The sequence below is a fragment of the Ammospiza caudacuta genome, chromosome 5 (assembly GCF_027887145.1).
Source record: "Ammospiza caudacuta isolate bAmmCau1 chromosome 5, bAmmCau1.pri, whole genome shotgun sequence".
NCBI classification, from domain to species: domain Eukaryota; kingdom Metazoa; phylum Chordata; class Aves; order Passeriformes; family Passerellidae; genus Ammospiza; species Ammospiza caudacuta.
In genome coordinates this window covers 24,907,997-25,363,617 of record NC_080597.1, presented here as the reverse complement: position 1 = coordinate 25,363,617, position 455,621 = coordinate 24,907,997, and the positions used below count along the sequence as shown (strand labels likewise).

At 41.1% G+C, this 455,621-nt stretch overlaps 9 protein-coding genes and 1 long non-coding RNA gene across 28 annotated transcripts; 3 read left to right on the top strand and 7 right to left on the bottom strand.

Moving 5' to 3' along the window:
- Positions 1-55,303: 55,303 nt before the first annotated feature.
- On the bottom strand, positions 55,304-94,109 carry CRY1 (cryptochrome circadian regulator 1). Of its 5 annotated transcripts, none has more exons than XR_009274753.1 (14): positions 93,696-94,109; positions 72,096-72,204; positions 68,527-68,669; positions 66,991-67,175; positions 65,569-65,657; positions 64,853-64,993; positions 64,449-64,760; positions 61,716-61,867; positions 61,416-61,618; positions 60,565-60,666; positions 59,427-59,519; positions 58,163-58,897; positions 57,954-58,061; positions 55,304-55,956 (listed from the first exon to the last, which is right to left on the bottom strand). XR_009274753.1 is itself a non-coding variant. In XM_058805008.1 (14 exons), the coding sequence occupies exons 1-13, from the start codon at positions 93,851-93,853 to the stop codon at positions 57,958-57,960; spliced, it is 1,863 nt and encodes a 620-aa protein (XP_058660991.1). In that variant the 5' UTR covers positions 93,854-94,109; the 3' UTR covers positions 55,304-55,956; positions 57,954-57,957. The 5 variants fall into 5 exon arrangements, 3 of the variants coding, with proteins under 3 accessions (XP_058660991.1, XP_058660994.1, XP_058660992.1); XM_058805008.1 differs by having other exon boundaries at positions 58,163-58,234; XR_009274754.1 differs by lacking the exon at positions 55,304-55,956 and having other exon boundaries at positions 58,163-58,234; positions 58,739-58,897.
- A 3,492-nt stretch (positions 94,110-97,601) lies between these two features.
- On the top strand, positions 97,602-104,174 carry MTERF2 (mitochondrial transcription termination factor 2). Its single transcript, XM_058805012.1, has 2 exons — positions 97,602-97,732; positions 101,802-104,174. Exon 2 carries the CDS (start codon positions 101,813-101,815, stop codon positions 103,007-103,009), a length of 1,197 nt encoding a protein of 398 aa, XP_058660995.1. The 5' UTR covers positions 97,602-97,732; positions 101,802-101,812; the 3' UTR covers positions 103,010-104,174.
- Positions 103,413-120,745, bottom strand: TMEM263 (transmembrane protein 263). Of its 6 annotated transcripts, XM_058805014.1 has the most exons (5): positions 118,532-118,613; positions 118,147-118,250; positions 117,168-117,229; positions 112,061-112,130; positions 103,413-108,299 (listed from the first exon to the last, which is right to left on the bottom strand). In XM_058805014.1, exons 4-5 carry the CDS (start codon positions 112,122-112,124, stop codon positions 108,013-108,015), a joined length of 351 nt encoding a protein of 116 aa, XP_058660997.1. In that variant the 5' UTR covers positions 112,125-112,130; positions 117,168-117,229; positions 118,147-118,250; positions 118,532-118,613; the 3' UTR covers positions 103,413-108,012. The 6 variants fall into 6 exon arrangements, with proteins under 6 accessions (XP_058660997.1, XP_058660996.1, XP_058661000.1 ...); XM_058805013.1 differs by lacking the exons at positions 118,147-118,250; positions 118,532-118,613 and adding an exon at positions 120,630-120,745; XM_058805017.1 differs by lacking the exons at positions 118,147-118,250; positions 118,532-118,613 and adding an exon at positions 120,644-120,710.
- Positions 120,746-137,819: 17,074 nt separating this feature from the next.
- On the bottom strand, positions 137,820-139,811 carry LOC131558364 (uncharacterized). The gene is made up of 3 exons (XR_009274802.1): positions 139,727-139,811; positions 138,696-138,898; positions 137,820-138,056 (listed from the first exon to the last, which is right to left on the bottom strand). It is a non-coding gene; the product is annotated as an uncharacterized LOC131558364 (long non-coding RNA).
- Positions 139,812-143,887: 4,076 nt separating this feature from the next.
- On the bottom strand, positions 143,888-177,621 carry RIC8B (RIC8 guanine nucleotide exchange factor B). Of its 2 annotated transcripts, XM_058805161.1 has the most exons (10): positions 177,467-177,621; positions 174,264-174,311; positions 166,099-166,707; positions 163,576-163,670; positions 158,921-159,074; positions 158,519-158,614; positions 156,009-156,153; positions 155,713-155,857; positions 153,792-153,911; positions 143,888-146,879 (listed from the first exon to the last, which is right to left on the bottom strand). In XM_058805161.1, the coding sequence occupies exons 1-10, from the start codon at positions 177,581-177,583 to the stop codon at positions 146,768-146,770; spliced, it is 1,641 nt and encodes a 546-aa protein (XP_058661144.1). In that variant the 5' UTR covers positions 177,584-177,621; the 3' UTR covers positions 143,888-146,767. The 2 variants fall into 2 exon arrangements, with proteins under 2 accessions (XP_058661144.1, XP_058661145.1); XM_058805162.1 differs by lacking the exons at positions 174,264-174,311; positions 177,467-177,621 and adding an exon at positions 167,675-167,720.
- A 3,867-nt stretch (positions 177,622-181,488) lies between these two features.
- On the bottom strand, positions 181,489-265,467 carry RFX4 (regulatory factor X4). Its single transcript, XM_058805927.1, has 19 exons — positions 265,019-265,467; positions 249,925-249,992; positions 248,945-249,031; positions 242,158-242,218; positions 236,229-236,352; positions 224,785-224,846; positions 219,921-220,134; positions 219,002-219,079; positions 217,002-217,165; positions 214,932-215,032; positions 213,084-213,142; positions 211,464-211,608; positions 208,127-208,221; positions 206,535-206,652; positions 201,846-201,965; positions 200,479-200,640; positions 194,167-194,329; positions 191,650-191,788; positions 181,489-182,500 (listed from the first exon to the last, which is right to left on the bottom strand). The coding sequence occupies exons 1-19, from the start codon at positions 265,465-265,467 to the stop codon at positions 182,228-182,230; spliced, it is 2,682 nt and encodes an 893-aa protein (XP_058661910.1). The 3' UTR covers positions 181,489-182,227.
- Positions 265,468-275,595: 10,128 nt separating this feature from the next.
- POLR3B (RNA polymerase III subunit B) lies at positions 275,596-347,956 on the bottom strand. The gene is made up of 26 exons (XM_058804683.1): positions 347,912-347,956; positions 347,768-347,832; positions 347,309-347,384; positions 344,142-344,242; positions 342,297-342,388; positions 341,545-341,662; positions 340,418-340,526; positions 333,453-333,575; positions 331,818-331,934; positions 331,193-331,327; positions 325,445-325,606; positions 322,037-322,237; positions 320,845-321,007; positions 318,751-318,904; positions 317,402-317,476; positions 316,537-316,635; positions 312,874-313,001; positions 305,920-306,129; positions 303,937-304,095; positions 302,397-302,514; positions 301,798-301,940; positions 291,903-292,006; positions 290,845-291,011; positions 288,441-288,554; positions 283,170-283,343; positions 275,596-279,126 (listed from the first exon to the last, which is right to left on the bottom strand). The coding sequence occupies exons 2-26, from the start codon at positions 347,818-347,820 to the stop codon at positions 278,997-278,999; spliced, it is 3,225 nt and encodes a 1,074-aa protein (XP_058660666.1). The 5' UTR covers positions 347,821-347,832; positions 347,912-347,956; the 3' UTR covers positions 275,596-278,996.
- Positions 347,957-352,000: 4,044 nt separating this feature from the next.
- TCP11L2 (t-complex 11 like 2) lies at positions 352,001-367,691 on the bottom strand. 8 transcript variants are annotated; one of them, XM_058804476.1, is made up of 12 exons: positions 367,438-367,662; positions 364,642-364,763; positions 362,493-362,666; positions 362,264-362,344; positions 361,097-361,229; positions 360,740-360,860; positions 359,773-359,993; positions 358,753-358,889; positions 357,548-357,735; positions 356,005-356,186; positions 355,123-355,295; positions 352,001-354,647 (listed from the first exon to the last, which is right to left on the bottom strand). In XM_058804476.1, exons 3-12 carry the CDS (start codon positions 362,626-362,628, stop codon positions 354,403-354,405), a joined length of 1,617 nt encoding a protein of 538 aa, XP_058660459.1. In that variant the 5' UTR covers positions 362,629-362,666; positions 364,642-364,763; positions 367,438-367,662; the 3' UTR covers positions 352,001-354,402. The 8 variants fall into 8 exon arrangements, with proteins under 8 accessions (XP_058660459.1, XP_058660453.1, XP_058660454.1 ...); XM_058804470.1 differs by lacking the exon at positions 364,642-364,763 and having other exon boundaries at positions 367,438-367,691; XM_058804471.1 differs by lacking the exon at positions 364,642-364,763 and having other exon boundaries at positions 355,123-355,292; positions 367,438-367,691.
- Positions 367,692-371,354: 3,663 nt separating this feature from the next.
- CKAP4 (cytoskeleton associated protein 4) lies at positions 371,355-380,126 on the top strand. The gene is made up of 2 exons (XM_058804817.1): positions 371,355-372,230; positions 377,090-380,126. Exons 1-2 carry the CDS (start codon positions 371,355-371,357, stop codon positions 378,419-378,421), a joined length of 2,208 nt encoding a protein of 735 aa, XP_058660800.1. The 3' UTR covers positions 378,422-380,126.
- Positions 380,127-405,606: 25,480 nt separating this feature from the next.
- On the top strand, positions 405,607-454,028 carry NUAK1 (NUAK family kinase 1). 2 transcript variants are annotated; one of them, XM_058804898.1, is made up of 7 exons: positions 405,607-405,906; positions 429,575-429,695; positions 440,544-440,695; positions 441,997-442,062; positions 448,346-448,465; positions 448,769-448,901; positions 449,973-454,028. In XM_058804898.1, the coding sequence occupies exons 1-7, from the start codon at positions 405,607-405,609 to the stop codon at positions 451,124-451,126; spliced, it is 2,046 nt and encodes a 681-aa protein (XP_058660881.1). In that variant the 3' UTR covers positions 451,127-454,028. The 2 variants fall into 2 exon arrangements, with proteins under 2 accessions (XP_058660881.1, XP_058660882.1); XM_058804899.1 differs by having other exon boundaries at positions 405,732-405,906; positions 440,519-440,695.
- Positions 454,029-455,621: the final 1,593 nt, after the last annotated feature.

Here is a 455,621-nt window from a genome sequence, read left to right as displayed (position 1 = left end):
CCGGCGGCCAATGGGACGGCGCCCTGCGGCGGCCGCGCCTCCCTCGGCCCCGCGGGGCCGCTCCGCGCGGCGCGGGCCGGGAGGGGGCGCGGCCCGTGCGGAGCCGCCGTGTGCCGGGCCCGCCGGGGCTGCCCGCTCCGCCAGCTCCGCCAGCTCCGCGCACGGCAGCTCCTCCAGCGCCGGGACTGCGCCCTGCAAAGCACAGATATATGTTAATGTTAATGCGGGTCTGGGCCCGCCGGCAGCCGGGGGAGTGCGGCCATCCGTGTCTTCTGTCCCCGCGGCTGGCAACAGCACGGCTCTGCTGCGTGCATCTACGCCGTTCCCCGGGCGTACGAACTGGAGCCCCGCTCCTGCCCGCACTGGGTTTTCACACCAGCAGTTCCCTGATGTTGCTATAAACAAATGACAGCGAACGCAAGCACTCACACATCTCATCAGAGAGACAAGATGTTTTGAAATCAAGCAGAAACTGCCACGTAAGAATTCCAGCCATCACTCGAGTCAGGAAGAGCAATTTCTAAATAATTAAAACAAGTACAATAAAACCCTTTGACATTCTTGACGTTAACCCATTAAATATCGTGAAGGCTTTGACAAGTAAGAATTATACTGGGCTTAGGGCACATTTTCTATGCAGTTAGATGGTTTTTGTGCAAGACAATTTATCCTCGACTAATGTATTTTAATCTCACATTGTAGGCTTTAGCTTTATTAGGAGTTGCCTGACTAATGTCCCAGGCAATAGACTGAGAATGTATATGTTTTTGTGCTCTGGTTTTGAAGAAATCTTTCATCCTTTTAAGCGTAAAATACTAGCAAATTTCTATCCCTTTAAGGATAAAAGCCTAGCAAACACATTTCTCTATCATGCCAACAGAGGCAGCCAGAATTCTTGGACAGGCAAGGCAAGTCATGTAAGAGATTTCCCCATCCAAGCAGGCCTGGCACTCCTTCAACATCAGCTTCCTAGAGGAAAGACAGGAGCACAACTACAGGTAGGCTCATTTGTCAGTCAGGCTGGGGAGAACTATAACACCACCAAAAACACCAAGAGGGGGTTGCTTTCCAAATGAAGTCAAGTGCTGGCAAAAACTGTTTTCTCAGCATGCTCTCGGCCCTTCCACAAGATGCAGTATGCACAATGGGCTTCCACAGATTTCCCAAACACCACCATATCCTGATAAAAGGTAGAAGAGCTGAGAAGAGGAGCAATCAGAATTTTAGCCACTGTCACAGGTGAAAGTAAGATGCCGAAGCCCGTGCTGCTGGTAACAGCCTGTCTCGGGGCTGGCTCACCAAAAACGATAGCATGCCTCGAGAGCAACATCCTGCGGACTCTGCAGCAATCCAGCAGTACGTCTGGCAGTAGAGCCCTCTGGTGTCTTCACCACCTCAGTGCAGTGGTTGCCCAAAATTCCCCTTTTCATTTGGTAGGAGAAGGAAGGCACCACCCGGACTAAACCCCTCAGGACAGTTATTTTTCTTACTCCATTCACCTGACTCTGTCCTTATGCTCTCACAGAATGCCACAACTGTGCATGCTGAGCATGTGAGAGCAGGTCAAACTCAGGGAAGGTTCAAGATGGGGAGGTTTTCTAGTAATTGGTTTGTAGGGCTTCATAGAGACACAAGGTAGGCATCCAGGGAGGCTGGAACAAGAGAAGTGGGCGTTTTGTTCACCGGCCTTTGTGAAAAACGCTGCTGCAGAGGTCAACATTCCCCTTGGGCACTGCATAACTTTTAGGCTACAACATCACATTGACATGAATAAGATAAATGAGGAGTAGACAGTTGTCTTGGGCACCATGCAGACTCAGGCATTTCTATTGTTGACTCAGAAACAGTTTGGACTTCTAAAGAGATTGGGGTTTTATTTTTTAATTCAGAAAGCAAAATATTAGGTCTTACTAGAGATTTTGTAGCTGCAACCTTGCTCATGGCAGTTTGATTCCCAGTCACACTGCCATCTCAAAAGATGTTGCAATACTGAACACACCAAAGGCATGTCAGCAGCACTAGACTGGTTTAAACTTTAAAAAGTGGTAAGAAGAACTTCTGACTCATTTGTTCAGGAGACTAATTACCTTTCCATTGAAAGGGCTGAAGTTCAAATAAGTTCAGTGTGACCAGGCTGGATCTCTGGTGATCTTTTGATACCCAAAGAATTTCGCTTGCTCAGGTGTGGATGTGCTGGCTGCTGCATCCTGAAGTGAGACTCAGCATTATTTGCAAAGTGCTCCCCAGACGGGATTCTTTAAACCGCCCTCAGAAAAGACAGGATCAAACAGTTTGGAGCAAAACACACTCCTGCAACATGGACTGCATAGGATGAGCTCTGGAGACAGTGCTTAGCTTTAATCCAGAAAGGGCACCACACCTCTCCTAGCCTGGGAGGAAAGGCAGGTGTCTGCAGCTGCACTCCATTCTGCAAGCCTTACAGCCAGGGTCATTTGCCTATGAGACAAGAACACCCACTGCAGAAAACAAAGTCCCTTTATATGTCAAAGGCTGGGTGGAAACAATTTTCAGCTTGTTGGAGACAGGAACATCAATTATCCTCGCAGACAATTCAGACAGGGACTGATTAAGTAACATACCAGGATGACAAGTGCCAGCTAAAATTCTGAAAGAGGGAATTTGAAACACATTTTTAAAAGGTGCTTAGGACAAATTTAAGTAAATGGGAAGTTGGCATTTTTATGGGGAGAGCACCAAGTGCTGCAATTCTTTCCTTCCCCACCCAGTGAACTGCCTGCAAAAGGCATCTTTTTGACAGCAGTAGGGAAAAACATGACAGCAAACAGGCTGCCAGAAGAGCAGGAATTCACCTAGGATAAGGCCACTCCATGTAATTTCTGTATTCAAAATTCAATGTGGTGCACTGCAGTAATAGCTCAAATGAAAAGCAGAATTTGCAGGATCTCCCAGTGTTATCTACAGCTGCTAGGAACAAGCAGTAAACCTTAAGAGATGCTTGCTTATATTACTGGGGAAGTTGGAGTGCTAGTGTTTCTAATCACAGAAACAGGAGTTCATTTACAAAGCAAGGCTGTAATCCTGTAGCAGTAAAGCAGGGGTGAAATGCACTTCCCTGGCAGAGGAGCCTTTGGGGCTGCAGCATGTGTACAGGGCTGCAAAGAACACCTCCTCAAAGGAGCCGAGCACTGGCATCAGGTATCGCGGTCCCTGCAGGACCACTGGGACACTGCTGCCAACTGTTTCGACAGGCAGGCTCGGGGAGATGACTCCAGTGCTGCTCCTCAAACACATGCAACTCCAAAAGCAGTGGCAATGAGTGATGCAATGAGGCCACTGGCTTGCCAGCTGGAAGGGAGGCACTGGTGGTGTCTCCAGCATGAGTGGGAGGGAAGAACACGTGGCAGGCGGATGCCACACCACCCCATTTTTTCCCGATCAGCTCCATCCTGCTGATTTCAGCAACAAGCTGAATTAAGACCTCTGGCTAGGATTCAGCAGGAACCATTGCCCCATGGAGAAGCAAGATTCAGCTGATCAGCTTTCCCTCTTGCAGACACTAAGGAACAGGGCTGCCCCTATAGTTCAGTTGACTATTGCTTAGCCAGGGGCAGCCACCCGCCCGTATTCCTCTGCTGTGCAAAAGCAGCCAACTTCCCACTGAGCTCACAACCCTTCCTGACTTTCTTCCTGCAGCCCCTGTGCCCCCATGTGCTGAGAATGGAGTTTTGTAACAGATGTGTAGACTTGTGCCTCACATGGAAGGGAGAGATTACTTGGGATTTCTCAAAATACACAGGCCAAGGATGCTCTGGGAAACTGCCAGCCTCAACCAAATCTCGCCTCGTATAACAAAGCTGTGGAGCCCAAGGCCATGGTACAGTTTGGAAGCAAAGAGCACAAATTATTTCAGAAAGAGATCTGACAAATTCCTGGAGGCTAAAGACACTGGTAACTATTAAACACAATACTGCATGTGCAATCTTCATCTCAGAAAGTTTCTCAACAGCTGTTTGCCAGAAATGGGGAGGTTATGCCAGGGGACAGAGGACTCTGTAATTGCTCTGTTACTCAATGGGTCTGTCGTTGATGGCTGTGCAAGATGAGATACTTCACTGCAGAGACAGGGCCAGAGCCCCCAAGGCAGTTGTTTGGTTTAAACACTTACTTCCACACAAGCCAAGGGTGTTACCACCAGTTCACAAGCGCACCTTGGTTCTGCACAGCCAACACAGAAGTATTTGCTGTCTTTACAAGATATTGGGTCTTGTCCTTTGTTCTAAGACAGGATCAACTGCAATCTCTACATGAATCCTGACAGGTTTTAAAACTTTTCTTCAAACCGTCCATGACAAAGTCTCTAGAACTTCCCTGGATGCTCTGTTTCCAAGTCCAAATAGTCTTACTGCCTGAAACAGCCTTCCCAACACTGACCTAACCTTTACCTTGCTACAAATGGAAAAAATGAAAGGATGCTACCAAACCTTTATAGTGGTCTGGACTATCATCTCTGTCTTATTTACTCTTAGGCAGTGTTAAAAGCATATAGAGCCAAGCAGAATACAAGATAGCCCCCAGCCAGCAGGTATAGGTTCTTCTCACATTGCACTACACCACTCCAAAAAGCATAACAGTGTTTGCACGCTTTATGTGCAGTAAGATTATACATACATACTATGTTTTGATCAGAACTGAAAGAAAGAGGAAAGCGGGCTTCCCAGAGGACAGACAAAAGGAAAGACTGTTCAGCCAGTGATAATTTTCATTCCCACCCAAAACATGACAAACCTGCATAAGGGATATGAGTATATGGGAAAACAATTTAAAGGTGAAATCTGAAGTGACAAATGTGCTTGAGATCAGCAGTAGCTGTTGAGTAAGCCAGCCCTTTAGTCTTCCCTTGGGGGAATGTCCAGCATAAAACTGTTTCAAGTTATTCTAACGTTTTAAGTAATTGCCTCTCTCTGTCTGTCACCAGTGAAATCCTCTTCCTACCTGATAGCTCAGGAATGACAGGTTATCTCCTCAAGGTGCAGAGTGCTCAGACTTGCTGCCTGTTTGCAGGGGTTCAGCCTCACACTGTAACCATGCTTGCTGCATCCTGATGCTGTGAGGAGGTGACAAGTGGTTCTGGCGCTCACTAGGCCTGTAGTGTGTCATGCAGTGCATCTGAATATAGTCCCTGAGGAGTTGTAGTCAGTTGTTTGCAATTTAAAACTCAGTTCTGATTTTAGAAGAAAATAAGTATTTTGTAAGTTTTTAATACTATTCTTCATGGTACTGTTGTCCATGCAATTTTAGGAGGAACAGGTTCTACAATATAACATTTCCCTCTGGCACATGTGCAAAAGGAAAGGAAAGACATAAGCCATGCTCTCCATCCTCTCATCTCCCCACTCATGGGGGCTTCTTTTAAAACAGAGTGGTGGGGAAAAGACCAGAGAAGATTGTCTTTAAATCTATTCACACCTCTGCTTCTTGCCAGCACTTCAGGCTTACTCACATTTCTGCTATTAAAAAGGTATGATGTCTTATTCCCAGACAGCATTATTTGACAATGGAAAATCCCAGGTAAAAACTTTCTCAGTTTTCCCATTTAATGCTTCTATTTTTTTAAGAGTTCCTTTGCAGGTAGACAAAAACCTTGTCATTCGCTAGCTCTCCTCTGCACCACAAGCTCCCATCTTCACTGTGCACACTGCCACAGCTGAGGTTCTGCTCCCAGCACCTCTCTGCATGTGGCCTCAGGACCACATCCTCTCCTGTGTGGCTGGGCAGCAAAACAAGCAGCCCCAGCCATGTCAGCAGAGAACAGCTCTTACACCATCACCCTCCAGGCCAGTTCCAGGAAAAGGGGCTTTTGCAAACAGGTTCCCTACATCACTCTTATATAAGTAGGCAAAGATTTTTTCCCCCTTCCCCCTGCAATAACTGGGGAAGGCATTAGTGAGCTGCAGGCCTACCCTATTGCAAAGCATGATTAAGGTAAGAGACTAGTAATTCCCTGATATAAAGTGCTTTGTATTTGTAGGCAAATAAAAAGAGAAGCCATTTTAAGATGAAGCTTTTTGTTTTGGTTTTTTTTTTTCCCTAAAATAAGAAAGAAAAACATATATTTTGGAATAAGATAACATTTAAAGAACTGAGCAGTATAATGTAGTGCCAATCTCTTTCCTTTGCCCTAGCACTTACAACTTCTTTTGCTTGATTTCCCTTCAAAAGTTGATCAAAGCTCCATTTTTAAAAAAGATTACAGTCCCCTGTTCATTCTTTGGCTGACCAAAAGAATTGCTGAAATGCTCATAAATAAATTAGGAAGAAAGAAAACAAACTCTCCACCCAGCTGGCGTCAAATTGAGTAAGAGCCAGCTCCATGAAAACTCATACTGCTGAGAACACTTCCTTGCAGAGGTATCACATCACTGCAGTCTACCAGGTTCAACAACAATGGTACATGTAGCAACATATAATGCAAATATCTTTTTCTAAGATTAATAGTAATTTTTAAAGATTAACAGTAGAGAGCACTAGGCAATGAGAACTGACATTTCTGAACTCTGTCATGAGCTGTGTGTCATCATGACACGGAGCCCTGACATGGTGCAGTGAGGTCCAGCACAGGTCCCCTGGTGAGTCAGAAATTAAGGGATGGGAAGCAGAAGCCAGCTCTCTGCTCTGGGGAATGCACTTCCACAAGGTTATGGTTGATTTAGGATAACTGAGGACTTGCCCCACAAGGGCAGCAGCCTCCACAGGGGAACAAACCTCTCCTGTGAACCCACTGCGGCTTCTGAGTAGCTGTTTACAGGAACTGGAAAGTTATTATAGACTCCTGCTTTCACACACAGGCTGAAGGTAGGAGCAAATCACAAAATGTTTGTGGGAAATCATTCCCTCTAATCAACCCATAATCCTCACTTTTCTCTGCCCTCTCCCCGTCTTTCTTTCCGATTACTGTGAGTAGACAAACTGTTTATGGTGCACACAGAGATCATGCTTTATCCACTTTATCCAACCAGCTACCTACTGGAGTTTCATGTCTTTAAGAAATATGAGCTACCAAACTGCCTCTTCCAATTGTTGTCATTTCAAATATGTTTTGCATTTGCAGATGCCTAAAGGCTGGGAAACAAACATTGCAGAAGCAGTGAGAAGGGCTGGAAACTGTTTCTACCTCACATCACAAGCTCTCAAATGACCCGCATCTCATTTAGAAACCTGTAAAAACACCTCTCCAAACAAGCAACTTTTTTCTCCTTTCATAGTTTCCTGTTGTACATCATGAAATACCTCAAGGCTGATGTCTGTTGCAAAGGTAAAATAACATTTCCAGCACCTGAAGCAGGGGTTGGCAAGGGCTCGCACTGACAAGCTGCTGGGTGCTTGAAGGAGACAGTGAGAAAAGGCCAGGAGTTCAGCCCGAGGCCGGCAGGAGGTGCGGGCTAAGCACACACGCAGTTTGGTGCCGTAGTTGGCAGCACTGCGGTCAGGAAGGGCTGAGGACACCCCTGGCTCCCGACTGCGGTCGGGAAGGGCTGAGGACAGGCCTTGCTCCGCTCCTCTCTCTGGGGCAGGCGTGAGGGCGGGCCGGGCCTGCGAGCGCTGCTCAGCGTACCCTGCACCGTCTGGGCAGGGCCCGGTCTGTGGGCACAGATGGTTTAGGCCTGCTAAAGACTAATCCTGTGATTTTCTTCATCTGACTTCAAGGCAGTGAGATAAGCTCTCCACAGCCTCAAAATCCCTGAATTTTATTACCCCCAAGCACAGAACCTCCGTGGTGATGGTGACAGCCTGTTGCCTACATCTGGACTCAAATCTAAATTTCAGTTTAGTCTTAGGAAGTCCCTGAGTCCTCACACGTCATGGTGCTTATGGACCTGGACAAATCACTTTGTGTCTCTGAGCCTATACTTTCCAACAGTAAAATGGGGATAATCAAATGAACCTGCTTCATAAAATGCCTTGCAAATGCTAGACAACAGCTAAATACTGTCATGATTATTATACAGAATAATCCATTATGGCCTCTGGATGCCAGAGAAAAATGAATGATGGCTGGAGTCCACATAAACACTGTGTGAGATCAATGCAGGCACTGTTACAGAGCTGATTTGGTCTCCTAGTGTATGTTCCCACAAATCCACATGGGGATGAAAAATCCAAACATATCTCTTGGCTGACGACTGACTGAAGCTATGTTACAGGGAGGAAAAAAATACCTAATCCCATTGCACTACCCAAACTACATAGTTTCTTCTTTGATCACAGAAGGAATAAAGTTATTTTGGCTAAGTTTTCTGCATATGAAGAGAATTGTTTTCAGTTTGTTTTGGGGATTACTTTTGCAGATGAGCCATCTGAGTTTGATATGAAGAAGGCACATTTAAATGTTTAACACTGTCAAAGTGAGGCACTCATCAGCTTTAAAAATTAAAAATTGTCTGGGAACAAAAGCACTGTCCTGTTTGCCGACAATGTGAAAGTAAAATCCCAAACTCCAGGCAAGCTCAAAAGAACATCTTCTGTACTCCACTGAGCAAAGAGGCAAAGAGGAGAATGAATTCAAGGTTTTTCTAGAAAAGCTTTAGAAGAAAACAGCTTAATTCTGTGCTGTGCTAACAGCCCGTCCAAATCCACTTGTTACTTCACTGTTGAGAAACTGCCTGCTTCCGACCCTCCCTCTACACAGTCATCACCAGCCAGTGCTCATTAAAGCTTTAGAGGAGCTACCTCCAAAAGCAAAAGACACGTAGTGTACTCAAAGAGAAGTGCATTGCTTTCATTCTTATAACGCCCCAAATTGCTTGTTTAACCAGGGTGTGGGACAGATGTGCTTCACCCTCTGGTAAGCAGAGAGCAGTTGTGTGCCACAGGCTTGCCCCAGGTGGTGGGTGCAGTGTCTGCTGTGAGTACCAGCATCTGCCATGACCCTGTACTGCCCAGGAATGGACCTGCAGAGATGGTAGACACTACTAGGCCTTCTCCAAAGTCCTGCAGTGAGGAAGAAGAGGAATAGGTTTATATGGATATTTTCTTCTAAGAAGAACTGGTGGGAAAGCTCTGCAGTCACAGGATGCTGCACACACTGCACAGCCCCGTAGGCTCAGGCATCCAGATCAGCATGTAGGAGCTGGACTCCCTGGGGTCACCAGGGAGTGTGCAGCACATCTGTGGCACCCTCACCAAGCACAGCGAGGCTGGCATGGTGGCTGTCCTGAAGGACAAGCTCATCAGGGTCCACACAACATTGCACTTCAGGGAACACTCACAGCTTGACACAGGCTGGTTCCTAAGTGCCAGGGTGGTTATTAGTCCTTCCCAGGGCATTTCAGCTGCTACCTATGGCTTTTCCAGAGCCACAGAGCACAGCACTTACCTAATCTAATTACAAGCAGAAGCCTTTATTTTAATGTGATTCCTTCCTTCCATATACTCTATGCTTTAAGCCTCATGATGCATTTCTCAAGGAGACGTTGCTCCTGGAACATTCTCATTCTGTGAATGAAAAATGCCCCAGTGACACACCAGCACACAGAAGGACCATGTGTCTCAGTGAGGCTTTTGGTTGCAATAACCCATCACCTTAAACCAAACTGCATATAGCCCAATCATCCACCAGAACAACGGGGGATGTGGGGGCACAAGCCCCGGATTCAGATTTTCAATCATGTGGCCTAGAATCAGAGGTCCAGCCTGAGGTTTTGTAAAAGTATCACATATTCCTCTTGGTTTCAGCTGTGGTTTTAAAAAGACAATTCATCCCAGGAAAAAGCTTGCACAGTATTGGAGAGTTAAAACCTGCCACATTAAGAAATACAGTGGTGTTTTGTCTGCATATATCTGAGCAACTCTGCCCCATGAAGGCACCAAATTCCTGCTCAGGATGTGTAGAATGAATTTAAACACCAAAATAATTTTCCTGCCATAGCCCAAGTTTCTTATATAGAAAGAGATTACATTTATTCAGTTGGTAAAATAATCCAGCAGCACATATTGTGCCCCTCTCACAGCTTCTGGAAGAAAGCCTAATATACACATTCTTACTGGTATAAAAGCTTTTCTGCAGTCACTGGCAAAAATATTTGGAAAGGGTTTCAAAGTACTGGTATCAGCAAGATGCATATGCCTGATTTCTGTTTGCATGCCTCCAACTGCAGAAAGTCATGTAAAGAAGTGGTAAAAAGGCCTTTAGTTATATGTTAGAAAACAAAGTGATTGTAACAGGATTTAAAAGTGCCTTTGCTAATGGGAACCAGGCAGCTAATGTCAGTCCTTTCAGTTGTTTGACAATAGCTAAACCAAGGAAGTTAGATCCAAAGGCAAATAAAATAACCAGTGTTTCACACATCCACCCGCAGGCACAGAAAATCTTCTGTTCCCTGGAGTGTGTCCCTGCCCCAGCACTGTAATCCTCAGCCACTCTGGGGACACTGCTTGCACCACAAACGGCAGCAGAGAACTGAACTGGTGGGAAAAATAGTGTGGAGAAAGCAAAAGGGAAGGGGATGGCATGAGCTCCACTCAATGATAGAGTTCAGAGCTGGGTCAGTCTTCTAGGTGGATATAGCCAGATGAGGAGAAGGGGGGAGCAGGAGTGAAGGCACAAACCTGCTTTGTTGTTAAAACCAATGCTCAAAGCCCCAGCACAGATGCTTCTTGAGCAGCCATAGCTGGAGCACAACCTCTTTTTGCAAAGCTGTCATCTCAATACAAGCAATTTTGTCTCTCCTCTGATTTTGCCAGGTCAGGCTAGACATGTGCTCAAGGGAAACATTGCTCACATTCATGGCTGTACTTTTCAGATCCTACTGTTATCTCCATGCAAGTGACTGTGGTAATCACATGTCCTCTGAACAGAGAGACATAGCTCTCTCCCAGGATTTTCCTGGGAAGCTGTGAGAAAACTCAGAGAATAAAATGAGAAACAATTATTATCTCCACTTGCTGCACCTGTTGTTGTGCACATGTGGAATGTGTTATGGAGATTTGTTTACCAAAGGGTGATTTCTTAATTGGACTCTGGTGATGGTGTTTTGGATTCATTGACCAATTGGATCCACTTGTGTCGTGACTGTCTGAAAAGGGTGATGGGTTTTTTCTCAATGATATAGTATAGTGTAGTAACAATGAAGTGATTGATTAGCCTTCTGCAATCATGGAGTCAATGCTCGTTATTCCCCATTCAGGGGCTCGCTGCTACAATAAGCAGCCACATTGCTAATGTAAAAATTCTCTCTCCATAACCATTTATTCCCAGATGTTGCCACACAGCAATTTTTTTTTTTTTCATTAAGAGGTACCCCTATCATATTGGCTTGAAGCACAAGACCATTTAATTGAATATCTGATTTCTGGCAGTGTCTGATCTTGTCTTCTTCCAAAGTCTTAAATATGCTCTGTAACACATGCTACTGGGCAGCAATATGTTGTGGAGGAAGATTTTATTTCAAAGATGACTAGAGCTCAACATGTTTTTGAGTAGATAGGATAAACGGTGTAATTGTGCATTTATTTTTCTATGTGTCTCAAGCTGACATTTCCAAAATTTAAACAATCTAAGCAGTGACCTTGGGGCAGCGAGAAAGAGCTAGGTTTTTGCAATTTTCTCAGCATCAGACATCTTTTGGCAGGCACCTCTACAAATGAACGCACATGAAAACCTAGAGGCAAATTGTTTAACAACTCATAAAAATGGCTGAGGAACTTCTCCTCACCTCTGCAATACCTCAGAACTATTTCTGGTTTTTTTGAGGTGAACTGGAATATTTTTAAGTCTCATCCTTCATCAAGGCTTTGCTCCTCCTTGATTTTGTATTAAAGCAGAAAGTGCTCAGTAACATTCTCCTTACTCTCTGCTGTTTGTTCCTCCCCTTGTTCTTGATTTCACAGACTCTGGTTTTCATCTTCTGCTGAATTCTACAACACATTTTACCTGATATACTAATACATATACATCTCTCTCTCTCTTTCTCTCTCTCTCTCTCTCTCTATCCATCCATCCATCCACCCATCCATCCCCCCTTTTTGCATTGTCCTTCTCATGAGGAAACCAAGACAAATGCATATTCAAAGTAGTGCTGATTTTCCAAACAGTAATAAGTTTCTCTCCCTGTACTGTGGCCAAGGGATTTGTTTGCTTTTTGCTCTAATACAACCACATGCTCTGTTTCCAACACTGGCATACCTGTGTTCTTCCTGGGAGACTGCCACTAATTCCAGCACAGCCAGATGAGACAGCAGTGAATATTGTTCCTGACAGGGTTATTACTTTGTGCTTAGAATGCTGAAACATTTAGAAAAATTATCCCAATTTCAGTGTTTATTCATATGGTACAACATTACTGTTCCAGAAGCAACACCACACTCTGCTATTAATCCTGTGTGACAGGGCTGCTCTGCTGTCCATGCTGATAGCATCTGTATGAAAGGAAGAACAGAAGATCAAACCACACATAAACTGACTCCAGGGCTGAAATTAAGAATAATCCTTCCAATGAAACAAAAAAGATTTGGAAAGGGTTGACATTTTTAATAATGTACTGCCAATAAGACAAAAATGCAACAAAAACTTCTCAGTTCAAAAATATATGGAGCAATGCTGAAAGCTGTAATATGCTGCTAGTTTAGATAATCCATAAAGGATCAGCTGCTGAGAGAGGAGGTTCTGGTGAAGAACCTAATTTTTCTGCTTAAACAATTTTCAGTTCAGAAAGTTCTGACTCCAACTTACTCAGATGCTGTAGGGAACCAGAGCAGGGTGAAGAATAGATTTTTAGCTTGATGCTAGTTCTAAAAAATATGAAAAAAGTAGTTTGTGGATGAAGCAAACATTTTGTATTGTTCAAACCTTTTGGCATTGAGCATTTAAAAATTTCAAACTAAACCTGAAGAATTTTGATATAAAGTTGAGGCAAGTCAGAAGATGTTGAAAAGAATGCTCCAGCTTCTTTGAAGTTTAGGTGCTTGTTTCTTCCCCCATTTTGTGCATATGAACAATTTGACTAAGCTGATAATTACTCTAAATGACTCCAAAGTAACTTTTTTTTTTTCTCCAGAGTACCTCTGGCTACCAAAATGTCATCCCTCGGTGTAGCAAGCAGATACAAAAAGAAAAGTCTCCCACTTGTGTGCCTTTAAGTTGCTTCAATACTCCTTAAAAGTGTGAGATATGACACCTAAACCCCATCATTTCAGTTAAAGTACAGACAGTGAAAGCAAAGTCACAATGACTGCTTTATTCTGACAGTAATTTCTGACTACTGGTATCCACTTGCTGAACTGACGTGGAAAACCCTCATGCTCTAGAAGTTCAATAGAAAGTTCTATAAAGATTAATGCATAAAAATCCTCCCTTTCATGAAAGAAGCTACTTGTGAAGTCTTCAATGAGGAGAACTTATGCCTAGATGAGCAGAACAATTCCTGCTACAAACCCATCCCCACTCCATCCCATTCTCCTTCTTGCACAGCTCTCTGCACCCTGGGAGAGCAAGAGATGCAGGGCCAGGCTAGTGCAGCCACCTCTCTCCTTGAGGAACGGGGGAAAAACAGAAAAGTCCCTGACAGGGAGAGCTTCTTGAGATCCATCTAACTGTAGGAATCATGTCCCTCCTGGCTGGATGTGGGCAGAGGTGAGGCAGGCACGCAGCTGCTCAGTGTACCTTAAATGAGCGCCGCTGCTGTGCCTCACCAGTGACATCCACTGCAGCACCTGCCTCCAATGTAACAGGCCTGAAAGCAGCCAAGTCACTCTATTTAAAACTAAAGAGGAAAGTACAAAGCTTTGAAGTCAGAAGGCATATAATGAATTCAGCAAAACTTTATATTTCAAAGGCAGTTCTATTTGCAGAAGCCATCTGCCCAGAGAAGAGCTCGAACATGCACCTCTGACAGGAGTCAAAAGAGTTGAGGGAAACAGATCTCATTGAGGATGTTTCAGATCATCCATTCCCACAATATCTGAAATGTCACTTTGTAGTGGAGCAGCTTCCATCTTTATATCAATTACAACATTTACACCCAGCTCCTGCAGTGTTGCTGGCATTTGAGGAGACTGTCCAGTCCAGTAGCTCCCAGCAATTTCTAATTAGATATGCCAATAAGACATCACTGCTTGTTCCTCCTAACGGTAACTGAGCTCTCTGAAGTTTTACCTTAAGCTACTGTCTTATTTGTCCCTCCAATGATCATTGACCTTCCTCTGTCCCCTTGCCAGCACTCAGCTTTTAAGCCACAAATGCAGAGACAGCTCCATCCAGAAGGACAAGGGGTAGTGTGATGTGCAGCCCTTTCTTTCACAGGGCAGGAGCACAACCCTTGAGTCAGGTTGTCTTCACAAGCAGCAAATGCAAACCCACCTTTGGAAAGAACCAGCAACAGAGACAACTTTTCCCAGCACCTTCTTCCCAGAGCATCCATCAGCCAAACTGTTCTGCAGCATGCTAGGGCTTATATTTTTACTGCAGGCAAAAAACATTGTGTAAAGCTCAAAACAAGTCTGTTTAAGAATTCCCTCTGATGTCTCTGGTCTTTCATATGACACATAAGAGCCATTAAAATTCTGTCTGATAACTGGTTTTCCTGAGAGCATAAGAGCCAGGCAAGACCATGCCAGCCTCAGATTCTACCAATATTTCTCCTGGCTTAAAACAGACACTCAGATAAGCCTGCAAGTCATCTGTGAAGCCCACCTATGTCTTAGACTTTGAAGATTATTCTCTTATTCACAAGTAAGCAGAGGAAAACAGAGGTTATTCCTGTGGGAAAAGGTTGAAAATTGGAAGTTTACATCAGCCAGCAGCTGGGGCAGCTGAAAAGAGCTTGGCCATGGCCACTGGTCCTAGCAGAACTAGGAACTGTGTGAATGCTGACTGTCCACAGGCAGAACCTCCCCAAATATCTTCCAGGTGCACTGCTGGCATTTACAGACCTTGTAGGATCATTGCTGTCTTTGATAGTGAACAGTGACCCTAACAGAGGCAAAAGTTACCATGGAGAATGGGGAGGGTATAAGCCAGCAGAGAGAGAGAGATAATGTGACTGTGTAAGCCTTATTTATTAGAAATAACCTTAAAACAGTTTCCTTTTATTCCCAAAATCTTTACTTTCTTTTAGTGCTCACTGGATGCCATCTATTGCAGATGTATACAGTTCCCAGTGCTGTAGTGTTTCAGCTCATCAGAGTACTGAATGTATTTCACTTTAAGACATTCCTATCAAGTAGCTATTTCTTCACTCGTGGGTTTGGTGAAGACATTATCAGCCTTTGCTCATCTGCACTCATATTTATGCCTGTGGGAAACCAGGCCCAGAGCCCGCTGCAGCACGTCACAGAGTCCTTCTAGGAAAGGCTCTCTAGGATGTGGAGGAAGCAAAGTGTAATATGCATCCTTGACAGCCTTGAAACAGAAGCTTTTAGCCTCTGCAGCTTTGTCAGTCCAGAGATTGTTTTTCTGTGCCTGTAGCTGTGGATGAAGGTGGGGGTAGAGATCCTTCACACTGTGACAGCAATTCAAAGGGGTGCTTCAGAGCCCCTGTGCCACAGATGACACACAACAGTCCAGTGCATATAACCAAGCAACTGAAATTAGGTTGCAACCACTGGCACACAATCCCACCTCTGATCTTACTGTGACTCCAGGAGAGGAAAAAACCACACTGACACACTGCTGCCCTGGCTTCAGCTGGGCTCTGTCTCCATCCAGTTCTTCTTGGGTCAGTGCCTGCATAGCAAGAGGAGCAAGTCTTCCAAGTGAAGTTTTTCCTAGTCTCAAAATAGCTGCTGTTAAAGAAAAAGCAGATTCTTCTCAAGCAGTGGCAATTATTATAATAATAATAAAAACCCACAATAAACCCACTGGTATTCACATAAAGAAATTCCAATTGCAGCCTTCCATTAATACTGCCTGAATTAGCATAGCATCCCAACAGGATTGCAGACCCTAACTGAGCCACGTGACACATTATCCAGCTGGTGTCTGCCTGACAAACCCACACAGGCACAATCACCTCTAAAATGCTGAGGCTCAGATGCTTCTCACTGTCCCACAATCTCTATGTCCATCCTGCTGCAGGACCTCCCAGGAGCTGGTAGAAAACCTGCTGAATTGCTGCTGATGCTGAGTGATAATTGCCCACAGAAGAGGCTGCTTAACACAGCATTATCCCCAGCCCTTTACCTTAAATTTTTGGACAGTAATTTCTTTCTTGTTGTTCTCAGTTTTTGGGGGGCTAATTTATTATCTGGACACCTTCCCTCAGCAGGTTACCTCCTTCCATTCTGAGGCCAGCTGTTGTCTTCAGAGGCACTGGACAGCCAGATGGACTGAGCGATGTACTCACCTGTTCGACACTGCTATGTCAGCACTGCTTTTGGTGAAGGGTAAGACAAGGATTTGGCAAACACCAGTGCCTGGTTTTTTCCACTTTTTCTTTATAAAATAGCAACCCCACACATGTTATGGGTTTATTCCAAACTGAGCATTTTTTATTTTTCCTTCTCAGAAAAAAACTTTTTCCTTAGCAGAAAAAACCTGCAGAGCAAGCCGATGCATAAATTGTCATTCTGGCAGTTAATGCATTACTGGGCTTTAATGCATAGAGGTGGGCACTGGAAATAGGTTCCTTTTGGTTCTCGAATTTTATATGGAAGGATGGGAGAGGGAACAGGAGCATAAAAACTTGAAACAATTTCTGAAGGTGTAAAACAGTGCCAAGCCCTAGTTCAATAGTCTGACTGCAGACCATGGCTGTAAGGGGCAGAGGACACTTTTCCCAGGGCAAAACTGCCTCACCATGGAGGCCAAAATGTTTGATTTGGAATCCAGAGTATTTTTAAGCACATACATTGAGGATTCAAGCAAGCAAAATCACAGCTGACAAATTATTTGAGTTCCAGCAATACACAACTGAAGTGCTAATACGTATCAGCTGTACCTACATGTCAGCTTTTATGAAACAAAGGTAATTTATTTTCTGTACCAGGAGAAGGAGAAGGTCAACAAAGACACATTTAGTCCAGGCTCTGAACTGATAAGAGGTCTAGTGCAGGCTGTTCTTTCCTGCTTCAGAAAGTCTGAAAAACCAGGAGTTGTACTCTTCTTCAGCATAAGCTGACATTAAAATGGCATTCTTCAAAAGGTATCTGCAATAAACCAGCATTTTATTACTGAGAAGGTGTGCTCCCAGAAGGGATCAAGGTCATATCTGCTGAATTTAATGACAGAAAATGAGCTTGTGACATATTACTTGTGCAGAGTTAACTTGGCCAAGAGATAATTAATAGAAGATGTGTAGTTGAGTCCCGTGTGCTGCTTTGAAAGTCTCAGGCTTTAATTGGTACCATTGGCTCTTGTAAAATAAACTGTGCTTCTGATCCAGCTCAGAAATCAAAATATGACATTAAAAAAAAAAAAAAAGAAAAGAGAAAACAAAGTGTTTTACTTTAGAAACTGGCCTTCTGATAAAGTGTTTTAAAATTCAGAGTGTTTTAAATGGGTTTCTGGCTTCCAGAGCTGTTACTCTCCTCGAAGTTTTGTTATATATTCTCTGATTTCCCTGCCACAGCTCATACTTTATGTAGCTGGTGACTCTTGATGACGCATTTTGATGCACTCAGCACAACCACACACTAGCATGAACCAGAGCTCACCATATTTCTGGCTGTGGAGCTTGAGTAAACATGGACCTGTGCCCAGACAGCGTTGGCGGTGGCTGGAAAACCAATACTGAAAGTCTAACAAGAACTGGCAAAAAAATCTGCTCTGCTTGAAAACATGGCACTGGAGCAAAGCTGTCATCTTTCAGTGTACTGAGGGCTTTCAGGCAGCCTAGTTTTGGTGTTGGGAGCAGGCACTACTCTTCCCAGTTCCCTGGCTCATTCCCACTCTTCACAGTCACTCAGGAGCTATTTCCACAAATCCTACTTGTGCACACAGATAAGGCAGAGCTGATAAGGAAGGAGAGGAGGGTCTGATAGCAGAGTGTCTCTGCTGCTGACTCCCTGTGTGGCCTCATCACACCATGGCTCAATTTATCTCTATAAAATGACTAACAGCACTTCTCTACCTCCCAGGGGAATTGGGAGGATAAAAACAGTGACAGCCACAAAGCACCAAGTTATTACAGCCATCCGTCCCGAGCGACTGTCAGCTTCAGCACGCAGGCTGCCCTCAGAGCTGGTGCTGACAGCATTCCCAGCAGCTGCTCCATGGGATGGAGCACGGGTCATGCTTCTCTGGTATAGGTGCCCCTAGGCTCAGAGGGCTGAACCTCATACTAACTATATTCTGCCTCAGAGAAGGTTAACTTCTTTCATTTGGTTTCTTATTTTTCTTTCAGGAGAAGACAGCAAAGGAAACCTCTGCCACCCTGGACATGCTGGGGAAAACTAAGCATGGGATCACCCCCTTCCCTGTGACAGCCTCCTCCCCTGACGGGAGAAGCTGAAAAGCCATACTGAGAGCCATACTGGCAGCTTCTGCTCCTCCCTCCTCCGCAAAAGCAACTAGGTGTGGAAAGATGCTGTCAAACCCTATACCACATCAGTTCTTGCCACAAGTACTCCCTCACTTCTAACCACCTTGAAAGGAAGCACAGTGTAAACAGTCTAGTAAGATCTATTCCAGATGCCTGCTGTGGTACATTAGGAGATTAACATATTAACTCTTAAAAGCCCTCTAATTTTAAGGAGAACTCAGTACTTAAGCTGATAGAAGTTTTGCAGAGATCAGCAGAGTCCCACTGATGGTAGGGAACCAGGGAAACCTGTTAACAGCAGACTCTGGATAATTGAGAAAATTATTCAATGCTATTTTAAAGTACTTTGGATTACAATATTACATGGATTGGTAGTACTTTTCTCTTAATCTTTTCAAGTATACATTTGCAATGGTTTATTTATTGCTAGGTTTTGCCTTGCAATCAGATAAACACAGGCTTTGCTGTGAAGTGGAGCTCCAACTAAGCAGAGCAAGCCAAGTCAGACATGGCAGGAAAGACCATGGACAAATACGTCTACTTGATGCAACAAGTTGGGGGGGCGGTTGGGCAATGGTTTTAGGCATATTGAATTACCTACAATCTGTCATTAAAGTACTACTTTGTTAAAGAAACAGGAGACAAAACAAGTAGCTCAAAACTGTACAAGGGCCTGAGGTGGATACCAAAACGGCCCGTGGGGCAGGGAGAGACAGAACCAAGGACATGATATAGGTCAGCACGGTGCATGGGAGTGATAAACCTTCTGAAATATCCAGGACTGGCACCATGCCCAGTATAAACATCCTGGAGCCTGGCAGGCTTCTCCTAAAAACAAGTTTCCCAAGTGACACTACCTAAGTTGGACCATCCTGCCACTGGGGCTGATTAAGGAGAGCAGCTGTGACCAGCCTCCTCCTCCTGCCTGTGACCAGCTGCATCTTCTAGGCGAAGAGGAGGAAGAGGCACGTGTTACACCTTTTGCACCACAATTGATTTGTTTCCATGTCTTCCACCATGCCATGTACATACTCTGACTGAGCTCTGCAGAAATCAGCAGTGACAGTAAATGCACTTTCACAGCCAGCTGCTCCCATGGCGCTTTCACTTGGCCAAAGAGACAACATATATGTCTTTTTAATTATCAAGGAGCACTCACAAACAAATGCTATGAAAATCTGGCCCTGAAACAGTGCTCAGAGCAAAAATTAGCCCCAGAGCAATTGGATGTTTAGGCATGTTTCCCACTTTTTCATCTATACATACTAAGCAGCAAGAAAGCTGGTAGAACCAAAGAGCTGGGAACATCCCTGGTGGAGCAAAGATCTGGCTGCTAGGGGTCTGTAGTGGTTTCTCTGGAGGACCTTCTTCATGCTTCTGGGCAGGCAGTGCTGGAGAAAAAAGAAACACATCTAAGGCAGGCTAGGCTGTCAGGTAGCCACAGCAGGAATGGCATGACATGGCTTGCAGACACCAGAATCCCAGCTTGCCCCAGAAACCCTGTTCTCAGCCTGGTGTGCATATGCCCTCATTCCTGAGCAGCCCCACATAAAGTGTCCATGTGGGACAACCACCTCAATTTAAAAACACAAAACCCAAACCAGTCAACAATTCAGGAAACCAGAGCTGCTGCTTTTCCTCAAGGTGGATTTCTTTTGAAGCCAACTATTCATATTTCCTCCCCAGTCTTGTCAACATGGTCCAGGCAAAAGCTGTTTGGGTAAAGTAGGCTGCCATCCCGGTTTTGTCCTGTTCCTTTCACCTTTACTTCACATGAGGACAATGCATATTCCATTTCACATAAGCCCAGAAGTACACAAATGATTATGTATGACCAGCTACATATATAATTGTCTTAGATGTAGGCCTATAAATGATTCATTAAGATCTGTATCAGCTGGTTATTTAATGTGTTCTACTAATTAAAACTTTGTGATAAAGACAACTACAGCTCTCTGTAATTATGCCTCTGGACAATGCAATGCACTTCCAACTAGTATGTGAAATCCTGGGTGTAAGTTGACTCCTAAAGTAGGGTAGAAAAATATAGGTTAGCTACTGCTCTTAATCGCCCTTCATTACTAAGATTATTGTAGAATTTCATTGTACAACTCCCTGAGACTCTTCTGCGTGGTGCACATTATAGTCACCGTTAGGTGACAGTGCTGTACACTGCATTATCCTTTTGTATACCTGAGAAGCTTGTGGGAGGGGGAAAAAAAAAGGGGAAAAAATTACTATTTCAGCTGTAAGGAATGTGTCTGGCTTGGCTCATCTGGAAGGGAGTGGACCAAAGAAATGTTTGAGGAAATGCAGTGTTTTACCCTACATGATCAAATTTGGCAGTTCATGCTCAAGCTAGAGATCCTGCTAGGCTCAGTGTAAGCTTCTCCTGAGTGAGGCCCACAGATCTGTGGTCACCATGTGCTGGATACAGCTTCCAAAAAAAAGAAACACGGTGACTCAGAAAGCACATTAGGCACTATTTTGTTGGTCAAAAAAGAAGTTTCACTAAGTTTATGTCAGCATAACTAAGGAGGTCTAACTCAGTTTGTCTACAGTCTCATTCTCTCAAAATATGTTTGATGTTGAAGGGAGTATGTCTATATATGAAACAGGTAAGAACATTAAAATATTTTTTGGGGATGGCAATCAATGTAATAAAACATCAGTAACAAGTGAGAAATGCTAAGTAAAAGAAGCTTTTCCTAAGAAGCTTATGATAAGAATATAAGTCTTGCCCCACTACCAAAGACTACATTAAGTGCCATCCTTCTAATTTCATTGGAAGCCCAATATCACCACTAGGATAAATATTAAGATCAGTCACCTCAGTGGCTCTTCCACTGCCATTTCTGCTTGGTTAGACAAATGGGAGGTGAGTGCCCCTGTGTCGACACTTGTCATCTCCTGAGAGGATGCTCAGCTGGCTCCTGTCATTGTCAGTCCAGGGCATGTTACACCAGGGGAATGACTCAGGTATAACTTGTTGGCTCTTGTTAGCCATAGAACATTGCCTAAACCCTGAAGTCTGCATCCCACAGGAGCAGTGTGCTAATCTAATCTCTGGTTAGTTTCTATAAACACTAATTTCTGAAGACAAAACAAAGACTATGGAAGATGTATCACTGAAATGCCTTTTGGTCCCCAAAGGTGACCTGGTATAGTCCATAACACTATGGCCTGTACCATTAACTCACCAGTGAAGAAGCAGCAAGAAACAAACTCCATGCTGACCCTACATGCTTTCTTCTCCCTGCAATCTTTTTCAGCTTCTCATATCTAGCCTCATTCACGTGGTACCACATCCACAAAAGCTACTGAAGGAAAGGGCTGGAATGCAATAGGTAAAGAAAGTCTTTAAATATAACTTTGCTTTGGTTATCCAGGTTTTTACTGACTGACCTTATGCCTATAATAGCATAGGACTAGTATGTAAAAACCTTGACTATATTGTATAAAAAATCCTAACAAAGCCCAGTTTCCTACAGATCTGTGTCTCAGACCACCTTGCAGTGCCTTCTCTATTCACTTTTCTGTTACTCTCATGATACATTGGATGTGATTAGTCCTCAGTCACTGTTGTCTCATCTTTTCTTTGCCATGTGTTGATGTCTAAGTTTCAAGTTAAGCTCTTCAGTCATTTCTGATTGCACTGCTGATAGCAGCCTCTGGTGATTACTCAGAGGAGCACTCTCAGTGTAGCTTTCTACACTATGGGAGCATTTCACAGGGGTTGTCTCTCCAATGATCTTCTTTAATTAAACTGATAGGAACTTAACTCTGGTTGAGACGCCTACTGATATTTTATCAAAAGTGATTCCGACTGGTCAGTCTCAAATAAAGAGGTGCAGACCAAGTGAGTGCTTAAGTCTCAAATTTCCCATGAGACAAACAAGTTTACAACAGGATAACTCTGTGTGTACCAGCTCCAGCCCGCGATGGTTGTAACAATGCCAGCACATTGTAATAGCTTTTAGAGAAGGACTCTGGGCATAAAAAGGAAAGAGATGAAGCTGAAGCTGTTCAAGAATTCCTCAGCAAGCATCAGCCTTGCTCCTGTCTTTGAAAGATGTCTCTGACAACTTTTTTCTTCCTTAGGAGCATCTTACAGAGTGGTCCCACTGACCAGCAGTATTCCTAGCAAGGGAAATGAGGTAGTGGACAAAACTCAAAGGGTTCACCTGTACACAACTCAGTGCCATTTTCCAAGCTATTTGTATGGCCACCTTCGCAAACCACGACAGACAAGAAGCAGCTTCTATGGGGTGATAAAATCCAGTCAAATTTACCCTGACCTGAAACTATAAGGTCAGTCAGAAACTGTAAGTACAGCTTATCCCTGTCAAGCCTCACACTTGAGCAACATTGCAGAGCAGTAGGTGCCAGTGAGTGAAGGGCGAGCACAGACCAGGCTCAGGCTTAGCTGCAGTCACAGGTGTGTGGCTTGGCAGCACCCAAATGGAGTACAAACAGGGTGTGCTGGCACCTGGAACAGCAGCAGGAACACCTAGAGCCTGAAACGACAGGGAGGAGGACAGCCTGCCTGCTACCCAACAAGGGCCACTCATTAGCATGGACACATGTGCAGCCCTGAGAGGAAGAAGGGAGTTCCTAACATCACTTACGAAGCTCAGTGAGGCTGCAAACAGCCTTGGTGCAACTCAAGGCTTGCTGTGCTTTTCACCTTGCATATTCTCTGGCTGCAGCAGCACTGCTGGAAAAGCCTCAAATTCCCATTGCAAAACCAGTCCATTGAATAGCAGAGGCACTTAAACAGGGAAAATGCTGGTTCCCACTTGTGCAGCTGGTTCCTGCTGCATTTACCTGCAGCCTTTGGGTGACATCATCCTGGCATTCTCCTCCAAAAGCAGGTGGTTATAGACACTGACTGATCTTAGGAAATGAGTTATCATTTCCCCTGAAAAGACATGGAAACAGAACAGGATTAGATGTTTTACCCCAAGGGCCATGAGAAGAAATGGGGTCTAATCCAGAATTAGAGTGAGGGTGCTCTAACAATAGGCCACGAGCTCTAGGCCTGTGTGCTCTCTAGCACAATGTGGCCATATTCCTGCTGAGGCCTCCAGGCAGCACTGCAATATGCATCATCATAATACTGAGTTTCTAATCCCAATCAAGTACCCAACCCAGTAGGCACCGCCTGACTCACAGAAAGGATTAGCTGACAGATGTAAACAATAGTTGTGGGAGTTGCTGTGTCCATTATGCAATCCTTTTATGCTGAGTTCACAGAAAGAGCTGAGAAAATTAGGATCTTCTGCTGAGAACAAAACTAACTGAGATTTTCAAATATACGTAATGGAAGTCTCATTCTTCAGTCCTAGGGATTGAAGACAGTGCACTCCATTTCTACCTCTTGAATCAACCAGATTAACAAGGAATAGAGACTCATGTTCATACCATGAGACAATACAGACAAGGTACTTACAAGATGATCCTCTGAAGCACCGTACCTGCCTCTTCCCAAGTCCTACTTTCTTTTATCACAGAAGCACCTCTGTCACAAGTTGGAACATGTGGGGGAAGCAGGGGGTGCATGGAAAAAAATCAACAGATATAAGAGAAATTACCATTTCTATATGAGAATGAAAAAAATCGGAGATAAAATAGATGTTTTACTATTAAAATGTGTGCTACTGGTATAGAATTTAATTCCAGGAATGGATGAGAGACATCTAGGAGACAGCCAGAATTATTTGAGTTACTGTAACACAAGAAGAACTCATCTGAGGATAGACAGCTCTACTGCAGACTACACTGAGAGACCACACTTAGCTTGGCTTCATCATTCACCTCACAAGGGTGCTGCTTAAACCCTCCCCCAGTTCAAGTTAGAGTGAAGGTGTATTAAAAAGAGACAGTCTTCAGGTCGCACTTTTAGATAATTATGAAGGAAACAAAAAAAAAAAATTGGTTTTATTAATTTCTCTCAGTATTCAGCTTTTGTAATTCATGATGTTTTCATGTTTCTAATTTTGCCATCTTTTCTATAAGAAAAACAAGATATATAATAACAAATCAGACCTAACACTTATCATTCCAGATTTTTTGGTTGAGGAGACAAAACAAACTCTTAGAAACAAGGGTTGCTGCTAACCTTGTCTGCAGGCATAAAGAAAATCAAGGGGAATTATGTGTGCTAATTTTGTTATCTTTCTAAGGTTTGTGATCTCAAAAATCCTCAGGGGCTTTTTAAGATGCTCCCTCTCTGTCAGTTCCAAGTAGGAAACATGCTCCATGTGCATTCCTCAGATGAACAGCAATTAACAGTGAAACAACAATTGTGATAAATGATGAACAATAATAAAACAATGAAAGGAGCAGTAGTTCCTGCCTCTCCATTTGTCTTTTATGCACCATCACAGCTTACTCCTTTTTTTGACCAAGCAGGACAAATACTCCAGCACAAGAGCACTTGTGCTATGGACTTCAGCAGCAGCAGGACAGGAGCAAAGCAGAACTAAGTGAAAGGATTTCAGTATGATCTGGGGTCTGTCAAAGAGCCCTTTAAGCTTTGCATGCTGGGTGATGCTGGAGTCACAGCAGCAATGAGCACTTTGCTGCTCACATAGCTGTGGTCATGCCTGTTGGATTTGTGCGGGGGCTGCTGTCCTCAGCATCCTCACCAGCCTTGGATCCATGTGGCAGCCCATGAACAACACAGCTGATACTAAACTCAAACATGTTAATATTGCTTTGGGGGGAAAGATTCAATTTACTCTTCTCTTTGTGCTCAAATTTTCACTTTTCTCATATGCTCACATGGTCACAAGACAAGCTTTACTTAGCTGTCTGGTTTTGGTGGGTTTCAAACCACGGGTTTTTGTAAGAGAGGTGTAACAAGCCAGAAACTGCTGTTCAAAACAAGAACTTTTGCAGAACAGAAAAAAAAAGCTGCAGAAGCATGAGCTCAAGTAGCTGTTGCTGCATTGAGCTGCTGGCCCTACTCGAACCAAGTCAAAGGCTGCTCTCAGCCAGTCCAGTGCAAAGCCTCACACTGGCATCGTGCTAGGCTCAAGTACACAAGGGTTGCTGAGAACACCAAAGGAAAGGACAGGGGGTGCTCATAAAGGTCAGGAACTAATAAGCCTAAAATAACCTAAAGAGTATTAAAATATGCCTAAAGAGTAATCAAGTGGGCTGTAAGCATCTATCAGACCTGCAGACCATTTTCATATCAGTAACACCAAGAGAATAATAAAGGAATTTTGTCTTTAAACTGTGAGGTTTAGTAAATATTTCCTTTGCTTCATACTGAACAATAACAATGATTTAGTTGCACATGAAAGAGGAGATGTTGCTCCTTACATGTAGCGCTGCCCCAACACAATGGGTACTCTGACCATACCTCTGTACACTAGAGCATTCTGCAATTCATTTGTTTTCCACAGAATGAAGTTGAAGGTTGTAACCTGCTCTGCAGTTCATTATTCCCTTTGCCCTTTTCCTCTCCCTGTATCTTATTTTTAGATAAGTAATAATGTAGATAATTTTTGCCATTGCTAGAGTATTTTTATAATGCAGCAAACTGAGATCCATCCATACATGTTTGGTAAAGCAGAAAAAACCTTTAGAAACAAAGCAGGGCCCAGTGGTGGGAAAAGCTGAATATTTAGCTCTGATCACAAGGCTGCAGATAGTCAAAGAATTTGAAACAAGACTCCAAAAATGGTCCTTGAGCAATGCACAAGAACAAGACAAGTCCCAAAGTTTGCCAATTCACCACATGAGGAAATTCCTTCCTATCCCAAACACAGTCAGAGCTTCAGCAGCATGTCTGGGAGCAAATGTAATTAGGGCTGATACAGCTTGTTTTTATCCAGGTGTGACACTGGCACTCAAAAGATGATATTGGGTTTTGATCTCACCTTTCAACAATTACACAAGGAATCTCCCATGGCAAAAAATTCCAAATAGTGATTAACCTTCTAGGGCAAAAGCCAGACTTTCCATGTGTTTGATCTAAATTCAGTTATTTTTTAATTTCTAGGAGTGGCTTTTTTTCTTCCTGTCACTACTTAGTTCATATATATTCAGGACCCTGTGTGGGTCCTGAAGATCACCTGAAGATATGTCAAATTCTAAATAGAGTTCTGAGGTTCAGTGGGGGTGAATGTATTTAAATCGTGAGAACATGTTTCTGTAAGTGGCAGCACAACTATCAAGAAATCTTAAATATGAAGTAATTTCACATACAAGGAATGTCTTGCGGTTCTCAAAGGAGTCGGGTTGCTCTTTTAATTTCCATTCTTGGGGTGGTAGGGCTGCTCCCTGGCAGGGAGAGCAGTGTGGGGCTGTTACCAGATGGGCCTCCTGGGGAGTCACTGAGCTTTCAAAGAGTGCAGCTGGAGTTGAGGATATTCAGGCACTACAAAGGATCTGGCCTTTCAAATGCTTTTCGCTGTTGCAGGCCAAAGTAATAAAAAAATCAGGGGGTATCTTGTTTATATATTGATGTTTCCCATGTCCAGGCACTTTATGATACTTACAATGGTCATATAAACTGCTCCTAATCTGATTTGGCAAGCTGGTCCAATGATTCCTGCTTCTGATTAAAAGTGTTTCCACACTTGCTGAGTCAAGGCTTAACTCCAGTTAAGCCCTTGCACTGAAGTGACGAACAGCAGACCCAAGAGATCATTTATAGATTCCAAAGCTGATTGTTTAGTGGTACTTGGCAGAAATCACCTTCGCTGGCAGCAGCCATCTGCTGCCTGCCTCTCTGGATCCACCTCAGAAGACAGACAGCAACTTTCTGGAAGCACTGGTTGTCCCAAGAGTGTAGGAGCAGCAAGCTGGGTCAGAAATTCAGTCTCCATAGTCATGAGGTGAAAAACTGGGCTCAGTTTTACTGAAATAAGCAAAAACAAAAGAAGCAGCATTCTTCACTGTTCTTGCAGTTCATCATGTAGCCTGGCAGCACTGTTCTGTGTAACAAAACTTCTCCCAAACCAAAGCTGCACTAAGGTATAGCTGAAGGGAGACGGTTCAAAATGGCATTCTGAGGTAAAAAGCTACAGACACTGCAATAATCCAAAATCTAAGTATTAGATGTTCAGCATGAAAAGTGCACTGAGAAATAACACAAGCCTGACTGAACACTGAAATAAATCATTACTGCCATCAAAATACCTTGCTGCTGTTTTAAGGTGCTTCGTTATCATGACCATGAAACTAATCTAAAACTTGGGGCAGATAAGTGTGATCAGAGCTACAGCTGAATTATTTTACAAAAATTTAAGGTTTAAAGATGTAAACATAAATAAATGCAGATCCTGAGCATTAGCTAGTAGATCAAAGCAACATTACCCTACAATATATTTGTAATATACTTTGACAAGGCTCTTCTCCCTTCCCTTGTTCCATTAACTGAGCTAGTTTATTTTCTAATTAAAAAATAAAAAACTGGACTCTGATTAAGTCCTTGGGGAATGAGGAAAAGGGGACATGTGAAAGGGCAAATCTGCTTTCCAACATATTTTATTCTATTCTTGATGCCAAATATCAGTACAGAAATACATATGTATCTGATCCCTCATCATATTCACTATCTAAACAACAGTTTGGGTGGAAAGGAGAGAGCAGAATGGAGCCTCTGTCTCTTACATGAGGAGCAACTGCCCTTTATTGAGTTGTCTGGAAGCTGGTAGGAAAGAGATGCCCATGGAAAAACACATCCTCTGGGGATGGCACAGGAGCAGCATGGAGAGAGGAAAAAGAGGGAAGCATCAATACCTGAATTGGAAGAGTGCAAGTAATTGCAAGTGTTGCCTCTCAAGTTCTCAAGTGCATCCTGCACCAGCAGCTCCTTAAGACCAGACATGCTGAAAGAGCCACAGCTCCCTTGCTCTTTTTGCTGCTCTGCCTTCTTGCCAAACTCCCATATATGCTGAGCTTCTGCATTTGCCTCTGCATTTGATGTCTTTGCTCATCATCAAACCTGCAGGAGATGGGAGCAAGAGGGAACTTGATGGCAAAAAAGCTGATCACAGCTGTACCAACATGGTCAACATTGGTGATGCTGAATCTGCTTGTTGCATACTCAGCCTTCTATGAGACCTCTGTGTCACATTTAGGACATTGTCCTATTTCAGCTTAACTTCTTTGTTTTCCTTGTGCAGACTGGTGGATTTTAAGATCTGGGAATACTGCAAATAGTACCCAAGATCTTTCTGCATCCATGGAGTTCAGACATAGGAGAAATCCTTTCCAAGCAATGGATTCTTCCAATCTTTTTCACTCTTCAGAGAGGAATACATACAGAGCTGAATGTTTTATTATATGCTAAAACAGAAAGTACATTAGATACTTAGTTTGTGCTCTAGGATTCATGAATTTAGTTTTACCCCCATGCCGTTCTTTGGAGCCAGCCTGCCTTGTTCCTTCCAAGGCTATGAGCAGCAGTCAGGTCCTGTATGGAATCCTGGTCTCTTGCACATCTTTCCTGCCTGGGATCATTGGATCCAGGAAGTTCAGCCTCCCCAAGGTGCAGAGTCCTTAGATGTTCATTTTTGGTTTAACTATCTGGGAAACAAGCAGGGAGATTTGCAAGGACTTTTAAAAGCCTCTTCCTAAAAACAAAACCAAGTTGCTTAGAAATTACAACAAGGAGGTGCAGTCATGGAAAAGCAGAACACTGAGCACATCTTCCTCCCACCAGGTACCCATGCTGCCATCAGGTCCCTGATATTTGCAGGAAACCCAGAGACTCCAAGTCTCCTACTTCTGCCTCTTAGTCCAGAGTCTCCCTGTTCCTTGGTGGAAGCCTTTTCTCTCCAAAACAGCCAGCCTGTGGCACTTCTGCCATTGCCTCTCTCTTAGGATTTTCCATGTGCCAGTCCTCAAGTGGAAACACTGACAGCTCTTTTGAGTCAATGACTACCCCTTGCTGCCAGGGATTTTGTCAAGGTGGGTGTGCCTTGATGGGGTGGGGTGGGCCTTGCTTCAGTGTCTGAGCTGGTTTCCTGGTGCCAAAACCCTCATAGTATTCTCCAGAACAGAAATTAATTCATAGGCTGCCACTGTTCTCAAAACGCTCGCTGGCTTTCCAACTTAGGCAATGGAAAATGGAGTTGTTCTCAGAATCTGCCTTTCCTACACAGGGTAGGCGGTGTAGAAATTGTACCTTACTGGTTTGGGATTTAAAACCCATTCTCTTCTTAGTTGAAACCCTACCAGTTTCCTACATATAATGTGTGAGAGTAGTTTTTGATCAAAGATGCATTCCCAGTAAATCCCCTACCCCATACTTTCTGTGGATACCCAGGGTGGTATGAATCCTCAGTGTGTGTGCACTATAAATACAAAACAGTGGAAAAAACCCTGTGAAGGAAAAGTTAGTACTTAGTTTATATTTAGAGATAGTATTTCATGTAAGCTGTGATGTTACAAAGTCAAGTGTGTGTAGTTTTATAAAGACATTTCTCCTTTCCCCTTTGTACATAGCTTGACAGAAGCAAGAGAAAGTCTCTGACAGATGCTGATGAAACAAGCTATCTGGTTACAGAGCTGAAATATTTGGAAAGGACACAAGTGAGACAGAATTTATTGCCTTTGTGAAAAGGGGATTTAATTTCTAAACTATCCACACGTGGCAATGAACAACCTTGTCTCTGCCCTCTGGTGACAGCCTGCAGGCACTGTGCAATTATGATTAAAGCCTTTTATTGTTTTTGTCCCAGATTAGATTAAGTTGGTATTTAACGATACAATTTTCTAATTGTGTTGTCACGTCAGAACAGGACGTGGTTGTCTGTGCACTTTTACTGAGGAACAAGAAAGAAATCTGAATGCTTTGAGGTAAACATGGCTAGAAACACTCCTAATACTTCTAATTTCCAGGAAGAGCAGAAGAAGTAATTACAATTCTTCTAGATTATTTTTAATTCTTAGTGTTCAGTTTAACTGGGAAAAGAATTTTGAATGAGTTCACACAGCTACTAAAGACAAGGCAGGGAAGAGAAGGCCACTGCTCTGTGCTTCTAGTGCTGCTTCTAGCAGAGATCCTCTCCCTTCCTGGCCACAGCAAGGTCAGCATCCCTGCTCTCAAAATCATGTCACCTTTGAGGTAAAAATAAATCGTAATGACTTACACTAATCTGGATAAAAAACATGCTGTTTATTAGCTGTATTCCAGTATTCCAAAGCCAATGGGTCTGAGTGTGAGACAGACCTAAGAAATGCTGTCCGAACAGGGAAAAGATGAGAAGGAACTATGCATGAATATTTCTAGGTATCTAACATTTCCTACTTTTAAGAAAAAGGACCAGAGTTGACAAGAAACAGCTAATTGTCCAAACAATTTCAGAGACAAGGGTATGAAGGAAAGAAGAGACAAATCAGTAAGGAAGTTGAGACAAGGCAAGGCATACGAGTTTGAAACAGAAAGCGCAAAGGAAATATTTTTATGAGTCCTGTTTAAATCCCTCTTCCAATTCCAAAAAGGAGCAAATGGCTTGAGGATTTCTCTAGCACACCATGTGCCAAGTAAGGCCCAAGGGATTCTGAATTCTGTGTTACAGCACTTACACCCACTTACTGTGGGGATTTTGTATAGGAGGAAGACTTATGATTTGTTTCACAAGTTGTGGACAATGAGGTTCCTGATTTTTTTTCCTGTGTGGATACAGAAAGTTGCCTAAGAATTGAAAATAACACCTTGTTGCTGTGAAAGCACATGAAAGAGTGGCAGTCATGTTTCAATGCATGTTTATCAAAGTGAATGAGAGCTCTGCCAGCAGTCACAATGGTGCCATGCAGCAAAGCCAGCTCATGCTCATTCAGCAGCAAGAGACCAGAGCAGCTCTAGGCTTGCTGCATATGGAACCAGAGGCACCAAAGAGCCTTACATCAAAACACCTTTGGACAAGATTAGAGGTTTGCCCTGGCTTGCATATGCTGTTGTTTTCAATCTTTTGGGATTGACTGTGATGCTTCCTACACCCAATACTTTCACCCCCCCAAACTGTGCCAAAAGAGCATTATGGCAAGATATCAAATCTAGTGTGTCATGGGCAGCACCTACGCAACCAACTGGACCCACTGCCTGCTCACCCAGCCTGTGCAGCCACACTGCAATGTCACTGCCCAGACAACATCACGCTCAGGGGTTAACTTCAGCTGTACTGGCAGCAAAGTGAGCAAAAATGTGGAGCTGGCCTGGATGGATACCAGTGCCTTCTGCAGCACAGCCCCTCCAGAACCTGATTATTTCTAATTATACTGCCTGGCAGACGTGCGGTGTTTTGGCAGAGTTTGGCACAGTGTTTTATATTGCTTCAGATTGACTGGGAAAAACAAGTGCCACCAGCTGAGCAGCCACTGAGGCATGTCCATCAGCAAAAGCAATGCTCTCCAATTAGCAAATCAGCCCCAAACTTTCTACTAGGAAGAGGCAGAGCAAGAGCTCCTGTGCCTGCCCCATTGGCTGAGCCACAGCGAGTGGGGCAGCGCGGGAGGGCAGCTCTAGCAGAGATGCTGGGCTGGCACCAGGGAAATCTCTGCTCTTTCCCTGCCTGCACTGCCAGGCTCAGCAGTGCCACGATGGGCCCTTCCTTACCCCCAGCACCCTTCACCCTTTATATCCATGGGAGGAGATCCTCAAGGCAGACTGCCTTTAATATGAGTGCTTCCAAGCAAACCTGTCTGATAGCGCTTTCAAGGAAACCCAATTTCAAATAAAGCTCCCATGTTACACGACCTACTATGATTTACCCAACTTAAAGTGATGCAGAAAAAGACCCTAACACCCATCTTAAAGAGACAAATGGGTTCCAAGTCCTGTCCTGCAGCTTATAGTCTAGGCAGACCTGAGTGACCTGCATTTGCAGGAGCAGAGCATGTTTACTTGTTTTAAAAATATAAAGAACAAACCTTTTGTGGACTATTTCAATGTCATGTTTCAATCTCTGATTTGGAAAGTGGGTTTGTGCCATTTTAAAATACAAAATACTTGAGTTGTTTATGAGATGTTGAGAGTCATATAACATGCAGAAAATCTATCAAGTCCCCATAGAAATTTGGATAAATGTGGCTCTACAGCTTTTTTTAAAAGGCACTTGAGAACAAGACTGCATAACAAGCATTGCTGAGAATCTGCAACTGTCACAAAAGGGAGTGAAAATACATGTACTATCTTAGAAGGTTCTCTCTGACACACTTAAGAAATAGTCACAACAGCCTCTTCAGGGTAATATCTCTAAAAAATCTAACTGGAGAAATGTATTTCATACACAGGCAGAACATTCAGCTTCTCTCCCCTTCCTGGGCTCTGGAAACACTTTCTTTAGACCTGTCTGGGATCCACTGCCATATGGATGGGCAAGATCCTGGATCAGCATCAGGTAGACTGAGCTATGAGCATGGACCCTCTTGGTGAATCCCTGGCTGGGCTCAACTTCTTGATTTAATGAGTCTCTTCATTGATCTACTGAGAACATAGAATTAACTTTCAGATGCCTAAATTTCTCTCAAACTCTCATGGATTTGGCCAGTGGGATCAAAATTCAATGGTAGTGTCAGACAGCTAAGTGTGCCCACATCCTTTCATCTCCTTCTACTCCCTGCTCACACAGTGGGTCACACTGCTCCTGCAACAACTCTTTCTGGGGGGCAAGGAGGACTCGGGGCAAGCTGTGGGCAGGGTGGCAGTGGCAGTCTTCCTTGGGGTGCTATTCCCACTCGGTATGCCCTTCCCTCTCATGTCTCTGAGTCTCACAGCCCATTTTTGAGTCTCCTGACTTAATTGGATGTGCTCCAGGTGGCAGACACCTGCACAAACCCCAACTAACTACACTGCACAAATAAAAGATTCATCCAGAGAAAACAAAGGAGGAAGGAATTAACTCATCATCCTTCCCAGCTATATTGACAGGGTATTTTACAAACACAGCATCCCTGGAAATGCCCCCAAGACTCAGGGCAATAAAGTAACTTGTGTATGACCTGGAGGCTACACAGCTGCTGACAGGAAGCACCAGGCAGCACCTTGGATTGCTCCAAGCTTTTCAAGTGGAGAGCTGTCCTGTTCAGCTTCAGTTAGAGGACTTTCCTCCATGGGAAGAAAATCTCCCTCTTATCCAGGGTGAGAAGGGTCTATAAGAAACTGGCCATCCTCCAGGATGACCTCCACACTCCCTAGGCTGTCTGATTGATACCCCTGCACCTCAATATCTAAGAGACATGGCCTAGGCTTGTTTAGAGTTTACTCTACTCTTGAAAAAGCAAACCAAACTGCTCCTACTAGAGCACAAAGCTTGCAGCATTTGAGAAGCAATTCAGGAGAGAGCCCACCCCACAAGGCTGAGTGGCTCCAGTACCAACCTGCCTGTGTCTGTCCTGGGGAAACAGGCCTCTTTCCCTGCCTTCTTCTCTAGCCACTGAACTTCCAAATGCCATAAGATAGATATAAACATGAAAAGTCATCTGAACAACTATAGAGAAAGAGGCTTTTGGAGGAGGAAGAACAGTACAGAAGAAATGTGATACAATAAATCAAGTTTTGCAATATGAAAATTCTCAGATTTTTTGGCAGATAAAGAAATAAAACTTTGTTGTCTGAGAGGGAAGAAGAAAGGTGTAGTTTTAGACATTGCCAATCCCTGCCCAGGATGAAGTTAAGCACACAAAAATTCTTGAGGTATTTGGGAGAGCAAGCAAAAGCCTTACCTGTACACAGGTTTGGAGGGCAAAATCATAGTGTGCACAATACAGGTCCAGGGCTGAGTGCTCTCACCACTGTCACTCAAGCAAATGGTTACCAAAACAGGCAAATATCTGCAAAGTATTTCAGTGAATTGGCATCTTACAGCAATACAGGTTGCAGAGGGCAGATGAACTCTAGGCTGCCAGAGCTCACTAGTGGACATGGTCCACTCACCTCACACTCTGCAAAGGGCTCCCAAGAGCCTGTCCAGTCTCAGATTTAGAGCCCAAAAACTGCTGCACAAGATGCTGCATCTGCCAGCTGCACTCAATAAGCTTGTCCAGGCACCTTGGGCTCCAAAGAACTGCAAAGGGGGGAGACCAAGACTGCAGACCCATTAATGAGAGCTTCAGTCACCCAGGGATGCTCAGATGTCAGAGAGGCACCTGCACTCACACGCTCGTTTCTGCACAAATCTGCTTGATTGCAAAACCTGGCTGTTTTCTCCCCACAACAAGAAAAAATTTGAAATGGTCACATCAGCTACAGAGAAGGATGGAAAGAAAACCTCAGACAGCAACACCCATTCTAGCTGAACACAATCTCTCAGAAAGTCACCTGCCTGGGAAGGGCATGTGCTGCATGTGACACATGTCAGAAACCTGGTTTTGCCAAAGAACAAGGACAGTGATTCTGGCATAAACTCAGACATTTCTCCTTTCCAAGGGCATCTGCTTGGGAAGCAGGGCCTGATTGGTATCATAAGAGAGAGAAAACAGGAGCATAGTGAGGGGAAAAAACCCCAATATTTGCAGTTACAGAGACAAAGCATAATTATGCAAACACACACTTTAATTATTTCATACCCTTAAAATGGGAAAAGGCTATATTCAAAAAGATAACTTCCTTTTAAAAAATTGAAGCATTATTTATTGTGGGGGTTTTTTTCTGATTCCAAGGATGCTCTTTAGAGGTTCCAGGACTGTAAAAGAGTCTTTGACTTTTCTGTCTCTTCCTGCCTTTGCCTTCCACAGCTGGGAGAAAAATCTAAGGGCCTTAAATAAGTTTAAATATGAAAGTAAAAAAATGGCTTTGAAATAAACTGTGAAGGAACATTCTGTATTTGAACTCCACAGAGAAAATTAAAATCAAGGGAAAATGCAGAGCTGAAACTGTAATACATCAAATTTTTACATGTATTTATATATATATATATGTTTCAATCAGAGGACTCAATGTCTTACAGTTTTCAATGGGACTTTTGTTTGTGTAAAGATGGAAGAACAGAGCTCTGTTTCACCATGGCTCTGTGCTTTGTCTGCTATCTCCAGTCCCCAAATTTTTACTCCAAACTGTGGTAGGACACCCGTCTCTCAGGGCAGCTGAGCTTGTGTAGGATGAGAGTGTTCTCCTTTGTGTGGCACCACCAGTGTCAAAATCCCAGCTCTGCTGCAATCAGTGGCAAAGCTGCTCTAAGGGAGTTTGCTTCCCAGTGCCAGGCACACACGGCACCTTGCTGACTGCCCAGCACCCTGCCTGTAGGGTTCGTGCTGGTGCTCACAGGGACTGTGCCTTGCTGGGTTTCCTCACCTAGGGATGGGACTGCTCCTGCCACAGCCTGAGCTGCCTTTGGGCTGGTTTCCATCACCTGTCAGCCACAGAACCAGGCTGCAGGGAGCAGGGCTGGAGCTGAGGGGACACAGTCAGGCAGCAGCCTCCAGTGACTGCTTTTTCCTCCTCACAGCTTGGCTCCTGACAGCTGCATGAAGGTCTCTGTGGCAGCTTTGTCATCCACAACCACACCAAGGTGAGTCTTTCCTAGCAAAATCTGGTGAACACCAGCCCCCAGCACCCACGTTCCCTGTCCTTCAGCACAAAGTACAACATCCCACAGCACAGAAGCACTCCCCTGCAAACAGCCCTAACTCAGCTACAAACAACAAACACACTCTACAGGTTTGCTGACATATTTATGTAGCCTGCTTCCTCAATCCACTGGGTTTTAAAAAATGGCCCATCACAACATCTGAGCACAAGACTAGACATGGTGCATGCTGCAGTGCAGTGTTCTCCTTTGGGGTCAAGGAAAATAATTTATAGGCAACAAAAGATTGGGCAAAAATTAAGGGAACAGATAAAGTTTCCTACTAACTCACAAGAAGAGGAAGGCATATCCTGCCACTTTTACTGTTGTGGTTTGTAGGAGCAATGAGGAGGATGGCTGGAAAGAGTCTATTTTAACAACAGTACTCACTAGCCAGAGAGAAGAGAAAATTATTGAAGCTTCAGTCAGCATCTCACTGCTTCCTCTGTTCCATGTGCAGGGCTCCAGGGGACATAGCAGCAACTGTGGCATCACAAAATATTCTTTTTCTCCCTGTTTTTTCTCCAGAATCTCTCCAGCTTTAAAGAAACCTCTCACCTCCATGCCATGGCTTTGCCTCCAGGAAGAAACACAGTACCCACCTGCAAGGACCATTGTGGACTCCTCTGCTCACCAGGACTGCATGCATGCCAAGTACCTAATTGCAGTATTTTTCCTCTTTCGAAACGCAATTCTTGTTCTACCTGGATTAACTTTCAGGGAAAGTGAGGGACCTGCTTTCTGTCCTTGTCTGTATCTCCTCCAATCATAGACAGACCGTGGCAGTGCCTTTTGCTTTTGATTAAAAGAACCTTGGGTATCCATTAAAGGGCACTGACCCGGTTTTTATCATCTCACCCCAATGGCAAAGCTCTCTTTTGGGAAGCAGCATCCCTCAGTGGAGCTATTACAGCACCCCTGCAGCCTTGCAGCACCGGAGAGAATCATTCTCCAGAATAAAAGCTAAATGATGGAATGAGACAGAGTGGGTGTCTGTGTACATAAACATTAGAATTTGTTTACTCATGCAAACCGCTCTCAGGGTGAAAGGAAAATAGCAGAAATATTCAGTTAAACATTTATCTCAGTTAAACATTTATGCAGGATTTACATATGATGACATACACAGAGATAGTGTTTGCATGGCTGATACTATTGGCAGTGTTGGATTTTTTAGGGATGCTTTCCCAGAGCATTTTTCTTGCCAGGAGAATTTTTAGATATTTTTTTTTTTTTAATTGTGCAAGTGTAACAGATCTATCATTCATCTACAGAGCTGTGCAATTTTTTTTTCCTTCCAAAGAACAGCTTGTTCCTGTATTTACAAGGTATTAATATAGAGGTGACACTATATTATTCCTGACACTTGGATACAGCTTCTCGGTTTCCCACATGGGTTCAGATCTCTGCTGACGTAACCCAGTGAGGTCAGCACATAAAATTGGAGGGAAGTTAGCAGGTAAAGATCCTTTTCTTTAAACAACAAAAATGTTTCTTCTCTTTACATATTCCCCTAGAAAGGTAACCCCAAAGCCAAGGACTTCCTTAGAGCAATTACTGCTGCTATTACAGCACTGTGCTAAGGGTGCAGAATAGAAACATTAAATTAATCAGAAGATCTGAAAAAAACAAACTCCAATAAAGCTTGAATTTTACTTTTCTCAATTGAACTGAGATGTAAATTAGATAAATAATACAATTTCAAAACAGAGCAGAATCTGAATGGCACCTCATCTTTACTAACTTACATTTTCTTTACATTAAGGTGTTCTGATAGGATATTTTGCCCAAACAGACCCTGGAGTAGGATACTTCAAGAAAGTTAGGTCCCATGTCAGCCAGGTGTGCATTTAACTTTTCATCAGCTTTGAAAGTCACCTGCATATACAGTTCTGAACAACAGGGCCTGATTCTGCTGCAGCATAACCAACCTCTGGTCTCTCAAATATATACACAAGGATTCCATAAAAGCATTTGTGTGGTAAGTTTACTATGACAACATGACACACCTTTATATACCTTCTCATGCCTGAGTCCTAAGGGTCCCCTTTTTCATTCTCATCCACAGGTAAAGGGAGAAATTCTTGCCTCTTTTCTTTCTGACAAGGACAACTGAAATGCAGCAGGGCTATTGTGAGTCCAAGAGCTGCAGCTGTAAAAAGAAATGCACAAATTGAGTGCACACATTGAAACCATGAGGTTATTGTGAGAAGTGCCATTTTTTCTGGTCCAACTGCAATTAATTGGAGCATTGCTACTGTTTTCCAAGGCCAGCAGGACTGCCTTTTCCTGCCTGCTGGGCTCTGTGGCAGGTGAGTTTCAGTGGGATGAATTCCAATTTAATTAACAGAAAACAATTTTCTTAAAGAGACAAAAAAAAAAAAAAGCCTAGACAACAAACTGTTCCTACAGTTCTCTCAAAATGAATATATACATAATATAGAAAATAAAAAGGTAATACAAAGAAACTTGGCTTTCTTCCACTCCTAGGAGATGCTAGAAAGCCATTTGATAATATGTTTTAGAATACCATTTATATTAGCCCTGGACACCTTGGTTGGAGGACACCGTGATGGATGGATTTTTTTTCTGTCATTGAAGAGCATCCATTTCCTCTCTTAGGCCACAAACATGAATATAGAAATAGATCATTCTGAATTGGTCTGTTTATGATTACTTATTTAATGGCTAACCACAGTGTCTTGAACTACTAATACATAATTTAAATGTCTCACAAATACAGCACTTGGTTTTCAATTCATTCTCTGTACATATTCAATAAAATGAGCATGTGAAAATAACAAAGGAAGTGAGGCCTCAGTTATCAATTCTGACAGGGTTCACAGTCCTTCTAAATGTGTCTTTAAGTCATTTTAGCTTGCATTTGAACATAATTATCATGACAGGCATGGCTTAAACTGAGCCAACAGAGCTTTAAAATAAACACTGAAAGCTGCTTGATCAACGCTGATGCAAGGTCTGAGTCCCGATCCCCATTTCCCTCAATAACCCCAGTCCTGGCATGGCCTGGCAGGCTGAGGATTCTTTGTTAGCCATGGTGAGGGTCACCAGAAATGTCTGCAGGAAATAAACACCCAGCCTTGAAACTCAGCTTTTGTCATGCCTGCCCTTCTCCCAAAGCCCATCTGGATCTGGGGCCTGTTTGCCCCCTGTGCAGGGGTGAAGGTGCCTGCCGTGCCCACCCCTGGAGGAGCAGGACAGCTTTGCAGGCTTTCTGCTGCAGTCCCACAGCCCCATCTGTGTAGCCTGTTCTGCAGTCTCAGTACTTATGCTGAAACTCCTTGCATGTGAAAACATTGCAGCCCACATTTCACACTTACACTCATTTAGGCTTTATCAGGGGATCCATTTCATAGTGCAATTAAAAGCTACTCTAGCATGCAGCAGTTTAAGAATGTACCTTTAACATTCAGGTATATACTGTGTGCAGGAAGTCAGATCTTCAATGAAATCTAGTCTGCTTTGATTAATTATTGATGACATTTTTCCATCAGAAAGAAAAAAATCCCAAAGACACTCTTCCTATTGATCTGAAAGACTCAAATAAATGAAACAGATTCAAAGTTTTGCCTATGTTTGTTAACCATTGATAAAATGTCAGTACAGAGAAGAGGTAGTCATATGCAAATGTAAGGATGGGGATAGAGAGAGTTTTAAACTGCATCTCGTTCAACTTCTTGGAAACGTCATTTGATGTTGAACATAAAACCTGTGTGTACTGACAGTACAAGGTTTTGCCTATCTTCCATAGGTATTGCAATGTATGTTAACATTCAAGAAGTAGTGGAAATTGTGCAGGCACTTAAATGACAGAAAGATAAGGATTTGGGATCAGATCTTGAGCTGGGAAGACAAGTATAAAAAGTACAGTTCATTAGTCTGACCTCTATCATGTACAACTTTTTCAAACATACATTGGAGAAAATAATAATCAAGATGCAGAAACAAAAGGAGGCCAAAAGGCAATGTGATTTTAGAAAAGACAGATCACATTAGACTAAACTTGTTTGGATAGGTGCTTGTCTTGATCAGAGAAAAGTGGTAGATCTAATCTTGGGAGTTTGCTTACATTTGACTTAGAGTCATTTATCTGTGGAGCTGGAGAAAACGTGGGTTGTGTTTTGCTTGTGGTTTGGTGAGCTGTGTTTGGTTTTTTTAAAATTTACTGCCATTGCTCCAGTTCACTCCAGCAGGAGACTAGTCCTCTTAGAATTTCAACAAATTTCCCTGAGTTTGTAGGTTGGGACTGAGCACTGATAAAGACAGAGGGTTTTCTTCAATCAGAAGCTGCCATGGCTTCCCCTGTGGCTGACAGCAGAACCAGCAGGGTTTCAGCAGCAACTTGGGCTCAGCATCACCCTGTACAAACCCAGGGAGCTGCTAGAAGATTTGCCTGGGCAAGAAGCAGAAGTCTGCTCCATTCGATCTGTGGGAGAAGTTTCAGAGTCAAGGTGAGGGGATTCTAATTAACCAGCAAGGATGCACTGGGAGGGCATTTCTAAGCAATGAATATTTGATTAGAAGAGTTGAGAGGCAAAGGCAATCTATAAAATAAGACTGATGAGTCACTGGCTGTCAGTCTGTGCCTTCCTGTGCATCAATATTTCTACTGGAAGTTCACAAAATTAAAAATATTAATGGGTCAGATTTGGCCCCAAAAGTTTTGAAAAAATTGAGTTATTTGCACAAAACCATTTTATCTTTCCAGCTACATTTAGCTAGTGGCGAGTATTGCTGTTCTCCACTGGTTTTAGTCCCATTGCTTCTTCCCAAGTTTAAATTCCCCTCTCAGACTGAATGGCCTGTATTTGAGAATGGCTCATTTAGTGTCCATGAACGTTTATAAAAATGACCTCGTAAAGAATGCCAGTGCACACAATTCTCCCTAGCAGGACTACAAAAAGGAACAAGTCTTGTATGAGAGACATTAGATTCAGAGGGAGAGCATGTCAAGATGAAGAATGACATCAATGAATCAAACTAGCCAGAAGCATAGCCCCTTCAAGGCTTTTTCCTTGCATTTCTACATCAGGCTCATGCCTACTGCAACACTTCAATGGTAGAAAGCAAAACAGAAGGCAGATTTAAATATATAAAATGAGTCTGGTATATGAAAAGCAGTTAAAGTTGACACTGCTCAATTGAGAAGTGAATACATTTAGCTTTTATTTACCCTTGACTATAGCATTGCATGGGACAAAGCTGAGGAAAAAAAGCAGCAGTTTCCATTCACCAGAGATATCATTGGATAGGACAGGTATCCATTCCAATACCTGATAAGTTAAATGTCCAAAGATTATCATCTTTTGACACACCGTGTTTTCTTTTATGTTGCATGATTTCAGCCTGCCATTTTACACCCAAGTAATTATTCTGGGTGGAGATGCCTGGGCATGCACAGGTCGCTCCTCAAATGACTGATATGAGAACCACCAGGCTGTGCTTTGGTTTTGTGGAGTTGGTGAGTCTGTTAAATCTAGTGATATCCCACGTGATCAGGGATAAGGATTTCAGATCAGAATCTCTGTCTATGCCTATGCCAGGGCAGGTGGGAGAGGTGTGTTTCACACTCCTCACCACCCTCAAATACAGTCACAACAAATGAGTTAATCCAGTGACATCAAAATCCATTAGCATTTTATACTGACTTTAGTACAGACAGGACCAGACCCTCTATCACCTTACTGCCTATAACCTACCTTACAAAATAAATAGTTATGAAAGATTGACTAAATCAGTGATGAAACCCCTATGCCTCTGGAGGCTTGGGAACAAGCCTGTGGTGTGAAAAGCCAGCAGGATACCTTCTGCAGGAAAAGCTAAGCAGAATTGCTTTTCCCTCAGTAAGCAGTAGAAAAGCAGCAGCTACTAGACAGCCTCTCACAAGCTGAGTGAACAATTGAATCAATACTTTCAGTTTTACACTCTTATACAGGCAGTGAATGAAAAAGTTTATATTCCAGTCATGATATCTAATGGCTCAACAACAAGTGCTGTTAAAGAAAAATAGAAAAAAATCCCACAAAACCAGAGGCATTTAAAAATTCATTGGGTGACAGGGAGTACCTTGCCTTTGTGTAGGAAATGTCTCTACTAAAGAGATTTTAGCAAAATTAATTAGGTCATCAGAAAGGTTTACAAGCTACATTCACTAAGATAGCAATTTTCATGAAGCAGTCTCTTGAAATAGCTAGCTAAACTCTATAAAGAAAAATCCCTTGCTAGGTATATCCCTGCAGATTAAATACACTTGGCAGAAGGAAAAGCACTTAAAAAATTCAAATCAGTCTTCTTGCGAGCAGTGAATGAAGAAAAGTCCTCCCATACCACATTCCCAATTTTAGACGTGCAGAAGCACTGTTTAGGGCACTCAGAAGCAAGTCTGCCCTTTGAGCAGTTCAGGCTTTTAGAGAACGGGCTGTCCAGTGGACTGGCCCTCTGGAGACAGGTAACCTGTGCCTCAACACCACTGGTGTCTCAACGCAGGGCAGAGGAGGCTGTGGCACCCTCAGGCTGCTGCAGACTGCAGGAGACAATGTAGGACTCAGCTTACAGCCAGCCCGGTGCCAGTGAGCAAAAAACAAGGGATTTTTGTATCATTTATCCTGTATTATGTACAATTCAGACTGGTGGTACATTGTATAGTTGCATGTCTGTCGGTGACTGAGGGGTTACAGCAGTAACCCAGCAATGCCCTTAAACCCATGCTTAGATTTGTCTCTAGTAAATCATACAAATGTTCTGCTGCACCCACATGCTTTTCTACAAACCCCTCTGCCTGGTGAATGAACTCATTCTGCTGAGAACACTGCATTCACAAGCATGGTTCAGACTGGACTGCTCTTCCTCTGTGCTCTCAAAGAGAAGGACCAGGTACAGCCACTCCATAGTAGATGAGGGTATAGCAGAAAGTAAATGCTATGCACAAGAGCACCATCTTCAATGAGTGCGACAAAGGGACATCTTGGGGCCCTGTATGGCAGCACTGCATGATGTCCTATGGCTTTACAAGGTGTAAATATGCTTACTTTTTCTTATTTTGGCAAGCACGTCCCATTTTCAAAATTAACTTTCAGTGAAAGCCTTTTACAGTAGCTATGTAATTTTTGAGGATGTAGTCTGAGGACTCCATAATTTTTGAAAACTGAACTGAATTGCTCTTGAATATGTGAATGTAGAAAACTGGGCAAAGGCTCCCGAGATGCATGTTAGTGCCTTATGTGGGCACATGCACAGGAATCCTGCTTCAATTCAGAAAAGTGCTGCCATTCTAAAGGTGAACCTTTGCAGTTTGAAGCATGTCTGGTTTGTCTACAAAAATCAAAATGTGTAATTCTTTAATGCCTGAAACTGTCTGCAGAGTAGTCAGCAGACCCCAGTGTTTGACAGCAGCTGACAGCTCATCTCAGGGAGCAAGCAACTTCAGGGATACCAATGCTTGACTTATTTCCAAGGAAAAAAACCCCTGTTTTATAAAACACTGATTAAAAGTAGACTTGGGCTCCTAAACTAACTCAGCCCAAATATCAGGAAAAAACCCAGGTGCCATAGATTGAAAACTCTGACAAAGCTGCTGCAGACCAAAGCAAAGGCAAATGAGCATCAGTATTTCAGTGACTGGCTTTCTTGCATGGGGAGCAGCAGTAAAACCTCTGCCTTATACAGTGCTGTGCTGCATAACATGGAAATACTTTCAGCACAAGTGATTTGGTGATTTGTACAGCGTGGGTACTTACACACTGCAGTAAAATAAATACTGAGCAGCAAAAAGGGAAATCTGATGGCTTTTTTTATATTGCCCTTCCACTGTGTACATATTCTTCCCTTTGGAATGTGCTGCCCCTGGTCAGGACTGGCCTGGAGAGCCCATGTTACGTGACATACATTTCCCTAGTCAAGTCCATGGGCAAGACACCAGGTCATTTCACAGCACCTACCTCAGGTTCATGTGTGACCATGTCTTCTCTTGGATTGTTTGTCTGTGACACTTGTGAGCTAGATGTGCTCTGAACTTCCAGGAGAGGCCTTTATCTTGTCATTTTGGCAGTGGGGAAGGCAGCCCTCTGCACTCCACACCTTTCTTGTGCAGGAGCTGCAACTTGCTGAGGGAGCCTTTGCAGCCACCATGCACATCAGGTTTGCAGCTGGTCCCACATTCCCACAAGAACAGCTTTGACACACTTGGGAGCCCCAAGAAAAGGATTTGTGTGGAAGCTCCTCTAAGACAAGACACGAGAACCAATGGTAGTCGTAGCGGGCAGAAAGTAGCTCCCTGAGCTGCCCTGTATTCAGGAGAGCTGTAAATCCTCCAAGTTCCACAGTGATATTAGGAAGGGCTAAAATCTATTTGAGTGACCCCAAGTATTTGCTTTACTTCTAGGCCCCCAGGTCCCCTGGAATCATCCTACCATACTAACTCTATCTAGATGGTATCCTCTAGCTGCCCCCAAATGTGGCAGATTTCCTCAGGTGAGTTGTTAAGTGGCCAGAAATACATTTCTTTTGTGCTGAAAACCACAACATGCTAGGTGCCATCGCTTCTTCCTCACATGTGGCTCACCCTGTGGCAGAGCACAAGTACATTTAACACCAGCCATGATGATTCAACCCTTAGCTAAGGCATTTGGGCAAGTGCTTTCTGCAGCAGCTGCTCCTGGTAGTACTTACTGCTCCTCCCTTAAGGACCAGGGCCTCTCCATGCCCAATGCCTTGGTCTGTGTTACCACCAGCAGTACAAACAAGGTGTCCCTGAAGACCAGGGATGCTGGGCAGCCTGAAGCCAGAGCACACAATTTTCAGTTTGCCTGGCACCACCTTACACTTCTGGGGAATATTTTTTTCACTGCACCACAGAGCCTCACACTGAAACAGAAAGGAAAAGAGAAAAACGAGACTCACAGTTTTACAGCTACCACGGGGAGAAGGCATTTTGTGCCCTGCCTTGGCACACTGACTCAAGGAGATGAAAGAAGAAAGGCAGAACAGTAGATAGAATTCAGTGCTGGATAGTGGATCAACTAATGGAGGGAAAACAATTTTCTGAGTAAGAAGACTAAGATGATTATAGGACGTGGAACATGCAAAGGAGGGTGATAACTAGAGGATAGTGGGATGGAAGAGGAGAAAGAGGTAGTAACCAGGACAGAGATCTGAAGATTTGGACAAAGTCTTTTCATTACAGAGCAGAGAGAAAATGCAACACAGAGCTGCGCTAGAAGAAACAATAAGCTCAGGAAACAGAGGCAGAAATTCTCACAGGATTGGCTGACATTCCTTGTGTACTGCAGACATGATCCACAAACCTGTCATAAGGCAAGGTCTGCCCCAAGATCAAGTGCTGCTCCAAGGGGAACAGCAAGCTTTCTGTGGCTGTGCCTCAATAACACTTTCTCCACATCTTGACATTTCTGCCTGTGCTGCAGCACAGAAGAGTTGCTCACCCTCCAGCCCTCCAGAACTAACATTTCCCTCCAAGGCGAGCAGAAACAGGCACTGTGCCAGTGGATGCCGGTGTTATGAGCATGGCCAGGCAGAAAGCTCTCAGTGCAGCGTGGTGGGCTGTGCAGGAGCCTGGGAGAAGAGATGAGCCAGGTTCTGTGTGGGGCCCTGGGCAGTGGAGAGTCAGCTGCACCCTCCAGCACGAGGTGCCAAACAACCACTGCTGCTCCCTCCAGATGCTGAGGGGAGAAAAGCCTTTGAGAAGAGAATTAATTATAGGGATTGCATTCCATTTCCTACAATTAAGGGAACCCATCTGTAGAGATTTCAATTAATGTAGATCGTATGGGGACTTTCAGTTTGGCTGGAGGGTTTTACTGGATGTACTCTGTCTCCTTGGTATTTTCTGTAGTTGTGCAGTCATTAGCTTTGGCCATTAAAGACAGGGAGACGGTAATAAATGAGGAATGGACAACACAATGATTTTCATACATAGCAGATGGACATACTTGCTTCTTTCCCTGACTCCCATCATCTTTCCCTAATTAATACAACCACTAGCTACAAAAGTCTTCTTTTATTAAAAAAATTAAATGCGTGGATGGCACAATTCGTGTGCATGAAGCCACTCTTTAAAAATTAAATGAGGACATTTCACCCTATATAATATATCAAATATAAACAGGCATAGGGTTTACAATTACAATTCTTACTTTAGTAATAATTATCTAAATAAACTATTTTTCTATCTAAAGCATTTTCATTCCATATTTTTTCTGTGTGCTACAAATAAAACTTATCAACATTACCATTGATCTGTCTGTTTTTTCCCAGCTTCCTTTAGACATAACCCTCCTCCTGGGATAGACTTTTTTTGTTTAACTTACAGTGTGTCTCCTAAATGCATCTCGAAATGAGCAGTTCTTAGAAACAAAAAGTAACTTAAATCATGTATGTCATACTTAGCATGTGCCTAAGGCACCACAATGCACTAAAGTTTGTGCAGCCATGAGTGTATAACCAAAAGTCAAACCACTGGGCATCTACTCTTGCTGCAGGGACTTTGGGTCTGGCATATGCACATTGCCTCATTCACTGACTGACTGAAAGGTACACACTGCTGGCTCCTGCTGTAGACTACTTAGGTTGTGCTTGGTTTGAATTACTCCTCATGCCCTAATTACTACCTGTTTGCCCAGACACAGCTGAGGGCTGGGAGCTGCCAGGCTCGCTGGCCAGGCAGGGTTGGTAAAGCCCTGGCGTGGAGAGACTGAGCCCTCCTGGTTCACCCTGCTTGCAAAACAATGTCCTTACATAAAGAAGCCACCTGGTCACCCAGGCATGACTGACTACCTCTGTAAAAATTCCATCACACACTGCCTCCAGCTGCATCCTGCCTATCCTAAGATACAGCAAAGGTCTGGGAGTGAAACCCCAGCAAAGCAATGAAAGCAACTGCTCTGTGGTTTCTAGACCCTGCATGTTGAATGCCACAGCCCACGTTCTCCTGTGTTGCAGCCCAATTCAGACATTCCTCCTGGGCCCAAGCCTCAGCTGTGTGGGAGAGGCTGCTCCCTCTGGGATGGTCATGGAGCAGGAGGAGGCCACTGCTGGGTGCTGTGGTTCCACAGATGCAGCTGGAGTAGTTTCTCTGCTTATATGAAGGTGCTTTGACTTCCTTGCTGCCTGGATTTTAGTTCAGTTCCTTCTAATTTTTTTCCCATTTTAAGAGACCATTTTTCATTCGCTATCTGTAACGAGACATTCATTCCACAGCAATATCCAGCTCATCAATCCTTCCTTTCAAAAGCACTGCTGCTTTTACTGATCTTCTGTTCCTGTTATATACAAAGCCATACACACACACTCATATATATGTGTGTATAGAGAAGATTTCTTTCCTTCTTTTTGTTCTTTGCTGTGTTTAAGTTGTTCACAATATTCTTACAATTACCTGGTCTTTGATTGCCTTACAGATTTATTGTTGTCCCCAATACTCTCTCTTACATGTCTGTCAGGAAAAGTATTAACAACTTTCCTGTTACTCCCTTTCTATGCCATTCCTGCTTGCTAGCTCTCCAGAGGGATCCCTCTACTCATGCATAATTTTCTGGTGAAATGTGCTCTGCAGCAGTGAAGAATATCCATTCCGACCTTTGGAGAGTTGCTTTGAGTCAAAGGTGGATTCTTACTAACCTCAGATTATCATTTCAGAGGCTTTGCAACATCCACTCTCCTAAAAAGGTCTACAACATTGCTCAGAATCCCAACAGACAGCTCTGCTTCCTCTTCTCTTCGTGCTCATTCAGCTCCCAGTGCAGTCATTCCCAAAGTTTCAAAGCCAAAAAGCTTTACATATTGTCTCTTCTCTGTCTCAATGCCTGGAACAAGCAGTGGTCACCTTCACTACACAATCAAGTATTACTGAGAACACCTTGTAGAGAAAATATGCTATGCAAACCATCAGGCCTTTGGGGGTTTGAGGCAGGGAGAAAGCCAACTTCTCCTGTGGGAGCGGTGCACCAAAACAGACCAGCTGTCTGGATTGAAATCATGAGCAATTAACAGTCGTTTCCATTAACCAGAACAGAACTTTATAAATATTTGCAAATTACACCACCCTACCTATTTTTGCATGAAGAGTGGCAACCCATGAGGGAGCTCTCCCTAGATCAGAGGGATGTAATCTGAGGGAATTCTGAAGGTCAAGGGTTCAAGAGATATTTTGAAATTATCTTCTTAATTAGAAGCAGCAAAGTCTAGTCTGCTGTGTATAGATGGGCACAAGAACTGCAGATTAAAATTAGAGAAGGAGCTTGGAGGGAAACTCAGCCAGCAAGTTCTCATCATAAAACAGCATGGCAAGGATTCGGGCGGGAAGAGATCCCGCCCTTGCCTGCCTCCAGCATCCAGTGGAGACGCCCCAACCATCAGACTGCAGTTAGCATCGGAGAAAAAAGGACCCATTCATTTATACTTGTCTTGGGAGAGGAGATTGGCTTGAAAAATGAGTACTCTTGCATACTAGAAAGGTTTCTTTGGGTGGGGGTGGGCCTAGGCTTCCTTTTTCAGGCACTGGATGCTGAAAGAAACTTATGGATCATAATATTTACCACATTAAACTGCATCATGTCATGATAGCTGTAGAGATAGAAACTCACCCCAGATCATCTGATAAAAATAGTTACATGGGAAATAGAATCCACCACCACATGAGCGAAGCCACAGGAATCTCTTTCCATTGTAAATATGCTCCATATAATGATGCCAGCTCTCGCAGGAGCGATAGTAAAACATAAATCACACTAACTCGTAACAGCACCACCAAACAATGCAAAATGGCTACAGACTGAGGCTTGGCTCTGCCTGCAGACAACTGTGTCTAAACTTGGAGCACTTGCTAGGGCAGCCAGAGGAGAGGCTCCAGGCTCTCCAGGCTCTGCTCACATCATGGGACACAGACTTCACAGAAAACTCACATTCCTGTGTATTTTATTGCTATCCTGCTTGTGGGGACATTGTTAACGCTCACTGTGTCAGCAGAGGCCCATGTAAAGACTACTGGATTGAATTTGGGTGGGAGCTACATACCCAAGGCACCTGTGTGAAAGAGGCTGCGTGCCTATCAGTGTCAGATGAGAAATTGTTCGCTCAAAACTGAGACTCTGACTACATTTGGCTGTCATCAATTATTTAGAAACCATCGAAATCTGATTTAGATCCTGATGTCAGGTCATTTTCAAATTTGAAAGTTTTAGTGTATTCCCATCTCCCATGGCTTCATTTCTGTCAGGATTTTCATATATGTTAACAATAGCAGTAAGAGGAGAGTGACTTCTTTCACCAGTGCACATTCTCCCAGCCCACCAATTCCAAAGGATGTACACATGTAGCCTGAAAACCAGCCCAGGATTTTTTTTTTGGTGTTTGTAAACTGTGATTTAAATGAGAGATCATCAAGCAGTGCTGATTTCAGGGGCTTAAAATTGCATAATTCTTTATCTGGATCCACAAACACAGGTTTGATCAGGCCTGTAAGTACATGACAAAGTGCCTCACAGTACAAGTACTACACATTCATAAAGATTACATTTCAATAACTTTTTTTCCATCTACGGGCCTCATTACTTTGGGTGATATTTTATGGTATGGATGGTAAAACTATAATAAATGTTTTGGATAGTACCTTCAAATTTGCACTAAGGTGATTCTGCCATTACCAGTTGTGAGTTGATTTGGGTTTTTTACATACTTGTGTTACACTTTTGGTATTAAACCAGAGGATTATACCAGTGCTTTCCAAAGTGGGACCATTTACAGGCTTCTAAGTCTTGTCTGGAGCCCGCTAAGTACCCTGTTAATGGAAGGTGTCTCCCAGCAAGCTGCTGTTTGCTCAAGACCAGGCAGCTACAAGAAAACAAGGAATGGTTCTTGATTCTCCCTATGGTGACCTGGGCCACGGAGGGGCATAGAGGAGAACCACAGGGAGAATTAAGAACCATTCTTGGAAGCCAAATTACTCTGAGCGACTACAAGGTGTTTCTGTCCTGTAAGTGGCTTTTGCTGCACAGCCACCTCAGTGCTCCCCTTGCTACTCAGGAGCTGCATAATGTATTTATATTGAACTCTGCCAAAATCACACAACACCACAGCCTCTACAAGCATCAAAAATTCCAGCTTTTTCACCCGCAACACACGTAGAGAAAAAGCCTCAGATGAGCTCCAGCTTCTCAGGCAGAAGTCTAGCAACAGGAGCCACAGCAGAGGAGGGATCCCCTCATCAGTAAGTGCTGTAATTAGTAGCATTTGAGGTCACAAATAAAATCAAGGCCTGACTGTGCTAATTACAAAAAAAATACACATATGCAAACATTTTGCATGAGGCAAGACAGTCCCTCAAGTCTCAGGCAAGCTCTGCTGAGTGCACGAGAGGGATGCTGAAGCAGCCGGGGCAGCTGCCCTGCAGGAGGGACAAAAGCCCAGTGTGCTACCCCAGAACTCTTCTTTCCTGGGGGGGCTGGCAGTAGAACTGGGACCAAATCCATAAAAACCCACAAGCACTTGGAAACAAACCCTACGCAATGCAAGTATTTCAGAAAATTATAACATTGTGTAGCACCTAAAATACCTGCAAGGATTATTTCCTCCCTTTCTTCACCCTTTTAAAAGAAAGGTTTATGTTGTAACAGAACAGTTATCCAGTTAGCCAAGACATAATGGATGCTAAATGTATCCATATCTACCCATGAACCTTAATTTCTTACTTGTTTTTTCTTTCTGTCCTTCAGCTGGCAACTTTCCTTGCACCATCCCTTTAATTTTCCTTCTTCCCTCCCTAAGGCTTCTGCAAAAATCCTTCCCTAGTTCCATCATCTTCCTTCCATCCATTTGCCAAGCTCTCTTGAAATCCCCTGTTCTCGGGTGTGTAGCAGCCACTCTGAAGCCTGAATGCAATATCATTGATGTTTTTTGGTGCAAGCCATTCCTCAGAACAAGGATGTGTTTCCACCACGATCAGGTAAAGATGACTTTGCTTAAAAAAAATCCTAGCTTGGTCAGGGTAAAAGGCGTTTGAGAAAAAAGTATGGTCCAGATAATTAAAGACCTTGTGATGACCACATGGTCTGAAGCTCTAGAAAGCCAAACAGACCTGAAGAAATTCTCCCTCTCTGCAATTGCTGCTTATAAATTGTTCTTATTATTAACTAATGTGCTTATTGGTTACTTCCAGTCAGAATAATCATAGCTAATAAGATTATTTTCTTGTGTTTTGTGTAATTAGCAGGAGTAAGAAAAACAGAGAAAAGTATAATTTACCTTGTATTAGGTGCACAAGCTTCCACTAACCACAGATTCTTGGATGCAATCCTGCACATTGGCTGCACTTTGGCATTTTGCAGTTTATCTTTAAGAGTTTTGGATTTTGAAATTTGCACTAAAACCTCTTGCAAGCAAGCAAACCAACAGCATCCCAAAGAAAGAATCCCCTTTTGGGTCTCTTTTCCATTTCTTTTATGCCTCTTTTGTCTTTCTGTTCTGCAGGCAAATTTCTAAAAAAATATTGAAATCAACTGTATTTGCATTCTTTAGTGTAATATTGAAATGATTTTGCATTTGCAGTGCACACTACTCACAAGCAGGAGCTTAGATCCCTTGAAATCAACATTAAAATTATTTCTCTATGTCTGCTTTAAATTTCCCTATGCTTTCTGGTTCAATTTTCCCCTCTACCCAGAAATGTTCACCACTTTTGAAACTTTAAATTTCTGGGGGGAAAAGCTGCAATAAGCATTCAAGTTGAAAGCTGAGGTAGCAAGAGTGTGAGAATTTCGTTTGCTTAGTCCTTTAAAGGCAGTAATTCTTGTCTAAAGAACACTTTCTATTGGAAACAGGGAGCCCAAAGAGAAAGGAGGCTCTCTTTGCAGCCTGCTGAATCTAATCTAATCTAATCTAATCTAATCTAATCTAATGCAAAACACGACGGCTGCCAGCAAGAGCCTGGGCACGAAGGCTTTGGGAATGGGGAGGGCTTTACCTGAGTCTGGTTGGCAGCTCTGCGATGGAGCAGACAAGAACCTGGATCTCAGGTGTCCTGGCTCCATCCTCTGCTCCGAAAAGGCTCCCTGGCAACAGCCCAGTAAACATTTCAAATAGGTAAAATATCGACAATCTTTAAAACTGGCTTTTGGAAACAACCTCTACTCAAAGTGCATTTGAAAAAGAGAATCTATGCCCGTGCAGGCAAGCACACCGGGCAGTGTTCCTGAAAAGCAACTTTCAGAGTGACAGACGAGGTTTGGTTTGTGACCGGGAAGCACAGGGTAGCTATTGTGCAGCCATTCCCTAATTCCCAGGTATTTTCCCCACTCCGGGGTCCCGTTTCCCAGAAGGCTCGGGTGCCGAGCAGCAGGCCCCGCGCCGTGCCCTGCCTCAGGGCCGCGCCCGCAGCGCCCCCTGCAGGCCCGGCGCCGCTCCGCCACAACCCAGCCGCGCTGGCGGCCCGGATCCGGCCCGGCTCCGAGCCAGGGACTCCGACAGCAGAGACACTAACCCTGCCCCAGCCAGCGCCGGCACCAACACACGCCGCGAACCTCAAGGGTTTTGTCTTTCAACTCCTTTTGTTCCCCTCTTTTCAAAAACCTCTGCAAGCAGGTAGCTCCAGTACGCGGTGGGTCACACAAAGTTCCTTTGCAAACGCTCAGGTTCTGAATGCTTGAAGGCACTTAAAACTATTTTTTCATCCCAAAGATCCCGTAAAGTTGTTCCTGTATGCTTCCAGAGTACATTTTTTGGTTTTCAAAAAACTCTCCTCTCCCCATCTCCTACCAGCTCAGGGAAGGGCCAGCTAAGTCCCTTGGGAACAGAACTTTCTTGAGGAATGTTTGAAGCTCCATTTCTGGAGGAGAGATCTAATAAGCAACAAATAGCCTGGCCCTCATTCCATACGGGATTTATGGCACATGCCCAACCCCTCGAAAAATCACAAGAGGGTAGTGGGGCTGTGGGGAGAAAAACCTTATGTTATATTGGTTTTAGTAATTTTTTAACATGCAGACAAAGCCTTCACCTTTTTTAAAATTTATTTTTGTGGTCAGAGTACTTAGATTGGAGGAGAAGAATATGAGGCAAAGAGCTTTTATGAGGCTACTGCTAATCTGAAGGCAACTTGTCCCCTCTCTCACACTGAACTAATCACAGACTGTTTTTCCACCACAGTCCTGACCAGAACTCCAAGCCAGCATACAAGTCAAACAGCAGCTCCACAAATTTTCCTTTGCAAATCCAAGGATTTGCCTACACCAAGAAGAGGAATACTCTTTTCAGCACTTAAGAAGGGGGAAATTAACTTACCATAAAAATAAACTCCTTGGGAAATTTCTTCTTTCATCTATTGAATTTCCAGACTGGTTGGGAGAAGGTAGTATTTCAGCAGATGTTCTTACCTTGATGAAGTTTCTCTGTGGGAGTTTCATAGCTTAATCATTCAGAAAAACTAGGTGGAATATTTAATTTAGATGGTATGGTATTTTAATATAAGGTTAGCAGAAAAATTCAGCATTATCTTGACAGAATAAAACATGTCTTAAGGCTGTCTAGGCCTATATTTTTTTTTTTCTGTTTTCAGAATACTTAAACAAAAAAAGAGAATTGCTTATTTTCCTTATTATGTACGTCCCTAGGGAACCCCTCCATTTTATTTGGACTGATCTGTGGAAAATAGCATCTGCTTCTCTAGTCTCACCATTCAGTTTTTTCATCAATTTCAAACATTCTCTGTCTCAAGACAGCAGACATGCCTCTATTTTCTTAGTAATGCTTTTGATTTTGCTATTGTATACAAATCAGTATGCAGAGATATTTACATTAACAACTACAATCTAAAATCTAGTACTATGGTAATTTATTCTGCCACAAGAGCCCTGCTGCATATATTGTTGCAAAAATCAAATCTGAATTTTAAACCAACACACAGAAGCGCCCACTGTCTAGAAGTCACCAATGTAATACCAAGAACAAGATAATTAACTCCTCTCACTTTAGAATTAATTAATAATTAATACCAACTGCATGAAGTGTAACAAAGACAAGTGCTGGATTCTGCACCTGGGATGGGGCAACCCTCCATGTACAGACAGACTGGGAAATATGATGCTGGAGAGCAGTGCCATGGAAAGGGCCCTGAGGGTCCTGGTTCATGGCAAGTTGAACGTGAGCCAGCAGTGCCCTGGCAGCCAGGAGGGCCAGCCCTGTCCTGGGGGGCAGCAGGCCCAGCACAGCCAGCCAGGCCACGGAGGGATTGTCCTGCTCTGCTCCACCTCACCTCCAGGGCTGGGGCCAGGCTTGGGAGCCAATATAACAAGGATCAAAAGCTCTCAGAGACCCCAAAGGGTGGCAGCAAGGATGGTGAGGGGTCTGGAGGGGAAGCTATATGAGGAGTAGCTGAGGTTACTTGGTCTGTTCAGCCTCAAGGAGACTGAGAGGAAACCTCATTGCAGCCTGCAACTTCCTCATGGGAATAAAGAGGAGGGGCACACACTGATCTCTGTGGTGACCAGTGACAGAACCTGGGGTACTGGCCTTAAGTTGTGTCAGGAGAGGTTTAGGTTGGACATTAGGAAAAGGTTTTTCTCCAGAGGATGGTTGGGCACTGGAACAGTCTCTTCAGAGGAGTGGTCACAGCACCACACCTGACAGAGTTCAAGAAGCATTTGGACAACACTCAGGTACACGGTGCCTGAGATTCTTGGGGATGGTGCTGTGCAAGGCCAGAAGTCAGATTCATGATCCTTCTGGGTCCCTTCCAACTCAGGATATTCTAGGATTTTAATTTGGGCTCCCCGTCAAGTAGGAAACTAACCTAGTCATATGCAAATTCATATTGCTTCTTCAGAGATCTTAATGCTCTGAGAAAACACTTAGATACAACTTCTCTAAAAATCTGAGACAGTATTGACTGAGCATTTAAGCAAGTCTGAAATCAACATCCCCCAAAAGCAGCAAATTAATGCATTGTAGGACAGACTGCATTTATCAAGCAAATTGCCATTACAGCAGGAAAAAAAACCAACCCAAACACCTAGATTGTGAAGAAACACTTAGTAAATACATTGATAAAAAAATTTAATGGTCAAAGTACATATATCCAATTTTGAGAAAAAGGCCTGGATAATTTGAATATTGTTTTGCTTCAGTATCATGAAACTTCAAAGGAAAAGGCAATATAGTTAATTGTTTGAGACTTCCAGATTAAGTCTAAAAAGAGTATTTATCTTCTTTCCTGAAATGGTCCTGTTTGAAAATACAAGCAGGAGCAATAAACGACACAGAAGACAAACATATGTATCTATATATACAATTTTCTTTTATTAACAAGGTATGTCATTACTGAACAAGGCAACTGAGAAATACAAGGACTGGACATATACATGAAAATTTTACAACTCGACTAAAATTGGCATGTGTTTTATGTACAAATGTGATTAATTACGGTTACAACTCTACTGTATTTGATTAAACACAGTCCTAAGCACTTACATTATGAAAATATGAAATTGATCATACAGAGCTCAAGTATGGAATCTAAAAATAATAATGATTTAAAAACTTCCAAACTTTCTATTTTCATCTGTTTTTTAGAACAGCACTATAGCTTTTCCTACTACCATATACATGAAAGATTATCAAAAATATATTGATGGGTCTATCACTAATCATGAATATTTATATTTACAATAAGTTAGCAAATTCTTCACCAAATACTTTATATACAAAACTCAATTTGCCCTTTGTGAAAGAGTCATTAAAAAGTTAAAAACCATAGAAATGCCAGTTAGAAATAATGCATTCCAAAAATTGGACTTGTTTACAACAACTAAGAATAATTGAAAATAATTTATGAAAAAGTATGTACTTTTAGAACATGAACTCTCACAACACTTTAGCTCCAATACAGAGTAGCAGGAATTTTGTCCCATGTGTTCTTTGAGTGGCAAACTTCTCTTCCAATCAAGCTGCAAGAAAAAAGAAAAAAAAATTCTTAAGCAGTTTGATGTGAGTCTTTGAAGACAGAATTCAAGGGACCAATATTGTTTCCCCCCTTCTCAATGCAGGAAGCCCTGTCCCAATCTGTATTAGCCCAAATACTCAGAATTCTTATTTCTCACCTTAGAAGCTAACATGAGAAGAAACAAAATAAGAGAAACCCAACAAAAGCCTCTGTACTCTGTACTTGAGTGCTATTCAGAAGTGCACAACCTTTTGCCAGCAGTGTTTTTGAGTGTGATCTTGGCTGATGTTTGTATTGACTATAATGCTTTTGCAGCATGCTTTGAACACCCCTAACCAAATAATCTTCTCTGTCAAACTAAAAACCCCTCCAACCTGTCTCTCAATTGAAAAAGAACTTAGACAGGAACCAGACGTTCGCTCTGCAGGTACTTCTTCTACACAGACACGAGCACCTAAGGAATTCTGCAATACAAAACATGGATGCTGAATGAATCTACACATACTAAGGATTACACAGCTACTGAAACACAGACTCTGTTGGAATTATGTTCCACTAAAGCCCATCCAATTAACAAAAATCAGTTTGAGAACACAGAAGCAGTTTATAGTGCTTCCAGTATGTGAGAAAATAGACGGATCACTCACTAAGATCTCAGCTCCCTTCCTCAATTGACAGCATTATGGAAACAATGCTGTGGTTCTGCACTGAATCACATCAGTACAACACAACTGTTCCAAATGCACTGCATAACTTCGACTAAGTGCTGCCACTGTATAACAAGCAAAATTAGATCTTGCTATCAAAACCAAATGAAGTAGACTGGATTTCCCTTTTATCTCTAGAGATGATGAATGTATCTCCTACACCTGTTGTATGGAATCCCTGTTTTCCAGTTCCAACAATGTCTCTCCATGAGCTTTTATCTCGCTTGTTGTGCTATTTTTACTTATTCTTCAAATTTCATAATTGACCAATGCTCCACTTAGATATTTTTTTTTTTAAACATCTCAATCACTTCTAACCTTTGCAGCCACACTCCCAGACTTGAAATCCTGTCCTGTCCCCTCTTATTTCAGACAGTCCTCCATTATTTGGCTTCCCTTCTTAGTACTTACTCTTTGATTTAATTTAGTCTTAACTCTTTTCAGGTCATCTTCCTTGTTCCTTTCAAATCAAGCTTACTGGGGGAAGAGGTATAACAATTTTGGCCTTCTCTTTCCTCTATCCTGTTCCCAACTTTATCTAAAAACCACAATTGATTTATCTTCTCTATGTTGATGATTTTACACATACAAAACTCCTTCTCCAGTTTTCTGCTTCTCTCTCCAAATTTTCACACCTGTTTGTGTGTATCCATCTACAATATCTTCTCCAAATTCAAGTCTTTTTCACCCCAGCTTGACAGACTTGGGCACTCTGAGTAACCTGCTTCAATTACAGACCAATGACAAAGGCTCATGTCCTCAAATCTTATTTGTCCCTTCATCTTCACACTCAAGAACCACATCAGCATTTTGCAGGTTTTTGGCAGTATTTGTCTAAAACATGTACTGCTTAGTCCACTTATATATCTAAACTAATCAGGCCCTGAGCTCTTACTTTTAAGTTGTCTTAGTCTCCTGATTCAGGTCACCATACATTCATATAAACAATGCTACTGGCACAGCTTAAGGTGAGATGTGGGAACAGAGAGTAACTGAAGCTACTTAAGCAGCTCTGCTAATGTATTAAAGCGACAGTTTATCCATCTTCCTTTCATTATCACCTGAATCTGTGTCTGATAATCTTCAGTCTGGCTTTATTTTTGCAACTACTTTCTATCTCATATTTCAAGAACTCTTCCAGCCAGAATTTCATACTGTCTGTTTGTACAGTCCCCAGAAAAGAAATATCCCACAGCAATAGCTGAGGATCCTTTGCATTACAGTGACATGAATGTTATCACAGACACAAAACTTGTACAGAACTTTGATAACTTGAAGGTGCCTCAGATCTTACCAGTTTAATTTGTGCTCTGTCGCTGGACTTTTGGTCCAACGCTCTGAGTTTCTTCTTCTGGATTTGGGCGTTTCCCTGCACTAATGCCAGTACCAAGGGCGGTTCTTCCTGATAATTTAAAATCAGTGTTTACATTAAGAGTCTATTGCACCCTTATATATCCAAGAAAAGATGTGGGTTTTTTTTCTTTTCATTATTGTTTAAATTACCTGCTTGCAATAAGTGTGATTGCTGATTGTCTCCATGAGCATAGTGTAAGATACTACTTGCTTGACAGTAACCTGTTCAGATACAGTAGATATTTATTATACTACATAAAATTTAGAGCTGCAAGCAAGTGTAAAATTACGTTCTGTACAACAACAAAAAGGAGCCAATTGATTTATTTTCCATCGTCAAGAAAAATCCTGCCAGAAACTATCCTGAATGCAGAAGAGTTCTTATGCAAAAGAAAAGTAAGCCTCATGGTAGTCTACAGCAGTTAAACATATATGCACTTATATCTGCAGAGTGAACATTTAGTGCCTACATATTTATGCGTTATATTTGCAACAAGCAGAATGCTTGTATACCCAAACACTTTAATTATACGTTGTTATAAATTTTAAATTTTAAATTAAATTTTAAATTAAAATTTTACTTCTGCCAAGTCCTTTTTATTATTTTGTTACAGCAACGCGAATGAATCCCTGGCATAACTTAATTATGGAAAAACAAAAAAAGCAAGTAAGTTAAAAGAAAGATTAGAACTTTCTTCTGATCCATGTAAACTATCTACTGGCAACCTTGAAACTGAGTGTTCTGCGTGAATAGTGCAATCAGCAGAAGCAGTTGCAAGGTTTCTTGTTCTGAACAGTTGCGGTGTTCCAGTTACGTTCTGGGTGCTTAAACAAAAGACAGATTACAGCCTTTTCTGATCAGTAAACACACCACCTCTGTTAAGACTGCAAAGAAACAAACAGTTGGGTTAAATTTCATTGCAACTTGGATCTATCACAAACCACAGCTTAAGGTTCTGTATAGTTAAAGTAAGAAAAATTTGCTTCCACAATAAGAGACTATCCACACAAAACTGCGGAAATTAATTGTATATGGAAAGAGTGGTAGTGAAATCAGGGAAGAGATAACACAAATTTTGATATCCAATACACAAGGTAAACTTCTGGTTTTCAGTTTCTTTTAAAGTAGCCTAGGATAATGTTTATTTATTTATTTTTAGTCACATTTGTGATCCCTCCCACTCAAAACATACAAATACTGCCCTAGATGAGCACTTTAAGAGATAAAAATGACAGGACAAGCAAGTTCACTCTAAGAAATAATTTCTATGTTTCAAGAACAGAAACAAGGTCAGTTCATGTTGTAGACAGCAGCTGTCACCCCAAATCTATCCATGCTACTTTGATGTTTTGTCTGGTTTTCCATAGTTGCAAGGATTTGGAGATCCTCTACAGACAGGCACTGCCATAATACCTTGCTGCTGAATTCCACTTGTTCCTGTATGAGAGTCTCCCAGGGCACATGACTGAACAACAGAATGACCATCACCAGTTCCCAGCTGAGCTCCTGGAGAGGCAGGGAGAAGACTTAATCATAACAGAAGGTAAAACTCCAGCTTTGGGATTTAAAATGTGGGGGGTTTACCCCCCTCTCCAAGACATAGGCTTTTTATTGTGGGTTTTAAACTTTTTTTTTCCAAACCCCCTCATTACAGGTCCAAAGCTCTAAAGGTTTTTGTCTTTCCAAATTCACTGAACCTCCTACAAAAGGAATAAATTTCTGATGTGAAAAGTATAAGCACATCTATATATGAATGCATTTTAAAGAGAAAAGAGTGCACATAATATTAATTTTTTTACAAATAAACCTCTCTTTTCTTAGACATGTCCTAAACTTACAAGAAATAAAAGCTCAGGCATGCTGCTTTAAGGAGTTTGTATTTTAAATCTGTAAGAGAACTATACTGGTTAAGAATAATAAGATCCATCTTCCTTCACAATCTGCTTCTAACCTTGACAAAAGCCTATGAAGAATATAAAACCAGTACATTTCCATTTCTGCTGTATCCTTTTACATTGAAGAGTCTAGGGTGTATATAGTATTTAAGACACACCATGGGTTAATAGAATCTTAATACTGTTCTTATTTTTTCTTAGTAGAAATAAATAAAATAAATAAATAAATTTGATAGAAATAAATAAATTCCAGTAAGCAATCTAATGCCAGCATTAGAAAGCTTTACAAGTTAATAATTCTCACTTGAAAGTTCACAAGTCACTTTTTATTATAAATATCAGGATGCTTATACATTTCTACGACAAAATTATATTAAAATGCTTTTGAAATCAAATTGTTTGATACTAGTTAACAAGTAATTTTTGGAGGGGGAAAAACACAGATGAAAAATATTTGAGATTTAAAAAATAATTTTAAAATGTCTATATACAAATACTATCAAGCAGTGAATAAATTTGAAAACATTTGTGACTTGCACTCAGAATTGTCTTATGAAAGCAGTTCTTTCTTATAATACAAAAAGGTAAGGGCATTATAAAAGAAGTTCATGTAGTTCAGTCTCAATAATTCTATGTATTGAAAGAATTTCACTGACCTCCTGTACTACCACAACCAGAAATGCTTTCTCCTGGTGAATAGCCCATTAGGCCACCATTTCCATTTCCATTTGGATTAGAAGGCACAGTTGCAAGAAGACCTAAAAACCAAGACAAAATATATAAAGATAGCTAGGGAAAAAAAAAAAGTCAAGTGCAACATTCTGTTTTTCTTGTGACAGCCAATTCTCCACCCTCACCTTGAGTGGTTTACTTTTAAGACCTCTCTGTCTTGCCTGCTTCTGTTTCTTGCCAAACAATTTTAGTTCACATTTACTTAATTTTTTCTGCATCATATTCTGCATAACTTTTCAATACTCCTTAGTTGTACATATCCAATATGCTGGGTTTAAGTGCAACATATCCTGATTCAATACCCAGTATCTGAACATACTGACTGCTCACACCTTCCTGAGCAGTACAGTGCACCTGGTTTAACTCTCAGAACAAAGGGGAAGAATCCACCAGTGGCTGGGTTGGTGCCTACTTCTGCAACAGCATTTGCATATGCAAATACAGTATCACTGAAGTTACGAACCATACTAAATTACTCATCACTGGTACTAAAACTTAACTGTACAAGAATTTATCAGAATGCACAAAAGGCCCAGTTTAACAAAAACTCTTCCAAAGACTCAGAGAAGAAAAAAAAATCTAAGCAATATTTGGAGAGGCACTCCCCTCAAACTCTTTCCTTTCTCAGATACACAAAATATTTATTTGGATACAAACCTGGATCACCACCCTGAGCTTAGACCTGATTCTCACTGCTATGAGACTAAATTATTAATTGCTAAAAGGTGAGAGAAGTTTTAAATAAATAAATAAAGCAAATAATCTATAATCATACCCAGTCCTCTGTATCGTGAAAGCTGCTGGTAGATCTGTTTCATCCTCTCAATATTCAGACGGCTTGCCTCTGCATGGTTTACCATTGGTTTGGGATAATTTACTCCTATAATACATTTTGCAGCCTTCTGGATGCTCTCTGGGGCATTCCAAGGATCATAGATGTATTTTGCAGGGAAACCTCTAAGTACCGGCAAATAACGTCTTAAAAAAATAACAAAAGGGTAAAAAGGTCATATTAAGTATAAAGCTGCTCAACAGTTTAAGCAACACCCACAGCAATTTCCTGATTTTGAGTTACCTGATATAATCCCCATTTGGGTCAGTTCTTCTGCCGAATCCCACCGGGCAGTAGCAGTGAAAAAACTGTTGAAAGAACGAACTACAGGATAGCCACATCCAGCTTCCAGCATTCACACTCCAATCTGCATCAAGTAACAGCTCTTCAAAGACCTTAAGAAATCAGTGCAACAAGTTAGTCTGGGCATGGCACACCTTCAAGACACCAACGTTTCAGGATTAGTTCCTGAATTTCTGATTGAAGCTCTTTCTTACCTGGCAACATTCACAAAATGCTCAGTATGCAATTGCAAATGCCTTAATGCCAAACTCAAAAAAGAAAAAATTCATAACCGGGCTTTTATCCTGTAAACAAACTTGTCAACATCTCAGCAAGCTACATATTCTTCTTGAAAAATAAATCCCCAAAGGATGGCTGGAGCCTCATGGCTTCCAAGTGGTATTTGCTGTTTTCAGAAGAATTGCTTCATCACATCACAGTTGGGTAAGCTTTGCAAACTTCCAGAAAACAGGGAACATACAAAATACATTCTGAACTCAAATTCCTGGTCTGAATACCTCAACTTGCACAGCACCTTACACTATGTGAGGAATCCCAAGAGAAGAATTCAAGAGTTTCAGGGCACCCCAAACATGCAGAAGTTGTGTTCTTCAAGTTAATCTAGCAAGTTACAGTTTTAAAAACACACTCAAATTCCTGGAGGCATTATGAACCACCAAGAACACTGAAGGATGGTGTGACAGATAATGAATTCTGGTCTGAAGACCAAAAAATCAAAATCTTCCAAACACTTTGATTCTAACTTACAACCCCTGTTATATATTAAAAAAATCCCAGAACAAAACCAACAAACAAAAACAAAAAAAAAAAAAACCAACCCAAAAACAAAACACCACCAAAAAACCCCACCAAAAAAAAAAAAAACCCCCCCAAAAAAAAAAAAAACCCACCAAAAAAACCCCCCCAAAAAAAACCCACCAAAAAAACCCCCCCAAAAAAAACCCACCAAAAAAACCCACCCCAAAACATGAGCAAATTGAAGATTTATGAGGGTTTTACTTTCAATCTGGAGCTCAGTAGCTGTGAAACATTCAAGTTTCCAGCAGAGATTGCCTTTTCATCTTCAACACAGACAGTACTAACTTGTATAAAAGGAAGTTTATCTGCTGAGTCAGATCACTAGCAATCTAGGCTGACAAAAAACAGAGCAGCAAAGCCTCATTCTTTGAAGGACAATGCTCAAGGGCTTTTTAAAAAAGAGTGCACCTAGAAGTAGTTTTAAGAACAGATACTTATTTAACACATATTTTTGCAAGTTCTGATTTTCCTCTCAAACTTGCATAAATTCCAAATCAACCATCCTCCTTCATTCTAAGGCACTGAAAACTCAACATCATAGTACTGCCACCCAACTTCAATAAGTATTATTCCTATACAAAGTCTAAGTAAGGTAATACTATTAAATAATGATCTCTCAATCTCTTTCTCTACATACTCAATATGGCATTAATTCTACAGTACACACTGAGTAAGTGTCACAAAAGTATCTTCTGCTAAATATCTGCAACTACTTGGGAAAAAAGTCTTTTGAAAAAATAGGATTTATCTTAAAATGCTTACAAAATACGTTTAAAATAGATGGTGACTCAAAATGCAACAAGATCTTTAGACATTTAGAAGGGTGTTAGCACACAATTGTTCCACTAGATGCTGCCACGTAGTAAGACTTTGGAAGTAACACCATGGGAAATGCCAGAGTAACTTTTGCTAGCTATGGAAACTTGAGTTGAACATCTTTCCACTGCACAAGTCTGGGGCCTTCACATGTATCTGTATTATTGCAAAAGTAAGAACAAGCTGCCATGTATCTGTAATTTACAGAGTAATTTATCTGGAACATACTGAGTTACCTATGTATCTGCATCTTCAATGTCTGTATTTGTGAACTGCAGAAGTAACCAAAAATTTTTGAAAGGTGTTCGACTATAACTGATTTGTTAAAGAAGAAAATTTCATATGATTACATACATATAGAAATATGGCAATCTTCATGGCAATTAAATTTTTTAGATTTCAAAAATAAAACTGATTCTCAATTTTTCATAGATTATTATTGCTCAGTAAAAGTTCTGCTACACTTCTAGAAATCTAAAAATTATTCAAAGGCTTCATTAGTGAGAATAAATTATTCCCTTGTTTTCTTCAAAAACCTGACATCTTAGATTTGAATTTCAGCATCTTATACTTGCATAAAATTAACTGCATTGAGCCTTCAGCTAAATCATGTTGCCTTTACTCACAGTTCTAACACTGAGCAAAGTGACAAGCATTGCTGAAAGGACATTCTCAGTTTTTAGTTTTCTCTCTTTTATTCCCATAAGTACTCACTCTTTGCAGGGCAGCAGATGCAAAATACGAACAGAAATTGCTTACACACAGAATGATTGGGGGGAAAAATTAAATAATATTATTATTGTAATTATTTGTCAAGATATAGGAAGAAATCTCAAATTTGAAAGAACTTCAGACCTATTCTGACTGCAAGAAACCTAAAATTCTAACAAAAGGGGACATTCAAGAGGCAAAATTTCAGCACACCTGGTTTATCAGAACTGATTTAGTTTTGCCCACAGTTTAAGGTTTAAAATTCAACTTACACCACACAGTAACGATTCTAGAACGACCACCTGAAACTTTAACAGGCACTTTAGGAAATTCAAGAAGAAACAATACCTTCATTCCTTCTTCCCAGCTAATCCAGAGGTCACCTCGAGTCAAAAAGCACGCTACAGCATGCCGGGCTAAATGGTGAATCCAACCTTCCTGACGAAGTTGTGTCATAATCGCATCAATCCAAGGAAAACCTGTCCTGCCTTCTGCCCATTTGGCCAAAGCCTCAGGATTCTTATCCCATGGAATTTGAACACAGATAGGATTCCCCTCCATTTTATCAAACCGTGGATTGTTAGTTGCCGCTGTGTAGAAAAATTCACGCCATAACAGCTGGCCATAGAGGGAGAGGGGAGGGGAGCTGTTCTTTTTTACCTGAAGATCACCATTAAAGAAAAACAGTTTGTTAGAAGTAGGTGATAACCATGGCATCTAACAACATGTATCCAACTACACAGAAGTCCTACCTTTTTGTACAGATCCGTTAACTTGAAATAAAAGAGCCGACAGGACAAACAGCCAAAGCGGAGGTAGGGACTAAGCCCCGTAGGGCTTGCCAAAAGGGAATTTGCATTCATTCGTGGTCTTTCAAAGTTGGCTACCCAAGCCTTAAAAAAACAAAACAAAACCCACAAGCAAAATCAGACTAGAGGCTACATAGCAAGTTAGAAAGGGAGAAATCACACACTGTCTGTAACTGAATCCAAACAGTGGACAGATGGTCAGGTCACCTACAATATACAGGCGTTCCTTTTGAATCAGCAGAACCTCTAGAAGGTAATTCAACTCAATGCAGAAGGCATGGACTGTCTTCCAGAGCTATCTGTGCCTTTCTTTTAAATGCACTGGAAACCTAGACAACTAGCAATACATTAGTTGTCAGAAGAATTCCCCTTCAAAGTTATAAAATGTATGGTTTTTTAAAAATAAAATTACTTCCAAAATAAATTTAATTTTTTATAGTATAGAAGAGTAAAACAGACTGTTTCTAAAATTCATTTCAAAGATAATTTACTATCATCTTTAAAAAACAAACTATTGATTTATATCATTGAGGATTTGAGTTAAAGTTTGTGGGTTTGATTTTTTCTGTAACACAACTTGCCCAAATCCCTTTAGGTTTCATAGCAAAGAGTAACTATGTTTCCCAGATATGTCAGGCTTGCAGCAATCTGAAACATACCTTTCGTTCTAAATGTCTTTCTAAGCGTGTGAGAGCTTCAGTTTCTCCTCCTGGCCATACTGCAGAAGGCAGACCATCTGTGTCAAAACCTGAAAGACAAATTGAATAAAGGAAATTGCTTGTTTGCTTATACTGTAAGGCAACAAAATTATAGCATATTGATACCTGACTACTGCATCCTTAGAAAAACCCTAAATTGGACACCTGAAAAAGTCTGTTTTAAAACAGTATGCAACCAATTTGTCTTGAAGCACATCCAATACCTCTAACTTGCAGCAAAACTCAAATTTTTCCTTTTATATTTACATCAATATACATCACAAATGGTCTTACTTCAGTCCCAATTCTTCTGGTTTGTTTGTTTTTTTTACATGAAGTGACCCCTCAGATTTTCCAAATCTGCAATATGCAGGCTATCCTAAAACCATAACTTTTTTTTTTTTTTAATTACTATTAAGAAGCAACGATTGCTTTTGTCATTTCCAAAATGTCTAAAACTTTTCCACCAAGGTAAAAGCATGAGTGCCATCTTCAGAACATTCCTAGATATCACTGACCTCAATTTCAATAACAGAGATTGTAAATTTGATGATAAACATGTACTTGAGCCACAAAAGAAAGATAAAAAGAAGGTAATCAGATTTTTTCCACCCTCTCCCACCTGCCCCAAGATTGCTCACCAGATGCGTGGGAGAACATGTCTGCCTATAGTTTAACCACTGCATAGTGAGATCACTGCTTCTTATAAAGGCTTCAAAAACCAAGGTCTGCTTTGTAAGAGTTTGAATGGCCTAGACAGGGCAGTAGCAGGTTAACCAAACCTGTCCAGACCCTTCTGTTAGCCATTTGGAGGGCATAGCACATTTGCCTGTATTCTGGGATGTGTGGGGAAACAGGAAAGAGATAAGAAGCTTCACAGGACAGCAGCTGATACTATTCCTTAAAATTACATTTATAGAAATGTAAGACTTTTTTCCCCGCAGAACCTTCTAAAGTAATTAATTGTCTTATTAATATGTTTTTTCAGTATATCAAGAAAAGAGGCCGGGTTTTTTAGAAATAATTTGTTAAATGACAGATAAATGACCTGAAGCACAAAGATACAAAGTGTATTTAATACAAAATGAAGCATTAAAGACTATTAATTAGTAGCTTAATGATTATTTGGTACCCCAAGAAAATGGCTATGCTGTATTACAAGAAGCCAAACAGTACTTGGTATAGTTTGACCTGACCTGTTATTTACCATAAGCCAACCAAAATTTACAGAGTTGGTTATCTTTTTTTGTTCTTTTTGTATGTCATAATTGCATCAGGTTAACAATTACCCAGTAGCAGGACCTCACTTGTTGTTTTAAGTATTGTGCTTTCAATGGTAGATTACATCTTGTTTCAAAATGCCAAAGCAATCTCAGAACATACCCAGCTCTTCAAGTGATGGCACACCATATTTCTCATCATGGTCATCAGAAACTGGAGTAGTACATTTTTTCATTACTTCTGGGGTTATAGTCTCCACAGGCATCTCCAGGGGTTCCATTCTACTAATTAGGGTCTGAAATCGCTTGTAAGTAAGAGGAGGCTGTCCTCCATTTAATTCTATTATTCTATATTAAAAAGAAAAACAGAAAAGAAGTACGTCAGACGATAGTATTTAACAGTTTTTCTTATAAAATATACATACCTATACATACACAGAAGTATCTTCTTACCTTCCCCCAGCTTACCTAGAATCCCAAATATACATGGTAATCCAGACAGCTAGAACTTTAAATATACCATCCTTCCTTCCCCACTAGGGAGACATATAAACTAACTGTTTTTAAGCAAGTCAATTTTCTTCATTCCTGGGTTATAGAAATTCCCTCATGAACAAGGAAATAATGAACATGGACAGCTCAAAGCAAAGAACAGATCAGTAAAGCAGATAGAGATTCTAGCTACGTGCAGAAATATCCAAGTCACGTACAAGGCCACGCTATCTACATTCAAAGAAATTCACTTTCCCCTTCTGATATTGAGAACAGTAGTCAATATTAAAACTGTCTTAATATGGGGGGAAATTAACATGTAGCTTAAACACACTGACTGCCTAAAAACCACTGCCTAAAGTGTTGTGTTTTGCATTGCCATTTTAAATACATCTGAGGTCTTAGAAAAAAGGAAAACTTCAAAGAAAAATTTACAAAGTGATAGATGGAACCAAATGCTTATTTAGCAGGGTGTTTGGGTGGGAGGGGGAAAAAAGAATTTCCAATTTGAGATTTAAAAAAGTCAGCTATTGGTTTCAAAAAGTTAAATACTTCCAATTTCATTGCCCTCCCATATGTCTAATAGTCTCTTATACATCAGCTTGTAAGAGAATAAAATGGGCAGCTACCACAATAAATCACCTAATGTTAAGACAAGTTATACTTGTAACTAGTTTGTGGATAATGTTTCTATAATAGGGAATTAACACCAATCCATTAAACAGATCTGTGGAAAAATATAACAAGACATTAAATAAGGCAACACAGGAATAGCAAACAATCCCCAATTACTTATTGAATAGATAATTGGTGGGAAACAGTTCTTAAAAAAAAGGGACTTTCTCATAACTTGTGTACAAAAAGTGAAATAAAGACAAAACAAACAAAGCAACTAAACAAAACTGAATGTTATTTGGGGGAAGCTACAGATATGTTTGAATAACTTAATTATAAATGACAGCTAATTAACATAAACATTATTTTAAAAAGAACTCCAAATTAAAACTACATTTCACATTCAGTTACTTTTTTTTTTTTTTTGAGTTTATGGATGGATAAAAGTGTAACATAAAACAAAATTTGTAGTTTTCCTAACTATGAACTGTTTGGTGCGGAAAGTAGCCCACAATATATAAATAAATACTACATAAAATTCCAAGGGTTTTTTTCCCTCCTTTTTTAAAATCCAAGGAAAATGGTAACTTACTTGTCCAGGTCATACAATGTATGTGAAATCCGAACAATGACCTCCACTCCAGCTTCACTAGCCAGCTTCTTGATAGCTGCATCTCTTTCCTTCCCAAATGGTTCAGAATCATATTCAATAGAAAGTTTTGCAATGTTCCATTCCTACAACACAAACCAAAAGTGTGGTCCTTTAGAAACTCAGCTGCATGATGGAGGGTCAGGGAAAGGGGAACTGGAAGGACAGGGGCAGAATGGAAAGTCAGCTATTACCTGTGGATAGTTATCAGAGATAGAGAAAGATCCAAAATATATTAGGCACCCAGAATAACAAAAATAAAGTCCAACTTTTTGGCATCTAAGTAGCTATCAAGCATAAAAAAACCTCCATCTGTCTTATTACTGTGGGTGCTCAGCAATGCAACGTGTAACGAACAATTTTCATGCAAATTTTGAAAACTCATCTCTAACTTTAGGATCCACATACTGTAAAAGACTCAACAGAAGAGGAAGATTACAAAGGCTGTCTTCTGAACATGGATCAATAGCAGTACCTTGCTCTACACAAAAGCTTTTTACATATGCCTGTCAGCTTTAACAGCAGAACTGAAGTTTGAAGGGAGGGGTTGGAAATATTGCCCCGCCCTATCACCAAACACTTTCTTTACCTTTTCCAAATCCCTTCTCCTCACTCAAGACAATCTTCAAATTCTCAATTAAAAAAAAAAATAAAAAAAATAAAAAAGGCTGTCTTCTACAAAGAGAATGCCTTATGCCTTGAAGTCTAATATTCTTTATGTCACAGATGCTGCGACAACAGTCACAGGTGAGGAAAATGAAGGGAACAAAGGGATCAATAATGGCTAAGGCTTCTGAGACAGTAGGGAATTGGAAAGGTGACGTATGCACAAGATGATCCTAGGAAGCCATCACGCCAATCAAATACCTTTCTAAACCCCCAGAATCTTAATGACTTGATTTAACACACCATAGTATTTCAGAGAATTGGATTTACATCAGAGACAAGGGCACGCAATGCTAATCACCTAGGGTGCAATTTCACTTCCGAACTCCAGCTCTCTTCTACATGAAGCCCAGCCCTGAGTATAGATGATTCCAAGGAGTGCTTGCTCTTTGAAACCAGGCTGGGATCCCACCGTCATTAAGTCTGCCAAGACTAACCCAGCAGGCCTTGAATCCTCAAGGCCAGCAGTCCAACTTCCTATGCCATCACATAACATTTACTTCCCATTTGATAATGCTCCGTAACATAAAACCACTGTCTGATGAGTTGCAGCAGATACTTTTCTAAACTCTTCTTTCCTCTCTCAATTTGCAAAGTCCATAAAAAAGAGTGTCCAAGACACAGAGTCAAGTCCCTAGGGAAGTCAAGAAACTCTGAGACAACTGCTGTGTAACGTGAATACACCCAGATCACATCAGCATGAGCCAGGCAATTAGAAGAATCAGAGACACGGGTAATTTTGCACACAGTCATACTGCTGAATCGTTTTAACAACACTGATGTATTTAAAAAATCAGTGATGGTTTCAATTCTATTTTCTTTACTGAGCCAAGCCCAGTAAAGAAAACAGAATTGAGATAGATAGATAGATAGATAGATAGATAGATAGATAGATAGATAGATAGCTAGCTAGCTAGCTAGCTAGCTAGCTAGCTAGCTAGCAGAACAGGACAAATTGAAGAGAATGAGGCAAGAACAAGCCAAAACTTAAATGAAATGAAAGAGGCTAAAGGTGTTTGAGGACTTTTGTAAGGATAAAGATAGATCAGTGTTCTGCCTTTTGAAGGTATTGTTCAGACTGTGAAAAGGAAAGCCTTACCAAGAAACAGCGGTTGATATGTTCATTACCAGGAAATCCACAGATGCTGGCACCTGTCATAGGGCTCCTGACACCTGACAGGGCTCTACGGAAGTTCCACTATCTCCTATCCTAAGTTAATGACTCAACTGAAGTTATTTTTCCAAACTTAACTGAACTTATCTTTTCCACATGTGTTCATTCTTCAGGGTCAGAATCATTGCTCACCTCTGAGATTTAATAGGGATGATCTGAAAAGCCTTGTTCAGTGTTATAAGCCCTTCACTGCACTGTAAGTGTCTGATGTACAGCTACTGCTCTGGCAAAAGAAGTTGTGAGATATAATTATAAGACATAGATGCATGTTCCAGGTCAACTTCACTCAAAAGTGAAGAAATCCTCAAGAGCTTCAGTAACTTGTTTGAGCATAGAGGATGTCCTGAAAAGTCCCTCAGTGAACCAATATATGATGAAGACACTAACTTGAGGAACCAGAAGACACAGACAGATGTGAATGTTCTTTTTTGATTGCTGTATGCTATCTATCTTACAAGTTATTTTAATTTTCTTCTCAGCACTAAAATTAACATTCAAAAAATGTGGAAATTCAAAGCTGCCAGGCATAGAAAGATCATCCTAGCAGCAAAATCTAAAACAGGAGCTGTCAAAGTTGTCATTAAAGTATTTAAGACTTGCCACAGGTTGCTCAAATCCAGAAGGCAACACACAATGGGAAGACCTTCCTACTTAAACGTAACCGAACTAAGTGTGGCTGACAAATACAATAACCTTGAAGATCTGAGGGGTTGCAAGCAGCAGCTAATGCCACAGTACTCCTCCAGGAAAGTCTTCACTGAGGGGAAATCAAGGAAAGACCAGTAGAAGTATCACCCAGTTAGCATTTCACAACAAAATCACAATAATGAAGATGGAAATGTGGTTTGAGTTCTCAGGTTGGTGTTGAAGACAATAAATAAAAATAAAAGGAATAAAAATAATGAACATACAACCTCTTTGGAAAAATGGATATTTCCGTTTACCATCCTCCATCCGCAATCTCATTTGTTTCAGTCACCTCAATTCAATCATTCTGAAAAAACTCTTCATATCTATTTGCCAAGTGTTTATTTTTACAATACTAATATAGTATTACAACCTTAAATACACTATTATCCATAGACAACATATTACTATCAGCAGTAATCACTCACAGCTTTAATTCTTACAGTAAAACCCCTTTGCACAAGAGCCTTCTTTGACTAGAAAATGCTTTTTAGTTACACTGTGCTTTTAACAATCTTACTACTAGAGAAAAGCTTATTAAATCACCTTTTATGGTCAAAAAGCAATCACAGCAGATGTTTGGCCTAAATAAAACATTGCTTTTACAGGTCAGGCTTGGAACATGGACTCATGTGCACAAAATTTTATTTCAGTACTACAAAGTGAACCTGTAAAAGAAAATGTAGTAATATACAGTACCTACACTTAGCACAACATTTGAAATCAATTCTTTTTCTTGAGAGAAAGAAACAAAAACCAGTAACATCTAAAAGCAACTCAGCTCACTTGGTGAAATGCACATTAGAGAGGAAGAATTCAAAACTAATACAAATAACTTCAATGAGAAAAAGAATAGACCAGTATTTGCATTAATAACTTACAACATTCTTGTACTGAATGAAACAGTACAAGAAATATTCCTAGCTATATTTAGTTTGTTGGTCATATTTGTGGATAAAAACAACAACTGCAAGGTGGCATTTACCTTAAAAAGCCTGGGGAAAACATCTGCTGGCTGTCCACGGATAACAAACAGACGTGAATTCAGTTTCCGCAAATTGGCATCAAGATCCTCAAGACACTGAAGCAGGAATCTGCAAGAATTTAGAAAAACATTTATTTTCTGAGGCAAACCAGACAATCTTACAATAGAAAAAGGTAACTAAGAAGAATAATCAATAACAATTATCAGACCTTGAGCACTTTGTACATATTTTAGTGTTGTATGCATGTTCACATCCTAATTACATGTGACTTACAGTGGTATGACACCATGTAATATCTTCCACAATACATAATTCATAAAACCAAACTACATTGTCATTTCAGTTTTCCCCTCAATGTTATTCAGATATGGAATGGACTAAAACATACCCTAGTCTCAACTAAAACTACAAGTCTCTTGCTATTCTAAAGACAGAAAAACTCCTATACTACAGAAAAAAATCCAACAAAGAGGTAGTTAGCACACTGCTACTAAACTTAACCCAAGCCCTTCTTACAACACTGAACTGTGACTAGAAACAGCATACCAGGAGTACACAGTCATGACTATCCCTCTGCCCTTCATTTATAGAAACAGCCCTCTATATAACATATTCATCTTGGCTGTAAAAAAAAAAAAAAAAAAAAAAAGGAGAATGGGGTGCTGCAGACCTGCAAGTATTCAAGTGAAACAGGCAGTCACATAAAAAATGTTGAGACATTCACATGCACAAAAATTTATTCATAGATATAATAACTCCAATGGTGAAAGTGGTTTGGGGAAGAAATAAAAACAATAGGAAAGAGGAAAAAAAGAGAACTCTACCTTACATCCAGCTGGAAAGAAAAGTGCTAGAGGTCCTGAGATGAGTGCCCTTCCCCTGGACTCTCTTCAGTCTAACAAGTGGCTCCTAATATTTTTCATGTGATCAGCAGGTTAAGGGGAGGTGATCCTCTCCCTTTACTCTGCCCTGGTGAGGCCACATCTGGAGTGTTGAGTTCAATTCTGGGCTCCCTAGCCCAAGAAAGACCAGAAACTACTGGGGAGGGTCTGGAGGAGGGCTACAAAGATGGTGAGGAGACTGCAGCATCCTTCTTACAAGGAAAGACTAAGAGAGTTGGTCTTGTGTAGTCTGGAGCAGATTACTTAGAGGGGATTTTATCAATTCATACAGATATCTTAAATGCAGTGTCAGGAGGATGGCGCGAGACTCTTTTCAGCAACGCTCGGCAATAAGACAAGGGGCAACGGGCACAAAATTAAACCGGAAACTGCATCTGAATATAAGGAGAAAGATTTTGTGGGTAACAGAAAACTGAAACAGGCTGCCCAGAGAGAGGTTGCAGTCTTCTTTCCTGGATATATTCAAAGCCCATCTGGACAAGATCCTGTGCAACCTGCTCCAGGTGAACCTGCTTTAGCAGGGACAGTTGGACTAGGTGATCTCCAGATGTCCCCTCCCACCCCAACAATTCTGTAATTCTGTACTAACAACATACATTTCACCAGGAGCTGCTCAGGCCCTCTCAGTAACTCCTTACAGTGCGGCTGGCACTCAGCAGAGCACATACTGATCAGGGCAACTGCTGAGTCAGCGCCTGCTGGCCATTAATTTCTGTGCTCACACATTATTGCATCCCCTGCCATAAGCCACAGGGGGAAAAAGAGGCAATTCCCACATTGCAGTCCATTACTCCTGAGAAACCCTGCTGTAATGACACTGTGCAGGTGGCAAGGCCACAGCGATAACACCTCCGGAGCCACTGCCTGAGAGCAAGGCAGGAGCAGCAGTGCCAGGACAGCTGGAGACTGCACCTGCTGAGAAGGGGCACAGCTACTATGGAAGGGCAGGAGCAGCTCTGCCAGTGCCCAGCATGTTATGAGGACAAAGGCACTGAGCAACCAGGCTTACTAAAATCAGGAGTTCATTTGCCCCTAGATTTTGAAGACAAATCCTAAAAGCTAACCAGATACAATGAAAATGCTGCGCCTTCCAGGAGGGACATAGCATACATGATTGCTGTAAACCTGCTAATATCCATTTTCTAAGTATTTAGCAATATGTAAGTGATGCCTACCTATTACACATTGCTTCCACCTTTACATGGGGAAAAAACTTATCAAAAATAGTATCTAAAAGGCTGGGACAAACCTCCCCTGGCTGCTATTAAATACCTACAATGTGTGGCTCACTTGTCCTGAAAGAGTAAGAGCAGGCGTCTTAGCAGCCAGCACAAAAGAATACAATGACTTCTTGGCTGGCAAACCATGTTTAGATGTTTAACAACTGGAACAAACCAGAAATGCCTATTTTTTCTCACTTTGCTCAGTTTTGTTTTGAAAAAACTCTGTGGTAATTAGAAAAGAAGAAGAAACTTCTCTATGCTAATTTAGTTAGAAACCATGCAGGAGTTATTTTAAGAATCAGATGAGAGCATATGCTTCTATCAGAGAGAACTTGAGCCCCATGTCCCTAGGACAAAGTCAATTTTATTTGGACTCTGAAAATTACAGCTTCATTTTCACATGGTTTTTTAAACCTGGAATGATAATTAGCCTTATCCATGTGAATCTCACTTTCAAGGAGCATATGCATTCACATATACTTCACAAATCACTAGGAAGACAAACTGCAATACTGCTCTGGATACCTTTAGAATAATCCAGAGGGTCAGGGCTTTTTGTTGCCTTTTTCTTTTTTTTGTGGTTTGGTTGTTTGGAATTTTCTTGTTACACTGGCTTGTTTCTTTGTTGTCTAAACTCATCTCACAGAGTAGAGGGAAAGGTTACGGAAAGAAACTGGTCATATAAATATTCATAACTATTCCTGTATTTCAGGAAACTTGATTTTTTTTTTCCTATTGGCATTTCAGTTCTCTCTATTTTCTCAGTCTCTTTTCCTACCCGACTGATCACAATATATAACTTCTAGTCTGGGCTTGGAACAAAATCCTATTCAAGAAGCTAACATGCACTGACCCAGTCTCCAATTCACATCCAAGATCCCTAAACTTGCCCTTAATACTGTTTAATCTCTATTTGCTGGTTCCCCAAATCCTCTCTATTATCTCTCTTTTCTCTCACCACACTCCAGCATTTCAATCTCCATAAAACTTTTTCAGGTACGAATAACAGTGTAGACTCAAAACTGTTAAACATATTTAGGAAGAGAGCAGGAGGGTGGCCAGAGGACACACCCACTCCCCTTTACCTCAACAAAAACCAGAACAAATTAGAAACAGCCCAACCACAGCTTGTGTTGCAAGACTCACGGAAAGCACATTGTTCAAAAATAACAGACCAAATCAAATTCTAGCGACCTTACAATATCTGGAGTAATAGCAATGCAAAGGAATACTTTTGACTTCCAGAACACACACTCAGCTCACAGTTACTCAGAAGAAGCATGTCATTTAGTAAGCATATTTGATTCTTTCAGTTGAACCAAATATGTTTTCACAAAATGTGATGAAACTAATTAATCACTTATTTTGTTTTCATCCACTGTATTTATGCTATACTACACCTAAAGGTATTTTTTATTAAAGTGTTAATAGAAGTTGACTAACATAAAAGCCTTGACACAGATTTATAGAATCACAAAATAGTTTGGGTTGGAAGGGACTTTTGAAGGTCATCTAGTCCAATCTCCCCTGCAAAGAGCCTTATTCAATTAAATATGAACCTTCTTAAATAATCACTTTTAAAAACATACACAAGAAACATAAATAATCAAATCAACTACTTGTCATAAACAAAGTTTTTACCTCCTCTTTTTCTCATTAGTACCCCTAAAATTTAAGAGAAGCAGCACAGCATCTTTAACTGAATGCAAAATTACCTGAACTTCCTCTCTGAAAAGATCCACCAAAATGCTCACAAACACATTCGTTTCACAGGAATGGTAAATTAGTCTATGAACTGAAAATGAATATGAAACCTCCATCACATAAAAAGTATTTCTTTTCAGTAAATGAGGTCTAGAGGCAAAGTTTCTTCATAGCAGCTATGAAGTAAGAGCTACTAGGCTTAAACTCTAGTATACTTTATACCAGACTCTGGCAATGAGAAGATATTTAAATCTCCTCCTACAACAACAGGCCACGTTTCTGAGTCTGCAATCTAAACTAACTTATTTCCCTTAACCTACTAGTCAATGGGAAAGCACTTTCCTTTGCACTTTGAATGAATTATATGAGCTAAAATCTTTATTAATACACACAAAAAGGATGCCCAGATAATTTTTATCAGATTTGAGCATCAGCCCAGTTTTCTGTATCTGATCTCAAACATCCCTTAGTCAAACCAGAAGGAAATGTTCACTAATAATTTCACAGTAGCAAACAATGTGAGGTACATGCACCATTGACATAATAGAGGGAGTCAAAAAAGACCTACGTATTTTAACATGAGTAAGATGCTGATGCAAAGCATCCCTGTCTGCAAGCAACATTCTTAGAGAGCATTACACACATTTTGCCAGAGACATCTAATTATGATATTCAGAACTTTCATGAAAGCTACTGAAGACTTCATTCTCTAAAACACATGCACATAAAATCTTAGCAGTTGACTTCAAGAAACGCCACAAACCTTCTTTGCTGTCAATCAACAGGGTATGCTTGGGGTCTAAAATATAAGTTAATTGCCAGAAACTGGCAATAATTGCATAATACAGCTCATAATTTTAGCTACCAGGCAACTGAAAGAAACTGATACCATCAAAGTAGCTATTCAAAACCTTCAATAAGTAATTGTTAACAAGTTAACCATTAACAAAATAAGCAAAAGCAAGCACTACATTACACAATGTTCCTAACTCTGCACTAGTAACATGATTAAAGACTATACACTGAAGAAGTCAGGAGCAGCTTGTTAGAAAGGTAACAATTTTATTTAGGGAGGAGACCTGCAAGAAGGATACCTATAGACACACTATTTAAGGCTACCCTTAAATCTTGTTTGGGGTTATTTTTGGGAGTAATGAACACCCAGAAACCACAATCACATATAACCATCCTTGCCAGTACAAGATGAGGGCAGATGCTGGGAACTGAGGGGACTTAAAATGCAGTGACTACTCTTGCAGGTGCTATTCACATCTGAAAATGCTAGTGGGCTAAACCATTAAGAATAAGTTTTCTGAACTAATCCAGATTCTGAATTTGACCATTAGCGGGAGTGTTAGACTGCAGAGACACAAAAAATATAGGAATTTAGCTAGCCTTTCTCATTCTGAGAGGAAATTTAAGAATTTGAGTGTAAAGGAACAGTGCTAAAACTTGTTCTGTTCCTAAATTTAATACTTTTCACTCATGAGTGATCAACTTCCAGCAACGAATCCAAACTTGTGTTTAACCTCTCTTTTTAAGTACCTTTTATCTATCCACTAGTCCTCACACCAAGCCATTGATTTCCGTCAATAGAAAAGCTCAGTCAAAGAAGAAACTCATGTTGTTATGGGTATTTGACTGCCACCCAGACTCTATCAAAATTATCTTAGGCAGCCTAATATCTGCTAGCTTTACTACCCTGTTCAATTGTTTTTTCCAACAATGCTATCAGATACTCTTCCTTCATCTTTCAGAGTTTAGTGGAGCTGTCTGGATTCAATAAAAAAGAATATTTACACACTGTTTAATACCAACCACACTTTATTAGCAAGAGTATCAATTACAGCATTAGACCCTAATCACACAAATCATGTACCCTTTATTTGTCTTCAGAGAGAGAGAAAGAGCATTTTTCCTTCACACATACTTTGCCATATGCCTGATTAGGTTATAAGGAGATTTCAGCATAAGGCAAATATATGCCTCATACTAATTTGAACAGGAATCACAATGCGAATACCAAATCAAAAACCAAAACTGAGTATGAGGCACTGAGAAGTATCTCAAACTTGATGTGCCTTTATACAAATATTTAGTATTTTACCAGTATATTTTCCTGCTGGATTGTCACCAACCAACGTGTCTTAGTGCAAGCTGTATATTCTTACGAAACTGTAAGAAGATTAAGCTCAGACAGGCTTTAAGTGTTATGTACACTCCACAGCATCCTTTGGCAGCCAGCCACAGTAGCATTTTTCTGTTACCAAATCAAGGTCACAGAGGCATCCCTTATTGTACCACATTGTTTCAACGAATCCCACATCCAACTTCCACATCCTAAAGGGGTATACAATAATACATTTCATAAAGGTATTATCCTTTGAGCTTATACACAAGAGTAGGAAAAAGTTCACGTTACTAAACTCTAGATATTTAAGTGAAGTAGCTGTGGGAATTAACTAATCTCCTGCAGGGTTGCTCTAAAGTCAGTGAAGAAAAAACAGCTCCTTTAGAGAGCAAATCAGAACTACAGCATCTTTCATAACTTAGTACAGCTGATCCACTTGCAAAAACAAACCCAAACACTGCCCATGATGTGTGTCTCTTGGCTTTTTTCCCCCTAATATCTATTACTGTTATAATCTTTAAGCCAAAGCACAGTTGTGACGGGCGACAAATGCAAGACACATCCAAGCCCAGGTACAGATGTAAAAGAGGTCCTCAGGGAAAAAAAAAAGGCAATTCTTTGAAAATAGATGAAAGAAAGGGCTTTGAGCCATAATCAAGAGAAAACCATGTTTAAAATTTAATGTCTCCAAGCTGAGTCCTTTTGGGTGCATCCTCTTTGACACTTAGGAAAAAAGACTGTTTCGGATATGGAGTGAGAATAGAACATCAACCACAGCAAGCAGTACTGCTCAATTAGGAACAACAAACTCATTTGAATCAAACCTATCTCACACTGGGCAAAAAGCTGGCATTTACTTACATACCATCCCTCAATAATTTCTTTCCAACTGAACTAACTTTTCAAGGTTAGCATTCCCCAAAGAAAGGAAACACAATTTTTTTCTCCTATTCAAAAGACATTCATAATCCCCCAAATATGAAGGAAGCAGGGTAATAGGCAGGATTATAACCCTGGACTTTTGGAGATCTACTTTTGGCTGCTTCAAGGACCTACTGGGAAGAATCCCATGGGTTAAATCTCCAGAAGGTAGAGTCGTCCAAGGGCACTGGTTAGTACTCAAGCATCATTTCTCCCAAGCTAAGGACCAGTGCACCCCTATTAGTAAGAAATCAATTAAAAGCATCAGAAGACCTGTATGGATAATCAAGGAGCTTCTGACAAAGCTGAAACACAAGAAGAACATTTATGGAATATGGAAAACAGGACAGAGCACTTGGGAGAAATAAAGGCATGCTGTCAGATTACACAGGGATATGACAAAAAATGCTACGGTCCATTTGGAATGGAATCTAGCAAGGGATGTCAAGTACGACAAGAAAGCCTTCTTCTTTCCTACCTTTTGCTACTTGTAGCAAAAGGAAGACTAGGGAAACATGGGCTCACTGCTGAATCAAGTGGACGCCCTGGTGACAAAGCATGTAGAGAAGGCACAGTTACTGAATGCTTTCTTTGCTCAGTCTTTATTGCTAAAGCCAGACTCCAGGAATCCCTGAGCATGGAGGCAACAGAGAAAGCCCAGGAAAATGAAGATTTTCCTTTAGTCAAGGAGGATCAGATTAGACATCCTTCAGTCAAGCCTGCCATTCAGAAATCCATAGATCCCAATGAGATGCACCCATGAGTGTTGAGGGAGCTGGCAGATATTGTTAAACCATCATCCACTCTCCATCATCTTTGAAAGGTCATGGAGAACAGCAGAAGTGCATGAAAGTACCAGTACAGGCTAAATGTTGTCTTGCTGGAAAGTAGCTCTACAGAGAAGGACCTGTGATTGCTGGTGGACAACAGGTTAAACCAGGAGCCAGCAGTATGCCTTTCTGAGATGCATTAGGAAGAGCATTGCCAGCAGGTCAGGGGAGATGATCTGCATTGGTGAGGCCTTGTCTGAACTTATCTGTCCAGGGTTGTGGGTGGGTATGCTGGGCTGCACAGTTCAAGAAAGACAAGGAGCTCTTGGAGAAAGTCCAGGAGAGGGCTACAAAGTGGATAAGGGGACTAGAGCATCTCTCTAATGAGCAAAGGCTGAGAGAGACCAGCCTGTGTAGTCTGGAGAAGAAATGACTGAGAGGGAATCTTATCAATGCATACAAATATCTTAAGGATGGTGTCAAGAGGATGGGCCAGACTCTTTTCAGCCATGCCCAGTGACAGAATAAGGGACAATGGGCACAAACGACAACACAGGAAGCTCCATCTGAATATGAAGAAAAACATCTTTACTGTGGGAGTGAATGATCACTAGAACAAGCTCCAGAGGGGTGGCAATCCCTTTCCCTGGAGATATTCAAAACCCACTTGGACACATCCTGTGCAATCTCCTCTGGGTGAATCTGCCTTAGCAGGGGAGGTGGACTTGATGATTTCCAAAGTTCCTTCCTACCCCAACCATTTTGTGATTCCATGAAATAGCACTATGAAGTTGGTTCCTATTTTGTGAGCCATACAGCAAATGGTGTATTTAGCTTCTATGAAGTCTGGATCTTAAATTCACATTCAAAGGGCACCCATTACTCACCTAAATTATTCTCATATAACTTGAAATGAACATCTCAAATTACTTCATGTTACAAAGGTCAGTCTGCTGGTGATAGAAGACTTACAGGCTCACAGCTTCCTAAATCTCTCTCTCAGTGTCTTCTATTCTTCAATGTACATATTCTGTGTTTATTTTTTTTTCTAATACCCTAATTCCAATCTGATAAATCAAAGTATTTATTATTTGACTTTAATTGTTTATGTCTGTTCTCTCCAGAGAGAATCTAGTTGGATCCATAAAGGAAAACCAAGAGCAAACAAAGTGTACTGGAAACAACTGGGGAAATGTTACCTAGAAGCAAACTACAAAATTAGAGTTACTTGAGAGTACAGACATGGTCATACATAAATTTAAACCAACTTATTCTCATGCATCCAAGTTCTCTTATTTAAATTAGCAGCTCTTAAGGCTTGATGTAATTAAACAAGAGCTGGCCTCCTCTATAAAATATTTCAGCCACATTATTTTCAGCAATCTAAGCTGTCCATGACAGCTAAGGCTCACTTAAAAAGAACAAGCACAATAAGAGCACTCCAACAAGATAGTCTTGCAATCTGATTCTAAAAGACAGATTTTATACTGCCCTTAATTTACATTAATAAAACCTTCTTCCTCTCCTTAAATTAAAGTGACCTCTTTAAGGTTACAATTAGTGATAGTAAAATTTTGCAGTTTTATGTTTCCTAGAAATAAAACACTGGCTTAAATAAATATATTTCTCAAGTACACTGGATAAATTTCAAGTCTTTAACATAGAATTCCATCATCTCTGGCATCCCATATCTAAAAAATCTATTAAACTAATAGCAGACAATTAAGGATAAAACTGAAATCCTTTAACAACATAGAAATTGGTAGAAAGTTTCAAAAACTGAAAAAAAAAAATCCTGAAGCTATTCCTGGAAATCTTAATTAAAACTGACTGGTGCTCACCTTATGGTGGTCAGACATTGAGCATTATCTTAACTTCCCATTGCTACTATTATGAATCAAAATGCCAACATTTTCTGAACCAGTCTTTCAAAGCTGAAATTTATAGCTGAACACAAAGTCATTTATAGCTGAATTAGTTATAGTCATTTATAGCTGAACACAAAGTTAACTTGAAGGTATATTCAGGGTTTTGAGTAATAATGATGTAGAAAAAAAAATTTACACCCCCCCCAAAACAACGGAAGCACAGCAGATTTGTTTATCAAGCTGCAGAAATCCTGAAAACCTCCACTTTGTCCTCAACTATGTGGCAGCTATGTCCTTAACCCCCAAGAATCATATAATGTGCCTGACAGTGGTGTCCAAATACTTCTTGAACTCTGTCAGGCTTGGTGCTGTGACCACTTCCCTGGGGAGTCTGTTCCAGTGCTCAAGCAAGATTTGATTTTTTCCAAGAAAAAGGTGGTTCTCTAGTTTGTTTGCTTTGTTTTAACTCTAAAGTTATTTCTGTAGACAATATTTACAGGGGAATATTTGTAGGCTCTGAATTCTGGAAACATAATCACCAATGATAGGCATTATTGTTATGCAGAACCTTCAGACAAAAAAAAAGCTGTTCCCCTGAACAGCTGAATAGAAACCTTATTTGCTTTAATCCTCTTATATTCAACATGAGGGGACAAGACCACAGAGGCAGGGGGCGAGGGGAAGGAGGAGGGCAGGAGTCGTCCACAAAGCCTGCAGCTTCCACTGTTACATATCTCCTAACCTGATCATTTCCTTATAGCACTTTCAAGAAGAACATTTCAATATGAATCAACAAAAATAGTTTCGTAAAGTAGGTCGTTGCTGCAGCAACCGGGCGGCTGTTTGGACTACTCCCTGCCACAATGACCTACTTTTCCAGTTATATGTAACTGTTGTAGCAAGATCCCAATATTCCTTCCCTACGGAGCTGCTCAGAGACGGTTCCTGTACCACAGCTGAACTTTATTCCTAGCAGGGACACAGAAAGGCTTCATTTGAGCAGGTACAAGCATTGTGTCGGTTCTGCTCTTCCTCCGTGTCGCACTCAGAAGTGTCAGTGGCCAAAGGTTACATGAAACCCAGTATGTGCTCGGAGCTCACAAAGTGCCACAGCAGCGCTCAGAGCCGGAGGAGCTGACAAAGAATGGAAGGGGAAGGTGTGAAAAGGAACAGGCGCTCGTGAACAGCGTGTCCCCTGCCAGACTCAACAGCTGGCACTAAACTTCGGCACAAACAGGCTGTTCCTGTACCACCATCCAAGCACAAGCTAATGGACACCATCCTTTATTACAGGTCTAAATAACATTAAATCTGCATAAAAGAAAAACCCTGGTGAATGGCAGGTAAAGCTCACATGTTTTTAAACCCTATTTAACCCTGCATGCACTGGAGGGGGGAGACCAAAAGGTACCACAAAGGAAGAAATGCTGACAATTACATACTTCCCTGTTTACTGCTGCTGTTAAAACCAGCATTTTCCCTTATGACAAAGAAAAAAATACCACCTCTTAAACTAATGAAGGAAATAATTATCTCTGCAGAAATAAGACTACAAGACTTCAAACATCAATGATACTGACTTGTACTTTGGTATTTTTTGATCAGTGTATTCAATCAAGTTCAAAAGCTTTCATTCAAGGTAAAATTAAAGAGATAAGCACAAGAGACAAACATTTCTAAGCAAAAGAAAACTCATTCCAAGAAAAGAAAAATTCCAAACTAGGCATTACCATGTAGTACACCATAATTAAAACTCCAGTCGACACAAAGCTTCTGACAGCTAATACAGCTCAAAAACAAAGAACACACAAAAAGGCTCTCCAAAGTTTACTTTACCTTAGGTGTTCTTAAAATTTCTAAGTTCAGCAGGAAAAATACTGCAACTGGTGACAATATAGTACTGCAAGTGAAAATTTTTTTTTAATTTCCTGCATTGTTTCATTGGGGAACAAGCCACTTACAATGACATAACTGTTCCAGAAAAATCCCATACTCATCAAACAATACAGTAAAAAAAAAAAACACCCAAAAAGCCTAAAATTTATTTTTACTTTACCACTGCACTTGACAAGCCATAGAGCAACAACTGCGAAGACAAACTGACTTTATTCCAGAATAAAGATAGACTAATAAAAGGAAAACAAGTGCAGGATTATGAAAAGAAATAGGAGAGGCTGCTGCTGAAAGAGCAGCACACAATTACTAGTAACACTTTTCTGTTTCTAAGTGTGACCTCCAATGCCAAAAATGAAAGCTTCATAGTGCTGTGTCCTGTGGAAGCAGTAAAGAATTGAAGTAAGAATTTCTTCAAATGCTGCAAATGCAGCATTGAAGAATTTTGCTTTAACAAACACAATGTTTTAATGCTGGGACTGAAAAAGAGAGGTTGGTGGAATTATATTCAAAAGAATGCAAAAAGCCAAATTATAAATTGTAAAAATAGAAACATTCACATTATCCCCCACAAACTCACGATTTTCTTCATGGTTTAGAAGAAAAACACACTACTGCTGAAATAATGTACTCCTCAACAGTAAATTTATTGGCAACTAGCTTGCGGAAAGAAAATTTCAACCAGTAAAAGGAAAAGCACAATGACTATATGGTGAAAATTACTTTTACACAGGTCTCCTCAGGTTACAAAAGCCTTGAAATAAAAGAGGAAAATAGAAAGCAATTAAAGCAGAACTGTCAATATCACAGCAACCTACAACTTTTTCCTTTGTTATAAACAGAAGAAATGTTTATGGCATACTAGGAAATGTTTCCAGGGCATACAAATGAAAAAGCATGCTAGAGAAAAAAATAAAAAAATTGAAGTCTCTCATAGAGACCTTTAAGGAAACATTCACAGGATTTGGGAAATACTGTGCAAGAGCAGTAAACAGCAAACAGTTACACTCTCTAAAGAGAAACATGGATAAAGCATAGTAAACTAGACCCAGCCTGTCATCTACTGAAAAGCAATGAAGGGAAGTCACAGGAATTATCCCTAGGCAACACAAATAAAACAAATAATTCAGATGCCATCCTTGGCTTGATCACTCCCATTAAGACCTGCATGGTTTCGCATTTGAGTTCATCAGCAAGACTTACAAAGAACAAAACTGAAATGCAACCTCCTCCCCCCCAAAGACCCTTCTGAAACCTGGATAGCAAAAATTACTGTGTAGAATATTTTCTTTTAAATGCATGTCTCAGTTTTGCCGATGTAATCATGCTTCTCCCATGAGACAGGAAAAAGGGAAAAAATATTAGGTAATCTCTGCTAAAAGCCACAATGTTTTCTTCAGCTTTAAAACTTCTGGAAAAAAAAAATGAGCTTGTTTAGTCTCTAGAATATTAAGTATGAAGGAGAAAGAATGAAAACAAAATCACTTGATGTCACAGGATTTCCAGACAGAAAATTTCAACACAGAGGAAAATCTATAGAGAACATAGCAAGACAACATTTAGTCCATTCTTCAATGAATCAAATATATTAGAAATAAAAGCTATTTTCAATGCCAGCTGCTCTATAAAATGCAGTATCGCAAGTCTCTGGATGCTTCCTCAGTACTTCAGAACTGTACAGATTGTGAAATTGAGATGTTTGCCATGATGTTCTGTATCTTTAGTGCACAGCAAAACTGCAACCATTCAAACCATCATCATGTTTTATGAACTATACAAGGCATGAAGTAATAAGCAGCCTACATAAACAAGTTGCCTATTTATTTATTTCTCTGTCTGATGCAAATCACCTTCTTATTTCTGTTTTTTCAATCACTTTTTCTCTCTCTCTCAATAGCAGCACAGTTTACCCCTCACCGACAAGATCAGTAGAACACTGGCAGTGAGAAACCAAAAAACAAATCCGCAAGCACTGAACTCCACAAGTTCCTTACAATAAAAAATAAAGCATTTCCTAGGTCATGGATTTCATACACCGGATAGATAACAGATAGAAAATTCCAAGTTTTCCTTATAGCAATTGTTCCTAAGTAACCTGTACTGTAGATATTTAATCTCCATCACTGAAGAATTAATAACATATGTTCATACTTCACAACTTCTCCATTTGAGCTTAAAGAGAATTTTTTCAACTTTTCTAGTTTGAATTCTGAAGGGATACAGGTTTGTGTTCTGAAAAGTTACAAACCTTCAGCGCAAGAGTTTTACAGCCTGTACTTTTCATGTCTGTGAAAGAGCCACAAACATAAAGACGTTAAAGAAGAAATGCATGAGAATTAATAGGAAAGGAAATGCTTTTCTATAAATTAAGAAACACTGAGATAAAGTAAACTTCTAAAACAGGTCCAGAAAATTTCTCTAGTTTAGTTGTAGGAGGAAGCAATGCATAACACAAAAGCTCAGATGTACATCACATGCCTATTAATACAGAAATTAGATAGGCAGGACATATCCTAACCAATGTTCAGTGGAAGAAATCCCCTCTATCTCTGATAAAATTGAATAGGTTTTATCTTACTGCAAAAAAATTGTTGTACTAGCACTTTTCAAAGCAATTTTAAGCAATAGTTTGACACCTGAATTTACTAGTTTACTTCCAAAACCCTGACTATTATGATATTCTTATTTTCTACCCAGGTTTAACAATGTTGAATTTTAGACCTTTCAAATACTAATGCAATTTAAAAAGAAATAGTTTAAAAAAAATCGAAGTACAGGATTTACCAAAAAAAAAAAAGTTAATACTTTCGGAAGTTCTGTTCACTGCAGCTCACCTACTGTCTAAACTAATGCTAACAAAGCTCATGTGTTGGTTTTTATTACCTCCACTGGTAATTGGAATGCACTCCAATTTTTAACTGTTCCAAAAGTATAGATAGCCTCATGGACTTTTGCCACAGCCATCTCCACTTACACACTTGAAACAGAACACTGAAATATTGACCTGTCCTTTCCAGTCTATCCTTCACCTCCACTGAAGTTCTGCTCCCTTATAAAAAATCATTTACACTCACAAAACTCCAAAGCAGTGAAAGCAAATGCTTTATGGTGACCTGAAAAACAAATGGAGGCTTCAGGGTTAGAAGAACACTGCAATTATAACTCACCTCTTGACCTAGATTGCAAAGAATGTGAAAGCCAAAAGTACACAGAAGCACAGAAACTAACCTTGCTCCATGTTAAATTAAGAGTTCTGAGAAATCTAAGTGAAATGTATTGCACCAAAATACTATGAAGTTCTTACCCTGGTAATCAAATCCAGTCCTTTCCTAGGGGTAGCCAAAGGTATGGCTATTAAACCTGCTAAAATGTGATAAGCAAATTACTAAGCCCATGGAACACAAAGCCACATACTCTTACACTACTTTCACAACCCACTCATGCTCAAGCTGACTTTTGCCTTTTTAGGTCACTGTGGGAAGGTCACAAAATTCCCAAAAGCAAAGGGTTTCTTTCAGTATGCAAATTCATAACATCACAGACTTTAGAGTGACTTCTACACTGAAAAAATGGCCGACTTTGCTGGCAGCTTGACCTTCCTCCTATCACAGGTTATATAACTAACCTGAAAACCTGCCAGGCACTGAGACACGGTATGGAAAAGAACCAGTTCTGAAAATAAGGGCTTCCATGCTGTAGATAAACTGCTAGAAACTGAAAAGTTCAGGCAGTGCACAATGATAAACGGGCTTTTCTGCAATATTTGCATAATATATTTAAAGAGTAGCTTCCATTTGTTGGGATAAAGACATTTTCCCAAACTGGAGGAAAACATATTTTATTAAAATGTCCAAAAGAGAATGATAATATAAAATAACTTGCTTTGAAGAGCAGATACAGAATTCATTGACACTGCCACATACTGATCAGTTTAGGGAAAAAAAAATCTGAATTCTTGATTGCCTAAAAAAAAGCTGCTTTTACATTCATCACAGATGGTGTTTGTTGGGGGCTGTCACCCTCCCTGTTTGTGACTAGTGCAGGAAACACTATGAGGTGTGGACAGATTGCCTTGCCCTACTCAAATAAAGAATGTGGTCTATTGGTACTTTTGTAAAATAAAACAAAAATAGAGTACTGGTCCCAAGAGAAGGAAGACTAAGAAACTCCTATGGACTTGTTTCAAAATCACATTTCTCCCTTTAATACTCAAAGTCCACATACTATTACATATCAAGAACACTTGACCCAGATCTTCTCTGGACATCCTCAAACCTGGAGATTAGTGATGTAAAACCAGGTGTCTAAAACCTCAAAATTTCTTAACCTGAGCAATTAAGCCTCCTTCAAGATCAACCTTGGAGGCCAGATTGTATAAATGTTCACTATAATTTTTCTGGCCTATAGTAACTGCTATTTTAGAAAAACCAACTTTCTGAGCACAACTCAATTTGCAGTACTGCATGCTCCCTCCACACCAACCAGTGCAGTCTTCTTGTCCAACTGAATAATAGTTACTTTACAGAATCTGGTGATACAAGATCATTCACCAAAATAACGAAACAAGCACAGTGTAATATCTCAGCTAGCAGGCTTATTTCTCACATTCTGACAGTTTGATAAAAAAGAAATTGCATCTTTCCCCAACACAGTCTAAAGGCCAATACTTATTTACAGCAATATCACCTCAAAGAGTGTCAAAAAACGGCAAGCCACAGAAGAAACCAATAATCCCCTTCCAAAAAACACCTGGTGGTTACTGCAGACATGAGCAATGCAGGCCAAGAGTGTTATGACCACTGTAATCTGACTCAAATCTACATTGCCACTGAAAGAAATGGTACTTGCCCTTCCCCCTCTTTGCCTCTTCACTACTACTATGGTGACCTTTTTGCTGGCACAATCTACCACAGAGCTAATCCCACCAAAACTGGCAATTAATCTCTTTTGGACAGATTGATGAGCTAAACTTGCTCACCACAGGGTTGTGTGCTATCATAAAAGGGTGGAACCAACCCTTTCATCAACAGTGCAGGATTAAACCCATGAGGACATACGTCAGTGTGCCTCAATGACGTACTTTGCAAATCATAGGGCTAGATCTTATAACACAAATTATAGAGGGAGTTGCTGAATTGCAGGCACTTTTGGGGTAAAAAATGTTTTTCTGTGGAAGAGAATATGGGAGCAGCCTAGGGGTGTGGGGAGTTTCTCCAGTCTAACTGCTGGTACCACAGAGTTCCCATCTGAAAATACAACTTCTGGAAAGAAGCTACACAGATTAATCACCCTCAGTTTAGTGGGCTGGGCGAACAGAAGTGCTCCAAGTGGCACGCGCCACTCTAGAGCTGAAGGCACTCATTAGAGGGTGTGCTGGGTTGCACTGGGTTTGCAAGGCCACAAGTCAAGGTACTGGGGGGCTACAAGGTGGCTTCCTGTGAGAAGCTGCTGGAAACTTTCTGTCTGTCTTTCCAGGCCAACACAGACCTGCCGCTCACTGGCCAAGGTAGCGCCTCTGGGATAACATATCTGACAGGAGGAAAACATTACTGCTCAGGAGCCATTGAAGCTCAAGAGGCATGAGAATATGAGAGAGAAACAACTCTGCAAACTCCTAAGTCAGGAAGAAGGAGGGGGAGGACATGCTCCAGGCACCAGAGCAGAGGTTCCCCTGCAGCCTGTGGTGATGACCACTGAGAGGAAGGCTGTCCACCCACAGCCCATGAAGGACCCTGGTGGAGAAAATATGAGTGTGAAGAATCCTTCCCCTGAGGAAAAAGCAGCAAAGACAACATTTGATGAACTGACCAAAACCTCCATTCCTCATCCCTCTGTGTTCTTCGGAGATAGGAGGTTGAGAAAATGGCAGTGAAGTTGAGCCCAGAAAGAAGTGAGGGGTGGGAAGAAGGCGCTTTAAGAATTTATTTTCAGTTACCCTATTCTGATTTGGTTGGTAATAAATGAATTAATTTTCCTCATGATGGTAATGGCTGAGTGATCTCTCCTTGTCCTCATCTTTACTCACAAGCTTTTTGTTGTATTTCCTACTCCCTGTCTAATCGAAGGGAATGACAGACCGCCTTTGGTGGGCTTCATGTTAAATATTTTATAAATCAAGTAGATTTTCATTCTAAGTGCTACACAATAAAAACAAACTTAAAGGGATGTTTTCATCAGGGAAGTCATAAATATTTCTGTGCATTCCTTTTTATATATTAATCATGTCACCAAAAAATAATGAAGAATAATACACAAATTTTGCCTGCCTGAATTACACATATGAAATTCAAATCACTCCTAGATTAATTCTATTGACAAACTTTTTCCACCAATCCCCCATTCAACAAACATATCTCCATTGGACAAATCATAACTATGTAAGCAAAAACTTTAAGTGTATTTTCAAAACCAGATGCACAGAATAGCAAAATTTAATAGATACTACAGAAAGATGTCTAAGTATTATTTTTTAAACAAGTTCCCACTTCCATGAATTGCAGTGATTGTCCTGAAAATTAAACTTTTTTTCTCCAGTTTTTTTATTTGCTTGAAATTTGAGTGTGGAAAAAAAAAAAAAAACACCTCTCTTCTCTCTGAGGTCAATACCACTATCTGCTGTAATAGCAGCAGCTAACTTTGAAAGATGTTGAAAACATCAATACTCTCACAAAATTTAAGAGATATATAAAGCAAATTCAATTACTGTTATTTTAAAAGTAAAATCTGTTCTCTTCAGGAATGGTTAAAAAAAAAAGAAGAATTTTAACCAGCATATCAAAGACAGACATACATACCCAAAAAGACAAACTAGAAGAGGTAAATTATTACCTAGAGTAAATCCTTATGCAGCAACTAACAATGTTTGCATTTCTTTTCAGGCATTGTGATCAACTGTCACTCTGTACTAAAACCAAGGCTAAATGAAGCTCTCCCCCAGGTGATGCTGTTAACCATGAGATCCCATTCTCCTTAATAAGGAAAAGTCTGTGAGCACATGGGAACACATTTTTTCAGAAGTAGGTAATGGTTACTTGTTGGAGTATGCAAGATACATTCTTTGCCTGCTTTGTTGACACAATCAGATGCAAGCTAATTCTGGTGCCCAACATTTAAGGGCAACTGACAAAATTTTAAGAGAGCCTTAGTGTGGTTTTAACATTTGGCATCTCCCTCCACCATTTCTACATCACCTTCTACTGCACCAAGTAACTTCTTTCTCCCAAGTGTTGATCTGTGAACAACACTGTGAACTCATCCCATAGAAAAAGCATTTTTCAATGAAAGCACATTTCGATTTATTTGACAGCTTGAAAAAAAGGAATAAGAAGAAACAGAACAGATCCAGAAAAAAAAAGAAGCGAGCTGAGGGAGGTCCTGGCATTTGTTACGTAGCGTTCACGAATTTAGAACAGGTAGGCTGAATGCCAGGAGAAAGGAGGTCAGTAAGACCATGTGACTGCTTAGTAATTAGACTTGCTCAACAGTGCAATTACACAAAAATATTAGTCCCTGATTGTTACATGACTGTTTAAACAGAAAAGTTAATTAAAAAGCACCTATGTGTTAAAGGTTGCTATTTACCAGATTTAACACACATTTGTTAATATAAACTGTAACTGCTGACCCTGCAGTATGACAATATTCTAACAAGAAACTAAACCTCCTGGTTTTTTGTATTTTTTCACCATTCTTCCTCATGTAGATTGTGTGAGTCATAGTTTGACAGAGACGAGTTTTGCCCAGGGCACTAGGACAATAAACACTCGGTGTCAATCAACTCAAATTAAGAAACGACCACCGTAAATTCACACCAGGAGGTTAAATTTGACTCACCTTCCTAATGCTGAAGGGCTTCTGCTCCTAGTCTCAAATAAAATGTTTCTGACTACAACACTCTACTCAACAGGCATGTAAGAAACAATTTTGATCATGGTCATCAACTGAAAATGAACAAAACCTGTTTTTTCATTAATAAGTGCCAAATGAGACTGGCAAATTAAAAAACTGCATCACAGACCTTGTGTATACCTACTGGGAATGTATGTGTCTGCACTGAATAAAAACATCTCATTAAAACCACTGGAACCTAAAGTGGATTCATACCAAACTAGTAACTGCCCATTTAAATTAAAAAATATTGAGAAGAACCTTAATAAACATACAGCTTTAGCAGCGAGTTATTTTATAAAGCTATTGTACTTTTAAACTTGAAAAAAAACTGATGATTTCACAAAACCAGGCTATGCAGGCAGCAAGATTTGATACTCAAATCCATGTGCAGCATGTGCCTTGAGGGTATTTGAGTACCAGAAGATTGCCTGAAGTGCTTTGGACAGGGCAGCTGTAATCCACCCCAAACTCAATCCCTTTAACCAGCAACTAAACCCAGGCATTTTTCTTCAAATGCAAAATGCAGTGGAAGGACTAGGTGCCTTCTAAAACACTGTTTAAATACACCAACCAGCAATACATCACACACATATGCACTCAAGGACTCTATTAGCTAATGATCATATTACACAGCCATTAAAGAACCGGGGCAATAGCACTGAAGACATGAACTTCCTTCTGCTAGAATCAAAGTTCACATTTGTCATTCACTAGCTCAGAGAATACAACCAAAAACTGTTCAGCATTTCACTTGCAGGGCACATTTGAGACCTATGAAGTATTCTTAAAACATGTGACTTCCTTAACACTTAAGACTTGTGCCAGTTATCCACATTCTCTTAAAACTTAAGTTGCTGTTCATGCTTCACCCACAAAATTAAGATCTCTGAGCTTCTTCAGTAAGTAAAAATGTTATTAAAAAATTTATCCCTCCAAAACAAAAGAAATTTAAAAGTTCCTTATAAAATAAATGTACATCATGAATCTCAGATAAGGAAAGTATCTAACAGTTATTCATAAGTTACTTTTGTCCGTGAAAATGAAATAACCATCAAGTTAAAGTTTACAAAAAGCATCTTTAGTATTTCTATCTCTTGAAAACAAGAATATTGTAAGGAAAACCTCTCAAAATCTGAAAAAAAACCAGAAACTGAAAACCTCCAAAGGTAAGTTACCTGGTTGGTAAAGTATAAGCTAGGACACAAATTATTAAATCTGAAAGGAACAATCATTCGAGTAAACACAATTAAAACCTGAAGTTTCTAAACTCTGTCATTCTTCCATGATGCACTGTTAAGATAAGTTTCATTGTGCTTGTTCCATAATTAGGCAACTTCTCAGCACTGTAGTCTGCGCAGACTAAGTTCACTAGCATTTCAAGTTCCTGACATTGGAGGGACAGATGATACATAAACTTTACTGCATTATCAACCATTTTACAAGGGTTACAATTTTCAGATTCCTAGTGATGTTTTTAACTAATCTCACATGACAAGCATGCACAGAAGTCCTATTAACCACTGCCTTACGGCACACATTTAGCATGCAAGTGTCAGTCATAAATGCACAGTAAAGTTCATTTTTATATCGGGTAGGAGAAATACAACTGGCTGGACGGTGCAGGAACAAATCTGCACTTTGCTGAAAGGGACACTGCACACCGAGCCAGGCAGAGCTCAAGAAGCATTTAGACAACGCTCTCAGGCACACAGTGGGTTTCTTGGGGTTGTTCTATGCAGGGATTGGACTTCAGGATCCTCGTGGGTCACTTCCAGCTCAGGGTATTCTGTGACACGCTTCTGTGCAGGAACGCTACTCTGGAAAAGTACTTCTGAGCTAAGCGAGCAGCTTCAGCTTCTCCAGGACGGAGGCGCCCCGGGGTCCCCGGCTGCCCAGAGTCCCCGAGATGGTGCAAGCCCTCCAGGCTGCTCCACACAGGGTTTTCCGCCCGGCAGCAACCCCGCTCTGAGCTCCAGCGCTCGGGCACTGAACCGCCGCCCTCGGGAGCGAGAATAAGCGGGCGCCTCACCGGGAAGCCACAGCCCGCCGGTCCGCACTCTGCCACGGGCTTCCCCGTTCCTTCCCCCCGTCCCTCCCACGTGCGCCGCGGGAGCAGCAGCCCGGGCCGGCGCTGGGCTGGCTATGTAACACCGCCGGCCCGCGGGGAGGGCGAGCAGCCGAGGCAAGCCGGCGCTGGCGGCGGCCCAATCGGGCGCGGAGGGGAGGGGATGGCGGGGAGGCGGCGTGACCGAATACATAACGTGGGGATTAGGGCACCCGCAGCGCCCCGCACTCACCGCCACCTGTTGATGCCCACGTTGGAGGAGCCGGCGAACCAGGGGTCCAGGATGTAGACGCAGCGCACCGTGTCGGCGCCCTGGATGCATTCCCGCAGCGCCGGGTTGTCGTGGAGCCGCAGCCCCTTGCGGAACCAGTGTACGGCGTTCACCCCCATGCCGGGTGCGGACGCTTAGCGGGAACCGCCGCCGCCCGCGGGGCCGTTCATGGCCCGGCGCTGCCGGGCGAGCACGGACGGGCGGCGGGGCGGCCCGCGGGGCCTCGCTGCGGACGGCTCTAGGACCCGGCGGACACGGAGGGAGCGGCCGCCCGGCGGGGACGCATCACCCCGCGGAGCCCCCGCGCCGGGGAGAGCAGGGACGAAAGGTGGGAGCGGTGGGAGCGCTGGGTCCGGCGGTGACTGCGAGGCGGTGACTGCGAGGCGGTGCCGGCGCCCTGCCCGCGGAAAACGCCGTCCGTGCCGCTGCCGCCTCCTCGCCGCTCGCCCTGTGACTGCGCGGGGCTGCGCCGGCCACTTCGCCCCGCCCCCCACCGCCCATTGGCCGGCGCCGCTCCCACGTGACCGCGGGCCCTCACGTTTCTGAGGTGTGTTCGCTACCGGCGGCGCGCGGGGGAAGGGCGTCCCGGCCTGGCGCTCGCGTGCCCGCGGCCGAGAGCGAAGCGCCGGGGCACCCGAGACCCCGGCGGGAATCCCACCCGCAGGGGCAGCGCGGGGCCGGCGGGCCGCGGCGGGGCGGGCCGGCGGGGGGCGGGGCCCGGCTCTTCGCCACCCCCCTCCGCGGCTCGGCTCGGCGCGGCAGGACCCGGATGAGCACGGGGCCGCGAGGCGGCTCTTGGCGGCGCCGCTTCCGCCGGGAGGCGCAGGCGCGCGCGCGCCCCCGAGCCTGTTATGTATCGCGGCCCGCGCGCGCAGCCCCGTCCGCGGGAAACGGGCGGGGCGCTTATATAAGCGTGTGCGTAGGGCGCGCCCGCTGCGCCAGCGGAGCCCCGCAGGCCCCTTCCGGCCTTGACGGGTCCGTGACGCGGGCCGAGGGCTCGTTGCTGCCCGGGGCCGTCGGGACAAGAGAGAATTACTCGGCCGTGCGGCGCCGCCGCACCCAAACAGGCTTTCAAGCAGCAGAACGAGTTAATATGGTCCCTCTTGGAGCACCGTTAGTAAAGTCATTACTAGGTGGTGAATTTCTCACGCCTGTTAATTACAGAGTTGAAAGCGCGGTCTGTGTGCAGCAAACACGGCGGGTTTCCCTGGACCTGCACCTTGGTTACGCTGCGCACGGCCAGCAGCCGACCGAGGCATCGCACTGACCGGACTCGTTACAACCCTTTGGAGCCGCAGCAGGACCGCTCTAGATGCAGATCTGAAAATAAACCTCCACCTGTGGATTGCAGCTCAAATCTACAACTTCACGGACAAGTGCATAGCAAGAATGGTCTCATTAGAAATAACGTCTCAAGTAAAAGGCAGAGGACCCAAATCAGCAGTACAGCTCTTTCTTAAACTTCAAGAATTCCAGACAGTACTTAAAGAGCTGTCATTTTTCTTTCTCCTAAAATATTTTTTCTGCTTAGATCTACAGAAAGTAAAAGTCAACAAGAAGATATATGTGCATCATGTTTCCCTTTGTGCTTGTCTTTCCTCACCTTGAATGACCTAATAAACACAGTAATAGAATCACAGAATCATTTAGGTTGGAAAAGACCTCCAAGGCCAACTTTTGACTGACCACCACCACCTCAGCTAGGCCATGGCACTGGGTGCCACGTCCAGTTGTTTCTTGAACACCTCCAGGGATGGTGACTCCATCACCTCCCTAGGCAGCTCATTCCAACGTTTAACAACCCTGGTGGTGAAAAAATTCCTCCTGATGTCCAACCTGAACCTCCCCTTGTCCAGCTTGAGGCTCTGTCCTCTTGTCCTGTCACAGCTTGCCTGGCAGATGAGGCCCCACCTGTCGTTGACCATCAAGGTATGCGAAGGGCCCAGGCACGATTAGAATCCCTTTCTGCTTGGTCTTACACAAAATTTCTTTTTAAAAGGTGTAGCAGGTGGAGACAACAGCTTTTGAGCACTGACTTTAACAACAGCATAAATTATGATGAGTTTCTCAATATCACTTCTCAATATCACAGTATGTAGAAAATCATATTCCACAGCTCATCATTCTGATCCAAGAAGAACATACGGGATCCTTGCTGCAACTCAGAGCTGGAGTAGTGTGGTCATTGTAAAGTCAAACACTGCTTTCTCAATTAATACAAATTACGTTCTTATTTAGTTTTTTTTTTATCATTATATGCCAAATATTTGGTAATTAATTTTGAAATAAATGAAAACCAAAAAGGAATTCAGTAGTTAATGACCACTGTCCATCAAACTCATTTGAATTCTATAATTTTTGACCACAGTGAATAAGTAGATTCCTGATTTTCAACAAAAGTCACTTCACAACATAGTTTTCATTTCAAACATTTAAATTGCTTTTTCATTCTCATTATGTGTCCTGCTAGCTCCCCACAAGGCTGCCACACTGAAGGTAGCTCTGAATAAAGTTCCAGCATCAACCAATCTGCTTGCTTGGGAATACTGAGGTGGAAACAGCCCTTCCTCACTGGACCTTATGGTTTCATAAACAAATTGCATTCATGAAAACCATCAGTCTCTAAGCTGTTTGTTGCTACAGGCTAAATAACAATTGCAGTATATCATTAGCATATCATTATGTCAAAACACTCTTTGGGTCTCTATCTGGCCATGCCTTGCCTTCTATGTGAGACAGTTTGTTCTTGACTCAGAAGTGAAAGAAAGAACATATTAATGTATAATTAATATTGTATTAGGAGATATTAATATATAATAGATGCAGACTATATTAATTAAAATGTCAGATCTCAAGGGAAGAGCACTCCAACTTAGTTGAAATAGAAAACAGAATGACAGTTAATCAAGAAACTCACACAAGTAAACCTCTCTACAGTGTTCTCATGTGAATAACTTTTTTAAACAATATTGCTAATTTAGCCCAGACTGTGATTACAAAAATGAAGAGAGTGGAGAGAAGATAGAAGAGAAAAAAGATAACATTAAGGTATGAAGTGAAAAAAACATAAAGAAGCAAGTGTACAGTACATTTTGTGTTACAAATTGGAAGCTAATTTAGATGCACGTTTTTAACATCAGTGTGTGCATTATATTCACAGACTTTGTTAACTGTTCTAGGAACAGCTGTTTTTAGAAGACCAAGCCTGAACCCTGTTCCTAGACCAAAGTTTATTTCTATAACATTTCTCTTCTTCATTAGCTCTTTTTCACAGACCCAACAGAGACTACTATTGAACATGTAGCTGATAAAAGAAGGGTTCACAGAGACAACAGGAGTGATTTTCACTCTCTGAAAGATGTGATTGTATGGACTTGGAGTTGGGATTTTTTAACTAACACCTCTAGTATAATATTTCTAGTCTAGAAATCATTTATGTGACTGCTGATTTGTTACTCTAGCTGAAAAAGATAAGTAGATATGACTAAAAAAAAAGATAGAGGAAGATGGTCCTCACCATCACAACTCAATGAACTTCTGAAAAGCCACCAGCAAAACAATATAAGACCAATGACTAGATGTGACTTTAATTATGTAATAAGGCAGTGGCCATATGAAGAAAATACAGTGGTGTAAGGCAAGCCTCCCATCATGATGTCGGTATTACCGAATCAAAAGGATTATCTGCTTCCGTCAGAGCAAAGGCACTCAAGTATGTTCCGTCCTTTGCTATTACATGACTTAGAAATTATTAAAATATTTTTTTCCTATTCACCCCACTACTTCTCTCTGCAAGCTGTTTTACTCCAACGGCCGTTCACTTTCTTAGTGCCGGCCAAGCCTGCCTTGGCAAGCGGCGGAGGCTCGGCCGGGTCCCGCTGCGGGCCGGCCACGTCCTCTGCCCTGCGGCCCAGCCCGCGCCCCTCCCCTGCCGGCCCCGGTACGTGCAGCGCTCCCCGCGCGGCGGTGCGGTGCGGTGCGGTGCGGCGGAGAGGCCGGTGAGCGCGGCCGGGGGCTGCGGGCTCGGGCCGCTCTCCGGCGGGCCCGGCCGCGGGGCACGGGGGGTGGAGGGGCCAGCCGGCGTTCCGCTCGTCCCGCTCCGAGCGCCGGCGCGGTGCTGAGGGTGGGGCGGGCGGCGTGCGGGGGGAGAAGCCCGCGGTTCCGAGGGAAGGAGGCGCGAGAGGGACCCCCGGGCACGGGGACCCCGCGTCGGCCGCCGGTGGCTGCGGCAGGAGCGGCGCGAGGCGGCGGCAGGGCGGGGATGGGCCTGCGGCCGCTGCTGGGCCTGCGGCCGCTGCTCCCGTGCCGGCTGCAGGAGAACGTTCGCCTCTTTCCTCTCCGCCCCGAGCGGGGTCCGAAGGGGGGAGAGGGACGGCCCAGGTGGCCGGGCCGTGGCAGCGGGCTGTGCTGGAGACCCGGGCTTTGTCTGTGCTGAAAGCACCACCACTTCATGACCAGTGGTTTAAATAGTGCGGCGCGTCCTTAAACACTTTGTAAATGTCTCCTTTCCTAAATATAAGAAAAAGCTTTGTTCCCATGAGGAAGTTGAGCAGTGGAACAGGTAACTCACAGAGGCCGCTGGGCTCCATCCATGGAGGTTTTAAAGACCTAACTGGACAAAGCAGCCTGGATCTTGCAGACCCTGCTTTGAGCTCTTGAGGTCCCTTCAAACCTGGAATACTCTAGGGTCCTCTATATTTTTTTCTAGAAAGTTTTATGTTGGTCCAGCATGTATTTTATAATAATTTACCTAATTTCCACCACTAATGCAAAGCAGGGATTCATTTTTTTGTAAGTGCATAAGTGTGAACGTTTACTGTGCATTAATCTACAAAACTGCAGCCTCTCACCATTACAGATTCCTTCCCAAACCATTCAAACCTTGTCTACACTGCTGTCTTCTAGGTAGATACATACTCTTCTTGGTTCACTCAAAGTTCAATCTAGGCATTCAGTAGTTTTATTTAATTCTTTATAGCCTACTAGTTTCCTGTTATGAGAATGGTAGTGGTCAGCAGTTATACTGTTGCCCTCTTTACTGAAAGATTTTGTGAACAGTCCAGCAGGAGTAAAAGTTTGGGTTTGCTAATTTTCAAAAAGTGATATTTGAGTCTCAAAACACACATTCAGAAATTCAGATGAGGGGTAAATCAACCAGTTGATCACTGTATCTACTTCCTATAGATGATTTACATAGAAGTCTCATTAAATAATGAAACTTCCAGCACCTCTTTACTCTGTATATTCAGGTCTCTGCAAGTGTGCTAGCAAGCAAGATCACAGGTAACTGACATTCGGTCACTTCCTTATTGCTGCTCTAACACTTGGTGGTGAGAGGGTGCTGCTGGCAGTGAGAGCAAGCATCTTATCTGAGCTGGCTGGGTTTTTACCTTAATCTCTCAATTGCTTTACAATCCCCACAGCAATCTAGTTAAGTGAAAAGTTACAGTGGGGTCTTGCACATTAGAACATGTATTAGATCCAACAAGAGCTTTGAGAGTACTCTGAATTCCTGAAAGCAGTTACATATCTGAAATGTGAATACTGTCATCTATGGACTTGGAAATCCATCAAGTCATAACTCACATCTTGGTTTCTATAGAACACCATGACATTCAAATTCATTCATGTTATTTCACATGTTGTATTTTGCATAGGGCTTTTTTACAAGGGCTCCTAAATATCCCTGTCAAATGAGTTTTGGTAAATAAACTTTTCCTTTCTTTTACACTATTCTGTGTTTCTGATGATCCTCGCTAACAACAGGGAAAAACTGACTATGATCCCAGGCATTTTTAGAAAATGTAAAGTTTCTTTTATGTAACAACCATTCCCATGTCAGATTTTAGAAGAGCACAATTTACTATCTCAGAATATTTTTGAAGTTCTGTAATAGTAAAAATTACAGTATTTTAAGGGATTGCATTACTCACAAGGCAATTTTGTTTAACAGCACGATTACGCATTTAAATAAAAGTAAGTCATGTTTATTTTTCCAATTTGTACTTTGGAAATATTATTTTAACAACACTTCACTTTGCTGGCTACTTCTAGCTAAGCTGAAGCATTAATGAAGAAAACCCTGATTCTTCAGAGATTTGCTTATTCTGACTGGACCCACTAAACTCAGTAAAACTACTCAGAGTGCTCAGACACAGGCAGTTGTGTCACTCCTGTGGAGGAGAGGTTTAGTTTGCAGTCACTTTTTCAGGACATGGAAAGGTCAGCACACAAAACATCTGTGGCTTACCTACACTTCCAGTGCTTCTAAGGTTACTGGGAAAAATCACTTGTTCTGTTGTGGGGCTTGGGACAGCATTTCTGAAGTCACAAGGTGTATGAAGACAAAATCATCAGCCTTGGGTTTCTGACATAAGCAGTGCATTAGGCAATTGGTTTTGCCTTAGACGTGTGAAATAACATTAAAGAACAAGTTATCAATAAACAGCTTCTGTTAATAACATAAGTGTGCATATAGGAAATGACATCATATTCTATTAGTTTATGATGTAATAACATAACAATAGTCCATCTCAGAAGCAGGAAAAAAACAATGTAAAAGCAAAGGTACACTCTCTTGAGACAAAGGATTTACCTCTGGAAAACATTTAACCTTACCTGGCAGCTAGAAAGAGAATCTACCACTAAAGTTCTCTAAACAAACCACCTATTTTCTTAAAAGTGGGCTGTAAGGAAGATTCTAGGGCTTTTGTACAGCTGTACAATAGGTATGTTAGTCTGTTATGTAAAACATTGGACTGCATGGTCATAACAGTATTTTCTCTCATTAAAAAACAAAACCAACCAACCCAACCAACTAAAAAAAAACCAAAAAAACCCAACAAACAAAACCCACACAAAAAAACCCCCTCCTCCTCCTAAAAAAACCAACAAAAAAGCCCAACCAAAAGTAATTTAACAATGCTCAGGTTGGTACTTTTTGAAGTATGCTATACTTAGGAAGAGGTGAAAGCAGCTGTCCAAATGTTCTCATTTTCAGTTTGAGCAGTTTTAAGCATATTACCAGCAGCAGCTATTTGCAGGAGTATTGCAGAGATCAGCAGTTCTCCCTTCCACAGTCGGTACTTCTAAAGGGTTGTTATGAAAACACCCCCCAGGAAGTTAAAGATACACTTAATGATATCTTTGTTAGACTGCTGTGGCTCCTTTGCCCCTGCAGCGCGGGTGACATGTGGTATTGGTGATAACTGGGCAGCCAGTTTGAGCAAAGGTGAGGTGTGGGGTTGGCCCTGTGGACTCCAGCACAGCCACACACCTATTCCACAAGGACTCTGCCTGCAGAAGAGACCTGGAGGCAGAAGTAAGGCATTGGTGCAAGCAGCAGCTGTAGCAAAGTAGGGTCGGAAGAGGTAGGTGAAGGCCTGGAAATGTTACTGTGTACTTGCCTCCTCCTCTAAAATACCAGGGTGGTTATTCAAATGCAATTAACACACTCAGCTGCAGAAAAACACTTACATAAAGGTTCCTATGATTTTTTTTCCTCCCTTAATTATATAAAGAATGATTTCAAAATGAAATTATACTGCAAACTGCTGCTGAAGCAGCCCTGCGTGGTAGGTCTCTGACACATGAAAGAACAACTCACACTCCAAATAATGCTTGGGAAGTTAAAGCAAATACATTCATAAGAACTAAGAGATTTAAGTTGCCATTTTTGTCCATTTAGTGGGATTGCTGTCAAATGAAATTGCATGAATAATTTCCCTCATACAGTGTGAGTGATCTGTAATGCAGTCACAATGTTAGCTGCAAGAAATGGCCCACGGTTTGGAGCTTGTATGACTGCAAACATTGATATGGGCAGAGCACTGCCCTACATCAGATCTGTTGTATCTGTCAGAACGTTAACCTTTCTGTGACATATCAGAACATTAACCTTTCAAAAATGGTCTTTCCCCCTGCTTTTGTGTGAAAGCTGGATTTTGCACTAATAACAAAAAACACTCTGGAGAGCAATTTCTTACACCGGTTATGTCTAAACATCAATGATTCTGACCATTAACTCATTCCTTAATGTGTTTTCTTACAGTTGTTGTGTCTCCACAGGACTGACTTCCATGATGCTGAGAGGAGTTGCTCACAGTGCAAAAGAAACATTCACTCTTATGTTGACAAGATCTCCGAGCTCTAACACGGGACTGAAGTTTTCATCAGCATGGCCTGACGTAGCAAACAGAAGCTTCCTAACACATTCCAATTACACAACTGATACCAAGTCAAGAGAGGAAAATAAAAAAACCCTTGAGAATCTCTACAGTTTGTCAGTTGACATCACGAAGATACGCAGACTGAAGGAATGGGTCCTTCTCCAGGACGTGGCCTATGTTAAAGAAATTGCTGGTATCTTACAGGAAATGGGAGCAGATGGGACCACTGTAGCCAGCATTATAGAACGCTGCCCCGAGGCAATTCTCCACACCCCAGCAGAGATAAACGCTCAAAGAGCTTTATGGCAGTTAGTATGCCAGAATGAAAAACAGCTGATTAAATTAATAGAGCAATTTCCAGAATCCTTTTTTACTACTGAGTATCAGCAGAACCAGAAGGCAAACATACTGTTTTTTCAAGAGCTGGGACTTAAGAATAATATAATCACCAGGTTCTTGACAAGTGCACCCAATATTTTCTACAACCCTGTTGAGAAAAACAAAAATGTGATAGAGACATTACAAAGAAATTATTTAAATTTAGGGGGCTCTGAAGCAAACATGAAGATCTGGATTCTAAAGCTATTGAGCCAAAATCCATTTATTTTATTAAATACTTCCACTGCAATCCAGGAGAACTTGGAATTTCTCCAAAAGAATTATTTCACTGACCAGGAAGTTCTACAGCTGCTGTCCAAACTCAAAGGCTTCATTTTTCAACTTAATTCTACCACTATGCAGAAGAGTATGCTTTTCTCCAAAAACATCTTTAAGTGCAGTGATCAAGAACTAAAACAACTAGTGCTGAAATGCCCAGCCCTTCTCTACTATCCTGTCACAGTTTTGGAAGAAAGACTTGAAGGACTACTGAAGGAAGGAATTTCTATAGCACAGATAAGAGAGACACCAATGGTGCTGGAATTGACAACACAAATTGTTCAGTATCGAATTAAAAAGCTCTCTGCGTTAGGATATGATATAAAGAGTGGAAATCTAGAAAGCTTGAATGGTACTAAAAAAGATTTTGAAGTCACTTATGGTAAGATACAATCAAAGAAGGAGAGACCAATTTTTAATCCTGTTGCTCCTCTACACATTGAAGATTAATGTGAATGCTGTACTTCAAGTTATGCAAAAGCAAATTAAAAGGCAAGTTGATTATTTGAGAAGAGATGGAGCAAAAGCAATCTTAATCAAGACTGTAGTCTTACACTGTACTTTGTTTAGGAGGGGGTCTTAGATACAACTTCATTATACAATCACAGTATTGTAATATTTTAAAATATCATCATAGAAGTTACAGTTATGATAAAGGTTACCTTTTTCTAAGAGTACCTCAGATGTGACATTTTATTACCTGACAGGGCATTAACTGCCTTAGATTTTCAGCTCTGTCACTGCACAGTCCAGCCTGTGGTAGTGATTAGCACAATTTTTATCTGAGGAAGACAAAAGGAAGATGATTTTTCCAGCAGTGTTCATCAGTCGGCTGGTTTGCTGTCTTCAGGAAACGCCCTTGGAGTTCTTTTCCTTATTGCTGAAGTAGCTCTAGCTCCTGGATCCTGACCTGCAACAGACTCGATTTCTTGGACAGCGAAGCCCTGTCCTGAGAACAGGGACTGGACATAATATTTTTTTATTAACTGAGACCCTAGTATCTTTGTGTACAAACCATAATGCAAAGAAACTACAAGATGGTAACATTTATATTTCTGAGACTTAAAAATTTACTTATTTTTTCAAATGGTGTGGGAGAGAAAGAAATACATTTATTGCTATTGTATAGTTCTTAATCTCTTCTAGCAAGGTTTGGCAACAAGACAGATTAAGGAGAGACTCAAATCTCAAATGATGGTAGGAGAAAAGAGAAAGTTATGCTTTTCTATTAGGTGCAACAAAATTCTAGTCTGTAAACCACTGGTGATTAAACATGACTACCAGATTTGCAAACAGCTGCAACAGTTTCTAAATATATGGGTGACACTGCTTCTAAGATAACACCATATGACAATTGGCAACAAGTGCTGGCTTTCAAAATAGTAACTATCAGACAGCGTTTAAGTTCTCAGGGGATTTGATTTCTTCTCATTTATGGGCTGTGAATGATAATATAAAACAGTAGCACCACTGACAATCACCTCAATAGGATTAGGATCAGTGATTTTATTTCACAGACTTTTCCTAAGTAGCTATTCCACACACATTCCCTCTTGACAGCAGAATAAAAGCCACCTACACACCACCCTCATTCCAGGCATTCTTCAAGGTCATTTTTAACACACATCTTGGCAGCAAGTCCAGGCCTCCATTTCTTAAAATGTGGTTTGTAATTGCTGAAGAAAGCTGGTATTGAATTACTCGTCCAGAGGGTGGGCTGCAAGTTGATGAGTTTTTATAGTCTGCCACGTTATCTGCTGTGCACTGGGGAGGGGCTGGGAACACCTGGTAGGAGCAGTGCAAAGATCCCGACAGCTGAAGGTGTTACAGTGAGCACTCTGCAGGCACATGCAGGCGTGACAGGCGTTTCTGGGGGCCAGTGGCGCTCCTGCAGGAGCGTGTGCCACGCTGGCAGCAATTCAAAAGGGGACGTATCACAGCATGAAAAAAGTCAGGCTGTGGTACCAGGCTATGTCTATGCTGGCTCTTTCAAAACTCATTATCGTTTTTTAAGAGGGAAGACAGCTATATTAAAAATTCACAGGAACTTGCCTTTGTCACTTTCAGACTGTCTTTCTTTCCCTGCTCAGCCATTAGGCAGACCACAATTTTACCTAAATTTAAAAGCCTCCTTCCCCTCAGACACAAAGGGGCATTTCAGCTCTCCAAAGCTCTTCTAACACAACCTGTAACTGAGCCAGAGACCCAACTGGTAGCTTAAGAGGAAAAGGAAACCAAGACATACAACAGTGTTTTCCCTGAATATTTAGTTCTAGCATTTCTACAGGTACCTGTTTTTCACAAAGTTCTTGAAACAGCTTATTCCCATCACTTAAATTATTTGCCGTGGCAACAGAACAGGAAAAGGATGTATTTCCTTAACCAAGTCACAGCCAGAGTTACCACAAACTCATTTTGTGTTCTCAATGTTCCAACTTCTTTTTCCCTTTGAAAATAAAAGCATTCACAGAAATGCTCCTCTTCTACCAGATGAAAATTCAGTCAATCCTTCATTCCTAACTCTATCCTGGGACCTGTTTCTCTCTTCTTCACAGGATTCATTTACAAGAAAACCTCAGGAAAATTCCCAGTCACCAAAACACTGTATTGCTGAAATCCTCATCTTTTGTTACTCACAGTTACTGTGGACCAGCCTGTGAGTAAGCCTTTCACTACCTAGAGAGAGCAATCAGGCGTACAAGCTGCCTTCATAAACATTTCCCCTTTTGGAACAGGGACTGGGAGAAGCAAAGTGAAATACAGCTACCACAGAAACAATCCCAAGACAAAAGAAAAGCCTCACTCCCCCAGAAGACTTCAGTTCCATATTCCATTCAGCTCACTACGATCTTAAAATTGGATACTCCCAAGCATCATTGACCAGGGGAAAAGAAAATTAGTGCAAAGGATTTTGTGCTGTGTCTGTGCCTAGCTTACACACTGAAGCTAAAGATTTTGTTAAGAACTGGTTAGTGCTAAGTAGACACAAATAGAAGACACTGGAGCATGGTAATATGGGAAGATTTATACCTAAGTATGCCTTTCTCCACAAAACTAAGGAAGCTTTCAAATGTCTGAAACAGCAACAATTTAATGTTTCACAGGTGCCAGGACAGAATGGGAACAAGTTTTTAAGATGAAGCAAGTTTCATAAGTGAATGGAAAACACACAGGATACAGGACAAAGCTCTTTGAAAACTAAACCCATATGCCATGTAAAAGTTTTGGTTTACAAGACTCAAAATAATAGCTACAGGATATGTAAAGAACAAAATATAATGGAGTGTTGGCAACTCCTTACATACCTAACATTGCTTATCTCTGACCACGCTTGCTTTGCTGCAAGTGTCATAGTTTAAAATTAAAGAATTTAATAAAAAAATGGGTAGGACCAGTTCAACATTTCCATTTACAGAAAAACTATTAGGAAGAGTTTGGTTGAGTGTCACAAATTATCACTGCACTCCAAACAGGCGACTCCTAAAGAGTTTAGTGGCAGCACTTGGGGGGATATTGCTACACTGGAAATTGCAGGGGAGCAGACCATACTAAATTATATGCTGCAGCAAAATTGTCTCTGATATCCAGACTAGCTAATTTCTAGACCTACCTGGTACTTCTAGACAATACTATATTCTATACAATTTGCCTTTGACTATAAAAAATCAGTTAGTGTCTTCCATTTGTTGCATCAACTTACCTCATTTCCCCCTTGCAGCAGGTCAGAACCAAGCAGCTGGTGTATCTAACAGAGGAGCAGATGTAATTTCTTGGGTTTTTGCTCTCCCCACTGCCCCAAGTTCCATGCTTACAAGTATCATGCTTCCAACATATATGATTTCTGATATAAAGTTGTTGCAGAGTGCAGTTGATGTACCAATGGCTCAGAGAGATTGGGTGACTACTATACCATAATTGAGACAAGGTGTACTTTCAACACCCATGAACAGAGGAATAAGTTTGACAAGTGATATGTTTGGGTTTTTTCATTTTTAAAAAGTCCCCCCCCATATAACCACCTAGTGCAACCACAGCCACTGAAAAAGTGTACAAGTTCTCCATAGAAACAAAAGTTTTTCGAAAATACTGCATACACACCATGAACAGATGCCTCCCATGGGCTTCCAAAGACATTACTTATTTTTAAAATCAGTACACAAATAAAAGATCATAAATGGTTTCTATTTTAAGGCAACCTCATGCTGTGTCATTACAAGTGCATTTTGCCTCACGCTGCAGAGGATGTACAGGTGTTCCCATTTAAGGTGTAAACATTTGGAATCTGTCAGTATACATATTACTTGAATCGTGTTGCCTTTTTTTTAAGGCCTCATCTACTGTTTTTGGTTTGTTTTAAATAAAAGTATTGCATTTTACTCAAAAATCAAGGTGAAAAGTACAAGAAATGTAGTGAAAATTTCCTTGCATTTGCTTAAACAGAGCAAAAAGCTAACCTGGTGTATCACGGAGTTGACAGAACAGCTTTGCTGGTTCTTCAGTGGTTTCCAGCTACTCAAGAATTCCTAGCAAGTTAGACAGCTGTGTTAGATGACCACAAACATCAGCCCATTTTCCACAGGCTGTAATTTTTTTCTAGTGTTTATAAGAACTTTATTAGAAGCAAGTTCTCACTTGCAGGAGATAGATGCATATTATTAAATACACCTGAGATGAAGCAATCACGTTTTCAGTAAAAACTGAGAAAGTTTCAGAGATCAGGATTTATGAAGAGCCTAAAGCTCATTCTGTAAACTGCACTGTAACAACAGGACAGTTCTTTACACAGCTTCACCTAGTAAAAAAAGATTTTCTTCTAATAAGGCATTAAGTTAGTTTACTCTTTATGATCCTTTCTACCACATTTGTTAAACTTTTTCACTTCTATCTATCTCCCATTCTCATTTCCAAATTCTGCACACCTCCAGTCTCTTTGCTCCAGTCTTCACTGTCAGAATGCAGTCAGGGATAGTTTACAGGCTGCCTGCAAGTACAGGTTCAGAATCAAGACTGGGTATGTCCAACAGTGCTTTCACACAGCTGAAGGATACTTAGCAGGAAGATGTGGAAACCACTGAGAACAATAATTGTCATCTTGTTGTATCAATGGCATCACAGAGACTACTGAATTTCTACATTCACATTTTAGTCCAAAACTGCAGAAGATGTACAGTAAATGACTATTCAAATATGTATTATTCCTTCAGATACACTCACTTCTATAGTTATCAAGCGTAACATTTCACCAGATACAAAGCTTCAATCTAGGCTCTAATAAATCCTCATAAGCTGTGCTAGCCATGCTTCTGTCCTTTTCAGATGAAACTGAGTTACTTGCACAACTCGTTAGAAGATGAAGTGTCTAAGACACATGGCTTCTCATGGTCCCAATCTTAGCAGATTTTAATGCCACTGATGCAATATTCTGGAGAATTGAGTATGTCTCAGTTTTGGTTTTAGTCAGACTTGTCCTTTTTCTTTCCTGTTAAAGGCACTTTACTTGCAACAGCAGATCCTACAGCTGTAACGCCTCCAGCTACAGCAGAAACACTTCCTTTGACTAGACCCACTCCCACGGAAGGCACAGATGTGACCGCTGTTTTGGTAATTTCCAAGCTCTTCCCTCCAATCCAAGCAACACCTCCAATCGTGGCACCAACAGCTCCCTTTGTGACACTGAAGAGGCCACCAGTCACACGAGAAAGTATGCCAGCCTGCTGCTGCGGGTGATCTTTGAGTGACCCTGAGGGAAGGAACAACAAGCAAATCAATCTCAGCACCAGAATTTAAGCATTTTCAAAAAAGTGTTACTCAAAAGTATTTCCTTTTCTAGCCTAACAGCCATTGCATACAGTCTATACTTACCTTGCAGGCTGCTTTTTTGGATGCTCATACCCCTAGCTCCAAATAACAAACAACAGGGAAACCAAGAAAAGAGCAAGTGGAACCACAGTGGGCAGAGCTAGGGAATAAACAGACATGAAATAAAAAGGTGAGGGAGTCAGGAGCAGAAATAACAGGCTTGGAGGAGGACAACTACTCTAGGAGGTAGCAAGAAAGAAAAAAACAGCTCTAGAGGCACAGGAGACCTCTGTCCAGCCCTGCCAACACACTTTCCGCCGCAACATGCCTTAGGAGAGCCAGCTGAACAGATCTGTCCCCAGTGCCCTCACTGCCCACAACTTGCATCCAGAGCACAGATTCCAAGAGTCATGTCCCAGCACTCATCTACTACAAGATGAAAACTAGGGTGAGCAACTTCCCATGCGCTGCCAATACGTTTGTGATGGTGCCAGGACTGACCTAGGACTCAGAATTCATTAAAAAACTGTAGAGGTCAGAGTTCATATGTGCATGACTGGAATAACTCAAGCAAAAGGTGCCACCTAAATGAGAGAATTTTCTACAAAGTTGACAAAAAAGGAAAACAAGGATACAGAATAGTGAAACCCAAATGAGTTGAAAATACTGAAAGTCCTTCCAGCTCACATTAGTCTCTTAATTAAGAAAGTGATATAGATTATAGAAAGGGTAATGAAAACTGAAAACATAAATGACAGCCATGTAATACTCTTGCTGGTTTATTCTAGGCCAGCAGCTTTCAACATGGACATCTCTAGCAAAAATGCATTGCCAACACAAACACACAGATCAGAATTTCTATTTACATAGAAAGTCTTAAAGCATCACACTCAGGAGGAAGTATGCAGAGTCTGCCATAAAATCCAGTGTCTAGGGTTTATTCACTAGAGGATTCTTGTGACCAGACTAATAGAACTTATAACAAATTTGGTCAGAAACTGTTTCACTTCCACTTAACTGGTTCACTATCATCAGGGTGAAATAGGCATAAAGTTTCATCCCTCTGAATTTTAAGAGCTGATTTCACTGAATCTGAACTGATGTAGGCAAAAAATGATCCATCATAACTAACTTGAAAAATAATAAGAGAAACAAACAAATGTAACCTTTATGTATTTGTCTTTACCTTACTTCAGGTAGCCAGTCCATTGACATCTACTCTATTTCACAGGTGTAAATACAGAATGTGATGGTGTATAAGTAACTTCTGGTAATGGCTGGCACATTCCATTTCCATTCTATTTGCACCATCCATGAGCTCTAGCAAACATCCAGCACTACAGAGTTTTATTGCCAGTTGATTTCTGTTTTAGGACACACATGCCTGGTCTCCTTTTTTCTAAAGAGTACGTTTCCAAAGAATACCAGATCATGCCTAAATCTAAGGAGATTGGCTCAGTCATGTAGACATGGTGCTGATAACACTAAGGTTGTGGGTTGATCACATAGGCCCTCCATTAAGAGTTGGGCTCGATGATGCTTGTGGGTGCTTTCCAACTCAGAATATTCTGTGATTTATGGAGTACTGAGAAAATGACACAAGTTCCCTATCCAGGAGTTGGCTCTACCAGGCCATCTTGCAGCCAGCTTCCCACTGAAAGGAATCCAAGAATGAACAAGAGTTTGAATGAACGTCGGTTGCAAAGGTTGGCACTGCTCTCAAGGCAGAAAATATCACCTTAGAATAGCACTACTCATAAAAAGCAGGAGCACAAAAGCTTCTTCTACACATTCTTTAAAGCCTTTGGACACCAAGCTTGTTGAGCGTGATTTGAACAAACCAGAACTATTTCTATCTTTAAGAAAAACTGCAAATTATTTTTGGAATTGAGCCTTTCCTCTAAGGAGTATTCTGGCAGCCTGTTCAGGAAGATGATTTTGCCAGCATTGAACTGGTATCCTTCCATCCACATTTGGCCATCTTTCTATGATGGTGTAAGTGTGTCATGTATAACACCTTGCACAACATTCAAAATGGGGTTGCTTTCCAAGGGTATTCCAGTATTTTAACTAAACTCATAAGGCTTGAAGAGTGCATGTGAATCAGAAGCAAAAGGAAAAAGCCTCTTCAAGGATGGAGTTTATGTTAAGATGAGCTGTGCTTCATTCTACTCCCTCTAACTACACCAACTTTCTCCATCTATTTAGATTTCATAATCAAACTAGTTATTGTCATACTAAAAGGAAAAATGTGCAGAAGAAAATAAGTCTTAGCTGCTAACAGATTTTAAATAAAATTTTGGAATAACCAGTGATCATCAAATTCTGCTGTTATACTCTGAATCTGGAAAACCTAATGACTATTCTAGGAAGATAAAAAATGCCTACTGCCCTATTCAATAAAGAATTGGTTATATTTTTCAGACTACTGTTCACTTTCTATATATGACGTTTAACATGTATCAAACACAATTAAACCTTTAAGGCAAAAAAGCCCCTAACAACTAAGCAAACAAAACCCAGCCTTAAAAATCAGACTTGAAGATAACACATTAAGGTGTAGTTTCCAATCAGGCATTTGCTATCAGAAATGCTTCTGGGATCTTAACACCAAAAGCGCAAGACTTTTTGTCCTCACACCATGCTACTATAACGAGTATAACAGAGCTGAAGAATTTCTGTGCTATGAAAACCTATTCTTCCCTTTCCTCTCATCTTCTTCTACTTGTGTTTCTTGCCTAATAGCTGTTAAGAATAGAGTGAGCTACTCGACTTCAATCCTTTCTGCTACAGTTAGTGGATAATACTGTTGTTCAAATGAAGTAAATTGTTTGGTTATACAACATATAAAAGCTGAGGTGAAAAAAAACCCAGACCAACAAACAGAACTTTAAAAGGCCATTATAAACTGAAAAGCAATGAACCGAGAGGAATCATGACTCACCGACCTCTACATCCAACACATTTGGTTTTAAAGCAAGAGCAGACAGAACACACATAAGAACATGTTTTTTTACACGCCAAGAATGGCTTTTGATCTAGTATACTTGCAGTCACATTATGCAAACAGGACTCTGCTCAATCCTGCCAGTCCACAGCTTAGAAGAAACTCTGCTCATTTGCAACTGCATTTCCTCTGCAGATCTAATAACCAATTTAATATTCAGCTGGTTCAGGAGACCACAATGTCACTGCATTAACAAAGTCAAGTGCGTGCTTGATTTTATGAAACCATGAGATTGTGAACAGTTGGAACCACTGTTAATTGTATGATGGACAACAGTCTCCAGAAGCAGTAATGAACTTTTATTTTTTTTTATGCATCTTGCATAAAAGTCACATGCACTATGAACAGAGCAACGCATCCAAAAATGAAGCTGGGCTCTTTATGTCTCACATAATGAATAGCAGAAATAAATGCCCATTAGATCAAGTCATATCTCTGCAAACTAATCTGCAAATTAGGTCCTTCAGTAACTGTCCATCTTCTCTATAATTTATAGGTCCAGTTGTTTACTCAGTTATATTCAGTGGCCTTTTTGTAATCAGGATAATGCAGAAGTGAACAATAATCCAGGCCCATGTCATCCCAGGGTTGGTTTGTTTACTGTTATGTAAAAGAAAGTTGAAGTGTTCAGCTTGCAGATCCATTTTTAGAGAGAACTGATTGATTTACTTCATTTCATGAAAACTAATGCATACCTTCTGGTGGTTCATCATGAATGTTGGATGGGACTTCCTGTTGGTTTTTGTCCATTTGATTCATTATTGCCTGAAAAAAGAAATTCACACGTGCTATTCATCTTTTCTGGCAAAGCATAAATGTAAAATTAATCCAAAATCCATTAATCCAAAATTCAAGTAGATTAAGTTCCACAAAGATAACTTCTTCTTCATTATTAGACAAGCTAGCAGGTCCTGTCAAATTGCTCCTATTTTTATTATCAGACTGTGCTTTTGCATTCTTCAACTAGGCTCAATACTTAAACTTTACACTTGGTGAGAGCTGCCACACCACACCAAGTGCATCTCAAAAAGCAATCAGGAAGACAGCAAGTAGGAAAACAAAACAGCTACTGCCATACAAGAGCTTATGTTTAAGTACTGGAAAAAAAGCCTAGTGATCATAGAGGAGATGGCCACTAGAGAAACAAGAGCAGCATGCCTGTGAGATCTGCTAGTACTTGGAAAGCTGTTTAAAAACACCAAGTCCTTGCAGCATAATTTGAACAAATGTCATGAAAACAAGATGAAGACAGCAACAGAAACACACAATTTATCTTGACACAGAACTGCATAAATGGTGTGGTGGAAGAAGCAGACCTAAACTGCTTTAACTCTATGCAAACTCTCCAATGGAAACATTTAGGGAAGATTTCTTTACATTAGAAGCTGTTTCCTAGAGGAGTTCTAGAGCAGCAGTCCCTGACAGAGGAAGCATAAGAGAAAGCTCAATCAGCAGCTCTGATTATAGAATTTTTTCTCTGGAAGGGAAGAAAGTATTAACCAGTCCAGGTTTCCTTCCTGCTTTCCTCCCCCGCCAAAGCAGGCCTTGATATTAAGTCCTGCCTCCTCCCGAGTCCTCCTGCTAATCTTGCTTTCCCTCCTCAGCAAGCACCAAGGTCAGAAAAAGGAAAAACAAGTCACATGACACCAGTCAGCATGCTTCTCTCTTTTTGCCAGTGACCTCTTAGCTCCTTTCCCTCTGCATAAGTCTTTGAATCATTTAATTTCTTCCAGGAGTCAACAAGCACCACAAAAATAATTCCCGCTTCTCTTGCTGTGCCCAGAGCTCTTTGTACATGCCCTGGGTGAGAAAGCAGAGGCTGGGATCTGAAGAAGGAATGTGGAGGCAGAAGCAGATGAGAAGACTCATCTGGAAAATAAGAGCTAAAATCCTCACAGTATTATTATGAAGTTAAAACATCACACTAAAAGCTAGCACCCACGTACTAAATCATAGACCTTTGGATGAGAAGCAAGCCTCAATTGAATATTAAAGAGTCCTCCCAATCAGCACTAAGGGTATAAGTTAAGGGCTCAGAACACACAAGAAGCTGAACAGGAAAGCAAGCAAAAATACCTACTACCAGGATGGCCAGTTCGATGGAAATGCTGAACAAATGCCACTCAAAAGCCAGAAATGCAAACATGTCAGCTAAGAAATAGGAAAGGATCATATGATATCCCAAGCTGAGAGGAAACCACAAGGACCACTTAAGTCCAGCTCCTGGCCCTGCACAGGGCAGCCCCTAGAATCACACCATGTACCTGAGAGCATTGTCCAAACGCTTCTTGAGCTCTGTCAGGCTCGTGCTGTGACCACTTCCCTGGACAGCTGTTCCAGTATCCAACCACACCCTGGGGGAGCCTTTTCCTAATATCCACCCTAAAATTCCCTTAACAGCTTTATGCCATTCCCTTGGGTCCTGTCACTGGTTACCAGAGGGAAGAGATCAGTGTCTGCCCCCCTGCTTCCACTCATGAGGAAGTTGTAGAGTAACAACACACCAGGATGGAAAACACATGAGGGCTAAAAGACAATTTTAAAAAGTATAAATTATAGAACTCCTTGTTATTCTTGTTATTTTATTTAATCACAAATAAGAGGAAGAAAATAAAAAAAAATAACCTGACCAATCACAGGGAGCAACTGAGGACAATCAGGTTCTGAGAAAAGATGCAAGCTGAAAGAAATACAATATTCATCCTCACTATGTGAAGTTCCATGTAGGTTTGTTGCTTTTTTTGAAATAATATAAAGCACTGTAAGAAAGGGCAGACAGAAGAAACTGACGGGCCTGACATTATTCAATCAAGATATCTCTATCAAGATGAAGCAACTACATTCCTAATTAACGTCTGGCCATTTCAGTCATGAAGATGATTACCACCAACTTGCAAAGAGTTTAAACGCTGCCTTAGGCAAAGTCCTAAAAAGAGTAAAATAAAAGCCAGAACCTAGCAAGTCTTAATTCAAACAAAGGAATGAAAAAGTGATCAAAACAGTTTTAAAGCAGACTCGATACAAATTAGTAAAGCCAGAGGTATTTTATTTTTTATAAAGAACTACCTTCATTAACTTATTTGTATCTAGACAGCATGTAACTCCTAAAAGAACACCAGCTGAAATTACTTGTTTGAGCTTCAAAATGTTTCTGCCAACAATCCCACATAAGAGATTCAGAAAAGTTATTTAATCTTAAGAGGACAAAGAAAACACTGTCAGGGATTATCAAAAAGTTTAGAGGGGAGTTGGAGTAAGATACCAGTTTCAGACATAGGTAGAACACTAGAAACCATCACAAGACTTCACACAAGGTTTAGCATTTTCTGCTATTAAGAATATACTGAACACAGCAACACTAACAGCAGATACAGCCCAGATGAAATCCCTAGAATCTGTTTTACATGACATAATACCAGTATTTAATTAAAATAAGATTTGTCCAACAGGAAGAGTTAGAGTAAGACTGGCAGACAAGACAGGTAAGGGATACTTTCAAAATTCTCCACCATCTAGTTTAGACTGTCAGATTTGGTTTCAGCTCCTGCAAAGCTAAACGAGCAAAGCAATGTATTGGCAGGGGGATTTCACAGAAGAGTTTCTAATCTAGTTTAAAGGTACAGTAGAAAAAAAAAAATAGCAGCACATATAAAATCACAGCACTATATACAAAAAGCGGTTAAGATTAGGCATTCCTTCCCATTACCTTTCCTAGAACCTCAAGGTCACATAATTATTGATCCCAAGCTTTTCCTTAAAAGTTAAGTAGACATGCTTCACCTGCATCTAGACAGACCCCAGTGGTCTCTCTTCAGGCACTGGCAACCTGCTGCTATCAGGGCCCAGAAGTCAACGGAGAACTACACACACCTGAGAACAGCAGCTAAGGCAAGGAAGTCATTGCTGGTAGGACTGAATTTGTTCTACACAGAAGAGAGCCTTCAGGGATTTTCAGATCAGAAAGCTGAAAACTACTGTTTGATGGGTGGTTTTACAGGTGCCTGGAAGCATTCCAGGGATGCTAGGTGAGTGGCTGGACAGGATGATCTTGAAAATCTCTTCCAACCTTGATGACTCTTTGATGCTGCAAGAGATGTGCCCAACCAGCCTGTACTAGGTTTTATTCACAGTTCTATGATATCAGGGCAAGTGAAAACAGAATCACATCGCTGTCAGAAAAGTCTCACAGCCTGACCCAAAACATCACTTGGCACACAAGATCTCGCAAAGCACAATTCACGTCCTTTTGTTTTTCTGTAGAAGCTCTCCAGGGAATCCTAGAGAATCAAAACCAAGATCCAACAAAGAACTTCTACAGAAAATTTTCAAATATCTATGTTACAGTTTGCATTATGCATCTTTGTATCCAATTTAATACCTCAGGAGACTTGAAAGGCTCTGAAAAGTGATGCAAAAAATCCTGTGTACTAAACACAGTGCAGCATATCTGGTGAACAGGATATGCACAGAAGCATGTTTTAAACCTGGCTCCCTTCCAGAGACTTAAGATGAGTATTTCTATTGACTGGAGGTCAAAGGCCTGGAATAACCACTTGGTGGCAGATTACTTCATCCAGTCTTCAGAGCAAAAGGGCAGGAAAACAACTTTTTTCCTCAAAAACTGGAGATAGATTTTACATAATACTGTGGAGGTAAAAGCACTCAATGCCTCCTTTGTCTATTAAGATCTATGTCCTGCTTTGCATCAAAAAGTCCCCTGGTGACCAGACTGCAGTGTATCCTAAGGGAAGGTCCTGTTCAAGCTTTCCCCTGAAGATGTGTCCCCACGAAGAAGAGAAAGCAAAGTTCATGAGACCCAACAGAGATTACAACTCAGCTGAAACCAAAGACAGTGACCTAGAGATGCAAGTGTAAGACTTTCGTGCAGAGGTCAGTCATTCAGACATGCTATAGCTTAAGGAACTTTGGAAACTTGGAAGCTGCCCATTCAAAGTCCCACTACGCACTGAATCATTAGTTACAATGATTACCAGTACCACAGCTGTACGCAACAAGGCAAAGATTTATCAGAGACCTGAACTTTGGAACTCTTCTCAGAAGTTTTCAGAATCTTCTTCAAAGTACACTAAGACTGGCCAAAGAAAAAGGGAAGAAGAAAGCAAGCAAAGAGATCTTTCTTCTGCATTTTCATCCTGTGATGCCAAATTCACTTGTGTCACTGCAGAAAAGCCTCCAGCTTCATTTAACATGTTCATTGAATGATGACATGGAATGAGGCAGGGTCCCCATGAGGCCCAGAAAAACTCATATGGACATTCATGAAGCCAAAATTTATCCTATCATTGGCACACTCCAGTTTCCTTCTTCATCTGTGTTTTGTCATGCCAAGAAGTGGAAGCAAACCCAGATCTTAGAACAGGGATAAATGTAAACTACTTCAACTACTTCTTGGGTTTTTTTCTCTGTGTGCTTATGAAGATTTGTCTATTGTCTATTCATTCAAGAGATATGGGATAACTTCTCATCTCTCTTAACAATATATTAAAATAAATTGTAGCCTTGATACAAAAAAATTTAAAAAATAAAGATCAAAGTCACTCAACTGATTTGAAAGGAAACACACTTCCATACTGTCAGGAAATGAAATACATAGAAAGCTTAAATGTTTTACACTGTGGCTAAAAAAAAAAAAATTGTTTAAAAGAAGGTTTTTAATTCAAGAGCTATTTGTAACATTAACAGTGTTTAGGATCCTGAATGAAAGCACCAAGAAGCTCTAGAAGTAATGGCATAGGCACAAGTACATTCACATCAAAGCTGATTGAAATAAAACTTACTCACCAAATATATTTCTTTGTGAAGATTACTAGTCAATTGTTTCCACGAAAGTATTCTGCATACACCTATAAGAAAGGAAGACTATTAATGACATCTTATGGACCAGTGACTGTCACATACCTGACAAGAGTGTACAGTAGGAATCAGGAATACAAATCCCCACAGTATGGAAGAAGCACACTTGGTACAGCATTAAGATGCCACATTTTTAGAGATTTGTCACCAAGACACCAATTCTTCCTGGGCAATGAAGATAATTTTACTTGCTCCATGTGCTGCCATGAGGATTGCTATGAGGCACAATAATCCATGTTAAGACACAAATGCTCCTTAATAAGCCTGCAGTTCTTGGACAGTAATTTGTGTGAAGTTTTAGCCTTCCATTGAGAAGTGGGCTCTAATCATTACAGATGTGTGTAACTTCCAAAGTTTCAGCTGATGCTCTTGGTGTCTGACTTTAGAGACAAAAAGCCCTTCTGTCTCAGCACAGCAAACCTGGCCCAAGCAGCAGCCAGTGAAAACTGGCTTGTTTCAATGCCACTACTTAGATATTTGTGGGTAGCAATGAAACAACCCAAGGATGGGACCAATTTCAGCTGGCAGCTTAATGCTGCTCCAGACGGCTGCTGCAGCAGCAGCCAGTGCTGGAACTTCCACCTGACAGAGCTGCAAACAAACCCACTGCCCTGTCTTGTTCCACCACAAAAGAAGTTCTCTTCCTTCTGGCTACCAGCTGGGCAGGTAGAAAGCCTGGCTACAGAGCTGAGGGAAAACAAACAACCCTTGCCACATGAACAACTCTTCTTTACCGCTTTCACAGCTGTAGCAAGTTTCTGAATGAACCTGATGTACTTCACGTACACGGAAAAAAATATATTTTTAGGTATGATAGTTTAAGAACTAAATTTTTGGAAGAGCAACAGTTTCTACTCTCCAAATTAAACACGGAAATAATCATGAAGCCAAAAAAAGGTAATCCCACCTATGGCTGCTCTTCAGGGTACAGCTCCAAGCTGCACAAGCAACCCCTCACTATCAGCTTCACTGCCTTACTCCTAGGATGGAAATGTCTGTTTCAGTCGGTTACTGCAAGGGAAAGAGTTGACTGAGCTTAGCAAGAATCGTCAGTGCTAACAGCATTAAAGTACAAAAACAAATCCAGGCATGTAGAAAGCATGTAGGTAAAAAGCAAGAGCACAGCTAGTATTTCAAGAAGCCTTCAGTTTAAAACTCAAGTTTCAAAATTCAGATTTATATACAAAGCAAGACAAGCTTGAAAGCAAGCGTGCTATGGAAAAGAGACTGCATTTTCAAGTAGAGACCACAAGGAGTTGATCAGAAGCTTCCAGGTATGAGCCACAACTTACTTCCAAGCCTACAGCAGGATGGGCTACAGCTTCCTTCAAAAGAAGTTGCTGTAAGTAATGTACAATATGCAGGGAACTGAACACACCTGGGAAGGTAATGCAACATATGGGTATTAAAAACCAAACACACCACGATTAAAAGCAAGAGAGCGGTATAATATCTCCTGGAAAAAAAACCCTTAACTCTGCCCAAGACATTACTACAGTATATCTACCCTAGATGGAGAATGCACCATTTCTCCATCACTGTCAACCAAAATATAGATCACGGTCCAGAAGAGGTCCTACAGAACACCTGATGCTGGCAATCAAGTTTTCTCTGATGCAATGATTTACAAGATACAAAATCAAAGGTGGCATGAACCAGAATTGCCCTTTTCTAGTTCTCCAAAACTGGTTCCTAAGAAGTACATGGTAAATTCCAGTAAGGTGCAAGGCACAGCTTCAGAAAGACCATGAAAACTCCATTTTACCAGTTCTGTCATCCTCTGCCTCCTCCTAGCTCAGTTTTCAGAAGAGCCTTCCCCATTTCTTTTAACACTTTCCTAAAGCCTGAGCTCCAGATCAGTCTTGGATCTCCTTTTCCAGAAGACCCTCAAAGACAAAACTGGACTGTGCCTAACAGCCAGTGGTAAAGCAGCTTCTGAACGTCCTTGCTACCTCTGCTAATAAAATAGTCTTTTCCCTAGCATCCACCACCTCTCTGTTGGCTCCTACCTGACATTTAGACCTGGTCACTTGCTGGACAAGGACCACTTTTCAGTTTGCACTTGTGCAGCGCTGCCCATTTCTACACTGAGGAAGCAATACTAACTTCTCTGAATATTTAGCCACAGTTTAACAGAAAGCTTTACATGATATGCTGGATAATATTTACTGAGCAGTCTTAAAACTGATGTGCATACAAACCAGTACCTACATATTAAACTAAGCAATCTTGTATGTACACCTCCAGTTATATAGAGGCATCCTGCCTGAAGCAATGCAGTGGAAACACTGAAACATGCTACATGTACTTGATATTTACATTCCTTACAGAGGGACATCCAGATTCAGAGTTCTCATTTTCACCTGAATTCAATGAGCAGAAGGAAGCATTTAATTGTATCCAGAGGCAGTATCTGCAGTTCATACAATGCCCAGAACCAGGCATACGGCTAAATCAACTTGCCTTGATCTTCAGGCCACACCACATAAACGCCTAGGCTAGGTTAATGTGGAAAGCTAAGCCAGTCCCAAACAGTTCACAAAAAACCTCTTCATATGCTACTCCATCAAGCTGGACTCCAGAGACATGGATGAAACAAAGAGCACGTTACTACAGCAAACATCTGAACACTGCAAAGTTTAAAAAGAAGAAAACCCGAAAGAAAGCTTCTACTGGGTCGGAAAAATTCTCGAGGGAGAAAAAGACCATACAGGAGCCAGGCCGAGGCGAGTACAGCTCCTTCCACTGCCCTCCCTCCCAGGTGGGGGGACCGCTCCTCCATGGGCGCCCGGCCCAGAGAGGGTGGCAGCGGCAGGGCAGAGCAGCCCCCTTGCCCTCGGTCCCGCAGCCAGGAGCCGCCCCCCCTTACCTTCTGGCGGCCGAGGCCCCGCAGTCCCCGCCGCTTCCTCCCCTCGCAGCTACCTGCGCGCCCGGCGGAGCTGCGGAGGCGGCCCGGCAGCGTCCTCCGCCCATAACCCCGGCCGGGGCGGCGCGGGCACTGCCGGCATCTCGGCGCAGGGAGGCGGCACTGACGTGGCAGCCAAGGCCGCGGCGGAGCCGCTACGCCCGGCCCGGCCCTCCCGCCCCGCGGAGCCGCGGCAGGCAGCACAAAGGCGGCCGGGCTGTGCCCGCGCCGGGGGCAGGTGGCGGCGACTCCGCATCCCTGACCCGCCTCTCCCGCCAGCGGCTCCGCCGGGGCGCGCCGGGTGCTCTCCCGCCTCCTCCCCTGGAAGTTCCCCTTCATCCACGGGGAGGCAGGGAGGGCGCTCCGGGGTTGCCCGGTTGGCGGCGGGGCCGGGGGTAGCGGCCGCTCATCCACCCACCCACCCATCCATCCATCCATCCATCCATCCATCCATTCATCCATTCATCCCTCCCTCTCTCACTCACCGCACGGCACTCACAGCTCGCTCGGCCTGCCCGGGTCGGCTCAGACTTTACTCCTCCGCCCGTCCCCGCTGCCGACGTGGCGCCCGCCGCCGCCCGCCCTGCCGGCGCCCGCAGACCCCGCCCCAGCGCCCGGCGCGGCCCCTCGGCGGCCGGGGGGCGCCGCCGCTCCCGCCCCCTGCCCGCCCCAGGGGTGCCGGGACCCGCCGGCCCCCGCCTCCTTCTGCGCCGCCGCCCGTGCCCTCCCTCAGAGGGGCCGCGCCCCCCGAGGGCCTGCGCAGGCCCGGCCCGACCCCGTGGACGCCGCGGGCTCGGGGGCGCGTTCTTGCCCCGGGGCCGGGCACCGAGGTGGAGGAAGATGCGGGGTAGGGGCAGGGCTGAGGAGAGGAGGGACGGGGAGCCGGCGTTGCTGCAGCTGACCGAGATGCTTCGGTGTGCAGGAGATTGATTGGCTTGTGGCGCTTCGTTGGGCTGGGGAGCGTCTCGGCAGAGGGGTCCTGGTGAAGAGATGACCCCTTGGGGCACCCTGCCCGTTGGCACGACGGGGAGGCTGCAGAAGTCCGACACAGAGCTGCACCCAGTCCTGTGCCAGCGGCATCTTGGGGAGCCACGACACTAATCCTAAGGATCCGGGTTTATGTTAAGCAATATTTGTATTGCACCCTTCATCCCAGCTACTAATTTGAGTGAGCTGAACTTCTCACATGGCACCTGTAGAGAATAAATGTGTGGTAATCACGGCTTTATAGGTAACCGCACCAATGAGGATAGCTGGGGAAAGATGGGTTTTCTGATGTTCACTCCCTTCTTTGAGACGTCTCCATGTACATCTGTAAGGATCCCTGGGGAGGAACAGTCACTTTCAAGTCTGTTAGACAAGGAAATGCCAGATGGCCAAGGGAGAGAGGAAAGTCACAGGTACTTTGGGTTTAGAAACAGAACTGCTTTCAGCAGCACAGGAATACTAAATACCTTATTGAATACTTTGCAAGTTTAGAAAAGTTCCATAGACAAAATACTACCTCTGCTTCCTCCTTCATTTGTGCATCAATGTGATCTATCAGAGCAATGCTGCATGGACTCAGAGGGGTTTGCTGATAACAGGGACTTGGCATTCCTGACCTGCTTAACAAGTAACATCCATTTTCTCTGTTTTGGATCTGAATGGGTGAAAGTATCAATGTGGGAGAATCCAAGTGAAAAACTGAGGGTGGTGTCTGGTACCCATGGTAGGGAGCATACCATGGGTTCTGTCAGGATATGGGAAACACAGAATGCGTGGATCAATCATGTTCTTTGGAAATAATACTACACAGACACAGGAGTTCTACTCTGGGATCTTGATTTCCATCTGGGAGGCTGCAACTCTCTGAGCTCAGTGTTTGCAAAGAGTGTTTACTATTTAGTGTTTACCTGCCTGGTTCTAACAGATGACACCTGCAACTGTTGACATCCTTTTGGTCTTTGAGATAAGGATATTTTCTTATAGCTACTATTCATCCCTTGCCCTAAGGCCCAGCTGTATACGGTGCTTTCTATACATGTGATGCTCTGCTCCAAATGCAAGGCCTGGAGCTTCTCTTGGCAGCAGAAAGAGCTGCTGCTTGAGTATTTTTTTTGCAATAGAGGTAATCACCCATAAACTTCACAGCACGAGGCACCAAAGAATATTTTGCCTCCTAGTAACTGAAAACAAAAGGCATCCCAGGGATTAACAACTCTTTTTTCAAACACTGGAAGACTTAGGATAGCACAGGACTTGGGTCAGTCAAATGTTTTGCTGAGCCAACAGAAAGAGCCACCTTCCTTGTCAAGCCACAGCTACAGGGAGAAGAGCCTCACTGGCAGGTGTAGTAACTGAAATAACATCAGGCTGACCTCTCTGCAGACAACAGAAAACAAATGAGCAGCATGCCTGTTATTTTGCTAACCAACGTTGAAGGTGAAGGAAAAGTTTTGCTTGCAGAGGTGTTGGCATTGCGACTATTTTTGTTCTCATTTAATATTTCATTTATAAACAGGCTCAAAAATGATCTGTTGGTATATTCAGAAAAGACTTCTTAAGTATTATTGAATCATTCTGAGAAATAAATAACATGCTTTCACTGGAAATAGCATGTAATTACCTTCTTAACATTTTTAAAATGGAAAAATTATAACATTCTGTCTTTCCCTGTGGAGGAGTGGTTCCTTCATTTAGATTATAGGTTTTTACATTTGTCTGTGAATGCACTATGATTATAGATGCAGAAAATAATTAAGGAAGGTCAAAATACATACATTTGGTATTCTTTTGTGAGGATTGTGTTTGCTTTCTGCTGAGTAGCTGTGGGGAACTACAGCCAGAGTTGGAGTTATACTGTGTTGGATTCGATGTAGACCTAGGAAAGAGCCCTAAAAAAAGTCCTCTCTCAGTACAGAACTTAATTTAAAATGTTATTAGTGTCTCCTGAATTCCTCTGCCTTGAAGTTCCATTTTCCTGTTGTTGGTAGGCAACAGAGGAACAGGAAGGCAGAGCTGTGGGGTCTGTGTCTGGTATGTGTCTGGTGAAGTCTATAGGCATATGGCTGGCAACAAACTCCAGCTGAACTGTTTGCTCAGGCCTGAATGGGGAACGCAACAGGAAAGCTTGTGAGGTGTGCTGTTATATTTGATCCTAAAGATTCTGAAGTGGAGCAGCCAAGGCCAGAGATAGACCTTACTGGATGCCATCTCCTAACTTGTATGCCATGGATGCCAACACCTCTCCATTGCAGATCCATGCCTGTGGTGTAATGGAGAGGGATTAGGCAAGGACTGTACTTTTGCAAATTCCAAATATAAATCTACCATGGGGCTTAAAAATGGTCCCTGAGTAGATAACCTAGGTTAATAGTGTGCTGGAAGGAAGGAGTTCAGTATCCAACATTTGTTGGTAGTGAGGCTGTTGGCTGATTTTCTACCGACAAAACCAGGCAGGGATGAAAGAGCAGCATACCCCACTCAAACATATAAAATGTCTTCATTGCATATGAAGAGATGTGCTTGGTTAAGCGTGATGCCTCATCTGCAGATGCATCTTGTCTCATAGGAAAGGAAACTGTCTGCTAGTTCTAGTTGACCATAGCATGCAAGGGAAGGAACCCAGAGAAGTGAGTTGGTTGCACACTATTTCTGGCTGAGGGATCAGGCAGTAACAGAGATCAAATATACTAAAGTACCCCAACACTGCCAGCTACCAACAAAAAAGCTAGAGTATCCTCCTTCCTTTTTGTAACAGAGTTTTACTAATACAAATTGTGAATAAAAAAATAAGAGATTTGAAGTCCTGGGCCGTTAAGTGTTTGGAGGTATCTTTTTTATCCTTTTGTGCACACACAGGTTCAAGACATTATCACATTATAATTACATATTTTTAAAAAATTATCAAGAAGTATGGTTTTGTGATTGTAGTCAGCTCATTACTGAGCCATTAGGAAACTGGTTCCAGCAGCAGGACTATTAATGAGTTGGTTTCAACTAGTGTGTGTGCATTGTGATTACTTGGCACTCTGCCTCAGTTTAACTAAGATTTTAAATTTACATTGTGCTATTCAACCATGTCTTGCACTAGTGTTTATAAAAATGAATAGATTTAATTATCCTCATTTTATAGGTCAGGTCACGGTGTCATTTTGGGGTCAAGGGACAAGACTGAAGCCACCCACCCCCTGAAGCAGTCTAGATCTGTTGTTCAACCTGCAGGGTGGCATTTTTTCCATACGACTGAGAAAATGATTGGGTGGACATTGACAAACCCTGAACAAAACAGTTACAATAATATTATTTAGTAGAACTACAGTACCTGGTTTGATGTATTTGTTGAGATTTGCAGAGATCACAAAAAAGTTCATATCTGTAGAAGTGCAGCGGCCAATTAAAAAAAATTTACCTTTGACGGGAAAATGATCAAAGTAATTTAAGTGGTTTTCAGAGCTTTAAAGAAAAAAAAAGTAAGATAATCACATAATAAGAAACACTATTGTTTCTTCTGTCACACTGTCTTCATATTATCAGCAATTATTTGATGTTCTAATCTTGCAAGCCTTATGAATATGAGCAGTCATGAGTAGCATGAGCAAAGTTTGCTGAAACAAATGAGCCTGGAAAGGTCAGATCCCTGCCTTGAATAAATAGGTACAAATTACAGTATTGCTGTTTAATCTCCTAGGTGTGGTGTGCTGCATAGAAGAGCAGCAACTCTTGTGACATTTTGGGTTTTTACTAAATTTTAAATAAAATGTCCTTCTTGCTGTTTCCCAGCTGTGTGCTCTTCTTGCTATTGTGTTTTCATAAGCTTTTTTGCTCTGTTTTATGCAGGTGGAAGTTTGAGTGAGTTATGAGTTGGGTGTGTGTTCACCCACTTTCATAGCATAACCTCCAAAGAAAATAGTTGGCATGGGAACCTTCCCCAAGAGGTTGACATTTAAAGTAACACTTTGTGCTTAGCATGAAGTTACTCCTCAGGTTTATCTCTACCATGTCTCCATTTTTGTTATGAAATAAAACATTATCAGATTTACAGATCTACACATCAAGAAGTCCTTCCATGTTTTTGAGGTTACAAACAAAGCAAAGATAAAACCCAGGCATGTGAAGGCACTGAGCACCTCTTTGCTTGCTTTTCTCTCCCAGGAGGTCTCTGCAGAGCTGAGTGGATGCCTTCCACCCATTTAATTAGACATTCAACTCCCTGCTCTGCTTCCTTGTTCTTTGCAGTGGACTGATGAAACACACAAGTATTTGGAAAATCAGGAGGGACCTCCAGACTTTGTTACAGCTATTTAATTATTGGGTTAGAGATGAGCAACAGCTTTCAGGTATTCTCAGCACCTTTCAGAGATGGCAGCATAAGAATAAGCCAATCCATGGTGTCTTAAGGTTCAGTAAATGGTCTGATCACTGCCAGCTCCTAATCAGGAGAGCCAACAGCTTGCCACAGGCTCTCAAGTTGGGAATATCACAGTAGTGGCATACCAGAGATTCTTTTTGCTGTTACTATATTTGTTCCTACAAATGAAAAGACAAATATGAAACAGAGAATTGTAAAACAGGTGTGGGAACACTCATAAAAAGTACCTTCAAGTCTATTTTGAACTACAAGTCATCTACTTCAAATAACAAAGTAAGATCCTATTGATACTGTTAAGGAGTGAATACTTGATGACACAGCTTTCTAATGCTGTCCCTGATCTCTGCCCAACCACACTGACAGTTGGTGTATTGAGTGGATGAAAGGAACATTCAAAAGTAAAGGAAACTATGTGATTTCACAAACCCCAGACTCAAGCCTCTGAACTTCATCAAATACAATCCCATACACAACTAGATTAAATTCTGCACAATGGTTTTGTACCTTTCTCTATGTGGAGTGTAGTTTTCTTCTTTCTCCTGATTTTCCAAAGCAAACCCTATACTTCCTTTAATTATTTTTCCTATTAAGGAAACAATAAAAATAATACCAATGATGGTAATGGCAGTAGAATTACTTTAATTTTAAAGCACTGTACTGTACTCACTCCTATAATGCAGCTAACAGTCTGTAGAAGACACAGAACACCTCTTTTGAGGGGAAAGAATTTATGAGATTGTGGTCCTTGCTTAGGGGACTTTCCAGTACAACTCTCTGTTGAGCTCCCTGTGGAGCAGGGAGAGGCTGGGTGTCAGAGGTGGTGTGTGTGTGCAGTCAGCCTGAACTCCAGCAGTGGGAGCTGCAGCTTTGCCAGGTCCTGCCATGGGTGATTTGGTAATTCTTGCTGTGCTAGGAGGATGAGGAGTGTGAGGGAAAAAACATGGTTGTGGGCTTGGGGTTACAAGGACTTAGAAAGTTTTTATCTGCCATGCACTGCACTCAGTGACTTTGCAGTTCTGCAATCCTTTTCCCTTCATTAGTCATATCCCTTTGCTGACCCCTCATTAACCACTTCCCATCATTAGCTACACTGTTAGCTCTGACCCTGTTTTAGAGTTTGGGCACTAAATAACAACAGCAGTCTCAGCTTGCTTGGCTCCAGGTCCTCTCTAACAACATTAAATGCCTAGAGTAAAAAAGAAAGAAAGAGAAACATCTTTTTAAGAAAAACTGTGGAATGAGGAAAGGGTCATAAAAACGGATAATCCTTGGAAAAAATATAGTGTATTATATCCACTGTGCATTATGGGGAGAGTGATGGAGCTGACGCCCCTTCTTCATGCATAGATCCAAAAAAATTAATCAAGCATATAGAAAGGAATGCTCTGACTACTTGTTGATTATGAAATGGCAATATGATAATCCTGATTATAAACTACAGCCACACCCTCTGAATTCACCCTAGCATTTCTAGGCAAAACCGCCTAAATCAGTCCCATTTCTTACAGATTAATTCACACACCTTTCTCTTTGGGAAGGCTCCCATGCCAACTGTTCCGTCCTCACTGACATCTTATAGTGTTTGGAGTATTGCTATGGAAAGAGAGAATGAGTTGCCTGTAAATCTTAACAGCTTAGAGGCAGAAGGCATGCAAGGGCAAGCTAAACTCATTTGGTATTTGGTATTTTTCAGGTCCTATGAGTTTGGAGGTCTCTGTCAAATTTGGAAAGATTGTGCCTTGCACTGCTGAGATAAAGGTCACAAACCCAGAGAGATGAACTCCCTGGGCTAAACCTGGCTTTGCTGGCAAAACCCTTTCCGTGCAGCACTACATGTGAAACAATAGTCTAATAAACTTACATAAGGATTAGTACATCTAAACATGATATTCAGCAAAACTGCAAGCAGAAATGCCTTTTATTCCTAAATCACCAAGCCCTGATGATGCAAAACATTAGAAAAATGTAATGCTGAAGCACAGAGATACCTATTAAAGGTGAGCTTATATAATCTCAAATTAATTCTTCTTCTGTTGATGTGAGTTTAGATATGGAATAACGTGAGGGGCTCAGGCCAATATGAAAAATGAGATCTGACCCTCCACATCCGTCTTTCAGGTGAATGGAGGGTGATATTCTTTAGTGCCAGCAGATGGCATCCATACACTTTGGGATCCCTGTTCACACTTCCCATTGCAGCAACACAACATTTTTCTTTCATTGGAGGAGCCTGAGTCTCTCACACGAGACTATCTCCCAAACTGGTAAGGAACTTTGTTTTTATAAGGGTCAGAATATTTCCTGTACATTGTCTAACCTGATAATTTAGTGGACTGTGAGGATTAGATCTATTATCTCGGAGACTGAAATTGAAGTTAGATCTCATAGAAATTAACTGCTACTATGTACAATCTGTCATTTGAAAGACACTTCGATGGAAGCTGGGAGATTTTCATGCAGTTGCTCTTTCATAAGAACTTTTCTAAGGCACTTCATTATTCTGAGTTCTTTGGATTAAGCAGAGTATATAGAAATCCAAAGATTTTACAAGTGCATCATTTATCGAGCATTGCCATGAACAGTTTGCTTGGAGGAAAACAGCACAAGGATGCTTTAGAAGTAGTTTTTCAAGAGTGAATGTGAGACCAGAGAAGATACTGTTGTGTTTCTAGTTTTTCAACATTCACAGAAAACAGTAGGAAATAGCTGAAGTTTGACTGGCCAGCTGATTTCCACTTGCAGAGCAATGAATCTCAACAAAAGGAATTAAATATTAAAACAATTTTGATATGACAAGGCCTGCTGATAATATACTAGAAAGCAAAATGATTGATGGATCTCACAGAAACCAGACAGATTCCAAAGGACAAACTGAGTATTTGAAACACTCATAAATGTAATATGAGAATATGTTATTTTTGCCCTCTGTATATCTTCAAAATAACACAGTAATGAGGGAGACCAAAATTATTTCTAATCTTTTGGGGACTGAAGATTTCATTAACCTTAGCGAGCTCCAGGTTAGACTGTACAACAACAACTCACAAAGACAGGAAAAAGAGAAAAGCTGCCTCGAACTCGCCAAATATGTGTCTTGGTAAAACCAGTGTTACTGTAAAAGCATTAAGTGGAAAACCTGTGATGGAACTGAAAGTGAACAGTGCAATACTAATGTATAGAGCTAGATGGCTGCAGTGGCACACTAAGAATGTCCACATTTGCTAATCCATTGTGGATATACTTTTGTATTTTGCTTCATGTAAAACAGTCTTTTCTGTCTTCATTTCTTGACGTTTTTATTATGTACAAATTCCATCTACTTTTGTCCTCTGTTTCTTCTAAGTAAAGTTAATCAGCTTTAAGATTTGCATCAAGTGGCTTTGAGTATTGACAATTTGAAGCCGAAACTATTTCATTTTAAAGTAAAATGTTCAGTCTATATTTTTTCTGCATAGCTGCTTCTTTAACTACAAAGAACAGAGAGACGTTTAAAAAAATTAAGGCAACTACACATATTTAGAGAAATATCTTTTTTAAAAGGAATTTTCTGGCAGGCAACCTGCTTTTATCATAATTTTATAACCTTGCAGAATATTATCCCTCAAGAACTCAATTATTACCTTAGGCAGTAAACTGGCACAAAAGAAACTTAACAAAAAGATGAGCAAAGTGTTGGCGGGTGTGGGAAGGGGAATACATCTTAGTAGCTTACACAGGCATTTCAGAAATTTTTTGGGGAGGAAGGGGGTGTTCTATGTTAGTTTAAAAGATTAAAGTTTGCAATCTGCACTAGAGGAGAGTTCTTGCTAAAGTCTGTATACCAAAGCTGGCTTTGAATTGAAGAACTGTTGTAATTAGATTACTGTAAATACAATAAGAAACTCACTCCTGGTGGTCTGGGGAGGAGTGTCATAGGGCACTGGAGAATTGTGTTGGCAGGATTTGGGACAGTTTGACTGAAAGCAGAGAATACAATCTCAAAATCCTTTTAATCTTCCCCCCACCTCCCCACTTCTTTGGGGATTTGTTTGTCATTAAGTAACAGTCAAAAGATTAAGGAAGTATAAAATGACATTAAAGCTCACAAGTACTTCTATAAAATTATCAGTGCTAGTGTAGTCTTCAGCAGGGTTTGCTTCTGCCAAGACGGTCTAAAGCCAGGCAAAAGGGAAAGAAAAGAGGCAGGCAGGCACAAAACAAACGCCGCGAACGTGGGCTGCGGTGCCCGTTGTGTGCCTGCGCCGCGAGCGCGAGGCCTCGCCGAGCTGTTGCTATGTGTCTGGGCTCAACAAGCTTAAACTTTGCATGGCCCATGCTAAACTAATTTGAGTCAATTTGTCTACATCATTTCAACAATCGTCCCGTGCATTTTGAATCGTACATACAACGCTGCATGATAAAGGCCCACCGAGCAGATGCCGACTGCTCATTCTGCCGTGGTCTGGCTGTTGCTAGCTCTTCACCATGGTTTCTCCATATCCTAGTGACAATGTTAGTTTTTCCATGTTGAGGTTAAGTCTGTGCCTGGCTAGTTAAGACTTTTCTTTACAGAGGATAGCTCTTATAACAACTGCCAGCTCTAAGCATGACCTTTAAAAATGAAATGAGGGAGTGTTAACTGGAGGGTTTTTTTTTTTAATCTCCCAGGGGAGTTCAAAGGAATACAAGGAGATTTTGCAAGTGAAGTTTTAAGCCTGAACAAGGAAGAGACACCAATATCAGAAAATGTTGTTATAAGAAAGCTGATCTAACCTGCTTACAGTTAAACAGCTTCCATGTAATGGGTTTTGACTCACTTGTAAACATGTACTTTGTAACACAGTTTTATTTTTGAAATTGAAATCAAACAAAAATAAAGAATTAAAGCAGCTCTATGCCTAGGTAATACAACAGGACTGATCTGCAGCCAGTGCAAATCAGTATAGCTGCAGAGGGAATAAGCTGCATGAACCCATTTTCTTTCAGCTAAGGATTTAGTCTTTGAGAGCATCAAAATGGAAAACTCCAGTATTTGATGAGTAAAAGAGCAAGTAGGAGCAGTAAAAATATACTACATTCTCATGTGTGATAAATCCCTGCAAGAGGCATTAAAGTCCATGTGTTCTGTAGGGAGACAAAGCCTATAATCAATGTTTTTATTATTCTTGGATTGCCTTGATAGTTTCCCTGCATACCTCTGCTGAAAAAGAATTACCTGGTGAGTCTTGCCAATTTGGAGCCCTGGATAACTCCAGGGACAGACTGGCTGTTTTTCTCTCTCTCTAATGAACTACTGAGGATTTTTTGTGGCACCCACTAAATATGGCAGCCATTTTCCCATAGCAAACTTTGAGAAAATTTTCAGTTTTGACTGCATTTCCAAAATAACATAGCTCTACCCAAATTGTCAAAATTTTAGTTGGGATTAAACTTGACTGGTTTGGGGGGTGGAAGAGGGTCCCCCCATTTTTTTTTTCTTAAAACTAAGATATTTAGGGTAGTCTTTCTGAGTTAATCAAAAATTTATTCTGATGAAAAAGAAATGAGGATGTATTGTCTAAGGAGTCACTTTGTCCCTGTCAGAGAAAAATTCCAGTGAAAATTTCTCAGCGAGGTCCATGTTTTGGAAAACGTTTTAATGCAGAGGTTTGGGGTTTTTTTCTCTCTGGGGTATTTGTTCTCCACCCTGATAAAACCAGAGAGATGGGAAACATGGACAGCTCTAAAAAAGAGCTCAGAGGCTCTTTTTAAAATGCACATCCTCCAGGCGTGCACTCATCACATTCTGATTTGAATTTTAGGCCTCAAAATAAAGTTCAGTACTTCATTCAAATTCAAATGAACTGTGCTATGCTCTGGCAGCCTCTAAGCAGGCCTGCAACACCTCAGAAAGTGGAGGGGGCAGCAGCAGCTTGCAGACTAAATCCTGGCTGCCTCAGAACAAAGATATTCTAAAAATCTCTCTTTTCAGGCAAGCTGAGCAGAGAAAAGGTGCACATGAAGATCTGAGATGTTCCTTCTTTCAGCGCTACAGCTAATAAAGATGCAGCAGAGAGCTACATGTTAGAAAAGCTGAGTTTGCACTTCCTGCTGATGGTGGTGCTGTAGGAGTGTTACAGCATTATGGTAGTTCCTGAATTTTGGGAGGAGGATGGATACACTGGATATAGATGCTGAACTCCCCTATGAGATCCAAGGGAACAAGTGTCTGCCACTGTTGATAGAGTCAGTCACACAAATAAAAGTGAGCTGATTGCAGATAGGTTTACCAAGAATCTTTGAAAGACAGTATCAGCAATAAATCTGAATCTAAACAACATGAGTTTATAGGACAAATGTGGGAGATGGTGAGTGCCTGAAGTTAAAAAAGGAGCTGGGAACTGCAAGGACTGTTTTACACCTCAGCCCAAAATAACATCTCTGGGCTGAGCTTTGGCTCCCTTTGGGAATCAGAGAGAGAAATTTACCCTCTGGGAAACAGAGAGAGAAATTTGCTTCCATTTTTTCAGAGGGATAACTCAAGTGAGAACCCTTACCCTTTCCTGGGCATAGATGCCATGACAGGTACAACTGCTCTCATGGTAGAGCAATGGATCTCATCCTCATGAGGCCACTTTTGTTCCCATGTACAACACAGTTCAGCACAGAAAGCCTCTATCCAGACCAGTGTTGTTCTAAAACAGATCCTTTTCTTTCTAAGTTTTACTTAGCAAGCAATATGCTTCTCAGTAAGCACTCCCTTTCAGACTACTGATATTCCTGGTGTCAGTAAAAGTGTTCATGTCAGCATGAGAAAAATCATCTGAGCATCCAACTCTTCCAAGAGCTACCCAAGCACAATTTTTACCTTATTTATAATGGTTTTTCACCCAGCTTGATTTCCCAGTCAACAACAGAGGAAAGCAAAAGGAGGTTCACATAGGAAGAATTAGTTATTAATTATTAATCTACGAATTTTGCAACATCCATAAATTTTATCAAGAGAAAGGTGTCTGGCCTTAGCACTGTGCTGGGAGCTGCAGGACCTGACTCACTCTGTCCCTGACTAACCCCTCCTGACATGCAAACAGTCACAAATGTCAAGACAGAAAAGGCAAAGATTTGCCAGATTTTTCTCTGCAATGGACAAGATCCCCATAGGGAGCATGGGCCGCCCAAGCTGGTCTCAAACAGCGCTTTGTTCCAGGGGGAGCAGCCCTGTGAGAGTGCCAGGGCAGTGCTGGCCTTACTCTCTGCTCTGGGCATCAGCCTCTTCAGCAGGTTGGGAATACAAATAGGACAGGGAACCTCGGTCCCACAAGCACAGATCTCAGCAGAGAGCTCTCTCTGGATCCCAGCAAGGCTAAGCTTTGTGCTGTAAGCGAGTGCTAAGTGCTTTTCTGCCAATGTCACAGCCAGCTTGCTGCAGGCCAGACTGCCACTCAGAGGTCACAGGGAGATGCCTCCAAACCACAGCCAACCTTCCCCAAGGCTGATATTGAAATTATCAGTGGGGAAGCACTCCAGGCTGGGAGAAGGTTGTCCATCCATTGGGCATCTCAGCTGCCCACTTGTGAAGCAGGGGCAGGAGCCTCCTCTGAGCTCCTGGTGCAGATCCTCATGGGAGAGGCAGTGCAGTGCCAAAAGAAAATGGACATCAGCCCTTGGGCCACAGTGCTTTGGAGGTATTATAGTCACAAGAGCAAGTGGAGCTGGTTCTGCCAAAAAATGAAAATGTGATGAGCACCTATGAAAAGGGAATTTGTTTTCACAGGATATTGCTCTTCTAAATGATAATGACTAATCTGAAACTCGCACAGATTATTGTTTTTTTTTCATCAGAGTTGTCCTTACCTTGTAGCTTCAGTGTGACATCCCACAATAAGCAGCAGTTGTTACACAAGCAATACCCCTGTCCCAACAGGCACAACCATGAGGAACAGATGCTGCTTTTTTGTGTACACTGAGTTACCCTAATCTAGTTTTATAGAATAACAATTTAACCTGTTGGTGCCTTCCCTTTTTGTCACACAATGAGCATAAAGCCGTGCAGTTTTGCACAATAAGGCTGAAGTGCTAAGGTTTTTAGTGCTTCCTAAGGTGCCTGGGCTTGGTCTAAATGTTATACTGCACCTTATCTGGGGAGCAAAGCACTTCTAACTTTTCCCAGGACTTGCAGAAGAACCCTCTTGCATTGAAAATCCCCAACTAACCAAAGAATCACTTTTGCAGTTAGTGTCAGCCAAAGCCAAGAAACAAAAGGTTGAAGACTCCAGCAAAAGCTCTGTGTTTACTGCTGAAGGAATGAGGCAAGATAGGGGAAGAATGATGGTGCTTTGAGGATGCTGAAAGGGAAAGGTACAGTATTTTGGCCCAAAATGGCCAAATCCAGGTGTTTCTGTCAGCCACTGCCTTGTCCTGTCCCACAGTTAAAGTCAGTTTTTAGAAAAAATGCATTTGTGAAATTTGAAATTCCCCTTGGCATCTCTTGCTCTCTATGCTAAGTTTTAGCAGGGTGTGTTGCTATTCCCAAGTGCTGGCCAGAGCATGCCTGGCACACTGCAGCAAATGTGTTCTCATGCTGAGTACCAACATTGGTCTTATTTACACACACAACCCCTCATATCTGCACTGTGTAAACTGCTTCTAACAGCTCCTTTTCTTTCTTTGTTCAAGCAGACAATGGTCTTTGGAAATTTATTTTAATGCCGCTGAGACAAAATTGTAATTTAATTTACAAATTAATAATTCTCCCTTCCAAATCCCCTTTAGCTCTGCATGCACATTACTTAATAGCTTATCATATGACTATCAAATTCTTACTGCTTTGAAAGCATGTAAGTGACCCTTTGCTTGTACAGAAGATCAGGAGAGGGAAGGGGGATATGGCTCCTCTCTTTGTTCCCATCTTGCAGAGGAAGGACAGAATTTGGTTTCCTATGGACCTGTTTGCCAACATTTTCGACCACAAGACAGCAAATTAGGAGCTGCTTCTGGGAAGACCTTTGTGATAAAGAATGCAACACATGAAACACTGCCAATCAAATAAATTATAAAGCTACAACTTAAAATATCCTTCACCTTACACTCCACACCATCTTTTGTGGCAGCACTAGTGCTGAGGAACTTTGCTTTCCAGAGGATCAACATTCTACCCCCATAGCTGAGCTGGGTGCCCAGCCTGCAGTGAGGTGAGTCTTCTCCCACCTGGTCTCCGTGGCCTTTGAGCTGGCTCCTGTGGATAAGGGCAAGCAGGAGGGGATGGTAGTGCTGGGCAATCTAAATAAGCTCACTGCCTGTCTGGAGGGGATAGAACCCCAGAGGTTATTGGGGATTTAATCGGCTGTGTAGAGAGGATGGGCAACACAGCTCAGCTGGGTGAGACCTTGTTGACTTGGATATGGAGCCTGCATGGTTGTGGGAGCTTCTTAGTGATGGGGCAGGACACCTGGCATTTTCCCTGTCTTTACAAAAAGTACTTGTGGGGCTGAGGGCGGTGGAAAGCAGCAGCTGAGCTGCTCTGCAGGTGTTTCAGGCCTTGACAGGGGGAAAAGGTGTCTATGGGAGACGAACAAACAGCACTGGGGGAGTTGTGGGTGCAGAAAGCACTTCAACCACTGAACTGATAAGGTTTTCCTTATCCTTTCACCTCTCCAGCCTCTTTTCAGTCTCAGGCTAACTCCTGGATTCATTCAGCCCCATTCCTCAGATCTACAGAAAGCATTTTCCAAGGCTTCTGCCATTTTACTTTGCCATTTTAAAAATTGCCTTCTGAAACAATTAAATAATACAGTAGGACCTACCATGTCAAATTATAAATTAATTGAAAACATTTAACTTTGAGAACAAACACCCCATCACATGCACACCCTTCACCCTGCAAAAGGCAGCATTAGAAACATTCTTGTATTTAGGTAAAAATATGAGGCCTAAGCAGTTAAAAGGCAATGTGGTCTAAAGCCTCCCTAATCTATTTTCCTCCAATTCTTTCCACCTCTAAGAAGCTTGTGGAGTTAGTTGTCGATTAACATTCAGGAAGATTGTACTCTGTCTCCAGTTCATTGCTCTCTTGTTGGCTTATTGTTATTCAGAGCCCATTTATTGTAGATGAGCCATTCATTTTCCTCTAATTGGATGGGATTGGATTTCACTTTCATTGTTGGATACATTGAAAACCCTGGAGGGGCTACAGGGATCAGCCCAGGGCTGGGGAGATTCAACTTAGCACAAAGTTTAGGTTGCAGCTGAAAGAAGCTACTTTTATTTTTTAATTTTGGGGTTTTTTACATACAAATGCCTCAAGGCTAGATTTGCAAGATCTCCCCTGTGGCCCCAAACAGCTTATTGCATAACACACTTTTTGTATTTTTATATAGTTCCTCACCAAAACACTCGTGACATGGGGACTGTTAGGAAGATTTCTAAGCATCAGAGACCCAGCAAGGGCTTTGCACCAATGTCCCTCCTGTCAGGATCCAACTGGCTGACTCCTTCAAATGTTTGGATTAAATCCTTTCACAGTTCTGGGATCCTGCACTGTAACGTCCTCCCTTGACAATCTCCTCAGATTCCTTTGGGGCGATATAAGGGTCTGCAAAAGAAGGTATTTTCAGAACTGCATGCTGCAGCTCCTGCAGCTGCTGTGTCCCCATCTAAGGGCAAGCAAACTGAGGGTGGAAGAGCCTGCCCAGCATTGATTCACAGCCTGGCTTTGTGGCAGAGACACAAGTCTGGACCAAATCCCTGTCAGCCATCTCATATCTTGCTCTAAAGGGCTGGCAGCAGAGCTAAAAATACCCCTGGGCACCCACATGTGCATGCATGTGTTTATCTTTCTCAGGTTCCTGAGTATGGGAGCTCCCTTCCCAGCTGGAAACACGGGGTGACCACAGCAAGGGTGGCACAGTTACTCTGGGCTCCTTGACTGCAGCACCTCACACCTCATCAGGCAGCTCAGGGTTCGAAGCAGGGCAGAACAGCCCTCCTTGTTCACCTGGAAAAACATCTGCTGTGAGTAGGCCTCGGGATCTAACTACCACAGTTAGAGGCAGTATTAAAATCAAACTCAAGGGTTTGATTGTCAAATGGGTCTGTGATCTGCTGCAGGCTGCTCTGGAGTCAGTGTAGAAATAGGAAGCCCTGGAGCATGAGTAGTTCCTCCCAAGACAGGTCTCCCGAGTGGGCTGAGCTGCTTTCTAGAGCAAAGAAGCCAGGCGATGCCTGCCTTAGGTGTAGCCCTGAGCTCTAGCACATCCCCCAGATGTCCTCTCAGCATCTCTAAACTCATCTCTAAACATCCTCTGGCAAGGTAAAGCCAGTGACTGTCTTTGTGGGAGAGAAGGGAGATGAAAAGGAGCAGGGAGGAAGTAGAGAAAACCTTCTGTGGCGTGTTGGAAGGGTTAACATCCAGCCTCCTGCAGATGTTTGTCTTATGGGGACCTGGGGGCTGGCTGAGCTGGGGTATTTGCACGGGAAATTCTCCAGCAAACTGCAAGCATGTACTGGAGCCTTTCCTTTGGAGGCGACCTGTTTTGCACCTCTCTTTTCTTCTAGGGCACAGATTTTTATTAAATGTGGGGCTGATTATCTCTGACATCCTCACTGGGGATGTCAAATGCTGACAACAAAATGCTGACAGATGCATTTTAAATTGGCCATGTTTAAAACCACCAGAAGGTACACAGGGAAAGGATGGGAACACCCATGTGCCTCCACTCAGTGCTGGTGTTATTAGAAGGATGAAACAATTACCAAAGGAACTGTTGAAAAAGACCCTCTGCCCCTGCACACAAGAATAAGCAAAACCCATTTCCTACAAATCTGTGCCCAGGTCCTGATAGCACATAAAGTACCAGCTTGATCCCAAACCCTTTTCCCCATTTTATATAGGCAAAGGGCATGCTTGAACCCTTCCATCCCTTGTCCCTGGCTCCTTAATTAAATTTTAGGTGACTTGACACCTCTGAGAAGCCCACATGCATTGGAAGGAGACCAGCAGAGAGCAGCAGAGCCTGGAGGGAGGCAGAGGCACCCACATACCGTGTGGGTTGAAAATAAGAGAACTAACACCAGTCCCAAAGGTCAGGCTCTGGGATTTACTGACAATACACTGACCACTAAAACTGACAGACCGAGAAATGAGGACAACATCCAAAGGTGCCCAAAATTATAAATAAATATTAAAAACAAGAGGTAAGGTTTCACCTGCTGCTTTCTGAGATTTTTTTATTTAGGACTGTGGGAGACACCATATGTGAAAGGCTTCAACACAAAAACCTGCATTAGAAGTCTCTGGTCAAAAGCACAGACATCTCCGGACCCTTCACAGCATATGGAACACCAATGGCAGCAGCAGGAAGACCTGCCCAGGTTCAAAAGTGAGTTGACCAACCAAAGAGCTTCAGATGACAGCAAAGTTTACCAGAGCTCACAGCCTGTCACTTCAATGCCCAATTATGCACATGAAATACTATTTTGAGCATTTTTCAGCTCCATTAAATGAATTGAAGTTTTACATATCTTCTTCCTACAGGGATATTTGGTGGTTGTCACCCTCTGGCTCTTGGTGGTTCTTTGGGTCTCCAGGCCCCTATTAAACAGTCTGCAAAATATAATTAAACAAAGCAAGTCTGTGAGCTCAACAGCCACTATCCCGGGCTTGCATTTCCCCTGGACAATTGTGCTGGTCTGCAAAGAAAAAGTTACAAAACCCATCTGCTCTGGCTCCCACACAGCCTCCTCTCAGCCTTCCCCTGAGTGTGCTGAGCACCACAATCGTAAATCATCTCCTTGGGTTTTCCAGGCCTCTATAGATCCGTGGATTATGGACAGGGAGCTGGTCACGGCCATGGTCTCTCTCTGTACGGAGGGATCAATCTCCCCATTGCCATAGGCACTTTCACACACTCCCTGTGCAGGGGCTTGTTGCCTTTGACCATCACACACAGCTCTGTGATATCTCCAGCCCCTTCAGGGTTGTTTCCCAATTGGTTGTTTCCCCATTCATAGGTACAGGTCTTACAGAACCATGTTGGACATTTTCCTTTGGAGAATGTTCTCCAACAGCAGCTCCAGCTCAGATACTGCTGAGTTACTTTACAGTTGTGCCACATGTGCCACACCAACTTGAGCGTTATTTCTCATAACATGACCTCTTAGTCCAGCAGAGCTCATGTGTTCCCACCTGCTGCAGGGGAACCTTTGCCTGTGGAATCACCCCAACCCACACCAGTGAACACACCTGTTGTACCCCACACTCAGAGTTCAGGTATTTCTCTCTTCCTTTTCTCCATTTTTCCCAGCTGTCAACTACAAAGAAGCAGTGAGACTCTCACAATGAGTCAGTGTCACAGACAAGGTTTGCTTCCCAAAGTCAGTCCCAGTTGTGGGTGGGGGAATCTCTTAACTCTTCTGTCCTTGGGCACAGCAACCTTTCAGTTTTTCCTGAAAAAAATGAAAAACTGTGGATATAGCACATCACCCATACCAAATTTCACTCTTCTCTGGAGAAAACCAAAGCCAAACTGGTCATCCCAGAAACACAGCATCACTGGGAGGTATTGATCTCTAATGGTACAAGAGTTTTACCATGTGAAATCTAGCAAGAATAGTAAAAATTATGGCCTTTTAAAACTCTTTCAAACAATTACAGAAGGAAACAAGAACTTTCTATGCCATTTTAATGTCCTGCTGCTTTAGTAAAAATTTGACCTGACTGCTCCATTTAATTTCATTATTTTTTTCAATTTCCTGATTTTGCCTTGTCTTCAGTTACTTATTTTTTCTTCCTCCCATTTTTACAGAATTTGCAGAGATTAAAGGGAATACATACACACATGAAAAAATTGAGGAACTGAGAAAACAGATAACTCTTTTTTCCCATTTTACTACCTTTTCCAGATGTTCTTGAATGGGAACAACACACCAGGAAAAAAAGGCCTTGAATGAAAAATAAATTTTAAAAAGTGGTGGGAGTAAAGGATGACAGAAGTGGGAAAGTGAAAGAGAAGAGTAGACAGTTCCTCAAAGCAGGATATCCCAGCCCAGACCGCATCTCCTCCCTGTGCAGAAGCAGAGGTTATTTGCAGGCTCACCAGCCCTCCTGGCCTCGCCTGCTGCCAAGGGTTTATTTTCCAGGAAGTCTTTTGCCAGAACAGGCAGTGGGAATGCCTGAACCCTGGTTCTCAGCAGGTGGATACAGCAGCTCTGGTGGCACTGGTGCAGCCAGGCCATGCTCTCAGGACACCTCTGGGAAACACAAGCCACACTTACAGAGACGTTTTGCCTTAGGCCGGGAAAAACTGTCCTCATCTTCCATAATTGTCCAAGAAATGACAATGAACAAATGGCTCCCCACCGCTTGTTACTTTGTTAGGAGTTTGCCTCCATGCAAACCAGCTGCCTCATGACCTGGGGAAAGAAAACCACCTGATTTTGCAGGTTTGCACCCAGTATTGCCATTTCCTAACTGCATTAATTCCAGCTGCCCATCCCTGCACCCCTTCCAGCCCTGCTGTTGCTCTCTCCTTGCCTCAGGAGCGGCCCCAAGCTGTGAGTCTCACTGGCCGACCACAAGGCACGGGGACAGCCCAGCCCGGCCCCCCAGGGAAGGGCATCCACCATCATCCCGCTGCCCTTGTGTCTCAGTCCTGCTGCTTTGGTGTGAATGATTCCAGCTCCCCTTTTCCCTCCCTGGCACAAAGCTGCCCGCTCCCCCAAAGGCGGCGGCGTGTAAAAGTTGTTGCATCTCCATTAAACTGTACGTGCTCCGCCCGCCGGCCACAGTGCACTTCAGATAATTCTTTGATGCAATATATTTTCCAGGATAGGCTTTTGTTTTCTTTCTTGGCCACTCACCCTCTTTCTGTGGTCAGTTTTGCTCATTTCTCTTGTAAGCTGTCTAGAGGCAGAGAAAAGGCTTTCAGTTTTAAGCAGTTTCCTTTTCAGTTGCCCTTTATTGAATTCCAATCTCCATTTTTTTTTTTTTTAAAGCATAGGGACATCATTTATCTTGGACTTTAAGTTGCAGGGGCCTTCAAGGGGCTTCTTTTTTTCTTTCCCAGCTGCATTTGTTGACACACAGTCAATCTGTTTTTTGCCTTCGTTCCCCCTCTTCCCCCCAGCAGGCCATAAAGTATCGACAGCTGTGCCCTTTATTAGCATACCCATTTTAAGCACAACAAGGGGGAAGAGACTAAATATATTACAGCCATTACCTCTGTCAAAAAGTGACAATTTTAAAACATTTTAGCTTTTCACTGGGAAAGCCGGCAGCACAAAAGAAAGTGCTATAATTTTATTGTAAATGCTTTTTAAATATGGGTCACTTGGCCATAATCAATAGAAAGGATGGAAAAGTTCAAAGCTTGAGAACAGTTCAGGGAGATAGCAGAATTTTTTTTAAAAGGCTTCTCTTTAAAATATGCTAATTGAGACAAAAATACAACTGTGAGAAGCATGCAAAATAAGATCTTGTTCCTGGAGGTTTTGTTTCCTTTACAGCACTGTTCATGCTTTTCCCATCTACTTATAAGTGTGTTTTACAACTTGGATGGGAATTATTCCTCCCCAACAGGGTGTTGTGAACATTTGGGGACTGAGAAAACAGGAGGGAATCCAGACAGTCACTAGTCTCTTCCCAAAAAGGGAAAAAAACCCCACTAATAAACTACTGGTTTTTTAAAATGCCTTTGGAAGTGTGATGTGCCACAGCACTGGGATTTACCAGGCAAGCTCCCTTCTTGAGCATAAAATAATGATGAAGCCTTAGAATTCTGGAAGTTTAGGTTCAGGTTTGAATTTTTGTTGGCGGAAACTTATATTTTAAGTTTCTAGAATGAAGAATCAGGCTTTTTGATTAGACAAGGACTAACACCCACAGTCAGCATCTGTTACAAGCTCTAAAACGTAAAAGAAAGTTAATGGATGTTCCGAAGCCTGACGATCTTGGCTGCTTTTCTTTCAATTTGTAATGGGTTTATCAGGCAAAGAGGAAGGGACAATCTCAGCAGGGTTTATTTTGAATGACTGCACCTTCCTCTCCATTTGTTACATCTGTAGTGAACTTAGAAGTCTTTTCTGTTATCTTTCCCTCTCTAGTTACATTTTTTGCCAGAGGTTTCACTTTGATTTTCAAATTTCAGAACGTATGTAAAACTTGGCTTATACCAAGGCAAGTTGTTAAGCAGGCTCCCAAAAGCAAAGCTGCTTTAAAGAACCTGTTTAAGCAGGAAGCTCATGAAATCCTGCACACAGCCTTATACAGTACCTGCCAAGAGATGTGATACACCCTTTGTCTTGTGGTGGCCCCTGGGGGCCTGTATCCCACTGCACTGAGCAATCTCCAAATTTGCAGGAGAGCGCAAGCGAGCATCCTGCTATGGGAAGAGTGTGGTCCATGGCAAAGGGGAAACTGGAAAGAATTCTCACCACCCATCTTTTGGCAACCAATTTAGCAGTTAAATGTAACCAGCTGGTCTCCCCAGGCTCCCTCTGTAGTCAAGGGAGGGAAAGCAAAGCTCCTGCAGAGGGTCATTCAGTGCACCCAAATGAGCCTTACTCTGAATTGTCCTTTCTCTCATCCGTGACTGGAAAAGGAGTTAGAAGAGACTACCCGGGTAATTTAGCCAGCTAAGATGGGTGGTCTGAATAATTCCTTCCCCACCAACCTCTAAAAGCCTGCCTAGGTACCCCACAGAGATTGGCATGCTGACAGAGGGATCGATTCCCAGGCACGTCAGCAGCTCAGCGATCTGTGCTCTCGCCTGCTCTGGAGAAATGGGACACTCGAGGAACTTACCTGGACCCTGTCGCTCCCAGCCACGACAGAGAGCTGAGCTGACCCTCGTGCTGTCAACGTGGTGCTGTAGGACTGCTTGTGGCAATGGTCAGATTTGGGGTTTTTTCCCTACCTGACAGACTGTCCTCAAGCCTGGCCAGAGACCACTGGCGTGGCAGCTGCTGCAGGTCAGCCTGGCCCTCAGAGCTGTCTCACAGCAGAATTGAAAGTGGCTCCAATGCTGCACAGAGAAGACAGGGCTGCTCCTACCTCCTTCCCAAGAAATTAGTTTGGTCCGTTCCTGCGGGCCCCCCTCCTCCTCACTCACACAGAGCCAGGAAGAGAGGCTCGCTCTCAGGGAGGGCAGCAAGGCACAGCAGCACGGGCACCTCCCAGTGAGGGAATGACTGCAACACCCTCAGCGCCGCTGAGGCCCTAACCGAGGGCAATAACCTCCGGCAGGCACGGCGTTCCACAGCAACAGGGAAAAGCAGAGGATTAACAGGACTCACCTGCTTTGCTGTGGTGAGAGGAGGAGCCCTGAAAAACACTCAGCTTTACTACAGTCACCACATTTTCCTTCACCTCATACCCACCTGGGCGTCCCGGCAGCCTCCTGCCCGCCCTGCTTCCCTCCGGCAGCGGGGAAAGGCGGGCTGGGCTCCCAGGCCCGGCTCACTCCAGGGCTGGCACCGCTCGGGAAGGACTTCCAGCCCTCCCTGCCAAGCTCTTCCTCCAGTGCTGAGGGAGCTGCTTTCCAGACACAGCTGGAGGATGCATGGAAAAGCCAAAAGAACATTGACTTGCCTCAAAATTCTCGGTCTAAATATTGCATCACCAGAATGACATGTATTTTGGAGAGAAACAACTTCAGGACGAGCAAAAGCTTTTGTGTGGAGAGCAAATGTTCCCAGACACTTTCCAAAAGGGCCAGATCCATGCAAGTAACTAAGATGTTAATGCAAGAAGAATTTTCATTTGTAGGATTAAATAGGTACATTTTTTTCTGTGTAAAAGTGAGCCACATCTTTGCAGTACTTCTAAATCACTGCTTGTCCATGCTTGACCAGAAAAGGATCTGACCTTGGCAGCTGTTTAACTTGCTGCTCAAAGACCAGCAAAGTCTGCCTCTCAACTGTTTGAACAGTGGAAGAGTCCTTTTACAGCCAGCCTTATTAAAGCACAGGATTTTATTAGCTGTTTTGTGGTAATAAGTTGAAGTACAATGTTGTGGAATGCTCCTTCAGGAGATTTGGGATCTTGTGTACTTTGGGGTTTACTTTCCTCGTTCTGACTAGGGCACCTAGCAACCCACTAATGCTACAGCTTCATTGTAAGGTTCTCTTCCTTAAAGCCACCTTTGACAACTGATTTTTCACCCAGGTGGGGGAAATTTACAATTTAAAGAACTATAAGAAAAATATGTTATTGCCCTATTGTTCTATTTGTTTGGTTGTTTTTTAAATTTTTTTTTTTTGGTTGGGTTTTTTAAAACCTTTCCAGATTTTCAGGTACTTGGAAAAACTCAAGATATAGAGTAAAAAAATCACACGCACCTAGAGCAATGTTGGACACTCAAAACATCAACGCTAATGTGGTTTTCCTTTTTGACAAATTTATTTAAAGTTCTGTGGTAATTGTATCACAGCATTTTTAACAGATTGTAAACAACCCTTTTTCCTGAAAACCACTTCTGGGGCACATGAAATTTCAATTAGCATTTGGGAATACCTGCCAGGAAGTTTTCACAAACATCTTAACAAATATGTCTGTATTATTTTACAAAAGAACAAAGTATTTTGACAAATTTCAGCAATTTCCCATCATCTTTTGTTTCATAACTCTAATGGGAAACAAAGAGAAGCAAAGCTTCCAAATCATTGATGAACTTTAATGAGAACTGTGTTGCTTTGGACTATTAATGCCAAAGTAAAGACTGAAACACAAGATTTTGGGTTTGGGACTGACTGTGGAAGACTTTTTGGGAGTGAAAGGTACATGTCCTCAAAACCCACTGGGTAACACCTTTATGGTCACCACTAGAAATCCTACTGACATTTTACTCAGAAGGGAGTAAAATGAGACATTTCACTTAGAGATCCTTCCTGACACTGCCCAGTTTGCCAGTTTAAGCAAGACTCAGCTGCCTAAGCCTCCAGTTTTGGAGGTTCAACTTTGAAAATAAATTCAGGAGCAATATTTCACAGTACATAAAAAATTCCAGATAGTTCCTTTTTTTAACCTCACTTTTCTCCAGACTCCCATCCAAGAGAAATTCTACCATGTTACTCTGAAAACACCAGCAAGCACAAAAGGAAGCAGAGGCACTGGTGATTTGAAGGACCTTGGTCCCAAGATATTCCCAGATCTCCAGCCAGTGCAGAAGGTTGGACCTACGTTACATTGCAAAGATAAGCCAAAAAGTCTGCAGCAGCCTTTTCACAAACTATCCCCTTGGAACAAGAGCTACTCTTGCACTAGTGCAAGTTGCTCATTTATCTACATTTACCTGCACTACAGGCAGCCCAGCTATGACAGCCACTCTCGAGCTGGAGGATTCAGGCCTATGCTTGGTCTTCACTTTTTTCTTTTTAATCGAAGCAGCATCCATGTCTGTAGAACCTTCTACAAGCATCTGTTTTCCAAGATAAACTAAACAGAACTATTTCTTGCAAATGTTGCTGCCCTGTGGCAAATGACAGGAGGCAGAGCACAAGAGCCTCATGCTATCCTGCTTGTAACAAGGCCTCTGGAGCCATCATTGTTTCATTATTTTCTTTAGCCAGCTAATTGTAGGAGCACATTCTACAGCTTGTAACGCAGCAATTAAGATTTTGCTCTTTTTCATGCTCTGTACTTAGTGCTCAACAGCAAGAAGCCCATGACTAAAACAACTCCCTCCCCAGCTGACACAAGACAGTTCCTTATTAACAGGGCCAGGGAAGTTCCCTGGGGGAGGGATCACAAATTCTTTGCACCTGTAGGGCACACAATACTTATCTGTGCTGGGCTCAGAGCAGTCAGTGCATGATGCTAAACCCAGAATTACATTTTTGAGACACGGCTTAGATGCAGCCAAGCACATTTCTTGCTCTTGGATAATTAGACCCTTCCACTTTTGGAGTCATAAAGAAGAGGTATGACATAACATACTACATACGTACCAAGAAAAACATTGCTGTGGCTGGGCAGAGGCCTTTGGAAACACAAACTGAACCACTGAGAGGACAGCAGTGCTTTATTTTTTTCTTTTCAGTTCTTTTGGAAGACTAAGATTATCTGTAGAAGCTCCTCACATAAGCAACCATAGCACAGTTTCATACCAAATTCCCCTTCACAGGGTCTTTGAACACCAACTTCCTTAGTTCAGAAAACCAGTGTCAAGTCATAAGAAACAAAAACTGGAGAACCAACACCAACCTCTGAAACATTCCCAGTGAATGGCATGTTTAAGCTGCACAAAATAAGGAATTCAAAACCAGGGCATGGATTATTCTTCATGTAATTCATGCTGGGAGAAACACAGAAAAAACCAAGCAGGCAAAGAGGCAACAACAGCAGTGCAGCACGCCTAAAACTTTAATCTTTGTTTTTAAAGAGTACAGAATTGAAAGTGAAGTTTTCTTCTCCTTTCCACCCTCCCATTCTCTATTCCATTGCTTCCCAAGTTCTCTCTAAGAGGAAATATTTCTTTGTTGATTAGTTTGACTTCCCTTCAAGAGAGGCATAGAAGTTAATCTCCAAAAGTAGGCCCCAAAGCAGTGAAACACTGGCACATGCACTCCAGTCCCCTCCTATTCATGGCATCATTTAAGTGCAATTCCTGAACACCATTTTCAATAGGGATGTTTTTACTTAACCAAAGAGGGGAGGAGGAGGTATATACGTATGGTCTTAACCAGGGAGGGAAGGAAGACATACAAAATCCATCGTCTTGTTTCCCAATTTAAAGGCAGTTTTAGAAGCAGTCTGTCACTGACACATTGTTAAAATCTTAAGCAGCAGCTTAACTGGAAAAGTTTGTAGCAGTAAGAAACCCCAGGGCACTTCAAAAACGGGAGCTTTGAAATCGCTGCTCAATGCCAGCTAAAGCAGCCTCACAAGGTCAATCAGACTTTAAGTGTAAACACCCTCTGCTCCTAATGCCATTAAGTAAACACACTTCATTAATACAATTATATAAAGAGGAAGACTGGCAAGACAATACAAAAAGTTACCAAGAATGGGAAAACCTACAGAGTTCAGAAAACAAGATTCTGGAAAATGAAAGTGGACTTTATTTTACACTGTAGGCTTTAACTTTTTATCCTTTTGAAATACATTTCATTTTAAATTAATAAAGATCATAAACTAATAAATTGATATGTTCTCTAAACAGACATAATAAAAATTCAGACATTACAGCACAGGACCCATCATTTAAATATGCCAATAATAGAACAGTTAAAGTGATGCTGGCTAATGTGAGGATAAAAGATGTGGCTCTAAGGAGAAGTGTGGATTAGAGGAGAATTGAGAGTACAGCAGGTGATGCCTTAGTCTGAATCTGAGCTCTCTTGCTTGCTGGTATGGTACTGGCTGACTGCTTCCTCCAAAGGAGCCATTGTCCCATCCGGCCGCACTCCCATTGGCTTTATGAGCTCATCTCTGTGAGGGATTGAAAGAAAGAATCCATATTAGCATGTGCACACATATCAATTCCCATGTGTATAATACAGTCACATACAGTATCTGCTTTGGTACATAATGAGCCTCTAAAAGGAAGTTATTCCTGCTAAAGCTGTCTGTTTTGAAGAAAAAGGCACAAAAAACCTCCCCAAATAGGTGGGAGGGGAAGAGCAGGACAGATAAAGACTTCATTCATGTAGGCCAAACCTACTTAGCCAATTAAAGACACCATGAAAAGTCAGTGCCTAATAGGCTCAAGACAAGGAGCAGGTTCACTGTTTTGGATACACAAACTAGCTTTTCTTCTGAGAGTTCTCTAACAGACAGTTCTTCCTAAAATTCCACCTGCCATTCTGGCTAACATATACCCAAGCAATTAAAGCAATGATTTGATACATATTCATCTTGTTGAAGGAAATAAATCAGTTAAGAGAATAGATTCTGCCTACACCACTACTAGGGGTGTGTTAAGGACTTGCTGATTCATTTAAAAATAACTGACTGATTCTAAAACTATTGCTTTTGTTTATGGCAGTTTAATTACAGGATTTACAGCCATTTTAATCTCTTCAAAGCTCCAAAGGCTGCTCAGTGGTTAATCCAATTATATCTACTCCAAAAGCTACAGCCTCATCTAAGAGATGATTAATTATTGATTAAGCTAATCAAAAAGTATTAGCAAAGATTTATTTTATCCTTACTTTTTATCACCTCGTTTATATGTGGATTATAGCAAAAGCTGTAAGGGCAAAGATAACATTTTGATTTTATGCTGAAAAAAAAAGGGAAAATACCTCTAAATATTCAGGAATCACCTTAAATAAAGGAGCAGAGGTCGGATGTTAATTTACCCCTTGTTTGAAAGGCAGCCCAGTAACACTATGTTATTTAAAAAATTGTTATTTTAAAAATTGTTATTTATTTATGTTTATGTTGTTTAAAAAAATTTTAACATACATCTACCATCCTCCCAAGCCATGGACAATAAAACTGCATCACTTGGTGGGGAAGCAAAGCCATCTCAGCAGCTCTCTGCCTGGTCTGCACTACTACCTTGGCTGAAAAAAGGGACAACAACTCCTTGAACACAGTTGGCAATCAATCCAACCTCGATGCACCCACAGGAACAGCAAGAAAGGCAACATCTGTGTTACATGGCATGCATATGCCAGACACTGTACAGTCAAGATGCAGTTAAATCACATCTCAAAAAGATGTGATTAAACAGCAAGATAAATTCAGCTGTTTGTGCAGATGTGACAATCAGATCCTACAGTGATAAACTCATAAATCCCACATGAGAAACAATTGCTGTGGCTTGGCTGACCAAGTCTGGTGGGAAGCCTGAGTCCAGGGAAGGAGGTTTGCAAGACCAGATCAAAAGAGTACTGGGCAGGCTCTCCCTCAGTGTGTGTGCAAGAGCAGGATTCATCTTTAAACAGACTGGAGAGAGTTTGTCATTACTTCAAGATTGCCAGTGAGTCCCCTCCCTTCTGGCAATGCAATCCATAGTGTGCAGATTCTGCCCAAGTGACAGCAGTCAGAGAGTCTTCTTAAAGATATATGGAAAAGACACCTCTGAGCTCTTGAAATCAGATTCAAATGGGCTCAAAACATGAAGACTGCAAATCTGGTGTCCAAAGAGGACCAGAACCCTGCCTGCTCTAGGGGTACCCCAAAGGCAAAACAGAGGAATGCTTTGGAGTTGTGTATAATAGCAAAGACTTTTTTCCCCCTGAGAAAGAATCCTATAAATCTAAGGTCTTTTTGGTTTTCAAACTTGAAACATCATACAAAACAAGTAACATCTAAAATGCAAAACTGTAGCCATGAAGAACAGAATCAACATTGCTTGCCCTTTAATAAAGCTGAAAGGATCCTAGATTTTTGTTTTAAAAATCCCAAAGCGTATTTTTAAGTTCCAACATTTAATACTGCAGCCAGAAGTCAAGAAATCACCTAATTTTCTAGTCATTTACCATTTATTTTTGGTAATAAATGAATTATAATGGCTAATAAAGGATAACAATTTATTCATGAAAAAGGGAGGAGAAACACAAGAAAACAAGGTCCCATGGTCCCTTTATGTGGGGACCTCCCACTCCTCCCAACAATTCTTAGGACTCCAAATATTGTCAAGAAATCCTATCTCATTATTTGTCAATTATAAAAGCAAAGCTCTTTCTCTGGGGCTTCCCTTTTCCAGCCTCACTTTCACATCCCACTTTAGCTTTAGGCTTTAACCATGGGAGCCAGGCTGAGCTCACACTGCATGGAGTAACAAGGATGCTCATCAAGTACCTTTCTGTTCCTGCCTGAGCTTCCTGCTTTGCAGGATGGGAGAGGGCTAGTAGGGGTTTGCTGTCCTCTGCATTAGGAGGCTGAATTCCACACATCCTTCCTCAGCCAAGTGCTACCCAGTAAAACTGAACTGTGTGAAGACTGAAATATGCCAAGCCACCAAAGGAAAAAGGAGGAGAGACAAAGATCAGCCTATTTTGTTTCTAACCACAATCTAGACCTCAACTGTGCTTTGACACCCTGGGCTACCTGAGGATGTGCTCACTGTCCACAGGGAGAGAAAGACAAGGTGGGAAAGGAAGTGCCAGGAACTGACAGGTAGAGCCTCAGAAAACAGGTCACTGTCCAGAAACTGGATGTTTATAGCACATCCATAGGGCAGAATATTGCTGGCCTCAGCCCAGTAGATGGCAGTGGGAATTCTTCCATATCTATGAAGTTCCATACAAGCACACAATGTGTGTATTTATACATGTTTGAACATCCTTAGGTGACCTTCCACATACTCAAATGCATCTTGTAACATTCATTTTTTCTAATGCAAATAAAGCATTCTATTCAAGTGTACTTAGGAACACACCATAATTAAACAGTTGGTAAAATGCATTCTCTTCTTCCACTTGCAGATCTCCTAGAGTCCCTTCAAAAATATCCATATACATTCAGCCTTCCTGCTTGCCATTTAGCTTGATAACAACTAAAAAATCATTGCCTTGTTTTGAAGGGTGACTCCTGCCCGCTGTCTGTGCTGCAGGGCTGCACTGCCACACAGCATTAATGATGGTGGCTGTAATCAGCCATCATGTAAACACCAGCCTGCCCCTTTGATAAAACAGTGTCTTGGGGACCTATTCACCTCTTTATAATTGAGTGCCACATAATAGTTCCGATCCTTTCAGGGAACATTATTTGGCTCTATGATTAAAAAAGGGAAGAAAAAAAACAAACTCCATGTAGCATTGCCTTCTTCATTGATCCTATGATTAATTTTGTGTTTTTAATGAGTACGGTACCTTATTTAGACAGGTTCTCTTACTTGTTTTGTTGACTTCTGTTCAGCGTACAACAAAACCCAAGCTGTGATAATTGGAGACCATTTTATCAGCAAAAGGATTCTTGCTTTTAATACAAGGTTGGCTTGGGAAAAGCATCCTGACATTCTAAATTAGTCAATTAATATACAATTCTACCTACCATTTATAATAGGAAAAAATGTTAGCATTTTTTCCAGACATTTTAATTAACATGGAGTATCTCCAATAATCTATTATATGGCAGAATATCACATGACACTGACTTAAGGTGGCTAACTAGATGTTCTGTAAAAAAAAATGGAAGGCTGAATTAAATCCTTGCAGATCTGTGGAGTTTTTCAAAGCTGAAAGATGTGCATCATGTGCAGAGGACACCGATTTACAGTCAAACAGTTCCCAAAGAATCAACAAGACACTTCTGCAGACAAAACCCACAGAGTTACATCAGGGCCAAGTTCAGATATCCAGATTTAGCCTAAGTAGTATATACATCTCCCAAGAAATGCAGTAATTGAGATTTTTCATGTTCATTTACACTTATAATTTGTATATATTTGATTATTTTAAAAAAGTAATCTCACTCAGCCAAATTTGATCAAAATACTAATTTCTATAAAAGCCTTTGCAGAATCTGACCCTATGTTAAAATACTGGCACAGGGGAAATGGGTTCATAACGATACTCAGCTTATCCTACAAGTATTTTGAGAAATCAAAACTGGGTGATTAATTTTAATTTAGCCTTGTTGATGATAAATTACCTCATAAACAGGCCCAAACACCAATAACCTAAAAGAGTAGAAAAGCTTGGGAAGTATGACCTGAAATGACCAAAAAGCATCAATCAGTTTTACATGATCTCAAAAAGTTTCTATTTTTCAGTGCCAATGCTGAAGATAAAAACAAACCTGAAAAGCATACTACAGAACTAGGAAAAAGATGTCCCTTTGTACTTATAGCTTCAATAAACCATTTAGAAACCAAAGAAAAGGTACAGTGCAAACATTCAGCAGCTGTTAATGAAGGATATAATTTCCCAGTGAAGTAGTACTGCTTGGAAAATTTGTTTTGTGAGTTCTCATATTCAGCCAGTCAAAGTAAAATCTGAAGCACCCCAGTGACAAACTGGCCTAATTATTATAATCAGTCAGGGAAGGAAGTTGACAAGTTTGTCAGTCCTTCAACATTTTTTCATACTTTTCTTCAATAAAAGTGTGGCAGTTCTTTAAAGCTTAGCTTCCACTGCTGGGACAACACCAGTAAACTAAGTAAACCTGTTTTGCTGTACATCACACAAGCTTACTCTAAGCTCCTGTTCAGGTTATATATAAACTTGCTTAAGAGGAGAAGAAGTTGTTCATTCCTTTTCCAACTTCCTCCCCTTTATAAGCAAAGCACTGCACCAAACTGAACCCATTCATGGCACATTTCCTCTCCTATGATGACAAGAGAGAAAAGCAGAAGCAGGAAACCTGCCACGAGCTCTCTGCCTCAAAGGAAGACTCAAACCCCAGAATCAGCCAAAAACTGAATCTGTAGGGTGCAAACCAAGGGTAAGAAGTGCATTCCATGTAGATTTAAGTCAGCAAACTCCCAGAACTCCTCAAGCTGGAGGCAGCACAAGTTTCCTGTTCCAAAACCATGGTGGAGGGACTCCCACTACTATCAGCATGGTACTAACGCCTTCTTGTATGCAAGACTGGCAACTTCCCATGTCGTTTAACATCTGCAGGGCCCACAACTGCACTCAATTACATTCATGAAAAACATCCCACAACCTCCCCATTCCAAGTCTTACTTTCTTTTCCCCTCCTGCCAGCAATTCCTCCTCCCCTATTTTTAGTAAAACAAAAAGTGTGGGAAGAACAGTGAAATGATTTTATTCATGTCATCACAGCACCTAAAGGGATCACATCAACAACACTGGCCCACAGTAACCACAATATAAAACAAACAAACAAACAAAAACACTACCACAGAGTGCCAGCCCTGAAGAAGTGTAAGTACTATAAAAGAAATTGCAGGTGAATGTAGGGGGCATAGAAGGCTCAAGGTGACAGCAATGCTGCTGGCCAAGAGGACAAGTGGTGACACAGGGCAGCAGCTGCTCAGTCCATTGTCAGCCTGTGGCAGGCACTGCAGCAGGTGCCTCCAACCCTCCAGACTGAAAGGGCTCTTGTGCCACAGTAACCATTGGGAGTTTTTGTCTAACTGCTGCAGTGACAGCAACTGCCTTCAGTCTCAGCTTGTCTGCAGCCTCAATCTTACTTTCAAAGAATGCTTTAGACCATTTAGTCATTTTATTGTGGTACCCTTGATGCTCAGCATCTTAATTCTCTAGCTTAACACGGCAATGATTCAATTAAGATTACATGTGCATTGCATTTACTTCTCTTTCCTAAGAAGACTATGACATGGTATGGTTGCCTCCCCCGCAAATAATGTGAAAAAAATATCCAATTACTTCATTGATAGTCTCAGATCCATTGCTCTAAGTTCCTTCCCTGCTTTCAATCTGCCTGTAATTCAGTTTTTGACAACTAATGTAAAATCCAGATTCTCCTGTATCTTTTGCTATATTCCTAATCCTTAAAAGAGATGTAAAAAATTGTTTTGCTGAATTTCTCTCAATAGATCTTGTTAATTGACTATCTATAGACTCTTACAAAATATGCACATTTCTAGCTGATGAGTTTTTTCCACATTTGAAGAATGGATGCCCTTAAATATTTACCTCCTACAGCTCAGTGCAATGGCAAATTAATATCACATAAATGTTTCTCAAGAATGTAACTTTACTTATGAATTAAAAAAATACAGGCAATCACTCCAGTATGGCTTGAAGTATGGGGAAAAAACGCCCAACAAATTCTATGCGTATTGAGCCAAAGAGAAAAAAAGCTAGAAATAAGAGCACAGGTCTATGTTCTTTTGTACACAGAAAGTTATGAACTGAAGATCAACCCTCTATATCAATACTGTAACACCATTATGTCACACTAAGTACCCATTTCTTTCATGGCATTACCTTTGTCACATAAAACAAATTACAAAGGCTGATTTGTAATCCAGTCCACACTTAACCTAATCAATCCACAGTAAGTCTTAACTGAATTTCCCCTTTTAATTGCTCCATTATACAATTTATTGTTTCTGAAAACAATTATTTTCACACTGTATTTGCCCTTCATGTAAGCAGCAGGCATAAGTAGTTACAATGAGATGCTGCTCATTAACTTGGGGAAAATACCCATGCTTGCCTTGGGCCTAGATTGTGTCCCATACTTTAAAAGAAGACATTCTCTTCATTACCATCAGCCTACCTATTCAGGTCCCCTGACCACCAGGGTCTTCCCAATTCTGTCCAATCCTCTCCAAAAGAGGTTTCCTCTGAAGTCCTGCAACATATCACTCTTTTCTTTCAAGTGCTAAACATTTTTTCTGCATTTAAAGTGGTCCTAATCCTGCAAAGAAGTCGATTCTAACATTATTTTGAAGCACTCGACCTTAGTAAAGAGCCAGGATACAAGTTGCCTCTCAAAAGCACAATACAATACCTGGAAAGTTTATCAAACATATTGACAAGCTTCATAGCTTCATATTCTTTTTGTTCTTCTGTCATTTCATCCATGGGATTGGGCATTGGCTCTTCTAAGTGACCAGTGATAAGGTTAATGCTGGAGGTGAAAAAAACAACACAGTTTACATTTCTGCAGGAATAGGTATGTTTTCTATCTTCTTAACAGCAGGAAACAGGAAGAACTCACAGAAACCAAGACTAAAACTGTCTGAACTGCACACAAAAGGTTTTGTTATAAATAGACAAGGTTAATATTTATACCCTATTTTCTCATGAATCGTGACTGAATCTTTGTGTGGATTCACTGTATTAATGTCTTGTCAGTGCTCAAAAATTCATAGGCTGGTAGTCCTTGTTGCTGGAACACAGAGGAACAGTTTGAAACCAGGGGAATGATGATGATAACAACAACAATGTCATTAGTTCTAATGACATAAAATAGGGAAGTGGATGACAGATACATGTCTGAAATTAATTCTGTACAGGCTTGATTTTAAAAATATAGACAGGTTCCAGTTAATTTTGCATTAAATTAGTTAAGTGTTGCCCTTCCATGATGATGATTTTTTGCTCAAACCAGATTAAGTTATTTCACTTTGAGCATTTACAAAGCCAGCTTTATTTTCACTGTTAATACACATGAACAGTGATACGGAAATGGTAACAAAAGCAGAGAAGTAGTTCTAAAGAAAACTTTCAGGGCACATTATCCTTTCAAACATTTTAATCACAGATATTTAACAGCAAAACAGAAAATCAGATGCATAAATCAACTGACAGTTATCTTGAATGCTTCGTGTAAGCGTTAGCTTTTAACTAAATGGATGTTATAGTTTTACTTATATGCATATAAGTGAATGTCAGGCTTTTGAAAGAAGAGTATAGAGGAAACAGCAAGAAAAAAAATCCTGAAGTGCAGAAATAAAAAGAAACCTCCTAGTTTAGAGTTAATTTCTTAGCATAGAAGCAACGTAACTCCTAAATCCCATACATTTAATCCTGTCCTTTGTTCATGTACCTTGACAGGAATCTTTCAATAAACCACAAGCACCCACCACGCACCTAATCATGTCTGTGTAATTCAAGGAAAACAGAGTAAAACAGAAGAATAATGTTAACACTTCAGATGTCCACTATCAACAATTTCTGAATATCTTTAAAACGGCATACAATCCTAGACGTAACAAGACAAACTAAAACCTCTAGCACCCAATCAATTACAACTAATAAAAATCAACTGAGCTTCTACATGGTTAGTGAATTCGTCAATCAAATATATTGCATTCCTGCTGCATGACTTCTATACAAGTTATTTTGCTTCTCCTATATTTACATATGTGGTCTACTTGGTTTTTCAGGAAATTTTAGTACCGGGCAATCTGAAATTCAGTCAAAACCAAAAGTGAACTTACTGCTTTTCTCCTTTTTAACAAAGTTCTGACTAAAACCTTTAGCCATATCTGACACCATTACTTTCTCCATTACAGAGATATACCCCACAAACTGTAGTTAGCAGCTTGGCAAACTTCATGTGAGTTCCTCAAAAATCTGGTACAAAACCCATCCTTGCTAAGTTTGCTACTAAATTTTTTCCCTATGACTTCCTTAAAATTCTCTTTTCACACTTGAAATTTAAGTAGTCATTCAGATGTTAAATCATTCTCGTAGTAACTTTTTTTTTCCCCTGCAACCATATCTGACTACATGATGGTCACTATTAGAGGCTGGTTTCTCATTAATTAGACCTTGAAATCAGCAGAAGACAGGAGTTAATATAAGCAAGTTAAGTTAATATCATTCCAAAACTGGCCTCTCTGAAAAAGGTTAAAAACCCCCAAAATCCTGTCAAAAGAATCTAAAATGCAACAGGATATGTGATATTGAAAACAATACCATACTTTGGCTTTGCAGATTTGTATTCTTCTGTGTCTGTATCCTCATCATCTGAGTACCAATGATCTCCTCTTCCTCCTGCTAGCAGGCCCCTGGCTGCCAGCAATCCTGCTGCGTTACCATAGCCTGTGTATTTCAACAAGCTATCGACTGCAAAGAGGATACAGAAAATTATTCACCTGTACTCAGCTACAAAACAAACCTCACAGAATGCTACAAGAACTGGGAGTTACAGCAAGAGGTAAATATACCAATTACAGCAAGACCTTATACAAAAGAGAGAAGAAAAAGTAATTTTTACCTCTCTCTTTACAAAGAACAAAAAGAAATTCTGCTGCAATTTGCTTTACTCCAAGGTCAACATGTGTCATAAGGCGGACGAGTTTGTTCCTCACTGTTGTGCCAACTTCAGGACGGTTTGAGACATCTCTTAATGGGGGCAGTACCTGGCAGCACACAAGAAAGGGAAGAACAGCATAAAATGCATGGAAATATCATGCAAAACAATATTTGCAAAAACAAATGTAGTCAACGGAACAAAAAAAATTACTCTGTCCTTCAAAAAGAAAAAAGGCAATACATTCAGACAACTATGCCCACATGCATTAATAGTGACTCTTGCTTCTTATTATATTTAAGTTTTCTGGTCTGTCATTTTGGGCAGAAAAATACTGTCTCAAATGCAGACTTTAAAAATACAATTACTAGGAGTTTATGAGCACAAACGGGTGTCCCAGGAGAGTTGTCAACAGGCAGCCATAACCTCATGTTCTCTGTTTCTTCTGTTTTCCTCATGTATCTTGTAAAAGAATTAGAAATACTTTAGCAGTTTAAGGAAGCTTACACTCTTTAAAAATGCTCTGTAGTTTATACAGAACAATGACGTGCTTAATGAAAAAGCACGAAAATAAGTACATTGCAAGTTATACTACTAGATTTCAAAAATGGGCTCTACATAGAAAGGAAACACATACTTCAATCACAAAACACTTTTAAAAGCTCAAGCAAATATTTTGGAGAAATCACAATTTAACATTTCCTCAAATATACTATTTTCTCATTAGAAATCATTAATAATGTTAACTTCAACCCTCAAGAAAGGCAGGTAGTGCATGAATGATACAAACTATCTTGTGCCTCCTTGTGTGGATGCCTTCAGACTAATATCTATGTACATTTTTTCACATTCAAAGGATATATTATAAGATCTGCAAACAAATCCGGGCCATAATATGAAATATTTCATGATCTGAAGACTCGAATAAGAATTATAGATTTTCAATATTTTATTAAGGAATAAAAAAAGTGTGTCACTATAATAAGAAATTGCAAGTTCTTTGTTTTCTAGGTGTCTAATGTAAAGTGTCATGTCCTGTGCAAAATTACAGCACAATTACTACTGAAATTGGACTCACTGGGAACTGATCCTTACATTAATTCTACAGTACTGATTGCTTTGGATAAAACAGATCCTTCTTTTTCACACCAAGTATTCAAACAATTAGCAAAAACATTTTACTTTGTCCCTGCTTACTCCCCCCAATGGGGATAGTACCATGACTGCCATTTCCCAGTGTGTTGTAAGAACGAATTAATGTTTTTAGAGTACTCTAATACTAATATGGTGATGAGTGCCATAGGACAGTCCATGAGGAAATCAATCATCCTGTCTTCAGATCACAATTTGAATAGCACACAATAAATAAAGCCCAAGGCCAGAACTTAACAATGAGGGTAATTCAAAATATCAAACATCCAGTCATGCAGTTAGCAACATCCATCCATTCTCTGCACTATATGAGGCAGTGGTCCTGTGGCAGGAGTCAGCATGCAATCATATCCGGACATTGAGATGCTCAGATGTTGTAAAAACATGCAGACAACTTCATTTTCTAGCTTCTGTACACTTGGCTCTGCAACTTTTTTTTATTTTAGAAGTTAACAGATCAGCAAAGTATCATAAAAACTAACTGTTGTGAAGAAAAACAAGTAACAAGAACAAGTTTCTTAAATTCCTCAAAAACACTTTTCTGGTATAGATGAAAGAGGCAGAAAAGATATGCTCTTCTTCATTTTAAATTCCATTTATGAATTCAGGCACAGCTTTGATCTGGGAGCAGCATCTGGGATGCAACTCAAAAGCCACTGCAGCTTAGGAAGAGAGCAGAAACCAGAGGAGCAGTTTCTTTCTTGTGCTCATCTTTTAGCTTCTTTCCACTTGACCTCAGGAAAAGCGGCAAAACAAACAGAAAACACCATACTCAACCACCAAGCTACACAGATCCTTCAGGTCTTTAACCATGGCACAGAAATCATCTTCCCTGTTAAAAGCCACAGTCCATACTGTAATAAAGAGCCCTTATAAGAGACAGAGATGAAGTGTGCCTCTGTCCAGGGGCACGTTTAGTCTGACAGGACAGCTGATACACACTGGTACACAAGTCTTAATCCAAACAACTCCCTCCTGCTGAAGTAAAACTAAACCTCAAGCAGAACCCATCAAAACACCTGTATTTTCAGTTGCCACCACACAGCTCTGCAAAGTCTAATTAACTGCACTGAAATGCTTCTTATTTGCTGAATGTAAGGGAACAGACCTTACTGAATTTTTTACCCATCTCATAGGATCCACGGTGACTCACCTGATGTTATTATTTAACAGCTCTACAAAATGTATCATGGAACTCAGGCCATACTATCTGTTGATGTACATGACTGAAAAATTATTTCTACAGCACTGTCCTGCACTGATGTACAAACCTCAAAGTTCATCACCAGCTTCAAATGCAAATTTTGACAAATTTTACTCACCTGAGCTTTGATAAACTTCCTGATATTCCTGTGAGTTCGGCAGCATTCAGTTAATAAACTAAGAACTGGAGTCAGACCTTCTCTGTAGCTGGTTCCCTAAAATAAGGCCAAACACAAAAAATTTTAAGAGCAAACTTTCCTTTTCAAATTCTGTGAGCACTTCAATAAAGTTTTATATGAGAACCAAAATATGAACTTTACATAAAGAACCAAATGTTCACCCTCAGACACACAGCAAAGAGCTTCAGATAGCCACAGGAATTTGGAGGTGTTTCACAGCTTAGTTGGACATCCATATTTGTGCTAAGTACTGGCTGAAAGGTTTATACAGAACTTGATATATGTGCACATTTTGCTTTAGTGAAAGAGGTTCCTTTTGTGAAAAATCTCTGCAGTCCATACCTTGTCTATTCTCTTCTCCATGAAATCCAGTAAAATCCGAATAGCTCCCATATTCATACCATTGTATTTTATATCTGTTTCCTCTTGGGACGATGGATTAATAAGAACATCCAAGCAAGAAACAGGAACATTGCTTAAGAGGTTGATTGCATTGCTGAAACAGATTTTAAAAATTCATTATTCATTTGGAACAAACAATTAAAAACAGAGTACAACTCACCATAAACTGCTTGTACAACTGCAATCAAAAAGAGGCCCTACAATTCAAACAATGCTTTATTTTCTCCTCCCTGGGTTTTAAAGAAGGTGGCCTGCATTATCGCCTGGGTTCTGGCTCTTGGAACAAACAAGGAAAAAGAAAGACAAAAAGTTCCAAAAGCAGCAGTGCAGGATTACTTCCAGCCCCCACAGTGTCTCATCCCACGGATAAGGCACAGCTTCCAGCAGCAAGCTACAGCAGCTGATCTTGCAGGACAGCAGGGGGAACTCTCACATTGATCTGCAGTAGTCAGAGTTTTTTTCCTCCTTGAAACTTCAAACATTTTACCATACATCCATATTACCAACATTAGTATGGCAAAATAAAATATGGACAACATTTCCTCCTGCTGTAACAGGGGGGCAAAGCGGCCTTTTCTTAGGTCCCCTGAAATATTTTCATTTTTATTTAGCTTGCAGTATTTATGAAACACAGAAGGCTTTTAACACATTAAAAAAGACTCAGGTTTATGTATCAAGCATTACCCTTCAGTAACTGGCAGTGTTCTCAACCTAGGACACAAAGACAAGCATTTCCAAAGAGCCATTAAATTATTTCAATTAGGTCACAGGGTCCCTCCCTCCTCTTCAATGGAGTAAGGTGGGACTTACTTTGCAAGGATCTCTTGCAGGGTACACATGCCTTGAGTTTGCTATCTACCCTGCTCTCACTGTACAGACTTGGGCTTGTACTGTTCCTGAACACTGGGAGAAATTACGCAGATGCTGCAAAAATTAGAATTCCGTCGTTATTTACTTGCTGATGTCCAACTAAACTTAAAAATGGATGTATTTAGAAATAGCACAAAACTATTCAAGTTTACCCATGCAGACCTCAAAGCTATCAATGAACCAATGAGCACTCATGTTTCAAGGACTGGTGAAGTGCTCCAAGAATGGAGAAATCTTTTCAAACAACTTCATTTAAGACTTTTAATAATATCTACTTAGAAGCTGCCCTCTGTTTCTAAGTTATTAATACAATCCTAACAAAGAATTAGCGAAAGAGAAAGCAAACCATGGCCATCTGACTATAACAGGATTTCTAACAAAATTGCTAGTTCTGGTTTGATCAGACTGGGTGGCTGTTCCACACTGTGCCATCTCCTTTTTGCTCTTTTAGTAATTGAAATTCAGACCACTATTACTTTTGGGAACACCTGTTCTCTTTGTTTTGTTTCTAAATCCTGCTCAAGATATGCCTTTTATATCACAGAAGTTATTCCTCTCCAATAATTCAGGAATAGTCAGAAATAAAACAGAAGAAATTCAACAAATATTTGATGGCTTCGGGCCTTTCATCAAAAGTTCTCTTTTTACCAGTTTTTTATTAAACAACCAAGTTCCCAAACACCTACAAAATTAATTTTCTGGATCACTGTGCCTGAGCTATTCTTTTCAATAAATGAAGCCCAGCTTTCTGATCTTTGTCCCTCCACTGACAGTTTTATTTGTGGCAGAGGAGTGTATGAAATTCTCCAGCTACCAGGAAGTCAGTGACTGTGCACAGATATGCACAATAGTGTTTGCATTCCTACTCCAGGGGGTAGAAATACTGCGTATATTACTCTCCCCTTTTTGGCTTCCTACAGATCATTAATCACTGGGACATGACATCCACCCACTCATGCTCCCAGCCCCCTCCTGATATGTAAATTCAGAAGCAAAGGCCTATTTAGAGCCAGTGAATGCCTTGATTAAAACCTTGTTAGTGGGCAAAAATGACACTCACTCTAACATGTGGTACTTTAAGTTGTTCATATTCAAACATTAAGCAATGCCGCAACAGAACCACAAGGACAATGCTGGGTACTAAAGCAGTTAAGATATTTTATGGCTAACTTCTGCTTTTTTATTAGAAATAGTCACACTGACAATCAGTACATCGTGGCTCAGGGCATGTGTCCAACACTCACTGTTCACCTAAAATAAATCCTCAACTTACACATTCAAAGCACAGCCATTCAAACTATGTGCTATAACAGGCTGCCAAAACGTTTCACTGAAGCATTTTAGGTTCTGCAGATTTACAAACTTGGGGAAGTGTAAGTAATCAGCAACCTTAAGAAATATTTTTTTATCTCCCCAATGCTTCACACAGTTTATACAGCATTCACAACTGTTTGTATTTCATTTTATTTTTAACAGTTTTCATAATTGCCTTAGTGATAGGCTCCATGAGGAAAGCAGAGCTGCAAGTTGCGCTCTGCTCTGTGACTCACACCTCATCTCTAGCAATAAAGATTGCACGGTCAGAGTCCAGCATGCTGAATGGCCCAAATGATGGCACAGACCTCTCTCTTTTAGCTACATACTGCTAATAACAGCTTACTCATTGCTTAGTGTGGCTCCTAGCAGGAATTGAGTTTGTCTGAATAGATCAGCGGACTGAAGTTGGGCCCTTTGATGCAGGCCCCAATCCATTTGAGGATTTGCAGGGGTGTTACTTCTGAGTATAGCTTTTCTATTCCAGAGCTCTGATGAACAGTCTTGGTGGAAGGGTGTATTCAATTATTCTTTTATTGCATCCTTGCAGCATTCAAAGACACATCTCAGGTTCAGCAAAAAGGCTGAAATATTTGAATTGCAGCAGTCAAATCCTGCACGGTGCTCTTGCAGCACACAAATCAAGATCAAACACCACAAGCAATGATGCTATACTTGCATTCTTTACTCTTCAGCTAACTTAACCAGCTACAGTTTGCTAACTGAGGGACAAAGCTGTTTTCTCAGCATAGCAGAAAGACTAATGCAGTGCTACACTGAGTCTCTGCTGGAGAAGGGGAACAGCTGCCAGATATAAGGCAGTGATGTGTGTCCTTATTTATTTCATGCTTCCCTCCTTCAGAATTATGGAGAACCTTTGCTTTGACTTGGTGTCTCCATAAGGCCCATGTGGGCAGCATTGCTGAAAAAAATCTCCCTTGACACTGAAAAAACAAGGACAGAAATCACACCAACATCATCTTCACAGCTGCCTGCTTCTTTATGTAAAGCCCTTTCTGGATCTCAGCTGCAAGTGTGTGCAAAATCTAAAACCAAACGGACCTGCATAACTTGCATCCTTTTGCAATAGCACAAGACAATTAAATTTTACAGGGCAATATATTTAACAGTGTGATCAGACTAGTCAGATTTCTGGACAAGGGAACAGATCTTGGGAAGAGCATCAGCTGTATAACAGTTCTTGTAACTCCCTCACAATTGTTGATTTTATCCAAAACTTTTAAATTCTTCCAGCAGCAGTGATTTTATTCCTGCCAGTCCCACCCTTAAAGGAGGCTGAGAGCACAAAGCCCCCACCATAAGCAGCAGCAAAGAGAAAACATTAACTGCCCTTCAGGACACAGCACCAACTTCAATCATAGCAACTACTGCAGCAGTATCCTAAATTATTCCAAACTAGTCTGCACCAACTGAGAAGGGCTCTCTAGTAGGATTTTAGTATTGACCTCCTAAGACTGTTGATCTCTAAGAGCTTTCCAAGACTTTAATCAAGGTCATTTAACACTTTCAAGATTGCTGGGTATGAAAAGCTGTATCCTTCTTCCTAGAGACTGGCTCAGCGGACCTTCTAAAGACCCTACAGTCAGATAAGCAGACATTTCTGAAGAAGAAAATGGCAACATTTCAGTGCTGAGGGAAGCTACTGTACTGTCAGGCCCAGTGAACAGCTGACCTACTTGGTAAAAGTAAGGGTGTCATAGAGAAAGAACAGTAACACTAAACAAGACCCACCACCTCACCACAAATAATCTGAATTTTGATTGAATTATTGGCTGCCAATACATAACAGTTGGGTGCAGGACTGAGGAAAAAAAAAAAAAAAACAAACCACACACCAAAAACTGTGTGATTTACTCATCTTTGAAAAAAAAATATTATTACCAAGGAAAATTATTGGTACCTCCAATAAAGTAGTATAGAACTATTGGGATAAAATATTAACTTGTTACTTCCACCCCAATCAATCAGAATTGCAAAACTTACATATAAAAATCTCAAAACGTAGTGTTTCCATTAGTTTCTGTGCAAAACAACAGAAGTTGCATTCCACTTCAATTTTAACTACACTTACAACTTTCATATGTATTTTCATCCTTAGATACACACATGTGAACATAAAACCAAAATTTAAAGAAGGTGAACTTCGTTATCAGTGACAGAAGATAACAATCCTGCCAGCCACCTTCTCTCTGGAAAACTGGACATACTTAAACAATGCTTGAGGAAAACAGCTTTCATCAAAAAAAGATTAACGGTATTACCTCAAAATAAATGAAGTTTTCATTGTTTCTCAGATTTCTACTTTAGATTTTAGGCAAAGTAATTTCTATTTAGAAAAACCAACCAAATAAAAACCTTTTAACATAGATTAGTTCTGCAATTCTACCAACCTGTGCAGCTCTTCAGTTTTTTCTTCAGTAGGGCCCGTGGTTAATAAGCAGTGTCGAAGGATGGCAGCCATGTAACGAAATTGATGAGATTCATTCTATATAAATATAAATTATGAAGATATTTTTTCATTTTGAAGATTGCAAGTAAGGCTTTCAGGTCACTAGAATAATAAAAGTTAAAGATGGAAAATACCTATTAGATCATAGCATCCATCCCTATCAATAAAAGGACTGTACCTTTGTTTCACTGAATGCTTAATGCTACATAACTCTCATAAGCTGACTTTTTCAAAAGTCAAGCCTTGTAAAACTCACTGAGGTTTTTCCAGTTAAACCAGCCTTCATTAGTAGAAAACCCAGTTACAAGTGTTTGCTCAATTCCATACCACTATTCCTAACACACCACTCTCTTTACTTCCTGTATTTACACCAGGCCACCTCTTCATCCATTTAGATTATGCATGTTCTTCACTTAATTTAGGCCTTTTGCCAAGTTTCATTCCCTCCACCTAGTCTGTCTCTTTTTTCTAATTCCCTTGATTCCTTTCCTCCATTCCGTTAATAACTTCTCAGCAGCCTTACTTGCCCTACCTTTTCCTCTCTCCAAGCAATCCCCCCCTTCCAATCTCCCACCAGACAGCAGCCATGCAATAGTACACCAGTAACTGCAACCATTTAACTCTGTATCATTGTCCTCACCCTTTTTCAACAGCTCTTCTGGCCATCTGTGTATGTTCTGGAGTGTTTGACCTGGCATAAAGCACCCAATGCATCTTTTGAAGGATCAGCATCAAAATCTGCCATCTGCAGATCTTGTCTGGCCTTGCTACTTTGAAACCATCTCCTGTCATTAAATACTGGTGTTTCAAATGGTCCTCTCCACATTAGGATAGATCTTGTTTAGCTTTCACCCACATGCCCAACCTCTCTGCTCTCCTTTTATTTTCCATGTGTTCTGCTGTTTGGAATTGCTTCAAATTCTGCATCTTCAGCCCACTTCATTAGCATGCCTTTCACTCCTCTCCCAGATCATTAATACTACCACTGGAATATTCACTAAGCAGAATGTCACCTAACATACCTGGCTAACAGCTAACAGCCACTAAAAAGTACTTTAATTTAAAAGTTCTCTGCTTTTAGGAATTTCTAGGAAAGAATTGTTATCTAAGCTTTATCTCAAAATGCAAATAAGCTTCTCATTAAAAAAAAAAAAAAGCTACATGCATTCTTGGGATATTAAGGAGGAAAAGACAGTGAACTGGCCTTTACATCTCTCCAGATTCAGTATGTTTTAAGAGTAAACCAACTTCCAGGGATCATGAGTTTATCTCTCAAGAGGTGAACAGTTTCTTTTTCCAACTTTCCATATAACTGTGTTACATGCTTTTTTACCTCCTGAACAATCACCTGTCTATACGAAGAACTTTGACAAAGTTAAAGATACTTTTAATAAGGGTCTAAGTCAGGAATATAAACAGAAGAAAGAAACCTCACTTTCTTTATATTTCCTTGAAACTCAAATAGTAGCTTCTCTGATCCCTCCATAACTTAATCTTAAATTTCAGGATTTCTTATTCAGCATATCCTTGAGATATTAAAGCAAAGAATAAACTTCCAACTTTGCTCAAGTTTTACATTCCTTAAAGTTATAATTAATATCTGGTTTGCTGTTTGGTCCAATGTACTAAAAAGAACAATTATTTGCAAGTTTTAACTAATGTAGAATTTTGATCAGCTTTATATGCTACATATTTACCATGTCCAATGGAAAGTAAATAACACTGTTCTAGAGACTATGATGTAAACTAAAAAGAAAGGTTCCCTATATAATTCTCCTGCTTTAGCCTGAATAACAGACTCAGGTTATTCAGAAAAGTTACCCTTGTAATTTCTGTTTGTAACACATAGGAAGCATATTTATCTAAGAAAAAAAAAGATCTGACATAACAACTAAAACAAACCAAGATAAACCTTATTCATAAGACATATAACAATCAAAGTGTATTTTGTTCTTGTACTTGATCCCACCTTTAAGAGATAATGATGAAGTCCAAAGCTGGTGTTGGGAGGATGCGACAAAGATATTAACAACAGTAGCACTCTTTCATCACAGTTATTTGTTAAAAATGAGAGTTGATGTACTTATCATGCAACAGAGAAGTTCCCTCAGCTCTATCTATTGCCCTTTTGCCATAGTCCACAAGCTATAAAGATGCAGCCATCTGGTACACTTAGATAAAGAAGTTTTTCCTGGCCAGCTAATTATTAGTGAACTACATTTATTTTCTTTTGGAAATCTAAGACTTTTATGAAATAGTATTTTTTGCATTTTTGTATCTGAAAACATACAGTTTAAACTTGCATTAGGCAAGCCAAGCAGTTCTCCTAATACACAGAAAATACACGAATAAGATTTTCTGCCCAAGTTGTAGCAGGAACAACAACTGCCGCCTGTGTATCTACCTGTTGGTTCTTGCAGGCTAAACAAAATCAACTGAAAAAAGCACTTCAGCTAAGCCTTACCTTGCTGTGGACATTCCAGCTGTCAAGTGTTACATTAAATAGAGCCTTTAGTGCCTCAATGGCACAATCTGTCTCTTGCAAAGATAGAGGAAGCCTGTCACGATCTTCTGCTGCCTTATATTCTTCTGTCCATCTTACACTCAGGGAACTCTCCAAAGCCTGAGTCAAAACCTGCACCCCTTGTAGCTCCTGACGCAGCTGTGCTCTAATATCTGTGTGCAGAAGCGACAAGAGGAAGAGGAGACGCAAATCAAAGCATTTAATGTCATCAACAAGCTGCCGGTCCTTACATTTCTGCAGAAGATTGCAGAGCATTGCTGCAAGATTCAGTTCCAAACTGAGCTTCTGTGCAACTGAACTATTAAAAATTATGTTACAGAGGCATTTTAAGGCTTCTACTATCACAGGAAATTCAGATACTCTCTCCAGTGGATCTTCCACAGTGTCCAGCTTTGCTAGCTTCATAAGGATCTGCATGTTCCTCTTTGTGGTTACAGGCACTAAAACCTTCTTGTCCCGGGAGAGAATCCGGAGGGCCTCCAGGCAGGCAACTTGACATGAAGTCTTTGTGTCTTTTTCAAGGATGTTTAGAATTCCTTCACACAGTTTCTAGGCAAACACAACAAAGAAAAAGGGGACAGTTTTAGTGTCAAAATACTGGTGGCAATAAGAAACTACTTTGCTAAGCTTCCATATAACTTTTGACGTTTTATCTCACTTGAGAAACTAGGTATTCCATATTAGCACTTCAAAATATGTACTGTTACCAAAGGCCTCCAGAAAGCACCAAAAGCAGTTTTCCTCATGGACACAATCCAAATACATCAACATTTGCAGAAGCATTAAGCCAAAATGGCAGCTATTACCCACCACTGCCAGTTACAGTATCAGGACTAAAAACTCCAGAAGAATAACAAAGTTAAAGAGAAGTGAAAGCAAAAATATGTCAAAGTACAACAGTCACACCTACAGCACCTGCAGAATTTTTAAGTCAAGGTTGTTTCAGTCAGGAGGCTGGGAGAAAAAGAAACCAAAATAACTGCTACTTAACATACAAAGATTAGTATTCCCATGTTTGGTAACAGCTGTAATTTATGTGACCTCTTCAACCTAATCCACAGACTTCTCCCATTTTAAGTATGACTCTAAGAAATAACACCTCTGACACAGAAACACAATGCAGTTTTCCTTGAAGGCAGACTGGAGCAGTTCTACCAAAGCAGCTTTATCAACACAGACTGTTCTTGATGTCAAAATAGTTCACAGATTCCTTATAGCAACAGGACTGCAGGGGTAAATAATCACATAAATGCAGCATGGGAAAATACAACACTCCAATAATCTGCAGGTCAGAACTGTAACATCTCAATTACAGAAGCATTACCTTTTATAAGACAGAAATGGGCAATCAATCAATCAAAGGGGAGAGAAGAGAGGCCAGAAGAGATTACTTGTTGTGAGAGGACTCCAGTGGGATTTTATGCCTTACGCTCAAGACAACACAACTACTCATGGGTACTAGCGTCAGAAGTATAGTCACAAAGAAATTCCCAATACAACAGAAACTGCACTGTACCTCCTAGGACACAGTTTCTCCATGCTCCTCTCCTCCTCAGCGTGGTGTCTTGACCATCAACATGAATAAATTACTGAAGAAGCCAGAGCAGCCACTGAGTGGAAGAGCCCTAAAGCAGAAGTCTACTTAGGACCCAAAATTCATATTGTGACCTCAGGCAGTCTGTGTCAAAAAAATCATTACAAAAAGCATAGGAATACTAGTAAAGTATAAAATGGTGCTTGGTGAATGGTCTCTGAATTCCACTTTCACTATCACCACCACAATGAAAAGGTGAGGAGCACTGAAGCCCATGACCCTGACACAAAGTTCAAAACAAAGATTCCACTTGGGACATGTAAGCCAGTATTACTACTGTGATGATTTACAATTAAAGTCAAAATAAAAAAATGAACAAAATCAAGAACAAACATTAAATCTAAAGCACATCTAGAACAGACACTCCAGAAGAATATGGGAGCAAATAACCCAAGACTTAAACTTGTTTTAACTTCAAACAACATTCAAAGAAAATGTGCAAACAAAGTCAAACAATCCAGTCAAACTGACTAGACAATCCAGTAAGAGCCTGAAAACAAGGAATGAGTCCCACCTCTCATCACATATGCAACATGAGAAATCTTTTATCAGAATATTAGAGACACTACAGTACTAAAAAGCCCACATGTGACCAACTGTACAGGCATACAGGTACTTACTGTGGCTGGAAAAAGGCACATAAGGACAGAGTTCTTCACCATTAACCTAGAGCTGCTCACATAGAACCACACAACTCCCCAGTTTAGCATGGTATGCTAGACCTGCACCAAATGTTTCTAAAGGTGGCAGCTTTGAAGTGTTTTTTAAAATGCACAAAACAAAAAATGCCCAGTCTAGATCCACAGTCAAATTACCTACAGCTCAACTTCTTACAAGAGTTCACTTTCTATTGCTGAGAGTTTTGCATACAGTTAAGTCTGCTTTGCAAGCTGAAGTGTGGAGTCTGTTTGGTTTTGAGGAATAACACACAACTGAACAGACAGTTCACAAAACTCCAGAAAAATCCTAGTTTATTCTGTGTTTAAGCACTTTTCAACTAGACTTAGCAGTTATTGTCTACCTCATTGGTAACAGCTGCTACAAGGTGGTCTGTAACAATTTATCCAAATTCTGAAACTTATTTGATTACATAGAGACCAAGCTACTCAAATTCTGACTTAATTTTTTTCCCCATAAGTTTTACCCACCTGCTGTTATGAAAGTGTCACTGGAAAATGTCAAAAGCACTGCAGGAGGGATGCCAAAGGGCAATAACCTCCTGCTGACTTGCTGTGAGAGGTGGAAGCCTAACCTTCCCGCCATACAGTAAATGACATGCAATTTAATTAAAAATATAAAATCATCTCTTTGGCTTCAAATCATTCAAAGTGAAATGCAGCACCAGAAGAGTCTTAACTCTGAATAGTTGTACTAAAGATAGATATAAAATAGATCTTTTTTTTTTTTTTGAAGAGATTTAGCAACCTGATTACAACTTAACTGCTGACAAAGTTCTCTGGAGTTAAGATCCAGTGAGCCATCAAGAGTGATTTTAGAGGAAGCAGCAATCAGGGCATCTGTGACAGTGAACCACTGTTGGCTGATCCCAAGAGCCATCAGCAGCTCAGGAAAAGCTAGAGTATCTGATTATAATTGCAGAGCTATCCACGGAAAGATTCACCCTATTAGGAAATTGCCTCAGAGACAATTAAAACCAAATGCCATACAGCACATTTTCTGTTTTGGCCTTGATGGTACAAGGGAAATGATGCACAGATATAAGAGAAATAGGAAGAGATGTGACCACAACAACATTATCATGCTTTTCATTTTCTCTAGGTGGTGCTCTTTCTACCACCCTGTAGACCATTAGCATGGCATAAGCTAAGGGGCACAGATTTCATTTATGTGGTTGGAAATGAAAGCAAGTGAACATTCAGACAGGAAGCAACCTCCCCCTCTCACAGCACATATGATGACTGTTCCAGTTTCAGGGCCTTTGTTTGTTACCCTTTAGGTCACTGCAAGATTTTCACATTTCTTTGTTTGGTGTTCTATCCTTTCAACATCCAGATAATATTTTGACTTTCATCAATCATGCTACAGCAAGCAATGTTTTTCATATATTTTTTCAAAAGCTTTAGTTTTAACATTTTTTTATTGTAAAATCCCTTCATTTCTCTGAAATTCAAGATTTCTTAGCTTTTGTGCTAATATTAACACAGAACAATGCACACCATTCCTTTTGTCTAGGCTGTAGTATTAAATCTTGTATCAAAACAGGAAGGCCAGAAAAACCCATTTGTCATCTTGTTTTGACAAATAAACTACTAACCTATTTTGGTCCTTTATCTTGACAGTGTAAAGCCACAATGCTAAGAAGCAAAACAGCCCAGTAGAAAAAGATCTCTCCTGAAACACAGATGAGTGTTTTCTCCCTTGCTCAGCCACAGGCCTGCTTTGTGACTTTGGGCCAAATACTTCCATTATCTTCCACTATCTTTGTTCACAGGCTGATTACACTGGGGTGAGGGGAGGGAATGGAAAGCAGAGCACAACTCTTCAGTTTCTGTGTTTTAATGTCTATTAACAATTCCGAGCAAAGCATCCATGACAGTGAGAAAGTAAGCCCAAGAATATTTGAAATATTACTTACAACTTTCATTTCTCTGCAAGTCAAGACAACATTTATACAACATATATCATCAACTGTGCTGAATAACAGGACAATTAGATAACCTCCCCTGAGAAGACTGTGTCAAATTTTTGCCTAGTCTTTGTGGACAGACGTGGGTGGGAAGGTGTATACTTGCATTCCTTGAGGATTCAGCCTGCTTTATTTTGAGCACTTCATTGTTGAGCCTGCACTGACAGTGGGCAGTTGGCTGTTTGGCAGGAGCCTGCCAGCTCTGACATGGCACAGAGCCAAGCTGAAGGTTTGAACACATGAGAGCAGGACATTCTGCAGGTGAGGTGAGGAGCACACTGAGCAATCCCTGTTGTCAGAACTGGTGGATTAAACACTTGCTTCAGAGTCACAGAAAGGTTCAATCCTGTGTAGCTGCACTCACAGCAGCCCCTGCTCACCTCACTGGACAGAGAGAGAGAGAACCCTTTTATCTTCTGTAATCCCATGGTGAAAGGATGTTAAAAGGAGAGATGGGTTTCATGAACCTTAAGAGGTTTCAGTAAAAGCTAAAAAATGCTGGATGGGAATGGACAGGACCAGAGGGAATTAGAACAAATGCTCAGTATTAATGCAGGATACTTAGTACTTTTTCCTCTTACAGACTGGTACTCCCTTAAGGGGTTTTGGAGAAGTCAGAACAGTAACAACAGCAACTAAAATACCACACAGTGTGCCCACAGGAGAACTTGAGCTTAATATTGTTACAGGACACTCACTAACAGACTTTAAAAGCTTACCCCATATTTACTGGGAAGAGAAAAACTGTGCCTTGGTGGCTGCAGGAACCTTCAGACCTCCCTGAAACATCATAGCATCAAGAGCACTAACTTAAGAATGAGTTTCTTCTAAGATTTAGAGTGTGACAGCATCTTGCTCCATCAACGTACTTCACTCCTTCCAGAGTTAAAACATGGTACTGTACAGAGAGTAAGAGAATTTCCCCACATCATTAATTTAACTGGTAGAGAAATCCCCACATACATTTGGTATGATTTACCACCAGCTATTTTAACACCTTGAAAACACTCAGTGATGCAAGGGGAAAACACTGTTTTGGGTGATTTTCTTCCCATTGAATTTTAGATTCATCATGTTCAAATCAAACCCAGACAATAACTCAAGAACACTGGTCTCAAATTCTGAAGATTTCTTTTAAGAGACCCAACACAGTAAGCTGGACCTAACAGAGCAGAAACCTGATGCTGCAAGTACACTAAGAGGTGAAGCAGACAGAAAGGTATGGGCTGAAGAGGAAATAGTTCAGTCATATCAGGTAAGAATATGGCTTGTAAGTCATATTCTTATATTTGGCTACTGCTTCCCTTTTTTCCCCTTCCTCTTGCAAACTCAGTGCCTTCATCCAAATTAAAAGGCCCTACTTGCCATCTTGGACAGATTTACTTCATCTGTTATATCACAGCAAATGGTGCCATGACAACTTCCAGCTGTGGAATGCTATGACCAGCCAGGCAATCAGTGCTGAGACATTTCCAGGGCACAAACAGTACTGTAATTTTCTTACCATCTAAAGTCTGTAAACAGCACAAATGTGTTGCTACTTCAGAAGCAGTATTTGGCTCCAACAAAGTATAAATAATGGAGAGCAAAGCTATTCAATAAAGATCAAGTGGTCCAAAAAACCCTTTCCTTTTTGTATTAGCATGTGATCTTGAGCTGAAGCACCTGCTCTGCCAGAGAGAGGGAGCCACTACACCTGACAACTCTCTCCAAGGTGACTGCCTGGTCAAGTTAATAGATATCCCTTTTCTGGAGTGGATTCCAGAACAGACCAACTGTTTGTCTTAACCATGCCACGGTGCTGTGAAGTGTTGCAGTTCTGGACACTCAACTTTTTCCAGCAGAACACTGTCAAAAACTTCTTGACTGCTTGAGTCAAATATTTCAGATTTCTAAGCGCTCATTAAACTCCTCAGAAACAACACCACTGCCTTTATTTCAGCTGCTATTCCAGAACACATTTACTTCTGGTTTGCAATTTCTATACTGTTTACACAAAAAAACCTGAAAACAGGCTTCCATAAATTCTTATTTTTTATTAGTATATAACAAGTTAAGAAGGATTGGCACTGACTTGATGTGCCTGGTATCTGAGTGTATCTTAGAGTACAACATAGATTGCCATCTGATTTATAACCAGAACACTCACCACAGATAGGCCAAGGCCGACACATACATCATTAAACAACCAGGACAAATACAAGGACTGCTCACATTACAATCTTGAGGTTTTATCACCCTGAGATGTATTACAGTCCTGTGGCTATGTTCAGATAGACAAACTTGATAGCATTACCTCCCTTCCTGTCTTCTGGAGGACACAACCTACTTTTCTCCTTGAATTCATTATCATAAACTCACTGCTGATTTAGTTAGGTTACAGCCTAAAACCATCATGCTTTGGTAGTCATATATCACTGCAGAACAATTTACTCAGTCTAATTAACCAGCTTCTAGTCAAGCCATAGTTTTGGCCTTTCTATCTTTTGTATTTTCAGCATGTCACTGGTGTGTATGGGTTGCTTAAAAAAAAATCCTCATACTATGTAACTTACATTCACCTCTCCAAACTCATTGTCTTTATTTGGCTTTTGCCTATTTGGCCTCTGCTCTCTTGTCCTTTCCTGTGTTCTGCAGCTGGCAATCAATTTTTCAGACTAGACATTCACTCAAGCACAGTGTAAAAAGGGATGGGAGGGATGGTGAGGGAACAGAGGTAAGCATCAAGTCCAGATCCCAGGTGAGTTCTTCTACAGATCAGAAGGGACACACAGAGTGCATCACCACATCACTGAGTGTCAGCTTCCAGCAAAGCCATAGATAAAGCAAAGCTAAGAGGTCTTTGATTCTCTGTGTAACAAGGAATTGCAACTGAAGATTACAGTACAAACAACTGATGGGTTTGCAAATGCAAAAGACTGACAGACTTATCATCCCATCCATTTCTACCAGGAAAAAAAAAAAAAACTTAAAATATTTAGATTTAGCATAAGATCATGGAATGAAACAATGTGTGCCCAATTTCAGACAAGCTATCCTTGTAGGAATCTTGCAATTCTGATTTCAAGCTTTGAGTTTATTCCAGAAATAGCAGAAAGATACAGCCTCATTCACTAATGAACGTTTTCTGAATAAATATGCAAATCAGCCTCAAAGCTAATTACACAACAGAAAGAAAGGGCTATGTACTACATCTTACACCCTAAAAATAACAACAGGAAAAAAAAAATTCCACGTCCAAGCTTTAAATGCAAGGCTGTGAATGGATCCCAAGGGATGTGCTAAGCCCTCCCACACCTGGACAGCTCAATTCACATTTCCCAGCTTTGACACCTGATGCATGTACCACATCTCACTGATTACAGCACCTTTGGAACAACAGGCTTCTGCAACCCTGTCTTCTTTATAGCTTAATAGTTTTCTTCTTTAATTATCCCTTCATCTTAATCCCTAGTGTTCTTTAAGCATCTCACGTAGACAAGAAATACACCTGTCATATTGTTACCTGCTGAGAAGAGAGAAAATTGAAAAATCTATGGTAAAATTTTACCTCAGTAGATATAGAAGAGTATCTTTACATTTATTCTTCCACCTCATCTCAAATCTGTACCCAGCAAAATCATTTATAGGCTTTTCTGTAACTACTTTCATTCAACACTGGGAGCCTTGCTAGGAGAATTTCAGAGAAAAAAGGGCATGTGTAGTTGTCATGTCTCTTGGACTGAAGAAGCAACAATTAAATTATACCTTTATACTCACTGCTTGCACCATTTCACGATGGCATCTAAGCTGAGAGACTGCCTTTACTCCTTTACTCTTAACTTCTTCATTGAGGTATGCAGCTCTACAGCCTATTTTACTCACCTTTCTTTTGTCTTCATCTGCAGGGTCAAACCTGAAAGTGGCCCGATTCTGTAAGCAAAGACAAGAGTTTGTGATTGTTACATGCACAGCAGCTGCAGAGGATGTAATACCTGCAAAACTATTCAAAACTCCAGGGCTCTGGTTAAACTAAGCCTCAGATAATGAGGCTACAACCATGCCCTCCTCTTCCCATCCTCCCCAACAGCAAAAGCATCACTAAGTGCCTCCAATGAAGAGTTTCACAATTACTACTGGTGCAGAGCAAGCTTTTATCTGTGGGATGTGAGTCAACTACCTCACACATGGCACTTAATGAGGGTGAAAAATGAGAGAGATTGCCTTGTGTTTCACACATACCTCATTACCCAGATTCTTCCCCAAACAGATCTTGCTTACAAGCTTTTGACTGCTCTGAGTGTTCCAAACCAGAACCACCATGGCATCATCTTGCCCAGAAAACAAGTACTACAAATCAAGTAAGCCTTGCTACAAAAACTAGGAGTTTCTGTGTTCTGGCAGCTTCCAAAACACCTTACCAAGGTATTTGTTTCTCTGGTACAGTTAAACAAAAGGTAGACATAGTCTAACTACCAGTCCTTATTTTTTATTAAACACTTCAAATAGCAATCGGGCCTAGTTCCATGTTAGCACCCCGAAGAATGCTATTAGGGAAATATTACTCATCAGACAAAGAAAACAGCACTAATACCAGACATTTCCCTGAAGGTTTTAAAACTTCCAATATAAATGATCAAGCATGATTAACAGCTTCCAAAATATTAAAATATCAATTTCTACATCTAACGTGCAACTTGCTACACCATGCAAGTGACTGAAAACAAAAGTGACTTTCCATAGCACATTCATGGGCCTTCTTACCTTTCATGACCCAAGCTCACAATTACACAGAAAGGTCACCAACATCAATTAGAGCCTTGAGGATGTCAGGAAAATCATTCTCCTCCTCTCTCAATAATAGGCAAATAATCCCCTTCCTCTCTTTTACAGAGCTCCCAACTAGACAACAGGAGTTCAGCAACATGCTGAACTCAAAGACAGGTGAGCATTGAATGATGAGCAATCAACCAAGAGAATGCAACCTTTATGTTTGCACATGAACATTTCAGCAAGTTTACAAAAGCAATGTAGTGAGAACAAGCCTAAGCAGTAAAGCAACATGAATTGGAATAATCACTGCAAATAGGACAGCACAGAGAAGCACCAACAGACATATTAATTTCTCTAATCATGGTTATTCTATAGGCACTTGCACTTTGGAACCACACTTGATCCATCCTTTCTTTTCAATTAAAGCATATTTCATTTGTTATTTGAAAAAAAAACAAACTAGGGAAACCTGGAGTACTCTGCCCAGTCTTTGCTGGCCCATAGACAAAGTGTCAGTAACAAAGTGTACAAAAAAAAAGAGATGAAGGAAATACGATTAAAAAGTTTGAGCAAGAAATGCAGTAAGCGCAATGTCATACTGAGACAGCATTAAAGTTTCTCAGCTACTCCAAACAAAGTATTTAGCTACACACTTAACTCCAAGACTTCATGCAAATACTTGAAATGTCAGAACACAAGGTGCATGAGCTCTCAACTGTGCCCTTGACGACTCAACTCAAGCCTAAATAATTCACCTGGGAAAGCTGCTGAGAAGGTGTAAAATCCAGTGCAGCAAAATACAGAAACTATGCTTGTGCATCCTTTCTGACAGAACACATTTAACATGGGGTCACTTTGAGGAGTAAGGACAGAAACAAAAGGTTCCTTCAATCAGAATCCTTCCTCTGTACCTCAGAGGTCAGTAAGTTAAAACAGATGTGTCCATGAACTCCTGATCTACCAATCCTTCAGACAGAGTGCCCTCCAGCTGCATCAATCTCTACCTTTGAATTTCACCCAGACAAAGGCAGCCTATGTCCAGACTCAAGGTTCTTCTACAAGCCCAAGTTTGAGTGAAGAAATCAGTTACTGCCATTGTTAGGTGTAAAATATGTTGCACTTAAGATAGCAAATTTCAAGACACCTCTTAGAGGATGAATACCCACATCACATCCATGTTCATTTGGCTTCTCCCCTAATCACAAAGCAATTTAATGAAACTTTAGCTAAAGATCTGAATGTTCGTTCCTGAAACAGATTCCTAAATTTCAGTCAATAAGTAGTTCAACATGACTGCATATAAATTACAGCCAAAGCCAAACCCTGAGTCAGCACCAGCTTTAGAGACTTGTGTACCACTCACACAAGCACATATACAAAGGACAGCCACCTGATGGGTTGAGACATAATCTTTCAGAATGGACTGTGCTGCTGTACTACAATCTAAGTGTCAAAATGCCCCTATCAGAAGGAGGGGGGGGAGGGAGGGGTTAATAAAAGATTAACCCAACATGTATTTTCACTCTGATTTTCACCTCCCTATATCAACAGGAAACACCTTCACTTCTTGTCTGAACATACCCATACCAGACTACAAAAGCAGCAGACCCTTACTACTTGTTCATACCTGCCAGCATTAAAAGCTCAACCTGCTCTAAGCTGTCTCCCCCTTTCGCTGTGCTTGGCCAGAAGCACGGAAAAATGAAGGGGGGTCTGTCAGCCCATTTCACACACATCCCCCGCACACTGACACGGCCGCTGTCCGGGCGATGGAAAGCGCTCTCCGTTCCTGGTGACAAAGGGCTGCCCACAAAGGGCAGCACCTCAGGCAGGTGGGCAGGTACCGAGAGACCTCAGTGTTCTTCTGTCCGGCCCCTGCCTAGCGGTGTACGCAGGTTAAAAGACTTGTGACGCAAACGAACGCTTCGAACAGCTCCTTTTACAGCCGATCACCGATAACCCCCACTACCCACTGGGCGCGCAGAACGCAAGACCGAACGTGCCGGGGCCCGAGCCCGGCAATGGGCTTTGTGCTCCCCTGCCTGCTTTCCTCCAGCCACTGCCCCGGCCCTCCGCCCCAGCAGCGCCGCGGGGCCCGGCACGGCCTGCGAGCGGGGAGCGCACGGGAGGGGCGGGACGCTGCGCCGGGCAGGGGCTCTGAGGGGCGGGGGCCATGGCGGTAGAGCGGTGAGCGCTGGGGACCCGCTGCAGAGCCCATCCAGGACGATGCTGGCGGCTCTGCCGATGGCGGGCGGGGCGGGGCGGCGACAGCGCCGGGGGAGCGGCGCAGAGGGGAGGGGGATGGAACCCGTTACCTCCTCGTTGTACCACGCCAGGACGCGCTCCACCGCCTCGGCGCCACCGCCGCCGCGCCCCTCCACGGCCTCCAGCACCGCGCCCAGCTCCGGGCCCGGCTCGGCGCCCCGCTCCATGCCCGACCGTCCCGTCCCGTCCGGTCCGGCGCCGCCGGCAGCGGCCGCACCCCGCCCGCGCACCACAACCCGCGGCCCCTGACGCGCCCGACACTCCGCGGAAGCCGCCCGGACTGCCAGGCAGCGTCCGCGCGCCATTGGCTGGAGGGGCCGACGGCGCGCACTCCCCAGCCCTCCTATTGGCTGCCGTCCCGTCGGCCGGCGATTCCGAGAGAGGACTCCATCTCCCAGCATGCCCAACGGCGCGACGGCCGGCGGGGTGTGCCGTGCTTTCTTGCCGCGGGGCACGATGGGTGCTGCAGTCCGTGCCCACAGCGCCCAGGGCTCCCGCTGGGAAGAGCGGCGGTAGCCCGCTCTCGGGAGGCACGGCGGCACAGGGCGCTGCCCAGCTCTTCCCTCCCTCTTTCTTAGGCTTGGCCGATTGCGACCTGCCCTGGGCACGCCGTGTCGGTCGCAAGACGAAGGGCTGCTACAGCTAGGGCTGGCTGCTTTTTCTTAAGCTTTTAGGTTTAAGTATCGCGGGCGAAGTCTGTGAGTGTTCCCTGAAGCGGGGCTTCGCCACAGCGTCTGGCAGCAAAACCCATCTCAAGTCTAACCCACTAGAGCAGTGTGGTACACGAAAATTTTGCGTTTTGTTCAGGAGGTGGCAGGAGGGGAAGGTGCATTGGCAGAGCCAGGCAATGGTGAACGGTGTCTCTATAAAGGTTTTGCAAGACTGCGTGTTTAAACCGCTCTGAGCACATCCACAGCATTTCCAAACTCAAGGTGCCCTGTAATTGAAATTCATTGTCCAGATAGCAGAAAATTATATATTGAAGTTAACAAAACCCACTCCCCAAATATGTTCATACAGAGCTGTGGCTAGTCTCTCCTCAAAATCTTTATTCCTTCAGTTCAGGAACTCGTGAGAAAGAGAAACCTTTAATCTCACAAATGACTGGTTCCATAGTGGAAAACACCAGGGAGGTTGCATCTACAGGTGGACAGAGCCCAGAGGTGGACAGATGTGACGGTGCCTGTCTGCAGCGTTTAAGATGCACACCCAAACCAGAACCTGAATTTCCTCCTTAGGGGTTTCTTGCCACAAGAACTGAAATATAAATCCAGAACAGCACAGTCACTGGACTGCAAGGAGTAACAAAATCCAGTCATCCAGTGTGCAGCCATTAATTCTGAGTCTGATCCATCTGTAAACTAATAGAGCTTTGGAGAGAAACCCAATAAAAAGAGTCTTTTGCTTGTTGGATTTACAACTCTATAAAAAAAGTATAAGCTGGCTTAGATTTACTTCACAGCACAGCAAAACACTCATTTTACTTGCCCAGAGTTTTTTTTGTTTTGTTTTGTTTTGTTTTGTTTTGTTTTGTTTTAATTCCAAAACCTGAAAAATGAACATTAGGAAACTGTTACTGCCCTTTAAAGGCACATTGTTATTCATCATCAGCGTGTTTTATTTTCCACTTTATGTAGTATATGAAGGATTAGGATTTCAATGAAAGAGAAGGACAGAATAAATTGCATCCTCTACCAAAGAACTGGCAGACCTTTTCAGATGGGTGCATACCACAAGCCCGTCCGATGTTAGTCAGCTTTATGTAAACCTTCCAAAGAAACGTCTGCCCCTGAATTTCATGGGTTTCAGGGTCAGTCACAACAGAATTGTGGGGCTGGGGAGGTCAGAGGCCATTTTTGTCAAAGGGTAGCGACCTTTGCAGCAAGAGGTAGCCTGACAAAAACAGGATTCATGCTACTGAATGGAGTTCTCACTGCTCTTCCCCCACTGAGTCTTTTTTCTACCTGGTAATGAAAAATCTTGAAGAATTGTAGTGGATTTTTATAGGCATACATACATATATACATTTGTGTGTGTGTGTGTAGATATGTTCAAAAATATTAAAAGTGTTATGTCAGTTATGCTGTAATGTATAATATTAGTTTCTGTTCTACTGTATATATTATATATCTATCATTTATTATATGTCTTAGCCTGTGAAAAAGATAATATCTTTATAAAAATGTGCATTTGTTGTTAGGAAAAAAGAGAATGTAAGCAAGAAATTTTAAAAAAAGGGAAAAGGAAAAGAGAAAAAAAAAAGAAAAAGGAGGAAAGATAGGAAAGAAAGAAGAAAATAGGAAAAATAACAGAAGAGAAACTGCAATTGAGACAGAATATTTCAGAATGTGGCATTAAAGTTTCATCAGCAATGTTTGCATAGTCACATATTTAGTTCATATGCACATAAATGCATGGCTAGGCAAGAAAACCTAACTTTTAGTTTCCATGTTCAAGGAAAATAATTAAATAACAACCCGCAGACGCTGAATCAGGAGGTTTGACAGTTTGTACTGGGATGACTTAAGACATTCTTGCCCCTCACCAGACATTCTACCCAGAGGTTATGGTGCTCTCCCCAGGCTGCTGCACAGCCTGTGACCTGGAAGCTGACATGGTTTGTGCTGCAGTGGCCCAGGATCAGTCCTGCTTTACTTTGCAGCTCTTCTCATGCAGGAGGTGGCCTCTGTTCCACCATTCTATACACTGCCCCCCAAGAATGTCTACTTTGAATTTCAAAGCCCTCATCAGGAAGCAGTTCAATGGCAGTTGGAAGTGCACACTCCTGAGGCATCAACACAAGTTTTTCAATTCATTTTTAAAAAAAGAAAAAAAAAAAAAAAAAAGAAATAATATGGAGGCTTTTTTTGCAAAAGACTTTCCAAGCCCTGTTTCACTGATGATGTTCTTGGCTCTTTTTTATGAGCAGCTTTGTGGTGCTGTTGTTGGTCAGAATTTCCTCTCCCAAGACACCCAGGATGTTGCAGTTCTCCATTCAGAAATGTTTTATTATTTCTGAATCTCACACTGTGTCCAATATCCCTCCTCCCTCCTGAACAATCTGCCTGAGCTCTTTGGGGTAACAAAGCTGACCCCATAAGTGTTGAAGGATATGGAATATTTGTATGCTAAAATAGTCTCATTTTCTCCTCTTTTTCAGTCAATGGGGATTAGGCTTCTTTTGGTTTAAAAATTTACTATAAAAAAGAGCAGAAGTGCTTCTGGCTTCCCTTGAGTGGTGCTTAGGCTCGCCACCATACTGATCCTTCCAAAGATCCAGCCTTGAGTTACTGGTCAGTACTACCCACAGATATCTCAGCAGGGCATCTGGTCCTTGGAGGGACCTTGGCAGGTCATGATCACCAGTCCATCAGGCAAGTGGAGGTGCATCACCCATTTGCCATGAATTGTATGTGTTCTCAAGTCCTTCCTTGAATAAAAGCATGATGACGTCTAACATTTTTTGAAGGTCTGGAGCTTGTAGAAATTTTTGTATTTAAGTAAATTTAACTGGCATCTATTTACTTTCAAGAACTTTATTTGGGTGTGAAAATCCCTCATATACCTTGCACAACTGTACAAATAACACTTATGTCCATTTTAGACATAAACATGGTTATTGTCACACTGGGTGCTATCAAAGATTTTATTTACAAAACAACTACTAAAATGCCTGTTGTCATATTTCCATTTATTTATTTCTTACCCATAGGGTAATAGGTCCACCATAATTGCTTGGTGCATTTTATAATACAGAAGAAAAAGCTATGTTAATAAAAACTAACAAAAACTCACAAATAGCTACAAATCTGAAGGAAAATGTCTAAGAAAAATTCTCCCCAAAATACAATACATTTTTCCACACATACACAGTACAGAATAACTTCAAAGGCACAGCTTTGAATTTTGCTTTTATAGACGTATAGAGAATTATCACCACGGGAAGAAATTGAGAGAACAGTTTCATACCTGACAATAGATAATTAAGCAAATAATCATGTTTGCATTGTCATTTTCTTTATATAATTGCTTCATATCATCATATTTAACATATGTGGCTCTGAATTCAAAATCTTCCCAGTCCCAAGTTCCTTCTTACCTTGTCATTACTAACCAGAGAAGTTAGATTTTTCCAGATTGTGCAAACTCAACACAAATACATATATAATAAGAACAACAGTCAACTTAAGGCAGTGTATAATTCAATGCTACATGTCTTTTCTTCTCTTTTGTAAAGATCAAACTTACTAGATCAGCAGAAAGGTGCATCAATATACAAAGTTAGGTGTAAACTGAAACCTACAGCAACACATGTCCTTTTAAGGAACCAGATAGAGGAATGGATATGAGTAAGTGATGACTTGGCAGAATGGTTTTTAAGGAATGCGTTAAGAGCTTAAAAGAACAGATGATGGAGTTTTGCTGAGGGCAAATTTCCTGTCTTTAATTCAAATTATAAATGGGTCCTGTTTCAGTACTTTTTTTTGTAAGACTCATTAATGTTTGTCAATAAGAGAGGGGGTAAAACTGGCTCATTCAAACTTAGAGCACACAGGGTTGTCCCAGAATTAAAAAAGGCACCGATCGGCCCAAAGAGTGGTCTAGAACAGCACAAAAGTGTTTTTCAGCTACAGGAACATTCGGTTATACTGGTCTGCAATCTGCCCATGTCAGGAAAAATATTTATCTGCCCAGGATCTTTTCCATTTTCACCTTCCTTGAAGAACGTCCACAAAAAGTCCCACATGGCATGAAGCTTTTGTAACTCCTGTACAGTGGGAGTGTGTGGGCTCAGCTTATAGCAGTCATCTTCATTTAGCCCAGCCTGTAGTGGCTTCCCCATTGATGTATGCAAAGCCGGGAAAGTGTTGCATGTGCTCGTACTCAGAATTCCTGCGTGCTGTCAAGGGCGCGTACATGTCACTGGAATTGCCGTATCTTGTGGAGTGCATGGAGGAGCTGGTGTAGCAGGAGTTGGCAGCTGGGACCTCTGGCCAGCGCGGAGTCACTGGTGTGGGATGCAGCCTGGGAGTACTGCTCATCAAACAGGGCTCCATTCTTGATGTTGGGCCATTGAAGGGGTACTAGAATTAAAAAAAAAAATAAATCAAAGAATCATCTGCCGCATACTTCGTTTTAAAATAAGGGCTGGTGGTGTCGCAATTCTGTGTTTAGAAAAGCCAAAATCGTATGAATTAACGGCTATCCAACAAGGTAGCATACTGAAGGTGAAATATCAGATAACCATTGTCTGCTGTAAACCAAAGTTTCAGGGAAAGTCTTGCAAAATAGTCACTTATTTTAAATACTGAATTAATTTATTGAAGTGCTGGATATATCTGGAAAATAGGAGAAAAATAGATTTAATTAATATTTTTTTCTCCCACTTTTACTCAAAAACTTGCTATTTACTAAGAATCAGAAAATAAAATGTCCTAACTCTTCCTCACTCAAGTGAGTTTTGAGGGAGAGGAGCAAAAGAATCTTTATTTCTGGCAAAGTGCCTTCTCTTTAAAATGTTCACAAGACATCCTGACAGTTTCTTCAGGAAAACAGTATGGTCTGGCCCCAAAACCAGCAGCTAATTGGAGAACTTATGGAAAGAGGCAGGCAGGAGGAGAATCTTTCTAGTTCCCAGCTGTTCACAGTGACACTTGGAAACTAGAAATCAAAGTTTGACAAATAGCTTCCACTAAGGAAGGACAAGATAGGAAGGAAAACAGAACAGCTTTTGCCCTCTAGCTACAGACTGCAACAGAAAGTAAATTGTGCTTATGAGGGCTTGCTTAGCATGTATTTATCTTATTGCCTGTCCTGCAGGAGCAGATAATCTGTGTGCTGTCTGAGGAACAGCTCTCCCTGTTTTGTCCCTGTTATCCATGCGCATGACAGAGATGGTGAGGATCCCTGTTACTCTTGGCCAGCCATATATTTTCAGAGCTTCTACATTTTACATCTTTATACCTTTTCTGCAAAAAAGTGTCACAGTTAACATTTTCATATCTTGGGTTGTTTGACACTGTGGTACTTCTCTAACTTGAAAGCTGTCACCAAAGCAGGACTATGACTTCTGATACTTACAAATCTTGCAAGTGGCATGCCAAAGCTTTCTACTGCTGCAAAACTCCTCATGTTTTGGAGGCTTATGGAGAGAACAGCTGGAGTAGGTGCTCCTAGGAGGGGAGGTAGCAGAGATTCCCAAGGGGTCTCATTACATTACACCAGTGTGGATGGGCCCGGGGTTAATCAGTTGCATAAGCAACTGTTACATAACCCCAAGGCAATTGCAGCAGCGTCTTCATGAGGACTTTGTGATGTCTCTCTTCAGAGCACAGCCAGGAAGGCAGGCCAAATATGCCTTGACAAACATATTTGAACAGTTCACAAGCCTCAGGCAGCTCAGAGCCACACATTTGCCACTCCTAACTAGAGAGGAGAAAAAGACTTTTTGACCAACATACTGTAGTTAGCGATTTAGCACATCCCTGTGTGTCCCGGGGACACAGGCCAGTAGGCAGATGAGAGGGAAGACATCAAAGGTGTTATCTAGCCTGTACTTCCCATCACCACACAGGCTGGATCTACCTGTGCCATCACACTGCTGAAACGGGGCATTAAACTGCAGCACCACCCTGGAACATTGACATTTCAACACTGTTCTGCTAATCCAGCTCCGGAATAAGCTGTCCTGATGTCGGGATCATTAGCTTGTCAGAGTGACCCCAAGAAAAGTTCGAAAGTCTCTTTTCCCAGCCCGGCGCTTGAAGAAGGAGTTAGGGCTCTTCATTTCTCAGTTTCAAGGTTGTTTATTTTATCTTATCTATAAAAAATTTTCTCCTGCCCTGACGAGGTCAGCAAGACAGTCTGAGGCACTCTGCCTGCCCACATACAGTGTTAGGTCTAAAAACTACGTATACAATGTTTACAATTACCTATCACCTATGTTAGACAGTGAGTTTCTACTCTAAACCAACCTGTAAGTGCCAACATCACAGCAGAAGATGGAGGCCAAGAAGAAGAAGAAGGAGAAAGGCTGGACACACCCAGTTCCCTCCATCTTGCCTCCTGAACCCCCATACCAAAACCCCTAAAATCTACTTTTCCACCCAGTGATAACTTCATTAATATTCTACTTAAACTGTTGTGGCTTGCTGATCTTCATACAAGGTTGGTAATTTGCTCCATGGGTCATAATCAAAACCACAGGCATTTTGGGCTCTGTGCCTGGCAGGAATCTTGGCTGCTCAGGACAGCCAGAGGGATGTCCTGGGTCCTGACATCCTGGCAACACTGACAACAGGTTTCTACAACATCATCTAAATTTCCAAATTCACTCCACAGGAAGTTTTTTTCAGTAGGAAAGCTCAGCAGAGCTTACATACTGAGCAGAAAAAGCCTTATATTCCTTTGAAGGAGAACCAAGTCTTCAGATTTGTTGGCTTTCCAAAAGCTTTCATTGAAGATGAGAACTTCCAATGACCATTAACAATGAAACTCAAGCTTTGAAGCAATATGTGTCACAAGCTAAAAACTTTCTTCCTTGTCTTCAGAAGGGTTTTACTTGATACCAGTTGTGGTGGACTTTGCCTTTATTACCCATTGATCTATACATTAAATCACTGTAGATTCTTGTACTAAAAGAGCGTACCTATAACAGGGTTACCCTAGACTTCTGCCGTAATACACCAGTGATTCTCTCTTGTCTCCTTCACAATGAGATAATTGAGCTATTCTGTTGTTAACCATAACAGAAGCCTTTGCCATCCTGTCTCAGTGCAATTTTCCCTTGAGGTTTTGAAACAAAGGTTGTGACTTCTAACAGGGGAATTACGTGCTTTCATATCCCTTACTAATGCCAAGAGAAATCCGTCTTCAGCCAGGATAATTTGCTATTTGAAAATTTGTAGGCTGCAAAAACATTCACCTGTCATCAAGAAGAAGAGAATAAACTCTGGGAATATTGTGGTGGGTCCCCTTGTTGTACACAGCAATATGTGGGGAAGCCACATGATGTCTTTTTGGTCGTTTGGAACCACAAAACTTGCGCCAGCGAGTAAATGAAATCTTGGCTCCCAGAATGAACTTCAGGATGCACCAAAAAAGAAGGATTTTCCTCCTCCAATATGCAGCCCAGAGGCCATGCCTAGGCTTACTGAGAAGGCAGGGGAATGGCTCTGCATAAGGGGACAGGATACAGTGTGCTGCTTTTCCTTTTCATCGAGCGCACTCGATGCAGCTGTGTTTATGAATGTGTCATGAATGTAAAAAGAATAATTGCTTGAAAATAACATAGACTCTAAATAGCCAGTATTTTACAATAAATTCTGTTATGACTGAATGCAAGATGGAAAGTTTTGTAATGGTAGGTCAGCTAATCACAAATGACTCAGTGGCTTCTTTTTCCCTACAGTGAAGAGACTATTGAAAGACAATATTTTTAAAGTACTCGTTGGCCCCTGCCTGACTATTAACTCACCCAATGAAGCATCTATTCAGCCTTGTTGGAGTGTCCAAAGCAGAGCCATCTGGGCGGATGCCTGCCCATGCTGCCTGAATCACTTTTCACACTCTACATCCGGTTAATGAAGAGTGCTTAAGCTGAACTCAAAACACTGGGGCCTAGTGATCTTTGCCAGATATAAAAGCGACATTTGTTGGAGGACTCTTGACAGGAAATTACCATTTTCTGGGTTGACTCACACTTGTTACTACTGCTGCCATTAGACCTAGACAAGAAGCCCTTTAAGCCTGTGAGACTTTGAGCAGATTATTGTTAAGGCCTTGCCCAAAAAAGTAAAATTAATTCCATTTATTTTAGTATTATTTTAGAAAATACAACATTAAATATGTCTTCCCATGAAGTGAAGGCTGAGGTTCTACAGTGAAAGGATGGAGAATAATCTCTTTATCCTTATTTTCAACTCACCAACCAATTATAAATGGAAGTGAAAGGTTTCAGTGTCCAAACAGCAAAATATTTTCCTTATGAATGTGGCTCTGACTTTACATTGTATTAGCTCCCACTTTGCTGGATGCTGTAAATTAACATTGCATGCTAGCCACTACTTTAGGACTTGCAAGTAACACATACCAGAAACTACTGAACTGTGGAGAGCTGGCTATAAATTAACTTCATAAAAATATGCTTAAATCTTATAAAATTACATAATTGATACTATTGATTAAAGGCATCTTTATCACCCTAAATTTACCCTTTTTTCCACAAATTGAACCTTATTGAATCTGTTAATTAAGCTGAATGAAACTTTGAAGTCCATCTAAGGGATTTTGGTACTTTTGGGAGTGGCATTTGGAGCCTTAGGAAAATGCTATTTGTAATTATCTCAAATGAAGACATCTGTTTCCTGTTGCATTCAATACATAATTACTTCAATTACATGCTAACAGTCTCAAGGCCCTTATAAAGGCATACAGTTGGGGAACAATGACTCTTGCTGCATGGGTGGGATTTGGGCAGTATTTCTGTCTTTCTGTCATTACCAGCTGTTTGATGACAGAGTGGTTATTGGGGAGGGTGTTATTCTTACTGCACTGGTATAGTCATGAGTTTATAATGTGTATAAGCTGGAAGATTAAGAACTTTTCCCCTTTTTTTTTTCCCAAAGTAGATGAGCCAGAACAACATGAATGGACACTGAAGCATGGGCTCTGTCTGAGAGAGGATTTCTTTGGCTCCCCCATTGTCACAAAAAAGTTACTACTGTTTTCCAGTACTGCTTCTAGAAAATCCTGCTGCAGAGATATATGAAGTGAAGACATGGTTTAGTGGAATTGTGGCATGCAGTATTTTACAGAAAAACTGAGTCGTGCTTCATGCTGCACCCTGGGAAGTTTTATGAGACCATTGCACTCCACAGAGCAGTTCAGGAGAGTCAGAGTAATAACACTGCTTACATTTCCTTTAACTATGGCCCAAACACTGTGCTCTGGGCCTCTGAGAGGTGCAGACCTGACCTACTGCTGAACAGCAGACTGTACTGCTGCGCATTTTCCAGAGGGATTTGTTCTGCTGCCCACGCCATGGAAGTAAATTATGATCTTCATAAATGCAGCTTAAAGGCAGCAAAAACAAACAAACAAATAGATTCATTCTTGTCTTTAAGATAGGAGCAGCATGGTACAAAAGGAGCAACGTTGCTGTGCTGCTTCTATGGCTCTCTGTCACCTGAGATTGACTGTTTGGAGATGGCTGTTCCATTTTGGAAGCAGCAAAGGAGAAAAGGTAAAATGAGGCTGTGTTTAGTGTGGCATCAAGGAGGGATTCTCAGATCTAGGTGGCTAATGTGGCAGCTTCTTGGCTGAGCCCTCCTACCTACTCTGAGAGTCAAGTTTGCGCAGAAAGGCTGGAGGGGAGCTCCAGCTCCATCAGGTTCCCTCTTTAGCACAACTGAGAGAACAGGACATTCACAGCCCCGCAGTCCTTGGATAACTCCAGTGCACAGAGCACCTGTCACAACAGAAACTAAAGAGATGATAATGCTAAATTCTGCAAGAGATGAGAGGGAGGAGGTGAGGAAGGAGTGATGCAGATCTATAATGTCTTGAATGGTGAGAGAAGATAAACAGGGAATGAATATTCACTATTCCTCATCACCCAAAAAACCCTAGGGCACCCAATGCAATAAGAAGGGAATGAGTGTTTCATGCAATGCCTGACAAAGTGCATATGTACAAAAAAGCTCAAAGACAGGGTAATGGAGAGTGGTTTGCTAGAAAAACATCATCCCAACTGCTGCTTCCTACTCAGGATATCCCTAGGTTAGCTCTTGCCGAAGGCATCATAGCTATGCTGGAGAAAGGACTACCTTCTACTTACCCTGCTTCTAAGACTTTTCCTCCACACACCTGTTTCTGGTCGTTGCTAGAGATAGGACCTGTATAACTGAACCTACAGTGTGATTCACTATAGCTACACATTAGGATACTTACAGTTAAAGATGTGCATCTTTATATGTTACCAGATATGTTAAAATGTGTACTACTGCAGATTATTCTAATTATTAGTAGGTTTATTCTTCCTACTAAAAGTGTTAGCATTGAAATTGACAAAGAAAGATTACTGCAGCATGGATTAGTTTGTATTTAAGCAAAAGGTAGAACTATGTGAATTGAAATACTTTGGATAGCCTGAAAGAGGATTAAGACCTGTCCACCGAGGGTGGATGTTGCAGATAAAAGCTGTGCTCAGAAGCCAGTCAAGCCTACACTGTGACTTTGTGAAGATGTTGTAACTCCCTGCTAAACTCAACATAGGTTGATGAGACCTCTCAGTGGCTTTAGGCAAGAGTTGTTGCGTATCTTTGACCCTGGCACTTGGTACCTAAACTACAGAAGCAGAAGAAATAAAGAACTGATGAAATGAAGTCTCTGTATAGATGTGTTTATGTATACACACACACACAAAATAATCCCCTTCTATATGACGGTGGAGTAGCACCAGAATATCGTATGCAATCCTGCACTATGGCTTAGAGAATTAGGTAGTAACAGATCAATCTGTAGATCATTTTTCATTTGTCTGCCAGGCCCTTGGCCAGTAAGCCAAGTCAAGAAATGAGCAATCAGGCCTGGAATTACAAGTAAGGAACTGTTCTGAGAATTACTCACAGATGGTGAGGGAAGAAGAAAAAATTGGGATTAAGACCAAGGTTTGAACAGACTGTTCCTGTCATCAAAAAGAGTCTTAGCCATCAGGGGAAATTAGCAGCCTCTACTGCCAGACCCCCACCACCTGCACTTTTTGAGATCTGTAAAGTAATACTGAATAATAAATATTAAAATAGTAAATAGTAAAATATCTACATCTGTGTGACTTCTTCCCCAGCACAGCCTCACTCTCAAGATTCCAATGACAAAATCAAAATTCTCAAAGTAGCTGATAAAACCCGGAGTGTGTCACTCTCTTCTATAGAAAGAGGTTGGATATGATGTTCTTCAAGAGCAAAATAGTTATTAATAGCTGCAGCTTAAACCCCACCACAACTACATGCCACCTGCTTTGGCTCAGATCCTTGTTTGGGACAAGGGCTCTCCCTGAATCCATGTTTGTAGAGAATTTATCACACACACAGATTGTTTGGGTTTTTTTTCCCCAAAGGAGTTAATCCCTAGACACTGTTCTAAAGAGCATGGTAGAATAGTTGCTAAAGTTGAGCCAAAGTTCTATATTTGGCCAGAATGTAGATTATAACAAAGAGTTCTTTTGAAAGTTATGGTCAAAGCCTCCTCTTCCCAGCTGATTATACTCCCACAGCTCTGCACATTGCAGCCCCTTTGGTTTCAAGTATAGTGGCAGCTGTTGATATATTCATTGTAAATTTGGCTTCCTGTATTTTGATTTTGCAACATCACGAGTCCTACTGCAACTCCTTTCAACACGTTCCCCTCACAAAGACCATTAGAAAAAGAGCAGTTCCCTAACATCTTATTAGGGACATCTTACGAACTTTTTTTTTGTTAAAAGTAGCTAAGAAAGGACTTATTATCAAAGCTAACTTAGCTAACTTCGCTTTAAAAACACTGTCAGCAAATTTTATATCAAACTGTTAAGTAATTTGAAATAATTTTTCAAAAGTAAGGTTCCAGTTTGTAACTCCTCTTAATACCGAGCAAGCACATTGATATGGTTTTTTTGGCTGTGTTCTGCTGTGCAATTCCATCTCAGTTTATAAGCAGAATGAGAAAGAACATGCCACATAGAAATTGAAATAATTTTCCTTTAAAGTGTGATCATTAAAGCATAGCTGTTCTTCATATGTCTTCAGAATAGTGTTTCAAAGACTAGCAAGAGAGAAAAAAATGATCTGACATCTGCACTTGTAGAGACAGCCTACTACAGTGTGAAAGATGTTTGCCTGAGTTCAGTGTTTGCTACTGTTTGCATACAGCATGTTAACCAGGATATGAGTAAACTAAAAATGTGTTGATCTTGATTTGCTTTACTTGTTTCTTGAGATAACAGGGTAAGACCTATACTGACAAATGGAAGAAAACAAACCTGTCCCAGGATGCTGCACTTCAATGTTCATTCACTTTCCTGCTGAAGATGGAGCAGCTGCAAAAACCCTCAGACAAAGCCAGACACCTCATGTAGTCTGATAGACCAGGTGCTACAAATGGATGAGAAGTTGTAGCTCGTCCTTTCCCTAAGTCATTGCTGAGCTGCTCCAAATGAACATCTTGGGTTTGTACAGGTCTCAAAAAGCTTTAAGGAGATCAATACCATGATTCTTATCTTACAGCTAGGGAAAATTAAGCATAAAAAGGAGAAATAACTCCTTAAGGTCATGTGGCAGATTGATTCTGAAGACCAGAATAAGATGCAGCTTTTTTGTGCTCAGTTTCAAAGCACTACCAAATTCATTTGCATCTGGTATGAAACTGTTGCAGTCAAGTGATGATAGTTAAGCATGGCAGTCCCTCACACACTGTTATAAATTTCTGGTAGAGGGTAAGTGGTGCTATGTGAATGGAAGTGGAATACCCCGATGCCATCACCTTCTGCCTGTGTCTGCCCTTTGCCAGTCTTCCAGCAGAGAGCCCAGAGAGGAGCTGCCTACACTGAGTAAGCACCAACTGCATGAGCCCTCCAACAGTGGCACTACTTTGGAATTCTTGCCAGATCTGATCTTCACACCTCCTCAGTGCTGGCTCCTACTGGCTCAGCTTTGTGAGGTGGAAGAGTTATTGGTATAATTTCTGAATATTTTAGTAGGAGACCACAGGATACAGGTTGAACAACTTCTGCAGTGGTGTCCTGAAGTTATTAAAACTATATGCAGAACTCACTGTTTTGGCAAATTCCTAAACATGGGTATCCTCAAAAGCAGAGACCCCAAAAGAACTCACTATGGCCTCTGCATCTTCAGCTAAATGAAAACACTTTTATTTCTTGTTAGAGATTTCTTCCTGCTCGCAACTCCTAAGAATCATACAAATAGTTGTAATTGTTTTCCTTTAGCTACTCCTTAAAACAGAAACAGATCCAGACTGCTGGATTTTAGAGTTAATACTTTATACCAACAATCAAAAGCTACTTCTGATCTCCACTGAAATGAAAAGATACCTAGGTAATATTCGAAAATAAAAAATAAGAGGAGCCATCGATAACTAGACAGCTTATGGATTCAGACAGCTAATGTGCTGATAAATTTTAAAAAGGAATTGTTTTAAATGTTATAATAACTATCATCAAGTAATAAATGGAGATTACCTGTGAAGAGCTTCTGTGGTAAGCTGAGTAGTGAAGTGGTCCAGAAATAGCAGCATCATGTGGTAAGGATGGATACTGACTCTGCATTGGATGGGGATGCTGGTTGCTATAGCTACCATAGTTGTAACTTCCTGTGTATCTAAAATACATCAAAAGCCACTTTTAGTATGCACAATAATTTATTTGCACTAATCATTCCACAACTTTTATGAAACATACCTTTTCATTTTTAATAGGAGGATCATATTTTAAATCTTTTTCAAAAAGATATTTTCCAGCTCAGATGGGAAGCAGATGCCACTAGTGAAAGTGTGTGTCCAGCACATCAAAGAGAGAGACCCAGCATGTTTCCGTGACTAATTTTAAACTGCAGACTCAGCTCTGCACTTTCTGAGGAGAAAGTGTCTTTCCCTTTTATTGTTACCTAATGCCATGTTCCCAGGAAATTGCTGTCCAGGCTGAGGAAGTATGGTAAGCCCTGACTTGAAGAACTACAATGAGTTCAGCTACCTCCATGTACTTCAGTCAGATGTTCCTTTTTTGGGAGGGAGAGGAGTGAGTTAGTTTGAATCTGAAGCATACAATGTTCAGCTTTAGCACAGCCAACTCCATAAGGGAGTGGGATGTGAGGTTGGAGAACCTGTCTACTCTCTTTGTTGAATTCCAAACTCCTGCCTGGGGGCATCCAGAAGCAAAGGAGGGAGCAGTTTCCTTAGCTACTGAGTCAGTGTTAGCCACCGTTGTTTGAACCATTCGCCAGCAGAAGATGCATGAACACTTTCTGCAATCTCCCCACTTTTGTGAACATGTGAACATCTAATCTTTGTTGTCTCTCAGAAAAGCTGATTCACCTAGATTAAAATGTTTCCTCAAATCACCATAATCCAACACCAGAGGCAAGAAATATCTGCAGAAACAGCAAATTCTCACATATATACACACATAACATAGACACTGTCTTACTGTGGTCTGTTCCACGTCGTGAATACTCTCAGCTCCGGAACCTCTGTGCTGATTTCTGCCTCCACCTAACAGTCATATTTCTGGATAAGAAAGATGTTCCCTTTCTCCTTACCGAGGTTTTCCCAGTAAGACCTTAATAGTGACATTCAAACAGATATCTAAACCTAATCACATCCAAGATGGAATAAGATGCAGGGTTCAAATTAATCTACTGATACCCTTCCAAACAGTTTAGAGTCTTTCGCACAGGGAAAGCACTTCTGGCAAAGTTAATGAGTTTGCAACAAGACTGAGGAACACAGTAAAACCTTTTGAACCTATTTCATCATAGCACCACTTGGGCATTTGCTGATCTCGCTATATTGTTTATTCCTTCTCCATCAATCAGTTTATGACTTGTGTGTTAGTTATGGACATCTGTGAGTTATGCACTGAATCAAATGAGGATGGCACAGAAGAAATGCTGCTTAATGAAATCAGCACTGAGAGCTTTAGCAACTGTCCAAAACTTTTCCAGAAGAAATAATGTTACTTAAATTTTTACCTGTAATTGTTTTAATATTGAGCCTTGAGCAAATTTTGGTGATGGAGAATATTAGAATATTATGGTGATAATGTGTCTGTATGACCAAACCGTGGAAATTTTTTCATCTGCAGGTTAACAGTAGTTATTGAATCACTGAGGTTGGAAGGGACCTGTGGAGTCTATCTAGTCTAAACCTCCTGCTCAAAGCAGGGTCCATGAGAGGAGCCTGCCCAGAATTGTGTCCAGCTGGAGTTTCTACATCAGCAAGGATGAAAACTCCATAGCTTTTCTGGGCAGCCTGCCCCAGGGTTTGATCACATTTACATTAAAGCAACTTTTTTATTTTGTAAAGAATTTCTCATACTTCTATTTGTGCTTGTCCTGTCATTAAATACTGCTGGAAGGCACCTGTCTCTGTCTTCTCTACATCCCCCCAGCAGGTATTTATATGCACTGATAAGACCCTCCCTGAGCCCTCTCTGCCTGATGCTAAATAACCTCAGCTTTCTCAGTCTCTCTTTGTATGACAGATGGTCCAGTCCCACCATCACCATTAAAGTGGCCCTTTTCTGGACTTACTCCAGTATGCCTGTGTCTGTCTGGTACTGGGAAGCACAGAATTGGATCCAGATGTGGTCTCAGCAGTGCTGAGCAAAAGAGAAGAATCACCTCTCCTGACACATGGTACAGTAGGGTTGTTCTCTAGGCACATCTAGCTTTTTCAAACATGGCACAGGAAAACAGGAATCAGAGAAGAAATCTACTTAAGCCTTCTTTTTAGAAAATATCCACCAGGCCTACTGCAGTTTTGAATAGAATTAAATGAGATTATAAAATTAAGACATAATATAATTATAGAATAGCAACAACAGCCAAAGAATTATGATACCAGCATCTTTGGAATACAGACTTAACTACCTCAAGAAACAGCTTTCACCGTATTTAAAAAAAAAACACTAAAGCAGAATTTCATCCAAATCCCAGCAAAAAACACATCAGAAAACCCAAGGCAGTGAGAAGTGCCTTACCCGTGTTCTTCTCTGTGGGGATAAACAGGTATCCGGTGTGTGACAGATGATGAAGGTACGTGTGGGCTCCTCATGCAGGGCAGCTGTTGGGAATTGTCAGCAGGTGACCCAGCAGCTGTTGTCACAGTGTAGGTGAGCGACCATGTGTAGGATTGCATAGCCCCTGCAGACGGAGAGGAGCCAGAGAAACACATTAAACATGGGCTGTCATCCACAGAGGTGCCATGCCTTGAGACAGTTATAGGAAAACAAGCAAACAGGCAATGATCACAGAAAGTGCACTGACCGAAGCGAACAGACCAGTTGTATTTGAGGCATAAATATCAACACATGTAGATCATTTGGGGCATGCAAGGATCCAGAAGAATGAAATGCATCTGGAATGGCTCACACTGTAGATTTCCAGTGTGGTGTTGAAATAATTTTGCAGAAAAAACCAAAACCCCGAAACAGGACTTAGAAATGGAAGAACACCAATGCTAAGATTTCTCAGGCATGATGCACCAAACCCTGGGGTCTCTCTCATGTGGAGAGGGCTGCTGGCCTGCTCAGCTCTGAGGCCTGGACTGAGGCAGGAAGTACAATCAGAACAATGAAGGGTTAGAAAAAAATAGTGTTATGCAAATAAATATCTTTAATCCTTTTGCAGTTTGTACATGTTCCACCCAACTAGGTACCAGCCCTTGTAGTGGCAACACTACAAAGATCCCCAAACTATGGCAAGTAGATAGACAGAAATAGCCTAGTCATTTCCTTCCTGCAAATAACATTTCTTTCTTTGTTTTCAGTGGCAGCAGAGGCTGGACTTAATTTGTTTTTGTCATGTAGAGCGTTTGTGGGAAGAGCAAAGCAAAGAAGTGGGTTTTCCATTTTGCTTAGAAGGTGCTGAGTTTTTTAATCATCCTGATCCCTTCCAGGCAGGAACTCCAGTTTCACGAGCCAGCTGCTGAGAAACCTTTGTCCTTTGCACACACCCCTTTCACTCAGGAGGCTGACAGATCCATTGTTCTAGTATAACATAGCTCTAGCTGGAGGTCATGACCATACTGGCTGAGACTACCCTGCAAATGAGGACCAGAACACTGAATTTAACCCAGTAAGAACACTGGTTTGGGGGGTCTCTGCGCACTCTTGACTCTTTTTCTTCAGCTAAAAGCAATTCCAGGAGGTGACTCAGTTTTTTTTCAGTATGGATTCTAGGACATCCTGTAGCATGAAAGGGCTTAATTCAGAGGGGGAAGTGATTGTACTCCCAGGTCTGTGTCTACTCCATGGCTTTGGGAAATGAAAAGCCTATTTCAAATTTGCATTATTTTCTTCAGCCGTGTGTGATTTTATTTGGCAAAATCAGGCAAATAAACTTTTTTTTGTAGGAAATGCATAATTCTGCAACTGACTTGAAGGCATTCTGAGCTTTGCAAGGTAAGTCCACTTGAAATACTTCAACAGGGTGTGATTTGGTGCTCTTACAATACAAAACCTTGGATGTGTTATGGCCAAGAGTATTTGTGATGTCTGTTGTCACATGCCTGCATTTTCTGCCACTGACTCTCAAACTTTCTGTCTTCATCTCCTCCCAATGCAGGGGACCACTGAGATCTCCAAGACCCCAAGAAGAAAAGCTAGCTCCTGTTGCCATGGACAAGTAAACATTCATGGTTCCTTGAGTTGGGAAAATGTTTAAGGAAGCCTGCCTTTGCTAAAAAATACAGTTTAGGTGCAAGGGACCAGATGTACTTATGCAGTTACCAAAGAGCTTCATTTGAAAACAAAAGAGTTTTGAAAATATCAACAGCTTGTCTACAGAATATCTTAATGAAGCATTTCAGTTTCAAAAGGTCAACATATTTTCCCAGTGTTATCTTCCAAAACAAAATTTGCAACTCTCTTTCAAAACAGGCCTAAATGCAAAAGGCAAAAACAAAGAGAAAGGAAAGGGCAACAAAGAGGGTAAAAAACCCCAAATTCTTATTTTTAGATAACATTATTATTTGGGCTTTTTTTCCTACTTTTTCGCTTCACTATAAAACTAAAGTTTTACTTTGACCTGATTTTATTTTTTCCAACAAAAAAATTGGCTATCGATCAAAAAATCTCATGATCTTCCTACTTCTAATAAGAAGCAGTAATAACAGAGCCAAAAGACCCTTTGCATTTTATCAAATATATTGATTTGACTGGCCTCAGACATTGTGACAATCTCCTTTGCTTTTTTTGAAAAATAGCGGGGATCTTATCATAGTCTGATGAAAATGAGTGAGTCCAGGACAGCAAGTTGTTTCATGTGCTCCCTGTGGGAAGTCAAATTCCTTGGATGAGAGATGCCACTCCAGGTATTCAAATCTAACTGTCAGCCACCTCAGTTCAACTTTAAAATAAATGGTTGGAGAGTAACAAGCTTTGTGCTTGTCCAGATGTCACAGAAACAAATGTAGAAAGTAGATCTTGCACTGGGAGAGCTCTTTAATTCTCCAAACCAAGAATTGTGTGAGGTACTAGAGGGTTGTACCTCACACAGCTGCTTGAGGGAATACTCCCTATCTTTTGCAGGTTATGGTTTAGAAACAAAAGTATATTGAGTTTTACTCTGGATTTACAGAATGACAGAAAGTAGAAATATTTTTCTCAGAATGTTCTCGTGAACCTACAGTTGCCTCACCTCTCTTTGCCTTTGTGGAAGGGATGCTATTATCTTCAGTGACCTAACTATGAATACAGGGAGGAAGGATGGAAGATGGCTACAGATTTGCAGACTGTGTGTAAGTACATATGAGGTCAACCAGGATACTGCCAATGTTGTGGTGGGTGGAAAAGGAGGAATGAGTTAAGTGTGAAAGGTTTCCATAGTTAGCTTTCTAATATCTGCCTAGGTCTCAGTCCTTTATGACTAATTTCCTCAGCTGTTTGCAGAATTGAACTCCAAGAAATGAAGTCTCTTTTAGATATGACAGAACCCAACTGAAATGCTTTTTTGAAAGAAGCAAAAACAATAGTGATGGAGCAACAATTTGCTCTGCTTTGTGTTCTGAACATGCAGGGTTTGATTAAAATAGGAAAATTCATTTATTATCTCTCTTTTTTTCTTTTCTCTTAAAAAAAAAAAAAGTTATTTTGAGGATACTAACCAAGAGGCCATCTGATCTGTACAGGAGCCAAATATAAATGGAACTGCTATTAGTCCTACAACAGCCCTGTTGTCATTGATGCCATCACGTACACCAGTGCAGAGAAAACCCAGAAGATGCTTCACAATGCTGCATTTTATATCTGCTTTAGGCTGGAGCAAATGACCACCAAGACACAATGAGACACTCCCAGCACTGTGCATTATGTCTGATGGTCAGCAGTACTGTCAACTTCAAATCCAGAGTCAGAACCCAATTCTGTTCCTATGCAACAAACAGATCACTTCACCTGTAAAGTTTTAGAAAAACACCAGCCCTTCCATTTGAAGGGAAGAATTGCCTTTTGAAAATGAGACCTTAGAGTTTTTCACTCTGCAGCTATGAGAATTGAATTCTGATTGTCGAGCAAGAGCTGATGTTCTCAAATACTTACATAAGTCCAGGAGCTGAAGCTTTAGGAAAAGAACCAAAAAATTGTTCTACTCATACACACAAATATGAGAGGGGCTAGATCTGTGCCAGTATTCCCAGAATTTTAATACGCCCAGACTTGGAAGAACAGTGACTTTTAATGGCCATTGCTGACCTGATGACTTATTTCATGCATAGATTTCTTAAAACTGAACAGCAAACTCCGTATTTTACTAAGATATTAAGAACTAACAATTTAGAGCTCATTTTGGGTTGTCTAAAAACGATTGCATTGGCAAATGAGTAATCAGAGCTTTAAGAGGGGCTTTAGGAAAGAACAGCATAGTCAGCCATATAGCTATCACTTTTACTACAATATTGTTGCAGTTTCAACAATCATTAATCTGGCCTTTGTAGTTTAGATAGAATGGAGGCTAATTAGCCTTTTAACTTTCTAGTAACCTAACAAAAGTTTCAAGTAAAATGTTACTGGTGCCATGATAGATGCCACAGAGTGATACATAGGATTTACCTTTTTTTTGCTCAGCATCATGTCATTGCAACAGTTTAATTTGCTGGTTTTGTACTGACCACTGACTGAAGGCAAAAAAGGTTAAAATACAAGTTTAATAGTTAACTTTTATTGCTAATGTCACAAGCAAGAAAGATTTACTGATGCCCTAAATTGGGGATCTGAGAGCTAATGGTGACCAATGGAACAAGTTCTTAAGATCTGCAAAGCATTTGTAGAATTTTACATTTACCTCATAAAAGACACATAAGAAAATAAATAGTGTGATATTTCCAGAACAGATGTTCCTGTCTCAAAATATTCTATATAATGACACAGATCTGTATGTAAAGTAGTTTGAGTGTGCATAATACATCCTCAGCACTCCTATTTTAAAGTTTCCTTTAGTTGAGACACAGATGTTATTTTGTGTTGCTTTGTATGAATAAACACTGCATTCCACAGTTTAGCAAACTAAAAAGCAAACGAAAATGAGTCCATCTACATGACAAACATGGGAAATAGAGGTATTACTAATTAAGAAAAAACAAATAGTCACATATTCATATTTAATGTTAATCAGAGCATTACGTGCATTGACTAATTTGGCTTGTGCAAGACAAAAATTATTTTCACACTCTCAAAAGTGAGACTGCACCACACCATAAGAGTAAAATGCAATTCAACCAAATGAAAGCCTTTAAAACCACCTAAAATGAAAAGCAGAGGGAAAAAAGAACTAAAATAATCAGAAATAGCTTTCTTGCCTAAAAAGTTCTAGTATGGGAACAACTGTGGTCTTTCAATACCTGAAGGGAAAGATGGAAAGGGACTTCTTACAAGGACCTGTAGTGACAGGACAAGGGCAAATGGCTTTTGGTTAACTGTTATATGACAGTCACATGGAATTATGGTATCTGCAGCCCAAATACAAGTCCCTCAGACCTCCATTCCAGTCAATGGCCCTGGAGAACACACAGTTCCCTTCTTTTCAGTCCTTTCTTTTTGCACACAGCGCTGCATCATACTAAGTTCTGGTTCTGGCATCACAACCATCCCACAATGCCTACAGGTCAAGTTCCACACAGCATCAATGTTTCAGCAAGAGTCAAATAGCTTCGCCACCTCCACTGTCACCCGGACTGAAGCCATGTGCTCACCTACCCTGTCTAGGAATCATCTGTCTCTTGTCTAACTGTCCTGAGGGATAATAACTTCCTGTTTTCCTCCTAACTATTGTATTGCCTCCAACAGTGAAAAATCTTAAGTTGTGATGCAGGGACAAATACTTTTAAATCTCTTTCCAGCACAACATGCATTGTGTTTCCCTGTGGCGCCTCTGAAAACATGAAAAACATTTTTCAGAAAGATTTATTAGTTCTTTAGCTACTGCCAAATTTTCTAGTGTGGTAAATCATCACTTTATGACATTCTTTCAAGAAGATTTTGTAACTTTTCTAGTACATCACAAAAGCGATAGTTTCCACATTCTGATTGTACATCCTATTCAATGAGGAGCAGCAAAGCTGAAATTTCACTGCCTGAAATGCCTTCTGAAAATCACTCACACTTCTGCCTGTCTTTTCATTAATTCAGAGAACACTGTCTTTTGATCATACAGACAGACTATCCTACCCACATCCAAAAGGTCATGAGTTTTGCTCTAGAGTACAACGGATGTTAGCCATTTATGCAGCCCAAACAAGGAGCTAGTTTTATGCTTATTGTTTTATGCTCATTGTCAATCCTACCCACAAGTTTAAGCTGTCCCTTAAGTGCAGATTTTTTAAATTAGAATACAACAACCTTATCAGCTGCCATAATAGAGTATAACACTGAAAATAGGCTTCAAACATGTAATTCCTAGTCTCTAACATCGATTGATGAAAGTTGTCAGCAATGTGTAAAAGATCCCTGAGAGAAATGTGCACAGCTATTTAAACATATTTGGATGTTAAATATGTTGAAAGATACCCATCTGTCACTTTACCAGCTAGGAATTCCTAAACCACTAGTGATTTTGGATTTTGCAAACCTCACTAAACTTGAAATATTTGGCCTGCTTCCTTCAGGCATATAAAACATTAGATCTTTTTCCTGGTAGACTGCACATCATGTGTGGATACAGTGAGAACAGATTTCTGGCTTGGGAAGGCTTGTCATATCTTGCAAGCCAATACACCACGTTCTGAGGCTCAATTTGAGGAGACCAAGTGCAAAAGCCACCCTCAAGCAGATTTATCTGCCAGAAGCCAACCAACCTACCTGTAGTGGCTATTATGCCACCATACTCTGGGGACTGGTTGTTGATGGGTGATGGGGCAGAGGGCACTTCCACAGATGTAGCAGATTTAGCTGGGGAGAATGGTGCTGGGGAGGGAGTTGGAGCAGCTGGTTCACTGAGAATAATTTCTTCTCGTATTTCTGCTGCAGAATGAGAGAAAACCCATCAAACATAGCTAAAGGTAGCATCAAGGAACACTGAGAAACTTAAAAAAATGCAAGCAGTTAGGTACTGTAGTGTGTATTTCAAGAAATACTGAGCAGGAACCACAAATCTTTGAAAGAAGTACTTCTATAATATTCACCATTACAACCTTCATTGTACCTCCAGAAGGCCTCTCAAAGGAAAGAGCAATTTTTCCTGTTGCATAGGCAGGAAACTGGTGCATGGACAGTTTAACTGTTGTACTCCTATAATGTACTATTACATTTCTAAAAGAAACAGGAGTCTCCAGAGCATTCATGTGGCTTTGGGCCATGATCTTCTTTCTTTGTTGACTAAAAAAGGAGGATATTCTGGATAGTTTTAGCTGCTAAAGGTATGTGGAAAATATGCAAGAATAAGCAGCTTGTTTGTCAAAGCTCCAAGAGGTTATGGCAGGGCAACGAATTAAATTCAAGTCTTGCACCATACAGAAGACAGTACCCTAATCACTGAAATGTTTTTCTCCCATAAATCTACAGGGTGATAAATTAAGCCACAGCTAAAATGGAGAATGAAACTTTCAAAGATGATGGAGAGGGTTAATGTGCCAAAATTAATGGGAGATGGAAGTAAGGAAGATCACGGAGGACCTCTCATACAAGGGGGTTCCCAGAGCAGAAAAAACTAAAAGCAATCCCTGCTTGTTTCTGTTCTGGCAAGGCATTGTGGAGTGGAGCAGGACTCAAAATCCACTTCTGTATACAGGCACTTAAAATGTAAGTGTACCAGAAACAACAGCTTTGCCATTTGTCTTTTCTCACTCCTGCTATCTCTTCCTCTTATTTAGACTGGTACAAATCCACTGATGTCAGTGAACTTATTAACACTGTGTCCATTGAAATTCAATGGTGGTTTAGAAAGATTAACTAAGATAAAAGGTTCGGTACAAAAATTTCTTACTGAAACACCAAGTAAGTGCTTAGGAATGGGTTTTCAGATATCCAGATGACATTGTGAAGCAGGCAGTTCTCTTTCAGAATTAACCAGGGATGCCTCCCAAATAATTTATTTCACATCATGACAGAAGTGCTTTGCTCCTGGATAAGGCTCAGCAGGTTAGATAAGAACAAAATATGTCCTAACATAAAAAGTAGAAAAAACAGTGAAATAAAACAACAAATAATGAATAAAAGAACAGACTCACCTGTGCTTCCTTCTCCCTTCATTGCCCTCATTAGCTCATTCGCTTTCTCCTGACAATGGAGTGATTCTAGCAGGTACAATACGTAGTCATCAAACATCAAGTGAATAAGGTGAAAAGACCCTGGTAATAAAGTGAACAAACAAAAAAAGCCATTGAGTGTCTCAATACACTCATTAAACCAATAGTTACAGTACTCCACACAAACAGCCCTGAATAAGACTGCCTCCATGTACTGAAATACCTCTCTTACTCAAGGTAAGAGAGGTCAAAGTAAAACCAGGGAGTAGCAAACTGTTCATTCCCAGATTTATACTGGCTTCTACAACCAGCTGTGGTTTAGGGTGCAAGAAGACTACCTAGCTGAGAGCTGCCACTCAAAGGATTCTTCTCCTACATTAGCACTGATTTTTTTTTGGCAATTGCTCTACAGTAGAATTGTTCCCTACTGTCTAAAGGATGTACCATTTTCTGTCTGAAGAAGAATCTCAAACTGGCTGCCTTAGTGACACATCCCGGTAATAATTTTCTGAACTACCTGCACAGAAAGGAAGTGAGTTGCTTCCCATAATTTATAAAGCATATGTATCAGAGATGGTGAAGAAATGTTTGCCCTAGATCACAAATCACAAGAAAAAAAAAAGATGTGTAAGAAGAGATCACAGATACATTTTGGAGGAATACATAAGAGAAGCAAAACATCAGAGCTGAGATATTGTGCTGTGCCCTTCTGAAAGGACTAACACCCATCAGCAGGGGGACATTGACAAGTATCAAGGTGGAGTTTGTTCAATTTATGCAATAGACTCCATGACGTTAAGTACCTGTAGTTGTTCCAGACAGCACTTTATCATACAATGGGTTGGGTTTTTTAAAGCTCTTTTGTTCATTTAGACTTGCACTGAGTATTTAACACATATTCATTTAGGTCACTAAGTAACTCTGAGAAGTAAAGTACAGTGAGGTTAAAATAATAGCTCGTCCAGCGGCTAGCTTAAATCACAGAAAAGTCATCATCTGAGGCAGAAACAAGGATCAACTACTGCCAGACAAAATCCCCCCAGAATACCTCACATGGAGGTATTTCTTTGGAAATTCCATTATTGCATTTGAGGAAGAATACTTCCACGGGGAAAAGATCAAAAAAGTTTCAAATTAAATTGAATTTCATAATGACTGGTTTCTTCACAGGAAAGTTAGGTTTATCTTGAGATATTAGCTTTTATCACAATGAAGCACAACTAACTCTACTCCAACTAATGTATTCAAACATGCTGCTGTAGGGCAGAAGTGATTTGAAAGACCAATATCATTATTCAATTCTAGCTGGCAGTTCAGCTTTCAGAGTAACTCTGAGCACACTCTTTTTCTTTGTGACCCTGATGGTCTTTGTGTTTCATTCTCTCCCTCCATGCCTGCATGGTTTTGTTGTCACTGATATGAGCTGGACACACACCCTGGGACACGAACATGTGCCCCTGTGCTCTTGGGAAAGGCAGCACAGAAACAGGACACATCTGACTGCAGCACTTCTGCCATGGGGAGGAAATCTCTGGCTGCTGGTGAGCCTGAAGCATCCAGTTCTTGTTTCATGTGACTAAGCAGATCAAAATGGTAACAGGTTTCCCTAGACCTTCGAGGGTAAAAAGTGGGGATCTTGACTAAACTACTGCAGAGAACTTGTTTTTAAAAATCCTTTGGGCTCCAAGTCTTGTTGAATGAAGTCCTATTTGATTTAGTGATGCAATAGAGACAGCAGACATGGCTGATGTTACTGACCTAGGATTTCCCCAGTTGAAACCTAGATTTTCAAGAATCTCCACAAAATGCTCGCTCTTCTCTTGACTTTACAGTTTTTCAGTGGAAAGTTTCTATTGACTCTAGTGCAGTTACTACTGAGAAGTAACTTCAAGGTAAGAAAAACACGCTAAAATGCTGGCAAACTTCATGTGGTGGTATAAAGCTCAGGGTGTTTACTATTTTCCATCAAACTCCTTTCTCACCCTTTATTTAAAAAAAAGGAAAGTTGTTTGTATTTTCATAAAATATTTGGAAGTGCAAACTCTAAACTCTGTACTGCTAGCAAGCAAACGACAAGAACCCAAGATCTGCTATTTTAAGAAATGTCTTTTGGGGGGGTCTAACACTTTGTTTTGAAGACTTGGGGTTGGCAATAGTGAATGCAGCATTTAAAAACACTCCAGTGCCCTTGTCACTCTTTTGAATTTCTCTCTTCCTCTCCTATTATTTCTCCCACTGAGTATTTTTAAGCTCTGCATAGAGTTTTTGAGCCCAGAATTTGTGTGAAAGACACCAGACAAACAAAGTTTTGGTACTGAGTGCAATGAATGCAATATTTTTATATTTTTGAGTAAGTCGAATGAAATGTAAAAGCTATAGAGTGAAACTGATATCAAGGCATGCATTTCAGCCTCACAGTGAATGGCTATTCAGCACAGTGGACCATAATTTATTCTGTGTTTGCAAGCTACTGTTTCTCACATGAAACTGTTGGTCCTTTCAAGTCTATATTTAAGTACAGAAAGGGATCCAGTTGTAAGCAAATCAATAGCCTGTTTAGGAAAAGGTAAGAAGTCGTTCAAAAGACTGTAGTTACAACAATAAATAGCTTTTGGCTCTAATTTTCAAGGGTTAACAGAAATCTTGGAAATGCCCAACCAAGGCACAGTAAGTATCAGCTTCTGTTAAGAGATACACCAATTATGTGTAAGTAGCAAAACAACAGCGAACTTTCCAGATCTGGAGAAAATAATGGAGTTTCTATTACTAATTAGTTACTTTATACACTGGGTGTATTACCCAAACATCGCCACCAACTGTGCCTTTGATATGCATATGCAGAAAAGAGGGAGGCAGGGAGGGAGGGAGGCAGGCAGAAAGAGGAAAAAGAGAGAGAGCAGCTTTTCTTTTCTGCCAGAGATTGTTTCAGCCTGCCACCATGCTTAAAAGCTTTGCAGATCAAATCTTTGTGCCAGTCACGACAGTGCCAGGTATTACCACTTCCTTCAATCAGATTTTGGAATCATCTGTTTCAAAGGTAACAATATACTGCACATAGTAAAGATCCAATCATCTAAGACATTATTTCACTTTAAAAAAAATTACACTGTGAGCATCTGAGTCTACATATTGTTTAAGGTAGAAAAAAAAAATTAAAATAAGTCCACTGAAACAGTTCCCAATGCAGTAAAAATGCAAAACATTTTATCTAAGTTAAGAGCAAAGGTATACTATATGTAAATATTTAGAACAGCAAATCAGTCTTTGTTTCTCTCCATAAACTCACTTAATATATCAATAATTCTGAAAATCTAGAAAGAACTGTATAAATTAGATGCAGGAAAGTTTCTGCCATCTAGCTCTGAGCTTTTTACATTCAGGGGTTATTCTTTTGGAACTTGCTCAACTCTAATTCTCAAACAATATGTCAAATGGCTTTGCAGTGAAAGAATAGCATCATTAATGTAGACTATTATAAATTTGTGTCCATAGCTAAATAAAATTTATGGCACTTGTGTAGGGATAACCCAGGCTGCTGCCCGATAGGATAAGGATAGGGTTTTGATATTCAAAACTTCAGGGCTCCTCCTGCCTCCACTAGCATTGCACCTGAACAGGTTTGTGGTTTTTGCTGAAAAGTAGAATCACATTGGGGACACTCACTATCCTGATGTCCTTAACACCTGTTTGGAAAACTCTTTTACAATGGAAATGAAAGTAGCTTCAGGTTAAAATATAGTCATGTTATAAAAATAAATATTACATGTATTATAAATATATAAAACATATTAAAAATAGCATATTGTATCTCACTGACAGTATCCAAATTTATACTATTAGATGGTTCTAAAAGCACAAAGGAAACCAAAGCTCAGCCAACAGAAAACCTTGCATTTGTTCAATGCAGTACCCATATAACACTATTCTTTACTGATCTTTCTAGAAACATATTCAGACAAATGTGCCTTTGTAAAAAGCATCCCTCATACAAAGTGTGGTCCCAAGTGACTAAATGTTCACACTCATGGTACACCAGTTGAATCATTCTTGCTTTTAACTGATTTTAATTTGAATTTTTTGTAACCGAGGACAAAGCCCCATTTCAAGTGGAAAAGCAACAAGATTTTTCATTTAAAAAGTAAAAATCTATTTTTTCATCCTAACTGACTTCTTAAGAAATGGAAGAGACCCTCTCCAGGTTATAGAAGCACACTCACATTGAAAAGACCAGTTTCAAATGCTAAGTCCTTTAAGAGGAGAGCTGGCAAAGTGTTTCAGTGGAGAGCTTTCCGTCCACTTCAGCACAAAGTCATCTCTCTCGGCTCAACACGTGGCCAGAGTGGTTTGGGTAAGCAGGCTCACTTTGCACTGAAGTGCATTAGGGAATGCTCCTGTAATGGACTCCCCCAGCTGCCGTGTGACTGATCCCTGCAGCTCCTAACAGCAAATGGGAGGAAGAGCAACATTAACATTTTCATCTCCCCTGGCTGCAGCCTGCAGACAAACATCTGTCTAAGCGTTATTTCCAAATGTCAATAGCCCCAACCTATTTTTTAGTTGAGCACTGGACGTGTGAAAACTGATTATGTTTTCACTTAAAATGTACATTACAAGCTAGTATAGAAACTTTTTTGACTGTGGCATGCAATTATTGCAACAAAATTTAAGTACCAAAGCTGGGTGCACTGTGCAAAGTCATGTCCCGGATCACTCGAGTGCCAAAACAGGACCACATCAGAAGAAACTGCTGAGCTACTTTCTTCAAAGAGCCTTGTCTCTTGGCAGCTACCTGCAAGAAGAGAGATGTGTCTGACATGGAGAAACTTTTATTTCTACCAGCAAAACAGCTGAATGATGCATATATCCATCTTCTCTTTATATACTGAAAAACTACTTACCATCATCTTCACATTAAAATACACACTACAAATTAGAAAAGCCGAACTCAAAATGGTCTTAAACAGAAAACCACTTTATAACCATGGACAACCTTCAGAAAGAGGAAACAATATAAAGTATTATTCAAGACTGGATCTCCTTTATACATGACAAAAGGACTGCAAAAAAATTGCTCTGATCTTCATCTTAACCTATTAATAACATGTTCCTTCTCGCTTCCTAGTGAAGGAAGCAATTTATAATCAATCTTTGATCTACACTGCAAATTTATATTATTATCTCAAATGAGGTTTAATATTGAATATAAAGTTTTTTGTTCCTTCTCATTTTTATATTTGTGAATTTGCTTAGTCATTTTACTGGGAGAAATATTTTCCAGAAAGCACACTTTAGGAATTAACTTTTCAAAAATATATTTATTATAGCCATATGTGAGTTAAAATATTAGATTCACCTAATCAGCAACTAAATTTCATTTATTACAATTCATGTCAAGTTCTTTATTAAAATTAACAGCTCTGGCCTGAATTACAAATTGCATTCCACTGGCTAGAAGAGAGGTTCCCCTAAACAATCAAAGTATTTCAAGTAATCTGGATAATTATTTGTTTCCTATATGGCTATTTTGTAGCAGAGAGAGAGGCAGCATATTTTGATTTGTTCTGGTTTTACTTCAGAGCCCTAACAACTGGAATGAAGAGTTGAAATTCTAACAGAACATCCTAATATACAGAAGTAACGGAAGGTAAAATAGTCAGTTATACATTTTCATACTCTATGTAAAATTATGGTGATGCTGGATAATTTTTGAAATTATGTTTTAAAGCTTTGTTAGCAGCTTTAAAGCTTTGTTCTGCATGTACTTTAATGAAAATAAAATACAACTCTTTGGTATTTCATATCAGCTCAAAAGGAACATAAATGTGTCCTTGACTGAATGGTAACGTAGACATTCATTCTCACATTTGATTGTATATAGATGAATTAGCTAGCTTAGAGATCCTGTTCATTAAAATCTTAAAAGGCCAGGTTATGTTTTTCTTTGCACTATACCACTAGGATGACTCTGACTCTGAATTAATCTCTCCATATCTCTGGAAATATTGATTTGTTTGGAAACCTCAACCCTGTTCATTTTTTAATACTATCTTTTGGAATAAAATAAACAAGAGCAGAATATAGCAAAATCCTGAATGTGAGCAATTCTCCATGAAAACCGGTGAGATTTTGCCCACTACTGCTTTAGTCCTGCTCATTACCAACTCCTTTTTTTTCTTTTTGATTATTAATTTTACTTTTTCTAAAAATTTATTACCTGAATAGAGATCATAATGCACATCAGTGACTCACTCCTCCTTACCAACCTTTACAACACATCTATCCACCATGGAATCCAGCCACTCGATGTATGACTCAATGGGGGACTGCTCCTCCAAAAGGTGATCAAACTCCTGATACACTGGCACACAAAACAAAACAAACAAAAAAGCCCACCTTAGAATGCGGATTCTGTTTCAAACAAAAGAAAAATCACAAAAGGCTGCCCAAAGAATCACAAGTTTACTGTGGTTTTTTTATAATACATTACTTAACTGAAGCAAATGCATCTTTCCTGGTACTGACTCAAAAAGTTTGCTGGGTCTCTTACTTTGTTTCTACTGAAAGTGATGCAGTCATTGAAATTTTTTTTTAATGCAAGCCAATCAGAACCTATTTTTTTAAATTAGTGGTTTTTATTTAAGTTGTCTGGTGTGCCCAGAAGTGAAATGTTTATGGTGTTCTCTATGAAGAGTGAGACACTAGGCCTTGGCCCCAGTGATGAAAAAATGTCATGCATGAAATTGATTTAGAAATGCATAAAGAATCTTCTAGGCACCAAGTGAATGAGTATTGTTGATAGGGCCCTCATCTGTATAATGCTTTAGTTGCAAAAACATGATTTAACTGCTGCAAATCATCTATTTGCAATGCCAGACACACACACACAATGTCCATAAACTTCTTCTTCAAAACAAATTGCTATCAGTGCAGAAATACTCTCCTTATTATAAAGAGTTGCAAAAGGCAACCTGTATACTTTTTGATCTTTTCAAAGTACACATATTAATATTTCAATACAAAAAGTTAAAAAGTCATTCAACTGCAGTCCTTAAAACTTCAAGTCTCATTTACATACGAGAACCAATGGCTGGAAGACAAAGAATTATGTGCTTTGATATCTTAACAAACTAATTCTTCAACTCAGCTATGATAAAAGGCCCAGTAGGTCAAGATGAAAGATACTTTCTACCTGCTGTGTTACAGGATGACTTCAGTGCGCTAAGCAATTCCATTTACAACTAATTATAAATAACAGGAGGAAGGAATTTCTCTCCATAGGAAAGATAGTGAAGGCAGTGGAGGAGGCAAAGCATAGAGATGATAGCTAAGGAGATGAGCCAGAGAGGCTATCCAAAAATAATGCAAAAACACCTCCCTGATTCTGTTGGATCAGAAGGATGAGCAGGAATGCATTTGCTAAACACCTGACTACAACTTTGTTTAACTGAGACTTGGAAAGGCTGAGTTACCAGAAACATTAGTTGAGGAAGAAGGGAAATGATGCCTGTGCCACCCTTTTCTTCTTTCATTCTTCTATTGAATGGGCAACCTCCCTTTATTCAGAACAGGATCACAGAGAAATCTAAATGTTGTCTCCTTACCTGAGTATTTGGCTGGACAAAAACTGCCTGATACAACAGATGAAGTAATTCATATGCTGTGCAAAGAGGGGAGCAAGAGCAGAAAAACAAATCAGTTGCCTGCTTTGCTGCTGAAGCACTGCAACTGTGTATAACAATCTATTTGAGAAAATTAGTTGTTTAGCCTTTAGTGATTGTTAAAAATACCTCAACAGGATCTAAGAATGAGGGAATAAAGCAGAAATCGTGTCAGAGGTAGGTAGTCCAGCAGAACAGGGAAGAGGTTCTCTTATATCCAGTGTTTTTTCTGTTTCTCCATCAGTTTGTTTATAGTCTTATAAACCTGGGGTTTTGTTCTCTAGTTATAGTAGATGAAATTGTACTTCCTTGATTATTAGTAACAAGAGTATGAAAATAGGCCTTAAATTGATGCCATATAAGTCATACAAGGCATAGTGAAAAAATCTTAAGTCAAGTAGAATAAACAACAAACACGGGGGGAAAAAATCTAAGTTCTGGAATATTCTCAGATATGTATCTGAACACCTCATTGGCATCCCATCTTATGAGATATTAACTTACCATTTCTGAATAACATCTTATTGGACTACATAGGCCTAGAAAAACTTGCACAAATCCAACAACACTGAGGAAAATTCTGTTTGGTTTTATTACACTAATAGCACATACGCAAGAAGATTCCTTAAACATTAAGGATGTTCTGAATGGCAGCCAAAAATGTTGCTGCTACTAGGGAGTATGACTTTGAAAACTTTTTTTTTGCCAGTGGTAGGATGCTGGATAGATCTTGAAAACTTAACAGATGACAGAAGGATTTACTCAGCTTCTGGACTTCAGTCTCACTTCATGCTACCTCCTTTGCTGCCACATCGAGTTTCTATCTCCTCAAAAGGGAAGAGGGCTATGAAATGAAATCAAGGGTTAAGAAAGAGAGGAAAGAATACCAAGAACCTCTCCCTGGAAAACAGAGCTAGCAGAGAATGCAAGGCCCATCCCTGAACAAAGGAGAAGAATTCAAGTGTTAACACACTGGGATGACTGCCAAAGTCAACCTGGCAGGGTCCAGGGTACAGGTGAAGGTGTCACCCCTTGTCTTCCTAGCCACTCCCTGAAAGAGTTACCTCACTTGCTGGGCTCCTGCACGTGGTTGCCTGGGTTGTGCCCTGTTCAGGCAGATTCTGGGTAAAAGATGACTGGTCCTCCTCAGGAGAGAGATGGCAATACAGCAGGTGGGTTCACCGGAAGTGAGGTTATGTGGAAGATGTTAAAGACAAAGCTCTGTTGCCTCAAAATAACAAAACTCAGTGTGCTTCGGGTTACACCTGATCTTATAACTATGTAACACTTGCTGCAGGATGAAAGGAATATCTTGTACTTGCAAAAGGCCTTTAATTGCAAAACCAATTTTCCAATTTCTCCAAAGTAATTTTCAAGTCCATACCGTTCACTATACTAGACAGAAGCTAAATTATCCAATGAGCTTGTCTGATTGATATGGGACTTCTATTTAGTCATAACAATTCAGGGTAAAAGCTTATCCCACCAAATGCTCTTGATTATGAAAACGTTGTGTAAAAAGGAGCTTTTTATAAACAAGTTTACAAGGGACTCAAATACACGGCCACTTAAGTGTTAAAGTCATTCAAAAGACAATTCTCCTGCAATTCTACAGCATGAAAGATGGGACTCACACCTTCAATGGTTAACTCATAGATTTAATTTGCTCAGCTTCATGGAAAAAATCCTCCTGAATTTGGGTGCTAGTTTTGTGCCATTGTCTGTTCTGGGTACTAGAAAGGAATGCATCAAGGAATGGTGCCCAATCTGTGCCCCAAAACGTAACACCTTGACAGGGATTTGCCTCACATTTTGGTAAATGTCTCTATATTTATCTTAAGCCTCCAAGCAAACCAATGGCTGAAAAACCAGCACTACTTTCTCTGAGCTTTGCAGCAGGAAGCCAAGTTCACCTGGCTTTATTTGAAGATTCTGCTCTTACATTGTATGATGAGCTTTCTGTGTTCCTCCCGTGAGTCCTCCATAGTATAGAGGGTTTGTTTGGTAATGCTATTCAGATCCACATTCCTCCAGTCCTCCAGCATTTGAAACGTGATGTCTGCACTGTGGATCACTGTTCTTGATGCCTGTAATCCAATCCAATCTATTCATTAGTTCATGCTTTATTAGGTTATAAAATAGGCTTTATCCCCTTTTACGCTTCCTTAGCTGGGCTCACTAAGTTGATTCTCCTCATGGACCCCCACCCTCCAAATTGATGTCTTATGGATATTACAGGGCCCTGTAACAAGAGAACTCTTCAGTCATTCTGCCTGCTTTAATCAACTGCAAGTATTTTGACTGCATCCACCACAAACTCTAATGAGCAACACTAATCTGATGCTGCCATTGCTAGACCCCTCAATCTCTAACAGCTCTGCTGGTTTTCATTTCAAGCTTCAGAACAAAAAAAATCAAACCAATACCAAATAAACCCCATTCAGGTTTGCACCCTCCCCTCTCCCAGTCTGTGAAGACTCTCATTCTTCCCTCAACCACATGCAAAGGTTATGAGACCTCCTCATCAGGTCCGTGTCTTGGCTGGTTGAGACAGGGATCTGCTGCTGGTAATGAGGAGGATGGACAGAGTAAAGGAAGTGACACAAGGCCATGGTCATATACACAGATCTCTGTAAGTTAAGCAGAGATGCAAGGTTATCAGCTTCCCCAAGGGAGCGATGCACTTGAAGAGTTCTCCACTTAAGAGATTTGATCCCATGTTTGATGCAGAAGGTTGTGGTTTCTTTATCTTGATTTCCTCTGAATGGCTATGGACCTCCAGGGTGCAGTGATGATCTATGGTATTTGGGGAAAGGCAGCTCAAGTATCTCTATCACCACCACTAAAATAATGGCAGAAGAAACCTAGAAAAATTCCTCGCAGGAGTCTTTTTTTATTTCCCTAGAGCTTCTTTTTGTGGGCTTCACCCCTCACAGGGTTAACCTGGGGTTTTGGATACACCTTCCAAAAGTGGAGCTTTTAGGTGACAGGGGAAAAAACCTATCCCCTCCAATAAATGCATGAAATATTAATTAATTCAATGCAGTCTCTCCCTTTTTATACTATATAGAATTTGGCTTCATGACTTTTTACAGGTAATTCTGATGTAAACTGGGGAGAACCAAACACTTTGGAGCAGCTTCTATATTCACTTGCTGTGGTTACAAGAACAAGTCTATTTAAAACCCAGTTAAGCTGTTTCCCCTTTTACTAATTTGCATTTCATTTATAACATACAATTAGACTTGGAATGTATTGTTGGGCATGTATAAATTTTTCTTGCTTTGCAACTGGCCTAATACAAGCAGCTCTGAAATCAATGGAATGTCTCTCATTTATTTCCTGGAAATGAACCATCTCTTCAAACCAAATAATAATTTTGTTTCATGAAAGTACCCTGCTGAATTTAGTGATCAGGGGTTGCCAGTTATCTAGAAAAGCTGGAGACAAACTGCTAATGTGATCTCCTCCTCTGAATAAAGTCCAACCTGTCAACTCATAAAATTATTTGAAAAGTCAGTAAAAAGGGCATTCATCAAATCTGGGTAATTGAAATACTTACTTGGCAGAGATGATTTAGTGATGTCTGTCGCCGTAGTATTTGTGAGAATCTTCTGGACACTGCAGGAAAGAAGAGATACATATTTACATACTGTGCTAAATAAGGATAATTACTTCAGAAGGTATTAAATTATACAAGAACAACAGCAACAACAAAATATACATCCAGTTTTCTATACAAAATTTTGGCTACATGAAATGCACTCAGCTAGCCCAGCTTTAACTTAATTTAAACCTTGACCTAAACCCTTAAATCTCAATCAATTTTACTGGGGCATATTACAAGCAATTATTTATAGACGCTGTGAATAATGACATGACAAGAGAAACACAGGATCATGGAAAAGTTTTGCTTGTTCAGCATAGCAAATTTTCTCTTGCTACACAAAGGAGCTAGAGAACAGAAAGAACTATTTAACAGAAAGAAAATTGTTGGTGCAAGAAAAATTGCGCATAAAATAACAATAGCTACGCTGTATGTGGAAATGAGAAAAGGCTACTAAATCTTCATGCAATTAAGTTTTGGAGGAGCCTTTTGACTGGACTAGTAGGGGCTAAACTCTGATCCAGTTTCAGGTAGAATTTGATCAAAGTTTCTGAAAACAATTTGCATGACATACTAATACATTATGGGCTGAAATGGTCCAGGAGGTACTTGCCAGTCCTCTTTCCCAGTTTAGCTCTTTGTTTGCAAGTGATATGGGCCTTGTATTAAGATATTTCCTATTCTTGAAAAATGAGCTTTTAAAATGTTATATTGTGCACTTCTTTGTCTGAAATCAGTGTCTTGGGAAGTGCAAAAATGACCAAAGCTTGCAGTTCCTTCTGTCAGTACCTCCACTGGCACAAATTCCGATGATGAGGAAACAGCTGCAGAAGCAACAAAGTCTCATGTAAAAGTCAGGGTGCACACAGTATTTTTCTTATATGAAAGGACTCTATTTGCAGATCTATCCAAAGAGATGTTATATGTGGTCACAGAGTAAGCTTTCCCTCCATTCTATGCATAAAGGCAGTTAAAAAATATGGATTGAGAAGGACTAGAGAGTGCACTGTCCATCTCTTTCTGTCTGCCTGTACGACTGGCAAAGATTTTGCTGTTGAAGATTCTTGATATTTTTGAACTGAAAAAAGATGTGGTAAAGCATATCTGCAGTTCAGACTTTGTTTAATTTTTAAAACAAATTAGTAAACAGTTCAAAACACCCTGAAATTAGTTGTTCCAACTTCCATGACTGTTCTCAGTAACATATTCACCTAATTTTCCACGCTGATCAAAATAGTTAATCCTTCTCCTAAATTAGTTTTTTTTTTTCCCCTTTAACTTTGTGGTGTGGAATTTAGTGCTCATGAAAGGCAAAGAATTGAGAGCTGTGAAATAAAGCAGGCTTTATCAATAGGTGATGTGCACTGCAGGCATCTACAAAGCACATTTGAAAAGGACTAGTGCCCTTTCCTGTGGTGACAGGGTAATTTGATCTCCTTCATTTCTAACTCTGGCACTTTTTTGAGCAAGGGCCTCAAGCTGTATTCAAATTCTGCTAGCCTAAGGGTTTGTTTAATAATTTTCCTTGCCTAATATCATCCTTAATGTTTGCTTACTATCAACAAAATTAATTTCTTATCAGAATCCACAAGAAAGGAAAAGAAATTCTCATTTTGAATGGTGCCTCATTTCACTAAATGAGATCAGTTCTCATTAACAAGTGGAGATTCTAAGTGAATGCAAGATTTATAATGATGACAGGTTTTAATTCCTAAAAGAACACTAGTCTCACTTCCAATTAATTTGTGATCAATAAACATTATCCTTCCCAGTTTAACAGGAGAGAAATTGAGTAATACATACACTCAAATTTGATATTTCGTAGGTTTTCTGGTAAATCATGGAGAGCTACTTTCAGCCACTCATCCAGTTGCTTTGCAAACTTTCGGATCACCTGCGTCAAACTGAAAAAAGAAATCACAACATCACACCATGTTTACTCTGTGCATTGCACTATAAAAGCTGTGAACGTGTGAAGACCATGAGTCATTTATTTACAACTCATTATTATACAGTGTTGCTAATATATTTTGGTTTGTAGGCATGAAGAAAAATTTCTGAAACTTCAGACAACTTTTGCAAGAAAGGCAAAATTTATTACCATGGTCAAAACTTCCCATCTCTGTTCAGCAATTGCTTTGATACTTACAAACAGTATTTTTATTTTAAATAAAATCATTCCCACTCTCCACAAATATGAATTCACAACTGTTTAAAGAAGACAGTAAATCAAAGCTTGGATTTCAGGTCAGTTATGCCCACATTTATACACATGTACAAGGGGATATTCAAGTGGAGCAACCAGCAATTCTGCTGCAGGCCAGAGCCAGTTAGTGAGAGATGATGGTGGTGGGGAGGAATTTTCAGGCCAAGCCCACACAAGGGTGGGAACTGGAGGTACAGCAGGACCTGCCTGCTTAGCCCTTCACAGGACTGGAACTTTCCCAGACAAGTGAAATTTCTCTCTTCTTTCTTGCTACCGTTTCCTGATGGTTCCATCATTTCCTATTAAACTTGGTAGGCAGCTCATTCTGCCCTTCTCATTGGAATCCTCAGTAAAAAATGACAGTTCCCAGGAACAGTTGCAGAGTGTTGTGCAGAGGATCCTAAGAGTTGGCTCTGACAGACAAAGCTGCACTGCCTGTAGCAATGTTAGAAATGCAAAAATGAGAGAGAAAAGATACAAGGAACTTCACCCTTTCAACCAAGAAGCTTTTTCTGTTTGTACTCCTAGTACACTGCATGGAAAACAAGGCAGTAAAATAAACATCAGCCTGCTCTGCTCCACAGAAACACCCAAAGAGAACAGGGGATGGTTGACAACTGCTAGGCTCACTAAAAAGTGCCTTTTCTGGATAGCCAGAATGTGTTCCCAGGAAGTATCTCAGAGGATTCTGGCTGAGTCAGCAAGATTTCCTTCAGGAGCTTCCATTGCAATGAGACCCTTCTTCACCCCCTCCAGTGCAGGCTATGGCTTAATAGCCACAATCTGGCCCTTTATATGCATTACAAAAGTCTATATTCACACTCAAGTCTCTCCTTATTTGCTATGAAAGAACTAAGCAGCTTGAGAAAAGGACTGCTGTTCTGTTTAATCCTTCCAATGAAATAGATTTGGGGGGGGTGAGGGGTAAAGCCTGTAAAAATGTACATGTCTTATCAAGAACAGCCTATGCTTATAGCAGATGTCTTGTGTAAAATACTTTCACTTTAGCAGTCATGAAATGCACATAGAAGAGCAGAACAACATTGTGAAAACATTTTCCTTGCTTAGAGAAACCTTAAAATCTTAAGGGCTAAACACACAGTACGAATAAAAAAACTCCTTGAGCAATACTCTTAACAAATTACTCCATGTCAAGTACACATCAGTCAAATAATAGTAAAGGTGTACAAGACTATTTAGAAAAAGATGGCTTCCTGATGAGCACACAAGTAAAACCAGAGGGGAAAACATGTTGACTACACTCAGTGATTACACTTTTTTGCTGTGGATTGCTCTTTCCTGCTTTACCTCTATGAACAAGAATTCTTGGACTCACATGAACACCAGGTAGGAGGAGACCAGCTGAAATCTACTATATGGATTGGAATAGTGAATTCAGTTTGGGTTTAGCAGAACATTAAGAAACCAAAAAGTAGGTGGTATCCTTCATTGCATAAAAAACCCCAACCCTCCAAGTCTTTGATAATACAAGTCTTGTTAAAATCTGAACATCTTTTGAGGAGCATGTAAGCTCTTCAACTCCTTTCAAATGACACTGTGATTTAAAGTCAGAAAACGGGTGGCAGCAAGCAGCTCTCTGAGAACTGGTGTCATTCTTGAAGAAAAGGAATATAACAAAGACAGCTGAGCTAGAAGGGGTCAGTTACCTGTCAGGTAAGGCTTGTAGGACTGTTGGCATCAAAACTCCAGAAATTGCCTTGTACAGAATTGAGTCACAAACTCCCACTATATTCACTACAGTTGAAGAACCCAGTACAGGCAGCATATGAGGAGGCATCCCTTGCCAAAAGTGCAGAAGAAAACTTTGAACCTGCAATCACAAGAAGAAGCAGGAATGTTAAAATTAAAATAATCAAAGGCCACAAATACCATTCTCTTTAAATGATCGTGCTTAGACAGCTTTTATTTTAGAGGTGGGCTAATGGGGTGCAACACAGACAAGGCATGTTCCTTAACTGCACAGGCTCGTACTGTAACACAGCACAAAATGGGATAATCAATCAAAAGGTGTGGAGACACTCGAGGCTGGTGACAGGGAGTCTTTGTGTCACTGCAGTAGAGACACCCATGGAAATCACTGGATTTTTATCTTTCATCAGTGGCTGATGAGTTTAGCTCTTTGGCTTCCACATGTCAAGCCTTTTTCTCTCTCTTTGCACTCTGTCCCTGTGTACAAAGGAATGCAATCTAGGCCTGGAGGGAGGGAGGGAGGGAGGGAGGGAGGGAGGGAGGGAGGGAGGGAGGGAGGGAGGGAGAAGAGGATAACAAATGGCTTACAAGGATCAATATACCATTTTCTGTCTTTGCTTTGGAAAGAAACACTACACTTCTGGATTTTATCTTTCCTCCACTATGAAAGAAAGTGGAGAAAAAGTGGCAAAAAGCAAAAAAAAACCCCAAAAATAGAGGAGAGATTTCAGACACAGCAAAATATACCTCTAAAAAATTCAATGTAGGCTATAAAGGTGTTATTCAGAGAATGATATGATCAGTTCCACAGGGGTCAGAACACCAGCATTCACGAATTATAACTTTCTGCACACACGCTGTAGTGAAGTAAGCAATCACACCATGTGTAGCAGAGTATTTCCCGTTTATATATTGTTGATGCTCAGCCCCTTCACTACCAGAGATCCTGATAAAACTAATAAAATACAGCATCTTGCTCTTAAGAAACTATTCTGAGACTCGTCCACCTAAATGTCCTGAATGTGTCAAGTATTTTTCTCACATGGAAAATTCTAGACTTAGTGCAGTCGCGCAAAACTAGATTTAAGTCAAAAGAATGTGAGAATTAAAGAAGAAAAGCAAGGAATTTTCTCCCATTGTTCAGAAGAGAGAGTTGAAAGACCCATTTTTTTTTCTCCAGGATCTGAATATCATATTTTAATCAGGTCCTCAGTATCTCTATAGCCAGATTTGTTATCCTAGATAAGAAGCCATCTTCTCATGTAATATAAACCTGCTTGCATTCCAGTAACATTTTATTTTTCAGCTGTAATGATAGAGCTGTCTGTGTGCACTTCTAGCAATCCCTCAAATTCAGTGAGGTATGAACAGGTACAAGCCTTAAACATCTCTAGGAGATGGTGTTCACTGGTGAGCAGTGTGTGTGCTCCTAGCTGCACTGCAGTACAACAGAGCAACTGCAGAGTTCAGCTCCGGCTCTCTGGAATATCTGGGAGGCTGTAATCTCCCACCACTCTGCATTGCTGTTAACAGACCAGCAGAGCCCACTGTTGTTGCTGTGACACTTGCCCTGGCTCTGCTGAGCACAGAGAGGAATTCCTTCAGACAGCTCAGTCCCAACAAAAGCTTCGAAAAGTTGTGGTGGACACACTTCTCGAGTTGTAAGAACTGAATTGTCCAGCATCTTGTAAGGGGATATTGCTACCTTAATCCTGCTGGAGAACAGAGGGCAAAAACATCCTCATTGCTTTTGTTCCTCCAACTCACCCAGCATTATAAGTGAGATTTAGTGCTATCAGTCACATATTAGATACTCAAGTACAGCCATTTTTCCTTGCTCCTGAAAAGCACTGAGCACCACAAACCCCTAAGTCTGTAATACAACATACGAAATGAGGTCTCAAATCCATTGATACCTTATGGATCATTAAACGGCAACTGCAGTTTCTAACCATACCTCATCAAAGTTTGCTCTTATTACAGTGTCTAGTATCCTCTGACAGTGCGTCCTATACATCATAATAAAGGTAGAAACCTGAAAAAGAATGAAGGAGACACACAAAAGATCATTTGGCTTTAAGAAATCCTCTTTTAAAATACCAGAACACAGAGCACAGAAAAAGAAAGTTTTTTCCTTATCTTATCAATGTGCAACTGCAAAAATAATGAAATAAGTTAAATTGTACTTAGATTAGCTGTAAGATGAGTTTTCTTCTCAAAAGTAAATTCTCCCTTTGAATTCATGGATTTTTCTGTCAATAGGATTCTTCAAATGTAAGAGGAGCAAAAAGCCTCAGTGAGATCAAAGACGAGAATGTGGCCCTAATTAGGACATAAAGAACTAAAAAACCCTATTCTTTTGTCTACTTCACATTGATACTACACATGTGAATAGAACCAGAAACCTAGCAAGCTCAGCCAAGAGGAGCCAGAACATTTTTGTCATATGTGCAAATAGGATTCTCTGAATTTCTACTCTAGAAGAAGAAATTCACTAAGTCCCTCTCTACTCAAGAAAGCATTAGAACTGTTTGTCAGTTTGCCATCAACTGTGTTCACAGATTAGAGGGCTGCCCTAAATATTTTAAAAGTTGCTCTCAAACGTCACATAATTTTAAAAGTTGCCCTGCTGTATGTAATGTAAAAAAACGTACATGAGCGTTAGAAATATTGTACAGCTGATAGTGTCAGCTCCCCTTTTTAAGAGAAGATATTTCTTCCTATTAAATTAAGTACTTCAGCCCCCCATAAATCAAATTAAGGCATTATTAAACTTACTCCTGTTTTAAGTCTTTATATATAAGACAAAGCTTTCATCCAGAGCAGGGGGAAAAAAGAAACCAAGACAACCTGAGAAAAGATTTCCAAAGTGTTACCTTCTCCTCTGGCAGACTGGCTGGCAGATTTAGATCTTTGACATTTGGAAACTCTGGCAGCAATGTTCCCAGTTTGGATCGTGGTGAATACGCCACTGTCTGTTTGGTTACTTCTTTTTTTCCCGTCTCGTTGACCCAGGCTGCTCCTTTTTTAGAATACATCACATCATAATACTGGGAGTTTTCTTTCACTGCAATCCCATAATAATGGTACCTGATACATAGAGATGTGTATTTTATAAGCAGAGTGTTTGAAAATTAAAGAAAAATACATAGAGGCAAGGGAAACTGATAATGCAAATGATTTCTACACCAAAAAAGACTGAACAATAGTTTATACATTATTAACAAGCATTGATTCAGCAGCAGAACACTGTGGTAATATATTGAGCTTCCAATTTTCAATCTTTATGGTAAAAGTAAGATGACTCTGTTATAGGGCAGGAAAATTATGTACTTCCACTTTTTTAACTTCTTAGTAAAAAAGAAAAGGATCCTAATGCTACTTGTTGGCAGAGCTCTGCTGTGCAGCTGCTCCTTTAGTTCAGCAATAAGCAGAGCTACAGATCCTCTGAACCAGCCCTTCTGTTGTTATTTCAGCTCCCTGATTCTCAGGCTGTTGAGGGTTGGTTTGGACCCTGAAAAGCACAAGTCTTTATTGCAAATGAGTTGATCAGAAATGTTTCAAAAATTGAAAACACTTCAATTTTCAAATAAAAGAGGGGGGAAAGGCTTGTTCCAATTATTCGCTTCATACTCTAGCATCAAGCACTGGGCTTTGATCGGTGAGAGATAGGACACAGCACTAACTCTGTCTGTGAGGCTGCTCTGGGAATTACAGTGTGGCTGTGCTATGGAAACAGATTGGTGGCCTTGTGGGACAAGTTTGTACTACCACTCAGCTTTATTATAGGTGCTGGTGGAAGCACTGGTTATCAAGCAAAATTCTTGCATCAAAGCAGCAGAGATTTCACCTTAGCCCTCCTGTAATTTCCTAACTTTCATTTCAGTTTCTCAGCTGCAGGGGCCCAACCCATCAACTAAATTAGTTGTGACTACAAAATGCATCACAAGATTGCTTTGCTAGTATACTTTTGCTTCAGCCAAATCCTACACAGATTTTTCAGTGATCCTCCCCTTCTCTGCTTATAGCCTATCAGATCATCATGAGACTGTCTTCTGGATCCCACTATGATGGCACAAGAAATTTCCATCTCTGGATGCTTCTTTGACTCTTCAGTCAGTTACTGCTTCAGAGTGCTGACACCAAATCTGTTCATTCGGACACAAATTCACTTGAGGCAGTTCTACAAAGGTCATCAATGAAATTAATTAAAGAGTAGCGTGTAAGTGATAGTAGTTTAAACTAACTGGTGACTTTTCCTTTTCTGCTCACAGTCATTCACCTACAGATCTCTGCATATCATAATCCCCAGCAGAAAATAGTGGCAAAGAGCTGGAAGCCCAAACTCTTCTATCAGCAGACATGGGCTGAGAGGAGGCCTGGGGTGATGTAGGAAATTTCTAGTACATGGTTCCTAGCCATACTTACTGAGGGCATTCCCTACTTTCCATTAAAAATAAAAACTATCTTGAACTCAACATTGAATAATCCAAGTGACATTTCTTAAAACATTCCACTGACATGGTATGAATGGAATTTCCTAGCTTCAATACCTGAGAAAGTAATAGTATTGGCTCCAAACTTTCCCATCTGATCTTAGGTCAAAACATGCATTGCGTACAAGAAACCAGGCTCCAGAATGTTCCTAACCTCTTACAGGTAACTAATGGCAAAGGGTTACAACACCAGCTGTAGAAGTTTTGTTTTGTTTTTTCTTTTATTTTAGCTTGAAGGGTAACACCTCTAGCTCTTAGTTTATGTGCCCAGTTTGGTCCCTGGCAGTGTGCACTGAACATAAAGACCATAAAACTCACACACGGCCTATGTGCTACATCTGGGGTAGGGGAACCCAAAAGGAAATGCTCTGGGGAGCCAGCAGCACAAATTGCTCAGGGAAGGGCAGGAAGAGGGAAAAAGAGAATGTAGGACTGAAAGGCTTGTATAATTTAAATTTCAATTACTTTAAACATAATTTAAACTTTAAACAGCAGTCAGTCCTGTATCAAGTTTTGCCCTAAATCAGTGAAGGAAAAAAAAAAAAAGCAAGCCTGGAAAATGTAGTAGAATTTCACTGTGCAGTGTTTAATTCATGGTATATTTCACTTAGTAGTATACTGCATAGAAGAGGTTTCCATGGAGTTTAAAATCACACAGACAGCAGCAGCAAAATTAACTCCAAAATTTTTTTACATAGCTTCTTTTTTCGTTAATTTTACTATCCCAAAGTGCAAAAATTCACTGAAGTAGTTTACACAGATTATTCTCCAATTATTTTTTGTATTCCTATCAGAAAAAAAACCCTTCAACTTAGTTCAATAAACAGGGCTTGAAAGTTTGATATGTAGAAGAATAATAGGCAGACAACAAAATTGGTTTTGTGTTTAAGAGAAATACTTTTTACCCTCATTGATCTCTTATATACAGCATTCCTTTAAAGAAAGGAGCAAAATTCCCTTCACACCGTGTAGCTTCCACTCACACCTTGTTTGAAGGTTTGAGTTGAAAGAGAAGAGTTTCAGACTACAATACAGGAAGAAACTGGCTTTTATGTTCAGCAGCCTTCTCACAGCTCACCTGTGATGGAACTGTTTCTAAGCTCAGTGTGACAGAGAACAGCTGCATCTGGCTGCTCACATCAATAAACCAGCTGCAAAACAGAAAGCTTTCCACTGATGAGCACCACCAACGCAGCTCTGAACTTAGTAATGTTCCAAGGCAGCTGTGCTATAAAAAGACTGAAGGCAGAACAGTGTGAAGTCAGATAATCTTAACCACTTCTATGACTGAATTCCCTTTGGCAATAGCAGGGAAGTGGAACAAAAATAATACTGGCAGCAATTGGTCAGCACAGTTGGTGATAAAGGGACTGAAGTGTTAATGCTTAAATTTCTTTATGTAACAATTAACTGGAATGCAGTCAGATGTTTCTGAAAACAAAACCAAAGCTCAGTTACAGCTGTGCTGCGTCCACCAAGGAGAGTATTTATCTTAAAATATGGCACACAGGTAGTCTCTGTGTGCATGACAGAAACCCTATTTGCTAGACAGGGGGCAGAACCATTGCACAAGTGGCATGAAAGGAGTATGTGACCTGAAAGCTGCTCTGACAGGCGGGCAGGTTACAGGGAAATTGTGTAAGAAATATTAAGTCCCAGTGAGAGTAAAGAAACAGCTTTTGGAGTTGCAAGACACCCCTAGTTAGCAGATGAAGAGTGTCTTGCCCTCTGAGAGACTCCTGGAGTGGAGGAGTTCTGGTTTGGAAATAGAGCAGTCCTCACTCCTTTCATTTAATGTAAGGACAAGTAACAAAAGTTGCAGCTGATGCCAGGATGATTTGATGGGCAATAGGGGGTACTCATATGAATATGTCCACAATGCATCTTGTTCACACTTTCACTCTGTCTTCACAAAACTTATATTCAGTACAAAATCCTGACTCTCTTATTATGGTCCTATCATGCTTTCCTAGTATGCTGTTGGGCTAGCTCAGAATTTCCACCTGAGAGGTTTCTGGTGGCTTTGATGAGTGGTATTATGGCAACTCTGAATTTCCATTTGGGACCATTCCTAAAATGAAATTTCAATTAGCTACTTAAATATGTCTGCTCTAGAAAAAGAAATCTTAGTTATAAAAACTAAGGAAATATCAAGCTGGGGGGAAGAACATTTTGTCCCATCAAAGAAATACTGCTTTGCATGGACCAGTTAGTAGAAGAGCTACACACAGTAGTAGAGCCACAGTAAAGTTGTCTTCAATGGCATTTCTTTTAGCATCTTAGTTTCTTTTTTTCTTTAAAGAGCAGTTCATTCTAGCTTTAGTATGTAAGCTCCATCCTAATAGCATATTTAATTCTCAGCATTTAGCCATATTGTGTTTTACAGGCTTTATTTTGCAAGAGAAGCTTTACCCACAACATTTTTCAAACACACCACTTCAGATTTTCATTTCCCCTTCCATAGTTTTTCACTTGTGATCTATAGGCACTACACTTTTGCTACTCTGTAGGATTCTATGAAAGCTAGCGAGAAAAGCAGATTTTATTATGTGAGGGGCCTTATGCTTGCTACAAAAAGATTCAAGGAGTCCACAAGCAGAAAAAAGTGTAAAAACATTGTTGTATCCTCTACATGAATTGGTAGAATCACAACTTATCAACAATTGGAAAAAGTCAAATATCCCAGAAACCACATTCTAAATTCTGAATCAGTTTCTCAATCTGGAATTAGGATGAACTGTTTTCAGAAAAACCTATCTTTTGGGCAAGGCAATAAGTTAATTCTTTAGTCACCTAAAGGTGTGTTGGATTTCATTACATGGGAAAAATGGTGGTTAAATATAGGTTTGTGAGCAGTTTCAGTTTAGATCAATGCATGTTCTTCCTAAGTTTTAAAGAGTGTTCTGACACTTGTTCTCTAGACTGAAACGTGACGCTAACCTGTTGTTACTTCCCAGCCTCCAACAGTGGCTCCATTACTCCTGAGTGTGAATGTCCTTTATATTGTGTAAAGTGAGTTGAGATAAAAAGCAATATGAAAAATACTGCTAATCAAATCAGTAAAATGACCACCTTTGCAGGATCACTGCTGAATCTATAAGATAATGTAAAGACTACAATAGAACCTCCAAAGTTAAGTTCCCAACTGCACAAATGAGAACTGCCTGTTCTCATTCCCTGTTCAGTAAAGCCAGAGCCAGATGGGGCCCTGTCAGAGATGATAATAATACCATACACTGCTTACTTTGATTGGCCTCTTGTTCCGAGTCTTCTTGTCGTTAGTTGTGGAAACTGTTGTCTTATTATCTGCAAATAGATAGAGCTGATATTAAGACAAATGGAAACACACACTTACTAATGCTTAAATTAATATGGACTTTTAAGACAAAAAAGTAGAAAAACTGTACTGTGATGTCTACGAAATATGTGGTTGGAGAAATCAGAAATAAAGCTCTTGATTTATTCCACATCTGAAGGGGGGGAAATATTTTAAACTTCACTATGATTTCATTAACTACCATTAATTTAAATACTTTCAGAAGTTACTGGAATAGAACATATTACCTTTAAAATCTGAGATTAGTTCTGCCTCTTAACTAAGGAGAACTGTACTTAGAATTGGCCTACTACTTATGTCACTTTGCAGGATCAACAAAATTCTCTACAGACCTTCACAAACCAGCCACTAAACACTTCTTGTCCTAAAATATGATTCTCTGAAAAAGTTTCGGTTTTTGACAGGGGCATCACCTCTACCAAAGAAAACTCATCATGGCATTTGTAAAGATACCTCATAATCAATTCATCCTCTATGGAAAACAAGTGGATCTCAGAAACAGCAGGATGTCATTAAGAATCCAAGCTCTAGTGTGTCAGCAGACATTAAAAGAATGTTGCTACTGCAACCAAAACTTCTTCAGGGCCAGTTACATTTAAGGAAATAAATCAATGAATGTAGATTGTGCCTTAAGTCACCAGAGACTCTATCAACCAGGCTAATCCTGATGAAAAAGCTTTGCTGTTGTTGCTGGAAAGGAGATGCTCAGAACCTTCAAGGATTGAACCAGATTCTCACTGGGGTCTGCTGTAGTAGGAAAAGTCTTCTGCCAGAACAGTCATGCAACAAAAAGTGCAGTAAGCCTTGAAGATTTACTTGCAAAGGAGTTCCTTCCTTTTAAAATCTGTATCCATTTTAATTGTGTTTTTGTTATATAAATCACTAAATGCTTCCTCTTTGGGTGTAACACCAACCAATATTAAAGGAAAACAAGCCTGCAAGATGGAATATAACTGTTCAACTAGCAATAAAGTCAATTAAAATTGATTAAATAATATAGATTTTTTTCTCCATTACCCATTTTGCCTCCCTGATAAATATTTAATCCTGACAGATGACAAAGCTTTGGAACACGTATTTAGATCAAAAGGTGCTATATAAATATAGACATTACAATGTCACATGTTTGACCATTTCTTCAGTACTTTTTGGGGGGTTTTAGTAAAGGTACAACCATCTTCCCTTAGTATTACATAAAAATTGACCTAAATTGGTTTCCAAGAGCTTTGCACAAGGTGGCTGATGTCAAAAATGCAGCAAAGACTCAGAGCCACTAGGTTGTTCAGTTTTAATTTCTGGGACAAAACTTCAGCAAACAGTAAAACACTTCTGTGGAGCTGTGAAAGTTCAGCCTAGCTGTTTGATAAATGAGCAGACAGGCAAGCAGCCCTTCTTTCTTTTTTTGTATGGATTCAATGAAGCCTGCCTAAAGAACACCACATGCTGTTCCAGCTACTGATCTAACATTCCGCAACATCTCAGCCTTCCAAATTCCCTTTAATTACACATTAATCCCACCCCTCTCTCTTTCATTTTCTGCAGACAGGGTTGGGGGCTCCACAAGGCTGTGGGAAAAAAAGGTAGTGCTGAAGATCTACTTTCTGAGGATGGTTTCTTTTGGGCTAGGGGATTTTTTAAAGACTGGTTGTGTTAGTTTTTTGATTGGTTTTGGGGGGGAGTTTTTTTGTGTCAGTTGTCTTTTAGAAAATACCATCTCTGTCCAAAAGCAGCTCTTACAGCAGTTGATTTAATATTAGAGATAGTTTTACTCTATTATTCCTCGAGGAACAGCATCAAACCGTATTACTTTCAAGTCTTTCTAGCAGCAGTGAAGTGTTACAATGTTAAATGCTACTTTATGAACCATATGCTGTGGGAGTTACTGGGATTTAAATAAATCAGCCAATTTCTACATACTACGGCAGAAGTGATCAGGAAAACAGAATAATAATGAAGCAGCTGATCAGATGATCCCTTTTTCTTTTCTTTGTTTGCTTTTCAAATCCAGCACATTTGAAATAAATACACCTCTCAGAATGTATCTTAAAAGTATGCATCACTTAAAACACAATTTCCCAGTAATTTACAAAAAAAAACCCAAAAAGAGAATAATCAAGCAAAGCTTTGGAAAAAGAGCCAGGACTATTTTATCTAATGCTGCATATATAAAATATGAAATGGTATGCTTACACCTAGGTGCTTGTACATATATGCATGGTTATTAATGTCTGTGTTTGAAATGAAACAAGTCAGGTACTAAAAGAACTCTCTGTTCATAGAAATGTTTATATTCAGCTATGCTTATGCAAATCTCTGTGCAATGATACTAGTAAAGGCACGAAGATTACCCTGAAAGGGGAGAGGAAATCAGGCAGGACAAAGTGGAGTTCACTGTGTGCTGAAATCAGTGGAAAAAGCAGAGAACCAAATGTGTAGTTTTAAAAAAAATTTTATCATTGTCAACCTGAAAAATCACTGCAGAAGTATCTCATTTTTGGTTTAATGTCTATTAGCTTTTAAAGATCTAGAGACAAAATGTGTTAACTTTACAGTTGTTTGGGGAGGGAAGTGGGTTCTAATTGCCAGACATGAAAATCTAGCTTTGGATCTGAAAACTAAGTTGGATCATTTTCCTCCCATCACTGCAGTGAGGTTTGCACAAGCAAATGAATCAAGACCAGACCACGCAGTCTGAGCTATTTTCTGAATGGGAAGTCCCCATTCTCACAGTAGTTCTGGCTTCTCAACAGTAACAGCGGTAAAATCTAACATTGTCCTTCAGTGGAGCTAAAATTTCGTCTCACACTTCTCCAAAGTGACCATAATTCCAGCTGCGCAGTAAAAACTGTGGAGTAAAAAGGTACAGGTTTTACATTTTCCAAATTAAATTTCACCTAAGTCACATGGCAATTTTGACTTTTGGGCATTTTAGGCTACCTGATTTTTAGTTTTGAAACACATGTAGACCAGGAATTTCACATGGAAATAGCTTCTGTCCCTACTATGTTAGCCTCAGAAAAAAAAAGTTCCTGCAATTCCTTTCTCAGTTACTGAACTTCAATGTGTTCTCCCTCTCTTTTCTCTGTACCCTGCTTAAGACATGATCTTGCCTTCTGCCTACCAAAGATCTTCTATGCCTTTCTCGATTAAAAGCAATAACACGAAGAACTGTTTGATGCCTCAGGTTTTAGATTTTACATTTTCCAGATTCTATTCTGCTTTAGTGTGTAAGTCTAGGCTTCAGATTAGGGGACAGTAAGCTCTCTCCACAGAATAGGTAGACAAAACAATTCCTTCTCTGGGGACCCAAGGACAGCCTATCCAGATCTCAGGCCCAAGACCATAAACAACAGTGGACCAAAGAGAGAAAACAATGAGGATGGGACTTCATGGGCTAAAACTGTAATTGGAAAATTAGCTCCAATATGCTAATGGACCCAAACTTACAAAAGTGTGAGAACCTGTGACCTGTCGCCCATTTTGTGGGCCATTTTGGGTTGTGCTGCCCAAGGTGTATCTATCTGAGGCCTCTTAATAAATACCTACTTTATTCTTTTGCTCTGTCTAGTCTCTGTTCTAGGTCAACCTTCAAAAGGCATCACTTTATCTTCTGCTGAGTGCTTACTGCATACATAAAATAAAGTCATTACATTACAAAACAACATATATATAGTTTACACTTTTTTCAGAGGACTAGTATATCCAGGTCAGCATTTGTTGAACATTGCTTCAGACAATCCTGACAAATGGTTTTTGGAATATCTGTGCAGGTCGATCACATGGGGAGATAACATGATTTTTATCCCACTTCAGCTTTTTAAACCTAGCAGAAGTGTCTGAATAAACTTGAATTAAAAATCTAGTTACTTGTATTTTTGGTTATTCTTAAGGCAATATAATTAAATGGGTTTCTTGAGCATCCATGTAAAACATGGAAAACTTTATGAGCAACAACTAAAAAAGATCCTGTAAGGGTCTGTATCAGAGTCTGCACAATTTATTAATTTTAGGTACTGCTAGCTGCAGGAGCTGTTCTGTTACCCACAAATGGCTGCAAGGGTGCATTCTTTCAACCTCATTACTGCCGGCTGTCATTTCTGCCACTGCCTCTCTCCCCACATCTCCAGTTCTGTAACATTATAACACAAGCAGATCCAGGCTCAGCGTTTAAATGAGGAATTACAGAATCACAGAATGGCTTGAGTTGGGAGGGACCTTAAAGATCTTCTTTTTCCAAACACTCTGCCATGGGCATTCTGCTTTCACCACCACGCTGTCACCCATCACTCCTCATTGCATTCACTACCAAAAGGTGAACTCTATGTTTCCAAATTATTGTATCTAAAATCATCTATGATATGTCAAAACAAATCAGGGAAAAGAAATCTTGTAAAGCATCTTATGTGTCTGTCTTCATGCAAGCAAGGATGGAAGAAACTAGAGATATCTGGAAATTCCTGAAATAACCCTTTTCCTCCCTCCTTTGTCAAAATATTAAATTTTACTCTGGGGCAACAGGTAGAGGATGGCTTTTAAAAGTCTTTCCACTAGAATGTTTTAAATTTCTGCTTTTCAAAAGGCATGATGCACCTGATCTAGAGAGATGTTATTCTTCATTACTCATGTTCCTTTCTATTTGACATAATTCTAGCCTTGCTTCTAGAACTTCACAAAGCAGAGAAATAAGATCAAATTAACTGGCAATGCAGCAAATTCGCACTGCCAGAATGAGAAGTGGATTCCAGGCTCTGCACTCCCTAGCTCAGTGAGATTCTAGAGAGATTCTACATAATGTGGAATAAATTCTCTTTCCTCCCATAACAATTCTTCATAACAGGGCCTAGTTCTGCTTCTCTCAATTCAGGTTTCAGGTCCCATATCTAGACAGCATGCTTTTCTTTTGTGAAGTGAGGCATAGAAGATATGTATTTATTTACTAACTTCTATTGTGGTGTTTCAGTCTTAATATTCTTTGCCATGGCAGCAGCAAAACGTCAGTGATAACAAATATAGCTGCATTCTCACAGAGCTATGTTTTCCTTATTCTCACTGCTATGAAACACAAGCAATACTGATGTCCTCAGTCTTTTAAGGGAAAGGGTCTTTGGTTCATTCGTCTTTGACCCAGTACTGATCCTGCTGGATCTTTCCAGGGTTTCCCCATCAGTTTTAGTGGTTTTCAAAATCCTCCTCTGAGACAGGTGTTATTATTATTAACACCTGTGATAATAATAATAATAATAATAATAATAATAATAATAATAATAATAATAATAATAATGTTCCTTTCGGCTCAAAATGGCTTGGAGCTGATTCAGCATCATATTTTCTTGAGGAAATGGTCAAGAAAATTTGCACCAAGAAATATCCATTGATAGGAAAGAGCATAATCAAAGTAGCCTGAAACACCATTTCTGTCTCTCAAATCCACCAAACTGTGTAAACAAAAGGAGAACAGGCATGACTGTGTCTATACCTTCTCTACCCCTTGCTTGTTTACCTGCATGGCCAGGAGGGAAGGCTGCAGTGTACAGGCTCAGTATCTTGGCCGCAGATCTGTTGTCTGTCAAGATTCAATAACCTTCCCATTTCTCTCCACTTACCTTTCTAAGTTTTGGAATAGGGCATGGTCTAACTCTAGGATAAAAACTTGTTTCTTGCATTGATGTGGCTCAACTGACACTGCAAAGCAAGGCAGAAAAATCTGCTGGCCTTTTGTCTAATGTCTGTGCCCAACTCTGCTTGCTATGGAGATTAGATTCTGTGAGGAACTCCGACTGTACTGGCCACTGCAATGAAGCTTGCAAGACCGCTTCTCAAATTCATCTATGTAAAACAATATCCTCCTTCAGCAGTTCCTCTCCCAGACAGAATCCAGCCTAAGGCATGATCAAACAGATATACTGCACCCCAACAAAGCTGCAAACACTGAGTGCTCTGCCTCAGATCCTTAGCTGAGCTGCAGCCACTTTTGGTGCTGACTTGCTGAAGCCAAGCAGATCTAAAGCCCTGCACAGCTCACCCTGCTCTGTACTGGTGCCAGCACAGTGCCTGCCATTACCCAGCCTATCTGTGGGAAAAGGCTGAGCGCCAGGATCCCTGCACTCTGGCAGACCCTGAGCTGTAAGCACAGCCTCTGGGGCGTCTTGACAAGGCATGAGGTAAAGCAGCCCTGGGGCCAATCCGTGCTTAAGGCCTATCTGGAAGCCAGATGCTTGAAGTGGCAAAAACACTAAAAGTCCCATTTCTGTAGGATATTGAGAAAGCAACAGTCACTCCAGAGAAACTGAGGTGTCGTCACTGGTTTTCTTACTCCCCAAGCTCAAGAAGAAAAAGGCAGTGGTCAGTAACCTGCAACAGTACAAGAATCAGCTAAGCAGAGCCAAGGGAGCAAAGACTTTTACAGCTATTCTGCAGGATCACCATGGCCCACATCAGCATGACTGCTGGCTTCTGCAGGACCTGTGTTATAATGGTCTCATCAGAGGATCTTGGCCTAGAAGATTCAGAGTTGGGAAGAAAACTCATACTGGTGGTAACTGTTCTTCAGTCAGGAATCCTAGCTGTTCAAAAGGGATGAAGGGAAACCGGGGACTGCTCAGATAGCAGTGACAGACTCATTCAGTGCAATAAGAGAAACTACATCCTCACATTTACATTGATATTTTCCCCCAGTTCTATTTTTGTATTCAGTGTTGTAGAAATTGCTCATAATAGAGCAAGTGTTATTTTAATCCATCAGAAGAGAGCACTAAGAGTAAATTCGGCTTTGCTGTACCAGTTACTATTGAGGCTCCTTAAGAGCAAATTGAGAGTAAAGAAATAAACACATCTTCAGAAGTATCTCCTTATGAACAACAGCAGGCAATTTCCTGATATGTGCATTTCAATGCAAAGACAAATCAGAATGCAATCGCATCACAATGTCATTACCAGAGAGGATTCAATAAAGGTCTTTTCTGCCCTTTTCAAACTTTAAAATGATATAGTATAACAGCAAGAAACTGTAAAACTTATTTATCCTAGTCATGCTTGGAGGAACAATTCTGAAAGCAAAACTTCTGAGCATAGACACAGTGCATCATCACGAAAAACGAGTCTGGCTGGTACAGCTTGTACCTCACTGGAGCAAAGTAAACTACTGGGGAAAAAAGGTTCTTTCCTAACCAATATTACAAGTCTGTTGTGGACTTTGCCTATTATCTAGTGAAATGCATTCACTGGAATGTAATTTTCAATTACAGCAAAGCCAGTCAGAGCAATAAAATTTGTGAGAGCATGCATCCATGTTAAACCTCTTTAAGATGCCAAAATGATGTAAAGGGACCTCAGATGGGCGGAAATCACCCTGAGAAGTGTCACCAACCTTCGTTTCCCTTTTCAAATATTAGTTTGTTACTGCTTGTCAAAAGACACGGCAGGAAAGCCCCAAAAGAAAAGAAAAGATAAAGAAAAAAAGGAAATCAGAAGAGGAAAGTATTTATCCTCCAGGGGGCACATGGGAGTTGGGAAGAACTCAGCTTCATGAGGCTGCGAAGCGATTCCACCAGAAGTTTCTCAGGGCTCTGGGGGAGAGATGTGGCAGGGCACGGCAGGGGAATTAGCACTGCCCAGTAAATTTAAAGCAATGAACTGAGGACACGGAGGATGGGACAGATCGCTGCAGTTGAGGAAGATTACATCTTCGAGGGTCCTGACTAAAAACCAGTGTACATACAGGGTCACAGAAGAAACAAGAACAAAAATCAGTGTTGGAAATAAAAGTGAAAGAGAAACTCAAAGAATTGCCAATGCAGCTAGCAGCTCAGAGGAATGGTAGAGCCAGGAGAAGCCTTATGGCACCCACCCCTACACAGTAGCTGCTGAGGGCTTTGAAAATGCTCAAAACATTTCTGATTTTTTTGATTCAGTGAAGGCCCTTATTAAGAATGATTTAGTTTTTGCAATTAAACCCATTAAGAACTCTTTGCATAGTGTGTTAATAATCACCAGCATTTTATATTAACATGTTGCTCAGATAAAACCCAAAACAAACATACATCTACAGAACATTCCCTGCAGCAGGCAGGGGCAGAACTTTCAGCTGGAAACACCTCAAACTGCTGTCCAGAGCCCCAAGGTCCCGGAGCAGAGCCCGAGGCATTGGCAGCACAGGGCTGAGGGGCACAAGGCTGCCATCCTTTTGAAGTGACCTCAGCAACAGGGCTTTCACTCCTCCTGCCTGCAGACTAATTCTCAGTCTGAACATGTTCCCTGTGAGAGAGCTTGTTCTCATATGCAACATTAAATTGTTAATAACTCAATGACACACCTGCCCTGCCTCACTGTACCTCCCTGTCTTCTCACTGGTTCCATGGAACATTTTTACTTTTTCTGCCTCACTTTTGCACGGAATCAAAATATAATATGCTTGGCTGTCTACAGTAAGAGCAGGAGTTTAACACTGGACTCTGTACCTGATGCTGAGCTGTACCTGCTAAATTACTGGGCCCTCTCTTATGGGGTCAAAGGGTAGATATAGGTCTATTTGTGCTAGGTCCTATCATTAGCACACAATAAAAAGTCCTGTAATGACAGACTAGGCAGCATAGCAGATTGACAAATGCTGGTATAGAAAAAACTGCCTGAAATTTTTGCATGTTAAATGAGTGAGTAAAACACTAAAATCTTGACTCACAAAGTTACAGCTCCCCTTTTCATATGAGAAATATGACATTAATATCCCATTAATAGCCATAATAGAGTATTCATGACTTTATATATTCTTTGTGTGGCTCAGGTTGCTTTTTAAAAGGTATTTATTTATACAGTATTCTGTTCTTTGTTCTTGTTCCTTTAATTGGTATTAGCTTGGTTTCTTCAGAAAACCGTCTGTATTACTCTCTGTTAATCTCTCTACTCCCCAGACAAATTTTGGTTTCATTAGTGCAATATTACCAAGTGTCTGAGGTCCAGCCCATGTCCTAGAGGTTTAACAGAAAACACTGTTACTTATTACACTTTGTTTTAATGTGCTGAACTCGACACCTCTTTCTAAAAACTACCAATTTGTTAAGGAAAAAGCCTTAATATTTAACATTGCCTGCAGAGCTAAAGTTTGGAGATGAATCATAAATTCAATGTGGTCTACTGAAAGGCGAACTGTCTAGAATTTCACAGAACAACTAGCTCCTTTCTCTGGAGGAAATGACAGCTGCAGGGCTCCCGATGTTTCCCAAGGAGGACAAACATGTGCAGGGTCTCTGTTGCAGCAGCTAAGTGCAGAATGCCCTAAATAGCACCTATTTCACTGCACTGCTCCAACTGCCTCCAAGGCATTTATGCAACTCACCTCGCCAATATGGTATTTAAGTCACACGACAACCAATGTGGGCTAAAACTTCATACATGTACGTGCTCCAAAGGAGAAGCTGACTACAAGATACTGAGAGAATGCAGAATGTACTATGCAGTACATTTTGTTAGCAGGAACAGGCTGGAAAGTATCAGTGGGGTCTGCTCAGGTTCTGCAGATGGAGAAGCTGGTTTCACTTCAGTATTTTCCCCCAGCTGTTCCTGGACAGAAGTTCCTGGACATACCAGTGGAGAATTGCCAGTTCCCAGATGCAGAAGTTATGGCCACCCAAAGTACTAGTGTGAAACAGTACCATGATGATTGTGTAGGGCTTCCTTCTTCTCCACAAAAAAGGTAAAAAGTTTCATGCAACACTGCTACAGAACTCTTTTGCAACAGAGAGGAAAACACTTGGACCACAGCACATGAAAACCACATTGGAATGCTGTGATTTTTTTATGGAAACCATAGTACCTGTCCTGCTAGGTCAAGAGACTCCTACCAATGAACAGGTCTATGTATGAGAGGCAGGAGAGAAGGGGTATGAAGTATTAAACAGGATAACAGAACTGCCACATACTGATAAATGGTGAAAATCCTGATAAATTTATGTTCTGGTGGAAAAATTCTAAAATATTTACATTTTACAATTTACAGAAGTTTGCAGCAGCAGCAGCAGAAGTAGCATTGTGTAAACTTGAGCCATGTTCCAAATGTGTGAGCCTGCATGAAATCTGTTTCTTATTTTCACTGTTCCTAAATTACATGTTGCCACTATACTTATCACTTGGTAGCAATAATGTGTACAATGAACAATTTCATTCACAGTTCTGCAGTATTTAAACAGAAACCTGACACAAAATCTACTGAGTTATGCAGGTCTTCACGACACAACAAATATGGTGATGTTACAACACAGTACACTTTATTTTCCTTTCCAAACTGCCTGACCTAAAGATGCACTATAGAAAATGTCACCTCGTTAAATACATCCTTCACCCACTCTTTACACAGGCACTTACCCTAGAAACATTTTTCTTTCTTTGAATACCCAGAAATTCTATAGAACAAATGTTGCAAACACTAAAAGAGAACAGCTTGCAGGACAATGGGCTTCAGATTCATGCTTGCAAGCATTTCAAAAACAGTGGCAAACTCTACACTTTGTTTTTTTCAGTCTACAGGTTTTAAAGTCTTGTGACACATTTTATGGTAGAATTTCAGTTTTAAATATTATCCTGTTTTTCACTGAGAGGAAAATATCACCTGACCAGCAAATCCAAAATACAAACTTTATGTACCCTTTTAGCCAGCTATTAACATCTGCTACCAGTGTAGAGTTTTGCTGCTCACACCCAGATGATGCACAGCTATGTCTGTACTAGGAGTCCATCTCCACTGTGAATCTGGAGCTAACCAGAGTGGCTCTTTCTAGAGCAGGATTAGAAAGGGAAGCACGAGGAATCACAGTGAGAAGATAACTTAGCTTGGCAGCCTGTACCTGCAGTGCACACAAAAAGCAGCTAGATGTTTTCTGCACTTTCATATCTGGAGGCATTGTACTCTACCATGTGAATTTGCCACATCATTTGAGATCATTAATTCAAGGATCTCCATATTATGCTTACAAGAACAGCACAGACATGCTCCAGAATTCAATTTTACCCTTCTGTTTTTAAAAATTATACATTTGTTTAAGCAGTGCAGGTCATAATGCAGATGCATTCACACTGGCTTGTACTGAAATTCCAATTCCGTTTTAACTGCCAATTTTTTGTACCATATCACCATCAGCTAGGCTGGGGACTGATGTACTCTGAAGCCTAGCCATGGCTAGAAGTTATTCCAACCATCAAAATACTTACAATCTTAGCCTTTGTCCAATAACTTAAATACACAAAGAGATTTCATTCATACACTTCTGTCTCTAACAGTAAAAGATTTAGATCTTTTCAGTAGTGCAAATTCACCTGAACCAGGTGAGATTTTAAGGTGTCATACAGTAATTTAGACTTACCTTCCCAAAACTGGCAGCATTAACAGGTTGTGTGTCGTTTTTCTCACAGAAGTCCAAGTAATGCATGTAGAGAGCACTTCGAGGAATGCAAACACCTTCTGCAATCTCATAATTCTCCTCCAGCCTTAAAAAGCAAATATAAAACAGAGAGAACTGCAAGTATGTTGGATGTCCTGTATGGTAAATAGCATACAAAGCTTCAGCTTTTAAGACCAAACATTCTGACTTCCTCTTGCCTACTAAATTTTGTTGGCTTTGTTCCTAAGTGTCCTTTCAATTCATTCCCATAGTACTTACTTGCTTCATTTGGTTCACACTTGTTATCAAAACCATAGGCTGTGAGTTCCCAGCAATCTGTTATACCCTAAAAGCATCCTGCAGTAAATAAATATAAGTAAAACCGTGAAACAATAAATACTCATTGAGGGGAAGCATTCTCTCCTTTACAGAACACATCACCTTTGCTTCATGACACTCTTTTCACTCTTGTCCAGCTGCAAAATTGCTTACCTTGAGGAAGCAGGTATAGCTAAAGCAAATAATTTGCTACTACTCAAGAGCATCCACAAAATCTTATTGTGCAAAATTTTATTGGTATTGTATATGGGAAAAGTGAAAAAAAAAAAGAAACCACAATCTGGATACAATGCTGGAAAAACCCCAGGGAATTAACATTCTTTTCTACCTTTTAGAAACTATCCTTATTTTTTTCATTAAAAAAAAAACTATAAAAAATATAACTATAAAATTTTAAATTATATGTCAAATATATGAGCAGGAATACGCTTCATCTTTAAACTTCAAACTGGTCTCATCACAAATCTATAGATGAGCAGAAACATTCTTTTGAAATGCCATTTTTATGGTTGCTGACCCAAAAAATCTTCAAGAGATATTTACATACACACTTAACATTAAACCATAATTAATCTTGTCATTGATGGTGTCAGTCATAGGCATCTACCATCACAAGTGTGCTTGTCTGCCTTGCTGGGTAAGGGAAGATGTTAGGTGTAACTTCCTCTAAACTGTATTAAAAAATAAATATGTATTCTCAAAAAAAATCCAGTTTTACATAAAATAATGCCCTCCCATTTGTTAGCTGCAGAACATCTTCCAAATATCTTCTTTCTCTCTTTCACTGCCTTTTTCAGGACCTACCTACCTTCCATTTCAGTTATCGTTATAATTTGTGACTGCAAACTATTTTAATAAGACATCCAGCTAGATGAATGGAATCAGTTTGTATGGGCAACATCTATTCTTTCCTGGTTTCTACAGAAATATCATCATGGCATCTTTCCTCAATTTCATAGTGCTCTAACAAAACCTCCTTTCAAAACCTGGAGAGTTCGTTTGTATACTATAGCTGCTAATTGGAATGTCAGCTTCCGTGACCAAGACAGGACAGAAAGAAAAGCAGTTAATTATTTCTCTTCATATCTGATGAATTTTTCTCTTTTTCTCCCCTCTTTCACAGAGAGTCATTAGTCTGACACTGAAAAATGAAATGCCCCATTATACCTGAACTTTTTTTTAATGATCAAAAACCCATCGTGCTCCATTTCTTTTATTTTCCTGTCTTTTATTTAACAACTTTATCATATTTTGAATCCAGCTTCATTCTACAGTATTGTAGAAAAAAAAGAATGCAATCTCCTACCTAACAAATCATTACCAGCTATAAATATATACTTACATATATATACACATTTTACACAGTGTTGTAATAAAGCCATGTGAAATCCAGTAGCTCACAATGAGACCTTTTGTACCACTACAATATAGGAATAAAGCTCCTAATCTTTCCACAGGAATGACAATTTTATCTGTCCCTATTACTGCTTTCCTCCATATACCCTTACATAGTTCTAGATTAAATGAGATTATTCTATATCAGAGTCACATCTGTGTTGTTGTTACAGATTTATTTTTATATCTGAAGGCTGTGATGTTAACCACTGTTAATCACATAGATTCTAGAACAGATCAATTTTTATGGAGTATAACAACATATAAGGAAGTATGAATCTGGGGAGAATCCATTCCCTCACTGTACTTTACCTTGCTCTTTTTAAATTATTTTTATAAATGTTGCAGAAAACAGAATAGTTTTGTTGACTTTAGCTTCAAAATACTGTTATTATTCAGAGTACCTACACTGTAAGCCAACAAACTGGGGGGATTAGGTTGTGTGTACTTTGAATAATTCTGTGTTTGGGGAAGTAAACACATACACACCCCAAAATGAAGTAAAATAAAGTTTCACACTTACACCTTGGTCAACCAGTTCACCACTGAAATAAACATTAACATTTTAGAGCCAAGCTATAGCTTTACAGATGATAATGAGCACAGGAACACTGAATAAGCACAGAATACCAGGTATTGCTATATTCATGCCTTAACAGTTAAATTCAAGCTTGTGTAGTTTCCCAAATTATGATGGATTTGGCAGTTTCCTCAATTATTATGTATTTGGCAGTAATGTTACATTTACCAGGCCTTTCACTTCATTTTGTGTCATCAACAAAACAAATAAAAGCATCATTCCTGTTTCCAGGAAAAGGCTATTTAGCCAGGCTCACAGTCATCCAGACATGATTCTTGGCTTCTTCAGCTATTCTTCATCCTCCACATTTAAAATGTTCAACATATTTCACCTTTAGAGAGGCACAGATATTAAGGATATCTCCCCATGGGATTGATACAATTTGCTCTTTACAGCAAGATTCCAGACAAGGAATAACTAATAAAGATGATGGCAATATGAACCAGTGAGGAAATGTACTTATTTCGCTTGTTTTTGCTATGCTTTCCCTACTCCTTTTTTCCTCTTTTTTTTTTTCCACCTGACATTTCCTCAATTTCTGTTTTTCAACACTCCATCACCTTCACTAGCTCTAACTGGTAGTAGCATCTAACAGTAAAAACATGACCAGTTTTTACTTGGCAGACACCAGATGCTGCAGACAATTATGAGGTCTCCGTTTGCCAGAACAAGGGCAGTTTGGCACTGTATCCTGAAAACAATAATTTACCCCACTAATTCCACCTCTTGAATCCAGCCCAGAGATCGTGTTTAGAGGACAGGACACATGCTTGCCCAAGGAATACACAGATACATTTTTTAGTCTTCCCTGAATGTGCAAATACTTGTTGTGAGGCCTGATATTCTGCTTTTGGCTGGGAAACTTTTTCCTAGTGCCTGGTACTGTGCTGTGATTTGGGTTTAGTATAAGAATAACGCTGGTAACAATTTCAGGTGTTGCTAAGTTGCGCTTACCCCAAGTCAAGAACTCTCTAGTCTCCCACAGTGAGCCAGAGAACAGCAGCATAAAAAGTTGGGTGTGCCCACAACCAGACCAGCTAACCTGAACAGGCCAAAGGAATATTCCATGCCACAGAACATCACACCCAGTAAATAATCTGGGGGGAGTTGGCTGTGAGGTGCTGATCACTGCTCAAGGACGAGCTGGGCCTTGGTCAGCAGGTGGTGAGCAACTACATCGCACATCACATTTTTTCTTGGATTTTATTACTCCTTTTCCTTTTCATTAACACTATTATTATCGTTGCTATTATTATTATATTTTCTTTTACTTTAATTATTCATCTGTCCTCACCTCGGCCTATGGGTTTTACTTTTACTTTTTCTCCTCCCCATCCTAGTGAGAGCAGGGAACGGGAAGGAGTGAGTGAGTAGGTGTGTGTTACTTGTTGGCTGAGGTTTAACTACTACAGCTGAGCAAAACTGCCCAGCATGTAAAGCTACACTTCCAGGAAGTGCTCTGTGAAGAAATTTTACAGTGCTGATTACAACAGTTTACCAGCCTGGGTAAACTGGGTGCTGGGTTTTACTGCAGTACAAATAACGCAGTGCTAACGTGTCTGACTTCCCAGAACAGTGGAAGCTGCACATCTTCATCCAAAATAAGCTTGCTACTTTAGCACTCTGACCCTAACTTTTGAGTTTCTCATTTTATTTAGTGTATCAATTTCTCCAGGAAATACCAATTCAAAGCTGCAGTACGTATGCTGAAAAGCATATGGAAACTACGAGAAAATTGTTCTGTAGGTATGGCTCAAAAGCTGGGAAACTTTTAACCTACATGCCTGTTAATAAATTCAGCCAATTGTATAATTCAGTTTTACAGCAGCTGAAGATTTTAAACATGAAACTTTGCTTTCTGTTAACTCATGGAATTTTGGGTGGAAGATGAATGGAGGAAGTTGCAGATGCTCCAGAAGACTCAAAGGGAAGAAAATTTGACCTATTTCAACATGTAAGAAACATAATACAACAGACAGGTAGTAAGCCAGTACACTAGCAAGAGAGTAGGGAAGAAGTTGCAAGCAGCCAGAATTCTGGAATTCTAGTGCAAACACAGCTGAATGAGCATTAGTGTGCACCCTACATTCCAGCAGGGCTCAATATCCCTGGAGTTTAGGGATTTACTAACCTTTATGACTGACGAAGCTTGAAAACATTTGGCAAAAGACTGTTTACAGTATTTGCATGTTTTCTGTTGGGAACAGTATTACTGGATGTTCTAATTAATGCCGGCTTCTTGGCTACGACATTATTTGCTCCTGTGGAAAAGGCTCTTAACTGACTTCACTGCAAAATAAACACTGCTCTGAATCTGGGACTGGTAAGACCTGCTTACTATTTTATTTTAGCTAGATAGTTCTTTATTATCCTGTTTGAACTGTGTTGAAGCTGTGAGAGTTAATAACGAAAAATAATAAATGACCACTATGACGTTTCATTATTTTAATTTTCTCCCTGTATGTAGTTACTATTTTTCTTGAGTGTCTGTTAAAGAAAAGTCCTTCCCTTTTCTTGAACTTCTGAAAAACAGGACTTTTGTGATACAAATAGGTACAAAGAAACAATAGCTCCAAACTAAATGCTTTTATTTATATTTGTCCATCTCATTATTTGCTTTGAAAGTGTCTATAAGTTTCTGAATACTGGCAGCAACCTATTCAAAATCAACCCATAAGTCTTCTGGTTTTTTAGTCTAAAATCTCACCAATCAACTTTAAAAAGCAAATAATCTTAATTATTTAAGAAATAATCTAAATCATTTTTGCATGTTTCACAGAGTCATGTAATTTCACAGGCAGAAAAAATGGAGTAAAATACACTGAATTAATTATTCTTTTCTGGTTTTTTTAAGTGAAATGTCCCAAGAGACTGACAAAAGCAGAGAAAGAAGTTTGCTTTTAAAAAACTCACATTTTTTACCAATAATCTTATCTTTTTAAATATCTAAATCAAGGCAAAAGTCAACAAAAGTCTAAGAGATAGCCCTATAGCAAGGGATGTCAGAATTAGAGGTACATATTACAGAACATGCAGATTACATTACTTCTGCAAATCACAGGGAACAGCACTTATTTTTATAGCACTGCAGACTAACTCTCAAACTATCCTTTCTCTCTTCCTAATTACCCTTCCTTTTTTCTCCTCACTAATTTTGCAATCAAACCTCAAACCCTTTCCTTTTGTTGTCTTCTGTGTTACATTACAGAGATCTGATGTCAGTAAAACAGTTGGTATGGGTGGGCTTCATCAGACACTGAAACAAAATGAGTCTCGAAAATAAAAGCTCAGTACTAGTTTTCTTTTTGCAATAAATGTAACAATGATGACAAATCACAAATAACCAGCTGGTAGGGTGGCAAATAAATACGTTAAGTTGATGTTCTAAACTGTATCAGAAGTTTCCTCTGTTCAAACAAATCCTGTAAAACATTTGTTGAGAAATGCTGCACAGATTACAAGCGGGCACATGAAACACTTACAGTAAAAGGATCTTTAGAACTCTAAGATGGCCAAGAGCTCTATTCCATCATCTGGAAAATGCATTAGAAAAAAAATACTAATAGATTTTCTTGATCTTTTTAAAAGGCATCTTACCATTGCAGTGTAGCTGGAGTTGAATGTGGTTTTGATGCTCTATTATTTTCTTTTTCCTCATCTGTTAAGAAACAAAAAAAGCTGTGTGATTTCATCAGGAATTTCCTAGGAATTCATGAGCTGTTTTTTAAAAAGAAATACTGTTTGAATGGTAATATTTTTTTTTAACTAATTAAAATAAATTTTAAAACAATTAAAATGTGCTCAAGTGCCAAAGCTTTCTCAAAATTCTGGCTAAAATTCAGAAATGTAAATAATGATGTTCCCTAAACTACCATCTGTAGATACTGCTTAAGGCAGTAAACTCTGCAAATATCACTGATAGCAGGAGCAGAGTGGTACCTAGGAATATTGACATTGGAAAGGATAACTTTATATGGAAAAAAAGCAACTCTTAGATCTCTACCAGCATGTGAGAACATGTAAACAGTTTCACACACTATAATGGAACTGTTGCCTTGCACAAGTTTTATTTTAGATAAGGCATTTAAACTAATGGGGTACACCCATTGTTTGATCTTAACATAAGGTAATTATTGGATGTTTATAAATTTACAGGGATTAATTCTGAATGAGAATAAGTGTATATTCTGTTATATACTTTATTCCTTTTCAGGTGATTTCTCTGATAATTTTCCCCATTAACTGTTTCCAAGGCAACTCTGGTTTGCTGACTTTCCAAAAATTCAGATAAAAGATGAATAAAGAAAAAGGTAATTAAAATAAAACTTCAAATATTGGATTCTTCCTGGGAGGCATTTGTTCTTTTGAAAAAGTTTAGAAATATGTATAGAATAATTCTGACTAAATTGTGTTTTATTAAACATATGAAACATTCCTAGGTGAAAGCTGAGTGGAGCACAATCAAGAGCTCCAGAATGTTATTCTTTGGGAAACAGTGTTGTATCAAACACATTTTGATATTTTAACAGCTTTGTCCCCGATGAAAGCATTCGGCATAGATGGCTTTGATACCTAAAGAATAGGGTAAACCTGTACACCACGCTGCAAGTCGCATTTCTTCATGAAACGAACTTTTAGAAGTAATTTAAGTGAGCCTTTAGGATGCGGGATCTTACGGGAGCAGCGCTATCCTCCTCTGCACATCGGACCCTCTCGGGAGGCCTTTTGAGCTGCGCGGGGAGGCCGCGCACACAAATAACACCCCGGCTGGAAGGCTCTGCGGGCAGCCCTCGTCCCCCGGGACTTGTTGCCTTACCCACGGAAGCTGTGCCAGCCGAACATCCTTTATCCCTGAGCGCCAGCAGATCCCGTTCCGCAGCTCCCCGCGGAGCCTCAGCGCGGCCCCCCCACATCTGCATCACAACGGGCCCCTCATTGTTGGGCCGCACACTCCCTCCCTGCCTTTCAGGGCCCGCTTTTATTCAGCGCACAGCACCAACATACACATCTCAAATCACTTTTAAATTGTGGGTTTCGTTTGTTTTTCCTGTTCAGGCGGTCGGCGTGCAGCAAACGCGGGCGCACGGGGCCTGAATGCCGAGGGGCCGTGGCTGCCGCCCCGCAGGCCCAAGGACCAGGCCTGGGATGGTTTCCTCCTGTGCTGAGGGGGCTGAATTCCCCTCCGGATACGTGGCAGACATCAAACTTCAAGTCAATATCCAAGTTACACAATATCACTGCACACTTTCCATCCCCCATCCGCCCAGCTTTTTTTCACTTGCACTAAGAGTGAGCTGCTGTGAGCAGGTGCTTTACTTAACCTGCCCTCAGACATAGGTGCTTTACTTAACCTGCCCTCAGACATGCTTCACGCCCGCCATGCTCAGCTCCTCCCACTCAAATCCTCCCTAAGAACTTGTTTTAACGACACAAACTAACAATTAGGTCATAAACTGCAATTTACATCTCCATCCTCAGGTATGTTTGCCTCCTGGGGATCCCTCTGAAAGACCCCTCAGCATTCCCCCCTAACTGTGCCTTAAAACCAAGAAGGAAAAGATGGACTTCAACTGTAACTCAGAAAATGTCTTTTAAGCATTAATTTCCATTGAACAATTGGATTTTCAACAAAGATAAATTTTTTGCAGAGTTAGTGCTTGTCACCCCAAAGTCAATTCTCTGTACAAGAAAATAGTGCAACTTTGTTTTCTGCCAACGAACCAGCTGCCAGCCAAACTTTCACTTTTTTATTAAAAAGATGGAAAGGGATGCAGAAGGTATGGGAATAGATGGGACCTAGAAATACAAACTTTCAGTATTACATATAAAAGCTCTTAATTCTACCTTGTCTAGTTTAACAATATAATCTCATCAGATAATTGACTAGCAGAAAATAATAAATAGCTTTATACTTTATATTTTAGCTGTCAGCAGGGCACCTAATGGTGTCCATATCAAGCAGAGAATGTTTAACTCTTGACTCAGGTCCGATACCAGGTCACTTTGTCTAGCACGAAAGAGGGAAGGAAAACAGCATTTCTTACTTTTTGGCTTGTCATTTTATCAATTCACATCAAAACAACACTGTAGATTAAAATAAAGGCATACCTTTTAAAATGCAATACTTTTAAAATCCAACCTATTTTGTAGGAAAAGGAAATAAAGTCACTGAAAAGAAGTCCTGCTTCAAGGCACTGTCACAGAAGAGACATGACAATTTTGTGACAAATCCAAAAGATCTTGAAGTCACAAGGAAAAATCTTGTTCAATTCACAGTCGCAGGGATTCACACAAAGCACCCCAGGGAGAAACCCATGTAGTGTGCGCACGCCACTGCCAATAGGAGGGCTACCAGCATCCCAAGGAAAAAGTGTCTTCAAGGTACCTGATTAGGTGGAAAACCTGTACTCATCTCAAACTGAATGCAGATAACAGCTTAGACAACTGCAATTAAGTCTCAGCATAGAAGGAGTCTTCAAACATAATAAAACTAGGAATCAATGGTGTTCTAGAAAAACAGTATTTGTTGGCTCACAGAGATATCAGAGGATCCTTTTGTCCCAAACTCTATGGAAGTTCTTTTGCCAACTGCTCCATCTTACTTCAAAAATTCTGTTTCAAAGCCCCTCAAGTGGAGTCCTGTTTGTATCTTGTGCAACTTTGTATCTTTGTGGCTTTCCTAGAGCTCTCAGTGGGATCCTCTAACTTTTGCTGATTCTAGGTACAGCTCAAAGGATTTCTTACTTCTTGGTGCAAGACATGGAGACAACAGAAGTTGTGCTCAGCAGCTTTGAGCCTGCTGCCTTAAACGCAGGGAGTGGAACAACCTGAAGCAAAGACATACCTTTTTTGTAATTGTGTTGGTGTTAGTCTGTTTATCATAACTAAAATGGAGCTAAGTTCTTCTTTCCACTGTGGAGGTAATTGGAGAGCCTTGTACTTTCCAGTGCTGCCTGCATGTGTCTCAAAACCAAGAAAGAAACTAACATGCTGTTACTATCTTTATATAGATAAAATCCTTCCCTTAGTTCAGGTAGCTGCACATTTTTCAGAGGAATATCCTCTTCCTCTGTACCACCTGCAGGCCAGATTCTGACTGTTCTCAGAAGTGATTTGGCCTTAGCCAAAATTAAATTATAGTACTAAGCTATCTTGTCTCCTATTTACATGTAGCCATAAATGAGATTCAGGCTCATTAGCATGCATTCCATGCTTTTAGAATAGTGGGAGATTTTTAAAACCTCTGAGAAATATGGGAGCATAATTTTCACTGAATAGGTATAACTGAAAAAGAAGGAATTTTCTCCAAGGAAAATTTCAGTAAAAGCAAGTAACTCTTTTTTAAACTTTTTTTTTTTTTAAATAGTTTACTTCAAACAAAAAACAAAGCTGCTAGGCAAGTCATGACAGCCAGTATGAACATGGATTTTGAACACCACTTTTGAAGCACAAAAAGTAGTCTGAATATTTTCTTTTATCTCATAGGAAGTTTACACATTCACATTTCCAAATAAGCAAGAAAATTTGGACAAGCAACCCTTCCACTTCATCAAGAAACATCATAATTCCTTCCCCACAGAACTGAAGTTGAAACTTTTGTAAGCCTTTATTTGTATTCTTCCAGACCTCTACCTCAATTTAGATAATCTGGTTTAATGCACAGTACACAGAAAATGTTATGGAGTTGGTTTTTTTTCAATTATTGGCTACAAGATTCTACCGTTCCCTTTCCTGTGAATCTTTTGACTAATGTGGAACATGGAAGTGGCAGCTGGAAAAATGTTTTAAAAGCTGGAAAGTGAAATAAAATTCAGTGGGAATTTTTATATTAGAATGTAAAGACTGTGGTTTGGAAGATGTCATAAAATGTTCCAAAAGGGTAAGAAGCACTGGAGGAAGCGCAGAGGTGACGTGAATCCATGGCTATGAGTCATCACTTCCTTTCCCAGTGTAATGCAGGTTCAAGAGGCCTGGGGGTATCTGGATAACAATGGAAGATTGCAAAGGACCCCTGTGGCCTGAAGTATGGTTCTGTAACACACTTTAGCTGTAGAAAAGGAGACCAGCAAAGCTATTATTCCTGTTTAAAACCCTATGAACTCTAAAATCATCCAGGAAAAAAAGAATCATGAGAGCAAGCATTATGCCCAGTAAAAACATTGTCGGTTCACAGCACAAGTTCTCAATCTTCAGTGGAGCCAAGGCCAAAAAAAAATAAAGGCAACCCACCCCAACTGAAAACCAAACCCACATTTTCTTTGGTAGTCCAGCCAACAGCTGCCTCATGTATGTAGAGACAAAAAACTAGTCAAGAGAAAGGTGGTTTAGGCTTTCTTTTGGTTGCAGATGAAAACTGGACCTACTCTGACAACAGCAATTTGACCACCATTCTGAAGAATTCAAATAGGGTTATGTGGGTTTTCTCAAAGCATTTTGCCTCCTGCTTTGTTTGTAAATATATGACAGAGGTTGGACAAAGATTGACATGGTGGTTTGGAAATTTCTGGTTGGTTTTTGGATGGCATTAGAAAAATGTTAGAAAGAACTCAAGGGCTAGAAAGGAGCACATTGGACAATGATTTCTACAGTGAAACTTCTAGTTTGTTCTGGATTTCACAGATTATTGCTGTGGCTTATTTTGCTTTCCTACTTCTTCTTCACCTTCTCCCCTCCCTCACCTCCCCCTCAAAACAAGGATGACTTTTCAGGTGGATTAATTCTCTTATCTGCACTGCAGAAATGCTGGTAATCAGTGCAAAGGAAGCATCTGGAAGAACTGGCTATTAAGAAGGAAGCTAGATAAAATCAACTCTGCCTCTCATTTGGGTTTCCATTATATGCTGTGACAATGTCCTCTGCACACAAATAGAGGAACAAATTCATTTATGTATTTGTTTTATCAGTTCTAAATTCACTGCCTTTCATTATCATTGCTTGCTCTTTATTTCAAGAACCAGAAAACAGAATGAGCCACCATGCCATCTTCTTAATGCCACTGTCTGAAACACCTGCTCTTGTTAATCACGCAGGTCCTCATTTTACTGGCCCCAGCTGTGTGGAAGTTTCCCATGCTCATATTTAAAGCACATTTAACCATCCTGAATTCTGATCCTATGACGAGTCTGAAGATACATCTTATTCATTACAGATTCCTTCCATCACTTTCTCAGTAGCATCAGAGTGAAATGAACTTTGTGTATCTCACAGATTCTCATAAGATTCAAAATTACAAGCTGCTGTTTTTATTTTCACTATGATCCACCATAATTTTAAAAGATAAATTAATTTCTACTCCTTAATTTTTAAAAACAGAAAACTCCAAACCTCTCCCAGTTTCACTGTCAATTTTTAAAGATTCTTGTGCATGGTTCTTAGCTTGCAAGTCATGAATAAATACCATTTTTCTACTAACATCTTCCTTCTCCTTCAGAAATATTCCCTCAAATATATCCCTAGACAAATGGGAGTAAGGCCCCAATACAGCAAATTTCATTATCAATTACAATATTGTGCTACAAGGCATGTAGTTTTACCACGATATCAAAATAAATAATTCTCTTAAAATCAAAAAAAAAAAAAAAAGAAAGTAATTACTAGTTACTGGATTAAAGAATTCCATCTGCATTAATATCTTGTAATGTGAATATATGAATTCTGGAGATGAAAAGTAACATGGAGAGTATTTTGCTTTAGGCAAATTAAGCAGAATAGAAATTGCATAAACAGGGAAAACTAAACAGTAGGCTAGAAATTGTCTTGCAATTTTAAAAACAAAAAAATTGGTTGTTTTAAACTACTTTGAAATTATTTTGATTACCTGCTATTGTTAAAAATCAAGATCTAAAATTACTATCACTAGAAAAGAAAAAAAATACTTGATTTAAAATCAGAGAGATTGATAAATTTTTCTCTCTCTGACTAAAAAGAAAACAATATCATGTTTTAGTAAGTGATTTTTTAATCTCACAATTGTTTAATTCTTAATGAAAATATTTTTTTTAATTTATGGTTTGATATAGCAGTATTGGAAAACAGCACATTTTTCCCACATATTTTGACCACAAGGTGTTCACCAGTGAAAAGCAAAACAAGTGGTTTTTCTTCTAAGCTGATCCTAACAGCACATTTTAGTAGTCATTCAACCTTTATTCAGTGACACACAAATTCTTCTGATTGTTTTAACCAAAAAACAGTACTATTTCATTTCCAGAAATGTAAATATCCCAGAAAAAAAAAATTAATAAAACTATTGAGTATGTCAAGTGAGTAGACTCCTTAAAATACACAGAACTAAAAATTTAATCGAGCTGTAGCAACTTATATAGCAGGAAATGAGTACTCGGACATGTTCACACTCACTTTAAATGAATGACAAGTTACTTACTTTCATCATTAGAAACATTCCCCAGAGAGGTGTGACTGGAATAACGTTTGTTTTCACTTTCATTGAGACATCGTTCAATCCAACTCTCTGCAAAAATAATAAAATATTCTCTTTTGTTTGTTCGTCTTTGCATAAAATATAAACTTGCAACAGATAAATCTCAATAAAATGTCAGCATTCAAGAGATTATGGTCTTGAACATTTGTATTAAAATATGCTTGGTCTGAGGATATTTAGCAAGAAAAATCTTTCTTGCTTTTAAATTTAGCTGTTGCTTTCTAGCTTCATTTTTCGGGGGGGTTTTTTGTTTTTGTTTTTGTTGCTTTTAAACTATAGAGGCTGAAACACTTCTGTGTACAAAACAAAGGTCCTCGGGATATTCTGTCCCCCATCGCATGATACGTTAAAAAATAAAAATCAAATTAAACATGGAAATCACACTGGTTTTCAAGTCTTAGTCTGGCAAAGGCTTATGTCCTCGAGTATTCCTGCTGGTTTTGGAAGAAATATTACTGGATGTAAAATCAATAATTCATGTGAATTTTGGTTAAATTGAGGATCAAACGGTGCTCTGTGAAGCCCAGTCCTACAACCTCATTCCCACTGATGGATTCCCAGGCATGATCTTTTCCTCACTGGTACAAGTCCAATGTAGCAAGTCAGCAGCTACTGAGCTGCTCAAATCTTTGTCACCCCACAGTGCAAATGAAGCCACTCCTGCTCCTCCCTGTTTTTCAATACATTCCCAGCAGTCAAATGAGTTACCTTCAGCATTACATTGATTTGAATCCACTGTTCTTCCTGGAAGCTATAACTTATGTCCCCTGATGACTTTAGAGGATGCACCAGGCTCAGCAGAATATACTGTTACAGGTCTTCAGGGCAAAAGTTACACCTTCTTATGTGTTTCCTTGGACAAAGTATGAAATATGAGTTTTTGAGTTTCTCTAAATCCCTAGGTATTGCTACAATAAACTGACCTCCCTCAAAAGATTCTTTTTCCAGGGTGTGAACATGGGCAGAAACGAGTTTATGCTCAGAGATCTCCCTGTGGTCAAAGCAAGAAAAAGAAGGGATAGATGGAAGTCTGCAAGGCAAGCCTGCAAGTTATGACAGAAAACAACTCCACTGACTGAAGAGATACACAAGAAACAAGGGGAAACAGCTCGCTGCCAGAAACACCTTCAAAGACATGGAAATGGCTCCAGATTCCTTTCCATAAGCCCCCCCACCTGCCACCAAGCTACCTGCACAGCATAGGCAGCAGTCTGCCAGCCAGCAAAAGCCCATCACAGCAGCAGGCTTGAAGGGAAAGCAGGAACTCAGCATCTTGGGAAAGCTGCTCATCTGGTTTATAGAAGATAAAAGTTGGTATGACCTAATTTCAGCACTAGATGCCAGTAAACAAATAAATGGTCATGGCCAAATACATCCTGCAGGAAAAAATGCTTTTTAAACCCAGGCAGTTGTATAAACCTGTGCATATTCCTCTGTACACAATCTCCTCTACTGCCATGTAAACAAAAGGGCAATGGCACCTGTGCAGAATCTCAGAAAGGGTGTGCTGAGAACCCTTCAGAGCTAATTTGCAGGCCTTGCCACGGGAATCCAGGTACTGTTGCTTTGTGTGCTTGTGGTTTTCAGGCAGTGTTATGGCAGCTCCAGGCTATTCCCCTCCCCAGTTATTCACAGTAGGAACACGCTGCAGTGCTGCCTTCACCAATACAAGCACGTCCCTGAGTGCATCTTCCTCATTCACCATCACACTTGTGCCTAAGAAGCCTCAGCCTGCTCCCTCTTAAGGTGCTTCTCTGAAAACCATCAAAAAACCCACTTGTTTGCAATAGATTTGTAAAGGATATTTCTTCTCTCATCAAATTCAACACAGCCTTGCTTAAAAATCACTGTAAGACTGCTGACACCATGATATAAAACCTGCCAGCAGGGCCCGTGCTGTGAAATCAGCCCCTGCTCAGTTACAAACCCACAAGCCGGCGGCAGCTCCAACTTGGAGGCTTTCCCTGCTTGGGCTGCTCAGCTGCATGGGGTGGGGATGTATCACCTCCTTGTCTGAGGGCCAACACAAGAATATGGCTGCTTTCTGCCAGATTTCTTTTGCTGCCCTAAAAATGAGCTCACAGCATTTTTCCAGTCCTATTTTAGTACTGTGAGCTGTCTCACAGGTGAAGAGAAACTTGCTGCTGAGAGCAACATGATAGAGAGGTGCAAGAAGCCTTGGGAAAGATTACCCTACCTCCTCCTCCTCCTTTCAGCACACAGCCATGGCTGTATATAATTCTCTTGGCTCGGAGCCCAGCTGCGGGGAGTAAAAGCAAAGGCGGCTGCCATTAGCGCCAAGGGGAGACCAATGCCCAGCTCTGCCCTTTCTTTTCCTGCCGGCACTGAGAGCTGGGAAGCTGGGATGCATCCTCTTCCCTCGGCAGCAGGGAACTGCCAGCAGCCATCTTTAGTCAAATTCCCTGCCTAAGTAGTAGGAAAAAACCCCCAACTTTTTAAGTGTCACTCCATAATCATTTTCATCATCGTTGTTCACGCAGTGTCAGTGGTAGCTGCGCACATTCCCCTTTTTGACAGGAAAACCAGCCAGTTTACACTGCCATGTATAAAGCCTGGAGCATGGTGCAGTTACAGTTTAATTGTGTGCTGCAGCTCCTTTGGTCCTGAATCACCCCAGTTCAGCCTGCTGCAGCCTGAGTCTGGCTTTCCCTTTGTGGCTTTGCATTTAAATAGCTGATAGAAATTCTTCAGGCCTGAAAAGATACACGACCTGTCTGGCAGCAAAGAATGAAGAAAACTAACTCTTTTGAGCAAAAATGTCAGGGAGTTTATGGCAAATTTGTCAAATTATTTAGCAGATGACAAAATGTGACAAAACCAACTAACTATTTAAAAGCTATATTATCTCATAAACCAAATTATGCAAGTATAAATAAATAAAGATTCTAATATGTAACTTCATTTAATAACTAGCTATTTTTCTACTGTTTGTATAAAGAAAAACATTTTTACAAGGCTTTTAACTTCCAATATTAATAACAGTGTCTTCAGGTATTAAAAGAAAACACAACTATAATTTTGATAAAATTTTAAATAGTTCCATCAGCCCACAGAGCCCAGACACAGTAACACCTGCCCAAAATAAAACAAAAGGAAAAAGAGGCAGAGCAAACAAAATCAAAACTCAAAATTAAGCTTGACTTTTATAAGGTCTTTCAGAGTTAATAACATTAGATCTTGTTCCAGGACTAAGGAACACACTGGGGTCCCTCTACATGTTGAATGTGCTTGTCCTCATGACACGAGGGTGTGCCTGTCCCAGCAAGAAAAGGCCCATGGGGAACCTCTGGTGTCTCCAGGCTGTGGTTCCATCCCAAGGCTGCACCAGCTGCATCACACTACTGTTCTAAATATGCATTGAGTCATGTGGGATGGAATTTTTTTGCGATTAAAGCTTAATTATTGCACTTGAACCTTAGTTTTCACAGGCAGGATTTCACAGCAGGAAAACTCACAGAATGATGGAGAGTTCAGGCAGCAACTAAGCAAACGTGCATATCAGACCTGATAACAATGATGAGTCGTTAGCACAAGATGAGAAACCCAAAATTACCTGTGGGAAGTGTTTGTGAGAACAAAAGAAACTACATCTTAATACAGGCCATATTTTTACTCACTGTGTTTTTAGTGCATCAAGCCTTAAGGCATTTCCTCTCCCCCTCTAGGACTCCTTCCCATCAGGAGTCCCAGCACACTGTACCCTCGATTGTACTGAAACAAGGATCAGCACTAGTGAAAAAGCAAAATAACAGATTTGGAATAGCTAGCAGTAAAATGTAGTATAGTCACTTACTCATAACTGTGTCACAGTATGGAAACTATCATAATCTTACTAGCAAAGAAAGAAAATAATGTTTTTAATGGCATTTTGAGGATCCATCTTCAAATATCATAGCAACTGTTTAATTTTGCACAGGTCAAGAGTGAACTGTAGTGAAACACACAGCTGTGTTCCTCAGCCTTAAAATTTTTGTTATACAATTTTACATACCACTAAATGCAAATACACTGTATCTGCTGTGGGATTCCTACACGAGGGAAAGGAGATCATTATTCAAATTACAATAATTTTCCCAGTGTAAATATTGTGACAGAATAAGTTACTATTCACCAACAAAAAAATCAGAAATTGTTCAAAATTAAATGCTGAAAGATGAATTTAAAATAACTATGGAACTATTTCTGCCCCTAATTTTGCCTCTTTTCTTTTTGATCCCAATATTTCTAAAGATGACACATCCACTGAGACTCAAGCATCAGAGTATTTCACTTCCATTCCATGTGCCACACTTTTACCAAGAGGAAGTTTAAACTGAACTTGTTTTCAAAAGCAGGCAGAGCAGAAGGTGTGTAGCTTCACCCTATCCCTACCAAGCCACTTCTTTTCAACAAACAGCCTATTTTCAATTGTATGGTGTTTCAAAGATTGAGCTGGGGAGGTAGGCTTGGGAGCTCTGAGACAGAAATATGCAAGAGGTGTTTAGGGGCAGGAACTTTCATGAAGGATCAGAAATATGAAGCAGAAATGTTCTTGAAATTTATCTTTGACAAATTATTTTGACATTTTATCTCCTTCAGAAGCCAAAGCTTGCTTCTGGAACACATCTTTGAAAAGCTTCTCCACCAGAGCCTGAGTTGAGGTGATGCAGCAGAGGAGCCTGTGTACTGCCAGTCCATTTAATGAGATAATTACTCCCTGTTTGTGTAATAGTTATTAGCTACCTGTATTTGCAGCACTCATTGCTCCCGCTTGGGCACGCTGTAGCAAGAGCGGGACAAGAGCCACTCAGGCTCCTCTCTGCAGAGAAGAGAAGATGGATCTGATCACAGCCACAGTGGCTTGTGCTCCTGCTGTCCTGCCAGGAGGGTCAGGAGCAGCTGCAGTGACAGCACCAGCTGTAATCACAGCCTCTCCTGGCCTCTGGGAGCGCTGTGCCACAGGCACTGGGGGCTATTCCACACAGCTCGGAGCTGAGGGTACCCAGAGCTGCTGGCTGCAGCCTGTGGGCATGTGGGTATGCCCTGAAGGGACATAAGGAGGGTTTATGGGCAGAACAAAGCTCTGTGGCCACCTAATCTGAGCTGCATTTTGCTCACCTCATTCCCTACACAGTATTTACAGTACTAGTTTTCCAGTTATGCCAGTGCTGTGACCACACGTGGATCAGAGGATATGGCATAATTGGGAATAACTCATTGTTTGAAACTGTGTGAGATGACAATCCCCATGTCCTGGAGACATATCCAAGGCTTTGATAATGACAAAATTTGCACAAGCATTTATTTCACCAAAGCCACGGCAATTGCATGAAAAGCTCTCTCATGTGCTTTCAGCTCTAGATTGGCTCTCATATTCCAAATTTTTAAGTCACCAAAAAGCATGACAATTTACTTAGGGAGCTGAACACAGACCAGCTCCTCTTCCATGAGTTTGCTTGTCACTGAAATAGAATTATCACTGGAATAAGAATATAAGATTTGATAGGACCCAAACCACTTCTTGAGCTATATACTAACTTGGATGGCACAGCTGCAACAGTCCAGCTCCTTATCTTTATTCATGATTGCTTTTGTAATTTTTTGCCCATTTCTCAAGCTAAATTAAAAAAAAAAAGTTGTAAGTAACTGTGAGAAAAGGTATCTAAAAGTAGATAATGCAAATATAAAGGAACTAGCAAATTGTAGTGCATTTATAAGAGGACCTGATGGAAAAAATTCTATTTAGCAGTGAGGACAGTCTCAATTTTACAGTTCCAGTGACAGAAGAGGAACTCCTTTCATGCATATGGAGGAGTCTTAGCACCCCTCTGAGTTACTTGTTTGATGTTCTCAGAGGGAAGAGTTACTCATCTCTTCCTGCAGTATCTCTTTGCCAAGTGTCTCAGTACCAAGCTGGCCAGCAACACTGTCGTCTAGCTGCTCATCTGATCTGTAACCACAAGAGAAAGTGGTTGCTAACAGGAGATTTAGCAGGCAAACACAGTGACTCAAAAGCTCAAGAGGCTGACTGAAGGTCATAGACCCTCCCGTTTCCATTTTGATAGCCCATGGTACCAACAGGAGAGTTGATGGGATGATATTCTATATCTTTTCTTATTAATGAAACCATCACTGCCCTGACAGCGTCTTCTGTTGTCTGTTCCAGAGTAAGTGCTGAGGTTTGCAAGATTCATTGAGCTTTTCTCTGCAGAGCTGACCTTGCTGAACATGGCCTGAGACATGCCAGCACCTCAAAAACTCTGTTCATGCTCTCCATGTTGCATCATTGCTGTGGACAGAGAACTTCTAACCTCTAGAGCTGTAAAATTCATAAAGTCTGAGTAGCCTGCCTGCTTCGGCCATCCTTAGTGTGCTGAAAATCTAATTTCTAAATGCTACCTGAATGAAAGTAAGGGAAAACGAGCCAGTGCATGTAATATTTTGACAAATGCAAGTGAAGACTTCGCCTTGTAACACTTCAATCTTTTGGAGCAATTGGCCATATCTTATAAGACAAATCACTAGTTTAAAACAGTCCCTTGGAGGTAAAAGAGATGATCCCTTTCTCTTAGGAGTAATGATCAGGAGATAAACCTGAAGTCTGACCCTCAAACTACTAAACACCTATTCTAGTACCTGCTGTATACATCTGGCCTAAATAGAAGCAAGATTCATGTTCTGTATCTCTCTCACACCTTGCAGCACAGCCCCGCTGGTCACAGGCACATCTGCCACCTGAGAAGTGCTGCTGCAGTGCTGTGCAGGTTGGTTACAGCAGCGTAGTTCAAGCAACACACTGCTTGAAAGAAAGCAAACAAAAATCACTTTATCTACAAAGCCTCAAAAGCAAGACCTAAACAAGATCTTGCTTAGCCTCAGCACATTGTTATGAATAAGTGTCTCTGTGACATGACAGGTCTTGGCAGCCACTGGCTCCCATTGAGGGCATTGAACTTACCAAAATCTACTGAAATCAAGCAGAACAAGCTACTAGGGACAGCCAATCACACAGTAGTTTTCTAAGATTTAGGTTTTCATAGGTGATGTAATCAAAACGTTCCTCCTCTCCACTGCTAAATGGAAAGTTTCTGAGACCATACAAGGGTCACTATCCAGCTGCTGTTCCCTGTAACTGCCTCAGCACAAAGATACTCCTAGTCCAAACCAGCTCCTCTCTAACCATCAAGGGGGACCTGCCACAGAGAGCCTGGTCCTGTTCCTTGCTGCCTCATTTGGTGCCATCAGCTGCCAAGGCACACACCCTTCAGTCAGAGCATGCTAGCTGTCAGTAACATCTTCCAGCTCCACAGGAAATCATGCCAGTGTCCTCCTTGGTCCTACACAGCCATCTTCTGTTCTTCCAAGAGACCTGCTCCTTAGGGATGACAGTGACACATGGCCTTGGTGCAGATGGCAGAGCTGCTACCCTGACAAGCTGCCAGATACTTCAGTGTTTTGTTTGCTAATCTAACTTTTTACTTCATTTCCAACAGGTGAAAATGTCAGGCACTCTTGTTGCAGTCCTTTTGTTCTCATTTCTTGGCATACAATTCTATTGGATCTATTTCAGGGTTAATGGACATTGGTCCAGGGCACTTTGTAGATGTTGGCAGGAATGTTTTTGTTCTCTTTCTTTGACTTATGATTCTGAAAAATCATTGTGAACATTCTCCATGATATCATAAGAATGCAAAGAATAACTCTCTTATGTGTGAGAGAGCTCTTTTGTTTTGTTTAGTCAGATCTTCACTCCCAGTATTGATTTTCTGCTAAACTATTTGATAAAATGTATTAAAAATTGACCTTACATACTTAAACTAATAACAAAAAGCACCACAGCTAATAATTTTTTAACTCCTCCAGAATTCTTGGGCAGAAAAGCTGGAATTTATGAGATGTGATATTCTTATGCTGTGCACTGTGCAGAAGTTTGTCTGAATGTTTCATTTACGTATTCTGTCAACAATATTCATTTTTATGAAGGTGCATCCTAAATGCAGATAAAACACCCCCAGAAGCCCTATAATACAAGATGTTTCTGAATAATGATTCTGGTGTTCAGGGCAGCCTCTACCCTGGATCAAATAAGGAACTCCTATCTGCCCTTCTCTGGAATCACACAGTGCATTTTGCTATTGCATTTCCAACTCAATATGCATGTTAATCAGAAGTAGCCCTTTCCCTCTCCCAGTCACACAGAGATGCTATCGTTTCATTTTGAAGAGTAAGTTTCACCAGACCATTAATGGCTGCTTGGTTCTTGCTTCACCAAAGCCATTCCTCATTCAGCAGAAAAGCAAACCTCACTTGGTCCGATTTCAATGCAGTGACATTTCCTCACATTCCCTTAGTGACACCAGTAACTGACCAATTCAGCTCTCCCAGTGCTGAACTTTAACTTACATGGTTTTGCAACATGAAGCCAATCTTTTCATCAGTAAGATCATCACACACATCATGTGCCTTCCAAGCACCAACCCTGCAGACAGCAAAATGTGCCCTGATGCTTCCCCAGCACGATGTGTTATGGCTCCTTGGTCCGTCAGGGTCTGCTGCATAGCTCAGTGGAAAGGCTATCAGTGTCTCCAATTTTAACTGCAATGCATCCTTTCAAGGAAATGCATACATTTCTCTTGATCCTTGCCAGACCTATTCTTCTCCAGAAAAAAAGCTCAGAGTCAATTGATGCCCCTCTTTGCTCCAGATTCCATTAATTTCTATGCTATTAACATGAGACACACAAGTGAGCTCATAGGGCCTTAAATTCTAGATACCTCTCCCATCTCTTCCACCCTGCAGCAGTCTCTTCTCCCAGGCTTCTAGGTTAGACATTCCCAGCTGCTGCCATGGTCTCTCAGCTTACTAGTGTGCATGAGAAGACATGAAGTTTTCAAATCCTTAATTCAGCTCAGCTTCATTATTACACAGGGCTGGAATCACTTGGCTGAGCAGGAGAGCTATGGCTCAAGAAAGAGAATTTGCATCAAGTACCCATGAAATGCTTCCCTCTGCCTCAGGAGCTGATGAATCCAGCAGGCAGGCCAATTTGGCACAGAGATGGTAGTACATCAGTAAGATAGCCCCACAAAGATAACAAAATGAAAATATGTGAGATATGGGTGGGGGATACACAAAACACAAGTTTTGGGGCTCAGAGGAGAGAGGAGTGGTAAGGTGGGTTGTTGGAAAGGAGATGAGAAGAAAATGGAAAGGAAACAAAAGAAGGAATGAGAAAGAAAAAGGCACGGCCAAAAATAAAGGATAGGAGAAAAGAAAATAACTACAGAGACTTTCAATTTTTTTTTTTTTTTTTTTTTTTTTTTGGTTAATCAGGAGAAAAGAGTTCAGCTTCTAAAGGAATGAGGCTACAGTAAATATTTCTCATTAGAAACAGCATCCAGTTGAGCAGACTGAAGGAACATGAGAAGACATACCCAAGTGTGCACAGAATACATGACTCAGGTGTTAGGACATAATCGCAGCAGTAGGAAAGAGACAATCCTTTGACTGAAAAAGAGTGTGAACTAAAATATAGAGAGGTTACATTGACTCAAATGGTGACCCCTTTTCCTCCCTTTATGAATATCTACTCCATATCTATCTGTTGCTCATTGTTGTCAAAGGATGCTGCCACGACATCATTCACAACCATTTGGTGGGTAAATATGACACACCAGACAGAAACAAATGAATGCTGTTGCTCTCAGAATGAACACAGAGTATGTGCCTACCAAAACTAGCAGAGAGGACATTAATAAATCATCATAACATCCCCCCACAAAGATTGGTACCCCTCAGAACTAATTTAATGCTGTTAGCTTTACAGTCTAAATACGGTTGACAGTCTTTGCTAAGTCCCGATGTGCCTAGACTTACAGATTTGTAAACCTTGTATGAATTTAATCCCTTCCAAACTATCTTCCCTTCCTTTACAAAGTACTATGAATGTAGACCAGAGCTTTTAAAACTAGGAGCCTGGCTCTTCTGAGAAGACTCTAGTCTCCTCGGAACAATATGCAAAGCAAACTCAGGGAGGGAACATGAGAAAAAAGAGAAGTCTTCTTTCCTCCTTCTTTTTTTGCCCAAGACTCACCAAAACAAGAGTCTAGTATTGAATATTCAGCACTGAATACTAACTGCTCAATAGATGGTCTGTTTGCAGAGCTCAAAGTGGAAATGACCCAGCAAGGAGGAGAGGTGAACACCCTGCTCCATCCATGTGATTAAACTGCTCTGTAAACGCAGTCCTCCCCACTTCTACCCATCTCATTACAATGGAGGCCATTTGCTGCCCCTACCACAACTCATTTTTAAAAAATGTTTGCATTAGAGGGGCCCCTGCACCAGTATTGTCCCCATGACTCTACATTTAGGATAGGAATGTGAGTCCCAGCTCGGGAAAACCTGCACTAGCCAGGCAGTCCAACCAGCAGGATGTGCTACTGCCACTGCTTGGGAAGAAGGAAGCACTGGCATAGTTCACAGAGGAGCAGAGCAGGGAACAGTCCCTGCTTTCAGCCTGCACAGGGCGTGGGGTGAACACCACTGGGCAGCTGCCTTGTTCTGCCGTGGACCTTGGAAGTCTCTTCAGTTCTCCTCCTCTGAGTTAAGACATTTTGCTGTCATACAGTGGACACCCAGGAGGCCAAGCTGTGACAGAGGCTGGTGTGCAAACATGACACACCATTTAGCAAATGTGTCATTTGCACTATGCCTCTCATAGGGCCAAATTTCCCTTGATAACAAAAACATAGTTGATTCTACCCTTAACCTCAAGAGGTCCAAAAGAAGCAGCCTTTTACTTACACAAAGTGCATGTTTCAGACCTGTCCTGCCAAGAATTCCTGCTCCAGCTCTTTCATCACGTTGTCCCCAGTGGGACCTCTGTCTCACGTGCAGGACTGGGCACAGCTCCTTTCCTGGTGGCCCTGGGGTGCCAAGCTTGTTAGCCAGCAAATCTCTATCCTGCTGCTGAGCCTGGTCTGGCAGACAGAGAGCTGGAGCTGAAGGGCTGTGCTGAGGGGTAGGTGATTCCCTGCACCACCACACGAGCCTGTGGACGCAGGAACACCCACTGCAGGAGCAGGTGTCTCTCATCACAGAGCAGCACAGGTCTGCCATGCCCTGACACACAGCACCAGGGCACCAGGACTCCACTTTTATATTGCTCTGCTCCGTAATTTTTTTTTATGGTGTCTATCAGGCCACTGTCACCTTAAGGACCAGCCAAGAATTTCTGTTTCCCCTTTTGCTTAAGCTTTTTAAGGAGTAAAGGAGCAGGAAGGATTTTACTTCCTCTGAGCATCAGAGATAGCAACAGCCAGGAGTAGGGTACCTAAAAGCACTAAGCACTCATTTGCTTAATTAGGACATTCTGCCATAGGCTCGTGTTTAAAGTGAATGTCAGATAAGGGTGGGAACCATGCAAGTCAGGTTGTTGAGGATTTTTTCCCCTTTGAAGGGTAAGGTTTTGACTACTTTCTACAACTATCCATGAATTTCATTCAACAAATGGTCTGTTTCAGCGAGATCCTAAAATATTAGGAAAACGTACAGCCTTTCCTGCTTGGGCTCTAAAACAGCTCCTGGTTTTTTGCAGTAGATTGCACATTTGTCATACGGTGCTGAAGTGTCCTTAGTAGTAAAATGGACGTTCTGTGAGGTCTTTTGAATCAGGTGTGCATTGCTGTCACCATGGGGGAGCTGCTCTGAAACACAGGTGATTCCACCCAGCACCAGATGACCAGTCATGAGACCCCACTAACCAACTGGGCTCTCCCTCCATATTTCCCTTCCTCAGCTGTAGCTGAGGTAGTTCAAACACTCCTGAAATAGTTTAGCAGTTAAAAGGGTTCTAGAAAGGAGAAAAAAAAGAGAATGTATTAATGGTTTTAACATTGTATTTAGTGGTACTTCTACTTTTTGCTTTTTTCACTATTTTTAAATTTCCTTTGTCACTGCATTTCTGGTATTTTATTGCTTTACAAGTATAGCACAAGCTAGATCTCAACATACAGACCTCTACAAGAACAGAAAGCTCCTGTCTTTTTTTTTCCTTTGTTGACCTGTAGATCTCATTTGCAAACTTATATTTTTTATAAGACATTTTTCATTTAATGAATTTTACTTGCCTTAATATGAACATCTCTAAGTCTTGCCCCAAGTAGCCAAACCAGCTGAAGAAACAGGACTCTGATAGTATAATTCTAAGGAGTGGAAGTTTAAAAAGAGAGGAAAGAGAAGGTGAATGACAACAAGTATTTCTACATACAGTATTCTTTAATTTAAAAAAAAAGGCGGTAATTTCTAACACTTGAAACTTGGAGTCCTTTCTTCCAGGCAAACATCAGTTTTTTTCTAGATATGATCTCAGCAAGGAAATGAAAGCCCCTAGAGAAGAGGATTTTGTGGTTTTAATTGTTTCAGTCTCTGCCATGGGGTTTGTGAGCACCCAAAGCTCCAGCCCAAAGTCTGTCAGTGATGATGGCAGCATCAGACTGTGACTACAGCCAGTCTAGAGAACAGATGAAATCCCAGCATTTGTCCCCAGCCTACTACTCTGAAATGAATGCCTCTAATTCCCAGGGCTGTAAGTTTCAGGGAATCAGTCATTCAGAGAATATTCTGGCTATCTGAAATATACTGTTTGCTCTTACGATAATATTTTGGTATCCTGCACAAAAATGCTCAGCATAAGCTGCTAATTAGTTGTGAACCTATCATTCACAGCTTTGAATCAGCTCCTTGGTCCCTGTAAGAATTTCCATCTCAGAGAAATTATGTTCACCTACCAATAAAAGAAAACAAAGTGCTTAACTGTAGCTGAAGTGAAGGAAACAAGACAGCACTGAGCCCCGCATTTCACATTTCAGACTTGAGGCAAATTAAGCTGCAAATGAGCTTTCTCTTACTGGGTGCAGTGAGAACCAAGGCTCTGTTTAACCCTCACCACTTTTTCCTGATTTCAAATTTATCATAAAGGGAAGAATGGTCAAAAGCATTTAATTCAACATGTGTTTATAAGCAGACAGCTCTTGCAGTAAGCAAGAAAGACTCTGATGCTGACTTTACGCACCATCTCTAACACTGGCTAGTATTTCATAGCTAATAAACTACTCTTGCTGCAAATCTCCTGAGAGAAAAATAAATGTAAATTAAGACAGGCCAGTACCACAAATTATGCATGTAAAATAGCTACAATTAAGTTATTAGACATTTCCAGCTGTGGGAGGGATCATTACATGCTAACCCTGGGCATCTGCCCTCCCTCAGGCGCACACATGGACTTCAACAGGTGTTTCCCTTGCAGAGCCACTGCAGCATCAGGACCCATGTCTAACAGCAAATTATATTAACTTTAAAAGTTTCCAGAAAGTCCCTGGCACATATATACAATTCTACAGGATCCTAAAGAGGTGAGTAAACATGCCAGTGGTCCAGATATCCTAAAAAACCTGCACAGGCCTCCACTGGCTTAATCATCACCACATACTCTTCCTTCCTACACTTGTTATCCATATGATCACTCAGCCATGGAATCGCCTTTACACTATCCATCTTCCTCACCAGAATGTCAGCAACCAAATCCCCTCAGCTGCCAGGATGCTGGGCTCCAGCAGGGTGGGATCATACCGGGTATTCATTTTCAGACACAATGAAACAAACAGAAAATCCAGCACAGATGCAGGGAAACAGACAAGAGCGTGAACTCAGGAAATTCACAAACCTCAGCACTCACAGAATTTTGAGCTAATTATTTGTACTCCAATGTCATCAAGTATCCCCAAAGGACTGACCTTATATTTGTATTAGTTACATGACAGCCCACCACTGCTCTCAAGGCGTTGCTATGATCAATCAAGCCCCAGCTGTATATAGGCCACCTCTTCAAAAGTCTTGATCTGAAGAGGTACTAAAATTTCATCACCAAGCAGATTTCAGTGATCCCGCGGTTTGGTCTTTAGTTTGCTATACCAAAATCCTATGTTTGGAAATAGTATTCCAGAGGATGCACCTCTTTATGACCATCCTAACTTGCAAACCAGCTGAAAATTAAGCTAGCAAAATACAAAGTTGTTTACATTCAGAGACACTGCAGATTTTACAACTACCCTAACCTTCTTCCTTGCCTGCACACTCAATGCATTGCCAGCTGAAAATCAGCCTTCTTTTCTAAAGGCAAGCAAGCCAACAACCCTGATGGAAGCAGGATACTCTTCTGATGACTTTCTGTGGGACAGCTGTAACAGCATCACAAGTGTCTTAGCACAAAATGGTCTCTTCTACATTTGAGAAGGTCTTTACTCAATATATGTTCACTATAGTAAGGGTGCACCTGAAACAGACCGGTTGAGGCTGCAGCTTTCTTTACAGTACACTGTCAGAATCCAGAGTCTCTTTTGTAATGAGTATTACACTCAAAATCTTGAGGACTGTAAACCATAAACTCCAACTTAAATAAATGAAAGTTTCCTAGAGTTCTATAGCTATTCTTATGCAAAACCTTGTTTTAGTTCTTTTTTATTTCCATCCTTTCAAAGCTCTTTACTGCAGGTAAATATTACAGAGCAGTGAAAAATATCACAGTTGCCTCTCCCTAAGAATTTTAGAATTAATTCATTAGCAGACAAGTAAATCATAAAATCATTATTTTCTCTGAGTTAGACTTAAAAGATGAACTTCTTAGGTCAAGGTAATTTTCATCACATTTCAAAATCTCTAAAAAATCCCAACAGATTTTACAAAGTTATTAAAACCCCCTCAGGAATGAAGACCTGATCCAGTGACAGGACCTGGGTTTAGATCCTTGTTCTGCTGCCGCTGCTGAAGGCAGAGGGAGATGACGGGAATTGGGCCCTACTGTGCAAACATTGCCCACACAAACTCTGCAGCTCACAGAAAAGAAAACACTTTTTAAAGCAAAAAACATTGTTTTTTGTTTCCCTGCTCCATTTCTTTAGTTTGCAAAATCTTGTAAGATACAAAATCACATACAACAAATACTCAGGTTCAACTATATAACAGACCAGTGGTATTTCTTCTGCATCTCCATATGGTATCAAATTTAGGATTCAAAAGAATCATTGGATCATCCTAACTGCTCAGCATGTTAGAACCTTAATAAACACAAAATCTAAAATATAAAGAACGGATTTTTTCCTTATTGGAATAAAAAAGTATGAAAAAAGTATGAAAAAAGGAAAGTAAAGGAAAAAAGCCAATAGCAAGCTTCCTCTTTACTGTGTTGCAATAAGCAAAGCAAACATTTTTCAGAAGCAAAATCAACCATTTGTTTGGATTAAACAAATCAGGACCGAGGATCACGCACTTTAGCATCATACATGCATTCTGAAACGTCACAGCTCCATTCCCAACTAGCATTCAAGTATTTAGTATCAATACTGGTGATTTCATTGATTGAACCAGGATATGAAAGCCATTAATCCTCTTCAATCAATGCTTAATATGCTATATCCATTTTAAATGACAAGCTCGTAGCAAAGGTCACCCACCACTGCTGCAACAACTCTCTATGTTGATAAGAAGATACACTGAAATCTGGGCACTGCCACAAAGTTTTCAACGCAGGCAGTGCAAGCAGCTTTTCGTGGTTCAAACAAACTGCTTTAAGGGCCTAATCCCGACGTCCTTGACAGCGCTGAAAGGCTTTCTGCTCATTTTAATGGGCTTTGGATCAGTTCCTAAGTCCCAGCTTCAAGTCCCAAGGATCTCATCCATCTAGTGCCTGAAAACCAGCGGAGGTTTTGCCTGGCTCCGACACAGGAATAAGCAGGCCTATTTACTGAGCTGCGCGGCAAAGTTACGCTTCAAGAACGCGCCTCCTTGGGCTCGGGCTCCCTGAGCGGCGCGGTGGGACCTTCCCGGGGGTGCCGGGGCAGGGGTTCGGCATCCCCCGGGAGATCCAGGGCGCCCCGCGTCCCGCACGCTCCGAGCGGGCGGCATCCCCTGCCGGGCCGGCTCCTGCGGCGGGGCCGGGGCTGTGCGCCCCGCACTCACCTTGCCCATGTCACTAGGGGGGGCTGCGGCTGAGCAGAGCCGCTGTGAGCGCCCGGGATCGCCGCAAAGCTTCCCCCGCCCGCTCCGGCCACCCCTCGGGGAGCCCCGGGCCCGGAGCGCCCAGCCCGCCCCAGCCCTCTTGCCAGCCCCGGCTCCTCCGGGCTGAGACGGGCGCGGTGCCGCTGTCCCAAGGCAGCTGGCGGGCACGGAGCTATCGGGTTCCGGCGGGGCTGCGAGGTGAGGGCAGGGCCGAGCGCAGGGCAAGCCCCAAAAGCCGGATACATCCCCACGGAACGACCCCCTAGTGCTCCACAGCGAAGGGGACTCCGGCGGCGGCTCGACGGCTCCTGGCCCGGCTCGGGGGACTTACGAGCTTGAGAAACTACACCCGGGGATGAGCCGCCGACTGACGGGGTTATAGGCGGCGGGAAAACCGTGCGATGAAACATGTAACAGACCCATCGACAAGGGCGTGTGGCCCTACTGTGTGAGCAGCGGCAGAGCCCCGAGGGCAGCGGCAGAGCCCCGAGGGCAGCGGGAGAGCCCCGAGGGCAGCGGGAGAGCCCCGAGGGCAGCGGGAGAGCCCCGAGAGCAGCGGGAGAGCCCCGGGAGCAGCGGGAGAGCCCCGGGAGCAGCGGGAGAGCCCCGGGAGCAGCTCCTCGCCGTGTCCCGCCGCGCCTGGGCTGGGCCGTCGGGGCCGGGCGCTGCTGCGGGGGCGCTGCCGCTGTCCCGCCGGACACCTGGGGCTGGGGGCTCTCCGGGAGCCCAGGCGGCCAGAAAGCCCTTTGGCCTTGGTGACAGCCCCCACGGGCCACTCCACAGATTAGAGGAACGGGAACGAAACTCTTTGGAAGCACACGGCACTGTTGGGATAGGTGAAGGAATCAAACCGCTCCCTGCCTTAAAATTAGAATCGCGGGTGGTTTGTTTTTGGTTTTTTTTTTTTTTTTTTTTTTTTTTTAATCCCGGTGGTTTAGGGAAAATCTGTTGAAGATGAATTAAAACATGACTGATTTTTTTCAATGAAGCCATATTTCTCCACAATGCAAAAGGATCTTTACATAACAACTGAAACTCAGGAGAAAAGCTAATTGGATTAAGTCCTGTGAAAGGGAGGTTAAGGTGTCTGAATGAGACAACTGCAAAGCTCCACTTTTCTTGCCATCTGCTTAGCAAGACTAAAGTGTTTTCTGATTAATATTATCTTAATCAATCATGCTGCCTCTTATTACAACCTTACTGAAATTAGGAAACGAAGTTCCTTCTGTCGGCTAAGCACGAGAATCGATAATTCTTAAAAGAGGGACAGAAAATGCGGGGCTTTTTTTGTTACGTTTGTTTTTTTTCTTTCTCTAAAGGCCCGCTCCTCTCGACAACGAGATGTTGCCGGCAGTCCCCTTAACCCCGCCTAGCAGTGCCGCCGGACGGCAAGAGAACTTTATCTAACACCGTCTTAGCTCCTGCACACGCTCTGACCCGAACTCAACGATTCCTTCCCCGCCGAACACTTTCTCCCCAGAACAGCTCGCTTGGGTTTTGTCCCGGGGACTCCGCAGCACGTGTGGCCCAAACGCGGCTGGTGTCGCCGGTGGCCGGTGAGGGGCCAAGCCTGCCCGGTGCATCGAGCGCTCCACGCTCGGACCGCTCCAGGAACAGCCGAGCCGGGTCGGGCAACACCCCTCCCTTCTCTCTTTTCCTCCTTGTTTTTAATCAATATTTAAATTTTACAAAGAGCCCATCTGCCGCCTTGGGAACTAGGGATGAGAAAGACCTTCGCAGGTTTGTGGCGGCACGGAGCGAAGCGGTTCCGAAGCGGGACTGCCTCTCTCTGTCGCCCCTTGCCCCGTCTCCACCTGCACCAGATTGCCCGGCACAGTGCCGGCAACACCGGAGGAGCCGGGAAGGAGCGGCGAGGCCCCGACAGAGCGGCGGAACGCGGCCTGCCGAGGCCGTCGGGGAGGCGCGGAGGGGACCGGATCCCTCTGCGGGGTCGGGGCAGCTCAGCTCCGCGGCCGCCTCGCCGCCTCGCACGGCGGTCACAGCCGGCGCAGCGGCTGCCAGAGGGGACGGGATAGATCAGGAGCGGGAGGCGGGAGGGCCATTCCCGGGCTAAGCCCTGCCTAACCTGCGGGCTGTCCGTCTGGGCGGGCAGGCAGGGAGGGACGGGAGAGGGAGGGGGTGTTCTCCTCCGCTAATAAAATAAATGAAAATTTCAGAGGTGACTGTGGCGGCCGCCCGCCCTCCTCGGCAGGCGGAAGCCCGGGGTAGAGCAGAGGCTGCGGTGGAAACCGCGGGAGCGCGGGCAGGGGGGCGGGAGGGAGCGGGAGAGCAGGGGCCATCGTTTCGGGAGGCTGCCGGCTGACAGGGGGAACATCTAGGCCTGGGGCCTGGCTCCAGACCCCGCCGCCCCCGGGCCGGGCCGGGCAGCAGAGGCGGCCGTCGGGTGGCGGAGCGCGGGCCGCGGCCCTCGGGGAGGGCGGCCTCGCCTCTGCGGCAGTCCCTGTCCCCTCCCGCCGGGGCTTCTCCCCGCTGGCGGCGCCCGCTGGTGGTACTTCGGCCACGGTTCTCCCGCCAGGTTACAGGACCGGCCGGCGCATCTTTTGGAGGTGCGGGGAGAGAGACCCAGCCCTGCCCTTCCCCAAACTTCCTTCCCTCCGAATCGGCCCAGCCCCGACTTTGCCCGCGGGACAGGATGACCTCGGTGCTGGGCTTGCCCTAACCCACCAACCATCTTCCCTAGCAAACCCAGTTTTCCTGCCCAAACTGTTTTCCCGCTTCGTTGCTGCACTAGCCTAAGTGAGCGCCTAAAACTAGAAGCGGGGAGGCAATTAGTTTGCTGGCCGACAGCCTATGATGAAGGGCGAAAAAAAAATTAAAACAAAACAAAAACAAAAACAAAAACAAAAACAAACAGAAAACACCCTCTGCTCCACCGTATCTGCAAGTGGAACCATAGGGGTCCTCCAGCCCCGGAGCGAGAGCTCCCCCTCCGCCTCCCCGCTCCCCGCTCCCCGCTGCCCCGCACACGCCCGGGCTCATTTGCCTGCGAGGCCGGTGCTGCGGGCCGCTGCCCCCGCTGCCCCCGTCGCCACGGTCAAGTTGAAAAGTCCTCCCTGAGGGCGAAAGGAGCCCGCTGCCTGCGGGGGGGACTTACCTGTGGAGTCCATATCGGGTTCCTCCAGCAACCCGCAATGCATGCTCTTCCCATGGACGGACGGGAGCCCCAAGGTCCCGGGGTGTGCAGAGCCCCTATCTCAGAGATACGCAGGGGAGAGGGAGCAGGGTAGCGGCGAGGGGGTGGGGAGACAGGACACAGGCAGATAGTTGGGGGGGGGGGGGGGGGGGTGTACAGCGGGAGAGAGGGACACTCCGTAATCCAGCGGGGCAAAGCCAGACCCGTCAAAATGTTTGCGGATGTTTCATGGGAAAAAGCATCATTTTATAGAAGCCCTGATGGGAGAAATGTCATTGATAGGCCAGCCAGCCTGATGAATGGCTGCTACTCAGATGGGGATGTGGCAAGGCTCAATGTGAAGCCCATTGTGATGCTGTTTTGAATAAGAAAAGCTTTCCTCCAAAAAGGGGGGGCCTTAGATCTACGCAATCCCAACACTTCGACTTCCCTCTTCTATTAGAGCATTAGAAACGTTTTTCTTATTTAAAGTTCCAGCGGTCTTTCCACTCCTCCTTTCCTTCCCCCAACCCCCACCCAAGGTCCTTGGCTCATTACAGACCGAGATCAAAATTGGCTTAGATCTTCAAACGGGCAGTAGGTTTGGGGTTGTGCTCTTTGGGGCTGCCGGGTGTGCGTGCAGCGCGGCCGAGCTCCCCTCCTCCTCCTCCTCCTCCTCCTCTTTCTCCTCCTCCCGGTGGGCGCTGGGTTAGGATCCTTCGCGGGCACATGGCATTGGAAGCCGCACAGCTTCCCAAATATCTTGTAAGCTTAGTTTACTGGAGAGAAAAAAAAAAAAAAAAAAAAAGAAAAGAAAAAAAAAAAAAAGGGCGATGTGTGTGGGAAAGAGGGGTGTGAGGATAGAGAGAAGTTGCCAGTGTCTCTGCAAGCGATGCTGGCACTGCAGACCTGCAGCGGGGACTCTCGTGCGTTTCCCCGGGCCTCAGGGAGAGAGAGCAAGGCGGGGTGGGGGCCGCTCGCCACCGGCTGGTCTGGCAGCGGAGAGCGGCTGACCCGGAGAGCTTTCCATGGGACCGGGCGGAAAGCAGGGGGGTGGGAGATCCCGATTGCCAAGAGAATTGAAGAACTAAACGGGTGCATTTTCGAACTGGTGTTGCCTCCCAGCTTTAGTCCGAGGATGCGAGGATCCCTTTTCGGGTTAGTGGACTGCGGGGGGAGAGTGGGGCAGGACAGAGGATGGAAAAAGTTGCTTATTCTGCGTGCCGTTGTATGTGCTGGAAGTGGAAGTAAAAGTGCAAAGCTAAGGCTCTGATAAAAGTGGCTGGTTTAGGGAAGGAAAAGCTGTGATTAGAATATGAATAGAGCTCCAGGAGAGGAAGAGAAAGGGGGATTATAGCTGAATTACTTTGACCATGGACAGAGCCAACGTTTTCCACTCTTCTCCCCCTCTCCCCTCCCTACACCCAGACTACCCCCCTTCCCTCTCCCCGTCGGGAAAAAAAAAAAAAAAAACAACAAAACCACCAACTCCACGCAGCAAAACAAGCGGCGAGGTTGCTAAAGAGGAAGCTCCGCGGTGCCTTCCCATCCCTAGGCGGGCCGGCGGCGGGGGAGCCGGCGGAGCACCTCGGCCCCTCGGGCTGGGCCGGCGGGCACCGGGGGGGCCGCTGCGCACCCCCACAGGCCGAGTTTTGGCGTGGGGACCCCTCCAATGTGCACTAAGTAAAAATAATATCGGAGAGAGACGGTGCAAAATCGAGTACGCAGCCGGCGGAGAAGCCCTCGCAGCGGCGGCAAGGACGCCGGCCGGCTCTGCCCGCCGCGGGGATGCGTCCTGCGAGGCGGGAGCAAGGTCTTCGTGCCTGATGCTTCTCCTCCCTCTGCCCTCTACACCACAAAAAACAACTCGAACCCAACGCAGGGGCTCTACTCCTTCCCGACGGCCATAGCAATGCCGACGGGGAGCTTCCATCGCTCCGTTCCCCGCAGCCCCCGGTGCCGCCGGGCTGGCTCTGCTCCAGGCGGCGCCGCACCGGGGCCCCGACAGGGCGGGCACGGCCGGCTCTGCCACGCTGCCTCCCCGCGACGGCGCGGCCTGCGGCTCCTGCTGCCGCCCCGGCCTTGCCCAGAGGACCCATCGGCCCCGGCCCGTCCTCCTCGGGGCTGCCCGGCCCCCGGCTGCCGCCCCCGCGGGGCTCTGGCCCGGCCGCCTCGCCCCCACCGCACGTACCGGGGAGCCTCCCGCTCCCGCAGCGAGCGGACAGGCTTAGCCCCGCGGCAAAACGCCCCTGCGGACTATGCGGGTGGATTTTGATTGTCACAGCCAAAACGGTGACATTTCTCCGCCTTTTAATGGATTTCCCCCCATTTTTTTTTTCTCCCGGGGCTTTATCGTGAATGATGCAAGCCCTAAGGGGGCCCGAGGGAAGGCCGTGGGTGAGGGCCCTTCGGGACCAGCCTGCTCTTTTCAGGAGAGCCCAGGGCTCCGTGCGGGGGCAGAAGACCCCCAAAAACCTCAGGGACATTTTTGTCTCAGAGCAGGGCTCGTTCTTCAAGGGGTTTTGAAACCCTCGTTATCTTTAAAACCCAGGAGGATGCCGGCGGCGCCGCCTGTTCGCGGGGAGTTACCTGGCGTCACCACGGCTTCCAGCGGGTGGTCACAGCGCTCGGCAGCCCCGGGGCGAGGCGCCCAGCCCTGGGCCGGCACAAGCCCGCGGGCACTCGCCATCCATCGCCCCGTGGCGCGGGGAGGTGCCCGCAGGCAGGAGCCCAGCTGCTGGAAATGTGGAACACATGCTGTGGCAGCCGCAGGGGATCCCTCACGGGCACCCTGCACCTGTAGAAAATTCACCTTCACCGGTGTAAAGCTTCAGAGATGCTTTTGTGTTGCTGGTATTTCAGAGATGAGCAGAACGAAAATACAGGATTTGTGAAGATAGGGATATGCTCTTTCTGGGGGCGATGAAAAGGATGGGATTTAGCACAGCCTGGAAGTCTGGAGGCTTGGGCTGTTCTTTGACAGGATGCAAAGGTGTGTGTTCTCTATGGAGGATGATGCATGGGTAGGATCAGCAGCAGCACTTTTGTTAGACCAGAGATACCTGCTGCAATGTGTTTACTCCCTGCCTCTCCAGGTTAGTTCCTGTCCCAACATTCTTGTGGAATATGTCAATGCTGTTGCCTTCCGGCTTACCTAATCCCCCCTCCAGTGTCTCAGGTCATCCCAGTGTACTTCATAGCTCCATTAATATTTCTTGTTTGGGTTTTGCTTATCTATTTAAATAGAATCTCATGCTTCTGAATATCACATAGGACACATTAAAGTACTTTATTCTTCTGAAAGCACAGAGCATCTCCTGTGCTGCAGGCTGGCAGTTTTCAGATGGAAGCACTACAAGTCACTAGCTACAGTTTTTTATTTAATACAATGGGCAGGTCTCAGCAAGGATGCAAAAAGTATACAAATGGGAATATTCATTCCAAGTTCTTGCCTATGCAGATCATCCACAAGCCATAAAATATATGGAGATTAACCCTACGCTGCATCAGATTATGCATTTTGAGTGGATCGGGATTCAGCTGCTATTGTGAAAAGAATATCACCTTTATTCAAGAATACAAACTTTTGTTGGTGCAGGAAGGGAGAGCGAGATCATCAAGAGAAGAGAAGACACATTCCAGGCTTCTGAACAGCTGCATGCAAAGCTGACATACCAATTTAGGTGACCAACAGATAATGAGTTTCTTTTGATGGTTCAGCTAAACAGAGGCAGAATGGAAGTATGACAGTTTGTATCAACTTACCACCCAGGTATTTTGAGATCTTGCAGAAAAACACATTTCTAGGACTGTCTTTTACTCTACAGCTGTCTGTGCCAGTAGGCTGTGACCACACTTTTTTTGACATAAAAAGCTCCTTATGCTGGTACTAAACTCTGAGCATCTGTACTGAACTCTTAACAAATATTTTGGGGAAAAACCCCAAGAAAAGCATTTTCAGCAAAACTACTGGCACAGGAACAAAAAACAAAACAAAACAAAAAAACCCCAAACTGTTATATATTAATTTAGCTAATTCTACTAAATGCAACTTAAGGCTGAAGCTGTACTGAAGTTTTCCCATAGATTCCCAGGCAGCCTGCATTAGTTTCAGGAATGGATGGGAATTGCTCGTAAAAGGAGTTACATAAGATGGCTCTTTGCAATACCAGGGATCTGAGTTCAGTGACTCAGGGGATCCTTCTGGATCTGAAGTATCTCTGTGAAGACTGTAAGGTTGCTGGCAATAGCCAAACACACAGTGACACTTCATTATTTTATCAGTGGCCTGCAGTGAGTGGTTCCATATTTCCCTGCCTGAGCCAGCAGCCTCCTCCTCTCAGTATGAACCCATGCTTCTGTCAACCTTCCTTTCCAGCTCCGTTCCTGTTTCTGCTATCTTCATCTTCTGGGCAAATCCCATGGAAGAAACAGAGAAGGATCTTGTTTCTGTACTGGCTTCTCTTTCCCACTTCCTCATCTTTATTACCAGAACAGGAAATGTTAACTTTATTTTACATATATTAACACCCCTGAGGAAGCTATATGTATAGGTGAAGGACAGGATATGGAGTAAGCTGACAGATGACTTCTGGAATCAACTCTGTGTCTGTGCTTGGGGAACATGATGCTGACAGATGCAGGAACCGGGAGTGGAACATCAAAAGGCTGCCTAGGTAAACAAGTGCACCAATTCCTTCAAAAGCCTTTAATTGACACAAGCACCACGAGAAAGTGGCTAGGGCAGACACATATGCAGGTATCTGGGAGAAAACTATAAGAGCAGAGGTATGCAAATGATGGATTGCACATGCACAGGGCAGGGGGCACCTTCCTTTTAGTTGGAAAGAAAAGTAACATGAATTGCAGCTGGTATGCTGTAACTGTAGACATTTCTGAAGCCAAGTTTTGTTGAAGATGAGCACAGTCGGCCTTAGATGATCTTCTCTTATTAAGGTCTGTGAAAGGAATTTTGCTCAGCCGAAGCTCTTTTCTTGTTTATAAAGTAGTGCAGTGACAGTGTTGCCAGAAGAGACCACTGGTTCACACTGGTCACTGGTCAGTCTGCAGGGAGAAAGGGAATTCACTCTCCTGGGTAGTATCAGCATATGTTGTTGAGAAGAACCACTGCTCCCAGGACTGCTGACCAGAATGCTCAGCCTGGGACACACTTGATGACTTGAGTTTGAGAAAAGGGCAAGCAGTCATCGATTTCCGAGCTTACACCAGATTTAGCTGGCTTTTGTTGTGTGTGGCTGGTACTAGTTACCAGAGGATTTGTACTGTGTGTTGGAAGAAGAGCCAGCCCTAAAAGCTATTATAGACAACAGACACAGAAAAGATCCATTCCAGACTGCATCTCAGCTGCCGAACAACTGGATGTGAAGCTGTCATATCCTTTTAGATGATCGACTGATAATGAGCTTCTTTTGATCTGCCTGGAGCACAGAGAATTACCTTCAGTGCCTGCCTCTGACTTGCAGGGGGAGGCTTGAAGAGTTTAAGTTTCCAATTCACCAGGAGTTCAGGGGAAAACTGTTTCCATTATTAGAACATAATTTTAGCAAGAAATTAGAACTTTGCTGTTAAGCATGCCAATATCTTTCTTAGTTCTTGAGCTATTTGCTGTTAAGCACGCCCATTTCTTTCTTAGTTCTTGAGATATTTCTTAGTTTATAAAATTTTATTGTCAAGTAGACAATGACAACGGGGCACCATCTGCAATGGTAAAGCATATGCACAGGTCAAGGAGCTCCCCAAAACTCAGGCTAGGGAAAGACAAAGGCTCTGCTGCAGTCAGCAGCAGGGAATTACTTTTGATTTGGATCTAACATGCTGTTTTTGTACTGACTGGGAGGTGGGGATAAGGACATGCACAACAAAGTTATTGGAAAAAATATGTGGTCACTGGAACCACCTCGGAGTTACCTGCCTCAGGAAACACAAAAATAAACAGGCAACCACAGTTAGGAGAACAGACAGCAGTTTTTTTTCCCCAGCAGTGAGATGAAAAGAGCAATGGGCAGCTCATGAGCTTGGAAGAATTTTTTGGAAGGTGAAACAAAGGCCTAAGTCCATTTGCTGGGTAGACAACAAAAATTTTGCTGTTGATTTTGAGACAGAAAGAATAAAGCCATATAGACTGCTTTTTTTTAAAAAAAAAACAACTTCAAAAATTCTCTTTATTAGCTCTGACCTAGGTTTGGAGAGTTTAACTGAGAGTTCTGGTGTTTTGGGATGTAGGTATGTTCATACGTAAGGAAGGCAGAGGGGCTGCATTTGCCTCCCACGTTCATATGGTGAGTTCTTAAATGATTGCAGAGAGGCAAAACTGAGTCATGCAGTCTTCACTACCTGAAAGCACAGAGTCTGACTGGGGCCACATATCCAGGGCAGAGTAAGATTGACAAAAGTAGATGTTCTTACTCTTGCATCTTTCTACCCCTTCCCAAAGAAAGGAACCCCTTTCCTCCACTGAAATTGGTGGGCCCATGCTGAGATAGAAGAATTTCATGAGAAAGATGGACTGAAGTCAGAATTCGATTCAAACACATTCAAGTTCCTAGCAGCATTTAGGTCCAAAACATGGGTCCATTTCTGGGCTTCTGAGCCTTAGACACAGAAACTGGAATCCAGATCCTCATCGTGCCTTGCACACGTTAAGCCTCCCAGCACTGGTCCAGATAATAGTAACGAGTCACCATCTGGCTGGATTTTACGGTTTGATGAAGTGCTCAGTTTTAAGGCAAGCACGTGTCTGGCACCTGGGGACTGTGGAGCCCTGATCCCAGTTCTGGCACAGTTTTTCTGTGGCCCTGGGCAAGTCACGTCCTCTTCAGAGGAGGGGATTCATCAAGTGCCCCATGGCCCTGCTGAAATGGCAAAGGGCTGTAAAACAATCCTCAGCTCCAATGGGAGGAGAGGCCGGCTGGAGGCACTCCCTGCCACAGCTCCAGAGGTGCTTGTGCTGAGACACGGCTGAGGAGGGCTCCTGTGGGAGGGCTGCAGGCCAGTGACCTTGTTTCAAGGCCTATGCTTCCACTCACTAGGGCCATCCTCATCCTCAACAGCCTTGGGGCAAAGTACAGTAGTATTTTTAGCCCTTCTAGTTTTGTTTTGCAGCTGTGTGACACTAGTTACTGTCAGGCCTTACAGGTGGTCTGAGCAGGGCTTGCAAATTCATTGTCAGGTGCACAGCACTTTTCATTAGTTAGCCATTTGTTACCACAAACCAGCGAAATATTCTTCAGTCTTTATAGGATTTTAATTATTATGTACTCCCATTTTGCTATAAACCACAGATATTTTCTTTATTTACCATTAGAAAACATGAGAAGAGACATAGTAATTTCTCATCATCATGAGTCTATGTTTTTCATTGGTTTTCCTCCCTGTTTAGGCAAGAAATAAGGAGTCCAAAGAATTAAAAAGCTCACTTTGCTGGACATTGAAGCTTCTTTGTAAGAAAAACTCTTAACGAGATATGGGCATTACAAACAAAACCAATTGTGCATAGTGGGGAGCCCTTCCTTTACTTTCATCTTAAAATTATTACATCTCAGTATGCCTTTATTTCAAAATATATCCTCTTTGAATGGTTTGAAAATTGGCCAGTCTGGTTTCATTTTCCTTTACAGTTTGTTTTTCTTATTTCAATGTTTGGATACATTTACCTTAAGAAAAAATAAACATTAAATACCTGTAAGAGTTACATAAATGATCTGAAGTGTAGCTGTTTCTCCCAACTCTGAACTAGTGCCCTGTGTTGCTCTCAGCTCCAGAACTGGCCAGAAGCCCTGTGCTTTGCTCTCTACCCCACAGCATTCTGCAGCTCAGCCCTAGCTTCATTTTGTTTCTCACAACCAAACAGTAGGGCTGGACATGTACAGTATTCATTAGGATACATAGCATCTAACCCTTTATCTTCAAAGCAAGTGATAACTTATACTACATGGAGCTAGGTATCTTTTCCAACAGCAGCACACAGCTCTAGCTCACATCAGAAAATGCATTGCATCTGGTATGGGCCTGATGCTGGGACTGATGCTCAAGACCTGGACACTATATACAGGGAATAAAGAAGTTGCAATGGAATGGAAACCTTGTGGTACTTTTCTAGCCACAGCTCTTAGAGCTAAAGCCTTCAGATTGTGTCAGGTGCTGTTCAGAATACGGTATCTAATCCAGTAGTTAGACAGTGATGGCAGGGTTGATCTGGGCAATACCAGCTCCAGCAATGCAGCTATGAGCTGACATAAGACTTACTTTCTGAAGGCATCCACAGTATAAAAAAGGGGGGGAGGGGAGGGTGTCTGGGAAGATAATTCAAACCGCTGCAAGGATGAGGCTCACCAGATGAAAGTAATGTGACAGCTCTGGGGTTCTGTATTTTACCTCATCAGTCCATGCATTATAATTTTTTCCTGACTATAGTAGGATTCCTTCCATGAATTGCCACTTTGACCAACCATATTTCAGGAATCCATAGCCATTTGTTCTGTTTCTGCTGCTGGTTTTGCAATGCTTATTCCATTGCCAAGAGATTACTTGTAGGTGTCAATTATGATGGAACATAGAGAGATGCCTCCTAGAGAGACATAAGAAGTAAACATCAGTTTCAACCCAGATCTGCACTCAAATAAGCCTCCAGTGTAGGCACAGGCTTAGGTCAGGCAGCAGTGATGTATAAACACAGCTGATGTAGGTATCACCAGAGTAGCTGACAGTGGGTTACCCTTACTTACTGCCTGACATGTCCAGTTTCTATACTTTACTGGATCTATCAATCATTCTTATGGCTGGTCCTTTCTTTCTTCCTAAACCCCAGATATTACAGGATATCCTTCATCCCCAGGCTTCCATCAGCTTGAGGTGAATGAGCTGCAAGGCTCCTCCTCAGGGCTGCACACAGACCTTTTCTCTCAATGAGGTTACTCACGAGCACATTTTTTGTTCCTCCTCCATCTCTGCTGTAACTGCTTCAATTTCCACATATGCAATGTACACATTGCTTAGTCTTTCATGTCCTGCAGCTCTGACCACCCAACCTAGGGAGAGGACTAGGGAGCAAGGACCCTTATCCTCAGCGTGTTTCTGTGGTGCCCCCCAGCAGCCGTAGCCTTAGAGGCTCACTCCCTCTGCTGGTGCTCCCGAGCCGCAGCTGGGCATCTCAGGCACCAAAGCACAAGTTGCTCATTCAGTTGAGGCTTTTGGTTAACCTCTTCCTCCAGTGTGGAGGATGTCACTCTCTCATTCTCTTAAAACTCTTTTGTAAATAACCCTGAGCTGTTTGGATGCTGGAAGAGGTGCTTCAAGTGCTTTTCCAATCCAGTTTGTGCTGTGTTGACATCTGTGTTGTCACCAGTCCAACTGCAAGAAAAATGGGGGTGGGAGGGAGAGAAGGAAAGTAGATTGTATTTCTTCAGGCTTGGTGTTTAAGCCCCAACACAAAAGTTCAAGTTTAGGCATTTAGTTGAAGGCTAAAAAGAAATCTGCTCAGGCTAATACTCATCTAAGCTCAGAGCTAAGAGAACAGAAGCAACATTATTGCATGAGCAGTGTCAGGATCAGCAGGATCGTAAAGATCAGCACACAAAGTTCAGACACATGAGGAGCCAAAGAGCATCTCAGGACTTCTACATCATAGGCAGTGTTCCGTATCCTCGCTGACCCAGAGTGCTGCTTTTCACTGAAGGAAATCTGCATGTTGATGTCCTTTGCTTAAAAAGTTAACTGAGTAAGGGCTCATCAGTTTAGAGTACTAAATGATTCTTAGTTCATCCACTGCTTTAGTTCTAGGCTTAGACCTCATGAAAACAATCCAGCTGTTCCCCTTCTAAATCCTTTCAGGGTCACTCAAACCTGCTTCAATGTCAGAGAAGGATTTGTTGTTCTTCCTAGGTTTGGTTTTGTTTTGTTCTTAAAATGTTTTAGCTATGTTCATATTTTTAAAAAAGTTCTAGAGTCCTATGACAGCACACTAGGTAATGATCATTACCTGGTGTTTGCAGCCTGTCTTTTCAGGACTTTGAGCCAGTGTATTATCAGATCTGCTACCATCAGTAGGAATGGAATGGGTATCTGTGTGCTGTATCATGCACTTGCTACATATGCAGTTACCTCCTCCCCTGAACTTCACGGAAGCGTACATTTAGTTGGCAACATACTACCAGTACAAGCACACCACTGCTGGCACACAAATGCACCTGCATGCTGAAATCTCACTCAAAATGTCTGATCTCAAGCCCTTGAGAAAGTAGTTCCATTTCTCTAACACTGACATTATTTTAGAAAATTTTAACACTTTAATGAACATACTTTAGGAACAGAAAATGGTTTAGACATTTTAACACCTTACCATCCTTACACAACTGTTAACATATTCAGCCAGTATTATTTAAAACATTTATTACAATGGTTTGGAAAACATTTTTAACCTCTATGAATAAGATGTGTATTTAGCTCTGCTTATGACTAGCCCAGCAAAGACCTTTTCAAACACAAGCATGGGATTTTTTGAAGTGATCCAAGTGCTTTGCTGGACCATGGCCTTATTCCTCAATTCCCACATGTCCTGTTCATGACTAATCAAGGCTTCTGAACTGCTCCTGGTGTATTTCACTGACAGACTCATCCATGTCAGCCTAAACACAAGGAGGATATGTAAGAAAGATTTCCTACTGTCTTGCACCTCCCTTCATTCAGATTTTAGAGTTTATTCCTGTTCACCAAAAAAACTCCCAGTGAGATATGCTGGATTTTCATATAATTCCTTAAGGTACTTTTTTGGGGTATTTTTCATCTTGTTCATTCATTGTACTTAGCAAGTTTTAGCCTAGGTATGATGTTCATGGATTGCAGCTCTTGGAATAAGAGTTTACAGGCATAAGGTATGCGCAGTGAAGACACATGACATGAAGATTTGCAGTAGTGGCACCTAGGGAAACAAACAAAAAGTTAAGAGTTGGTCAGTAACTTCTGCTGAAAAAACCCAATTTATAGCCACTAGCCACTGTTGTTTTATCCATCTACATTTAAACACTCACCACAGTCCTAGAAACACCAAATGCTTGAGACACATTTTAGTGCTTAAGTCATAGCTTTAAAGTCCTTAAATAATCAATAGGAGCTTAATGTTAAACCTGCACTTTTCTAGGGGGGCAATCACTCAGTGCTCCGGACCTAACAGGACTGACTTCTGCTTCTTTAGCACTCGCATAAATGTCAACAAATTCAGCACTGCACAGTGAGAGAAAGGAGGTGAACAAAGCCAAGTGCTTCTGAAAAAATGGTTAACGGTCCAATTTCCATGCTACATGTATGTCACAAAAAGAAGAGTCAGGAAGAAAGAAGGTTTCTAATATGCAATTTCACCCTATAATGTCTCAAATCATTACATTTTCCAGAAAAGAGGCCCTTCTCATCTTAGATCTTCAAACTTTAGTCAGGACAGAAACTCAGTAAAATTGCTTTAACACAATATCTTGGTGCTCTTTGCTCTAATGATCTTAAAATTCAGAGAGAAAGGGTTTTTAAGCCAAATAGATATAACCGTGACTATATAAGGAATAAATAGGCTAGTCAGCCATCTTTACAGTATTTGGACTCAAATTCAGTGGTGGTAGAAAATATTTCTTATAAAAACCCATTTCCAACCTCCCTATTTCTTCATTCTCCTATATATTAAATTTTCTGGTTTTGGACAGTTGAGAAAGCTACTCCTTTGGGAACAAAGAGTGACTAAGCACTTCCTAATGGTCTAACAAAGCTCCTTTTTTTTGTTCCTGTGTTTCAAATTTGTATTTCTGTCATAAAGTCATAACAGTCTGAAGATCCAATTAAGGAGGAATTAGCAAAACTCCTGCAAGCTTCCATGGTACAGAATAAGGCTCACAGTCAATGCAGGTTTATAACTACTCCCCTAGTCCCTATTTATAGGGACAGGTACATTCTATGGTGGGAGGAAGTGACCTCAGTGGGAGCCGTTCTCCAGCAATGGCAAGCAAGCAATTGCTTTCTATAGGAGAGACAGAATTCCTTGCAGGCCCTGGAAGCCTGATGAGACACAACTTCTCTGCTATAAGCACACGTCTGGCATCTGATTACACCTCCTAGGGACTGAGGAGCAGAGATTACTCACTGCACCCAGGCTCAAAATGACACCATTCTGGGCCTGCTTTGTACTTGATGGGGACCACCCAGAAAGGTGCAGTAAGCACAAAACTCCGTCAAACAGAGATCACAGAAACAAGTACATTAAGACCATTTAGTATTAGAATTGACACTAAACTGGTCAGAAAAAGGCAACTGTACCATTCAAGGCTGATCTGGACCAGAAATAAATTTTTTCTTCATGTATAGTTTAAAATACAAATACTTGAGAGATCAGAATAAATTATCACCAAAAAAGGACCAAATCTTGCTCATGGCATTCAGTGCAGTTCTGCTCCTAAACACCTTTCCAACAGCTCAGCTGGAAAATCTGCATAAACCCATGTAAATCATAGTAAGTTTCAACCACATTTTTAACAGGGACAAATTCTATCACTGCCACAAGAGTCCCCCACCCCTGTGAAAATACCAGTTCAGGCCCCAACACTGATCTGCTGTTACTGTCTTGCAGAAAAACATACCCAGGGGCTAGTCCTTATCTGAGAGGAAGGGCTCATCTCCCATAAGACAAGTGCCCTTAATGCCAGCTATACAAACAATGTTTCTAAAAGGTTTCTTGCAGCAATGTCTTATTAATGCCTGAGTCACTGAAAAGGCCCATTTGGAAGTTTCTCTTAATGACTTCGTCTCTACTGTGACGCTCATTATAGGGCCACTTACCTCAGATATTGGTAGACACAGTATAAAATTCAGCAGAAGCTCTCTTATTGATTACTCTCACACATCAGACAGCTTTTCACAGAATCAGATTGCAAGAATGTCTGGCTCTGTCTGAGACAGTAGCTTCTTTCACAATTATTTAAGGAGTTAGTTAACTTTGCTATGAACTTCAAAAACTTAATTGTATTAGCAACACCTTAAAAATAAAGTTCAAATGCCTGATTTTCTTCAAGGTACTTTCACTTTCTGTGGACTCTGAAAATCTTCAAGGACTGCTCTGAAAGTCAAGGTCTTATTGAAAAAATAATTGAGCTACATTTGCATGTGAGATTTTTTAAGGACAATGCTTTACACAGTTAGAAGTGGTTGTTTTTTTGATTTATGGCATGTTCTTCCTTTCACATTACTTCGTACAATTGTTATTTGCACTGCAGTAGTTTTGAGAGAGCTGGGTCAGAAAAAAGCCTCCCCTCTTACGCACACTGAACACACCCTCAAGAAAAATAGGACTTTCAAAAAGGGTTATGGCACAAGAGCCAGCAGGACCATGCCTAGCTGAAAATCACCGATTTCAGAATGCCCAGAGAAGGGCTCATCTCTCCTCTGGAATTCATGGGTTTACCCACCTCTGTCTGAACATCTGCTTCCCCAGGAGCAGAGCTGCTGCTGCTGTGAGCAGACAAAGGTGGTGCTTGGTTTCTGGCCAGAAGCCACATGCTTCAGAAAAAAGGTCTGACCAAGGGCAGAAACAGTAGCTGTCACCTTTACACATCTACAAACTGAGGATACACCTTACTTTCCTACTTCATTACATCATAGAAAAATCACACTTGAGACAGTGAAGTGAATAAAGTCCAATTTCCTGTCCCTCCCATTAAATTAATGCTGATATCCAAGATGTCTTAAGTTTCCAACTATGGCTTTTTGAGGTTTAGAAATGAATCTTTCTCCTCCTCCTTTTAATTCTCTATCTTTTCCCAACATAAATATTAGAGTACCTTTTATCTTGAATGTGCACCATGTATTTTTTCTTCCCTTAGTCATGGGATTTCAGGTCACCTGTTTTTGCAAAGCTTGCAAGAACATTGTATCTCAAACTCCTATTGGTCTCGCAAGTCTGTTTTCTGCTTGCCTAAAACCAAACCAGGTCAAAGCAAAACATCTCCCTCAGAGACCTCTAAGACTATAAAGAGAAGTTTGTTTATCTTCCAATAAGAGTGGGTATTTTCAGCATGCTACGGGACAATTTTAAATCTAACATCTCAAAATTGCTGGAGAGAAGAGACAGTTAAGCAAAACCCAGCTACAGGTGGTGAGTTACACATAGTTTTTCATTTAGTTTTATGCTTCCCCTACATTAAAAACCAGTTTGTTTTCAGGAGACCAGCTCAGTATTGTGTTAGTACTGGCCTCAGAGTAAACCAGCCAGTCTAGAGAGAAGTCTCCTAGAGACAAGGCATTCAGGCAGAAGCCAACTGGATTTCCAAACAGGCTTTCCACAAGGCAGCTGGTTGTCTCTCAAGCTCCAACATGGGATCAGTGCACTTGCCTGATGCTTTGAGAAGGAACTCCTTGTTTCACAAGATTACAAAGCAAAAGGCATTTAGGAGGGGAACAGCCAAAGAAACCCAAATGCATGGGATTATGAACACTGTAGCTAGAGAACAAGAAAGCAGTAGATACTGCTTTCTTCTCCTATTCTTCTGTGCCCACTCTCACTCTTCAGCCTTGTGAGGTTCAACATGGCATTGTAGCAGGAAGATGTGTGAGTAGCCCAGCCAGTATCCTCATTTCTGCTGGCAGAACCATCCAGTACATGGACACTGCTGTTCTCCCCATTTCAAAATACAGATCATATATGGGATTGGGTGCTTAGCAGTCCCTTGCAAGCGTGGGACAGAAGGTCAGCACTGGAATGGAAGGTCAGCAGACAGACTGAAGGGAACAGCCAAGCTGTGGAAGACAACACCTGTGCCCCCACAACAGGAGAGATCCCTGGCCCACTGACCACACACTCAATTCAGCCAATTTTGAACTTTTTGATTAAAGTGCATGAGATTTTTAATTGGTGCCTGTGAGCTCTTGAAAACTGAGAAGCACTGCAACCAAGAGCAAGGTTCTGTTACACAGAGGCACCTGACAACTTACCATCCAGAGTAGCCTAGCAAGCCACACTGGCCACAAACATCCACTTCGAAGGCATCACTTGAAATCATCAGCCTCTCCAACAAAAGCATGCTGGCTCCATAACCTATCAAACAATCCCGTTCCATCTCTCCAAGACGTAAACCACCGTCACGGGATCGACCTTCAGTGGGTTGCCTTTGAAATAAATATTTGAGAAATGCAGTAAGTACCCCAAAACATGCATTCTATGACTCCAGGCTATCTTCAAACTGTAGGAACAACACAGGGTTGACGGACATTACAAACCAGAGCTGCTGATCCCACAAATGTGTTGCTCCTGTACCTGCAATATGATGCAGTTCTGTAAATGGCAACTGCAGCACCAGGCCACAGCTCTTTACCTCTCAGAATGCAGCTGAATAAGTGAAAACAAAAAGATGTCTAAGAGTATCCAAGACAATCTGGACACAGATTTGGCATTTTTCTTGATGAGACATTATTGTTTGTAGCTAACAAAATGAAATGATATTCAGCAGTTAATGAATCAATCATCAACCTAATGCTTCAGCTGAACTACAGCTAAGACTAATTTCTAAAATAAAGGTGGTTCTGATCTGTGAGGGAACACCCAAATAAGTCAGCAAATGAGTAGTATATATATTGCTAACTCATTACTGAAATGCTATTTTTTTAAAGTAACATTTATCCAGTTTATTTTTTTCATGTATGATGGTTAATAGACCGATTTTTGTGTTCTATAGGTTGTTTTACACAAGTCAAACTTTTATTTATTGTCTGAGGAGACTTCCTGTCCTTATGGTGCTAGAGGAAAATTTTAATAAAGCAATCAAGTATACATTAAAGATTTTGAAGTAAAAAAATAAGGTACTATATATAATCTAACATTAAGACTGCGTAAGACAATCTTTTTGTTGGACACAATCAAAATTTTTAACCTCTTGTTTGTCATTCTGCAAGTTCATAGTATCAGTTCTACTCTCATATACCAGTACCATGATGTAGTACGTAGGATGCAAATATCAGAGCAAACTATGAAACAAAAACAATCCTGAATTCCTACAGCACTAATATACTGCATGCATTTTAATGAATATTTCTATCTTAGTATATTCCCTGAAACATGACAGCAAAGAGAAGGAATTTAAAAGAAGTTACTGAGCTTCACTGCTCCCTGAAACCTCATGTTTATGTGCTGTTTCTGACACTTGTAGCAGTGTAATCCACCTAAAATATTCAATGACAGATCTGGCCCATTACTTTTGGAGTTTATTTTGTTTCTATTATTTCTAACAACTGAATTTTTTAAGCTTACTAAAGACAACAAAAATAAGATTTTGCCAACTTGCTGCAAATCACAGGAAAGAATTTATAAAAGCCTTCAACATCTAATAATCTTTTGTAACACGTAAAAACTAAGCCTAATTACCAGATCAAAACACCTTGTAAAGATACAAGTTGTATTTGTTTTTAGGGGCAAGTAGTTTCTCTTACTCTGACCGCAGTGGAACCTTAAAACGAATCTGCTTGTAATTCAAATTGTCTTTTTCATTCATATAACCTTCTGTTTTTCCCACTGTTGGGAGAATGGATAGAAGTTGTTTACATCCTGATTAAACTCCCCAGGGCCCCCTCCCCAGATGATAGCACCATCACTGTTCAGATGCTGTTTTAAAGGCTAACCCTGTGGTGAATGCAGCTTCTCTTGTGAAGTGCCAAGAGGCAGATTTTAAAAGCAGTTTGGACCTCCAAGGAATCACATATTTGCTATGGTGCTAGAAGGGCCCAAGCTGTTTTTATGAACTGACTTCTATAATATTATTTAATACACTAGTCTGCTTTCAGAGGTTTCACCTGGTGCTGCTGTTCAGGATAAAATAGTTTTACAAATGTAAGCCCAAATAAAGTCTCACACCAATTATGGCAAGATAAAACCTCTGGAAGTAGTATGGGGCCTCAACACCATGCCTAGATATGCCATAGGTCTTCCAACAGATCCAGGAGGAACATTTTCAAGGCAGATGAAATTCCATTAAAAAAATTAAAAAAGCTCCCCAAATAAAAAAAGTCCAACCTGAACCTTTAGCTGTCAAATTTCACTCCTACTGGCTCTGACCTCATTGAAAGAAAAGAAAACAAAATTCCACCTACCTAAAAAGTAGTCTTCTCTAAAGTACCAAAAATTTCAATATTGAGAGTGAATATTAAACTTTGAAATAAGTCTATCTTCTGCTTCCTAAGATTATCAGATTATTTTTCTAGTTCACACAAGTTATAAAATTCTTCATATAAAAAGTTGTTTAAAATGTTAAAACAGTACTTATAAAGCATCTGTGCTTCCCCTTTCCCACTATGCACATGTACACTGCAGCTGTTGCCCTGGGCGACTAACTTCTGGGCGAAAACTTCTTTATTCTAAATATAACATCAGAAAACAAATCAGACTCTTGAAAACAAGATTTGGAATATCAAGAAGAAGAGATATTTTTAGTATTAAGGAAATATGTAAGTTCCTAAAATACTCAAATGCTAAATAAAATGCAGTGATACTTCAAATAAAAAAAAAGAAGTGATCTTCATTCAATACAACTGTTATTTTTAGAACAAAAAAGCATAAAACAATTAACTTCAGTGTTTTTAAGCACATTAAGAATTTATTGACATTAATTCTGCATTTTCTGCAAGAACAGCGGGTTCAGCTGAACGGTCTTGTACTTTGTTTCACTGGCCAGTGGGGGAAATAAGTCTGCCTCCATGGTCTCAGCAGATCTCCTTTGTGCCTGCTAGGGAGAACAAGTGACTAGTTTGAATGGAGTTGTTTGCTGAAACACTGATCTCCAAGAAGTGGAACATTACCTAAAAACCCTGCGTGAAGGAGGAGGGCATCCCATGCTTGCAGAGCCCCAGAAGAGGGGAGCCCTGAGCGCTGTTGGTCCCATTGCTCCCCTGTCGCACAACAGGACCTGGCACATCTGACATGTCCAAAGACACAGAGGTGGCAGCTCTGACCATGTCCATCAAAACAACTCTGCATGCAGAAAGCTCACATTGCTCTCTTGTAAGAAAAATTAAAAGCAGGTTTTCTATTAAAAAGATTGAGCAGGACTGGGTATCTGTGCAACACCACATATAGAACTGTTTTATACATTGTCAACTACCCATGGCATTGAAATTAAGGATTGCATTTCACTTCCAGTACTAGTCCAGAGGGCAACATCCTGGTGGGTTTGACCATGGTTGACAAAGAGTGCTGCTTAGCAATTTTGCAGTCTTGTTTTAATCAGAACAATAGCTAGAATCAGTGATGATCAAGAAGCTAAAGTATTCTGCCTTATTCCAGATGGAAATACAGCTTTGCTCTGTCACTTAAGGTACATTTGATATATAATAAAATGCACTTAAGACAATGACAGCCAAACTCCACGTTGGAAGCTGTTACAGGATTACTTTTAAAATCAAAAAAGAATGTTAGATGCAATCTACTCTCCAGGAAGTGCAATGGATGATAAAACAATAGCGAATATGAAAGCTGGCAATGCCGACTCTCTCAGCAGAGACAATGGCAGTAACAAATGTTTTATTATTTCAGGAGAAAAAAGAAAATTCCTGAAAGACTAGTCAAGAGGCAGCATAAATTGAACATCCACTAGCTTTCCTGAAAGTCAAATAAGGAGCCCTAGTTAAGTAGTATGATGCTACTGACTAAACAACAAATTTGCAGAAAGGAAATGATGGGGGAAATCACACAAACTTCATCTTTACATATAAACATTACATTGACTTGGTACTAAGGTTTCATTTAAATTCAGTGTCTCTGAACAGCTGAGAAGTTGGGGAGGCAATACAAAGGCAGATGAAGGGATTTGGGTAAGCCAGGAGTTCCAGTAAATCCTGTGTACTGTTAGCTAAGATAGAGTTATCACTTTCATGTGAAAGACCAATATAATGCTTAACACTGAAGAACAGAAAGTAGGACAGACAGCCTATTATTTGGGAATATCATTTATGTTCATATAGGCAAGCAGCTGTGATTGTGCAACACCTCCTTTTCTCAATGTGGTTGATGAAAAAGTTCAGACAAGAGTTACAAAATCTTTTCACGATTTCTTTCCCAGTTCAACCACTGGCATTTATTTTCACAGAAAGCACAAGTTTGTCCTATAGACAGCGTGAGGTTGGAAAGCAAAAAGGCATAGAAAATAAGCAATGAAAAGCCAAAGAGGAAGACACCTCTGTATCCAGTACAGCAGAGACCTGCCCCTCCTTTCTCTAACAGCACATCAATAGGTAGACACTGCACTTTACTAAGAGCTGTTGTGCAGCCAGGCAAAGCAAGAGTGGTGGATCCTCACATGACCAGAGGCATAAAAATAAATGAAGAATTAAAGAATACAAATCATACTTGTTATAGGGAAGAGTAAGGGATAAACACGTCTGTGCTTACATCTTACAAACAGTACAAAGATTGCTACAGTAAGAATCAGAAGTTTTGACAGGTCAAAAAAAAGGTGCCACCATGCAGGAGGTGAGGTATAAGGGTCTACTTAATAGCCTAGAGAGACTGGCAAAAGACATTTGGAATAATCTTCTACGATTAGCTGGAATTTAATTTTCTGGCAAGTTTCAGTAAATAATCCTATTGTGATGGAGAGAGGTGAACTAAATGATACCTTAGAAACATACCCAAAGCAAAGCCTGTGCCACTAAACTCTTTTTCGTGAGCAAAGAATATCAGAAACTTTGAACATGAGTGCAAGGAGACACAGACCTTGGCTTTAAGGAGAAAAAGTAAGTAGCACCAGTAAAACCAGGAGGCTTCAATTTCCCCAAAGGTTTTCTCAAAGTATGTTGAAATATTAGATCATACTTTAAAATGTCTTCCTTCTACTCATAACTGATTTTGTTAAAGAAAAATACTTACAATACGAGCTAAAATACCTAACAAACCTCTTAAAATACCTATGACATGAGCAATTTGACAGGAAGGGGCCCACAGTGTGTATGGTCAATCAGAGATGATGTTTTTACCAGCAGCTAGCAGTAGTTTGAGAAGCAAACTCAAGTTTTCAACCACATAGAGCACACCTGACCCTTCAGAACAACCTCTTGCCACAGTCCACTGTCAAGAGTTTTTAGTCTGCAACAATATAGTAACAGTTCAAAGCATTTCATGCGAAGGACCACAAGGTAAAAAGGCTCAGTTTTAGAGCAATCAGTCAGCTGGGCATACTTCTGCACATACATAAGAATTTTGTACTCAGCTTGTAATAATACCTGGTGAGCACTGCTCTGGGACCTCGAGCTCTTGCATGCATTTTATCCAACACCATGTGCTTCAGTTTCTGGTAATACACGGGACCAAAATAGATATATGCTTCCAAAGGCTCCCTGAAAGAATAAAAAGCAAAGCAAAACTGACAACCACAGTTAGCACACATCTACCTTAAGAGAGGCAAGGGTGCCATGTACAGGAGAAATGTGATAATGAATCCTAGAAAAATGTGTTTGGGCTTTCTGGGCAACCAGTCTGAAACCTCTTTCAGGGCAATCTTCTGAACACAGAGGCAGTACACTGCCAACACCACACGCTGCTGTCCCCAGTGCAGCAAGAAACAAGCTCCTGAACTCTGGTCATATGTTGTGCAGACACGCTGCTACAGCGTGCTCTGCAGGTACCCGTGTCAGCTGTAACATGGTAAGCCCCTCCTCTGTATCTGTACAGGAGTGTTTCAACAGTGTCATCAATAGCCAGGAAGGATGGTAAATGTCTCAGACTCTGAAGAGTGACTTAGGGTATTTCTGTTTACATTCCTTCATAAAGGTAAGCATATATGTAAGCAAATATATCCAGCATAAATGCTCAAAATATCCTTTTTGTAGGAGCATTTTAAGAATTTGCATTTGCATGAATCGCTTAGCACTGGCACACTGTGAGCCTGACAGTGTCCTCATCCCCTAATTCTCCCTGCACAACACCCTGAGGCACAACCCAAAGCCCAGATGGGTGAAAGCCCTCCTGGCTGTGCATCAGCGCAGCTGCCCTGGCAGCACTGCCCAGCAGCTGCATCCAAGGGACAAAGACTGCTGCCCTGGCTAGTCCTGGGGCTCAGATGAGCTGGGTGAAGGGCTCTTGAGAACTGTATTTAGGCACTTTCATCAGCTTGAGAACGTCTGCGAGCAGTACAGAGGGTGTTACTCCATTCTGTGAGCTGGAGTATGGCTAAAGATTTTTGTGTTTAAAACACCCCTAACTGTAAGAGGAGTGTAAGCACCTAAGGATCAGAAAGCAACCAGTGAAAAGCACTCAGTTATTTCCCACCTACCACCTTCACCCAGCTACCACCTACAGCACTAAGAATGACCAGAGTTAACACCGACAGACTCAACATGGCCACAATTTGTTTGAGGGAAAAGAAAAAAGGTAAAATGCAATGTAAAAACAAGCAGAAGACAACAGTATTATACCCTTTCAGAGTCATTACTGATATTATGCAGTGTTATTCCAAAAGTTGCTATTGAAGAAAATAATAAAACTTCATTAGACATTTGAAATCCGCAAACTTTCACATTCTTATGAAATCTGCCTTCACGTTTCATAACAAACAGATTAAGCCTCTGTAATTTGCTTGGAAAAAAGTATTAGTATCCTTAAACAAAGTCTCTAAAAAGGGCCCTTCAAAGCTGAAGTTTGGGGACAGGGGATTTTTACAGCTAGATGATTTTATTCTCCCTAGGAAACATGATTAGTCAGATTTTTTTTACAAGCTACCATGATATACAAAGAGGAAGTGTTTCAAGCACCAGGATACTTGATATACAATTTATGGAATATGGAGTGAATAAGGAAAATAAAATTGTATTTCTGAAACAAAAAGAGAAGCAACATATGGAATAAATTGGCAGGAAAGGCAATTAAAATAAAAAGTATATTAAAAAAACTTGCAAGAGAGACCTAAACTTGCTTCTTGAGAAGAAGGGGACTGGAAGGATAATAAAAATAGCAGGAAGGTAGGATTAAGATACATTTTGGAAGGGCAGACATGTGAAGCCATATGGCCTTTTCCTGTTCCTAAACTATCTTATGTTCTTTGAACTCTGTGTCTCAGAAGCCAGTCTGATCAACACAGCAGGAAGTTTGCAGATTAGAGTATTATGCCAGACCGAAACATTGTGTAATCGAAAGAAAAAAAAAAAGGAAAAAGGAAGAAAAGAGCACACACAAAATATTCCCAAGAACAGATGCTTGCCTCCAAATCCATATTTGCAGTACTATTAAAGTCAACATGAAAATGCTTATCTGATTCCAAGCATATGCAAGACTTTCTGTTGACAGAAATCTGACATTTTTTCTATCTCTCAAAAAGAAAGCCTTGTTTTTAGCTTTTTTTTTTTTTGCCAGGCAGTAAAACTTGCGAAATTTTCATATGTACCACGAGGGCCATTCCTATTACAGCCACACATACACTAGCAATTTTTAAAATGTGGAACCACAAAATGTTTCTAAGAAAAAAACCCCAAAATGCACACTACTTTTCAGCCTCTTTTCTCAATCTCACAGAGCAGTTTTCAAACAAGAGAAAGTTCCTGAGCTCTGAGACATGAGAAGATTTTTCAGATGTGCCTCAACAGAATTTCTCCACTCTCCTGAAACACCTAAATCTAAAGAGCAGATTCTTACCCAGTGATCCCAGATGTTACATAGTCCTTCCCTAGGTAGTTATAACCATGGCGAATAAGATCTTCACACACATCCTTAACTTTACTGCCGCCAAAAGCCGTTCCATAGTGAAATCTGCCATCGAGCACCCCAGCCTTTCCAGCCAGGAGTTCAATCAACTTTCCTACCTGTCAAAGAAAAGCAGAGTTAGCAGCCTGGTCACTGGGACAAGCAAATTGCTGGATTGCTCACAGCACAAGTTAGTCAGCGAAAGTATCCCAGATGGCAGCCTGGGCTACTGCATGCAACAGGAGGAGTGGAAGCAGCCCAAGAGCCAGGAGTACTCCTGTGTGAAGGGGAAAACTGGACTCATCACAGGGTCTGGGAACACCCTTAAGGTACCAAGTCAGGCAGTTCCACTTCTTCCAGTTATCTGAAAAATGGGCAGGATCTGTGTGGCCTTCTGCTGTATGAAACAGCCATGGAGACTTGATTTGCTGCAGTGCAGCAGGGGGAATAGAAGGGAAGATGCTAACAAAGGAAGGAAGATCAGAGGCTGTATGAAGGAAGCACTGAGGTCCCACAAAAAGGCCAGGCAGCGAGGTGTTTAGCAGGCAGTGACTCTGCAGCACAGGTGCAAGACTCGCTTAAGTTCCAGGGAGATGTGTATAATTTAAGAAGTTTTACAGGTCTGCATCTCTAATTGAAGCTCCTCTCCAACCTTCACCTCACAGTCTGCCCCAGCCAGATTAGTAGGCACAGGCAATAGGGAAGGAAGAACAAGAAATTTTCAAACACAAAAGGCGCAAGTGAAGTATTCAGTAGCATCCCTCTTAGCTTGACACAGAACAAAATGGGTATGATGCACAAAGAGCCTGCAACCCTGCTCCTTTTACAGTAGGATGTTTCAAAACAGTGAAACAGAGGGCTGACTACTAAGAGCAGAGCAAGTGCTGGCATGATGACTGGAGAATATTCTCAGTGAAATCACACTTAAAGCTTTTTTGTCTTTAGTGGCTGATTCCCTTCTCTTTCCCTCTTGGGGGACAGCGTCGTGTGAATGGAGCAGCCCCACTCACCGTCATACGCGATGGGAAGCCATGCGGGTTCATTATGATATCTGGGCAGATCCCTGTATCACAAAATGGCATGTCTTCCTGAGGAACAATCAGTCCACACACCCCTGCAGAAGAGAAAACATTTCAATTCACAAAACAGCAAACCACCAGCAGGGCTGACGCTCATCACCAGATTTTCTTTAGTGTTTTCCTCCTCCTCACTTTCTTATGGATCACTTTTCTCCCAGACTCATTACCATGACCAGTACTCCCAACCTGCAGAGGAAAAGAGAGCCCTAGTGACAGGATTGTAAAATTAGCATACCTTTATATAATGCTCACAGTCAATCGTGAGTTAGCAAATTTGGGAAGAAAGCTTTGGATCCTATTTTCAGAAGCAACTAAAAGCTTCTGTCCAATCAGACTGGAATATCCCAAGAGAGACACAGTTTTTAAAGCTGATGCTATAATTTCATGAAAGGAAAAAAACATCAGTAATTTGGCCTCTTAGGTTATGCCTTTAGACATACAGAATTATTATTGATTTTAATTTTATTTATCATATGTATCTTTGCAAAATACTGTCAATAAAAACACATCAAATGGGACTTTGACAGGGATAAGTAGGGGAAAATAAATAAAAAATAACAAAGATTTTTTTTCAGGTAACATCTGTTTGCAGAGTAAAGACTGCTATCAATGAATTACAAAGTGCAATCCACTCCACAGGCTGCTTTTATTTTGTCAGTCCATGAACACAACCTGTCCCTTGAAAAGCTTTGGAAGCTTTTTTCAGTCTCTATCAGTATTGGATATAAAACAAAGAAAACCCTCCAAACTCTAAAAATATTGCAGACAGAATTAGCAGAAACATGAAAATACATTTTAAATATGCATCATGCATCTCAACATTTTCCTTCCAAACCTTATAACTTTCTATAGTGAATTTTGCAGTTCAACATACTGCAGCTATAAACCATTAAGAGATCTAACATTCAAATTCAGGTGTTAAAATGCAGCTGCTTAAGCCCATACTCCTTTGAACCAAAGCTACTGTTTCAGCTGGACAATTTCTTCCAGAACACCTTAGAGCTGAAAAAGTCTGCAAGCTATTTGAGACCAGCCTGCTGCAACTGTGGCAGAGCAGGCTTTGGGAACAGTCCTGGAGTGGAGAGGGCTCCTGGAAGACCGAGAGTACTGGTTACATCCCTAAAAAGGCATCCCCCGACCAGCCAGCTCACAGGGGGATATCGGCGTCTGCTCAGGAGGGAGCTCCTCTTCCACTGTCCAAGCAAGACAGGGATAGGTGTATGGGACAGTAGTTAATAGAATGAGAATGGTAAGTATGGGGGAAGGGAGGAGAAAAAAACCATCTGGGGCAAGGGTGTGTGTGCTGCTGTATTTCGTTTTTAAACCTATTGAAACTAATTTTCATTGTTCTACTGTGATAAATCAATAACATCCTTCCAGCTCTTCTCTGCCAAGGAGCAATCTTTTGCTGAAAATAAAAAAAAATCAACAACAAAACAAAACAAACCCTCAAACCAACCCACTATCTCTTCCTTGCACTATCTCTTCTTTTTTTTTTGCCTTAAATTTTACACATAAATACTCTGTTATATGTGTATTATCGTGCATATATTCTGCCTTATTTGCATTAACATCTAAGAAAGTATTAGGCTGCATCTGGACTTCACGGCACCTGTAAGCCAAGAATTAAATCTCAGCTAACTTAAAATTACTTTAGGCTCTGGAAACCTTTTATATGCCAAGCTGGTTCCCATAGCAGACAGCCACTGTGTTGTTTGTTTTGTGTGAAAGTGAATGATAAAAGATCCATGAAATCGACACAGAAAGGCAGAACAGCAGAAAGAACTGAGGGCTCTCCATCATAGCGGCTTCTACCCTCCGCTGACTTGTGTAACAATAGGACCTACACACCCAACTTCAGATCTAACACAGCTGTGCATTTCATTAGATGAAGAGCACTAGTGACACAAGTAAATAATTAACTTATTCTGGTCCGCTGACTGTGGTTATGAGACCAGTCATAGCTGACAGATTTTAATACAAGTTAACACAAAGACAGCATAATGAGCTTAGAAGTTAAAAACAAAATATTTAGACAGAATCCAGAAATGTGAAGCTTACTAGGCCATTTATAAAGTTTCTATGTTACAGAGGGAAAAAAAAGGGAAAAAAGAAAAAAGGGAAAGCTATAAAGCCTTAGTTCTAAGCTTCTGTATTTTAATAAGTTGCTGAGCCTGTAGCAGATCTATAGCATGTCTGTGTGTATTTAGAGGACAGAGAAGCTTCTTCCTACCCTATGTTTTAAGAAAGTTCATTCAAATGTTGAAAAAGCTGAAAGATACCTTTCCTATATACAATCCTACTTCTAAAAGTAAGTAACTGCAATTAATTCAAAATGTAAACTTGATTTTATTCTGCAATTGCTTGCTTTCAGAAGCTCTTTAGGAGAATAATGCTCACAGGTCTGCACTTTAAGCTCCTCAATTTACTACTCTCTCTTTTTTTTTTGCAGCAGAGCAGTAGCAGACAAGCAAACAGCTGCAAAAAAGTGACCAAGTGAATTAATCCATGTAAGTGGAATTACCACGTGCAACTGGCCAATAAAACAGTAAAGGAGAGGAATTTAAAACAGCCTCAAGTTCCAAATTCTGTTCAAGTATGAACTGCATTTCTCAACTGAGCTGCTCAACTACACCCCATACAATATTCATAAATAAGGCACACTCAAACTAGGAGGCTGTTTTGCTCTGTGGCTCTTACTAGAGGTGAGTATTTCTTAACTGTCACTGATTTAGACATCACATGAAAATTGATCCTCAGCATTCATAGAGGACACATGGAATAATTTGGTTTCATTCACTTCCCTTTCTCTCACAATTTTTATATGCTGCATCTGGAATTGAGTAATATAACTTGAGACTAAATTCTATATTGCAGTGGGACTGAATAGCTCTCACCTATACATTCTGGTGTCTCATCTGGGACCAGAATCAAGTACTAACAGCCAGAAAAAGCTGCAGACAAAACAAAAACCAAAATCTGTTATTTAATGTGGATTAACAAGATGGTTACGTGCTTGAACAAGAAAGCACCTAGCAACTTGCTACATCTAATTTCTTTTCATTTGAAAAACAAATTAAATTCTAGAAAAGAAACTTCTTTGTATCTATTTTAGAATGTCGCCTTAGAAAGAAAATCAGTGAAAATGCTAAGAAATTCTTTTACAATATCAAAAAGGGAAAAAAAACCTGGATTAATAAGCATGGCAGCTTAATGCAAGGGTAACAGTTTAAATTACAGTAACCTTAAATCAGACATCCACAGTGGTTTAACAGTGGTTTATATGCAAGTATAAAACAGCCATGGGCAGTGTTTTTCAATGCTATTGTATGGCAGCCAATAAATGACAATCCCCTGACTATGCACAATGGCCCCCAGCCCCACACACGCTATCAGCATCGATGCTGACAGCATCTCAAACCCATGTACCTCCACAAGGCACTGACAGCATAAAGAGCCCCTCATCCCTGTACTTTTGTCTGAGTTTCTTTTCCTAATCAGGAGAAACTCAGGTTTCCAGAGCTGGCACCTTTCGTGCGGCTGCTTTTACAGTTTGCTGACAAACACGAGCCCAACCAGACTAAGAGCGCGGTTCGGCGCAGAGGGGGAAGGGGGGCGGCTGGGAGGGGGCAGGGACAGAACGCAACACTATGGGAAAGTTTTTCACCAGGCTACGAAAAGGTGCCTTCTATACACACACATGCCAAATGAAAAAAAATCATCAAATAAGTCAAAACAACCTAATATAGAAAACTAATTACTACCAGCAGGAGGGACATTAGAGAGCAAAGAAGATGACGTGAATAGAAGCAGCAGCAATACCAGTTTCTATCAGCAAGATAAAAAGAAGTGTGTTACTAAATGTGCTTGTTTACTCGCTCTAATGATACGGTGGTAAAAGCGCTAAAACTGACTTGAAAGGCGTCTATTTTAGCTTTGCCAGATTTGCCAGAATTTGGAAATACTCTTGAGAAATAAGACAACATCACATAATTAAGCAAAGTTGCAGCAGTAACACAGCGCTGTATGTTACGGACAAGTGACAGATTTGAAAAAATTAGTAAGGCTGAACAACGAATTCACAGCTGCTTCAAAACTCTCTAATTACATACTGCGTTGGCTAACTAAGCATAAAAGAAGTCTAGAAGAAAAAAGTGCTGTATCACATAACCTTTGTTCAATACTGAATCATTCACTGATCTATCATATCACTTGCTACATCCCATTTGACATAAGAGGTAAAGAACAGAATTAAAATTAACAGATAAATAATGCATAAGTAAACTTGATTAGTTTTCTTATTAAAAACATCACTCTAAATGAGAGGAGGTGCTAGAAGACAATACAGTTTGTACACTGCTTTCCCATGAGCTGCTGAATGGTCTGATGTGATAAATTTGCATAGTCTGAAGCACACAAAGAGCTGATTAATTGAAACCCTTACAATGTTTCTGGAAGCAGCTATTGTAAAACAATAACCATAGGAACTTTACAAAATACACATGGCTGAATGAGTCAAGAGCTTAATAAAATGTGTGTTCAGGATACACTATTTGGAAACAGAATTAGAGATTTTTATTCTGTGCCATAAAATGCTAAATCACGCTAATTTCAGAAGGTCAGTTGAGGATTTACTGAAAAGGTCAGAAGGTTACCTGTTTGCTGCTTGAGATAAAAAATGCTCTAATTTTCTTCTTAAGATTGCAAGCTAAACAGTGGTTTTGTTAAAAATACATAGAAAAAAAACAGTCTGGGAAGTTTTAATGGCATTCTGACATTTTCTCAAATACAACCCCTGAAGATAAAAACACGGTAAGAAATCCCTACCTTCCCTGATGCCTAATAACTACTAATCATCTGACATTCCTGCAGTCGATTAAGAGCAAATTCTTTTTAATGCCACTTGAACCATTTAATTACTATAAACCCACTGACATTCTATTAGAGATAAAGTACTCATTCTGACTTATAACATGGGGGGAAATTACACAAGTAGCCATTTAAAACTAACATTTTATTTTAAATGTTCTGCTTATCTGTACTGTACAAGTACCTATTACAAGGAAAAGGTAGGTTGATCTCCACTATGAAGTTAAGAAAGCAGATGTTCAAACTATTAAAAATTTCAAAAAGTAAGCAAGCTAGATGAGAGGGATTGTCATGAAGTTTATGTAGTTTATAATGCAGTGAATGGATTTTGTTGTGACACTAAAGAACATAGTTCATTTAGGAAAACAAAGACCATCTTTCATGAATTTAAACTTGCTTCCTTGTCTTTAGAGTTAAGTGCAGATACTTCAGAAAGGTTTAATCCTTTATCTTAGATCTTCAGCTATTAAAAAGCTTCTGTTTGCAAGTTCAAACAATCTCTTGCTTAAATACAGTTTTTCCACTCCTCAGGAATACTGTTCAGTATTGCTGCTTAGTTCTGTGATCTACAGGACCTTTGTTAGAGGTGTTAATCCTTTTTCACATGAGAGACTGAGAAATGTTCTTTCAGAGAAGTGTTATATTGCTTTTTTTCACATCAAAGGAGCCCAACTTTTTCCTCATTGTGACTTGTAGCAAAGCAAGAGGAAATCTGGAAATATAATAATTTACTTTGTATGGAACTCAGATGAAGCTTCTTTAGCTTAACAATCCTTTTGCCTTCTGTGCTTTGAAAAGTGACTTTTCTTGAAGAATACAAGATTAAAACAACAAAATAATTAACCAAAAGAAGGTTTTTTTATCCTTCTGGAAAATATATGATGCAACATAGTGAGAACGAAGCCCTGCAGTTCAGGATAAACATAGAACTACCAGAGAGGATTTATTTGTGAGACACTAGAAGCTTAATAACTTTACAGACTATAGAGACAGTTCCAGTCCCAAAGATCTTACTGCAACATCCAATTTGAAGATGAATATGAAAAAAAAGCAAAATATTTGCCTTTCAGAACACAACTTGGCAGCCTCATTTGTTTGGGTTTTTTTTCCTTCTCCCTATTTACTCCTTTCTGAGAAGCCTTGAAGGACAGGCAACCTTTTACAGGCAGCTTGGAAGGAGTGTACTTAAAACACACACTCACGTGAAAAGAGCGTGTGGTGGACCGGCCAGAAGCGGTGACCTTTGCCAATACCATGTTGACATGTGAGAGGACACAAACAAGGCAGCAAATACAGAGGCAGTGACATAGATCTGTGTTATTATAGAGGCCTACAAAATCTACCTGCATATTTAATGGAAGGCTTTTCTGTAACAAAAGGCTAAAGCTGGTTTGTGAGATTTAATCTGTTGTATCCCAGACACTTTCTAATTCCTTTACTCTGCTTCCTTCTGCTCCAGTGACAAAGCAGAGCTTTGAAATACAAATCAATTTGGAATATAGGAAAAAGACCATCAAAAAGTTTGAGACATGGCTTGTGCAATCTCTTATTTTGCACATATTTAATTATTTAAAACCCACTCCTACTACGATTCCATGAAATCAGATGTCATCTCCATCCATGCCTTCTAGAAAATAAATATATTCCACAAAAAAAGACTGACACTACAGACAGACATATGCTTTTTCTTCTTACTGAACCAAGGTACTTGCTCGTTTAAGATCATTATCTGTTCGAATGGCTCTATGGCAGGCTTAAAGCTAGCAGTCACAAATTACACTTGAAGTTGTAATTGCGTACATTCAGACCAAGATGAGAGAATTAAAAATTCTGTCTCAGTAGAAAAAGTTGAACTGTTAGTATTATGATTTCTGTTTCATGATTGTCTACATTTTTCTGATAAGACTGATCCTTCCCCAGTTTGATATCAGAGGATGATACTAGAAGTTATGTTAAGAAGCTGTCAAAGGAGGTTTTCCCTTTCCTTTTCATGGCTTTTCTCCAGTTCTGCTATTGTCAGTATTGGTTTCTTCGTTGTACTGTTAAACTGCAAAACAGTGAACTGTACTGTTCTTGTCAGTTATTTTTCTTAGTATCTATCAAATGTATCCTCTCCATATTCCTCCTTTCTCCTGTTTACTGTAACATCTTTTTCTATAATGCACTACAGGGCAGTGAACTGAGAGGTTTACTGCCAGGAAGGCTATGAGTCTTAGTAAAATGTAGTAATTTGGAATATGATCACCCCCTTGATCACAAGGGATTATTAGTAGAGACTGATGTATGGGACAGCTACAGACACATGCCTACAAACTCTGTAACACAACTGTTGCAATGTTCCCACACTCATATCTCCAAAACCAAGCTGAAAGTGACATTCTAAATAATTGATGGGTTTGGATTTTTATTAGTATTATTATTATTATAGTCCCAAGCACAGATAGAGGGTGATCAGCCATTGTTAACCTGATGCAGTGCCAGGCGTAATTATGGGTGCCCTAAAAGTTTACTACAGCATTTAAGGATAATGCTTTTCATTACCATGGGATTTCCACAGGTAGTTGCTTGCTCTATATTGTGAGATGTCCTACGTGCATTTTGTCATATTGAAGGTCTTCAGCACCCTGAAGCCATACTGCAGCCTGCCTGACAGAATTCTGTTTCATTCTGTCATTCTTCCTTTTGCACCCATGGTTCTACATTTGTGGAGCACTCATTTTATTATTTTTTGGAGAGATATGAAAAAAAGTTCATTTACATTCTGTTCAACTATTCCAATTGGTGCACATTAATAGCCCAAACTAGGAGAAAAAACTAACCTACTTAATTTTTTGAAGTAAATCCCCATAAATATTTATCATGATTAATCAAGCAGCTTCTTTAATATAATTTGGAGGCTTTTAAAAAAATTCTAATAAGAAAATTTGTCCTGCACAGTACTGATTGCATTATTATAAAATAACTTGCTGCTAAAATACTGCATACCACTTAGGAGAAGGGTTTAATTAGACAAAGCTGAAACTGTATCAAGAAATAGTCATTGCTCCAACAGTACTCCTAAGTTTTTAAGCACTGTACAACTACATTGTGTATAAGATTGAAAAAGTATTAGAAAGAGAACCTACACAAAATCTTCCTGAAGGAGGATCTTCCCTCAGAAAAGGAAGAATGGTGCAGTTGAACATTCCAATTGCTCAACTCCTCCTGGTTGCCTCTGAAGCTCTTCCTCCCCTCACTTATCTTAACTCTCCTATAAGGCTGCAGTGCAAGAACTAGACTCAGTTTTATAAAGAAAGTCAAGATTGTAATGCTGCTTCTTTACTTTTTTGAAACCTTCAACAGTATTGATTTCCAAATCACTTGGGAACTCAGTGGGGATAGCTTTCTATTTTTAGATCAAAAACTATCTTGAAAATACAATCAGGAAAAGCATTTCAACACTTAGCAGAAGAGTTTCTCTTCCTTAATAACAATAGAAACAATGGAAGTATTTCCTGAGAATACAGAGTAATTATAATAATAATAAATAAATAATAAATAAAATTAAAAAACAGTTTTGTGGGTGTGTGGAAAGACACAGTGGAATTACAGGGGATCTTTCAGAGAGCTGGATGTACTGAGAAAGGCTGGCTGACTATTCTTATCGATAACACAAACTTGAGGCAGTATCTGGTAATAGCTGTCACTGTGATCAACTACTGCCTTGTGCACCCATTTTACCTCTTCTGATTGACAGGTCTGCTGTAGGTAGATATCCTGATCCCCTAACCTGGACTCCACAGAAATGTGGATTACAGTGGTTAGCTCTGCATCTCACGACAGGGATGCAGTATTTCACTTCAGTTATAACTGGCCAGGAGTTATTAGGACAGGACTGTAAGGGGTGTATGGGCTGCAATGGAAAGGATTTGGTAACATCAACATCTTTACCTTTCCATCACATCTGACAAGAGATGTTCTCAAGCCAAAATAAGACCTACAGTTGTAACAAGATTACAAAACTCAGGTAATTGCACGGCACATACACTAACACAGAAGGTCATGCTTCAAATACTACAAATCTTGATTTTCCAAGTGTACAGAATGATGAGAACATATCAAAACCTGTCCCATACTGACACCAATGGGAACAAAGCATGCTTTTAAGTTGGTTACAGTCAGGCTGTTTTCAGTTACTTCTTTCTTAACACCCTTTGCATACCTTCCAGCTCTTTGAGATTCAGAGGATGATCTGATATTCATATTTTTTTATATTCAGGTCAAGGGAGTTCACTGCTGCTTTTCAGCAGATAGAAAAGTAGGTCCCTGATTTTCATTTTCCAAGTAACACTAAAACTTGAGAACTACACGACACCAAGCAGCTTCCAAGTGGGCACTCATTTTCAAGTTTTGGTCTGAAGATCCAGAGCTGCCCCAGATCATGTCCCGGGTGTATTTTTAAAAACATTTCCTTTCTTTCTGCTCTTGGCTGGTGCACCCCTAGCTGTGTTCCTGATTTGCTTCCCTTTTACACCATGGCTCTGAGTTATCTACCTGCAGTCTTGTCTTCAGAGCAGAATGCCTGCACAGACCCGCAAATTTCCCATTTCATCTCTCTTCTTTTCTGTCTGTTCAGAACCTTCCCAGTTTATGACAACCCACTGACAAATCTATCACCTAAATACAAATTGTGACTTAAACAAAAAACCCAACCAAACCTCAAAAGCCCTGTACTTGTTTGAATTGGGGGAAACTACTGTATTTTTCAGATTCATAGATCAACAAAGAGTAGTTTTTGCTAACACGTTTTTGTTTCAGAAACATAACTGCTAAATTAGTTGAACTTAACAAAAAAAAGGCATATGGCCTTCTACCACTGTATTCATAAAAGATCTGAACCAATCAATGGAAACATACATTATGTATGTATAGTAGGCATATACAACAATAATTTATTTTTATTAAATGGGTCCTTTACCTTTCTGCCCATGACGACTGCTAAATTTATCTCCAATTTCTGGACGTCTGGTTTGCCTCAGCAACATTTTGATCAAGAAAGCATCCTCAGCATTTGATGAAATCATTACTTTTTCAATGTAAGAATCAGTGGCGCCTTTGTACCTAGTAAAAGAAGCCAAAACATTGGTTTTACTTCTATGAACAAAACAAAAGTTACAGACAACTATCTGTGTCATGGCAAGCTCCTGACCAAACTGTAATCTTTATGGAACTTACATATGAGGAAAAAGGATTTTATACTTATATACATATATATTTACATACAAGTTCCAGAATACAGCATGTTTCTGGAAAAGAAGTGTTTTAAGATTTGCAATAGAAACTAATAGAGAATTAAGCTGAACTTGTAAAGGACAAGGTATGGGGTTTTATTCACATGGGCTCTTCTTGACAGCAAAAGTTTCCTCACATATTACCAATCCGTTGATCTTCAATTAAAGAAACAACAGCCAAATATAGTTATATTTGAAGAAGAGAGTTTTCTAGAACCGAGTCTATTTTTTCAGACAACTTTCCTTCACGTAATTTTCCCAGCTCTGAAATTATATTGCAACATACGTTACTGGCACATCTTTGTACTGTGGTTGCTGAGGCACACTGCTTCCTTCCAGAGGTGTCTGGGTCACAGTGGGCATAGATTTGTTCACAAGAACTTGCTTATTTTCTACTTTTTCACCTACAGAGAACAAGAAAAAAAAGCACTATGAAAATGTATCTGACTGTGTCAGAAATACATTTTAAGCTTTAAAAAAAAAGGTGGAAGACAAACTGGAAGGAACATGCCCAAGAAGTATGCTCTGTTGTTTTACTAAATATTGAATGGTAAGGGAATCACTAAACCAGTTTTCTTTGGTAAACCAAAGCAGAACTGCTTGCATGCTGGGTGCACTATGAGAACAGTTATTCAACATACCCTGGGTCAAAAGTCTGCACAAAAGCATCTGAAGTCATATGCTCTAAGTATGGAGAAAATTAACAGAGAATACTTTGTCATGACTGAACTGACAAATTTTAGAAATTCACACCTGAATTTGGGGCAGCCTATCATTTCACAATGAGCTGTGCAAAACTACTGTCAGTCTCCTTGTATCCTCGTATTTCTATTGATACTGATGTCATATATAGCTTCTCCCTGGTCCATTCGCTTATCCTCCTCTTTACATTGAAAACCAGATCAGGAGGATGTCCAATGATACAACTGCACACCAAGTATCTACCTCCCACCTCCTCCACTAAATTACACTGATCTTCATCCTGTGTCTCTTCTGTCCACATGAACTATCTCAAATAGGTTTTTACCTACATGCTGAGAACAGTCTCAGTCTGGAGTCCAGCCCAGTCCTATCTATCCTAATACTTCAGAAGATTCTTGCCTTTTTTTCCTTAATTAACTTTGAAAGCTCCATTGTAATGTGTTAAGGAGCAAGACTGACCCAATTGTGTACTATAATGGAATTAAGTTTAATGCCCTTTAAAACACCTTTCTTACTAGATCTTAGTAGGTCTATTAAGTCATTTTCTAACTAAAGGATGACAGTATGGGAGGATTCTTCCTCAAATCTATTATCATTGGAAAGTTATACACCTCTCTTTACATTCCTATTTATTTTTCTTATCTCTCTTCAAACATATTTCTAAAGTGTTAAAACCATAAGGTTTTACTTCCTCAAATAACTGCACTAACTGACATCTTGTTAGGAGATTTTGACACATGTTATCAAAATAATAAGGGGCCTATCTCTATCCTTAAGAAAACAACAGCATATGACAGAGAAACAGAGAAAAACTTCAGTATTAAAAGCTTGGGAACATAAGAATACAAATTCTAATCTTCAGTAGATTCACATTATTAAAATCTTACTCTTCTACTTAAATATAAAGCTACTTTTTTCATGTACAAAAGTCCCCCCAATGATTGGTAACATGCTGCTTTCAGGAAATATTTTTTTTAAATTTCCCATCACAATACTGTTGTCTTCAAGACAAAAATACTCCCAAGAGGCTAAGTATAACACAAGATGCACAAGAAATACTGACAGAATATTAATTTCCACTTTGACTATGAACATGCCCTGAGTGAACATGCAGTTTGACCTACCTGGAGAGCAGATACCATCAGCATCTAAAATCTCATGGCGCCAGATGGGTTTACGGGTAGCTGCATCCAGCATCGGCCCCATCACTTTATCAAACGTCTGATTTGTGTATCGCTTCAGCGTGCACTTGGCATTCTTGTACACAAGGCACCTTCCAAAGCCTACAATGAAATGCAAACTCATCTGCCTAGGGATTCAAAGATCCCTTATAACACATGACCAGGATAAAATCTGAGCTATGGAATATAAAATATTCTTTATTAGTTAGATTATTCATTGGCTTGAATATGCATAACGCTGTACACAGATACCTAGTGGTGCACAACTTGAACATCGGATCATGTACACTTTATTTAGATGCTGGACCACAGTCCAATTCTGAACTGTGCTAATCTGCTTCTGTATCTCTGCACACATCATTTCTCTTGGAATCACTAAATCTCTTGAATAATTTTGGTGGTCTCCAAGAAGATGTAACATAGGACTGTAGTAACGTGAGAGGAGCACTTCTTCCTTTCATGATTTCTAAGAAACCTGAACTTCTACTCATGTTTGTGGCTGGCATAAGTTGGTCTCCCAGGAAAGTACTGAGTGATTAGTATAATCAGCCCATTATTCTTTTTTTCCTCACCTGAAATTACATGTACTGTTATAAAATTAGTGGGTTTTAGATGAGAAAAGTAGCACCTGTGGAATTTCTCTCTAAGTACAGCAACTAACCATGACACTAAAGACTCTAATCACATTTAGAATTACAGAGAGCCAAGAACAAGGCTTGCTAATAATCCTGGGTTGTTTTAGCTCATTTGAAAGATGGTTGTGGCCACATACAGTACATCTATATCTTCAGATTATGTCAAGTAATTCCTGACATGCACCACAGCTCTCCCTGTAAATGTTACCAGTCTACCAGAAAAGAAAACATTCACTTTTAAATCATGCCTGTTGCTGTTTTAGAAAAGGAGGCATAAATTAAATGCAGCAGACATTAATGCCAAAGATACATGCCTAGGAATACTATTAGTGCTGCCTAGCAACTAGGAGGAAGGGCGTTTGGGGGCGGGGGGGGGAATAAAGTGATGGAAGAATCTGACTTTGGCCACCCAAAACTAAAACCAGTTTGAACACTGCACTATGCCTACTCTTCAAGGAATTTATGGAGAAAAGTGAGAGAAGAGAGGCTAAGTTTTCAGGCAACTCCCCTCCAGCACTCAGCAGCATTGACAAGAAGTGCTGAAGTAATGTGGAGAGAGTGAGACAAGCTAGATCTACACAAACATGGGTCTCTGTTAGTTCACCTTCCCTTTGGTACTTATGTACTTTTACTTAAAATACACTGCACCACAGAGCTGGTATATTTTTTTAAGGAAGCAGGTAATTAATTTAGCTCTGGATAAACACTAAATTATTTTGCTTTAGACAACACTATTATTTTCTCTCAGAAAGTAGGCAATACTGCTACTGCTCCCTCAAAACACCAAGCTCACAAAGACACAAACTGCCTCGGGTTCTGTTCCTTTCCTAAATACATTCATAAATCTAATTTAATCTACTGCTTTTGTTACTGGTGGAAATAATGAGATCTCTTTGTTAGTAACAAACAAATGGTCAGGTAAACATCTAAAAAGCAAGCCCAACAGAACAGATTAACTCATGTCTTATGTTTTCTCTAAGCGAAGTGTTTACACCTTTTTTATTTGAGATCAGAAGTTAGCCATTTTTTCTTATAATATCCAAACTCAGAATTTTATATGCACGCTGGCATCTTCACCACACTATTGTATGCATGGAGTTATGATCACTAATCATACAGAAAACCAACAAAAGCATTCAAAGCAGTTTGGGAATTCAGTTTCTTAACTGACGATCTAATGCTCATAACTGCAATAAAATTTACTACAGGATAACACTACGAGAAAACAAGTTTATTAGAATATATATTGGAACACACACTGGAGAAGTGGGAAAGAGTTGATGGATCTTACCTCTGTCCAAAGAGGCTTTATTTAAGACAAGAGCATCTTCAATATCATAGCCACTGTAGCTCATCACAGCAACTGTGGCATTCTGTCCAGCAGGGAGCTTCTCAAAATCTATCAGTTCTATTGTTTTTGTTTTTACCATTGGCTTTTGTGGATAGGCGAGGAGATACATCAGAGTATCTATCCTGTTTCTTTGATTGTATCCAATAGTACCTGCATGTAAAAGAAAAAAAAAAGCAGTGAACATTAGTGAGTTTTCCAGGAATGTTTTGGATAAAAAGTTACCAAAATGCCAATTAACTAAAATCACACAGAAATTCTTCAAGAAAAGAAGGGGAAAAATAATTACTCAAACCAAAAGAATTTTATATTATTAATATATAAGTAGTTTCTTAATTTAAGCTCCCAGAAAGATTTATTTTCTCTTGAGCAGAAAAAATCTAAGCATCAATAGAAAAACAACAAAAGAAATAAAAGCCACTTGAATAAATACAGATAAGATAATTTTTTCTAATTACAACACTGAATCATGCAAGTATGAAGTGTTTGCTTTTATTTTTCTTATAGCCACTGGGTTTGGGTTTTTTTGTGGAGTTCAACTGGTGTTTCAGAGACCTGATCCAAAATTTCATGAAAACCAACAGAAAGACTATCACTGAGTTCAAGAGAAACTGTGGATCAAGCTCTTCATCTTCAACAACATATTTCCTTCCTTTTTTGGGCAATAATTAGTTCAACAGCAGCCTGTGTTAGAATGGGACAAAGTATAAACAAAGCATACCACTAGCAGCAGCCAAAAGTGATTTACTTTCTAGAATTAGAAGCACCACTGATAGATAGACTACAGTAGAAGTCCACTTCTGTATTTGTCTTTCTACATGAAATTAATTTTAAATTTACAGTTCAGAATTCAACCCTTTGTAAAGACCTCCCAGCTTGAGACTGAAATTTTTGGCCCTGTCCCATCAGAATGCCAAAGTGTCTTCTGAAATCTGAGGAAAAAATAATTAAGACCCAGCAGGGAAACATAAACCGTTGTGTAGCAGAACAAAAGTTAAGGCAATCATATATTATTGGAGTTTGCTGTATCAGGACTATGCTAGGTCTCTAAGCAATTAAGAAATTACAGTCTGAAAAGTTAAAATTTTAAAGTGCTAAACATTCTGCACTACTTTGTCCTTAGGATGTAAGTCTTTCAAAAGCTTTCCATTTTGTCCTGCAGTTTCAGAGCCTGGCTGCATTATTGGAAAGGTCAAAGCAGTCCGTGTACCAGGAAGATTTCACATGGCCAAGAAGCACATGTGAACACAAACCTGCTCACTGGGGAGGTCAGCATCACATTTTACATGCATCTACTTGCAACTCCCATTTACATGAAGTGTCTAGAAAACCAAACTCTAAAACGAGGCATTTCCAAAGACCTATCCTGTGCTTGGCACTAGACTTACCTTCCTAAACCCCAACAGGTCTACTCTTCCCAAGGACAAGAAGAGAGAGACAACTCAACAGCTACTGTCTGAAAATTAACTGTTACAGCTGGCCTGGACTTCCTCAGGTTCTAGAAAGCAGATTCAATGACACAGGCACAGAATTTTCAAATTACAAGAAAAATCTGGCAGAGTTGACAGGCTTGTCTCTTGCTTTAAAGCAGTTGTTTTTCTGTCTTTTCTTGTATAACGCAACAAATCATCTTCTAACAGTATTTTTTGTCTCCAGTAAGACACAAGCTGGTAAAGCCTGGATTCCTCAAGACTGAAGACCTTTGCAGTCCCACCCTGCAAGGCCCCAGTATTTCTGAAATACCCTGAGATTTCACTTGGACTTTGTTCCCATTGTACTTTTGACTCAACTCCCCTGATTTTCCCAGTATACAGATCAGAAAATATACTTCCAAATAAGAGGTTTAGACCATTATTCCCCTCTGCATCTAGAATTTGTATGCTTTCCAGGTAGGTTGCAGTGAAGCTCAGCTTAAATGTTTCACAGATAGGGACATTTTCCTGATGCTGAGAGAAATCTTTCCAAGAGAAAGTCATGCCAAACTTATCTTTCAAACTGCTTGCATTTTTTTTCTCCTCTGATATGCTTACACGCTACACCTGGTATGGTTCACTGGTTAAAGGTGCTAAGATAAAACTGGTGGTTCAGACTTCATCCTATCTTTTACACTTAAGGGTGTCCTTTACATGCCAGTAACAATCTGTGGAAGTCCCTATATATCAAAGATTTCAGATGACACTTTAACATATTTCAGGTAGCACAAATTATTTCTCTTCAGGTGTTTCATGTATTTCAAAATTGGCATTTTTATCAGCGGTTCAGATAACAGAACTGCTACTGTCTGGGAGCCAGAAGCAACAGATATTACTGAGATTCTGAGCCTCAATAATAAACTATATTCAGGCTACTCTTCAGGAGATGAATGCTGTATCAAATCGAAAACCTATACATACATGTCAATGACAGATATCCTAGCAGGAAAGAAACTGGTTAGAGTAATTACTCCAGAGTACAAATGAAATAAATTAGCCAAAAACCACGGCATGTATCAGCAATATTATTCCTAATTCCTGGGATTTAATGGTTATACAAATAATCCTTTCTCTAAACTGGGCTAACAAACCACAGCCTGAAACCACAATCTGCTTATTTAAAATAAAGCAGCATCTCTCTTCAGAGGACTGGGGTGCTGGGATGAGCCCTCTGTGTGGGTGCTGAAATGAAGGAAGTCACTAGCTTTATTTCTGCTCTCCCTCTGAAAGAACAGAGCCCTTGTTTGCTCCAGCCAAACAACCAAGCAAAAGTAAAGTATAATGAAGGTTCACCATAACAAACCTTGCTCACAATGACTCACATTTATAATTATCTCACCAGCAAGAACCAATTTTTTTCATTGGTAATTAGCCCTGGTTAAAGCAAAATACACAAGGTTGACCTGGAGATGACAAAGATTATTTTCTTGCTTTTCTCAGTACTTGATATATTGTGAATGCATGTGTGCATTCTTCCCTTCTTTTTTCAATTTCCTGACAGTTTTTTTTTTTCTTTTTAAGTGTCATTTGAGTATCCTTTAGTGTGAAATAATAACTACAAAAACACTTTCTACTGATATTTAGCATAAATGAGGCATTGCTATTCTGATGTTGAAAGTTTTGAGAACTCACCAGAACAAACAGCCAGCTAAAATAAGCATTAATCCAATTCTCTGGTGTATCACTTCCAACAACATTAAACTGTACAATCAAAATTAACAAGGATACAGAAATCAATCCACTTGAGCCAAAAGGGTTATTACTGCCCATGTCAAGAAAAGAACTGCTGTAATTCTGTATTTCCCCTGTTTTCACCACGGATTTTCTATGTTTCTGTCCTTTTATATGAGCACAAAGCAAGAGAGGAAGTTTTTAAATGCTGCAATAAACCTTGCAGAGGGGACTCCGACTCTGCTCAGACAGATTGTCACAGTACATGCATTAGGTGATGTGGATGTTAAGTGTTAGAAATATTCTTTTCACAGTAGAAAGATTAAGGAGTGGGTTAAAAAGATTATGGGTAAAATGTGTGTTGGGGGGAGCTCATTTCTGCATCAGCACTTCTGTGCCTACTACGAAGGAGAGGTGTCAAAATGAGGTCATGTCATAGAGCACAAACAATCCTCAAAGAGCAGTGTCAGAACAGAACTGCGGCCACAGTGCTCCTAGATCCAGCTGTGATGACCAGTAACAGCTGGTTTTGCTTTGAGGTTTGTTTAGATTCTGTGCTCCTATGCTAGCTGTACAAAATTTGGGAGGACTCTGGTTCTCAGTCCACCAAAGAACTTTCATAACTCTCACAACTCCCCAGCACTGAGTTCCCTGAAGCATATTTATCTTCCAACTCAATTTTAACACATTCAGCTGGCTACAGTACAAGGCAGAACAGTATATAAAGGGCTTTGCTACTTCACAGAAGCAAAGCAGAAAGTCCATGATACAGTAGCAGACTTTTTTTGCAATATTAAAGTTTTTTCTTCATTATAAGCTTCTACAACAAAGCTCTCACCCACCTATGTCTGTCCCTCAAATACTTCCTTTTCTTTCAGAGATCACAGTAATAATCAACACCCAAATCCTCCTCTTCTTAGTCAAGACTTGTTATGTCATATGGGTTGAAGCTGCAGGGCACAGTTGTGCTGTGAGTGTACAGCTTGCTTTGTGTACCCACACCATCACTTAGGATTACTGGCAGGAAAACTGTAGTTTTTCATTCTTCAAATTAGGCTTTTAGACAGTCACAGATGTACAATGTGTAAAACTGATTAGGTTTTCATGTCTTAATGGAATTAAAAAGTCCAGTTTAGAACTATTTCTTAACTGTAGAAGCCTTTGATCCTCTGAAGTATTATTTTACCCACAGATTAAATGCAAACAGTACAGACTCTTGTATTTTCATCTTAAGTACTTCTGAGATTTGAAGCTACAACTGTTAACTTTGCACTGAAATGTCAACATTCAACTGAGGTCTTTGCAGCTGCTGTTGTATTTACTACCTAACTTTCTCTCAGTCTTACAGTTTAACCTGCAACATATGGTAAATAATCTATACCAAAAGTGAGGGGTTTTATTTCAATTTAATTTTACTGAAATCCAGTTTGGTCACTAAGTGCAGTCCTCTACCAAGATGACTCATCTACCCGTGAAAGGGAGATTTCAGGACATGTAATGCTCTCCAGAATAAACATTACTATTTCAGGACCTAATACTTGTCAGGAACACTGTATTACAGACCTCATTCCAATATCTGATGTCCACTCTCCACTTACTTGTGCTTTCACACCTTTCCTTAGCTTGATGTTGCTTAAAAAAGAGACTTCAAAAAGAAAAGACTGTCCAAAGCTGCTGGCACAGCCCTGTGATGTGATCAGAGGGGGTGGATCAGTGTTGACAAGTACAAGGCTCTCCTTTCCCAGTCTGAACCCTGGGCTCCCTTCACTGCTCCAGGTTTTGACAGTCAAGGAGTGACACGGAGGACTTGGACATGAGACTTTCCCCATAGCAGTGTTGGATGAGGAGCTGCTCTGCAATTTCATTATGGAGAAAGAAAGCAATAAAGGTGGATGGTAACTTAAAGGTTGGGATTTGGAGCTACACTACATCACATCTCTTCACAAAAATAAACAGAAAAAAGTATGTGCAATGTTTCAGGAATACCCTCTAGGTCTCATCTGATCAGTAAGGGTAGAGAAAAATCATCTCTGCCCCTACATCTTGCCACTTATGGTGGCTTTTTGAAGCAGTTATTACAAAAAGCTTCTGCTGTTTGCAGGTACTTCAGACAGAGCAAAATAAAGCTCAAGTAATCTGCCAATTTGTAAAATTTACTTTTATCTAGCTGCTTATTCTTTGAGTCAGGTGTTTTGTCATAATAAACTGAAACAAAGGCTTTTTTTATTGCTCAAGATATTCAATGGCTTTTGTGTTCCTAGCGTCAGCAGGAACGTCAGAGGATTGTATCCAAGGAGCTAAATGTGCAAGACCTAGGGTCAAAGCAGCTGAATACACCAACCTCAGAAAACACAGACAATGAATTGCAAATGACACTCAAAACAAAACGGGGAAAAAAACCTTCACACAGAAAACTACAAAAGAACTCCACAGATACTGAATTGGCTTTCTGTACACACTGATCCTGCTTAACTGTGTGTGGTAACTTACCAAACCTTCTGAGACTAATAGTCATAAAATAGAGACTCAGGGGTGGGGAAAAGATAATGGGATGGGGGAGAACTGTAAGGAAAAAAGATTGCATTGCTCCTCTTTCCACCCACCCACCTTTTTTTTAAAAAATTTAAATAGATGCATTTAAATTCATCTTGCTATTTTCAGTTTTCATGTGCTCGACATGATGTTTCAGCATAAGGAAGTTACTTTGCTATTAATTCTGCTGGAGAAGTCTCACAAAAGACATAGTGTTTAAGCTTTGAACACACAGCACAAAATACATGGTTTAGTAAACCTAACTGAAGTGGCAGTTCCTTCATGAAACAGAGTTGTGCTACTGTAGCTCCCAGCTTGCAATCAAGCCATCAATACAAGCCACGAAACCAGCCTGTAGAGCACCAGTCTGAATGCAGCTGCCTGAATTGATGCATGACTGCTCAGGCTCCTCTGCCTTGATCACAGCCCATAGACTTGGACACTGTAATGCTGATTTCACTGAGTATTAAGAAAGGATTAGGACTTAACTGCTGTTAATTACCTCCACCAGCAAATTTACAAAACGTTTCGGTTTTAATGACCAGATATGACACTGTCAAATTAAATAATAAGTAATCAGAAAATTAATTTTGTTTCAGTGCTCACCCTCTTCATCCAAAACAGCAAAAGCAAAAATATCTAAACTATGGCTGTGGAAAAGTGTTCAAATTATTAAGAACTCTTTGACACTTGAGTTTTCTTATTCTCTGATGTCAATGTTAACTATTGATATATTTATTTTTAGGACATTTACTCAACCAGTCAAAGAAATGCTCCTCAATCTGTGCTCTGTCTCTCTTTGTGAGAACAATTTTTAACTCTTTTTTGTCTGGAAACCCACAGCACATTGCAGCATAAAGAGAAGAAAACCCCACTCTGCCAATCCTGCAGATATGCTGAAAACTTGAAGGTCATGATAATTTCCAATAAAACACAACAGAAAACACAGAAGTGTCCCAGTTCATTAAAATTTTCTTTTAAGTGTTAAGAATTGCAAATATAGTCTTCATTAAGTAAAACAAACTGATACTTTTCTCACATTAATCTTTCCGAGTTTCAGAGGTAAACTCTTTTTTTTCTCAAAGCTAAAGAGGTGCTCTTTTACTTTTCCCAGCAAAGCCTTTATGTGAATCAGGAAAAAAAGAATTTTTGTTTGTCACTTTTGCTACATAGCTTCAAAAATACGTAACACTTCAAAGAGGAATAAAAAGTGAAGTCTTACCCATTGCTTGTTTCCCCATGGCACACTGGTAAGTGTTTCTTGGGGACTGGTTGTGGTGAGGATATGGAATCAGCCCAGCACAGACACCCAGAAGCGTGAAAGGCTCAATCTCCAAATGGGTTGTATCTCTTAAAAGAAAGAGTACCAATTATGGCAGGCTTGTGAACAAACAACTTCAGTGGAATTCATTTAATTTAGCATTATCTCATAACACTTCATATTCAATTCTGTTCAGGAGAATGTAAGCCAAATGTAAACCTCAAAACACAGATTCACTACAGGATTTTTATTTTTATTACAAAAACCCAACAACTTTCTTTTGGTTATAAGTGTTTCCACATGAAAAGAAATGAAGGAGAAATAAATCAGGGTTTATGAAATTCCATAACGGAGGAAAAGCCTCCAGATAATGACAACCTGAGGGAGCTCAGTAAAACAATAAACCATCAGTTTATACAGTAAGACCCAAAATGCCTTAAGGAATGTCTTCTCATGTAATGAGAATGAGCCCTTCACATCAAATTACTAATCTCAGAGATCCAGAAATCCACTGGGGAGATGGAAGAAGGAAGAGCACAACAGATTGAGGTATTAAAAAAACTGTTTTAGTTTTCCAAGGTCAGCTATATCAGTTAAGGAGAAAACATCTGTCTCCAAACCAGATTCACTGCCATAGGTACATGATATAATACAACACTATTTGAAAAGATCTGCAAATATTTTGGAAATGATTATGTTGTAAAAAGACAGTACTGATGAGAAGTAAAAAGATAGAGAAAAGGAGAAAAGACAGAGAGACAATTTCTTTTATCTGGCATGAGCTTCAGAAGAGAAAGTCTATGCTCAGCAAAGACAAATCACAGCATGCATTGGGATGCAAGTGGAGAGACTAATAACTAAGAATGAAGTGTACAATAAAGCTTGGCTGGAGCAGACATGAATTTAAATCAAGATATGTAATTAGGATGTGAGGAATTACAAAATACAGATGATTATAACTAAACCTAGTCAAAGCCTATCTTTCATGTCCTGGATCTATTATAGACCTTGGGTTTATGCACACATTGCTTCTCCCAGACATCTAAACCCAATGCCTTCTCAAAATCTCATCTTTAATGTTTGACTTCTCTTGGAAGTCTTTTGGAAGACTTTAATTATTTAAATAAATTAATTTGATTACTTGACTTCAGGATCTTGCCAAGGAAGTGACAGAGAAGTCTATTATAGCAACACTCAAAAGACAGCCAAGCATTGTAAGCTAAAAAAGGCTAAGGAATTACGCACAAGCACATAGAGACTGAAGACAAGTGCAGCAGTAACTTTACAGATAAACAATATATGTACTACTGGAAGAATAATGAAATCTGAAAGCTGAAAAAAATAGACCTGGAAATCCTGAGGATTAAGCCAATGAAACTACCTATCAGTCCCAGAAATCTTTATAAATCACAAACACAACTGAATAACCTAAAAATCACCTGCTGGCCAGAGAACAGCCACTGTTTTTTCTCCACTTGATAAAAAGTAGCTGTTATCTAAAGCCTATCATAAGAAAATACTAATGGGAGAATTCCAACTGCAGTCAAGTAATTGCAAAATGGTTTCAAGAGCCAGAAGCAAACTGGAAGCAGAGACTGCTTCCCCATTCTGCAGAACTTCACAGAACTTTTTCAAACGCTTTTCAAACAATAAAACCAGAAGCTTGACACTTACTGATAGTGAAGTTTGCAAATTTCTCCACAGGATACAAGTGCATGGAAACAGATACACATTTGCATATAGGGTATTCAACAGATGTCTTCTTCCAGTGAGGTCAATCCTATTTCAACCAAAGATGATCCTACTACCTGATGAAGTATTCCAGAGAGCTAAGGGAGACATTCAGACTTTACAGGGCAGTCCAATTTCTGCAGGTCAAAAATGCCACTGCCAGAATCAGGCCCAAGAAAGGAAAGGCAACCTCATGAGTTCAAAAAGCAGAGTTACAAATGTGTAAGGAAGAAATGGAATGCATTAGAGTCAAATACTCCAACGAAAACCCCTCTAATTGGATTGGAAAGATAAAGAGAGGATACTGTAGCTAAAAGAAGCCTATGTTACAAAAGCAGGAATGCTACTGGGATACTTCAGATAGTGGGTTGTATCAATGGCATTACCAGAACAAGCCGTACCAACACGGTCACACCATTTAAAATGCAGGATGGTCATCTGGGGAAAGGGGGTACTCAATTCAGCTATTCAGGATGTAGGGAGTATCATCACCTAACACAAGGAGCAAAGTGCTCATACGATGCAAGCTCAGATACTTATGGCACAGTTAGCCACTGTTAGCATTGAAGTCAAACTCAAAACAATTGATGGACAATACAAGAATCTTCTGAGCTTCCTGGGAGTTGCTGAGGAGTCCTTTCCTCACACTGGTCCACTGGAAGTCCACTTTCTCCTCCACTTTTAGACTAAACAACGATTTCATGTGATACATTCCCATTAACCTTTCTGAGTCAGTTGTCCTGTAACTTAAATTTTCAGCTCTGGTGCTTTGTGGAAGTTATTTAATTTCAGCACAAATGACAGCAACTGTGTGCACTCTTCTTTGCTCATGTATATAGAACTCAGTCAAGAGCATGCAAGAGTAATCTCTTAAAGTGATAAAGTCTTCAAAAGCCTGGGTAGGAGCAAGGCAATTAAATTAGCAGAGTTAATGCATTACATTTAGCAAAGGTTAAAGATAATTGAAGAGCTCACCCAGCTCCACTGAAATCAATGATGTATTTCTATTAGCTTGCAGGAGTACTTGACCAGGACAGATTATTTAGAAAAAGAATTTTCTGCATAAATCTACTCATCAAACATTCACAGAGATAACGTCTAGCAATTCATATTCAGGCTTCAGTTTACAGGATGTTGCCAGAAAAACATTAAAAACCTGTTAAAACCATTAAAAAGATAGGAGGACTTAAAAATTTAAAAGAATCCTTCCTTTAATGTGGGCTCTTTAATCACAGCCAGAAGACAACAGTAAAAAAAAATTGCAGGAGGTGCTTCAAATATGTGGAAAACATAACAGATCTGGAAATCTCTCTGAATTAAAATCACATATCAAAATTGGTTTTAAGATGTGTGGTAAAGAATACACAGAATGATGCTGACATTTTTATTGGGGCCTATTGTACATCCAAAAGTCAAAGGGAAGGTCTCATTCAAGCATTTCACTTAATGTAAGGTGGGTGTCTAGGGTCCTTTTACGGCCAGAAAAGAAATTTCCAAACAATCATGATATGCTAAGATAATCAAATAACATGTGGAACCATTTGCCTTCTGGATACCTATTGGATAAGATTATTTATGATGAGCAGCCCAATGAGCAGAACACAGAGCCACATCCAGAGAAAGAAAGGATATACCTTCAAATATTTAATATTTTTGAGAGTTAGTAGCAGAAACAGCTCTCTCAAAATCTGAACCACTTTTTGTAACTTCCCATGGATAATTTAGGATGTGTGCAGACAGATTTCTCTCTTTAGCTTTCACCTGGAGTAGTTTCAACCATTATCAAGGGAGCAGTGTGTACATGTGAAAACAGCAACATTATTTATATGTCTGCATTTCAGAGAGTTACCCTATAAAAGTTTTTCCCGTACCAGTTACTGAATGGATACATACTTATTGATTGTATTTTCATACAGGGCAATGTTACAGTCATTTTCTTCATTCACATCCAAATATTCCACGAGGCCTTCATGCAAGAAGTCTTCAAAATTCCTACAGATAAATTAAAAATTACACTGGAAGTACTGACCTTATATTTCTATAAATTTAAAATATTTAGTACATATATTAAAGGAATGTAATATGTAAAGCTAAACGAGATAAATACTTCTACATGTAGAGTTCTGTGCATATTACACATTGAAGAAAAATGTGGTTTTTTTAATTAATCCTGCCCATTCACTGCATCACAGTCTGACAGACGAATGTTACTTACTTGAACAACTACATAGAATCGTCCTGTAAGTACTCATCATCACTGTATATCCAGGCGAATATAAGGATAATCACGTACATTTTTGTGATTTGTGGAATTTAATTAGACCTAAATTTAAATGCCTTTGTATTAGTGTGGTTTTTAAAAAAAATACATTAAGTAAGAATTTGCAAGGACTTTCAAAAACTCTGAATGTGCCCAGTTTAGGGTGGTTATGTTGGATACTCCTGTGAGGTGTGTGATTTTTCAATCAGGAGGATGATGGAAAGGTTCGACTGCCTCAAACCTTCCACTTGCAGAAAGATGAGGCTAAGATGTATTTATTCTGTATACTCACCAAATCTCACAGCAGTAACAAAGTAAGAACACCAGCCCTAATTTGACTTTAAACAGAAAACCTCCAGTACAAAGATTATGAATTTATACAGGAGAGCAGACTTCTCTAATGAGCTAACCCTAAGACTGTGAAATACCGACTGACTGAAGTATCTCCACACAGTATTTACTTGGTGAAGATCAATATGGCCTACTTGAATTGTGTACCTGTAGCCCTGAGCCAGTTCTTCCATATGCTTGTTTGTAACTGCAGGTTTTTGCTTCTTGACAATTATGTAAGGCCTGAAATTAAAAAAAAAAAAAAAAAAGAAAGAAGATGGTCATAGCAAATACTTAGGCAGGTAACTTAATTTATTCTAACACTAAGAATCCTGCCTATGCACAACCTATTCTATAAACTGTTCTTAAAATTTATTGGCCTTTAACTGATAAAACCACATAAATAAAATCCATAACTATTCAGACATTATTTTGATATAACTTAAAATGTGTAATAGAGAAATCAAGACTTAAATTTTGAGGTGAAAGCCATTTTTTCCCCTTTAAATCATTCAACTAAAATTTTGTAAGTTTTACCTACAGATTTTGATGATGACTTTAAAAGATTTGAGATTTCCCAAACTACAAAGCTAAGAACAGCATTTAGTACTGTGGGTTTTACGGAACACTAAGTTCACAGTTTGTGCTCAAGTGTCCACATGTAATGCTGCATTTTGCAATTGCCTACACGCTGTAAAGTACAGGCATTTACTGTGGGTAATCTCTGATGAATCCATAAATTTCAGTAGCACATGGATCTCTGAAGGCTTCCCTACCACACAAAAACACTGACACAAAGGATGGCATGCAAGAAGGCAATGTCGAGGACTGCTGCTATGTGGACAAGTGCTTTTATAAAGAGCAGCAAATAGCTACAAGATACTTGTGGAGTCACCTCTGAAGTCTAAATAACTGTTAGAAGACTAATAAGCACTTTTAAATAGTTAATAGGGATATCTGAACAATTACATGGTGAGGGGTGCCACAAAGCAAACTTGGTAAAGCCCTGCAAATCCACATGCACATCCCTTGCTTTTATTTTAAAAATGGTCAGCTTTACTGCCATTTCCCAAATGACACATATTAGCCCTGACTGGAAAACTGATTTCTCTGCCACTGAATATGGCCCTACTCAGGACCTTTTGACCAGGTATGATTAATTGACAGTTTGTGCATTTACTATTTTGGAGCCTCTGACAAGCCTCAAACTGCATTCAACATGCTCTGAGATTCAATTAATGAACCAAGTAGAATGCCACCAGTAGTTGTGACTGCTGCTTTGCTGAAGTGAGCACAGAATATGCACACAGCCAGTCAATGCTAAAATATGTATATATTCATTAACCCATTCTGTCTCTTCCAACCTCTGCCTATTTTGAATGAGGGCTTATTTAAGGAGAAAAGAGATGTTCAAGTCTTACTGAATTTGCTTAAAACTGTTCCTGTGAAAGTCTTAGCCCAGTGCATAGAAATTTATAGCCAGTTCAGTAGAGAGGTGATTCTGATGAGAAGTTTACCTGCACAATCTCCCTCCATCAGAGGAAATGTAGACACATCTGTCAGACAGATTTGTAGAGATGGAAACAAATTCATTGATATAACCTGCTCGACGCAAGATCCGAAAGGTGTTGACTAATTTCTGGTGATCACGGATGACACCTAGGATGTTACCTGGTCAGAGAGAGAATAAATACCTGATGCATCCTTTGCACATCCAAAAATATTTACAAATTCTGATAATGTGTGGCATGCACAGAATTACTTCTGCTTCTTGTCAATAATGAGTTGTTGTAAAATACGCCTTCTCTAACATGAATAGGAACCAGCTCTTTTCACCTCTCAATTCAAAATTGTCAGAATTTCGCAAGTCATCTACCTGTATGCTTCCAAACAGCCCGAGAAACCAAATGGTGTGGTTCTTCCAGCTTTCTTCTAGTATGTTTTTGCTCAGGTGCCCATTAAGCAGTTGGTACACAACATAACAACTCCCAAGCCTGCAACTTCACCTATACTGAAATGGATTCACGGTTTCCAAGAACAGACTAAGGAACAGCCCTGCTGCCTTGTCAGAAATTTTGAAGTCCTGATATTTTGATGTATTTGATCACTCACAACAGCACTAGAATTTCTCTTTTAGGTACTTAGCTCAACTCAGCTACCTTAGCAGGGCTCATACTTAAATATTCTGATGCATGAGGAGCAAACAAAAAGAGTAAAATTCATTTAAAGAGTCACCTGACCAAAGCAATCTTACCATATAAAATAAACATCTATGCTTACATTTTAAAAACTTTAAAGGAGAAGACAAAGGATGATAGTTTAGGGAGTTTATAACACAACAGAAGGGTCTTTACAGCTTTAAGAATTTGTACTTAACACAGTATCTACCTTCTTAAGTCATAAGTTTAAATCAGGATCAAGTCAGCTATCCACAAGTTTGAATTTTTTATGGAACCCCAAATCAGTGGATTGAACAGTAACTTGGCTTGTCCCACTTAGTACTAGTTCATCTACATCTGGGAACAGACTATCTTGTTCTGTACTCCAAACTGTGATTGTCAAGGAAGAGTCTAATATTTTGACTCTGCACTCCCCTTTGGACCACAAGACAGAAGAGAGTGCATGTGGTTTCACTGAACCTTATCTTTAACACACTGCTAGAGAAAAGCAGAGCAAAAGAACATAGTTTGGTCAAGTATTGCTTTTATGTTACCAGGAAAAGGCAGGGTTGAAGAACAACCACTGTTTAATTCAAGGGTAAACGGAGAACTTACTCATGGTGACAAACATTACACACTTGTCCCTACTGACAAAAGGCTAATTTGAAATCACAGCTACAGTTTTTAAATGTCAGTATTTGGAAATCTGATACCATAGTACCTGTTGGTTTAGAAATGCTAGAAGATCAGTTGTAAAAGAAATATGAATGTGCAGATGCAAAGCACATGTACCAAAACATCCCTTTAACAAGACAGGCCTGTTTTCCATGGTCTAATTTTTCTCATCACACACAAAGCAAGATGCCCCTTCAAAAGTATTTTTAAAGAGAACAGCATTGCTAAACTTCAAAAATAATATTCAGATGTTTCCTTTCTGTTTTTAAAGGCTCTTTAAAATGCACGAATATATATAAAACATATAAAGATTACAGAAAACAAAATGCTTTCTGTAAAGGAAGATATGAATTTGTGAACTAATTACAATATTACATATTACAAATCCAAGTTATTTTCTTCTAAAAGTACTCTATGAATGGAACCTCCTTTGGCCAATATCTAAAAAACAAATAAACAAACCCCTAGATTAAATGTACATATTTTTGTGCCTATTTATTCAAGTGGGCTTAAAAACAGGGCTGAAATTTGAGAAAGCTTCTATTTCCCAGCTACACACATCTGTAGAGTTCTGATGACACAACTTGACAAAACTAAGTGCCACCATCTGGCCCATCTACTTTGCCCAACACTATCAAAATATTTACAGAGGAAATTATTTGCACGTGGAAAGCAGCATCTGCTGTTGACTGTGATCCAAGAACTACTGGAGGGTTTCTGAAGCCTAACTCTCCATCAGTAACAAATCAAAGTCAAGACTGGTGAAAAGTAACATACCATTAAGGAAAACCAGGAACACGTTTGGGTATGAAAGTTCTTCACCACAGAGCAAGTTGACATCTTCTACTCCAAGATTACTGGCTAATTTAATAATTGGGCCATCTTCCATATCCGTAGTAATGTGAGTCATGAGGGCAAGGTTTTTGACCAAACCACAGGCCTAGGAAAAAACAAAATCAAAACCCACTAATTTTATCCCTTCTCTTTCTATGTGTTAATACCATACTTGCATTTTTCTCCCCAAACTGTACTTATGATTGACAAAAACAGAAAGATGACAAAGTGAAAGAAATTAAATTAATTACTCTGAAGTTATGGAGGAAAAAAAAAAGTAGAATTTTCTATATCACACTGAAATGTAATGTTTTAGCATTTGCAAGCCAGTAAAAAACACAGGCACTGAAACAGATTTTAAGTTAACCACCCTATGTTTCTCTCCTCAGCTACTCAGCAGCATAATGGAAATACAAGATCAGTCCATTGATCAATTTTTCATGTATCCTGTATGTTCTAGCACAAACTTTAGCATCTTTAAATGAAAAAGTATCTTATACAGTGTAACTTTATTTCAGCTGCCTAGTAAGACTAGCTTATATTGACTTATTCAGAAAGTTCAGAGTTCCTCCCCTCAGAGTATCTTCTATTCAGAAAAATAAAAAAAGAAAGAAATGGAAAGCCAAATAAAACAAGACTGTCAGAATCAATTCCTTGACTGAAATAGGTACAAAGATGTTTTTTTTCCTCAAGCTGACCGCTAAAGAAATACTGGTACATGTTTCCAGAAACACTGCAGGTTGATGCTGCAACTTGAAAACAGAATGTTTATTACAGAACAAAGGGAGAGGGGTTTAGGACTCCTCTCTTTCTGCTCTCACCAAAAGAGAACAAGCAGTTCCACTGCAAAAATGGGACTTGTTCATGTCATTCTCATGTAGCCAAATGATTTCAGAACTGTTTCCAGACAGTCTATGCAGGAGAATAAAAGACAATATAGTAAGGAGGTCCAGGATGTAAATAGGTAGGATGTAAGATGTCACACAAGTTGTGTTATCCGGCTGAGGATAATTTATCTCTGCAGATACTTCTTCATCAGAATTATTCCTCTGATGGAGGACTACCTACTTCAAAGTAAACAGTGTCTCCATTTGTCAGGACAAGAAACCCAGAAAGCAAAATAGAAATTCCTCACCTCTCCTTCAGGAGTGTCAGAAGGGCAGAGCATCCCCCACTGAGATGGCTGTAGCGATCGAGGACCACTCACTTTCCTTGTCTTTTCAAACTGAGAAGAGATCCTGGTCATCATTCCCAGAGCAGATATGTAAGACAAGCGGGACAAGACCTGTGTCACGCCTTGGCGGTCCATCTTGAATCTCTTTAGAGACCAATTTCCCTGTAGAATAAAATTAATGTTAAAAATAATTGAGCCGTTTGTCCTTGACTTTTTCCAGAGTCTAGATAGAATGATATCTGAGGAGCTTTGCAAAACAAATGTTGCCCGTTTATATTAATCAAATTTCTAACTACCTATCTGTCTATAACCTCCTAGTTATAGCATATCTGTATTAGGCATTAAAGAGAAGTTGAAACAAAAGGACTGCTCTTTCAGATGCGAGGGTACTTTTGCTATTACTTATTCCATCACATGAAGTCTTTTTCACCTGTCCATCACAGGTAAATTAATACTCAAATTTAGCTAAATTAAATTATTTCGTTTTGTTTTACAGATTTGTTTTTTTACTATTTAAGAAAGGAAAAAAGGTCTTTGGAGTGATATAACACTTTTACAATAGATCCCACAAGCTTTCAGTTTTGTCTTTTTCATGATTTGTTTTGTAGGAAACACAGACATTTATGCTGGAGAAGTCCGACATCAAAGCCCTCTGTACTTCTTTGAAGCCTTTTGTTTTTGGAATCCAGAGGAAAAAGACTCATTCATGTGTCTTCCCAGAGAAGAGTGTGTGAGTGTGTGTGGAGCAGGTCCTCCCAACTTCTGTTTGGATTACACCACATATGAAATTTAAGGTACATGAACATCTCAGAGGTTTTGTGTTTCAGTACTGTCACAGGCACTCTCACTTGTGGTTTTAATCACAACAACAAAGGAGTTCAGAGCATGTTCTAAGACACAAATATGCTTCCATGCAAGATGTAATAAACTCTACTGCAATCTTGAGATTTGGTGTTAAAAGTTTTGCCTTTGTGACATTTACTCCATATCCAGTTCTCAGCACCTGAGTCAGTAGATACAGCAAGTTTCTGTCTGAAATACTATTTACCACAGGCACCATGTTACTGTTCAGTCCAAAGATAACATTTTCCCAAGGACTGCCTTCTGCTAATCCTTGAACCCTTTTTGGCAAACTCAGCTCACCGATATTAACAAATAACTTGAAGCTTCCTTGCTGTACTACACCAAAACCCTTTTATAGGGTGATTTGCTTGGCTTTTTTATTTCCACTTTTAACAGCACAATCCCCTTCAGTGATCAACAGAAGAAAACACCATCCACAAGAATGGTTTTGTTATTTTGATAGTCTCCAGTCTTCTACCAGAGACTATCAAATAGTCTCAAATTTGTAAAAGCAAGTGGGAAGACATCATGCCCAATGGCAAGTCAGTCAAATGAAACCTGTTCATTTGTTCAGCATCTTTGGGAATGGTTGACTCACTGACCATTTCGTTCTGTAAGGACTGAGAGTTATGGAGATGTAAGTGGAAGAATACAATAAGCCAGTAGTTTTTCTTCACACTAGAAAGTATTGCATCTGTAGGCTAAATGAATATGAGGTTTCTCCTTTGCTGCCCAGAAGAGTCTAAAATCAGAAAGACTGGGAAAAAGGGGAAGTAAAAATGCTGCCTGAAGACATTATCTAAAATATTCTTTGGGCTTTGAAAGGGACAGAGTGGATCCTTCAAAAGTTGTCCACAAAAAAGAAAATCAAAAGAGGCCAGGGCAGTTGTGAGACCACTCCCATTGAGAACATCCTGTTGAGAACTCTTATGAATGGGAAGTTGCCCCCTCAGTGGCATCAGGTGATTCTTCAGATGCTGAAATGCCCATCAGGCTTGTGGCACTACTGCCTGCCCTACCTTCTCTTCTGGGGTTTTTCAGGGTAAGGAGAGGGAGGACCTGTAGTAAACATCACTGAGCACCACTGTACAGATGATGCAGTAGGGCTATGAATTCTTTTGCATGTTACTGGTGTAATTATGAATCTGCTTCGTTATTTCATGCTCTTTGAGACTATTATTGAAGCATTCTGGTGAGATTGGAGATTGTAATTTCCAAGAATCATTTTTATGGTATTTGCTTAATCTCTTGAATGGTGTGCACTGGGCATTGTTCCTGAGAAATTATTTTTCAATGCTTAAGAGCAGATGGTGTTTAACTGCTTATGTGGCAGTAAAAAAAAGTCCAAAGACACAGGAAGAACAAGACTTTACTGAATATGGACGGAATACTTGCAGATTTATCTCTGTCAGTCCAAATGGAAAAACTGGCACAAGCTAGAAGAAAACACTAGCATTTAGAAAAACAAATCTGTCAATTGTTTTGGTTATGTGCACTGTGGAGATTTAACTACATTTGGGGCACTCATAAAATTAAACAGTGATAAGCTTTAACACTTGGATTTGTAAGTTACAGACTGTTGGTGGTTTTGAACGGAATATGTGGAATTAATTTGTCTACAAGAACCAAAGAAAAACCTCAGTTTCATACTAGGCAGAAAAGCCCTCTCAAGAGCACCAAAGATTAAAAATCAGGTTCCACAATTTTTACCAGCTCCTAAAATACTTAAGTCTAATCTAATTTCTTTTAAAAATCATGCATTTCAAAGTCTTTTACAAGCTACTAGCTGGATTTCAGGAGCAATTTCACAAATTGCTCTTGTAGATATCTGAGGTGAAAGACAAAGTTAGTAGCTATTATTTTTCTTGTCCACTGGCATGAAGGAAAGGATCTGTTCCAGCAGAAGACAGAAACAGGCTAAAATCCAAGGCAAATATTTAAAGGGTAATTATCAGGGTTTTTTAATATTATGGCATGCAGCAGATTTCCCTGTTAAATAGATCAGTACCACTAGCAGAGAAGTACAAACTTCTATGCTGCAAATTTGTTCATTTCATCAACTTCAAAATAAAAAGGCACTGCCCTCAAAGACCTCCAAAAATTGAGGTTGAGGGGATTTTTTTTCCTCCTGCTCATGATGTTTTCCTGCTGTTTTTCAAAAATCTTTTGTACAAATGATGTAACCTGACCCCAGCTAAATCCAGATAATAAAAAACTACATAGTAAAGTAGAATCTAGAAGACAGTCAGCTGGATAAATACAACCATGACCACTATTATAGATTTGCCTGCTTCTACTATTCCTTCTCAAAAAGTAAAACATCCATTTGCAACAAAAAATGCTTGATGATTACTGATTCTTCAGTGAATTCCAAATGCCCTGCCCCTGACAGAGTTTTCCAATTTTAACCTATAAAAATCATTAAATAGATCTGCTTTCAGATTCATCAAAAATAAATGTACACGTTTCCATCATTAATTACGGTGGAAAAGCTCTGCATCCTAGAATCAGAACAGAAGTACTTACTGTGGATATGGCATTAACCATGCCATTGGAGATCTGGTCCTGCCGCATGTGCTTCACGACATCAAACTGAGCTGCACGCTGCTTGGGGATCACCTGGTCAGCAATCTTTTTCAGCTCAGAATTAAATTTTTTGAACAAATCTTCAAACAGAAGAGAAAGAAGCTGGAAATACAAAATGGTTAAGGGAAAAATTATACTTCTTCAAGTCTAGGAAATGAGGAAAGAGACTACTTGTCAGTTAAAATGTAACTTTTCTGTTTCACAAATGATAGTTTTACCACAAGTTTTTGCCTTTTTACAGTATTAGAGAACTTTTAATAGAAATTAACTAGAATGGTCTAAGTTCATGCACTTATCCCCTTTTGCTTTGCTTTAATCTTTCCTTCACAATATTTTAGCACAGCCATACTTCTCTATGCTATCCTGCTACATTACTGTCCTAGGTTGACAACTTTTATCCCCAGTTGTCTTGTTCTGTTTATGCTGAATAATAAGCATTGCACTTTAGGACTTGTTCCAGAGAGTGAAGGGGGAGAGAAGAAGCGTGCAGTCTGTTTTCAGACACTGCACTCACTCCTCCACATTCCTGCTCCTGGACTGTGTTGTCTGTGGATGTACAGACAGCAGGACAGAGCTCTCCTTTGCTTTTAGTTAGTTTAGCTAGCTGAGGCAAAGACGTTCCCTGGACTGTGGTTTTTCCCTTTTTCCCTTTTCTTTGGACCTGTTTAAACCTGCTTTGGACTGAACACCCAGAAGAGCACCGGCAGCTCGCACCTGTGGCCCACCGGGTTGGGCCTGGCCTGTGATATTTCCAGCACTGGAGGGACTGATAAGAGCCTGAGTGAGCTGAGCTTCAGCCCGGGGAGGGACTTTCTGAGTTTGTCATCTCTTTTGGAGCAGCAAGGTGTTTTTTTGTTTAACATTGTTTAGGTTTTGTTGTTTAATAAACAGTTTTTTCTCCACTTTTCTCTAAGGAGGTATTTTCTCCCGGACCGGTTGGGAGGAGGGGCCGATTGAATCTGCTTACCTAGAGAAGCCCCTCTGGGGGAGTGTCTCCAAAATCTGCCCTGAACCAGGACAAATACAATCCAGCTGATTTACTTCCTCCCTAAAGTTAGAAACACTTTTAAGGATTTAATACCCTGAATTACACACAAAATTTGGAGGCAAGACTGGTTTTTACTCTAATACATATCTCAGGTTTCACAGGCAGCTTCCTTACTCATACAGACTTTTATCCTGCTACCTTCTGCCAATCACAATCTGTGGAAAACTAATTACACCCCACAGAGAGTTCACCTGTGGATGTTCAACATCTGTCACTGTTTTATAGAACTGCTATTATCTGGAAAGTGCAATACTCTTCATATGTCTCTCTTAAAAAGACAAATCAACAACCCAAAAAGTCTACAGTTTAGGAAGTAAAGCTACATATCTCAGATGAATAGGAAAAAAAACCCAAACAATCAACCTAAAATTAACCCAGCAACAGAATCTTTCAAAAGTGTGGCATTTTAACACAATTATTTCCTGTATATTAATTACTTCTTAAACTAGCCATAAAAGGAAAAGTCTGCCAAAGTTGTGATCTGACTTTTTTTGCTCTCCAATCTGCTTTGCTTCTGCAGTTTGCTCAGCCTCTCCTTGCAACAACAACAGTTTTCCAAAACACTTAAATCTGCACCTCATGATACATTTTGAGTACTCACAACAATTAGCTTTGCAAGCAAGCAGTGTAAACTCTAAAGCCTGGCATTCCTGTCCTGGGACCTGAGTCCACAACAGCTCCAAGTGTCAGAAGAACCAAAAATGCAACTGCTCTCAGTGCCAGGAATGGTAGCTCGCAGTGTACAAAGCACCCAGTTAGAACAAGCTATGTGTTCATCCATCACAAGCTAGGACATTCTGGAGTAATTTTTGTGTATGCAGAATGAAACTGTATTTTACCTGTCTCCATGAGACATAGTCCCCACCTCTCCTTACTTTCTGGAAACAAGAAAGTAAACCACTCACTCTTCTCTCCCTAGGATGGGCCACTAGCTTTTATTTCCTTTCCTCTACCTACATGCTCCAGCTAGGCTGACCAAAGCATTTGGCCAATGACACTGTAAAGCTGGTGACAACACACAGAGCGTGTTTAACCCCATGAAAAAAGGGGAATCCTATTGCCACTCTGGACAGACAGGTTGTTTAGATCTGACCTTGGAATGAGAGGAAGGTGCTGTAGAGCCTCTTTTCCTTCCTGAAGTTTGTAATACCATTAACAATTGCAAAATGTTACTCTCTCACCCCTGTCACAAGAAATCCAGTCACCTGCAACTCACCTGTGATATAACACTTAATTTAAATTAGATTTCTACCAGAAATAAAAGCTTTTATGAAGCATTGTATTAGGAAGGATAATACACTGGAGTTACCAAAAATAAGATTATGAGGGAAGAGCTTCAAAAGTAGGGAAAAAGTAAGAGGAGGAAAGGTGTCATTTTAAGATGGCTGATAGTCTTGTTAAATAAGAACTAAACTCTTGAAATTAACTACAGTAAACATTTGATCTAAACAGGTTCAAGCAGGACTGAAACATTTTAACTAAACACTTGAAAAAATTACTCAGAATATGTTTTCATATTTGATTTCTTGATCAAAAAACTGCAAGAATCTTGTCATTCCATATGTCATGGGGATTATAAAGCCACATCACCCTTCCTCTCCTATAACTAATAAAGTCAGTTACACCCCAAGTACACCAAATTCTTACTACTTGCCAGTCTGGAAAGCCTCATACTTTGCTAATTTCACTCACACACTCTCTAAGAGCTCTGACTATCTGGCAAAGAAGAATTTCACAATAACCACATTATTTAGGTCAAGAGCAAGAGATTAAAGAAGAAGGATGGAATGCCACTGATAATATTCAATGGATTTCATAGTTAGTCCAGGGCCTTTCAGCTTTCTTCAGAGAGGAGCACTAAAGAGCAAATTATATGTAAGGAAAAAAAATACCGACAGCTCACCAATTGATTTTCATTGAAAATCCTAAGAAAAATTAATAAAGAAGTTAAGCTGCTGAAATACAGTTTCAGCAATTAGCTTAATGTCAGAGAATTCTAATTAGGCGTCTTGAGATTGCTATTTAGCGTTTAAGCCTTTAGAGTGCCAAATTCTCCCTTTCACACAAACTGGTTGCAAAATTAAAGACATTAGGCAGGCCTTAATTATATTATCAGAACAGCTGGGATTAGGCAATCTCTGAAGTCAAGGCAGGATTCTTTTGTCACAGGGTAGAAATCCCTTGCTTTCCAGGGTGCCGGATTTTGGTGCTGTTCCATATCTCACACATACAAAGCAAGCTGCATTAGAAACAAAAAAAAAAAAAAAAAAGAGGACGAAGAACAGAGTAATGCTTAGCAAATAATGAACACATTAAGGGAAGAGAAAAGGTAGGTGAAAAGATTAAGCCTGAAATCAGTAGGCTTTGCTAACACCTCAGCTGGCACCTGGCCTACCGAGCCTCTAGTGGCAGACAGACTAAGAGAAAGCTCTGTAAACCAGCTTGGCTAGTGGATACAACTCTGTTATCTAAAGCTAAAGCACATTTCGTACTCTCTTGTCCCATGGGGTGTGAAATTAGCAGCTATTGTTTTCACACATTTTTATAAACACAATGCCATTTATGTCTTTACACTGTTTAGACCGCTGTGTTTCTCTCCTCGCATGGGAATCTTTTCTTTTTTTATAATTTATTCAGATTTTAAATCAACAGGATTTTTATTCCAGGAACATGCTGGCATAAAAAAAAAAAAAAAAAAAAAAACCCAAAACCAAAACAAACCACCAACAGCCATTTTATACACACAAACTTTAGTGAAACACAAACATCTAGAAACTGTCAAAACTTGACGCTATTTAGTCTGCAATCTAACAAAATTAGTATTTCACCAAAAAAATAGCAGAGGGAAATAAAACCACTCAGCTTGAAATGAGCATTTACCACAAGAGAGAAAGAACTATCCTTAATCAAATGTTAATACCTTCCCCACTCCCCAATAGGTCTTCTTGATATAGAGAAAAATATGCATTGGCTTTGTTGTGATGATCCTCTACATTTAAAACCTTTTCCCACATAATTTAAAACAACTTTGGTTGTTAACATCTGAGTGAGCAGAGGGCTTTTTCTTACAGCTTGTAGAAAATTCTTTACCTGCTCTACTTTCTGCTTCTAAAAGTATTAGGAAAAAACAAACAACTCCTTTGATCCAGTTAAATAAGAACAATCTGATGCCAAAGCAACAACTAATTTACTGATTACAATCATATTGAACTACAGTGGTTACAGCAGAAACCCAAGAAACACATCACAGCTTAAAATATTTATTCCACTGAAATGCTGCACTAATGGCAATTAACTACTCCTTACACTTTACAAACATTTTCTGCCTCAGCACTGGTGCAAAAATTTGATGAACAGTAAAGACATTAATTTCAAGAAAGAATTTTCTTATCCTAAGAAGTTGCGTTTTTTCATTGCATTTGTGCTTTGAATGTGTTCAAGAGTGCCATCTTAGTTTCTTCCAAAAACTAGGAAGCAAAGCATGTGGTTTTTACTCTAAAATAACTGCACGGTGTGTGCTTGCATATGGGCACAGACGGCAGGGCAGGGTGGAAAGGAGGAGTAGGAGACAATATGCAAGCACAAATCATAAAAAGTGTAATAAAATGAGAATTTCCACTGGATAGGAACAAAAATGAACAAATATTGTTATGTGTGCAGAAACAGAAATCCCAATACAAACGCCATGAGCAGCAGAGATGCAGTTTCTGCAATCCAGAAATAAGTGCATTTTGTGTACTTATCTGAATTTCTGATGCATGATCAATAACCACAGGCGATACCAACTACTAAAATGCCAACTTGCACTAGTACTTAGCACAGCAAAGAAGTCTAATCCTAATATAAACTGTTTAACCAAATAAGCACACATGGCAAGGAAAAATACATTACACATTAGCTAAGCAGTTCCTTTTCCTGACAGACAAATTCCTCCAGCATTAGGAAAATGCAGTTTGAGTTGTGAACTGCCACCCTCTCTGCAAAAAGACGATGCCAGACACCTCAAACCATTCCCTTCTTTGCAGCCCTTGGATACTGCTTCTGCCTCCAGTGCCAAAATTCTTCAAGCAGAGAACTCCACAAATCCACTTCCATGAGCTGCACAAGTTAACTTTGAATATTTTGTTAATTCATGCCACGCTACAGGCCAGAGAGGCAGCTGACAACAAATGAGCAATCTTATGGGCACCAAATTACAGGAGGCTTGAGTGGCTGTTCTCTGAGCTGGTACACAAGCTGGGTTCTCCACAATGGGACAGCCTGGACATGACATGCAGGCACCTCCTTTGTCCAGTTTATTCCCTTACCCAGCTGCTTAGACGGGAGGACTGGGGAATGGCTCTTACTGCTGCCTTCTCAACACTAGCAGTGCTATGCCAAAACTAGGACTGATGCTCTATTTGCACTGCTCTGTCCTTTCATCTGGTATAAACAGGCAATACAAAAGTGAAGATACAATGTATTAGTCTCAATCATGAAAGCAGATCTATGAGTCAACACAGAAAAGCCAACAAAAATAAAATGAGAGGGGAAATGCTTCAGTTGAGAAGACAGGGATATTCTTTATTCCTTATTCTGCATCTTTTAAGAGGAGACAGTAACAAAACCCTGAAACACTTGGCTCTGAAGTAAAAACTCACCTGCCCTGCCAGCTCCAAACGTTTATTTCCATAATAGTCTCTGTCATCTACTTTATTTTCTCCTTGAGCCAAAATTACTCTCCGTACCATCACTGCTGTATATATACACTTGGCACGAAAATTGAATTCCTTCACCTGAAAAAAAATTTAAAAAAACTAAACAAAACAAACACACATCAACGCTTCAGGATCAGCTCCTTAGTTCTTATTCAGACAAATACATCCATTTAAATCACTGGTAATCTGGGCTGACTGAGTTACAAAAGGGATTCAGTGCTTTACTTTCTTTTAAAACGCAAAAAATAAATGCTAGTGATTTTGAAACAGATAGCAAATGAAAGTTAATCAGAATAAAGATATAGGTCATGAAAGATGAAAGTCCTGAATTCACACCTGATACTGTCTGGCTATGTAGAAAAATTGCATAGTTTGATTAGTTCAATGGTACAGCATTTCACAAAGATTTCTTTTGACTCAATCCAAGTCTTCCCCTTTATTTTGAGCACGATTTACTTTATCTCAGCTACAAAGCCATCAAAGACATTTTTCCCTGCCAACAAAGCTCGCAGCATAAATAACCATACAAGCTTACTCCTATTTAAAAAACTCCCAGAATGTTACATACGAGCACATGGGTCAGAATGGTTGATGCCAGCAGCTCTCGGGCTTCTTCCATCTTTGTTTTCTTTGGGCCTCCCCACATCCTTTGCCTTCGTACTTTGTTTCCAATGTACTTCAAGGCCTGTGAAGTGAGGAAGTAACCTGAGTCAATATCAGAACTGCAACCTATATATAAACACACACACACGTCAAGTTAAGTGTGCATTCCTCAACCAGTGCAATCTCACCACCAATGGATGATACAAACCTCAACATCAAACAAACTGCAAAATAACGAAGATGTAAGTGATACTAATTTACAACCAAAACTTAACTAACAAAAAAATTCCTGAAAATTGACACAATTGTCTATGCATGCAATGTGTTTGTCACAGGTTGGTAACATTTGGAACGGAAAGTGGAAATTCATGATTACTATGATACTAAAAGAAAGGATATGGCAGAGATGTAGAAAAAAAGATTCTATAAGTTCCAAAAATATCCAGTTTATTTAATTAGACTTTTCACCTTCAGTTCTTTTGTTTACTTGCTAAATTTCATCCAGATATTAAACCATTAAACTCTTTAATATCCCCAAAAGCTACTGTATGGCATCCGTGTCTGTCTCCAGGAGTGCCTTGCAGTGAATTCTACCTCTCCTACCAGCTGTCAATCAATCTGCAGAATTCCTAGTTAGATGAGTCAAGAAGCTATCCAAGCCCACACAGGAAGTTTCTGCCTGGAAGTCATGAAGCTATGTGAAAGAGTCACCCTCTCCACTAAATGACAGATTATTCTTTCCATCTGTTACACTCTTCCACAAAGAGCCATCTCTCTATTAACTTCATTTGACATTTCTTGCACAGAATAACTTCTGTATTTCTGTCTGTTTTTCTAACTTTCTGAATACTTCACATTCCTCTGTGTTGCTCCAGCTCATTTACTCATCTGACTCTGAATTAGGAGCTCTTCAAGCTAACTGGAACCCTCAAAAGCCCCCAAATATGAAAACCAGAAAGATGTTCACTTTAAAACATTAAACATCACACATGGAATGGTTTGACAAATTTACAATGAAATAGCAGAAATAAGATTAATCTTCAAAAGCTTCTTCTAGCAGATTAATATATATACCCATTTGCTCCCAGGAAAATGGCCCATGTTGTGGCTAACTAAAAAAGGTGCATGAGCTAAGAGAATTCTGCTGAGTCTCTAGCAGGACAAAGGGTAGCTGCTACGCAGGCTTCATACAGGAGACTAAAACAGAAGAACATCTACTCATGATTAAATGGTCACAGCCACATCAACAGGGCTTCAGCAAAATGGGGCTTGTAATTCTCTTTTAAAAAATATCTTCAACAAACCCCCCTAATTTTATGGACATTGCTATTTTTTATATACAGGGTTATGCTATTAAAACACAACCTTGGGCTTCTGAAAACAAAGCACTGCTTGACTTCAATTTTTTTTCTTCTCCAGTTAGGTCATGAGAGTCAAGTCTCACGATTGGCAAGTCCTGACCCTTTAAAAAGCCTCAGCTTGAAAGAAACCCTCAAAACAAATTTTAAAACAGAAAGTCTATGTCCATTGCTGACACAGCAATGTGGTCAATATCCACTGTCTTGATTTTTATGGTCTCTGGCCATGTGAAAAGGCACACCTGCATCTGTGTAAAAATCTGAGCTTTTTGGCATTCTTCCAGACTAGGAGCAAATGCAGCCATCACATGTTCCTCTGTGCCAATCATCTGTACAATCTCCTGGTCACTCTCAACACCCATGGCCTAGGAAAAGAAGAAAAGGCAGAAATAACACAGGCTTTATGTTAACTCACTGACATTTGCTTATGCTAATTTGGTATTGTTTGTCTGTATTACTACTAAGCAAGAGCTAGTTCTTCTCTAAGAATCTGTGCCATCTGGCACTGGCAGCACATATTCCAGCTATGGAAGAACGTTAAATGGAAATCTTGATAAGCAGCAGGAACACACACACTTTTTGGAGAGCCTATATGGGGTTTTCTTTCTTTTCTTCACTGACAGGAGTTAAATTCTGTTGTTTTTTTCTTAAGGAAAAAAAATACTGAGCAAAAACAAACCAAAGTGTTTAACAAGGAAAGCCAAGTCAGAATCTACAATAAAGAAAGGAAGGCAAAATTTCTTAAAGGAGTACTCACAGTCTCTTACCACAAGCAATTTTGCGAACTCCGCTGTGATGTAGCTCATCACATTCGAGAAATGGTTACACTTTACCCCCTTTGCAGCTCTTTGGATTTAGAAGATGACTTCACTACACAACTCCACTTGAAAGACGTTCTATTATTTCACTGGTTCATGGACACCTTGTTAAGACTTTATACCGTGGAAAAAACTTAATAAACTAAGAAAGCGCTTAACAGGTTTAGAAAAATCTCTCTATTAGTAAGTGTTTCAAGGTGGCAGCCAGCAGTGAAGGATTTTGTGGATTCCAGATGGTGCTAAAGCTCCCCCCTCTTCACACATTTGCCTGGAGCTCAGCCATATCAAGAAATGGAATAATCTCACTAAACCTCTTCTGGCTGAGTTATAATATGTTTCTCAGAACTCTGTGAGGAAGTTACGTTTGCATTCACATTATTCTCCAAAGTGCCTGCCACAAAGACCATTGTAAATAACGGCCTATGTAGACTCTAGTATTCTGGTTCTCATTAAAAACTGGCAGTACCCCAAAACCTCACATTTTCCTCAAAAATGCAGAAATACCTTTCCTTCTTATTGCCTTCCTGGAGAGTCACTTTGCTTAACACCTAGCTAAAACTGTTCCCTTGCAAAACTGTTCCACTAATTGTGAAGTATTCAGCATTTTTTCTTTAATTTCCTTCTTTTTGAACAAAGAAGTGGTCGAAGTTCCTTTAAATTCAAACACTGTCTTTTCGCCTTGTGGTTTATTAGAAATTAAAAGTGCTGCAGAAGTATCACACACCCAGAACAGTGTGAGGACTCTCCTCTTTTAATGCAAAGCCCAGATCACAATTCCAGGATCTCAGACAGACTTGAATGCCAACTCAAGATACAGTTACTTCACCAGGTATCAGTGTTTCATCTTAGTTTGATCCCATTAAATAGTTACCTCTCTGATCTCAAGGCTTTTTTAGGAACCAGAAGTTGGCTGTGTGATATTATTGTGGTTGAGATCTCTGTTTTTCAAATATTATTACACTTTCTCACCCTTTTAAATAAGGTCACACAGTAGTTAAAAAATCTCAGCAGAGAAGTTAACAAAATTCCCTTCTCACCAGACTCAAAAGACAAGTCTACAAAAGCATGAAAGCTTCACAACAGTAAGGTTCCATGTGTCTAGAATTTAACAGCTAAGCAGTGAACTAGTTTAGGAACAACAACTAGATTAATACAATTATTGCATTCAGTCTAGAAGTTTTTAGAAGAACAAAATTTTTGTGCCATTCTAGGGACATATAATACAAATACACTTATCTAAAGCACACCAACTGCAAGCTGGTATCACCTTATTTCTGTCCATCAGGTTAATTTTTGGACGGCAACAAAATCTTAAGTGTCATATAAAATATGGGGGGGGGGAAAAGTCAATCAGAATTGTTATTACATTTTTTCATCCATTAAAAACTGAGAGCCACACTAAATTAAAGAGGGTTGATAATTTCTTCTGCTTGATGAATTCTCTGATCAAGTGTTACAGCAAAACGATGAGAGTAAGACAGATCTTCATGCCTGCATAGACTTTCTAGCTGGAGTTTGTAGCAGCAAAATTATCTGAGAATTCTAAATTTCTGAGGGGAAAGGCTAGGATCTGTCAGCAAACAACATATGTCACATTGTTAAATATGCGCAAATTGAACGAAACAAATTTATGAGTAATGAATAAAACTCAGGCAAATGACTGAAAAAGATGCACTAATACAACAGCCTAAAAATAAACCTGTTTATTCTCCTTTATACTTTCAACCATCCTCAGCATAGTTGTATACACAAAACCACCTACATGCAACACTGAAAGGACAAGCAGCAGGCCCATGCTGCCATCAGACAGATTTGTAATCTTAACACTTTGGTTTTCCCAATACAAGAGAAGTACTCCAGAATTAGCCTGTAACATCATGAGGTCAGTAACGAAATACTCCTTGGTTGTTGCTTGTGTTACAGAAACACAGAGGACATGCAATATAAGAATAGGCCCTATGCTTAAAACACTCACAGTCCTGGGACAAAGCTGAGGGAAAGGGAATTAACATAGAAGCAAAGCAGTAGGCAAGATGTCTTGTTTCTTTTTGACTGGAAGGCAATGTCACAAAGGGATAATTTTACAGGGGAGGAGGGAAGGAGACGTTGTAAAACCATAATTTAACAGTGGCTTTGAAAGGATGAGGAAGGAGACAGGAGCAGCTGCTGAAGACCACAGCTGAAGGCTAGCAGTCAACGTACATAAAACAGACAAGGCAAAGCAAGCATTCAGAATATTCAGATCATTCTGAAGTCAAGTGCGAGAAAGTGATCCAAGTGGGCTCAACTCCCTCCTAGGACTGGCGACCTTCCCTCTGCCCAAATGTGTGTGTCCACCTTAGTGTGTGCACACACACAGGTACATATGAGAGTGTGAGCCAAGCTCTTCCTCCCCCAGCTCATGTCTTAATGACGATGTCTAGGCGTTTCCATGGCACTTCCCTAGAATGGAGTTCTGCACTCCATCAGGCTAAATTACAGCACAGAGACAGGCAGATGACTGGATTAAAAAGATGTCAGGGAAGTTCAAGGTTGACATCACAGACAGAACTGGTCTGGAGCTTTCATAATTCAAAAGATACGAGCTATGAAACAACAGCCATGGGAACCCATAATCTTGCAGATTCAGTCAGACCACCACCCAGTTGTTCCTCTACAGCTGCACCTTATAACAGCTCCAAGGCTAAAGCAGGTTTGAAAAAATGAAACTCAACTTGCTGTTCAAATCTTTTGCCACAGGTCCTAGAGCGGTTTCTTACAGCTCCCACATAAACAAAAGATACTTCATCTAGTGATTCAGGTCATAAAATTCAAGTTTTAAGTCCCTGTAGGTTATTTATAATCCTCTTCCTTCCCTAACCAGTTTGGATACAGCATGCAACCTTCACTTACTTCAGCTGCCAGGGTTCACTCAAACCTACCAAATCAAGATCACAAACTCAAAAGAAAAATAGCCCTTACCTTTGAGCAGCTCTAACTCCTTTCAGTGTAGGGAGCTTCCTGCAAAAGCAGCAGCACCATCTTACCTTCAACTCGAATGATTTTCAGGATAGAAACACCCTTACATACCACACAAATATTCCACATCTCCTCCAATGCTCACTGCTATGTGAAACTGTCCAAGCTCCCCAGGTAAAGCGTGTGTACTTCCTAGCCCGACATATTTAAAAGAGCACTGTGCACAGTTCACACAGCCCTAGGAGATGTGGACAACTGACAAAGGCAAAACAAAGGTCTCTTGGGGCTGCAAAGTAGCTCGAAATACCCCAAATACCCCTGTGGTCACATATGTATATTAACTAATGAAGAAGTGTCACAAAGTAAGCAGGAAGCAAATTAGCTGTGTTTATTTCCCATTACAAGGCAGCTAACAGAACTTTAAAAACTGCAACAGACACATACTTAAAGGGCAAAATTGTCTGCTTCATGCCACTACTTCAAAAGTAAAGTTGCCTTTCCACATACAGGGACTGCACAAATGCTTCTGTCACCAATAAGAAGAAAGGTTAGGGAGAACTGTTTAAGCTAGCACAGCTACAAAGCTCTAACTCCCACACATCTAAAGAGCAGATACCCCAAGTCTGCCCTAGAATAGTGCCAGGCACATGCCTTCTGCAGCCTATGAAATTTCAGTTAGTTGTGGTCAATGTGGTAATTTCACAAAACTACAACTTACATGTGCTTGGCACAACTGGCTGTAAAACGTCTGAACACACCCATCCCCAAGATCCCTACAGGTCTGGATGGCAAGGAAAAAAAAAGCAACAGGACAAGGTCATTCTGGCTTGCAGTTATGGAGGAGGATGAATTGAATGCAGATGCCTCCTTTAGGGTGCCCCCACACAATCCAGTCCCTGTCCAGATCAACGGACCTTTAGATCTACCCCATTTCCATGGCTCCCCACAGCCCAAGTGCCTCATTCCTCACTAAAGCCCCTCATTCCTCACTAAAAGCAAGGTTGAGAACACTACGTTCAGGTCTTCCCCTGGCATGAAGCTCTGTCCATGACTTCACACCTGAAACACAGGGATGACCTTAGATTCTAGTCTAGGGAGCTCTAAGAATTTTAGGCCTCAGTTCTGTCAGCTGGTAGTGTTTGTAATGTTTTCTATTTCCCAGTCCTTGCTTTTGACAAAGATATCTAGAGGATATACTAGTACACCTCCACCTTGCAGTAGCTTTAAATACACATTGGATTATAGATCCGGAATACTTGCTTTCTCTTCTGATTTTCTGCACCTGATCTACTTCTTAAGTCACATACAGAATGTCAATTAAAGCTATAGGAACTAGAAACACAATCAAAAATTGCTCACTGTCTCTCAGATAGTCCCTGACAAACTGTCCCCTCTAGCTGGCCAATGCACTGCATGGCAATCAATTACTATTTGTTTTCTTAGTCAAAACACAGAGGTCTGTGGAATTTAGCTGGTTTGGGAGGAAATGCAGAGCAATAGATTTTTGCCACTGCTTTCTCATTTCAGTTTTTAATTAGAAATTAAACATGTAGCTGTTTCAGTACAAGTTAAGGATCCAAAGGCAGTCATGACTTCAGATCTTAGATTGTCTATATAGCTTTATTTTGTCCCTTGCAGTTGTGGATCTCTACATCACAAGCAGAACAGCTACCAGTAACAAAGAAGACACATGCTTCATGCCCAAGGTTTGTGTGTTGGCATAAAGGAATTATTCTCCTTTCTTTTCCAACAAATATCCAGTGTATAATACTGCCATGTGAGAGAGCAGAAGTTAGACAGGCATCTCTCGGTTTGGGATTCTCTAGGCTGAGGGCTATTGCGTTCGTAATCTTGCTTACAATAGTTAAATAGAATGAAGCAATAGCACATTACAGCAATGCCCAAGAAAGGAGAACTGGAGACTGGTGACCGCTTTCATTTCCAGCTGGAGACTCACCAGAAGTAGACAGAAGATCCCTGAATTTCATGTCATTAAAGGAAGGGTAAAAAAGATGACCACTCATGAGAACTGCTGGAATGGAACATTCAGAATAGTTAAAGTGGGTTTAGCTAATTGGATACTGTATTAAATCAATATAAATAACTGAAAAGCAGTACAGCCAAGAGCTTATAACAACTGTAACCCCTTATTCAATTAATAAATGAAAAATAAGGGAATATTATCTAAAATATAAAAGATACTTATGAAGAGGGGGATAATTACAGCAAGCATTGTCAGAAGGCAATAAAATAGTCAGTACAATTCTGTTTAGATAAACAAGCCAACAACAATCTCCTCAGACAACAACCCAGAGCAGTTACTCTATGTGAGCAGGTATTTATCTGTACCAGCACAGGGTGACAAAATGTAATAGAAGTCTATAAGGTAAGGTGGAATCAGCAGTTTTGTATTGGAGTAGAGGGATTAAGAGCCACATTAACACTTTCCTTCAACACAAGAATTGTGAACTTAATTCTGGTACTTTTATGTACATTTCTGTCCATAAATACCTTCTCAAACTCCTTTAATCCAGGTAACTAAAACCAGATGATCTCCTCTCTTATTTGAAGAGATTTGCTTAATCAGAGGCAACAGCCATTTACTTCTCAAGTCTAAATCCAACGATTAAACTATTTGCTACTACCAAGGCACACCAAGCGCTGTGGTAATTCAGAAAAACCCGTAAATAATAACTGCACTGCAGGCACGACCAGCTCAGATGCTGCAACCTCATGCTGCCCCCTCCTGGCACATCATTTCCTGTGACCACCTCTCCGAACCTTCTGGGCTGTAACCCACTACAGAGAACACAAAAAGAGAGTTTTGCCTAGATCCCTCCAGCCACAGACTTTTTTGTGCTTTCAAGGATGCAGCCCAATTTCCTCCCGCACACGCAACGCACCAGGCTGTAAGCCCACAGGCAGCAGCAAAGTAGGACAGGACAGGAAGGAGCTCCAGCTGTTGGCAGGACAGCTCTCAGCCTAAGGCCTGCCCATGCCCTACTGCCTTCTCCAGCAGCTGGACACACTGTGTCCACCCACCACCTCTCCTGGCCCTAGTCCATGCATTGGATTCCACAGACAAAAACCAGAAACAACGACCCTTAGCACAACTTGCAACACAGCTCATAACAAACCAGAATGCTTCTTACCTGTAGCAACAGACGCACCTCACAAGGCAGAGTAAGGGGGCGGCAGGTATTTGTCTTGGCTCAGCAATGTTCTCCTTACAAAAAATACAGCACTTATTCTCCTTTTTGCTGTACAATAAAGATTACTTCCCAGGGGAAAAAAACATGCAGTTTCTAAGCTCTGCCAAGTCCTTCTGTACATATTAACCTGAGAGCTGCTGTCAATCTTCATTCTTGAGCTACAGCATAGCATCTTTCCCCTTTTCTTTTTTTTTTTTTCCAAACAAACAACTGTGTTACCTTAAATATGACAGCAATGGGAATATCTTCTGACAGAGTGTTGTGCCTCAGGTAAAATCTTCCTTGTTTCACAACCATATTTGTTCTGCTCTTCTTCTCATGAGTGGAACTGAAGTTAAAATAAAAATAATACTATGTCTAACAGAGTGTTTGCACTGACTCCTAAAATCTTTTGTATAAAACTTAGCAAGCTTGAACAATCTTTCAGCTGAATTAATCCCACTTTTTCCTCTTTTAAAAATTACATCAAACCAGTCAGGAATCAGCCTGTAACTACAAGGGTATTATCACCTGTGCTGAGGACAATTTGGAATGTTTGACTTAAGCAAGTAGAAGTCTGTACTTTTCAAAATGATCTTCACATGCTTTGCTAATCAGTTTTGATGTAACCAGCAAGGTCAAACTGAACAAGTACTGCAGCAACAGTGGTCATGATGTAACAGCACTTGGTGCCCCATTAACCTCATCCAGATTTACAGAGAGACAGCAGAGTATCTGGGAGAGGTGGGACGCCTCTGGAGTAGGAAAAACAGCTCTCACAACTGATTAGTGACAAGCACAATAGAACAGACTAGAATGCAGCTTAAGAAAGAAAAAACAATGAACCAAAGGCTGAATAAAATAGAAACAAAACTTGATCAAGGAGGAAAGGCCAAATTTAGACAGCTTTGCCATTTTCAGTAATTTGTGTTGTACAAAAACATTTGTTTCCTCCTCAGCTGTCCTCGCCTTAGAAGTTTTTATGCCAATTTTATGTAGAGAGGCAGGCAAAAGGTTACATCCAATTTCCACTGCAGTAACTTCATGTTACTTGCTGCAAACTGAGACCAAACATCATCAATTATAAAGTGCGCTTTGTTACAGTAAAAATTAGAACTTGCTTTTCCTAATCTGAGATGAATCCTGAAACACATGAACAACTCCCATTGATTTTTGTAGGAATACTGTACTGTTTAGGGGCTAAAGTTGTAGCATACAAAATGACAGTAGCAAGACAGGAGCATTGAATATCTACAGCTTTTTCCTGGTTCAACTATAATAGGAAGAAACCTCCACAGCTATTTCAACAATGAAGTTCCAAATCTTTGGGTTAATCTCCTTTATGTAATGGTAGGAATTTACCATACCTGGTAACAGAAGCGCCAACTGTGCCTTTTCTATCAGCTTCAACAATGATTCTGTTTTTAGATAACTGCTCTTGAATAAGAATGACTTTCTCTACACCTTTAACAATGAAATAGCCACCTAGTTAACAGAAAAAATATTTTGCATGTCAGTACCCTTGCACCTTACTTGCCTCCTCCAATATGCCTTTAAACATAAATTATTAGAAAGTAAACCATAAGTACACAATGGGAGAGTAAATTCTCCCTTAAAAGAATGAGTAATGAACAAACTTGACAAATAAAAACCAAAGAAGTTGTTTGGTTTTTAACCAAACCCTCCGACTCTAGATATCAAATAATACTATGTAACACTTTATTCTTGCTTTAAAAAAAGGCAATGACAAAGGTGAATTTCCACTCTGGAGGACATCATACTCCTCTCTTTCCTAATCTGTTTCATTTCAATGAATGAATTCCATCTTTTTCCTCCCATAGCACATCACTGCAGAACACTATACACAAAGTTCAAAATAAAATACTCAACATTTTGGTGTGTTGCTTTTTGGGGTTGAAAACTTTGTCTGCAAATATCAACTATTCATGTTCTCAACCAAAACTCCAACAATTTCTTTTAGTCGCAAGCAGACACTTGAGAAGTTTCCCCAAAGACTTCATGATGGCAGGAAACATACCAAAGGGGTATTTCTTTGCTGAAAAAGATTTAAAACTCAAAGCATAGATGGGGGGAAAAAAGAACATGAGTGAAAATGTACCTGGATCTAACGGACACTCATTTAGTTTGGCAAATTCTGCTGGAGTTTTCCCAGTAAGTACACAATTGGAGCTACGCAGCATTATAGGCATTCTGCAAGAAAACCAGTTACAATTTTACTTCAGACTCAGACAGAAAAATATGAATAGTCAAATTCAAAACAAAAACCAGGCTGAACAAACTGGAGATACACATTTAAGGTGATCAGAACTCATCCATGCTGTAACCAACAGGTTTTCATTTAAGCCCACCTTATTTCATTGAACATGTAATTGATAGGAAACCTGAAACTGGGTATCTGCAAGCAGAAAACACAGACTTCCTATTTAATTGTTCTGCAGCTACTCAGGCATTGTGACAAGCAGGGTCACCAAAGGCAATGAAAATAAGTGCAAAGACTCCTGGTTCCCAAAACACTCTGCAGAGAAGAACACACCACTGCAGATCCACTGTTACCAGTTTTTATAAGAAAGTTAGTTCATATCTAATTTCCCACACAGGAATGACACCTTCTGGCTGCAGAGAGATAGTGCCTCTAATTCATAAGCATGAAGTTTCCCCAGCAGTAACTCTGATTTCCCTGGTGTCCTGGTAGTGAAGCCTGCAAGTAAGCATTTTGTGAAGCAACATGTGGTGAAGAGAGATTCCAAGAAATTTTAAGAAATTCAATGCTTAGGGAAGTAGATAAAAGAGAAACTAAAGATTCACAGACTGCATATAAGGCAAAACCTCTTCACCATGAGGGCAGCCAAACAGTGCAAAAGCTGCACAGGGAAGTTGGGCAGTCTGCATTCATGGAGGTCTTCAGGATCTGACAGGATGAAGTAACGACAAAAATTATTTGTGAGTTCTACCGCACAAATATTTTCAACCTCTGAAATTTTTCATTCAAATTTACTTCAATAAAAAGCAAGATTTGGCTATGCTTCTTGTATTCAAATCTCATAAATTATTTTAAATCTTTGCTGTTTTCACATTCTTAAAACTTAAAAGTAAACTGATGAACTCAAATTCTGTACTTCTGCAGAGGAAGAAAAGGCAATCTTGTCACTATATTTCACTGAGAAAGTGCTTCCTAGAGATAAGAAGCTTCATATGACAAGCAAAACCTATCACACACAATTTAAGCTTAATGCATTGGCTGTTTATATCAGAAACAGGAAGCAGTTGGCGTAAGGTAAAATGGAATACTTAAATGCCATTACTGAAAACTCCAGTGAAACATCTGTCCCAGTCCAAACTGCATGTCAAACAAGAGCACTAGCCAAAGGAAACAAGCATAATCCTAGGGACAGATGAGTAAAATTATCTCCCATGGAAATAATTACTAGATATTAACAGTTTTTAACAGCAAAAAACTTTTTTTGCATGTATGCCCTTAAAGCCAGTCTAGTAACGTAACTTAAGCAATTTTCAATGAAAGCTTAACTTGTGCAGCAGAACTAACGCTTGCTTTACTAGTTTTATCATCCACCTTCCACAGATGCTAGTCTACATACTATGTATGAAAGACTGAGTAATTCGGCTACAAAGCAAACATGTTTCATTTCATTTTACAATAATGCAGCTTGCAGCTCCAGGCATGCATTTTCCTCTGTGGTTTTATATCAACAGAATTAGAGACAACATTCATGCTTGTATCCATCCTTCTCTGGAAGGAGACATTATCAGAAGCTTTTGCAAAACATTATCTTAGACCCAAAAAATCCTGTACAGCTGTTTACGGAGATTTGCCTGCTCACTGTTTCTTTTAACAAGGAAGCAAGGGTGGCCTACATCTGTTTTGCAGTAAAAACACTTCCCAGCATGGCACCAAATAGCAGCAGGTCAGTACATGGCGTCTCACCTGCCAATGGGTAACGCATTGCGGATGATCCTCTGGCTGCCTCGGGTGTATTCAATATCCACGGTAATTGGTGCAGAATAGGTCATGTCCCTCAGGCGGCACTGAAAGGACAAAAGCCACGCAACAGCTCAGGTGCTGACTTCAAGCTCAAGAATCTCTTAAAACAGCCTGTATTTGCTCTGTCCTGTAAATCCTCACAAAGAAATCAAGCAAAACAAAGCTTCAGCAAGATCTTCATCATACCTGAAGAATACTTGACAAACTGTCCGTTTTGTTTTTGTTTAAAACAAAACCCAAGAAAATCCAAATACAAATGCTCTGATTTTCAAAAGCAGCTCTGTGCCTTCAAAAAACAGCACTGCACAGCTTAACTTCTAAACTCTCTAATTAAACCAACAGGTCTAATTAAACAAACAGGTCTAATCAGCAGAGCTGGCACAAAGACCACAGTGTGTCTGAGCAGTGCTCAGCTCAGGGACATTTCTGCATGCAGACTCCCAACAGCTGAAAACTTGTGCTGCCATATTAAAGTCTGACAAAATGGAAAGGCACAAGATTGAGAGAGACACCATTACCTTACTACCAGAATGAGCAAACCTCACCATATGGTACCCTTTCTAATGATGACTTACAGAAGGTTCACTACAGAATCACTTCCTGCAAAGATTCTCAGAATTTGCAGGAATCTGCAAATTCCCTGGAGACCAAGAGAAGCAGAAGAAACATATCTAGGGCATTAGATACCTCAAGGCTCAATCATTTCTAATTCAACCTTTCTGGTCTGCTCTCCCCAGCCTCACTCTAAGATGTTGCCAGACCTTAAGGTATTGTGTCTCTTCATGCAAGACACGCCTTACTGCATCTGCTGAACACAACAGAGCAACTCACAGCAGGACATTTGTGACCTCATTGAGTACACTTTACCTTTCAGCTCCAGGATTACAGGTTTAGCAGTAGTCAGACTTGCACATTTATACTTCTGCAGTCTTTCAGTGTATTGATTATGTACTAATAAAAGGCAATTAAGATCATGCTGTTTATTGAAAATGCAGCTCGATGGAAAAATACGCCTCAAGAATCATCACAAACTGGATGCTTCTCCTCTCTGCACTACACAGTAAACCTCTTCTCCAATAATAAAATACTAATATATCCCAGCAGCTTTCAAGCCATGCCTTGCAGGAAACTAGGTGCCATTCTGCTCCCAGCAACTACATCCAATTAAAAAGTAACTGAGAATATTTCCATATTCTAATTACTTTAAATTTGTCTGTATGAATAGTTCAGGAAACTTCCATAAGGACTGGGGGAAAAAGAAAGTTAGACAGCCTCTTTAGTACTGCTTGGGGGAAAAATGCCTTGGGATTCTCTATGTGTGCTTTTTTAACACAGGACACATATAAAATACAAATCACAGTGTAATATTCCAGCATGTGTATTTTTGTATCAACTTCCTTAAAGTAATGTCTTACTACAGACACCTGAAAGTAAAAGACAAGTGTGACTTGATATACACTCAGACCCTCATGAAAATCTAATGATTTTAGGTGGTTTGGGGAAGGAATTTTATGAGCTTTCAACAGAGAAATACAACAGCAGACTCCTGACTGACTAATATTTTTTTTAGGCACCCAGGCCTGACCTGAGCAGCACCCTATTTAAGAAAGAAACTGAGGCCTGCGTTTGTGTACAGCACACTGAAAATAAAGAGAAATTATGCACTAGCATTAAGCATCAATCAGAACACATGAGAGACAAGAGTATCTTGTTCTGAACTCAACATCAGTATGCTCTATAAGCATTTATTTTGCCTTCATCTGTATGTACAGTCGCTTTAGCTATACAGTAAGCAAGCATTATTAAAACCTAAATTCTTGAATATGAGTTGTTTGCCACAAACAGTTTTTTGCATGCAATTTCATTCATATGGTAGAAAGGTTTCCTACTGCATTTTTCACATGTTCACATCTACTGACTGAACATTAGCTACACATTTGTGAGATACATCAGCTATCATGTATTACACCTGGCTGAGTTATTGGCTTTATTCCAAAGCTTTCCATCAAACCAAATGAGATTTGAGTCAGGTCACTGGAAACAGAAAGGGGCTATGCCTAAGGGGCACAGCTGATTCTTACAGAATTTCTCCTAAGCACAGAATGTATTTCATTACAGTCTAGATTGGATGACAAAAAAGACATTTCAAGTATTAAGTGGATACAGCAAGGAAAAAAGCATCTGATACATGAACTCAGTTATGAGGTTGACAATAGGCTGCATGCAGGTAAATAAGTGCAAGTTCTAAGCTCAGTTCCCCCTCCAGAGGCCAAAAAGCAGTGGTCACTACCTCTGCGGCAGTGGTATAAATCTCAAAGCACAGTGTGTTCCTGAGCACTTTGAAGGGAACCGGATGGCTCTAGATACAAGAAAACAATCCTAAGAAGTTCAAAGCTTATGTTAGCTTATGGCTTTTTCAGAAGCTATCTTATATCCTGCTGGTCAAAACCAAGAGGGTTTCTGATTTCAGTCACAGCAGCATGTCCTCCAACACACATCTTTATTCCAGAAGTACACAATCCATTTGTTAACCTACATGCCTACAGCAACGAAATTAAATAGACTCTCCAGAAGGATAATGTTCTTCTGCAGCTTCTTGTAATTTCAACAATTTCCATCTGTTTCTGCTTAAAAGGTCTACATTTGCTTTCTGAATCAGACTTTAAAAATAAATCAGATACAAGTTCCCAAAGACTGGAAGGGAAACAGAGACTGAAGTGACCTATGGTGCAGACAGTAGCAAGGCTAATATTAAAAAGATGTAAATAAGAATATCAAACAACCCTACATTATGGCATGAGGACTTCAGCTCTGTCATGAGGAGAGCCACAAGTTGAAGCAAGAGAACTACTTTTCACTACTTTCATGGAAAGCCGCTCAAATTCAGCTAACACAAAACACTGAATACAGCAAAAAACCTCAACAATTTAAAATAAAATTTAAAAGCTTTATCCAATGATGTTTAAGTCTCTGGAGCTTCTTTTTATAGTGATGGTGGAATGCAATGCACTACCAAATGTAACATGCACATACTCAAAATTACATGCAGCTATTATCCCAGACATTCCCAAGATAAAAAAACTCAACAAGATAGATGCAAACATTAATACCTCATGAGGTGATACAGGTCGTGTCACATTGAAGCTTTCTTCCACATCTGGAGTACCCACATAGATATTGAGGTATCTGTAATACAGTTTCAAAATAAGCAATGAGTCAAACATTTCTCAGGCAACCTAAAGGAAGCAAAATTTTACATACACTGAAAAATGAAATTACTTGATGAACACAAATTGATTAATAATGAGCAATGATTCTTCCCAAAGTAATGGTTTTTCCCAAAGTAACTCATTGTATTTGAGCTGTGGTCAAATAATAAAAATTTAGCCTGCATGTGCAATAAACCTTTAAATCTTCCCATCTTTCACTGCATAAAGTAAGAGGTAAGTCATGGAAAAGATCCTCTTGATTTATACCAACACAAGTACTTATAAACTCTTTATAGCTGATAACAAACCCATGAGATAGTACTCATGCTGCTACTGATATGGAAATCATTTCATGCTTACTTCAGGTACCACATTGGGTCAGCATCACTTGTCACTTTTTCATTGGCCTTCATGATTTTCTTTATCTGGAGGAGAAAAATAAATGGAACCATGGCCTTTTCTGAGTACTACGAGCCACTCTGCCCCCATCCCAGGAAAGCCTACCTCGACATTGATGAAATAGTTGAATGAGTCTATGTGCTGCTTCACCAGTCCTTTCACCTGAAAAATTATGCAAGCAGCACATAAAATCAGCTTCAGTAACGTTAATAACAGAAGCCAGAAATTAAGATACAAGCATTTATAACTGGTTTCAGATATTAGATAACTCTGCTAAATTCTTTCACCTGACAAACTTCTGGGAAGGGGCTGGTTGCTCACTCTGGTTCTACACTACATTTCAGAGCTTACACTGGAGCTGTCATATAAAGAGCATGGATAGGGTCTCTGAGAGCCAGTAAAACAGGAAAATAATCTGGAAACATTACATATATACAGTATGGATTGAGAATAACCACACCAATATGCAAACCTCTACGAGGATGTCTCCACAAAATAATCTGTAAATTAATCAAGAAAACAATCTATGGAACAAGACTATTGATAACTGCAAGAAACTAAAACAAAAGGCAAAATCCACAGGAAAGTGAGGACAAGTATCCTGGGAAACAGTCAAAGCCAGAAGAAGGTAATGTAAAGTTAGGAAGGAGATGAAATATTCACACCATGAAATGAGTGCGTAGCACTAACCTTTAGAAATGCTGGAAGAAGTCTCCATTTTTCCTGAAAACATAAAACAGTTTGAAACATCTTTCTAAGGAGTAGCCAAATGTCTAACATGCAGAGCCTTCTTGTCTGCATGTTTTCTTGTTATTGTTGTTTTTTGAACAGTAACATTATTTTAAATCAGATCCATTTAGAAAAAAAACTCAACTGTCTAAAGCCCACAGAGAATGGATAAAAACTACCTGGATCATCTCAGTGAACCACACGTGCAGCATTTTCTCAGGATGCAATGGCACTGCCTCTTTCCTAAGAGCACCTTATGTGAAAATATATTTTTCTGAGAAAATTCTTTAGCACCATGTCCTCATTTAAGATCAACTAACATTGTTTTGGCTTTGTTCTGTTAACACTGTAAATTATATTCCTAGAAAGGGAAGATTTCCTACAACTTTGTCTTTAAAAAATACATGCAAGAAGCTGGGAGCAGCACTTGTTCTCTGTAACACTTACCAGGACTCTAAATCCTACAAAGATTTAGCAAAAATACTGACAAGTGCTAAGTATATCAAGATTCCTACGCTTTCCCGGATTTCTAATCTCCGATAAGCACAGGGAACACCTCCTTATGTCAACCCCACTTTCTCCCACCACGGCAGTGCAAAAACTTGCAATTATCTTTGGTTGGAGACAAAGTCCTTTTATTCAAGAGGAGTGCTTCCAGCCCTCATATGCTTCTCTTTCTACTACCATTTAAAAATACTACAAAATTAAATGATAAAAAAAAACTGTAGAAAGTTGTTAGCCTTCTTCTATCCACAGAAATACTAATGGTGCTCTTGACTTTCAGCCTCCACTGCTGCTGTTTGTTAATCTACTAATCTTGCTTGTGATCCCAATTTAACATCTAATAATGGCAAAGCTAATGAAGTAAAAAGAAACACGCAGTATGGTGCGGCTTTTAATATTGGTCCTTCGTGGTTCATGTGCAGTAGCGTTTGCAGTCTGCAAAGCTGAAGCGCGGTCGATTCCAGGTTTTCATGATGTAAATGTTATGTCTTTAAAAAAGGGGTTTAATCTGTTAAATAGTCATGAAATTAAAGTGATGACCTATGGATGAGACTAATGATTTTAATCTGAAGTAAATACTGCAAGGGCAGGCTGGAAGGGGCACGGGGCAGCCTGGTGCAGCGGGAGGCGGCCGTGCCATGGCGGGGGATGGAAGGACACGAGCTGTGAGGTCCCTTCCAGCCCGGATCGCTCTGCGCGGGGGACACAAGCGGGGCAGACGCTGGGGACGGGACGGCACCTCAGGAGGCCGAGCCCGGCTTCATGAGGGGCTGCCCAGGGGCAGCTCGGACCAGACACCCCCCCACACACACACACACTCACAAACACACACCGAGCGGCGCAGCACGGGCAGGGGGTACTCCACGTGTGAGCCTGCAGAAGACTCCTTCCACCCCACCCCAGCTCAGCTCAGCCCGGCCACGCTCCGGGAGAGCCCGAGGCACGCCCGGCCGCTTGCCCCTTGCCCCGCTGACCTCCACCGTGTTGACCGGGGCCGCCGCCTGCTCCGGGGTGAGCGCGCCGAGCCCCAGCGCCTCCATGGCCACCCGCGCACTGCGGCGCTGCAGCACAGCGCTTCCCCCCGCGCTCCAGCGCGGCGCCCAAAGGTTCCGGCCCCGAGCAGCCCGGGCGCCGCCGAGCGCAGCCAGGCCCCGGCTGCCGCCCTTGCCTCTGCCCTGCGGCCCGCCCCGCCGGGGTACTGGGGAGCTGGCAGCGCCCAGGGTCCCCCCTGAATCCCCGAGCCGGTCACCGCCCCCCGCCGGCGCAGCCGGGGGTCGGGAGGCGGCAGGGACACGGAGCAGTTGAGCTTCAAACGGGTTTCCTGCAGTTTTTAGTATTTAAAGCAACGCGGGGAACCAGCTTTTAGCGTTATTATTATTATTGTTGTTATTATTGAATGCTGTAGCTGAATCACCTAGAAATTTACTTGTTCTCCTTTACAAGGGTCAGCGGTACAGAGACACCAAAATCGTTGACAGATAGGGAGCTACTCATCTGCCCCAGTTCAAGATTAAACGAGAAGCACTAGTGATCTCTGTAGCTTCCTGTGGCAGTGAGATTTTGAGATATATATATGTAAATATAATAATTGGTAAGTAAGTTCTAAAAGAGTGTCAAAACAGCACATGCAGACGTCTGCTCTGGCACAGGTTCCACATGAGTAACATTCACGAGGTTGGGTCTGGGCTCCACCCATCCTCGACACTAAGGCCGCTACCCTAAAGAGGAGTAACATTTCAGACTCCTCCATTTGGTTTGCTGCCTAACGCCCACAGTCAACGGAGAATTTGTTTAATACGTGGCAATCCATGTTTAATCCCTGCAAGGCCTCTGTCAGGCACAGGGGGAAGCTTGGAATAGTTTCTCACAGAAGCCACTGTGAGATGCAAAGCTGTGTTTCGTGTCAGGTACAAACAGGCGAAGTGTAGTTGTGAATGAGAAATGTGTGGACACCGACAATGGGAGAGCTGTGAATTCTAATAATAACAGAGGAAAATAAAGTATGGAAAAAGGCCTTTGAACCTATCTTTTGTTTGCAATTAACCCTGGTTGATTTAGGAGCATTGCAATTAAGGTGTTAAAGATACTGCTTTTTGCTTGCATTTAATCCATAAAAAGCTCTGCAATAACAACCTTTTGAAGTAAAATTTTAGAATGTTACTTGCATCCTTGAAACTATAGCTTTGGAATATACATAAAGGAAATATGCTTATCTCATGCCTTATTGAAGCAGAGAAAAACAGCTTGAGAAAGGAAGATGAACATCACCTCAAGGATTTATGGTTTTGACCAAAGGGAAGCTGGACATCACTGTTATGAGATTTATAGTCTCTGCAATTAAAAGGTGGACACACATCTGGGGAGCTGGACCCCACCAAATGGGATTCGTCTTTCTTCTTTCGGAAACTGGACCGTCACTATCTGGGGATACTCCTTTGAGATACATCCTGAGAAATTAAAATCACAATAGTGTACAGAATTGTGATGTAATAATTTGGAATAAAAATTGCTGATGAGTAAAAGATTGGAAATAGAAACTGCTGAAAAAAAAAAAAAAAAACTGATGAGTACCCCTATAAATACCTGTAATCATCAATTATCGGTGTGCAGTTGGAGGGAAAACTTCCCTCACTGTACCCAGCGCTGTATTGCTCATACTTTACCATCTTAAATAATAAATTGATTGCTGCTTGAATATTGGCTCAGTCAAGCTTCTTATTTATAACACCACCTCTGCCGTCCACTCCCCCTCCAACTCTGCCAAACAAACCCAACACATCCTTCATCCAAGTAGTCAGATATAAGCAGGCAACTGTTTTGAATATTATTTGTACAGCTGATTTAAAGTCACTACTCTACACTGGAGCTGCTTCTGAGAAGTAACAGAAAAACAGTCACAACAGAATATTAGTGAAGTAATTTATCTTTGCCATTTAACAATCTGTTGCATTTAATAACATTTGTGTAAATGACTTTTCACCACTGATGTTATCACAAACAAAATTTAATAAATTTAATGCATACAAACCCTCAAATACTTGGTTTTAAACAGCTGCTACAGAATGGCATCTTGTTTCACAAGGACAACTTCTGAGTAGAGTCAAGTGCATTTCAGCCACAGTAGCATAAACAGCATGCAACACATGACATTAAACAGATGCAATGTCCCTGTTTGAAACATTAAATTAAAACACATTAAACAATTGCTTAAAACACAGGTCATGCTATAAAATGCCCTTTGCAAGTCACCTTAATCACCAACCCCCACCCCCCGCAAATAAATGCTATGCTTTGAGTATTTACTGGTAAAAACTAGTATGAGAGTTTTCCCAGCTCATTAAAGAGCTGAAGATTGATATCTATTTGTACAATAGAATGGATATAAAATATTACAATTAAAATTCATAATCATATTAGCAATCACCTTCAAATGTTCATAAAATCCTCTTTTGGCTGAAGCTCAAAATCATGTAGGTATTTCTAAAATTGTAGCAAATCACTAAGACTCATTCCCTCTAGCTGTTTTTTTAATTCATTCTTCTCTTAATGATTTTGGATTGCCTACCAAAATTTCATATTTATCTGAGCAAGCCTGGCTTACTTAGTGGCACAGTTATGATAGTCTAAGAGTTCCTTTCTCCTAGGTTTTCCAGGAAACAGTTCCCTTTAAAACATGTATTCATCTTTATTTTGTGCAATGTTTTCACAGAGGATAGAAGAGAAGTGCACTAGAGAAATTTCTCTAAAAAGGCATTTTGAAGAAAGTTTTCCTTAACATTTACATGTGACCAAAGTCCTTGGACACTGAAGAACAACTGAATACATGTAATTTCCTTTGCTATAAAGGGTACACATTCCTGTAGAAATGGACTACAAAACCACAGTGCTAATAATGCCCAGGTTTTTTTAGACCTTTATGATAGACAGAGTAATGTACATAAACAATTTGTGTGACACATTATGCTTTTACAGGTTATTTTTGTCTCTTCATAAAAAATAAACTGTAATATAAAATATTAAAAACAAGTGTACCACACCAAGGTTTTCTATATATGACATCTTAAAAGGAGTATCATATGGTAATATATTAAAATATCATTTTCAAGTAAATTATTCAATTTCATAGACAAGAACAAGTCTATAATATGTATTCCAGCATTATCTAATCCCACTAATCTGAAATACACAAGATAAAGCCTGTGTAAACTTAAAGGAGTTCACTTCCACATTTCTCTATTTCAATCCTATTCATTTGCTGTATGCAAGATTCCCAATGCCTTAAATGTAAGTATTCTTAAATCTAAGTATTGGGGCACAGTCCAAAGAAATTTGAGGAAAATAGGAGCATTTCTCACACACTCCGTAAAAAAGTGAATATAATAATATTTTCAAAAATTACTAATTACTCAGGCTCTTGCTTTCAGATCTAAGAATATCTTGTGAAAATTTACATCCTGTTGGATAAGGGCATGAAAGGGGCAGTTCTTCTGTGGTACACTCTGAGGTCAGGGTTAAGTGCTTTTGGGAACAAAGGTTAGAACGACCCAAGTTAAAAATACTTAATACCCATCCATTACAATCAAAGATCAATACATACACATCTTAAAAGTTCTGTTTGACCTCCAGCGAATAAACAAAATGCTTATAAACACATTTATATACAGAAATTTACTCCACCCCCAACATCATGTTTCTCAGGTGTTTATCGTTAATCTCAGAGATGAGAAGTTCTGAATCATTCATAATTGAAGTTGTGAACGCTGCTTCTGTAACTGCTGTCCTGCAAACAGCTTGTAACACTGGCATTCCTTAATGTAACAGAGGCAAAGTTCTAGGTCCAGTAATTACAAGAGTACCTGAACTTGGCCTGGTATCAACCTGGGTTTGGTTACTAAAGCAGTTATGCTATACTTTCTTCTTCAAAGTATTCTCAGAAACATAACTGTTGTCTGAGATGTTACTCTACAAAAATACTATGTAAGCATAGTACATTTTATCTACAGTTGTTTTCTCATTTCCTAATATGCATTGCTATATGTAAATATATTTGAGCTGAAAAATAACATTGTTTTGATGGTGGCAAAACAGTAAATACATTGCCAGTTCTTTCCCACTGCAAGTCATAATAAATGCTTGCTATGGAAATTAATAATTCACTGGCTATTACAAGTGACAATCCATTAAACAAATATTTTTCTATTAAAATATATATATGACCTTGACATTAATTTCTTTACAGTGAATTTCAGAAACTATCTGTATACATTTTACAAGATCTTTCCCCATCAACAGTCACTGGAGCAGGCTGTTTTAGAGATGTGACTTCCCCACTGTCTTGGAAGATTAAAAAAAGGGTACATTTTTTAATTGCTAGATGTTTCTGCTTCTGTTTTCTCCATTGCTGCCTCAGGAAAAAGCAGTTTTCTAAGTATGTTTGCATAGAATGGTCCATACACTTTTTTATTGAAGTTTACAATGCTTGCATACTGAGATCCCAGAAACTCTATCTCTCTCTGAATCACAGAAAGGCCTCCTGGCATAGTAGGCATACACTTCTGAAAACTCGGAAGGGCAAGCAAGCTTCTCATGAAGAGCTGGATTCGTTTGTCTGAAATGGAATATAAAGTATGCTCAGAACAAATGTAAACCCAAGATGATGCCACAGTCACTTTGTAAGTACCCTGCACATCAGCACAGCAAAAAATCCAACATTTAAGCAGCAACTCTTTCCCAAGATTGTTTTGGAGTGGGAAACAATACTGTAAGTTTCTTAAACAGTATGTTTAAACCCAGAATGGACAGAAAGAAGACTAAACACTCATTTTATCTAAATTCTTCTCCAAAATATTAGGTTGCCTAGGTTTGTCTCTACATGCACTTTTACAATTATTTCCAGCTGTGACTAACCATGCTCTGCAGCATACCCAGAACACCATTTCCAAGTAAACACCATATCCTTAGTCTTAGTTGAGCCAGTATTTTACTGCAGTAAGAAAATACTTTTAGAAGATAATGAGACAGCTGATTAAGTAAGTTTATAAACAGACACATACAATACAACAATTAGGTAGTCTCTTACTAACCAATCAAGGAACAGACAGGATTATTCTTCTCAACAATATGAGCGATTTGACCCATTAAATTACTCTGCATTTCTTCACTAAGAGTGGGAAGACCTCTTTCACTTAGAGACTTGTTCACTATGCTGCAAATCTGGATGCCAATAGCATTCAGAGCCTCCTTCAAGTCAAAACTTCTGGAAGAAAGGGAAAAGCATTAAATTCTTAAGTTTCTGTAGCATAGGTTGTAAATTTTCCTCACTCGTCTCCTTTCCCTTTTATTTTCAACGTGGTCTCTGCAATGAGGATTTTGAAAAGTTTTCATCTTTTGCTGCATATTTATGTAAATCTACATATACAGGAAAATTCCTATGTGGAAGATAAAATCGGGACCTAGCTGTGATACAAATGGGAAAAGTAATTTCATGTGTGCAGCAGTGACACCAGTTCACTTTATCCTTGTGCCTAGCTGTTTTTCTGGGCCATGTGCACAGCATTTCATGAGAAAAAACAGAGTGGAAAACTCTTTTAAAAGACAGTCTCATACATCAGACTTGCCTGTAGCACAAGAAGCCAAAGAAATACGGAGCCAAGTAACTTGAACTACCTACAACAAGTCTGAAGCAACTCCCAAGAGGATTTAGTGAATGTACTGCCACAGTCTCCCCAGTATTAGGAGTGTATGAATGAACTTTACTACTAGGTTCCAAAATTTGTACACTAACACCAAGACTAAGATTACATTAAAATCTATCTTTGAAAACACTTGTCTAACATATAGTGGCCTTGTATCATAAAGGGAATATATAAATGATCCATATCTTCCTATTAATAACAAGCACCAGCTATGACACTAGAATTGTTTCCAATTATTTACCATCAAAAAAGTGTAAAAAAAGGCCTTACTTCTTATTCATGCCTTCAAGAAGAGGAAGGGAGATCCTTTTCAGATGATCAGTGAAATCAGGCACATCTACAACTGCTGCACCCACCATGTTGTTTGTTATGAGAGAAACACAAGCTATGACTTTTAATTGATTGAGCTTTTCTCTCAACTCCTGAAGACGAACTTCATCTGTTATTAGAGTCTAGAATTGAAACAATAATACTAATTTAGGAACAAGGAGAAGATCTAGGAAAGAGATCTAGGATGTAGTCATGAAGCACTATTTTTAATCACAAATACGCAAACCCAGAGCAGACAGCAACTGTAATACCCTAAATATGTAGTGTAGTATAGTATAAAGTGGCATTTTGTACAAGTACCAGAAGTAAACCTGTGGCTGGAACAAAAGTAATGAGGAAACTGAGGACATTGCACCTTATTCCATATCACTGCTGACAAGTCTGTAACCAACAATTCAGCCCACGACATGGAATGCTCAGAGGATCCAGAAGACATTGTAATGACCAAGTTACAGACAGAACAGTCTTCTGGATTTGGGTGTCTTTTGAAAAAATGCCAAGATTTGTAACTGATGGATAATAATGAACAACTGTGCTTGACAACCACCAATACAACCACCTGAGCTGGTTCTGCAAGTGATACATAACCCGCTCCAGGCAAAAAGCCAGCTGATCATACCAAGAGCATAAGTAATCCCCACAGCAAGATGTAGCTGGAGTTCATTTTAGGTTACAAAGAATTCATCCTGAGCAGCACAGGGGCATTAACATCCAACTGCAGTTAGTAGCAATTTCATAGCATGGCAAGCTAGATCTACAAGAGGACATCTGTATTGTAGATCTTACTCAAAACTGCTCACAGAAAGGTAAGGAAGTGCTTTCACTTCTGTCCACTGACTGAGAACATCAAGAGCATCCCCATGTATTTAACAAGTTCTCTGCCAGGCCATCCTACATGTAGCTAAGGCCCTCTCTGGAAATGCAAATGTTAGCCCTGACTGCTGACAAATTTCCCACTGGCTTTATGGAAAGTTGCAGAGGTCAGTAATCAGGAATTGGAGGGAAAAACTGAACACTGAGTCTTGAAGCAATAGTTTACACTGAAAGGAAAAATACCTACCTACTTTTAGAGAACTCAAGTTTTTTACTGATTCTGTTCTGAAGAGCAATCCCACTAATTCCTGCTGCTGTTAGAAAAATGGAGTGCTACAATCAGTTCTTTTAAAGACAGAGAAAGCAAAGTACTGTCAATACAAGGCCCAGCCTTTGACCACAGCCAAGACTGCTCTAAGGGTGGAGCTGGTGAGCTATGATTGGAAAGAGCGAGAACAACCTTTACCTTGTTCTTTTCTGGTTGTTGATTTGCCCATCTCAAATTTCAGAATCTGGACTAGAATATAATCTCCTAATTTCAGATTTACTGTGCAGAAATTAAAGGAGTGCAAAAGAGTATTCACTTACTGTCATCAATAGCAAGTTTATTGTATCACACTAATGATTTCATATAGCTGGTAATCTGAAGACACCAAAATACATTTCTTACCTCTGGAATTGTTTTGCAATAATCCCACTGTAACAGTTTCAAGTAGCCATTGTTTAGCACCAGTGTAGGACTAATAATTGGTTTTGAACTACTATCAGCACCAGGGCACGATGAAGACTCATCAGAAATAGATGACAATTCATCCTCTATTGATTCCTTTATCCATTCTGTTGTGAGATTCAGGGCACCTAAGCATTGTAAATAGCACAGATTTACTGCATGCCTTCATCAAAATAAGCATTACCTTGAGAAAAAAAAGATTTGTATACAGAAGAGAATTCAATTTCTGAAGACTTAAACATAGTGGACAGCTGAGTCTTCACAAATGGTAATTCTCTCCCTTTCTTCCACTGATCATATTCCACTGGTCACCTTTAAATTCTACTTGGTTTGTACAAACTCAGCCACAAATTGTTAAGACTTCAGACAAGATTTTTAGGTAATAGAAGTCTCAAAGTTTGAGTTCCCAAAGGATTGCTTTCCCTTTTTTGGAGAAACCACTTATCAGATAGGACATAACACTAAAAGATACAGGTGAAGGAAGATTAAAACGTTTGATTTGTTCTGGTACAGTTCTTCTCAGGCTGCATAAATGAACACTGCAGGCCTTATCAGTGGCTCAGAGCTCTTGTTTTAGAAGCCCCTGCTCCAGATGTTAGCATGCTTACTTATTCTTCTTGGAGGATGTGTTTCTGAACACTGTTTAACCAAATCACACAAAACATGTAATAGTGGATCAAGTTGACTTTGCATCATCTAAGAAATTTTGGTCAGAGCCTGCCTTTTGTTTATTAAAAAATAGATCTTAGCCCTTCCAGCTTTCAGGTGCACTAACTGCTTTTACATGCTTACTTCACGCTAACAATTGAACAGTTGAACACCAAAGAGAAAAGGCTCATCTTATGGAGGGCTTCTGCATCCAAACAACACAAGTCACCACTTGTTTGTTTTTCAGACACCATCCAATTCAGGAAATATAAGTTTGTCTGAAAGGGCGTCAGATTACAGACAGACAAACTTGATGGCAAGTTAAGCAACCATCCAGTGATAGCTTGCTTGTTAAAAAAATTTTCCATTACTTACATACAGACAAGAAATTGAAGTTTTCATCTAAGTTAATTGCAACTTGTAGAGTTTTCACTGCATGTATTTAAATAGGCTTCTTTTCAGAGAAAAGTTTAAATTTAATATAGCATGGTACATACTTGGTGTTTCTTCAAGAATTTCCTGGAATTTTGTTCTTTCATAGTCCACCAAGTTATGCCAGAGGTATGGTCTAAGGCTTTTAATTGTGTAATTTGCCATATCCACCTTCATCAGGTCCAAAACATGGAATATTTGTCTGAAAAGAAGAATTCAAAATTTCACATTTTAATTTAATCTATTGATTTTCATCAGCACATGTGAAGCACATGTACATTATCACTTTAATTTCAATTCTGGAGAAGTGAAGGCCTTCACTTGCACTTCACAGTAACAGATATATTACCTATCATCTGGAATTCTTGAAGATAAGGCTTGGCCTAAGTTAAAAAGAACAGAACTGATGTAGCATCACTAAATGCTACAGCCCTGTAAGTTTTTCAAAAACTACATGAATTGGTATATTTCAGCTAAAATGAACAGCTTTTAACTTTTTGGTCACTGACTGCATTAAGAGAAACAATCCTTCTGACGCAATTGTTTTGTTCCCCATATACACACACAGTAGAACAACTACCATTTAGTCTTAATATTTCAGCATACCTCAGGAACACTGTTTTCTGCCCTGTTATGCAAATGTTTTACCCAAGTTCAAGTGATAAGATCTTAACTCAAGAGCCTGTAAATCCAAAGTTTGGCCTTCCAGAAGAAGCATGCAATTAACTCTTCAAGAAGAAACAGTACAAGTGTGCTGTTTACGTTTTGTAAGAATGAACAAGACAGAAAAAGAGTTTCTGAAACAGAGATTATTGCAAGAGTTGTTGGTTTAGATATTCAGAGCTGCCTAGTTTCATCTAGGTATCCTACTCATTTCATTACAAAGTGAGATACACAATCCGGTCAGCATGTCAGAGCTCTTCCTCTTTAATGCTTCAGGAAGAAGCATTAAAGAAGCATTAAGAACAGTTGTTATGCAAACTGACACAACTTTAGACTTCCTTTACCCAGCCCTCCACCTTCCACTGTCTACTACCCTTTCAGACAGCAATTTTTTTCTCCAAAAATCACACTCAAATACCAACCTCAGTAACTCTACGATATTGTCAGTTGCTTTTAACTGTTTTATGTCATTGTCTCTTATTGGAGCACATAACTTTCCCATAGTGTTGATGACATAGTTAGCTAGCCCAGGAATATCAACAGCATTGTGTTCTGCCTGCTGTCTTATAAGATCCGTGTCAAGAACTTCACAAATTTGATTGTGAATCCTGTTTGCTCCAGGAGTCAGGAAAGAAAGAAGAATCTAAAATAGAGGGAGCAAAAAAGAAAAAAGCTTATCAATAAAGACCAAACCACTTAGTAAGCACACTTGAGTGAAATTTTAATAATAATGTCAGGTGTATATAGCTGACAGATTATAACAAGACATACATTTTAAGACTGAACATTATCAAAGGTTGTGGGGATAAAAGAACTGTTTGGAAAAAAAAACCAAACCAGTATAGTTCTGCAAAAATGCTCAAACCAATAAAACAAAAAGCAAGTCAACAATTAGACCTGTTCAAAAGCTGGGGGGCTACCCTGCAAAACAAACATAACTTAAAACAGAACAGAACTTAAAGTTCTGAATGACTTAGTATTGTGCCAGGATTGAAGGTTTGTATGCTCACCTGTGCAATAATCAAAGAATGAAGTTTAAGTGGGCAGGTCCAATCACGTTTATACTGTCGTTCATGCCCTAAGCTCACAGTATGGCTCTGGAAACAGGCTAGTAGAGATGTGAAGCTTTGGGAAAAGAGATGACTTTCAACTGATCACTGTGCAGTGAAAGCTGACTGAACATGCCACTGTTTGTTTGCGACCATATTCCTGGTTAATATAAATATACTACAAATAGACATCTATTTTCAGTTCTGAATAATCATGGCTTTATATTATAAAAGGAAAATCTGAAGGTGTTGACTCAGCTAAGTTAAGCAGACCCTTCAGTAAACTAAGGGACTCTTAAAGCTAAGCTGACAAATCAATACAGAGAAAGAAGAACATTACCTCCTTAATTTCCTCAAAAAGCTTGATAGCATGTTTGTATTCTGGAGGATCTTCATTCAGTTCCGATTCCAAATGATCCCAAAATGCCTTGTGTACAATTTGTTTCACTGTGCCTGCAAAGCTGTGGAGCAAGTCAATTAGATATGGAGAAGACTCGCAACTAGCTTCCATCCTTGTAACTGTTTCAGATGAGACTGATCACTTGTTGGGAAACACACCTCCCCAAATACTATGCCCTGCAACCACATCTTTCTTGGATGATAGATCATCAGATCCCAAAACACAGTCTAAATTGCTCCATTCGTTTCTCCTCCCTTTCCAATACTTTTGCTACTTTTGCAAGATTCAAGCTCTTACCTGTTTTGTGGGTAGTCTTCCTGTTTTATGCAAAAATTTGCATTTACAGCAATTTCATGAGCTAGAGTCCAGTTTGACAGATTTCTTGTAGCTGCCATCAGTTCATCAAATGTGATAACCTTGGGAGGGCTAGCTGCTGGAACAAACAAGATCAATTAAAGCTAAATATCTACAGCTGATAAGTGCAATTGAATATACTAAAACCTAGAAATTTTACTACTTGCTAGTTGAACTCCAGTACTCTAGAAGAAGCGACCCAAGATTACCAAGTCTTTATATCTTTCTAAAACACTAACTCAGGAAACTCCCAGCTTATCAGGGGTGTGTGTGTTTGTGGGGAAATACCACACAAGCCTCAAAATATTTTGAGGAGCATTTTTATATTTCCACGTCTGAACTAAGATTTTTTTTTTTCCTTTAAAACAGGATCTTGCATTTCACAGATTTCGTACTAACTGTTCTGTCAAAGCCACCCAACCAAAAGCATGGGCAGTAAGAGATACTAAATGTCCACTATAATTCCAAGCACAATGGCTATATTGTCTGTTGAAGAGGTTCCTAAGTTACTGACTCACAAACCTCCCCCCCCCCCCCACTTAAAATCAGCAGATCTTCAGTCTGCTGTGGAATTAAGTTATACTCATTTTTTTAGGAGCTAGCAGCAATGACAAAACAAACTCCACACTGGAAAACAAGAGCAAATTCCTGAAGTTTCTAAATCAATAAATTCTATAATTTAATTTAGTATTTGGAAGGCTGGTAACAAAGAAAGACAGAGTCAGCTGCCAAGTGCAGCTCCACTAATAAGCTTGTTTTAATATAAGACTTAATTTACAGATATGTAAGAAGTAAGCATGGTCTGCAAATGCTTACAGATACAGAGAAACCATATTATAACCAAGGTTTTATTTACCATTACTCAAATCATCCTCCTTGTGCAAATGTTTGTTTTCTGTTTGATTCTAGTATTTATGAAAGAAGAATGTGAGTTCAAGACAATTACATGTAACTTGGTATGGTATTACAAATCTGTAAGTTACAGAAATAATTTTTAAGTCAGGGATCAAACAGAAGAAACCCACCCTTTGCACAAAAGCATATCTGGTGGAGTGGGAGGCTGCTACCAATGTCAAGGTTAGGAAGACCACGGTGACACACTTTTCTTACACTTTCTGAAGGGAAGGAGTGCACAGGGAGACCCCCATGGATACAGCTGCTGCTGGTGTTCCACACACAGGAGATGCACCGCTTCACAGCAAAGAGAAAGCCATGCCTCTCTGTTAATACTCTTATACAGATTCAGAATCCCAGGTTCTACCCATGACAGCAAGGAGAAACAAGGTAAGTTAGCCTTATTGGTCCATGCACAATGCAGGTGAGGCTGAAATAGGCTTACATGCTGGGGAGCTGGGCTTGCTTGAAGAATCACTGTTAAAGCTCTGCCTGGAATATTCTGTGTCACTGGAAGAAACTGTGCTTTCTGAGAGCCGTGAAGAATCTGAGTCACTGCTCTGGTCATCATTGAGAGGCATTCTGAATCCCTTCACCTTGTTTACACAGTAAACAAGACCTGGAAAGACAAACACAGTTCCCATAAAACCAGCACTTACTTTTGTTTTACTTTTGTTTGTTTCTCAAAAGTCAGCTACTGATCATTATATTGCGAATGAAGATCAAGTAGTTGCCCTTCCTAAACAGGAAAAGCAAAGGAAAGGATTTGGCTTGACGAAAACAGAATCATATAGTTATCAACAAACTACACCTTTTCTGTAAGAAAGCTTTGTACCTTCAGCTGTTTCATACCTTAATCAATCTGTGGGAGACAGTCCCTAAATTGGTCATATTTAAAAAAATGTAAGACTACCCACAGGAACACCTGAAGCTACTTGTTGCAAGAATTTTGGTAGTTTTCAATGTCCATAAAGGCATTTGGTGATGTCACCATCCCCCACCTGACCTCAAGAAGAAGTGGTGTGCAGCAATGAGCTTCCTTCCACAAACAGACTCACTGAGTGTAACGACCGTGAAGCAAACACAGAAGCTGCAGGCAGAGAACAGGCAAGTAATTCAGAATATTACATTTCTGACAGGGTGTAGCTGAAAGTCTGGCCTTTAGGTGTGTCTGTGCTCAGAATCAGATCAACAATGGCACAGACCCAAAATCCAATCCTCCTAGAGGTGAAGGTGGGTGGATAGGTTTTCTGGTTTAAGTCAAATGGCAACTCTGAGCCTCTAACATTCTATTTAGCAGAGACAACAACCTCCACTGAAAAGTGTTGTGCTTCATAGTGTTTCTGTCTTTGTAAAGAAACTGCCTCCCAGGCAGATAATCTGCAATTGCAGAAAATGTGGACAGCTGCACAGTGTGATACAGATGATTAACAACTGCATGACAGGAAGTGAAAAATATGTTAATAATAATATTAAAATGAGAATCTGGAAGTCAGCTGTAATTACTACCAAAGGAATTTGGCCCAGATACCAAAAGTAGCAGTCCATCTCCAATTATGACCATGAAGTATTCCGTAGTGGACTTCAGGAAGTGACATAGGCAGCAATGATTTCTATCAGCAAATTTAACAGATAACTTCATTTACTATTAAATCACATCACCTTCAGTAGGCAGGGAATACCACACTTTGCAACTGCTGAATTTGGAAAAAATACACTTTTAGCAATAAAAGGATGATCTTTGTCTGTACTCATGTGAATCAACATATTGTGGTGTCCTGGGATAGACAAAAGGTAGTGAAAATTAAGATTTCTTTATACTGGCACCTAGCTACACCCTAAAGCATTTGACTGAATAGGCCTTTATAATTTGATCAGCTACTACACTGATGAGCACCCCCCTGTTAATTGAAATTATTAACATTTTTGAAGTGTGTGTTTACTCTTCCTCCTCTCCCAAGAGGAAAGAGGATACACTTGAGCACCCCACTTATGTTATATTTTACACTGGCTTTTTTTTGTGAAAAGAATTGGTCCCATTAGCAGGAACACAGCTAACAGTTTATCACAGTACTGGAGGAGCCAGTGAGAGACACTTGACTAGAACTCAGAGGTTATGCATTCAGAACTCACAACATTACCAGGGATCCTAAGCATCATAACTCTTATTAGAACAGCAATTTTGTAATTTCTAACAAGCAAATATTTAAAACAGTATTGGCTAAACAAGACAGGGTTGCAAGAGAACCTAAAAAACGCTACACACAGATATTTTTGCTTGGAAATTGTATTTAAGTTACAATTAGAAATGGGTCACTAGTTAATGCTAGAGAAGAAACAAAATATTTCTTCAATTAAAATCTGTGTTATAGATTGCAAAGTTAGTGAAGATCAGAAACTAGTTGCGACAAACTAGTTATAGAACATACTTGAGGTTCTTCATGTCAAACTGCTCATTTAAATACAGTACACTGTACAGAGTATGCAAAGTTTTTATTACCCTCCAACTAATTTTTTTAAATCAATATAAGAACACTGTATTTCCAGGCTTTAATCTTGTATATCACCCCTTTACTTCCATACAAATAACTAACCTCCAAAATATTAATGTTGCAGGATGTGGTCCATCAAAAGATTTGATTAATGTTGTTTGCAGTGTAGTGGCCCAAAGTCTTGCAAATCACTTGTGGAGTGTGAGCAATTCACAGTGTGTCTACTGCTTCAGTTCAGGTGTTAAGAACATGGAAGAAGGTAAATGACCATTAAAACCCCAAATACTCTCACACAATTTACACATTATCATTTCATCAATCTCCTCTTACCTCTAGGCATGACAATGTTAATAAACATTTAGCTTTGCATGGTTCTTCTGACAGAAGTACTAAACCAGCCATGAAGGCAAGTCAGCAGTGCCACTTTCCACCCCACCTTGATTTCTAAGAAGATGAAGTGGTTAAGGCAGAATTAGAAGTCCATATACATTAAGTCCTTAAGCACTAGTCCCAGCAAAGGATCAATGCACATAGTTGCATTTCAAAGATCCACGTGCATTTTGACGTATCAAGACCATACCTGCTCCCACAATATATGCACATATACAGACAGCAGAGCTGTCAGTAGGGTGCTTCAGAAGGCTTAAGTAAGAAGTTTCAACACTGCAACAGGAGGTGACACAAAAAACCACTGCAATCTTTTGCCACACTAAATACATTTCCTAGTAGAATGCTTCAAGCACAATAGGAAGTAAGAGTGGGTGTAGACTGCAGATTCAGAACATTATTGCTAAATTCTACATTTAAAATATAAACACATCAAACTGAACGTACATGAATATACAAGCAGAACCTGCACAGGCCATCTAAAACACTTAGGCAAAAATACAGTCATTGAGCATATGAAAGGTATGTACAAACCAAAATTGGCATTTCTAATTCGTTACAACAATAGACAACTGAGTCACTCAGTCTTTGCTTTATAGCATACACTGGAAGAGCTGATTTTCCTTATGTTTTTGTAGACAGCACAGAAGTTCTCATTAATAACTAATGGCCAAGTTCATTTAGAACTTTAAATTAGTATATAACAGTCACATAAAAATATGTCAAAATTCAGCCTCGCAAGATCTCTTTGTAACTCACCATCTTGGATAAACAATACCATCCTGGGTTTTTTAAAATTTGCTTATAAAGTATTACATATTAGGCTGTTGTTTTAATACACATATTAATATCCCAACAGTTCTATTAAAGGATCAGCCTGAGGTTACAACCTGCTTTATTCTGCTACATTAAAGACTACCCACATTTATATTTATATTAGGTTGGACACCATCACAGTGGGCTTCATCACACCATTTGCTTTCTTTCAATCAGTCCATACTGTAGAGTTTTTTAAGGATAAACTCTTTGGAAGACAAGTTAAAAGTATCTTCTACATGTACCAACCCCAAGATTACAACTAATTTAACAATAAGGAAATAAATTCTCACATTTCTGCTATTTAGACAGGTGAGGATTATTCTTTTTAGTAAAAAGAAAATTAATACAAAACTGCAGATGCTTAAAGGCATCTTGTTCTTAATTGGTTACTGCATCACCCAACTAGATTCTTCATTTAGAATTTACCAAGACTGCAAGATCAGGTTAGTTTTAGAAGACACAAACACACTTTTTATTTCTGTTGCTTTGCTTTAGAAGTTATTTTATGAAGCACCTGGGGGAAGGAGGGAGGAAGACAGTTTCACAGTTGGGTATTTTCTTCAGATACCATCTTCAAGCAAAGGTTTTCCACAGCCCTGCTTTGTTCAAAGGCAGTGTGCATGGACACAGAGACTTATGAGTGCTCTGTCCAGTTTTACCACTATGAAAGTCTTAACTTTGTTTATTCTGCTGGGTTCACATTCTATCTTCAACTGGCACCGACTGAATCTCATTTGGTCTAGAGTTTCCCTTTCACTGACTCCACCTCTGTCAGCACTCACCACACAAGAACAGAGTCTTTGTTAGGAGTTACTTGCATTTCCTCCCGCCTCATTTTTCACAGTTTACAGCCGGCATTTCTCCCCTTTAGCTTTCTAGTTTCACAGCTCTTGGAAGAGATACTTCTCTCCGTGAAGGCTTAAAAAACTGTATTGGCGATAGTGAGCCGCGGCCGAGCGCCCCGAGCGCGGCCCGCGGGAGTGACCTCCGGCCGGACAGGTCGGCGATGGGACCGGGGCCGTCCTGCCGGCTGCCCTCCCCCGCGGGGGGAGAGACACCGAGGGGAGCCGGCGGCTCCTCCTCTTCCTCCATCTGTTTCGCTGCCTGTCTCCTCCCCCGGCCCCATGTTTTTAACACTTAGCAAAGGCAGGAGTTTGGCACCCTCCGACCAAAACAAACAGCGTTTCCAAGGACAGGTCCGGGCGGAGGGAGTCCGGGGGAGAGGCAAGGAGAAAACACTCCCTGTCAGCCCCAGAGAAGGCGAGCCCGGGCACCCACCCCTAAGCGCCCCAGCCCCCGTCCGCCGGGGAGGTGTCGGGGTGCCCCTGCCCTGCTCACCAGGGCTGCACGGGGGGACCCTGCGGCTGTGCCCGTCGGGGCGTATCGTCCCGGAGGACACTAAGGGAAGGCGAAAGCCCAGGAGACACGGGGCAAGGAGAGAACTACGGACCCAGCGCAGGAACTGCGAAACCCACTTGCTGCAGCGGGTTCCCCACCGGGGCAGCAGAGCGACGGGCCAGTCCACTACCTCCCTGCCACGCATAGCGCACAGGAGGGTGGCAGCCCCGAGCCAGCACTGTCCCGGACTCACCCCGCGACTCATGGCCCAGCGTGCCCGGACACCCCGCCGCGTGTCAGCTCCGCCAGCCGGCCGGAGCAGCCCTGCCCTGCTGTCCCCAGCCAGTCACTCACCGCTGCCCCTCGCCGTCCCACACAACGCTCGCGAGGGCCGCACACAACTCCCCCCTTCAGATTTAAAGACCCAGCCCGGACTATTAGTGTCTTCCTCGGGCACGTCCATCTCTGACGGTGGAAGCGGGGAGGTGCGTCATCTTTTCCTGCCTGCCAGCGGCGAGTTATCCACGGCGCTTGGGCCAGCCTCCGCTTATGCCAGTAGAAACTAACCGTGTCTCCTCATTCTGCCTGCGACCGGGCACTAAGCTTGGGGAAATATGCGGCGACACGGGAAGATGCTTCGACGGACTCCCCCGCGCTGGCAGTGGGCCGTGCCGGCGTGCCAGGGGTAGGCCGGGGGATGGGCCGGGTGGTGTTTACGGAAGGGCCCCGTCCGTCCGGGCCGGCGCCGCCCCGGTCCCGCCCCCGGGCCGCGTCGGGGACGGGAACACCGACCCCGCCGAGCCCGGGCGTGCGGGGGAAAGGGGCTATGCTCCGCAGGGAGCGGGGCAGCGTCCCAGGCCGTGTGTGCCCGCCTTTGTGCACTGCTCTGCAAAGGGAGCTATAACTACGTTCTGCCCTCGTTTCCTTACCCTGTCGATGGGGGAGCAGTGTGGCGCCCCTCCGCGCGCCATCTTGGCTCCCCACTGCACTGCCACCCCCGCCACCGCGGCTTCAGGGGAGCCACTCGGCCCCGTGCTGAGTTTAGTCACCCGTCTCGCTCACGGCTGTGGTGTCCGGAGGCTTGCTGAGCGCCCACTGAGGAACGCAGCACGGGGCAGTGCAGCACTATCATTATAAATGCTTTGCTTATTGCTGTATTGACCTCGTGCACTGGCAGCCTCACGCACCCACTGGGCTAGCAGTACCTGCCAGGGTCATCACCTCTTCCTGTCACAGGAGCTACGTGCCACCACTGCCTCACCCACCAGGAAGCACGGAGGGCAAAACACCGGCAGTCATCTCTGAGGCAAGAGCTCACTAACACGCTAGCCTTGCCCATCATGAAGACAGAGCTCCCCTTCCTGCAGGTAACCTTTAGCACACATGGTGAACTGCACAGAACAAACAGATGTTATATTCGGGTAGAATACATCCCACTGTAGGTCCCAGTAACCTCTGCTATAATATCTAGGGCTTGAAGCAGGGAACAGTGTTTGGCTACACAAGTGCCAAGTGCCCAGCTGGAGAGGGAGCGCTTGCGGGCAGCGATGCAGAGCACCTGTCAGCCTGGCCTTCAGAGACATTAAATGAGATTAAGTCAAACAGCCTAATCAGGTAGCTTCTATAAAGAAGACAATGTTTTAAATAACTGCATTTGCACTGCTTTGCCCCGCTTTGGGTGTGTTACATGGCAATGACCGTCTGAAAGAGGTTCAAAAGGCCTTTGTAAAAAACTGTGATAATGTACAGACAGGCTACTTTGTACAGAACTGTTATGACTTCCAAGGATGTAATTTATCCTTGGAAGGATAAAGGTCAGCAATAAGAGAAGGTTGGTGCAGGGGCACAGCTTGAGGACTGGCTGGCCATCAGTCAGTTGCTGGTGAGAACTTGTTTTCATTTGCTTCACTTGTCTTTCTTGGCTTTTGTTTACCCCTTTTTTATTTTCATTTTGATTACAATTTGATAAAATTTTCATTTTTTTCAATTATTAAACTTACTTTATCTCAACCCACAAGTTTTCTCACTTTTACCCTTCTGATTCTCCCTCTCATCCCACTGGGGACATGTGGGGTGAGAGAGAGTAACTGTGGTGCTTATTTCCTGGATGTTGAACCATACAAAGGTACACATTTGGAATTTTGACTAGTGTCTCAAGTCGACTTTAACTCTTGGCCTTTCACTACAGAAACACTGTTAATTGAAATTAAGGACTAGTTTGTGCTCACTCTTTGCAGCAAGTTGGCTCATAACCTTCCTTACTCTTACCAGTAAAACTGTCAAAGACAGTAAAGCCTATAATTAATGCTCTGCTTTATCCAGCAAACAGCAAGGCAGCTACTGAGTGGATAAGATGTGCAGCTGCATTTGGCCCCGTGGGTCAGAAATTTCCCAATATGTGGCTAACTCATGGTTAGTGTGGGAGGAGAGGGAAAGGGCAAGGCATGCTATAGTTTATGCCAGGGCTTATGACAACTAAATTAAGAACATAACTTAAAGTCACAAGACATTTTTCCCTAATTCTAATAACTGAGCCAGGCAGATTTGCTTTAGTGCTAACAGATGGATGTTAAAACTCTGGGTTGACTGAGATCGTCAGGCCCAGATATGAAAATCAAGACAGAAAGAATACAAGGCAGGTGTAAGCATGTTTTCTCAGTTTGTTCTTCTGTGGAGTTTTCCTATATTCCAAGGAGAAGTAAGTCTTGTGAGAGGCAAATAGGGTTGCTACTTCTCCCCACTGAAGTATTTGTCTTCAAATTCAAAGGCAAAGCAGAATTGACATTTCTGAGAGAAAATGTTAACGTCAGTAGCTTCCCCAAACACACCAGTCTGCAGTGTCTAGCTACTTTACCAACTTGGCAAATTCCTAATGCATACTCCCCTCAGAACTAGTAATTGGTCTTTCTGTACAAAGGTAATAAGAGTTTGACCCACAGTGTCAAATACAACAAAAAGCTATTTGTGAAATGGTACTCTTGGTCAGAAATAGTTTGAATTGGTTCCATGGTGAGAAAAATCTTTAGGTAGTACATTGCTAACGCTTTCCTTGACACTGCCAAGCAAGAGAAGCAGAAATAGTGACAGTTACCTATGCTACCTTACTCCCTGAAACATTTACATCCCTTGATACTTAACATTGATGATCCTCTTGATTATTCTCTTTGGCGAAGTCCATATGGCTCAGTTCTTGTAGTAAACTCTGAACTAAACGGTTTCAGAGCTAAAATCCTGGGTCTTAGGGTACTGCTACAAATCCTAGCTTTTCTGGGCCTTTACTAAATGGAAACCTGATATCCCCTTCTCATAAAGTGTGAGAGAACTAAGGCTGTGGATAGATGTTCACGGTGGAAATTGCTGTTGTAGCTTTCCCAGGGTGCTTTGTTTGCTGCTGAAGATTTCTACTCTCATTGTATTGAGGAAGAGATTATTCAGAGGGTTCCTCACCTGCCACCTCTGATATATATTTAAGACAACCTCCCGACCCCATAGAAGCTCTCTGTTACTTGCAGTAACTTCTGTTGTGGTGCTCATAACTTGCAGTCACACCAACATCCTCTCAGGTCTGTGCATTTGACAGAATTGTGATAACAAAATGCCTGAGACAATTCACTAAAAATTTTCCTCTTATCACCCATTCTAGTAGTTACTAGAACATCATTATTGACTAAACAGTTCAGTTCATCGTAAGCCTTGGCAGAGGTGGAACTGTATTTGACAGATTGACATCAGGGGCTGTGATCGAGATGACTTTATGGTCCACTGTTTCTAACTAATACTCAACATAAAATTTATTTTTTATATATGTGTAAAGGAAGAATATATTGTAATCAAAGGAAAGACCAAGAAAAGAAAACTAGTTTCAAGACAAAATTTGATTTAATTTCTTGCTGTAATCAAATAGAGAAACAGATACATTCAGTGCCTCAAGCTCCAGCTGGAGCCCGTGGCACAGGGAAGGCCTGCTCAGCATTTCCTTAACTGTCCTGTGCTGAGACTCGCTCCGTGAGGAAGATGAAGGCAGCAGGCTCGTGTTGGCGTGGGGAGGCAAAGAAGCATGCTCGGAGCGGAAAAGCTCAGCGGGCAGACTCGGTGCTGAGCTCTCGGTCTGTCCATCTCGGACAACGCCGTCCGTGACCTGAGAGGGGCTTGTCTGGGGCCTGGAGCACTTCTGCCAGCCAGGGCAGCAGCTGTTGGGTCCCCCGGGACCAGCCCGATGTCAAGTCTAAGCTCTATAGGCACTAGAAACGGGTTGGGGAGAGGGGTTGCAGATGGAGAAAATAACTTTCTCTCCACACCTTTCTCTCAGTCATTCCGGAGCTTGCTGCGGGTATTCCAGCCAAAATCACAAGCAATTAAAGCAGCAGTTGCATAAGGCAGAATTCCGCTGCGTTCTACCAAAACTACGAGGGGGGCCAAAAACTGGCAGAAGGACCGGTCTGGGTTGGGGGACGCCCGGCGCGGGGGGCTACGGGGATGGAAAGCGCTCCGAGCGCTCCCTCCGCTCCACACCGGCTCGGGAGAGGGTCTGTCATCGCGAGGCTGGGCCGGCGCTTCCTCTCCGCCCCGCCCGTCGCTTCCCGGTCCCATTGCTCCCCTGGGGATGGGGCTGGGCCCTATACGCCACGTCTGCCTCCCGGCAGGGACGGAGCCCATCCCCGTGTGCGTGGCGGCTCCCCGGGGCGGGGCGGGGAGCCTGGCGCGGCCCGGGCCGGCGCCTCCGCCTTCCCTCCATCCTCCCTCCCTCTCTCCTTCGCCCACTCCCGCTCCTCCTGCTCTGCGTACGACGGCGGCGGCGTTCCGCTATGTCGGCCGCCAAGCACCGGGGCTCTAAGGGGGTCAGCCCGCCCGCCGCTAACGAGAAGAGCGTGCAGCTCGGCGCCGGCGAGGAGCCGCCAGCGAAGAAGCCGGCGGCGGCGGGGCACGGCCGGGGCGGCAGGGCCGGCGGCGGGGGCCGCTCTGGTGCCGGCCCCCGCCGCGGCTGGGTGATGCTGCTGGGCGCCGTGGTGGTGCTGGGCGCCGCGCTGCCCGCCGGCTGGTACGTGCTGCAACTGCAGGAGGAGGTCGGGCGGAGCGCCCGGGAGGTTGAGGCCTCCGGCCGGCAGCGGCAGGAGCTGGCCGCCACCCTGGACACCGTGGTGCAGAAGGTAGCAGGGCACCGGCACCGCCGGGGGCGGGTGGGCTGGGCACCGCCGGGCGCTCGGTGCTGCTCGGCGGGGCGGGAAGCAGCAGCCGCCCATGCAGGGGGACGGGCGCCGGGATTCGCCCCTTAAATAAGGAGCTGGGTAGCTGTCGGGTGGCCTGTCTTGCGGGAAAGCGAACGTATCCCGTTGCCTTCCCCTCCTCTTCCGTGCTCCCTCAAAGATGCTTTCATGGCATTAGAGAGGCAGATGGAGTCAGGGCCGCGGTATTCCCCGTGCCTGCAAACGTGGCCCTGGAGCAGCGAGAAATCCCTGCCAGGCAGCGTAGAGCTGGGCGGGACGGGACCCCGCGGCGGTGGCCCCAGTCCCCCGCTCGCCTTTCCAGGGCCTGTGCCTGAAGCCATTTTATGGAATGCAGCACACACGCTGCATTAGGTGTTGACAGCGGTGCGGACCCGCCGTTCCGAAAGAGCTTGCTGCCCGTAATTCTGTATCTCCGAGGCCTGCAAATCACTTAACCTAGCGGGGCGAACGAACTGCTCGTCGCTGCCTGTCGAGTAGGCAGATGTGCACGCCGAGGGACACTGGGTGGCAGCGCGGGCAGGACCCTGCCTCAGTGTCCCCACACTCTAGAAAACAAAACCCATGTGAGCTTCACCGAACAACAGAGGCTGTGCCAGAAACAGTGCTGCAGTACCCTGCCTCCCACGTTCCTGCTGCAGTCTCTGGTCAAGGGAGTGAGACTCGCAGTGGCAGTCCAGGACCAAAAGCTGTGAAGTTGCTGGCACAGAATGTGGCTCAAGTGAAGTGAAATAAATGCTTATTTCCCTATTTTTTTTTCACTCAGGCCCTTATTAGCCTCCCAGCTATAGCTTCACAAATAGCACTGTCCACTTGGATACATCCTAGGGTGCCTATACCCTTTAAAAATGGCATCTGTGATTGCATATCATCAACATACAATTAAACTTGTTTCCCAGGGGTAGGTTTAGTGGTTGGAAGACAGTGTGTAAAGTTATGACTGACTCAGATCAAGGAAAAGGAAATTCTTGTCTCAGCTTGACTGCTTTCTGCATAGCAGAGCATTCAGATTCCCTATATTCCTTGCAAGCTTGGGCCTGGGCTGGCAAAGGGGGGACAGGCACTGGCAGAGATCTTCTGGCTGTTCAGTGCTTCCAGAAACACAGTGGCCTTCACATGTGGAGATTATATCATCAGTCTTGGAGTTTCCTGTCCCATACAACAAGAAGGAAAAGGAAAATTCATGTCAGCAGGAGAGAGGAGTTGTAAACCTCAGGGCTATAGGGCTGCGTCTGAAGCTAGTTTTAAATCTAGGGGGCTTGACTCACTGGTGACAGGACAATGATTTGAACTAGCAAAGGGTGTTGCTTTTTACTGGTTTTTAAGCCATTTTTGTAGACTGTAAGAAGGAAGAAACTGAAATGGAAAGATGTAAAACTATAATATATGAGTGTAGAATGTAGATGTACATGCAGTGTGTAAGCCCCTCTAATCAAAGGAATATGGACAATTTGCAGTTTCCCATCTCCATGTCATTGCAGAAAAGCATAAGTACGTGTCACATATTCTAGGAGATGAGCATATAACAGAAGTTTATAAATAGTTGGTTTCAAAGACAACTGAAACTTACTTGCCTTTGTATAGCAGATGGCTGTTGAAGGTGGTAGAAAGAGATCACAGGGTTTCGATGTAACCCATGGAAGCTTTGGTTGCTGTGGTTTGGTGACACGGGAATTTGCTGTATTTCACTGCTTCACAAAGGTGTAGGATCCTGTGTTGTATTTGCAGAGTGCCAAAGCTGTGTAGCTTTGCCCTTCATCTGACTGCAGAGAGCTTCTGTCAGGAGTAAGCATTATATAAACTCATCTGCATTGAGGATTTATTGCCAGCCGGGGGTATCTCTACAAACAGGATGGGACTGCTGTGGAACGTGCCTTGAGCTGTTTTATTTTTCAGCATCAGTCTCATTACATGGTTATGACAATGGGAAGATGCCATCAGCTCGCATCCCAGGCAGCAGACCAAGAACTTAATGTTACAACTTACTTTATAAGTTTTTTGACCAATCACACAAAGCAAAAGCATATTGACAGTAGTTCTATCCAATCACTATAAGCACACGTACCTTTGGTTAAAACAATGCCTGCTTATTTCGAATACAATACCTACTTTTAAGCCTTAAAACACAATGCACGGAGCTCCATTATTAAGCTTCAAACTTCTAATATCTTGCTAGATAAACTTTTCTATAGGTTAGAGAGTTATTCTACACAAGCGTTCATACACAGGAGTAAGCATTATATAAAGTCATCTGCATCGAGGAGAAAGGAAATTATGAGAACGTTTAGTCTTTAACATAGTACCATTCTCAGAGAGGCCAAGGTCATTTGGTGTTTAAACACAGGCTCGAATGATCAGTTAGAGAAAACAGTAGTCATTGGCTGAAGATACATTTTTATGTACTATTTATGATGTTAAATCTTTCAAAGGTTATGGCTTCAAATCTTAACAGCCATGTACGCCAAAAAACCAAACTCACATGAAGGTTCACACACAGACCAACTGCTTTGAAGCTGTGAGTTTCTACCCCTCTTGTGCAAGGGTATTGTTTTGAGCCCTGGTGGCTCTCGGTTAGGACCAGTCTGATTAGAAGCTGATATATTTTGAAGACCCCAGTCCATGTTATTATACCAGAGCTCTCTGTTCTTCAAGTGGCTGGCCCAGATGGTGAATAGCTTCAACTTACACCATGAACATTGCCTGAATGCAGTGGAGGAGCAGCTATAAAGTACTTCACTGTGTGAGGTGGGTTCCATCTTTGTAAGTCATAGAATGGCAGAGACCCAGCCCTCTGGAGAGTTCTGGCTATTTCTGATTTCTTAGACTAAAAAGACAGTTACTTGCAAATATGAATTCGGTGATTTGGTTTAAATGTGTCACTGTAATAGGAGAGGGAGGAGAACTTTCCTGTGTTATCCTGTTAGATTTCTGACCTCCATTTATAGTGATACAGAAAAAGCTCTCTGCTCTCTATGGAAATAATCAGAATGAATGACAGCTAAGACGAATGAAAATGAGGTTGGTAAGTCAGTCAAATGACTGGTGCTCAGCTGCAGTGTGTATGGCAGTATTACTTTTTCCACCCCTTCCCCTTAGCTCATTTCTAATTTTCTATGGAAGCACTAGAGAATACAGGTGTATTCCCCTACAGGGATTGTAGGGGCATTAGAAACCGTTTTACTGAAGAGGGAGAAAAGAAGTCATCTTAGTGGGTATTGTTCAAACAGTAGTGATCTGTCAAAGCAAAGGCAAGTCTCATGGCCAAACTCTACAATCAATGCACAGTATAGACTTTCATGAAAACTAAGGAGGATTTGGCCAGGGATCTGCAAAAATACATAGAAATAACTTAATTTCTAATGAAGATGTCTGTTAGGTCTTTAGAAAATAACAAAATAACAAAATAACATCTAGGTTCTGAGTCAGGGAACTGCTGGAGCCTGCTTCACTTGAAAAGAAAAAAAAACACACAGCTCTGTGTTTTTCTTTCTAAAACCATATAAAATATACTTCTTTTTTATTTATAGAATAAAACCACCCCTCCAGCTGTGTATCTAATCAGTAAACATGGCAGCCCATGTGGCATGGCTGATTAATATACCCCTCAGACACAGGGAGTAGTGTAAGGCAGGGCAACGTGCATTACTCAGCACTTGCCATCCTGCCAAAGCCTTGAGGTGTTTTCTGTGTGATGGATTCTTCTTGCAGACAGTAGGAGTTCTTACATTGCTTTACTAAGTTTAAGAAAGTACAGCCCCCACATGCACAAAAAGATTTCTCTGCAGTCTTAAGACCGATGCTCTGCTTGGCCTCAAAATTAAATAACATGTGCTTCCCTGGCCTGGATCTTACCTTTAAATGTGAGAGTAAACAAATGTGGCGGCCACTTGCCCCTTGACCTTTTCCCTCTGGCTGCTACTAAAACCAGCTGTAAAGGTAATTTTTGTAATTGGGAAGTTTAATAGTGTGCCTGATGTAGTTGTAGGAACTTTCTGTTAACCTGAGCTAGATGCAAGGCAGGCTCTTGGCAGCTGCTCTGCTTTTGTTCTTTGTGTGTACATACATGAGCCCTGCTCACTGCATGCTGTTGTGTGGGTGTATGCAGGAGTGGGAAAAACAAGCTGCTAACTATTTAGAACATTAAAGACTTCCTAATTTTTTTTCTAATCTTAAAAAATGGTCAACAAAAAATCTCTTGTGTTTCCGTCGGTGTCTAAGAGCAGTGAAATGTCATTACTTCTTCCATTCCTTGGCCCATCCCAGCTCCCCTCTCCCTCTAATTTTTCCTTGTCTACTGCAAAACTTCTTTTTCATGATCAGGAATTGTTCTTTGGTATTCATACCTGATAAAATATAATTCCAGCTTTTCTGTATTGAGAAGTTGTTGCCAGTTATTCTTTTGGTTCGAGTCCCTCCCCCCCCCCCCCTTCTTTTTCTAAAGACTTGTGGTCTTTAGAACCAGGAATCCTATATGGGAGGGATGGTTCAGGGGTCTGCATGGAGACTCTGGAGACCTGGGTTCCTTTTTCACTGCCACATATTTCCTGGGTCATGCATGGCAGGTCATTGAGGCCAAGGACCCTTAACAGATGGTGTATGTACAACAGAGCTGTAAGGCTGAAGATGCTGTTTGGTGCCTCCCATATCTGTATGCCACGAGGTGACATGAGGTATGGGGCATGAAGGATTGCAATGCAATCATTTTGTCTAGTAACAAGGACTATAAGGATTTTGGACAAAAAGGGTGAAATTACTGGTATTAACCATGTGTATTTCTGGCCTAGGTACGTTCTCTTCAAACTACATTTGGAGAATTTGAATCCATGATGAAAATTGTTCAGCAGAAGCAGGAGGTGAGCGAGAAGTCTGTTAAACAAGGGGAGAGTGAAATAAACCGGATCAGTGAAGTGCTTGAGAAGCTGCAGAATGAAATTTTGAAAGACTTGTCTGATGGCATTCACATGGTGAAAGATGCAAGGGAACGAGACTTCACATCTCTGGAAAACACAGTGGAAGAGAGACTAACAGAGCTGACCAAGTCTATAAATGATAACATTGCTGTATTCACTGAAGTCCAGCAACGGAGCCAAGATGAAATCAACAATATGAAAGCAAAGGTTGGTTCACTAGAACAGGCAGATGTGTATAAACATGAAATTAAGGTGCTAAAAGATGCTTTTGATGAGATGCAAGCATCCATGAAAATAAAAGAAAAGGACATAGAGACCTTGAAGAGTACAATAGACTCCATGGAGTCTGATGTGTACACTGAAGTGAAAGAGTTAGTCAACCTCAAACAGCAACATGAGAAGTTCAAAGAGGCTGCGGACACTGAACACCTTTCATTAAAAGCTTTACAAGAGAAAGTTCTGAGAGCTGAGGATTCTATTAGGCAGCTCCCTAGTGACATTAAAAGACTTGATGAAGATTTACTACAAGTTAAAGCCAACCTCAACAAATGGGAAGATAATGAACTCTTCAGAAAAGCATTAGAAACTTTTGGGAAGAACAGTGAAGGACTGGAGTCTCGATTGAGGCACATAGAAGACAGCCTAGAGTCTCTAGCATCTGTTGCTGCTCAAAACAGTGAAAAGTTGGAATCTTTCCTTTCTAAGGAGGCAGAGTATGAGAATAAGCTCAGTGCCCTAGAACAAAGCATTACCACTCTTCAGGGACTCTCAAATACAGATGTAACTTCAGTCACAGATGTTCTGAAAAATCTTGGTGAGGCACAGACTTCACTGTACAACGACATGGAAGACTTAAAGAGAAGCATCAGTGACTTGCCATCCTCTGGTGCTCTCCAGGATGTCCAGAAGCAAATTAGTACTTTGTTGGATCAAGGAAATCTTCAGGCAGATCAAACACATTCTCAAGGTTACCTTGAAAAGTTTTCTTCTATGGAAGGCTCTGTAGATGAACTGAGATCTTCTGTTAGCCAGGTCGATTCTGATTTGAAAATGCTAAGAACTGCAGTGGATAGTTTAGTCGCCTATTCAGTGAAAATTGAAAAGAATGAGAACAGCTTGGAGTCTGTGAAGAGCTCAGTAGATGACCTGAGGAATGATCTGGAAAGGTTGTTTGTGAAAGTAGAAAAAATACATGAAAATATTTAGGCAGTGGTGCTCCTTGGGCAAATAATGGGTTGAGGAGAATAGCTTTTGTATGCCCTGTTTTTTACTCTTTTAAAAATAAATTTGATACCTCCAAAGAGAATAAGAATACTTTAATAATAGAGACAGTTATGCTTATTTCCTTCATTTCTTTTCCGTGTAGTGTTTTTGGAGTTTTTTATTGTTTTTTTTTTTTCCCTAAATTTTGTTTTAAGAAAATACAAGTTTAGTTGGGGGTTGAGTTTCTTAAGGGCTCATCTTCTCTATGAAGTTGTACCACTGTTAAGTGCAGTGGTGTAACTACAGCCTCGTTAGCATGGGCACATATTTAATGGCATGAAGGTATTTCACATTGACACTAGATATCCCACACAGAAGGGCTACGGCTGTTCTGGTACCCAAAACATACTGCTGGACTCGCAGAGGATTTTACTGGGATGTTTTGGTTCAAGAAACAAAGATACACGCTATCTTAAACTGTTCACTGTGGTGAACTGAAGAGTGGAGCAGGTGTGCAGCATCTCATCTGTTTCTGCAGTTTGGGACTCAGACATGTGGTCAGGTCACCAAGGGTCAGCTGAGCTGTAGTGTATTTCTGTGAGACCTTAGTCTGCACCAAGGAACTAACAAGGTCTGAGATCAGTGGCACTGCCTGGGGCTAAGGCCTAGGAGATTCATTCTTTATGATCACAGGCTTAATTGCCAGCATCTTCAGCTGTTGGTGCAGAAGATCAGTACTTAAGTGCAGAAGATCCCATCTGAAGGATGGGATTAATTTCAAGAGGGTACAGTAATATTTTTGTCATGTTTTTAGGCTGTTTAAATGATTAGGGTGTCTTCCTCGGAAAGATCTATTTTGGTCTTTGATAAGGGATTTTTCTATAAAAATCATCACAAATTTGAGGGAAGAGGAGAACAAAAATTGCACCTGTTGTGTTCCATATATAACAAGCATGCTAACAACAGCAGTAATACACTCCAAAACACACAAGAGGGAAAATCACCATGAAATCAGCAGAATTGCTTCTATGGAATATACATTTCCAGGTTTTCACACAGCTGACTGTGACCTGAACTCTTGTTATGTATTCAGGACTTGGTGCCTGATTCTTGTTACTATTTTTGTCACCAGGTGTCTGGCTGAGGCATTGGTAGCAAAGGATCCTTGTAAGAGACCTGGTCTAGGAGAGTGAGGAAAAAGTGTCATAATTCTATAGATGATCTTTTAAAACCCATTTTCTTGTGGAGCTTCTTTGGTTTTCTCTCTTTTTGGAAAGGATTTCTAATATCCCTCCTTTTCAAGTTTCCTTTTGAACTTTATCCAAATAATTGGTAAAGAAGTCTGCCATGTAGTTACCTTGGAAATAGGCCATGGGCATCATGTTCAACTCAGCTTGGATCAGACAGATCCTTGACTGTGTTAGATGAAAAATTCCTTGAAATAGCATCTCCCAGAAGTGGGAACAGCACAGGAGAAAAGGAGTTCTCCTAGGTAAATAGGATACTGAACCATATCCAGTGTTGTTCCCACTGTAAACAGGAAAGAATTGCTGTCAGAGAAAGAGGGAGCCACGGCATTAAGGTAACTGTTGTCACTGTTGGAAGTGCACTGTTCTTTGTTGACTTCTCAAGTTCTTGAACAATGTTGTTTAGGTTACTGTGAAATGAACTGTATGGCTTATTTTCAGTATTTTTAATACATAATAAACATTTGGAATATTCTTTGCACCTTTTTTTTGATTGCTGCTTGCTTATTGTTGTGTTTCCCAGGGTGCTTCCAGTGTGATAGAAGGAAGGGATTGGGGAAGCACCAGATGTGCTGCATCCCTGTACCTGTTCTCAGCTCCCACAGGGAAATGTTGAGGCACTTTTGCTTGCTGTGGTTAAAAGCCAGCTCTTGGAAGTAGGGTTTGAGTCACATCAAGGTGTTGCTGCTGACAAGCAGACTCAGGAGCCCAAGAAGGTGATCATAAAGTGTGAAATACCCCATCTGTGCCTTGAATGAGTTCTGTGCCAGACACTGCCAGCAAGGCCTCTCTAAGACTTCCTTAATGCCCAAAGCTTGTAGGACAGAAATAATGTTCAGAAAGAACCTGTGGGATACTTCCACAGTGGCTGCTCCTTTTGCTTAGCTCGGAATGCTGGATTGTAAGGCTCATCAACTGATACCATTCTCATGATGGATGTCTGCCTTTCAAAATTTTGGGAAAGGGTAATTTCAGGAGTCTAGGCATCATGATATCCCAGCAATTCTTGAGGCCAAAGTCACCGAAATAGGTAATAAGTCTTTAATTAAACTACGTGTGCTTGACAAAGCAGGTGAGCACCCAAGCCCTTCTGTGTGAAGATATTTGAGATAACCCCAAGTTGGCAGCAAGCTGGCTGACAGCATGCAGTGACTGTACAGTAGCTGCATGATGTTGGAACTTAAGCTGCTAAAGCCAGCAGTGCAGCTGGGCTGTATTTGATCTCAAAGATTAAAGAAAGAATTACTAATTACACTTCTAGTACTGAATTTTTATGGCAAGCTATTGAAATTATTTATCTCACTAAATGAAAATAATAATTCTCTGAAAATAATAAAATGAAGGCAGGCACAGAGACAAGGATCCCTTGGCAGATTGGTGGCTCAACTTTTACGTCTGGTTTGACATTTTCATCCAATATAAACATTTCCTAATTTCCTTATAAATGCTTATAGACCACATACAGACCTAATTCTGCTTTTTACTGTCATTCTTCAACTTTGTGATAAAGCAGTAAAGAAGGTCTTAAGCAAGACAGACTGTGTTGTCAGTGTTCCTTATGCTACTGGGAGTTCATCAGTAAAATGCTGTTATAGTAACAAATTTCAATTTGTCTTACCTGATTGATGGCGTATTGATCGAGCCTGTTTATTAACACTTGCCTTCATTTTTGGCTCTCATAAATGGAGAAACCATTACACTGAGGCATTGTGGACTTGATCACTCTTGCAAGGGCTTGCCCAAATAGCTACGCTGGCAAATGTGATGGAGCTAAATCTGCAGGGACTTCTTCCAGTGGGAATTCAACAACTGCCTTGAGCTAAATTACTGAGAAGGTCATCTGGTGGTCTAAATACGTGCATTGGAAGTTTCATTAAAGCATGGATTAGTGATTTGGTGACATAGCTTAACTGGTACAGTAAACAAAGCTGCAGAGAGGTGAAATAACTTCGGGGAAAAAAAGTCTGTCTGAGATGTACAAACACCCCAGCAGCCAAAAAACATCCAGCGTGGGCTTTCTGCTTGGCTGGGCACTGCCAAGGGTGCTCTGTGTCCAGTTTGGAGCACTGCAGGACGGGAGTGGCTGGGCTGGAGCGACTCCCCTAGAGTACAATGGCGATGACGGGAGGCGAGATGTTGCAGGAGAAGAGCAGGAACAGACGGGGCTGTTTAGACATTGGCAAGCGGTGGGGAAGGCAGGATGGCAGGGGAAGGAAGAAGGGAAGAACGAGCCCTCCCGCTCCCCGAGGCTGAGGGCGCGGAGCTGGGCCGTGGCGCCGGGCGCCCCCTGGTGGTGGCGGCGCGGCAGCGGCGCGGGCCGGGCTCTGCGCCAGCCCGTCCGTCCGTGCCGCTGGAATTCCCTCCCTGGACCGGAGTCGGGAACGTGTCCGGCCTGGCGCATCCAGCTGGCAAAGGACAGGCTCCAGGTGCCCCCCGCCTCCTCTCCCCAGGTCCCGCCGCGACACCGGCCCGTGTGCCCTGTTTAATGCTCTCCTGCGCTACCACCGCCTCACAAAATCCTTCATCCACCGCGGGGCTCATTTTAAAAGCAACTGCCACTTATTCTGTCCAGTTTTGCCATTTTGCTAATACCTGGTCCCTGGCGCATTTGTCGTCATCACCTGCTTGGGTTATAGATGTTTAGGGAGAGGGAAGCTGTGGCTCCTTTGGGTTTAATATCAGCTCTCTGTGATACTTAGCAGTGTGAGATGCTACACTGTTGGTCCTCTGAGTATTCACTGGTACATTACTGCTACCCTGGCCTTCCTGGGTATGCATTTTAGTCATTGTCATCTTCCACCAGCCAAGAGCAGATATTCACCAATGTCAGACATGCTAGTTCAGAATATTTACACTCAGGACTTTCTGAACACCTATTTGTAAATCTTGGCATGAGGTCAAACAGCAAAAAAAAAAAATTATTCCCTTGCCAAGAACCCACTTAGTCTAGGGATGCTCAAAGGGCAATTCTTCTTTGGACACCAAAACAAAAAGTGTATTTTGTCCTTGCTCTCATAGGAAAACCTCTCCAGAATCCCTCATATAAAATCCATTGCAAGCTCCCAATATAATGTAATTTCTCCAGAGACATTCTTCTATGCTTGTTCATACCCTCACAAAGTGAAAGAACTTGGAAATCTCTTTATGTGAGCAGAGCTCGATAATTCCTGCATTTATAATGCAAGTACTAAACCCCGGAGGTATTCAGAGTTAATACAGCATCATAGTTGTAGCTTGCTAGATCTCAGACAAAGAGAGATCCCTGAACTCTGCTTTTTTTTTTTTTTTTTTTTTTTGCTTATGGAGCAGGTGTTTCCTTGGCTGCCACAGATTGGCAAGTAGTACATCTCAAAATATTTTCCAAGATGATGCTACTAGATGCTGTGCTTAGCATCATGGGGACAAGTCTTTTCTCAAGTGATTCCTATTTCACTGTGAGAGGAAAAAAGCCAAAGAAGCAATTTCTTATTTTACTGCACATCCTGTTTGGAAAAAAAAAAGGTTTTGAGGAAAAACTAATTACACAATTAACTCCCATGTCTCACCCTGGTGTTCATCTGCTATTCTAGAGGAAGAAGCTAGTTCAAATAAGGGCGGCTTTGTTCCACTCAGAAAGACTTTGCTTTGGCACTCTTTAGATGTAAATATGTCAAATTCCAGTGGATAATCCTTTCCTGTCAATACTGCTTAGGTTGGGGTTGGGACAGAATCCTAGAGTTATGAGTAAGGATGGAAAACATAACAAGTGGAGAAAAAATCAGAATACCTTGAAACTTTTGAATTTTTTTTTACTGCTCTGACTTTCAAAATTCTGACATTTGTTTCTTTTTCTCTCGTTTCTCCCTTTTCACCAAACTTCTCACAACTGTATATACATAGGGGGATACGGAATATTATGCTTAGCTTTTAATTGATTTACAGTAAAAATCTGAAGTCACAAGCAAAATCATGCCTTACGATGAGAGCCACTGAAGAGCTACTTGTTTAGAGAGAGGACTGCAAGAGATGTGATCTCAACATAGGAATTTATAACCTTGTCCATGGCAAGTAAAACAAAAACTTTGCAGTTCCCAGAGTGTGTTTGAATAGTTCACACTTTGCTGTCACTCAGGCCAAAAAAACCTTGCTGACAAGTAGTTCCCTGCCCTGGAAACTCAAAATGCTTTTGCAAGAAGTGAGATCCAACCTGCAAGGTGGTGTTGCTGTGAGCCAGAGACCTGGGAAGGGCAGCAGACTACCTCTAGTCTGCTCAGCTTGGGAAGCTTTTCTTGGACAACTTCTGCTGAGTATGCAAAGTCTGTAAATTGAAACAGTATGGTCAAAAGAAAATTTCCACCCAGATGGAAAACTTACACAGAGTGACAAGGGTCCTAATCCAGATCTCACTCAAGTCAGTAGCTACATTCCCCTTTGCCTTCCTGGTACAAAATTTAGCCCAAAGTACTTCACACATAGCCACAGAGAAAATGTGTAATATACCTAATAATGGTTTCCAACACCTCAAGTTCAAATAATCCTCTCCTTTCCTATGAGTGCATCAGAGTTGCTTACCAGAATACCTAACAGCTAACAAATCTTCCCATCCTGAGTGAGGCTCACCTTTTTCAAGATCCCTTCTCAGGGTCTGGACACAGCAGCATAAGAACATTATCAGGGAAGGTAGTACTGGCTTATGTGGTTTATGGATTAAACAAATATGGTCTGTGGTGTTGGGGAGGCAGGCTGGGCCTCGGGGCATATTTATTAGCTATTTCTGTTCAAAACATTAATAATGTAGATAACCCAGTGCTCACCATTAGGCTCTTCAGTGAGGGACAGCCTTCTCCATGCTGTTGTTTCCAGCTGCCTAGAATTTTAGACAGAGCAGCTACCTGGTACATATTCAGCTGATGCCTTCAGAGATGCCATCACAGCCCTCAGAGCTAGAAACAAAAGGGACTTTGATTGATCTGATTGTGTGCCCTGAGTGAATGAAGCTGTTGTTATTCCTACAGCGTGCATATAACACCAGTGCCCAGAGGTTCAAACAGGTGCTGGATGAGGAGATTTATTTAGGCACCTGTGCACTGGAATGCTCTGAGCACCAAACCACTCTCCCAATGGTATATATTTTAGGATTAAATGTGGGCTTCAAGTACCCCATTCTGATAATTTTTGCCTCATCCCCATATCAGATTTCTAACATCATACATTCATATCTGAAGATGGTATTGGTCTTAGCACATACATTGAGGATTCCACATTCTCAAGGTGGTTTCTTGGTTCTAATGTGTTAAGCATTTAAAAATCAGATATACACGAAAAAGAACAGCCTTTCCATTCAGAAAGGAGATATTTGTATTGCTAATAATAGCCCTACTAAGCTTTTGTGACCTTGAGATTGATAGAAGGATAATTAAGGTTTGCCAGAGTCTGAATCCTTACATATAATTAACTGAGGTGATAATGACCTCTTAAAGCCATGCAAAATACCTCTGTAGTTGAATGCATTCAGTGATCAAAGTGCATTACAGCATCCTAAAAGAATGTCACGGCGTCTCAGTGACTGCAGTTTGGAGACACTGCTGGAAAAAGCCCTGTACCCCCTAAGTCACTGTGGTTTTAAAGCCACAGCAGCTGTAGAGAAAGCAGGGTGACTCCTCCTGGCCTCCTTTGGGTTCAGAAAAATGTCTTTTGATTAAGTCAGGCTGGGAGATGAAATAAACAGGGCCAGGAGACTTCTTCTCCTTTTTAATGCCTTTATTAAAAGCAATCATTAAAAGCAATCAGCTCAGGATTGGGCGGCTCGACGGGTCTGCAGCGTCGGTCGTCTCTCCCAAGGCGACTCAGAGGAGGAGGACATGCACAGCTCTGTCCACCAGGGCAGGGCTGGGGGAATCCAGTCCTCGTGGGAACCTTTAGGGCGTGATGTCCCCGTCAGACGGTAGTTGATGTTATGAACAAAAATTCGGTTAATATTTTTTTTGTGAGAAAAGGTTACAAAAAGGCAGCCAGATCACTGTCGCTGCCGAAGTTCTGCGTGTTTTGTTATTGTAATCACGGGTCGTTGTCGTTGATGATTGTTTTTGTATTAGTAAAAGCCCTGGCTGGGGCGAGTTAATGGCCCTTCTCCTGAGACTGTAACGGGTGGGGACCTTCCCGAGGCTAAGTTGTACCTTTCTCATAGTGAAGACACCTGAGAAGGTGGGGGGGGGGGGGTTATGCAAAGTGACTCCAAGACCACAATGCAGCATGGGTCCCCCACTGCACGGAGAAAACCCCAAAAACAACGAGCCAAATAAGAGTTGAGAGACTGGAGTGATGTCTGGATGTGAGGAGCAGGGCGCTGGGCCTGCAGAGATGCGGGAAACCTTCGTCGTTCCTCACCCTGTTCTCGAGATCCCCCGGGCCAGGACTGGGAGGTCTGGAGACTCGGACCGAACTAACACCTGACGGGGACATCCCTAAAGGCTCCCACGAGGACCGAATTCCCCTAGCTCTGCCCCTGGTGGACAGAGCTGCGCATATCCTCCTCCTCCGTGTCGCCCTGGGAGACGACGGGACGCTGCCGAGCCGCCCAATCCTGAGCTGATCACTTTTAATAAAGGCATTAAAAAGGAGAAGAAGTTTCCTGGCCCTTGTTTATTTCAGCTGGGTCCGCCTCTCCCTCCCCTCCCAGACCTGGCCCTGGGGATCTCTAGGACAGGGTGAGGAACGATGAAGGTTTCCAGCATCTCTTGCAGGCCCAGCACTCCGCTCCTTACATCCAGACCACTCCAGTCTCTCAACTCTTATTTGGCTCGTTGTTTTTGGGGTTTCTCCGTGAGTTTGGAGTCGGGGGTCCCACAAAGCATTCTGGTCTTGGGAGTCACTTTGCATAACGCCTCCCCTCCAGGTCTCTTCTCCTCACTGTTCGGGGAGGTCCCCACCCGTTACTGTCTCAGGAGAAGGGCCATTAACTCACCCCAGCCAGGGCTTTTACCAATACAAAAACAACCATTAACGACAACGACCTGTAATTACCATAACACAGGCAGCAGCCCAGCAGTAGTGGTAACTTTTTCTCACACAAAAAAAATATTAACCGAATTTTTGTTCATAACAGGAGACATTGTAGACCTTTCAGAGTATATTACCACACAAGCACATTGGGGTTATCCAGTAACAACATGGGGTAAAACTAAGCTGTGGGGCTGTAGGAAGTGAGGGTGCAGGCTACAGTTGTCTTTGTGTCACTGCGCCTTCCATCCACTGTGCAGTCAGACCCCAGACCACTTGCCCAAAGGAGCTGAGCAACCAAAGAACAGAGTGGGACGGAGAGGGACAGAGAGGAGGCGTGCTAAAGCAGTGAGCAACACAGCAGAGACAGCCACCATGGGGTTGGTGGCAACCATGGCACCTGTGACATTTTTATAGTGTTAACTCTCAGGTGTTTCTGCATACTCTCCTGTCTCTTGCAGAATCACATCTTTCAAGGAACATGATCCAAGGCCTACGGACATAGATCCTTCTCTGTTGACTTCCATGGTCATTGGAGTAGTGTGTGTGTGGCACAAGGAGAGGGGAAGGTGAAGAAGTACCAAATAGAAGATACCTGCTGCTTTCCAGCCTCCAGCCCCATTATATATTTTCCAGTGTTTGGGGAGCTTTATTAGTTTATGAATCTTCCCAAGGCAAAGAATCTCCTCTTTCTTTTCTCAATTCTTTTAGTATGGGTAAGGAATACTTATAATGAAGTTGGCAATAGAGAGTGGTGTTATTTAGTGGTGTTAAATATAGCCCTTAAAAATAGTTTTTGGTTCAGGTCAACGAGTAAGATCAAGGACTCTAAGCATTGCAACTAAGTGCTCCAGAAGTGCTGGTAGCTCCATAAATGCAAGACAGGAATCACATGTTTGAACTGCCTAGAATTAGTGTGTTTTCATGAAGTCCACATGAACCACCAAGGTAGGGTGAGGAGTGCATTCTCATGTGGTTCAGGGGATTACTACTGATCTATAATCTTGCTGTTGTCATGGATAATCTGCAAGTACTTTTAGCAGAGAATTGTGTGTCTCATATGACATCTTTGGGACCTGCCCCTTGGAGCACACATGCTGACTCATGAGCCAGGTCTGCCCCAAACCTCAAACAGCTGGAGCAAAGGCTGAATCTATCCAAGAGCCCTACTACTTTATCCTTTGTTCAGATCCTGATTTCCTTTCACTTGGATTCACAAAGCTCTTCAGTTTCCTCAGATTTAATGTTTCACGTTCATTAGAACTGGTATAATTTACTACTTTATAAATAAAATTAATTCAGCAACAGAGCTTCTGTTTCAAATGGTTGCACAGAGCTAAATCCCTGTTTGTGAAAGTATTTGAACTATAAAAAGAAGCACATCTATTAAAAAGAGTTTTTGGAGTGCTGTTTATTGTTCCTTTCAATTTTTTTCATGTCACCTAAACAAGAAGTACTCCTCCTCCTGAAGAGCAATGAAATAAATCTAAGTTCTTACAGACTTCACAGCACAACCCACGTTCAGGACTGGGTTTTTTTGCCAATGCTTTCTTGCATTGGCAAAAGAGATTTGAGAAAATATGTACTGTAGTGAGTGAAGTTCAATATTTGCATTTTTGCCTGAACTATTTAGAGGCAGCCCTGATTTCAACATTTCCTGGACAGAATCTGGAGATAAATTTGTATTGGGATGATGGCTGAGTCTAGAGATCAGAACTTGATTCCTGCAAAAAGGAACCAAGAGCGCAACATGGAAATGTCCATTACCAGGTGAATCGTGCTCACCTCAGTACTCCTGCCTGCCAAAGGGAAGAGAGTTTTGGAGGGTGCAGCCACACTGTACCTTGAGTGTGAGCCCAAACTTCCTTTATACCTAAAGCATTTGGGCAAAAGCTTTGGGTATGGGGTTAACTACAGATTTGGGCAGAGGAACCCAGAGGAGCCTCTTTCTTTCCCTCTCTCCCAGCCTGCATTCCGGAAAGCAGAAGCAGGGAATTACTATGGGTTTATACAGGCAAAGAGAGGCTTGAGGACTCAGACTGGCAGCTAAATCTCACAGCAGCAAGTCAAAACTCCTAGCCAAAGTGCTGACTCCCAATTCAAAGTGCTAAGGTCCCTCTGAAGTTTGTACTGAGCAAAGATAAACACATCCTGAAGTGCTTTGCTAATACCACAGGGACGGGCTTGACACAGGGACCAGGTCTGAGAGAGGAGCTCTTCACTACAAATGAAAAAATCTAGTCACCGGGTGATTTATTAGTCTCTCTTCAATGATACTTTTTTAAAGAGTGCTTCAGTTACCCTCTGCTGACTGGAATTTTTCATTTATGTTGGAGAAGTATTGCTCCTTGACTTGAAAAATTATTTCCAGTGAGCAATAAATGCTGTGGGCCTCATCCTGTGGCTTTGGGCATGACAGCTCACCACCGGTCACTTTGCCATGGGAATCCTTGCCATTCTTTCTCTGTTTTCTTTTTCTTGCCTTATGCTTTACACATGTTGTAATTAACTCTTTCCTCTTGCCTTACATGTTTGTAATTAACTCTCTTTTTTTTTCTTTTTTATTTCTTTTTTTTTTTCCCTTAAGTTGCCTTGTTACATCGCCCTCTGTTCCAGGCTGTCAGCTATGGGTTTCCCTGTATTTAAATCCCAGACATTCCTCATCAATGTGCTTGCTGAAATGCTTTTATCGCTGCAAGAAATCCTTTTCTCACATTGTTTCCAGTACATGTGGTAGAGTGAGTCTTTGCAGTTAAAGAAAATTTCCTTCAGGGAAAGATCCTAAGGGCGGTGAAAGGCTCAAGACCTCCAATTAACCTGCTTTCAAAAATAACAGCAACACTTTAGTGTTGCTAAGTTAGCTAAGTTCTTCTAATACATTGTAGCTGATTCTTCTTGTACATTTTGATCTTATTTGCACATTTCTGACAATGAAACCTCTGTCCGGCTGTATTTTTGAGTCTTCCATACAGTTATCAAGGAAAAGGTTGGGTGTTTTGGCAGATCTCTAATGTAGGTTCTATCACTAAGTTTATTTAAAATGTTTTCTTTAATATGATACCTGCACTTGTGGAGAATCTTAATATTGCTCTTCCTTATAATAACCATTGGTAGGACTCTGTGGGGTCTGTTTGTTCTTGCCCAGCCTTCTCTAGCTCCTTTTTGCATTTGGCAAAAACAAATACGCATTTCAAGGCAGTTCAACTCCACTTATTCTTTTCAAAGTTGAAATGAAGCCATTTGAAAGTATGGTGTTTACTTATCAAAGCAACTCTTACATACTTACAAACAAGCAGAAAACAGCACATTGCAACGATGCTGTTATTGTGTCAGGATGTCAAATGTCTGTGAGCTGTGTGGGACACCTTCCCCGGGCACTTGGAGACAGCAGGGTGCAGAGCTTCCCCACTGCCTGCTCACCCCCCTGCACTGCCTTTGCAGCAGATGGCAAAGGAAAACTGTGGCATCCTTAGGACAAGGTGTGTTGCTGAAGTCCCTTGTTCTGCAGCTTGTTTTGTTGAGATCAGAGCCCTTTCTCATCACTCTGACACTGTAAATGGACTTTAAAGGTAAAAAAAATCCATAATAAGTCAACAACTATTGCTGAAGATGTTGGGTAGAACAGATCTGGCAGTGCCTGTCTTTGAGCTAGACATGTTGATTAACTGCCTTTTGCTTCCTAAATGCCACAGTGTTCTCAAAGTGGGGCAGAATTTCCTGTTTGCTGTCCTAGCAATACATAGGGAAGCCAGTTCTGTTCAACCAAGCTTTCTGTATAAACATGTACAAGTCTTCCCAAGTCCAGTTAACCTTTCTAACTGATTTGTCTATACACATTTGGACAGATCTTCAACAATTTGATAACATCTTGTTACAATGCCTAAAATTCTCCTAATTTTTCCTTATATGCCCTTATATCCTTATATAGGAAAATGAGAGCTACTGCAATAGCAAGGAGCAGAACTCACTCCTGTGGGAGTGACCCTGTCTCTTGCTTCATGCAAGATTTAGGCTGCACCTTTCTGCTGAGCCTTCTTCAAAGGCTCAGGAAGCGCAAGGTTGCCAAACCTCACTGTAATCTTAATGGGATTCAGTCACTCAATTCCTCACAGCAGCTGTGAAATCCCACTCTCAGCTCCATATCTTGTTATTTGCATAATGTTCACACCCCCATGCTGCAGCCTGGCTAGTGAGTCCCAAGGCAGCACCTTATCTTTGGTTGTCTTAAAGGGTTGCAATTTAGGTTGATGTGCCCAAAGGAAACACATCAGATTAAAGAAGGAAATAAAGAGAAAACCAGATAATAACACTGATCCTCATTACCCTGAAAGAAATGAGACATAGAGAACAGAAGGAAGTGAGATGTAGAGAACAGAAGGAGCAGCCACCAACTAAATAGGTCAAGTTGCCAGCATGAGGCTATTTAGACAGAGATAGCAGGAATGGTGATCAGATATGCAAAGCTTTTGAGATGTAGATTTAAATTCCCCATGTCAATGTCTCCAGAGTTCTCTAGTATAGCAGGGCAGATGTTTTTCCACAGTAATCTGCTTTCTCCTCCAGGTTTCACTGAACATAAACTTTTCATGAGTGCCCTTAACATGAAGCACAGAATTCTTCAAACTAACATCTATTGTATCTATTTTTATAAGCTGAGAGACTGATCAATATATATATATATATATATATATATATATATATATATATATATATATATTTCACTCAATATAAGTTTTAAAGGTTGTTGCAAGCTGGTGAGAATTCACTGTGAAATTTCTTATTTTATTAACTTTCCCAATAGCTTTAAGCATTTTTTCAGTATAATTTTATGGCTAATAAATTAGCATTATTTTCAATTGTCTGAAAATCATTAATCAATTTAGTCACAAAGCAGATCTGTTTGATTAAATGTTCTTGTTCCTTACTGCCTCAGTCTTGCAATTTTCCCCATTTGCTTCCTTTATTTCTTTGCCTCTCCTCACATCACCCTGTAGTACTGCCTTTAATATAAAAGATGGCCTTCATTCTCATGAAGGGGATTCAAGAATAAAACATATTTAGTAACCACAAAGGTTTTCTATTACCATTATGTTACTTTTCCTTTCAGAACTTGAGACTATACAGCCTATATGTGCCACCTGCTGCTGTTCCTGTTTGGCACAAACATCTTTTATTTTTTGCTCCTTCTAACTTGGTGCCAGATTCTGCTTGTGCTTGTGCCCTTGTAGATCCAAAATAACTCCCTGGGCACTAATGGTGCAATTACATGTTCTCTCTAGGGTAAGTAAGAATAGGAGCTGGCCTTTTCAAATTCAGCCTTGATGCAACTTCACTGAGGGTGAAGGAGCTGCCATGGTGGTATTTTGGCTCACTGCTCCATGACACTGTGTTTCCTGCAAGCAGCAAATGGAGTGCTGTCCAGCCAAACGTGGCGAGCGCAGCAGGTCACATACCTCTCATAAAGCTCTGGAGCTAAACTGGGTCAGCAGAGGCATGACAGCCCACACCAGCTACAGAGGGGCTATGTTCTCCTCATGAAGCAAGAAAAATATGTGTGAACGCATCCATGCAAACCTGCAACTGGAACTGACAGAGGCAAAGGGAGTTCCCTGCTCCGCTCTCTCATCAGATATCCTCGGTAATAACCTCTGACAGAGAAAGCCTCTTCCTGGGCAGCTGCGGATTTAATTTTGGTCTTTGTCCAGCCCAAGCAGCTCAGATCTCTAAGGGAGTGGATTTTCTATACAATAGGGGTGGGATGCACCGAAGCATGAGGAGGAGGCGGGACACCAGGAGCCTGAAATGCCTCCGGAGCCGCCCCTGCCCCTTGTTCTGCCCTTGGACTGTAGCACGGAGCAGCACAATGAATGAGTATTAGCCCTGGTGCAGCTGCGAGAGGTCAGGCCCTGCACTTTTGTACCAGCATCTTTAGGCACCTCAGGGACTCGTTTTGTAAACGGAGAAGAGGGCTAATGCTCGAGCTATCAGGGGAAATTACATCAGGTGGTGAGAGCACAGGCTTTTAGGACAGGCAGCTTGTACTTTTAACATCTCCTACCACACCCTCGGTGTGATGCTTAGGTAGCCTTTTCTGCACTGATCTCTTTAAAGTAGCTTGTATAAAGTTAACAGTGCAGATCTGTTCACCTATTCTGCCACTGATCTTCAGGAATGCAAAAGCTAAAAAGCTTAAGAAAAGGGAATTGCATTTGGTGGTGCTTAGTGCAAATTTAAGTCCAGAGACACAAAGTCTGACAGTAAAAGAGGCAGGGATAGATGCGTACTTCTGCTAAATGCATCAAAGGGAGAGTTCAGATTATCTTCATTCTGGTCTGCAGTCCTAGCTGCTAAATATTAAGCCCTTTACTTTGGCTCTGATGCTCTACAATGCTGCCTGCTACCTGCGCTCTACTCTTTTGTACCTAGTTTTATTGACACGGCCCATGTTATTAACTGCAAGCTGTTTCTCCAGGGAAAATCAGGTTATCCAGCCAACCCACAAGGAAGAGAAGGGATGCCTCATGCATGTGAAACCCCTCTGTCTCCAGTCTTCAGGCAATTAACAAGCAGCGTTAATTAACTTCTGGGGGAGACAGCCCTTCCTGTCTGGAATGGTGGTGGTTTTCACAGTGGCAGGAGGGAAATGCTGGTGAAGGAAATGTGGCAATCATTAGCATCAGGAATGGGATATGCACTGGGGAAAACCATTCACACAGGTACTGGATGTGGGCACTGAACACCTGGTTGCCTTCTGTTTAAGACTATGCAAATCTGAAAAACATGTAAAAAATCAGGGAACAGCACTTGCAGAAAAATTACAGTAAGTTAGGAAACAGGCTATGAAAGTTGTCATCCATCCTCTGTGCTGAAAAGCAAAAATAAAAATTTTCACCACTTATATAAATTAGTATTATTCCTAACAAAGTGGAATTACTGGCATAACAACAAAAAAAAGTGAGGTCTCATAAAGAACAACAGTCTCTGGATTAAATCCATTACTGGTGTAAACAAATGCATTCCACGGACCTCAAAGGATCATGCCTGCTTGTACACACGGTAAATTTGGTTTGTTTTCCCCAGAGGCTTTTTTCCATTTTAAATGTAGTGTGCATGCAGATGGCCAGAGCTGCAATAGGGTGTCCAGCTCTGTACCAAAACTGTCAGCTTGACTTCAGCTTGAATGTAGTGCTGTGCTCTGCTGTGATTATAAAGTTATACAGGAATAATATTTCAACTTCTTGTGAACTTTAACTTTTAGATCCTCAAGCATCAAGATAAACATAAATGGCTTTTAATACTGATAGTTAGTGTTGACAGGATTCCTACTATAGCTGTTAAAACAATGTGAACTTGCATATGTACATACAGATGAGTACGTAGATATTACTGTTTTCATATGAATATATGGTATATATGGTATATCACGGACATACACACACAAATACAAAGAGCTATTAATGATTATAATATTACCTTGTAAATTAGACTCTGCCGTGTGTTTTGCCTCAATTTATCTATCTTCCCTCAGGATCAATCTGCCCTTCTTTTCAGGAGTGTTGAATAGCCACTGCTCCTGAATACTGGGAGCTATGCATTATCACCTCCTCTGAAAACCACACTGAGCTCTCACAAGCCTGCTTATGGTGGGTCCTGGTGTGTTGGTGCTTCTCTTCAAATAAAAATATTCCCAATATTTATCTTGCAGTATTGTACTGGAGGATGAGTCCAATAATCATACCACTGGCAGCTGCTGTTTTTGAAATGGGGCTGTGCGAAGCTTCCCCTCAGGACTCTTTCATCTTTGCCTGCCATGCTAAGAAATGTATTTTTGAAAACATATCTCTGTCATTAGGAATGTTGAGTCCTTCTGCTGCTTTTCCAAACAGAGGCACCTCAGACATCTCTGGCTGTGTTGCAAGTTTTCAGGCAGGCAAACAGAATGGCCACTGAGCACCTGCTTTTTTAATTACAGAAGCATTAGCTGGTACAGAAGAAGGTGGCCTTTTATTCCTCCTAGGGCTCTTTTCACTTGGGCAGCCCCTATAAAGGGCAGATACCTCTGGTCCCTGCTATTCCAGGAGGTAGAAAGGAGCTAATGCTGCTGTGGCACTGCACAAGGTCAGTGACGAACACAAGCCTCAGTGTGCTGCTTTTTGGCCAGAAAATGAGTGGGGATCATCAGCTGAGACCTAATGATACCTACAACTGATGAATGCAGCAATTAAAGGAAGACATGATAGCTGAGAGGAGAATTACACCACGTGCCTTTCTATGGCTAATCACCACAGACACAAAGGCTTTGCTCCTGCATGCAAACCTGCTGAAATCCATTTACACAGATGCAGCCTGATGATCTGGTCCCAGGAGCAGTACTTTTAGTCTTTCCCTGAGTCAGATTTGTGGGTTCAAAAAAAACCTGTGACCAGGACAATGCCAGTGGCTTGGGCTCCTAAGGCAGATGCTTCTTTGCTCCTGAGGACCGTGTTGGGAGCCAGACTTTTCAAGCCACCTCCCAGCAATCCCTTTGCCTGGAAGTCTCTTTGTAGTGGGGGTGAGCCTGAGCAACCAAGCTGTTATAGGCCTCTCTCCATCATTAGAAGACTCAAAGGAACCCTCCTTGAGTAGCAACCCTGAAGGTAGAGCAGCAACAACTAATGACATATGATAGAATTTAATTGATCACTTATCATTGGCAAAGGGCAATTTTACACCAGGAGTCTTTCATGGCACCAGGAATCAGCCCCCATATTTATTTGTGATCATACACCCTTCACCCTTCACCCTTCTGATTTATAAAGTCACATAGATTTTTTTTTTTCAGGAGAAGAATAGTAAATTCTGCTAAAAAACGCATTACAGCATCTTGTGTACCACTGATTCTTGATACCATTTCCCAGTGAAAAAAGCTTTTAAAGAAAGACCTGTCTCTCATTCTGTGCCTAATACATCCCAGCTCTGGTTTTCACAGCTCAAGACATCTGTTCACCCACACGAAAAGACAGCATTAAGGTTTTGTCAGTCTTCTCCTGACAACTTTGAGTGCAACACACCTAATACTGTCTTCACCCACACTGGCCAGCTTCAGTGATGCCAATCCCAATTTACATCCAGGTTTACTGACAAAATAATATTTACCACTTACAAGACTGTAAAGTAGTTGAAAAATGTTGCTGCGAGGCACTGCTGAGGCTGGTTTTGCAGACAGATATTTCCAGTGATACTCAGCCGCTTGGTGGTGCTACAGAAAGGTTCTGCTTTGCTTTCTAAAGCAAAGCAGGCTTCTTCTCTTTCATCAGCAGTAACCAGAGATCACATGAGATAAAGCTTTGGCAAGAAGCATTTTTCTTCCTTTCTCTTTTCTCATTTGAGTATCATCATTGCAGAGATCAGGTTGAAATCTTAGAAATTTAGCTATTGTATTTCTCCAAAGAATGTGTGTGTAAAGTTACAACCTCAGCCAATTCATTTCCCTTTGTTGGACATTTGATCTATTTAGTTCCAATGGAGCTGAAAATTGGAGGACAGATGATGTCCTGGGAAAATTCACCCATTTAAAAATGACTGTGCCCCACACTATGCTTGCTTTTTCTGATGATACAGCTCTTAATTTTTCCTTTTCTCTGTCACTACCACTGGCAAGAATCAAGCAGATTCAAGAGTTCATGCCACAGTGACACGGAGAAGAGGATGTGTGTCACTTGGTGTAAAACCAGTGAGAGCGGGGCAATGACACCCCTTCATCTCCTTGGAATACTCCAGGCATACTTGTAGGTGCCAGCTGGTACACAGGGATGAAAGGTGAAACCCTTCTGTTTCATCAAGCCAGGGCAGAAAGGTGATGAAAACCCTGATGAGACAAAGGTATTGAGCTTCATGTGTAGGTTCTAAGGGAGGGAAATGTCCTCAACAAGCCTGCTGCATCTGTCCCTACAAGTGAGAGTGGGCTGGGGACTGAGGGAAGGGAACAGAAGGATGAGAGGCAAGACTTCAGACAGTATAATGATGAGGGGGGGATGCATATGGAGGGAGAAGATAAGTAATTTCCATCTGTTTTACAGCAGCATCTGGTTTATTCTAGGCAGCATAACTGGTCTCATCTTCATAAGCTTCAGTGCTGGCAAAGGCTCCTGTGTGTGGAGCCCTCACAGAGATTAGCAAAAGCGGAGGTAAAGTGAGAAGGATTTGGTCTTGCTAAAGCAATGGTAAGTATGCTGAGGTCATGTTGCTGTTCTTATTAAATTTGAGTTCTTTTTTCATCTTAGTAACAGACCTTCAAAAATGTTCTTTGAAAATAACTGTCCTGTTCCATTAAAAATGAATCTGTTTCTTTCTTATAATACAATTAGTGTCAGCAAAGCATTCTGCAGACCCAAGAAGATTTATTTCTGCATAATTCTTGGGAGGCAGGAAAGAGTATTCTAGTTCTTTAGGAGAGATAAGGAGACACAAGTTTAAAAGTGTTTTTAGGCCCTGGGCCAGATTTTCTGATTGGCCATAGATCACGGGGGAGATGGAGGCATCTTCTCAAACCCCTGTGGACTTGCTGGAGAGAGTGGCTGTTTCCTACAGCAAACATTGCCCAAAATGTTGGGCACTTTGCATTGACACAGGCAAGCTGGTGGCATCAATGTGTTGCCTTGCTTCTCCCTGGGGGGTTGGGACTGAATCTTAAGATCTGTGTGGTCTTCTTGGGGTTGTTGAACTGTGACTGACTCTGGTTTAATGCAGGCTGGAAAAGCCTGGGTGTGGTTGTCATGCAGACCAGCTAGCATCAGCTCCAAGGAAAATGACCCGTCAGCATAGCAAAAACATGTTTTCCCACCCTTAAAGCCCTCCATCCCAGGCCTGACACTCACCCTCCTGTGGGTCCAGCAGTGAGGACAGTGCTGGAGTGAGAGGAGCTGTTACTCTTGGATGACAATGCACGAGGGGCTGGCATCCTCTGCTCCCCTACACCCACTATGGGATTTTAGAAATTTGCAATTCCCCTTATGCTGCATGACAAGCACCAAGGAAACACAGAGAGTCACAAAACCTTCCCTCTCACAATTTCCTAGTCAGCAAAATGAAATTTTCATGCATAAAGAGGTTTTGATCAAGCTGGTCACTTAGCCAATTTGCTATTGATTTAAAGAGTCCTCTCTGCCAGCAAACAGACATAAAGAACAGGATTTTTAAAAGATCTAATAGAAAATTATATTTGGTCCTTGGGCATCTATACACAAACAGATTCATTTTCCATTTAACTGCTCTTTGTAGTTTGCTGCCTGAGAATTTTGGGTATGTCTTTTTCCTATGAAAGTCATTCTGAATCGTTGGTACATATCCTAAAGCCATAATATTCTCTTTATATCTGTCTAATCACTTGCCATAAAATTACGTTGCCATTAACATTTTTTTATTATTTGACCTAATTTTTTTACAATTCATAGAAAACACTATTTTCTAAAGCCAGGAAGTGGCTGCAGACAAATGAAAAGTAAACAAAATAAAGCTAAAGGAAGCTGGCAGTCTCTGTGCTGAATCTGTTTCCTAATTTAGTATTGTTTTGACTTTGACAAATTAATGATCAGTAAAGGAAAAATACAACCAGTCTTACAGCTATGAATTCCAGTATTTGAGTGGGAATTTAAAGGGAAGTGAGGAGGATGAGATGATTTCTCCATGTCAGGTTGTATCCCTAGCGTGGAGACTGTGGCAAGGGCATCAAGTTGTCCAACTGCCCCCTAGAACACCTCCAGGAGGGGAAAGCACTGCCTTTTGAGAAGGCATAATTCAGTCCTTTCTACCCTTTGTCTGTGGAGGGCAAGGAGATTACTAGCCAGCCTGCAGCACCTGTGGACAAGGAGGGAAAACAGCCATGCTGTCATCTACTCTCTACACATTTGTGTCCCAACAAAGTCAGACGGCACAAAGTGCCCATTTGCCCACTCAATTTGAATTGCATACTCACACTACCAAGGGAAGCGATGCATGTTATCAGTCAAATATAACAAGTGCTGTTCTGTCTAAAGGGGTACATTGTATGTCATGACATGGTAATGTCATGGGGTCCATTTTTGGTACCTGGGCAAGATGTTCTGTCATTATTCCTGATATCTGCCAGTCAGTGTCAGTCTTGCGGAAAGGTTCGCTCAGTTTGCTCAGATTAAGTGTATCCCAAAGGTATGAACATCTGGTAACTCACTGGTGTCACATGCAATGTGACTTTTAGCAAAACATCTTGCACTTAATCTTCTTTGCTCTAAAAATTATGTATATTTAAGAAAAACATATATACTTTTACCTGTGTCTTTTTTATTTCCTATATTATTAGAGCAGCTTTAATCTTACATTTCGAAGAAAAACTGGTTATGCATGCAACAGCAGCATGAAAAGAGCGATACAATCTAGACACGGATCCACAGACCTCAACATCAAAATAAAAGTCATGTGCAAAACATACTCTTGGTTTTCTACACAAAAGCCACAACTAAGGCTAATACCTCTCTCCTTGGAGGATCTACCCAGTGGCTGTGATATCTCCATTCAATCGGACTGGGCAGGAAATCCCAGAATCCTGGAGGGATGTATCTGCCCCATCTCATCCGTGAGTCATCCAGGATGAAGGGGTCACAATGGCAAAAGTTCATGTGTTCCCATTATGTTCCCACACAAACACCTCTGAGTGAAGGCCCTGAGGCACGCGGCTCTCTGGCACAGCCCGCAGCAGGATAACACCTGTTCCATCACCACCGCGGCTGCATTTCCCTCCCCCCTCTCTGCCCTGGCTGCCTCCCAGCCCCAAGCCACCCTAAACCAACCCAAAACTGCACAGCACCATCCTTTTCTGCCACAGCCCACAAGCACCACTGAACACCACCCATGTTTACAGGATAAGAGCCTGTGGCTTCACCACCAAACCCCAACAGGAAGACACCTCACTTTCCTGCACCATTGCACCGGGTGAGCTGGGGAGGAACTGAGCAATGGTGGCTGGGGATGGCCACTTGTGGTGATGCCTTGGAAGAGCTGGTGTGTGTGAGCTGTGCCCAGAGCAGCTGTTCCAGGTGTGCAGGAACACCACCTGGCTGGCGGTGGGCAAAACAGGCGGGGTGCAGATCTGGCTGCCTGCACACGGCCTCACGGGCTGATGGTGGAAAGCGATGCCCTCAGTCAGGCTCTCAAAATAAGGGCAAAAAACCAGAAACAGCAGAAGGGATGGAACTGAGGGCAACAAAGGGAAGTAATGAGAGGAGGGGAGCGTGCTGCTGAATGACTCAGTTATGCTTTAAATGTCTTTTTTTTTGCAGTTTACATTGTTGGAATGTGCAATCCATTCACCATTACTGAATGCAATTCTGTGCTCACGGTGTTGCAACTTGTATGTGAATTTTACTCTTGAAAGGATTCATGTGCAGGGAGAGGGAGGGAGCTGGTAGTTTGGATTGTATTGCTAATATATTTAATAAAACTAATATAAAGTAACATCACAGAGTTTTACTGAAAGAACATCTAAACTGAATGACAAATAGGAAAGCAACAGGAGAAGGAATTGTGTGTGCTCAGTTCTTCTCAAAGTTGTGCAACAGAAAGATGCTGAGCTTCAACCACTGTATTTCAGTTTTGTCTTCTGTGCAGTGCAGGTTGTTTCTTCTCACTTCTCTGGTTATGAGGGTCCCAGTTTTTCAATAACAGTGGTGAGTTTTGAGGAAATGTTGACTGTAGAAAAGCATATTTTTTATGGATAAAATCATGTGACATAAGCATACAGGCACGCGTGCACATATAAACAAATTTTCAGATCTGGAGATGTAAATTGAGCAGGTGACTGCTATCTTCTGTGCTATGGATATCCCAATAAAACATATCAAGCAGCAGAAGAAATGGAACAGTATTACAGGTAAAAATTATAACACATTAATGGTCTAAATTCTCAGGAAAATCCACAGAAGCAAAAGCTTGAGGCTTGGAAATTTTAAAAGGTATTTCATGGACATACAGCTCCTCTCCTATTCAAAGTCTCATAGTCTTAGGAAGAACCCCAGTGTCAATTCCAGGGTCCTCTCCAAAAAGGCATTACAAGTATTCCTCAGTTTCTTCACTGCTCATAAAGCTCTATAATGGGTCTGGGATCCAGATTCAGAGGGCTTAATATCACATAGGTCTTTATTCTTCCTACTGCATGGACATCTCAAGAGTCCTAGCATGAGTCAAAGAACAAGAGGAGACACATGAATTTAGATGGACATTATAACTTCTGAATGTGGGCCCTGTCAGTGATCTCTGACATCTCTGGATACAAATGACACATCTCAAAAGACCACTACTTGTCAAGGCAAAGTTTTTTTACACGGCTCACTAAAGAGAAAATCAGCATTACAGTCTTAATCCTGAACTTTTTGACTCCTGCAATTTTCATAAAGCTTGTGATTACAAGGATTGGATGTGATCTGCCAGGGTAGATAATATACAGATACCTGCCACAGTAACCAGATGGATGCCAGCTGTCTCTGCCAGCACTGCTTTATAAAGGATAATCCCTATCCTTGAGTGGAACACATTAACATGCTTTCACTTCATCAGATCAAAAAGCTGTCTCTCAGCAGGTACTTAATGCAGAAGAGACAATTCCATTGAGAGAATGTCCTCCAGTTTCACCTGCCAGTATCTTCCAATGATTTGAAAGTCATGTCATCTTTAGATTTGCAGTCTGGACAGTGCTGAACACTAAAGCTTGGTCCAGTTAATGCATACAGCCACACTGATCTTGATCATCAAACATGAGCAGTCAAGGCAACTCAATTGACTTAACTATGGTTATGTTTTTCTTGATGTACAGATTATAGAGCTCAGCAGAGAGGACTGAAACCTAAGGGAGCAGAATATTAGTATCCAAGAACACATATCCACTGCATCCAGGAATCCCTTTAGTACTCATTTCTCCTCTTTCCTCTATATTACAGTGTAGAGAACAGCCAAGGAACATATTCCAGCTCTTTGACAGGTCCTGGAAGCCAATCTGTGTAAGGGTGGTAACAACACTGTTAAACAATTCATAAACACTGGAGAATGCTGAAGAGCAAAAGGTCTGAGTACAGATGATACCATCTCACCAGGATGCCATATGCGTAATACTTGCACAGAGAGTACTTGGTCTCAGTTGGTAAATTAAGTATTTCAGAAAGTATCTTTGAAATCCTGTTTTGTTTTGTTTTTATTTAGCTCAATACATGGAATAAATTAACATCAGCTCTATGAAACTCATGATTCATAGAAGCTGTCAATTTTTTGAGGAGCCCTAAATATTTGATTGAGTTCTATTAAAGCCAGTGGGCTTTTTTACCCTGAGTATCTCTATGCCAGACAGAAAATAAGTTGTGCTGTTTTGAAAGTTCATGGTAAAATTGATCCTAAAAAATGCACCAAATTTTATAATAATTTTTTGCTGCTTGCATGTTGCAATCTTTTAAGATAATTTTCCAACCCACATTGACTTCAGGAAGGTAAACCTCCTGAAATTACTGGCTTTTTGTTGTTATTGTGATAATCTGTATAGTTTAGATTTGGTACAACATATCCTCCAATATTGTTTTGCAAATTAGAGCCTTGTCCTATTTCCTTTGAAGCTGGCTAGCAGAAGTCTGCTGGTTTCAATGGGAGGATAATTCCCTTTTGTGAACAAGGAAAAGCAGTTATGTAAAATAACACTGTCAGAAATTAAGAATTCCCCAGTGGTGTCTATAAACTCAAAGAATTGAAATTCTTACCAAATGTTTATCTCAGAAACAATGAAACATTACATGTTTTACACAGACTTGCTAAAAATTGCAAGGAAACATCTCTGTGTGTTGGTGATAGTCAAATATATGTATACTTTATGTTTATCATTATTTTCAATTATCATTGCTATTACACACAAGCACAGAAAGTTTCTTTTGTCCAGTTCCAATTTACATATCTAATTTTTCAATGCCCACTGGCTTCACATTTAAGAGCATGGAAATTTAAAAGGAAAAGTGGTATTTCTTATGTTACATAGTAGCTGTGCTTATTGCATTACAAAATCAGCAGTTTTAATTTTGGAGTTTCTCATAATTTCTATAAATCATTGCTGTATATTGGGTTGTGATTGGATATCTCTCCAATCACAATCCAATACATAGCAATGATTTATGACATATTTCCTTGAAACTGATGACTTCCATGAAAATGATTATGTATGCTTCCAAGCAGCTAGAAGGGACCACTCCTGGGGGTATTAACAATGCTCATGAGTACAACATAATGAAACCTCTTTTCATCGTGGGCATTCATGCTTTTCTGCTATTCAAGAGGTATAAAGGACCTAAATGCAGGCTATATGAGTTACAGCCCGAAGGGAGCTTCCAGACTGTCTGACAATCACAGCTGGACACCTCCCGCCCTGCTGCCTCTGGGAGGCCCCAGCCAGTCCTGAGCTGCTCCTGCAGCACCCTCAGCTGGCACAGGTCAGAGCAGGGCCCAGGCCGCTCCCCTCTTTGGTGGGACCAGGGCTTGCACTGGACATGCAAACACTAGGCAGTTGTCACTGTCATCCTGACAGACTGCTGCACCCCTGGCACCCAGTAAGACCGGGACTCTGATTTAATCTACTTAAGTGAAGTTGCGCAGAGGTGAACACACGCCAGGACAATCTCTCACCTCTCCTGGCAGGCAGTCACGGGCACCCTTCATGTGCCCTGTGCTGCCAAGCCCCTCTCCTAGGCCCCTTCTGCCTCTTGCTGCTGCTGCATTCCCATCCCTGTGCCAGTCCTTACTTGCAGCAGGTCTGTCCTGCATTCCAACACATGGATGTCTCTTGAGGCATCCTCTCAAATGCAAGAAGAGCTATGTAAGTGGGTTTCAAACTGGGGGCATGGAAGTCAGCCAGGGCAGTAGCAGATGTCCCTCTGTCCCTGTCCTGCATGTTCAGGTAGCCCAGGCATTGCATTTTCTGTGCCAGCTGGGGGAAATGCCACAGCACTTCAGAGCATAAAAACAACAAAAACCTTCAAGCTACAAATGTCATCTTGCTTCTTACAAAGAGAACACCACAGAATTTTGTGCTTTCCACATTTAAGATAAAGGAAGGGGTTACAGGAAGAAAACATTTGTGGTTTTTTTTTTTTTTTTAATGGTAACAGAGTGAAACTTCCTTTACCTTTCCTGCTTTGGAACAGCCACTTTCTGATGCATTCTGTGAAAGAGATGTTAGATTCCATGCTCCCAGACTTCGATCAATATCGGGCTTCCAAAGATCAAGAAGCCAGTATAGATGTTTCCTCTGAACGCTGCAGGATTCTTTCTGTCTTTTCCAACCCTTCTGGCATGGTGCTGGCTCCTGCCAGGAACGGGGCACTGCACTAGGCAGACTTGCCTTGAGACAGCTGGACACTTTTGCTGATCCTAAAATGAAGGTGTAGTGATGTAATTAGAGAGAAACTTCTGTTTTTAAATTCAAGTCAGAGAAGCTAAGGCTGCAATCTCAGGGCAGAGTGTTCACAGTCTCAGGAAGAAACCTTGCAGAAATCCAGCTTTACACACAGGCCCAGTGAGTTAGAGAAACCAAACAAGCATCCTCACCAAAGCTGGTGCCTGGGTATCCCCCCATCACCTTGACACTCCAGAATTAGTTGCCTTTGACAGACCTGAGCCTTTGCAGGAGCCAGCCAGTAAAACTGTATGAGCACATGGATCAGCTTCTGTGCTAGCACTCCCCCAGAGGGATGGGGCTATTGGCTCCTGAAATTCTGTGCCTTGATATTGCTGTGACCACAGAGTGGAAGCCAAGATTTCCAAAGGTCTGTGTGTTATCTTTGCAGAACAGACAACCGCTACTGTAATCTGCACTTTAAGAACATTCGGTGGGGAGGAGACACTGAACCAGGGCTCTCACTTGAAAGCCTTTGTGTTGTTCCAGAAAACTGGCCATAGTGGAGAATTCCAGAATTATTCCACCCCATGTAAATTTCCCATTTCTGCTACAAGTGACCATCTGCCTTCTCTGGCCATGAACTTGGGGATGGCTTCTTTTCTAAAGGGAACAGATGATTCATCTTAACCTCAGTAAAATTTGTATATCTGTGTTGGTTTAAGCATTCAAGCTGTCTTTGAAAGAAATAACCCTTAGTTTAAAATGAAGAAAGCATAAAACCGATGCATTCGTTGTATTTCAAAGATCCCGAAAGCAGACATGAGGTGTTCCTCAGCTCTTGGCGCAGATTTGCAAGTAAACCACAGCAGGACTGGGCCCAGGAAGGTTCCTCACCTTCAAAAACTTTGTGGAGCAGGCAAACAGTGCCTGCCCATGCCAAGGACAGGCGGCACCTGGGTGTGACTGAGTTTTTCTGCCAGCTCCACCAACATGGAAACCCGACAGGAAACCCTCGCCCGCTTCGTGAATGAGGAAAATTAGAGGTTTTCTGGAAAAACTTTCCAGATCTGTATTTGGTGTAGGCTTTCTCGAGTCCCTTCCCGTCGTCCCTGCAGGTGCACACACCAGACCCGCGGGGCCGGGGCCGGTGCTTCGCCTCGCCTCAGCCCGGGGCCGCGGGGCCCAGGGGCTCAGCCCAGGGCCGCGGAGGCGCGGCGCTCGGCCCCGCTGAGGCGCCTTCCAGCGGCCCGGGAGAGCCGCGGCGGAACCTGCACATCCCCGGCAGACAAAGCAGTGCCCCTACCAGCAATCCCCGCCGCTGCCCCCCCCGCCCCATCCACGGCTCTCGGGGCGGGGCGGGGCGGAGCGGGGCGGGGCGGGGCGGAGCGGGGCGGGCCGGGCGGAGGAGCCGCCCCACGCCGGTGCCGCCGCCGGGGCGGGCGGCGGGGAAGGGGCGGAGAGCGGGGGCGCCGCCACCGCCCCCTGGCCCGCCCCGCCCGCCGCGCCCCGTGGTGCCGGCGCGGGCGCGGGGCCGAGGCAGAGGCGGTGAGGCCAGCGGGGCGCTCGTACCGCGCCCGCTGCCGCTGGGCATGGAGGGCGCCGAGGCGGCCGCCCGCGCCAACAGCAGTTCCAGCTCCAGCCCCGCGCCGCCCCGCTGCTCCTCCTGCGGCCCCGGCCCGCCCGGCGGCGAGGCGGCGGCGGCGGCGGCCATGGAGGAGCCGGTCCGGGCGGCTCCGTCCCCGGAGGTAACGGCGGCGAGGAAGCAGCAGGGGGTGAAACGGCATCACCACAAGCACAACCTGAAGCATCGCTACGAGCTGCAGGAGACCTTGGGCAAAGGCACCTACGGCAAAGTCAAGCGGGCCATCGAGAGGTTCTCTGGCAGAGTGGTAAGGCAACAGAGCGGCTTCTCTCTGCCTCTTTCTCTTATATACACTATTATATATGCAGGTGTATATATAAGATCATATTCCAGCGCCGATTTCGGAACAGAGCTGGCCGGGTGCATCCGTCCTGTGTACTGGGCCGGCGGGTGGTGCCAAGGCGGGGACCCGCTCAGCATCGCACCCGTGCCTGCGGTCCGCGGCTTTGTTCAACCCTGCAGAGAGACTTTCATCTGAGAGGAGTGGTAGAGGCATTGTAGTAGCTCATTGGTACATTTTGGAGAGATGTGTTATTATTGGAAAATTAGGGTGACTTACTTTTTTTTTTTTTTTTTTTTTTTTTTTTTTTTTAACACGCGTGTCCACTGTGAATAGTTTTTTGCCCAGTGGAAATTCACGTTTTGGAGAAACCTGTCACATCCCCTGGCTAACCAGCGCTGCTCACAAAGTACTGTCAGAAGGGAAAACGTTTGCTTCTCTGGTTAAAAATGCTGTGATTCGCTCATACTTCTGTGAGCTGAACTTTGCTGACACCTAAAAAAATTGCAGGGACTGCAGCCCACCCCATTGGTTTTTATGATCCATTTCACTGCTCTGGTGCTGGCTGGCTTGAGACTTCAAGCAGCCTGGGGATTGTCCATCAATAACTCAGCTTCAGCATTTCCTCACTGGTGCAGCGCTCCAGCCGGGCGCAGAAATGCAATTGAAGCAGCGTACATATTAGTCAGAATTATTGTCATTTTTCCTTCCCAGAAATACATAACTATCCACAGAGGGCAGGGGAATGAGAGGTGGGCATTTTTGTGTTAAAGAGATAGGGTTTTTTTTACAGAGGTCTTTGTCCTGAAGTGCACTATATGAGTTTTCACTGGACTTCATCTAAAAGTGAGGTATTTCCCTGGTGATGTTACATTTACCTTTCCCTTTTGGTTGCTGGGGAGCTCAACACGCACCCAGAGGCAGAAGGGCCTGTAAAAGAAAATGAAATTTCAGATGCTATGACTTTAATAAGGAACACTTTGCAACTGAATATCTTTGTGTTGACAGTGAAAATGAGAGTTCCGGCCAAGTTGTAGTCATATCATATATGCTTTCAGTTTATTAGCTCATTTGGAGACTGGCTGAAGAGAAACCAGAGATGGACATCTCTGCACATGCTCACTCTAAGTCCATGATTTTTAAAGTTTGCTGTCTTGGCTGTTTTATGACTTCAGGCTAGCAAAAGCTTCAGGGCTATATTATATGCTTACTATTATTTTTTAAGTAGATTAGTTTTGAGTTGCATTGTAAAATGTAGTGAATAAACAAATAAGTTGGAAACATCTCTTTTCAAGGAGTTGAGAAATAAACAAAAAAAGGGTGGCAGTAATGTACCATGAGATTTGGGTTTGGAAAGAGCTCTCACAGAGGAAGGGATCTAGAGTAGGTAGATGTGTGTCTCATCTAACTTAACAACACGCTAGGTCTTTCCATATTTTGCTAACTGTCAAGCTCTTCAGCTGCACAGTTAGAGTATACTTTGATGTTATCGTCAACTGAATTTGTATGGCCAATGCCATCTTGAAATGGAGAGAGTGAAAATCAGAATACCTATTCAATCTTAAATGCAATAAAAATATATAATTTGCTGTATCAGCTGGTATGTAGAAGCTGAACAAGTCCTTACCAGGGTGTGAGTTTTTTACTGGAGTAATGCAAGCCTTGGCGTGTGGCACTCCGTAATTATTAACTAGTCTGCAGGCGAGCTCTGGCGTAACGTGTCTATTTGAACTGTAACATCTGTGAGTGTATGTAAAATATCCAGAGTTTGTCTGCTTGCAGAATAAAAGCTAGTTGTCAGGAATCCAGCCAGATCTCGGTGAATGGAAAACGCTTCTTGTTTTCTGACAGTTCCCTTGTCTGACTGTTACTGATCAGTGTGAACACTGATTCCTTTCCATGGGTGAGATTAGAGAACTGACTGGAGATGACTGATCAGAGAGCAGCAGTTTTTCTTTGCTTTTTCCACCCCTCTTTCTCTTCCCTTTCCTCTTCTCAGTTCTTTTTAGGGGCAGTGTTTGTGTTATCCATGAGCAGGTTGGACCAGATGCTGCCGTGTCCAGTAGGGAATGCGATGTGGCCGGCACTGTCTCTTGCACCATGTCCAATGCCAATCCTATTGCAACCAGCAGCGAGAGTCCTAAGGGTGCTCTTGTGCAGGCTGTTTGCTTCCTGCTCTGTTACTGGTTTAGCTGATCATCACTTTCTTTACTCAGTGGTAAGTGTTACTGGTTTAGCTGATCATCACTTTCTTTACTCAGTATTTAAAGCTGAATGGTAACAGATTGCAAAGCTGGACCTTGTGTTCCCATTCATCAGTCTTGTTCAAGCAATTCTCCTGTTTAGCCTTTCCACTTCTCTTGTCTGTCAAGAATTTCTTTAGCTGTATGGAATTTAATAAAGAGGTTTACGTGATTAGCCAGGCTTTTAATATGAAGCACAAACTTTGAATTTGTTGTCATCTATATAAACAGAGCTCAGAAATGAAATAAACTGTTAGGTTTGGGTAAATAAAGTAAAACCAAGGTGAGAAGGCAGTTCAGTGCAAAGTACAGATGTGCTTTAATGCTATGCCATTGGAAATCAGTAGCAGGATTTCTGTTGACTCAAATGAAATTAGTATTTGGCATGTGTTAGCAGGTTACAGGTTTATTCAAATTGTTATTCCTCTTAACTTTAACTTTGTTGTCTTTCCTTGTAATGCAGTGAGACATGATCATAAAGTTTCCTGCCATAAAGCTCCAGGGTAGATTGTATGATACATTTGGTTTGTTACTGGAAACAACTTAGGTGAATTTGTGCATTAGTTACCACAGTGACTACAGACAGTATTGCATGCTGCATGGAGCAGTTAAAATATAGCCCAGTATATGATGTATGAGGTGCCTAATTTTGCCAGCAAGGTTTCTTCATTTGTGCTGTCTCAGTATACACAGTTGTAACTTTTGACATTTTAAATTAAGGCACCTGTAAGCAACACTCACGTTTCTGTGGGTGTTTTTTCCACTTGTCATCTTGCACATGTTAAACCAAAGAACGGAACTTTTGTTAGTGTTATGTATTCAATTTTGTTAGCCAAGAAATCCACAGTTACGCTTATTTCAGCCTTATTTAAGGTGTGTATTGACCACCTCTGGCTGATTCTACGCATGGTGCCTGAAGATGGTAAATGCTGCTGGATTCTTCTTTGAGTAGATGATTCCACTGGAATAAATAGTAAATAGAATGCAGATTTCGATTACAGATAGGTGTTTGCTGTTTGCCAAAGCCAGGAAGTTTGTCTGCCTTTCTCTCCCTAGCCTGCGCTTGGGAGGTGATGGGGAGTAGCTGCAGGAGCCTGCCTCCCCTCTTCCTTCATCTTCCTCTTTCTGCCTGAGCCACTACATCTTTTCTTCCTCCTCACCAGCAGGTGGAGGAAGCACTATTCTCCTCCAGCCGTTCCTCCGGAAAGTTAATTCTTTTGGGAATTGATGACAAGCAGCAGCCCAGCATGGAGAGCAGGCACATGGTGCATATTTGGACAGCCATGTTATGTGTGGTGGCTGCCGTCTATTATTTATCTCTTTTGCATAATAAGTGCGGGTAGAAGGATGTTGCCAAATGTAATTGGTTTCTGGATCAAAATCTTGTAAAAAACCCTCAAACTTTAGAGCAACCAAATATTTTATTTACAACTGCACTGCAAGTCTTCACTTTGACACAGGTCTGGTTCTTGATGAGTTTGAAGGGTCGCACAGGGTCTTTGAAACCTGGAACAGCAACAGATTACATGAAAGGAGGACTTTTGCTTTGCTGATTGTATTTCTCCATATCATGACAAAACCAAAATTTGAATATCCACAATTATGGCTCTGTCATGTCAGTAAGTAAGGCCTTGTTGGGCACACAACCATTTCTTTGGAGTGTGGTTTTTATAAGTTCCTTATAATAGGATAAAAGTGTGTTAATGGGTCACTGAGGGCAGTGAAAGCCAGGTGAAACATTTGTTCTCTCACCTGTGCTGCCAATATCACAGAAAATGTGAGTATCCCTCTGATGCATGTGATTCTTTTGTCTTTAATAATATATTTCTATTTTTTGCCCTGAGAATTTCTCCAGTTAGCACTTGGGTCACTGCTTCATATTGATTTTTATCTCGGTTGCTTGGTTTGCATCTTCTGCGGGATAATGTCCAAATCTGACACAGAATCTGTTTATTTCTTTTTAGGTTCTTGTTGCTCTTACTAAGACATCTTCCTTTGTGGCAGACACAGGAATAAGTATCTACACAATGCTGATGTGATGTGAAGTGTCTGTACAGTACTTTCTTAGCAGGTTCCTGATTCATGAATGTGGCTTCCACAGCTCTAATAATACACGTCAATTATAGTATTAATAGCTTGCATTACTACCACATTTTATGCACGAGAAAGGAAAAACTTGCCAATTAAAGCCAAAATCAGCAGAAGTTTCAGCTAGTTTTGAGTGCACAACCAAGTACCTGATTTGTCCAGACACGTAGACTATGTAACATCAAGGTCCTGTGGATGACACCCTCCTCTTGCAGCACTCAGCCTGTCCTGCCTCCTGGCCTCTCTCTTTACCCGGGGCTTTTGTCCCTGTGTGACATCCAGCTTTGGTCTCCATTGCTGGCCCTTTTGTGCTGCGCTGCCTCCTGCTTTGTTGTGCGTGCCAGCGCGATGACCCGCGCAGGGTGTGCGGCTCTGCTCCCTGCTCTGGCAGCTGCCAGCAGGGTCTGTGCAGCCTGTGCTGCCAGAGCAGGGCACCTCTTCTGCCACGTCACATGGGGGCCAGGGGTTCTTCAGGGCAGAAGGGATTCTTGCAAAATATGTAGCCTAAATCTTATGCATGTGCATATGTATTTATTTATTTATTTAAGATGTTCAGACTGAGTTCCTTTAGGGACTTGTAATGTGACTAAATCTGGACAGTGTTTTCATGGTGCTGAAGGCATGTTAGTGAAACTCAGGTCATCCTCTGCATGCATGGAAATTCTAGACCTGGAATGAATAGAAGTTGGAAAGAGCATATGGGCTTGAAAACAGTTTTGCTGTTAATTTGTTATTTTTTCCACCCTTAACTATTATATATGTTCTGAGATTGTGGTTTAAAAAAAAGCAGCAAATGGAAAGAAAACCACTGGAATTATTCTAATGTAATTCACAGTGAATATTGTGGGCTTTATTACCATAGGAGTTACTACCTGGTTGTATCAAATTGCTGCAGTCTTCATATAAACACTTGCATAATTGTAATGCCAAAGAAGACCTTAACATTAAGGGGTGCAGACAGAAATAACTGATTACAGCATGAAGGTCATCAGGAGAAAGGCACTAGAACAGATTACTAGTTTTCTGCACTGAGAATTTCTGTTGGAGAAGCAGATTTGTTCAGGGAAGTATGGGTCAGTGGTATGAAAGTCTGAATTAATGACTAGCCAGTAAGGGGTCATCTGAATATATTCGTTTGTCATGTCTTTTCTTAAATTAGAGAACAGCATGTTCTTTGAGCTTTGAGTAAAGATCAAATGATATTTTCTCAATGATGTTGCACTTCCTTACAGGTGAAGAAATTAAAAGTTTCCAAGAGACTGTTGCCTTATTTTTTTTCTTCTGCATTGGATTGAGCAATTTTGGGCCGATGATAAACTTCCCTGTGTCTCAGTGTATTCCTTTCTGGAAGGGTTAATATGGGAAAGTTAGACTAATGAGCAGGGCACATTTTGGCTTGATGCATACTTAGTGTGATTCCCTCTACATGTGAAATTTCACAACAGAATTTGAGCCAATGTTTTTAATGCAGCTTTCAGCTAAAAACGCTATAAAATGCCTAAGTGTTTTTACAAATGGTTTCACAGCACCATGTGCTAGGTAACACAAGAGAATGGAAATTGCTTGTATAAAGTCTTTAATTAAATATTGCTAAAATGTACTGCATTTTTTAGTGGCATGTGTTCTAAAAATTATTATTTTTTAGGAACCGCAGAGTGGATTTGCCATGTGGAGACAGTTATTGTATGTACTGTAGTTCGGGGTCATGCATGTTGAATGAAACTGTGTGGAATGTGCAGTTCTTGTGAACAATTGTTTATTCTTTACAGAACTGTAATTGTAGTTAGTCTGTGTTTTGTCTGGTAAATAAGTAACTGGAGAGCTTCTGCTGGAGTGAGGAATTGGGAGGAGGCACCCAGTGGGGCAACAGCAGTGCCAAGGAAGAATGACAACTGCGTGGGTTGAAAACCAGCTCTGGATATATCAGCCCTGAATACCAGCAGGTGAACATGTGTATAGCCATGATTATCCAAATGTAGAGCCTATGGGACATGTTTTCAAAAGCTGTGTACCAGGCATTTGGAAACTGGTTGATGACCTTTGGTTTGACATGGGCATCTGCCTGGTTCTAGTCTCTCCCTCCTGTATACACTCATGTACCCTCTGTCTACATGAACTGGAATGCTGATGTCAAAGCTCCTCCTCTTGCTTGCAACCGTGCTCCTCTCAGCAAGACACTGTTCTCCTTACTGATGTCTTTTATATTTTCCTCTAAAAAGCGGGACCAAACAATGCTTTCTGCTACAGCTCTGAACTATTCTCTGAAGCTAGAGGTTTGCCTCCAGGCTTGGGGTGGGATAGGAGCATGGATAGCAAAAGCTATTGTTGGCTCCTCAGTGTGCTGGCCTGAGCCTTAGCAGCTCCTGACCTGGGCTAGGCTGGAGGCAACCATCTCAGGTGTTCTGTGTTGATGGTTTCACACGACCAGTGATGGGCACATTGGCATGGGACCTACAAGAGCATGTCCTTCTTGCCTCCTCCCTAAATTGCCCAGGTGTGCACCAGACACTATAGAAAAACCTCGTCATTAGCACTGATGGGTCATTGTACTTAGGATAGTTGATATGTCAGAGGAAATGTCTCAGATAAAAAGGTCTCCAACTAAATATGTAAATGATATTTGTCAGTGTTTCCTTCAAATATCTTTCAGCAGATGTGAATACGATGTGTATCCATTTAATAAACTAAACTCAAAATAATTTCCACTTTGCTAGATATATAGGGAATAGCTGGGGAGGGTGGGGAGTGAACTACAAAGGAAGGTAAAAACTGCATATGTGTGTTGTTATATTTGATGACCGATTCATTAAAGCCATAAGTGTATCCAGGCTTTCAATAGTCTTCTCCTGCTGTTGCTTCCTGTACTCCCTGGCTACAAAATCAGTCTCTATGGCTCTCATTCCTCTTACCCACATGAAAGACTTTGAGCATCTGCAAGTTATGATTTGAGAAGTATCTGCTTTTAAACAGAATATATTTTATCACCATGTCTTCACAGGCAGCATAGTACGTTGTATAAATTAGGGGATCCTAGACCTTTGAACACTCGAAGGCTGGGTGAGGTACTCCATGTGTGTACTGTGTCTGGCCATACCCCTCAAACATCCTGGACCCACACCAAAAATGCTAGATGTTTAGTGGGTGTGGAGGCCCTCCTGTAACCTTTACTGTGTGCTGCAAAGCATGGAGGGGGCAAGGTTGTAACCATCCCTTGATCTTCCATGGTTCTTGTACTCTTACTTGAGCTCCACAATTTCTCTATTTTCAACTCCAGACCGTGGGGCAATCCTCAATTCAGTTTGTTAAACTGTTGCATGATATAAGCTCACTGTGTCCCTCAGCTCTCCAAAGACCGAACTTCCTTAGCTCTGATGGTTTATGAACCATCAGTCCTTAAAGCTGCTATTGGTCCATGATGTGATGGAAGTCCTGGGTCTTGCACAAGTATAGACTTTTCCAGGCTCTATGCTTACCAATGTAGGAGATAAAGGAACCACCATTGAAGTATTTTATTCACTTGAAAAAAACTCTGTCACAGGACAGCTGTGGGACAAGGGGTTAGCATGGCTGGCCTGTGTGAAACCATCCTGGCCAGTTGTAGATGAATGTGAAAATCACAAAATAAATGCTGGTCTTGTTTTTTATAAATATTAAGAAAACTGCAGCTGAGATTGCTGAGCTTAGCATGCTCCTAATGTAACTCTTAATTTCTGGATTCCACCTCAGCCTTCCCTTCTCACTGTCAGCATCTCCCACTTCACCTCACCACACCTTCAGCATGGTGCCTGAGAGCGCTTGCTGCTTTGTCCCTGGGACACTAGCCTGGTGAAGGGGAGGGTCTGCTGCACCTTGTGTGGGGCTGGCTGCCTCTGTGACAGGGCATTGGTGTTTGGCAGGCTGTGCTTCCCCTGTTGCCGCGCCTTCCTGGGGAACATTGGTGATCCCAGAGCCCCTCGGTGACTCTGGTGCAGCAGTCACATATGGGATGACTTAAGGCTGGAGCACTGTCTTTCTTCTGAAGTCTGGCTACTTGATGGACTTGCAATTATCTTAATGTCTGGCTGGGCCATGGAGCTGAGTCAGCGTGTTTGGCCTTAAGCAGCCCTGCTTCAGAATAAAGACACTAGTTACGGGATATTAGGCTTAAAAAAATAGTAATTTATTGTTCCTGTGAAATTATACCAAGTTCAGGGACTAAATTTAGGTATTCCTTGGTAGATCAGAAAAATTGAGATCCTGCTGTTGATGGAGATCTCAAAGCCTTCATATCATGTTTCCTGTACACAATAAGGCATTTAATCTCTGATGGTATTTCTAATCTCTATTAAATGCCTGGTGGTGAAAGATATCTCCTTTTATTTGAGGTACAAGTGTTATTTTAAAAATGAGTGTGAATATTTTTTTAATCACAAAAGATAGCAATAGGGGTTGGGTAGAAATACTTCTTTGAGCTGTGTGGTAACTAAGCAAATGTTTCTTTTTGTTTAACGGTGCTTTGTTGTTGACACAAAAAGGTTAAGTCTTTTGCACACAAGTCTGACAGGGGAAGACAGCAAAGCATTTGTTAAAGAAATAGCTTCCAAGGCACGTGTTCAGAGCTGTCACTTATTTGCATATTTTTGCCACTCTGCACAAATCAAATATTATGGCTTCCCCAGCAGAGTGCAGCTCAGGAAGGAGGAGCAAAGGTGCTCGGAGATGCCTGGGGACAACTGGTGCAGTGGATTCTGCAGGGCAGAGCTGAGGGCTGTTGTTTTGGTGGGAGGAAATAAAATAGCCTTTGGGACGAGAAGAGGGGAGAGTGCAACCTTCCCATTTGGTATGTGCTCTAATGCCATGTGGTCTGGAACTGGCAAAATTCCTGTGAATACCTGCTGCAGGCAATGCGGGCTTAGCTGACCTGTGTAGGGATGTAACTGAGAGATGTTCACATTGGCCTCTTGGGAAGATACCTTTTTAATCAGGACTATACATGAGCATCCTTCATGCTACTTCCTTTGTCATGTTTTTATTCTCTTCAGGGCACCAAAATGAGGTGAAACCATTAAATGGTGATCTGTGGGTTTAAGCTCCAATTCTTGTAGGAGCCAACTGTTACAGCCATGCTTTGGGCTTCCAGGAGGGTGAGTGGTTTCCCTGAGGTTCATCCAGAAACTCTGTGGTGGAGCCATGAGGAGAGAGCTGAGGTTGACCACAGCTCCAGCACTGTGCTGAGCCATTCCTTGTGTGGGTATAACCATCTCAGGAAAATTGCTCTTAAAATTAACATCTTCTTCCATAGTTTCAGTCACACTTTGAAGGGATGGTGCCAGTTTTTCAAAAACCCGCCATCTCTTGTGCCTTGGAGACAGTTCTCACTGTTGATCACCACCTGATACAACTTAGTTGCTGTTGTGTCAGCACAGCCTGGGAGGAATGAGGGCCTTTAGGCTGGATTGTGCAGTGCTTTTGCACCCAGGCCCGAGACTAGCCATCCTTTGCAACTACGGTTTTTTTTTTTTGTGTACAGTTTGAGAGTTTTCTACCAGTGTTTCAGTAAAACAAAGTATTCCTCCATTCTGTCTGGCATTTTATTGTGTAAACGTGGTCTAAGGGAACCTGTGATAGGCCTTGTTTTGGGTTATGCATTGCTCACAAGGAGTTCATCAGGGAGAAAGATTTCATGCTGTACTTCAACCTCCTTCAAGCCTTTCTTGGATGAAAGGAAAACTCTGCAACCGTGAATGTAACTGATTATCATTATTGGATGTCATTACTCACTCATTCTGAGCATAAGCCAAAAAAACTGCATCGCCTGTGATGTATGTGGGTAAAATGCTGCTCTCAGTTGCGTTAACACTTATAAGCTGAAGAGTATAGTTCGGCCCTTTTTTTAAATTGAAGTATTTCTTTAACACAGGCAAAGACTAAACAATACACTTGAAAGCGATTTGTGTTATTGTCTGTAGAGCAGAGCTTGTATTTTATGAACTGGCTGATCATAAAGACAGTATAAATCATGAAAAGCATTCTCATTTGCCTTTTCTTTCTTTCTTTCTTTCTTTCTTTCTTTCTTTCTTTCTTTCTTTCTTCTCTCTTTCTTTCTTTCTTTCTTTCTTTCTTTCTTTCTTTCTTTCTTTCTTTCTTTCTTTCTTTCTTTCTTTCTTTCTTTCTTTCTTTCTTTCTTTCTTTCTCTCTTTCTCTCTTTCTCTCTTTCTCTCTTTCTCTCTTTCTCTCTTTCTCTCTTTCTCTCTTTCTCTCTTTCTCTCTTTCTCTCTTTCTCTCTTTCTCTCTTTCTCCCTTCCTTCCTTCCTTCCTTCCTTCCTTCCTTCCTTCCTTCCTTCCTTCCTTCCTTCCTTCCTTCCTTCCTTCCTTCCTTCCTTCCTTCCTTCCTTCCTTCCTTCCTTCCTTCCTTCCTTCCTTCCTTCCTTCCTTCCTTCCTTCCTTCCTTCCTTTCCTTCACTTCCTTCCGACACTTCCTTCCTTCCTTCCGACACTTCCTTCCGACACTTCCTTCCGACACTTCCTTCCGACACTTCCTTCCTTCCGACACTTCCTTCCGACACTTCCTTCCGACACTTCCTTCCGACACTTCCTTCCTTCCTTCCGACACTTCCTTCCGACACTTCCTTCCTTCCTTCCTTCCTTCCTTCCTTCCTTCCTTCCTTCCTTCCTTCCTTCCTTCCTTCCTTCCGACACTTCCTTCCGACACTTCCTTCCGACACTTCCTTCCGACACTTCCTTCCTTCCTTCCGACACTTCCTTCCGACACTTCCTTCCGACACTTCCTTCCGACACTTCCTTCCTTCCGACACTTCCTTCCTTCCGACACTTCCTTCCTTCCTTCCGACACTTCCTTCCTTCCTTCCTTCCGACACTTCCTTCCTTCCTTCCTTCCTTCCTTCCTTCCTTCCTGATGGGCCTTGTAGAGTAGAGTTACACTCAAATGTCTGCTCCAGGATATTTTAGTTGAACTGTGCGAGTCCATTAAACAAATGTAATGGATTTTTGGAAAGAAGAACTGCATGTTTCAAACCAAATGTTTTACATAGAGAACATCTGGTTAGTTCTGGATGTTTGTATGTAGAACACATCAGACAGCAGCCATAGTGAGTTCATCTGGGAGGTTGCCTGGGATGTAGTTGTAGGATATGACAGTTCAGTTGTTATGGGGAATAATTCCTATGAAGTATTGCCATAAATTGAATGTTTGGCACAAACAGCTGTATCTTTGTTTTACTGCACACCCAAGTTATTCTTCTTATCTGCCCAGCAAAACTCTAGACGCTGTTTAAATAACCCAGTAAAATCTGGCACCTCAGAGCTGTATTAAAGCATACCCAAGGAGGGGAAATGGAGCTTGCTCTGTGTTCAGGGAAGCACTATGGATTTCTGCTGTGGGCAGTGCAGCACGAGTGAGCAATAAATGCAATATGTGCAAATGGTTTGTGGGGCTGAGTTGGACACGATCCGTGTTCCACTGGTGTTGTGTGGTGTTCCTTTGAGCAACATGAATATATGCAAAACTGGTGAAATGCATGTAATTAGCCTGACATTAGAGTTTATTAGGGCTACTGGAAGAACTTTAACCTGGGTAAATTAATAAGTCTGCTTTTATTTCACAGCATTGGAAATAATATATTTCCAGGAAATGTAGAAAAATGTCTTATTTGGGAGTTGGTTCTTAAATTATTTCCTCAGCTGAGGAATACGTAGTTCAAATGAGATTAAAGTTGTAATTTCCAGAGCAGCAATGCAGCTTCCCCTTTCAGGATTGTTTAACTAAAAAGTTAAACAAAGTGGGTTAGGCAGTCTCTTGGTCCGGTCCCTTGTGGACAGCAATTCACATTATGCAGCGCTGCTTTAATAGTCCTGCTTGGTCTGACATGATTTGTGGTATTTGCTGAGATGTGTTTCTGGACTGAGCAGCATGGAAGGGAATTGCTCCTCACTCTGAGGAAGGGGGTATGTCCAAGTGTGTGCAAAGGTCACTGACAGGGTGAAGTGGGAATCCTGGGCTGCTGTTGTTACACTACCTAACAGCTTAGCTTCTGGCAAGGGGATCCCAGAAACATGGGTTCTAACTCTCTCTCGTTCAACTGACTCCAGCCAAAACACATGCCAAAAAAGGTGTTTGTGCATGTTGAAGAAGGGGGTAACAGTCATGGAGCTCGCAGGGTCTGAAGGAGTTCTTAGGCAAAGCTTTCCATCCTGAAAAATAATTGCGTTGTGCTTTTTCCCTCCAAAGTTAAGTCTCCTCATAACTGCTTAGAGCAACTGCCTGCAGTTGTGAACTCCTCTTCTAGCAGGGAAAGCTGGAATTATGCATTTAAGGCTACAGAATTGCTAGATGGCCAGCCACTTAATTGTAGGAAAGTATAATTCATTCCTCACCCTCTCACATTCATTCCAAGCCCAACTGGCTGCAGGGAGCAAGAGTGTTCCCGTTCCTGTTTTACTCTCTCTCCTGAGCCATTAGGGTGGCCCTGGTAATTTACTTTCAATAAACAGAAATGAACAACAGGAGGTTCCTCTACCTTCAGGGGTGTAAATATTTCTCAGAAATCAGAGACGGATGGGGAAGAAATCTTAGCAAACTCCTTTCGTCCCACTGTAGTAATTCCACCACATTCCATCATAAATTCTAAGACGATCCCTTCCCAGAAGGAACCATTAAATAGGTAATGTCCAGACAGAACAATGTAATACTGAAGCAGTGTGTTAACAAAAACAAATTTAATATTGCAAAGCGATCTGTAAGCCCTGGAGCAAAATAATCTGGGTGAGGCTTTGATACACGATTGCCAATCTTTTTGTATGTCAAGAGTATTTTTCCAGATAGGATATGGGTTTATGGTTTGTTAGATTCCCACCAGGAAGTGGTGTTTATATTTTGATCCACCTTAGATCAGTTTAGGAAAGTATACTAGATACAGGTGCTTCTGATATTTCCATGTCATTAACCCTTCCAATTGTGCTGTTTAAACACATCTGTGCACCCTCCATCATGTAATTTCTGTGACCCACGGACTTTACATAACGAATCCTTGCTCATCAATGTAATTCTAAAAGACTAAAGTCTATAAATTCAGCTTTAAAAATCTTTTCACACTTAAAAATTCCGTTCTGTTAATTAGGAATGTCAGGTGGTCAAACAGTATGGTTTTTGGTTTTAATGAGTGTTGTGGTGCATGAAAGTACAGACATTTCTTTCAAAAAACACTCTTCCCAAGTTTTTCCTTGTACTATTGTAATTCTCGTGGTGAAACAGCACTTCTCTTTTTTCTCTGAAGGACTGTAGGACTGGAGAGCAAAATCAAAAGATCCCCACAGTACCGGCTGACTTCACATTTATGGTGGAAGAGGCATTGTAAATATGTGCAAAGCTCTCAGTGGTTCTGAGGTTTCTCTGAACTCGCAGAAGCTTCAGTGAAAAAGAGAGAATAATCCAAGTTACATTTATTTATCCACAACTTTTTCAAACAGAACGTACCAATAAATGAAAATGTGCTGTGAGATGGCTTCTTGGGAAGAAATGGTTCTAAGAGTTCAAACAATGTCTAACCCTCTTCCTTGATTAATGTGAATTACAGCCTTGCACTGATGTAGTACCTTTCACCTAAACCTGCAAAATCACTTCAGAGACTCTGGTAACAGCTGAGGTTACCATTATTTAGCAGCACATTGTAGCAGTTTGCAGCAGTTGCTTAGAGGGTCTGAATAACCCCATTTCCAATTTAAATTATTGGAGGAATTACAGGAGTAATTTTCAAACTGGAACTAGATCCAGGCACCAGGGCTTTGTACCTGTCTTCTTAAGAAAGTCATAAAGGGCTTTTTTTATAATGACACAGCCAAGATCTCGGTTTTATGTTTCATCCCCAAATTGATGCCTTGAACAGTGTGCACTCCTACTTTGGAGGATTACTTCAGTGTGGTTCACTGCTTATTCACAATGAAAAAACAACATTGAATTAAAGTTCCTCTCTGCTGCCTCAGGTTAGCATTTTGCATTACATCAGCAGCTGTGGTAGCTGTGAGATCAAGCCCCAAAATTACTGTGAAATCTATCTTCCAGGTTTTGGAGAGTGGATCTGTAATACCCATGTAACATTGAGAACAGTGAACTTGGGGCTTGTGAATTCTTTCAGTCCTCTTAAATTCTTTTGAGAATTCTTGTGAATTCTTTTCAGTCCTTGCCAGTAATTTAATTAGTGCTAAACAGTCTGCACACAGACTTGCAGAAATTAAAAGACTGACTGACACAGGTTTCTCTTTCAGTGACTTTTCCTCTTTTGCTTATGTGCTGGATAGAGCTGTGCTGTTTGGAAGTCGATCAGTAATGATTGCACAATTCTAACCTCATTTAAACTATGATATAAACAGACATGATAGAAACGGATGCTACCAGGTTTTTTCCTACTTAAAAGTGAAGTCAGCTTTTTTTTTTCTGTTGGTTTTTTTTTTCCCTCCTTTTCCCCCCCTTTATGGTTCCAACAAAATTGTAACCTGGAAGAAAAGCAATTAGACTTTGTGAAATCCCAACTCAGTGTAGTATTTGGCTTTGGTAAATGTGGAAGCCAAAAATAAACATCTGCTTGGCAACTTCACTAGAAGTTAACTGTAAGTGCAGTTTTCATCTTTTGAGTGAATGTGGCATTCCATGCTGGTTAACATCTCTTAAGGAGAATGATCCATAGTTGAGGCTGTAAAGCATTTTTTTTTCTTTTTTAATTACAGTTATGAACATCCATTGCCTTGGGGAAATCCCCTACCCCAGTTTCTTTCCAGTCCTAATTTCTTATGTGCCAAAGCATGAACTTTTCTTGAAAGTTTGAAAGTAGTTGGATGGGATATTTGTGAGTTATTAGACTCACAGATTGGAAAGGAGATGGTCTTCCATCAAGCTGTGCATGATATGGAGTTACATTTGGAAGTGTATTAGAGAAAATGTAAACAGTCCCACTCTTTTCTCCAGGAGGGTGAAGTCTGCACATGATAGGGACTCTCCCAGGATGCCACACCAGCCTTAGGCTCCAGTTCTGATAGGACACAGCTGCAAACATCTTTAATAACCTGGTCATGTAATATCTTTGCTTTTCAACAAATCTTCTGCAACCTCTGCCCCTATCACAGCAAATTTGTTTTACTGTGGGTTAGGGAGGATTGAAGTGAATGCAGATTTGTGGCGGCATGCTATTGGGACAGTGGGGAGGGGTGAGAAGGGGCAACTTGAGGCATCACTAAGGGAAACACATCATTATTGCTAGGGATGGTGGTTATTTGTAGGATCTTTCTTCTAGAACTGAACAGTGCTATGACTTAGGACTTCAGTAGTGTGGTGTAAAATCTTCTGGGAAGGGAGAAGTTTTTTGGTATATTTCTGACATGCATTTCTTGAGGCAAGGTTTCTCAGCATTAAATGAAGAAAGGTCTGCCAGGGAAATTTGTCAGAGAATGCATGGTGTAAATGTGCCAGACTTTTTAGACGTAGCTGAGGGTAGTGGGTACCAGACAATGAAGGGATGCAAATTTCCCAGTTAGGCAGTAGTTACTCAGAAAATGTGCTCACAAATCCTGATAACAGGCACCGTATGTGGGGGTGAGGAAAGAAGTGGAGGAAGGGTGTTGTATATTCCTCCTATCACCCACTTTATATATATACAGTATAAATGTGTTCACCTGATACCTTCTACTGTTCATAAAAACTTGATTCCACAAACATCTTTCTCTGTGAATAAAGGGGGAACTAGAGAGAATATGTAATCCCCTTGCTGAGTGTTTGTGAATAGTTAATTCCTCTTCTCCACTTGGTGAATCATCGTTTATGATATGATAGCAGCAACTATATCTAGCAGAACCTGAAAAGGAAAATTAAACCTGAGGTAATCATACCTTCATTCTCCCAGAGACAGTGGCACATTGTCCCTCAGCTTATGCAAATAGAATTTTTATTTAACATTTATCACACTGACTCAGGACTTCTAGTGCCTTGACACAAGAGTGAGTTTCCCTACAGTAGTGACATCAGCTTTGGCTTTTAGAAATATAATCTGTCTGGTACATTGTGAAGAGGGTAATGAAACAGGGAGACACTGATGTTTGCTGTATGCTGTTACCATGCAGAGTGAGGCAGCTGTAAAAAATACCTTTATGTCCCAAAAGCACATGGACCTGAGAGGTGCATCGAGGCACGTGCATCATTGCCCTTTATGTGTGCAGCTGCTGGCTGGCAGCAACAGTAATGATGTTTTGTTCTTGGTAACATCTAGGACACGAACAAACATGGTGGAACAAAGTAATGAGCAGAAGCTGAGATTTAAATCAGCATAAGCTCACTTGGGTGCAGATGGCACCAGTTACTGCTTTGAGCAACTCTCCCAATTACTGCACAGTTTGCCAGCATATCCAAGAATAGAGTGGGCCTGCTGATAAATAATTAATAAGGATTTTGTTGAGTGCTTGTCTCCCACGCAGTATCACCACAGAGATGATCTGGCTTTTAGGATGTGAAAACTAACAATCTCTGAAACAATGGCATTGTGTCAACCTTACTCTTTGCCTGAAAGGGAGAGCTCTGAGAGATGTGTTAGCAGATTGCACAACGCCAGGCACTAATTTTGCTTACACTCACAGTGGCCTTTTGTCAGCTTTTCAGTGACTGCATGAAATGTTTTCTATGACCATGCAGAATCTTGTTCTTAGAATTGCATGTCCTGCATGATGCTCTTTAGTACTGCATCTGGCCCAGGGCTGGAATCTCAAGATAACTTTTTTTCAGCAAATGGACATGGCAAAGGTATAATCATGTGGTAGGAGGCTTACAAAAAGAACTCCTCATAAGTGTACCTTTTCAGAACCCTTTGGATGCTTCATTTTCCCCTTTTCAGAACCCTTTGGATCCTTCTTCCCACCTGGAAGGTCCAGAGGCCAATTAGACAGTTATTCAGCCCACCCCCTGCCTTTCCTTTTTCTCCTTTGTGCAACCTCTGGAAGTGCCATTTCAATGCAACTGCATTATCAGCATTCCCCTCCTTATCATTTGATTGCAGCCACCTCAGAGACCACATAATTTTGTAGCTTTGTTTCTTTTCCTCTTGGGTTGGTGATGTCGGGGCTAAGAGCCATAGGCAGAGACTCCCCTGGAAAAAACATTATATGGTGCCAGACTTTCTTACTTGGCTCTTTGGAGCTGGAGAAAGAACAATGTACCTTTTCTCTCCCCACCCCCGAACATCCTCTGCTCTCCCTTTCTCTTCCTCCCCTGGTTGATCAACCTATTCTTTACCTCCACACCCCGTTGGCACTTGGCACATTGCACTTCCCACCTTCGAATCTCAAAGAAAGGAAGCAGAGCTGTGAAACTGGCTGGGCTCACCCACTTCCCATCGCTGGGTAGGGATGAATTCAGTTCACAGCTTTCAGAAAGAAGAGTTTTATGTGTATTTAACCTTCCCCTCCCTCTTCACCCAAATAAAATGTTTTTAAATAATTTTCTTTAAGCATCTTTTCTGACATATTGCTCAGTGGCAACGAGCTGGTTTCCCTTTCTCAGGGAACTTCACTCTCTGTCCTGATGGTGGTTTTTTGACTCTCCATAATAGTATTGCTACAGCCCATTGGAATTTGTTTGAGCATGGATGGTATGTACAAGTGCTGGAACCAGCTTAAAAGTCACAGCCTCCCTCGGTGGAAAAAAACAGTTCATATCTCACTGTGGTCCTAAAAATAGCCTTGGTAGATAATAGAGAGTGGAAGATAGTCTTCAATGGGTCTGAATGTACTGCATGCAGAAATTGCTGTGGAAGGGTCAGTGGTTTGTGCCATTTAAGTAGTCAGGCTTAGCTACAGCACTCACCGACTTAAAAATCTGTGACTCTGCACTGTGGCTAGTACTACCTTAATTTCTATTCACACAACTCAGCTGGAAATGAGGCAAACTTAGGTTCATTAGACTAAAATGAACACATGAACCAACTTCTTGAAATCAATTAAAATAGATTCTCACTTTGATAAAAACAGAGCTTTTTTTTTTTTTTTTGCTCAGCTGTAAATGATGATGCCAGCAGAGACTTGGCAGACATGAGGCATGGAGATTTGATATGGAAATGGGCACCTATTGCCATGCCCTTTGCCAGATATTTAGACCTGGAGATACCTTTATGTACACAGTGGTCTTGATCAGGCTCTGTAAAAATAAATTCTACCTGTTTTGCTCTGCTAAGCAGCCAAGAAGCTTGAAAAGGAAGAAAGACATTTCTGTCACAGATACGACTGAATGTACAGAAACCTTTGCAACTGTCATACTTTTGAAGTATTGAAGTATTTATAGTTCAATTCCAGTTATTTGTATGAAACAAAAGCAAAGAAGCATGAAGTGTGTTGGAAAATACTTCTTAATCTCTCTACACCAGTTCAGGGAGTGAGTATAAATCCTCTTTCCAGCAAATGGAAACCAGTAATTTATTGGAGCCTTGAAAACAATTTATTTCTCTACGATTCCTGCCCAGCACACTCTGCAAACTGACTCATGGAGGGATGGGAAGCCAAAAGTTCTGCTCCCTCTTTTCTGTCTGTTTCTGGAAGGCAGAGCAGCAGTGAAGCTGGGGCTGTGCTTGTGCAGAGCAGTTTGGAGGTGCCTGGTTGTATTAGAGGTTCACACCCCCTGCCTGTACCATAGATTTGGGGAGGGTATTCTCTTTACCTCCTTCTGAGCAGAGACTGGTACCAGAACTGGTGGTGCAGGTGGAGGCATTTCATCCCATGTCTGATGGTCTTTCTCTCCCCCTGACCCATGTGTGGGAGCATGCAGCCATCAGAACCGCAGAAGATACTGGGGATGGTTTTGGTGCACACAGCCAGTAATGATTTCCAGAAGGAAACTTCACATGGCCTAGTTTTGAGCTGTGACCTTGGTGCTCATGCATGTATTTAACTTTGCATGTGTGAACTGTCCCACAAAAGTCGATGGCCTGCTCACATGTGTGAAGTTAGGCATGTGCTAAAGTGTTCTGCCAGATTGGATACTGTGTCTATAGGGGCTTTGGGTGAACTTGAACCTGTTTTGTTGGGGTGAGAGGCTTTAAATTTCGTGATTAGGAATCTGATACATTACTCTCTCTGAGTGCAAGGTCTTGGAGTTATCTGAAATTCTCATTAAGACAAGAAGCTAGGAAAAATACAAATTCCTCCACTAGTAGTGTTACTAAAAATACTATAATTAAATTATCTAAGTCTTAAACCCAGTAAAACATATTGAAAAGTGTGGTAGAGGTATAAGTACAGTGTTTTGAGAGTACCAAAGGGACTAACAGCACTTTCTCTGCAGATATTGAGCTGGAATATTTGGAGTAGTTAATGTAGCTGATGTAGAAAGTGTGTTGCTTTTTCTGTAATCTTGATTCATAGGCTGTGACCCTTAATAAATTTTGATGTTGCCCACAGGGAAGCCACTGCTTTCAGAGAAAGCAAGAAAGCAGGCTAGAAAGAAAGAAAGAAATGAGCCTTAAGAATGAACAAACAAGTTCTTTCATAAGGTATTTTTCAATTTGCCTTATTTCTTATTATGCTGAAGTTATTCAGGTCCTTCATGCAACAGTCTTGTAAGTGGGGTTTAGAAAAATTTGAGCCAGCTCTGTCTGGTATTAAAAGCATAAGCCCTTTTGAAAATGTATTTTCTGGAATATATTTCTGAAAGAAATAAATTTCATGAGAGAAGTTATATTATTATATATTTTAGAAGACCTGGAAGGGAGGCTTGTTTTACAGTCCGATACCATAACATACAGCTGGGGGTCTTGCTTTGCTGAGAGATATGAAAACAATGAAACATGTAATAAATACCTGGAATGTGATTGTGATTTGTAATGTTTCCATGAAATACTGAATAAAACCCAGCTGGGCTGCTTTCTTGTTGGTGTTGGTTTTTTTCACTGCAGTAGACTTGAGCCCAAGTATTCTTGCTGACGTGGTCTGAGCAGACTGGTGTAGGTGAAAGAATTGACTGGCAGAAATCTGTTTCTTAGAATGGAATAGCTGGAATGAATGCTGTCCTGCTCCACTAATCCTGCTCTGGGATGCCAGCTCTGACAGTCTGCTGACACCCATCACTCACTGTTTGGCCTTTCAGACCAGGTCACCAGCAAGGCTGTGGATGCCTGATAGCCTTTGAAGTGTGGAACCTATCCACTTGGGGATTGTGCAGGCCACCAGGCAGATGGCATGGGGTGAAAAGTATTTTTTGGGATGCCTTTGAACCTTTCACTTTCCTGTTACCCTTTTTGAGGAGAAAAATAGCAGTTGAACATTGGGAAAGGTATCAGAAGTCATCCTTTAATAACAAGATGATTTGTTGAATAAGGCACTTCTGTGGTGTGTTGCGCAGTTTGGGAGGAAGAGGCAGGCAGCAATTTCTGAGATGATACTGCCCTTGTTTCCTTACTGTCCTTGTTTCCTTTAGGAGTTATGTCACCTTTCTGTTTTGATTTCTCACCTTCTGAAAGTGGATAAATTGTGCTGTTTCACCAATTACTTATCAAGGTTTAACTAATAAATGGCTACAACTTATGTGCTGTGCAAATAGAGAGTGATACTACTTTGTGAGCATGTGAGTAAACCTCTCTTTTGTGCGAGTGCTTGTACTGGTAACGTACAAGGGGCACTGCCTCCCACGCAGCGCTCTTGCTGTGTGTCAGGATTGCAGGGCATGGGCTGACCATGGCCAGGTGGATGCCCTGGCTCCACTGACACCACTGAAGTAAAGATATTTCACACCTGCTGATTGTCTTTCCTTGTTTCCAAGTGCCGAGTGAGGGAAGAGAAAGTCTTGAATGTTAAAACCCAAGGGATGTGTTCAGCATGTATTCTTTCCTTATATTTGGGATGAGACATTACAGCCTGGATGTCTGACAAAATCTCAAGTACTTTGGCTGGGCTGTTGAATTCTGCCTCTGCAACTGGGAAGTGATGCTTTCAGGAGAGCTTAAGTACCATCTTTGAAATTTGGGAAAACTTTTAGGAATAGCCTTTATAAATTAAGGTGCCTTAATTTTCAGCATGGGTTGTGAGACTGTAAACTCTGTGGTCCTGTTAAAAAATATCTTCCCAGGCAACACATTTGTTTGCATTAGAATAATGATCCAAATGTATACTTACAAAGTGCTACCACACTTTTCAATCATGTTTGCATTTTTGTATCTAAAAATATGTTTTCTTATATGCAATTTTCTACAGAGGCCAGTGGGTAGATGTGCAAAAGTCCTGTCTGTGAAGCACGCAGTCAAGTTATCAGGAGATTGGCGTGTCCTCTAGGTTGCTGTTATTACTTTACCAGCTGTGAATAGGGAAGAATTTGCTCCCTGTTGTATATTTGACAATGAAACCCTTCTTAAATTCTTCCTCAGAGCCAAATACAAGGCTGTTTTTTAATAAAAAATGTGTTTTTACCCATGTCTATATTTATTGCAGGAATGCACATACCGCTCCAAGAGCCACCCACATCCTTCTGTATACAGGGTGTATTTGCATTTGCAATCAGTCCCAATGCAAACGTGGGAAGGGGAAAAATCCATTGTCATCTTTAGAGTTGGTTGCCTTTTCCATCTCTAGAATTACTTGGAGGCTATCTTGGTCACTCATTCAATTAAGATCTGTTGTATTACCTTTTCTAGAAATATGTGCCATGTAAAGAAGACTATAGCTATGTTGTTACTTTTAAAGTCTGTATTCCAAATGTTTGGGTCAAGAGGAAAAAAAGAATTGTTTTGGGTTTAACATGTAAATCGTTTTGTCCCTTGATTTCTTTTTGTTCTACTGTCCCAAAGTAGGGGAGCACTTGAGAAAGAGCTTAATTTTAAGCACGTGCAGCAGTCTTTGGGAATTCAAGGGGATGAGGCATATGCTTAATGCTTTTTCGAACAATGTTGCTTTTCAGAGTTGAAGACTTTGTAGGAAACCTGATCCTTTAAAGTGGCTCCTGTTTATGTACATTTAAATTTTATAATATTGTAGGTTTTTCTCTTCTTTCTTCAATATCCTCAATGCTACATCATATAATGAAAACAATACTGGTCATGCCACTTGCAATTACTGCCTTGAAGCAGGCAGTGAATTTTTTTTTTCCTAGAGTAACTGAGGAAATAATGTAAATCATAGATTTACAAATGTTTTCCCAGGAGAAGTCCACAGTAGTTGGCTGCAAAGAATGCCACAAGTTTGGTTTACCCATAAAAGGGTGGTCATCTCAGCAGGTCAGTGATGTTTTTCAATGACTTATTGTTGATTTTAAGCTAGCTGATAATTTATTCCCTGAACTCTAGCTTAAAAAAACAATGCAGGGTAAATATTGAGCATAATAAAGACCATGATGCCATTCAGTATGCACAATGCCCTCACCTTCCCTCTCCCACCAGCTTCTCTGCATTGTTGCTTTCTTCATTTCTCATAGGGCATGAGATTACCTCCACAGTTATTTATGGGAGTGTTCAGATAAGCCCTTTTTTCACAGGCAACACACATACACACACAAGGACTGTTATAATTTGAGTTTATATTGCAAGTTCAGCTATCACTTCCTCTGTTCCCACCCTGCCTTTTGGAAAGACATCCAGTCACATGATATGCTTGTAAAAAAGCTTGCTGATTGAGGAAGGATGCAGGAAGGATATGGTTTTGCAGAGACTGCATAAGTGTTGTGTAGGACCTGAAGCTTGGGTTTATATAAGGATGAGTTTAGATGTGAATTTTAAAGATTTATTTATTCTGATTTTTGAATAAGTCACAACTCCTGAACAGTATGCCTGCTTTAGAGAACCATGGACTAATCTGTGTTAATGGGATCATTTATGTATTAACATGGATATCAATACATAATTGGCACCCTGGATTCCCTGCCTCTGTTCCATCAGAGATATCAAAGTTTTTTCAAATAAATTGTCTCAAAAGTTTCTTTTTGAAATTGTCAGATGCAATCATGTCTTAGCAAATGTGCTTCCCATCAAATTCTCTTGAGGAGTTTTGCCATTTGCATAAGGAGAGTGCTTAGGCTAGCACAGAAATCTTTCTGAAGGATGCTGTGTTCCCCCTCAGTAAAGTCCTAAGACCTGAAGAGCCCAAAACTTCATGTCACCCATTACACTGTCATGAGAGTGTATTTATTGTTATATAGTGAGGGAGCTGGAGCATGGAGGTTTGTATTTTAAAAGTTTGTTTTGGTCATTCCATGTTCTGCCAACATCTAACATCTGTATTTATTTTTTAACTATTCTTAGTGGATTAGATGCATCTGTTCAGTTCCAAGAATAACGCTTGATTTCCTGCATTTATAGGTTGCAATAAAATCCATTCGTAAGGACAAAATTAAGGATGAACAAGATATGGTTCACATCAGACGGGAGATTGAGATCATGTCATCCCTCAGCCACCCTCATATCATCACCATATATGAAGGTTAGTGAATGTGGTTTTCCTCCCTGACTGCTCTGTTACATTCTTGCAGACCTGATGTTCCTGTTTCTTGAGATTGAAACCCTTACTCCTGGTGTAGCTCATCCCTTACCAATGAGACTGCCTTGAGCACTGCCTTCCCTCTGAGCTACCAGTGTTTCACAGATGCATAAACCTTTGCTAGGAAGAGCTTCTTCTTGTGTGAGTTCATTGTGTCAGTCGCAGGTGGGAGATGGTTGCATGTATCACCTCATGTCCTTGCTCCCACTGTACAGTTCAGTTTCATTTCAGCCTGATGTCCGTTTCTGTTCCCAGCCCCTAGACCAGTCCTTGTTTACTTTATTTTCCCTGGACTGCACACGACTGTCCTTATCTGCTCTAGGACTTTGGACCTCCCTTACCAGTCAGTTCAAGTTGCTACTTCTGTCATTGCAGCTTTTCCCCCTGAATCCCAGTGTCCACTTCCTGTCCACCGCTGCACATTTTCCTGTCACTCTGGTGGCTGGCTTATCATTCCTTTTTCCTTATCCTGTCTTCCTCCTCTACCTCCTTTCTTCCTGGGACACAGCTGGGAAGATTTGCCAGTTTATTTATGTCCCAGTACTAGCTTGGCAGGTCATGTTAAGTGCATGCTAAAAGATGCCAGTCAAAAGGCCTTTTGCTGCAGGGAGGGAGGCTGCATGTTATCTTGGGATTGTGGGATCTCAGCACCTCAGGATGGAGGTGCAGAGAGGCCGAGACCACCCTTGGGGGGCTCGGGAATCCTGGAATGTTGCCAGAAGTGTCTGGTGGCAGGATTTTGATCCTACACAGGAGATGAGACCTGTATGAGGGCTGGGAGGAATTCACTGGGTGAATGGTGAAGGGATAAGTTAGTTAAAGTGTAGAACACAGGGTTTAGGATTTTGGTACAGGGGGGTCTAAAGAAGTAAGATGGAGGAATTGGGGCGTGTCCTGTCCTTCTTCTTCTTCTTCTTGGCCTCCATCTTCTGTGGTGGTGGTGGCACTTTGGGATTGGTCATTACTAGAAGTGCACAGGTTAATAAGAGTAGAAAGTATTGGAGAAAAATGATAAATATTGTACACGTAACTTAGGGTATAAAGATAAGTGACCGCCCGGGGGCTTCGGGAGTGTGCCCATGGCTGGCTTGCTGTGCAGACCTCTGTCGGGCTGAAAGAAAATCTTTTAGATAAACAATTAATAAACACCGAGACCGAGACAAGATCAGAAGTCTCTCCTCGTTCTTTGAAGCGTCGGCTCTCCAAGGCCATCCTTGAGAATTCCATGCACACCTAAAACAGCAGAAAACCTAAACAGCCTAAACAGCCGAGAAACAGAGCAAAAATGGCATTCCCTGAGCTAACTATCTCCGGTAATAAATCAGCCCAGCAAATCAGCAAGAAGAACGCCGGGAGAAAAATGGAAAACCCAACAGGGATGTAGACTCCAGAGGTTCAGAGAGACCTGGGTCAGGCAGTCTTATCCCTGGGGATCACCCTTTTTCCTCTGTGAAGAGCAGGAAGCCTGAATGTAGCCCTACACGTTTCCATAGCTGTGAGGTAAATGAAGAAAGTGATGAGATGTGTATGGCAGCTCTGCTCTGAGAGTTGATACGACTGATTAAAACAAGGGCTGTCTTGGCATACTGTTACACTATCACATATTGAGTTATTCGAAAGCATGTTCTTGTACTTGAAAAGAGATGAGTATCTGTCTTTTTATTGAATAAACTAATAAAAAGGATCTGGGAACAGAAAAGGGGAGGGATGCTGTGTCAGCATGTGGGTTGCAAATGGAACAAAAGTTACTTCAAATATGGATGGGAACTCTGGAAGAAAAAATATTAAGCATGCTGTGGTTCTTTGACCAGTTGCCCTTCTCATACTTACTTAAAATAGTTTTTACTGAGTTAAAATATTTGTAAAAGTGAAAAAGATTACAGCATTTTTAGGAAGCAGACACTAAGTCCTGGGGGAGTAAAACTTCCCTCTCTGGCCCTGCGGAGACAGGAGCAATGCTTCTGCAGCAAAGCCAGCTGAGCTCCACGATGGAGAATTCATCTTGTCTGAGGAGGATGAGCACCCGTATCAGGTTCTGGTGTGTTTTCCAAGCAGTCAGAGTCAGTATTTGGCCTGTAGCAGCCAATGCTGTAACTTAAGATACGGTAGCACTGGGAAGATGTGTGGTTATGCAGCTGAACCCACAGGAGCTGCCCAGAGGTGAGGGTGTGACCTCAGGGGCCCTTGAGTGTGTGCTTCTCTTGAAGCTGAAGAGTACTTGTTGTGAAGTTAAGGGGCTACTACATCAAGGGCTGAAGTATTTGTATCCTCTCAAAGTTGGACTTCAAACACAAGATTTTCCTCTTGAGTGATGCATAAAGAGTGATAATATTGCTATCCCCTGACACAAAATGTTGAAGTCAGTAAATCCTAAGAGGTGGGCTTAATCTCACTAAAATTAAGCAATCCAACAATTCTGCAGTTGGTGTATGCTACAAGTCTAGCGTGCCTCTCTAGTCAAGAGAATTCAGCATCTTCTCGGTGTGGTTGGCTCCCTCCTGGGAGACCTTTTTTCAGATGAGTGGGATAAATGACATATTGGAGGCTCCTGTTGGAGTCTAGTTGACTAACTTAGATCAGATTGACTTTAAGACTGAAGCCACCCTTGAGATATTTTACTCCTATCTCACAAATTTTTACTGCAGGTTTCCAGACTGCCACTACACTCTCTATAGGTGCCAGGTTGCACAGATGTACCATGGACAATGCTGGATATCCCTGTAATAATCTTTGAAAGCTCTTTGTACTGCATTTACAAACGTGTTTTCCTTAAGTAGGATCTTGTTTAGGTATCCTTTTGACCTTCCTGTTAATAGCAATTAACCTCTGAATTTGTCTACTTGATGTAAATACAACTGTATCTTTTTAAATTGATACCAAGCAAATTAAGATCTGTGGAAACCAAACTTTTCAGTTTAGAGGTGCTTCTTTGTAACCTAATCATAAAGCATGTACCTTGCCCATTACTGCCAGGGCAGATGCACAGTTGTGACTAAAGAAATTACATCCTCTCAGCAGGGCTGTAATTGGCAATCTGTTGAGTGTGGCTGTGAGGGAAGTGCTCCTTTAAGTGACTTTAAACTCCTTGAAAGGGACTGGATAAACGAAGTTGGCTTTGCTGGCAGTGTTCTGATTTCAGCACATAAATTTTAGTTTATAGAATAATGCCCCTGTCCATTCATCTGTCTGTCTCTCCCCTGCCACTCACCCTTCCTTTGCCCTATTGCTTTTTTGCCTTGAAAACTCCAGGATTTTATAATAAAGCCTTTGAGAGCTAACATATTTTTCCAGGAGTAGCTTGAGTGCAAAATCTGCCTCATCTGGCAATACTTTATAAAAGTTAAACCAGGGAAGGAACATTCTGTGAACATTTAAACACATGTTGGGCCAATCATGAGGGTGAAGTTACACTAGATACGTTTAGGAGTGAGCTCTTGAGTCTTTGTAGTGTGAAGTACAGTTGTCTGCATGACTGTTTCTGTGCTGAAAGAGTTGTCCTTGGTCAGCATAACCATACAGAAAAGTTTGCCCTTTTGCAAAATGTACTTAAAGGTGAACCGACTATTAGCTAACATGTCTGCAGAAATGGTTTACTGAAGATCTTCCCTGGAGAATGAATAAACATTAGGATCAAAATTTGGTGCTTGTGGAACATGATGGTATTAATGTAAATGAGAAACTGAAGGAAAATGTGTGCTGAAGTGCTCTGCTGAACTGGGGCCAGGATGCTTATAAGAGTGCAGCACACTTTGCATTAACAAGGCACAAAATATGGATCTCCCAAGTGCTTGAGCTAGGTTGCATGCTTAATCAGGAGACTGGTTCAGCTCTACTTCCAAACCTCAAAGGCAACAGGAGATAATCTGACAGTGTGTAACAGCAGTGGCACAGTATTCCAGGATACTCACTGCACTTGCCAAATACATGTTCAATCTCACGTTTTGTGCCAGACTTCATGCAGCAAAGCATAAACACACTTGGTGTTTCACACACACATAGGCCTGTCTCCAGTGTGGGGAGCTGTGTCAGTCAAGTCATCATATCATCAGCAAAACCAGCTGCATTGTCAGAAATCTGCCTGTGTGGCAGCTGTTAAAGGTGTGTGGACACAAGCCATTGCTGAGGAACTGCATCCCTACAGCAGTGCTGGCCCAGACAAGTGTCTCCTGCCATCAGCTGTATGTGGACCTCAGGGTGGGACAGCAGCCGGGGCCAGGGTGGCAAAACAGTCACCTATCTCAGGCTGTGACATTTGAGAGCAATCCCAGCCTCTGTCCAAGCCTTTGCTATCTTCTGGTTTTCAGACATAATCAAAACAAACTTTGTTGCCTAATGACCCCCCCCCCCCCCCTTCTGTGTGCAAAACACCTGAAAAAGCCATGAGTCCATTTAAACATCAAGAATGTTGGAAGTTGGAAAGCTGAAATTATTCTTTTTTTTGGCCAAGAGAAAGTGCTTCTGTAGTGATACTGTTTAAACACATTTCTAATTAATTTCCTCTAATTATGTAGGCTTTTGAGTTTTGAGTGCTTTATTAACATTGTTTTTAGTTGATTACAACCAAGAACATCAAGTAATATTTCAAGTGTCTGGAGATATTAATGAAGCAAGAATAAACAAACTTAACTCTTTAGTTACCATACCTCAGCTTTATGAATTTCCTGCCATTCAGGGTGATCACCTAAACAGACTTCATCGGACATGGTATAAACTCAAATGTGTGAGATCATGGGCAGGTCTAGTTTAAATGTCAAACTGATTGCCAGCAGCGGTGAAATTTATTTTGATCTTCTCATTTACACAGTCCTGCCATAGTAATATAAATATTTGCCTCTCTGAAGTTCCTCGACATTTAAATAACATTTAAATAAAGGGGAGTTAGTGCTTGTATTCTTTGCCGAAACAAAGACAATTAGTGTAATGTGTTATTGTGACCAAATTGGTAACTGTCATTTTTCCTTCCTTCTAAAGAGCAAACCATCATAATCTGCATATCCTCAGTCTTGCTCTGTGAGAAGCAACTTCACCAAGGATAATAGATCCCATTCTGATTTAATCTCCTCACTGGGGAGGAGTAAATTATAACATGTTGTATGATTTAAAAAGATTATTGCAGGATCTTAACAACGCTCCTTTAATTAAAAAGGAGATTCAATTTGGCTGAAAAAGGCCATAATTTAGAAGAATAATTTAACACAAGTTTAGCATTAAAACACATACTTTATATCTTGATGTCTTCAATTATAGTTGAGCATATGCATAAATTTATGTGTATGCATATACGTGATATTCTCATTTGATCTGGGATATTTTCATGTCTGCTATATGCTCTGTTTAAAACAGTAATAAAATAATACTGCTGCTAAAAACCAGCTAAATTAACATTATGCCAGGGGGCTGTAAAACAGTCAAAACTACAAAAGCTGGATCAGGCTGAATTTCCAAGGTAAAAGACAGTTTTCAGTACTCGCATGACTTTTTGAAGAATAATTCAAGGCTTGTTTACGCAAGTGAGGTAAGTGGGTCATACATGAATTTTCTGAATGAAAAGGTTGTTCTAGTCTGCATCTCCGAAATTAAAAACAAACTTACTTGTTCTTTTGATTTGGCTGACCTTTAATAAAAGAGCATTTTATAGCAGTGGAAAGGTACTTCTGTCTTCGGCTGTTAGGAGAGTAATAAAAATACCACTGAATGGAAAGACACCAGATGGAAGGAATGTCAACATACTGGAACTAATTTAGGAGATTGCTCTGATAGAGAGCAAAGGCATGAGGAGAATTCAAATGGTTCCAGTGCAAAGAGATTGGCCGCCCCTCTTAAACTAACAAACTAAAATCCTTACCCCAGGGTTACATGTAAACCAAATGGAATCAGCCCACAAGGAGATAGTCCAAGAATCCTCCACCCTCAGCACTCACTCTGACTTTAGTATTCTTTGAGCTTGGAGGAAGGACTTTTTTTTTATTTTGGTAGTAAGTTAGTCCAAAGTGAATTGTCCTAATAGAGAGGTATACAGTGTACCATTAAACCTTTCTGACCGATGTTTGCAAAACCGTGCCCATCTGGGCTTTCAACAATTTTATGGTGAAGCACATCTTAGCAGAGAAGAAATATAGTGAGCGTGTTCATTTGGTGTCTTGTCCCATGAGTTTCAGAGGAGGTGATTTTGGTGTAGCTGGAGGGACAAATTTGGCCGTAGGGTTGAAAAGAAGAATGCTGATGAGCAAGAGGTCAGCCAGCTATTTGGAAAATGGAAGGCTGTAGATAGAAGCTGAGTTCATGATTTCACAGCCTCTAACTATAAATAAGTGGAGAGATTTTATGCAAGAGCTATTACTGTAGTTGAACAGCCTGTGAAAAAGGGATGGATTATTCATGTTAGAAAATGTACTTTGTCTCAGATATCTCTTTGATAGCAAAAAGTGAAATTCTTTCCCAGTTTCACATTTATGTTCTTCAAGGAACTTTGAAGTCAGCAGATTTGGTTTCAATTATGAGCCTGAAGGTATAGACTTTTTCTCTGTCACTTTTAAAAAAGAAACAAACATGTTAGAGTTAAGGGTGGGATTTAAAGAAAAGTAAGACATTTTTGACCACTGTATGTTAAGCACCCTTTGCTGCTTAGGTTCCCAAGGCTTTTGGAAACCAAAACCAAGTGGTTTTGAGCAGACCAAGCCCAAGCAAACTTGCAGCCCCTGGAAAATGCTGTTTCTGTGCGTTGCTATGGCCAATGTCTTAGTCCTTTGTTCATCTCCTGGGGATACAATCACATTTTTCCTTACACCATGATGTTCATGCTGTTCCTGCTCCTGGTTCCTGATGTGCTCTCACACTGCTGTCCCTGCTTCCTCCCCTGTGGCCACATAAAATGCAGTCATCTCCACAGTCAATCCTTCAGCTGGCAGGCTCTGTCTGCTAAGGAGTAGTAGTGATTTGCAAGCACTACTCTGCAGCAGCACTTGACCACTGTGGCTGAGGCAGTGCAGCTGCCCTCCCGCCGCATCAAGGTCTTGTTGCAGCTCTCAGAGTAACTCAGAGTGGTGCAAATAAACACAGACGCTCAGAAATAGATGACACACGGCCAGTAGCAAGCATTTCTCCTGCTGCTGTCCCCTCTAATAGATGAAGCTTGTGCCTTGTATCTAAGCAACCCCCCTATCTTGATTCTTAATTGACAGACCATCTCCCCTGCTATCCATGTATGGGTGTTGGTAATGACAGTTCTCTGCTTATCTAATTTGGCTAGCCATTTACAGAGTATTGATGGTTTGAAAGAAGCTAAAGCAGCCCCACCTTACTCATACATGGTCTCCATCCCTTGACCTTGCTCAGGGCTGAGGAGCAGGCTTATATGACATGGCTGTCCCAGAAGTAGCAAGATTTGGAAAGTTCCTGGGGTTCATCATCCTGCCAGAGTTATGCTTCTCTGCTGCTCGTAGGTGCAGCCAGGGTTCAGGCACACTTCTAGGTGAGGGTGAGTTTCAGAATGAATATGCAGTAGGATGGCAGGTTATAAATCATCTGCAACAAAAACAAAGAGTGAACCAAGTGTCCCCAAAGCTATATGGAGGCAACTCATCCATCATCAGCCCACAAGTTACAGCCCAGGTGCTAACAGGGCATTATATTTATTACCTCATTATTCTTTGCAGTAAGTCAATCCAGCTTTAATTAATGCCCTCTTCTCTTCCTCCAGCCATTGGCTACAAGGCTTTCTTGAGCATTTGTTTATAAAACTACATGCTGTGCTCAGAAGGGAAATTCAGAAGTGCCTGTGTGAAACCTGCCTGACATCCTAAATACTACTGGGAAGATTCATGGTGTACTTGGCTGATGGTGTAAGACTTGCCAGAATACCACCTTTTCATCTGCCTGATAGTCTTGACCACTAAATTCCTCTTTAAGGCTATGTGTGTGTGTGAAGACATAAATCCCACTGCCTTTCAACCTCCTCTTCCTTCAGCTGCAGCTCTCATTTTAGATTTTTCTGTCTGCTGTTCAGTTCCATCCCTGCAGAGGATAGCTCCGTGCCCACTCCTGAGGTTCAGCTGATACTGTGGAGGTGCTCTGATGTGAAATGACACAGTTGTAAAAAAATACCTCCCTATTCACCTCTGCTCCTGGGTGGAGAAACAATTTGCTGTTTAATTCTGTAATTGTTCAGCTATGATGATGGTGAGGAGGGCTCTGTAATGTCGCCTAAGTTCAAGGATAGTTTCCCTCTTAAAATTCTCCCTCGTGAAAAAGTGTGCCAGTAAACTGAAAACCAAATACGAGTTTCTGGAACAATTCTGTTTCTATTGATTCTAGTGTGGCTTTGTGACAAAAATTTGAAATTTGGAACAGGGATTTATGCTTTCCTAAATTCAGCTTGATGGTATTATCTCAGTTTCCTAGAGGGTGTAAGAGAAAATTTGAAATGGAAAGTGCCTTTGAATGCACATTCCTCCAAACCAAATGCTTTCCACCTAATTTCTGTAGAAATGTTGGAAAATATATCTGGATCAGGACTTGTATTAATATGGCAAATTACATGTTAGGATTTAAAAATTCAGAACATCAAGGATGATTTGAGAAGACTCTTAGAACTGAGTAATGAAGGCAAAACTTTCATAAAAACACAGCCTGGAAGAATGCTCTATTGTGGCAGGACTGTTGTTGCTGTTACTGTCACCAGGAGCACTGCACACCTGGTGGGGCATCAGCTTTTGGAGGAGTGGGGCAAGAAGAGCCAAGGGCAAACGTGCCTCTGAGCTGAGGGTGGTCCTCAGTTGGAACTTCCTGGGATATGTATGGGATAATTCCATGAATATGGGATATTTCCATGAAAGTACACTGAGATCATCTCTGCCATGTGGCAGCTAAACCTACATGTACGTGATACATGTTCATGCATGATACAATAACCCCTAACTCATGGAATCAGCTGGGGTTTCGGGGAATTTTGTTGTTATTGTTGTTGTGTGGTTTATGTGTTTGTTTTAAATCGTATGTCTTATATGAGAGCATTTTCAGTGATTTGTCTCAGCTTGCTATTTCTTTTTTGCCTTCTTAAAAAAGCCTGTACCTAACATTAGAGAAGCGAATGTGCTCATTACTGTTTTATTGGTAGCACATCACAGCACTTCCCTGTATGACATGGAGCATGCTCAGTTTTTCCCAGACAGTATCAGTCTGTGTTTCTTGGAGAGGATACTGTATGTATAATCCATCCAGAGACGGCTTTCCCAGTTTCCGAAGTTTATTGCTAATGAGGATGCACATAGGATATAATCACTGGCAGAGGCCTCTGCTTCGGGGTACAGTGAGGCCAGCAGACAAGTAAGCAGCCAATTTTATCTGGCTGTTTGCTCTCTCTTTTATCAGAGCTGTTTGGCTGGGATTCAGGGGTGTTAGAGTGAACTGCAGAGGCTTTGGCTTGTAGATTTGAGTGACAGAGTGTGAGAGGACATGAGACAAGGCCTAAGAGAAGTAAATATCTGTGTGTTAAGAGAGGCAGCTTCACATTTCACTGCAAAAGCTGAAGCTTAATTCTGTTTTTTTTAAATCACCAAAGACTACTGGCTGAGCTTTGATAAAGACATATAGGAAGGCATCATTACAGTTGGGCTTGTCAAAACTAGCATCTATTTGTAATAGATCCTTTAACCTCATTAATTTGTATTTGCCTTGCTGCCAGTGTGACCAGGGCTGCCACAGATAAAAAGAAAGGAAAAATCACCATGTTTTCATATGGCAGTGGTTACTTATGACAGGTGCAGGAAGTTTCCAGTGGGTTGCAATGGATTTTCAGTGACACAAGAGAAGAGCTATTTAGCAGCCAGGAAAATACAGCAATTCCAGACTATTAACAGCCTGCTTTACTAGATTAAATATTAGTTATCTGCCACTCACGGTGAAGTCCTTGACAGTATGTGACACAGCATACTCTCAGCCCCGAAGAACAGTCAGGCTGTGACGTGGATGAGATGATTTTCCTTGCTCTGCTTATGCTGGCATTGTGCATTGCTGCCAGCTCTGCACAAGTGACAGAGGATTACAGCATTCAGTCTGTGACATGCAGTGGGACACATGGTAGGGGCAGGAAATAAGGAAGCTTGAGGAAGAACTGTTTGCATGAGACAAGGTACAGAGCCATACTGACAAGAGCTATACTGCTCTGGAGGTGCTGCAGCCATAGCAAGTTCAGGTGTCCATGCCCGCTACGCTGTCACAGAGAGTTGGGATGGAGGAGGGCACATCCATCAGTTGGATACTTGTTGGATTTTGGTGGTAGGTGAAAGACAACCAACAGTCATTGTAAGCCAAATGGCAATCTTGTTTCAGTTACTGAAGACAAGAATGTATTATGCCTTCTATGAGCCCTTTCCAAACCCTTTCCTGTCTGCTTCTATCCTCTGGCCTCAAGTGAGCTACTTGTACAAGGAATTCTGTGCTGGAGCTGGAGCTGGTATTCATATCTTACTGGCACAAGTGTCCACTTCACCTCACCTCACTCTTTTCCACCTTGTAACCCCGTATTATTTGAGACAAAGAGGTTCATGTAGCCATATGAAAGAGAGGATAAACTCAATTTCCTTCTCTTGGTCTGAGGTGTTGTAATCTTCCTCTGGCAAAAAGTAGCTTTGGAACTTGCTTTTTTGCAGTGACATTTGTTAGTACATCTTTCCAGGCGTCAGTGGTGGTCTAGGATGTGATCAGACATCCCGAGTCTTCTTCACTCTTTCAAGTGTCAATTTTAAAATGTATTAAATCAACTGTAGGGGTTTTTTCTTTTCTTCTGTGCAGTGTTTGAAAATAAAGATAAAATTGTGATCATCATGGAGTATGCAAGTAAAGGAGAGTTGTACGATTATATCAGTGAGAGGCGGCGATTAAGCGAAAGAGAGACAAGACACTTCTTCCGACAAATAGTCTCTGCTGTGCATTACTGCCACAAGGTGAGCAAAGGATTTAATGGTAAAAAATGCGGTTTCAAGGCTGATTACTGGCATATATTTCAAAGCATGTCTGAGGCAACAGCATTCATTATTAAGTATCAGAATACATGATTTTATCAGTACAACAGAAGATCTTCATTAAAAGCACTACACTGAACTAGTGCCTTTTTAAAGACTAATGATGTTTTCCTGTGCTATGACAGATACCAGACACACCCTTACTTTAGGCAAACCTTGCATTTTTGCCTTTAAAATATTTCTCCTGACATTTAAAAACTCAAAAATTACAACATCAACTAAAGAAGGCATCCCATATAACCAGCTTTAATATTAATGCATTCAAACAAGTGTTAGTTTGCAATTTGAATATACTAGTAAACAACTTTAGAATAGGAGATATATGAAAGAAAAAGCCAAGAGAAAGCTGTGAGGTTCATGCATGAGCTTTAGTACATACTCATTCTGGATAGGTAAAAGTAACTTTACCAGATGTAGCAGGAAAGATACCATTTGCTAATGACCTTACCCATCATGGTATCCACTTGGAATAACAAATCAAGCAATTAAACCCAAGGTAGCTGACTGGCTGTCATCATGGACCTTTTATTTCTGTTTATGAAACAACTGCATAGAGCCAAAACTCGTTTGAGGTTAAAGGCATTGAGCAGCTAACATAATTTTAATTTGAATTCTTAAAACACTTAACAAAATCTCATAAAAAATGGGATTTCTCAAAGTCCTCACTGCATAGTGCTGAAAAGCTGCAGTGCCATTCCTGATGCATTTAATTTTCCCAAGTTTCTGTAAAGAAGGTTCTGACCTAGACCCAGTCTGTTTGCTTCCATCTCTAACATTTACAATCCTTTGGGATTATAACTCCCCCGATCCATGATCCACATGGCTACTCATGGAGGAATGTGGACTTTTATAGGGGCTAACGTCATTGACAGATATTGGTTTCTCGTGTCTGGGAAGAATATCCTGCTTTCACACAGTGGGGGCAGGATCCAGGATGAAATTCAGTTCTGAAAAGACACGCCCCAGCCATCTGCGCCCCCCCCCCGCTCTGCCCCCACCCCCTGATGTTTCAGAGTGTCTGTGGGAGGACAGATTCCAGTCATTCTTCCCTTAACCACACACCAAGGGACTAATACAGCGCCTGCCGCTAGTCACTGGGCCGTGAGTGTTATGACAGTGAAATCAGCCCTGAAATGTAGATGCAAAGACCACCCTGCCAGCTCACCTTTAATTTTTCCAATATTTTCTCATGTTCTTCCCCATTTTCTTCTTCCTTGTTTCAGAATGGTGTTGTCCACAGAGACCTAAAATTGGAAAACATTCTTCTTGATGACAATTTTAATATTAAGGTAAGATTCTTTTTCTCAGTTTCTTAGAATGGATTTGCATGTTTTATAACATTTTTACCCAAGGCATTAGAAGAGCCATTGTTATGGTAACAGCTACTAAGCAACAGCATCTGGCAAGAGGCTGGAGGTTGGGGGAAGACAGCCCTGATTGCCAGTAATACACACTAAATGAAGTATTGCATACTTTGGAGGTGAAAGCCCTGTCCTGCCACACAAAGGCCACGATTCTCAATGCAGTATCTACCCACTGGTAGAAAACAGCAGAGCATTTCGTGCAATCGCTCTTATTGTACAAATCATATTATTGCTGGCTGCTTCTGAGGCTAGGAAAAAACTGTTCTGGTCTACAGGGTTCAAGTGCCTCCTACAGAATAGTCTGAATGTTCTTTTGATCATGGCTGGAAAATAAGCAAATAGAGTTTCAAAATAAACCTAGTAAAGCACATGTGCTTCATTAGGAAATGGCCTTGGAACTTCAGACACAAACGTATACTTTGGGTAGTGATGTCAGTGATGTCATTTCCATGCCAGTTCTCCCCAGTGAAAGCATAAGAGTGACTTTTTTTCCTGTCTTTTTTTTCTATTGTTTATAGCTGTAGCACAAAGTTAAATAATGCAGAGATTTAATTTCCATAGTAATTTCCTACATATATATATATATATATATATATATATATATATATATATATATATATCCTATCTGTATTCCTTTATAAAATAAGTGTAATTTCCAAATGGCTGAATCTGTTTCACTTTCAACCTTTTTCCTCCTTGGGTAGCTGGATGTAAGGGTGGCTGGATGTGCTCATCCATAGACAAACAAGCAGAGGGAGGAACACCAAAGAGTTTCTGCTGATGCTTGAGCATCCTTATTTAATTTAAAAAGTAATCAAGGAGCTGCTTGCGTAACCCAGTACCTAAATAGCCTGGGTCTTCCTTTTGTCTCCAGTGAAAACCCTGGGGCTGTAGGCACTGCCTTCTGTGCTTCACACTGGAGAGATTGCCTTCATTTTGAGCTGATGTGCAATGGAAGTGGAAAGTAACATGTGGTAGCTGCCATCTGTGTAATGCTGATGACAGAAGCTAACTTGGATCAGCTAGTGGATTAAAGACACATAAATATGCGGTTTCCAAAAATAGTCTTTTACAGAAGGCCCATCCAAGGCAATATTTGGATGTTTTGCTGTTAGCATCCAGTGTTGGAGCAGACCTCCCCTCTCCTGTTCCTACAGGGACACTGTCTGCAGCAGCCAGAGCTGTTCTCAGCAGTGCTGAAAACAAAAAGTAGCCTTTCGAGGACATTGTATACAAATCAGGCTTCCGCAGGCAGGATGACCTTTCTTTTCACATTACATGCCAAATGATCTTCCCAGCTAATCAGAGAATTCTTGAGAGAAATGAGGAATTTGTGGAATTTGCTAGCTGTGGAGAGCTGGATCTCTGCACTGTGGTCCTCATATGCAAAACCAGTTATTTCCTCAAGCCTCTGGGGAGCTGATCTTTGTCAGACAGCTCTGCTCCTGCCTCTCTGTCCTTTATGGGAGTTGTTCACCTGTGGGTAGAGCGGAAGGATGGGGCAAGGACAGGTGGCTTTGTCTGGTCCGCACTTGGAGCTGACCCAAGGGCTTCAGAACCACAGATGCATTTCAGCTGCCATAGCAAGTGGCACTGTTGGGAAGAAATTCAGGTGGCAATGCCTCCTCACATACCTTGCAGTCATTTGGACAGGCTTTTCTTGAGGGTTTCCCTTTCCTGACTTGCATTGTGTTTAAACTGCTGTAGGTGTTTTTCACATTTCCAGCCTTTCCTCAGCTACATCTCTTCACTGTTAAGGCTTCTGAGCAGTCAAGGCTGCCTTGGCATGGGGAAGTGGCTTCTTGGCTGTCCCCTAGTCACTACTTGTGCAAAGGGTCTCATGAAACTGAAAAACAGACTGAACTCAGGAAGGTATTGGTATTTCATACATCTTACAGTCAATAGTGTTTGAACTTGGATTGCTTCAAGAGATGCATAATGGTATGATTTTTCTTTTTCTCTCTGCTCTCTTTTACTAAATCTTGTGACTAAGGTCAGCTTTGAATACTTGATGGTAAACATACAGCCACTATTTCCCTGATGCTGAGGTTTTGAATATGTTGCTGTGGTTTCTGTGTTACTTGCACAGAATTTTACTTCCCACTTTTTCTTTGTTTCACTAAACAGTAACCGTTGGCAAGGAAACACATATGGAACTGTAAATTATTTATTAGGAGGAAATTTATCAGGTCCACATTCTGAGAGTACTTACACGTGGTTTGTTCAGGCAGAAAAAAATTGCAGGCATTTGGTATTGACTGAAGGCTTCAAATACTCAGGGGAAGGCATTTTCTAGAAATGGTTTGATAGTATTATCTGTACTTTCCTAGTATTTATATTTCATTCAGTGAATTACAAACACAAAATTGGTAGTTTGATTTTAAGAATGATAAAATTAAAGGAATCTCTTCGTTCTTGGGTGCAATGTGCAATTAAATACATGTTTCTGATGAAGCCAGTGATCTATGCATTATGATTTAAAAAACATGTCATAATAATGTGAAGAAAAAAATGATGTTGTAAAAATAGATCCCTGTATAGCAGCTTAAATAATACTTTTAAAACAGGGAATAAAGAAGACAATCCATTAGAAATTATTATCCAACTTAAAAGGGTCCCAAGCCATTTTACTTGTTACTACACTAACTCGGAGACCATTCTTAAGCTTTAGATAATTAAATGAAGGTCATGAAGGAGTGTGGAGACATAAGAAGGAGTTTGTTTTGTTTTTAAGAGCTGTGATGGTGAGTAAAAATCTCTGGAAGCAGAGTCATGTTAGAGTACAGCAACAAGGAAACACCAGTGTCTGGAAGCACAAAAAGTACATATTTTGAAGACTTCTGCATATCCACAGGCCAGAGATGGAGTGCAATGAGAGGAAAAAGTGATCCAATCTGTGGTGTATTACTAGGTTTTTTATGGACTTGTATGCAGTACTATTTCCTGCAGACTTTTACTGAGAACAACTAAATGCAGCAGACATAAATGAATCAAATGAGCTTTAAACACTTCTGAGACTGAACATCCTTATTCAAAGTAGGGATGAGAACAGTTCCTGGGCTGGGAATTGCAGCTAAAAGAGATGTCTAGCAGAGTTTGACATAACCGTATGATCAACCCCAAAGTGACAGAAGAGTAGAACAATGCAAGTGTAACAGTAACATAATCCTGCTAACTGCTCATTCTCTTGGGCTGGTAAGGGGACACCAATCAGACTAACCACTAAAAACCCACGAGGGTTTTGTGTAAACAGACTAAATGTATGGAATTGGGATTTACTTTGCTGGAAGTCTCACCAAATGCACATATATTTCATTTGCTTTAAGAGACGTAATTATTTCTCTATCTGCACTACAGAGAGACAGATTCTTAAGTGGGATAAAGCTGACAATTTCCATGAGTGTGAACTTCGTGGAATTTACATTCCACACTTCAACAATAACTTACATCTGGTTTAACATAGCTATCAATAAATATGAAACATATACTCCTGAAGCAAGAGGAATGGAAGTCCACTTTTCTGCTCCTCCCAGTTTAGGAAGTTTTTTTGACTTAGTTCCATTTAAGTGCCAAGAACATGAAGTAATGTTGGCTTCTATTAATCTTGTTTTGGGGGGGGCATGACAATTTTAATGGGAAAAGCTGATAAACATCAGTCTGTGAGCATGGGAGTGGATTGTAACATAAATACTCTTTTCCTGAATGGTCAAAATGAAAACATGAATGCCCAAGTCTGAGAGTTTCTTAGAGTGAACAATGGCATGTATCGCTATATGTGTGCATGTGTGTGTATATATATATATATATATAAATATATAATATCTTTATATATATTCATGCACATCCATATGCATTTTATACATTCCATGGTGTTAAGGGAATGTATTTTCATAAGGAATCACACTGTGCAGTGTTTGTCCTTGTCTTAGCTGCATCCTGAACTAAAATAAAAATCAGTGACCAGCACGAATTTTTAACACTGAAATGATCCCATTCTTCCCCTGATTGACAGGGCAGACTTCATAAGGCTTAAAATCAACTTCCTGCAAGCCAGGCAGGGTGACTTGATAAGAAAGTGGAATTTAAGGCAATTAAGTGCAATCTGAGCCATGAGAATATGTTTTCAGACTGCAATTCAACACCAGCTGTTTCAATGACATTCCAACCATACAATGAAGATTTTACAAACAGCATGTATTTAAGGGTTGAATTTTCTGCTGTTGGTTGATAATACGCTGTCTGAGGGACTGAGTGGATTCAATCTATGAATGAACATGTTGAGATGAATTTAAATTAATGAACAGAAATCAGCTGCTCTTTGATCAGGATAAATACAGATTGTCAGTGAAACACCTGCACAAGCAGAATATCAAAATAGGGAAGAGTGAAGCAGGAAATCTCGTATCTGACTTGTGACTTTAAAATTTGTGTAAAAAGGATATATAAAAAGTTTGTATTTCTAACGCAAAAGTACCTAACAACTATATATCTATTTCTGCCAGTTCATAAAGCATATATGTGTTCCTGTTTTCATCTCAACTGTGTCATTTTTCAATGTAACTGTACTAGTTGAGGTAGTAGAGACAAAGACTTAACCTTTTCCAAGAGTTCACTGAACAATGTAATTCAACAGGTATTAGAGGCATTGATGATACACATTTTAAAAAGCCAAGAGTGAATGATGGTGCTGGCGAGTCCTTTTCTTTCCCACTCACTTTGTGTTCTCATGAATTTTCTCTGGTGAAAATTCCTACGATTTAATTTCTTTCTGGTAGAAAAGACATTAATAAGGTGAAGAAAACCCAGAGAAAATTCCCGTCTTTTATATCTACAATATCTTTTTTATGCCTGTGCTTTATGGCTTTTATGTAGGCATTATGTTGATTGTGGGCAGTAATACAAGTATCTCTGGGAAGCAGAAGCATTTGGGTTTTAAACAAGATGAAAATGAGATGTGTTGCCTTGTGCTATGTTGTATTTTCAGGGACCCCCGACGAGGGAAGGAAAGATAAATCTGACTCCATGTTCTTAGAAGGCTAATTTATTATTTTATTATCTATATTATATTAAAGAATACTAAACTCTAAACTATACTAAACTATACTAAAGAATACAGAAAGGATACAGACAGAAGGCTAAAAAGATACTAATGAAAACTCGTGACTTCTTCCAGAGTCCTGGCACAGCTTGGCACTGATTGGTCATTGAGTAAAAACAATTCACATGAAACCAATGAAACAACCACCTGTTGGTAAACAATGTCCAAACACATTCCAAAGCAACAAAACACAGGAGAAGCAAATCAGATAATTATTGTTTTCATTTATCTCTGAGGCTTCTCAGCTTCCCAGGAGAAAATCCTGGGCAAAGAGATTTTTCAGAAAATATGACAGTGACAGTGTAGAGAAACAAAGAAAATGCTGAGGTTGTGGGAGTATTTAGTGTTGCTGTCATCAGCCTTTGTTTTGTAAGAACAAGAACAGAGAATTGAAGTGAACAAAATATTTGGACCTGATCCTGCACTTTTCTGGAATATTTCTGGAATATTTGGCACTATTCCCAACAGTCCCAAGGGAAGTTTTGTTTGTGTTGGGCAAGCCAGATTTGGGCCTGTTGTTTCCAGTTAGGAACCAGACTTGTGTTTATTATCTCATGATAGACATCTTGTGATAGACATCTCATGGGCTTAACAGCTCAGATTCCTCAGACCCATGTCCCTGAATCTGGAGGAGTGAGTGACTGCCTTGCTTTGCCCCTTGTTCAGGCATAGCTACATTCCAGATGATTTAAAAAATCACTTTCTTCCAGTAATGCTCTAGCTTCCTGCAACACTCCTGCCTCCCTCCTCCTGTTGAATTTGAAGGTCGTGGCTTTTGGCTTGCATGAGTGTGATAAGAAGGGTGGTACTTTCTGCTTGCTTTCCTTTTGTATTAGTAACTATACAAGATGAAGAGCAGTCAATGGACAGCAAGCTTCCCAGTATGAGATTGTCTTTGCAGGCATACGCAATTCATCCAGGATAAAATTACCAGCTGATGATTGTACAGTTGGTGGCCTTTAGAGGGATCTTTAGAGAGAAAAGTAAAACCGACATTGAGTTTTTCCCTATGGCAGAAACAAATACAGCTAAGTCTTTCCTAATAAAGGATTTTTTGTTACTTTAAGAAATCATTAATATTACAAATGCCTTATGCAATTCTGTTTACAGATTGCTGATTTTGGACTCTCCAACCTTTATCATAAAGACAAGTTTCTGCAGACCTTTTGTGGAAGCCCACTGTATGCTTCCCCTGAAATAGTTAATGGACGGCCTTACAGAGGCCCAGAGGTAAGAAGGGTCAGTTTTTCTGTGGTGATATGGGGATGTCTTTGATGATAATGTTCTTGAGAGGGAGTCTTAATGCAAATGTTACTGTACATGTGAGTTCACTTGGATCTGTCCTGTATTTGAAGTTCTTAAGCTGCTTCACTTTTGTTTACATTGCCTGTGGGTGGTTAGTGAGATGTTAGATACCATTTTGCCCAGCAGTAGTTGCAGCTGGACATGATGCTGCTCTTCTGGTGCTAATGGCATTGAGAAGGGCAGGGATCAACTTTCCTGGGCTTCACACATATTGTGTCTGTATTTCAGGTTGACAGCTGGGCCCTTGGTGTATTGCTTTACACTCTGGTTTATGGAACGATGCCCTTTGATGGCTTTGATCACAAAAATCTCATCAGGCAGATCAGCAGTGGAGAATATCGTGAGCCAACACAGACCTCAGGTATGAAAAAGGAGGGAGAGCCATGTACTGAGCTGACAGCAGTTCAGAATGGAGCATTTTGTTTGGCCCCTTCCAACATGTTACAGTGTCATTTTAGAATGATGTACGCCCAAAGAAAAAATCTCATTCTCCTACTGAGTTCATCTGCTATAAATTCCCATCTGGGTGCAGCACTTTCCAAAAGCCCTTTTGAAATTTAAGTTTTGTAGCAGATAGATTTTGTTGCCTTGGGGAGCTGTAATGGGCTCTTTTCAGTAGATCTGTGACAGTGGAAGGTCTGTTAGCTATTGCAAGTGGAATTGTTCAGACAAGCTGTAAACTTGTCCAACATACTGGTCAGTCCTCTCACTACACTTGGGCTACCACAAGCAGCGAGAAGGTGAATGGTCAGAGCAACACAGTCTCTTATTAAAGAAGGCAGTCCAAAATCTGAATTAATGCCCCTGTGTTCACATTGGCGTCGAGGATAGCTCATTAAGCAGTCATGTGACAGAAGAGTAGCAACTAAGTCTGGCTCATGGATTATAATGACTCCTTCCAGCCTTAAATATCTATCCAAATATTATATTTAAATGAATATTTATCTTGTTTTGGTTGTTTGCCATTCCTTTCAATTTTCTGTCTTCTCTCTCTCTATATGGAAATAAAGCTTTACAATACACAGAAGACTACATTGTTCATGGAAAAAGTAAATACAGAAGCAATAATGTGTAGATAATTTAAAATACCCCAATTTTGTTTTATTTTCCTCTAAGTTTTGTCATTAGAATCAATAGGTTGGTGACTTCCTTCAGTAATATGGAACTATTAACTATCTAATACAGTATAAACATTAATTTGTTGGATAGCCCAGAGTACATTTTCCAGAGTGAATCATATTCTTCTGATAAAATAGTGCTCAGAGGCATTTTCCATCATTGACTGACAGTCAAAGCCGTGTTCCTTTTCACTTTCTCTGTAGTATGGAGCATTATTTTTGCTCATTTGATTGTCTTCACACTTTCAATTTAAACTGACAAACCTAAGAATGCCCATGTTCTAAAAATGTTACATGCCATTCTTCACCCATAGATGCTCGTGGTCTTATCAGGTGGATGCTGATGGTGAACCCTGAACGCCGAGCAACCATTGAAGATATTGCCAACCACTGGTGGGTTAACTGGGGCTACAAGAGCAGTGTCTGTGACTGTGATGCCATGAGGGACTCCGAGTCCCCACTGCTGGCAAGGTTCATTGATTGGCATCACCGTTCTACTGGCCTCCAACCAGAGACTGATACCAAAATCAAGTGCCTTTCTAAGCCCAAAGGTCCTGAAGTCACACTAGAGAGACAAAGGTCTCTGAAAAAATCAAAAAAGGAAAATGACATTTCACAGTCCATCCAGGAAGGAGGAGCTGAAAATGCAGCCAAACCAACCTCCAAGAGACCCAAAGGCATCCTGAAGAAAAGGAGCAACAGTGAACATCGCTCTCACAGTGCAGGTTTCATTGAAGGAGTTGTCAGCCCAGTGTTACCCTCTGCTTTTAAGATGGAGCAAGAGTTGTGTAGGACTGGTGTGGCCATTAAAAGTGTTGTAGAGGGAGAGGTAGCTGGCAAATATGGCACTAAGCAGTCTTCACTAATGCCAAAAAAAGGAATCTTAAAGAAAACTCAGCAGAGGGAGTCTGGCTATTACTCCTCTCCAGAAAGAAGTGAATCTTCTGAACTCTTGGACAATAATGATGAGACAGTAAACAGTGACACTTCTCCAGGGGTCACAGAGCCATCCAGAAATGGGTCTTACAGCCATTCCTGCAGGCGTAAGGGCATCTTGAAACATAACAGCAAGTATTCTACCAACAGCATTGAACCTGCTTTGATTAGCTCTGACACACCAACGCTGGAGGCCATGGAAGAAATGGTCTTGCCTGGGGACACATTACCTCGAAGTTACAGTCGCCCTTCCAGCGTAATTAGTGATGACAGTATTTTGTCCAGTGACTCATTTGATTTGCTGGATTTGCAAGAGAACAGGCCAAACAGGCAGAGAATACGGAGCTGTGTCTCTGCTGAAAATTTCCTCCAGATCCAAAACTTTGAAGGACTTCAGAACCGCCCACGGCCACAGTATCTAAAGCGTTACCGCAACCGTCTGGGGGACAGCAGTTTTTCTCTTCTCACAGACATGGATGATGTGACTCAGGTCTACAAGAAAGCCCTAGAGATCTGCAACAAGCTCAACTAGCAGAGGGAAGATGGAAAAGGGAGGGAAGGGAGTTATTTGTGTACCTTTATGATGGAGTAAGCCAGGTCACTGATTTGCTGACAATGGTAGGTTTTGATTCAAAGGAGCTGGCTGTACCTACTTAGCTGAACTCCAAGTAAAGTTACCCCAAAGCCATCTCACACTTCTCTAATTTTATGTCCTCAAAATTTTACCTACCTGACCAGAGAAAAACCTTTGGTCTTTGTATCTGTGATGAAAGCACATCAGGAGCTAGCAGACAAAAGCATCAAGACTTGATGGCTCAAAGTCAAAGCTAGACAGAGTTAAAACTGGAAGTGAGAGACACATATTTTGAGAGGTTTGTAATTAATATTAGATAAGCTTATTGAAGAGATGAGCTGAATTCTTTAGGTCAGATTTGGATGCCTTTTAGAACAAGAGGCTTTATTTCCCTCTGAGGTTATTTGTCTGGGTACTGTGCTCAGTGGGAATCTTTGGCTTGCATTATGCAGGACATCAGGTGAAGTGGTCATCGTGGTCCGTTCCAGCAGAGTGACTTGAGAGGTTCTGAACATGTTCTAAGATAATTTGAGAGACTTGCCCAAGAAAAACCTCATGAGGTGGTTGTGGACAAGCAATGGAGCAGGCATTCATATCTGGACCTTCCACAGTGACCAGACCCATTGCTCTTCAGTGGGTAGAAAGTTCTAAAATTGTTTCCAACTAGCAGCAAAAACAGAGCCACAGAAATGATAATGGCAACTGGAAGGAATGGATGTTATCAGCAGCTAAATGACCTTTTAAGGCATTTCAATCCATATGTTCAATCTGTGACTCTTTCGAAATGGCCAGCTAGATGAATGCCCAGAAAAAGATGGATCTGACAAAGGGTGCCAAGGGTTAACTGACCCTCCAGTCTAGAGTTCAGTCACTATCAGCAAATTGTGCCACCTTGCTGCTACCTTGTAGTATTTGGGGGTGACGGTAGTTTGCAACCAGAATGTTAGGTAACAAAAAGGTTGTAGAACGTAGGAAATGGATAGAGGTCAGAAAGTTAATGGGAAGATGCCTTTCTGCAAATGAAAATGTGTTTAGGTTGGTGTTAACAGAGCAGAAAGAATTGAATGATGAAATGATAATGGTAGATTTAATAACAGAGTTAGCATAAAGTTGTGGGGCTGCCTCTATCTAGTGTAGCTGATACTGAGTGTGCAATGATACTAGTTTGAAAAAAAAAGGATATGCATTTGTGTTCTCAGACATATCCAGCCATCCAGACCTTAGGCTTCAACTCCCATAAAGGTACCATGTGGGTCTACTGGATTACCTGAATGTAAGCCTATGTCAGAAAGGCACTGTGTGTTTGACAGGCCTGGGCAAACTGGAATCTTCAGGCCCATTTCAGTCTCATTTCCATGAGCACATTGCCCCTGGCTTTCTTGGAGGTGCACTCGTGTGATTAAATAACAGGTTTCAGCTGATGATGTCAAATGATCCACAGCTGCAAAACTTGTATCCACACTCATACCCAGAGCAGGGGGGCATGGGACAAGTTCTGATCTCACTCCCGCCCTGTAAATGGAACTGTAAGCAGAGTTTGACCCACTGTGTCCCAAATTGTAGAGATGGTGCAGAAACTGAATAGAGTTCCTCTGGGGATTCCTTGGGAACTGGGGATAAGTCCATATATCGATGGCATCTGGGACCAGGAGCAATTTCATTTGCAGATTCCTCTTATTCAGTGTGTCATGGTACTTAAGTCTGCTCGTTCCTCCTAAAAATCAAGTGGGCTACCTAGCATAAAGACGAACCAGCTTGAATTTCCTAAATCACTTAATCTGTGGAGAACCTTTACCTTTTACATATCCACTTACACTGGACCAAATTTGACTCTGAAATAAACGGCGTCAATACCATGAAATCTCTGAGAGATGTACTCTCAGGTGGTCAAGTGAAATCTGGCCCACTGTCATTTGCTCAGGAAGGGCAACTGCAGGTCACAGATGTGTACCTCTCTGTATGATATTCAGACATCTCATCTTCTCTCACAAGCCCTGCATGTGCTCTTTTACCCATCCCAAACCAGCACCATTTTGCAGTGTGTTGATTTAACAGGTTTGCTGTCGTGCATTTTAAAATGACTCAACATAGCCTCCATGGCCTTTCTGAAAAAAAGGTGGATGTGCCTTGCAGCCACGGCTTTTAACTCATGCCCTGAGATGTAAGAGCTGCATCCTCAGCTGGTGTGAGTCAGTGCTCTCCCGTGCAGTGCTGTCCAGTGCATCACGCCTTCCGTGCACATCTAGCACTAAACTTTGAGTGGAGTTACAGAGATTTCAGGATGAAGGGAAAGGAGCTCAGCTGGCTGTGGTAGGGAAGTGAGGAGCACCCTGAAGGCTCCTATCTCCGAGACTTTTGCCCAGGCCTGCTTCCTTGTGTACAAATGTGAACGAGTGAGTGACTGCTTGCTGCCAAACTGGAAATGTTACGTAGGGATTTACTGGCATGTTACTGGCATGTTACATGTTTACTGGCATGTTATCATTCCTAGAAGAGAAGAAAAAAACTTGACTGCACATTGTTACTATTAGTGTTGTGATTCTTATTTAATTTTTTTTGTAATACAAAGTCAACTTTTTTATTTGAATTTGTCTTTTTTTTATTTATTGGTCTGAAAGCCATTTCAAAGTTATAATAATATATTTGGTGTAATTTAATTGGTGCAACATTATTTTACAGCTCCAGCCAAAATTGTTTGGTGTTATTTTTTGGGGTTTTTTTTGTTTTTTCTCCCAATCCTTGGTTGGTTTGAGCTCTTCGAGGCACACAGGGAAAAACGCTGGATAATCACCCGAAGTGTTTGTATTTTTAATCTGATACTGGTTTTTATTAAATAAAATGAAATTACTGTAACTGTGAACTGTCTCTCTGTCTCCCTTTTATTTTTCACTGTACATCAGCATGAGACAATGCCAAATGGTAATGAACTTGTCATGCAGAAATACAGCAGCATCTCAGCACTTTGTACCAAGTTGTTTATGCAAACCTCCTTGGCTCATTTGTGCATTTGAATATAATGTGGGTGGCCACAGAGACTCCCTTTCTCTGAAGTATTTGGCACTGCAAAGCACACAGAGCTTTCAGCTCTAGAAAAGTTTGGTGGAGAACAGTCGGCCGGGTGTTGTCTGTTGAAAATAAATGAGGTTTGTGGGCCAGGTGTGCTGTAGGTGAGACAGAACTGGCTGAGCAGACAGAGCACAACTCATTTGTAGCTCAGAGACAGATGGTCATGGTCCTTTCTCCTCCCCATCTGGGAAGGAGCAGTTTATTGACAATGTTTTTGTTGGTAAAATTTAGGGGGTTTGAGCAGTAATTTGATCAAAAAAGACTGATGGCCATTCACTGCTGTCGAATTTGGTCACTGTTGAATTTGGTCAGATGGCTTGGAACAGACAGAACAATCAGCTAGTGAGAGGGTAAAAAGGGGAGTCAGTTTTCTTTTTTTGGAATCTCTGCGATCACTAGAAGGCTTTAGATTGTTTTTCTTGGAAAACAAATGGACATTATAAGGGAAGCTGGATGTTAGGTATGCTGTGTGTGCTGGGGACTTGTTAAAATAAAGGAAATGGTTGGCAATGTCTTTGGTCTTTTGGTCTTTGTATTGGCTCTAAACAAGACACCATTAAGCTTCACCCTTGATGCAGCCAGCCAAGATACCTGTGGTATATATTCTGCTTTTTTTTTAATTATAGGCAGTTTGGATTAGGATCCAAGGTATGGATATTATGAAAAAAGAAAAAGGCTTTAATTGTTCTAATTCATTTTATCTCTCTTGAGCTTTTTAAAACAAGAAGCCGTGGCTGTAGCTGCTAGATTACAACCACTTAAAACCCAGTGGGAATAAAGGGAAGAAGCCAATAATACAGAAGGGTAGGCAGACGTTAATACATTACAAAAGGAATGATTATCTGCTGTGTCCTAATTGAGTCAGGAATTATGAGGTGTATAGTCAAAGTCAGCATGCCTGTTCTTGCACCTGAGGTGAATAAGGTCTAATTGTGCTGGTGGTGGAAAATATACTGCAAGTCTCTTCTGTAACAGCAATTATGAAACAACTTCTTTTTTCTTTTTAACACACTAGTTAAAAAGTGAAGCTGAGGGCAAACTATTTGTTTAATTTTAAAAATAATTACTTTTAGAAAGTTCTGGATGGCAGGGCATGATGCATATTTGTGGCAAGCTCTGAGGTGTAATTATGTACATGTTTGTACAGCTCTGATTGCACAGCTCTAGGGTGGGGTGGGAGCTCAGAGTTTTAATTTTCCTGTTTAGTACAGAAGATAAGTGCAGAGCAATATGCCTTAGCTGAAGTTACATAGTAAATCTGTAGACAGACCTAGTCTTCCTTTAGTTTACTGCATAGGCATTCGAGTGGTTCTCAGAAATTGTTGGGTTTTATGGTTTGGGCAAGGCAGGAGCAAGGAAACGAGAGGAGCATTTTTAGTTACTGCAG

Excerpts from the sequence above, each read along its gene's own strand:
- TMEM263 (XM_058805013.1), bottom strand. The coding sequence starts at position 112,124 with ATGAATCAAATGGACAAAAACCAACAGGAAGTCCCATCCAACATTCAT. Across the intron at positions 108,300-112,060 it reads TCATGATGAACCACCAGAAG|GGTCACTCAAAGATCACCCG; the intron begins GTATGCATTAGT and ends TCCTTCCCTCAG.
- MTERF2 (XM_058805012.1), top strand. The coding sequence starts at position 101,813 with ATGATGCTGAGAGGAGTTGCTCACAGTGCAAAAGAAACATTCACTCTT.
- POLR3B (XM_058804683.1), bottom strand. The coding sequence starts at position 347,820 with ATGAAGGCCAATGAAAAAGTGACAAGTGATGCTGACCCAATGTGGTAC. Across the intron at positions 318,905-320,844 it reads GTTCCTGGTTTTCCTTAATG|GTAACATCCTAGGTGTCATC; the intron begins GTATGTTACTTT and ends CTCTCTGACCAG. Across the intron at positions 302,515-303,936 it reads TGATGGTATCTGCTCTCCAG|GTGAAAAAGTAGAAAATAAG; the intron begins GTAGGTCAAACT and ends TGTTCTCTGTAG.
- CKAP4 (XM_058804817.1), top strand. The coding sequence starts at position 371,355 with ATGGAGAAAATAACTTTCTCTCCACACCTTTCTCTCAGTCATTCCGGA. Across the intron at positions 372,231-377,089 it reads TGGACACCGTGGTGCAGAAG|GTACGTTCTCTTCAAACTAC; the intron begins GTAGCAGGGCAC and ends TTTCTGGCCTAG.
- RFX4 (XM_058805927.1), bottom strand. The coding sequence starts at position 265,467 with ATGTTTCATCGCACGGTTTTCCCGCCGCCTATAACCCCGTCAGTCGGC. Across the intron at positions 236,353-242,157 it reads ACTCCAGCTACACTGCAATG|GCTGGAGGAGAATTATGAGA; the intron begins GTAAGATGCCTT and ends TTGCTTTTTAAG. Across the intron at positions 215,033-217,001 it reads CTACAAGCCTTACCTGACAG|TTTGACGCAGGTGATCCGAA; the intron begins GTAACTGACCCC and ends TTCTTTTTTCAG.
- RIC8B (XM_058805161.1), bottom strand. The coding sequence starts at position 177,583 with ATGGAGCGGGGCGCCGAGCCGGGCCCGGAGCTGGGCGCGGTGCTGGAG. Across the intron at positions 174,312-177,466 it reads TGGCGTGGTACAACGAGGAG|AATCGGGCCACTTTCAGGTT; the intron begins GTAACGGGTTCC and ends CTTTGCTTACAG. Across the intron at positions 153,912-155,712 it reads TACAAATCTGCAAAGCCAAA|CATTAACCTTATCACTGGTC; the intron begins GTATGGTATTGT and ends TTTCACCTCCAG.
- CRY1 (XM_058805008.1), bottom strand. The coding sequence starts at position 93,853 with ATGGGGGTGAACGCCGTACACTGGTTCCGCAAGGGGCTGCGGCTCCAC. Across the intron at positions 64,761-64,852 it reads TAACGGATCTGTACAAAAAG|GTAAAAAAGAACAGCTCCCC; the intron begins GTAGGACTTCTG and ends GGTGATCTTCAG. Across the intron at positions 58,062-58,162 it reads ATCACACTTATTGCAAGCAG|GAAGAACCGCCCTTGGTACT; the intron begins GTAATTTAAACA and ends TTAAATTATCAG.
- TCP11L2 (XM_058804470.1), bottom strand. The coding sequence starts at position 367,546 with ATGGACGTGCCCGAGGAAGACACTAATAGTCCGGGCTGGGTCTTTAAA. Across the intron at positions 361,230-362,263 it reads ACTCCTTCCCTTCAGAAAGT|CTAGCCCTCCCAAGGTTATC; the intron begins GTAAGAAAAGTG and ends TTGTTCCAGCAG. Across the intron at positions 354,648-355,122 it reads TCCTGTCTGTTCCTTGATTG|ACAAACGAATCCAGCTCTTC; the intron begins GTTAGTAAGAGA and ends ATTCCATTTCAG.
- NUAK1 (XM_058804898.1), top strand. The coding sequence starts at position 405,607 with ATGGAGGGCGCCGAGGCGGCCGCCCGCGCCAACAGCAGTTCCAGCTCC. Across the intron at positions 405,907-429,574 it reads AGAGGTTCTCTGGCAGAGTG|GTTGCAATAAAATCCATTCG; the intron begins GTAAGGCAACAG and ends CTGCATTTATAG. Across the intron at positions 448,902-449,972 it reads TGAGCCAACACAGACCTCAG|ATGCTCGTGGTCTTATCAGG; the intron begins GTATGAAAAAGG and ends CTTCACCCATAG.